This window comes from Rhea pennata, chromosome 4 (assembly GCF_028389875.1).
Source record: "Rhea pennata isolate bPtePen1 chromosome 4, bPtePen1.pri, whole genome shotgun sequence".
Classification (NCBI taxonomy): domain Eukaryota; kingdom Metazoa; phylum Chordata; class Aves; order Rheiformes; family Rheidae; genus Rhea; species Rhea pennata.
In genome coordinates, this window is record NC_084666.1 from 58,000,842 (window position 1) to 58,556,724 (window position 555,883).

Consider the following 555,883-nt stretch of genomic DNA (forward strand, 5'->3'; position numbering starts at 1 on the left):
CTCCCCAGCTCTCCTCTCCATGCCTGGCTTGCACAGTCCCCAAGTTGAGTTGAAAGCTGAGCATGCCCAGCAAAATAATGTCTTCTCCTGCCTGGGACCTATTCCTTGAGTTCGCTAAGCGCTATGGGCAGTGGTGAGGGTGACCAAAACCACACACTATGATCTCAGTATCCAGCTTGTAGGCTTAGAAAGGTGGACAGCTCTCCACTGCTCTGAGAAATGATAGCTTTTCCAAGCTTGGAATTACTTAGTCTTACAAACACTCGAAATACTGCGTTCATCTGTTTCAAAGCTCCAAAGCCAAGGAAGTCAAGCTGCTTACTAGGTCTGCTAACACAGCGCGAGGTTGCACAGCCTCTGATGGCGATACCATTTCTGTAGAATTATGTAGATGCAACACAGTAGAAAATGCCACAAACTGAAGAACTTCTCTGCTCGAATCAGAGACGAGAGCTTTGACTAGCATGCAAGTGGTCACTGCAGGAGGTAAATCAACTAAACATTCAATCATGTACTCAACTACGTGTTCAATACTAAGCAGCTCCAGAGAAAGATTTCCCTTAATCTCTTGCCTAAAATAAAAAAAAAAATAAATTAGGGTTTTGTCTACTCTTATGTTAACTCATAGACCAATAAGATATATCAACATGCCTTTTGTTTCTATCATAAGTTTGATTTCAATTATTTCTCTTCAGACATTCACAAGTCTTTGAGTTTAGATGCCAAGAAATTAAAGTGCATGGGTATTACTTAGATGGATGACAACACTAAAATTATCCTCCTGTTTTCTCATATGGTATTTTAGCCTAATCAAGGATCAAACCAAGGACAGTTCAAAAGGATTAAAACACAGCCTTTGTCTGATGCACTGAAGACAAATAGTAATTTTTGCCTCAAGGGATGTATGATTCATAACCATTAGCTGGCAATATTTTAAAAACATGCACTATTAGATTTTGCATCTTAAAGTTTCCAAAATCAGCAAAATTCCGCTCTGTTAATATCTATACACCCTCCATAGACTGAACTCCAAAGATGTGATTGCAGCTGCTGGAGACATTTCCATGCCGGCTTTACGTAAGGCAGCTAGGCAGCTGCGTTAGCCAAGGGCTCAGACTGAACTTGGAGCTGGACTCCAGAACTAGCATTCTGCATCAACACTCTCCAGATCTAAGGAAAAAAAATAAGATTTAAGTGGTAAGAATTTTACCTGTGTTTTAAATGGCATAATAATATCTCCTTTATCCATTGCTTTTACCCATTCTAACCTTTTTATTTTCTATTATGATTTCTGTTATACATCAGACAGATGTTTTCACCGAGTTAGCTGTAATACCTAAGTCTCAGGTTACTTCAGTTCATTTAAAATGGAATAATAAGTAATTCAAAATTACTATTTTACAGTATGAGCAGCCTTGTACTTCTAACAGAAAATTTATTGATGTTGTCCTGTCACTAGTTTTGTTAGAAATTTCTGAATACCCTAATAAATAATCTTGGATAAACAGTGTTGCTATGTCAGAACAAATACTCAAGCACACAAACAGCTCTTCCGTACTCTTCATTTAATGAACTCTTAACGCTATTAGTTCAGTGTGCTCTGTTGTCACAGCAATATTACAACACCTGCTATTTGACCATAAAAAATTCATCCAAAAAAAAAAAAATTCATGTCGATCTTACCAAAGCTTATTAATGTTTTTATACTGAAATCATATAATTTATGAATTTAAAGATGAAGGCTATCTAATAAATTTTATGAGGTTTTGGGGGGGTGCTTTCTTTTATATTTTCCAAAATATTTGAAATTTTTTTTGGCAGAGTATCTTCCCATTGTTCTGAAGATCCTATCATCACAATCAGATGTGAATGGCACACCATGGGCAAAAGCTTATAGGAGGGCTTTGTGAGGAGTTTATTTGTTAGGCTTTTTGACATCTCCACTCTAGTTTTTACTTTATACAAATCACTTCATGTGTTTCATATTTAAGAAGGTTGAACACAACCACTCATCCAGTTTTTCTAAAGTTCTCATGCTATGTTCAGCTGCCAGAGTCTGTAATTGCCATAAAGCAGATTGAAATCAGGTTGAATTGCACTGGAAAATTATCTCTTTACATTTTCCATTGGTACACAAAAGAAACCCTACTCAATGCCAGCTTCCTGTATTTCAGTTAAACTTATCCAAATAGCTATAAGTCTAGTTTAAAAGTGAGTTAGGCATCTATAGCTGATCTCAACTGCAACATTCCTGCTACCTTTGCCTGTATAACTTCGTCATACTTCTATGGGTGGCTTGGCTTATAGCATATAATCATTGACAAGTGTCCTTCATTACTATACGAGTTGGCAAAACATTCAAGCTCAAAGCCCACAGCAGAACTCCCCAGAACTTCAGCAATTCTGCAAACTACATTTGTTAGTGATAGCACATTTCTGTACTGACATGATCAATTTTTCACATTTACACATAAGAATAATGCAGGAAGATAATACTAAGCCCTTGCACTAGATTTGGAAGTGACCTGCCTGGAAATAAAAGATAGAAGTCATCTGGGTGCATTAAAACTTTGCAGAACTCCCAAAGAATATCAAATATGACTACCTTCCAAAGATTTTCAGAGACATTCTCAGCTTTTACAGTGGTACACTTGTACCACTGGTTGCTCCCATCCTCTTTCTGGCATATCAGTATGATTGCCAAGCAGAATTGTGCGTTCTCCTAGCCTTAGATAGAATTGCCTAAAGTATTTTGGTCTATTAAGCTCCCTTATCAAACAGGTCAAACAGATTAGCTAGCTACCAATCTCTTAAAGATCTTCTCACCAATGCAGTGCAGTAAGCAGACAGCCTTTTGAAAACCAAAGCATTCTTCAATTTGACATCAGAAATTTGGTCTTACATAGTCTGTGTACATTCACTTACCCTAAAAATTTATCATCTCTAAACATCAGGTAGAACAGACAGTTCTTCAGACATGCACGGCAAGTCTCAACACATCATTGTCCTTTAAAGAACAGTCCTACTGTCTTGACAGAGAACGTCTTAAAAAATACATCAGCTATAGTTCTTTGTTAAGCTCTAGTTAAGGATCTGATATAAAGTCAAAAGGAAGCAACATTTTAAAAGTCATACATCTCTACAGGTTTTTCAAAGAATTTCCAAACAGGCCTCATCTTGAGCTAGTTTTTCTTTGCCAGCTACTCTACGCAAATACCCAGACATCTGTTGTCTAAAGCCCACATAGACATAGGCAGGAAGGAAAGGCAATAACCAAGTCACCAGGTGCCTACTGCATTACTAGCTGTCACAAAACAGTTATGAGAACAGCTCCAAATCTATTTTGTGGGCGGAAGCTACAAATACACAGCAAGTTACAAATGAAGGGTTTTGATTGCTCAAGAAGCCCAGCTGACTTGCTTGTAACAGCTGTTCTGTTGAACCTTAGCATGAGTACTGTACTGGTTATGCTAACTTAAAAAAATAATGTAACAAGGCAAATATCCCAACTCAATGGCAACCTACTACCTGATAAACCCATCTGAATAAATTCTGTTGGCTTATGTCATAGAGAAGACTCAGGTACATCTAATTTTAATTTGCAGAAGTTAATACCCCTGAGCTACACATCCCATTTTAGGGTCAAAGCAAGCCAGCAAAAGTTACCACACATTGTCTTGTTTGCAGCTAGTATTATGAAAACATTGGCAAATGCATTTTACTCACCTTTTCTAAATCTTTTAGTTGCCCATTGACTGCTTAAAACATTTTTCTAACTTTCCTTTTAAAAGGAAACCTCAGGCTAACCTTGAGCTCTAGATTTCTAATAGCCAGCTCGCTGGTTTTCCAGTGGATGAGTTTTAGAGAAGTGTATGGCTATACAAGTGTTAGGCTCAAGACACTATTATGAAACAGAAAAATTCTCACTCCTTTACAGTTTCACATGGTGATTTTTATATTCTTCTCCCTGTGCAGGTTCATTTGGCATGCACAACATTAATTTTGAAGGCAGCTAGCACTGCTAATAAAGGATTCTGGCTAGTATTCAAACATCACTTCCTCCAAGCTCAAGAGCGGTGCAGCCCTATGAGTAAGAAGTGCAGCAAAAGGGGCAGGAGACCTGCATGGAGCAGGAGCTCTTGGCCAAATTCAGACAGAAGAAGAAAATACACAGAATGTGGAAGAGGGGACAGGCTGCTTGGGAGAATGATAGGAATGCAGTCAGAGTATGTAGAGATTCAGCGAGGGAGGCTAAGGCCCAGTTGGAATTGAGTCTGGCAAGGGATGTCAAGGACAACAGGAAGGGCTTCTTCAAATACATCAGCAGCAAGAGGAGGACTAGGGAAAATGTGGGCCCGCTACTGAACGGGACGGGGGCCCTGGTGACAAGGGATACAGAAAAGGCAGAATTACTGAATGCCTTCTTTGCTTCAGTCTTCACTGCTAAGGGGAGCCCCCAGGAATCCCAGAGCCTGGACACGAGGGAGAAAGTCCAGAGAAGGGAAGACTTTCCTTTGGTTGAGGAGGGCAGGATTAGAGACCTTCTGGGCAGGCTAGACATCCATAAATCCACGGGCCCGGATGGGATGCACCCACGGGTACTGAGGGAGCTGGCAGATGTTGTTGCCAGGCCGCTCTCCATCATCTTTGAAAGGTCCTGGAGAACTGGAGAGGTGCCTGAGGACTGGAAGAAAGCCAATGTCACTCCAGTCTTCAAAAAGGGCAAGGAGGAGGACCCAGGCAACTATAGGCCAGTCAGCCTCACCTCCATCCCTGGTGAGGTGATGGAACAGCTCATTCTGGATGTCATCTCCAGACACATAGAGAAAAAAAAGGTGATCAGGAGTAGCCAGCATGGATTCACTAAGGGGAAACCCTGTTTAACCAATCTGATAGCCATCTCTGATGGAATGACTGGCTGGGTAGGTTGGGGGAGAGCAGTGGACATTATGTACCTTGATTTCAGCAGGCTTTTGACACTGTCTCCCATAACATCCTCCTAGAGAAGCTCAGGAATTGTGGATTAGACAAGTGGACAGTGAGGTGGATTGAGAACTGGCTGAAAGGCAGAGCTCAGAGGGTCGTCATCAGTGGCGTGGAGTCTAGTTGGAGGCCTGTAGCTAGCAGTGTCCCCCAGGGGTCAGTACTGGGTCCCATCCTGTTCAACTTCTTCATCAGTGACCTGGATGAGGGGACAGAGTGCCTCCTCAGCAAGTTGGCTGATGATCCCAAGCTGGGAGAAGTGGCTGACACACCTGAGGGCTGTGCTGCCATTCAGAGAGACCTGGACAGGCTGGAGAGCTGGGCAGAGAGGAACCTCCTGAGGTTCAACAAGGGCAAGTGCAGAGCCCTGCACTTAGGGGGAAATAATCCTAGGCACCAGGACAAGCTGGGGGCTGACCTGCTGGAGAGCAGCTCTGCAGAGAAGGACCTGGGAGTGCTGGTGGATAGCAGGTTGATCATGAGCCAGCAATGTGCTCAGGAAGGCCAGTGGTCTCCTGGGGTGCATTAGGAAGACTGTTGCCAGCAGGTCGAGGGAGGCGATCCTGTCCCTCTACTCAGCCCTGAGGAGGCCTCATCTCGAGTACTGTGTCCATTTCTGGGCTCCCCAGTACAAGAGAGACATGGAGCTGCTGGAGAGAGTCCAGCGTAGGGCTACGAAGATGATCAGAGGGCTGGAGCATTTGCCCCGTGAGGAACGGCTGCGAGAGCTGGGCCTCTGCAGCCCGGGGAAGGGAAGACTGTGGGGGGATCTTATCCATGTCTACAAGTACCTGAAGGGAGGGTATCAAGGGGACGGGGACAAACTCTTTTCAGTTGTCCCGTGTGACAGGACAAGAGGCAATGGGCAGAAACTGAAGCACAGGAAGTTCCGCCTGAACGTGAGGAGGAATTTCTTCCCTGTGAGAGTGACGGAGCACTGGAGCAGGTTGCCCAGAGAGGTTGTGGAGTCTCCTTCTCTGGAGATCTTCAAGGCCTGCCTGGACGCAACCCTGTCTAGTGTGCTCCAGGTGACCCTGCTGAGCAGGGAGGTTGGACTAGATGCTCTCCAGAGGTCCCTTCCAACCTTACTGATTCTATAATTCTATGATTCTCCAAATAGCACAAAGGAAGCATTTAATTACATTTGGGGCTGTGGAGCCCAAAAGCCTAGTAAAACAAAAGTCAAAAGTGAGCTGAGAGTAATAAAACAGCATCTGTGTTTCACTCCGAATCCCTGAGTGAGATGGGGAATTTGTATAACATAGCTGAACAGAGTAAAACTGCAGCTCTTAAAGTTAAGTCCTCTCAGCAATACACTAATGGAGACAGAGACCTGACAGCAAGCCCTGCTTTCTTTCTAAAAATCTAAGCAGGGGTAGGATTAAACAAGAGACTCCTCTTTTGCTTGGTGAATTGGAAAGATCTGCAAAGGCCTGCAGAGGCATCCAAGGTACAGCCCACATGCAAGAAATACTGAGCCTGTCATTTCCCCGAGATGACTGCTGTGGCTCAGTTCCAGTCAGTACCTGGGTTAGAAACGCTAGTTCTAGACACCGTCACCAGAGAGATTTCACACACCACTTGGTTCATACTCATGCCTCCTAACATTTTATTCCCCCACACTCTTTTATCAGAGACATTAGCACCTACAACCTGAAATACTTGTTTTCTCTTTATTAACAAACATTAGCAGATGTTTAATTAATCCCAAACATGTCCCATACAATTGTATATTTCTAAGCCAGCTGCTAGCATCTTGCCATCATTACAGAAAAAGAATTTACAACACCTACTTTTCTTAAGGTAGCTGGTGGAAAGTAATTCCCTCAAATTAATTATTTGAATGTCTGTTCACAAAATGGTCCCAGTTTTTGTTCGTTTGAGATCAACAAGCGTTTCTTAGAAATCATCTCTAAACTTGACTGGTACACAAACTTCTCTACTTGCTTTCAGATCAACAAAACAGTCCTACTTTTAACTGCTACATTTACAAATCTTTCCCAGAATCATGAACTCGACATATTTGCGTGATATCACATCCATTTTATTTAACAGAAACTTCTTTGTTTAGAAGAGGATTTAGAGCTCCTCTTCTGTATCTGTCTTGGTGTTGTCCTACTCAGAGCGCTTAAGGATTTGGTATGTTAGCCTACCATAGATAATTTTTCCCCGAAAACGGGCAATGATGTCCAATCATGCATTTACAGAGTATTAACACCACCTGCTATACCTCAAACGAGAAGCCTATATTGTAGGCTCTACTCTCACAGAGCCAACAGACAACTGAATATCTTTTGGATGTTTAAAAGTAGGCTTCTAATCCCCATTACTTCACATATTCAAGCTCTTACAGGGGATAAAATTGCTCCTCCTTTATGTTCCAGGTGGCAATGGCTTTTCCTCCAGTACTAATCTCATTATTTTGTACCGTCTAAAGCATCTGCACGCTCAACTTAAAATTAATTTGCCCCTTTGCTATCAGGGTAATGCTTTATCCATCCTCTGCTACAGTGTTGTCTCTGCAAAGAATTCCCCAGGATCAACAGTGTAATTGTCATTCCTCTCCTGCAGGTCATACACACTCTACAAATTCTTGCAGCATGATATGATCCTTCATTGTTCTCACCTCTTTTCTCCAGACGTCAGGCATCGTCTTGCATAGGTTATCAAAGCTGGCACCATTCCAGGGGCTGTTCTATACACTGTAACTGAGTTTTGCATGCCTTTCTCAGGGATCACTACTTTTAGTATCATGGATTTTCTGTCAAACCCTGGCACATTTCAATTGCTTTCTCTAGGGTTAAAACTTTGAGTGTTCCTTAGCATCTCCAGGGAAGTTGTTCCAAAATAGTCTTGCTTTTTATCAGACACTCAGTTAACCTCCCAAAACTGCAATATTGGCTTTCTGGCCTTAAATCATTTATCAGCTTATGACAGCCTTACTTTCTTTTTGTGCTGTCATTACTCTTCAAAAATGCTCTGACAGTGTTATGGTTAGACTCCTTTACCTGAAGTTAACCGAGAAGTGGTCAAAATCTCAAGTGCTGCAAAACCACCTGCTGTCAGAAACAGATCTTTCTTTTTTGGCTGTTGTTTGAAGATACAAACTGAAACATTAGAAATTCTTCATTTACCATCTATACTACCCAAAAGTTGTATTGAGGGTAGATGATCCAACTGTTCAATTGAAGAATATTATATTTGTTTGTGCATTTCTACTGCTATGTATTTGTTCAGTAATCCTTCCAAGCATTTGACGGAAGCCTCTCCATCGAGTACCTGCGTTTTACAGCCATCGCTACTATTCAGCGTGGTTACTTGCTTAACACAGCAGCTGCCTTTTCCTAGAGTCTCAGCGTTACAGCTCTCCCTGTCAAGCTTCTTCAGAGAAATACCAACCCTACCCTTTATAAAAAAAACTGTAGTCACGTCCACTGTTCAAATTAAGCCTCACCAGCTACCTGCAGAGGCACAGCAAAGGAATACAAGATAGTAAAGACATTTTCTTAAACTTGTTTCTGTAATGTGTGCTACCTCTTCAGAACTCTTCATGAAAACATCATAATTTGATGCCATTAGATTTTCACAAATAGCAGAGATCTATAACCTCCTACAACATTTAATTGTAACAGTGAAGATACTCTTTTCTGCCTGACTGCAGTGGGATTAACTCAGTAAGCAAAAGCAAGGGACAAAATAACCGCTTTACAGAGACTGGCTTGGGTGCTCATCTTTACCATTTTCACCTGCAACTGCATGCTGTACTATCCTGGAAAGTCTACAAAGGCACAACATTGCAAATGCTTTATTATCCAAGTACAAAAGACTGAAATTCATTTAATGATCTGTAACCTGTATCATCTCCCTCTGGGACTAATACTTAGTAATAACATTCAGAAAGACAATTTAATATAAAAATGGAAGCTTACACCACAATGCATACTGTACCTCACAGGCTATCAGACTTCAAACCTTTAAGTTTCAATTAATCAAAATCCATCATACCACACGCACACTGAGAAAAGCTCACCATAATTAGCTCAAAGAATTAGACTTATGACAGGCAATATATAAGCCAAGCTTAAAATGAATTGGGGGGAAAGATTGTCACATCTGGGTTTCAAGCTTAAAAAAAAAAATCCACAAAAACGAAACAACCACCAATGTCATCTTCCAGTAACTTTCCTGTTTCATCCTATTCCATTTCAGCCTTGGAGGTTACAGACTTTGCTTCAAAGAATTTCTTGGCACACTCATAGTCATAAAACAAATATTCTGTAACTTCCAAGATCAAACACACTTTGGCAGGATGCAAAATAGCTGCTTCTTCTCCAGTTTGGGCAGATATGCTTGTGAAGTACTGAATTTTGCCTCTGCACCTGAGCAGCACATGACATATCATGCAATATGCAGGTCTTCATTATGTTTCTCTTTCAAAAAGATTGCTTATCCTTCCCTATAAGTAGAACTAGTATCTATTTGAATCTGTTTTCCCAAAATGAATCAAGCATGTCACAGAAACACTAAAAAAATTTTGTAGTTCTGAAGCTTCAAGACTTCTAATTGCACTTGCTTCTGTTTTATACTGAGAGCAAATTTTACAACATTAAGTTCCACTCAGGAGCAGAGAGACAGCCTAAGAACAATATTCCAAAATACTGGGTTTTTTTTTAAAAAAAAAAGGGGGGGGGATTTCTTCTAGAAGAATCTTTTAGATTCAAAAGAGAACATTTGATGATTTGTTGAAGAGGGAGCAGGCAATGTCAGCACAAAAGAGCAAGACAGCAAAAACCCTGTGTAGCTTCAAGTACAAATATTCCCACTGTCTATTTATATATTGTATTATATCCTGTTTAAGGGTAAAAGGTAGTTAGAAGCCTTAATATTAAGCCAAAAGAAAAAAATAAATAAAGATTGAGGAAAAGGCAAAATAAAGTACATAGAGATTTCCAGCAACTGAAGCCATTCATGTGCCAAGAGACTTTCTTATAGAGATATATACATTTAAAAGACATGCACACACATGCAAGCTTCAAGATGAAACAGCAAGATTAGCACAAGTTCCCAAAGGACTGAACCCTCTGCACTGGAGGCAGAGAGAGAGTTTTTAAGTCATTCTGTATTGTCTTCTCTACTGTTATCTAAGTCTGGGCCAAGAAAGAGGTAAACAGAGTCTCTGGCATAACACACAGCCACAGTGCTCCTCCTGCTCCCAGCCTCCTTCCTTCCGCTCACCCAGTGATGGAGATCACAAGCTCCCTGTAAGTCGAGGATGAACCTTCTTTTTTCTCTCATTAAGGCGGCTTCCCAGCTACTCTGCACTACACAGAGCAAAGCCGCTGGAGCAAAGACTAAGCACCCAGCTGCCTCGCATTGGTTAAGCGATCCCTCGCTTGTACCTTATTCAGCAATGCAGAACAGGTAGCAAACATGTCCTGCTCCCTGATCCTACTCCAGGCGTGGCACGTACAGAAGGATGCCACACACCAACCTGCTAATGCAAAAGGATTCTGAAACAGTTCTCTCCAACACCTTAGACTGATGATACTTTACTGCAGCAGAAGGGATAACTTGTCTGTATATTGTTTTTTTTTTTTTTTTAAGATATTCAAAAAGCTTGCTTTAGAAAATTATGCTTCAGTGGAATGGACCCACGCAGCAATACCATTAACTCCATTGTGCTTTTACTACAGAACACAAATAAGCTGAGTTACTTCCCCTCGGAGCTACTAAATTCTTCGAGTTCTCCAGTATGAGAGAGAGTATGATGGCCTCCCAAACAACACTGGGCAAAGTCAGAGTTTTAATATTACAGTATAATATATGTAAATCTTTCTGCACATCTTCTTTTAAAATATCAAAGGTGCCAATTACCAAGTCAAATTATCAACTTTAATGCAGTAAGTCTAAATGTTTAGACTATTACAGTAGCTTGACTTTTGCAAAAGTAAAAATATTTCAGAAACAAAGCTAATTTTTTTAATGTTTTATTTTAAATTTTAATTTTTTTAATCTTTGATATTTACACACATGCACATGTGAGTGCATATATATACACACACACATTTATATATATGCACACATGCACTTGTTCTTCTAAAATACAGTTTAGAATTTCATTCTATAGAAACCATTGATTTGCAATAGAAACATTTTTCAAGTTTCCAAATTACCACAAAACTCATATTGGTTCACAGCATGGCTCCTGTGGTAAGAAAAAATGGGAGAAGAAAAAGAAAGAAAATTAGCAAGTTAGTATTTAAAGCAGGGTTCAAAAATACACAGCAAATGAGTCATAGGCCATGTTTTAAACAAAAAAAAATAGAAAACTGAATATAGAATTCAATAAGTACTGATGCCTTCTGATGTAGGAATTTAGAAATTTCAGAATTTCTAGGAAAAGTGTATGAGCTAACAATATTAGCACTTTGTTCTTGTTGCGAAGTAAAGCATCAAATGTTCTTTAAATGGAGTCTGTGAGCAAGCATCAAAAGGAGAAAGCAAACTGACACTTTATTCCCTCTCTTTCATCATTTTCAACCTGATTCTATTTAACATTATAGTTAAACAGTTAGAATCCTTCTTTTTGTGTATATCAAGACAAAAAAGTGCAGTTTGATATACATTATTAATCCCATTTTACAGTTTGCAAAATTCACACGGAGAGGTGAAGTGAGTTGCCTACAGTCTGAGACAAATCAAGAGAAAGAAAACACCCAGTTCCCTTGGCACAAGGCTTACTGCTTTGCTATTTATCACGTATGTCAAAGGTCCATTTTCTTCTAGTTACTTACTCCAGCTGCAGAATACGATGCTCATTGAGACGACAGATGTCCAGCTAAACATTTCAGGCTTGGCCTTTAATGACTACAACAGTCAATATTTCTACTGGGGTTAGTGGCATTGTACTGCAGGATACTGTTGCAAAAATATTATATGAATAGTCCCATGGCGATACCGCAGTGCCGCTACAGGCATCACCACAATGACTGGAAGCGTTGATATACAGGGCTTGGAAAGGCCATCTGCTCTAAAGAGTGGTCAGACACCCTACTGCATTAAATAAATAGCTGGTACATGTTTGCACTGGGCTAAACCATCCCAGTACACACGTTCCTGAAATCTCTCCCCAGGTTAAGGGGATATAACTCTATTGACAGATACAGTTAACAGGTCAGAAGGACATCAAGGACTGGCATCAAGCACACAAAAAAGATCCTCTTTTCAGTCAAAGCTGGATATTAAGTTTTTTTTTTTAAAAAAAAAAAATCCTTCTCTGTTCCTCTCAGCTGAGTCTCCCTTAACAAGAAACAGATGACATTTGGAGATGAGATTGAGGACAGCAGATCAGCTGGGAGGCGATGGAACTGCTGGCCTAATTAAGGCATGGAGTAGGATGCTCCTATCAACAACAGTCCACCAGAGTTGCCATATTCCAGTCTCTGGCTGGAACCCTCCCAAATTCTATGATTCACAAGCATTCCTGTAAAGTTCTGTATTGTTTCTTATTCTCTTCTCATGGTACACTTGGATTCAAAAAATAAAATACTTAGATATTGTGTTCTGTTACTACTTGGCAGTTAAACAGCATTAGTAGTAGACTCCAAAGGTGTGAAGTGATGCAGTCTCACTAGACTTAAAAGTTCAGACCAGCATACACTTTGGCCCCACTTTCCTGTCATATCATTCACCAGGTTTTCATGTGCAACTACGAAGGCAGTTCTGAGGAAGTCTACTCTTGGTATTTCCAGAAATCAAGTCAGGAGTTTGGAGAAAGACTTTTTGCCAAAATTTGGTGGTAAGACATTGTTGCTCCCCCTCCAGAGCTGCCCTTACAGTATTTGCAGGGTAAGCAAGGTTACCAGTTTCTGCTGACTTTCTATTGTGCTTCTTCACAGTTCTATGGTTTTGTACTTAATGAAAAGAAAGAAAAAGATCCCAAGAGCAAGTCTGTAATCTATTTTCATTGATACAAGATAGTACGCATACAATCTCCAAAGTCTCCAAATATCTAACTTATTTTCAGGGAAGCAATGCTGTCTGAAGAAAAGTTACTAGGGTGGTAGCCAGGTACAACTTAAATAAAAAGTCCTGGTTCATCACATTGGCATCATAAAATCTATACTTTATTAGCCTCAACAAAACATCACTATCACTTTGTCAAGGAAAGGGTTCCCCTTTCCCCTGTTCTCATTAGACTGTACTTGGAATATGGCATCCAGTTTTGAGCATCCAGGTACAAAACAGATGCTGATAAACCTGACTGAATTCAGCAGTAGGTCATCAACATGGCTGGGGACTGAACAGCATGATATTCATATGAGGAGAGACTGAGGGATCTGGGCTTTTTTAGCCTGAAGAAGGGAAGGGTTAGGGAGAAACTAACAGCAGCATTCCAATACTTGCCAGGAGGTTACTGAGAAAGCACAGCCAGGCTCTTTACAGCACTGCATGACAGGAGAACAAAAAATACGGCTCATAAATTGAAACAACTGGATATCAGAAAAAAAAAAATCTCACCATGAAGCTAATCAAGCTTGGAGCATGATGTCCAAAAAGGCTGTGGAATCTTTTTCCTTGGAGGTTTTCAAGACCCAAATAGCAAGAGGTTGGGCTAGATGTCCTCCTGGTCCCCCTCAGCCTGAATGATTCTCTGATTACGAATCTACATGCAACTGTTGCACATATCAGCAACAGTCCTGATCCTACAAGTGTCACAGTGTTTTGTAAAGTCCAATTAAAACTTCCAGTAGAAGTTAGGAGGCCATCAACGCTCTTTTTGGCCAGGTAACATGATGAGACTGCTGTACAAGTCATCTTTGTCACCGTCTTTCTTCCCCTGTTTTGCACATACTATTTCCATTTCCCACAAAAGGCTGAAACATAGATTTTTACACATCTGCACACTCCAACACACACCAAAAATCAGTCCCCCTAGAGCTTACCTCATTCCTCATCAATTCTTCTGCCTCTCTGATTGAAAACATTCATGCACATGTATCTTTTCTGTTCTCATCTTCCTTCCCCCCAACCTTGGACTATACCGCTTTTCTCTATTCTTTGCTCTTTTGGTATCAGTCTCTTCTCTGCCCAACTGACAGAGACAAAATAATCTTCTCTATAATTCCCTCTGCCTTAGCAATTTTCCACTTATTTTTCAACTCTATCACTTCTTCCCTTGCCTGCCCTTTCAAGTTCTCTTGCCATCTATTACTGGTCTCGAGCGTTTTCAATTTTTTTCACTACATGCAATCTCATTTTTTTCACTGCTGGAGTTTGGAATTTAGGCCATGCAGCAGTCACTTAACTCTTACAAAGCATGTGGAAATACAGGTCATGTGAAAGATACTAAACAAAACAAAACAGCATTTCATTTTAAATCACTACATTGTTACTCATTAGGTACAACTTGATATTATTTGGAGTTGTCACATTTGCAAGCTGAGGCAGGAGAGGCTAGGATAGAAGGATGGTCTTTTCTTCAAGAAAATGAAAAAGGAACTAGATTTCATTTACCAATTCTGTGGGAGTGCTGTAGAACATCAGGTAAAAATGGCAAAATCCATTATCTTTCATTATTTTTTCCTCTCTGACTCCCTACTGAAGCACACACATACCCATGCTAAAGCAGCAGAGACTCAGTAACATAAGGCTTGGTGCAGATTGCAAAATCCATGTGGCTTGCTCAGGCAGCGAGGCTGGAGTGAAAGGCAATGCCACTGGGTCTCACTGCTGCTGTTGCCCCCACTAGATCGACTCACCTACATACACTCACACATGCCCCTGCCACAGGGATGCTGCCTACATCCTGCTGACTGACCAGCATCGATGGGCTGTGATGCACAGCTCAAAGCTGCCACGTGTCCACTGCAGGGTGGGACTGATGCAAAGTCTGCCTGAACTGGCTGCCCTGTACCCTGCATAGAGGTTAGTAAGCACATTAAATAAATTGGCCTATTTCAAATCCCATTGGCACCAACACCTCATTCCAGTAGTTCATCTTAATTTTTCAAAGGACTAGATAAAAGCTAAAGAGGTGATGGGAGATGAAATTAAAAAATAGCTGAGGTAGATTGGGTTCGACTGAGAAGCACAGATACTTTAACGCTGAAGGAAATTACTCCAGGATGCAACACAATCTTGCTAAGTACAGGCTACCTTTTGATGCTATTCACCAACATAAATTTTTTTGCTTGATGGCATCTTTCATGCTGTATATACACCACTGCAAATCTGCAAAGCTGGAGCTGTTTAAGTGTATGTTATGCATAAAATTGCTCTGGACAGTATCTTCACCAGAAAAGATGACCAGAAGAGACTGCTTTTATCTCACCAGAAGTCATTGGCTTGCAATATACACCAAGTCTTGCTGAGTGGGGCGTTACATTTAATAAATGGTGTTTTCCGAGTATCAGATTTAGAATTGCATTCTTTTCAGTGCACATACACTCTTCCAAGTCTAATCTGTCTGCCTACTTTTTGAGACAAAGATGGAGCTTTTCTGAATTTATAAAGACTCTGCCCTGATACCTCTGGTCATTACTGCAATCTAAACAACAAGCCCTCTCCATCCGTCCATGGCTGGCCATTCTGGTGCTTAACCTTCTTTCCTAAGGCTTTACACATCTTTGCATAGGACCATTCAAAGCCTGGGGCCAGCAACATTTCTAAGACATCTCGCTTGTTTCTTTTATTTCATCCAAGGTCTTAACGGTCCGTTTCCAATGTTGCGAGCAATCTGTTAGAAAATGACTAACAAGAAACTGACTTCAGGTGAGGAAGCTTCAGTAGAATCACATGAGGAAGTAAAGCTTCTACTACTTTGATCCAGATGTTCTTGACAAAAACCCAAAATGAGAGGAAATAAAGAAAATACATACCAAATTATTTCACTCTAAGATGGATGACTTTCCACTGTTGTCCATAAACAGTCTCCCTCAGAACAACACAACCTAAGATTTCAGGCCTTCAAAGTCTACCACAAATTCAAGACCAGACACCTTGACACAGTGCACTAACTTGGATCAGGAACTGTTTCTCTGTTTTATTGCATTTTGGTAGAGAGGCTTGATGCCTTTGCGAACAAAATAAAAAGCAAAACAAACTCACATTTATATTTTACCTCAGTATTGAGATTATCAGGATTTCACTACAAAGAATCAAAACTATACTGTGAGCCTTACTACTGAGCACCTCTCTAAGCACATAGCAAAGCTAGAAACCAAAAAGCTGCAGGTTGCTTTTGTTTTGTTCATTAATTCTGCTTCCAAATATTTTGCAATTTAAATTATTAAAACACAACTGTCAAAAGACAGTCACGTTACAAGACACAAAACTAGGGTTGACACTTCCACAGTTGAAGTACTTAGAGCTCAACTGTTCAATGTACAGGCAGACATACAGTTTGCAGCAATGCATAGCACTGCCCACTTGAGAAAGCTTTAGAAGGCTGAAGTATACTTACCACCTGTAAAAAACTGTACCAGGTTACTAAGGTATGAAGGGACAATAGTGGGCAACTAAGTAAAGAAAATTGGCAGAGATGGACAGATACCAAACCATGATTTCTTTGTCACATGGAAAGTGATAGGCCCTCTAAACTCCTGGCTTTAGCAAGTAACTTTTTTTGATACTTTTTATATAATTTAATTCTATAGAAATAAAATTTAAGTCCGAAATTAAAAAATTGTTTCATAGTAATATATTTCAATCTGTGTCACTGTTCTATAGCCAAAAAACATGGTTTTGTTCCTACAGTTATACCACATTTATAATTCAGTTTGATAAGATGTTTATCTACTTGTTTTCTTATTTTACATCCTCAGCTGAGGTAGCTTTGTAAAACAAATCTGTCAAGTCTTCTTACCCTTAGCTTTCCTTCAATTGCAAATTGAAGGCACAGCATAAAAACCTTCTAGACAAAGCTAGCACTAAATCAGTGAAAGGACCTGTGACTAAGATACTTTTCAGGTCCCTTGGCTTATGCAAATAGTAAAATAAAAAAATAGAGAACATAACTGTGTTCTGTAAGAAGATAAACCCTTAGTATAATAATTGTCCAGCATAGCTGAGCACTACAGCAGGCAAAAATCCAGTCAGTGTTCAGCAATTATGTTCACATTTATTTACAAAATTTATGCTTTGACATAGCTTCAGGTCATTTAGAAATTCTCCCATTCCCAAAGGCTTCAGCTATATTTACAATGCAGTATCCCATACTATTTTTCCTAGTGTCATGGCAACAAGGAATACAATATTTAGAGAGCTATCAAGTTCTGACAAGGCCAGGCAGACTCTGCATCACCACATCGTATTAAAACAGAGCAGGACGGGTGTACGTGTGAGAATGTGTATACGCGTGTGCCCCTCCGCATACAGATGCGACTCTGCCAAGTCTGCAGAAACAGTAAAGCAGGAGGATGGAGAAAGGGGACTAATGAAACTATATTTGTTTCTTTAGATCTCCTGGCTAAAGGCCCTTAATCATGGTATAGATTAGACTGTGCTGACTCACTTAAAAAACCTGAAACACAAGGAAGCTCACTTCCTTCCTACTTTTTTTTTATTATTATTTTTATTTTAGAGCGAGTCAAAACTCTCCAAGTCATTGAAAGCTAAAGATTCTTTTCTATCACAACAACTGAGACTCTCCTGTGCATCTTTCCACCTCTTTTAATCATTTTCTGCTCATCAGTGAACCCAGTAAACTTAAGACCCACTCCCCCCCCCCCCCCGACCAGACTGCACATCCTGTGTAGTTTTAGCTGAACAGACATCCTGCGCTCGAGCTCGCCCGCCGTTCCTAGCACGCTCGCTTTGCAGGAGCGCCAGAGAGCAGATCAGGATCCGCGCTCACCTGCACAGCAAGCAGCTCCACCACGACAACGAGCTAGCGCCAAGATACCAACACACACAATGTGACGTGATGTTGCCTCCATCAAGCAGGCAAAGCGGGGGGAGTACCCCGGGGGGGAGAGGTTGCTTGCTTGTTTCTACCTCCTCAGTCTCCTAAGCACGTCAGGCAGGCAGTTCACAAGATTCCTTGAATAAGCGCATGCAACAAGTAAGAACAGAAAACGCCATCGTACTGCCAGGGATGTTGTGGGTTTACCAGTGGAGGGAATGCTTTACAAATAAGTAAAGATACAGAAATGCTTCTCTGAGAAGTTAGACGAGCAGAAAATAATTATGAGCAGATACAAAACTAGTGGGGAAGCAAGAGACTGGGGTCACTAAGACAAGCAGACGGGATGAAGTGAGACAGCCTTTTTTACCTAAAGTTTCTTCTCAGAAGTGACTATTGCCCTAGCAGAGCCCAGCTGACAATTTATTCTGCCAGCGGCCTTAGAGTCCTAACTCCAAAGATGCTGAGCATTGCCTCTGGACCTCAAGCAAATGACTGACTTTTAATAAGGATGCCCTCCTGGAGCTCTAAAACAGAAGAGGGAGTCCCTTTTCACACAGCCGTTGTCCTGTTCAGGAGCAGGTTTGGTTTTGCTTTTACTCAGGCTAACTTCTGGGATTAATTACTAGTGGATGAAACCAAAGTTCAAGCGTTTCATTCAGCTGAGCTAGTAAGTGCTTCACTGAAAGTCTTCTAAAATTAGCAACTGTCGTGATTCTTGAAACACGATAAAGACTCTTTGAAGGTTGGGCTCCCATGGCAGCGCTGCTCAGTCACAGCCGTGTCAGCCATACTGCAGATGTGCTGCCATGCTGCCACTTCTGGAACCTGCTAAAAAGATTTGGGGGGTGGGGGGAGAAGAGCTGTGTGCTTTTTAATACGTTACCCAGATGCGCGGATCTCGGAACAAGTCACTGGGCCACACTGGCACAGAGGGGGAACACAACAGAGCAGGGTCTGTCAAGACTACCCCTGACCAGCCTCCCACCACACTTCGGAAGGTCACACTGATAATTGTGAATGACCACACTTCAGCCACTGTATGCTAATGCACGTAACTGCCTCTATTTCCAGCAAAAATTAAGTTATTCAGCCTTTTCAGGCAAAGACAATTCATATGATTTAGTCAGAACCTAACTTCCACTGCTGCCTAATAGCATATCTCATTTAGTTGTTTCTGAACTCCAAATTGCAAAACCATTCTGTAAACTGGTATTAGTTTTTGTCTTTTAAAAAAGATCAAAACAACAATTTTCATCCCAAAATATAAATTCAATACATCTCACTCCCTTTTTTTAGCATTTTTTTTTGTTATTAAAAATGTAATTATTTGATAAATCATGGGATATGAATCACAAAGGTGGAAAAATCCCTCTTTTAGTATTTTGAAGAAAATATATTTTGTATTTTTGTATCTTCTAATTTAGGCCAGCTATAAATACTAACCTTCTGAAGCTGCCCTCTCCACCACCTAACACCTTCCTTTTGGTTGTTTGTCCTTCAATAAAAAGGAGAGAAACTCAACATGTAGAATTAAATTCAGAAGACTAAAGAACCCAGGTCTGCCTACACAATCAGCTGATAATAAAAGATCCTCAAAATAGCTTCCTCTTGCACTTGAGAAGCAAGATAGATATTTTACATATACTGTGCATAATCTGAAAATAGTGTATATGCTGATGCAAAAGAATGTAGTAATTAAAAAACAGTACAGTTCATGATTACCAGCAGTCTATGGAATAGAAATATTGCGTGATATTTACACAGCACATACATAGCCAGACTGCTCCCTCTTGAATACCAGGATACAGGCTCTGGTGCCTGCTCTTTTCTCCTTCATCAAGGAGACCTGCTTGCAAGAGGTCTGCTTGGTGCATTGCCTTGACAGCACCCATCAGGTGGGACAGGCCAGAGCCACTACTACACTGGCAAAATAAATCACTCAGATGAAATGGGATTTCTCTGTTTCAGTGACTTCTGGAAAAATTGTTTCCCTTCAACTACCTGCTCTAAAGAAAAAAAAATAATGGATTTGGGGAAGGAAGAGAGAATGAACTTGAGACCCCCACTGGGTTGATCTTATCCCAGTGTAGCAAGGTGTATGCAATATCACCTACTTCAAAAGGGACCACTGAGCTCAAAAGAGATTGCTATAAGCCCCCATTTAAGTACTGGTATCTAATAGAGGGAAAATTTACAGATCAACAGAGTATCTTCTGAGCAGACAGTCTTGAAACATAAGATGTCTGTACCCTTCTTAGTACTTTAAGTATTTTCCCGGGTAATCGGAAGCCAAACTTCAGAATCTTTCTTTCAAATCCTTTCAAAAGGCATTTCTTATATCTTAAAGAAGGGGAGAGGGAAGGGGGGAAGGAGGCGGTGGCTAAACCAATGGAATTGAGACTGGATAAGTAGCTCCCGTCTGGATCTGAGTACATCCAGACACACTCTGAGTGCCAATTGCCTACTGAGCTTGATAATAAATCTGGCGCAACAGTGTAAGAACTACATAAAGGAACTACATACAGCAGCCACGACATCTTCCATTAAGAAGTGGACTGTAAGCACATATGACTTTTCTAAAACCACTAAGCAAATAGTAAATACACAACTCTATTTGTGAGTCAGTTTGCAAACCTGAACTGAACTCTTTAGGATCACACTGCTCTCTTTCATCTGACTATTTTGCTTTAAATCAACTTCTAATGTTGTCTGAAAGACAGCTTAAATTTATTTTTCTTTTATTTCTTTTTTTCTTTTGAGGAGGGTGGGACATCCAGCTTGCATAAAAGAGCCGTTGCCCTCTTGTGGCTACGTTGCTTGGGAGTGGACTTTGTTCACTAGAAAGTTGTATCTTGAGAGTGGCCCATCACATAGTCTTTGTGTATGCACTGAGATTTGTATCAAGGAAGGAAATGCTGGCTTATGTCCAGGTCTATGATTTACTGTAATATTCCAAAAGTACATGCAGATGACTAGCACAATTCAATAGCCTTGCCAAAAACAAAGGGTGGCAATACTTCTGGCATGTTCTTTTTCCAAAAGTCCAGGCTTAATGAGAGCAATAATGCCTCTATTTGCTATTTCTGCCTTCAGAACTTAAGGCAATGTGTTCAGTTCTGCTAAAATACTGCTTACTTGAAGTCAGACATATTTGACATGGCTCACTGACGTATCGGAGGACGAAACCTCATTACTGAAAGGAAATTGCTACTTTTCTCCCTCTCTAGGAAATACCAGAATCGCATTTGACTTTTACAAACCCATACTGAAAATAGAAATCATTTATAACTTCTATGGACCCAAACCTGAAGACTCCAAATACTGTGGAAACAGTACAAGGGAACAGAATATATGAAAATACCCACCAGTGCAATACAGATGCATGTAAAAGGCAGGAAATGGGCAGCAACATGAAAAGTAGGAATCTAGTGTTTACTCCCAAATAAGAAAAGTGTGGTTTGCTGCCGTATGGTTTCTGATCAGCATGGAGATGTATGTCAACTGGCATGAAAAGTTGTTGACTTCTGCTCCCTGCTTACTAAACTCTTCCCTCCTCTTTTCCTCACATCCCATCTTGATAATCTGCTTTTCATACCTAAATTCTCTGAATCCATCCCTCAGAATCTGCAGAAGGTTTTCTATGCTGTAACCACAAAATCAGCCAGATTAGAGAACAGGGAAACAAGTTATTTTTTCTATATAATTTGTAAAGAAAATGTGCCAAAGAACTGAAACTGAAGAGCAGACAGATGTAACCAAGAACTGCAATACCTTTGCTTTGCCTCAATTAGTAAAGTTTCACAAAATGTTGTGACACAGAACATGGAGATTATCTGATTTATTGCCATCTTATTCAATTCTTACTCAGTTACAAGTTAGTCATGCCTGATCACCTTGACTTACCTTTCCAGAAATCAGAACTTGCTCATCTAAGTTATTTCACTTTCATTAGCTGACCGCATTAACAATAACGTATTAAAGCACCATTGGAATGCCTGGATTAATCTGTGGGGCAAGGCTAATAACATTTCAAGTTCATCTTGTTATGAAAACTGAAAAGTCTCTCTGAGCTGAAAAAAATGCTAAGAGTTTACTAAGCATCAAAAGAATCTCTGCTTTTTTTGTTAAGCTTGTACTCAAACACTGCCACAAAACCGTAGCAGCACAGTTCTAGCAGGTGGATAAAGGATTGCTTTTAGCCAGACTGAGCTCAGGAATGTGGAAAACAAGCCCAAAGCACAAAACAAAGAATAAAAAAATAGATGAGTAATTGATGACCATACAAGTCACGCTTGGTTAGCAAAGTACTTGGGACACAGGATGTGCAGCCTTATCTCACTATGATTACAAGTCTCAACATCTGGCTGTCATAGTCCATGCAAATTTGATAGCAGATGTTTGCAATAATGTTTTTCTAATTACAAATGCACAGGGCAGGTTGTTCATTTCACCACATTTCTTGTCATCCTTCCATTTGATTCATCACCCTTTTCCCTCTTGTCCATCAAGCTTGGGCAGGACAAGGCAACCACTCACTGAACTGAGCCTGCTCCAAACACGTCCTCACTGCCTCAAGCTCCATGTAGCTCCCCACCTCCTTCGTTTTCAACATAGAGGCCTCCTCACACATTTTACACAAACAGGGAAAGCCTCATGTGCTTGTACAGCATCCTTGAAAGGGGCACACAGCCCCAGTACATCTTAGCACTGCCCAGAAGTCAAGAAATCGGAAACTGTGAACAGCCCAGTTGAGAAGCAGGAAAATGGTGCCATTACATCCTTCTCTGTCTCCAACCCAGAAAATCCATGCCTGGCATACAAATCATTCAAAATTACATTTCCCATTTTACTCCACCTGGGTTACTACTACCACTCTCCTTGTTCTGTGAATACAAGCTTTGGGTTAATGGCCCCTACAGTCAAACTTTAATTGGCAACATACAACTTTCTTCCAGCTCCAAGCTCCCTTTAGCAGTATCTACCTATTCCAAATGGGAAAGATATCACACATACCACTGCCTTGGCTCCAGAAACAAAAAGTTTAATTTTCCACACAATAAGCAGACCAACTGCTTGTCTGAATTTTAGGAGTCTGTTTATATCCATTCCCTACATCCAAATCTAACAAAAAAAAAAGAGAGAGAGAGAACGGGCAGGTAAAAAAAGAAAAGGAAAAGAGAAAGCTTTCTACATTGAGATTGACTCAGCTTAAACCTTGTCTTGAAAGGAGCTTTGGCAAAGGGGGGCCCAGCCTCACATCCCACAGCAGCTGTACCAAATGGGCCAAGCTCTTTTAGGGAATCCAGTCCTTCACATCAGTTGTGACACTGACACTTGCTTCTTCATTCATTGCGGGGACGGGGGGGGGGAGGTTGCTCAATTTTATATTCTAGCACTGCAGAGTCCAGTTCACTACCACAGCAGATATCAATAACTTTCAGCCAGTGTAAACCTGAGCTGCACTTGAATTCATAACCTACAGGCAAATGACTTCAGATCACATTATCAGTCCCCTGAGCCATCTGGTCCCCTACTTGGCTCTCGCCTGCAACTTCCTGCCATGCAGTTCTTGCACAGCTGTTGTATTCATAGTTTTGGAACTGAACAGAATTTTTACTACTTCTGTAATTATTCCTAATTTTCTACTGCTCATCAGTATGCCTTCTAACATTTACAGACAGACACCAGATTCAGTTGGTGTCAACAGTGTCCCATAGATACATGGAAACAGATTGCAATTCTTTCATAAAGTAACGAAGAACTAGGATTTACAAGTGCCCTCTTCAGTTTCAATTCGAAATGTGCTCAATTCAGAAGACTCTTAATTTTGTGAAAATATGTACTAAACCACTCTGAATTTCAGATCTGGTCATGTCTCTAAAGTTTCATTCCAAAATCCTACAGCCAAATAGTTCAGATCATGGCGACTTTTGGATTCAGATCCCAGCTCTGTAATTTAGATCGTTTGATTTAGGCCATTTAGTCCATTTGCATCAAACAACTAAATAGTCCTTTCCATATCATGAAATATGACTATCTAACACTCATTAAGAAAAGAGGTGAAGAAGCATCATTTCATTTCTACTACTTTTATTAATAAATCTGTATCAACCAGGTATCTATGCACAACGTGCTTGAAGACAAAACCAGTAAGTCCTCCTCCTCCTTTCTCTCTTTTTGAGGACAGAGTATCATCCTCTGGCTGCTTACCACAGCCACTATGAACTTAACAGAACCAGCAGAGAGATCATTTCTCAGGTCAAAACCGTAAGTCTCTTTTCCTTCAGCAGAAGGACAACATGGCTGTTAGCTTCTCACTGAAGTGGCCTGAGGCACGTCTTGGAGCAGTGCCTATTTGATGCAGGAGTGGGCAGTGATACACACACACACACACAGGAACACATGCATTTGGACAAACACTTTGAGCATATGACTCTCCTAGAGGTTCAGAAGCTACTACTGAACACATAACTAAATTAAGGAAGATTTCACTATGGTACGTAAAGACTTCATGATGACAACTCAAAAAAATTACTTGGACAGTAGATCAGAAGGATCAAATGCTTGACATGAAGAGTAATTGCAAAAGGTGCAGGATACACAGGTGAGAGGAACAGATTCTGTGTTGGAGAAAGTGGAGATCCACATCAACTAGTCATTTCTTTACAAGCTGACAATTCAGTTTTTGACTGCCTACTTTAAGAACAGGCAGCAACAAATATAAGGCAAGAGGAAGAAAATGGAAGGACTTTCCTAAAGTATCCAAAACTGAAATATGCAAGACTTTCAGTTATTGGATTTATTAGGCATCAAAACTCCAGCAAGAAAAAAAGTTAATGTGGCTTATCACTTGGAAAATCTAAACAGACTTGATCCTAAAACCTTGTTTCCTAAATTTTCAGGAATATTTTTGCCCATGTTTGAGGAAAGTATTCCATTTTTCCCATAACCGAAATATTTCCCCAAGTACTTCTTTTTAATTAAAAAAAAAATGACCAAAGCATAATCTTTGGCTATGGAGTTCAGAGAGAAAAGTGCAAGACAAAAAATACTTCTTAATTCAAAGAACATATTTTTAAAGTATGATTTAAAATGGACAACTTCACACATAGGAGGCAAAAAGATAAGCTAAACCCAAGAAAATGCTCTGTATGCATCTTTGATGCCTCACTACCAGTACCTCCAAGACACGTTTTATATAAATCTTAGAGCAACTAAGAGCCATCTGTAGACAAATCCATTTAATAACAAATATTGTATTCAGCCAGCTTACAGAGGAACCCTCATGAGCACTCTGAAGAGCCCAGCACATCCCATGGAAAGCGGAGAGACAAGAAAGCCTACCACCATGCAGCAACGTTCATCTCATTGCCAGAACAGATGCAGGCCTTGACACAAAGCCACTCTGTACAGCTAAAAAGCTCTCTGAAAAGGACTCAAAACAGGAGCAGCAGAGGGGAGACACTGGAACACTTTCCTAATCCCCAGGGAAGGAGCACAGCACAGGTAAGTGCAGGGGTGACAGTCCTACAGGGTGACCTCCTGCCAAAGCAGGACAACAGCTGGACCACACAAGCCATTTGAACAGTCACACAGCAGAAGCTCATACCAAAGTTGTCCAGGGAGCAAGTGTAGTCAGGTAGGAAGCAAGGACTGACATAGGGCAAGGCCAGGCTAGACAAACCAACACAGAGCACGAGACAGAAGTAGTTTCAAGGAGAGCATCCGGTCATGCTAGCGCCAAAGAGAGGTGGTATTATTTCGTGTGATCCTTCTCTAGAATAGTAAAGCTTCAGCAGTAGTGACGCAGTGCCTAAAACTCCTTCCAACCTAGTCATCCAGAATCAGTCAGGCAGAAAATTTACTCAGTGCAACCAGAATAAAAGCAGGGAACAAAAAGCCACAGAAGAAATGACACGAAAGAAAGGAATTAGAAATAACTCCCCAAAATTATCTATTCAAAGACACTGGTCTAGCTGAGCTCATCTCAGGAGTCAAAAATTACAATTCAGGCTTACAAATAAAAAGAAAATCCAGATTCTCCTGTCTGACAGCAGCAGAACAAAGGAGAAGGAGAACTTCTCCTCTCATCAAGCAAAAATAGAAATATGGCACCATTGCCAAATACCTGCCTGCCCAGAAACAAGACAACACCACTCTGCTGACCAGGTCAGCAAGGTCCCCATCACATAACTGCAGGACAGGTCCTAACCAGCCAAAAGAAGTGGTTGAAGCGGCTCTGAATCAAGTCTAGTAGATTGGGAGCCAGCTAGATGTAGCAGTCCAGCACACTACAAATCTCTAGCCCTGAAATGAGCAGCCCAGGAAGACTGCGCACTTTTCCTTCAGAGACGGGACACAAGGTAGTCCTTCCTCAGCCTAGCTCAAACACACTTCTGTCAAACCACTCCCACACTAAACATCACACAATGCATCAAGAAAAGTCCCACCATGAATTCTAGGGAAAGGATCATTTTGTCAAAGGCGCAGGGGAAGGAACTGCTGCTTGACCAGTTATTTGGAGCAGAGGACAATCAGTCCATCAGGTATACCTTTGCAAACAGGTGCAAAGCACCTGCACATCACCCTCGGCCATAGTAAAAGTCACCACAAGGGATAGGTTATCAGCCCAGGCTGACAAACAGGGCAAGCAGCTGGCACCTCTGCGACGCAGCGGCTGGGAGGGATAGCGCAGTGCTGGTGGAGGCCAGGTACACGGCCATGCTGCTGACGCGAGCCTGTACGACTGTACATTACACTCACGAGGGTGGTACATGCACACAAACCAGTGTGCCATAAAGTAAGTGAATATTTAGCTAGTGCAAACAGTCTACTTATTTTTAAAAACAAATAAAAGGATGCAACAAAAGAGCAGTGCAAGGATGCAAAGAGGATATGAAAATCTCTATTGGTTTCAGTAACTAAACTGTGGTAACTAGAGCTGTATCAACAGTACCTCTTAGTGGTCATAACAATCTGCTACCAAAAAAAGGAAAAAGAAACAAGAAAAACAATCCATGAGTGGAAACACTAATGATCTAGGAAAAAAATAGAAATAAGGTAAGACAAGAAGGAGCAGGTGCTCTACCTGGAATGACACTGAAAGTAGTGGTTTGAAGAGACTTTCTCCTCCTCCTCTATCTTTTAAAAAGATGAATGTGAACAGATACAGCTCAACCAACGTTCTGTGTCCCACATGCATACACTTTCCACAAGTACTGTTAGCATAATTCCCCCAGGCCACAAAAACTTCACATTTAATATGCTTAAAAGAAATGAACCCATTGAAAACATTTCAAACATATAGAGTAAGTCTCAAACCAAGGTAAATAATCTTCATATTCCTTAGCATATGGGCTGTGGAATGGCCAAATGAGGAAGGGGATACACTTATCCATTTACATAGATGCCTAAAATATGACAAAGTATAAAATTTTTTTTGTCATAGCTGTGCTTCACTCCTGCAAGCTGTGAAGGACCGGCGGAGAGCTAAACCATCAACTTCTATCTAGAAAAAGGTGGAGCCTGAAAAAGACAGAGGCACATACAAACTGCTCACGGGGCCAGGGAACAATTTCTGTTGCCCTACTGAGGTCATTAGCATCTGGATCCTGAAGCACAAGGCACCGTCTCTTGCGACATGGCTCAGGCAAAGCTTGTAAGTGAAAGGGATAAATAATACACCAAAGGCTATTGGATCTTTTGGGGAGATCATGAGTATACATTACACTGCAACAGAGTAATGAGGGAGTGGAAACAGTTACAACCCTAAACAAAATCTTCACGAAAACAGGCATGCAAATACTAGAAAACAGTGAATGAAAATGAAGCCTGCTGCCAACCCTCCACCTCACTTGCAAAACCCAGAGAAGCGGAGTAGCCTCCTGTAACATCTTCCAACCTCAATAAGTTTAACATTCATTTTATTTAGGAAAGAAATAAGCACGTTTACCACTGCTTGATTTTAAAATAGCATCATATTTGGCATATAGGAGCATTCAAATACCCTATACCTACTTTCTAATGGCAAGCTGATGTGCTAAATTTCCCCAATTCTACCCTGTGCCTGTAAATCTTCCAGCCAGTCATTAGCTGCCTGGTGAAGGACTGACATCTCATATATTGTCACTTAATTATGTTATGCTACATTGGGCTTCCTAGGAAGCACTCATTTAGCACAAAAACACCTCTAAAGAAAACCACATAGACAGACTGCCCAAGCCAGAGATGAAGGACTGCTGCTGACAGGGCAATAGAAGTGACAACTGAAACAGCCTCCGGAACGGAAGGAGAAACCGTAGCGACAGAGAAAAAGAAACCAAGCACAGACATTTGAACCATCAGATAAACAGCAGCTGACAGGACATTTTAGACCTGGAAGGAGGGAGCAGAGGAGAAGTGCACCAAAGCAGAAATAGAAAATGACTCTCCTGAATGAACTAGATGTATTTGAAATGAGTCACGGGGGAAGGTGAGCGCAGACATCAGCAAGTCGAGAAGCTTACTGCACGGTACCTTGCTGCTGAACCCGGCCTTCAGAAAGCAGAGATGGCTGAATAAACACAATGAGAAAAACAGCTTGTTCTGAGCGCCTACCTTTGTAATGTTGAAAAGAAAACGTGTTTAGGGCACAGACCTATGAGTTCGAGGAAGACATCTCCACTGCTGACTTCAACAAATGTAAAGGGCATTCAGCACCTCAGAATTATCCTCCTTCTTCTCACCCCAAGGGAGAGAGAAAGACACAAAGAGATATTTCAATTTTTTCTACTACGAAAGAAAAAAAATCACCCTGCTGTTGTGCAACACGTGTGTCTTAGACCCACTGTCTTCAGTCTCAACATGTTGCCAAAAACCCAAACCAACAAAACTGAGCATAAAATAGCCATATCAGCAAGGGACATAAAACAACACAAACTCTGCCGTGTGGCAATAACGAGCATGTACACGCCACGCACACACACACACACACAAACACACTTTCTTCAATCACTTAGAGTCACCGGAGTCTTTAAACACAGAGCCCTGTGGATGCAGCGTTTAAAGAGAGATCTTTTGGTACTCCAAAACCGAGAAGGATTTAGTGTGTTTAAGATGACAAATGGCTACAGCAGATGTTCTGCTCCCCTCCCCTGGCTAAACTTTACTTCTCCTCCCCTTTGTAAACATTAGTGTTTCTCTCAGTCCCAGTGACATCTACCTGGCTGGAAGTCAGCACTGTTCACAGCACCATTGCAACTACTGTTTGGCAGCCTTACACCGAGTTCTGTATCATTCAGCTACATCAAATCATAGAATATTTTAAAGTCATGAATTATGTGGAAATTGCCAGTGAAGAGCAACATTCAAATAGGTTTCCCACTCCCACCCCCAAAATAGGTTACCGAACTTGACATCACCCAAGTTTAAGATCCGAATCCAAGTTGCATGCAGACACATTCCTAATTTGAGTGAAAGTGTTATGAATTTTTTTCCCAATCTTCCATGCATGCATTGATACTTTATACTTCTGAAAGACCCTATTTCTTGATATGATGGGAAGTGAGAAACTGATTTTGCTGCACATCTTACTTCCTCCCATCTCCCAGATACCTCTCAGAAAAAGCATCCTATGGATCCACAGATGGTAAGGGACCATGGACACTGCTTGCCTATAGGATATCCTACCATTTACCATCAAATCACTGAGGATATGTAGTCTTCCTATAATCAAAGACACTCATTGAATAATTTCATTCAGGTTTCTAGCACGCAATCAAGCAGTCACTGTTACATGCACAATTGCCTTAATGTGCCACAGAAATGATTGCTGCAGCAAACTGCACTTAAAACATTTTATAAAACAGGAGGCAACATTGGTGTGTATTCCTCCAAGATGGAGAAGATGGGTGAATTGAAATCTACTCTTTCCCCTTTCTTATCTTTCCATCATTTTGCCAGCAAAGGTCAATCGCATGCTCACAAACCACCAGTGCACAGAAATTTGCAGTATTAGAGGAACCTTAGTCATCAGTTCTGGTTGCATGCAAGCATAAATAGAAGCAGAGCTGGAAGTCTGTACTAGAGCTGGTCAGGAAATTATACCCCTACTTCCCAACCCACACTGAAGCAGTTTAGGAAAATGAACAATCTTCAGTTTAATGAGGAATTTCCAGTTTACACATAATTTTATTTTCTGGCAACCAGGCTTTTTTCTCAATTCAGTTAAGTTTCAGTGTTTTTGAAGACAGACAGAAGTTCAACACACGTGGGAAAGGTTTTCATTTAAGTTCATTTTATCAGAAAGCTTATTTCTTCCCATCCCACACACTTAAAATTAAACAGCAAACTTTTTAGGAGAGGAGTCCTTTTTAGCATACAGAACATCTACCTTCTTAATTATTGCATGTCCAGTTCATACTGTACTGCTCACATCCAAAATCAAAAATCTGAATGTTTGTCCTAGGCTTTTTTCTACTATTACTTGCAAAATTTGAAATCAATCTGGAAAACTTACTCAAAGCTACTGCAAATACAGTTTGATAATATTTATAATGAATGTATCAAAAACCACCAGTATTTTTGGACATTTTTTGTAAGTGCTAACACTCAGTGAACAAAATTTAGTAAAGTTTATCATCTCACAGCAAAACTAAAGGTAGATGACAAGGCTCAAAATATGCTACAGCAGCATATTTTCAAGTCACAGATGCCTGGATACACCTGAGGGCTAAGCATTTTCTCTCTCTCTCATTTTTAAGAGAAAGAAACAAGAATCTCTGCAAAGATGCCTGCATGCACGAGTTTCCAAACCTTTGAGTAAGTCCACTTTTACGAAAGGAGCAGTAAGTCAAATTCTAAATATGAAGAGGGAGGAGAAAAGATAACTGGAAGTGAAAAAGTAGTCATGCTTTATAGGAACTAATCTAAATCTTCATTCCAAATTTGCACATAACCTCAGATTCTGGTGGGGGGGGGGGAAGGTTTACCACGCTATTTGCTTTTGAATTGAATAGTTATTCATATTGTACTAGAAATACAAGTACAGCATGCAAATATGCTAACTGCCAGACAGACTTTCTGCCTAACAAAAGATATTATCACATCTACTTTCCTTCAGCAGATAGAAGCATCCTTTGGCATCCACCAGTTTTCAAACCTAACTGTGAAAGACTATGCTTTTTTAGAACCTACATGTTTTAATATTTTAAAATGTAAGCCATCTGCTCTCCCCAGCTTAACTTTGATCCCCACTTTACTAGCATCCTCTGACTTACAAACCACCAAAATTAGCACCAAACTGAAAAATGGAATGAAAGAAAAAAGCAAAAAACAGAGCAAGGAATCATGCAAATAGATGCTGCCTCTTCCCCCTAAAACTCCAGCTCATTTTCACAAACTCCCACTCTCTCTTCATAAGCTAATGTCTAAGTCACCCCAAACTGGAATCGACAGCATTAGATACAGCCAAATGCACTGGTACAGCAACTTCATAATTGTAACAGGAAGGGATCTTTAGATCACACACTTGCTGTGCAGAGACTTGCCAAATTACCCCCTGGCCAAATGTCATAGACTTTAATGGAGCTAAAGGATTGATTATTTGGCCTAGCATGACAGGTTTCCATCTCCTTCCTTCCCAAGGCTGCTGACTCACCTGTTCTTTTGGACAGATTTGTTTAAAGCAAATAAATGATACCAAGAAAATGACTACAGTGGAAACAATAGCTCCAGCCTACATGCTAAAAAATAACCTGTCTAGGAATCATAACTGTGAGAGGCTCTCTACCCAGGTCACAGAACGGTTCAGGTTGGAAGGGACCTCTGGAGATCATCTAGTCCAACCTCCCTGCTCAAGCAGGGTCACCTAGAGCATATTAGACAGGGTTGCATCCAGGCGGCTTTTGAATATCTCCAGAGAAGGAGACTCCACCACCTCTCTGGGCAACCTGGTCCAGGGCTCCGTCACTCTCACAGGGAAGAAATTCCCCGTCACGGTCAGGTGGAACTTCCTGTGGTTCAGTTTGTGCCCATCAGTTTGTGCACCGCTGAAAATAGTCTGGCCCCATCCTCTTGACACCCCTCCCGTCAGATACACACATTGATAAGATCCCCCCTCAGTATCCTCCAGGCTAAACAGGCCCAGCTCTCGCAGCCTGTTCTCGTAGAAGAGATGCTCTCATCCTCTAATCGTGTTTGTAGCCCTACATCGGACTCTCTCCAGTAGTTCCATGTCTCTCTTGCACCAGGAAGCCCAGAACTGGACACAGTCGTCCAGGTGTGGCCTCCTCAGGGCTGAGTAGAGAGGCAGGATCACCTCCCTCGACCTGCTGGCCACACTTTTCCTAATGCACCCCAGGAGACCACTGGCCTTCCTGAGCACATTGCTGGCTCATGGTCAATCTGTCATCCACCAGCACTCCCAGGTCCTTCTCTGCAGAGCTGCTCTCCAGCAGGTCAGCCCCCAGCTTGTACCGGTGCCTAGGGTTATTTCTCCCTAGGTGCAGGGCTCTGCACTTGCCCTTGCTGAACCTCAGGAGGTTCCTCTCCGCCCAGCTCTCCAGCCTGTCCAGGTCTCTCTGAATGGCAGCACAGCCCTCAGGTGGATCAGCCACTCCTCCCAGCTTGGCATCATCAGCCAACTTGCTGAGGAGGCACTCTGTCCCCTCATCCAGGTCACTGATGAAGAAGTTGAACAGGATGGGACCCAGTACTGACCCCTGGGGGACACTGCTAGCTACAGGCCTCCAACTAGACTGTGTCACTGATCACAACCCTCTGAGCTCTGCATCATCCAAGTGATCTTTAAATACAGATTGCTTATTTCAAAAGCCATAAGCCACACATGCTGTGCTTTAGCGTTGTATTTATGGCATTAGACAAAGCTACGCGCTCCCATAAGAGATCACACCTTACTAGCCCATTTGGAAAAAGATATAAATGTGCATGTTTGACATAAAACAAGACAGGTAATTACTTAACAGATTGCACCATATTTCAGAACAGTCCTGTATCCTAGTGCACTTGCTTGTCTAAGATATACATTATTCTTAACTGTGGTTTAGTTCAAGTCCCCTTGTCTCAGCACCCATGCTCAGAACAGTGAGAGATTTATTAGCCACTTAAAGCAGGATTGGTCTATCATACACCCTATTCAAGCACACCAACTGGATAACACAGTTAATGCTACCACTCAGGAAGCGTCATGCCTTAGAGCCCCGTAAAACTGGTCTCTCAGAAACAAAAGGGGCAGTGAAGGGGGGGGGACGACACGCACTTAAACCTTTAAAGATACATGAGACAAATCTTGTCATAATAAGCAACTTGCAGTCATAAATGAGCCTTTAAAAGAAATAATATTTCACTACATACTGTGCAAACTCTGTAATAACAGGCAACTTACACAATCCAAAAGACTATTACATTGTGGATAAGGATGATAATCAAGTACAGAAGACTATTATACCCTGTGTTTAACATAGCCTAAAGAGCAGGACATTTCAAGGTAAACGTAAAGCAAATTTATAACGGACTTGTGCTTAGCTGCTCATAGCAACAAACTCTGGTAGGAGAGAAGCCAAAGGAGTCAAAAGCCAACAAGAATAAGACTATTTTAGTGTAATAACAGAATGCTTAGAACACATTCTCCAGAAACCAAGTTGGTATTTCAACACAGAGAATTTTCTGGGCAAATATTCAGTAGTCTCTGTATAAACATGCTAACCAAATTTTTCAGTTTATTTTTAGAGTTTTTAAGTTTTTCATCAAATTCAGCATAATAATCCTGTAGCAATATTCCTGTTCATTCACAGCTGAGGAAGTTTTGGGGAAGAGGGCTTGTTTTTTATTAATACTCTTAACTGGGCAGAATGCACAGGCCTGTATGCCTGTACAAACATAACATCACATGAAAGCATAAACGTCTCCATATTCTTGTTCAAAATGAACACCTAGCAACCCAAGTGCAGGTGATGTAAACCTCATAGCCTAGAGTCTACATTTCCATGTGTTGATACAAAGCACAATAGAAAACAAATTTTCAGTTCAGCATCAAAACATTTTAAGGCTGGATCAATCTCAGGGTCCTGCTTCGGCAAAAGTTTTGTCAAATCCCAAGCTGACACCCAGTCAACAAGTTAGACAAATTAGTATTGACCTAGCTGGCCACCTGGAGACGTCTTCATGAGTACAAAGTTATTCTTCAGAAATCACCGAAGTCATTTAAATGATCAGTAAAAGATGAAAACTGATCATCTGCACCATGATTAAATTCTATGATGCAACCTGGACCAACAGAATTTGGACTTGTATAGGGCAGGTATTTCTGCTCTTTTTCTTTCCTTAGCTGTTTCTCTGATAACAAATTGTCTTGTTGAGGCCTTCTGCCTCAAGCCTCCAAGTAAAACTGCAGTCTAGTCTAAGAACCAGCTTTTTCTTCACTAGGAACCATTTCAGAACATACATTTGCCTACAATCTGACAAAATACAGTCCAGATCAAGGGGATCTCTAAACCTCTGACATGGAGGCTACCTTCTGTGATGAGTGAAAGTCCCACTCTAAGGCACAAAAATCCTGGCATCAGTATATTGCTACTAGCTTTCCTTAAAAATAAATATCTCCTTGCCTTTTTGAGGGAGAGCCAAATCATTTTGGCTCAAGTCTTCCAAAAAAGATGCAATGTCCAAGACAGGCATCCAACAGTTGAACATCTCACCCCAAAGCATGAAAGTCTGGCAAAGTTATAAGAAGTCGTGCGCAATATTACATGAGAAAAGCCTATGTTTTACCATGCTCACCTGTAGCACCTACCATGGATAGTGACTTTGACTGAACTTGATCTTTACATGCAAGTACTTCAGAGGGTCCCCTACACACTCCTGGGAGGTGCTGTGACAAAGTAGTACCTTACAATGTACCTTACTACAAGATGTAGCAAAAGCCATAGCAGAGACATACAGCTGAAAAATAGCCTCAGAAGAAAAGCTTTTTTCTTCCCTCCCCTTCTTCAAACCACTGACTAACTGACTATTGGCTTTAATTTATTTGTCACAAGAATGCCAATGCTGGTTAACAACTGGAAGATATTACCCGAGGAGGATGTGGAATCTCCATCAATGGAGGCTTTTCAGAAGAGGTCAGACAAACATTAGTCAGAAACCACCTTATTTGTTATAGCTGAAACTGCTTTGGGGGGAAAAGGAGCAATTCAGGGTAATTGCTGGAGATCAAGGCTTCCAGATATAGTTTCTCTTGGTCTAGGACACACAGTGAAGAACAGAGAAAAATGTTCTTGCATTAAGTTTATTGAAACAGGGCTGCTTGCAATATTCATGTCAAAATCCAAACCAAGCTAAGCTTTCCCAGTTTAAAGCTCTGCTCCACAGTCAAACAAACATAAATGTGTGAATGAATTCTGAATTCGAGCTGGCTTATAAGTTTACAATGAAAATCAAGCATCCCTGTGCAAAAAGTCAAGGATAGTTTGTTTAAAGCTTCATAGAAAAAAAAATTTACTTCTGAAACTTAAGTATATATATTTATATAAAAATAGGGAACTTTTCTTAGTTTGTTTTTTACTACCTCATGTCAAGCATATCTCTTTGATTTTGCCCTGACCCAACTGTATCTTCTACAGTCTGCACAACTATGACAAACACGAAAGAAACCTTCAACTACGCCAAGATCAAGGCATAATTTTGAAGATCACTTTTTATATGGAAGTGATCAAATCAGAGATTTTTTTTTCATCCTGTTGTTCTGCAGGACTTGCATTTTGAGTATCTCTTCCAAGAGCAACATTGGTTCTGTTTGCAATTCAACTCTCCAGTGAACATTTTTAAAATGAAAGAAGAGGGGAGGAAAGGAGAGTCCAGAAGACAAAAACGTGAATATATTTAAAACAGGGATTCTGTAGGAATGAGACAGTTCAGTTTCATGTGCATATATTTTAAATTTAGAGGAAGTCTTGCTTACAAGGCAAAACCGCTAGTGGTGTGAATTATACAGCTCCAACTTCCTCCAGCTTGGCAGGATGGTAGGAGTTGTGCGGAAGTCAGCCACTGTGGTTTGACTCTCTCACTGATAATAGCCGATCCTCCCTCCACCCCCAGAAAACTCAGCACTCTAAAAATAAGAAGGAAGCAAAAGGAGAGCCGTTTCCTTGCCAACACTAGTAGCTGGGAGGCCTGGAATGATGCCATTAGATACCCTGCTATTTATTGCCCATTTCCACCCCATAGGAAGCTTGGGGAAGTAGTTGCCAAAAGAAAAAAAGAAGGGAGAAAAATAAACCTTCCTGTTTGGCTTAACATTCAACAGGACAAAGCCAGATAATTCCAGCTCTATGTTTTGCACGTTCTTGCCCACAGTTGTTTTCCTCCAGAGGCTCCTTCTAAAAACAAACAAGGATTTTTATACATCAAGGCTTTCAAAGCAAACACAGGAAGCATCTTCTCCAGTCTCCTACACATAACCTCTCCTGATTCAGCCTGCTGCTTTACTCTCTCTTCACTAAGCGTTTTCACACTGGACAGTACAAACCTAGAGGAATTACAGAACATACATGAATTCATGTTCCTTCAGAAATTACTGTTCCATCAAAAGCTTTTCAAGTCAGAGTTTTAACAAATTGTCTTGAATCCAAGATGTGACTTTCAGGGAAGCAAAGGGAAAAACAGCCATTACAGAAGATTCATGAAGTTTGTTGTCTCCTCTGACCAACTTTGTGATTATTCAGACTAGTCTTCTACCTGCCTAAAGAACGTGGCAGGCTAGAAGGCCTGTGAGGCTAGAAGGATATACTGAGAAGATGCCTCAGCACATCCTGCTGAGGTCATTCCACTTTATTTAAATTAAGTATTACTGCGGACCAAAACCATTTTCTGGTGAAGTTAAGCTAGTCATCTAGAGTTTCCAAAGTCCACTCCTATGAAGAGTTATCCTTTAGCATCTACAACAGAAGAGATAAAATACAAGATTGAGGCTGTCATCAGGGCACTTGCATGAATGCAGTGAACGCTTTAAGACCTTCATTTAAAGCACTTGTTCTGAATTGAAGCTGGCTAAGGAGTGATACAGCATTTCTTTCCTCATGTGAAAGGCACTTAACTCACTTCCAACTTAATTAAAAGATGAAAAAAAAGCAGGTGGTAGGTGGATTGACATTGTCAGGGTCTTTGAGGATTCCCCACCCTTTATTTCTTCATTCAAGTAAACTTATTTCACAAATTTAATCAAAATACCTGGATATTCCCATGTCAATCAAAACTGCATTTTGAGGGACGAATAAATAAACTATTCACCAATAAAATTTTCCCAGCCCAGAAGAGAGGGAGACAACCATCCTTCTAAACTCCTCTTCAAGCCTGGATCAGTCCTAACACTAGCAGGAGCTGAAACAGTCACGTGGTGGCTATACCCCTCCCTCATTCTCAATGGCCAAATAACTCAAGAAATAAGAATTTCTCATTTCTACACCGGACACACCCTCTGACAGGAGTTTACTGCACAGAAAGCAGTAGCTAGCCCTTTAGGATCAGCGTTAATCCTTTCCATGTCACTGGGGCCGAGTCGCAGTGCACATCCCCAACCCCATGTCAGAGACCCGGGCTCACTCCATACGCTCCGTACCAGCTTCCTTCCCCAGCCTCCCAGTACAGCCTGGCTCCAACGCAGAGGAAGCCCAAGCAGTAAGGCAGGACTGGAACCAGGCTTCTCCCAGCCAGGCCACCAGTCTGGGTGACCAGCACTGGGCAGGTCAGGTCCCACCTGCCCACAGCCTACAAATACGCTGCAGTACAAGACAGACTGTATGCAGCAGGAACCCACTGAAATGCATCGGTAGTACAGGGTGGGAAGTTTGTTTCCTGTCTTGCTAACATATTTAGGATTACAACAACAGGACAAAAGAGAAGAGACAGAGCGAGACTTCCCTTCCCCCTCCCTGGAAAAGAGGCATCCACGCAGCACAGCCAAAGCCCAGTAGTCATAGCTCGTAACAGTTAAGGAACAGGAACCTGCGAATCAAGACCTCATGTTTGGCAGGCACATCGCCTTGTCTTCCCAGGAAAAGCTTTACCCTCTGGGATACTGGCTATTCTGAGTGCTCCTCTTTGGCTTTGTACAGGAACTCAGTGCCAGATCAGAGAAATTCTTTTCTTGCAAAAGTTTCATCCATAGTGACAAGTTTCCATAAAGTTTTGATGAAAAGTTGTTTTGTTGGAAAATTCCTGACCACCTCTAATCTTCATGCTAAATCATAGCCACAAATTTATAGCACTTTGCTCCACACATGCTGACTGGAGTCTAGTAAAACTGTATGAGCTCTGGTTCCTCCTCCACCACTCCTTTAGGGCATGTAAATTCTTTTATCCCCTGGGTCCTGTATAACCTTCTGGTCAAAAAAAATGCCTTTTTTTTCCCCCTATGTATAAATCAAACCATTGTCAGGAGCAAAGCATCCCAGGCAGGAGTCTTCATAACTTTCCCCTTTATATTCATGTCGTTCTACCAAGCTATTTATTCTTCCTGCATGGTTCATCTCAGATGTCCTCTTTGAACACAGTGGCAAAGTTTTACAAGCATAGGAGGTTTTCTGCAATTTGCAAAGGGTTATAAGCAATTGAAAATTCTTCAGTTGCTTGCTGCAGTGTCATCTCCTAAATAAGCAGTCAGCTGAAAATACTGATGATACCCCTTCCATACAGTACTCTATTACTGAAGTGACTTCTGAAAATTCAAGTATTTTAATTCAAATTCCCAGTTTTGTCAGAATTTCTACCTGAGTTAGTCCATCATTTTCTCCTGGCAACTTTCAGTATCAAATAGAAATGACATTTTTCTTTCATCAGTGCTAAGGATCAGAAGGCAGTTCAGCCCTTCACTCTTTTTGATTTTGCAGGAAGATGTTTTCCTGCTCTTACCAAAGCAGGCGACCTTGTCCTTCAAAGTCCCATTATTCCATTCAAAGACAGACAGTGAGGATTCAGCACAAAGTTTTTTGCACTTGCATGTCATCCTCACTACAAAACGGCGGATCCATCTTAAATTCAGACTGAAGCGTGACACAGCTGTCACGTTGGCCCAAGGAAGTCATGAAAATCATTTATTTCTATGTGGCATTACACAAAGAAAGACATTGAGGGCTAAACTGGCCTGAATGATCTCATATTTGATGTAGACCAAATGCAAGTACATGGACAGTTCCCCTGGAGCAAGTGACGTGCAGTAATGTGTTATTCCACAGCAATTCATTTGCATGCTAACTCTTGTTGCTTCCAATCAGTCAAAAGACAGTGTTGATCTGATTTTGACAGGAAGTAGCCAAAAGAAATATGAACCTTCAGACCCGGAGCAGAGATTTCTTCCTGCTCTGGTGTTACAGATACAATTATTCATCTTGAACTGTATCTCCAATCAATATATATGTGAAATAGTAGTTGATCGAGGATGACAAGTCATTCACGTGTGTCATCTAGCCAACACCAACTCTATACAGTTTTCTCTTATTTTAAATAATCAAGGCTTGTAACTCCAGAAGTAGGATCCCCAAGTTCTCTCATGATGTTAAATTCTGAGAAATCAAAGTCAGTACAGAAAGAGCTACTACAATATATATGTTACAGATGTTCATAATTGCATATGACTTATGACTGCAAGTGTATGGTGCCTCTCAGTTTCTCTGCACTCCATAGAATGAGGCAAAGAAAAAATAACATTCTCCTTCACATCCCTTTTCCCTGTACTGTCAAAATGTCAACTACTCCACCATCTTATCCTCCCCAACCGATAGGGCTCTGCACTTTTACAGTGTTTGTACTTGCTCTGCTTAGAATTCAATTTCCTCTGGTGATCTGCATGCAGACAAATATTGCCAATGGCACTAATGTATATTTGTTCTTCTTGAATTGCATACAGAAATATTGTTGCTATGCGGCAAGCACAAAACAATCCAGAAGTCACCTGACATCCTCCATCAAACATTTAAGAGTCGTCAAACTTAATTTCCCCTTTGTGCAATAAAACACCAAGAGGAAGCTTTAATAGATTGTATTATGTAACAGTTCTATAAAAATAGCAGGCCAGCACTGGAGCACTTCCTTCCTGAGGCCCAATAACCTATGCTGAAAGGATACACACTGGTTTCCCTGGCAACCATGAGAGATGACACTGGGGGAAAAAGCAGCAACAAAAGGACCATTTTCGCTTCGTAAAATAAGGTCTGGCTTCAAGCTTGTGATACAGTGAATACAGAGTGCCCGACAGAGAGAGAACCAGTTAATAATTCTGCTCAGGTCCCAGTGACCTTGCAAGGCTGTTAATGCTTTTCATTTCTTTTTGTTCTGCCTGTTTAAAAAAAAATAATACACGCAACAAAAAAATCCACCTCTGCAAGTATTACAGTTTTAATTAAAAAAGAAAAAAAGTCCATAGGACATTACTTTCTTGCCTCCACTTGCATAGGTTGCAGGATTTTGACATTTCATTTCAAAAGACTCCTTTTTTGTTTCCAACCTTGTTGTCCTTAGTACAAAATTGTCCAGTAGGCAGCAGTTTTCAAGACATGGCTTTTGCAAATAACCAGGAACCAGTCCCCTTCCCCAAAACCCTTGAAGCTATACCACTATGTTACAGGCAGAACCTGGTGGGACAGAATACTTAAAAACAGTCATCTCTCCCACATTATTCAGCTCTTCCATGGCTACCATGCGCCCACAGGGAGCAAGAAAGAAGAGTGACAAGAATGTTTTTTGTTTCAGCCTGACGAACAGGGCTGGTAGGTTCCCTGTGCCATAACCACATGAGCTTATATTCTTGTCACACTCAGCTTTTCCCAGCCACTTTTTAACCCTTGCTTGCTGCATCAGCTCCAGCTGAGGCAGTTCCCACACCACCAAGTTGCTTTCTTCACTTGCCTCTCAAATTTTTGGCACATTCAGGTATTACATGTATTTTAATATTAGCGTCAAATAGCAGTGGTAGTGAGCTGTACATTTCTGAGAGAGGAAGAAAAAGTACTCGTCTTCTCTTAAATCTGGAAAGCAGCTGCCTGTTAAGGCTCATCCATACCCTTTACGGAGAACTCCTTTCCTTCTGCTTGTCACTCAGTAACAGGAGGAACCACATTTGAACAGGAAACATCACGGTAATTAACTCTCCTGCCGAGCACCTATACAGCCTCGAAGTGACCCTTCTGCTTTTCATGCAAGAGGCAAATACCACACTTAGTACAGAAGGGCAAACCAGAGGCCAGGGAGAGCAGGCAATTTGCCCGCGATACCTCATTGCCCCAGAGCAGTACAAAGAAGTAATCCAACAGTCCTGACTATCATCTGCCCCTCAACAGCACCTCTAGCATGAACATAGCTCACAGGAAAGAAAGAAAAGCATAGGCTAGGGCCAGGAATGTACCTCTCAAACTGTCCATCCTCTCTCTCTCTCTCAAAGCACTGCAATTATTTCATTTGGCCTCTCCCCTAACACAAAATAACTATTTCACATAAGGAGGAAAAGGGCTATTACAACATATGCAGTCTACACACAGCAGCTCATTTGACACCACACCTCAAAGGCAGAGTGACATGTTACAGGTGACAAGAATTTCGCCTTCTCAAGACACTTGAGCTCTAACAAATTTTGAAACCAACAGCCTCCCCAGGCAGGCATTTATTCAACTCAAGCAATGTTAAAGAGTCTGTAACAGCACAGTTTGGTTTAGTTTTAGAACTGGTTTGGTAATGTTTTGCTTTTTTTTTTTTTTAAATGAATGGATTTCCATCACCAGCCCTCATGATCTAGAGTCTCACACTTCAGTGTGTAATAAATTGCTAAAAATCGTATTACTAATGGACATCAAGTAAAAGAAAATCCAAGTCTCTAGAGATAAGGAGTCTCTAACCTTGAATTAACCCTATGAGGTCACATTAATCATTAATGTGCATATAAAGGGTGAATTAAAACTTCCACAGATAACCAGCAAGAACTAACTACTATTTTTCTGTAGAAAAATTTTAAGAAATTCTCTGGCAATCTCAGCTTTTCTACATTCTCAACTTTTTGTTGTATTTCCATAGGCTATATTTTAAATACATTATATACAGACTCCTCCTGCAAAATTATGTTACTATGGGGTTTTTTTCCAGCGGTTTCACAAAAGTAGCAAAAGAAAGGTAGTGTTTCAGGCAGGAGTCATTCCTCTTACAGGAACACAGTAACTAGAGTAACTTCTTTGTAATTACATGGCTTAGTATCAATACAACAGCAAAACCCGAGGCACAGACTTTCCCACAACATTTAAAAACAATTTCCCAGCCATCTGTGATGGTAAAAATCCTACGGCAGTTTTGAAAGCAGCATTGGGTTTTCAAGCCCAAGTATCTTGGCTGAAGTTCTGTTTCTGGTCATTATCATCACCAGTTCCACTCTGGTTGGTATATCTTCTGGTCATTACAACATCATATAACGTTTAAACAAACTTCGCTTGTTTAAAGTATGCCTTCGGTCTGCAAGTGGCTATTCCTCTTCATTTCCTTTTGGAATTGAAAAGGTGTTTGCTGTGGCTGTATTTCAGCAAGGGATTAAGTCACCCCTATGTGTTACCTCCTTCACAGGATCATTCACATTCCTCTAGACCTGTTCACACTGGGTGAAATGCTTCCCCATGCTGAAGGCCAGCACAAGGCCAAAGCACTGCGTAAGTATTTAAGGGATTAAATGGGATTTGAGGGGTGTGTAGGCACTGCAGCTGGATAAATTTCCTCCAGGATGATTTAATTCTGACACATTGACCTCAATCTTCAAATACATACATGAGGCTGTTATGTAGTGTCCAGTTTAGTTAGAAACAAATGCTTCTCCCCCTTTCAGTAAAGTTACACCCACGCGTTGAACCAAGAGGTTCAAAACCTCTCATGTGTGCAAACTGTGCAATGTGGCACTGGGAAGAGGCCACCAGGGTACTGGTGCAGTGCTTTGTGGCTGCCAAGCCCACGGTTAGCTCTGAAAACCTCCACATTAAGATACCCAAAAGACCATGAGGACAAGAGTCAGGTCAAAGCTCAACTGCATCAGCTCCACTGCCCGAGCCAGCAGGATATCCCCCAATCCAGCGTGGGACCCCGCCGCTCCGCTGAGCAGCAGCGGCGCAGGAGCTGGCACAGAGCCCGAGGAGCTCGAGCGCACAGCTCTTGCGTGGCACGCTGCAGTGGCGCGGCGCCCACGTGCGCTGTGCGCCGACTCCGCTGCGCAGCTAGCGGCTGCCGAGGCAGACTGGGTAACATCTTACGCGTTCAACAGCTCCTGCTCCTACCGGCGCTCGCTGCTTGGGAGCTGCCAGCCAAGCAGCCAAATTTGCTGAGTTTGCCGCCGGCCTCAGTAACTCGGACAGAAAGTCCCCATCAGAGATGTTTCACTTGCTGCTAATCGAGCGGCGCCTCTCATTTTCTGTGCTATTAACGGTGCCCTCTGAGGTTCCAGATATGCTGCCACTCAGACACAAGTTATAGCCCAGTTACTTCATTACTAAGTTAATTAAGTACCTAAATAACTAGGTAGTAAGTTAACACGGCAGGATTTCAAAACGCAGTACGAGTTCACCAGGCATTTCCCACTTACCAATCCCAGCAGACAGCATAGGAAGAAGGAAACCAGGTGTAACTGCCCCCAGAACTGTAAGCTGCACATAAGGGAGAGAGTTCCTTTGCTGCAAACCTGGGCTGCAAAGCTGTTTGAATTTTAAGGACAATAGCAAACAACATATCTGCTTTCTTTTTTTCTTTTTTTCCTTCCCCCCCTCCTTTTTTTTTTTTTTTTTTTTTTAAACAAAGACGTATTCACAATGAAGGACTTAACCCTACAAAATTACCTCTGATCTACATAAGACAACACAAATACAGGGCACATCCGCTGGCACTGAAACAAGCTGTAAGGGGGTTAAACACACATTTGAAAGAACTCCAAGCCATGCTAATATTGCCAGTGCCAAATTTGCACAGCCTCTAGTAACAGTACGCTACTCTGGGTCTACCACCATAAGAAACAGACTATTAATATTTAACTAGCACACTAAGGCAACATTTGTGTTATTTACATGCGTGGAAAGCTGTACAAGTTCTGCAGTTTTAGGTCGCACCTCCTCAACAGAGGGGACAAATGGCTTCAATGTGCGTGGAGAGTGCATGCTGTGGGAAGCAACACAAGCAACTTCCTACAGGATGTAACCAGCTAGGAGTTAGGTCTGGAATACAACTAGGCTAATGCAAGTCCTTAATCTCCATTTATGTTGCCAGGATAAATATTTTGTATCCTCAAATTAGTCATTTCCCAGCTACATGACTAAACAAATTTTATCATTTCACCTTCAAGACTGTATCAGATTGCATAGGAGCCTCATGGGCAAGTGAAACCTTTGATGTTTTTGCATTTGAGAGAGCAAACTTTGAAACAAAACACATGTCAGAATCAGGTCCTTCAAGTTTGCTTCTTGATTTGTCAACAGTAATAAGGCCTCAGCTCTTTAAAGCAAGTGCCCATATGCTAATATTTCCTATTTTTAAGGAGATTATGTACGAGAACATAACAGTCAGTGTGCTGTCTCAGAACAAACATCTCTCCCAACTGCCTGTCCCTGATAGCAGCTGAGAGCGGATGTCTAAGAAAGAGCAGGAGAACTACACAAGGCAAGGCCCCCCTGGTGGGCTCTCCCAGCAGCCGACCATCTAAGGATCAGAGACTTCCGGTGCCAGCGTTCTTTCCACCTATTTAGTCACCCTCAATTAATTTCCCTTTCATGAACCTGTCCAGTTGACCCTTGTACCCATAAAGCATACTGTCTGGCTCCTTAAGTGGACAGACAGGTATCCGCGGTATGCGAGTCGGTAGCATTTTACTGCTGCCGAAGGGAGGAAGGCAAGCAAGGGCTTTTGCAAGGCTGCGTGCTGAGCAGCTCGTGATGTCATGCCCACCCTCACGCAGGCATGTGATGGAATCAACAAGCATCAGGAGACTTCCATGAGATAAAGGCACACAACTAAATGCTACCAAGCTCATGGGGATGTGGCATTTAGGAACCCGAAAACAAACTCAGGATTCAAGTTTTAAAGCCAAATGGCTAAATTCAGCCTCTGAGCATCTTAATGGAAGTAGAATCTCGCGGGTGGATCTCGGTTTAAAGTTAAGTGCTATAAAGGCAATTCTGGAGAAAGCAGAAGGTAATGCAGAGGCAGATTATTTTCCAAGTTCTGACTTTCTGAAGGCGCAATTAGTAAGCAACATCCTTAAATAATGATTTTTAGCTACTTCCCCATAAGAACTTGGTTGTAGTGACACACTTTAAATGAAGATAGAGAAAGAAATGAAGCTACATAGAAATACTTCAGACACTACCATGATTTTGCAGCCAGAATTCCACTGCTGAAAAAAAGATCACGAGAGTAGAAATAGATCATCACAAGTATCAAAGCAAAAGTTATCGCTTCCTGGCATTCTGAAAGATTTACCCATAACCCTCCTTACTGCTGTGGCAGCAAGACCCGCAGTACTTAAGCCCTACTTAAGCATTCAAAAACAGTCTTTAAGTAGGATTGAAGGGAAGCGTAACAACCATGCTGATCCTTTGCACAGAGAGGATTTCTACCATCTGTGCTCAAGATGGAAGCTAGTCAGCACAGCATCTGTTTAATTGATCCTCCTGCACAGCAAATCAACAAGTTACCTTTCCTTCTGGGAGCTGTTTTGTGGTGAAACTTAACTATATATTATCACCTAAGCTAGTCCTATCACAAAGAATTATTATCCCCATTTTATGGATTCAAAATGAAACAGAGAAGATGGAATATGAAGGCATGGAAAGCCTCTTTGGCAAAAACTGGAAAGATCTCTGGATTGAAACCCAACCTTGGCCACAGAAGGCCAAAGACTTTTTTCTTTTTTTTTTTTTTTTTTCTTTTTTTTTTTTTTTTTTTAGGACCTCTATTTTATTCACTCTGAATTGAGCAACTTCAGGCTGTAAGACAGAAATGGATGATCTAGGCCCCCAAAGCAATGAACTGGATGACCTATTGAATGGCAGAGTGTTACTAGAGCAAAAGTCTTAGATGCTAATGAGATCCTCTTAATGCATGCAGACACACATGTGTGCACGTGCACACACACACAGAATAAAACCTAGGCGAATCACCTAACATCTTTGGCTCCTGCCTGGAAAGCACAGGCCAAGAGTGCTCTCACTGCCTGCCAGAGGACAGAGAGGAAAAGGTCACGATCTCTCCCTTGCTCTGCACCAGCGCACACATTTCATTCTTAGTTGGGATGCTAGCGCTGTCTCTCTGATTTATACTCTCCAGAGACCCCTGGAAAGAATCCTGGCCAAGCCAGCCACAACACTTTCAGGATTCCTACAGCACGTAATTCAGTAATTTTCATCCCTAACTGTGCCCCCAAGAGCCATGGACTAGCCTTCTGACTGCAGACCTATCACTTAGGAATTCATGCTCTCTATAAATAGAAATTCTTAGGCCTGTAAGCATATCTGACTGACACACACTAGTTTGTCACTGGAAGTGTTGGTGAACTTGCCATTTACAAGGCACACCCACATGAATCCCTTCTAAACGAGGCACAGAAGGGGAAAATCCAGAGAAAGTAAGTAATTTCTCATTTTGTTTTGTTTTCCCTCAGTAAGTATTCAGTCAGTAGCAAAATACTATTTTTTCACAAGTACACCAACAATGTCTGAAATACACTTTAAACTGTTCCTTTCTCTCGAAAAGCCTGTACACTGTTAACACGCACTCAGATAACAACTCAGTTTTGCACACAAACCTTCACTTTCCTGATTACAGCTCTGCCCCAAGTTGCTATTCAGGGATAGAGAGCTGTTGTGCTAAGCACTGTACGTGGTACACCATACAGCTCTCCCATAATGGAAGCTAAGCTTTATACACATTGTAGCCTTGAACAGTTATACAACCAAATCTACAGTGTTTTTCTAGGACAGTTTGGGACTATAAGGGTTTATGGATTGAGTACATGACCATATTGTTTCAAGTAGCCCTGTGAACAGTTTAAAAGTAAAATTACAACATCTTTTATCTTCTCTTTTCTGAAGGACAGAGAAATAAAAGAACTCCTTAGTGTCTTTTTCTCTCTCTTTTTCCAAATCAAGCCAAATGAAAAGATCTAGCTAGAAAAGATGCAAAATGAAATTTCCCATGTCCAGCATTCAGAACTGACTGTATGTAAGTGAACACAAAACTCTGTTACATGCTGCTCCCTGAATACACATCATAGCTTCATACTCTGTCAGCCTTGTGCCATTAGCTATTTTTGCCTTTCAGGCATCCTCTGTATTGAAGAATTCTGTTCATCTAAGTCCCATCTTTAGTCCTCCTCTTGTATGTTTGCCGTTTCGCAGCCAGCACATTAAGGCAAACATTTGGTATAAATCTTTAAGCACAAGTCAGATTTGTCATTGCACAAAGCCAGCACTACAAGAATAATTAATTGTGCTTCAAGGTATAAAGCTGCTATCTTTTTTCATCAGAGGAAAGAAACACTGTTGCTCTCATTGTAGCCTCTTATTTGGATAGGTAGCAAAAATATCATCACTGTTGTCTGAAGCACTGATAAAGGCCAAAGGAAGACAGGGGCTAGGAAATGAGATAAACCATTGGTCTGACTCAGCAGATCATACGCTTTTTTAATCAAGTTTCCTGAAGATTTGAAACAGATCTTCCCATTTTCTCTAAAATCAGAACAGAAAGAGAGAGTTTTAGAGCCTTTCAAGCTGTAAGAACAGGAGGAAAGGCAGGCCTACTTAACAAGAGTAGTATCAGCTGACATGGGAACCCATACATTGACTTACTGAACAGATTCCTCCCACAAAAAGCAACAACAGCTTGCTCCTTCTCATGCAACATTCAGTACGTCCTATAGCCATGTATCTATTTAAAAAAAAAAGTTAAATCCGTGCTAAAAAGGCAAAGCTACAAGACAGAGCAGGTCGGAGAAGGCTGAGTTTTCCATTTTAACTCTCTCACATGCTTCACAAGTATCTAACACCACATGAGTTTTCAAAGATAACACCAAGAAAAGGCAAGAGTATGTTGCATAAGAAAAACATTCTGTGTAATTAGGGAATAACGAAGAGCTGGCACAGAACGCAACAGCCATCTTCATTGCATCTGTTTTTACTGGTGTTACACCACTAGAACCAAGTGGTGCTACAAATGCCCTCAAAAGCAGCAGAGCATAATCAGTCTAACATACAAATAAAAAAAAAAAAAGAAAGAAAGAAGGAAAGAAAAGAAAAGAAAGAAAGAAAAAAAAAGAAAAGCTCTGTTTCTTCCAAATGTTCCCACGTTCACCATCTAAGATGAACAGAAAGTCTAAAATAAGATTTGTGGTTAGGACAAACATAAGCCTATTATCAAACCTCTCTGAGACATCACTGGAAGCTTACATTGTAAAAGTAAAGTCAAATTTTACATACTCAATTACACACTTCACATCCCACTGCAAGTAAATGCAATTAGCCTCATTTTAGGACTCTCTGGGAGAGAACAGATTCACAAACTTAAAGAAAGTAATCTGGCATGGATAAGTATTATAAATGAACCTTAAATTCGAGCAACTTATTTTCACAATCTCTATTCACATTAACAGCCCCTATCTTTACCTTGGTCCCTTAACGTTCAGCACTTGATTGAATAAACATTGTATATTCAAATACAGCAATACTGACAAGAATTGGTGCAATATTTCATGACACTGCATTTGGATAAGAAACCTGACTGTTCCTCTGTTCAATTTAACTGGCCTATCATATTCATCTAATTACTCCTTCACAGTTTAAAAATAAATAAATAAATAAAACTGCTTCTAGAATGCAGAAATCTGAAGTTCACCACAGATTTTGGAAAAAGAGACACTGTAAAAATGCCTTACTGGTTTGTAGTGTTCCTTCCCAACAGCTCCAAAACCAAAAAGAAAATAATTTAGCTCTACATCAAGTTGTCTGTTTTGCAGGTTTGGGGGTTTTGGGGGCCTAGGACCCCACAAAAGAACTCATTGTAAAGGATGTTTCACAATTTTGGAACACCCATAGATCAGTCAAGCAGATAAATATGCATATGATCTCAAGAACTTAAGACTGCGTGGTAGTTTCCTAAAGGAAAGGATAGACATTTTTTTCCTTGGGAGATTCGGAATCAACCAGAATACATATCAGCAAACAGACTCAGACTTCAAAGCAATTGGATTTGAATCCCATCAGTAAATGGCTGGTTTGTGCCTAATAAAATACAAAACTTATCCCCTTTCAGAGTTTGGATAACAGCTTTTAGTAAGGTCAGTTAAGATAGGTACATCCTATATACTGTATTTGCCCTACTTTTAAGCATCTTTTTTTCCCCAAGCATTTTTGTTGGTTTAAACAAAGTTGCTGAACTTTCTGCTTTTGCCCAGCTGTGAGATCCAAATAAACTAAAAGCCTCAGAATAATTCTCAGGTCAAAACTATGAGATCCAAAGGAAAGGGGCTAATTTCACAGAGTTTTGATACTGAACCACATGGCCAAGCCAGACTCATGCAGTAGGTTTTAGGAAAATGTGTTTACCCAAAACTGGATAAACAAAACCTGTGAGGATTTCACCCACAACTACATTTTTAAAGAGTTCATTCTTGGCACAGATGGGGACAACTCCCATTAGCCTGAACGGAAAATTCACCTGCTTATGCCAGGATTAACTTTGGTCTCTAGCATCTGCAAATAAGGCAGAAGATCTACTTCCCCACAGCTAACTGAAGTTTCACACCTTCATAAATTCGTTCTTTTTGATGAGGTACACAGCAGCAAAACAGTGGTCAATCAGGATGTGGGCTAGCTTGTTTTCAGAGATATTCAATACGCAGCAGACTGCCATATTTAAGCAATAAAGAACACTGCTTCTGTCTATCTTAAGGACTTGTTTGGAATTATAAAGACATATGGTATTTTTAGAGGCTGAAACAAACATACTGACTCACACTCACCACTGCCAATAGAGAATAAGGCAGATTTACTGATGCAACCAATGTTCCACTTCAACATCTACTTTCTCATGAAACCTCAATGTTTTATTTTAGCTGCAAAAAGGTTTATTAAAATTCCACAGCCACATGATAATTCTGTGAACTAAGAAGTGCAATGCAATGCTTAGAGATCTATATAATTCTGCTCCTTTTAAAAATTACTCTCAGCTGTATTCAATATTCCACCCAGTTCATGTGCTGTTCAAGGGAAAAGTGAGAATAAAACTTGTTTCTATGATGTTTTGCAAAATGAGGAGATTTGGGCTTTTATCTTCATCCCTGTTACTAACTGTAACTTTGGACAATTTACTTAACACTTTGTAGATTCATCTTACCGTGCTCAATTTGCAGATAACAGTGATTTGTATTTGTACTACAGTAGCACCTTCCCTCTCCTTGCAAGTCCATGGTTTTTGTATAATAATAAGAGACAGACATGGCTGACGAGCATGCATGCATGCTTACTTACCCATTTCAGTAACAGTCTGGAGCTTAAATTCTAATGCCTATGTCTTTTTAAATTTGTTAGATGGAAGATGAGGAAGACTGTACAGTTATCACTTTGTTGCAAAGACACCCCTTAGACACAGAGTAAGGATACCTTCATAAGAAGTTACCTAAGCGAGGGTCTCCAATCTTCCCTAAATATTTACTTGTCCAAAGGCAATGAGCAGAGTGAATGACAAAGTGCTTTTCTCCTAGATGACAGCAAACAAAAAGCACAGGAAAATTTTATACTGGAGTGAATCATATGCATATTTTGACTGGTGGAAGTTCTGCCAGAGAATGGAAAGAAAGATTAATTTAGTTGGTTTATCCCTTCCCTTGACTTCCACACAGACTAGAACAGTAACTTCTTACAAAGCCTGCCCACATCCTGGCTGCCCTCCAGGGAGGCACTGGTGTATGCAGGCAGTGTATCAGACGGCACTTTGTCCCTGCCAGGATGTGGTCTGCCTTTGTAACAAGGCCTATGTAAATGGCTGCCCATGAGCCCTTGCAAGCCCACGGCGGCAAATACCACTTGTTCCTTCACTACACATAAATGAACAGTAACTACCTCAAAGCAGAACAAACAATATAAGAAAAGAAGAGGAAACATCTAGATTTAACCAGATTAACGATAATGGCTCTCCTGAGGAAAGGCTCCCTTCGAGGAGAACTCGGGGAATTATTAGCAGTCATTAACCAAGTTGCTAGTTTGTGATGTGCCACACAGCGAAGAATACAAGTCTATGACTTCCCTTGTAAAAGTCTTGGGAGGAATATTAACTGTGCAGAAGACAAATTAGTCACAGTGCAAACTGACATCCTGAGCATTTCACGTTTGTTTTGCCTCCCCGGCATTTCAATAAAAATAAAAGCAGGAGAAGAAATATCTATACAAGGCTTAGAAAATGCACTGGAGAACCTCCAAAAAGGCCCCCAACTCTTCTACTGCATTAAGCACTCTGCTCATCTTGAACCCTTACTTTTGCTCCTCAGTTTAGCCTAGAACACATGAAATCAGAAAGAAAAAAAATGTTTATCACAAATTGTTTATCACACATTGGTATTGAAAGGGAAGAGAACAACAAACAGCAAGAAATCTCAAGCGATTTTTCTCCAACTTTCTTACCTTAGTCCTACCACCCTGTCACTAATGCACAACCCCAGGGAAAAAATACTAGGTTCTCTCTGTGTACATTAAAGTCTTTGTTGTATTAATACAATCCAGTTTTTATAAAATTAAAAGAACTTCTTTATTACAAGAAGTTTTCAGGGACTTAGGATTCAATTTCTGAAAGAAAAGATTAAGATGACTGAAACCAGAAGTATTGATATTGCACTGAAGGAATGGGTGCTGGTAGCAAGCTCTTAACTCCTCGGCAGATGAAGATCTTGCAAACTGTATTCAAATCGGAGCAGAGCCAAAAATGCTATGAAAGCAGTAAGAGACAGGAACAGCCAGATTTGCCCCTCTTACGATTCGCATGAGATATCTCCCTGTGTACTCTATCACCTTGCCTAGAGAAAAAGCAGTTTCACGTGACTATTAGACCTTGATGAATCACATTTGGATACTGACACACTTGGAACACCACAAAGGTAAGGTTGTGTCCAAGCCTATGGGGCTGGCATGGAAGTTACGCTCCTCTCAGGTAAAGGCCAAGCTTTTCAGCAATCCAAGCATCAGGTCACCAAGTCTTAAAGCAGCCCCTCTGCTTTCCTCAGATTTTACATCGAGACAACCAACACTTAAAGCATAAATGGAAAGGTAAGACATATGGCATCCTGGAGCCACTGTTTTTGCAGCCACCTCAGGCAAACTGACCCAATTCAGGCCATCCTGACCCCATTCCAGAAGAGAAAGAAAACTGTTTTCTCTAGATGTTTACACTTGATTTTACACTGGTCAGGTAATATTGCAACCTCTTGTATATCAAGCAATAGAAAATAAAACATTTTGAACTATTCCAGAAAAAAAAAATAGTCTGCTCCTGGCAACTGCTGTAAATCCAGGACCTTCTCAGGGAATACCATCAGTGAAACTCCTAACATCAAGCTGGCAGAGAACAGTTAGCAAACCCAGTCACCTAGTTCTCTTACAACAGTAATCAGCAAATTTGAACCTCTGGTCAGCTACTCTCTTTCTTTGAAATAAGTGAGGACCATATATCTTCCATAGCTCCTAAACAGAGCCTCACTGGCAGCCAGACAGCAGAGAGAAACTGCAAGCTGCGTACAACACCACTGACGACATTCAACAGTGTCAGTAGGCTCCTTGCAGAGCACAGCTCATCCCTCATGGTTTAGGAAGGTGCTTCTCTAGCCAGGTCCAGAGCCCAGGAGAGAGGAGTTTTTCCTTCAGATTACTCTGACAACTGTTTCTGGGCAGTACAGAAGCACTTTTGATCTTCATTTACTGTTGCGTCAATGATTTGGGGGGAGAAGGGTTGGGTTTTTTTGTATACTGAGTACTCCCTGCTTACACTGCTGTGTTAGCTGACAGGCTAGTTATGGTTGAGGGCTGAGTTAGGAACAGATACAGCAAAGGCTAACTTCACAGTTTCAAGATATTTGGAATTAGTGCACTAGAACCTGCACTAGAACCAACAGGACACCTAGCTAAACCTGCTTTTCTCTTTAATTCTTTTCTCTTTAATTTCGGTTATAATCAACACTGCAGTTGTGATGTACCAGAATATCCTTCCAAAAAAATTAACCTTAGCTTTACAAATCACTGGCAACTCCTACTACAAAGATTTTAATTTGGAAATAACATGTTTAACATCTCCAACAAGTTCTTGCTTTTGTTCTGTTTTAGCTGTTTTTCTCTTCCCAAAGCACCACTCTTTTCCCCAGCCAGTTACTCTCTATTCCTCTCTCTGTTTAATTTAAAGTGTTTTTATCATAATTACAAGCCTTTCAGCTGGTACCTTGGTCTTAGCCTCAGCAGGAAATGATATGCAAAATATACTTTCATGCATCTGACAGTCCCCAAAACTACCGGTCATATAAATTCTGCCAATTTACTCTAATTAAATCTAAGCAGTGTCGTGTGTGCTTAAGTGGTCGATCTGTCTTGAAGTAATTATACCTGAAGGCAGGAATACATCAGGGTTTCCTCCTCTTGGAATTAAATTCAGATGGGCAACTGAGAAACAGTCAAGGAACATTTGCTAATGATTAAATCCAAATCACATCTCCTTTCAGTGTTCTTACCAAGTACAAGCTGCTGCATGGATGCTGATGGATTTGTGAAGGAAAAAGGCAGATGGTACAAGGCACTTGTCAGCGCTACACTGCCTACACAAGGCTCTCTCTCCCCCACTGCTACAGACTCACGCACTGAAGCGATGCATTAGGGAGTCAAAATGAGACACCGAGACAATGCAACGTATTCTAAGACATGCTCACTAGCTTTTGCTAGACTTCATGCTATTCTTAGCCATTTCGTTTCACTTGCAAGGTAACGACTGCACTTCCTAGCGATCTGCCTAATTCACCTTTCTTGTTAACACAAACATGTTTCATGCCAGCACAAACATGACAAAAGCCCTCTTCCACTTCTGATGTGTTCAGGGCTCCTTCTCTCCCCCGCTGTGGAAGTCTATGCATTTCCTTTGGCTTGTGAGGACAGCTGAGTATGGAGACCTTCAGATTGTAAATAGATTCTTTATGAGAAGTTCCTCCTTTGTGGAAGCAACAACGTATACAGGCAAATGCTTCAATGTCATGTTTCAATGTAACCAGACACAGCAGAAGTGTAGACAGAGCTCCCAATGAGAAGACTGTTGAAATCCCACCTTCTAGTCTACAATGTCAGAAGATGTCTCCCATGTCTTGAGGGATACTTTACAGAAGACCAAAGGAGACTTCTAAAAAGAGGCAATCATACTGATTCAGCTGGGAAAGGATGAAGGGATCCATTGCTGCATTCAAATCCTCCCTTCCTGCTTTCACGTACAGAGCAAGGAGTGTAAAAGGCAGAGAGGGAACGAGAACAGAGAGACCATTAACCAATAACCACGCTTACACAACCATACATTCAGTGCCACTCAGCAACACGTAACTCCAAATTCACACCACTCCCAGCTCAGTGCTCAAAGATTGTTAGTCAGAAGGATGCTTACTTTGGCCCTTTGAGAGCTGACAAATTCAACTTTATCTCTCTGGGATCTGACTAGCCCATCCTGTCACACAGGAAGATGATTATTAATGACAATGTGATGAGTAACTTTTCAAATAGGCCAAAAAAAAATATGATCTGAATATCCTAGTAAGAATTCTCACCCTTTTTTGGTTCAGTGAGATGATGCTAAAGCAGCAGGATATAGCAGGATATAGGAAGACAATTACTTCAGCAGGGACAAAACTCTCTGCCATTCAGGAGATAACAGTATGCACCTGTAAAAGCTTAATTAGACATATTGCTAAAAGATTAACTTAAGTCCAAGCCTTCAAGAACATCATTTGAAAGTGGCAATAAACAATAAAAGATCTGAAAGATGTGTGCAACTTTTACACACAACCTAGCCACATTTCGTCTGTTTTGGGGTGGGTGGCAGGGGAAGAGGTGTTTCATCAAACCTAAGTCCTCTCTTTCTCTTCTTATCTTCTCTGTTTCACACAAACATGCTTTTATTCTGATTAGATATCCCTCTTAATATTTTAATCTAACTAGGAGTCTGTATTTTTTATTCTTTTATTACAATAAAATACAGCTTTATTAATCACAACAGGCCAGCTTTTTTCTCTCTCTCTGGCCTCAGTGCTTCCCAAAAGCTCAGAAACAGATCTCTTTAGTGTACCTAAAATAATCTGTTGGTACTAATCCAGTAATATGCTAGATTTTCAAAATGTAAGTATAAATACAACAGAGAATTCCATGGCAGAAGTTATCATTTACTTTGTGTTCTGTAAAATACTTCCATGCATTATCCTGCTAAAATACTTTCCCCCCACCACCACCTTTTTAAAAGTTGTTTTAGCATTAACAAGATTCCCAGTATTGTGCACAGGGGAATAAAAGAGAAAAAAAAAACGCAAACCTAGCTCTCTGTCACCAAAGCAGGTTATGCAGAGGCAACTGTGTTCTCAATATATTTCATTCAAAGCATTCCCCCAACATAGTCTCCAAGACTGCATTTTCCATTTCAATCTCTCTAAAAAAGATTGGTGGCAGCTTGACAGTTAATCACTATTAATTGTGAAGGTGAGTACTGGGATAGGTAACTTGTCCACTGTGAAGTCAGCTGAGCTAGTAACTTCACTTTATTCAGCTTTCCCAAGGCATATCAGATGATACTAATTTCAAATTACCATCAGTAGTAGGCAGGTGTATGTCTGTGCCCTAGCAGTGAAAGTTAGGAAGACACTAAGCTTATCTTCTGTCCATTTTACCACAGATAAAAACAGACTAAATATAGCTTTTACCATCAAACATGATCCCAATAATCTAATCCAAGTTTAAGGTTTCTCAGTCACAGTGCTCTTGCCATGATTTTCCTTGAGAATATTTACCCTTTAAATAAAAAAAGGGGGGGGGAAGAAAGAAAAAAAAAAGAAAGAAAAGAATAAAGAAAAGCGGGGGGAGGGAGGCCAAACATGCTCTCTATGGAGACATTTAAAATTCCCTTCCTTCCCCTGGCAGGAGTAATGTGCATATCTTCATCTTTTGGGCATTTTCCAAAGTGCTCAACTCCGGAATTTACATACTGTGCTTGCCACAGCAAGCATCCCTTTAGACTAACGTGCCTCTCTACCTCTCCTATACTGGTCTATATTCTGTCACTCCTCCTTTTCCACAGAGCTTGCAGTAATGAGTGGACAACTTCTTTACAGTAATTGCGGTCTGTCAGAAAAAACAAAGGAAAGGAAATGTGTATCATTTAGCTATCTACTTAATTTTAGTGTAACAATTCCATTTTTAGGTACCCAGAGTCTACAATAGAATAGGCACATCCAAGTTTAGCACACAAATCTCTAAATAAGCCTGTTACTTTACAAAACCACAGCACAGAATAGCAATTGTTTCTGGCATGGTAACCACAGTGACTGAGAGATGCTCTAAGTAACTTGTTTTTTAAAGGAGAAACTTCAGTGCTTGGTGGTAAGCTCTGAAACCACAGATATAAATGGATTAGGCCATGAGCACAGCAAACAATAGTTCCATTACTTTGGTTTAGGTCTGTTTTCACAAAGCTAGACAGTACTTAAAAAAATTTAAAAAAATAATAAAAAAAAATCTCCTTGCTCTTTCCAATATTAGCGGAGAGCAGGGTCAGGAAAGACATAGTTCCTGCAAGCCCACACCAGGACACGTTAATATTATCAAGCCTTTTGCTTTGGTCCCAGGCTATTCTTACTTTGCTTGTAACACCACATAAATGTTTGACTGCTGTTTTCAGTCCACGTAACAGCTATATTACTGGAGGTTCCAGTCTGCTGTTTTTCTTCGAAGCTAGGCTTCAGTCTTGGTTAATGTTTGCCCAGAAATATGTAATTGCGGACTTCCTCCTCATAAACCGTTCCAGAGCGCTAAGGCTGCCATCCTTCCATGCTATTATTATCTGTGTGCCTGCAGGCTAGAGCAGGGTGTGCGCTCACATTCGAGAGGACAGATAACCCTTTCCTTGCAGGGCTCCGCAGCACTCAATGCCTCTGATTGCAGCGGCTGCTACTAGAGTCGACTAGGCTATGTGCAAGCGCTGCCAGTGCAATTTTCTGTCTCTAGATTATAGAATAAAAGTAGTTTCAACACAGGCCTAGTAGGCCACAAACAGATACAAGGGAAACCAAGAATAAAACAGACTTTTCAAGCTATCTGCTTCATAGTCACTCCATGTATTTGTGTGCACTTCTCAATTCTCTATTCTGCCAGGTTTTCCACTCATTAAAAAATTCATTAAAAAAACCCACTTATTTTGTATGTTTTCCCTGTATTCTTAATTATTCTCATCTAAAGTAGAGAAAGAGAAAAATTGGAATAATGATTGCATAATGTTCAGATTTTCAAATATCCTGAATTATATTGATGAGAAACATTTTCTTTAAAAAAAATTCATAAACAGAACATTTATTAATTTAATTTTGGACACACAGGTTCAAGCCAATATAGTGCCAGAAATACTGTATTAGCAGTGATACCAAAGCCCCAGGCATTAGCAGATAGGTAATGTTCAGAATTTAGAGTGGTGAACATTACCAATAAAGCAAGCCCAACTTATCTTGAACTAGTGAAAGTTTTTTGGTTTTTGTTTTTTCCTTAAAAAGCTCTCTTCACTGAGGCATTGCCCACACCTTCCAGGAATAACATGGAGAAAAGCTCCATCTCCATCAGCGGCTTAATCTCTGCAATGTTACGTAAAATGACCAGAAGCTTGGCAATAAAACAAACTCAAGAAACCTGAGAAATTAAACAGATCAAATCTCTTCAAACACATTGTAGGTAACAGGTCTTTTAAGGTCTTTCCCAGATCCCTACTGGTGATATGCTGGCATGCTTTCTGATTCTGACATTCCCTCTTTGCCCTCCAACCATCCGGATCTGGGACACGTTGGAGTGGCTAAAGGCTCTCATTCAGCTTATTCGCCTGGATTGCCTTTAAGTAGAAAGGAGAGTAAAGAAGTCAGTATGAGCCCAGAGTCTCACCCTGGTATAGACTGAGGGTGCATCCAGCACATGCATCTAGTTCAAGGCACTCGGAGGACTTTCCTGAGTCCAGTGATACAGGTGTAGTCTAAGAGGCTTGTTATCCTTCAGCAGGCAGATCACACTGACCAAGGCCGATCAGGCAGAACTCATGCACTAAACAGAATAAACCTGTGTCCAAGTTCCTCTGTATGGAGTGATTAGTGAATATCTGGAATGCAATGAACTAAGGCAGCACCTTGGGTGGAGGAATGGTACAGTGAAGAAGCCCTTCCTTCCCTCCAAATTAAAATTCTTTGACAAGAGCAACTGCATATTCTTCCCGAACTTACCTCAAAAATTACACAACAGGTTAAAGAAGGGCTACATTCCATGTGAAAATAAAATACGGCAGAAAGATATTCTAAAACAGAATAGAAAAACAGTGATAGCTTAGAAATCTTTGGGATGATTTATGGTTAAAAGGACAAGGTTATTCTTGGAAGGGAAGGAGAACAAATCAAGCTGCAAGATAACAACGCAAAACTCCACTGACGTTTATGACAAAGAGAAATTACTGGAAGACTGCATTTACTCTCAAGGCAATTACAATTTGCCATACAGAAAAGGTCACCTAGTCGAGTGGGAAGTGGTAAGGATGTTGGGCACCCATACAATAGAAACAATGTTTCAAGTCAGTAACAGTGTTACAAGATTGACAAACCCTGTGGTAATACCAGGCTGTTAGCCCAGACAAGCATACACAACAGCGCTGTTCACATGCTGTTGCATGTCCTAACATACCAGGGTCCCACCGTGTTGCACAACCAAAACCTCTGGGGTTACTACCATCCCACAGCAGCACAGTTGATGTCACAGGGAAAATCCAGCTGCATGCACAACACAGAATATCACAGGTATTGGGCAGGTATTGCTAGCTACCTTGCCTAACAGCTTGATCATAAATATTTGTAATAGTTTGATTGATCAATAATTGTAATTTTAAAGGTACCTTTTGGTTAAATGAAGAATTAATGTAAAACTCATAATTATATTATAGGGCTCTTCTGTTAAATGATACTGAAATCTCAGAGCACCAGGAGTGATAGTAGACCCGACAGAATAGTTCCTGAATGACACCACCAAAAGGGATGTTATTAGGATATTGAAACAAGGAGAGATTTAAAGCAGCATTGTATTGAAAACATGCATCACAAACTGAAGCATAGTGAAAGGCTGTGTGCATCTGTGGAGATTTTTCAGAATTTACACACTTGTAATCTCTTTGATTTTGCTTCACAAAATAGATGGTATTTTTTCCTTACGCTTTCCTAGATATTAGTGAATTCACTTGTGAAGAAAGTAAACTATTGTGTTGTACTTTGAAGACTTAGTTCACTCCACTAAAAACACATGAATAAGATAATACCTTTCTGTTAGGAAACAACTGCTGGAAATTTTCCATGAATTTACCAATAAAGCCAACACAAAACAACAGCAAACAGTGCTGCCCTTCCCAAATCATTCTAAGTCACTGCAGTATAGAGCTGTATGGACGTTCACACGCTTATGAGCATGTATACACAAGCTTAAATGAGGTAGCCAAGCTTAGCTGCTTTGGTTGGCCCAAGGGAGCAAAGCTTTACACCTCCTGCTGTTAGAGGAAATGCTCTGGAATATTCAGTAACAACAGATGATCAAGATACCTCCACTTCTTCCCTGAAAGAGATGTGTTTGGAGAAGCAGGACTATCTTTTCTCACAAAGTGTTCCGTAAGTTTCCAACCATTTGCAGGTACCAAAGTACAATGCCATAAATAAAGTGCTAAAGATATTTGCATTAGAATGTTGAAAGTCAAAAGCTCCTCTATAAATATTTAGTTTAGCAAAATATTCAACAAGGTCAACAGAAGTTTGCTTCAGTAAGGAGTAGTAAAAACCTGAAGATGAGCTGCAGGATTGGGCCTTCGGTGTATAGCAATAACAAACTGAAAAAAAGAATGAGTAAGATCATTTTTGAACAAAAGTCCCCAAAAAAGTCAGCTTATTTCTAGAATGCTGATCGGCTACTGAAGATTTGTCCTAATCATTTGCAGAATCAGACACCTAAAATAGTGCGGTTTTTATGGCAATGTGCAGGATTAATTTATTCTAATTTGTCACCCAATGATTGCTGACATAATATAAACGCTCTCTCTTATGTTCATGTGTTCTCTGTCATACTTGTGGCTAGAAATACGGTTATGCCTAAAAAAAATAGGTAGGGTAACAGAAGTACAGATATACAAGGGTGGCTGCTTAGTTCCCTAAGCTAGGGTGTATATTATCAGTCTTCTGATATAGATGTCTAGTGTCTGTTTGTTACATAGATCACCTATAGCATAAATACTAAGATCTGTACTTTGCCATTCCTCCCAAGAAATGCCTGACTCCTAAGTCATGCTTTGCGCAAAGCCCTTGTGTAAGTGCAGCACTTAAGAAAGTCTAACCTGCAGAAAAGCTTCCTGTTCAGACTTTTGTCAACAGATGCATGTACCACAAGTATTACTGTTGACAGTGAACACTATTATAGGGCAAAAGATCCTCACAGGAATGTAAGTCAGCAGTTTGAGTGAAGAATTTCTGATGTGCATCAACACACAAATGTTTGATGCCTAATCCTTGAATATGATTTTTATGGCTTGATTTCAACAGGACTTCAAGGACAAATCTTTAGTAGCCGATCAGCTGTTGACCTTGTTGAATATTTTGCTAAACTAAACACCGATTTCATAGGGCACAGCAGTCATCCCTATGCATAATGTATACATAAGTATACTACAGAAGCACTAGGAAATTCTGGCCTATGATGCAAAACTCCCAGCTGAGCTGTTACAGACCTGGTGTTATTTCGTGCTGTATTTAATGCCCACCTATACATGCTCAAGGCACACAGCATAGCTTTTTTATTTTTTGTCATGAAAAAAAAATGTTATGCCCACAAGTCACCTGTTTTAGCAAGGAGATCAAAAGGGATTTAACAGTAGCCCGGAGAAGTGCTTTCTTTCTGGCAATTGGCTGACCAATTCTCAACACTGCAAATCCACAGAAAAACTGGACACAGAACTGCCCAACAACTATTCTGAAGGCTGCAACCACTCTGAAAGATAAGGAATAAATCAAATTAGCTCATGGCAAACAGGACTGCACTCCCTGCATTCTTTCTCTCCCACATCCTGCAGGATGACTGCTACCCTGGCTGAATTGAAATCCCTGCAGAAACACATGGGGTATCAAGGTCACTTGCGATCTCTCAGTCTGTCAGCACCTTTGCTGGGGGTAAGGTATATTACAGATTTTATCTTCCCTAACCTTTCTGCCTGCTTACAGGTATATTCTGCTTTCTACTTATTGGTATTTCTAAATGTTTATTTGCACACAAAAATTGCAACACCCTAATATTAAAACTCTGCTGATACACATCATTTTGCATGCCATCCATTTAGTTTTAACCAGCAAATTTAAACCTATGAGCACTCACATACAAAAGTATTATCAATTTAACTAAAGCTGATATTTTAAAAGATGAATTAGCACAAATTGTCAACTAAAAATTCAATCTTCAGTCCTCTTTAGACAGCGTCCTAGCAAGGCCCTTGTGAAAAAGATCGGAGCAACAATAATAAAAATCACTGTGAGAAGGTGGAAACAACAAATACAGGAAATTAACAATGCTTCATGTGTTCAGGCGACACTGAGGTTTGTGGATTCCCCCAGCATTCCCTGGTACCCCTTACATAACAGCCCCCCAAACACCTTTTACTTTTCATTCAGTCACAGAATAATTTACACTGGAAAAGAGCCCTATCTAGTCCAACTCCCTGCTCAAAGCAGGTCCAGGTAGATCAGGTTGCTCACAGGCTTGTCCAGGAAACATGAGACTCAGTATTAAAGAACTGGGAAAAACATTAAACATTTTTCAAGCACTGGGAAAATCATAACACATTTCCAGGGGATCATTTAGAGAAGTATTTAAAGTTAACGCAAGGAGTCTGAACGGAGCTGCTGGGTTTCATTCCAGTTCCTACACCTCACACATCAGCCGTGAACTACAGATCCCACTACTTCACTGGCCCATGACTGGCCTTACCACAAGGGTCCTAAAATTTAGAGCTTCATATTCTATACACAGAATTAAGAAATCTGTATAAGGTTACTGTGACAATCACAACTGTTCCCTGCACAGCACAGGGTGGTTTCATTAACAAGCATTTATAAATTTGGGGAAGTGCCTTTTTAAGTCAGCTATAATTAACCTAAACGTGAAGAGATCAGGTCCTTACCTGAAGCAAAATAGTACTTGTTAATCAACACCAAGTGGCAAATTAACTCACAATTTGATTTTATCAAGGAAATGCTTTCCTTAATCAGGAAATCTTGCATCTTCTACGGAAACAGAAGAGGCAAGTGAATTATACCAACCACTGCCTGGTTTATACTGAATTATTCTCAGCAAATACATTCAAATCTTACTGAAAGACAAAACCCAGAGTATGGAATAACAACTGATCACTCATGTCAGGTGCACACACTTGGTTTCCACAGAATTACTCATCTGTGTGAGGTGTGACATGTGATGAAGGACCCTTCTTAATTCACACACACATGCCTTGTAAACAAACGGCAACTGTTCCTATGACTAAGTAGCTACTTCGTACGCATTTTGACTTAAGTGCTCATGGAGTTTCCAAAAAATGTCACCTTCAAAACAAAAACTACGTACTTCCCCTCCTTTCACTTGTTTTTCAGGAAACCGCATTTGCAGACTTCCTGTAGCTGGCACAGCCTGGGTAAGGCAGGTTGTGTCGTATCCCAGCCCCTGCAAACAGCAGAGCTGCGGTTCCCCAGGGTGATGCATCACAACGCAGCAGGCAAGAAAGGCAGACTAGAAAAAAAGGGGAGGAACTTTGACTTCTTTCTCCCCCTCCCTCCTGGCATGATCTACAGTTGAACAAACTGGCTGCCAAGGGAAATAGGAAAGAGATGCTGTGAGCTTAACTATGTGGTTAGAAAACTTCATCTTTCCAGGAGTTAACACACAAGGCGAAATCCAAAAGGGGGATTTGCACACCTCTCTCCCTCACACATTCAGGTAGTACTAACTACCTTGAAGCTCTGCCCTGCCTAATCCTAAGCCTGCAGGCATCTAGGTCTCCACCAACAAATAAATTCATGATTCAAATCCCAAGACAAGAACTTTCTCAGCTCTTTTTTCTTCTGATGAGATTCTTAGACTAACTTTTCTTCTGTCCACTGTATTTGTGAGTCTTGCTCCAGTAAAGAGGTTGGCTATGATCACCAGAGAAGATGTAGCTCTAAAAAAAGACTTCCTGACAGCAGGTAAGGTTAGGAAGCATCCCCAGCATAGCCAACAGCTCACAGCTAGGGCATTTCCCTGGGATATGAGAAAGTCCTTGCCTAGTCTGTTCAGGAGCAGTGAATGAGAACAGAGCACTCTTCCATATCCCAAAAGACTGCTGAGGAAAGAAAAGTATAAATAGTGGGTGAGAATGAGAGACAAAGTGAAACATTTACATTGCAAATGTTCATTGGAGCAAAGGCCTGGAGTCCCGTGTGTCGTCTCCCCCCCCCCCCCCAATGAGACAGCTAAGTGTCCTAAACAGGAGGCTGGAGAGTCACCTTCTCTCTTCAGCTTCCCAAATGCTCAATTACTTATGCAAAGTAGAATGACTCCAAAAGAACAAGCCAAGGGCAATTCCCACTCCCAACAGTCTATAGGCGATGGTAGCATAAGTCAATAGTACCCAGTGTTCCTGAATCAATAGGCAACCCCCACCACAAGAGCTGATCTGTTCATCCCACCATGGCCCTAAGAGGCAAAGCCGGCACATTACTATGCAAATGTCACACTAATCAGTTCTTTTATTGCAAATAATTTTAGCAGAAACATCTAACTAATAGATTTACCCAATTATCAGAGACATCTTGAGATGGTGGATTAATCATTATCCCAGAGTGCTGAGTGGGGAGATAGCAAATCAAATCAAGTCCTCACAGAATTTAATCACTTGGAATCTCAATTCAGAATTAAAAGCTTGAGGAATCATTTGCTAATAGCTATTCTTCTACTTTTCAAGCAATAACAATATATCACATATATGCATCACCAAATTATTGTCTCACTCCTCCCCGCAGATTTGTAGTCATCAACAGCATCTTCTCCCTAGAAGGGGTGACAAATGACAGAGACCATTCAGAAAGCTTTCCTACTTAGTTTGATGTCCACAGGCTTGTGTGTCAGACAACACAGGGGGTTGTGACAAAGGGATTGCAGCCAGCCAACATTAAATTGTCTTCCGTGAACCTGCACATTCCATTAACGACCCTGCTGTAAAAGCCACTTCAAAGTGTTCTCCCTCTTGAGGTCAGTGTTGTTTTAATTCTCAGGTTCAGCACCTGATCATTAATTGTTCACCCTATCAGGCAAGTAATGCTACTTGTCTTCCTACCTGCTGGCATGGCCGTTTGCCTTTTTTTTTTTTTTTTTTTTGGGGGGGGGGGGTTATATGAGCAACTGCCAAAAAAGCCACCCATGCTAGCTGCAGCTTTCACTGCACCTATGCATTAAAATGTGTAATAGCTATTAAATGGTTTAGATCCATTGCTCTTCACTTCTTCTGACATGCACACTGCAAAACAAGTAATCTGTCTTCTTCACTTAGAAATCTTTTGGTTCAAGTACAATACACACCAAAAGAACACCGAAGAGAAAGAACAGTCACTTTCTTCATAAAATCTAGAGCATAAAGGGCAAAAGCAAGATGGGCAGAGGGAGGGAAAGAAACTTTTTCCTGTTAGTATATCTATCTCCTGCATAATGCCAGAATGCTCAACCTCAGCGTGAGGGAAACTATGTTGATGCCCACAAAGCAATTTAGCTTCTGGACTAGTTCAGTCCTGCTTGATTCTACCAAATTGTGAAAGAATTAAAGCTTCTTCATGTAAGTCCTCAGGCTGGACTGACAGAATGAGAGAGGAGAGAGAAATCCTGTCCTCCTTCCCTCAATTCAAATAGCTACCCTCTTCTTTCTTACCTGGCTCCTCCCATCCCCACACTTTCCTCCAGTGTAACTACTAAGATAATATAGAGGATGCAAACAAAATTCTTCTAACACCCTGACTATTAGAATGACTTAGGTAGCAGAAGAATTAGGTTTATGTGCTTTACGAGGAGACTAGATAAATTCTTGCCTTGCTCTGATTTATTTAGCAGACCCAGGAACAAATTCTAAAAGGTAATCCGAGCAGATATTACACACAGCTGCATTTCAAACAACAAATATTACAATACTACACAAATACGGGGGAGCACACATTTGTCACCTTATAAGAACTCAGTCCTCCATCTTTCTGCACCTGAGTCTCATTGGTATCAAACTGATCACGATTAACATAATTGGGGACATTATAGGAGATACCTCAAAACTCCAGAATTAGCTCGAAACACAACAGCTCTTTCTTTCAGCACATGAAGAACTAGCTGAACAGCCAAACTGCTCCTAGCACTGACTAAAATGCATAAGGCACTTGGGTTTTGCTAAGAGTGCTTACTTTGGATATGCAACTCAAGAAATGGTTTGGGGCTAAATTCACAATAATCCTCAGCACAAAACTAGGCTCAAAAAAGTTACTGAAGTCCAGATGCTAAAATAAAGCCTTCAGGAACAGCCTCGATTAGCTGGTAGGGTGTAAGTGCTCTGTCCTTGGAATAGCTTGGCAAGGACCTGTTGGAATCCCCCCAGGAATGAGAAGAGGGGAAGTGAATGCTGTAACAGCTCCCAAAGGGATGACACTCCCTTCCTTTCACTTCCTCAGCTCCCTACAGGCAATGGGTCTGGACTCACTACGCAGGACAGCAAGGGGAGGGCAGATATATTCCATGTCTTCAACACTGGGCTGACTATAACGAGAACAATTCAAGCCCAAATTATTGATTTGTAACATTGCTACAAAATAGAACCGCTTGAATTTTTGCTGCGTTACAAGGCATGTGTGAATGGCTGTTAGTGAAGTGCTAGGGGCCTTCCACGCTCAATGAAGTCAAGGGTTTGAGAGAAGTCAAGCATATATCCCCATCTACCACTTTTTAAGAGCTATCAGCAATTGCAGGCAGAAATCTTCTCATGCAAATAATAACAAAGGACAAGTACATTTTAGATTATGAAGAATTCTGAATTTGCTCCACATTTAAGGCTGTCTGATTTGTGGATTATATCATTTGTGCAGCTTTGTCTTGTTCTGACGCCACACATACAAAGCTTGACCATACCAGTTCCAGTCTCCTCCAGCCACTTAGCACAACCTTTGCTCTACTCCATAAGCACTTGCTCATACAAGCAACCTGATGTGGTTACACACCATGGGTTCCACATCAGAGCCCTTTGACTACAGTGCTGCATTCATCGCCACATGGTGCATCTCTTAAAGAATACAGTAGAGCTATAAAATGGTAGAGAAAAAGTAGTGTGGAAAGTAATGGGGAGCTTCTGGACCAAGAGAAACTAAATATATTAGGACACACCAGCTGGCTAAGAGAAGATAAATTCAAAGTCTAGAAAATTAAGAAATAGAATAAAAGTAGCTTAAAAAAAGAAGAAGAAGAAGAAGAAGAAAGAAAGAAAGAAAGAAAAAGAGGTGGGGGGGCTTACTTTCTGTATCCAGTAAAGGAAGCCAGAGGAACTTGCTTTTAAATAAGCTGCAATTTAAAAGCAGAGACAAAGGGAAGTGCTTTGTCACATAACTACTACAACGTAGAACTCGGTGCCATGGAGGCAAAAGACCACATAAGTTCAAATGGAGATTAGAGAAATGAATGAAGGTTATATCCAGCAGCAGCTATTAAGCACAATAGTCTGAATGCAAACCTCAAACTAGGAAGCTGCTATACAACTCTTTGTCAGAAGCTGAAAAGATATAGCAGGGGAAAGATCATTTCACATATATACCCCTTTTCTTATGCTCTTTCCCAATCCCTCTCTCACTGGCCCCTGCTGGAGACGGGATATTTAGTCACAATAACCTTTGATCTGATCTACTGTGACAATTGCTCTGTTCTTCTAAATTTCATTATTTGAGCAGAACTCGCACTGAACTTTACAGATCATTGAATGATTTTAACGCTTATCATTACAGTGAACGACAGGACGCATTCCTTCTTTCACGATTTCTTGTTTTCTGTGGGTGACCTCAAAGTGCAAAACCAGCCCCCTCTGCACAATTTATATTCAAACAAATCTCAGGGAAACCAAAGAATGTCTCCTGAATATTATTTTAGTTTCACACATCAACAGGGAAGACACAAAGGACTGTTTCAAAATTTCCTATGGAAAAGATCTCATAAGCCCTGCATCCTTTTCAATAGTTAGGTTGCAACTTCAGTGCCAGTATCCCATTACGAATATTCAGCGTAACATCTTTGGTGCTTCTCTTGGCCAGGAAGCTACTTAGCAACGCAGCTGCAGAAAGTCTGCTAGAATCCTTTGGGTTTATGAGGAGTTATTTCATTTGAATGTTCTTTTGTTTACCTGCTGTTTGGCCTCATAGAGCAACCCGACATTCTTTAATCACTTCACAGTGCTTGTAATGTAGCCAGAGGTTTTGTTACCACAGGAGATTGTGGTTTTAGCAAATTTGTGCAGCCAGCCTTTCTTGAATTATTCTCACACACAATTAAAAAAAAAAATCATGGACCAAGTTGTGGGTTTTCTCCCTTCCATTCCACTCATATCCTTCTGGCCAAAAATCAAAATGGAGGGAGGCTAATGCACTACAACTGGTTAAAGGGGTGGGCTGAACACAGCTGCCTGCCATATGACAAGCACCCTGGTGCCAGTGATGCACTATGCTCACAGGCAAATTAATTGCTACTGTAGATGATCTTGTGTTTATTTGCTACTCAATGCTTTTCTCCTACAGTCCCCCTCCCCCCCTCGCCAAGGAATTTTTGCCTAAACACTGGAAAGAAGGCATTAATCATGAATAATGCAGTTCCAATCACAGTACTTGAAACATTCAGCTCAAAAATATGTTCACACTGCTTCCTTCAGCTTGCTATTTAGACAGGCCCACATATGTCACCACAGTGGATATATTGGATTGGTTATGAAGTGATCAGTGCAAGCATAAAGATCAAAATTAACTCCAAATTCCTAGGCTTTCAAGGAACTGTTTAGTTTAATGATTAAAACCTCATGAGTGCTAGAAATTGTGTGAACACCTGTCAGTGCACTCTAGGGAAAAAAAGGTATTTGCTTGCTTATTTATTTGAAAACTCTAGGTATATAGTAGAGTCAAAGGAATTTTATTTGGTTTTCAAACAGAGGTGAGATGACAGTTTGAATGGAATAAAAGCAGCACACATCAGTACTTAACTTTTTTCATGCAAGCATTTACTTTCCTGTAGGAGGAATAGTTTAAACTAAGTACTGCACCTTTAAATTTGCTGCTACTCTGCTTTTGTAGGTAGCTGAACTAATACCCCCACACCCATGCATATCTGAACTCTGCATACTTGAGCCTTAAAAAAGAGAATCAGGATCTTATGCATTTAGGCTCCCCTCATAACCTCAGCTCTGCCTCTTTTGCAACACGTGGACATTATCTTTTGCTCAGATTACTCAGTAATAAGAAGTGTTCACCAAAAGCCTTTTCCTTCTTTGATGGTTATATCCAGGTAACTTTCTACCTAAAGATCATTTTGACTTTGGATCTATTTTTCAAAAATTTCAAGCGCTTTTTTCAAACAGGTAAGCTGGTCCACCTCCTCAACCTTCTGAAACATTTGGGTTCCTGCTTGGGAAAACCAAAATTGTCACATGGCAAGAGCAAGCTGGGAAAATACCAGCCCAAAAGAGGCAAGTTTTGAAAAGCCAAAAACAAAAAATTACAATAGGAATGCTTATATAATCTTAATTATAGATGATGCTTCTTCTACAGCCAGAACAGCATACACATGGTCTACAACTGCATATATTAGAGACAACAGTAGCTATTCCGCTGGCCTCTTCCTATACTTACCTTCTTAAAGTTTACAGGGTTAAAGAAACTTATTGGTATTCCTCTCCCCAAAACAAAAAGGTTAACTGTAATTGTAAAGGGAGACGGAATTGTTATCACTGCTACAGAAGTGTATATCAATCTAAATAACCCTCACGCTCAGAAAATCAATAGGATTTTTCTGGTTGCATAAGAACAGCCACAGAGTGTTTGCATAGGGAAACAATCGATATGAATTTCATCCAAATACGGAACTGACAACAGCAGGGGAAGTGATCTAAGGGAGGAGATGGGGGGAGGGAAGGAGGCTACACAAAAGGAGAAAAGGAAAGCAGAGGTGTTGGAGTCAGGAAAACCTTTTTGAGCTTTAGTGCCTCAGCAACCTCCATTCATGTCTTGAGAAATGACAGAAATCAGGAAACATTACTTCGGGTTGCATGCTTCTCTCCTGGCCTATCAAACACACAGAGTAGTAACAGCAAATTACTGGAAACTGCACTTTGAACTTAGCCACTGGCAAGGATCCCAGTCAAACAGAAATGTAAAAGTTCCTTTCCTCCATGGGGCCTCTTGTACGGGGGTGTCCCCATAGACGTTCAATAGCTGGTTGCAACAGGTTGGAATGAGGCCCCGAGCCAGAAAAACAAGCCCTGACTAGTATTATTTCCTACTGCCTGTGTTGTTTATTAAAAAGATATTTTGGCACATCACGTCCAGCTTTCTTGGGCTATGTTAGAGGTTTGAGTCCCATCGAGGAAAAAACTGGCACCATTTTCACAAACTGTTTACTCCTTTTTTCTTCCAGGATTCTGTCCTGTGGTTCTCTGTATGCATGACTATAGGTGCAAAGATATATTTAAAGAAGAATTAGAAACAGTCAGACTGGTTGCTAAGCAAAAACTCTGGGTTTTCTGTGAACAGAAAAGTAATTAGCCTGTAAATGCTATCAGTACTTCTAATATAAACAGTAGAAACAACACTTTTCAGACTTTACAATATGGTATTAAAAAAATATCCAAGGCGCTCAGGAACAGTAACTTAATAATATTAACAACCCAGAGAGTGCCCAGTGAGTGCAGAAAGGCATTGTAGTTTCCCCCTTCCGGAGGTGAAATGATCAAAAGATTGGCCTCTTTACAGTCTGTTATACTTCTGTCTAAGAAAACCCAATTTGTGCAAGCAAATAAACTAGCTCATTATAAAACTAAGGGGTCAACCTGAGTCAGATAAACTCCAAAGTCAGACAGCTGAAGAAACAAGCTTTTATTTAAGCCACAGCACAGGTGATTCTAGAAGGAAGTGGCAAATCCCCACAGATTCACAGCTTCTACATTGGGCAAGGGAAAGTAAGGTAAATGGAGGTGTGGTGAGAGAATATTTTGCAATTTTCTAAGGGCACACAGCTCATCACACATTTAATCATAAACAACAGATCCCACTTTGCATTTGAAGGGAAGAAATAGCACAGAAAGCGAGTGCTGTGGGCACAATGCAGCAAATTGAATGTTAACACTCATCCCCCACCATGTTTCTTGACCCTGCATAAATCAGGAAGTGTAACAATCATTTCCATACTTTCTTTTTTTCTTTTAAAGGAGACCCCAATTTCCTCCTTTCTTCTTCCTAGTCCCCAGGGGGAGGGGGAATGACTGCACTGCTTTTGTATGTAGGCTCAAAAAAGGCAGGGAAAGGACAGTGAGAAGAAATACATCAGCATATAGCAAGTACTTTTTCGCAAGGTATCCAGTTTCTCCATTCATCTGTCTTGGTCTTTTTGCCCCTACCACACACCAACTTCTGCTCTAAGTATATCTAAATTTACTCCTCCACCAAGATCATCCTGAAGTTAGATATAACCACTCTTCCTACTAGCCTAGTAAGCAATATACCATCAGTCAGGTCTACAACTACTGAGCAAAGGTTCCATTTTTCCTTACTGCAGAGGCCACATCAGGATCAACAAAAATAAAAGATTTAAGGAAAAAAAAGGCAAAAGAATAAATATCTTAGCAAGTACCAAAAACACATTTTTCTCTTTTTCCAGTAAGTTTAAATACAACCTTCCCGGTGGTCAGTTGATACAGCTTTGCTCTCCTTTTTGTGAAACTAGTATGTATTTCACTTTCAGAAACAAACTTGTATCAGGAAGTAATCCACTAAACCAGATGTTTCTGTAGAGATTCCAGATCAATAAATCATATTCCCAGTGAAACTTGCAAAGGCACAAATCCTGACCTTGTGAAAATAAAAAGGTGTTTATAACCATTTCAGCCTGTTACTGTATGTTGTAAGGACAGCACCATTTAGGCTGTGCTCTTAGCCTCTCTTTGTCAGCAGGGTTATAATAGAGGTTGCTGTAAGAGAGGTTCTTCCTCATTACACTGTCTTTCAGGCAAACCTAATAGTCATTATTTAGCTGAAATTTGCCACAACATCAATAGGATGTCAATTTACTGTGCATTAGGCATGCAGTCTAATCTTGGTCTAAAAATAAATCACTGCTTCCTCTGCACTTGCAAACTCAGTATGTGAAAAAGTGTAACATCTGAACTATTACAGATGTTTCTGTAGAAAACACTAGATTCCTAGTCTATGATACTAGATGTTATTCTGTGATGTATCATCTCAAACAAAACAATGTCATATACCAAAATAAGACTAAGTATTTTGTAATGTCCATATAGCATAGGAAAGACAAGTTTAGACACTTCAAAAATATAAATAAATAAATGGTTTGAGGCATTTACTGACTGTCTTGAATGCACAGAACATGCCACAGCTGGCAGTAACATGCCTCCTATCTCAGGCGTTAACCATGTGATCTCCTTGCTTCCCCAATTCTTCTTCATGCATTTTCTTCAACAGCTGGTTTGGAGTGTGCTTTTGTATTGTGTACAATCTAAAATCTTTGATATCGTATATGGAAGTATCTGATAAGCTTTTAATTTCACTGAGGGCTCTATCATAGTTAGGAGGTTTTGCCAATAACTTTCATTTTGCACACAAATAATTTCTATAGGTGATGTATTCTCAATGGCTTTAAGTAGTTAATGCTGGTTTGGTGTTTGTTTGTTTTTAAACTACATTAGTACTTTGTACTTAATGACATGGGTTTGTTTATTAACGATAAACCCACAAAGCAAAAACTGAGTTATTCCCACAGTGCTAAATTATGTATCTCATGGATCAGACCTGAAGTTGTAGGTGAGTAAGTTAAGTGATAAACAAGAATTCAATGAAGCACATTTTTGTTGAAAAAAGTTTTCAGGTGTTACCCACCTTCTACTCTACTTGGACTTCATGGATCACTGAATTTATCTCAGCAGTTAATACTAGATATCAACACAAAATTCTACTGGGTTAGCTCACTGCAACTCATAGTAGTTGGGAAGTCACAGCCAACACATCACCAAATAAGAAAATCCACTGAAATCTGGAACAAGCTTTGTTCTGGAGGATGAAAAAAAGGAACAAAAAACCACTGGGGGGTGGAAGGGAAGAAGAGTTAGGCCACACCAGAAACTGTAGCTATTAAGGTTCTTTTCATTATTACAGCTCTTAAGATAATGACTTGCACTTTAGCTGTGGAGACTGTAGTATGCAGCATGCAAGTACAAAACTTTCCTTTTCCCTTTCCCTTGAAAAAAAATCCATACTGAGACTGAAAGGACTGAGGGGAGCAGGTAACCAGTTTTATAGTGAGGGCTTGATAGGAGTTGCTCAGCTATGATCTTCTTGTACTCCCCTACTCTGACTTGATGGTGGCATTAACAAATGAGTCCTCTGCTTCCCCCCCCCCCCTTTTTAATTTAAGGCACAAATTATTCTATTGTTGTATTTCAGAAGATTTTATCAGATTAAAGTTTCCTTGACCACCACAACTTTTCATTTCCTACTGTCAAAACTAGATCTGACTCCACATAAAACATGCCTAGAGACTGATTTTTTTTTAATTCTGTTTAAGCACAATGTATATCTCACTTGTCCCCTAATTTCCTGAATATGATATATATGTCCTCACTGAAGTCACCTGGCAACGCAGGCTTACACTACAGCTACAGCAGCTTGCTCTATCCTGTCAGAGGAATCAAGTTACCAAGAATGTGGATGCACTTCCAAAGGAGGAGTGGGTTTAGGGGAGAAGGACAAATACATTTTGTAAGATTTTTTTCCAGAGAACACATGCTGCCCTGAGAAAAAAAAACACTGCGGTATGCGGCTGATTCCTTTTGTGCAGAGAGTGAAAGAAGCAAGGGGAATGGTGTTCTCTTCCTGCAGATTTCCAGTCCTTGAACCCAATATATATCACTAGAGTCAACTGAGAATCTCCCCCCAAAAAAAAAATGGAAGAGCCATCCTAAACACTGAAATATTGTACACAATAGCATGGACATAGCACACAAGACTACTAGCTTCCCAATTATGTCACTTTTCACGCAAGGTCAAGAGATCAAATTCTGTTCTTACTTGCCCTAGTAAGAAGGCAATGAGTACTGCAACTCCACTGAGCTCACTAGGGCTGCCTCTGCTCTATAAAGGGTGACACAGGAATTTCAGTAGGGGGCTTTCTCAGGCAGTTTGGTGGGCTTCTGTGCTACAAAGCACACTAAGAGGAATGGAACAAAAACATTGTCAAAAGGAAAAATAACTGGGGGGGGGGGATCACAGCTGATACCCTTTCTCCCATACACTAATACCTTGAGGAGTTCAAAGGTTTTCCATGCCTATGGCATTTGGCAATTATAATCGCACAGTAAAATACCTAAGGTTAATGAGTAACCTCTAAAGGAAGTTACTTCACATAATGACAGCAATTTCTCTGAACTAAATGTTAATAATCAGGCCTGTAATATGGTGAGAAGGAAATAGTGGGCAATCGGCAAATGGAACTCTGTTACCTAGTAACAAGTCCTTTAGGTATGAGCCTAAAAAATTTGAGCAGGCAAAACATTTCCAGGCAGAGCAGCTTGACAAACAGAAAACATTTTGCAAAACCAGCAAATGCCCACGACATGGAAAGTGGAAGCATGTGTGGCAAATTATTTTGTTAACCAGCTGTCTGAGGTAACATTAGTTAATGGCAAAGTAAAGGAAACACTGTCATCTAATCAGCAATAAGAGGAGGGCAGCAAAGTTCACATTATTCCGTGCAAAACATCAAGCAGCAGCGCAGCATTTCAGCAACACTGAAGATAAGTATAAATGACAGAGATTCCAGTTTATGTGCCTAACACTTCTCTGTCCTCTGCATGTCCACCAAGCTGTAAGCAAAGGGCTCTGCCGTAACGTTTTAGGCACAGTACGTGCAAGCAGTGTGCAGTGCTGTCAGTTAACCTGTAATGCTGCTGAGTCAGTCAAAACACCCCTAGTTACCAGCTTGGAAAAACTGTTGCAGAAAGAGTTTCAACACCTTTATTATAAGTGGTGTAATATGTGCTCTGATCCTGGTCAGGGTTATTGCAGTTTATGATGAGGAAGGACATCAGAACGATAGCCACACTCAAATACACAAGACAGGTTTTCACATTTCTTCCTTTACACTAAGGAACATACTAATTGTCTCAGACTAGTCTTAAAAAGCCATCTCCTTTCACTCACAGTCAAGGAGACCATCTGTCCTCCTTGTTCTCTTTCTCACTGAATTCTTGAGAGCTACAGGAACTGCACAGTGCAAAATAAAACAAACTTCGTCAACCACCTTCACGCATTTATTTGTGACGAGCAAATACGTTTTTTTCTGAAAACAAGGGCAAGTCAGCTCTTTGCAGAACATTAGCAAATTTCATACAGGCAACAACTAAAAAGCCAGCCATTTACTATACCAGTCTTATTCTCCCAGTCTCAGGCCTTCTCTTGTTCTTTGCTCACATGTTCAAAAGTATAGGCAGATTCATCTGAAGGCTTTGATTTGTATATTTGCTCGTTACTTTTGATCAATATAATTGATTAAAGCATCATGAACAAACAACAGGATGGTGAGATACTTCTTTCAGTCGTACCTCATAACATACAGCGTATTTATTTCCTGAAGAGCTGAACTTAGACTGTATCTATATTCTCATTTTCAGCCAGTAGGTCCTATGCTAAGGTTGTTTTCCTAACATTTCCTGGGAATGAAAGTCTGGAATTACTGGCCAGGTTGGTACACCTTTTTGCAACTCTCCACTGCCAGCATTGAATTTCTAGTAAATGCTGTGTGACAATATTGCCAAAATTTATGCCTAAAGGCAAAGATCAGACTTTATTTTGCGAGGATAAAAAATCCTGAGTGAAACTGTGCAGAGATCTATAATCCATCAGTGAGCAGGGTCAGTTTGTCTGCTTGTTTTAGTAAAATCTAATCAAAATTGGCCTCACCATTTTTTCTTGGATAAAAAAAGAAAAAAATCCTCTTCCTGATTAACAAAAAAGGAAATTCATTTTGTAAATGTGAGCTTAATACAAAAGTAAATTTGATATTTTCTTTTTAATCTACAACAGGCTGCAAATTCACAGTTAACCTTAGTTCTAGCCTCTGAGCAAAACCAGCATTTTAATTTCATGATCACGAGATAGAAAAATGTAACACACTGTTCAGTGCTCTTCCATTTGTCAAAATTCACATCTTGGATCTCTCCCTGCAGGAGATGACTGAAAACAAGCCACTGTGAATCAACTCAATAACTTAGAAACCGGGGAAAGACAAGATCATTCTTGCTTTTGGTAATAACACCACAGGCCACAGCCTCCTCTAGCTCCTCTGGATTTTGCCTCTTTTCGTGGTAGTCCTTGCAAAATAAAATTTTATTTAGCTTGAAGCTAGATGATACCCAATAGCCTAAGTCAGTAATACTGTGGAGTTAAATATTTAAATAATTCCAACACTGAAAACTTGGAGTCAATCTGAATTGCAGTCCCTCTGTAAGACCATTGCTCGGGAAAAACAGTTAGTAAACTTTCAAGTGCTATGTTTACCATGCACGCCCTTATTCAATCCAGTCTAATTTCATAAGCTTGAAGTATCTAAATCAGCCAGATCTCCTCTGCACTGTACTTGGAGACTAAAGAGAGATGGATAGAAGTGACCAAAAAAATGCACTTTCAGCAAGCTATGTTCAAGCCTTTTTAAGCCATCAGATTGTCACAGGTACACAGAGAAAAGAAGGAAGAGTAAGTTTAGCAGAACTCTGTGCTAACCAGTTATCCATTATCAGAAAAATAATATATTTGTTCGCATATGTGTATTTGTAACACTATATGTAAATTTATATGTATATCTCTAAATCATTAAACTGCAAGTACAGCAAGCTTCACAGTACTGTAGTGATGTTACTTCTAATACTTGAGTAAGTTTAGTTTGTGATTTTACCCTATGTCAACAAGCCATATCATGTACATGATGGGGATGTTATTTAGTGAAAAATGTCACTCTGGTCACCCAAAAGCATGCAGGTAAAACATTAGCTGCAATGTCGCAGAGCAATACATACAGAAATAACTATAGACTTATACAGTCTATAGTCTTCTTCCATTATTCAGACACCCGTCTACAGACACAGAAGAGCTTTCTGCTTTTCAGGAATAGTCAAGTACCCATCTTCCAAAAACACTCAAAGCAGAAGCAACCAGACTCACAAAGCACATTGTAATTCCTTCCGATACAAGCCAATATTCGGCATCACACAAGTTGGATATTTGCCTTCAAGAAAAGCAAGGGAACAAGGTAGATAGAGTAAGGCTAGCCACATATGGCCCATGAGCAATTAAAGTGTACTTCCTGTGCCAGGGCTTCATGAGGCAATTGGCAGCAGGTTGGCGCAGCAGCTACTGGGCAATCGGAGCCTGCACCCGTGAAAGGAAGCAAGACAGCAGGAGCTACTTAAGCCAGCGTCACTAGGTCAACCTGGGACACAGCTACATAGTCAGCTTGCTTCCTTCCCACAACGAAGGAGCAATGAAACTCCTGCGGTGCCGCTGGCAACCACCACCTGTGAGCATTTGTGGAAGTCAGGCTCCGAGGTATGTGACTTGCAGCGCAAGGCATCCAGCAACACAACAGCCAGCAGGCAGCTTGCAAGGTCAGAAAAAGTAGTGCCCAAAGTCTCATCAAGGGCACACTGAAGTGGCTGTGGGACCCTGACCACAGATACTCTCATTTTTAAATGACTGAGCATCCTGTGAATTTAACTGTAAAAGTGGAAAATAGTCACTGATTTTTTTTCTTATGATTACCACAGGCTACTTCTAAAAATCTTTCCTCCCTCTGACATGTTACAATACATGCCCCCAGAAGACTTCATGCTGAATCTGACAAAGGTATTTCAGATACACAGGACGATAGACTCTTCATATAGGCCTGATCCCACCTTTGCTTCCACTGCTTTTACACTAGCAGAACAGTATTAACAACCACTCTCAAATGACTCATTTTACACTTGTGTTAGTGAGATCAGAGGAAGCCTTGTGACTTATATTCCATAACTTGTTTTTATACTCTTGCAGTTTTAGCTATCTGACAAAATGGAAGTTAAATAAATACAGGTGCCTGGTGGTTGCTACTTGCTGACCTGGCAACAGTTGTTAGTCATTTCATCAGAAGGCCCATCTGCAAGGATCTGAGAGTCAAAAGCTTTGATTGCCTGCCCTTTATGTTGTCTGGCTCCTCTTCACTCATTCTCAAGAGCCAATGGAGACTCAGAGTAGTAACAGAAACCTATCCAAGCCATGCTGTTTTGCAGATGTTTGAAAGATAAATGCATAAACTGTGAAGAAGCTCACACAATAGATGGCAAACATTTTGATTAACTATTCTGACTAAAACTCAGACTCCAGGCTCTCATAGCATGCATGTTGACTTTTAAGAAAGGAAGTCTGAATGGGGTTTTCTGCAAGTGTCTGTCATTCAGAGACAATTTAGCATCAGGCTTAGTCCACTGCTCTGCAGCAGGAGAAGGTTGCGCTGCAGCGGAACTGATGCAACACTGCTACAAGGCAAAGTGGGAATCAGACTCCTCATAAAGCAGAGAGTGACAGCACAAGGGCCTTACAAAGCTTCATCTGCCACAGGGCTCCAGTTAGCTTTTGGGGAGCATCTCCAAAGTTGTTCCACAGCTTCAAAAGAATACCTCCTCCTTGCTCCAGCCTGCTCGGTGGCCTAGATATGAGGATCATCTAGCTCTACATTTGGCCCTTTGGAAATCACAAGGCAAAAAAAAATGACATGGAACAAGGGGAACATAACAAGGCTACGTGCAAGGATCTCTTCACAGAACACTTGGGCTCAGTATTTTGTAGAAGTCAAGCAACACAGAGGCTAATTCTCCCCAGCCTGAAAAATCCAGAACAATACTGCTATAAAGGCCACTATGCCGAAAGAGGAAAACCATATCACATCCATGAAATGCCTTCAGCAGTAAGACTGTCCCATGCATTGAGTGGCTTGTGCCAAAGAAAAGGTCACATCCATACATGCAATTCAGGCTCTTGTTGTTGAACTTTTATCCCTTGGATTTCCTGTACCAAACAATATAGGATGGCCCCAGAGACACACCAAGTATTGCAAGAGGTGTTGGCAGAAAACTGACAAAAACTAAAAGAAATTCAAATTCAAGGCTGAAATGCTTTCCTTACCTCATCCCATTGTATGTAGTTATTTCAGCACATAATTGCTAACATCCTTCAGTGATCTGAAATTCCTGTGGATACAATAAGAGCAGCCACGGATGAATGCTAGCCTTCACTTTGAGTATACATGCCTTTGTTACAGCCTTTAGGGTCAAAATGTGTAACGCTTTCAAAGTGTCAGTGACCTAAATACATTTCTGAAAGCCCCGAGTGTGTTTGTGGGTGCCCCTCATGATGCATGCAGCCTGTTTCCTGCAAGCACACCAAAAGCCCTAGGATCCCACACATGACAACTCCTCTCCCCAGTCCTGGTTCATTGTTCTTTTCACTTCAGTCATAAAATCATTTCCTCTTCCTCCTGAGCTCCATGTTGGCTATGATTAACTGCTACCAGAACATCCCACTTGTAAACCCTTTGTGCAGTCCCATCCCAGGGGTTTGGTGTCAATGCTTACAGACAAATAGCACTGGAGCATAAAGGTGTTATTATTCTGAGAGTTGGGACAGCTGCATATGCGACTTTTGCACTCTCAAGGTAAAAGCCAGCCACTGAAATCTCTGTATCACACAGCATAATGTAAGAGTACTGTTGCGTAAGAAAAAAATAACATATTAGGAAAGAGGTATGAAGTCAAAAAAAAAAGTATTTTTCTGTATATGAATATGTTCCATCAATAAAGGGATACAGAAAATAACTAATTTCTCCAATCTTAAAAAGAAACAGCATCCTATTTTTCTATATCAGTAACTCTTCTTAAAAATCTAAGTTAGTGAAAGTTATTAAACGAGTGTAGAAAAAAAACCAAAAAAACACTGCCAAGAAAGATTTTGCAGTTACTTCTAATGCTTCAATAAAAACGCATGATCAGTCCGTGTTTGAATATATTCAGTCCCAACCCAGTAAGGTATCATCGTCAAGGTGAGGAAGAAATATATTTATAAGGTTTTAACATGGTTTTCCAAAAACAGCTCAAAAAGCATATTAGTGAAAACATCACAAAACTGACAGTTTGTGATTTAAGAGACCAACAGGATTTAGAAAAGAAAGGGGGAGGGTGAAGCTATATGGATGCAGCAGGTTCTTTAGGTAACCAGTTAGGAAGCATACCTCATTCCTGTGTGCAACATTGATTTGCCTTGTTAGGATGAAAGTCCTTAGTGGAAAAAACATAGCTAAGTCTCCAGCAAATCAGCTATCCAGATAAGAAAAGATTTAATTGAAACTATCTGATTTTCAAAGAAATTGTGAAATCCTGTTTTTAAACAGCTGCTCATCCATCCCTCCCCCCAAAATCAGTCCTTAACCATTGCAAAATACGTTAGCAGTCGGATATTTTTAAATGGTTATCTAAACCTAGATTTATCTAACCTCTGAATCTGTCTACAGGGAACAAAAACACTGGCAAAGCACATCACCTTCCAGAATTAGTTTCTGTGATTTTTACAGTGACTTTAGCTCTAACACTTTGGGGTTAAAATACTATTGAACAAGATACAAGATTCCTCAGCTAAACAGTTTCATTCAAAAACATCTGTTTTATTTCATTTATTAATGCTTTTTAGGGGTAGGACAGGAGGGACACAGCACAAATCCAGGCTTCCTCATGGCTAAGTGCACTCAGCAACAGCTGGGAAAACAGGTCACTTGCTGACAGCTGACTGACCCCATTTCAGGCCGAATTGGAGGATGTGAACCAACATTTAGGGGAATCAGAGGGTTTATTTGCTGGTGGGGACGTGAGGGTTATCAGCATGGCTCCAAGCACATCTCCAGGGAGTGGAAATGACCCAAATGCTTAGTTCATTAAGTCTGTTAACACAGCAAAGGCTCCAGCAGCCCCAGCCAGTCTCTCCCTGCTCCCTCCTGTGAGGATATCCCAAGGCACGCTGTTTTAACTTTCCCCAACATGCTGCTAACCGAATCCCCAGTGGCACCTTGCCCACTCGGAACAGCTACAGGATGCCATCCTTGCCGGAAGGCTGCCATCACCAACAGGCCCGAGGGGAGCCCTTTCCACCCCTCACAACCTCCCCGTCTCTCCGTGAGGCGCCACAGGCACTTGGCCCCAGCCTGTGGGAAGAGCCTTGCCAGGGGATGGAGACAGCTGCCAGCCCTGAAGTTAGCCTAAAGGACACCACTGCCGTTCATGGCTTATGAAATGAAGCACTCTCAAATGAACGCTTTGAGACACATCGCAGGGGTGAATCTGCTCCTGCCTCCCAGGCAGGAGGCCACGGAGAGGCGCTCTGGGGAGCGCGTTGCTGCATCTCGGCCAAAAAGGCACAGCTCCATCGCTCAGAGCGAGGAGGTGCCCTGCGCCATGCACCCCTCTCCGCCACGGCCCTACCGAGCAGGCTGCGGCCACCCCATCCCTCCCCCTTCCCTCCCGCGAGCTCGGCCGGCGAGGGGGCACCGAGGCTCATTGACATGCAAATGGCGCCGCGGCCGCCAGCGCCCCTAACGGTTGCCCTGCCCCCAACGGCCGCCAACGGCTTCCGCGCAGCCCGGCAGCTAGTGGCAGAGGAGAGCAGCGGCTCCTCCTCCCCCTCTCGCCCGTCGGCGCCCTCTCCGAGGGGGCCTGAAGGCTTTGGAAGTGGTTGTCTCCAGTAACGCTGAGGGCTTCCCAATCACAGGCCACTCGTTAAAATTCAAGTCTGCCGCACAGTGGTTTTGTGTTTTGCCATGTTCGTAGAGAAGCCCCGTCTCCCCACCATGGGTACCCTGATGCAAGGTTGGGGGGTGAGGGCCTTTCTATGGCCACGTACCGTTTTCCTAGCCAAGGTGTGCAAGGAATTGCCTGCCCATGGGCAACTGCAGGATCCACATTGTGCTCAGCGCACAGCGCTAGCGCCCGTACGCGATGACCGCTGCGGCTGCTGCCAGCGCGGGGTCACTTTTCTCCGTCGCTCTGAGGGACTGCAGGCTGGGGGATATAAACCTGGCACTATGGGAACACCTTCTTCCTCAGGATTCGTATTTTCTAAAACGGGTTTAAGACACAGGTGCCAGTCACTCTTGGGAAAAGTGATTTTTACTCTGTGTTTGTACAGCATTCGGCTCTAGGAGAGTCCAAATTGGAGTGCCACAGGCAAAAATAATCACCTTCTCTACATGGTATTTCAGTAGCTGGCTGCGGATGACTGCAATTTTGCGAAGAAAAAAAAATCAATTCATTATCAAGCAAGTTTTTGGCATTGCTATGAAATGCAAAATTTTGCATTGCATTTTGAAAAAAAAGTTAAAACAAATGGAACATAGTTTTCTGGCTACATGATAAAAATGTATCCAGGGATACAAATGCAGAATTCCTTCCTTCCTGGGATAGGTTTTTACAAATCTCCTCTGCCAAGCTTCATGCCTCCTCCTCCAAGCTCCGCATAAGGAATTAAGTCTTGGGAGACTTGCCTTGTTTAGGCCTGCAAAAACTTCCAGCTGCAACCAAAAGGCCAGTAGAATTGGTCTGCAAAGAAAAATACAATTTCGATGCAAAATATACACATCTTCGCTCAGTTTCAATGTGTCCACATTAAAACAAAATTGACAGTAAGTCAAGAGTCTGAGTTTTACAAGAGATGCGTGTTACAACTCATATCTGAAAAGGAAGAGACTGATAAAATACAGATTATTGTTATGCCTTTCTTCAAAACCAGATTACAAGTAAAGTGCTCAAAAGAGCACCAGAAGGCAGCCAGTTGAGTCAGTTTTGCATGATCTCAATACCCAAAACATTAACGGCAACGATAGCTAAGATATTAAGATGCAAGGACAAAATCCTTCTCCAAAGAATTGACAGGTGCTTTGCCACTAATTCGGTGATTCTAAGACTTCACTCTAGCAGTCCAATATGTTAGGTCAAATGAAAATGTTTTTCCTACTGATTTCAATGGTCTTTTGATAACATCACAGCACATAATTTCACACAACTAAACTTACGCTCACGATAGTTCTATTTATAGCATTAGACCTTTTCTCCACAAGAAAGCTTTAACATGAAAGCAGATTACCCCTTTAAAAAGGCAATTCAAACAGAGATCACCACTTAATGGCATACAATCAATGTTAAGCATCTGATACAGGGCTGAAAGCCACTATGTCTATGGTTTGCTACGATCTATTCTGAGTAGGGTTTCAATCTCAAACCTGGAAAGGAATGATCAGCATGCCAGGCAAGGTTTTTATGGGAGATGCCAGGGGATTTTCATTACCACTATCATTATTCCCTCTCTCCCTTTCTTCCCTTCTTCCCCAAGGACTAAGTTTCACACAACATTTTTTCAGGTTGTTCTGAAGATAGTTTGTTGAGGTAGTGCCTTTTTCTTCTTGAAAACTTGATGCAAGTCTTGACTTAGAGAAGTGATATATGGGCAGAAAGAGACCCTCACCCTGTAACCTAATTAGAAGCCTTTGCTGTTTAGCAGGGTTTCAAGAGCACAGGAGCTCGAGGCAGCTGGTTGGGAATATGAACCATACCATGCTCCAACAGCTCTCTCATATTCATTCTGTAACCAAGACCCATCTGTTTATCATCAGCTGCAATACAGTCTGAGACAAAGTGCATTGTTAATAGGGTGTGTTTGAGAGAAAAGTCACAAGGAAGTGCCCTAAACTAAGTGATTTCTGAAAGTAATGGCTGCAGAGCATATACCACACAGTAGCACTGCTCTAATGGATATTTTAGTCCAAACATCACCATTAACTGTGTTTTTTCTGCTGGTGAGATTCAAAACAAAACACAAAAGGTGGTAAAACAACTTCTCTAGTTAAGAGATACTGGGTTCTTGCACAATATTTTAAAGTTTATAAGTACAATACCTGAAAATGCCTACAAAAGTGACGACATTAAAGAATAGAGAAAACAAAATGCATTACAAGGATTTACTCAGTTCAATTAAAGATGCAGTCTTTCTTCTAGGTAACTGAAGATTTTAGCCCCACACAAGGATTGCACACCTCTCAATTACTTGATCATTTTATCAAGTAATAAAAAAAATGAAATAAATGTGCAGAAGTGAACATTTATGTAAACATAAGAACATAGATGCATACATGTGTGCCTTGAAATAAATATGTAAATACACTCAAAAGCATATACAGGCACATGCATGCTCAAGGATTTGGAAGTCTTGAATTCCAATTCTGATTCTTTTTTCTTTGGAGGAAAATGGGATTTGCCATACTGCACCAGAACAAGCGTTCAGTTGTGTCCACCAGCTTGTCTCCAACAGTAACCCAGGGCAATCTTAGAATATGGCAGATATTTTTCAAGTTAAGAGATTTCACAGTTCCCTGTACCTATGACATGAACTAATTCCAGAGCATTAGTTAGCTTGAAGGGTCTTCATCACCTGAGTCAAGTTCTTCTATCTCCAAAACATTAAGTCATATATTATCATATATGACTCTTGCATATTATTTTAGTCACTTTGGTGACCTGGCTAGCAATCATGATTTCAGACCAGTCCTGTTCAGCCCTGTATGAAGGGGGAGATCCAGCACATCCCATCAATGCATTTCAAAGGCATTGGGAAAATGCAGCTATATTGATTTCACTGGAGGATGCCCCACTTTGAAAGAGCTTGGAAACTAGGTTGACAAAGAGCTGCAAGTTCTCTGCTACTGCAAAACAACACGAGGGATGCTTTGAAAGTGGAGCAAATAGTACAGGAAGCAGTCAAAGTGTAAGTGGCTGTAGCCACTTAAAGAAAAAAAATAGAAAAGCACTATTAAAAACAACATAAGAGAATGTCAGGGTTCTTCCTACTACCCCCCACCTGCACATCTGCTATTGAATTTCTGTCAGTTCTGTGCGGCGGATGCACAGTGCCATTTGGGATATGGGATGAAGAGCTGGCCACCTGAGAAGCAGATGCATGGTAGCTGGGGCAGGTTGTAAAGCATACAAAACAATCTAACCAGCAGGATGGTTTTAAAAGTCAGCTCTTCCTGAATCCTCTGTAACTCAGAAATTGAGACATCTTGTAAGCAATACACCCATTAGTTTAAATGAAAAGTAATAGGGTTGATTTTTTTTTTCACTGATGCTGCTTCAACTTTCAGAAATTTAACTACATTCTACAGTATCAAAGCACTCATCCATCATCTTGATTTCTAGCCCCCCCCACCACCACCATTGTAAAGGCTGGTCTTGCTACCTTTTACTACCTTATGTACAATTGCTGTTCTCAGCAGGCTCACAGAAGATTGTCTGCAGGCAGATATGCACAGGAGTAACTTGAACAAGGTATTTCATCTGCTATCATAGATTTTATATGTATGCTTATTTTATAAAAGGCTGTACTGTTATAAGAGGTAACCATAGTAAAAAATAAGCACTTTGCTTTACTACACATACATGCAGATGCAAGATGAATTTGTTTGCTAATAGAAGGTTGACTGTTCAACTTCAGAGTCAGAAGTAAAAGTTCAAACTGGATCTTTTCCAACAGGAACTACCCCGGAAGAATTACACCGAGTCTTGTGATATAGCAAGAAGTTATATAACAATTGCCTTTCCCTTTTAGCATTGTCTAAGGATGACCTCAGCTTGCTCTATGGACCTGTTCTGATATGAGCTGATCTCGCATAAAGCTGCTATCTATTACAGGAACCAATGACCCAGCATAAAAGTTGCTTTATTTTGTAGATTCATGGAGTTCAAAGCAAAACAAGACCATTATGGCACCGAAGATCTGATGGTCCATACAACAGGCCGTTTAATCTCAAGCAGTTAACTCTGCTCATCCCAGTAGCTTGTATCTGATTTAGGCACCTCTTTCAAGAAGGTATGCAGTCCTGATGTGACATATCAAGAGCTGGAGAAATTACCACTTTGCTCAGTCATTTTAAACCTCACCCCTAAAGATACATGCCTAACCTTTGAGAGTTTTATGGTTTCAAATTCAGTCTTGTGGCTTCAGTGGCTTCACCTGCTAAATTACAGCCCTTTGGTACATATTTCCCTCTCCACAAAAGTGCTTAAGCACTGTAATCAAGTCGCTCAACCATTTTCTTGATAAACTAAATAGACAAATATATATGTAGAGAGATCAAGAATTCTTTATATATATATATAAATACAGCTTTGATATACATATATATATGCACACACACACACACATATATGAAAGACTCGAGTGTTCAAGCTAGCTTTTAGGCTTTGTTGCACTCTTCAGTCTTTTATTATCCTCTTAAAACCACAGGCAAGTTGAAGGTGTGTTGTGCTCCAGTGCCAGCCTCACCAGTGCTGTTTATCCCACCTCACTGCTGTGCTGTTTGTACTTAAGAACTACATTAACACTTTTGTCCTTTCTGAGACTTAAATCCTTTTCCCCCACACACACATTTTGTGGCCTGTAGCTCCCATTCAGAATTCAAAGTTTATACTACTTTTTCATGTATGTGTAAGCTTGCATTCAATCACTGTAAGGCACATTTTTGTTTGAATGGGATTGGTTTTTTAAGCCACGCATGCTATGCTGCGGTACAGCCCTCCCCTTCACTATTACCTTTCTCTCAATTTTACATCCTTCTCACAGGCACTAAGGGAGCCCAAGGGAGGCTGCTGTAGATAGGTTATATCCAAGCAGAAAAAAGTAGGTGCTGCCACAGTGTGCTCTGCAGTCCTTACCCCCATACCACATCCTGCATCGTCTGCCCTTTTGGCATCCCTTCTGCCCTGCTCACCCAAGTTTCCTGCCTACAAGAACCAAAAGACTGGTGAAGTAAGGCAGAGGAGTGTGGAAAAAAGTAGCTAGGTGCCTGGGTGCCACTGCAACGCAAGGCCGAGGCGCAGTCTAAACATATGCCTGGGAGCAATGCTGCTGGGCTCTTGCTTTGGTGACAACCCTGGAAAATGAGCACGCACAGATGCCAGTGAATTGCCTCTTACCCCTCACTGTGCCTCAGGAAAGCCTGTGTGACTGCTGCCAGCATCTTCTCCTCTGAGTTTAATGGCTCCAGCACGAGGAACACAAGTGGCAACGGTGAACAAATGTAAGATATTTAATTTCAAGAGACCTCCTGAACCGACTCACTATAGTCACACTCAGAGAGGTAGAAGACCTTCCTGTATACAGGCACTATACCTAGAGAATAGGTTTAGCATTTTTCCACAATCATTAGTCCCTACTTATTAATCACAGTGCTCATTAAAAAAATGGAAGTGGGGGGGAGCGCCACCTCACTCCAGCTAACTCATATAGGCATGAATTTGGACCAAGATGTATCAACCCCTTGATTTTATGTATCTGTTCTTCTAATAAACAAGACATCCTCTTCACACATCTTGTAAGAGGATAATACTGCACAGCTGTGGTGTACAAGAAAGGGCCTTTGAGCTTTTTTTTTTTTTTTTTTTGCCAAGTGCTTTGCCATAGTTTCAGAGAAAATATAGCAAAATAGGAAGAACAGCGTCCTGCTTCAGTGAGGCAACACACAAGGAGCACTAACAGTATGCCGGATCTTGCAACAGGCCTTATTCATGAGAACAGGCTCATTAGCTTAGTCAGGATGTGTCATAGGATGAAATAGGAGGGAAAGAAGCAAGGGCACTGTCAGTAAGTTTTTATATCCTTCTCTGCTGAGGGAGGTGGAGAGAGAAAGAAAGAGGAAGAATTAAGCCACTTTCAGCAAGGCCCTACTGATAGGTTTGTGCAATCTTTTTGCCTCACACTTCCTTGAGCTGCATATTTTGACTCAAAATCCAAAAGTTATATCTACCCAGAAACAAAACCCAGTTGCAGACCAAAAATAAAAAGAACTCCTGTTCATTTCATGGAGGACATTTAACTGGGACTTATTTTTAGACAGACCACCCTTTACAGCCCGTTGCAACAGTCTTGACACTTTTCCCTTTGGCTTCTGCTTGAATTGTCACTGAAACCACCATTAAATGGGAATGTACTTCAGATTAAAGGAAATCTCTGATTTACTTTGCATTGCAGATGACTTTTGGAGGAAAAGCACATTCTGACAGCTGTTTCCATTTCATTGTGCTTTTTGTTTTTGAAAAAAGGAACATTTGTTTTCAATTTGTCTATAAATAATAGAGGAAAACACAGCTGAGGGGCCCAGTGTGATTTTTATAGAAAGTTCATTTTTGGAAATCTGATAAGCTTATAACCACATATGTTTGAAATCACAGTAATATAAAATACAGAAACTTTAAAAAACCTACTTGTCAAGCAATTTAATATTTATTTTATCTAGCACTTAGCACCATTTCTCAAGTACTTTGTGTCGGAGCAACTTTGGCCCTAAATTCTGGAAGTGTGAGAGTGCTCATTAACCCAAATAAGAGATATTTTGTAGACCTTCAACAAGGTACTGACCCAAAATGCACTAATCCAAAGACATTTAGAACACGAGTAAGCCCTATGCAGCCCAAAGGCTTGCTTGCCTGGACAGAGTTGGAGCATGGTGCTATGCCAGAACAAACTTATTGCCTGCTAGTTTGAGAAACAAATGGAGAAAGAACCTGTGCTACTAAACAGGTATTTGCCACCAGCTGTCTGCTGTGACTTCAAGGACCATTTCAGTCTCTCCATCTGGAAAATGGAATTAACAGATTAGGCCTTATCCCTTTTGAGGTCAAAACTGTTGGTTTTTTCCCCCTAGATGCAGGGAGTCTCACAGTGATCTCACATACCAGCAGGAGATTTGGCCCATATTTATCAAAAGGAGTCATGCAGGCAATGGACTACACCTCAAGTCTACTCAATGCACACTTATGCTATAGATCAGATTGCCAAAGTCATTTATGACATCTGTTGCTCAGCACCTCAGCAACTGTTTGGAGTTAGCTAACAGAGACAAGTCTGTTTTCAGATGTTTGAGAAGGCCTAAACAAGTTCTGATAATAGCCAGAGCACAACAGCAAACCAGTAGCCCTCTTATTTCCTCAAATAATGGCTATCAAAAAATTCATGAGGGAGGTTATGCCATCAGTATACCAAGAGAAAATTCCCCAACCTGGAGAACTGCACCTGGCCATTTCAGATATACTTCAGTGGTGTAAAGCAGAAGTTGGCAAAGCAGTCTAAAGGTAATGCAGGGGGTAGGAGGGAAAGGCATAAGTGTGGCTCAAATATAATAATATGCCTTAGAATATTAAGTTCTTTCTCCTCAGTCTCTATAGTATAAAGATTGTTTATAGTCCTAGCTTATCTTCTGTTTTCCTTAAATACAATCATTTTGTGTCATGCTCCCACCACTTAATTGGCATATTGCTAAGCTTTTATTAGTAATGCAACATTAAAGAGCATTTCTGTTCTAATTTAAAATTTTAACCTGAGTAGTTCATGCCACTGGAAATGGTTATCTTGGAAAAAGTCTGTTTTCAGCTTGCATCATAGCCTGAGAAAGCTACAGGAAGCCATTAATAAACAGAAAGGTTTTATTACAGAGGCTCTGGTTGCTACCTCATAAGGTTGCACTGATTTTTTTTTTTTTTCCATAGAGTTAAAAATTCAGTTCCTTTATGTTAGCACAGGGCCTGGAAAAGATGCAACATGCAGCACAGAAAAGCATCTAATTCCTCACAGGAGGAGTTGTACTTCCTGTGTAAGGAAGCATGCTCAGTTAAAGGAAAGTTAGAATTGCAGGAAGGCTCCTGCAGAAGGTTTAAGGCCAAAGGAGAGCACTCTGCATCAACCCAGATGGCTGAAACTACCTGTCCAACACAAGAACTCTTAATAGCTCATAAGAATCACCAAGTAGCAGGATGAGCCCACCACAGGGATCAAGCAAGCAAAGAACAAAGATGATTGCTGTAATTGGTGTCAATGTCCTCCCATGAGAGTGGTTTAGTACAGAATAACAGAATAACCCAGAGCTGGTTATAAGGAGTCTAAGAAAGTAACTGGGACAGTAGGCACTGCCACTACTGGATACACAGGGTAAATGCCTCTTACATGCCTTTAAGAATCATTTCCTCTTTTTTGTCTTAGTATCAGAAAGCCATGGGAAGAGCTGGAAAATTAAGTGATAAGCAGGTGGTAGGCTTAAAAAAAATTATGACTTCCTAATTTTCCTGAAGTTTTAATGTAGCTATGGCCTCCCAGCACACACAGTTAAGGTGATTGTTTTCACCCTATGGCCTGTGTAGCAGATGATACAAATTACAAATTATAACACATCTAGACTTCTAGACTTCAGTGGGGAGGGAAGAAAGGGAATTGCTGTATCCAGTCTTCTCAGACTTTCCTACAGGTGCTCTGTTGGCAGCAGGCTTTACTACTCCCCAGAGAGGCAGGCAGTGCTCTTTACTGTAAAACTAATGTTAGGAGACAGTAACTAGTCATTTCAATAATATGTTCTGTAAAAAAAAAATAAAAGGGGGGGGGAGAGAGAGAGAGAAAAAACAGACTGCCTGAAAGATGTCTTTTTCCACAAGGAATATTCAAGGATTGCACTCCGTGGACTTGATCATGCTCACTTGCATAGTAGTTCACTGAAACTATACAGTTTCACTGAACAAAAACTGAAATCAGTTTTTGCATATCCTATTTTAGCAAAGAGCACTGGGGTAGGTGGGTACCTAAAGACCTCAGCATTAACCCCTGTGGTTTAGAAGCACATTAAAAAGTCAATCTCCATGTTTGTAATACATTTATTCACATTACCCACATGCACACCCTGGTAGGACATGACAGATTTGTTCCCATCATCTTTTACCACTCCTTAAGGAAAATACGTAACCAGCATCCCACCTGTCACATACTGAGTCACCTTCCAGTTAAAACAGATTTCTTATTTCTTATTATGTTTTTTTTTTAAGAATCAACAGATAAACATGTTTCATTTGTCAGTACAGCTCACTTCCTCAGGAAGAGCTGAAGGTTATGCTCAAAACAGAATGCTAATCATCCTCCAAAACACTTACTGTAAGACAAATGGTTATACCATGTCCCTGGGAACAGTAAGAGGCATTGGGAGCCATTTCAGTCATTCTGAGGGGAGGGGGTCCTCTCATACTGAAAAGGAAAGAACAATTCAGTTGATTTAGTGGCCTATTTTTGTCATACAGAACTAAAATCCTGCCATCATGCAATGATTTAAGCCTACTGGCTTTCCACACTACAGTACAATTTAAACTGTGTATTGAAAGCTGTTGAAGAGCCACAGCATCAGGCTGCTCTGTGCCACAGAAAGAGGTAAGGTCCCTGGGAGCCCAGCGCCCTACATAATATCCTGCAGGCATTACCACCCCATCCAAGCTGGGAGGGCTGAAGAGCAGCAGGAGCTGCTGGGACCACATCCAGTCTCGCCACACTGCCCATGCCCACTGCAGAAAACCAAGGTCATCCCCCGCCCCAAACCACTCGAGCACCTCCCCTCACTGCCAAACACAAGAGATGCAAAGATTTGGGCCCCCTGCTCAGAGGATCAGGGAGGCTGACAAGTCATGCTCTTAGGACAGGGAGCTCCTACAGCACATGTTCATAGTGATCACTGGTCAAAACTAGCCTGTAGTGTACAGGCTACCACTGAATATTTTTTAGGGTTTTTTTTTTTTTTTTTTTTGTTTTGTTTTTTTGTCCAATAGTTTTCCCAGGTCAAGCCTCCTCCAGGTATTATGGGCTATTGTTCTTATTTCATAGATGGCCACAAAGTTTAACCCATTTTTAATCCTTATCCTCTAGAGCTCACAAAGCAATCTCTGGCAGCAGAATTAGGGACAAGTATGGCATTTCCACTTTCTTGGTTTGGGGCTTTAATCAAACTATATAACAAGTAGACTTGGGAACTAGCCTACTATCTCTAATGTCAGGAACTGATTACAAAGGCACCAGTGGTTCTTGTTCTTGCCCAAACAGCTCCAGCTTGGTAGAAAACTACCGGACTGAGGGCTGGTTCAGAAAGGAGCCATAAACTGATAATATCCACATTACTACAGGAAATAAGAACTTAATCTCTGATGGTTATTTCCCAATGTAAATATTTAATAAACATACATCTAAAAAATAATCAAATGTAATTAGAGATAAGCAAGGTTATAAAATTCTCTCTCATAAGCTACAGGAAATTTTATTTCTAAAATCCCTCATCATATGATGGGATTAAGTCACCATGATAGGTATAGCAATGTTATAATCTAAGATCACTTTTCCTGTTAATATCCAAGTGTTTCCTGCAATGGGAAGTCGTCAACACAATCACACAATAACAAAACAGGGTTAGTTTATTTTAGCATCGTCTTTGAGGAGCAGTGTACATCTGGTTGTCCTGCCTCTTTGCACCCACTTACAGTATCCAGATTGGGTTTTCTATTGGGAAAAATCAAAGTCACCCTTATAAAAGGCATATCTCCTATCCAATATGCCTAGGAGGCATGATGAGCCTGCAGGCTTCTGTATTCCTGCCTTTTTCTTTCAAGAAGAGCAAAACATCCATTTTCTGTCCTAGAACTTCAGTTCCTAATCACTATTCCTCTATTTTGAGTAATCAGTCACCATTCATCTGTATGCTGTGCTTTCGCTTTAAGTCCTCCCAAAGCAACACGACAATTAGAACAAAAGCACAAAGCATTTCTGTCCAGAACTCGGGCACGGGTCACAGCGAGCCAAGGCCGGGCCGGGCCTGGGTCTGCAGGCTGTTGGCTCCAGCCGGCCGGGCTCAGGGAGGAAGAGGAGGAGCAGAGGGCTGCAGCAGGTGCAGCGGCTCAATTCACAAGCGCCCTGACCCTCCGTAGGAGCATGGCAGGAATTTCAAATGGGATTAGCCACCCGGACAAGGGAAAGGTCATACTTGACATTTCCACTGGAAATTCTAATGCAAATAGACCTCTGATACTCACGACATTTTTTCACACACATCTAATAGGCATACATATGTAAAAGGAAAATGATAAAACGTGATGACTAATTTATGTAAATCTCATAAAGGCAATAACATTAAGGGCTGACTTCATAGAAACAGTCAGGCAATGGAGCACAATATTATTGTGTTCCTCTTTTATTTGCTACCATTTATATTGGTTTATTTTGATAGGCTTGTTATTTGTTTAGCCTTCAAAAAGCACTCAGTGTTGCACAAGGAGCAGACCATAGAGCCCTTACTTGTGGGAATGAGCATAGAGTCAGGACAGAGGGATTTCTTGGCTTTACTGGGAATGGCTTTGTGTTTTGCAGTGGGAGGTGAGGGGGTGCTATAGGCAGAGGGAGATCTAAAAGAGGAAACTTACTGTGACATCTATGAAGCCAGTAATTTTGAGCCTACCCTATGCTTGAATTTTTACCCACTGAAAAATCCTGTCTGAATACCCAGTGCAGTTAAAGTACAATAGTTGTAAGCAGAAGTTTATATGGAAAATAGCTTTAAAACAAAGCTTTCTCCACCTCAAGGAGCTTTAAGAGATGAAGAGCACTAAGTGACTGACATCTAGCTGCTCCCAGACACTGCAACATCAGCTTGCAGTTACAGCTACTTCTACCATGCATCTTGATAAGCAAGTTTCCTGTCACAGCTGTTGTCTTTTGTAGTCATCAAAATAGACAGAATGAAAGTGCCTTGGTTAATCTGCCCAAACAAGAAAATCAAAGATATTAGGCTGAACAGCAGAGAAGGGGAATGATACTTTGGTTATCAAGCTTTTGCTGCTGTTTTACATAGCAAACTAAACCATACAGCAAACGATTAAAAGTGCACTGCAGTATTTGTAATAGCCTCCATACATAGACATGAAAATAAGCCAAAGCTACATAAACTAAATAGAGGAAACCCATCACCTCCAAAAGTCTTATTTTAACTAACTTTTATTTTGATTACAGCTAACAGCTGATTTTACCCCAAGTTTAACATCACCCATTGTATTTCCATAGGTTTGTGCTTTAACATTATTTTAAAGGACAACACTTCACATTTTTCCAGTTCAGAAAAAATAAAATAAAAAAAGTCTAACATCTGCAAAACTCCTTAAACCTTGCCTAATTTTCTTAAGGCAAAGTATTTGCCTGCAGTGACTTTGTTTATTACAAATTCTAAAATGACAAGTTCATCTGAAACCGGAAAACAGCAATGCTTCAGCAATAATAAAAGGCCACAATCCTGAAAGCACTTCTGCATATGCTTCATGTTGTGCATGTAAATAGTCCCATTGACTAAATCCCAGTTCTTTCAAAGGGAAGAAACAAGCCTGAAAGAGAATCATTGTCTTCCCAGGCAAATAGTGCTGCAGAAGGAAGGAACAAGTTAGAAATATAGAGAATTAACTCATTTCCTGTCTCCCACGATATGCATGCATATCCTGAAGCTTGTGAAGTTATTTCAGGTATTATCTTTAAAGCTTTTTCTACTGTATGCAGCCTAGGTTTGGAAGGTCTTAGTATTTTGCTATTTTTTCCAGGCAACTTATTCAGATTTTAACATCGCAAAAAGTTATAAAGATTCCTGAAGACAAAACATTTCAAACAAGCAAAGAACACTGTCTCATATTCAGCCTCCCTAAAGTACTGCAAGATAAAAAATGAACCAAACAAACCATCAATGAGAATAGTATTTGAAGTCCGCATAGTTGAAAAAATAATTAATCCCACACTTCCCTTAAGCTTCCCAATTAGATCCACAGCCATTTCCTGAATGCTGGATAACCACAGGGTGTATCACTACGGTAGAGTTGCCCTGGGCTAAAGCTGGCAGGACTAATTCAAGCAGTATGGCAGCGCCAAGCATTGTCAAGCCAAAGGCATCAGGGCTGGGCCCAAATTATAATATATCTGAGGTGAAAATGGGCTTGGATGTACAGGGACAAGCAGGGAATAAGTCACAGAGACAAATGTGAAAAGAGGAATTAGTGGTCCAGCTAAAATCGTTTCCACCCAAGCACAAGCAAGTTTCTAGGTGCCCTTTCCAGCCAAGGAGAAAGAGCAGCCCACAGCCACAACCAGCAGCCCATCCCCAAGACAGCCCAAGACTTGGTATTTTCCATCCTAAGAAACATGGCTTGAGGCTCTCCAGAGAAATGGTAGAGCCAGGTAGCACACAGTGGCACAAGTTCATCAGGAGGTTTGGCCAAGTAAAGCTTGTGCCAAGGCTGCTGTGCTGGAGGCATAAAAGGAAGCACATGTTGAGCATGTCCCAAAACAAGAGTGGGTGACTCCATATGCCATCAGGAAGCAGCAAGACAGGAATGACAACTGCAAGCAAGCACCAAAGGGAAGTGAAGTGCCTCTTCCCTCTTGGGAAGAGGCAATTCACCTTATGAAGGATCTAAGCCTTGATGCAGGGCACAGAGTGACCATCTGTTGCTGTGGATTAGAAGATGACTTGCTCTGCAAGTAAATTATCACAGTGGCAAAGCAAGATAGCCCACATCAGAGTCCGCTCTGCTGTGGTTAGCCTGCTGAAGCTTTGGCTAGCTCACGCCTCAACTACACTGCAGCTAGGAGTGCTGACATACATTCAAGACCCTTTTTGTGAGGGCATACCGTGAGAGCAGGAGGCTGCAGCCCAGCCTAGTGGCCCACGAGATGAATTCAGTGGGTACAGACTTGTCACTATCTGCGGAAAAAAATCTGGAAACGTGCACAGATAGCGAAAAACATTACAAACAGTTACAGACATCTTATTGGCTGCTAATTGTGGCAGAGACATTAGTAAGCGGAAATAGCCCTTTATTACACATACGTGGGTTCCTATATAGGACGATGAGAACTGGATATAGTACATTGCCTGATACTGGAGTACACTTTTTCCATTTGATAAAGTCATCACTTACTCTGATATTTCTTCTACTATTATCAACTTCTGTCAAATCTGGCTGATTATCAACTATCACACTACTATCACTGAACCTGCACAGAAGATAACAAGTGGAAACAAAATAAATTTGCTAGCATGAGTTTTCCTTTGACTGTTCTCATCACAAAAGTATCCAAGACTTGCAGAAATTAAATACTACAGAAAAACAATTTAAACCTGAACTACTACTTTGAGGTTTTCCAATCTAAAATAGTTTAAGATTTAAATTCTTTAAGACCAAAAACAGGCATGGGGGAGAAAAAGCCAAAGAAGCAATCATTACTCCATCTATTAGCCAAAGATACGAGTATGGTGCAGGCAGTAACAAGAGAAGTTTTATGGCCTGTGTTAACTGAATGGTTTCTTCTAGCCTCAGAAGCTACAGTTAATACATCTGCTTCTAGCCTATACTCAGAGAACTTCCAAGTTCTCTAGCCCTGGATTTTTAAGAGTTTGTTTCAAGAAGTTTAACTAAAAAACTACAGAGTTTCTGTCCCAGCATCACATGCCAAACATCAGCTACTCCACCATTGAGACTTAACTACTGAAAAAGGGTCACACTGGAAACCCAAAGTCACTAATGTGGTCATACCATCACATAATGTAGTCATTCATTTAGGAAGTAACTCCAGAGATGACTGTTTTCAACAGGATTAAAGTCCTTACAAGCATAAGTGTTAGTTTCTCATATTAGTATATCCTTTCATAAAAAACAGAAGTGGCTAGGGGAAGAAGGGAGGAACTTCCCACTCACAGTATGCTTGCACTTAAACACATAAGCTTATATGAGACCACACTGACCAAGAGGCTCCTACACAAGGAGCATTACACTCAGCACAGGCTCACCTTCACAGCTTTCTCTTTACTGTTTCCCAAATGTCCCTACTTCACTCACCAGTGATTTGTTTCATTCCATTTCATTTCCATTGCTCCCCAACATGTTTTTCTTCCTGCTTTCAAGTAATTTTGTTTAAAGATCTTATTGCTACAGGAGACCTCTTCCAAACATCTGAGAACATCTTGTTCTTCCACCCTTAGACTGCTACACAGAGAAGAGGAAATCCACTCACAGCAATTAAATATCCTCTCACAGCAAATAAACATAGCAACAGTTTTCCCCACCCATCTCAAGATTTGCAGAAGTCCTATGTTGCTTCTAACCAATTAAAGCCAAGTCTTGCCAGACTTGCCTTTATAACCCAGAGCCCAAAAGCGCTTGCTCTTTAAGCAGCTAACTCCTCCAGGAGCCAGCACTCATCCCATCTGTGGTACAAGAGGTGCGGTGCACAGTCCTCCCCTTCAGCTGCTGAGTGTGGCTCACCCAGTGCTCCCTGTGACACTACAACAGCAACAAAAAACACTTCATTCTCCTGCACGCACAAAGTCTTCTGTTACCTACCAGCTTTCACATATGTGATGACAAATCGCTAAGCATTTATACTGGGCATACACAAGCTAAAACTAACTTGATCTTACCATTGGCCTGTAATGGCTCAATCTTTAAAGACCTCTGAATCTTTAAAGAAAAAGTCCCAGTGACCTGAGTGACTAACTCAGGATCTGAAGAGGAACCACTAAAAGACTACACATTGAGAAGCCCACACCAGGTACAGAGCCAACACACAAATGTAGCTCAGATCTCATACAGAGACGCAAAAGATCCCCAGCCTTTAACTTACATCCATCTCCCACCCATGCTGACACAGCAGTCTGACCCCATATCTGCAGTAAATTCACTGTCCATACACTTTTACTCAGTGCATGCAAGATAAGCTATTGCCAGTGTTGCCAAGTCAGCCAGCAACATGCAAAAGCCAAGGCTTTCTAACAAGTTATCACATACAGCTATTTTGATGCATCAGACAAGCAATGAATGAAAAGGGAACTCCAATAACATACAATCATTGCTGCACCTGGGGAACAGCTTAGAGTAAAGAAAAAACCTGCAAGAACTATTCCACACATCAACTGATCAGCTTTATAAAAATTATTTCCCCTCAAATTAACACAGGCTGCCTCATGTTTTCACGCCCACAGCCCAAACACTACCCACCTCCATCTGCAGAAGGCATGACAGTGTTGGGTCCAAGCCACAATCTTCCAAAGTTACCTGGTTACACTGGCACCTTAACTGAGAGCACTTCAAAGTTGCTTTATTTTAAGAACATTTTTTCATTAATTTTAAGTGATTTATACTTAAAAGCAGAAGACTTCATGCCCTAAGAGTACAATTACCTGCAAAAAAAATATGCCCCCAAGTTCAGAAACAGCAACACTAACATTGTACAAACTTTATTCAACCTACCTGTATGCATCACATGTAACACATTCTAAATCTTAGATTAGGTGATCAGGTATACATTTTTTCCTATAGTATCTCAGCCTTGTATTATATACATTTAACAGGAAGTTTTTCATACTCCATCACACAATGAGGTCTTATTATACAACACAAACCTTATTCTGAAGGCAGAACAACTATTTACGTCACAAATTTTCCTGCGATGCTGTTCACCCCAGTATCCACTTCACCTTCACTAATTTGTCTTAACAACCCACAAGAGAGATTAACATGCTTGTTTTGAGGATAAGGCATACAGGATAAGGCTTTTGAGCAGCAAAATTCTGGCAGAAGCAAGTTGCACCTGGGTTTGCCAACAGGCAGCCTGATGGAAAGGCAGTTCTGGCTTTGCTGTGCCCGCCTGCCTCATGCAGCCCTTCCTAAGGCAGTGGGGACCTGCACCACCAAGCCCCACAAGGGTTTTTTTTTTTATATATATATATATACACATATATGCAGAGAGATACACATACTCTCTCATGTGCAGTATCAAGCAGGTTGAGAACCATTACACCTCAGACAGCAAATAAATGATCTAGCACAACAAGTAATGCCATTAGGTGCCCTTTGTTCTCTATGTAGGTGGACTGCATTTAAGGGGCAGGAGCCAGGAGCAGAGCCCACTCCCCAGCTCCACGAGGGGGGAGCCTCAGCCAGCACCACCCCCGCTAGGTCCAGGCCCCCGGGAGCTGACACAGACGCCCTCGCAGAGAGAAGGGGCATCTCAACAGTCCGTTTAAAAAGCCGATGATGAATCAGCAAGTCCAGGAGAGCCAATATACATGTAAAAGATCATTACTTAAGGGCAGCACAGCACAGTGCACACCAGTAACAAAGGGCTTGTGGAAATCAGCAAGTTATCCCCTATAGATAGGGCCCACAAAATTGCATATTGGGTGACATTTCCCATAGGAAAATTCCATCAGGATTTTTAAGTATATAAAAAAAAGTGATTGCTGCTTTAACTTCTACAGGACTGGAAGCCAGATGTAGGTTTTTTATTTTACTAAAACTGCTTGGAACTAGGCCATCTTGAGCACATGATGAAAATCTAATTCAAAAAAAAAAAAAAAAAAAAAAAAACTTGTCTTGATGAGAGCTTTTGGATCACTGAACAACCTACCAGATAACAGCTCTTCTCCTGCTACCTCCAGGTCAGCTCAGAGAGCTGGGAGCAGGGGGAAGGGAGGGTTTGTTTGTGGTGATGCTTTTTAAGCTTAAACATGAAGCTAGTTTATCTATTTCTTTATGAAAGATGGTTTTTCACTCCTCTGAGTAGACACCATATATTTTATGTCTAATAGAAAAATAACAGAGGGGCATATGATTGGTATGCTAGAGGCTCTTTAAAAAATTCCATAGAAACCCCTATTTTTCTTCTTACTACATTTTACAGAATTTCCTTGAACACACTTTTTTTTCTATCTATAGGCAACTGGAAAGCCTCCTCCTCCTGCCTCCAAACCCATATTTTGGAAAAGGGAGGCACCTCACCACAGAAGCAGCATTCCAGCCACCTTGACAGTGAGAAAAGCGATTTAAAGCCCCCAAACAGCAGCTGGCAGGTTTGGGGCACTTGGTTCCTTGGCAGGTTTCAGCTTACCTGCCTGCACACCCACGCATGGAGACCCTGGAGAAGCCGGAGAGGGAAGAGCCTTGGCTCATCTCCGTTGACAAGCAGCTAACGGCTCAGAGAGGAACATGCAGCATGGATACACGCTAAAAAAAAAAACGCAACAAATAAACCACACACAATTTGTTTTGCAGTTTATTAAAGGAAATGTTTTCGTATAATTACTCACGGTCCACAAGGCTGCTTTCCACGGGGCCGGGCCTCCCTGCCCCCAGCCGGCCCGCACGAGGCCTTGGCGGGCTGGGATTTTGCAAAGCCTCGCATTGTTCGCCCTGACACCGGATCAGCGAGCACAAAAAAGCAACTGCCAGCTCAAAAGCAATCCGGTGATAGAGCCTGGTGCTATCTAATCAAGGGCAAAAGGTCACTTCCGAACAACTGGGCAATAAAAGATTATTTCCAGGCGCGGAACAGAAAGGCCCAGTGGTGGCTGCTTGAAAGAGGGAGGGGGGAAGGAGGGCAAAAGGGCTCCCGTCTGCGGGAGGAAGCGCATTGAATAAAGCCAGCAGACGGGAACCATCTGGCTTTGTGAGTGGTCTGTTCTTAAGAAGAGAGAAAAAGCCCCCTCAGCGGGGCCAGTGACTCCGTGCAGTGATTCAAACTTTTCTTCTTTTTTCTCTTTCTTTCTTCTTCTTTGCAAGTTAAAAGCAGCTTTCCCAGGCACCAAGAAACTGGAAAGGGGAATTTTCCCAACAGGGCTTATCGAATGCTGCCTGCAAGGCTGGAGCACTCATTTTAATTTGGTCCTGGTAGATGGCTCTTATCAGCAAGCAAGGTCCCGTGGATAACCGGACAGAGCTTTTTTGTTGTTGTTGATTTTGTTTTTCAAACCAGCTTCAGAAGAAAGCCTTCCGGAGACCTGGCATAAGCAGATTCCCAATCCACTTCCCAAGGACCTGGCTTTAGTTTTTCTTGCAGCAAATGGGCTCTTTAGCAGTGTCACCTTTATTATGTATACTTCATATGGCACCATCACCCCACCACCTTCCTCTCACCCGCCCTCCACTTGTTATATGGCCTCATTTCCATGAGAGCAAGAAAATAAAAGGGCCAGATTACACTGAGGCCAGCTGCCACGGCCGGTGGGAGGGCAGAATTGCAAACACCCCAGCACAAATGGCCGGGTCCCTGCTGCCTCCCGCAGCCGCGGCGCACGTCCCCGTGCTGGCGGCTCTCGCGCTGGATCGACCCAGCTATTCAGGCTCCCGGATGCGTCCGCGGCTCGCTGGCGGATTCCCTTTAAGCATGCAAATCGCACCGATCCCGGATGCGCGGCGCAGGAAGCCAGGAGCGTTCCCGGGGCTGCGGGCAGCCTTTTCCTTGGGGGGAGGACGGCGGCGAGGGGGGCCGCGGCGGCAGCTCGTCGCAGAGCAAGCGCGGCTCAGTGTGGCACGTGCCCCTTTCTAAAGCCGAACCTCGCGAGCGACTGTGCTGGCAATGCCGAGGCTCGGAGCCCGAGCAAAGAGCCACCAGCTAATCCCGCCGCGGTGGGGGGGAACCAAGCGGTTAAATGTCTGGTTTATCAGCAGAAAACAGCAACTGACCCTGCAGCCTAACAGGGCGCGTTAGGAAACCGTTTGGCAGGGCTCATAGGCATGAGAAAGCAAGGCAGCTGGGAAACATTGGCATGTGTTTCAGAGAGGTCCACAAAGACATTAGATAAGAAAAAACATGCCTTACACTGATTTTTCTGGAAGCTCACCTCCAAAAGAGGATAAAAACCCAAGAATACAGAATATACCTAACACCACTTTATGCCTGAGCATTTACTTTGTTTCTGCATTTAAACAGAAGAGTTGGGGCTGGAAAATAACACCAAAGAGGTCCGGGCCATTCCCTGTGCGCTGCCAGCGGCATTTCGACCAAAGGGTCGAGCCAGGGAGCGCAGCAGCTGCAGCACTAACTTGTCCTCCGCAGCTCTGCAGAGTTAACGCACAGGTGCAAAGATGCCAGCGTTTCTGCTGGGATCTCCCCAAAACACTAAATATCAAACAGATACAAAAACACACAAAACATGATTTGGAGACACAAGGCTGACAACAGAAAGAACCTGCAGTTCACAGAAATCACTACAGAGGAGGTTAAAAAAGAAAAAAGAGTGTCCCTTCGTCCCCCCTCCCTCACCACTCAGTAGGGATCCGCTCTCAGTTTATACACAACTAAGGGTTTCTAGGCAGGCAAATAAGTTATTCTCTAAAGGATCCGAGAAGAGGTTGGAAAAGCACAGGCAAAGGACTCCCCCTCTACACTGCATATTTCTTCCAGCGCTGAACAATTAGCATTGTACTGTTGACCAGCAGCATATATAACCCATGCAGCATAAAAAGAAATTGCTTTCCACTAAGCTGTACAAATCCTGTGGGAAAGCAATCCCAGGGTGAAAAAAAAACAAGTTGCACAAATTTAAAGCAAGTGAAACTTAAGCTAAGACTGATGCTGCTTTAACAGCAACTTTCAACACTGAAGGAAGCAAAGCCATTTATTGGATAAATAAAGTTCTGTGCAGGGAGCAGATACACAAGGCTTGCCCCAGTGCAGTCTGTTCACTAGCAAGCCAAAGCAGCAAGATGGGGTTATCCTCAGGAAGATCGCAGCCCCAAACACCTTGGGCACAGTCCACATGAGGAACTGCCAGACAGCTTGTGTATACATATGTATGTATATGTGTGTGTGTGTATAAAAAAAATCTGGCCTTTCCTCAAGTGTCCTAAAAAAGAAATCCAGCCAGAGGGATGCTGCGGGGGCTCAGCAGCGCTATGCCCTTACTCCAGCCACAAGCAAGGCAGATGCTCACTACGCTGGTGGGGGAGGGCAGCTCCTACTCTCATGCAGAGCAATTAGAAGCCCAGAGATTCACCAGTGACGATTTTTAGAGTTACACCAGTACTCTTCAAGGCCAAAACATGTCCCACTAACCCTACACCTAAGCAGTCATCCCACTTTCCACTCCATCTAGCATTAGTTATAAGTTTCTTTCTCAGATAGCTTGGTGGCTCAAGGGGAAAAGGGGGGAAGAAAAGAAAGGAAAATCCTCATCCTATTAAGTGCAGCCCAGCAACCAAAAGGCACTAGAAGATAGCAAGCTCCTCTCAGCATGAACAGACAGCAAGGTTTTAAGCATGCACCATTTATATCATAAAAGCTCCTCAAAGCCCCAGTCCTAGGCAAGGAGCACACCTAGTTAGGCACCAAACAAAGAATAAGCATTCTTCATTGTAAATACCTTGATTAGGCCTCACAGGCAGGCACAAACAAGAAAGAAAAAAATGTAATTCTCATAGCAATCACCTAGAGCTTGATCACACTTCACAGGGCATTTTTATCATCAATATGTTTGTTAAAGCACACAGTACTACAACATCTATCACCCTACCAGACTCACCAAATACATGCCACGCAGCTCCAATGCAAGAGAAGGATCCACAGTCCACACAGGAATACAGCACACATCCTAACTAAGAAAATCCTGCGCTTAAAGTTGCGAGTCTTGTAGCAAGCCCCAAAGGAGATCAATACAGGCTGCAGCAAGAAGAACAAGACCTCATATTGCTCTTATATACGAGGAAAAGCCCTCTCCCCAGGTGTAGCCCCTCAGCTGAGATGAGTTTGCACCTGCTGATTTGCAGAGTAACACAGCCATTTTCTAGGTGTGCAAACAAGTCTGCCAAAAGGGCCACTACTTGCTCAGAGCTTTCTGGGCAGAAGTTTTCTATTTCACCTTGCTTTTATCAGCTCCAGAGCATTACTATACCATGTTCTTAGTATCCTAACTTGCTCAGCCAACAGCCCATGCATGTGCTGCTCTGCCATGCTGATTTTAGCTCCCTTAGGGTTACACCCTGAGGAGAATATATTGCAGTAACCCAGCCTGCAGATTAGGTGGGCAATTGCTATTTCTTACATCCAGTTGTAAATCTTATAGTTTCCTGCCTAGGTCTAGATAAGAAGATAACCCCAAGGCTATGCACCAGCTGACAATACCTAGTCCTTTTGTTAGAGAAATGATCACAGATGACTGAGTGCTTTTACCTGTTTCCCTTTGCCAGGTAGCATCTCACCTGCGCTCCGGCAAGTGGCAACCCCTAACCATGCTGCTCCCTGAAGATGGGCTGCCATCGCCATGCCCAGGAGAGGACACAGAAAGAACAAGTCCAAAGCAGCTCCATGCAGCTCGGCTTTCACCGCCACTCCATCCTCAAACTCCCATGCTTTTAGGCCTCCTTTGAGTCAGCAGTCCTTTAGTTTGCACTGCTTCCCGTGTACATAGTGTATACAATCGTGCTTTGAAAGGAAAGCAGTTTTTTTCCAACAAAGAGAGTAAGGATACGAAACTGGTTCCACCACCGCTTGTTCTCAGACCAAGGAGAGGAAATTGTTTGTGTGGCAGGAAGACCTGGAGTCTTGGGGCCTAGTGGGCTCCCCATGCACTTGCAACTAAGCCAAGGCTCAAGCAAGTTGAGGGAATTTTAAAAATCACTTGCCCTTCTGACTCCGATATGTCATCACACATCCTTGTCCAACTCATCCACTGGTTTGTTGGTGTCACTTGCACTTCTTGTGCCTCTAGCACTGATCATGCGGTGACCCTGTTCCCCTCAGTGGGGTGCTCGCCACCGTAGCTGCCGGCCCCACGGCAGCTGGCTCTCCCCGGCACGCTGAAGAAATGAAACAGGAAACTCTGATGTCATGTCTAGTAAACCATCAAAAAGCACCTTGTCTGAAGCAGAGAGATCAGATGAGATCATCAGAAGTTTTAACTATTCTATTTTTTTGGCATGCCACCTACTTATCTGGGAGACATTGTCAGAGGATATTGTAAAGGTTACATAAAATCAAAACAAAGTAGTGAGGTATTGCCTCTCCCCTCCATTTGTTTTGGCAAATCGACATCCCTTTTGAAAAACATGATGGAGGCATGGTTTTCTGCAGCAGAACATCGTGTACGAGCAAGGCTGACAGCAGTGCCCAAATTCACGGGGGAAATTTTAGATATAAGAGAGAAAAGCTTTGCTGAAGTGCTGAGTGGCTATGTAAATATCCCCACGTCTCAACTCTGCACCCACATAATGCAGAGCGGCTGGAGGGAGGTGTTAGCTACCATGAAGCTTTGCATCCTGTGTCCTGGGATGTATTTTAAGTTGTATTTTACCTGAACACCCCAGAAGAGGCAGGAAGCCGCTTTTTTAGCATGTCTCAATCAAAGCCAGAAGGACTTTGGACAACACTGCGCATGGGCCAGCGTACCTGCGCCTGTCCCAGTCATGCCCATCCTGCCCCATGGGCATGGCAGCGCTTTCAGAAAGCCACAGCATGGTGGGGTGCCCCACTCCCAGCCACAGCCATCTGGCCCAGGGAAGCCCCGTGGACCGGAGCTGGGCCTCTTTGCCACCCTTCCAGAGAGCACGCAAGCTTGGCCAGCGCCTGCTGCTCACCTGCCTCCTGCGTTTTGGTGACCTCTTGAAAATACGGTTAGCTTTTTGAAAGCTTACGTTGGCTTAGCTTTTCCTTTGATTGGGGTGTGATGCTCTCCTTTTGCCTTACAGAGCTTGTTAGCAAGAAGGTAAGAGCTGCTCCAGTTGAGAAACACCGAGCTGACCTTCTCTTGGCAATTTTAAGCCAGCTACTGAGCTGAGAAGTACTGATCAGCAGTACTGTCCTCTGCCAAAGGAAGAGAGGACAGATGTTTGAAAGAAGATGAATACATATATTTATAAAGGGGGAAAAAACAGAAAAAACACACACAAACTCCCCACACCTATAGCAGAAGTAAGAACACAATGAATGGCTTTGGGTGTCAAGTTCCAACTGGACAAACACTGAAATAAATAAATGCAGTTATGCTTTCTTGATTCAAAACAATGATCTTCCTTGAACACACATACAGCATAAAATCACTTTTCTTCTCATTGTTTTAATTAGCTCCAATCAAACTTCAAAAGAGAATGTGAAGCGTATTACAATTTACGAAACCTCAAATGCCGAGCCCACAGACAGGTTAATAAGTGCATGCGAGTGCACTTCCTCCTGGATAGGTGACTTTCAGAAGTCTTACCCCATCTAATGAGGACATTCACACCGCTGTAACTGTCCCTTTCCCAGCTCTTCTCTCACCAGTGTGGCCCATATACACCAAAGTCAATGCTTGGCTTTATCTTGATCATTTCAAGATCTATTTTAAAGTTCTATTTTAAAGGCAAAACTGACTTACAAGGTCCAGATTTTAAAGCCAACAGCCTATAGTTAGTTTCTGATAGGTAGGAATCCAGTGAAACTACTTGATTTTCAGAAATTCTGAGACTGCCTCATCCAGAAAGCAGGGCCGTATTCTAGGTAGCTTGACATGTACTCATGAGCGTCCTTCCAGGCTCCCATTTTACAGAATCCATTGGGCTGGATTTGCAACTAAAGACAATGCACTTGTTCCTCCATTCTGCATGCGGCTGTCAAATATGCAGACCAAATGCATTTATTTTGTTCTCTTGGGTGCACAAACAGCAGACCATCTATATAACATGCACATACATATAACATAAACACACTCTTGAGACGAAAGAGTGTAAATTGGGGACTCTTGGATTCTTCGGATTAAATTCCATTTGAAAGAGGAAGAAAATAAATAGGACTTGAGCAATCCTTCACTAATGTTATTGCATTCAGACAATCCTTGCCAAGTTTACTGCGCTGTGCCAGGATTTAGGATTTGTACATGTTAGATTTGAACCTTTCAGGAGAAGATCTCAGCTTGCAAGAGGAGAGATCAGTTACATCTGGATTTCAACAAATTTTAGCAAAGGGTATTCAGTTATCTCTCAAAGAAAGAGCCCTGCAACACAGCGCACACTGAGAAATCTGGGGGAGGGATGTGGTCTCAGCGTGCCGGTGGCAGTGTTATCGCAGGCTCCCAGGTGGGGAAGGTCGGGGCTGCATACCTGGGAAGGGCTCTAACACAGCAGGGGCCACAGAGTTAGCGCAACCTCAACTCTGCAGCTTCTCCTCAGTCTAATAAACCTAAAAATTAGCACAGGGCTACATTGCTTACACCATTAGAGAATTAAAGAGAGAGCAGTGGTCTGGGCTTTATGTTAACTGTAGCCTTCTACTCTGGTTTTCATTTACAAATACAACTACACTGTAAATGTAAGTTATATTTGCAAATATAGAGAAACGTAAACTGCTGTAGCATTAGCTAACTCAAGGGTATGAGATTCAGGAGCAGGAGTGATAAAAGCTAAAATTAATGAACCCCTACAAAAATACTTAGTGGTTTTCCAAAAGAAAGGAGATCAAGTATATCACACACTTCCTAAATTATTGGCAAGGAACCGAGGAAAGGATGAAATAATCACAATCATGCAAAAAAAAAGCTACTGGCGAGGCAATTTTACAGCCTAGCTCTAAGCCTCTGCTTGAAATCCCGCCTGCCTCTTTTTCAGAGCTTGTGGTTAAGACCAGCAAGGAGGGACCATCCATTGCTCCCTCAGCAAAAACACAGCATATTTTCCAGCTCTGAAGAAGACACACATCCAGTGTATTGCAGCTCTCTCATCCTTTTCTTGTTTGGGGATCATTTCTGTTGCAAAATTTAGAGTCTAAAAGAAGTCAGTCAGGTCACAGAAGTACAGGGAAGGAGGAGGAACAGAAGTAGGTTATTGAGTCAGACAGTTTTTCCAATTGCCTTTTGGACAGTGAGAACAAGCAGCAAGTCACTTCACAGTAAAAGCTAATGAAATACTACAAGCCTCATAGGAAACTCAGAAACACATAACCTGCAAAACTGCCTCTTGTTTTGGGGGGATTGTTTTTTTGTTTGTTTGTTTTATATGCACCTTGCCTACTTGCCCAAACACATGCGTCAGGAGGTACATACAGCAGTTCATCAGCTTCTACTAGATACTTCCTTTTTCAGCTCATTGCCCTATATCGACATCCACAGTTTCAGTAACGACCTACAAAGTTGCATCTTAAGGCAAGGATATAAGGAGAGCAGCCGGCACAGTTAGCTCCTACCAGCATGGTTAGGGTACAGAGGCCACCCAAAAAGAGCCGGTGCTGCAAGGTAGGACTGCAGGTACAGTGCAGGCAGGGACATGTGTGACATCTCCCCTGGCACCACAGTCAAGCCTAGCAAGTCCCCTCCCTCTTTGAGTCCATAGTACACTGTGTTTGATAAGCTGTTGCCTCAGCATGATGGAGGGAGGCAAGAACTTCTCACACCAGCAGTGCCATCACCAAACTGCACCCTATGATGGGAGAGAGGAGCAGAAGCAAGAGCTGTCTTGGAGGCAACAAAGGAGGGAGGCAGAGTGCACACATGGTTTACTAGCAGCTTCTCCTGATGCTAAAAGTTGAGTCAGATAAACTCGTATTAGCCAGGATTTACTGGAGCAGGTTTTACCAGAGCAACCTTTCCCATCTCTCCTCTGGCTTTTGCATGCGCGAGTCTTGCAGATACAGCAAGCAAGTGGGCAAGTGTGGGATGTGCGTGCGCCAGCATCCTGTTTACTCAGGAAGTTTCCACACATGCAGCAAGGTCAAATAAACAGCTCTGCACGCCAGCAGAGACAGCTCTGCATCAGCATGTTCAAAGGTCTATTTTTATTTTTTCCTTTTTGCAAAACTTGCCAGCACGTTACCTCACAAGCTGTTGGGCAAATGCACTTCTGTGGCTGAAGGAAGGTGACCTTTTTTCTGGTGTTAACCTCTTCTCTGTGCTGCTTGCATGGAGCCAGAGCATCCAAATGTAGCCATTTCCTCTCTGCCCCAACCACGTCTATGGTGGGGGGGGGGCAGAGTATTTTTAGATAAATGCTAATAATGATGCAAGAGCATCCTTTTCACAGTTACTTCCTAGGTTTCCACAGCTCTTTGTTAGCTAGATGTTAAACTTTAGACATGTATATCTTTATGTGGCAAATACAAGCTTCTGTATTTGAGATAAACATTTGAAGGACAGGTGGTTTCCTAGAATTTTAATATACATAAGAAAATATTTATCTACCCTACATAAACGTCAACAAGGCATAAGAACTGTGCACCTAATAAAGCAGATAGAGGATACAATAAAAAGGGGCCTATATGGAGGAGCAGGTTCGCAGCACCAACCATTCGCATGCTGGGCTGCCAAAGCAGGCACCTTGTCCAGGTTTTGCGGCTTTATTCTTCAGCATTTATAGCAACCAAACAGCTCTTCTGCTCCACTCTTTCATCTGTTCACTTCGGGTACGTTTGACCCAGCACCATCTTGCTTGGGAGACATCTGGGGCTGCATTCCCTGGACTGCTGAGCAGGATCTACACGAGGAGCCCAAGGCGGACTTCCACCTTTATCAGCTCTTGAAAAGGGGGGGAAAGAAAAAGGAAAAGGAAAAAAGAAAAGAAAAGAAAATGCCACGCCGAGCAAACATTATCTATTGTTAATTACCTGCAAAGTAGGGCTTTAGCCACTTCCCCAGTTTCCAGGAGCTCTGAAGTGAGACCCGAAAGAAGCCACCCATTGTGCGAGCGCCAGCGGCCGGCCGGGCTCGGGTTGCAGCTCTGAAAGGCCGCAGGAAATTGGCAGCCCCCTAATCTGCTCCCGACCATTCACGGCAACAAAGGCCACATTCCTCCCCAAAGATTCCCCATTAGGAACCCAAGGCTCATCTGTTCAGTAAGGCCCACAAAATAAATCTGGCAAAATAAAGGTTTTTAATTAGAAGCCCATAGGATCTGGCTCTAGTTTCTGGCCCCACGAGTAACGTGTATTATTCATACTTCTACCTGAGTTTCCCCAGATATCCAAGAGCCAGAGAGCAGGATGACCACCATTTTCAAATGTTATTTTTAAAAACTAACTAATGTGGAACTGTTCATTACAGATGGTCTGACTGGATCATACTGTAGTGTGCTGCACCAAAAGCATTTTAAATTTGTCCCTCTGTTAGGTTTGTATATTTTCCCCAGAGTATTAACGTTACTTCTGAACCATAACAGTCAAATGCATGCCCCACACAAGCAAGCAATCTACGGCATGTTACTACATACAATTTCTTTATAAAGAATACTCTACAGGAAGTGCTGCAGTTTCAGACTTCAGCAGGTTTTCCCAGTCATTCACCCTTGGGTGCAGAGGGATGGCTGAATGGTAACACACTGCACCGCCAAGCAAGACTGCTTGTGCCGGTGTCTCCCAGTGGGACTCCACACAAGCTGCTTGAATCCTCTAGCCACAGCTTTCCTAGCAGCAAGAGGGAAATATTTTCCTCAGAGCTGTTTCATCAGGCATATTTGATTTAAAATATTACAAGTGCAAACTGCTTTGGGTTTACTGTAAAGGGGATGATACCTCAACTTTTGGCACCTGAGCAGATTAAGTTATCCCAAACCACGTACGCTAAAGCTGTTGGCAGGGACAGCAAGGCAGCTGAACATTGACAGGGGACGTTATCTGTGCCGTGCCGGCAGTGCTGGACGGCCGTGGTAATACCACAGTGAGTGCTCTTACACCTGTGTAAAGCACAAGGTAGAAAGGGGGGAACAAACTCACAAGCTCAAGATTTGAAAACCCATACAAAAAAATATAGAGAGCAATCCAAAAAGACTTCTTACATGTCTACCACTTGCTCCCAGAGAGATCCCTCAACTGTTTAATGCAGCAGAATGTATGTGTTTCCAACTATAATAGTATTTCCTTATGCAGATTCTCAAGACAATTTCTCTGTTGAATTTTGGCAAAGTCTATCTAAATCTGAACTTTGGACCAAAACAAAACCCCACGATCCAGCTACACCATTTTTTCCACTCTGACTACCCCGGGTCATCTTCAGTGATTCAGAAGAGATGCAAAACACTTAGAAATGTATTAAGTCAGCAGATGCGTCAGTAGTACAGTAGCACAGATGGCTCACACAGAGTCATAGCATTTTTCATCCAGAAGAACTTTGCATGTTGTCTAAAATAATGAACAACAAATGTACAATTGTCTAAAAGGAAGGGGCCAGATAAATAGTACTTGCTAGGAAATGGAAGATACGGGTTTTGGCCAGGGACAGCTAGGAAGCCTTGACATTAAAAATAAGTTGCCATGCAATCTCCTAACACCCAGGTTGGAGAAAAGCCACCACATTTCCTCCCTCCTCCCTGGTTTAATTGCTTTTATTTTAACGTGTCCTACTCATAAGGCTCACAGATCTAAAAGTATCAAGCTAAATTCCACTCAAGTGATGGCCCTTTAAAGAGGATCTTTCTCAGCCCAGCTAACTTCAGCTTTTCCACATGCTTGAGGTATAAAAGAGGCATCCTGACAGCAGTGGAAGGACTGTTGTATGGACTGGAGATTAATGGATTCTCCAGAAGACAGGTAATTTGATTTAAAACATTCATTAAGTAGTTAACTACTGTTTAAGTAGTTAATCGGTTATGAAGTGATGTTATATAATTTTAGCGTATTTTAGGGCATTCCACCCATACAGTAGCTTGGTTTTGCACTCTGTTTTCTTTTTTTATTTCCTGTTGTATAAACTAAGAATATCTTAGCACTTAAGAATGAATCCTAACCAACCCAATTAAGAAAAACAGTAATAACAAAAAACAAGCACCCCTGTACATTTAAATCCAAGAAATAAGATCAGGTGGGGCCCACAGGCAATGTGCCCTGTATTTGTGTTTACTTACTAATAAATGAGGAAGTATCTCATCTAAAGACACTTTCACCTGGAGAAGTGGGAGTAGCAGCTGCAAACATTAGCCTGGGAAAAATAACAGCATTGCATCTCTTTGTCACAAATACAAATTAAGCATTAAGTAACACCAACATGAGGATAAAGCTTCATTCCAACTGTGTTGGCTTCTGATATGGCGACCTGTGTATAACTCCTTTAGCCTTTGCAAACCAATGAGAATTTGGATTTACCTTATAACACCACAGCCAAAAATACCATATCTTAACAGAAAACACCTGTACAGACACATACAAGCTATTCCCAATCTCAAGTTGAAGCAAGAGCAAATCATGCTGCTACTTGTATATCTAAAAAACAAAGCTCCTTCAGCTCACACATGCACACACAGAAGAGGGGTTTAATGGTCATCACAAGTTATAGGTGCCTTGTGTAAGTGTTTTGTGGGGGCCCACCCAGGCTTTCGCACTGTGTTTGGTGGTGGGGATATACACTGGAAGAGCTCCAGCTTACGGCAAGTTCAGCACAGAGAGCTTCACAGCACGAGAGTACACGAAGAGCCTGGGATTTTCCAATGGTGAGAGGGTGCCAGGGGGCTTATCTGTGATCTGTGACCAGCTCACAGACCATCCTTACTCTGCCACAGGACAGTGGTCCTTCAGTCCGGTGTCCCCGCTGCGGTACCACCAAGTCCCTGTTCTAGTAGGAGAAACAGAACATGCTACAGGTTGCTTTCTGTTAAGTTTGGGGGGTTTGGCATGGATTCTTCCAATAAGTTTAAAATTTCATGTCAACATAGTGTGACCATCTAACCACCCTTAAGGGTGGGAGCTCTTGGCCACTCTCATCAATGAGAGAAAATAAGATGAGAAATAAATTTAAGAGCTGCTGTGAAGAGACAACACCATGGCAGAAGGCTGGTGAGAACAACGCCTGTACGCGCATTTTGTATGGCCTGGTAAATCCGCTTGTGTGATAGTAGAACAAAATTTTATTTCTGTTTTTTGAAGCACCACCATGACTGACACAAATGCTCCAGTTGGAAGAAAGCCAACAACTAATCACAATTCCGCAGAATTTGGAGGCAATTTTTGTAGAACAAGAAATACAGAAGTATCAGTGAGTCCTGAACATTCCTCCAGGACAAAAATCTATTACTTCATATAAGTCCATTAAAACACTTCATATAGCCCTTTTAATCCCTCTTAACGGATTTGCTTTATCACAGACAGAGGAGCTAATCCTCTCCCACCTGTCTTTATGATATGGAACCATAAACAAGAGCAAGTACTTTTCATTTGTTAAGCATTATCCCACTTTGGATAACGCTATCATCAACATTAGAATTAGTGTAATGAAGCTGTCTTTAGAAATACCATAACTGTCTCAAATTCTCATCCTAGTAATGTATTCCTCCAGCAGAGGAACTTGGAAACTCATTTACCATCTGTTTCCAAAACTCATCTCTGACTACAAGTTTCAAGACACTCAGTAAACCAAGATTTGAATTCTAGTTTGCAGAAGCTTCCTCCTTTTCCTTCATCCCAGGTCTTACATGAGACATTTCAGAAGTCTATTGTGCATAACCAGATGGCAGACCTGTTCAAATCCATCAGGAACTGATACAATTAGGTTAATAGGTCAGCTGAACTTCCCTGCTTCTTATGCAACCATTTTATGCTGGGTATTCTTTATTTTTCAAAATGAAATCTCCAAGCTACCTAAAATTAGCTAACTAAATATTTTTAACATCTATATTTTAATAGCAACTGGACCCTTTACAGTCACTGTACTTCACAAATACACAGAAAGCATCCTGAACAGCCCATTTTGTCAAGTTTAGGTTCAGAAACTCAAACCTACACTTCAGTCTTCTAATCATTAAGAAGCCAATTAGCATTTATCAAACCTATTCAGCCCCTTAGAACAAAATACAATACATCTGGGTGATCATTCCAGATGCTGTTTATCTTCAGTGGAGCAAAGTACTACATAATATAGGAAATAGTAAAAGGAATTACAAAAGCTGCTGTGGGCATATTTAACATAGAAGACTGGAGGAGAATATCTTGCCTGTTCAAACTGCGGAGGCTTTTTTCATACACCTGTCAGCTTGCTCACATTTTTTCCACTAGAAAGGCATTTCTTGGCTTTTGTGCATTCCTACCTGGTTCTACACCAAAAAATATGTCAACCCAAAAAGAAGTGACAATCATTTCCATAAGCAAAAGCAGCCACCCAAACTTCTGAAGGACCCAAAAACGATCTACAAGATAGATGCATATCAAGTACAGAAGACATAGCGTCCAAAGTGAGAACAACAAAATGCAACCACTCTCACCCCTTTACCACCACCTTCTCTAGGGTAACCTACAACAATCAGAATAGCACTTTATACATAAACTATTAGCTCCTAATTTCTGTATGAAAGAATAGATCAGTAAGGGCAAATCATGAGAAATGGAAACCTTATTCCTTAATTTTAGTTAGCTAAAAGAGCATTGGTTAGTCTGACTCACTGGTAACAGGTTTTTTTTTTTTTTTTTTTTTTTTTTTTTTTTTTTTTTTTTTTTTTGCTGCTTTTAAGAAATCTGAATCAGTGGTCACAGGCTAGCATGACAGATAATATTGGAAGATAATCGTTGAAGGTCAGAATACATGTAGGCCCTTTGAGCTTTTCCCTCTTCTGCTAAGAAACAAATCAAAACAAAAACCCCTCACATCACTTGTCTGAAAACAGACAGAGTTCAGCAATATAAATAGGATTTTTTGAACAAGTGACAACTCTTGGAACAAACTTACTTAACATATAGCTGGATTGTGAGCAGTCATGAAAATGCAGTTGGCTATTTTTGAGTGCCAGTACACAGTCTTAAAAATGGTCATATCTGACCAACAGTGACTGTTCGACAAGGATTTCATTGTCTTCTAGGGCAGTTTGCAGCTGTCACTATTAGAAGTGTCAGCGATTTGGAAGCAGCACAAAGCAAAAGTCACTTCCTCTTCTGAAACAGTCTTCTCTTGGCTTTGCTTCATCACATGAAAAGTAAATCTTGGAAAGTGTATTATATATACACTGCCACTTGACAAACTTCCTAGCCTGTAAATTCATTATGTTCAAGGACAGAATAGACTGGGAGAGCAATACTACGATCAACTGTAAATTGGAAAGCAAGTGTTTTCTTAGATGTTGGCATATCACTATTTCACTGTATGCTTCACTGAAGCTCTATGTGCTGTTTAATAAAGGATGCAACATTTTAGTCAGCTCGCTATACGCCACTGAATCAGCTTTGATAGTTAACTACAAAAACCCAGCCCACTCAAATCATCAACATACCAAGGGTTAGTACAGCTCAAATATGGCTAATCAAAGCAGCAAGACATCAAAATGCAAGGTATGACACATTCATGAAGTTATTACTATATTCTTAAAGTGGAGTTTCTCTAGAACCACTTACTCTGAATGCCATATAAAATTACATTCATTTAATAAATTTCTTCCTTTGAAAGAACTGTGATGTTAGCCTTGACCTACATGAACAGAAGAATGAGATTTCCCCATTCATTCTAATGAAAAGCTTTTGCTGAATTTGTCTTAATAGCCACAAGTAGCTGTGACACTTGGGTCACCCTTAAGAGCCCTTAATTTAAGGACAGAAAGTAGCCTCAGCTGACACTGGGGAAATGTACGGGGGGGGGGGGGGGGTGAACACAAGCAAGCCACACACAAATGCACAAACACACATACTTACAAACACCAACTTCCAAAGCTAGCAAACTACAGCAACACAGCCATTATTTTTATCCCACATCTTGCTTTTTTAGATTTGAGCTTAATAGGTTCATTACTTCAGTTGATGTACAATTTAACCAGCCAAGATGTTCCATATAGAAAACTGAAAAAAAATGCGCATATTAATTTGGTATTCTTTAGGAAACAAAAGCTTAAAGTTAGCGTTTCCTCCTCCACAGCTGTATTTGCAAATACTTTGGTAAATAAATAGGGCCTACATCTCCTGGCACTGTCAACCACACTGCATACATTCAATTGTATTAAATACTAGACAAGTGGTTTCAAAGTACTGATATGAAGTTATTTGCTACCTGATAGATGACAAGGTGGGGTGGGGAGGGGGAGAAGAACACCATGAACTTACCTATATGGCCATGCAGTTCACAACCTGACATTATAATAAAGAACTCAAGAGCCATTTTCATTAATTAATATATTTTCTGCATTATAGTTAACATATGTACTTTCTTCGTGTCATCCTTATTTCGTTAAGTATTGATATTTTGTTATATTCAGACATGAGTACATTTTCAAAGTCTTTTGCAATAAATATCATAAAATAATAGATTCACATAATAAATATTCTTTACAATAAAAAAAGTTTTAACAGACTTTTGTCTTAAAAATAGTCAGAATTCAATTTTGTGTTTTATACATAAAATATACAAAAAGACCACAATTTGTGGCTAAGGCAATAAAACAGAGAACAGAATAAAATTATAAAGTACAGAGCAGAGCTAAATTCACTAAACCAAAAGGATCACAAGAAACATTTATGCAACTTAATGACACCTGAAAACTGTTTGGATATATGAACACCACCAACTTTAATATCAACATGATACTGATAGACTATAGAAACAGGAGTAGGAGGATGGAGTGAGCCATATCCTTCAAAGATTTGACAGCAATAAATGAATACGTTGCAGCCATAATGTCTCCAATGTGAAGATCTACATAGTGAAGCAAAAACTGAAGTTGCATTAAAAGTAAAAAAGAAGAGGCAGGGGAGGAGCAACCAGCTAAATCTCAGGACTGAGACTATTCCAAAAGCTAAGACAAAACAGGAGGAAAAAAAAAAAGAAAAGCAGGTTGCTTGCAAAAGAGTCAGGCCTTTCTTTCCGTAAGGCCTTTATTTTACATCGCTGTCCAGAAAGGGTACACACAAAATGCTGCTTCACAATCTAGCTCACTCATTAAACAGTTACTCCTGGGAACTGGGGGGGGTCAACGAAAACAAAACAAAAAAAACAAAACAAACAACTGAACAAGAAAAAGAATTGCTGAGAACAAAAAACATCTTTGGGAAGATATTCACAGAGCAAGAGGCTGCAAAAGAGCCCAGTGAGCCCCTCACTGCCTCTTTCAGGAGTGGTTTCGTTGCAAACTCAAAAAGCCCTGCCAAAGTGAATAGGCAGATGCAGATACGGAGTCCACACTTACCAAAGAGCAGCAATGACTACGTAAAACACTCCACACTCAGCTGAGTCAATAGAAAGAGAGCAATAAAAGGAGAGCAAAGATGCAAAGGGAAGAACAAGTATTTGAAGTGGGGGAGAAAGAAAGGAAAGCACAAGAAAAAAAAACAAAGGGGACTAGGGGAAAATCAGCTATAACCTGAAAGTAACAGTTGGAGAAAGTGAACCTCCCTCCAAAAATCATGAGGGCTTGCCCTGACCCCGAGAGGGGCAGCTCTCCAGTTTACAATAGACAGTGTTGGAGTTCTTACACCGGCAGCCTGGACGATTGACACGGTCATAGCACCCTCGACACAGTTTTAGGCATCCTTTTGCAGGAGGGTAGCAGAGCAAGCAAGGCAAGAACAAGGACATTGCTCCCATGCACAGGTACCTAGAACAGCAATGTGACTGGGAACAAGAGCAGGGATTATCCGCATAAGAGTCCCCTTCATCGTCATTGGAACAGTGGTAGAAGATCCCCTTGACCAAACACATGCAGGTACCATACTCCACCATGCTCTCAGCAGAGCACAAGCACTGCCGGTTGCAGGCCAAGCAAGACGGGAGGGCCCTTGGGGCTGTGCATTCGCCACATTTGCACTTCCCACACTGTTCACAGATAAACTTGTGCTGTGTCAAGTCCTCTTTCAAGGGACCCTTCAGATCATCTACAATCAAAGACGACTGCTTGGGCTGTGTCCGGATTGTCCGATCGGATCTGTGGCCTGAACCTGGCCTGGATGGAGGTGACCGTCCCAGCAGTCCTTGCTCTGAGGAAGCACTGCTATTGCTTCCAGAGCTAGCTGCACTCCCTGTGCTAGTTGATCTGCTCAAGACAGGAGCCCTTGCATTATGCTGATGTGCCACATGCCCCACATGACTGGGTCTGTGTTCATAATTATTATTCACATTAATTGGTATAATTTCGTGAGTTCTTTCATGCTTTTCTTGCCTCGGTGCTGTCCGTGGCCCTGATTTTTTCACCACAGATGGACCTTCGGTGTATTCATTGCTGCCCCTGATCGCCTTGATCTGGTCCAGTGACAAAATAGTTGTTGGCTGGCTTTCTCTTTCATAGTCCAACCTTTGCCGGCTGTCCAAAGAGGGCTGCTGAATGACAACTAATGAACCACCACTGCCATGCTGACTTTGGGGCTCCATCTGTAGTGATCTCTACTTCTGGCACCCAGTGGGAACCTGGCATGCATCTGAAATCCTAAAATAGTAATAAAAAGAAAATATAAGTAAATATTGTCTGTATATATACATACATACACAGGATCAATGGCAAAGAGGAATAAAGAGCAGAGGTTTTTGAAAATAAAAATGATACGGCAAACCACAAATTGCCCTAGCCACCTGGTACTGATCTCTTTCAGCAGGGGATTACAACGACACTGAGGATCTGGCCAAAGTCCAGTAACAGGAGGAGTCTCAGTATGGCATTATGTATCATGAATGCAAAAGAAGACCCCATGCTATTAAAAAAAAAATCAAATAATAATCAGTACTATTCTGTGTGCTTATTTGGCAAGCCATTGGAAGTTACATACTTCTCACTTGCTACTGAACTCAACATCTAATCAGCAATAGCAATTCTGAATGCCCCCAAGACTAAGTCAGAAACAGGGAAGAACTGTATCAGGTTCATACTCTGCATGGTAGAAAAAAAGGGACATACACAATTCTTAATCCTCTGTATTTGCAACACCAGAATGCTATGAAGATTTGCTTCCTAGTAGATCTTGATAAAGTTTCTTTTATAAAGAGAGATATATGCATTATAGAGTCTCAAACTAAATACTGTTAAGAAGATGAGCTCTGTAAGAGGTCTGCACAGCATGCCAATCTAATATGCTCCTTATAAAAATAAGGCAAAGATGTAAAAAGAAGCAGGTTTTCAAGTATTTTCTGACCCCAGGGTAGGGTGTGAAGGAAGGACTAGGATAAAGTAGGTATCAGATAACTGTTTTTATGAATTCTCAGGTATTTCCTATGTAACAGGTGACCAAAAAAACCTCTCAGAACAAAATATCCTTTTTCACAAGATGAACTATTGATTAAAAGCTCCTCAAATATTACATCCTTTATTCTATCTTCTAAATAAATGATACGTATTTTCATTCTGCTTACCTACCTGACATAAGGGTTGCAATGCTGATTTGGAAAACTCAGTGACAGCTCTGTACCTATATAAAAATGTAGATAATCTTATCTAAACTGCACATTACATACAGAGAATCAAAAAAACAAACTGCTTTCCTTTACTAAAAGTTGGGGGGAAAAATCTCCTTTCACTCTCCCCAAAGGTAATATGTATCTGTCTGAAACAGAAGATGAGTGCTAGGCAATCAAGCATTCCCAAACAACTCATTCAGCAATCGTGAGAAGTGCATCCTGGCTGTCCGGAGCTATTCTCAATTCAAGAGAAAAAGGCACAACAGTAGAGGGAAGAACAGGAGTAGAAAATATTTGTGAATTTTATTATTCGAATGCTAATAAATGTTTACTAGCAGCTTCTACTGCAACACAAAAGTCTTTGTGGTGATCCACAAGTGAAAGATTTCCTTTTTGCATTTAATGTCGCCTGTGTGGGTCTTAAGTCACAAGATAAATAATAATAATAATAAAAAATCTTTTAGAATTCTAAGTTCCTCCACATGACAAGCTGTCTTCTTTCCCAAGCACTGGAAACCCACAAGGCACCAAGGCTAAAAATGAAGGCGAACAGGGAACAGATTACAGTCGTACCAGCCAGAAGCAGGGCTCCCGAGGGAATGAAGAAATAATATCCTAAGAAAATGTAAAAGACATCCAGTGCCATCTTTGGGGGAAAGTGCAACATCAACGCGGGCGGCGGACTGACAAGCCCAGCTGCAAGCCAGGCAGAGGGTGGCAGAGCTGAGCGGCCTGAGGGATCTGTGCGAACGGCAACCTCCACCTCCGTGGAGGAAAAAAAAATAAAGCCCGAAAACTACGTTTTTCTCCCCATTATAAAATAAAGCAAGCGCAGCGAGACACCTCCGTTTCTGCGCCCCGGGCAGGGCCCGGCAGAGCCGCCGGGGCCAAGGCCGCGGGGCAGCGCTTCCTCCGCACCCCGCCGCGCAAGGAGCGCCGCCCGGCTCGGCTCGCCTCGGCTCGGCGGCGCCCGGCCCGGCCGGCGGCGGCGGCAGCGCGGCGCCCTCTGCGAGGCGAGCGGGGCGAGGCGCCGCACGAGCGGTTGCCGGAGAGGAAGGAAGAGGAGGGGAAAAGAAAGAAAGGGAAGGAAAAAAAAAAGTTATGAATGAAAACAAGGGTTTTTCCCCCCCCCTCCGCGGTGCGGGGGGAGGGCAGGCCCGAGGTCGCCGCTACCTCAGCGGGGCGGACTTCCCGGCATTTAAAGCGGCAGCGCCGCCGGCCAGCGCGCCGGGGATTCCCTGCCGCCGGCTCGGCCAGCGCCGGCCCCGCCGCCGCCGCCGCCGCGGGGGCACCGCTCCGGCGCCCGCCCGCGCTTCGCCTTTTTCCGCGTTACTCGTTTGCAGCGGGGCGGTTCGTGAGCCCCCCCTGCTCCCCCCCCAGCGTAACGGTCGCCCCACAGGCCCGCCCCTCCCCCCGCGGCGCTGCGCCCCCCGGGCCGGGGCGGGCTAACGGCCGCCGCGCGCGGCGGGTAACGGCCGCCGCGCGCGGCTTCCACCGCGCCCTCCGCGCCGCTCCGCGGTCGCCCTCAGCCCAGAGCGCCGCGACGACCGCGCAGCCGCGGGCGGCACTTGGCGGAGAAGGGGGGCGGCGTGCGGCGCGGCCTCGCCTCGCCTCGCCTCGCCTCCCCTCCCGTCGCCTCGCCGCGGCGGCGTGCGAGTGCGCCCACAGGCACCTGCTCGGCGCTCCGAGTGCACGCGTGCAAACGCGCCCGCTGCGCAGCCTCCTTGCCAAGTCTGCTCCGATTCAAATAATAATAATAAATCCCAAACTTACTTATTTCCAAGGAGGCACTAATAATGGCAAATCCACTTAGCACGGCACTGGGGCAGACGGCGCGGCCGGGTGAGTGCTCAGCTCGGGGGCGCCCGCTCCGGCGGGGCCGCCCGGCCCTCGGGGGTCGCCGCCAGCAGGGGAGGGTCCGCTCCTGCCCCCCTCTCCCGGGAGCCGGGCTGCGAGGGTCGCCTTTCCCTAGCTGGCTGGTCCGCCGAGCGGGCACAGCTCTCCGCAGAGGCGGATCGCTCCGTGCTAGCGGGTTCGGAGGGAAGCACCTTCCTCGGCCGCAAGTCTCTCGTCCCAGAGGTGACGAAAACCAAAACCTTTCTGCAAATGGTTTTTATCTCGGGCTAGCGAGAGGGAGGGAAGCGCCAGATGCAGGCTGCTGCAGGCACCGGGGAGCAGGATCAGCTAGCGAGAGGCACTTGCGAAGGTCTCCAAGAAGGTAGTGGCGAGTCAGGAATGTGAGATTCTGCTTTTCTTCCCACCGACTCGCGCGTTTTTATTTCCCTTTTCCGACTGGAGCAGTCACACGCGATCCTTCCACGCTGGATGTGTGCGTGCACAACAGCGTCCCCGGGTCCAGCTCTCTGCTTCACCGCATGGTCCTTGCTGCAAGTCCCTTCTGACCTCAGGGCAGACCGAGTGCAACCACAATGCCTAATGCAAAAGATTTTTTGAAACAAATCATGAAGAGACACTTGTTTTCAAGGCACACCTCAGCAACTGTAGCGAGCTGCAAACGGAGCTAGGGGCAGAGCGTAATGGCTCTGAGAGCTCCCTGCAGATTGCCATGTGCTTGCTGTTGCTGTTGGAGGCTGACTGACAGGCTTGGAGCACAGTCAGCACGTCAGTGAGAAAACTACAATATAAGGCAACTCTAGACACAAAATCCTTGCATGAAAGGCTTTAGAGACTCCTCAGCGTTTCGAGGGGATCAAACGAGGTTCCAGCGCGCGGGTGAGATCTCTGCACTAGGCAAGACGGACAACTCAAGCGTTGGCACGATTACTTAACTGGAAGTTTTATAATTACCAGCGAATAGTGACTGGCTTAACACTGTTTACTAGGGAAGGCAAGCGAACGCTCTTCTGCTGCCACTCAGCACCGGGCACGCACGGCCCGCCAGGCTCGCCGCAGGTTAGACCGCACGTCCCGCTTGCGGACAGCGGCGGATGCACCGCGCATTTCGCTTGCGCGTCCTACAAAGCGGCAAGAGCGGACCGGCGCTCCAGCGCGCATCACTCCCGCCGGCGTGGGCCGCCGCGCCCCCCGCGCCCGCAGACCGCCACGCGAGCTCCGGGACGCCCCTCGCTCGCGGCGCGGCGGCACCTGATGCGGCTCCGCGCGCGCGCGGGGGCACCGCCGCCCGGGCTTACCTAAGGCAGAGGTAAAAGTCCGCTTCCCGGGGCACATTTGCCGCGCGCGGAGCTGGCTCCCGCCCAGGCAGTGTAGGCAGCCGCCGCTGCGCGCTGTGCTGTGCTGCGCTGTGTTGTGCTGCGCTGTGCTGTACTGTGCTGTGCTGCGCTCTCCCCTCCCGTCCCGTCCCGCCCCGCCGCGCCGCCGTCCCGGAGTGACTGCGGCCGCGCTCCGCCGCCTTTCAGCGCGCAGCCCCCGCCCGCCGCGCGGCCGCGCCCCCGTGATGTCAATGTGTCACTGCGCGGCGCCCCCGAAATCCCGGAGTGGACTTGGCGCCCTCCCGGGAGCCGCGCCGCCCGCCCCGCCCGCCGCGCCGCGCCGCGCCAGCCCCGCGCCCGCCCCGCAGCGACTCGCGTCCGCCGCCGCGGAGGGCGGCTGCGGGGGGCGGGGGGGCGCTGAGACGCGCCTCGGCGAGGCCTCCTCACCCGCCGCGACGGCAGGGAAGCGCCGCCGCCCGTTGTCGCCCGCCGCTTCGCCCCGGCGGCGGCCGGTCCCGGCTGAGGCCGCCACCTGCGCCGCCGCCGCGGCCCGCCGGCCGGCAGGGGGAGCGCGGGAGAGCGGGGCCGCGCGGGGCCGCCGCGGAGGCCGCGGGGCCGGGGGGCAGCCGCGGTGTCCGCCGCCGCGGGCCCCCAGCAGCGAGGCGAGCGCGGCCGGCCCGGCCCGGCCCGGCCCGGCCCGGCCCGGCCCTGCTGCCCGCGGGGGTTTCCAGGAGCGGGCGGCACGTCCCGGAGCCCCACGTTCGGCTGAAACGTCCCAACCAGCTGCTGCTTCCACTCTTCTTCTTCTTCTTCTTCTTTTTTTTTTTTCTTTTTTTTTTTTTTTAAGGAATGTAATATTCTTCCATCTCTCGCTCCAAAGATAAAATATATATTAAATATATATTAAGATTATACCTGGAGCTGCATAGCAGGAACGTTCATCCAAACCCAAATAACTTGTGCAAACGGGAAAATGCCAATACAAAAGTATTCTTCTGTCCACCCAGATCATATTCGCTGATGTACTGCAATTATTTTTCATTAACCTTTAGTAGGATTGGTAAGAAAATACACAAACCAAATTTCTTATTTCTATCATTACACAAAACCTTGACATCAACTGTATATTATTTTCTCCATGAAATAAATTCATTATGCATTAACAGTTACATTATGGATATCGCTAACATTTCTAAGTTTGTAATTAACAAACTGCTGATATAGACAAACCACAAATACTTTCTTTCTGCTACTGGAGCTCAAGTGACAAAACATCAGCATTAAAAATCTTTGGCATAGTCATAAAAATATCCCAATTCATCATTAATATTGCTAGTGGAATTAGAAAATGCGATTGCTTACAAAAAGCATTCTCAGAAACGCTTGCAAGCAGAAGGAACAAAACCATTTCCAGTGAAGCCTTTCTGAATATTTTAGAAACTTTCATTGCTCAGACTAACAAAAAATTCCTGCTGCTGAAGAGCAGTGTTTACCAGTGCAACCCTGTGCTCTCTGGCTGTATTTTAGAGTTCTTTCAGAAACACAAAATGAGAGACGCAACATTTAAGTAGGTGTGCTACATACAATAATTCTTGCAGCAACATTAAGGACAGAATCGGCAGAGAGAGTAGCAGCTAAATTTTAGGTAAGAAAGCCATTCAAACTAGTGGGACTCTGCAATGTATTCCCATTTAGCAACTGACTTTGCACAGAAGTCAGTGTGTGTGTTGCCTCTGATAGTTCTGTTAAGGACATTGCTTAATACCTTTTCTTTCACATCTCTGGAGCAGGTACTACCTTAAAAACCATGCCAAGCGTAACATCTTGATTTTATATATACAAAGACAGGCATAATTGGGTTGGTAAAATAATCAAGCATACTGGCAGCAGTTTATTATCTCTTGGCACCAGAATTAACGCTTCACTGAAATAAGTAAGGCAAAACCCTACAGCTATATCAGAAGGCTGTCCACAGACTCAGGCAAGCATGCCTGCACCTCATGCAAGTCATCACGTTAGATTTTCTTGGAAATGACAGCAATGAGAAGCTTCTGTTATAAAAAGAAGAGGTGAAATTCTGGAGAATAAGTTGGCAACTTGGAAAAGGATTGACACACCTTATGACTACATCCTGGCACAACTTAATTTGAGGATTGACACACAGACAAGAATCCAGAGCAACTAAGATACTTCCCGGCTTAAAATTGTTCTCTGAAGGAGCCTGTCTTTCACACTGATGATGAAAGAAGTCAAGAGAGACCAGCCCTCTTTGGCCAAAGTTAAACCTTTGTGAAGAACCTCCCGGAGGTGGGTTCGAGAGCCTGAATGATGGCTAAGAGTCACAATTCTGTCCTCCTTTTGCTTTGTGGATTATATACTGGGGAGCATCTGTACCTTCTGCAGTCTTACACTACTTCTCCCTTGTGCGAGCTAGAGTGCCAAAATACATGTTGTACAGAACTACAGCAGTCTGTGGGTTTTTTCCAGTTTGCACCCTTACCTCCAGAAGCAACTTTCCATCTCCAGGTCACTTGAGTGGCCTGTGCAGGTAGCGAACGGCCCTTCTGTGAGGATGCAGTGAATACATGGTGCTGCTGCCCCTATCAGCACCGGGTAACAGTGCTTCCACGTGGCACTCCCCCGGGAATACTGCCGTGTTTCTCACTACGCGGTGACTCCTAGCCCACGCCAAGGCACAGCTCGCACCCCACAACAGGGGTATCTGCTCAGTTGCAGACGCTGGCACTCGATTTGTCCTTCAAAGCAATGCGAGGTGCCTTAGCCTGTGAAAAGTAGAAACTATCCTATCTATCAACACACAGTATCATTTCAGACAGAACAGGTGACAAAGCCTCTACTTGAAAAATACGATATTTACTGTTCCCATCACTCATCTTTTCTGGTGATAACTATCTTGAGCCAACATGGCTCTGAGGAAACTCATCAGAGAAAGTGTTTACCTTTGCACAAGTTATTTGTCAGATAACAACCAATCTTCACAGCTGTAACAACACTTTTAAGCAACACAAGGATTTCAAAGCTCTAAGAGAAAGCACATTAGCACTTACAACAAGATATAATTTTGAATTTCTGTGCCAGTCTTCTACCTGCAGAAAGGGTAGGTCATGTATTTCCCCTGCGCTGTGGAGTGATACGCTTATGGAGGTGGCTGTTCTGGGAACTGGTGGCATCTGCAGCTCCTCGGATGGGCACCTATGAGGAACTCTGACTTTGTGCAAGGTGGGACCTCACAGGCTTCAGTGTGGAGGCTCAGGACCCACACTTGCTCAGAGAGCCTTAGAAACGAAGTGCTGGGAAGCAATATGCATTTGTTGGGATGAGGCTAGTATTATTACTTGTAGGAGTTTTTTACATTATATATATATGTTTGTGTGTATCTGTGTGTATAGCTCTTAAACATTGCTGTAATAATAAGTATTGCAGACTTTCTTATCAGCTCACTGAAAATCTTGGTAGTCTCGCTTTAGGCTGTTAAGGCATGAGATGAAATAAAGCTGTTTGAAAGAACTGAAGTAAAAAAACATATACACTGTGGGGAAGGCATATCCTGAAAGATACACTGAATCATTTCAGGGCAAATAAGAGTGAATGAAGGATGATGTGAGGTAGCATTTCCAGTCACACTTTCTGGTAGACAGGTTGACCTTTGTCTGAGATCAAAGGGACCTACAGGAGCTGGAGATTTCTTCAGCTTCTGTGCAAAGAGTGTTCTTGAAACTCTCTGAAGAAACGTAGCCACATACAGCTACCTCTTGTTGTCAGTGCACAGGCTGGGGACAGGCACACAGGAAATTCTCAGTTGCAAATGCAGTCTTGACTTTCTCTTTAGAAGATAACATCAGTTTTTCTTAGAAGAAATAGTAAAAGGCAGCAGCCAAGCAAACCTCCGAGAACAAAGAGATGAATCTTGATGTGAACCTGATCCATGAACATTTGAACATTAAATCAAAGTACGGGGGGAGTACTATAGAGCTAGGCTTTTGGTCCATGCCCAAATTTAACACAAATTAAGAAGAAATGAAATGCAAAGGTTTGTACAAAAAGTTAAAAGTTTGGTAACACATTTCCCTTCCCCATCCTTTGCACCAAGCCACAGAAAACAGTGTTTTCCTTGGATAGTCCTCCTGAATGTGGTCAGCTGTCAGCAATACAGCATTCTGTGTTTATGTTAGCTATTTCTAAATGACTGAAAATTCAATTTTCTAAATAGGGATTAGCAAGAAACACTGAGGAAGACTGCAAATCAGGTAGAATCTCCTTGAGTTTTTTTTGGCCTTCCCAAGTTTTTAATGGTATCTTGCTTTTGCTATAAAGAATAACAATGGACTGTTGTCAAAATCTAAATGAAGATAAACTGCTTTCAAGAAAAGCTGTATTTCTGCATTGTGCCTCATTCTGTAGGAAAGACAACATACCAGCAAAGACACCTACAAGTGGCAGAACTGATCGCTCTTCTTAGTGCAGGCCACAGCCTGTCTGGTCATTGCTAGGCAACTGATAAATCACTTTTTTCCTTCAGATATCCACAGTTATTTGCATTCTGATTGAATAATCTCTTAAGAGTTCATATTTAGCTGCTCTGCTAAGCTACTGATGATGTCTTCCTTACTTTGTATTCATTTTTTACTTTTAGCAAACTAAAAGTGCTTCATCTATCTGTATAAAAACTTTGTGAAATTGGAAACTTACAGCTTAATACAAGCAGTCATTTACTCACATGTATTGTTAACTAAATTATCTGCAATTTTTCTTTTTTTTTCCTGTCTTAGCACTAAGCAATCTATGAAGACATGATTCCTTGCACAGAAAGTAGAATAGTCTCTGATCCATTTGAATTTTCACTTATATGAGGATAGTCCTGTGTTGAACTACCTTATTACAAATATATGTACGATAGTTCTAAAGTCACTAAGGAGAAGGAAATAGGCTCTGTGGAGCTAAGAATAGGGCTAAGAGTAAAAGCTGTTCTTTCTTTCTTACAATTTTGTGAGATTCTCAGCATAATAGTACCTGTGCACATTTCTGTGCATAGGGCAGACATACTTACTTTATCATCTAAGACAACTTTATTAAGGAAATAACATAAATTCAGATATTGAGTATTTGTCTCAAATAGTATAAAGAATTAACAGTGGTAGGGTTTTTATTTATGTATGTATGTATAATTTTTTAAAAAACCCTGTCCCTCCAACCATTTGGTCTTGATTTTCTATATATAGTTGTAATAGGATACGAGGAGGAAAAAAGAGGGTTTTCTGTTTTAGAGTATACCTGTGAGTAGTAAAGACCGTTAGAGAAGAATGTAGAAACATTAAAAGTATTGGGTGATGCTAAATATGATTATTAATGAGACAGTGCCAGCGACAGCAAAAAGACCACATCCCTGCACAGCCACATTATAAAATTGTCAGACAATTAAGAGAGCAACCGGGTGCCTTCTTTGACCTACCTCTTATCTGAAGGCCTGATGCTTGACTGAATGCTCAACATTTTGTAATACGTTTTTACCAGGTGACTAGTGCACACATGAGATCAGATGGCTAAAGCCCCAGCTCCCACGAAGGAAGTAATATATTTGAGCCCTTAGACAGGAAAGCCCATTACTGTGTCAGAGGACACAGAACAAGATCACATATGCTGGAGCAGTTCTCTTTTCTTTCCTTAGAGGCAGATCCTTTTTCAAATATGAATGATATTTTTCAAAGGTGCTCCCCTGATTTATTCTGCTGTATTTTTAGCACACAACTGAACTAGGATAATCACAACATTAATGTGAGCGTTATACTGATTCAGTAGGTGGAGCAATGCTGGGTAATTTATTTTCTGCAATCGTATGAGTTTAAGCAGCTTCTCGTTTCTTTAAGGCCAGTAAGCCTGTTTTTCATTTTCTCTTGCTTTCTTCTACAGCTGAGTTAGGTAACGAACAAGTGGAGCTACAAAGATTCTCATACTGGGATTAAGTACTGTAGAATTAGCTGTGTAAGTATGTGCTGAGAGCCGAGTGAAAGGAGGTGGCTGTTTTAATTATAGCTGATAAAAAACTAGCCAGAGGAAATCCACCACGACTGAATAATAGCATGGCACTTCAAAAACAGCCGAGGAACAAACCTTTCCATCCATTTCTGCTGGAGAAGGGGCCACTCCCTGGGTGCGGACAGCGTTATCAGAGGAAGAGGGAAAGCTCTCTGCTAATTTAAATCCATTGCTCTGCCTACATGTTTACTATCTCACCGCTAGCAGAGGCTCAGGTATTAGTACCTCCGCAGGAATGTCTACTATTTCTCAGGCTGTGCAATCTGTCACTGTCAGCTGAAGGAGGTCTCAGGAGCAGCGTTTCTAATTTGATTTGAAAATATACATGGAAACCTGAGACTGCTTTTAGCAAGGACGATGGCATTGGCCTAATGAACACAATCTCTAGTGTTGTCCTGGAGAATGGTGTGTCAACAACTACGTTTAGATTCCCTCCACAGCTGCAGTCGCTACTGTGGAGAAGCCGCAACTTCTGCCCATGCCACATTCTTGCTTCTCGTTTACCAGCTGAAAGGAGTTGCAAGGAGATTTTAACCTACAGCCTTGATTCCCTGGATTGCAGGCAGAGAGACAGTTTTTTTCATGATCTTGATCCCTTTTAAAGAAATCTGTACTAAGAGAAGTGATTCTTTTAAAAAAATGAAACTTCTTCCTCTTCACGTTACTACCGCTGTATGATAGCAAGTGAAGCAGAGGGAAACGCATGTCTGGAGACCCGACGCTCGGCTGGACAGGACTTGGTCGTTGACACGGGGCCAGAACGCGGCCACAAGAAATGGACGGTCCATGGAGCGTCCGTACGGGCAGAGATGCAGAGACATGTCTAGCTGCAAATTCTTCCTCTTCAATAATTATTTAGGGTTATTGATTTCTCATGGCAAAAAAACCTTTCTTTTTATGGATGAAAAAAGACATGAAAAACCTCTCTCACCAGAACTGTAATAAAGAGTACGAGTCACTGGCAGTTTGCTGCATCCCAATAAGAGAATGACACAATGTCATTTTGCTATTAATCTGTATTTTTTTCTTCTTTCATCTTCTGGGTCTTAATCCTTTGAAACATTATATTTTGCACTTGACAATTCAAGTATTGCATGCCAAAATATTGCTTTCATGTTTGATGCGGTTTGGTATACTTTGCTTTCAGTAACACTATGAGAGCTTGCTAGTCACATCTTGAAGGTTTGTTCTGTGACAACTACTATCTGACAAAGAATATTCAGAATATTCAGAAGGGCTGAATTTGATTCCTAGAGAAATCAAAAGCTAAACTTGCCTTTATCTGAGATTGTTAAAGTCGGGGGACTCCTGGACTTTGAGGACAGAGTGTGTATTTGCTCTAACTGTATATCTGTTTCTATATAATATATATATATATATATATATATATATATATACACACACACACACACATGTAAAAGACTATATATATTTTATCTCTATATAAATATATCTCTATATAAATAATGTAGATATTATTTATACTATATTTATATATAAAAGATATCACTCAAAAGCTTTTGATTTGAAAAGGTCAGATTTCTCTCACCTAAAATGATAGTAAAAATCCTTGCTAATAAAGAACATAAAACCCACATGACAATGTAGATACTGTCAAGTTATTGATGAAAAAAATCTCTTGTTTCCATCAGGGTCGGAAACAGGCTGTAGGTAAAGCAGGAACTGTGCTGCTCTAATTCAACGCAAGCTGATGCAGAAGCTCACGCTGCCTCTCCTCCTGGCTGTCACCCAGATGAACATGTACCAACACACACTAACACTAACACGTGTATGTTATGACACCAAAAATTGTGTGGGGGAAGTTTCCTTCTTTTAGACTCTCTTAGTAACTCTGTATTTTGAAACCACTAGAGTGATACTTGGTTTTTTTGTTTGTTTGTTTTTCTGTTTTTTTTTCTGTGACTCATTAAACATGCTGTTACTGAGAAGCCAAGGAACATCAATGCATAAGGTCACATCTACCTTTGAAACATACTCTGTTTAAAATATTTCAAAGCCTAATTAGGATCTTGGGTCTATTGCTTCCCCAGTTCAGGAAACTGAAGCTAAGTAATTATAAAAAGTATGCAGATAACTGTTTCCCCCCCTTAAGTAGTATCCTAACATTCTGAAACTCTGTGATAACACTACTTTAAGGTGAGGATTTTTTAGACTATTACTGTAATCCTGTAGTAATTTTGAGGATGATACTGTATTGTGCTTACAGCTGTTTGCATAGATTTACCCTGGTATAATCTGGCCTAAGAGAAGCATCTGTGTAAGCAGAAAAATATAATGTGTACCTAGTCAAATGACTCAGAGACTGATCCAATGTAAAGAGTGAAAAATATAAAATGCAGTGCCTTATCAAGCATTCTTACTGTTTGTGTTTCTACTGCTTTTCAGCAAACACATTTAAATGCAAAACTAAACCAGAAGGAAAGAGTGGAGTTGAACCTAACATTTGCTGCCTTATAGGAAGGCAGCAGTTCCCTAGTGGGGTCTTATCTTTTGTGCATAGAAGACTAGAGAGAGACCTAAGGGTAATTATAAAGTTCTTGAGCAGATATTCAGGTCAACTGCTCAATTGTTACTTATGTTCATACCTCTTAAAATAGTGAAATAGCTCTTCTGTCATCAAGACTGGATTTCAGCTTTGTAGGGGATAATTATCAAAACTTTAAGCATTGATCTATTTGAATTTGAACACTACTCTGCTCTTACAGCTAACTAATATTACTTTTCTAACTCTTCTCCCAGTGCCTCATCTCTAGAAGATTCAAAGAAAAGCCCATGATATTCTTATGCAGGTAAAGTATGGTTTTCGGTATAGTGCTAGCATATGCTGAGTTTTTGATGCAGGTATTGTACTGGTTGTTGATAAGGACTCTCAAAAGTCAGTACTACTCATATTGTGCCACACAAATGGTGTGAAACATGGAAAGTAAATAGCAAACAATGTTTTGGGAGCTGGACTGCTGTCAACAATTACTTTTTTAAAGGTATTTAGTGTTCCTTTTTAAATTTGCCACATGAAAAGACCTTCAGTCAATTACAGACACTCTTGTAGACTCATTAATTCCTGTAGACTTGATTTTCCAGGTTGCCAGTTGCTCTGACTGAAAAGTGCTCAGCACTTCTTAGGAAAAACAAGAAAACAAAAAAAAGAATCAGTTGGTCAGAGTTGTTTCTAAGGCAGAAAGGGAGAATTCCTATCATCTTCCCCCGTCATGCAGCTCTTGAGAATATTTTCTTTTATTCTTGGCAGTGTTACTGAAACTTACCACTTAAGCACTAAATAGTAACTAGATGTTAAACAAATTCTATGGTAGTCACCAATTCTGATCACATTAAATTAGTGATATCATATTCCATTTACCAGTTAGAGCAACACTTAATACTAAAGAAAACTCTAATGAAAGATATATGCAGAAAGTTGAAGCTTTTCTAGAAAAAGGAGAGGGAATACAGCTCTTATGAGCTGCTTATTAAAACATAGAAAATCTTTGATATTAAAAATAATCTTAGAGTTTTAACTAGACACTGAAACAGTTAAGAAAATTGAATCTTAAGCCAGCTCATACCCACAAGTAATTGGAAACTAGTAGAAGGTGCTGATCCTTTCTGTGCATAAAAGAAACAAATTAGTTATCATGAAGGCTTTCAATCTTGCCAGAAGATCTCTTCCACCTCCACCCTTGGGGGGTGGGGGCAAAGAAAAGAGAGATAAAATGGAAGAACCACGCCAGGAAAGCCAGTCAGGTTACTTGTTACGTAGCTAGCAAACGTGCACACAGAAGGCATGTAGGAGACTGCACATCCACGAGCAACAACTAAAAGAGAAAGATCAGTCAGACCTATCAGTGAGGAGACATTGAGACCATGTCAGGGAGCCAAGAAGCACAGAAATCTCAGAAGTGGAGGTGGAAGTTCAATGACAATCGAGTTTTTAATAACAAGTTACAATTTCGTTCCAAAGAGCTGTTAACAGTGTCCGAGTAGGATACTCTACCAGCTCTTACTACATTGGCAGTAATCTTTGGTACAAATCTGGTTAAAAATGGTACTCGTATAAATGCTGGAGAAGTCTTCAAGTATATAAAAAGCATGCGAAAAAGTCACTCTTGGGGAAAAAGAACAACCTGTTATATTGAACACTGGGTACAATGCTCCTGTCCTATTAAAGGAGCGACATTCAAACTAGAGCATGAAAAGCTAAAAAAAAAAGAACCCATAAAAGTTATTCTTCTTTCGATTTTGAGTAGGACTACAAAGGCAGACTAGACACCTGACTTGGAATCAAAGATACACCTAAAAAAGCTTATTTAATCTCAGTGCATTTGTATGTTCACTATAAACTGATGCTGATGGCTTTTAAGGGTATATTTTTTTTCTAAAATGCATGCAGCTTTACCAGTAGTATTAGTTACTCGGATACCAGGAAGAATGCTAGTTGGTACCTACAAAGATGCAAAGTAAATGTGAAAGACACTCTTTTTTATTTATTTCAACTTTGCTCCTTGTAGAAAAGTTAAACTGTTGATATTACAGGTAGTTAGGCATAACACTGTTGGTCCACTGTCTCTATTAAATACTTAGCCTTTGAATTAAAAGAAAAAAACTTCAAGATTGTCTTACTGTGTATCATGAGAGAACACTTGGTTTCAAGTGAAACTGGAGTGTTATGAAGGTCGAGCATATGAATGTCAGTTTAAAACTATCAAGAAAATTGTATTTTAAAGGTAGGTTGAAGAATAGGCTCTGGAGCAAAGCCTTCAAGCAGCAAACTTTGGTCAACTTTTGGACTGTATGCTTTTTTTCCTCATTCTTGACAGAGTTGCCTACGCAGCGCTCCTGAAAGAGATTCCCTATTTTGCACGGCTCTCTCAAGCTCTAGGCAAAAACCTACTAAAGTTCCCAGTGCTGTGGACTTCAAAATACATTTCTAGTCTTGGTTAAAAATCAGTTGTGTAGCCTCACTGAAGAGTAAAATTCATGGATATCAACTTAGAACCCTATTTAAATGCTACTGGTGCTGCTTGAAATTCAAAGCCAATGTACTGGATCTTGAAACAGGTCCATAGTACAAAGACCCACAGCTCAGGAAACTTCATTAACACTGAGCTAACATGATCAGTTCATGGTTTTTTTAGGCTCCTAAGTGATTTCCTGACCTTTTCTAAAGAAAGATCATTACCAAAAAATGAATCTCTGAAGAAAACAAAAGGGAAGCCTTTATGAAGTATTTATAGTACAATTCCTGTAATATTCAATACCCACTCATTGTTTTCAATGGAAGTTGGCTCATGCCTGATTTTGCAAGTCTAAGTGTAATATAATATGCCTTTTTGCAATACACCTTTTCATAATTTACTTTCCCTGAAGAGAACTTCATCTTTTATCAGAAGAATGGCCTGGATTACAAGCAAATAAAAGCTGAAAAGCCAAATCCTGAAATCCTCATCCAGTTCCCTATCACACAGATAACCCACTGACTCTGCTGGAAATTGTGCCTCAGTAAAAGCTTCAGGATTTTACTGTGCTCCAGATTTGTTTGAAGAAACATGCCATCTTTCAAATCTCTTCCATATCACAAATATTTTCAGCACGATGTTTGCTGCTGCTGAGTTCTGCTGAGTTGTGTGAAGGAAGAAAATCCTTCGTGGGAGAGAGTAGGGAAGAAAAAGCATCATGACACAAAAAGAGAGAGGCAGAAAGGACAGAAGAAAAGAGGTTGGAAGCTCACCAGAAGGAACGGATCAGCAAAACTGGACTTGTCCTGTGGCAATAGCGTTACAAGCACTTCTTCCACATATCACACAAGGGGTATGAGTAATTCCTGTATTTTCAGCACCTTTCCACTATTTATCTAAACACTGATCAAACCATTTTGCCCCAAGTTATTCTCAGAGGAGAGATAAGTGAATACCCTCTACGTGTATAACAGGCAGTGACTAAACGGGAAAAGAAATAGCTTGGTGGTATGGTCGATGTTCTGTGTTACTAGCAGTCGTTAAATTAATGGCTGTACCTGAATGCAGCAGAGCAAACGCAGATTGACTGGTACTATATACGTGACTGACAGGGCCATAAGCTCACGACTGAAGTGTTCCCGTGACATTGCGGCAACCAGTTGGGAGAAGTGTGCATATTTTTTTAACATAGTATCTCAAGAGCAGAGATTACTTACGAGATTAATGCAACCTAGAAGCTTTTCAAACCGCCACTTGATGTCAAAAGTGAAGTGAGACTGCACGGAGAAGTGCGCTGCCTAGGACGAGGTACTAGAAATCATCACCTGCACCAAGGTGGGTATTTTGCTTAAAGACCTGCGAAGGAGCAAACCTCCATTGCTGCTTTTAGTGCTCCATCATAGCAAGACTTCAGTCAAACTACATTCTGTTCTAACGCTTTCTCTCGCTGTCTCCCCACCCAACTTCATACAAATTCTTGTAAAGGTTATGTACAGACTTGTACAAAATTGAGACTGACACTAGCTTTTGGAGAATTTCCCAGAGCAAGTTTAACAGAGATTATATAACATGTTAAATCTGTGTTGTTTTTTTAATATAGATGTTATTATACTACTAGTTTATTCTTCCTAGCTTAACCCTCCAACTACCCTTTCAAATAGTTAATTACATTTTGCAGAGATTAAAAACCTGAGGTTATTACGTTCATTTAGTTTCCAGCCCTTACATAACACAGGACAAATGTGTTACAACTGGAGGGTCTTAGCAAGTCATAACAGCCATTATTTTTTTCCACATACATATATCACTATCAAAGTCCTGGGAGAGGGAGGAAGGGGAAATCTTTAACTGATATAACAACAGAATTTTAGAGCTAGTATAAAACTTTATTACTATACTCTGTTTTCTAATCAGAGATCTCAAAGTACTTTACAAAAAAAGAAAGGGAAAAAGTCTTATAGGGGAAAAATAACTTCCAAAGGCATCACAAGAATAGCAGACTAGACTGGTAGTTCAAGTTTCTTGACTGCGGTCCTGTAGGATGGTCTGCAGGCTGGCAGTCTCGAGATATGTGGGGAATGTAGCCAGGATAAAATAAAATAACTTTAATTTAAAAACAGTCTCAGAGAAGGGAAACATGTAATACATGGCCATTTTATTTTTATCCAGTAAAGAAGAATTTTAATATCATGTGTGTCTGGGAAATATAGTACAACTTTCATGAACTCAGAGTATCAATGTGAGTCTAATTTTAGTTTTAAACGTATCCATGCATATGGATATATTTTAACTCATGCCAACCCAGACCTGAGGAAGGAGCCACCCAGGAAGCTGACAAACAGACAGCTGAAAATCAGCCCAGGGAGGACAGAGACATGAGGCCTGCACAGAGCAGAAAACACTTTGAGGTGTTTGTCAAGGAGCGATGACCAAACCCTCAGATCTCATGTTGTTCTGGTGCTGTGACTGTGTTGCACTGCAGTGGAGTCCCTGCTGCTCTCGGGTAATAGTGTCTCTCACAGCATTAGAAAATGATTTTTTTCCTGGTTTTGGCCTGTAAGGCCTCCTCCTGTCCAAAGAGGGTAGATCAATCTGTCATCCAGAGACCACTGTACGTAACAGCTACAAAAATAACCGGACTGCTCAGGTGCGTGGCAGCTTGCCTCGCTACAGAAAGCAGCGTGAACACATTTTGCTCATGCTTTCAACCTCCATAGGCTCCTTATTCACTTCAGAGCAGAACTCAAAACCTTACTTGTCCTGCTCTGGACAGCTTCAGTTCAACAGTTGCATCTTCTGTGGTCCCCCAAGATAAAGCAATAGGATAAGTCTAGTTTACAGTTGCAAGGCACTAATATTATTGAAAATCACTGCCTATTCTCAAAAGCTCACCCCAAGTCCGATCCTGACAGAGTAGACTTCAAGGTGTAAAGCACGTCTTTGTGCAAAGCCTTCTCCAAGATGCTCTTCTAAATGAACACACTTGGAAACACACTCCAAGAAATTAGTCAAGCATACGCTGCTCTGAAGGATCCATGAGTCAAAAAACAATTGTTTTTTGTTGAGTGTTCTTGATTTTCCCTCAGATACCTTATACACTGAAAATAGGTACCTGCAGTAACACGCTTTTTTTTTTTATTTATTTAAACTACAGTAATTTATCTTAAAGGGTTGAGGCCGTTTTATTTTGTAGTTGGTATAAAATCTGAAGAAGACTTTTTAAAAAGTGCCTAAAGATTATTGAGTCTTCTCCTCCAACTAATGCTCAGAGGGAGGCTTATTTTGTTGTTGTGCTGTGCAAGATTTTCCCTGGATGAACTTGCACAAAGTAACCTTGAATTAATTTGAAATGCTCAATATATCCATGCCCAGGGAGGATGCTACATTGCAAGATGGGAGGGAAAAAATATATTTCAGGTGCAGCTGGGCAAAAGTTCGTTTGGGCATCGCAGCAGAGCTTGCCCGTATTAACGTCCACAGAAATAGCCCTGGACATGGCTCTGGTTTCTCTTGAAGTCACTGAGACCTTCTACAGCAGGGCCCAGCCCACGAATGCCGCATCCCTCTCCCGTTCAGGGACTCCACTCCCCCAGTTACGCATTTGAGAAGCAAACTATATTCCTTTGAGTCACAGGGCTCAGATTTTCAACCATCCACTGCGCTGGCAATTTTCTGTGCTTCCCTCACCTTGCTGCTTTGAGAGAAGGCTGCTACTGACCTTCTTTTCATAAAAACCTCTTTCCACAAGTGAACCCGTCTTTGCCCTGAGCCAGTTCCTCTCCTCTGCAAAGGGACCGCTGCTCGGCGGGGTTCACTAATTCTCTTCAACTACTCTGATACACAATAACCTCCTACGAACTCTCTTGTGCCCTCTCTGCCTCGCCTCACCTCTCCCCCACTGCTCCTCCCGTCTTGCACAGCTTTCTCCACATCACTCGCATCAGCTTCTTATTATTTCCTTTTTCGCAAGCCAGGCATCTTCTGTCGGGTTCTCTCGGGAGACGACTGACTAGGCTTGCGAGAAAAACAGTAGGAAGAAACTTAATTGTCTGTAAAAGGTGGAAGATCCTTTTGATGCCTATGAATACTTCTAGAAAAATAAAACCTCTTTGAGCTTGTTAATGGTTTCCCTTCTTCTCCTGTATCACACTGTTTTTCTCAAAGAGCTTAGAAATAAACAATGAGCAAACTTAGAAGACAGGAGGAAATTCCTCCCCACACACTTTCCACCCATTTCTCTTCCTCCTCACTTCTGCTTACATTTTTTACCCCCCACCCTTTCCCTCTCTTCTCTTTGAGGAAAGGGAGGGGGGGGGAACCCTCTTCTCTCCACTACTTTATACACAATTTCTGAAAAATTCAGAAGACAATCTATGATTTAACTTTTTGTTTTAAAGTTTCTGGAATTGGGCTGACCCCTGCCATTTTTATGACAATGAAATATTTCCACGAAGAAAAAAAACGCTGTAAAACCCGCAATTTCTTTCCACTCTAGCCATAACAGATACAGGTGACACATGCCACGATAGTGCACAGATTGGCCGAGAAAGAGGTTTATTTTGTTCGTTAATTATTCAGGAGTCTGGGGCCTGGCGTCAGCTCCAAGAGCAAAGGGACCCGAGTGCTCTGCAGGGCACCTGCAGCCGCCCCTCCGTGCCGGTGGGCTTGCTGCACCTTCGGAGGCGTTCGCCGCCAAGGGCCTCGGGGAGGTCGCTGCCATCCACAGCAGACGGGCTGCGCTGCACCAGCTGCCCTGCTGCGACCGTTTTCTTTTTCAGTCAGCAAAGCTCATTTTGGAGAAGAGGTGAGAACTTCTTTTTACCGGAAGACAGCAACTGCAGGAGCATTTTTCCTGCTATCGGGGAACAGCTAAGCAAGCCCAATGCAGAAGCCAGGGCTGGCCTGTGAGAATTTAGTCTTTGATTAAAAAAAACAGAAAGACAAAATAGCAAAAAAAAAAAAAAAGAAAAAAAAAGAAAAAAGAAAAAAGAAAAAAAAAAGAAAAAGAAAGAAAAGAAAAGAAAACGTGAATCATAGTGTCTGCCACTTTATATGTGCCTGAAGTAGCTGAAAGAAGCTAACTGCTTCAAGCTCCAGAACCGCAGCTGCTAATCCAGCGCTGGTCGAGTTAACGAGATCAAAGCCAGACTCCACTTTGTGTTTCGCAGTGAGACACTTCCTAACACAGGCCCGGGGTGACTATTGCCCTCCTTCAGTCTACAGGCGCGCAGAAATCTGCATCAAAATAACACACATCAGCCCATGCCCTGATACTAATCAGTATTTCTACTTCCTATCTCCAAGCAACTCCTTCAACCCCCACCTTTCCACAATAAAATCAGTGTTTAATACCAGCGTAATCTCTTCCTAATGCACGTTTATTCCCAACCATTTTCTCCACCTCCTCCCCTCCCCTGCCTCCCCCATCATTTTTAATCAGTAAGGGCCTCCCGTGCTCTGACTGATCCAGACGCCTACCTTCGCACCCAGCAGACAAAATGATTTGAAAATTCAGATCCACAACAGTTAGGTATGAAAAGAGCAGATTTCCTACCATCATCTTTTAAGTCTTTCTGGGAAGTGCAAGAAGGGGCTTAACAAAGCTGTATGAAGCCAATTGTGCTATCAAGGCACTTGGCACTACCAGCTGATCCTTGATTACTATTCATCCCTCAGGAAAATAAAACACCCTTTTGTAGTAAAAGTGTAACTGGTTACTATGATGCATTACATATTAACAGAAGTAGCTTTTAATCAAAATCACAGATGATAAAAGCCTGGAAGAAGAATAAGACCGAAGTAACCAGTTGTTTCTGCACGTTTCAGATAGAAAGCAGAGAGTTTAAGCAAGCTTTCCACAATGTGAAGAATAAAGTGGTAGATATGTTACGTTACATGTTTGTACATAAAATGGTAGTGAGCTCTGTAAAACAGATTTTAAGAGTAACATTTGCTGTTGTAGCACCCTATCTACGTAACTGCCATCACTGTCCTAACATCGGTGTCCACAGTCTCTTTAATATTTTTGTGCTTTTCTTGAAACCCACACAGAGGTTTTCAACAGGCTTTTTTATTTGCATTTTTTCTAAAAGTACTGCTTATTGAAGAGCATAGTTATCCGAAGGGTAGACTTTACTAGGTAGAAGGGCAGAATTTGCTGGTTTGGTGGAATAATCCCTATTTAGGTGGTGGGGAAGCATTCCAGAACATTAAAGGATTTGTTTGTTTGCTAATCTACTTAAGCACTCATAGGCCTTAACACCCACAACTTGGCTCTTTTGGGGATCTTTCATTTCCATGGCCACTATCAATGCAGCAGCTCTCCATTAAAGCTGCAGTACCCAGATTTAGACTCAGAGCAGCGCAGCAGGCTGAGCGCTGGGACGCTCACCCCAAGACAGCTACACAGCTTTGGCTATTCACCTGCCAAATCCTGTTCCAAATTCCTCATAACCAGGGCACTTGCCCTTACAAAGCAGCACAAGGAAGTGCAAGTGCTGCAAACTCTGCATATGATACTGGCATCTTGCACTTCTGCATCGAATACAACCAACTCTCAATTAAGGTGGCAATTCAAACACCATGAAAATGCCTCGCATGTAATGCAAATGAGGCTGTACGAATGCATTTCACATCCTCCGTTTTGGGAGGACTTGCTGACAGAGAGGAGGGGTAGCTTTAAACAGCATTAAGCAGAGCAGGCTTGATGCAAGCAGCTACCCCTGTGTGAAACTTGAAGCTCTTGCCAGCAGCGTGGCGAAAAGACGTGACCTCATTACTGCACAGCCCAGATAATCCACTCCCAGATAAAGTGAGAGTTGACAGCGTTTCACCTTGAAGGTTATCAAAGCCCTTTCCACACTCCGCTGGTGCGGAGGCATTCGCTTTACCAAACAGGGATGTGAAAACTCCTCTGGGTTAGAAAAGGAGATAAAAAAATCCGGGGGGTTGTGGTTAAGAGCACACAGACATAACACACAGACACAGGTACTGAGGGAACAGAAAAGCACAAAAGCATTTCCAGAACCATTTAACCAAACAGGATACATTTGCACAAGGTGGCAAAATATTGAAGTTACTGCTCTCATTTCTTCCTGTCCACCTTCAGGTACTTGTCCAGATAACTGGCTTAGGGGTGTCTTGACATCAGTCCCCCTTTAGTCACTAGAAACAGAGAGGCACCTCCAAAAGGGTAGTCCAGATCTTAGCTGGGATAAATCACTCTCATCCGGACCATCTCCTGGTATCTCTCCATCGACTGCTGAGGGAACCGAGCGCGATTCCCCTCCTCTAATCTTACAGTTGGGTGAAATGAGTCCAAGCTTCACTGCCACGGGTTTTACACAGGCACAAGCAGCCAACTCGCTAGCCTCACGTTTCATTGGAAAGACCCTCAGTCTGTTTGAGCAATGACTCCACACTAGTTCAAGGGGAAAGAATGTCATCTGGTTGCCATTGCCTCCTCTTGCAACACCTGCGCTGCTGCTGGAGGCCTGCCACGCAGACACAGACCGGGGCTCTTTCCCCCTCACTGCTCCGATCCTTGGCGGACTAGTTAACAGAGAAAACACACTTCTCCTTCTCCTATCAGAGCCCTGGAGCCATTGGATTAAAATCTGCAGAGAAAGATGACACAATTTAAAATATGTAACACAGAACATATAAAGCCCTGGAGAAAATGCGTGGCTTAGTTTCCCACAGAAAAGTTTAATAACAAGCAAGTAGAATTCGCAGAAAGAGCAGACACAAAATCCAAGACTAAGTTTTAGTTGAGATATTTTTCTTCCAGGTTTTAACCTACTTTTCAAAAGCATGCCCAAAATACAACTGCAATTCTGCCTGCCTCTTGTACCCACCCCCTAGAAAGAAGCTCTTTATTCAATTTCATACATTAGGTCATTTACAGTATTTTCTTTCGTATTAAAGACAGGAAAAAGCACATCAGCAAAAGTGAAAGATTTTGAGGTTCATAGAGGGTAAAAATGATCACAATATGAATACAGACTGGTAATTTAAAGCAGGCCCTCACAGGTCGGTTACTGCCCAGTGCAATCAGGAGGGACAATTCCCTACCCGGGGCCTTGCAAGGGTTCATCACTTAATGTCGTTGTACAAGACCGTTCCCAGCAAAGCACCGCTCTTCACAGCTCTGCCTTCGTCCATGCCCGTCAGCACGGCGAATGAAGCATCCTTCACCCCAACCCTCGTCCCCGCGCAGCCTTCCACGGCGCCGATCGACTGGTGCTAAGTTACGGCAGCATCAGGTTTGGCACATGCCTGCTCGCTGAAGGAGAAAAACCACACTTTGACATTGAAAATGAGTGCAGAAAATAAAAGCCAAGAGCCAGAATACACAAACCAGAAAAATCAACTTTACAGAGACAAAATTCAAAAGGGAAGGCAAGCCTAAGTTCAATGATTTTGAATAAGTCTTTGAAAATAAGCCTTATTCTGTCCCTAATGTTCTCCCTCACACCTGAACTAAGTAAACCTCACGCTCTATTCTCATTTAGAGATTGCAGGAAAGTTATCCACAATAAACTTCATTCTTTTTTTCCAGAATTAAGAAATTGCATATTGTACTTGCAGTGAGAATCTGTTTTATGCATTAGGGAAAACACAGGACTAGACTTTTTTCAAGTTAAGTGAAGACATTTTTGCATTTTGATCATAAATATTCTCCTGGTCAATTTTAGCAAACCTGTCCAAAGACATTTTATGCCATTTTGCAAGACGTTGTTATTGGAGGAAAAAGTCAAAATTCGTATTTAAACATAATGTGCCTGAAACACTGAGAAGCTGATTTAATGTTAGCAATTCCACAACCCAAGCAGTATTCGGTCCAAAAAATAGCTCCAAAAGATAATGGCAGAAAGGAAAAAGACTGTAATTCTAAGAAATTAAAGAAGTAAGTACAGAAACCACTTCAGGAGGTAAGGAGAGAGATGCGCTCTTCTCAGACACGCTCTCTTTCCTTCACCAAGCCTCTATCTTTTTACTAAAATTAAACCTCACAACCCCCCCCGACCAACAATAAAGGTGATTCACCCGCTGCAGGGAGAACACCTCCATTTTTGACTTACTCTGAAGCGTAGAGCCATTCGGGCTTGCACGGCCTCGTAGTGCAAACAGGCAAACAGGGCGCCGAGGCACACGCGTGTCCAGTAAACCGCGCTGCGAAAAGCTCAGCTCCGAACTAAAACGCGCTCACGTGAACGACAGCTCCGCGGAAGACGCCTTCGAAGTGCTCCGTCCCCCAGGGCCCTCACCAGTACGTCCCAGGGCAAGTTTGCGGGTGCAAAGCACTCGCTGGACTCGGACCTCCTGGCATTTAAATTCAAGCCACGTGCAGCAGCGGTTTTGCAGAAGTATTTTCCAAGGAGGCTTCAAAACGATTACGGAAGGACTGTGCTGCTGATGAGCTTTGATCAAAATCGGATTCCAGCAGGAATTTTTGGCTATTTTTCCAGCATTTTGATATGAAGGTTTCAAGTTGCTAGACCACGGTAACAGAGCTCTGCCGTGAGGAACCAGAAGGGAAATCATCAAATCTCAAATTGCCTGAGGCTTGGAAGGGAATAAAGCTTGGAGTGGCATCACATTAGCCAACTCTTCCAGAGAGAATATTCGGGAGCAATACAAACCTTCTAGGGATTTCACAGATTTGCTACAACTTAACTTTTTTAAAAGACTTCCTCATCTTCTAATGCTTCTCAGTGATAGTAAAACTAAATGCTCATTCAGTTTAACAAGAGGTTAAAAGCAGAAGTAATAAAAAATACATAATTTTAAAACAGTTTTTTCTTTAAAGGCTATACACTAAGAAGTAAACAAAGACAGAAAAATCATAATCAATACTAGGAGATTACTTCTTAAATTTCAGTTGATTATATAAATGTGGTAGAAATCTCTCATAGGCAGATAAACAAACTTTCTCAAAAAAGATCTAAAATTCTAAATAGTTCTAAATCTCTCATACACAAATACATAATTTTGTCAGGAGAAAAGGTCTTCAGAACTACCAATAAATAAAAAAGTTAAATATGTTAAAACCTGAAATCATCTTTCTTGTTGACTTGAACAGGTAACAGCACGATTTTGTTAAAAACTTTGACCTATGAATTCTTCTCCTTAGCCACAAAACATCTGGAAACACTGAATTAGCCACTGAAATTCAGGTTTTTGTCACTTTCTAATTTTTTTGTTAAAGTACACATTGGTTTTGCTTTATCTTCCCTTTTCATATCTAGAGTAAAATGCTCAGTCTTTCCACGGTGGGGAAAAATGTCAAAAATAATTTTGCTTAATGAGTTTTCTTCTTGAATGCAAGAGAAAGACTCTACAATGGTTTGCCATTGCTTCAACAGACTAAATTATGAAGAAATAAATTTAAAAAATGTGATCTCTGCATAACGTATTCCAGGGGGCTTCAAAACAGTTTCTGTAAAGAGGTTTTCTTATTCATAGGTTAGGATTCATTAGGCTTTTCGGTGGCAAGCTATAAATTACTAGTCAATATTCACACTTATTTTGAAGAAAAAAAAACAGTAAAAATCTTTCACTGAATCCTGGAAGTGGTTTCAGGTTAGCCAAGGTTTAGAGGTAGTTTGCTTTTCTGAATTACATAGGAAGCCTAGTGATGTACAATTTTTAATGTGCCTACTTTACAGTACGTGTAAAATGGAGCTGTTTAAGAGCAAAGATAAACACTTCTCTGTAATCGGTCATGACACCGTAGCTTTTTCTCAGAAAGCTGTATGTTCGGCAAGCCTGTTTGGCAGCTTTTCTGGAGATCATAAATCAAAGGACTCGGAACAATTTTCTGCAGTTTTGTAGCAAGGCCACTGCCCAGGTCCGGGAAGGTCCCTGGGATGAAACCAACGTTCGGGCACCAGAGATGAAGATGGTAACAGACACTTATTGCTACTCTATTTCGGGCCAAGAATCCACCAGAAAATTCAGAACTTGGTGATTATTTTTTCAAACAGAGCTGTACACTCAAATAATCTGACTTAAACGAGCAATTTATACCATTTAAATTGTAAAAGACAAAGCTCTGACAACTTGCATTGCACTCAGGAATTCCACACGGGCGTTTATTAGGAAGATCCGGCACTTGAGTTAACTTCAGACGCTCCATTTACAATACAAAATTCTTTAGCTTTTGCAGACTTTACAAAGGAAATTTGCTATTCATACTCTGAATGGGCATATGTATTTATTTGCCTTTCAAAGTGCATGCAGTCCACTTTGCCGCTGATAATCTGCATAAAACTGGATTAAGGAATCAGGAATTCTTGGGGTCACGATAGTCAACGCAGACCGAAAATGGTGTCCCGTTACACGCTCGGCATGTATGTCTTCCTGAAGAGCTAGAAGGGCTGCTTCTCTACAGACTGCTGCTATCTGTAAATAAACAATAAAAACAATCTTACAGATGGTACTATTACTAGAAGATCTACTAATTGAAATTAGAAAGCAAGCACAAGAACATCTACATATTGCAAATATTCACAAGAACAGAGTTTCCCCGATGTTCTTCTTAATAAATGAGGTTGGGGGCAAATAGCACTTCCAAGAAACAGGATATAGCTCAAAATCCAAACCACAGTAAAACTACATTTCACATAACAGTATGTTGCAAATCACTTTTAACTTGATAATCATATATTACCTTGTGTTAAACACCCTGCAACACGTGATAAATTAAAAACCCAATGCCCAGCAATACGTTTGCCTGTCCCCAAAGCACAGGAGCAGATATTCCCAGGCTCTGTGGGCACTCTTCTTTTTAAACTTTACGCTGGGAAAGAAGTAAAAACAATTAATTCAGAAAGGAAGGCTAGAAGGAGAGGAGTGTGTGGAAGGGGAGGAGGGTTAAGGTCTCATACCCTGAAATGTGTTTTTAAGCTCTCTGGACTTCAGACAGCGGAAACAGACTGATGCCAGTGTCATTCTAAAGACACATTACTGTGGTGAAAAGAGCTTGTGGAATGAAAAGAGATATTGTGATTTCCAGTGCAACAGGGAAAACAGTGATTGATATTGACTGCTCCCTTATATCTGTAAATGAAAGAGCCAGCTGAAACACATTTGTCCAGCTATTCAGCATATTTTCTCTGTTTGTTCACTTACTGAAAAGGGTTCCACTGCTTATGCCGTGCTAATGGTTGCCAAAGCCGTTTAGTAGCTTTTTAGAGGATTTAGCAGCATGTTTAGGAAGCTTTCACAAGAAAACATGCATGGATTTAGATGGCTTTGTCAAGTTACAACAATATTACTATTAGTTCTGTGCTGCTCTAATGAGCAGTGAAGCTAAACACTGCTGTTATGCATTTTAATGCCTTTCAGGACTTCAGAGACAGTTAACTGTGGAAGCACAGCTGAGATTTAGCGCACCAGCTTCTTAGAGAGATAAGCAATACATCATGTTAGAAAATAATGCAGATATCCATGTCATTCCATTTAGATTTTTCAGTAAGTAGATGGTGTGACTATTTTCCTAACTCTAACACAGGTATAAAGCTACTTAAAGAAAAAAATAAAAATAAAAACTCTCCTCCACCACCCTCTTCCAAAACCCAAACCTAGAAATCTTTCAAAGGGGAGAAGACTCCTAATGGAAAAACAGATGCCAAACATCCTGAATTCCAAAATTGTGCAAAGCAGGAGACCATTTTCCCTTAATAAATACTGCAGTAAGAGTGAGTTTTCCACAGTATTAAGAGGAAGGGACCTTCTCTGAGTTCACATTATTAAGAAAATCAGAACACATAATCATTCTGCTCTGCTCGCAGACAGCATCACAAACCTACTGCACCAAAATTACGAAGCGGGGCGTTACTACAGCACTAGAAAGTTCAATTGCCTGGAACATATCTACTTTTACTGGAGAAGCGGAGAAAAAGACGGTCATACTGGCAGATTCAGAAGAGAAGAAACAACATTATTAGTCTTATCTCTTCTTGTTTCACTTGTACAGTGACACATGTAGGAAGAATTTGCCCATAAGTCAGTATTTCTGATGATATTTTTATATGTTTTCTCTGCGATCCTGTCAAGAGTATCCATAGTATCAGTAATAGTGACCATGATCAACCTTCAAAGGGTTTTTTTATTCTTAAAGGCTGCAACATAAGTTCTGTGACAACTGAAAGTCAACAGACATGAGCAAGTACCAGAAAACGGGTATTTTTTACTTGTTTTCAGAGGTTTTTGAGCTGCTTTTAAGGGAAGAAGAAAGAAGTTTAAGACCTGAATTATTGTTCTTTCTTTTCCTGGCTGCACTCAGAATTTGTGTAGACTAAATCTTTCATATACTATTCAGGAATAAACAGCAGGCATTATGGCACAGTGTTAAAAATTTGGGCCCTTCTGTCTGGTCACAGAAGTCCCATGTCGTTGTTTCCATTCCTTTACTACCCCAGGAAATCAGGTTTCTCAGGTAAGAGATTCAGGAAAACAAGTTTGATTATTTTCCTGTATTCAAGTATGTAAACTTAAAAAAAAAGTCCTTACAGGTATTCTCATTAGCTAGTAAAGCTAAATCACCTGCGGAAGGCAAACACAAGTAAGATAGCCAAGGTGAAAGGAGACTGAATTCATCTGGTGAAATCTGCTGTATTATTGGTCTAAGGTCTGAGTTTTTTCAAGAGGTATTTCTTGTCCTAGTTGTACTGGGACAATTCATCCTAGATGAAGCAATAGAAGGATTTTTAAATTCATTTCTGCCTAGATTAAAAAAATATATTAATGGGGCCAAGTGAGACAAGAGAGGAAAGGAAACAGAAGGGGCTAACTGACACCAAAAGAAGAAAAACACTGGTTTTGCAGCAAGATAGCCACCCCTCCCAGGCGCAGAGGCACTCCAAAAACACAGACTGCATCTAGATCATCAGTCTTAATAGTTTGCAATACTTATCCTCAGTGAATTCGTCCAATTACTTTCTTAAATCATTTCTGGTTTTGGCCTCTGCAGCTTCCTGCAGTGAGTGCTGTGGTCTAAGCATGCACTGTATGAGAAAGCATTTGTGCTTGTCTTAAATCCCGTAATTTCAACAAGTGCCTCCTGGTTCCTGTGTTATTAGAACAGTTGTTCCCTGTTCACCTTCTCCATATCATCAGTGATTTTACAGATTTGTATCCCACCCCCTCTCAGGCGAGTCTTTGCAAGCTGAAGAGTCTGCAGCGATTCAGTCTCTGCCCCTACTTCACGCCATTTCTAGTTTGGCCACATCGTTTTTTCATTGAGTGGTCGAAGCCGTAAAAGGCATTAGGATGGAGGGAGATGAGGTGGCTTGCAATTCCTTTCCTCGCATCCTATTTGCCTTTTTCACTGCAGTTTAGCATGGAGACAATTTTTCCAGGAATTATCCACAGTGCTTCCAACATCTTTTCCTGAGTGATGATACCTAATTTAGATCTCCTTCTTGTGAATACAAAGTCTGGGTGAATTTCTTTCTCCCATGTGCCTTGCCTTCCATCTGTCAGCAGGAATATTGTCTACCTGCCTCCATAAATGAATGCTGTTAACCATCATGACCAATTTACCAGTTTTAAGACATATCTTCATTATTTTCAAATGCAAATCCAAGGCATCGCCAATTTTACTTTTCAGTATAAAAGAAGACAAAAAGTGCGGTCTTTCGGATCTCTGTGTATAGTAAAGAATAGGAATAATATCCTGTTCCTGCTCCAAAGGCAAAATTGTGGTGCAGAGTCCTGAAGGACAAGGAAGTCAATTCTTGACTGTATCTTAATATACAGAGGCTTTTGGCACTGACTGCTAAAGTAGTGATGAAGACATGTCAGAAACACCACTGATTAAACAGCAACAAACCAGGCAGCAGGTAATTAAGCAATAACTGCTGAGGTGTAGGACGTTTTGCAGAGATGAATAGCCAGCCAGGTGTTGCTGGAAACTGTTAAATCTAAGAATACACCTCGTTTAGATTATTAATACTAATATAAATTAAAGTTTAATTAAAATGATACATATTTTTCAACAGAATGAGAAAAAACTGCTGACCTAGGTATTAGTCTGATGTCTGAAATCCCTTCTTAGCATGGAAATAATTTTCAATTCATATGTTGAAAATAGATTATCACGTTTTTTGTTAACAAAAGAGTTGAACAGAAGGAATGATTTACTACCTGGGTGAGTGTTTCTAAGATCATAAACTAAACTAATTTAGAGTCTTACATCACAAGTCAAAAAAACAACTGTATCAAGTTATCCTTGGAGGAAAAGAGAGAGTAAGATTTGCTATCTGAACCGCACACACACACACACACGCTTCGACTGGTAAGCAGCAAAGCCACACGCAAGCGCACAGCTATGGTATAAATAATGAGGAGTATCAAAAAGAAACAGATTTACACCTAGTCATTCCCTCCTCCTCATCACCCCCAGCAACAATAAAATGTCCAGGGCCAGTTACTGTTCCCTGAAGCAAGAGCGTTTGGCATAACCCATCTTTCTTCCAAAACCAATGGTTACATGGGCTGATTCAACTTGGCTGATTCCCCTCCATTCTGGCATTAAGCACCAACTCTTTCCAGAGGACTCAAAGTCCTTTTCAGCTTCTTTGTATTTAAAGTGCTCTAAATAGCTTTAAAGAATCTTTTTTTTTTTTTTTTTTTTTTAAAAAAAAAAAGGCTTCTATGTTAAAGCCTTAGGTATTTTCAAGAAAGTGGTTTTGTTCGTGCAGAGTCTGCTGGGAACACCTGTGAATGTGGGGTTTAATTGGGCTGCAGCTGGGGTCGATTGTGCGCGCGGTAACTGGCAGGCGCTGGCTGCCTGCACATTGTGTTTCATTTTCCTTTTTCCTTCCTTTTTAACTCGCTCCTCCACCCCGCCAGTTAAAGCTGTAAGGGACTGTGTGTAAAGGGGATTAGGAGCCTGGAAACAGAATAGTACCCTGCGGTTTGTGAATAGTGCAAATTGTGGTGCTTCCTGGAGGAGAGCTACCTGCAAGGCCCCGTGCTCACGTGCTGCGTGCCTGCTAGGCAGTGTAAAAGGAAGATTATGTAGAGGTTGAGGGGGCAGCTTTCCCGCTCTGTTAAGGACAGATAAAAGGTTCATACATGGCGTTTTAAAAAGCCATGAATAACTCCCGGGTCAGGACATCTGTTTCTCACTCAGGCAAACTCCTACCAACGTCAGATGCTCTCTGCCACCCTTGAACCAGAAGCAGCTCTACCAAGGACAACGGAGTTGCACCAGACAAAACTGGGGAAGCTAGAAAGCTCTCAGGACCCGGGGCCCTCACCTGGTTTAGAAAAGAGGCGGGCATGGAAGCCTCCCAAAAGCGAGAACAGGAAACAAATCAGGAGTGGGAACACTGCAGGCAGAGAGACTAAATGGATGTAAGAGCAAAAGGGAGCCAAACACTGCTGCAAGGATCTCAGCTCGGTGGAGCTCCAGCAGCTCCCGAGCGCCCGTAAGGGATCTGCACGAGGCTCAGCGCAGCGGTGGGCAGCGACAGCAGCTACCCCCAGGTGCCCCCGTGCGAGGCTGTCGCCGACGCCAGCCGGCCGCCCCTGCAGCGAGCGCGGGACGTCACGTCCCCGCCGCCTCCGTCCCTCCTTCGGGCAGACGCGGCTCCTGCCGCGGCCCCTGGCACGGAGCAGCCCCTTTCACTAGCCAACTCAATTCACCAGACCACCAGAAAACTAATCCCGAAATAAGCGTTAGCTGGGCGGGCAGCAGGACCGGCGCGGGCAGGGGTGGCGAGCCCGGCCGGCACAGCCCCGCGGCAGCGGGACCCCTCTTGCCTCGGTGGCCTCCGAGGTTTTGTCCTCGCTTTCCCTGCTCCGGCATCACCGCAGGGTTTCTGACGCACAGGGCCGTCTGCTCGAACCAGCGCAGGGATCACAGCGCGACGCCCGCCGGGCCGGCAGACGTGCCCAAGGGAAGGCTTTGGTACAGGAGGTTACTTTTCAAGATAAAAATGCTACTTCAAGATGTCACAATTTATCATTTTTTCTTTAAAACAGGCTGAACTGAGATGCTTCTAAGTGGTGAGAGGTGTTCTTTTTTGATACATTTCAAAAAGGACTAAATTTAGAATTTCGCTTTTCTTTCAAACTTTCCTGTTTCATCTATAAAACAGGAAAATACGTGACAACTTTTTTCTCTTCTCTTAGAAGAGAGATTCTTATGGACTGCTACAAATTCTGTTTCTTTTAGGATAAAAAGCTTCCAACACTACGAAATAACTGATTACCCTGTGATACATTTTGAGCTAATCTTTGAAAGACGCACAATCTCTCCCATATGGGTACCTCTCAATTCCACCCAGTTCCAGGCCCCACGATCAGTTGGACTCTCTGTTTGGTCATCTGCAAATGAAAAATAATACACTCTAAACAAAATGCTAAAATATATTGGCATAATGCTTTTGGCACAGGATCCATTCATTCCTCAGACTGACATACTCTACCCATCACCGTAGCTTCTAGGCGCGTTTCCTTAATAGATGTTTGCCATTTTACAGAATCTTCCTAGCTCACAACAGCCAGGTCAGAAAAAATAAGTGTGCAAGGAACTCACAGGCCACCTAAGTGCCTCAGTGAGGCAGATACCTCCTTGATCTTTAAGTAGCTGTGTTTTAAAATGTTACTAATTTTCTCAAGTCTACTTGTGTCTATTATAGTTCTATATTCACGAACACCTGGAACAGATGAGCTGCTACGCATTTTGAAAGCATCTTCGGTAACAATATACTATAATTAAGTATCTTTTTATAAAAAGTATACTTCCTTCTTCCCTATTAATTAAAGAGACATTCAATATGAGTTGACACTGGATAGTTTATTTTACAACAGATCTGCAGTGATGTAGAGGTATCTTTGCAGCTCTCAAGCAGAAAGGACTTCTTCCCATTAGGAGAGAGGACAGGCATTGTAATTTATGTGTATCTTCTGTCTCCGATCCAGCAAACTGCGCAAACAATCTCTGCTAGCCCTAGTTTATGAGAGGTCACTGAGGAAACGTCTTTGAACAAGACCAACTCCTTTAACGACACCCGTAGGTGATGTTAGTTCAGAACAGACAGGCTCAATGCTTCTTTTAGTATTTAATCTCTGATTTGTTTATCTGTGTAGTTTTACAGAGCAATGCGTGCATGGCATGTCCAGAGCTTCCCTTCGGTGCTGCACGGGGACAGAAAGTGCCGGGCCGCCTGCCTGCGCTAGCCTGACCAGAGCCGTGCTTCCTGCTGCCGCCTTTCCACGGCGGCCACAGCTGCTCCGCGGGCCACGGCAGAGGCCGCGTCCTTCCTCCGCCCCCCGCTCCAGGCTCAGCCGGAAAGGCTGCGTGTTGCATTCGCCACGCAACTCGCCGGAGGCGGCATGGCAGCAATCCCCTCGCGGGGGAACGAGGCAGCGGCCGCCGCTGCCACCGCTGCGTGCAACTGCTCTTACAGCACCGAAAACGGAGCGCGGGTTGTGCCTGGGCAGCAGACGGCATCATCTGTACCAGTAGCTCTTATTATTCTATAAAGCTTAAACACACCCAGAGAAGAGAAGGAAAAGATGAGGTGTGCAGCCAAAACTAAGCGTATGTATCATAACCACAGCACATGATGACAGCTGAAGAGAATAAACCCGAACCTTCAGCGGTACACGCTAAGTGTCCTCGCGCATACTTCCACTCCTCCTGACATGTTCTAACAGAGAGAAATTTCAAACCCATTCGTAAGCGTTCCTTCTTCTTCTTTTCACTCTCTTAAAAATATTACTAGATGCGGTATCTTTCCAAGCAGTACATAAAACATGTAAATTCCAATTTAACTTTCGTAACTACAAGCCCAAAATGCAGCTATTTTCCAAAATGCACTATGTCGATATGGATCCCATCACTTTGGCAGAGACATGGCATAGCTACACCTTTCACAAAAGAATTCCGTAACAAAACGAGTTTTTACATGCTGGGACAAAATATTTTTAAACAGCACTCTCTGCCAACTTCAAGTTTCAGCTATATTTGTGCAACTAAAAAAAAAAAAAAATCACACACATGTTTCTATACAAGATTAAGCTGCATTTCTGGTTAACCTCAGAATTATTTCATTTTTGTATAAATATTTAATGAGAAAGTTTAACTTCTTCCCTTCAATGAGGAAAAGGAAGCCAAACCACTAGAGAAACAGTCTTTCTATACATACACAAACGTGTGTGTGTGTGTGTGTGTGTGCGTGCGTTTCAACGCACTCATTTTAATTAAAAATAATTAACAGAATGCTGTGTTCTCTCTCACAGTATGCTGTTACTACCAAGGACCTGTACACAGAGCCAATGCTATTTTGCTGAACGCTTCTAGCAAGATAGATTGAATTATGCAACCAAAAATCTAAAACTAAAAGACTTGGAGGACATCTTCAGCTATATCTATCATAAGTTTCTCTCTAGAAAAGGAAAATAAAACAAAACGACAGAATGGATTTGGCAGTTTCTACCTTATGAAACCTATCACAGTGTACGTATTAAGTAGTTGCTTTGGCTGGCTCTCTTTTCAGATTTTGAGTGAGGCAGATATGCAGCTGGGTGATACGTTGAGCATATACTGTATTTCACGCACTGAAAAATAATTCATGCCTTTGCTTCTCTCAGACCAATAATTCCTTTCTCAAATTCAACCTGGGGAAATAACAGAGGCCTCAGGCTCCTGTCAAAACAAAGCATAGAAAAACAATTCTGCAAAAGGAATTGGGAAAAGTGCCCTCCCTTTACTAAAAACGTTTCCTTTTCCCCCTGTAGCACACGGGCAGGCTAGAACTGCAACTCGTGTTGAGCAGCTTGAGCAGTATTTCCACAGCATTATATCACTACAGCCCTAAACTTCCGAATCCATCCAGCAAAAAGGAAAGCAAAAATTCCATGGGTGTTTAAACGCTCCTTTTCACCTTATCTTTCGAGCTTCCAGTACACCAAACACCATCTCTGACTTGGATCTTGTGCGGCAGGTCCAAAGTAACTGTGTTGGTAGTTACCTATGTATGAGATACCACAGTACAACACAGTAAATGCAATCAAGCACAGTTTAAAATAATGGCCAGAAAGTTTAGGAAATCTTTTGGAATCTTACTGTTTCTATCAATTCAGATAGAAAGCACACAAATCATACTGTAGTGTAAATAAAAGAGATGCAGTCTTTCCAGCTGTGTTCTAGCCTGCACGGCTATTTACACATGCGTACACGTACGGCGTTGAGGCAGGCAGCGAGAGAAGCAAGACGCTTTGGAGGCTGAATCGGGCCTTTAGACTGTGAGATGAATACTGCCCTTACCAGAAGCTCTCTTGTTTTTTATTCATTGGGTCTCAGTTCCTGGCAGTGGAGAGGTGTCTGTTACCCTGGTGGCCAGCAGCCCGCTAGAGGAACTGCAGACTCTGAGTTTATCTCTTGGAGCTTTCAGTGCTGCTTACTTGGCTCGTGTTTGCCAACAAAACCTGGAAGGAGGGCTAGAGCTTGCCTATATTGTATGGAGGCAGAACATGGCTGGGAGTACAGGTGGGCCTAGGAAGCAATGCCGGTAGCCAAAGCCAGATGACTCGTCGTGTGGTTATTACTCCTTGAGAAAGTAGCGGAAAGGCTGCTAAAGAACTTAAAGGACGCTATAGTGCAAGTTTCTAGTGTGCAAGAAAAGTTGAGAAGTAATTAGCAAGAAAAAACAATGAACGATATTAATAAGTGAAGTAAGAATAGAGATACGCCAACAATTACTTCGAGTTAAGGATTTATGTAAGGGATATATTTTAGTGGAACAGAAAATCTGTAAAATAGCAGTAAGGCAGATGTGACAGTGCAACCTGCACTTCTGTGACAGGTGCACCATCTATGTCAGTGATGCACCGGTCCCACTGCCTCTTTTACCTGGCTCCTTGATGAGCTTGTTCAAATGCTAACTAGCAGAAACCTAAGCCAGCAGGACAGAAGAGCAGTTTCTGCTGGTTTAGCACCCTTGAACGGGCTCATGCAGGGTGCAGATGAGCGCCACGGCTGGCAGGCAGGAAGACAGGCTCCGAAAGCAAGGGAGGGGACAGGACTGTGGCAGCGAAAGGGCTTATGCCACACTGGAGCCTAGAGACAAAGTGAGCCTCCACGCAAACGTTTTCACTTGTGCAACTTCTTTCACTCATCTGCCTACTCAAAAGCCAATGCAAGCTGCATCTGATTCAGAAATACTATACCTGGTATATACAGAGAGGCCTTCGCTGGGGTGGGCAGCCCTGTGAAGGGCCCTTTCAGGTGGGCAGCCCCCACGTTTCCCCTAAGGATAGCGGGTTTTTTCTTGACAACCCTGGATCTACCGGGTCTTAAGATTTGCACACATCAGAAAACAGTACTTTGAGCTATTCATTCACAGAATATTTAATAAAATTCTACCATCAGTAACAGCGTATCTGCCAACCAATTTTAGTTTCAGAAGAAGCTCTGAATGATGTGCCCTGGGTGTATCCCTGCTGTGTCTAGTGCAACTGGTCCATAGATAAGCAGACCCACTGCTTCTGGGTCTAAAATTCTAGTCAATCACTGAGTGCGTAGGGCGAGGGATTCGTAACACTGTTCTGAAGAACCCAGCTCCATCGCAAGTGGAATAACTTGTAGCTAATATAACTGGCACCTAAGAAACTAGGAGTAAACAAAAACACAGAACGGGCCAGCCTAAGGTAAAATGCAGAATCTGTGTTTTGTAAGAACTGTAAGAATCTGTAGTCAGAGCTGCCACCTATCTCCAGGGAAAACTTAGGAGTGAACAGACTAACAGGGCACATGCTTTTGCTTTGCTAACATTAAAACTTGGCATTTGAGTGCCCTGCTGCAGTCGAATAAACCGAATCCACGTCATGTTGAAAGTCACTTTAGTGTTCCAGATAACTGGATCTGCTACTCCTACGAAATTCCTCCATTCCTTCCTTTTCATGCTTACAAACTCCTCAGTTTGTGCCATGTTATTGTAAAAACCTCCTCAGTCTCTTGGGTTTCCCACCCCCTTCTTTGTTCAGGCAAGAAGGGGGCCAATTTTCAATGTTATGAAGACTTAAAAAATGGATCATCTGCATTTATCTGTTCACTGAACAAAGATGTTTTAAGTTCAAAATTTATTCTCAGCATTTTTGCAAATATACACAGGAGAAAGTAGAGAAGTTCTGCCAGGACAGCATCTGACACCATGGTAGAGCCTGGGGCCAGGGGAAGAGCAAGTGGCTCCCAAAGGAGCTGCTGCAACTGTAACACAGCCGAGGACATGACAGAGCAAGCTGAGCGCTGTCGAGGTCAAGAACTAAGTACTAAAGCAAAAAAAAAAAAACTTCAAAAGTCATTAAGAAATGTTATTATAATTAGTGACATGGCTGGTCTGTGCAGTTTCCATGCTCTTGAGCTAACAGGTCCCATGTTTGAAGGACAGTTACAAATCTGTGGTTCCCATAAAGTTACCTGTATGAACGCGCTTTTTGCTATTTCACTGATACATCTAAGACAGGAGGAGACTCCACCATGGAAAAGATTCTGCTCACCCAGCTTCCCACTCCCAGAGAAAGTGGTTGCATCAGCTCACTTTGTCCTCGCAGCTACGAGGCTGAAGGAGGAAAGAAAGATGAAGGAAACAACTATTATGGAGAGCAACAGGAGAGGCAGACACAGCCCTTGGAGGGGGAGGGCTTTGGCAGAAAGGGAAGAAGAATAGGAAGGAGAAGATGAGAAAAACACCGAGGACTGTAGGTTACACAAATCCTAGCCAGCTCCCCAACCTACAGCCTGAAGAGTAAGAACACCCGGCAGTCAGCCCACAGCACCAGCCTTTTCATTAGAAATACTCAAGTCTAGATCTTCAGAATATCTAGCATTCCTCTCTGGGGGAAGCGTGGCAGATAGGCTGGAGAAGCTTATCTGCTCCTCACGCCAGTGGTGTTACGGAAGCACTCCCCTTCACAGGGCCTGCAGTACACGTATGCCTTCTCGTGAATTTTCATAAATATTTTACTATGCTGCACTGTGCAGCCAAGTTATATAATGACTCCATAAAGCATAACTGCTCCCCTCAGGGCCTTGTATCCTCTCCAGCACACTGGGGAATCGCCTAGCAGTGCACCGCACGGCACCGCACCGCGCACAGCACAGGAACGCAGAGGAGGCTGGTAGCAACCTGCCAGCTGACCCTCAGCCGAAGCGGCAGAAAATAAAGGATGTTATTACTCGGCCAGCAACGCTGGCACCGTCTTTAGCTCCTGCTGCTCTGCCTTCCTAGTACAGATTTCTACTAGCATTGTCCCTGAGCCCCAGTCAAGAGATGAGTTCCTAAGATTTGCTCAGGAACTGCCTACATGCCCGAGAAAGGGTGAGCTTTCCATTTTCCAGTGTATTATATTTATTCATCTTACATTAGGTGCACAGACACAGTGAGTGTTTTAGCACCTGTCCAAACACTGTAAAAGATGATCCAAAGAATCAAGGCAGCACATATAGGATGCTAGCACAGAGCAAGCAGTTTGCATTTTGCAGTTTGCAAAAATAAATGCTGTTTTCTCTCTGCTTTATAACTATTCAATATTGTAAAGATCAGAAAATGTCCTTAAAATTTCCTATTTGATATCAGACTCTGACACTTTTCAGGACATCTTGAAGACTTTGTGTTATCAATGCTTTGCTTTGTATGGTGTGACAGAGTCCTAAAAGCATGAAATGTCACAAGAAAGCTGGATTTCATTGCTTAATTTTGGTTGTGTAACACCACACAGCTATTGCTTACCTCACTAGTCCAAATTTGTCAAGACGGGCACTCCAGCCTGTTTTATCAGCAAGTGAACCTAAGCGTCTACTCAGCGTGTTCACAAGCTGCATCAAAGCGTGCAAGATGTGCAGCGCGATAGCAGTTCAGAAAGCCTCTGCTCCTGCTATAAGGTGCACCCCCAACTCATCAAGTGTGGTAACGACTTACAAAACAAGCATGGTAACTTTGAAAGCCCCAGCAGTGAACGTGGCGTCAAAGCACGCTACCTCCAACACTGAAGTCTTTTTTTTCCCCCACAGAGCCATACACAGAGTGCAGCTGTAGCACCACAGGGCCCTGAAACAACGTGGGACTCTCATTCGATGTCATTAAATGCTATCTCACTAAATTAAAGCCCACAAGTAAGTCACATTGTATCCATAAGCACTTGCATGCCACAGGCCTCTCCCTTCTGATATTTTACTCAGCTGTGGATCGTTCAAAATCCCACAGAATAAATATTTCACCATTCGTACATTTTTTTTGGTGAGGGAAGGACCTTCCACCCCCTCAGCGGACACAGTTTTCAAACCACACTGCCAAATATTATATGATGTCCTTTCCAGAGTTAATTTTTAATTTCCTGACTATACTGCATGAGAAATTTTCAAATTGTCTTGGCAGTCACTTCACGGCATGTGCAGACCTAATTGCAGAAGTGAATGCAGAGTCAGCCCAAATGAAAACCTCCAGACTAACTGAAGAATTCCTGCAAAATTAGTTAGCTGGTTAAATTAAGTTCCAGAAAGCACTGCAATCCAAAAAATGATTGCAAATGAAACATAAAGGGTGCAAACCTTCCTTGCCCCAGTTTGCTGTGCAGTAAAGGGAGACAGGTGTCTTAAACATGTCACTCAAAAATTTGATGATTTTCCATTTTCATTTTTAATGCCACAATTCATAGCTCTCAGATGTGGTATATGGCTATCAATCTTGGCACCATCTTCACTATGAAAGAATTTCCCCTAGTATTCAATTTTCTTTGCTTTACCTTAAGTCACCCTAATCACGCTGACATCTACTATCGATGATTATATTAGCCCTAAAAGATCCTTAAACAAATGAAAAGGACTGACTTCCACTCCTAAAAGTTCTGCTTCCAATTTTCTAAAGGAAATTAAATAATGTATAAATCAAATGCTGGGCTCAGGCCCAGGCAGCTGAACATCGCTTTGTCCTTTCAAAGTGAAAAGGAAGTGTCTGCTACAGAAGGGACAAGCCAAGAGAAATAAAGCTTAACCTCAGCTCCATGTGAAAGTGATTTGGGATAATCGAGGGAATCTGCAAAGAGGTTAAAGCTGGGACCACATACTAACAGGAGAACTTTACATGGTGATCAAAAATATATCATGAGTTGACCTTCACCTTGGGAAGTTATGCAGCCCTTGCTTTTTGTTACACTGGAGCGGAACATGAAGGGCAGGAGAAAGAAGAGATGAGCAGGAAGTGTAAAATCTATTTATGGCAGGCATTTGTCATGTCATAGCAATCTTATCGTTTTTTCAGCGTGCAAGACTTATAAAGAAGCACTGCCTGACAACGGCACAGCAAGTCAGCTGTGCAATCAGTGCACACAGTACTTCGCAATTCTTCTTCAGCTAATACTGCAGAACTCAGATTAGTAAATCGGCCACCGAGGGAATTCTCAATTTATGTGACTACTGATGGACTGCTTGTCCCTCTCTTTAATGCAATATGTATCTGGTGGGGGGGGTAGTAAAAACATGTGAGATGTTTTTCCTGGTATTATTTTCTAAGCAAGGAAGTGCCATAATTGCCGCAAGACATTTCGTAAAACTATTGGGAACAGATATATTTCACAATACGATTTCTCTATTAACAGAAGATCTTGATCATGTTTACATGGTTTCAGCAGGAGTTTATGTGGACATTTTTGCACATAAATGAGGGGTTTGGGAATCTGAGGCCAGCACTGGACTTTAAAATTAGGTTCAGCATAACCCTATTTGCATACAACACAAGCTTTGATGGAGAGAAAAGACTTGATGTTTGGATATTGATGCTGCAATTAAGAACACACTTCTCCATTTACAAAGTCTTCCTATCCTCGTCTTTAAAGACTGCAGAGCATGTTAGAGGCAATGCTTAGACTTCAAGAAACAATAACCAGAGAAACAAAACACAGCAGAAGAACCTAATCTTTACACTTTATCAAGAAACCAATAAAATTACTTTGGGCACTGTCATTTAGCAGTTGTTTGGTTTGTCACAACACTAATTGAGTAGCTGGCAAAACAGGGACAGCCACGTTAACAGTTGCATATACATATCAATTCAACAAACATCCTGCGTAACTGTTAGAAACATGCCAGGAAACGCCTCATGGTTAGGAGAAAAAAAAAAAAAAAAAGAGTCTCCAAACAAAAACACTAACACTTTTTTTTCCCCCTTTAAAAAATAATACACTCCAGTTTTGCAGTGTTACATACTCTCTATACACTCTATTTTGCAGCGTTATTTTCAATTTAGAGTACGTAATGAGTGCTACCGTCCTTTAAATCTCAGGAAACTAAGCACACTTGATTCAGAAGAATCAGCAGGTTTACCAGATTCACAGATTTCAGACGTAGCAACAGGCATTCATATACTTTATGGCAGCTATCAAAAGATTAGAACTGGCTTCAAGAACGTTATTTTAGTAAAAACCAGGCAATTCCATCAACTGTCACGTGCTGGCAGATTCTCCTGTCCACCTTCCAGGCTCCCTCTCTCCCCGCAGACCCTGTGCTAATGAGGCATTTGCAGCTAAGGCTGTGTTTAAAAGAGCAAACCAAGCAAAGGAAGAAGAGCTTTAGTGGGACCACAGGGCTTTATACAAACACTACTAGAATAAACTCCTCTGTAAAGACCTCCAAGTTTCCCATCACTTTGTCTCTGCAGGTTACCAAATATCAATAACAAGAAGAAAAAAAAAACATAAAGAAGGATGGGAAGAAGTAGGAAGTTTTCACAGAATGTGATTGTTTGCCATTCTTGAATTTAAACAAAAGCAGACACGCAATATGTTACTCGCACATGAAAAGAGAAGGCATGCCAAAAGGGAGAGAGAGACTTCTCTCTTTTCCTTTCTCCTTGTTTCGAGGAAGCACCCCTGAATCACACAAGCATATGCCTCGAGTGCCCCGATGTCAGTACACGCAGCTGAAGTAAAGCATATGCCTAAACATAACGCAAAATGCTTATCTGTTTTTTTTTTGATTGGAAGTGTATAAATCAACGAAGAGAACATATCCAATCAATAAACATGACACGCTTAGACTTACCAGTTCTACAAAACTCTGGACTCAGTAATACCCATTATAACAACTAGAGATGGTTTCTAACGTAGATCCAACAAACTTAATTAATTTACAAAGGAGCTAAAATAGTTGCACTGGTGGCAGGAAGGAGTCACGGTTAATACCAGCGTGTCACATTTCTACAGTGCTTTACACCTTAAACATGACATTAACATCAAATAGTTAAACGAATTACGGCTAAGATATTATGCGCAAAGCACGTATCAGTAACAGTTGCATCCTGGGTTCCCAAACTCCGATGCGGTATGTATTTAACATAAAGATCTCCTACGAACTGCCTGCCTTCATTTTCACAGTCACCTGAATCGTCCTCTCCTCAGGTGTAAACAATTTGCATTTCAGATCTGAACGTGTTAATTAAATGCTTGACACAGGAGGTCTGGAGCTTCCATGAAGTTCTGCGATGCAAGCAGAGAGCAGGCAAAAAAACTTATCTCACTGCACGCTCTCCCATTCATTACAACAGTTTAGCCACTAAGACCTTCCACCTATTTTTAAACACTGATGTCTCCAGTGAAAGGAAAACATGAAGAAACACGAAGGTCTAGCGCAAGGCTACGCATTTCTGCTGAGGCCTGCTGGCTGGCGCTGCTGACGTCTGCTGCGCAGGAAGCTGTGGTTGGGAACTCGGGCAGCCTGCAGCTGCAGCTCTCCGAGCGGTTGGGAAAATGGCAAGAAACGTGGGATCTTCTGCTGGAATGCGGGAGACGCTTCCCATCTGGGACCGTGGCGAGATTAGGCAAAAATTTCGTCTGTTCCAGGCCCAAACAGGAGTCACTTGACTATCGCTTTTGTAGCGCACTGAGCGCAGGGTTGCAAGTCCTGGCTCTGCCACCGAGGCCGTTTTTCGCTCCCAGCGAGCGCTCCTGATGCCCGGGACTGCTCGCCTGCCTGGGCTCGGGCCTCCCCCGGCTGGTCCCGAACCGCACGGACACGCAGGAGCTCCCCGGATCGGCCTCCAGCTCCTTAGACCTGGTGTAACAACGCGAGGGCACGCGTGTAGTCCTTATGCACGTACTGCTCCGTGTTTACCAGATACCATCTGCCTACTGGGAGTAACAAGGCGCACAATAACCTGCAGCAGCTTTGAGGTTGTTGCCATCTGCCATAACCGTTTATTATTTTGGCACCGGATGCGGTGTCTGATGTCCTCGCTCCTCGTAACGAGGTGCGTGCCGACGAGCGAAGGAGCTCCAACGAAACGCTCAACAAGTGCCACGGCGTTTTGGAAACGGGCCCGAGGGAGGGCAGTTCTCACCGGGAATATAATCCGGTGCGAGCGCGTCTGCAGCTCGGCTTGTCAGAGCCCCCGGCGGCTCCCCGGCACCCCCTGCGCCGTGCTGGGCCCCGCGCTGCCCTTCGACACACAGGTGCCCTGGCCCCAGTAACTGCAGTGGGAATTACTCTACCGGGATTGGATTTCTTGGTAACAGGGGGGACTGGATCCTAAATTAGCAATTTATAGCTTTCATCAGGCTTATTCATCCTTAGGCCAATTTATCTTCTGGCGCAACTCCACTGCGGGTCGTGCCAGCAGCAAGTCTGGCCTAACATTTTCAAATTCATTTCTGCAGTATGATCTTTGTATGGCTTTGGGAAGACTATTTGTGTATCTTGCTATAGACCTTGCAGGAGCAAATATCAACTCTGAAGAAAGATTCTGACTGCACAACTGCTCTTTCAAGATTAAAAAAAAAAAAAAAAAAAAAAAAAGTGGCCTAGGATACAGACAAAAGATCCAGGTTGAAATATGTTTAACAAATGTGGAAAGTTAATGCCGTCCTGTACATTGCTTTGTTAGTTATTAGTATCTAAGTATTCTCCATGGTTAAAAGTATATTAGTGAGCTGGAAGACAAAGTGATCTAATCAGAAGAGATCAGCAGTAGTTTATCCTGTGGATGATTTACATGCAGCAGCCATGTGTGTTTGTTTATCATCTCTACGGCTGGTAATAAGTTTTTGACATGATGGAAAGCTGCGGTAGAAAAATGCACTCTGTTCCTCCCATTGAGTAATTAACACTCTACTTAATCTGGAAAAAAGGCACTTGAAAAATAAACAGTAATTGTCAGTGGACCATAAAGAATAGGTAACAGCTAACTCACATAGTGTAGGCCTAAAAACTGTTGTTGCAACCTCACAAGCATAAAAAGGGGATTTTGCAGCCCCCAACAACAGCATGGTAAGAGTGTGAGCGCACACATACGTCTAGCGCTACCCCAACAGAAACAGCACCTTAATGCTTTCATCTCTTCTAAAAGAGAAGCGTAAATACACATTTTCTCCTTGCAGCAGTTTTCTTTTTGTGCCACTTCAACAGCAACAGACCTTAAATACATGCAGAAGTAGTCAATGCCTACACTGTTATTTGTAGGAATCACAAATTACAGTCAGTAATATTGGAGCTAAAATATTCCCTCTCATTCACACTTTGGGCATTAAACTATTGGGCATTTACAAGTTACCTGCAGCAACACTGTTGGTTATCGTCTTCCACCTCTTATTGAGGATTAATAAAATAAGCAGTAAACGACATTTTCCAAATGTGACACTGACGGGAGAGGCAGTCAGTGTAAAGATGGTTAGACATCAAATCCCCAAATTCAGATGTGTTCAAATAATCCTCTACCTAAGAGGAGTTTGGCTGGCTGCTAGAGCCGGGAGTTGGGGGGTTTGGTGTCCTCAGCTTCCTCTGAAGTCATTCCTTTGCTTTTAGTCATTTCACCAAGACTTTGTCGACACAGGCTGTTATTCTGGAACAGCTACTGCATTTAAATTCACACCCTATCTCATTCCAGGGTAACTTCCTTACGTTAACATGCCCTTAGAAGTACAAGGAAGAGCATTCGTCTGTGGCTGCATTTAGCCCCAGGCTGAAGTCTCACGAGGTAACAGAGAATAGAGATTTGGCTTTATCTTCTAAACGGTGCTAATGTATATCACCACCCTGTGGAATGAAACCAACTTTTTCTCTCTAATCTCCCAATCATTTCCCACAGAAAGTGTGTATTTTCCCTAGCCCATGAAAGAAGGCAAGGACGTTAGGAAAATCAGAGAGAGTTAAGGGCATGGAGAGCCTCCGAGAGCTGCATCCAAGAGCAAATTTCCCAGCCTAAGATACTGGAGCTATGAAATGGCTTCGTTCAGTGGCTGAGAAACTACCATCATAGTGAAGAGGAAAAAATAATTAGGCTACAAGTACCGAGAAACTATGCTGTGGAGCCTTGGGATTGATTCCCTAGCCGGAATAAAAGGCAAGGTAAAGTAGATAAACACCGAGCAAAAAACCACTAGAGATTGAAGCTTTTCATACATTCTGAACGTCAAAGTAAGGTTTCTTCTGCCAGATACAACCTCGTGTCTTTCCCTTGTGTCCCACTCCTACTCTCCGTGCACCACGTTCAAACCTCAGGAGTTCCTGTGGGCTCTTTAACTCTATTAGAAAATGCGTTTTTGCAGTCCTCTGATCAGATCTCTAACCATATCCCACAGAGTTTATCTGCAACGTTCCCATCACCCCAGAGTAAGCCCGCACTGAGGTTAAATAGATTTCCTGACACAGGTAACAAGCACCAAGCTAGCTGTCAGAGGAGCATATTCTGCACATACACCCATGAGGCACGAATGGGTAAGTGAAGGCACACAGGAAACGACAGAAAAGGGCGACTTGTCAAAACGGAACCAGCAATTCCCCCAAACCTTTGGTTTTAGGAAAAGACTGTGCAGGCTGAAGTCTGCAAAGAGCAGAGTCAGCCTCTCCTGCAGCACTAAATGTAAATTAGCAAGTGGCACATGATTTCTGGAGATCACCAGTTTTCTCTGCACTTCCCCATCAACATTTTTTTTTTTTTTTGATAGAGATTTAATTTATTTTCTTTTTTTGGTGCCTATACCTCAGTGAGTTCTTAGGTCTATGGAGCGCATCTGTTCCACTCAGATTAATTCTTTCTTTTCTTTTCCTCTGAGAAAAAACAAGTCATAACTTTAAACCATATAAGGCTGCAGTTTTAGCTCTGCAGAATCCCTATTTACTCACTTCTTTTCTCTCCTCAATGTTTCTCTATCCAATTTACTGTTTACTTGCAGAACATATGGGAAACATGTAGGGAAAGAATGCATCCGGGTTCATGTTCAGAATAAATACTTTTTATGACTATTCCCATGACCTGCAGCAATAGACTAGATTAGTCACCCACAGCTAAGGATAATCATGCAAGCATTTAAATAAATTTTCAAAACAGAATACTTTTTAAGATACAGATCAACTAAATACTCCGCTACAGGCTGTCTAACACCTATTTCCTACAACCCTACCATTTCTGCCTGAAAAAGGAAATGCTGTTTTTCACGTGTGGAGTCCTCCCTCAAAACTACAGTGGAGGAATATAAACATATGGTTCCACGTGCAAGTGCAGCTTACAGACTACCCATGCTACCTGGCCAGCTCAATTTTCTTAATGAAAGAATAACAAAGAACTGCTGTAGGAAAAGAACTGAAAATCGATATTGATAGTGAAGCGTAAGTGCCATTTATCTACAAGTGCCAAAAAAAAAAAAAGTTTTTTTGGTTCTCTGCCCATTCTAGAAAAGCAAAAAACCTCTAATTTTCCAAAAGCAGAATTTTAAACATTTCCTTTTGAACAGAGAACCGAGAACAGAATATTGCCCAAACATAATATCTCTTTTAAACAAAAACCAATTAAACAAGGGTTTAAATTCAACCTCACCCATTATGCTTAGCAGGAAAATTGAAAGGAAATCTTGAAGCAAAGTCATTTTGAATTGAAAGACTTAAAATTTTATTTCCAGGTTGAAACATTCTGAATGCTTTTTTGACTCAAAAATTAATTTGATGATACAAATCTAAATTGATTAATCAGCTCAATTTTTCTAAATCTTCATTTTTCACCAGAAGAAAGTCTCAAGTAAAATTTATAATTGCACTTTGTTTTCTGCAAGTAATCAGACAGTTATATTTTGCACTACCTCAGTTTACCGTGGATTTCATTTTTTTTCAGCATTTAACAATCTTTCGAGCTGGAAAAAAAATTGGATGTATCCCTTCTGCTTTTGGAAATCTTCCCTACGATCTTCTAAGCGCTACTGCACGTTTGCCTGCGACTGCCAGGAGCGAAGAACGCCCTGGGCTCTCGCGGCAGCCCACCGCTGTGGCTGCCCGGCAGGCAGGAGGAGCGGGCCGTCCCCTGCAGACCACCTCATCAGCCAAACACGTGGAAATCTTCCTTCTGTTGCCATCTTTCCTTACCGTTTTCTCTTCCGGAGACGTGATTTCCCCATACGGTCCTGAGACGGTGTGCGAGGGTTTCACGATACGCTGTGAAGTCTTTCTGTCTCGCCACTACTTTGCAGCTCAGCAAGACCCTTAAGCAAACGCTCAGCTGTAAGCGTATGAGCAATTTTACTCCTGCTCAGTACAGAGGGCAAGGAGGGACTTGGCCCCATTTGTCACGCGAAGCCCGTGGTTAACAGCTCTGCCGAACTGAGGCCGCTAAGTACCCGAGTCGCCAGGCACGCACCAGCGCACGACGCCAACCACACGGCACAGAAAGTCGAGCTGTTCTTGGACTAGCAAGGGATCGGGGTCTGCCTGCTGGCCTGCTCGTTTGCCAGGTTAGGAAACGTGGTATCTGGCAAATGGTTTAACAGGACGAATTTCCCTTCAGCAGGTTTTCTTGTTGTTCTACTTGTTTGGGGGGAAGAAGGCTGAAGTGAGAAGAGCCATTACATGCTCAAAAGCAAAAACTCTCCCGTTTTCATGTATGATTACATTACTATGTATCATTTTACATAGGTAGTATGCCTGCATATGGAATCTATTTTTATCAAGGAACAGGTTTTTTTAATGAGGAAGACTGAACAATATTTATGAGTGAAAATGTTCAAACCAATGTTAATTTGCAGCAGAAGTAACAAAATATTTTAATAAAAACCAGTGAAAAGACCGGCCTTGATATCCAAGATCAGTCCTCTCTTACGTTTACACCTTGAGAATAGGCTTCAGCTTGCACGGCTTTTCAAAGCTTTGCAAACTTCCTAATCCTAAATTTAAACTCAGCCTCTATCAAAGATTTATAAGAGTAAGAACAGTGTTTCAGCTCTGCAGATTATTACAGAGACAGCTCATGATATTTCTGTTTCCTAGATCCATGGAAGTATTTTTACTCCCTCCACTTTTTTTCAGAGCTGGTGCTTTCTCTGCCTTCCTAATCCTCCCCTTACTCATTAAAAAAAAGGGGGGGGGGGAGGAAAAAGATTTAGGTAATACAATCACTTCTGTATATATGTAGTTAATTGTATTCTCAGTTGCTGAAAACTGTTTCCTCTCCCTCTCCCTGCATGCTGGGCTTAATTAAACTTTCCTTAAATGCTGTGTATGAATTAAAAGAAAAAAAACAACAAAAAACCCTCACTATTTTGAAATGAAAAAAATCGGGTGCTAAAAAGCACTGGCAGGCTAAACATTAGTACAATAAAACTGCTGGATTTTAAATGGTAAAAGTTAAGTGACTCAAAGCTCTGTGTTTTAAAAATGAGAGACTTTCTTGATAGAACACATATGGCAGGGGAGAGACACTTTCTTTCAGGAATCACCTCAAAAACAAGGATGAATTATTAGCATCAAATGCCAGCCTCAAAATAGAATCCCTCTGTTATCATAATGCAAATATTAATGCGCATTTGCTACTCCTGCCAAATGTTATCAGCGTTGTTCCGAGGTGTAAGGAACAACCTGTTCCGCACCGATTCTGACTGGGCTGCGAAGGGACTGGGTTTATCATTTTAATGCCGCTAATGCTGTTTTGCTCACCTTGAGAAACCACGGCAGGAACAAGGGTCCCGGGAGGACACTGCCAGGGTCTCTGCCTGGCTTTTCAGGAAAAGCCTGCGGAGCCCCGGGACTGCGGGACTAGCAGAGCGGCTGCCGTGCTCCCGCATGCTGGCCTGGCCATGGCTCCCACCTCCTACACCAACTTACCCTCTTTAATTACTCTTGTAAAGCCAGCAGTTTTAAGCACTTTTTTATAGGCTGAACTACTTCTGCTACACTCCTCTATTTCTTCTTTTATTAATGCATTTAATCACGGTCTCTCAGAATCTCCAGCTGACATTTTACTTGCCACAATTGTTTCTTTATACTGATTACAATTTCCTGGAAGATACATGTTTAGTTTTAATAATCCCTAGACTTTTCCCATTAACTATATTACTTTTTTTTTATTTCCTGCTTCCTTTTTTGTTTTTACGAATATAAATTTCTTCAGTACCCAGCTGTTTTGTTAAAATAGCCTCCCTGTTTAGAGCATGTTAATTCCTCCCCTCTACCTTTTTTTCTTTTTTTTCAGTTTAGCAACTTTCTAAGCTTTCTGGCTTTGTTTTTCTGACTCTCTCTTTCACCGATATGGTGTCAGAATGGCAGTAAAGCTAATACCAGCCATTTCATGTCGGCTTGATCCCACCAGAGCCAGGTACTCAAAAAAGTGTGTCCTGCGAAAGGCACAATTTACAAAAAGCTTCTGTAAGCTCTGATTTTCAATCTGCACATTGCAAAAACAGTCACGCTTGTCTATGGTACTAAATAAGACAAAGGCACTACAAAATATCCTAAATTCTAACAGCTGATCATTCCTCAGTATATACCCCAAGCACATAAGCAGGACTATCACCAGCTTTGCCGTTGCTGTCTTTTACCTAGGCTCCACTCTTGACTGAAAACCAGCTTGCAACCTCTTGAAAACCGCCTCAGTGTTGAAGACCAGCTCAAGCATTTAACCTGATTTGGCTTTGTACAGTTTTCCTTCCACATAACACGTACGCTACAGCTACAGCACGCGAAAGCACATGGGGGACCAAAGCCTCATACACCTAAGGCCATCCTCTTCCTCCTCAGTCCTCAACACGTGCCGTCACTGCTCTCTGACTGCCGTCACCACTGCCTGCTGCTGACTGGACCACGTAGCTAACTGGTCCACGCCACAGTAACTAAACAGGAAAAAATGCCGTTTCTTCTGTTCGTTAGGTGGCACGCAGATACCGCCAAATATATTCCTGACCGCCTTCAACAAGTCTTACGTAACAACGGATTTCAAATTTCAATTTCCACATGCAAGTCATGCAAGCATCCTTCCAGGCTTTCAGATACAGTTTATTTGTTACCTAATACGATGTGTCAAGTGATTTATGAAATTCACAAGAAATGAGAAACCTATTAGACAACCTAATCTATCTCCCAGCAAGTCCGGGACTGTTCCCAGTGAAATACAGCATTGGTAGAAGAGAGATTTATTACTGCACTTTCTTAAGTCTCTCCCTTACACTTTAGCAAGCTTCCTATAGTGCTCCATATGGTACTTTTAACAAGTTAAAAGCTAGATGTTTAACAAGTAGTTAAAAGTAATATAAGAAGTATAATGTGCTCGTCATCAAGATACACAGTGCTGAACACTACTGCTTATTTCCTTTAGCAGTTTATAAAAAACGATCTGAGATGGTCTGACAGCCCCCGCGTTCGCCGTAAACGCGGGCATTCGGCAGGGTCACCCGCACCGAGGGCGCAACCGCAGCGACCCGGGCAGCACGTCCGAGCGCGAGCGAGCGCGAGCCCCGCGCCGGCGTGCCGTGGCCCGCGGCCGCCCGGCGCCGACCCCATCTCCGGGAACGACCTAGCTCGGGACTGACCGACTGACACAGAGGACAGGCCTCCTCTTTGATCCAGCTGAAACGTAAGGGATTCTCTTAGTCACGGAAAAATCGTTTCGCTCCATCAAAACGTAGTCGCACCGAACAGCGCTGGTTACTTCACACATCAGCCGGTTTGAGAGGAATGGACGGAGGGGTAATGACAGGCACGCAAGTGACAGCAACAGAATACGGTGGCAAAAATGCATCTTACTTTCAAAATTAAGAGAGAGGCTTGATACTTGCTTCCTCGTATTTCTGCTGTCTAGGTAATAATATACATTAAATGAGAAGACATTTTCATCTTTAGGAATTAAACAAATTGGATTAAACAATTTGGATCGAGCAAGCTGAAACATGTATTCGATTTTAAGTGCATTAAATAATTCCATTGGTTACAGGGAATTTTTTATGAACATGAAAATCTCTGAAACCCTGGAGGGAAACAATCTAAACTTTGACTAGGGCAGAAATAAGGAAGTATTAATATTCTAGACTTTGGATGAAGTGATAAGGATGATGAAATTGAGCTGAAGAGTTAAATTCAAATTTCAAATTCTCCCAAACCTTGAACCTTGGTCAGACCCATTCCTAGTTAGCAATTAATAATTAAGATGCAATTATTTTTCCTGGTATAGCATATTTATGAGATGAATATTAAGTATGTTCATGACAGATTTCAAAATTCTAGTACTCTAAAGTCATTTCAGATATGCAAGTATGCACTGTAGCGTGTATTTTAGTTCTCTGACAGGAACGTGCATTGACCGGATCTGTGGTATCTCTCTGCACTGCAATATAAGTAAGGACAAATAAAACATAAGCAGCAACATATTTTTGCAAATGGAACACTAAGTCTGACTACAGAACTTTTTGTTCATGTTCATGATTAATTCCTCCTTTTTCTAGGTTTCATGCACAAATAAGCTTGGAACAGAAACTTTAAAAGTTATCTGTGAAGTCTATCACACATGCAGAATTGACGGAAGTTCATTGCTGCAATAAACATCTAGTCAGCTGGAACGCAAGAAGACATTTTTGGTTTGAAATAGCTACAAAATGTAGTACATCTACAATATTAGAGGTACTGTGTTTTAAAATACCAGCTCTGACTGGAGACTTGTTTGCAGTTTTTGCCCCTTTACTTTTAACAGCAAATTCATTGCAAGAGCTAGGGGATGTTCACTTAAAAGGAAGAACTAGTAGACTGATTTTCAGCAGTGCCACTACAGACCTCGGATTAAATGCTGAAGATAACATGGACATTTATGTTACAATATATATTGATATACTGTCACCCTAACATGGATATCTGAAAAATCCTAAATCTTAGAGAAAAAAAAAATATTTGGTAAAAGCTTTTACTATGCTTTCATAAGTTAAAAAGGAGACACAAATACATATACACATTTGTAAAAGGTAGCATATGTAGGGCACAAAACACAAATAAATCTTCTGTTATATTGAGCAACTCGAATCCAGTGATAACATTACCTTAGTGATGGTATTATCAATAGATTTTAAAATCCCTAACAAAAACTGAAGTCTTCTTCCATCATGTAAAAGAGACTTTTGACTGTTATTATATATTATCCTAAGTAAACAGGCGTGAATTGCAAAAACAGAACATTGCACTAGAGTAACAAAAAGAAAGAAAAATACTTCTGATCAGGGCTGACATTTATCAATATAAAATAGCTATTTTTTGACATTGTTTAAAGTAAAAGAGGTAATTAAATTATGCATAACCATTTTGATAGCACAATCCTATTTCCTGTACATGCTGGTAACAAAATGCTTCTCCACCCTATACACGCCGTTCATTAACTCTCCACAATAAACATAGTGCTTCCATATCACACATCTGAAAGCACTCCTAAACTATTAAATTGGGCAACAACATTGCACTATGCAAAAACAGCCAAGTTCAGTCAGGAAACAGATTAATTTGAAACACTTAATTAATGACTGAACATTTATACAGCCAAGATTTATGAGTTACAAGGGAGTACGTCCAAAACATAACACTCCCACCTGCATGCAAGTTCCCTTTTAATGGTAAACAATTAGCCTAGGGTAAGACAGTGCCTAAATTCACTAGTTCACTTTCCTCTCTCAACTTCCAAGTGCTGACAGAAAACAAATTTATTTTATCCTTTTTCCCCCCATTTTTTTCATCGTCCATAAGCATTGTTATTAATAAACAAGGGCTAACGAAGACAAAATTTTTAATGAAGACAATAGATATTTCCAAAATAAAGAAACCAATCAGCTTCAAAAGATTTTTTTGTTTGTTTGTTTGTTTTTAGCTCATGGGAGTGCAAAAAGAGCATACAAAAAAGACAAGATGACTTTCTGGACAGATAACTTTACAGAACTTATTTTCTATATCTGCTTGAGAGAAATCACAAATAAGAAAAGGAAGGCCATCAATAATATGTAATATCACACCACATGTAAAACCAAACCCCCTCTTAAAATTCAAAAAACCTCACTTTTTCTTCTTTGAGTTATTCCTCTTAACTCCCAAATATTTTTGCAAATTTAGTGTGACCGAATGTTACAAATGGAGAAAATGATTTCCATATTTAACCTTTTGATTACATTCTGTTTTAGAACATAAGCACTGCAGCACTTTTTTTGAAGAAAACCGATACCTTATTATGATGACTGCCTACTATCTGCATATTAAAACAAGGCTGCCCACTCTTCTTTGAAAGTCCTCAGGCCTTAAGCTAGAAAAGTCAAAATCAAGAAAAGTTAAAATCAAGAAAAGTTTTGTTCTCTCTTGTTTACACTAAATTACCGAACACGTTTTCTTGCCTGCAAATTTTGTTCCTCTGATATAGGAGGACTCCTCTCTGCAGAAGGGAGACTCCAGATGCAACCAGAGATTCAAGTGGCATGTGTATTTTTGTTTGTTTTTTTAACCCATTTGGGGCAACGCGGCAATGCTGAACACTCAGCTCACAACCCCAAAGCCCCCAGAAGGGCCAGCTCACTCCCACACGCTCAAGGTTGGGTGTGAGAGGCATCCAAACGCCTCTCTGCTTGGACCAGCCGCTGGCATCTTAGTTCTGCAAAACGCCAGCCACTGCTTCAGCTGCGGGGGATAACGCTTTGCTAGCTGGCACAGAAGATTACTGCAAAAATACCGTCCGTAACAAGAGCTCCCCACAACAACCTGTTTTTCTAGCTTCCTCCCTTGGCCCCTGAGCTCGTGCCTGAGTGAAGAAGCCCACTCCTTGCTAGTGCAAGTTGCTGCAAAAAAGACTTTGGGTGAGGAGAGTTTTCTTGCCACAGACTGACAAATACTTGGAAGCATCTAGCTGCAGATACCCCTAAAGTCTAACCTACAAGCTGGGGGGTTTTTTGTTTGTTTGTTTGCTTTTTTTTTTTTTAATCTCCACCAGTTTCTCATCAAATGGGAGCTCCCTGGGAGCATTTCTGGGAAAAGACAAAGTTGATTTATCCTAATACAAAGCAAAGTAAGACTAAAGTATACCAGAAAAAACAAAAGACACATTGCTGCTCTGCCCTGCTATCCCTCAAATGCTTCACTTTATGTGCAATGTAAATAAAATAGTGAATATTTTAGTTTTATCACAAATTTACTTTGTTTGCTAGGAAATGAAGTAATAAACACCACAAAGCCAATATCTAAAAGAAGACAATTATCTTGAAATAGTAACTAAATTCCCCTTCCCTAATCAATAAAATCAAATATCAAACAAAATCCAAGGCAGCTCTTTTGAACTGAGCAAAATGCTCTTCGTTCTTGTCACCTGAAACTAGGTATATCAAGACCAAGTGACTGCTGCAGTCATCTTGGGTTTTGCTCTGTTTTCTTCCACTACAAGTAGTCAGCCCAGATGTAACAACGCTCTTCTACACATTCTGTGTCTTGAATAAACTACAGAAGACCACAAGGTTTTTTCCTACCTTCAAGGTTTTGACCTTTTCATTATTCAAAGGCAGAAGACAAAAAGTTCAGGCTGAGAACTAAGTGATAGTTTGAAACCATTTAATTAAAAAGCAAAATGGTCCACAGAATTGCTTCTAACATAATTAATAATTTGCTGTGGAGTTATTATTATACTGTTTCCATCTGCCAATAACCATTTACTCCTTTTGCCAGCGGCAATCTGAAGCTTAATGCATTTCCCTATGTATTTTAGGGAGACAGTAAAAGATAACTCGGAAATAACAATTTCCAGTTTTTGGACATACAAATGTCTAAGTTACAGAAGCGCCTACAGCCACCAGCCTTTTAGCAGTGCAAAGAAGCACTGCTGTGGCAGCTTCTACTCTAGGCAATGGTCTGAATTTTAAGATCAAAGTTTTGTGCAAATAGAAAATCTTTGTTAGGATCCAGATATGAAACACAGAGTCAGATACAGATAGCTCCCTTTAAATGCCTTCTTTTATAGGAGTGCTGTTGAGTGCACATTTACTGAGAATGAGAGGAGAACTCATTCTCCTGAAAACCCAGTGCGCAGGGACTCTATGAAAACAGAAATTACATGACAAAAATGAAACATTCCCTGTTTGACAATGTCAGAAAGCTGCAAATACTTGAAAGCTTCCCTGGTCTTCTATTTTACATCAGCAACTATCGTAATTTCTAGCTTTTCAAATTGATTCAGAATTATTGCTGAACAACTTAATCTTACCAGAAAGTCTGCAATTCCAACTCTGTTATTGCTAAAGTATTTAGATAAAAAAAAAGAGAGAAGAACAAAGGCAGATATTTCAACTTTTTTTTCCAAAAAACAGAAAAACGAAGTTATACTTAATGAAAAATCCTTTGAAAGGCCCAGAGCAGACAGCATTTTCAAACTCAAATAATTTAATGGAATGTCATAAGAACTTTAAAGTAGATGCTAATTTATACCTCTGCTAGAAGTAAATGTGTAAGCTTGTGGTTCAAATGCATCTCTTAGGAATGGGAAGTATCACAGTTAAAATGAAAAAAAAATAAACAAAGCTCTCCAAACATTGTATTGACAATGGTCATCCCTCCCAAAACAAATTTAACGTTTACTCTGCAAAAATTAAGTTTAGCTTCTATGATAGGAGAAAGTTGTGGAAGCAGAATTTTTGGTGCACGTTCATACATATGTAGCTTTAATAATGATAGCTTATAAGTTTGAAATTCAGTTTAACATCTTTTATTCACAGTATTCACAGTCTGATGGCAGACTTGCTGATTTTATTAGCAGGCTCCAAATTTTCAGATTAGAAACAATTCTTTCCCTGATGACTGCAAAGGGCAAGCATCTCGTTTTATATGTACACAAAGATATTAATATATATTCAAGTATTTTAATTCATATGCCCACCCCTCTCCAGTCTTTGCAGTTCAATGCAGTATCAACAGCTTGTGATGTTATTAAAATACACATACTTCATTCATAGCAACAATGCTTAGGTAGATTAACAAACTTTTATTACTGGGCTCTATTATTCCTCTGCTATTCATTAACATTTCTTCCACCTTGACAGCAATCTAACTGGCATGATACCAGAAATACAAGTAGGTCAGCACAAGGTGTTCCTCTGTATGGTTTCATACAGATGTTTCTGGTATAAACATCCTACCTGAGTTAGCCTTCAGGTACTACATTTAAATAAACCTACTGCCAACTAAGATAATAATCAGAACTATTTGGGATATTATTGTCCAAGTGATACCCTTATTTTTGGAGGACTGATTCTGTTAAGGATAGAAAGGAAGTTTTACTACAGGAGCGGAGAGCCCTCTGCAGCTCTCGTGGCCAAGCTGATGCAGATAATGCCTTGTGCTACCTCCATGGGAAACCCAGCTGAAATCCTCAGTATATCCAAGTGGAAAGTAGATATACACATCAAGAAAGCAAGCTGAACACTGAGGTCTGATAACCACAGACTGTATACTAAAAATCATAACAGGAAATTAAGCCTGTCAGGCACGCTCTGATCTCAGGGACATGAGAAATGGCAATGGATATGTAAGAGTATTTACTCTCCCTCCCGTTTGTGCAAAAAGACAATAAAAATCAGTGGTCTCCTAGAAAAATGAAACAAAAAACTTTGGACAAATCCTTTGCTAATGTACTGAGACATATTAGTATTCACAACAATTTGTTTACACTGAGGATCTGGCCCTGAAGTTGCTGTATCAGAGTCAAGGATGCAGATTTCTCTCTCTATATGAAAGCAATGACTTTTTGGTGACTTTCTAATTTCTATGATGTGTCTTAGGCTTTAGGATTAGAATTGAGTTAAATTCACTTCTAATTGCATACTCTCTGACACACACTAACTTGTAAGATTAAATGACAATCCTACAGGTTTAAATCAGAAAAACAGATTAGGACAATAAATTTTTTTTTCCTTTCCTTTTAACATAAAAGCAAATGCTACCACTCTGCACTGACACAAGCATTTACCTTAGGTAAATAAAATACTTCAAAAAGCAGAAATTAATCACCCTTTTCAGCTGTCTACTCTCCTGCCTGATGATCGCAGGTTTGGTTTTTGCTCTGAATATCCACATCTGTGATCATCTGTGTACCGAAAGTGAGCAATATAAGACACTGAAGTATAACCCCTGCCGTCTGATTAAAAAAAAAAATGAATTACATTAAAGGTTGCTAGAAATAACTCACAGGCAAAAAATAAAACTAGAAGAAAACAATAGCACTAGCCCAAAGAGACATATTTTTTCTTTCAGGAATGAATTCCCATCTGCTTTTAAAGAGCAACATGTTTTTCCATTACGGGGAATTACAGCCAAAACCAGGACAATAAAGCAGCAAAGCCACAGGCAAGAGCAGAGGGCAAGTGAAGTTGGCTGACAGTATCAGCCTAGGTCCCTCTTTTAAAAGCTTCTGTTTTAGGGACAGCTGAACAGTCCCCCACTGTGCTGGCAACACACTTCCTTCTGCTACACTCAGCAAAGAGGAGCTCCTGGTAATTTTATGGTGTGAAAGGTAGCATGGAAAAGCAAAGGAAAAGGAAGGGGGAAGAGGCAAACAATGCAGTTTGCGAGCCTTGCTCAGCAGTGCCAGTAAACGAGCACCCCTCCTGTAGCCTTAGCCATTTTGGTGAAACTGCAGTTGTTCCATAGAAGTTCATTAGAACCGAGCAGCTCTGTCACCGAGGACTGCCTACTGCTTACATGGCCGATCACGTAGCTTAGGTTTTCTTCAGACATGCATGCTACTCAAAGTAACCCTCCACAGGCATATAAAGGATAAAGCAAATATAAGAATTCGAGTAGACCACACCATTAAAATAGTTAGTGAGGACACAGGTGACAAAAAGGAAAAGAAAATATACTCAGATTAGCTCTAAAGGTTCCGTCCCCCTAAATGATTTAGCAGACAGGTTCTTATGCATGTAAAGAATCAAGGTTTTCAGGTCTTTGGGCTACACAGAGGACAAAATTCTCCTGTTTGAGATGCAGACTAAATGTCATACCTAATCACTGTTTGGAGTTTGCTTCGAGGATCATTTAAATTCCCAAGTTCCTCCAAGGATCACTGTTCTTTGAGCTTTTTAGGAAGCAGCTTTGACTGCATCCTCCTGAGCTGTTAATCATCCTGACCTTTTTGGAAATGCTAGTGTCGCTTAAGCTAGATGCATTAAGTCTCCTCTGCTTGATTGAACTATTAGCAAATCATTATCTTATTGAGGGATAAAATGTTCTTTCCCAGATGAGGAAGCCATGCATAAGTTTCAGTCCAAATACTCTTCTCTCTACCAAACCTTATGTTTTACATAAATGTGCTAATTGTCAACCATGTTTTACATAATTACACACACGGGATTAAAGCATGCAGTTCTTTACTGGGTCTTGGCTGAGACAAGACACGATGAAAAGCAGTCTGCTTGGGGCAACTAACCCCCAATCTTCCCTCTGAAAAACGCCAGAATGGAACCAGATCTTACCGAAGTCTTTACAAAGGAAAAAAGGGGGAAGCCACTTAACACTATGACACTCTTGTGGTTCAACACAGCCCTGCTGACGAGTGAATACCCAGGCACTCGCAAAGCCCTCGTTTCCCATCTGTCCAAGCACATTCTGCACGTAGGAGGCTCTCGCAAGACCAGCAGTAAGCAAAAATCCCATGGGAAGTCCTGTGTAGTTAGTTATTTCCTTTCAAGTGATTCATCTCCTTTATCCCTAACATCAACATTCGGAAAACAATCTGAATGCCAGGTATTTCCTCACCTTCCAGCCACCTGTGCCAAACACACATCCTCAGCGCTGATAAACGTGTCTAGGAAGGATCTCCTGTTAGCCAAGCTGGATGAAGGCTGAGTCTCTTTTCTTCACCCACCCACACAAAAGTGTTCACTTTTCAATGAATGACATAAATTAACAGATCCTATGCATCATTCCAAGAGAAACTTCAGAGGTTCATCTGAGGGGACTGATGCCTTAATCCTGCTGTGTTTCGATCTGATGGAGTTCCTCATTTTGAAAACTGTATTTCACTATGATGCCATAGCCTGATACGGAGCTAAGAAGAATTTCTTCAAGTGGCAGAGCTGTCCAGTAGGGTTGGGCCAGAGTCATTTCAATGTTAATGATTTTCTACAGAGCACATTTTCCAATCACACACTTCTGATCAGACATAAACATTTTTTGCAGTATTGTACAAGTTCAAAAGTTGATGGCCCAGTCCTAAGACAAGATGTGTTGAGTGCCTTCAACAGCTGTTGCTTTCAATGGGAATTGAACACAGTCTGCTTCTAGCACAACTAAGCATGGGAAGACAAACATTTTTGTTTTTAAATATGAAAAGCCTGAGACGTAGCCAGGACATAATTTGCACAGTCTATCCTTTTTTCCCGCATACTTTCCCCCCATCTGTTACTCCTGGTTTGTGGTCACCTTTGGTAACCACAAGTTTGGGTCTTTTTAGGTCTTTTTACAGGTTTGGAAACTTTGCCTTGTTAATCAAACACCTTTGTCCTTAAGTCTGGAAGATCTTTTCCTTCATGGAAAACTAGATATAGAAAATCCTGCTGATATCCTGCTTTTCTATATCCCAGCCCTCTCACCTTTATTGTAGATACTCCATCATAGAGTGAGACTCATTTTTTTTCCTATCACTTAAAACACTATTTACCATCCTGTATACCTATGATGGAACGTAACCTCACTTCCTTTGGAGTTGGTGACTTCCTCTGTGAGAAAGAGTTGCTTTTTTAAAAAAAGTTTATAGTTTAAATATGTCAGTACCTGGTAAACAAGAGCATGCAATTTTGGAATAAATATTTTAAGAGTGAAAGGCTTTAGTTGATTAGAGTGTGCTGCTGCAAAGATACTTTTTTGGCATCAACTATGCTCTTATGTGAGCCAAAAAACAAAACTTCATTGGCTTTTTTTTCCCTCCGCATTCTCTGTTCCCATTGAGAGTTATTGCAAAGTGAGAAAGATATTTTTACATTAACCCTTCTACTTCAACTAAGAACCAATGAAAGATTTACAGGTTCCTGGGTTCCTGCTTTACTATTGTTTCCTGTAGGCATGGAAACTGATAATACTATAAAAACAATGTGAGCCTTTGCTTTGCCATGACCCACCTTCCACCAATGTAAAAATAGTCTTTTCCATTAGTTACTTTTATAAGCACACCTGGCAAGAATAGTACTGTAATATCCAGAATATTTAATTTTTTTCTTACTTCTAACCAACTCTAAACTTAAAACAACCCAACACTTGATTTCAATTTCTACCTGTACTGCCTTCTGAGCTGAAACAAAAACATAATCTAAGACAAAAAAAAAATGTAGAAGATGATAAAGATGATCTCTTGCACTATATTTTTCCCTCTCCCCTATTTATCATCTCTTTTCTGGAACAAAGTACTTCTACAGCAGCGGGGAGATACTGTCTTCATCTCTTGCTTGTTCCTCTTCTCAGAGCAATCTCCACAGGTTTAAAGCAATTTGAAGTAATTTCCTTCCATTTAATTTGTAAAGGAAATACGACTTTTTTTTTTTTTTTTTTTTTCTTTTTTTACCACACAAGTCTAATAAGGACATCAGCCTTTGCAATTATAAAGGTAAGTGTCCTTCTTCTTCCTCTAGGCCAAGACGTGCTCCAGCTACAACCTTTCTTCTTTTCTGCTTGAGATAATGTATAATTTAAGAATTACTGAACAAGCAATTTCCTATCAGATATTGTCTACATGATTTTATTTTTTGCTTACACCAGAAAGTGCATTGGGGCTGCTAGTATTGTCCAACACAACAGAGAGCAGCCAGTAATTATGAAAAACCTAATCTGAACCCTAAATAAGAAAGATAGAGCACTTGAGCTTGCAAGGGCCACCTTTCCTAATGTCAGCTGGTTATACTGGCATCATGAAAGAAAACCAGTGAGCCCCAAAGAACTCACAATACTTTCTATTGTTTTTATTTTTCTGTTGTGTCTTATTGTTTTTAAATACTTTTATGCTTTAGTTCAAACTAATAAAACTTTCTAGACAGTACAGTGCAGATAAATTAAAATTTCTCAGTATGAACTGTAACAGGGAAAACAACCTAGGAAAAGGTATGATCAGATTGATTAGTCTCTGAGTGAAGACATCCAGTTTGTATAAGAGCATTAAAAATAACTACCACTATTATAAAGGTCAGATCTCCTGTAATTTTGCCCAAAATAAACATGGGAACACTAGAATTAAGCCGGTAAAAGGTTCGATGTGGCAATATCTTTGCTGCTTTAACCATTTTTATTACCTGCAAGGATTAGAGACCAGAGGGTTCATCCTCACCCTCACCCACACTCCCTGCTAACCCCGTGCTGTCAGTGGGGACCGCGAGGCCGCAGCAGCCCCACCGCCCCCTGCCCCACGCAGCCCCAGGAGGCAGCCGCCCCTTTGAGCCCTTTGGGAGAAATCCCTTAGAAAAATACATGGAGGCGAAGCAGAGAGCTGCTCTGACACCGTCTCCAGCACTCCCTTGAAAAGGGCAGCCCAGGGGCAGGAGCAAACAGACCTACCTGGGAACGGCTCCGACCCACCAGCTGCATCTAAAAGAAGTCGAGGCAGTCCTGGGAGGGAGCAAACACCCCCATCAGAGGGACAGAGCCAAAGACACTACTTCAGAGGGAGGAGGCAACGCTCTTCGGTATTGACAGCGGCACAGGTGTGCTTCCTGGCTCCAAGGCCGACCTCACTAATTGGAAACCTCCAGAAACTATTTCCTACTTTTCTGATTTAAAGCTATTGAACTACCTATGAAGAGCTTCAAGCACTTCCGCAGAGTGGAGCAGAGGTACCAAGATATCAGCAGGCAGTTGGGAAGGGCCTGGAGATAAAGATCAGACTCAAATCCAAAGATTTCTAGAGAGCTGAGGCTTTGTTTGACTTATACTATTTGTATAACATAAAACTAGTATGCAGGCATTCCATGAGCCAGCAATGTGCCCTTGCGGCCAGGAAGGCCAATGGTCTCCTGGGATGCAGTAGGAAGACTGTTGCCAGCAGGTCGAGGGAGGTGATCCTGCCCCTCTCCTCAGCCCTGGAGAGGCCTCATCTCGAGTACTGCGGCCAGTTCTGGGCTCCCCAGGACAAGAGAGACATGGAGCTACTGGAGAGAGTCCAGCATAGGGCTACGAAGATGATCAGAGGGCTGGAGCACCTGCCCTGTGGGGAACGGCTGCGAGAGCTGGGCCTCTTCAGCCTGGGGAAGGGAAGCCTGAGGGGGGATCTGATCAATGTGTACAAGTACCTGAAGGGAGGGTGCCAGGGGGACAGGGACAAACTCTTTTCAGTTGTCCCGTGTGACAGGACAAGAGGCAATGGGCAGAAACTGAAGCACAGGAAGTTCCGCCTGACCGTGAGGGGGAATTTCTTCCCTGTGAGAGTGACGGAGCCCTGGAGCAGGTTGCCCAGAGAGGTGGTGGAGTCTCCTTCTCTGGAGATCTTCAAGGCCCGCCTGGATGCAACCCTGTCTAACATGCTCTAGGTGACCCTGCTGAGCAGGGGGGTTGGACTAGATGATCTCCAGAGGTCCCTTCCAACCTTACTGATTCTGTGATTCTATGATTGCTCCCCTTCTGCACATTTTTTTTTTACATTAAACAAATGGGAGAGAACAATTCTATTTCACTCTCATAAATTATATCCTACCTTCTCTCACATGGAACAGTGGGAAGTATACATCCTATTTTGCTACCTTGATATATCTTTAAGGTATTCATTACATGAAACATATGTATAGCAGACAAACAGAGATAACTGGTCATAAGTGATGACAGGCAAAAATATACAAATATCTGATCTGAAAAAATGCCCAGCTGGAAGCCAGATGCATACTAAACTATCCACTTTACTTGCTGTTTATTCAGCTCATTTTAGGATGATTCAACATCTCTCTACATGAAACTCACTATTTATACAGCATCTTGTAGTCACAAAACCAAGTGTTTTCCATTTCTTCTTCTAAACAAAGGGTATAACAGTGGAATGGGAACTTGCCATTCAACAGCGGAAACTATTTGTAAAGCTGGGAAACTGCAGGCACTAGAAAGAAAAGGCTTTAATGAAACTGGCCACCGTGTGTGCCAACTGTCAAGACTCTTTATATAGTCTTCCAATGAACGCTGACTGAGATTCCTTCTGTATTTACTCTTTACATCCCAATTATTACAATTCTTTGAACGATTCAAAAGAAAAGGTACTAACAGAATATCTGCTAAATGCCATATTAGAAACAGGCACCTAGTCTGTAGCTGCACACAGCGACCCATTAACTTATTTTTGGTTTGTACAAAGCAAGCATGAAGACATTTGCTACTCATCATCAACTAAGCACAGGAATTCACTACTAGAGCCTTAGCTGACCCAGATCCAAAGAAATCCCCCACACACTTGGAATTTCTAAAATACAAGCATTACTTGTTAACAAGTTGCCTGTTAAGAAGATAGTTTCCACATACAAGAGAGGATTCGTTTATATGTATGTTTTTGAAGGCTTATAACTTGGCCAGAAGCAGATATATTTTCCTAGCACAACAGAAGTCATATCACTGACATCCTGGTGAAAACACAGTACTATTTCGACTGACTCCTCCAAAGCAACAGAAGCAGTAGAACTGCAACTTCCCAGACCAATGTTTAAGACTGCAAAAAGAAGTTAATTATTGTCTTTTTTTTTCATTATGAGGTCCCACATTCTGTGGCAAATAAATGTCCTAATTGTGACAGCTTCGTTCGTTACACCACCCTCTCTCACTCATTCCCAGAGCAGAGTTTGGCTTGTGCTGTGGAGGAGGAATGCTGTTGTGGATTTTTCTTTGGTCTCAGATCTTGCCTTTACATATTTTCCTTGATCAGCCTTGAGGGCTACTCCAGAGACTGCTGCTGCATATGGCAAGGGCTGACCCCATTCCTGCGGCCTGCAGAGTCGCCTCTGCAGCACTCAAAGCAGTGCCCTCACCGGCCAGAGCTTCCTAGTAGATAACGCACCATTTTTAAAACATCAGCATTTATGTAACAGCTAGTTAAATGAACAAAATTCCTGCCTGGAGGTCACACAGCATGTCCAATGACCAGCCAGTTGAGAAGGGCCATTCAAAGCTACACCAAGCGCACAAATACTACAGAGTCACCCTGTCTTTTGGACCAAGACAAAAGCTGAGCTTATTTTCCTGCTCCAGTGAACAGCACACAGAAAGACGAAGGAGCTGAGGCGAGCACATTACATTCTCCACTCTGCTACGGAAAAGGAGACTATGTGATTAAAGAGTGACTATGTATAGTATGGCAATACATTCACTAGGACTGGCTACAGTAAGGTAGAAACTTTAATTCTAGTATTTCATATCTTTAAAAGCTCTAAGTGGCAACCTCGATATCATTCTTTGAATATCTGAAGTAATATAATTACCTTCAATTAATCAAAATGGGGAAAGAATGAAATATTTTGCAGAGACCCCAACATGAGTAAATATTCAGGGAGCAGAATGGTGACCCTTACCATAGCAATGGTATGGGGTCAGGCAGCGTCACCTGAAAAAGCTTCTCGCTACGCACAGGGCAGGAAATAATTGTCTCATGTCCACAGTCAGAAGCTGACTTACTAATAGTGGTAAGTTATTATTATAACAGCTGCTGTGAGCTCTTGGTTATACAGAGTAAAAAAAAAGAGGAGCCCTCAAAGCGACCAGTTAACTCTCTTACAGATTCCCTTAGACTGTTTCATAATTGCTTCTCTCCTCCCTCCAGCTGAGGCTCTGAGCCACAGTTTCAAATGCAAAAGACCCCTGGAGCTGAGGGGAGGCCACAGTGAACTGTCTGGACAGCTTGTGCCTTCCCCACAGCTTCCCCCTGCCTCTCTAGCTCCTCCTGGCAGCACATCCCTAAGGAAGCCACCTGTGATCTTACTCAGGATCGCCCTGGAAGAGGCCCTTTCCTTGGAAACAACACTCTAACGCAGATCTCCATGGGGGGGGGGGGGGAAGGCCCTAGACTGTATTATTTTCTGAGCAGAAACACAGAAGTCATAGCGCATTTTCTCAAATATTTCCTTTTACAGTTTCCCCACCCCTCACTTTGAGAAGATTGAAGGGATGAAACTCAAAACTAATTTTCAAGACACAAATTGGTGCGTTGGCTTCTCCCCAGTACCATTATAGAAAGTTTTACCTCTGCTCCTGAATATTTCTGTGTGAGTTGAACAAGCTCCGCTAAGCAGATTTCATCGCTGACCGGCATGGACTGAAAATGAAGTTTGAAGATCTCCCCACGAGTGGCTGCATCAGGCAAAGGCACATAGATAATTCTGTCTATTCTCCCTGGTCTCAGCAAGGCCTACAATAAAAATGTCACAGAAAAGGTTATAACAAATGAAATATCATATCAATGGGGTAAAACCTGTAACTCAATTAAAAACAAAAACAACAAAAAAATCCAACAATTTCAGCAAAAACAAGAAACTGTACAAGAACAATTCATCTATTTGTTAAGAGGGATTATTCTCATATGTTCAAATGGATCAGTCACTGAAGAGACAATAATGCTATTCAACTTATGAAATATCAGTTTATGGAAAAAAGACATCATAAAGAAACTATAATCATTTTCCTAAAATAATAATTTTAGGCTTGTTACAAGGTGTGCTGGAATGTTAAACTTGGCAAAAGGACAGATGGCAATGGACATATCCCAAGTTCAGATCTTCAACCGAGACAACAAGAACTTTTTTTTTTTAAGTGACGCTTATATTCTATATTCCTTTGTTTTATCTCAAATTATTAGAGCTGTATAGACTTACAGAAAAAAAGATTATTCTGATAGCTTTTAATGCATAATAAGGGAATGATAGACCGGGGCAAGTAGTGCTCACTTTGAAAAAGTTAAAATTAATATACTTGCAAAAGCACTGTAGCTTAATACATTTTAGCATTAGCTTTGAACTGTTGGAAAACCCCTGTTTTTTCCTCCTCCAGTGCCACAAAAAAATTGAAATTTCAACAAAGAATACAGTTACAAGTGAAGGCCTTAATTTTGCAAAGGTTCATGCATGTATATTGGCCCTCACATTTTGGTTTCATAGGGTTATTCAGATTATATACAGTTTTACAGGACCCCAAAGCAGAGCAATAACAAGAGAACTAAATGTGTTAAACTAATTAAAAATCACCTCCATGAGAAAAAATACATGGTTCCATTTATAATGTTAAGATAATAACAGTTGAAATTCCCTTAAAGGCAAGCATTCTACTTATTTTTTCTAAGATGGAACTATTACTAAGACCCCGTAAGTTTGCCAAACGACCAAGTTGAATTATAGGCCAAACTTGAGCCATTCATCCAACACTTGCAATGGAAGCCCTTGGAATTTTGTCTTAGTAAGGATTTATTACCACCACGATCTGGGTTTGGAGCGCATGGCTCGGGAGGAGAAACTGAGGCACCCGGGTTTGTTTGGTCTGCTGAAAAAGAGGCCACGGGGAGACCTTTTATAACTCTCCAACTACTTTTAAGGGGAGGTTGCAGGCGTGACAACGCCAACTCTCAGCAGCGGTGACAGGCAACATAACAAGGGGCAACGGCCACCGATTGCAGCTGGAAGGTTCAGACTGGACACGAGGAAAAATTGCTTCTCTGGAAGAGAAGGGCGGCCCGGGGGCAGGTCACCGGGGAGGCTGCGGAGTCTCCGGTACTGAGGTTTTTGAGTCTCGGCTAGACACAGCCAAGCCCTCCCCAGCCCAGTGTTGGCCGCGGTCCCACGCTGAGCGGGAGGGTGAACTACAAGGCCCCTGGAAGTCCCTTCCAACCAACATTTCTATGGTTCTACGGTTTCTGGACTGAGTCACAAAGCAAACGTTATCTATATATAAAATATCTATATATGATACATAGGAGAAGCTGATCTTGTAAATTTATGAGATAGGAAGAAGCTCATTTCCCTATTTTTCTAAAAATCCCCACGAGTTTCAAAAATCTTCTACATTAAAAAAGCTAAAAACCCTCCTAAGCCTTTCCTACTTGACATTTGAGAAAAAATGTGCACAGCGGATGCGCACAAATAGCATTTGAACTATTTTTTAAAAACTGAATAATGTTTATAAGATCCAGCATGTAACCTAAATTGTTTTTATGTTATGGTTCTCCCTTGGGCAGAGTAGTTTGAGTTCCAGATGACTAGAGATATTGCATGGCTGTCCTGGGCTGTCAGCCAATAAGTCTTTTCCCAGCCTGATCATGTCAGTGAAAGTCATGCTGAAAAAATAGTAGGAAAGAGCTTTCCTTCCTGCACAGCATTGATCAAGTTAACACCCTTCCTAGGGTTTCTTTAAAAAGACTGTTGTGGTGCTTCAGAGTGGAAAAATGTATCCTGAATATTAAGAGATGTCTTGTTATTTTTAAACAGAACATGAAAATGCTCAGTTGCAGAGAGCATATGGCACTGCAGCGTGCTCCATGGGGCCGTAGACTAACATTACAAAGTTGTGGAAGACTAAAGGTCCATAGCTAGCCCAGCATCCAGTCTCTGGCAGTGGCCAATGCTGGATGCCTATGAACGAGCATAAGAAGCAAGCCATACACTGATATTTCCTCAGAAGACTGTGCTTTTTTCCACAGCACTGTTGGTATAGTCACCTAAGAACTCAGCTCACTGAAGATAACTCTACCAGTCTGTAACTCTAAATCATGTGTATATCAGGATGTTGCCATTTATTTGCGAAAACAGTTGTAAGAGAAATTTTCGTATTTAAAGACTAGGCTCAGAGGGAAAGGAAACACACTGCAATTGCATTCTACATACTCTTAAGGAAATGCCAATAGCAAATTCCATTATTTAGAAGAAACATGAAATGTTCACACAACACACAGCGGTGTGCCTCTTTTAAACTGAGGCAGGTTTAATCAGGAAGCCTAGATAATTAGAACATTTTTTAGAGACAGTTTAGCTTAATACTAATGAATGACCGTGGTTGTTGTATAAGTGGGACAGGAAAAGTGTTTGATTAAAAGGAGATTCCAATCAGCTGGGATCAAGCATTTCACTATATTAAGTAGGCCTTTGAATGTTAAGATTTGAATGTTAAGATCATTTAGCATAATGTAGCACCCACTCACACAAAGCAGAATTACAGATTTTAAAAAGTGAATATATATTTTTTTCCCCTCAAACAGTTACTTAAAATTGTATTTCCTCCAGTTTGTCCCAAATGCTTTGTGTTTTATATACAGTCTTAGCTGGAGGCCAGAGTTTAAAACACACTATCATTACTTTTTGCTACAGTCAGGCCTAAGGTCCCTATCCAAGACTGCCAGATGTGCTGGGAACTGTGCAAGAAAAGCATAAATCAATCTCTGTAACACTAGCTGCTAATACTAGCTAAATAGACCTAGACCAAAAGGTGAGGAGATAAAATATTCAGGAACCTCACTTGAAAGAGGAGTCAAATTCCTTCCTGCTTCCAGGGCAAGAAGATGATTTAACTGAGGGCATTCTGCAGATCTGAGAGCTGGTCCCTACCAGCCCTCACGACCATCGACCCTGGCAAGGAGCTCTGGTGACTCGGACAGATGCTGTGCATGGCTCGTCCATGCCTCATGCCACTGCTGTCAGAGCCCTCTTCCCTTTGGAAACCACTAATCCCTCTCCCTGCTGTATTCCTGCGGTATTAAGAGTGGAGAGAGATGGTGAGGAAGGAGCCTGTCTTGACCAGTCCTACCGTACTGGAGAGTTAGACTTGGTGACAGCTCCATGGATGGATGTCAGAGCTGCTGAGCTGCCCAGTTGTCTGGGCAGGCAACCGGAGAGCAATGGAGAGTCGAGGCCACTCTCACTGTGGTACAGTATGTCACCCTCTCAGATTACATGGTGAGGCTTTCAGTCTCTGCATGCTCTTCATGAACTCAACTTTTCTTTTTTGGCCAGAGTAATACAGGAGTCAGAATTGTCCCGCACACAGAGGCTGTCAAGTCATTGAAAAGGGAACAAGATATCTCTTCTTGACATATTGACACTCTGGTTATTGATGTTTCTTCTGGAGGAAAATGAGCTCTTTCTGCATTGTTTAGGGAAGTCTACTGTGGCACGGATGTGGATACCTGCAGTGCTGGTGTCAGCTTTAATGCCAGGGCCCAGGTCACAATTATTTCTGCTGCTGGAAGGAGTGTTGAGTTTGATGGATGCTGGCACCAGTTTTTTCCTTCATGCTACTTATTTGCAGATCCAGGAGCTATTTGTCTTCTCAGTGGGGCGATTCGTGATGCAAGCTTCCCCACTGGAAGGATTTTGGAAGTGGTTGCTCCAACTGTGCTATGACTTTCACAGGCCATTCCAGAAGATGGAGCTTCAGTCTTGCAGTTTGCTCTTTGGAAATTGGACGAAGAGTGATAAGCACACTAAGGTTTCTTCTGGACTAGACCCTCTCCCCTCAGGGCGCAGCAGGCCCAGCTGCCTTCGGGATTCTGCATGCAATGAACATAGGCAAGAGGTGAAGCTGCCTGGAGTTGACCATCACTGCTGGGCTGGAGGAGGAGAAATTCAGGAAGATAAGCCCAGAGCAGCAGGAGGAGCAAGAGAGAAGAGGCAGGTGGGGGAGGGTGAAGAGTTTAAGTGGGGCTGCAGGTTCAGGCAGATATGAGCTGTTGGGAGCACAAAATTAACTGCTTGCGGCTGGGAGATGCAAAACTGACTTGAGGCTAGGAGCACACCAAAAGTGGGAAATTGATGCAGCCAAAATTAATTGATGCACGCACAGAGCTACATAATTCATTGATGTTGAGATGTGAGGGTTGCATAATTTATGTGGGCCAGGAACAGCATAAAATTAAGTAATTGGGGTTTTGGTAGAAACCAGAATACTTCATACCATTAAGCAATTCTTTTGCAAGTTTATGTAATTTTTTTGTTGTTACCACAACAGTTATGAAAGGGGTCTGAGTGCACATACATTTAAAGGTTACAAGTGGTAAACATAAACAGCGTTTTTTAGGGGAGCAGCAGAGTTTAGGAAAAGTGAGATATTCATCACATAATACATAACACCAATAGTAACACAACACATTTTAATTAAGAAGAAACTATTCCCCTTTCAAAAATAAATACTTAAATTCTTTAGCAATTAAAATAGATCAATTTAGAATAGAATTAATCAATAGAATCAAACTATATCATTGGAAAAGATAGTTGATATGTAAATATGTATTCTTTGTGCAATTATAAAGATAACTATTTCAGGAAATAAATCTTAAATATATAAAGCCAGAAAGATATGTGGATCTTGTTAAGAATGGACTAGTATTAACCTTAGGGCTTTGCTAATTTTCTTCTTCTTCTTTTCTTTTTCCTCAAATCATCCATATTTATTTAGCCTTTTTTTCAAAGGCTAACCTTTAGTTAGCTTTTTTCCAAAGGATATTTAGCTATTTCAAGAACTACATTATCAGATAATGCAGAATTGTAACAACACTGCTGGTAGCATACACAACTGATAGGTTTTTTAAGGGACTGGAAAGATAACTTTCATTTTGATCGATTTCTGCAACCATGTCTCATCAATATTTTCTTGATAGAATCTTAAAACAAAACCTATATAAATAGACAGTAGCAGAAGGTAGCCAGGCATTAGAAAAAAAAATATATACATAACTCCAGAAGTATGGTAAATGTTGATAAAATTCTCATTAGCAAAATGCAATATGCGCAGCAAAACAGCAAACTGCATATACGTTGCTGAGAGTTCTCTGCTGCAATGAATCTCCACAAGTATAAACAGATTTTCATACTAAATTTAAGACTCTTCCTTTCAAGTAAATACTTTTTTATATAGAACCTAAAAAATGCAACCCTCCTTTCAAGTCCATTGGGATTAGACCACAGATGAAAATGAAAGAACTGGAAATAACAGAACAATCTGTTTCCTTTGTAAAATCCTTCTAAATTAAATTAACAATAGCTATTTATTAACCCAGATGTGGTCCCTACTCACATGAACTCCTGAAAATAAGAGGTGCTTTATATCTTGTAATCTAGTTTTGTAAAGCAAATCTTTTAACTGTCATCATTATAGTATTTGACCATATGCAAAGCAATTAAAAGTAAGTCAGATTCTTCCTGTGGACTGTATAAGGAGTAATTCTTCATGAGATCTTTTCTTGCTCGCATGTCAACAGAGAGGCATTGCAAGTGAGGAAAGTATTAAAGATCGGGCTGAGGAAGTGAATTTGTTAACAACTATGAAAGGGCTTTCTGCTGCCCCACGTCTCTCCCTCACAGCAGCGAGCTCTCACTCCCCTGAAGGTGCTTCTCCTGCACTGCGCGGCTCACCCCAGCGCCTCATCTGTTCCTCCTTATTCTGTGAGACAGCAGGTCCCAAGACCCATGCAACAGACCAGGGAGCCCTTGGCATTTTAGCATCTTTGAAAGCCTCAGGTACAGGTAGCCCATCTATCCTGTTCATTCGATACGAAACTGGAGGCTTTTTGCAACCATGGATTATTAGGATGATCAGAAGGTACTGAGGGGTGAAGGTAGGGAGAGAAGTCATTAAAAGCATCACTATTAAGCAGTTGAAAATTGCAGTTCAATGGATATTTTAATGCTACTGTTCTACAAGCATTTTATTCCCTCATCCATCTGGCACGAGCTGTCCCAGGAGGCAACCTTGAGCTCCTCTGTGTCAAGTGACACACTTACTTGCTGTCACAAGGCTGGAGTCTTGTAATTACAGGCTCTTGAGTCAAGTGATACTGTTTTTTCTCTTGCCAGGAGCCCCTTTCCCCACACTCTTCCTCCTCCCCACCTTCTTTTTCTCTGTGCCAACATCTGTCACCAGCTTCAGCACATGCCAACATCTCTAACCAGTTCCCCTCTTTGATGACTTGTTTTTTGGTCGCCACCCTCGTACTTCTCCCAAGATTTGTGCAGATTATTCTCTGTTCTCATTACACAACATCTACAGTTGCTCTCAGGGTGGAGCAGTTTGCTTCTTTAACCCCCATAATACCGAAGACCTTAAAAGCTGCACTCACAAATGGAATTTTATTAGATATTATTGGAAACGAGCTCCCACAAAATGTTGCACTCCTCTGTTATCAGTTCCTATGCAAAGACTTCGCCTTCCACATAGATTTCTAAAAATCAGGCCGTACAACTCTTTTGTCATGTCAGACTTGCTCAAGACCTGGAGCATTGTGCAAGCTGACAAGAAAAGACATGATAGGTTTGACAGCAGGTGTTCAGGAAGAATGTGCACTATCAAGTGGCAGTACTCAGCGAGGAACTGTGAGCGCAGCACCAACATTTTATTTAGGCATTACCCATAAGTAATAATTAAAGGCAGGGAACAAACATATAGTTTGATATGCCGACAAGTAGTAAAACAGAGAAACTGTTTATATTTTGGAGTCAGAACCAAGATGAAACGATACAGAGAGTTAACCATCTGAACAATAAGAACGTAACCTGCCCTATACAGGTAAGCAGTCAAATTGCCCATACTTGAGTAGGATTCATCTACTGATTTTTCTTACCCTGCAGGTATAAGATCACTATTTAATCCTGTTGTACTTCAGCCACTGATTTTTACCCACTTCCAGTTTGTCTCACCAGCAAAGGGAAACTTTTCCACATAATTCATCATATCTTCTGAAATTACTCTCTTGCTGGCCACCAACAGGAACACTTTCAACTATCATTACAGATCAGTCCCTTAATTTATTACAGCACAACCAAATTTAATCTATCATTCCAGTTAACAGAAAAATAACACACTCATCTTTTTTTTATAACACAAAACTCTCAGAGCTGTCCTGAATCAATCCTGAATCAACAGAAACTGTTGGTGTCACTTGTATGAACAACATACCTTGTGTCTGCATGTTTCTCCCACCTCCTCCTAAGCTCATTTCCCACAGTGCCTCCTGCAGCATGGGCAACATACCTGCGCCACGCAGAAGCGGTAGCCGTGCATAGAGAACGGGTGCAGGACAGAGGGACAGACGGTAGGATTAATGATTCTCCACCCTCTAAGGAAACTGCTGTGGATACAGAAGCAGAAAAACTGTGCAAGAAGCCAGGCTCGTATTTCCTAGCCAGCCCAAAGCTGGAAGCGCTTAAGTATTCTGATCTTTTTAATCAGAGAAACATCCTTGTCCCAGCAGCTGTATATCACAGCCTTGCCACAGATCAAATTTGATTAATATAGCTAATTCAAGGGGAATCACAGAGAAAAACAACTTGAGGAGACTTGTTTCTTTGGAGCAGTGAGACCATGTAAACACAACTGTAAGGCACAATGCACTCCTTGGCCCATGCACACAATACCAAAGCACGTTTGTAAGTGGTTTTGTTCAGATAGGATTAAAGTATCTCAAGAAACAGAGTTTCAGTCACTTCTCTTGGCAGAAATATCTGCAGGCAGATACTCTGCAGCTGCAGAATGAGTATCTCCATCCTTTATTTCTGAGTTAAATCAGCCAGTTGGCACAAAGTAGTACAGTGCTCACTGGGAGCCAAGCTTTGCCCTGGCCTCAGTCTAATAAAAGTCTAAAATTATCAGCAACACAGATTTTCAATTCAGTAAGAGCAATACAAATCCTAGCAACATTACTGATATGACTCCGAATACTCTGACTGGCACTACAGAAATTCGAGTTAAAATCTAGACTGCTAAACATACTAGAGACATGGAGGCGCTGTCAGTGGAACTCAGCTCTCCTCCCCTCTGCTTTCCAGTCTGGTCTTAGAAAAAATTTTATGGTCTGAAACAGTTCAGCAAATTCTCCACAATCTGCACATACTTTCAGGACAAAAAAATACACATTTTCAAGCCACAAACTCTTTGCAAAAAAAAAAAAAAAAAAAAAAGGAGAGAGAAAAGGAAAAAAAAAGAAAAAGAAAAAAGGAAAAAAGAAAAAAAGAAAAAAAGCCCAATCTCTCTTCCTCTCCTCTTTCAGGATGCACTTACCATTCTCTCCGTGTGCCTATGCAGAGGCAGAATCTCAGCTCAGCCCTATTGCTCTGCCTTGCTTTACAGTGTCAGACATGAGATCCTGTTCTCACCTCACGTTAAATCTGATCAGTCTTACTGCACTAGTGTGAGGAGAGAAGATGCCCTGACTTTTGGCTGTTTTCCTGCGATGTTAATAAGGAGTAGGAGTGATCTAGTATTTTGCAGCTTGCTGAGTTGCACAGAGAGGTTTTGCTGAGGGGAAGGAATCGGAACCTCCTGTCCTGTATAGCTAGGCAGCTCGTTCTCCCCTACTGCTAATAAAATGATTTTCAATAAAGTTAAAGTTAACCGAAGGAAAAAAAAATCTATCATCAGCTAATAAACAACATAACACACCTTCTTCAGTGTACGTTTACGTAAGAGAGTCCTCCATGCTCCTGTCGAAGAGGTGAAAAACCTCAGGAATGTCAGCTCTTTTTTGCTTTTCCCTCTTTTGGGGGTGGGGGTTTAATAAAAGAACCCCTTTAGAAAAGATAACAATTATATGTAATGGAACCTGGAACCAGACTCTTTTGGCAATTAATCACCCAGGAGCCGTTGCAATCCTGCAGGCTGTTTCTGACAGATTTTGAGAGCTTTACAGGAATCACTAGGATAAGATGTGCCTGGGCTGGCTTCTGACAGGGACCGATCATGTACAAAGTGGGTTGTTGGTTTGGGTTTTTTTTTTTTTTTTTTTTAGTTTGTATATTCATACAAACACACACATGCACGCACATGCATGCACACAGAGACGTATGCACCCGTATACACATTTACGTAGGATTCTTTCTTTACATACATGGAACAACTGCAGAATTCATTTTTTAGCCCAGAGGCAAAAAAAAAAAAAAAAAGGCCTTTTCTTCCTCTCAGCAAAGTAGAGCTATCCATCACTTAACAGAGATACTTCCTGTTTTCAAGCAGTTGGGAAGGCATGACTTCCAACCCAAATACTTGGCTTGGCAAACTATTCCTGTGTTGACAGATGCTTTTATAACCACTTCATTCCACCTAAAATTTCAGTATAAAAGGAGATTTTTTTTTTTTTGAGGGAGGAGAAAGGGAGAGCAGGAGAGGAAAGAGAAGGAAAAGGAAGGAAAATACCACAATTATAACAGCTGGATGACAGAGGTTAGCATAGCTCTGACAGATGTTACCATATAACCTCAAAACGACATGTTAGAGAAAAAAAATGCAAAACCTGTTCCTCGTAGGAAAGAGAATTTTGAACTTCTGCCAAAACATTACAATTCTCTTCAGAAATTTTTGAAAACTGTAACAAAGATCTACCACATAATACAATATTTTTCATACATAACCTGTGCCTTTAGATTACCATTGCTCTGATTAAGTTACTGGCACTGGATAAGATTCTTCTCAGAGAACTTATCCTCAAGCGACAAAAATACACAACAGGTCAGCTCCACCAGGACCTTTCTAATAACACCTTTCTAAGTTCTGTTTTCACAGGATTCGTTAACAGAACACGCTCTAAACTCTTCTCAAGATCGAATACTTTAGTGTGCGACAAACAGCAGCAAAAACACTTTGCACACAGGAAGGCATGTTTGAAACGCTGCATGATCCATTCTATACCACCTTTTATCATATCAGTTTTTGTATGGCTTACACTTGGTTACTTCAGCGACTATTCTACCACAAAAATTCTGATGCGTTTACCTAGCCTGTAACCAAACTTTACAGATTTACCTGTCTAACAAACTAGAGATAAATACAGTGTAAAAGAAATGCTCATGGAACAAGGTAGGTATGGGAAACAAGCTCTTTCTAAGGAAGGAAGAGATCAGCAGAGAGGTAGGCAATATCCATGAAACAAGATGCAGAAGCAGTTCCAAAAGCAAATCAAAGACTTTCAGTTATTATAGCCAATGCTGTGGCAAAGAAATTTGATTTCTGGTTTTCATTATTTGAAAGATCTCATTTCACTCTCAAAACTCTGGAAGACCCATTTGAACTGATGGACTAGATAGTGGTCACAGCAGCTGCAGGCTAAGGGAAAAGACAGTCTACACAGAGAGAGAATAAAAGCACAATACAGGATATATCACCCACTTATGCTTGAACTAGAAAATCAAAGTGATCTCTTTCCAAAACTCATCCTGAGGCTTATCTTCCAGCAAGATAGGAAGCAAAACAAACAAATCATGGTTCAAACTCCTTTCTTTAGAAGGTATAGACTTCCTGCTTCTCTAACTAGGTCCCATCCAGTTGCCTGAACACAGGTGCCTGGTGCTATTTCAGACCACCTAAGGCATCTGGGATACCTCCCTGGGGCTGGCAGGTCCTACAAAGGAGGTATTCTCCCTACTGAAGGGCTAGCTTGCATCTAGGCAGGAGCCCACTGAGCAGAAGAAATGGCACTGGACGCCTATGTTCAGGCCACTGAATCCCACCCTTGCTTTCAGTATAGGCACAATCAAAAGACACTCTACGCATTTTTGACTCATTACCTGACAGTCCAGATGGATAAACACAAATGAAGCCTTCTCTCCCTTTTAAGAGAGCACTCTTTCATGAGGAGAAAAAAGAAACAGATGAGTATATACAGTAGGAAAGAAGCTCCTAAACAGCCCCCACAAAGCAGTAGGCATGCAGGGGAGCATCACCTGCTGTGGGACATCTAGCAGCAGACATGCAAAATGAGCCTTTAAACATGTCATGCAGTAAGGAGCCTTGCTGGGGCCAGATGAACACATCTGCTTGCTATGCTCTGGAAGGGGCTGTTTAGAAACAGCCAGATGTGGTCGATGAGGAAGTCATTGATGTAACAGCACAGGTGACATGGTCCCAGAGGTTGAGAAAGTGCAGTTAGTACAAAAGAACTGCAAGCATAACTACAAAATCCCAGATAGCTTCATTCCAGGATATTAATACAGTCAAGACACAGCCTAATTAAGAACAGCGGTGCACTGGCTGGGTCAGCAGCCAAGATACTCCGCTACAAAAAAAGGCCCCGGCAGACATGCCTTCTCTTATTATTGCAAGCAGACAATTGCTGACTTCCTCCACCCGGATGCAGGAAGGCAACCTGGTGGTTTTCTCTTTTATTCAGGCAGAAACCACTTTGTGTGCTGATCTTCGAAATTTGTGGGTGGTGCTGAGTTTACATAAATTACAGTGCTTGCTGTAGTTGCCAGCTGCAAGTGACAGATAGTGCTTGGACTCTGGGATTAAAATATGTACTTTCTGGCCATTAGGCCTGGAGCAGTACTGATGGAAGTCCTGAAATCATTCTACAGGTCTGCCAGGTGTTTATAGCCACCCTTAGTCACATTTTTTTCCCCCACACTGCCAGCAGCTGCTTCAAATATGTGCAAGGCTCTGCCAATCACTGTCCATCTGGCCTTCTCCTTGACTGTCCCCTGCTTTGTTAAGTCATCTATAATGTTCCCCTCTCTAGGCACTTCTTGATGTAGGAATTATTTCGGTCATCTCCTTTTACATGTTCTGCACCCAGCCTCAAGGCAATCCTGCCATGGCAGACAGTCTGGCATCAGATCCGGCTCCATTCTTACCACATATCCTAGATATTTCCATCTTCATTTCTGGATAATTTAGGAGATTAAGTGTTGTTCAACTCCCTGATGAATCTCAGTATTTGTTATAAATTCATTCCTTTTAATACCTACTATTTCCCTAAGGCATTTGCTTTCAAAAGCTTTTAGATGTCTTTGGTGGATTTCCAGCTTTCATATCTATCTGTTAAGGTGGAAAGAAAATTTCAGCGGAAGACTCACAGATCAGTTTTAAGCTGTAGATGATCGACACCCAAATTTTCTTTATGATGGTAAATGCAGCTGCTGTCTTGCTGATATGGAATATTATTCCTTTTTAGACATCATGTTAGCCCATATTTTACAGCCACGCAACAAGATGTCTGTTTTACATATGACTTGCTTTTGCATCATAATATTTGAGTTGAAAATTGCTACAGTTCTCATTATGTGTATTTCTGTTTTAACTTAACCTTAATTTTCCTTTGTGCATCAGTGTGTGTTGGGCCTTTTGACCTTTGCTTGTGGATGACTGAATTGCCACTTAGGAACTACGTTATCTGGAAAACAACTAGACTGTCATTTCTGTTAAGTAATCTCATGTATGTTCTGCACGAGTCAACCTTTCCTCATCCACTTTTTTTTTCTTTTTTAGTTAAATGAGTAGTTGCTCCAAACAGCACAGAGTGAAAGACTGAGCCTCTACTTGGCACTACTGTCTGCAGGAAGGAATATTCATCTTATCAATGTGTACTTTAACCAAGTAAGCTGCACCTTTATTTAAAGCCTTGATGAGGCTATTACTTCTCATAACGTACCCTGTCATTTCAAGATGTTACAGCCTCAAACCTGATGGACACAGTCAAATGTTAGCTTAAAATCTACATGTATAATATAGGTTATAGTAAGCAGGGCTTCTTTTTGTTCCAGGTGAATGTTTTCTTTTGTTATTGTGGGGGTTAAATCTGGTCAGCACATGATCTTCTGTTTTCCTGTACTTTAGCTGATCCCTTATTCTGCCTGAAATAGCATAGGAGAAGACTTTTCTATCAGTGCAGAAAGCACAGTATCACACTGGTTATTGTAGTAGCTTAAGTTTTTTTTTTTTTTTTTTTTTTAGTAAAAAAAAATATTCTGAAAAGGTACGCCTGAATAGTTCATCTTCAAACATTTCAAAACTTTTACATATATTCATCTACTCTGATTTCTTAACACTTAAATGTCTGGAAAGCAGCCACACTTATCGTGCCACCTATGACACTATTAGGCAGAAAAGACCAAAAGAAACCACCTAAGGTTCCCGAGGTAAGTTTGTTCTTCAGATTTGGCTTCAGGTTTTGCTGTTAAACGTTGTAGAAGTTCTACTCCTCTTCAGTTTGCAGGTATCCAAAGAGGTGTGACTCTTTATATAAACAAGCCCATTCTCCATATAGAATACAAATTTTGAAAACTTTCAGTAGTTTCATAAATACATAAGTTATTGCCATACCTTAGCTGTACATTGTCTCAGCTAAAAACCGGAATCTATTTCTCTCTTATCCTGTTGCCAACATCACAAAATCCGATCCTTCAGTACTGCAGAACTTAACGCATTACTCAAGCAGAGAAAATACTTGATTGCACCATCATTTAAAAGAAGCCCTGTGTTTTTCCTACCAAACTTCACTGGGGAGTTATTGCTCACTTACAAAGTGGAAACAGGAAATATCTCCAGTATTCACAGCAAAAGTCTTAACTTCCCAGAATTTAGCAGTGTATGACCCTGAAAGTTTAAGTGACTTGCTTGAGAGTCACTCAACTACACTTTGAACTACTAAATTTATCTTGGGTTCTAATTACTATTTGGATATAGATTTGAACTGTAGTCAATTTAACATAACCATTCAATTACTTCATCTGTTTTTTTTTGTTTTTTTTTTTTTTCCAGTAATACTCTGAAAATGTCATGCAGGCATGGCAATATATCATCTAAGACAATAGCACAGTTCAGGATACACTTCAGAATAATGTGCCCAAAGCCTGATATTGCCCAAGGGTAATGTGGCTTCTAAGGAGTCATCTATCTGTATTTTCTGTTTATTTAGACTTCCCAAACTGTTTGCAAACTGCAGGAACTGCATCAAGACATTCTAAATTCAGATTTTTTTTTTATCTTACTTCACGGTGAGCTTAGTATTCAACAACAAAGAGAAAACTTGAATGGCTGCCTTCTGAATATGCACAACTCTCGAGTCCTGAGGTTAGGATTTACCAAAGGAACCTTAAACAAAAAAATCCTGCTTCACATTCATACCTACATTTCTAGCAGTGAAAGCTAGAAAGCACTGTGTACAAGTACTCTGGGTAAACATGAGATATAAGTGTATGCACCCTGGAAAGAAGTTTCATCCATGAACTTAGGGGAACAGCAATGGGCCAAAACACTAAGAAAATGGAAGCCCTTTGGCTTCCTTGGGCTGCTCTTGCTTACCAAAGAGATTCCATTTTGAACTTATCACACACCAGATACCATCAGGAGCGAATCATGTGAGTCTAAATTTAGTCGCTGACACCAGACTGTGTCACAGTCATGGGACACCACTCACTTCACTCATGAAGAACTCCATTTAATAAGGACAGGGGCCCTGGTGTCCTGTAGTCAGGATGGGGACAAAACATTTAGTATCCCAAGGGCACATCGAGGATATGGGGAAATCCAAGGAAAGAAAGTAGTTAGAAGTAGAAAAAGAAACTTCAAAGCTGTTTCCAAAACTAAGACCATGGCCACTATACCTGAAACTGTCAGATTAACAGAAGTGAGATGTCCAGAGGGAAAGAGAGTCACAACTGGAAAATACTTAATTACTATTGGAGATATCCTTCCTCTTGAAATATACTTAACATGAAGATATATCAAGCTAAGCAGAAATTAGTGAAATCTATTTGTGAGATACTGGACTGAAACGAAGGAAAGGGTTTCTTTATTCCTCTTTTTTAAAGGATTGGACCATGCTTCCAAATTTTGAAAAGCTTGGTACTGCTAGAATTTGGGCTAGTTATGACAACATTTTACTGCGGACTTCCAGGAAGGAGAAATGTACTTGACTATGGAACACATTTCTAAACTAAATGGTAGAAACTCCACTTCTTGAAACTTTAAAACTAAACAACATGCTAAAAAGATTTCTGTGGAGAACATTCCTATATATATGCACAGCACATGATGACATTTCCCAGCAGTTACTCTTTTAATTGTTATCTGCACTTCTACAATTTTTTTATCAATGCAAAAAACAGGAAACACTTTGCTTTTCAACAGGAATTACTGAAGAGATTTCCTTGTGCTGTAATTTCTGTCACAAAGGGTGCTGACTATGAATCCAAAATTATTTTTTTAACATCAAAAAGAAGGTAATTAAAATAGGAGTTCAAGTAAGGGGTTTTTTCCTAGACAGACAGAGTTGTGGATTGTGAATGGCAGATAGACTGATACAGCTACAACTTCACATCTACTCAAGATGAGTTAAAATTCAGTTGTTGATGCATGATTTAAATCTTCCTTTGCAAATGCACTTGGCTTAACATCTCTGCTTTGAAGGCTGATGTTTTAAAACCAATACTTGTGTAACAGATAGAACACAATTTCAAAACTCAGAGACCTTCAATTCTTAAAATATAAGTATAAAACTGCCAGCATTCAAAAGCAAGCAAATCGAAAAATGCCTCACTTTAATAACCTACACAGGTGGTGTTAAGAGTCCGCACTGGCAAATTCCCCCCGCAGCAGAAATGGTCTCCAGCCACTGCAATACCGAAAACCTCCGCCAATTTTTATTCTCATTTCTAGTATACTTGAACATAAAGCAACATGAGTGTTTCATTACTCCTAAGGTTTCCGAATTCCTGCAAGATTTGTTAGCTGCCTTGACAGCCATTCGCCCCTCTGAGGGTGCAAATGTTCCCAAGACAAAAACTGGGGAGGGGGAAACAAATCTCAAAGTTAACATCATTTTTCTTCCACCCTGCACATAGGAAAAGTTTCCAGAAAAATCCTCAAAGTTCTTGCACATAACACAGAGCCTGCTCCTGTTGCACCTACTTCACACTTTATGTTGTTATATCAGCGCAGCCCCAAGACTGACCGCAGGCTGCTCAGCTCCAGCTGTGCATAATTACAGGGTGCTGCGTGGCGACTCAGCCTGGCCCTGGGCCACCACCTGGGACACTGCTGTGGAGAAGTTCAGGGAGCTCTGAAGTGTCCTCTAGAGCACCGGGCTTCACCCGTTTTCAAACTGCTCGGATTTCCTTGCTGAGCATCCATTCAAAGGGCTCCGGGGAGACCGCTCGCTTGCAGGAGCGCCCGAGCCGGGCGAGCGGTGCGGTGCAGCGCGCAGAGTCAGCCCGCCGTACCTCGTGTGCACGGATTTACTTCAGGCTGGAAACGGGGGGCTTTTTTGTTTGTGTTTTTTTTTGTTTTTTTAACAAGGGCGATGGGGGGCGGCTCTGCGGGTGGCGGGGAGAGGCAGAGGCGACGGCAGCGAGGCATTCGGCCCGTCCTCTTAAGTTAGGTACGGCTGCGGGACGGGAAGCACTTACCAGACACAGGCAGGGAACGGCTAACGACCGAGTGCCCAAAGTTATTCTCGTTATTGGTGTAGCTGCGCTCTCAGGAGCACATCTGGCATTTCCTCCACAAAGAGGGGGCCAGCCTCAGTTAAAAGATGTATTGACGTAGGCAACGCACGCCCAGTAAACCAGATTTTGCCATCAACTGTAAACTGAAAATATGTTCATTTGACCAAAGACTGTTGACACGTCTCTCCTGGAAATGTAAGAGGAGGCTGTTCCTTGTCCCACGCATTCACCTTTCTTGAACTCGTGCTGTAGGCACACAAAAAACGCCATTTTCTAAGAACTGGATTTGAATTTGTTACAGTTACTGGTATAATGCAATATTAACACTACAGCTTAGAGAATCATCCAGGCAGAATATACACAAAGTAAGCATAAATGGTTCTGGTCCAGTACCAAGATCTACCTTACTCAAAATAAAACAGTAAGGAACAACTTGCTGCTTGCTTAACAACAATAACCGCAAAAATTTATTGAACTTGCTGAAGTACTATTTCTCATTTCCAAATTACAACTTGATAAATTGGAATGAAATTTAAAAAGCCTCTCAAATTTCTGTTAACTGCTGTACGCAGTTAAACGGAGGTCTCAAATTATCATAATACAGCTGATATTACTATTTACATTGCAGAAATAAAACCTGATGCCTTTTAAGTTCTATCAGAAATAATTCCCTTAACTTCTCATGTTATCTTTTTAAATTAAGACAGACAATTGGAATATCCCAAAAGATTTTTTTTTTCAATTACATATTTCCAACTCTTTTTTCTTCAGGTCTTCCTTCCTGTGAATTTCAGCAAAGCAGCTTTAAGAGGTAACAATTACAGCAAAAATGTTTAATTACCCCACTAGCTTTTAAACAGCACCTGTGGGCATACACAGTCTTCACATGAAGTTACTTAAAAGTAAACCCACAGGAATTATTGTTAAATAATGGTATGATTATCAAAGAAAATTATTCTATGTGAGTCACTTCACATTAATTACAATATATTGTTTGAAAGGTAACATAGATGCAGTTTATTCCACAGAGCTTTTAATGCAATTTAATGAGCAGTTCTATTAGGAAAAATGGGAAAGAACTGGACCGACACAGAGCATGTGACACAGCTCTCCCACAGACTCATGTGCCATGCGCCATATCTAGCCCACAGACACCAAAATGTACATCAGCATCAAACTTGGCAGGAGTGGACTGAGGCAATAAAACTAATGAAAATCAGTTACAGGAGACTACAAAATGGCTCTAAAACTTTGAGAAAAAAACATGCAACTGAAGATCCGACCAAATTTTCAAATCTAGTTTTCTAGAACTCTTAAAATACCCACTTTCCCTCTTAAAAATCTCTCCAAACAATGGTTTGGTTTAATGGTAGTCTAAAAATCTGAGAATGAATTCAGAATAAAAGCTATTCAAATTTCATTTATAACTGATGAGAAAATAGTATTTAGGTAGTATTTGTAAATGTACAAAGTAGAAAAGCAACTGTTAATCTCTACCACTTTCACTACTGCAGTAGGAAACCTGCTCATGCATGTGCTTTCTGTGAAGGCAGAAACCTCTCTTTTCTACAGTAGCCATCATTTTAAAATGTGATTTTATATATTTATGTTTATATATTACTCGTATGTGTATTCATATTTGCATGCATTGACCTCATTTGGAGTGCTGGTTGCTCAGTTCTATAGATTAGGCTATGGAGGAGGGTTTTCTTCAGGGCTTATTTTGTGCTGTTATTTGTGGTACTCTCCCATCATCTTCCCAAATTCCACACTGACTAATTTACCAAAGGGAGTCACTGTAACTGGGTATACTTAGGAGCTCCAGTGTGCCCCTGCCAGCCAGTGTGGATCCCCCCCTTTTTTGGGGGGGCACTCTGCTAACTTTAGAGCAGCAGAGAGGCTAGCTCCAGAAAACAGACAGCAGCAAGTGGCTTCTCCATGATATGAATCAGCAAAATTTTATATAACCTCAAAGGTCTAAAACGTGGGTAGTTGAATCTTGCTATATCTCATCTCCATCTCTTTCTGGCCATCAGAGAATTCCAGAATTTGGGAATTTTCTCAAACTCATTTGATGGAACTGTACGGATTACAGACAGCTCTATTCTGCTCAAGGGAATTAAATTTCAGCTTAAATGAGCTTCCTTATGGAGGAATCACAACTAAAATGAATACCAGCACTAATTGACTGGAGTCAGAGCATGGAGGAGGGAACAAAAAAAATAAAATAAAATAAAAAGGAAATGGAAGAGCATGAAGAGAACAGAAAAAGCCAAAAAGAAGAAAATATTTTCCATGAAGATCTGTTAAAAGAGCCAAAGCAGCCAATAAGATTCATGCACACGAGTGGTTCTTGAAAGGATCTCCCATAATTAGCACCGCAGTGTGACAGTGAATGAAAACGAGCACAAACAGCTCGAGCTAGCTGGATTTTTGCCTCCCTTCATTTTCTGGAAAAGAGTTTAGGCTAAGAACTGTTTGGATAGCAAACACCCTGGTGCAGAGGTGCTCTCCAGCGTGGCCCAGGTGTCCTGGGCAAGCTGCATCCCCCGGGACGCCCGCGGTGGCCGCCGTGGGGCGGGCTGGCGGCAGCGCACCCTTGAGCCCAGGCCAAGGTCCTGACGAAGCAGGCACGGGGGAAGCACCTAACCTACGGAGCCTTGCAAGCACGGGAACGGCATTTTCAAACGGGAATACTTTTTTTTCTGGTGAACCAGATATTTCTTAGAAATAGAAAAAGAAAAGATTGGTTAGTCAGAAAACCTTAATTTTCTATTAGAAGAATTCAGTCAGAAATGTTGATTATTAATATCAAAAATTGAGTGAAGTCTTATTCTTTTACCATAGCAGCATCTTCAACAGATTATGTGCCGTATGAGGAAAATAAGGCCTGTTTTTCTTCAGTCAGATTGCTCTGGACATTTGGACTGTTTTTCAACAGTTTTCAGGGGGAGACAAAGAAATGGTATCAAGTCCTTTCCCTGCTAAAGAGAACGATTAACGTGAAGTCAAGCTGACAGCTTTCTAGAAACAGAAATGGTCAAAACTCCTAGCCTTTTGTATCCAGGCTAGCCAAGGTCTGACCATTTTTGAAATTATTCTTGATATTTATTTGGCTATGGAAGCTATTTGCTTATATTTTACCGGAAGAAAAACTTGTTTCAAATTACTGCATATTAACACGGTTTCTCTCTTAACACAGAAGTTCATAAAGAAAGCACAGCAGTCTGATATATAAGATGTGATCCATACAAACATAAAGGAAACAATCTGAAAGATGAATGGTGTAACAATTCCTGTTCTTTAAATTCCTTTGATAAGCACAAACTAGGACTCCTCCAGGGAATATGCCCAACCTCTCCTATTGTCTAAACATGTTCCCCTGATGTCTCTAGTATCATCTGCACATAACACACAATGACAGGTTATCCTTGTATAGTTTGACACAGCATTAGGAGCAGGACTTGGAAAGCTAGCCAAATACCTGAGGCTAAATCCCCAGCACATTAAAATTCTATTTATTATTGCCCATAATGCCATTTTATATATAAAAAATGCAAAAGGAGATCCATACGGAATTAACTGTATTGTTCCTTTCTATGCTTTTTCTTTTTTCTTTGGTACATAAAAGAATTAGGTCAACATTTTCCAAAATTGCCTAATTTGCTTTATACTTACAGGGAAGGAAAAGCATTCCTATTTTTAGTGTTGTTTGGGGGAAGACAATACAAAATGTATGGGAATTTTTCTCATTTGAAAAGGAAACATAGTAGAAAAACCCTCCATCAAGCGGAATAATACAGATTTTTATGTGAAATATCAGTACAGACATCTACCACTGAAGATAATAAAGCAACAGCAGTCTATTACGCGGCCCGCTCACCGGAGGTAAATGAAGCATACATTGTGCCTCTGGGTTTCACGCCTCTGTTTTGATTTCATAGGCATGCAGAGAAACCCAGATTCTATGTGACACTTAATGTACTGGTTACAAGAGCCATCTGCTTGATTTTGCCAATCCTGACATCTGCATCAGTTCTCTCCGATTTGTTTAGCCTCTTGGCACCCCACTGCACAGATGCCCTTGCTTGCCACATTTCTTCATTTCCAGGCGCCCCACTCTCACCTTTCGAATCTCTGAGTGATACGGGAGGGAAAAGAAAAACGTCAGCGAGGCCAGAATAGACCACATCCAACAACAGCTGCATTTAGGTAATTCAGCTGCCAAACTCCATCAAGCCTCTAATGAAGGTTTACTGAAAGTCTCAATATGGCCAAATCTGGACAGATTTTTCACAAGGATAACAAAAAGGACACGCATGACCCAAGTTTGAAATTTCTCCTCCCATGTACAAGAAGTGACAGAGTTTCTCAACCAAACCACAGTATAAAGAAGAAAATAATAATAGTATAGACAAAATCAAGCAATTTGGAGAAGAAATCATTTCCTCATCAGTTTTGTCCTGAAAAATAGAAAAGTGGTATTTATGCTGACATTAAGAAAGCTTCATGCAGACAACTGCAAAGTATCGTAATGTATTAAAAGGTCTTAAAATTGAATCATTTGGTCAAGTGTTGAATAATCTGAAATATAGGCAGCACTATCCAGATGACCTGTAATGTTTCTGAACTGCATCTAGACCTACAGTTTCACTAAGAAAGGAGGAAAGTGTGTGTTACACTGCTGCAACAGATCTCTGGTCCAAAGTCCAGAGGGTCTGAGGAACTCGCCGTTCTCCAAAATGCACTTTCTTCACTACCATCCATTCATAAAAAATGCCGCCTTTGGAGATGCCACAAGGCCTTAAGTTATGCATTTTAACGGTATAATAAAAGCACGCCCACTTCAGTGCACTGCTAGAAGCTACGTGCAAGTCTCGTGACAGTTGTGTGTCCACAGTGGTTTTGGTGTTGGGTTTAGCTTCCAGCACACTGATACTCCAGCAGATAGCTCTGGAAGTGTGTTCACATTCCACTATCTCTACTTCAAATATTTTTAAAGTTATAGTAAGTGGAGGGATGGTAGCAGATACAGATAAGTATAATGAGTCACATACCCACCTCAGGCAAAGTATTGCTTTCCTTTGATGAGGTTTAGCTGTACTTAAAGCACTTCTCTTCCCATCTCTCTGAACACAGTTACACAGGCAAATGCTTTTGAAGATTTTAAGAAGGGAAATACTTAAAATTCATAATCTCTGTTCAAGGAAGATATTACACTTGCAAAACCACCTATAAACACTAGCTATATACACTAGCAAAACCATGTATAGCATCTATACACAGGATCTTGTAACATTAAACTGATTGACAATAGTAACAGATCTTGACAAACAGTCTTGTAAATAAAACTGGTAATTTTGTCAAATCCAAAATATTTCTCAGAAATGTGTCTATTTTGATGGAAATTTTTTGAAGAGATTTTGAGGCTTCATCCTTCTGGTGAGAGAGAAGAAATGGTATATGCATGTGAGTCCAGGGCTTAAAATCTTTTTTATTGACATTTTTCTTCCTATTTAAGGTGTAAATAAGTCAGAATGGCATGTCACAGCCATAAAAACCAAAAATATCAGCTTATATATTTGAGATGGAGTTCATCTGGCTAAATGTAGATACCTTATTTCCAGTTAATCACCCTCTGTGTGACTCATAGCCAGGGGAGTCCCAGGTGTAATTCATTTTTTCCTAAATTAGATATCTAAACACAAAGTGATTAATGCCCTAAAATATCTAATAGTCTATGTCTACAGTCTGTGACTACAAAAACGCAATGGCTATAAGGGAATCAGGTTGATTATCTCGGCTGAATCCCCTTCTGCCCCTCAATGTTCAAGTCAAATAACAAAGAACTTACTATCCATAAACAAAAGATTAATTCCACCACTTTATGATGAATGCAAGAATATAAGGAGAATATACATTTTTTTTTTTAAACTTTCATCATCATCATTATAAACCCCACGGAAATAAGTAAGAAAAACCCAAACCATTTAGCAGTACATGCACTTGCACTAATAAAATTGTCATCTTATTTGTGCACACCTTAATACTTATCCTACAGAATAATATAAGCCCCAGGACAGTGAAGTACAATACGCAATGAACAGCATAACATAGGCAAACTAAGAACAAACTCTGTTGAATTATTTTGCTTTGTGCAGTCACTAAATCAATGCATACAATTCAGCTCTCACAGGGTTTTTCTCATTTGATTTCGATTTTTACTCACCAGTTCTCTTAAACGACTGCTCTACTCAGTTTAAAGGACATTCTCTATGGTGGCTTAATTAAGAAAATTCAGCTAAACACAAATACTATGTAATAGGTTATGAAAACATACACAAACATGAAGGGTGTTCTGAGGATGGAAGAATATTTGGATCAGGAAAGAAATACTGGAAAGATTCAGAAAGAAAAAAGTTATTAAGCTGCTATATTAGCTGCTAGCGTTTTACAAACGTTGTGCACCTCATAACGTTTTGCCTTGTATTGCTTCTAGTCCTCTAGGAGCTACTCAAAGCACTTTTCAACCCCTAGCAAGGTCTCAACATTTGCCACTACAGAGATCCTGAGGTTGTTAAAGAATTTGTAGCAACACTTGTTCTGTTTTTTACAGGCTGATTTTTGAATAAGACACCAACTTTCATGTAGCCTCTCCAACCTCTAGTAGCATCTCACCAAGTCTGCAATATTTTGGTGTAGGCAAAGAAAATTATTTTATATACTTGAATCATTAAATGATTAAAAAAAACACCCCACAAAAACTAATTAACATCAGAACATGATTTAAGACCAAGCAAGAAACATCAAAAGACATTACAACATTGTCTGATGCTCCTCTCTTGGCAACATGCCTTCCCCAATTTCACAAACAGAGAGAAAACAAATGTTTCCAGTTTCACGTATGCTCACATACTGCTGGCTAAGCGAGGCCAGATCCTTCTCTGTTAACTACATTGGTATGCCTTAGCTGCCAACTGGCTTGGAATATTTCTGAAAAATAGGAGGTTCCTCCAGTAGCAATGCCTAGATAATGAGGGCCGATTAAAGAGGAAAACATACTGATTTCCAAAGGAGACTACGTGGATATGAATGCAGTGTAATATATTATTAAGAAATTTTCTTCTGTATAGGCAACCATAGAACATAAAGTTCTCTTGAAGGAGTACAGTAAAAATCACACAAAAAGTACTTGAACCTATGGATTTCTAGGGGCATCTAAAACTCTGGGCCTGATTCAGCAGAGAGTAAAATGAGAGTTATCTCCATCAATCGGGCAAACAAATGATAACAATGAAATGAGAACCAGCTTCTTAGCGTACCCATGCTAACTTATAGCCCACTCCCATCTGTCTGCAGCGACTCCAAGCCCCATCATCTCCAGCAGGAGCACAGAGTGCAGGAGCGATGTGGCAGCAGGACCCCTTTAATGCTATTTCCCCTGGGATAACTAGAGAGACGGCACAGCACACAGAGAAGAAACTGCATAACTGTTTTGTCAAAATTATTCCAAGGAACTGGCAGAAATCCAAATAACACATTTTACGTAACATAACATGGGAATTTCACATATATCAAACATTTTGAAATTATCTTCTTAAAGAAACATCTTTAAAAATGGTTTTTGATGATAAGATTGTGCATAAATAGAGTGGAAAAATAAACAATTAAAGCAATACAGATACTTTCACAGAAGCAGATGTAAACCTATCTCCACTGCAGGAGAAATGCATGCAGAAATTTTTCTGCAAGATTTTCTCCTTCTCCTTAAATTAAAAAAATACATTGTTTCAAAAGGACATACAACTAGCAGAACGATCAGGGAACTTCAATGAGATAGAGCTGTTTTCTGAATATCCTCAAGAAAAAAAATAGTTTTCTATAAAATAATTGACAATACTGTTACTACTATTGCATGCTATCTCCTTTTCTCATCTACTTAAGTTGCAAGCTTTTTGGAATAGGTTTCTATCACTTATTTGCGCATAGGCTCCCTCGGCCATTAGCATATGCAATGAGAGCCTTACATGAAATGGTGTAGGGCCGAGTAAATGATACTCGGCAGATGCTGTGCATCTACTCCCTGACCAAATCCAAACTTTGGAAACAGTAGTTGTGACACACGCAACGACTGAGCTAAAGTGATTCTGTCCAGCGATCAGTGACGTCCCCACGTGTCATCACACGCACCATGGCAGCTGTTTCTCTTCTTTTGCACACTATGATGAACCTCAGTAATCACCTTTCTCTCTACATAAGGGAACATCCTAAGGCGCCTGTAAGCCACAAAAGTTTGGCAAACCATTTGGCTCTGTTTTAAATATTATGCAGATTATAGAGGACAGAGAACAAGTTCTACTTCGTAAATATAATTAACAACTGTTACATCTTTACCCTTGCACTCAGGTTTTTCGTTTTAACAATTTAATCGCTGAATTGCACGACAGTGTCCTCCTCCTATTTACTAGAGATAAAATCCACACTTTTCCACAAAATCTTTGGATTCCCAGTAGTGGGCAAGACGCATGCTTCCAACAGGGTTCCCACACAACCAGCTTGGTCTCCAGTATACATCACCACCCTGGAACATCAGTCAGTGCTCAGGGAAACTAATGGTCATTCAAAACCAAGGAATTCAAGCTGTGATCCAGGGAACTCATGTTATATTTTTATATAATAAGGCCAGCAAATGGCCTTATTATATATAAAAGACTACTGCTTAAGCACTTTGGTGCTTAACCAAGGCTAAGTAAGGATTTAAGATTGATACTCCGAGAATCTTTTTACCCTTCTTTCTTTTTAACCTTAACAGCAAATCTAATAGCACTCCAAAAATCTTACTGAGTCACACATTTGAGAGTACATGACTCAGAACGATACGGGGGTGTTCCAACAAAAAATTCGAAACTTAATTGAGCGTAGAAGATACTGCATATGAGCATAGGAGGCTGCCATACAGGAAAAACATCCCTAGCCGTCTGTAAGGAGCACATGCAGTAGTGCAGTGGCAAAACTGTACAAGTAGAAAAATCTACCAGTTATCTTCGTCAATGCAGAGCTGCTGAAAGAGGTTTGAACAGGCAGGAATCCCCTTCAGGAATAAATGATTAGCAGATGTTGTAAACATGGTACGGTCATGTGCAGTCTTTACTTTTGTGGTTATAATCTGGTCTTACAAGGAACCTAATGGCTTTTGGTGTACATAAAGTCTAGGACACCTACTAACCATTCAGTAAGCCTGCATAATCTATTTATGAATGCACCTTTAGAACAGAGCAGGACCTACAGGCAAGAACTGCTTAAATGTTTCAAAATAATTTTTTAGTACTTAGAATATTGTCATTGAATTTTATATTGGGTAATAGAAGCAGAAGAATTTGGTGTGCAATTCAACACATAAGTTTGGGAGTCATAAACACTGTCTCTTGATCTGCCTGGTTTAAATCTCTGTGTCACAAAACAAAACAAATGGGGAAAAAAATCAGAGAAGGTAAGACTGCAACAAGCCATGCATAAAAGCAAAAGGCTTTCAGATGCATCTGAACCAGAGACGTAGGCATTTGTTTCAAATTAAGTGATGGGTGTGTATCCCTTCTAATCAAATAACACACAATTTTTGATAGCCTGAGCCTATTGATCAGTTGATTGAAAACATGCTCTCTAGTCAAAATCAAATACAATTCCTTCAAAACCCTTCTATGCACTTACTGGTATCATATTGGAAAAAGATGTAAAAGTCAAAGCAGTTTGCTCGGGAAACTCCAAAGTCTTGAGAGTTAAGTATTAGAGAAGAAAGAATATTTTGCAATGCAAACACTCTCATTTGCTTTGCCGTGACTCCCTCTGTGTAGACAAGAGAGTCCAAATTAATGTCTGTACAGAATGCTGATATTCTTGCTTGTGTGTGTTTTATCACTCACAGGCAAAATTAATCCACTGTATGTGAGGACACAGAAGAAAAATAGGTCTTTCATCCCAAGTTGTCTAATTGGAAGAAAGAAACCACTAGGAAAAAATGTATTTGGAGTCTGCAGATATTTCTTAGACAAGATATAACCTCTTTCCCCAAACCAGCAACTTTAAAAGAAAGCTTTCTTTCCATATGCACCTTCTGTTTTTGTACACACCCTTCTCCACTTTTTAAATAATATTTTGGCAAAACATACGAAAAATACAAAAATAATTGGATGAGTTTTGGCAAAGTTAAAGAGTATAGGGAAAATCTGTAAAACAGAACACTGAGCACATAATAATGATAACTTTGTTCTTGTATAAAACATGATTTATTCACAGCCCATTAATTGGTGTTTTGCCTGTATTCACAATTCACAGGTTTTATATAAATGTCTGCATTTCCCTAGAAATTTCAATTCTAAAAGGCATTTCATTCCAAAATAAAAGGACACTAACATGAAGCTGTTATGTACATGTTAACTGAAATTTGCTTCAAGCAAGGTGTGACCTGGAACAATTAAGTGTACCTGTTGCATTTCTCTGAAGAGATGCCAACCTCAACCAGGCAAAATCTCTACCATACTGTCAGAAGCTAGGCAGATTTCTGCACTAAGCACAGATACGTCTATCCTCCAATTTGCTTTAACTACAGAGAACAACTCTACACAAGGAAGGAGGTGGCTTAGATGACTTAAGTCATTTTTTTTCTCTATGCTCTAGTGGTCCAATTTAGAGACTTCTATCAGTAACTGTGTATGAAACGGTATTGTATCCATTTTCCTATGAATGAATGAATTTGGGCCCTGACTCTGCATTTAGCAAATCAACTAGCCTTTTAAGACCTTCTTCAGGACACAATAGATGTTAGTGCCTCTACTTATTTTAATATATAAACAGATTCAAAAGAAAGCAGAAAGTAACTACATGTTGTTAATTTAAGTTCAACTGACCACTGGGTATCACAAACGGAAAATGTTCTATCTAGCATTTGTCAAAGAAAATGAAATTTTCATTCAAAGGGAGGCAAAGGCAGGGGAAAAAATGTGATAACCAATGAATATAAAATAGTAGAAAATATTGTTTTCCCTCTGGAGCAGTCCATCAGAAAGCCAGCAGGGAGCAGCTGTGGGTACAGAAGTCACATATCTTTTGAATCATTGCCACAGTTTATTTTATTGGATTAAACATAAGTAGGTAAGTCAGATAGGGAAGGCATACCTAAATTAGGGATCACATTTCCAAATTTTTTTCAAAGCATCTTAGGACTGGGAGTCTCAAATGCCTGATTCTCACTGACTTTTAGTGAGATGATAGGCCCTCAGTCCTGAAATAGTTTGAGAAAGGCATTTTTGAAAATGAAGCTTTAAGAAGCTTCTGTAACATGACTGAGGTCACATCATGCTGAATTAATACTATAATATAAAACATCTTTACAACCTAGAGAAAAGATGACAGCCTAGACAATTTTCTGGAATGCCTTTAGCGCAGTACAAGTTTTATTGGTTGGGGGGCAAGGTGGAGAAAGAAAAAGAAAGACTGCTTCTGGGAAAGGTAATTTTTAAAACTCATCTGGGGGATAACTGATTCCTGAACGCCTCCAACCCAGCAATACACCACACACGATCTTGGATTTAAAGTGCTGTAGAGCTCCAAAGAGGAGATGGACAGAGGGTGGAGAGATTTACGTGAATAGACTGCTGTTGGTTTTAGTGTTAGTTGATACACAGCTCTCATTTAAGATGTGCTGGACAGTCCTTTATATAAAATAATAATAAATTAGTGATCCATATGTAGGTTTGTGTGTCAGGAACCCAGAGCATAAAATGCAGACTTAGAGTTTTATAAATCTATATAAACAAATATAAATGAAATCACACTGTGGGATGTCCCTGTCTTGGGTTTCTCAATAGTATCTAAATTGGATATTATTTATTTTCAACATGTATACAAACACATTCACAGAAACACACTAATCATCAGCCTGCAAAATCAGCTTGGGTATCTGAGAGCCAATTAAGTCCCCCGTGGGGGGACTTTTTGTCAGAAAAGTCAGCAGATACAACTCCAAACACACACAGGAAACGTATCGGCTGAGTAAGATGAGATTTTTACAACTACTTTTCTGACCATACTCTTACTTCCATTCATTTCTTCTTCTTAACTTCACATTTCCCATATATGATTCATGGTGTTATGCCAAGGTCACTCAGGTCCTTGGTATTAAAAGGTTATATAAACACATATCCGGAGCAACAAAAATGAATAGGTTGCAGAGCAGACAGAATGCAGGCCTCTCCTTTGAATAAGCGGATCGAGGGAAGGGAGTGTGTGTTAAACCTAGACCACTGACATTAAAAAAATCACTTTCATTTTTAAGCTCACAAAAAATATACAGACATGTAGTATTATTGGGAAAGATAATTAGCAGATAATGTTTCCTTTAATAGAGCACTTTTGGGGAGAGGGCAAAGAAGGCGAAAAGAGGCAAAGCCACCAAATACTTGCATCTCCAGAAACTACGTGATGACCTGTCAGTACTCTAATTTTTCATACTTTTCCCAAAACCCAGCAGCTAAACGGATCATTGCTTTAAAGTCCTAGCACTGACAAGGACTTGCTGTTGGAGCCTAGTCTCAAACTGCCATTTGCAGTAGATTTTCTGCCAGGCAAGCTACTCTGCAAGTGAAACACGGTTAGAAGGTGTGACAGTTACAGTCAGGACTGTGAAACAATAAAATGAAATAAATTCTTTTCTTTTCCATGGCATTTGTTATAATCCTATTGCACTTAGCTACAGACACTGACATTCTGCATAAAAACAATTATAAATGGATGGCGATCAGTTAATCTGACCAATGATTTATAACTCCACATCTTCAAAATAGTGTAATATTAACAGCAAGAGCTTATCTCCATAAAAGTCTCCACATAACAAGGAACATCACAGTTTTACAAGTGTGCAAAGTGGGGAGAAGAGTCTTTTAGTAGTTTGTCAGAAGCCTCCTAGGAAGTCAGTGGTCAAATTAGACTTAGCTCCAAGTTTTTTGCTTCTAATCTTATGCTTGTGTAGTCTTTTAATCTTCCTAAGCCTCAAGCAACTCTAAGTTCTTCTAAACTTCTAAATCACTGCCATGGAGCAATCAGAAACAACTCCAGCTCTACAATAAAGCACTAAGTGGAAAAGCGAGGTACAGCAGGCTGGCTTAGTAATGAGCCTTTGGCAAACAGTTTGGGTAATAATACAATACTGCAGGTCCGCTTTGACCTGTTTCGCAGAAGAAACCCCAGACCTATGCCCTTGACCTGCAGCATAGGAAGAACAGCTTTCCCTGAAAGGGACCTCAGCCGTGTCTGTGCTCCCAGACTCCAGCTCCCCCCAGCTCAGAGAGGCGAGGGAGCACTCTGCCACCAGGCTGGACCAAGGAAATCCCAGCAGGGAGAGAAGGCGACACCAGCTCTGCTGCAAGTCCAAGCACAAGAAGTGGCTGGAGCAACACGTCTTGGCAAACTTGCACTTAAGCTCAGGCGCAGTTCACGCCTCTTCTCATGACTGTAGCCTCTCCAATGAAAGTAAATGTCAGTCCCTTTCCTGAACTAGCTGTGGAGAATCATTTTTCTTCACCCAGGTACTGACAGAAGAGAAATAGAGGAAATGGCCATCAAACACTTTGTGATCTCTGCAAGGACATGGTGGGCAGAAAAAGGGGACTTCAACACTGAAGCACAGCTATTCAAAACTTGACAAGCAGCAGAAATATGTCACCTAGTATGTTTGAGCACAGTTCTCAGAAGTCCAGTTTCCATATTGAAAAAGAAGCTCTCCAAGAAACAGAAGCAACCTCTGTGGGTAGTCTAGGTTCGATTATGGTCTAAAAGACTTATAAATTTAATGGATGTTTACACCATTCCCTGGTAATACTCACACTTTGCTATTTTTTAAGTGATAGAAATATCTAGTAGATCGGAAACAGTTACTGACAGTCAACAAATAATGTATTTGTACCCAAACACATATCTTTCATGGATTTGTACCACCCAGTAATATTTTATTTCTTTGAAATGTTTTTTTTAAAAAAAGAACCAGTGCGTCACAAAGAGTATTTGACTTAACATTAATGCATTAATGTTTGGCTACTAATCAACAGAACTCCAGAACATCTGGAATGATGATTAAATAGTGGTTTTAGCCATTGATTAGTGTTCATGAGTAGATTCAATTCTAAAATTCCAGTAGTCTAGAAGTATGAGATGAAATAACCACTATTATTACTCCTACCACCCTGTAATCAGCAAGTTAAAGACAGTGTATCATTCCTAGATCTAAATTTCTTGGGTTTATGTGAGTTGTTCTGGAAACAACTTCTTGAATGCACCTTTATCTGCATTTCTTCTCGCCTTACTAGTCTTACTGTAAATTCTAAAAATACCTCTTGATACTTGACTCTGTTTCACTTTGAATGCCCATTCTTTCTATTACTCATCAAATGAGATTAGAAATATAAATGGAACAAGGTGGCAGAAACTAGCTTCCAGCCCTAAATTCTTGACACTACAAACCAAAGTCTTTATTTTATACTTAAAAAAATAATAATAAAGCAATGACTTCTTGTTATTTTTACCTTTATTTGAGAGGTTACAGCCAGAAACTGTCCAAATTCCAGACAGTGCAGGAACAGTCACACATCTGCCTGCCAACTTACTGCATGTTAGGACAGGAATAATTTTTTTGTAATAGGACAACGTGCTTGAGGATTTTTTCAGACCAACAATTTTTTAAACACTGAATCAAGGCAGATAATCTATTTTCATTCACAGGCTGATAACTAAACTTCTGGCACGCAACTTCAGTGTTCCCGGCTGGACCAACGTCCATTTCCTCCGCTCCTGTTCTCGCGCGCTGGAGTGCCTTTGCTGGAAATCTCAAGGTCTGGCTGATTTCCTCCTTTGCAAGTTCATAGCTCTATTTCTCCAACCTCAGTGAAATCAATTTCCAAAATCCTAAGCCTCTTTTACCAACTTTCATTCAGTGTTCCTCCCTTCCTCCACTTCCTTTCCACACACTGTCCAGATAATTTCTTCCTAGAGAAGATACTGAAATACCACATTCACCTTCCTACTTTCCACTATCTTCACATCTGCCTTTCTGTTCCAGCTGCAGCCTTCCTCTTCTCACTCCTTCTCCAGTCACTTCTTCACTTTGCATTCTGGACTCACTCAAGTCATCTGCTTAGGTCCTTCAAATTCACATTCATCCTGTCCTCAACCTCTTGGGTTCTTTGACTCTCTAATTCTAAAAAAAAAAAAAGCACCTAGTTTCTACCACCTGAAAGATCACTCTTCACCTCGTCTGTCCCAATTCCAAACCTCCTCCCATCTTTGAGTGGAATCCGACTCCTCCAGTTCTAATCCTAGACTCTCTCTAACTGACATTTTCCACCAAAGCCTCTTTCACATGCACAGTCTGATATCACCTTCCTCACCAATATTCAGATGCCTTTTCCCCATCTTCCTCTGATGTTAACTGACATCAATATAGCTATGCGCATTTGTCCTCTCAAAACTCAGCTGCAGTGATTCCTCACACCAATTTCCTATATTCTGACCTTCCATATGGGTCCTGCTGCTCACCCCCTTTGCAAATTGTCTCTGGGCATGCTTAGTTACAAACATAAATACAGGTACCATTTTCATAATGACTCCTCACAAATTTTCTCTGTTACAGTCACTTTCTCTCCAAATTAAAATCTTGACAAGCCTCTCAAAAAAATCTGCACGGAGAGCCACTGGCAGCTCAGGAACAACATGGATACAGCAGCTGATTGATGCCCATCACTTTTCCCATTCGTTATGGGCCAGAATACTACCCTGTCAGTCAAGATAATAACGTAATCCCTTCTGACTTGCACCATTTCATGAGCTCTTCACTCTTCAATGTGATCTAAACTGTGCAAGTTCTTTCTGTAAAACATTTCTAAAATAGATTCACTCATTATCAAAATACTGACTCCTGCCTCAGGTCAGCCTGCATTTGCTATCCTCTATTGCTCACTCATGAGATGCTTGGTATACTTAAAAGCAAACACACACGCACAAACACAGAACAAAATCTAAAATACACCTTGCATCTCCTCCAACAATCTTTATCCTCCACATCCTCCAAACACTTCCTCAGACTCCTCACAGGTACGAAATACACATGCCCAGGTCAAAATCCACAACTCTCATAAAACTTCGTCCATGACTATGGACAGGGCAGTACGTGATTTTTGCTGCTTTGCTATTTTCACCTTTCTGCCAGTAGCCATTTGTTGTCTCAGGTCTTGTACTGAGATCAACAGCTTTTCTGGCCAGAAACCCTATTGCTGTTCTGCCTCTGAGCAATGAGCTTAAGTTCCCAAATACGGTTCAAAGGCATCGCCATGTGGTAAATAATAAAAAAAATAAGTTTCTGTCCACCTATAATATTTTAAAATGAAATAATGTGTAGTTTTCTCCTGTATGTTATGAAAATCCTATCCAGAATCCACTTTTCTGAGATTTTGCAGTCCTTTAATGTTTATGTTATGCTTGTTTTTCTTACTGGCAAAAATACAAAAACAAAACAAATATGCCACATATTTACTGCTTCACACCAATTAAAAAACAACAACTTTGATTTTTCTAATTGTAAGTAGCAACATTTCCACATGGAAAAAAAATCCTTACAAAAAATGTCAGAACATCCACTTTATAGGTAGAGAAAGGGAAGCTAGAAAAAAAACAATTAGTTTCTACTGGCAAAATCATACAAGTTTTGCAAAAGACCTTGAAAGGCAACCCCATCTGACGCATCCTTGCTTAGTAATCTATGCAGATAGGTTTTACCCAGCAAGCTAAGTAAGAAAGGCTAAAACAGCAATAGAAGAGTAAAAACTATTTCTGTGATGAGAGAAGCTACAAAGAGTTTTGTGAGCAAGGCATTTGAAGAGCAAAAAAGCCTGAGGAGTCTCTTTGCTTAGACTGAGCAATCAGGTGAACAAGAAATACCTTCATCTCCTGCTTCTGATGTTTCTCTTATGGTTCCTTTGCCAATTAACACCGGTAAAACGAATGGTCACTACTTTTATTCTAAGATAGAGTTGCAGTAAAAGAGGAAAGCATTGACAAGCAGCGCTTGTGCTTTTGCAGCTAACAAGAGGCAGGTACTGCTGCACAGCAGGACAGGCAGCAGGACTTTGTACAAGCAGCTGTACAGCTAAGCAGGCTTGCAACAGACTGAGCAAAGGTGCGGTGGTGCCTCATTTCGCGCGAAGGACTCCTAAAGCACAAAGTGCTACACCACTGCCTCCGCTGCGAAATCACAGCCATCTCTAAGCTGGAAATAGCCTGAGTAGATACAACCGCTTAGCACAGGAAATAAAAATTAACACCCTCTAGCGAACCGAGTCACGTTCCCTGGCATCGCTCTAGGGGAGCTGCCTGGGCTCACGTCGCTGGGCTTAGCGCAGACGACTTTCACGAGACCGACCTGGGGCCTGGGTCGTCATTACCAGCCTGGGGAAGCCAAAGCGCCGTGGTTCGGTCCACCCGGGACACACGCAGCCCCCCGCCAACACGCTTCGGACAGCGCTGATACCAGCGCCGCGTCTTTCGGGCGAGAGGCACCTTCCACCGCCCCCAGAGGCAGAGACCCGCCGGGCTGGAGCAGCACGGGACGCCTCGAAGCTTTCCCCTCCCTGACGCAAGCGCCCAGCGCGCACCCGAACGCAACCCCGGCGGCACAGCTGTGCAAAGGCTCCGGCTGCCTTCTGGCAATGTCACCAGGTGACACGGGCACTCGCGCGCTAAATAAACAGAGCGGGCGAGGGAGGGAATTACTGACGTTTCCGGGTTGGAAAACAGACCTCCAGAGCGTCAGCTTCTTTCCAGGTCAGACTGGCTGCCGCCACTAACGCTGACAGGGAAAGGGAGAGCAACGATGCTCTACTGACGGTGAGCGAGGGTCAGAGGGACAGAAAAAGAGAAGGAAAAACGTATTTCTAATACCTCAGACATCTGGGTTAGAGAAACCTGTTAGCCCAGCCTTTTTTGCTGCTGTTATTTTATCAACAGGATTAAGATTCTTATCTTGGTAAGCTACTTTCTTAGAGTAGAAAATCAACATCAGTTACGGAATCTGGGGAGGAGAAATATACTGAAAAACATGTCGTAGTTAGACTGCACTGGACATAGATAGTGACTTCGGGCTGATATTTCCACCTGGGCTAAGGAGCCTGCAGGCTCTCGCCTGGCTGGCGAGGTGGTCAGCCGGCCATTCCGGCAACTCAAATTCTGAGTTACGTGATTTAGAAAACCAAACAAATGAAGAGGAGATCTGATTCCCCCAGCCAAAGCCAACCTCTCTACTCCAAATGCAGGTTTAATACGACAGAAGGATTGTAATGGAGGAAAAATTAAGCGGTTTGGCACCTTCAAAAACCAAACCAGCCTACCCCGTGGTTATTCTGGAAGCACTCTCAGGTGAAGACTCTAGCATTCAGTGTCTTCCCAAGGCCTCTGGGCAGCTTGTCACCGCGCACTGCACAGCCCGACTCCTCTCCCGCCGAGCAGCAGCGGGAACAACCCCAGGAAACTAAGGGCAGTTCTCAGATACAGAGATACCCTCCTCCTACACTTTTGAGAATAGGACTTCCAGTCTGGTTTACTCAGCAGATGCAAAGTTCCTGCAGACTGCGGAGGATTAAATAGAGATCATTTCACCTTTTCAAAACCCTATCTTTTCCCTGTTCCATTCATAATATGTCTCATTCTGGTCCTTAGACCAGGGATGCAAGAGAGCAGGTGACACAGACTGCAGCAAGACAGGCTGGGGCATATCAGGTCAACGGTGATTTCTCCTTGCTCACAACAAATTCTTTAGTGGTAACCTTTAGCAAACTTAAAAAAAAAAAAAAAAAAAAAAAAAAAAAAGCTGCAAAAGCACACACTCTCCTTACAAAACTTCTAATCTCCAGGAGAGATGGAACTCAATGTTGCCAAACTCAAAAGCACAAACAAAACATTTTTCAATTTACTGAGTTACTGAACTGTTCAGAAGTCATTAATAAACAGCCTGTTGTTTTCAAATTCATTTAAATGAGTATGTGTACATGGGGGAGAACAAGGCCTGTATAACACTGAATGGTTACTTTCCGTTTTTTTTTCTACACAAAGCAGAACAGTATTCTTCAGCTATATCTTTCTCTATTTTTATTGCACAGCCTGTTTGCTTTCATCACCTATTTGTAGGAATCTATGCTTCAACAATTATTTATGAAATTCAAACAGTGCCAAAAACTCTGCACCCAAAAGCGATTACAACTAAATCTCTTTGCTCCTCTGAATAGGTGTCACCTTCTTAAGTCTGCTGTTAAGTCTAGAAGAGAGATGCATGAAAATGCAGGCTACTTCACCCTTTCACAAGTTTTTTTTTGCACTAACTGCAGCCACCTTTAAGAAAGGCAGTGTATTTAACAGGAAGAAAAAAGCAAGCAAGACACGGCTGCCACAGTATGCTACAGGACTTGCCAGGGGCAGTAAGACGGCACATGTGCTTAAGTAGTACCTCACCGAATTACAGTTTCAACTGAGTATTCATCTTAAATTCAGACTCTGTTTACGTTACCTTACAGCCAGGGAACGGCCTTCCTGGGACTACAGGTACGGTCTCGTTAACGAGGAAGGAAGAACTGCGGTCTCGCAGCAGGAACACGACGAGCAAGCCAGGAGACTGGCGGGAGCCGCCCTGCCCTGCCCTGCCCTGTATCCTGCCTCCCAAAACGCTCAGGACACCAGCTTCCGACCCACGGATCTTTCCTCTTAATTATCAAGTCTTCTGAGAGTCTGGGTAATTAGGGGCAGGTGTGTGTGAGGCCTTTTTAAACTAATGACCAGCATAGAAAGTGTAGGTACCATATCTTTGTATAAGGAAGAGGGCGTTGTTTTGGACCTATTACAGGTGCGGAATCATTTTTTTGTTTCGTTCTGTGCTGCTTTTAGCAAATCACCACTCTTCTACGGTTTTCCCTTCAGAGCTGTCTTGACTTGACAGTAGAAATAACACTGTTAAAAAAAAAAAAAAAAAAAAAAAATCCATCTCCAGTACTCTTTCTCTGACCCAGTGAACCTCTTCTGTAACTTTACACCAGAGAACAGCCCTGCTCTGTGTTTCAATCTTATTAAATGCTTTTAAGATTTTAATCATTCATTCATTGGCTGCTAAGTGAATATTACATCCCTTTCCTGTAGGCAATCAGATACCATAATGCTTTAATGTTAAAACTTGTTACTGCTGCATACAAAAAGTAACAAATAGTTTCTTATTTAGTGCTGGAATGGTACCCAGAACACCATCTAGCTAGCTGCAAATATCCTGGAGGCTCCTTTATTAATAAAGCTGATATCACAATATTTGAAAACACCATTGCAAAAGACAATGCTTATAATGCACACAGGAAAACCAGAAATAATTTTAAAACAAAATTGTGGCAGTATTTTATAGGCACATGCTAACATTGTATTAGTGCAGTATAATAACACTTTTAACAGTCTTAGTGAAAAGCTTCAGGACCAGGAGTTTTTACTTTTGCAGCTCTCTTGGTAAATATACTGTTTGTGTATATTATGGCAATTACTTTAATACACAGCAGAGAAAGAACAGTGTAGATAATATTCATGACACACGCTACTGCTAGGGACAAGACATTAGATTAGGTGAATCTTTAGTTCGGCTATGCTCATGCTCCTGAAACTTGAAAATAATCTGGCAAATTGGCAGACGATTTTCCCACACCACCGAGTCGGGGGGGGGGGGGTACCTGACCAGCTGTGGTGCCAGCACGTTCCCACCACCGCATGCCCCGAGTGCTGCGCAGTCACAAGCACGTGTGTCCACCAGAGCGGGGAAATAGAAATTAAAAGGTAATTCTTTCCTGGGTTCCTTTTCTAAGTTCCACACTACGTTTTACCATGAAGGCATGCAAATGCACATGCTCATACAGAGCAGGGGGCAGAAGCAACCAACTGTCTAACTATAACCTCAAGTATTAATGCATGTTCAGATCCTTTTCAATGAGTACCTATTCATTTACCTTTCCACTCCCCCCCCCCAATAAGGCTCAACTTTAAGTATTCAAAGATACTGAAACTTTCATATTACAATTATTCTGTACAGCTTTCCTTTAGGAAAAATGCCAAACAATTATTTTTCTGTACTCAGGGTTAAAGCACTTGCTCTGAATTAAGCTATGATTTGACAGAGTAATCAAACAGATGATGGAAAGTTCTTCTTTTTCACACCTCTGATTTTGTTGTCCTTCCCCGAACTTTTCAAACCTCTAAGGATCTGACCTCAAGTGCAATAGTCAATAAAAACCTTTCCACTATCTTCATCAGATTTTGGGTCAGGACCAAAGCTACTTTTTCTTTTTTCTTTCTCCTCTATAATAGTTACAGGCTAAATAGAAAGACTAATAACCTGTTGACAGGCAATACTACTTTACATTCATATGAGAGGTAGAAGCATCACACACAGATATACAGTAAATTGAGCTCAGTACTATCTGCAACCTACGTGATCTCACGTCTCAGATTTCTTTACAACCATAACAACATCTTTTTTCTTTCAGACAAGTTTTCCTCCAAATTGCTACATCCTTTAAATCTTTCTCAGATATCTTCCAGTCTGTCATCAAATAATAAAAAACAACAAGACACATAAAAAATCAGAAATGGGAATCCTTTAATACACTTTTACCAAGATGGTTATGTCAGTTTTGCAGCACAGATCTTACATTACAGGTTAGTGAGATGAAGAGGTACATGACAATTTCTGAATGATGATCCCTAAGAAAGTTTTTTTTTTTTTTTTTTTTTTTAACTTATTCCTACAAAACATCTGAGTTAAAGGAAGGGAAGATGTGGGACAAGGGGGCAGGGAGGAATTCTATTTCCCCAAATATAAATATCGTCCTACCAGGGATTCAAATGAATGTTTTTCCTTTAACAGTCCTCAGAGAATGTTATTTCCCTTGCCATTCTGTACTTTACGAAAACAAACAAACAAAATTTTGTATTAGCTGATTTTAAATTCTGAATAAATACCTCAAAGCATGAAGCATTTCTTAGCACTATTTCCTATCAACAGATAGTATTTCTAAACTTTAGTTTGCTCTATTGAATTATAAAGACGTTACAGCAAATTGTCATTTTCTACTGAATTGTAGCATCCTTCCTACTAAACATACTTTTGTTCTGGCAGTTGTGTCCCCTTTATCTTTCAATATGCTATTAAACCATTACAACCAGAAAGGCAAGCGCAACCTTTGCAGAAGCCTACAGCATGATTTATAAATAAAAACAAATTCCATCAGGCTTATTCCTCATCTTTATATTACTGGATTTTTATCTGCGTGCATGTATTTATGTATACAAACACACACACAGAGTATTATACCTAGAAAGTTACAGACACATGGAAATTATGTTTTCTGACCACTAATGTCGCTACATTTAACAGAACAAGTTGAAAATAAAGGAAGGAAAAGCCGGCGTGGTCCTGTGTTTTTGCCGGACGGACACATCACGTGCCCATCCAGCAACACGAACCGGTTGGGCTGCAGTGGATAGCACCGAGCTGGGCTTCACGCCTCGGAGCGCAGAGCCGTGCGCACCTGAGCGAGTGAGGGTATCATCAACACACCACGCTAATCTAAAGAAGGACATGCGTTCAGATGGGAAAGAAAGGTTTGGTCCTAAAGGTACCTTTCCAAATCTCTTCTTCTATGTAAAGTTAGTACTATAAAACATAAAACAGTTTGGGCTGATTCTCATCTTGATAGTCTAGTAGGACAGCTGCGACCAGATAGCAGAAATAGCTGTAAACTCCAATGCAAACAAAATGTGTATCACTGGAAATCACTAAGCTATTCCTTTCCACTGGTTCGTGAAGTTGTATCAATGCATAAATCTGCATTAATTCAGGGCATCTGGAACAAGTTCATAAGCAATACAATAAAAGCTATTGGAACTACACACTGGAACACCCAAGCCCAAAGGTCAGCAACACAGAACTAGATTTCACCTCTCCAAGAAAAACAAAAAACCCACTTCCCCAAGACCTTGCATTGTAAAAATATCCCACTAGCTTCCACAAAGAAAGCTTGAATCAACATTCTCGGCACAGTATTTGCTGTCCTGAAATCATCACTGATTGCACTATTTTGAACTTAAACATTTATATATTTTGTTTAATCAGGTAACATATAAAATCATAACAAAAATAAATTTGTCAAGATAAGAAAACAATAGTTCCAGCCAACAACTACACCTAGCCTTCAAGATGTACCAGTGCAGACTTCCAGAAAGATTTACTATTTATAACTAAGAAATGACCTTGAAACAATGTAAAGACGTAAATTCAGCCAGAAAAACAAAGATTTCTAACATAAACCTTCTTTTCTTCAGCAAGTTGTCTTGCAGGACATCCTTTTGTGAAAATACATGCACTGAACCACTGTATCAAAAGGGCCACTGAAGGATTTTGTGGCTTAATTTTTCTACCCGTAATAGTCACATCGCCAAAGTAATGGGAAAGGTATGAGCAATTCTTTAAACAGTTGCGTTTTAATTCTGATGCCAAGACTGCCGGTTATGAAGAATTTTTTTGACTGAGTTGAAAGTCTATCACAAGTACACAGAAAGACCTAGGGCAAGAACAAAGGTGCAGGGCAGAAGCTAGTTTATTCAGGCTTGTCAAGTTAAATCTTGTAAAATATGTACACATGTAATTGTTTTCATCATTTATATATGTTTCAAGCATGGAAGGGGCCTCCTCAGTCATTTGGGGGAGGATGCAATCACTGATTCTGCAAGTCCTGTTTGACCAGGGAAGAAGTCAGTCACTTCTGGCACAATCTGCAGCTTTAAAGATTTTTTTTTTTTTTTTTTTTTTTGGTCACACTAAACACAGACAATTTGGAACCAGTTAATTTCTTTCAACCAAAAACCTCTCAACAGCAGCCTAAACTTTGCAAGCAACCTTAACAGTGGGTTAGACACATTATAAAGGATTAAATAAAGCAATAAAGTAATGGGGAATAAATGAGGGGGAATGAGTGTGGGAGACGCACTGTAATTGAGAAAGCATTATAAAATGAGGTACTAGTTGCAATGGCTGCAGTAAAACAGTTAATGAAAGCACAGCACAAGTCTGGTTTCTCTCTTTTGTTGTCACTTATTTTTCTGAATGACTGGATTTGCTGCCTCTTTTCTTCTAAAAAAATGAAAGATTACAAAAGGGACACCTGGAAAAACATGGATGCGGTCTTCTTAGCTCCAGCCTGCCCGGCTGAACCCCCCCAACACACACCCATCTCCATCCCGGCTCCTCCCCATCTTTCTTTCTTTCCTCAAAAGCAGTTCCTCTCAGCCGCAGGAATGCCAAGCCATTCTCTCAGGTAGCTCAGCCTCACCATCTCTCCTTTCACGTGTCAGGATGTGCCATTCAAGAGAGCTTTGTAGGTACATGTTGGAAGTTTTTTCAATATCTGTACCAGGAGTGCACACAAACGGTTTCAGGACAAAACAGAGTTCTCCGTATCAGCCTACCGGCTCCTCAAAGACCAGTTTATTGCTTTTGAACATAGATTTTCTTTCTCACGCTTACTTTTTATCTTTGTTTTGACAAATTCTAACTATGAAAGATCCTGTAAGAAAAATTTCTATATATTCATTCACTGGCAATACTACCCTATACAGAAGAACATAAACCACAGAGAAATTTTAGTTGAAATTTTGTTTAGCTGAGTTTTTAGTCAGCCAAAATTAACACTGTAAAAATTAGGGAAAAAATATACAGCCTACCCGGTATATCCCTTCAACCAACCCCTGTGCTAGTAAGAATAAACATATGACAGCCAACAAGGAGTTTTCTGGATTCTGAGCTACTGACATTGTTCATAAAAAATGCATTTTTCTCCCAATATCCTGAAGCGAGAGCTGAGGCAAGTCCCCCATCTGCCTCAGCTTCTCTATCCATAAAAGGGAATAAAAGTACTCGCCCTTCTTTGTAAGCAGCCTTCCATAGTACAGCAAAAGAGGTGAGCCCTGGCAAAGTTCAGTTAAAACAGTAGTAGAGAAACTTAAATGAGACCGTGTTATTATGTTTTTAGGGTGCTACCTTGAAAACGGCATTTTAAGAATGTTTTTTTTTCTAAGCATGTAGTTCATGTAGCTTCTCACAGTTGAAAGTAAATAACCAGCAAAATATAATCATTTAGATATTTAGATATATTTGAATTCTCTCTCTGAAGTGTGGATAAGCCAAATTGAATCAGAGAGATGTGGATATATAATCAAAACCATCATTTAGGTCCTTAAAATTGACTAAAACATTAAAAAAAAAAGATGACTCTTGTGGTTATGAGAATAATTTTTCCATGTTATAAGAGATTGACTTACTTCACATAATCACAAGTTCCACAAAATCCATATGGACAAAAGAATGCAGGTTCGGTATGATGTCTCCATCACGTAGACCTCGAGCCTGTCAAGTAGTAGTCAGGGATGGAAAGGATGGCCTAATCAAGCATTAATCTGGGACAAAAGTCTTCTGTATAATCTTCTGCTCTAACAAAACTTCCCAGATGTTTTGAGTAGTTCACTTTCTTTCTGCTCTGATGCCTTTTTTATGAAAGCAAAATTAGTAAACTATCAGTATTTTGCAGGCTATTCTGAGACATCAAAAGGATACTGAGAATCATATAATTACCCACTGAAGGTACTATCTGGACAGGCATTTGAAACAGTAGCTTTTTTTTTTCTTTTACATTAATGAGACCTGAAGCTCTCCGAGTCCACTCCCAAAAATGAACAAGAGGATCAGCACACAACCCAATACAATGACAAAAGAAGTACCAAAACCATCTCCCCATCCTATCTGTTGCCTGTAAAGCAAAGAGTAAGCAAGTTTTCACCCTTTTCCAAAAAGGTTCCTCTGATATAATCTGGAGCATTGCTTCATCACAGAGCCTTAGTCTCACACATCCTTTAAAAAAATAAAATAAAATAAAAAATTCCACAATAATCCTGAAGAACCAGATGGGCCATGTCGTGTACCAAGAGCATCTCACCATGTTACTCAACAACAAATATCACCCAGCAAGCATCAACAGCAATATCACCCACATGTTAATTGCTTGCTTTGCCAAGACAAAGATGTGTGCTCTTTTTCCATATTAACAACGGAATACTACAAAGGGTATCCTTGCATCACGTCCCTCTTCCAAAATTCAAAATAGTTGCCAAAAATGCAATCTGTATATCGTTAGTGAAAAAAAATTTCCTCGGGGAAAGGTAGCATGCATGTAGTTTCCGCTATCTACCACACGGAGTACTTCGGAAACAAACATTCTTTTCCCTCTAACGACAAAACAAGTTATGTGAGCAAGATGAAATGATTCACAGGTTTGGGCTGTATTCCAAAACCCCTATATATTAAACCCGACCATCAGTTGGATCATTGTGTATGTTTTCTAAAGAGCATAATAGATGGAAATCTGCTTCTTAAACTGTTTTTCATGTAACAGGAAACAGACAAAATAGCATTGCAACACTACCATTCACGGCAGCAGAAGAAAGTAGGGATCTTAACATCAGAGCTCTTTCTTGCCTGATGCTCTTTTCTTTAACAAAAATTTAAAGTGTATCTCTTTGACCAACAGTGCAGAGCTCTATCTGCACTTAAATTAGGCCCATTTTTTTTAAAAAAAAAAAAAGTTTATAAACTCAAGATAAAAACATTCCAATGCAATCTGATGCATAAGTCTTTCATACAGTCGTGTCAAACCATTTTAAACAAGCACACAAAATATACACACATAGCTACGTGCGGGAGCGCACACACATTCCAAAATCTACTAGGTACATTCTTAAGTATGTTTTTAGAAAAAGTAGCTTCTGCCATTTATGATGGAAATGACTGAAACATTTCTGAATGTTTTTCATCCACAGTTAATTAAAAATAACTTAAGAAAAGTTAGCTGAAACATTAAAAATAGTTTTCCCCAGAACATTTTATTATAATGGAATTTTGTGATCAAAATATGCATCTCACTGAAAAACACAGATTGGCTTGCACAAAAATAAAAACAGTTGAGTGGATAAAACCAATGAAGTTATCAGATATGATCTGGTGACTTCCCAGGCTCAGCATTCAAGCTACCAACACTATTATCCTCTTGAATAAATACAGCGTTTGGAAAGGTTAAACCTGTGAGGTCCTCATCGGAAAGTCCCTGAGTAAATTATAACATTTGATGATGACATTCCTGTGTCTTTTGGAACCAGCGAGGGGAAATAGGGGTAGGTCATTATAAGCCACTTGCCTTTACAACCGGCTGTAAAAGACAATGAGGACAGGAAGCTTCCCACCGAGATCAAGGTGCACAATCCCCAGCTAAAAATAAACAAGCACTGATAGTCACATCTGCTGGAAAATATCATTGGAGCCTGAATTCCCAGGTGCCAAAGCAACAGGAAGAGAATGCTGCAGTACAGCAGGCTGCAAAAAGATCACAAAATAGTAACTGCAGATTGCCAATGATCACTGTTCGTGCTAACGCTGCTGAGAAAAGCATCAGAGAGCAGATAGCTTGCTTCACCAGGAAAAGAAAGTAAAATAAAATAAAAATCAGATTAAAAGGATTTAAATTTATTCCTATTTCCTTGCCATCCTTCAGCTCCCAGACAAAAGTTTGGGAGGCTTTCTGTAGCAAAGCCCTCCTATCAAAAGTAAATGGAGCAGAAAAAAACCCACAAATTTGTACCCCCTCTGACCAGGTCTCTCAGCTCCCTCCTATAAGGAAATCTCCCAGATGGAATTAGATGTTAGCACTGAGGTCCCATCTGAAATGTTTCTGCCACTTATGACCTCCTTGTGGTTATCAGCAAGCTCAGGGCCACAGAGGTCTGCTGTATGGCACTAGCAGACTGAGCTTTTCCTCTCTCAGTAGATGGGTATCCCTTTCCTTGCTCAGCTCACTTACGCTTAGCTAGCGAGCTGGCCGGACATCGGACCCTGCGCACCTGAGAGCCTCGGGCGTCTCTGTCACCTTGGTGAAGCTGCCCATCCAGTGCTTTACAACAGGTACGCACACCGCTCCGGTGCAGCCTGGCACCTCTGCTGCCGCAGCCGCGGACTTGGCGGAAGCCGGAGAGGCGCCTTTTTGCACTTGTTGCTAGTGCACACCTGCACCACTTGCCAAAATTAGCCCCGCTGCCAGTGGGGCAGGGGATTACCTCCACAGTTCGAAGTTAACACCAACCGATATGAACTGTCAGTAAGGGGCCTCAAGACCCATAGCAGAGCAGAGATTTTAACTTAGCTGTACGCGGCATCTTTCATCCACAGGTCTCAACAGTTTTTACCACAAAGTTAGTATTTTTAGTTCAATTTCATAGGCCAGTGGCTAGCCCGCTGCTAGACATCACTGCCTCCTGCATAAGCTGCCCACTCCCAGAGACTGCCAGGCCTGGTCATCAACAGACATACGTCCGTGCCAAGAAATAGGAATTCTGTGCTGAGGGATCAGAGCTGCTATAGCTGCTGAGCTCTCCAGGGCCTGTGGGCAGGCCTGGCACACAGGACCGGCTGCGGAAGAAAAGGTGGATAACCTCCCTTTGTAAGAACAGGACAGCTCTCCTTGCCGCCACAGACGCGTTTTGGTTGAGCATGAGACCAAGAGAGATTTCTGCCTTAAACACGTTTTTCTCAGAGAGCAGAGATACTTCAGAAGCCAGGCAAAAAGAGACAACTCTTGGAAAAGCAGCAACCCTGGTGACTTCCAGGTGTGGCGAAGCTGGTGGACGACAGTGCAGAGAGTCTGGGGGAAGCCAGGCAAACACTGCAGGTGCTTAGCGAGCTCTTAATGCACTCCAGTTCCTCATGAAGACTGAATGAGACTTATTTTTCAACTTCATGAAATAAGTTAACCTGAAATGCAGTTTTGAAAAAGAAAAAACACAAAGTCTTATGCAAAAGATGAACTGTAGCCCCATCCCCTGCCAATTCTCAGTCTCCAGTGGAAGACCATAAATGTAGGGTTGCCACATCTAGAATTAACAGCTTAGCCTCTGCAGTGTGCCTGTGAAAAATGTGACTACAACTTGGGTCATAAAATTTTTCCTTATTCCGATTTTTTGACTGCGCAGAAAAACCTGTTCATAGACTACAGTGAGAATAACAGAAATTCATAATGCTCCAAAAACTAATTCTGAAACCAGTAATGCATAACTTTACTGGACCTAGAGCATTTTGATTTCATTCTTTGATGTTCTAGAAAAATTTTTAAAACAATGAATTGGAAAACATTTCTGGCTGTCAGTACTAGGAAAGACTATGGATAGAACATACCCTGAAACCTGATATAACCTAATAAACCTGGTATTACCTAAACAAAACCAAGACCTAGGACTAAAAATATAAAGTTAAAAATTTTCCAATTGTGGGAGAGGAAGAGAAGTATTGTGTTTCAATTGAGACCTTAATAATATTTTAATTATTTACACTTCATAGTGAACCTCTTGCAGCTTTCTGCTTTAAAGAAGAGTTTTTCACACTCCCAGTACTCCCTACCTTCATGCTAGGTGGTTCGCTATTTTCAGTGACTTTAAAAAATATATTTCCTTTTTCAGTGCCAGCCAAGAACACCTACAATTTATGTAGAAGAACTATTTCTAGTGACTAGTTGTAACCATACACTCTGTATGTAATAACAGAATCATATATTATCCAGGTAAGTTCTTTTTAAAAATAGGGTATCCACATTGTTAAAATGGCAGAAAAGCGTAAGAAAATATAGGTAATGAGAAAAAAAGTAATTAGCTTTTTTTTTTTTTTTTACTCCTATTTCTTATCAATAACCATTTTTGCAGGACTCGGTTCTGCAGAGTGCTGACGGCCAATATGCATCGCTCCCAGACTCTGAAATGTGAAAGCTATCGCACACACATTCTCTTGGACACATTTTCCACATTATTTGAACATATCCTACCCTTAAAACTATTCTGGCCTAACACTAAGGAAGTTGTGGCTCAGGTGGTAAACACAGGACCATCTTGAAAGGAGAGTTGGTAAATTAAGCTATATTCAAATTAAACAGGAAACCACTGGTTGTTAAGATTTTATAAAACTACCCCTAAGAACAAAAACCATTTAAATTTCTGTTGACTGCCTAATAGCAGGAGCTCTACTTCAGTTCCAAAATATTCGTATTACAATACAAAGAACTCTCACATATTTCCATATGAGAGAAAACCCAGGATTTACCAATTCTAAGTTCATATTCTGCCCCAGAATTAACTGAGTTCTCTCTCAGTAAGTAGTGTCCTCAGAAATTCAAGTCTTGCACTTGATGAAATAACATAGTCACTGCTCCTTTGGGGAAGGGTATTCAACTCGAGCTCAGCACTTACATTTATCCTGTAGGTGAGGCCCAGCTCTGCCTTTCTCTCTTCCTTTCCTATGCAGCACATTCCCTTTTGCATCTCATCCCAACACAGTCAACAAAAGCAATGAAGCAAAAAGCAAGGTTAAATCTGGCTCCCTCATGCCTGTAGAGCACCAGATCTTTTAAAACGAAGTACGATACAGTATTCTGTATGCCATCTGCATCCGGTCTACTGAAAAACAAATACTTCAGGTATCAAGCAAAATGAAATTCATTAACTGAACTTTCTCATGTTTTTTCCCCCCCCCAGAACTTTACAGCGAAGCAGAATCCAGTTCTGTTTCTAACAAGCTCTGTTTCAAATACTTCAGATTTCTGCAACCAGATTTGAGCATGAAAACTCTCACTGTGGAGGTTTCACAGACAGACTGGTAGAGCTGATTAGAACAGTAACTCATTTCAAAACTCTAGCGCAAATCAACTTGGTTATCCTTTCAGCCCAGTTATCTTCTCAGCTCCACTTTTCTGCTACCAATTTGCATTACAAAGCATGGACCAGATGCAGAAGGAGACTTCCTTAAGCCAAATAATTGGGAGGATAAGTCCTTTAGTTCAGTGATGGAGATCAGACACGCAGCTTTGGGGGGAAAAAATAACTTCAGATTTTAAACACCTGCATAGAAAAAAGCACTATGATCAGAGGAATCAGGGGACTGGGATTTATGAGTAAGACTGTCAGGAGTATAAGAAATAGAATACAGAATTTCCAGCTTCCTTGCCAAATATATATTCTGACTTCAGTTCATTTTACATAGGTTCAAGCAAGCAACAAAAAAAGGAGAGAAATAAAACAAAAAAAAGGGTCTTACAGTCTACAGAAACATCAGGGATTAAATGTCAATAGCAAATCTCTCAGTACTTCCTGCTACCATGCCAAATAAAGCCTACTTCCAAGCCAAACATCTGCTTTGTCTGTCACAAACAGGAACTCAAGAGAAGGAAATGTAGCACCCTTTACCATTGTGGTCAAAAGATGACATTTTTAAAATTCCACCTAATTCAACAATTTACCTGTAAAATCTCTGAAAGAATAAGTATTAAAAAAAATATGGCTCTGCTATTCGTATTCTGTTCCTCCAGGGCTTCCATGACCAAGTCATCATTCATCAACCATGCAAATGTTGCACTGGCAAGAATATTCATCCAGGCTAATGCTTTTTACAGAAGTTCCAGTTCTGCATACATTAATTCTAAACGAATAAACCAGACTGACATTTATTATGTGCACATGTATATAGAACCCTCCGTCTCTTTTGCTCTTGAAAGTTCAACATTATACAAAAATCAGGTGTTCCAATGACATTTACACAACATTGGGAGGACAGCTTTATCAGTTTCTAATGTCACCAAACCTCCGCAATAGCCATCAAGGCTTACATATTTTCTTGTTCCTGGCTTCAACTAAAGAGCAATATTACTGCAAATGAGGTTATGTACTGTAAATAAATGTGGTGATTTTTTTGAATTTTTTTGTGGAAATTAAAGTAGACAAATATTTTTTAGGCAATGATCTCTGGAAGACTGTATCGGAGCTTTTCTAGCAAAGCATTTTGATGCGCCAGGAAGTGGAAGCCACTTGGGAATTGTATTCAAAATTCCCTGCTGTCATTTGTCAAGATCCATACAGCATTTTCCTGCTGAAAAAAGTAAGACAGTATTCTTTGAGTTACATCTTTTTGAATGAATACAAGATTTTTAAAATTCCAGGTAACACACTATACTTCTCCCTTTCAGAAAGAAAATCCTAGCTGGATGCCAAAACAGGAGTATGCAAACTTCAAAACCTAGTATATATTGCCCAGCTAAATTCTCTAAAAATTGTTCCTGTACACTTTACAGAGCTAAAATAATTTAGATGCATTTCCTTCAGGCAACTCTATTTTTATTGTAACAAAATATACACATTTTGATGACAGAGCACCAAACATTTCAAAATAAATGGTGAAGAACTTTAACATAAAACATATTGGAGTATCTTCCACTTATGTTGGAGCTACTTTCACTCAGCTGAACGGTAGCGATTTATATCATCCTGACAATCTTGCCAGAACATTCTTAGCATATGTTTAACAATTTATGCATTCAGTTAATCAATCCTTACACCACTTTGGTGAGATGCACAGTCACCTTCCTCCTTTTACTTGCAGAACGATACAGTGATAAGCCTAAATTATAGAGCCAGGAAGGGGCAAAATCTAGATTAGCACTTCTTGTTCTTTAATCCTGTGATCATTTTTAGAGATCACAGTGCACTCAGAGCCACAGAGTTGAAGGACACAGAAACTATCCTAGTATTCAGATAGGTTTTAAAATTTATTTAGTATCATGCATTAGCTAGTATCAGCTACTATTATGAACTTGGGACAGGGTTCAAATCCGTAGTAGAAAACAGCCACAATGTGAACTTTAGAAGGAGGGACTCAAGAAGGAAAGGATAGAAAGAATTGCACTAACCCACCTACACAATAAATAAATAAATAAAATAAATAAATAAACCTATAACACTCAACAAATAAACAAACAAGCTCTATAAACTCAACATCTGTTACAATCTTTGGAAGAATGTGAGGATGCTCTTAAAAAAATATAGTGATTTCTGAAGAACAGAGGAAGGCAATCAGAAGTTCAAGGCAAATTATTTATTAAACGTGAATGTGGGTAGTTCAGTTTCTTTCGGTTAGGATATCTCAGCAATGAGGAAATAAAGGCTAATTCTTTGGGGGAATGGAAAACCGAAATTCTTTTTCACCTAGCAAATAGTATGAACATTCTTATTCCGATATCACAGAAGTAAATGGTGGAAAAGAGACTCTAATAGTAGAAGAGTTTTCAATAAACAATAATATTTACTTAGTATGCATTATTTTAAAAGACTATTTTGTCAGGACATGTTGGAGTTTTCAGTTGTTTTTATCTTGTAAATCTCTTGTATCAGTTTCAAGCCAAAGTCATGTTTCCACATGAAATATTAGTATTCTCATTTTACACTAGTGGGCATACAGCATTTCAACATGCTGCAACTTGCTGTCAAATGTAGCTTGCACTGCTAGAGAAATTCTTCATTTTTAGGTCTAGATTTGAAAGAAAGAACAGCTACAAAGTATCTTAGTGCAACAGAGGAACAGTGGATGGTCGCTGTCTTTTTGCCTCCCTTAAATGTACGTCATATTTACAATCTGCACATGTATTTAGAGTTCAAGAATTACTAAGGAATATTCCTTCTTAATAAGGTAGTATTCTGCATGAGTCTGTACACTGTCAGCAGAAGTTCTTTTATTCTGTTCTTGATCTAGATAATATGGAAGCAGACAAAAAACAGAAACAGCAAAACAAACGATGAAATAAGTGATGAAATAGATTAAAAAAGAAAAAGAAAAGAAGAAAAAAAAGAAAAGCCTTCAGTCTCATTTCCTTAAATTTGCTGCTGTGATGGAGCTAGGAACATGGGGAACTTTGCTCCAAGTCAGACCACCTGGTAGGCTGCTGAAAAGCCAGGAAGGCCTGGGAACCTTTGTATCTCAATGAAATGAAAGACCATTTCCCATCCCGCCATCCTTAATTGCTCAGTGTATTTCCTGGCAATAGCAAAGGAAATGAGTTGCTGCTCAATTCACTAGAGTCCTGTTCTACAGCTCACCCCCCCCCCAAAAAAAAAAAAAAGAAAAAGAAAAAAAAGAAAAAAAAAATCAATGAAAGGAAAAATGGCACAAAAGAACAGTCAAGCAAAATGGGTTACTTGACTTGAAGAAACTTGCATCTATTCCTCGCTCACCTCTGTTTTCCCATACAGTTCCGAACATATGCATTTAACTTACCCTACCACAGCTGCTCATTAGTTCACCTGTTTCCTAAATGGATAAATCCATTAATGACTGTGATCTCCTCAGATGTTCTGGTGGAGATGCACCATGTGCACCTCTAGGTACCACTTTATATCCACTTACATACTTCCCATTAGCGGTTTGTATCTTGTCCGATACTCAGATTTATTTTTATGAAGGTGTATTTCACACAGCAGCTTCCTCACAGTTAAGACTGCAAGAGCTTCTGCGTAACAGAGACCATCTGCAATCTCTTTAAAGCTTGCAGAAGTACACAGCACTATATGGTGGCAAGTGCTGGCACGAAGTCAGGGGTGCGTTTCATTTTAGGACTCCAGCGAAGTCTCTAAGGCATAAGAGGACGCAAGCAGACCTATAGAAAGGTCAAGCAGTTAGTAATTTACTTTCTACTGTGGGACTAATTCTTATCACCTTATCTTGCTGTCAATCAGTTCCCAACTTATTTGGGAACTTCAATATCACCATGTATTTTTTAACTACTATATGCAATATTTCCCATGGGTGTTCCCCCTTTTTTAATATATGTATATACACACACACACACATATATAAAATAAGTATATATGTGTGCGTGTGTGTGTATATATTATATATATAATATATATACACACATGTGCATGTGTGTGTTTGTATATGTTATATACAATACATAATAAATACAAACACACATATATATAAACTTAGACCAGATTGGAAATTAATGAGGCACCATCTATGAATTCTCTGTAAGTGAGAACTAAATTCCTAAATGTCAATATCTAGGAAATTTGGACATCTAAAATGGAGTTAATTTCTATGCATCTTTTCATATGGCATATATTGAAAGATTTCTTTTTAGGTGTGCTGTTACTAAACCCATTGCGGACTCCATCCCTCCTGTCAGTCAAATAAAGAACTTTAAAGGACACCCAGCTGCTGCTTTGAAGTATTCTCACATGACTGCAGGTGGGAAGAGACTATTATTTTCTAATTAACAAAATTATCATCTAATCCATTGTATCTGTTTTTTAGGAGACAAAACCTCTGAGAAGCAATGCTTTCCGTATTGGCTGGACACCATTTCCTTCGTAATTTATTCAGATACTTGAGGAATTATCATATCCTTTAAACTAGAATTTGGTGTGTTATTACACATTAATTATTAGTAGCTGGTGTGGGGAGTAATGGGAGGAAAAGAAAGGGAAAAAGGCAGACAGTGAAAGAACAGAGGCACGAAAAGACAGTAGTAAATCAGAATATATTAAATTACAGTGAAATATTCACAAATGCTAGGAAGTATGGAAGTATTTAGTGGGATCGAACAAGTTACTTAAATTCTATCCCAAGTGGCACCAACCACTTCCCACTCTCTTCAGCAACAACTTGGTTTCCGCAGTAAATTCTGGCATTTATTTTTGGATGAAGGATTTTCTCCAACTGCTATAAAATACTTGCAACAAATTTAACTTGAGGAACACATTATCCTTCTGCAGCTGGAGTATCAAGAATATCAGCCCCAAACAGATGATTTCATACACAAGGAAATGGGCACAGTGGAGTACAGGTGACAATAAAGTGCAATTATAGTTAATCATTAGATTAGCTTCCCATCTCTCCTGGTGAGCGGCACAAATTTACTCTCTTGGTTTACCACACGAGGCTGGGTAAAATGGGGACTCTACATCTACACTGTTTAATGACAAGTAATAGATGCAATCTGGAGTTTTAGCTTAACGAATAGTCACCCTTGCATGGCTGCCAGTGAGTTTTGGAACAGGCTCATTGTTTAAAGGAGGAAAACTGTTCTTCACTTTACAAATCGAAAAATCAAAACCGGAGTTGTTAGAAACGGCTTTCCAATGGCTGGATGTATTTCCAGTAGAAAATTCCCTCTTTCGAGATTGAACAGGGCAAATAGCTCTGTCGATATGGCGTTTTCTGTGGTCTGTGTATTGCTACAAGGAAGAAAGGAGTTCTTCAAACCTTTACACAACTAAGAATAGACCCATACTTTTGGGTTATATCAATTTCTGAAATACAAATACAGCTGTCTCAGTGAAATGCTAAGAGCTTCTTCCATGCTTCCTTCTCTAAGGCAGATTTAGGATTATTCAAATGGTTTAAGCATTTTTAGTGGACAAAAAATATTTAAGATTTACTTTAGTTATTTAATATTGAATAAGATCTAAAAATACTACTATAGGATTTCATTACAGATCTAGTTTGCCTCTCTCGTGAATTAAAAGCCACAGTACAAAGGACTGGCATATAAATGGACCACTCTTGCAAACTCCCCTGCTCTGTTACAGGCTGCAGGACAGGAATTCACAAGGCAATCAGAAGGCACAGAAATGCCATTCAAACATTTGGGGTGGGGAAGGGCCACTGGTTATTTTTGTAGTTCAATCACCTTTTAATTTTCAATTTCTTATAGGTTAGTCTCCCATAACTAAACAACTGCCCTCCTTTAAGAACTATCAAAGCATGCATATGCTACTACACTCAGCTACTTGCAATACTACCATAAGCTTAGCCCAACCTTATCCCATCTGTTTATTGGTATTAATTTTGTCATGGCAAAATGAGAATAGTGATTTTCTTGGGGCAAGAAACTTGCCTATACTTGTACTGTGAGGAATCTAGCTTAGTTTTATGTTCCAGCAAAACAAAGGAAAAATAATGCTATTAAAATATTGAAAAACTAAACTCCATAATTTTACAGTAATTTAAGAGTGTGTTTTGTCATTTTTTCGTATGCTACCAGATAAACAATAGTAAGAAAAAGACACACTTCAGAAAGATTTAGTTAGTGTTTTAGAATAATTAAGATTAATGGAAGGCTTCCAAACTAGCCTTCTAACGTATCGTGCACAGCCTATTAAGCTTGACACAGCAAGCTTTTTCTCATGGCCTTGACTGCAATGACTATTTAATGTATCTGGTGTGTGCTGTCCCCTAGGACAACAAAATAGACTTTATAAACTGTTAGGACAAATACTGACATGCATCTAACTTTGTTTATCACTGAAGCTAGGCCAAACAGTGCTAATTGGAGTTCTTCTGCTAAACAATGCTTACACACTAATTAGTCCACTTCCTAAACTAAATGTTTCAAGAAAAACTAGGAATATATGGCAAACTGCCGTATGTGACCTCACAGACAGACATGGACAGGTAACAAATGGTAAATTTGAACTGATGAACCAACATATGTGGCTATATAGCATAAAGAAAGCTGCTATTATCTGCCTACTTAGTTGCAAGTATCTGAGAAAGAAAAACAGTTGTAAAGTTTTAATTCAGGTTGAACCAAAACACTTACATTCATAATGCTGGGAGAAATAATTTGTTCTCTGTAAAGAAAAAGCTAGTGGGGGGGGGAAATCTCCAAGAAGTTAATATGCTGCATTTTGATTGCAAATGCAATATACTACTTTTATACTAACAAGAAAGCTAAAGAGAATCTGTCTGCTAAATGATAAATTATTCAGACCTTCAAAGAGAGCAAATTAACTAGTCAAAAGATGAGCAAATCTTATGTGTGTTTTACAGACAAGTGGCAAGTCCATTTTGGAGGAAGGAGGGAAAGAGGACTGAAACTGCAAAGAGGGCAAATGCCCATGTTCCCACACTCAGGTGCTCCTGGGCAATGAAGGGACAGGAGCATGAGACCTCACAAAGTCAACCTCATGAAGTTCAATAAAGGCAAGAGCAGGGTCCTGCACCCGGGGAGAAATGACCCCATGTACCAGTACAGGCTGGGGCTGAGCTGCTGGAAAGCAGCTCTGTAGAGAAGAACCTGGGAGTCCTGGTGGACAGCAAGTTGACCATGAGCCAGCAATGTGCCCTTGTGGCCAAGACCACCAATGGTATCCTGGGGTGCACTAGGAAGAGTGTCATCAGCAAACTGAGGAGAATGATCCTGTCCCTCTGCTCAGCGCTGGTGAAGCCTCATCTCGAGTACTGTGTCCAGTTCTGGGCTTCCCCGTATAAGAGAGACATGGAGCTACTGGAGAGAGGCCAGCACAGGGCTACAAAGACGATCAGAGGGCTGGAGACTCTCTCTTGCGAGGAAAAGCTACAAGAGCTGGGCCTTGTAGCCCTCAGAAGAGAAGACTCAGAGGAGATCCTATCAATGTCTACAAATACCTGATGGGAGGGCGTCAAAAGATGGCCAGACTATTTTAAGGGGTGGCAAGCAGCAAGACAAACAGCAACAGGCACAAAAACATACGAATTTCCATCCTAATGTAAGGAAAAACTTCTCTACTGTGAGAGTGACGGAGCACTGGAACAGGTTGCCCAGAGAGGTTGTGGAGTCTCCTTCTCTGGAGATGTTCAAAACCGCCTAGATGTAACCCTGTCTAACATGTTCTAGGTGACCCTGCTTGAGCAGGGAGGTTGGACTAGATATCCAGAGATCCCTTCCAACCTCAACCATTCTGTGATTCTGTGAGACAAAGAAGCAGAGGAGCCACTGAAGGGGAGACAGACTGCAAGACTGAAGTAAGGAAAGAGGGGGAGGATGCTCTCAAGGGGCACTCACACTGCATATCATCATGATTGATATTACATATAACGGAATAATTTAAAAATTGAGTTCAGATCATTTAGTTATGAAGGTTTTCAGAATTATTTTTTTAAGATAACTCCCAGGTTACTTGCACAAAAACATGATAAAAATATAGACATTTTCCTGCATTACTCTGCATTCCAAGAATGTTCTTTTCAGCACAGGCAGTCAGTGCAAGGCCAAGTACAAAAGAATCCTGATATCTGGATGCAACTGCAGTATCAGTGCCACTGATAACCAGAAACGCCTTTTGCTCTGTTTAATGAAAGGAGGAAAAACTCTTGACCTGGAATTTCAAGCTAACTTTGCAACTTTTGTCTTCTGACCCAATAGTCTCTGACCTGTGTTTCATTTCACTCTGATGCTGAAAGACCTCCTCCCATAGTTATAGCTGAGTGCCAGAAACACAGTCTGATCTGCTCCGGATCTTCAGAAACCTTATCTTCAGCCAGTGACTTCCTCTGCAACTACAAAGGCGATCTGGACCACGCAGACTCCCTGCTGCACCTCCAAAGAGGGACAAAAGGAGCAAAATCCACAAGAACCACCAGCGTGCTGCTCAGCTGGTCCCAGGCACCTTAGGAGTTTCCTCCTCTTCCTCTCCCTGCCCCTCTGTAGCAGCCCATTACCCACATGCCTGGGGCTAAAAGGGGGCTTATCTCCCCCACACCTTGTTCATGCACTCAGAGCCTGCAGCCATGCCTGTCAGATGCAGACCGAAGTCACACGAAGATCCCTTCTCCTTCCTATACGCAATATCAAATGCTTTTCTCCTGCACTGCCAGGTACCATGTAAGCAGCTGGTAAGAGCAGCCGTCTCCAAAATGTTCCTCTCCCAAGCAGAGCAACGTGGAGAAGAGGAAAGGGGAAGAGGCGTGCAGCTCCTGTGGGGCAGGGAGGGGTAAGCACCCGCGCAACAGGAAGCACACGGTCATGAGATAAAATTCCCCTCAAGATATGAAAAAAAAAATACAAGGTGGCAAAGGATAAGCACAGTGGTCATGAGATGAGGACAGAAATAAGATCCATTAACCAACACTTGATTGTTTCTTGGATGCATTTGAGAGCTGTGCTTGGTTTTGCTATTTAAGCTCTTACATGGCTACATGCCTAACTTTGCTAGCTAAAGATGTTAATCTGTTCAGCAACGGAATAAGACTGCAAGATCTCTCTCCAACTATGAATCATTTTATACTCATCACTACAAAAATTGCTGGTTCCTCATAGCTTAATCTTTTTTAAATGACAGGATTTTCATATAATTTTTCCCAAATCACATATCCCCAATTCAGAAGCTGCCTTCTATTTTATTTCTATTTATTTCTTCTATTTTAATTCACTTGTTTCTCAGCTACTAAAAACCAAGGACAGGGTATTCTTTAGTTTACTGTAATAGGAAAACATTCACTCCAACAATTCAGCACTGTTGAAAAAAAACAATCAGCTCATAAAGTATTAAAATCATTTCTTCAAAACTTCCAATTGGTAATTTTACTCCTTTATTTATTAACAGGCCTTTATGTGAAAGCAATTTTTCTCTTTGATTCAATTCCTAATCTTTGGTATTATTTAAAGGAATAAGTTCCATTTTCAATTATGGGGAAACTAGGCTACTTATTTAATTCAAAACCACATCAGGTTGCTAGTAGAGAAAAAGACAGTGTCTGCAGCTTTGTGCATGGCTGTAAGTGTCAAAGGATACACACAAAAGGTACATGCGATCAGCAGCCTGCAGAGTATAATTAAGAAGAGAGGACAACCCTCCACACATGGCATATATTGTAAATATAATCAGCTTCAAAAGAAGTTGGGTGGGTGCTATTGCATGGTAGCACATGCTCAAGCAAGGAAACAAAAATTCAACATTGGCATACTTTTTGAAATTAAAGAAATAACAAATATCTACCAAGAAAATTCAGCACATTTAAAACACCCTGGGCGGGATTTTCAGGCTCCCTCTGCCCACAGAGCTTACAGAAATACTCGTGGAAAAGCAGCATCCCAAAACAGTCCTACAGGTAGCAGAGAATAAGAGCAATTAGAAAGAACAGTAAAGCTGTCAACAGCTTCCTTTTAATCCAGGCCACTGTAATTCCTATCCCTAAGAATATGTCTTCACAGATGAGAGAAACGAAAAATCAGGAATTAAACACTCCCAAGTCATGGAAGGGAGACTTCATGTATCTTATCTTACTTCACCCCACAGCAAATTCTCCCTGTCACCAAGGCCTGCAGTCTTAACTGGAGAAAGGCTCGCTGCCAGTCCGGGTCACGGTGAGTATCGGACAGAGGCCCCGAGAGCCCTTTTGCCTAGCCACGGGTGGCCTGACTCTCCCCCACTCTGGTGCACTGGAGCTCAGCACAGGTTTTCACATCACTTCCTATCAAAGGGCGTATTTTAGGAGACAGCAGCTCACCTCCCTTGATGCTTGTCAACCTCATCATGATCCTACAATATTCCACTGGGACAAGGGCCTATATAAAAAAAAGTGACCACAATAAAGTAGTCTCAACTTTACCATGCCAGGGACAAAATTCAATGTTCTGAACTTCTATTAAAAGGAAATTAAGAGAATACAGACTGCTTTAACTGTTTCTTCAGAAGCAGACCTACGAAGACATTAATGGCTATCCTAATCCTGTTGGGACACTCGTCGTATTCCAGGATTAATGCTCCTTACCCTCTTCTGCTTGTATTTTGCATATAAACAAAAAAGAAAGAAAGAAAAAAAAAGACAATCTTCACCCTGGAATACAAGTATCCTCATGAGGAGTTACACGGGATAGCTGCTACAGGATAACTACATCAAAGAAACTTCCTTGGAGGATAAAGTCTTTATCTCCACTCCTCATTTGTTCCTTTCCTGTGAGCTCAAAACAAAAAGGAAAGCTAATACCACAAAACCAGCAGTTCTCCTGCCCACTGCTTGGGAACCTCTGAACAGCTCAGGGACTGTCACATCTACTATGAAAAAATATATTTTCTTTTCCATAAAATAACACAACTTTTTATGATGAATTCACATAGCTTCTAGGCCAAATTCACCTACAGTTTTCAGTGTACACCCAGTAAAACTAAAACTAAATTTTGTCCAGAGATGGACAAAATAAAGACTAGAAATTAACCTTCTGAGTCTTAGAAATATTAATGCTTATCTCCTTCATACTTACATACACTTAACACTCAAGATAAATTAAAAAAAATAGAATTTATTTTACAAATTCAGATAGTGGAAGTGATTGAGCTTTTTTAGTTTATTAACAATAACAAAAAACCTCTTTTAATTGTAGAAGGAAATGGCTTCTGTTTCATTCCACTAAAAGAGAGGTGTGATTCTACCAAAAGCTGATGAGATTTGGATTCTTTCTCATTGCAGCATTAATGCTGTAGATGTCATATCTATCAGATTCTTCCTGCAACATCTGTCAAGAAGTAAGACATTTACTAACACAGAACAGGATTTGCTTAGCTGAGCCTTAAGCTAACAGAAGTATTGAATTGTAAACAGACAGTGCCCTAGGACAAAACATGTCAAAAGAGCAGAATTTAAACAACGACATGCAAGGAAAAATGAAAAACCAATCACTTGCAATTAGACTCAAAACATGTTTAGTGTGTCCTCCTCGCCCCCTCACCAATAGCTACAACAAAAGTGAGGCGTAAAAGCTTCTCTTCAGCCACTGTGGAAAATGATATTTAAGAAGGGAGCTTTATTTGGTCAATGGGTACAAAGTAAAGGAGAAAAGTATTCCATGACATAGACACATGATGGGTTACTTCCTCAGTTGCCAATGGAATTTAGAAGTTCCTCTACATCAGTTATTTCCATGGGAAGTGTTCTCACGGTTTGAAGATGCCTGTAACCTATGAGCAGTAGAGCGCCTTATTTACGTAGCTTTAGTAGCAGATTTACATGGAACTCTTATGTCTGTGTTCCCAAATGTTCGCTGGTGCAGGGTGACACTAAAGAATGAGTCATGTGCCGTGGCTAATCTCATACTTTGCTCAATCACTCAGCCCAAGTTTTAACTTTTTTATTTCTGGTAGCAAAAAGCAACAGTGGCAGACCCCTGGAAACCAATTTTCTTTGTTTTGTAATTAATTACAGCTAATACTATACATTAAAGTAGAAAAAGCAGGGCTTTAAATAAAAATATGGTTGCAGTTAATACTCTAATTTGTAAGCAGAGAAATAAAAACAAATATTTACAAGGTGAAAGTGCTGCTTCTATTCACATCATGTACTGAGTAGATTAGATCTTAAAAAAAAAATCAATGCTCATTTTTAATATTATTCTGTTATGATCTTACTCAGAATTGCTTACTAAAGTTCTCACTCTTGGCAAAAATAATGAGAATCAAAAGTTCAGATAAATGAAATATAGTTAAATATCCATATGAGTTGTACTAGTTGTGAAGAAAGGAAAATCACACTCTGAAAAGAAAAGACGTACCTTCAGGTACAACCAGGCTCAAATGTCCTAATAAACAGAAAGAATTGACTCAAAAGTTGTCCCAACAAATTAATCATCATCATCTCTACAAATCTGCTGGTCATCTTAGACTATGAAATACATTTCTAATAATATTCCTGCCAGTTTCTTAAATAGTTCAATATCTCAAGTATGAGAAACTCTGCATACGCTACAGGAGGCTTCTCTCCTCATGAGAGGCCAATGCAGCAAGCTTTTAGGCTTATCAGTATAAATACCAAGTAAATAACAAATGAGATGTTTTATAAAACATCATAAAAATGAAGTGATTTCCATGTTGTGATTTATTTTTGTCACAAGTATTTAGGTATCACTTAGAAGTGATACCATAAAATTAAAACTGCCATTTTATTCTTCAGCAAGTACATATACCCTACAGACCAGGAGGGAATTAATTTAACAAACAACGCGCTTTTCCTAATAGGTGCTTTTTCTTATGATCTTTTTTTTCAATCCAGTTTAAGTCACTGTACTTGCTTTCTGCACAGGGGGTGGCTGTAGTTTTCCCCTTGATAAATACACTCACTCTGTTAACATTTGCAGAGCAAGTACAACAGCCTTCTAACAACATGCATTGTCCATAAGCGCTTGTGGAACGAAACAGTGAACTTTATCCTCAGGGCTGAGGCTGATTGCAAAGCAGCAACTGGCTACAAAATGGTTTTTGCAAACAGGTCAATCAGGAAGGTTAAGAGAGTAGACAGGAAAAAAAAAAAAAGTATCTAAGAATAACACTGTGAGTCTATTGCCAGCTTGCAGGAAACCCACAGCGTATTTTAATAGATGTCATTACTTAAATCTCTTGATACTTACATGCTCCATGCCAAAATGGGCAACTTAGTTTCTATAGCAACCAAACTAACACCACTACCCACTTCTGCCATCACAAGTCCTTTTCCATTTCCTTCTTTGTTGCAACTTTAATTCCCTGTGTATTGCAGGGAGGGGGGAGGAGAAGCAGGGTGGCATCTTTGCTTTTGTTACCAAAGAAACCACTCACCCGTTTCGGAAGAGGACGTGAGCAGTCAAAAGACAGCGGATCATGTGTATTGAAAAGACAATTACTTGTTCTAACAGGCACTAGGCAGAAGAGAGGAAGAAGTCCCAAAGAGTAAAAGTTGGAGGGCAAGAAACAAATCTCACTGAGATAGTTTCAGAAAAAACCAGCATGATTTGATATATAACACAGCAACCATCCGCTGAAAACAAGAAATGCCGGGAAAGGGAAACCTGGGAAGGAAGTGTGGAGGGGGAAGGGACAATGGTGAGTAAAAAAGAAATGCAACTGAAGAAAATACAAGCAGTGGGATAAAAGTAAGCAGACAAAATCATAACTTAGGAAATACCTGAAGCCTTGAAATTCAGAATAAGCTATTTTAAAAATATATACATCAGTCTTCAGCTTCCTGAATCACATTTTACAGAATCACTAGTCCTGAGACCATCGAGGTATACAGTCAGGTTTCATAAGGAGACCAGGTTAATGTGATCACACCATGTCCAAGGACAACAGACCGGGCATCGCCTCCGCCACTGGCGCCCGCTGCCCGGAGACACCCGAGAGCAGAGCTACCGCATTTCTGCTCACAGCAGGAACTGGAGAGTGGGTAGAGGCAGCGAATGCACCCGCATCGCCACAAGGGAAACGGCCCTTCATCAGGCACGGGGAAACTCTTGCCGCAGAGGGATTTTCCATGCTAATGGCAAAAACGTGGCCAGAGCCCTCCCCTCTAGCTAGATACCCCCGAATCCACCCCAAAGTCACCATTTCTCTACCATGCTAACGACCGCGTGTCTGAAGGGGCACAACCTCCAGCTAAGGTTTTCCCCCACTACTGGGCTGTAACGCTTCGTACCCACACCAGCGAATCCCGCAGCGGGGTCTGTGCTGTTTAAAAAATGGCAAGTTGAGTTGCAGCCTTCCTAAATTTCAGTGGGAAAAATCAGCCAACCAAGTGACAAACAAATGCATGAGCAGCTTCATTAGTTCCTGCCGCTTGTGGAATCATTTGTTTTAGCTCTGGGAGATAGGGAAGTCAGTGTGAAAGCTGCTTCTGTTGCCATGAATTAATTTCAATAGTTTTGTTTTTGATTTTATCATTTATTTTCACTTTTTGAGAAAGAATAACTACTTTGACCTAGTATCTCTCTTACCATTTCTATATTAATTGGTAAAACTTTAGATAGCAAATGATTACAGCAGAAGGGGCAAAATTAAGCCAGATACAAAGCAAAATTTTGAAATCAATCTATAACAACACTACCAAAAAAAAAAAAAAAACCACTCAGTGACTGGAAACTTCCTCCCTAAGGCGTTATATTTAAAGTGGATGAGAGGTAGCTAACATGGACAGGAAGAGTGGGACACACTAAGATAGAGAAACACAGTGCCAAGAAAAAGACAAGAGAAGTACAAAAAGAGAGGCAGGAAAAATTGTCTAAAAGTTGAAACCATGAAGTCAACAGAATGTAGAAAGGTCAAGCTGAGAGCAACAGAGAATTTCAGCTGTTGAATAGACCAGTGTTCACAAAAGGATAAGTCAGAAGAAGGAAAAGCATCATTAGTGGTCGAAAAGGGCAAGCTGTGGTTCAGAGAGAAACAACTGAGAAAGATTTGAAAAAAAAATAAAAAACAAAACCCCCACAATTTAGTAAGGGTAACTCAAGTGAATGAACTGAAAGAGTGAACAGGCGATTCCATCCAAAGTACAGCAAGATGATTAGGTTAAAAAAAGGTTTCCAGAGATAGTGGAATCGGCTGATTTTGACCTTGGAAATAGAGACCTCATAATGCCATATTTGAAAAGAATGACAAATAATTTTAGATATTGAAGTACAACTTGGCTTCCTTTTATACAATACAATGACTTTGTCCAATATTTGTGTAACTTAAGGAAGAAGAAGAGTAAAGAAAAATGGGAAAGAAATAAGCTTTGAAATTGAAAAAATATTTATGAATTTTGTATCATCACCATAAATGTTGGCACTTGATGTTTCTGAAAAAAATCTGCCTCTCTGCTGCTTTTTCTTCCTGTAAGCAAACCTATTAATACAGACCATGACCAAGAAAAACTGAGGGAAAAAAGGGATGATGATGACAATTACACAATGCTGTTACATTATACACACAAACACATATATACTCATACACACACATACGTATATATGTGTGTGTGTATATATGTGTATGTATATATATGTGTATATATATATATACACGTGTGTGTGTGTGTGTGTATGCAGTCTCAGATATACAGTGCTCATGGAAATCCATCAGCCACTGGTTGAGAATAAAAATAAGAGAACAATAAAAGAAAGTATCCATTTACCAATAAACTGAAAGCCTGATGGGAAGTTTTTGAAAGGCCAATACAATACCCAGAAGAATCTTCACTAGCTAGTGCTAGGACTGACACAACCACTCTGAAGCAAAATTCAGTCTGTAACTCTCCCCTTAACAGGATACTGGAAAAATACTATCTTTTATGAGTCATCACAGAAACTTAAAAAAAGATAAGGCTCCTGCCATACATACTATTCTTTAGGTCAAGGGTACATGTGCCTGAAAGCTCTTAATTTCTTTCATATATTTCTCTACAAGGCTTGTCTCTGTGTTAGCCCCAGACCACAATGTCCATCCATAATGTGATTACAACACAGGACATATTAATTATTAATCTGCTCCCACAAATTGCCCCCCAGCCTTCTATTCTGCATCTGAGTTTAAAACAATTTGTTGGCTTTTTGTTGAAAACAAGTATTTTGTGGAAAAAAACCACCAACTACTAGTTTATAGCAGATATTACATCATGAGAAACACTTTAAGAAGAGAAATTGCTCTAAAACAGTACTTAACTTTTTGTCAAATGTGACAAAAACTGCTGAAGAAAACATCCTTAAGGAATTGTCTCTAAGTACTCTAACACATTCTGAACATAGCTCTTTTCCACATGTCCGCCTTGGTTAAGTGATCAATTTTTGACTGTTTCACTTTATTCCCATTTCACAGAAAGCTGATTAACTAGATAAAGTAATCAGACTTTAGAGGGGGAGGGAAAGCATGAGAAAACATGTATCACTACACAGAACAAAATGTTTATGTACCTACAAAAGAGGTAACTATAAAATTCTTATCTAATTAGTTCAGATACATATTTTATACTACTTCAGAAGTATTTCCTGATTACATTAGTTTGTTAAATACTTACCTTTAAGAAAACTAAAAGAAAAAAGCAGGATACCTGGTGAAAAGTGAGGGTAGCAGGTAGAGGGCTATCTGTAGTGAAGGAGATGCTTGTGAAAGAGTTGGAATAAAGAGTTTGTAGCTAAGGTCTAATTAATACTACTACTTTCCTTCTTGTGAACTTCACCATGGCACCAAATCATGTTTGAATTACAACCTGTTCCATTTAGGTGGGCTTTCATCCTGGCAAGCTGTACAGCAGACACAAAGCCTTCGTGAGGATTTCACTTCACTATGAATTAGTGTCTAACATTGAGAACGCCTTTCATCATCAGCTTCTATTGCCTTCAGGTGCCTATAAATTCTTCTCGGTCTTTATGCAGCACTTGTCTATCAGACCATGTCATCAATTTTACTGCAGGCTAGAGACAGACACACCTCTTCCTGAGACACAGACAACACAACAATTACCACAGCCACTCTTGCATTATCATTTCATATCAGCTCATTGCCAACTGCTAATCACCCACGACTCGCTATGGAAGATGTATTGCACTTTCCAGGATCTCCTTACATCGCTCGTGCTGAGAGCTGCAAGGTTGGGGAGATCTCTTCACTCTTAAGTGCACCGCTCACTGGTGCCACTCTAAACACATATTCGTGTTGCAATAATGTCCCTCCTCTCCTACCTTCCACCAACATACACTGATGAACAAACTTCACTCCAAGAGAACGATTTTTTTTCCTCTTTTATTATGACTTAACTACTCAATAAAGCCTTTTTATTGATTATGCCAAGTCTGCACAAAAAAAACAGGCAGCATACTCTCTCTGAACAGAAATTAATAGCTAACAAATACTTTCAAGGTTAAAATACTTTATTAACCAAATCTGTGCTGCACTTATATATAAAATAAGTTATTTTGTTAAAGAAAGAAATGTTGTTTTTCCTGTTGAATGTTAAAAAAAATATATACAAGAACATGCCTGCCCCTCCATGGACAAGGCAATTCAAGAGATCAGTAATTGGATAGGGAATGCTTAATATTGAGGGTAACTGGCTTCAACTTGCCTATGATCAATAGAAATCTAAAGTTATAACAGTTATCTCATAGCTGTTTGGTTAAACGTGTTGGTGCTCAGCTCACTAGCTGGCACAAGCTAATATTGAAACCACCCCTACCATCAACGAACTGTGAGATTCCTCACTTAGCCATAAGGACTAAGGAAGACAGAGACCAAAGTGTTGCCCACTTGAAAACATCCTTGTCTACATAAATACACACTTCAGGGCCTAGTTCTCATCCCAGTTAAAATCTTCACTTCCCCTGACAAATAATCACTCAGACCCTAGACCTGAAGCCTAAGTCTAACGTTGTGCACACAGACATAATCTAGTTGAAAATTTGTATTTTTCACTTTAACTTGTATCACTCAGGAAGCTGTCTGAGCCAGGTCAAAAACATAAATTAAATTAAAATAGCAATCTTACACCAGAATGAGAGTCTAAATACAGGTGGTTATAAAGATAAACCTTCCCTTATGTTTGAGACCCAAAATATATCCTCAAATGAAGGAAGCAGTCTTCTCAAGCCCATTTTAAGATGCTCTAGTAGGGTTGTATGAAGACAACTGAGAATTACTTATTCAGGATTGCTATTTTGCCTTTTTCAGAATTTAGGTGAAATCTGTTTAAAGATTTTTTTTTTCTCCCTGAAAAGGACAATGGCACATTCCTGTGCAGACCCCAGAAATACTTCTCACAGAGACTGTAAGACTAAGACTTCTTGTGCCAGCAACAGATCTAGGTCTAATTACCTGATTAAAGTGTGGACAAGTGACTAAAAGCAATCGAGACGCTGGGCCTTAGGGAAGTTACTGCCCTTCCTCTGAAGCACAGTGAATGACCTTGTCAGTCCTTACCCACTGCAACTGATGCCAAGCAAAATGAGCTCACAGTTAAACCAGCTTCATGGCTTAAGTTATGATGCTTGCTTTGGCCAAAGAGAAAAACCCACACATACTCGGTGTTACTTCCTTGCAGCAGCAACTTCTAGCTCAAGGGTAGGAAAGTCACAAGACATGCTAACCCCGTGGCTTCTGACTGCCAATCTATACTTTCACTACATACAGTATCATGTTGCTATAGTCATGAGATGCAGCTAACTGATGTGCTGCCAAACACCTTTTCTCTATATCAGATACAAGCAAGTATTTTAGGAACCCAGTTCAACGTAGCCCTGTTTTTCTCTCTTGTTTTAATTGTGAATGTGTCCCTTGCAGGATGGAGCATCCCACTGCTTTTTCGCCTCTTGAAGAGCAACTGTTCTCTTCCGCATGCCCACTGCACGAGGGAACTAATGCACACCATCAAACTATTCCTATAAAACAATTCAGTCTTCAAACTGTTAAATCCTATCCATATGAGCATTTTGCTTGTCAGTCCTTTGATTATGTTTTCATAGGAAGGAAGTAATGATAAACAAATTACTGCACCAAAGCACGTGAGTTCTGGCAGGCAGTTTAAAAGCTATTGACAAAAAACAGTCTATTCACCGCAAGTGTCCTACTTTCACAATCTCCTTCTCTGATCAGGATGCAGAGGACTAATTCAATAGTTCCTGATGGAAAAATACCTAGTGGGTGTGATTGACTCCCAGAGACAATGGTTTGTCATGTGGAGCTTTTCTCTACCCCATCCCTCCATCCCCCCTCCGCTCTCTTTCTCTCTCTCTCTCTCTCTTTTTTTTTTTTTAAAGAACTGAACAATTTGCTCAGAAATACGATAGTAATACTTCACTTCCACAAAACCTACTTTAAAAAAAGGAGACAAAAAAGAAGTGGGGGGGATGGAGGGAAGCTTTTCAGTAAGGCTGGGACCTTACTAAGTGCTACTTAATCAGAGCAGGCTGCTTCACACAGAAAAGTCTGCAGAGTGGTGTAGGCAGTGAATTTCAAAATAGGTTCTGTATTGTAATTTAAATCAATTCAGAGCAAATTTGGTTTTATACAGGACTCTGAATTGGAGTATTTCAAAACCCCTTCAGAGCACCAGGCTAAATACATCAGACTTTGCAACAAATACCAATGCTGGTGAGTTCACAGCAGTTCATAATCTACCCAAAGATTAGAGTCACTGGCAGTGGCAAGTCAATTTGCTCCTTGCTCTTCAAACTGTAGCAGGGCTTTCACAGGTGAGCCAAAAGGCACAGAAAAAATGCATGTGAAATCTCAAAGAAAAAATAGTATCTTCCAATATTTTGATCTCACAGTAGCACTGACTGCAATTACAGTTTCAACACTGTTCAGACACTTGTTAAAGTTTCACATCTTAAGTAAAGTCACTCTAGTCATGATTTAGACTCTCTCTCTCAAAAAACAAAAAAAAAAAAAAAAGAAAAAAGAAAAGTCTGTTGCAACGGGACTGAGCAAAATTAAATTAAGCCTGAGATTTAAGACTTACTACAAGCCTAAGACCACTTGGAAAAGCCTGTTACATTTCTGAAGGCTACTTAGTTAATTTGCCTTTTTTTTCTTTCTTACTTTTTCCTGCTGTAGTACCTTGATGTTCCTTCCCCTGAAGCATGCTTCTGGCCATAATCTTGCCTTTCCCTGAGTCTCTGAGAACTGTGGAAAAGGCGTTTCCGAGCCGTCCCACAAGGACAAGCGTTGCGCAGCAAGCACGCCTCGCTGCTCTGGAGTGACTGCTGCTACAGGGACTAGAGACTCCGCACGGCACACGGGCAGGCGGAAGCAGGTGACAAGGTTTGGTGAGGGAGCTTTCGAAACCGTAATGCTAAAAAGCCGAATTTTTGAGAGGAGAATTGGGAAATAACTTTGAAGATGTTTTGCTTCCCAAAATCACCAGAGTGAAAGTCTGAGGCTTAAAAAGGACTTGATGTACTCTTTCTTCATTTGTGAACAGTAACGGAAACTAATTCAAATTTAGGCATTCACATCCATCTACTTATTCTTAAAACAAAGCGCTCCTTTAAAAACAGAAGTTACTGCCTTCAGGTGTTCTATCCAGTAAATATGGACAAGGTGGATTAGCTTTATGTTTCTTAACAAAATTGAAAAAAGTGAGAAATTAATATCATCATCATCTGAGTGTCTATTGTTAGACTTTATATTTCACGTTTATAATTTATCAAGAGTAAGCAGTCAAAAACCTTCATATCCTAAGCATAAAGACTCAAATCTTAGTCCTTCCAAAAGTAACTCATACTCCAAAATCTAAGATTATATAGCGCTTCCAGAAGAGCTGTCATTATGCAGGCATTTCCGCAGCATTACCTGTGGGATTCTAGACAATTTTACATAGATGGAAACCTGTTTCGGTTGTATAGTATTCTTCAGAGGAAACACGAAAACAGACCAGCATACAGGCCTGAAAAATGATTTTTATTCAACTATATAGGGCAACTCTATAAGAGGGAGAGGCCTCCTTTTCTTTTAATCCTAACAGTTTTGTACACGTGGTAGAATAGCAGTACTGCAGTCTCATGTTTCCCACTGTAGAACAATCTACACAGTGTCAGGAATGATTTCCTTCCTGCATACAGCATTACCTGAGCAGTCAGGCGCATACGTGAAGGGCAAGGATGAAATGAATAAAACTGAGGAACCACAACAGAGAACATGAGCAACTCCAGTGGAAAAATTACCACTGACAAAGTTGTGGACATCTTCTTTATTTCTTTTCCTGTTAAATTTTTATGGGCAACATGAAATAATCAACTTCAAATATCTTAAAGCAAGTAACTCCTAAGGAAAAAAAACCCACCCCAAATTCTGAATATTCTGCATATAAAATAAAGACACACTTCCCTGTGAGTGAATGCCTACGCAATTAGATCAACAGTCTCATGGCTCTGCAGGTTTCCCTTGACATTTGTCTTGTAACATATGGTCACTCCTTTCTTTGTCCAGTACTTTCCAGAAATGAAAACCTGTGAAGACATGCATTGGCAATGGAGACGCAGACGCTCTGAAGTACCACCATAGACTATTACATTCATAGGAGCATGAGACTAACAGACCCTCAGGATTGCCGCTGCGTCGCTCTAAAAGCGAGCCACACACTGATTTCTGCAAATGGATTCAGTTGATCTCTCCTCTCACATTAGCCAGACCAGATCTCCGAGTTCATTACCAGAGGAAAAAGTAATTTTCTTCATGCCATGCCCAGTGCTGTAGCTTCAGAATGACTTTTATGCCTGTTTTGCCAAGAAATCCTAAGTTCAGAGCTCTCGTGATCCTCTTTGTCCTTGACCCCCAAAGGTGCATGCATACACACACCTCCAGAGGACTTTCTGCACTTTTGCAGCTTTTCTTTGTTTCAGTAACAACCTGGAGAAAAATCAAAGCACTCTCCTCCTTTACACCCCCTCCCCCTGCCCCAATGATCTGCTTTTAATCACAACTAACATTTAAAAACAACTTTAGGAAGGAGAGGCTACCCCTGTATAATTACGGAGCTTGATAATTACCTGGTGACTCCTAACAGACCCATTCTCAATGCATCTTCCTCCCTCTCTCCCTTGATAATGTAATCTAATCTCCTGGCTATGCTTTCATCAGGCATCCAGTGCTGCACGTTGTTTGTAAAACAACAATCTTTTCATAGGTAATGACAGAACAAAGGCAAGGAAGAGCAACTTTGGCAATGCTACAGCACTTACCACTTCAAAAAGTCACTATGTTGGTATAATTTACATCTCTCGTGTGCTTTTTTCCTTTTCTTTTAAAGCTAGTATTTTCTTCTCTATGCGAGACCACGACCTACCCTCACCCTCTCACTGGACTGCGTTTGTATTTACACGTTACAGAAGCTATTGTGCAAAATGTCAACAGCGGAAGTCAAAACTAAGAATATGGTTCCCAAATAAAGAAAGCTGAAATATGTCATATTTGAAAGGTCAGGGATTTTCTCTAACAACTAAATCACGTGCTCTAAATTATTGGACTACCACAAAGTCTTAGCAATACTGTAAAACAACTTTTTTAAAAAACAAACATTTTACTCTCTCTGTTACAGACCTCTAAACAGGTTAAATTTATCAAATTTCCTATATCCCCAAATGGAAGAGAGGTCAGGTTGTAAAACTTTTTGCTATAGATTTTCTGTGACCAACAACTCTGCTTCCTGAAGATACTCATACTCCTTATTCCCCACGTGCCTTAACTACGTCCAGACATCTACAAATCAGAACAGGATGTGCCCTGCAACAGTCCGTAAGTTCAAGATATCAGTCTGATGTAGTGAGGAACCAGGGCTACTATTTTAACAATTTACCGCTACAAAGACTATAAATGGAAGCACAGTAATAAAAATAGGCCTGCTGTCAGCAATTAGCAGCTTGGTATAGAATCAGACAGAAACAGCCTAGTTTGCATGTATAAATGGTATCTGCAGACCCAAGATAGTACTAATCAGTGAATCTCCAGTTTAGTCACTCTTACCAGGTGCCTTTTCCACCACAATGTAAAGCAATTAAAGAACGATCTAGGTAAAAGAAGAGATGGATGAGTATGAGAGAGATGCTATACATAGTACCAATCTGATCTGAACTTTGAACTTTTGGATGAAAAGAAACTTAAATACATGCATTATTATAAAACAAAGTCCCTGAGTATCACTCTCACAGTTTACCGCATCAGCACATATCCTTCAAAAGGTGAAGTATAATATGCCCTAGCTGCACTAGTTTTTATGACTAATTACCAAAGCAGCATAGCTTTATCACGTGTGACACCAACCCAAACTAATGTTGTTATTAAGAGTATGACAATACACTTTTCCTGCTCACTTCTCATGTTTTGAACAGACTCAATGAGAAATTCTATCTTCCTTAACTATTACTTAGGGTGCAACCATCTGCTTAAATAGGAACTAGTAAATCAAAAACTACAGTAAAATTCAGGTTGTTGCAGAGCTCTGGCGCTCTTTCAGTCTCTGACTGAAAACATTGTCTGGAGACAGGCAGATCAGGTTTAGCCCACGACTAAAGGTGGGGGGAAAGGGATAACCTCACTGAAAGTTAAGTGCGGAAATGGTATACTCTTGGTTAATTTATCAGCTAAGACATCTATCCCCTGAAGCACAGTAGACCAGTGACCTAACAACAAGAAGTTACTCCACATTATAAAAATAACTTTCTCCTGAGAACACTTACATGATGAAGATGAAGGAAGGAAAAAACAAACAAACAAAAAAAAACAAAAAACAAAAAATCAAAAAGAAGTTGGGTAAAAAGTAATTATTCTCCTTCATCACAATATGATTTCAGAGGCCTTCACAGTAATGATCTCTGCAGACATTCACATAATTAACAGGAAGCTCATGAGGACAAGATAAAAACAGTTGTGTCAAATCTTTGCTAACAGAACAGAAAATGGTTCTGATTGTCCACCCAGGAGAAAGGCCACGGGCTCTAGTTAACCACCTTAAATCCATACTGAAAAAAATACAAAACTCAGCTTGCAGAATATATTTTTCATTGACAGCAATTTTCACAAAAAGTCAAGGCACTTCAAATAGGAGCACATAATAAAACATAAAAAATACCACTTCTGTAATAAAATAGCAGTTATGAAGCCATTTCTCAAGCACATAAAGAATAAGCTATAAAACTACAAGCTGATTTCTTTTATGCTAGTGTGTAACTCACAAGCTTTTACTGATTCAAAGACATTACGCCTCTGGCAATCTTGCAAGAAAGTAGGGCACTTAGCTTCCCCTCCGCTGCTCCCCCATTCTCAAAGGAAGCTGTTACGACACAGAGCAGGTGTGGAGCTTTGACTGGAGAAATACGCACGACTTCCCATTATATACCTACCACTTAGGGGACCGCTTATATTGTCTTCTGCCATGAGGTTAGGCTGGAGGTGAAAGAAGTCGTGCCACATTCGATCAGCCCAGCAACGTGCACACAAAAACTGTCTCTTTGCATTTGCTGTATGAAGAGACTGTATACTCGTTGTCCCTCCCCACGCACTCCTGCTCTAGTCTCTTCTGCTTTAGTGGGGAGGGGGAAAAAGGCCCTCTGAGAAGCTGTTAAACAGATGGATAGATAAACGCTAACTAAAGGAGAAGTTTCATCACAGGCAGTATGCTAACTATTTCATTTCCTCTCAATCACTTGACTAACAGCATCTAATAAATTAGATGGATTTAGGTTGCTTCTAATGCCACTTATTTTGTCTGCCACGAGCGTTTGCACTACCCAGTTGTGTTTGGCAAGAGTAGTAATTGGGATCTAACAGCTTTTGCATGTGAATCTTTTAGTACAATCCTTTCATAGCAACTGCAGTTATAGCCACATGGCAAAATACTGGATCATGAAAAGATACCCAGGACAACTCAAAACAAGCTAATTTAAGTGCCAATAATATAGTTCGATTAATAATAATCGAATATTATTATTAATAATAAATAATATTTATTATTAATAAATAATATAATTATTTATTATAATTATATATAATTATATATATAATTATATATATATAATATATATATATTATATATATATATATAATAAATAAATAATAATAAATATTATTATTTAGAATAAATATTCAGAATAAATTCAGAATAAATAATAAAGAAAGGTTCTCAGCAATGCCATATGTAGAGCAACCTAACTGTTGCAGTTGTACTGTTCTAGCTCATTCAGATCTAAGTTATCTTTGTGCAGCCTGGGTCAGCTCAGACAAACATATTCATTATACTGCTTTTAAATCATCCATTTTTCCAATTGAAAAATACTGTTCAAACTGGAACAGATAATAGACCAGCTAGTTTATACAAAAAGCATTGCCAACCCATCTGTCTCTCAAAAAAGGCTGTAATTATTTAATAAAAATAAGTATCTATTCATTATTCAGTGCACACAAAAAGCAAAGTTTTATAGCAGATCAGTTTCAAGGATTAAAATACCTCTGCACCCATTCATCCCTTGTAGCCTTGTGTACGTACAGGAAGGAAAGAAACATTTAATAATTAGTCAGAGCTGAGCCTCAATCCAGGTTTAGCTGCTGACAGGATAAGACGATAGGCCATGAAAAAGCAGATATTGTATCTAAAAACAGGATAAATAAAAGAAATAGGGGTCTGTATTCAGTCTTGGCATAAGGTGGTAGTTGTATCTAAAACTCTGGTGTTTTAGCAGCCCTTGCTTCAGCTCAGTTCTAGACAGAATTGATATCTATCAAGAACCAAGAAGGCACTCTGCAAGATCTCCTCCACTACTACTACCCCACAGAGTCAAACGGGAGAAAAGGGGGAGGAGGGGACCCAAAGCACATCTTCTACTCCTTTCCATAATTGTATAATAAGAAATCTCAGTGATAAAATAATTCCAGCGAAAGTCACCCATCCAGCAAATTACTGCTTCTGCTCACAATACATATCACTGCCAATAATTCTTGTTATGCAGAAAGCCTAACAAACCTGCAATACTTACTATCTCTTGTAAAAATGACCAACTGTTGAGTGAATCATAGCTTTATTAATCACCTATTACCCTACTCTACAGTAAAACTATCATAATGAGCCTTCCCATTACTCTTTCCAACTTTTCCTGCCATTTATAATAAAATTTTAGCCTGATTACTATTTCTATTTTAAGAGTGTAATGCTATGATTTTACTACAAGAGAGCAGTTATCAGTTAAAACGTGTATTTAAAAAACATATTAAAATTTGAGTTATTTTCTCAGTTTTCTAAGAAAGCACTGTAACAGCTGAATAAGGAAAGGTTATTTTAACTTCCAAAGACTATTGTTCCTTTCTTCTCCCCAAAATTATCTGGAGCCAGACAACATAAGACTGCTGTGCCCTGGGCTAAAATGAAATGGGGGGATGATAGGAGTGGGGTGCCTGTTTACAATTACTCCATTCCTGTTTTTAATGAATCTTTCTGAATGACCACTAAGTGCTAGTTTTGTTCTTCGGAACAAGGGAGCTATTACTGGAGGACTAAAAAAGGAAGGAAAAAGGAAAGCAAACAGAAAGCTGCCAAACTCAAAGGCGTTTCAAACATTTCAGCTGTATATCCCAAAGGTAATCTGCTCCACAGGCACAAGACTGTCCTTACTCATTTGCAGTCTCTTTTATTCCTCTCTCTTGACATGCTAAAATGAAACATCTGAGATAAAGGGGAACAAGACTGTTAGAAATGAGGTAAAAATAATAACAAGTAATTACTAATACATAAAGAATTACTTTATTCTAATTTGGTTGACTAGAACTTAGTCACTATCTCCATTTGGCTACTATTGTCACTTGCAAGCAAACATTTCAGAAGCACTTAAGCAGCCCACTTCAGGAGGATGGGATGGGTCAACGTTTCTTTTGCACCACCATCTCCTTTCCCTGCACACTGTCTGACTGCTGCCCTCCTCAAGAATCACATCCGCCGTTCCAGAACGGCTACCACTGAAGCAACAGAAAGAGCAAAACCCCCTCTCTTCCTCCCTGCTATACAAAAACCTGGCTCCTGTAAAGAAGAGGGAAAGGAACTTCAGAAGTTGTAATGTTAAAGTCTGGTCCAGTGATTTAAACTGAATGACCAATAACCTGTAAACCACCATGACCAGCCTTGAGCAACATTTCACTGAGAAGCCTGGGTTTCTCTTTTTCTTCCTATGCTGCTAAGATTGCAAATATTAGAACTTACTCCAGCCACCCAACAAGCAGAAAAGATATTTCAGATTCAGTTCTTCACATACCTTAGCTAAACATTGCACCTGCTTCCAAGTACGGGAGGTAGTATACCTCATGAATGATGAAAAAGTATCCCAATGACAACTAATACTTTTTCCTTCAACAATTTTTTTCAATAAATTATATGGTACAAACACAAAAAAATTGGCAATATGTTGCCTGTTTTGTATGTGGCGCAGTTTAAATAATCTATTGACATGCATTTAGAGAAACCGCCTTACAGCCACAGAGTTTATAAGTAATGTGGCCACGTCAAATTTATGCCAGAGAAACCATCATGCAGCTCAGCAAATTACCAAGCTTTCTACATGTATAACTGCATGTTCATCAATCCACTTCAATAAAAACACAGCTTAGAACAAAATATTTTCCTCTAATTCTTTGAAAAATTCTGCAGATGTTATATGACTTGATTACAGTCCATTTATAAAGTTAAATTGGGGTGGAGAGTTTCAATTAGTCTGCTGCACATCATTTATGACATTAGTTCTTTTGCACCCTGGTTTCTATCGCCTGTGAAACCGTCAGTGTTGTACAGGGATTGTAAACCATCATGGCTACAATCTCACAAGTCAAAAGTACTGTTCCTTGCTGCATTATGTCCAATATCTTCAAAAGCCATCAAATAGATTTAGGCTTGTATAAACCTGTGTTATACATGCCTATTCTGTATATAGGTATTTACATCTAAAATTAACGTGTCTTAACAGTGACTTGCTGCACAGAGGATGAAGGACGAAAGTTTTGTATTCTTTTTCTGCTTGCCTATTTACACCACACAGAGGAAATTCTTGAGTTTGCCCCTGTTAATCCCCAGTGTGGTGGAGTCCAAAAGCAACTAAGGCAGCAATGGAGAGAAGATCATCTACAAATCTGCAATATTTCAAAGCAAGGGGGAAGAGAATAGTGAGGGAGGGAGAAGAAACAAAACAAAACAAGAGAAAGTAGTTTACTTTTAGGTTTTCTTAAAATATGGAGCAGCATAACAGGAAAAATTATTATTCCTGTTCTCCTTGATACTAAGATCAGAATACAGAAAAAAAAAAACAAAAAACAAAAAAAACCCAAGGAAAACAAAGAAAAGCGGGAAAAAGGCTGAAAAATGCATCTATAGATTTGTTTCTATTCTATGAGAAAAAGTAGTGCAAAAGAAAATGCTTTTGTGCACAATCAATTGGCATGCGCATGTAGAATTCTTACACTTTAAAGCGGAAATAATATATATTATTTAGCCTGTTGTTTAGCTAACATAATAAAAGAATCAATAAAAATAAAAGAAAAAAGCCCACCACAACATATGCTCTCACACAGTGTTCTACAAAGGAAAAATCTACTACGAACAGAATATGGCAGCCCCTATTACACAGAAACATTCCCAGCCTTCTATTTTAGCATCTGATCTCACTCATATGTGACAGAGGATTCAACATCAACTAAGAGACATTATCTGTGCACTTTCCAGCCTTCAAGCTGAGCATGTATTTACAGACTTTTAACCACCATGATTTATTTGATGATAAAAGGTTACACATAACATGTGGCAACAACTTTCTGCCTTCAGCTTCCCTGCAGTGATGACTGGAATGTACCTTTCCACTACAATGCAAATGCAACCAAAATTTAAGGCAGTTTATGACCCAAATCAAGATGGGTAAGTTACTGCATGTTTATCATAGCACACCACGCAGGATGTGCCACGCGAGCGAACAGTTACCACAGCGCAGCTGACCAACTTGTTTGTGCATCCAGACCTGTAGGCTTCACTTCATGAGGATCCTGCAGGCTCCAGGAAGTGGAGGTTGACTAACATCCTTTATCATAAGGACTTATGAAGAACTGTGAATGGGTATTTTCATTCTGTCTTCTTTGCCATTCACTACTGGGACTGCTCTTGCTTTCTTTCTATTCATGTTCAGCCAAAACTAAAATCATAATCCTGAAAGACAGGCTCCTTTATCTCAAAGTTGCTCTACTGTCCAAATGATTCGGACTGCAGATCTCCGAACCTCTTCCGCGATACCGTATCAGAACTGATTACGTTGTTCCATCTGACAGCATAACATCAAACTATTTTTATGTCACCTCTATACTGCTCAGGATGTATCTTAATGCTGTGTCTGTTTTCTGATTGTTCTGAGCAGATACTTTCACTGGCCTCAAGCCATCCATTAGTGATCCTTCAAACAAATACCTCGTGCTCATGAAATCTCAGACAGGACCCTGTAACATACACATGGAGGAGAACAAAATGAGGTTGAAGTTAAACATGAAATTCTGGTGAGCTTCCAGACCTGACTTTATTATTTTTTTTTTTAATCAGAGATTCTACGTAATTTTTGAAGCTTGGAAGAAAAACCATCTGCAAGGAAAACAATAAACTCTATTATGCGGCATACTGCTGACAGAACAGGAACTGAGGGTCCTCATCTTTTTGAGCAGGCAGGGACAGATTTTTTTCTTCTGCATTTTGTATTGTACCTGACACCATAAGCTCCTGATCTGTAACTAGGGCACTCAGTAACCCCCCCTCCATATACTTACATAAGTAGCCAATCCACAGACCAGACATTTTCCATCTGGACAAAATGAACAATTTGTGGTAGCAGGAGGATGTTATTCCATATGTGGACCAGCCACTAGAAAGCCCTACCACAGATACATAGCCTGTGGCTTACACTAGTATTTGCTAAGCAGCAGAGAAACGATTTCTTTGAGGACTTGGCTTCTTTTTCTGGCCCCTAAGGAGCAATGTGGTCCAGTGGTTAGCAGCATCACAACTAAACACAGACTTCTCTGAAAGTCTGGGTGACTAAATGGATGCTATTTAAGAGCTCTAGTACAGTTACAATTAGACCCCTGCTTCTCCACAAGTATCTAATATGACCATGAGCAGCACCTCAATCATATCATTTGCAAATTGGGTGAGCGCTTTTCACTTCTCTTGTATCTGAGATACTGTTCCATAATGATCACAAAGTGCAAGAAATTAACACTCATTTAGGAAATTACAGTGTTTGCCTTTTTTCTGATACATTGCATAACAGCCCTTTTCTTTATCCGAAAGGTCAGTGGGGATGCTTCTGACTTCTCACCTCTTTATTCTGCCCAAATCCAAAGTCTAGCTTTGTGCTTTGCAGACAAAAGACATCATGGAAAATGGGACTATGCAGTTACCACATAGAAAGCAATATGTTATCCAGAGTATCCAAAATACAGAGACAATGTTTGGAGAATTTTGTGATAAGCTGATTAAATTTGCTGAGCAAATACATTTTCTGTGGACAAATCTAGGTGAATCCTCCCAAGGAAAGCAATTATCCTCTTTGGATCATCACCAATGCTCCACAAACGAAGAGCCTGGAGTTTTTCAAAGATTTGATTTAATCTTGACAAATTATAAACTTTTTTTTTCCCCCCAGTTCTCAGAATCGACTACAACACTGTCATGAAAATGTAAAGAAATAGGTCAGCCCAAAACAAAGAGCAAGCACAGAATATTTCAATTAGAGTGGTTAACAACTGACATTATTACTTTAGAGGTATCTAGAGGTTTTGGCACCACAGCAGTAAAGGAAAAAGAAGAATTGGGGTTAAGGGTTTCTTGTTTGTTTTACACACATACACACACATGCACACACACAAGTGCTTTTTTTTTTTTTTTTTTTTGGCTTGGCTCATGTGGTTCAGGGAAGAGGTACAGCTACGCTAGCAGAAAATCTCCTCTTGTCAGCATACGTTGCTGCTGCACCAGGGCACTCTGCTGGCACAGCTGGAGGAGCAGAGCTCTCCGGCACAGCCTGAACAGCATCGACATGAGAGGCATCCTACGGGTTCAGCTGCACCGGCACAGTTACAACAGTACAAACCTCAGGAGCAGATAAGACGCAAGCCGGATTTCAGACAGATGAATCACAATTTGTGCGTAAGAGGGATTTATTTGTAAATTATTTAGATTATTGTTTACTCAAGTCTGTGTGTAATTTGTGTTAGCCTGCACAGAAGTGCAAAATTTTGTTGGTATGAATTTCTGTTCAGTTTAGGGCCTGCATATACAACACTAGTACTGTCAGCTGACAATATTATCTTGTGCAGAGATTAAAGCAAAAGCAGGAAAGAAAGGTATCTTAAAAGGAAATTTCCCACTACTTTTTTTCATCTCAGACTATAGAAGAGGATGAAGATGATTTCAGGATTAAACACGCGGTATCTTTGGAGTGTCATTTACAGAACAAATGAAAATTGAAGTGAAACCGAGAGCACAAAGGCACTACTGCTAGCATCTTAAATTCGAGGGAGAAAAACCTGTACTCCTGGCTATTGGTTCACTTTTTCTATGCATTTGGGAATGCAAGCAACCACTTCATGCCTTCTAGAGAGCAGCTGTATGCCTGTATCACATGGCAAAATCTAGTTAAAGGTAAAGAAAATGTAATTGGTGATATGGCCCAGTCTCTTCAGTTAAACAGTGTCACAACAGACAACAGCAATTATTATTGTTCTATTAACCCTTATACAACTGATTCTCTGTCTTTCATACCCCAGTTCTCTTTCTTTGCTTTCTCCTGTCACCAACATTTGGATAATTCCAACCATCTCACTGCCCCGTCTGAATAATGTAACTTTTCTGCTGATACAAATGCACTATTTCAAAACACAGCCATCATCACAGCAACACACTCCTCCCATCCACTAAAAAAGTTACATTTTCTCCAAATAGCTCCTCTTTTTTTTTGACTTGCCTTCTCAATTTTTTGCACCTTTTGTCACTGTTACATGACACCCAAGTTTGTTCAGAAGATAATGCTCGGAAAAAGATCGACACCAGTCCTACTCAACAGAAGTGCAAGAGCCCACTAGGAGCATCGTTTTCCATCGTTTTACATACGCCTTGCATGTATTTTGCCACTCTTCATGAAAGGGAAAATGCAGGGACTATGCCCTGAGCACCCACAACCTCAGTTCTACTGTCAAAAGCCAGAGGCCACAGCAGGCCAGAAAAGAGCCATATGAACTCCATCTCCCTGTCATTTCTGGCACAAAAGCTGCGCAACATTTCTCTAGCTATTCAGGTTGGCAGAATTCAACTACACCACATCTCGAGCAAAAATCGGTGTTCACCCTTTCCATAGACCAGACAATGCTGTGGGCAGGCAAAACTCCCTTTACCTCCCATCACGAAGACCAAAAGTCTTACCAGTCTTTACAGGTCCTAAAAGAGACTCGAGCTATGCAGAGATCAGAGGAAACCCTGTTTATTAGGCTGTAGCCTGCATGTGCCAGGTCCTTTAATGGGCTCTTTCAGGTGCATGTTTTTCCTCCGTAGCCACCAGGCTGCTGGGCGAGAGAGGCACCACGCAGGAGGGGACAGCGGGGCCACAGCTGCTAACAGCGGCAGGACTAAAGTCTTATCTCTGGTCAACAGGCCCAACTTGCCATTCCCAGGCGCTTTGGTCTCAGGCCAGAAGTCACTTAACCAAGGAAATGTTAAATGCTCCCACATTGTCGGAAATATTTTACAGCCATCTGCCCTCAGCTTGGGCAAGGCACGAAGCAGATGGCAACCAGGGCCCATGCTCATTCCTAGCAGGGGTGTAGCCTGCCTCAGGTGTCCTGAAATATCCTGCAGCAGGGAAGGCTCCCTAAATAAAGTTTGCCTCACACCACTAACGCCAAGGTAAGTTCTGACTTGATCTCCACTGCTTATTATCAGCTTTGGCCATCATAAGCACTTCGCAGCTCCACAGCCACTCCAGACAAAACGCGGACACAAAGTTTGGTGAAAATTCACTGTGTTTCCCCCCACACTGCTTGCCTCTGCCTTATTTCTGCATATGACTTTAACTTGGTCTAAAAGAAATTAGTATTTGCTTTAATGGCACAAATTTATTCGGAAACTTTCGAATTGTTTTAACACAGATAGTTTCTGCAGACGTGCTTTCCTATATGAAAATATTTCAGGCTTACTGGCAAAGCATTACAGTTGCAGAGAAGCTGCCTTGCCGAGACTACGCTTTTCCCTTTACAGCCTTTAGAATCAAATGAAGCTACAATAATAAAAAGCAAGCAAACAAAACGAATACATAGCTGCCATTTAGAAATATATATTCTTCAAGGGCTTTAGCGGTATCGTTTATGAAACACAAAGAGATTTCCTTCTTTAGCAGTGTCCCAACGCATTACTCCTTCGTGCTTACTCCTAGGCAAGAATATACTTGCCTAGAATGTCAGTGAGGTATTTATACAAAGGCAACTCTTCAGAAACCTATTATTGTGAACACAAAACAGGAAGTACAGTAATACCATCAGTGTATGTTAAATAATGCTTAGTATAAACTGTGCTCTTCAATTAATAGGTGGTGTTAACCCCTTCGGGGAACGGGAGATGTGAAGTGTAAACTGAAAGTACTGACTCACGATCAAACCTTTGAGCATTTCCCACAAAGCTTTTTGTTTTATCAGTTTGCTTTGTTTTTTCCTCCCTTCCTGTAAGAAAATACAACGGAGGCCAGAATTCTCAAAACAGGGATGAAGACTAATTTTCTAAATGAAAGAAAGGTGGGGGCTGAAGCTTGATGACATGTTGTGAAGGGGGGGGGAACGAATATGTAATAAAATAATAGTAAAACAAATGCTTGATGATACTCTGCACTCTGCAACTCCTTTCAGTTATCATGCTTTCACTAATTAAGCCTTGTAACAACTATGCCATACGGAAGGCACATCTTTAGGAAACACTCCATCAGCTCTTCAAATACAGCTGTATTGGTGTACAAAGCAAGAAGTGTCACAACTATTTAGAACAGGATGTACATAAAAATACCATATCATACTGAATTCTCTTCAAGTACTTAGTTGCTATTCTACAAAAGAGTATGATTAAAAGAGAAGTTAAAACAAATAGAAATATCTTTTTATAAGCATTAATCACTGTGAATGAGAAGTGCATGTTTTTTAGAAAAAAAAAAAAAGATTAATGAAAAGCACATTACCCCATAGTAAGAGACACACTCCAGACATAAAAGCAAAGCTCTTTCCTCACACATATTGATCAAGCAAGTATTCTTAAATAGGTAGATTACTAGAATACAAGTGAGATAACTCAATCACGAATTTGTTCTTTCCAAAAAAAAAAAAAAAAAAGAAAGAAAGAAAGAAATCACAGCTGCAGCCAAATAAAATTCAAGAGATTCATAAGTACAAAGACCTGAAACAAAATCCCAGATGGGCAAAATCAAAGCTCTTTTCTAAAGTCTGATAAACCTATATCTACTTACATATGTGTAAGAGCATCACTTCTGGCTCAACTCACTCACAGTCCTTTTCTCTACAATCTCTTGCATGCACAGTAATTGGAAATCTTCATGCAAGCTCATAGATTGAACTTTGGTTTGACTGCCATCTGCTGATCCCATGTTTTAGGAACCAGATGAGTCATTCTAATACATGCACACAAAGCTTTCAAAATATTAATGTTCCTTCTTTCAGTTCTTGGTAACAAATAAATCAGAGAATTAGAGTTAACAGCTATTCATATTTAAAAAAATCAAATTAGACCAAATGAACTGATATCTATCAACTTTTTTTTTTTTCTAATTTTCAGATAAACACAAGAAACATGCTAATTTTGTGAGCATGAACAATATGACCATTGAAACACAAGTATGTGACACACAAAACCATCTGTAACAGGGACAAATACAGAAATATGTACAATAGCTAATTCCTAAAGGAAAGAGAAACATAACTGAAGCAATTATTAAGAAGAAAATATAAAATAATAATAGACAATCTTTATATTCCTTTGCAAGGAAGAGCATCTCAACAATCCATTTTGGCACAAAAATATCTGGCATTATGTAGTTTTTGTTCCATTGCATTCAAATGAAAAAAATTCTTTTTCAGGACCATCACATTTTGCTATTTTCCTTCTAGATATAATGAAGGAAAAAAAAAGCATATACTTTGAAGGGCTGAATGCTGATCCTAAAGTGATGGAACAGAGACATGAATGTGATCAAATGTACCAGCCACCTTTTGGGAAGCAGCCAATGCTTTAGTCTGGCCTTTAGACCATTACTGAACCAGTTTCCACCAGTGAGGATGAGGACAGGACTTAAAATATTTTTTTCAAGGCACTAACCTCTAGAAATAAAAGTAACCCAAACAGAGCAGACTTGGAAATACCAGGTTCCACCCTCACTCATAATTCTGAAATCTCTTCAGACACAGTATGCTTGCACAGTCATAGAAGAGGGAAGAATTTTGCCCCCTGTCAAAGGGGGCAGCAAATTTATCTGCAGTTTTCTTGAGAAGCAGTGAAGGAACAGCACCTAATGACTCAATTATAGAATCTATAGCAATTACAGCCATTTCAATCTATTTTCCCCACTACTATAATCACTCTTGCTTAGGTTGCACCGATAATACAGAGGTCTCCAGTGAGAAAGTGCCATTTTATATAGTCGCTACTCTGGCAATAACGGCAGGGTGAAGCACAAGCTATTCCAGTTCATACCTACTCTTTGCACTGTTCCATCCCTTGACAACCCTCTTCCTAGGGAAGCGGGTAGACAGCTGAAGTAATATCATAAAATAATGCCTCACTATTGATGTGGCAAGTTCACCTTCGGAAAGCAACTTGCAACAAGGAGCAAGAAATTTTCTCACCAAGAAAGAAATGTGGTTTTTTAGCATACTCCATTACTGCTGAATCTAACTAAGACAACCTTTCATTTATGAAATCAGCTGTTTATCTTAATTTCTGTCACATGGAACCAAATCATGATTTAAGAGCAAAACTTTGAAGCCGAGGTTTCTCTCTAAACTCAGGTTTGCACAGTGGCTCCGCTGGAGACTGCATTGCCTCTAAGTGCAGACAAAGAAGCTCAGAGAAAGGCAAAAAATGGGAAGCAATGGAGAAAACTAGGATGAAACCAAATAGATACATTTCCTCACACCCACTCAAAGGGCATCACTAGTGCATTAAGACAACACAGAAGCTCAATTATAAGACAAAATCTTAAACACTAAAACAGGTATTTAAAGACTTTAACACACTTTAAAATTAAACGTGTGAAAGAACAGTGTTCCAATTTAAAAAAAAATGTGTAAGCTAGCACATCGTACTTGCATTCCTTAATAAAACTAAAATAAATGGCCATTTTATAAGTACAGTAACATGTTCCAAGGTGTGTGTTTGCCAATTACACACACCTCATATGCTGACTGATGAACACATGCACCCTGGCGCGTGTTCTTGCTTACATATCTCACGTGCCTCCCTGTTAAGTAATGGAAATAACCTTTCCTTGCAAACTGGCTAAAGCTGCCTCTTCTTGCTTGGTGACTTCTGCACAAAACATTCACTGCTAAGAAAAACAACTTCTGAAGCAGACTGAAGCTATTGGCAATCTTATACACACCCTCCTCCTGCAAGAACCAACTCTGTGATAACCTCCATTTTCTGCACCACTGTCAGGCATGAATTATCCTTCAGTCTGGGTTGGCATTTGGCATTTTTTTAAATGCATTGCTGCCTCTTAGTCCTTTCTCTAAACCAGCTAGTTACTCTCAACAACTGTCTGTTTCACTATTTTCGCCTTTACAGAGATAATCACATTCATGTCAAGTTACCCCATGGTATGGAGATGGCCTTCTTTTAGAATGTCTTTTTCCTTAAGATTTTTTTTTGCTTCTATTTGAACTAGCATGTTTATTTTGAATATATGCTTACCAGTGTATAGTATAATAGATCTAACAGAAAGACATGCTTTGCACAAAACAATAGATTTCTCAGCCTACTGGAAGCCAGTCTGTGAAGCTTCCTGGTCACAAGATTCAATTCCACAAAGGTTCCAACACCAGGACCTACAGCTCAGCTAGCATTGCCATTTCCGACAATGGGACACAGTAAAACACTGCCGTGCTTACTGTTCTTCTCCCTTTCCTTTTCAGCATCAACGTACAACAGTGCAAAGGAATTCAGACTCCGAAAGCTCATTATACTGTGTGATGCTTTATATCTTGCTTCTCTACTTTCTTTAACAGTCCAAATGTGTTTGTTAAGTCTTGTCTTTAGATTACACCACGTATCCTGCAAGGTACAGATATCACCCATGTTACCTCTCTACTGCAACACAATACAGACCCCATTTATCCCATTTATTTTTCCTGTACAGAATTTGCATCCTCTTTATAAACTCTAATACCAAAGGAATGATGTAATATATGAGCCATGATCTTTATCCTATACTTATGCAAAGATCAAGGACAAGAGTCAGCTACAGAGAACTGCAGAAGGATCTCGGAAGACTTGGGAACTACACAATAAATTAGTAGGTGCAAATTCACTGTAAATAAATGCAAAGTGATGAGCATGGGCAATCCAATCTTCCCTTAATATATATAAAAGGATAGGCTCTGAGATGAACCACTTAGGAAGAGAGAGACCTACTAGTTTTAATAAATAGCTATGAAAACATCAGCTGAGTGCTTGGCAGCAGTCAAAAAAGAAAATCAAATGTTGAAAATTAGGAACTGCTAATATAAAAGTAGAGAAAAAAATAGAAAACATCACTATACATCCATACAAATTACGGTTTTATCCACACCTTGGATGCTCCGTGCAGTTCTGGTCCCTTTCTATGAAAAAGATAATAGACTCAGAAAAGGTTCAGAGAAAGGCAGCAAGGACAATCAAAGGTATAAAACAGCTTCTGTTTAAGGACAAGCCGAGCAGGCTGGGACTCTCAACCTGGAGAAGAAACAGAGTAAGGAGAAGGAGACAGGAAGATACGAGAGACGTGTATCAAATGACAAGTGGTGTGGAGAAGGCTGGTTAAGGGTCAGCTGGTCACCATCTCTTTCAGTGCATGAGCCAAGAGCCATCAAAGAAAGCTGGTGGGAGTCAGCTTCAAAACAGGAGGAAGTAACTCTTCAACAAAAAGTGGTAGGACCAGTGGGGCTCCTTGCCAAAGGACACTGTATATGCAAACATTATACTTTATTGATTTTATTTATTATTTTCACTTCAAAGGAAGGCTGGACAAGAACTTGGAAGAAAGAACCGTTATAAGTTCTTAAATGGACAAACAGCAATGGTTTCAGGAAATCCCCATCACTGAAAACAGTCAGAGACTGGCTGAGTACCAGGGAGAAGCATCATATATGCTCACGCTTACTCTTCCTTACATGTTTGCTTATGGTCACTGCCCAAGACTAGATGGACCTTTCATCTACCTTAAGGTACCTTTTCAGATATAATAAGGTATATAGCACAGAGAATTACCCCACTGCTCAAAACCAACAATCAGTAGCAAAGCAGTCTGGCTGTGCTCATCAGCAGAATTCAGATAAACTCTGCAGTACCTGCCATTTTTCTTTAGTATGACAGAGCATTACTTTATAGACCTGACCATCAAGCCAAATTTAAGCTTTGACATCAACTAGCTAGGTTAAAAAAGAAAGGGGGAAAAAAAAGGGAAAAAAAGCTGTTCCATAAACCAAGAAGTGAAAATACAAGCACAGCACATTCTACATTGCTCCCTAAAAATATCCAGTTACAATTTAAGGAACTATCCACAAGTTAAATGTTCTTAAATGCATTGCTTGCCTTTTACTCTCCAACCAAAACAAATCCAAGCTTTCCTTTTTCAGTTTCACTAACATCCTCCAATTCAGTATAAACTAATGTTAGAATCAGTGTGAAAAAGCTACACAACTATATAAAGAAAAATTTTCCTATCATCAGTTAGAAGCAAGAGAATGCCAGTCAGTCCCTGCAGCAAGAATATGAAAGTCTTAAGGTTTGTTTGTAACAGTGGCTTCTTAGACAGACATTTCTCTCTAAAGACACCGGAGGATAGTTCTGCTGAAACATCAGTAGCACGGGAAGTAGCCAAAAATCAATTGATTCCTAACATCTGTCAAAGGAGACAGAGGCATTTGCAGAGAAACACACAATCATCATCACTTTTTCCAGGGACATATGGGGGACATTTCATCCCTCTCATCTTGATTCCTCCCTCCTATCACTTTGCAGAGGACCATCTTGTTCACCTACTCCAGTTATTCAGAGGTGGACTTCTTTTCCTAAAAGAAAAGATTATATAGCTTTACAGAGAGGTATAATGGCATGCCCAGGGGAAAGGTAAAGTTTCAGATTTGTTCATCAGTTGTTTGAAGAACCAGGTGTTTTGCCATAGAAACATAGCAGGGACAAGTAAGAAATGGGGAAACACAGGCATGAGTTGGGGCATCAGTCTTGCTTATTTCCTGAGAAAGTGTGAAAAATTATGATCATCTATGTTCAAAAGAAATAGCCCTTAAATTCTAAAATAACCACAAATATTTTTTGACTTATCCACGACACATGAATGAGAAAGCTACAGTGATGCTTGCCTTTATCTTTTTCCATCTACAGTGATGGCTACGTAATTCGCTTTCCTTTCTCTTGGCAGCATTTTGGAAGGTACTACTGCAGGTGACACAGGCAGAGCTGTACTCATACACAAGCCATAACGCATAAGCTGGCAATGGCTGCAGCCTTCTGAAGAACTAGCCCAATGTTTCAATAGGCAGCTCCTCTATTTATTTACTTTCCTACTACACTACCTTTCTACCTCTATTTCCTCACCTGAGGAAAAGTCAGGTGGCATTGACACAAGTTTTGTCATCCTTTTCTATCATACTACCAACCCAAATCCTAAACAGAGTCTCCAAAGCAAAAATTCCCTATCTAGGAAATGACAAGGGAGAACCAGAAAGGAGGAATATAGGGATGGAAAGGTGTTGCTCTACAGTTACAGATATTGATTTGGGACTACAAGGAAAAGACACCAGCAGTAGCAGTGTAACTTTAATGTATACAATTGATTTCATAAATGATTTTAGTTTTGTCAGAATTATAACTTGGAGTTATGGAAAACATAACCCATCTGCGGTAATGACTAGTAAAAGGTAAATAAGTCTATTTTAGGTTTAAAAGTATGAGTAATGCAAAGCAAAAATTATCAGCACCATGATATCACCAAAGAAACAGTTTCCAAATCAACCATTTTTAGCACATGACAGGGAAGACAGAAGATTCTGGCCACAGAAACACAGGCAACAATAGTAATTCAAGATACTCTTGAACAACAACTGGAATATTGTTATAAACTCAGTACTAAGTACAATTAAGAGAGGATTTTTTTAAAAAATCTTTTTTATACAGCTGGTACAGACATGCTTCTCTATAATAAAAATCTTAATTCACCATGGAAGAATACACTTACAGTCAAAACAAAGGAAAAAGTAACTACACCCAGTTTAGTCAAATTCCTCAACTAAATAAGAACATGCCACAGATGATCCACAAAAGGAGCAGTCACTTTGGATCCTCAAAAGAACTGCTGACTGGAGGCCTATCAACCGTTATCTGACACCACTGAATCAAAATACTCATTTGACTTTCTGACACTTTTCTCTCAATCAGCTCCAAAGACCTATTAGTCTACAGGCTTGTCTAGGTTACTCCAAAAATTTAGGAAACAGCTGTGATTTTCAGCCAACTCTTATAGTTGTATATACATCAAATCAATGTTTTAAAGAAGCTTTTGTTATTAAACTACATTGGCATATGCAACCCTGAGGTACTCTAGTGACCTAAATAGTCATCGACCACGTTTGCAATGTTCATAAGAGATGTTAATGTCTCATCCAGACATGAACAGAGCCATAGCTTTTTGGTCCCACATGTATGTGTAACAATCCTTCCATATACTTTATGAAAATGATATATTATGAATCAATAACCCTTAGGCTGCTCCTTTTTTCTCTTATGCTATAGTATTATAGTACTGCCTTCATTTAGTTTTATGTCAATACTTTTTGTTAATAGCTGAAGTCTCAAAGAAAAAAACCTGCTTTTCCTGAACAAATTCATTCGCTTTCATTGTTATGTATTAGAGAGATACAAATGAACCACACATGAATGGTATTTCTACTCATCCCTAAGCAGCTGCTACGCTGTGCATGAGGCATTCACGCATTCAGCTTTCACCATCAATGGAGCAAATAAAAAGTAAAGTTGAAGGTCCCTATGTGTGAAAAACCAACTAGTGGAAACTCAGGCTATGAAGTCCTAATTTTTCTTCTCCTCTCAAAGATTTTATGAACAAGAAGGATGTTATCATTAGTCCATTCAGTTGATTAGTAGCATCTAACACCCATAGAGAAACTTAAGCAAAAAAATGACTGATATCCTTATTGAGGAACAAGTGCATATCGGCTAATCCCTAAATTCAACAGCTATCTGAAATCCTTTATTAATGCAGAAAGCTTGATCATATTCCACTTTGCTCATTTTAAGCTCTGAGGTTCAGAGATTTTCTAAACCTAAACCTTCAAAGGTCACCTCCTTGAAATGTACCACCGAACACTGACACTGTACACCACCATCCTCCTCCTCCTCTCACAGCATACTCCCAACCTGCAGTCTGTTATGATCAATACTGCATCGGTGGTATATGCAATGCTTCTTACTTAACTACAACTTCCATTTTTTCCTGCAAACAGCTTCCATTCTGTTAGGGGTGAGATAAACAGCAGCACTTATTATAGAAGTCACTCAACATTTTACATTGTAGGATCATGCATTTAGTAGCGCGTGCTATTCCGAGCCTTGACCTTTTTGTCCTTTCCAAGCTGGCTGGCTGCCTTGAACTGAATTGTTTTGTAATGTTCCAGTCAAAACATTTCAGCTGTTGCATGAGGTGGAGACTAGAAGAAATATGTTGCTTTGTTTACAATTTTTAAGAAATGAATAAAAATAAATAACCTCTGGGGAACAGACTTGAGATCTGACCATGTCAGAAGGGTATTAAACAACTCAATTTGAAAAAGCCTAGTGAGCTTTCTTGGCAATTAATAGATATATTTTCCAAATATTTATTCAAAGACTGATCTACCCAAAGCTCAAGGAGTCTGCAGGTTATGCTGGATCCAGACTCCCCAAAAAACAGAATGAAAATGACCTCTCTCTCTCTCAATGTAGTTAGTTAAGCCTAGTCAAACAGGAGGAAGAAGAGGAGGAAAAGGATGCTAGAGTTGACTCCACAAGTAACAAAAGCCAGATATGAGGAATGAACACACTAAAACCAAGAGTTTGGGTGCTGAGGTCAACCTGGGATTCAATAAGAAAGAACTCTGGATGGGGGAGTCTGGGAGGAGAAGGGAGTAACAGGGAACCCTGGGTGGGCAGACAGCCTAAAACAAGATAAAAACTTGGGGAGAAGATCTGGACAACTGAGAACAGGAACTCTGCAGTTTAGGAGAAAGCGTTTGTGAATACAAAGCATAAACGTGCAGGAAAAAACATAGCATCGGCTGGGCAAAAAGACCAGGAGTCAGGATTATATTGAGTTTTGGTGAAAAATTTGCTGAAGGTGATGTAGTCAGGGAACGTATGAAATATGCATCTGTGGAATACTGGATAAAGAGAGAACAGGAGAACTGAATAGAGAGACATAACAGGGTAAGAATATCAGGAAGGAGTTATATTAATGGCAAGTGGGAAGAAAGGCCACTATTGAAAGAGTTATTTATCTAGCCATTCCTATATCTTCAGAAAATATCGTTGACAATGGGAAAAAAGTTTGATTCTTGCATAGCACATGTCACAGAGAACAGCAAGGGAGCTTACTATTGTTGTCAATTTACCAGTTATCTCAAGCAACTAAGTTTTCAATGGGAAATCCAAAGGTTTCCATCCTGAGACAACCATGAAGATATCAATATGATACTTCATGATGGAATCTGTATTTTAAAAGCAATAGGAAATGACTCCCCCTTCCCCAAAATCTAGTAATTGTTCAGCTGATTTTTAATACTGTAAATCAAAGCTCTCAAAAGTAAGCAAATGTGAGTATTAATGTAATTAAGTTAGAGGTGGTCATAATGACTCGTAAAAATAATTTTTAAATTAATGCAATTTAATTAAGCATGCACAATGAATATCACTTTAATTAATATAATTAAAGATTGTATTATGATGTTTATGAACAAAGAAGAATGACTTAACATTGTACGTGCAATCTTACCTATGGCAGTTTTAACTCATGAGTGCTTAATGCACACAACATTCTCTGTAACTCTGTTTTATAGAATATGTAATACACTATACACAAAAAACTACACACACACTGTGCATTTTGCCTCCACAAAGAGGAAGGCTGGGCAGGAGACCAACTGCAAACCAAGCCCTAAACGTGTCCGTGGCTACAGCCCAAGCACCATAATTGCAGCTGTTCCTCCAGGTTCCGCAGCTTACTGTACTACACTAACATCCTTTTCAATGCCATTCCCATAAATACTTAAAAATCAAGTCTTTTTGGAATGTGTATTCTTCCTGTTATCACTAACCTAATCAAGCTTATCAAATATAAAAAGGTCTATGCCATGCAACGAACCGACAGTGGAATATGCCTTGCTGAGATTTGCCTTACTTGCCTCAAAGCTCAGTATCCTCAGCTGCCATGTCACCACGGCACTGAGAGCTCCTGGATACACTCCCACAGCAACCATGCCTTGCCACGTCTCTGGAGAACTACTCAGCTGTCCCCCTCTCCTACATGACTCAAACTGTGGTATAAAGTGGGAAGAGCGAAGCGAAAGGATTTTGGAAGAGCAGGTTATCATCACATAGTTTATTCTCAGGCAAGTCCAGTAGAAAGTTAGTATTTGTACCAAGCTGCAGTTGTTATCTCTTGGCATCTGGGTACATGAAACTTGTTCACAAAACGAGTACAGTTTCTCCAGTTTCTCTAACTTATCTGCTTACCACTAAATCCACCTGAAAAATAGTTGTCCTAACCAAACATTTATGATTTTATACCCAATCTACATGTACTTCTCAAACACACCTCATTTCCAGAGACATGACTCATTCTAATCCCCAAATGTATGCACCCTCAGAAATAGAGTGTCATTTTCATGCTACTGCTGGGGAAAAAAAAATGATATCACAATTACAGACTCCTTGTACTGAGGGCAGGTATTTACAGCACAGAAGTGAATCCAATAGTCTTTCAAATTTCCCACTTTGTTAATAAATAGGAGACTTTCTATCATACTGTGCTCCTGATCTGGACTTTGTGAGGCTAAGAGGTATGAAAAACAACAAACTTTGGCCCTTGGCCATTACTCTCCCATCTCTGTATTTTTACAGATGAAATAAACATATTTTGATATCTTCAGAAAGTTTCCTGGCCTGTGTTATGCAGAAGTTTATGAAAGTATTAGTGATACTAAAATATATGACTGATTCAACTTAAGGAACAGTTTCCGTTATAAAGAGTAAGAGCATGCATATTTACTTTTCCATTTGAAGTAAAACTACTGTATTTTACATACGTTGTTTGGATGTATGTTTTCACAGACAAAATAAAGCCAATTTATCCTGGTCCTAGTATATATGTTAAAGAAGAAAATATGCAGCCCAGCAAGTTTTCCCTCCAACCCTTTTTTTCAGGCAAGTAATAAATCTTGAGTGAAAAAGTCACTGTGCTCTTCAGCTGTCACCACTAAGATTTTAGTTTTTTTAAACTGTAGCAGCCTTAAGGCTGATTTACTACTCAGCCCTCCACACTCTGACAATCGAATAGTTGGAAACAAAAATCACTTTTGCACACCTGGAAATATTTTATTTGCTGTACTCCTGAGAAAACAAGGTTTTCATCAGGGAGGAAAAAATAAAAGAGCATAGAGCAGGAAAGAGGGAGAGACTCAGGTGAATCTTAAAAGCCAGTTCTTGACTTAAAGAGAAACTGCATACATGAACACACAAACTACCACCGCATTTGTAGCAGGTGGTAAAGTTCTTTAGGGATTATGGGTTCACTATGCAATCCAGCTTCATATCATCCACGTAGAGGTCTTAGCCAGTTAAGTCTTAGCCAGTTAACAGCAGTGCTTATAAACTGCATCTTTTCAGACATTTGAGTTTGGAAGGTGAAAAGAGTTTGTGACAGCTTTGAAACGATTTCACTCTTCCACTTTAATTTTTTTTTAAAACAAACTTTGTAAGCTCTTAATCACCTTATAATGTAAACGTACAATACTAATAATGGCAAAATTAGATCTGTGAGAAACAACTACTTTCAAGAACATCTCTTGCCCTCACAGTCAAAGTTTAATGAGATTAAGAGTAACACCCAAACACTTGCCAGAGAAAACCAATTGATGGGAAAAGAAAACGTGAGGATGCCAAGACTGTGAAACAAATTTAGAATATCAGATCCTCTTTTCAATGGCATGTAGTTTGATAGCATTTTTCCCTAAAGCTTCATTTCTGAAAATTTATTATACGCTCCAGAACAATCTTGTCTTCAAAAGAAACTGCACTTCTGTTATTTCAAAGAACTGTATTTGCACCTGGGCAAAATGATGTAAGCACTCTAGGTGCTGGCTGACTAAAAAGGAGACACACAAAATCTGTCTCTATTTTTAATCCCGGGGCTTTAGAAGAATATGGGGAGTGCCCTTCAACAAGCAGAGAGGCATTTCAGTATTTAAAGAAAAAGAATTAATGGTTCAGCAGTGTGGAGAGGCATGACTATTGCATTTACGTGCTTTGATTTCTGTTCTGAAATACATTCCCACCTGTTCTAGTCTAGTGATGACTACAAAGCCCATCTACAAATGAAGACTGATTTCAGTAATAGGATATCAAGCAGAGTAATCAGTTTAGCAAATTACTTGGTAGTTATCCCTAACAGTCCTCAGGCTGGACTTGTTCATCTTCAGTAACCTAGCAGTGCCAAAAAAAGTATATAAGAAGATTTCACTCTAACTAGTGTTTACTTTGTATTAATGTATTCAACTATCAGGAAATACTTTGCTGAACATTAAATATCCCAACACTATCTCCTTCTAAAAGGCAGCCACTTGTCTTCCAAATCTGGAAAAAAATCTATACATCTGTTCAGCACAGCTGTGACCTTCTTTCAGCTTTAGCAATAACCATTTCTATTAGGGGGTTTCCTGCCTGAGAATTAGGTCCATAAAAGTCAAAGTTCTCCTTCATGATCCTATACTCCATTCTATCGGTCTTCCACTATTTAAAGCAGTGATGATTGACACGATGGTCTGTAGAGAAGATGGAGTCAGACATTTCTCAGAGGTGCACAGCAGAAGGGCAAGAGACACAAGTTAGAGCAAGCAAGGCTGTGAGATATAAGGGAAAAATTCCTCACAGCAAAGGTAATCAAACACCAGACTTGGCTACTCTGAGGCTGGTGAAATCTTCTTCCTTGGAGAAGCTCAAAACTCACCTGGGCCGGCCCTGAGCAATCTGACCTAATGCTGAAGATGGCTCTGCTTGAGCAGGAGGTTGGACTAGATGATGCCCAAGGCCCCTTCTAACCTAAGTTATTCTGTGATCTTCTATTAAGCCAAGGGCTGAGGGTTGAGGGAAACACAGCACACTACTCTGTTGGATTAAGCGGCCTTTCACTATATTTGGGAGAACTCAAATCCTACAAAGTCAAAGCTGTAATATAGGAAGACTCTTTAATAAGATATGTCTGACCAAAATGTAAATCACAAATATATAAATAGAAGAATATACAATCTGGTAGTCAGTTAAGTTTATGTCATCATATCTGACTGTTAAATATGCTTGCAGTATCACCTGCTTTGTAACAGCATACATACATTTCCAGACAATAATAAATAAATATGCAAGATTCTTTCCTATTAACGTGTAAAATTGCAACCTTAAATATTTGAATATCTTCCATAAGCCTTCAGAAAGACAGAACTTTGATGTTTTTAAAGAGGAAAGATTATTTACTTTTGCTGCAGGCAAGAAATTATAATTTCTTCACTAATTCTGCCAGATGGTTCTATCATGCATTTTTTATTTTCATCAAAACAAGCCACTTGAAATTAAGGTTGTCCCATAACTACATGATAATCAATATTTCAAAAGTCAGATCAACTTAGCAAACCTTTGCTTGACTCCTCTGACCAAAACAGCTCCTCCAAAATCAAAATGAACCACAGGGGAAGGGAGTTTTATTCCCTTTCCTCATGCTTGGCAGTTGCTGGGGAAAATATAGGCTACAGTTTTATTTTATTCACATAAGCAGAACAAGCAACTCAGTAGTATGCATATGGTTTTGAAACTAGATAAGCTGAATTCAACCCTAGCAGTTAATACCCTGAAGCCAAAACAGCTTCTCTAAAGAATAATACGGACCGAAGACTTGGGGGGTGGAATAAGACAAGGTGAAAGAAGGAGAAAGTGAGGAGGAGGGCTGGAGAGTGGCTTTAAAAAGAAAAACACATTTACAAAAGGAGGAAAGAAAATTCCTCTGCACTGACACTAGCACACAAGGTACTTCAAGATCAGAACCTCTTCAAGACTGGAAGATCTCCTGTACTAACAGTGCATTTAAAAAGATTCAGCTCTTCAGCATTCAACATACCAGTGCAACTTCTGGTGTAAGCCATGCTGGAGCCCATGAACATCGACGAAATCCAGACCATCATCAATCTAGAGACAATGAGCAACAATGACAGCACAGCATCTCATTAATCTTCATTTGTCCTATCACATCCTGTCACTCTTATGCAAATAGCATATTTGAGGATACATCTTTTCTGCACCCCATGATAAGCAGAAGTGAAGCTGTCAGGAGCACCAGGATGTCATCCCATACCACAAACCATCACTTCACTCAGCGCCTCATGTTTTACATCACAGCTAATGTGTTTGACATTCAAATTTGACCCAGCAGGAGGTAAAATCTGATTCCACAGCTACATGCATCTTGCTTCCTGTGCTGAAACATTTAAACACCAAGTTTCCAGAGGTCTCTCCTCCTTCAGTGTACCCTTGCTAATGGAGATTGAAACACTACTTAAGAGAAAAAAGATAAATCTGTAAGAGCAGGTAATGATAGCAATTCATCCTTCTCATACAAGTACTAAATGCTTAGGAAAACAGAGATTACCATGAAGAAAAAAAAAATAACAGCATCAAGCAAAACACACACACAAAACTGATGAGTTGGTCTAGGTTTTCTCACATAGAAATCTGGTAGACTACACTGGGAAGCTTGTCCACATATATGTCTAAATAGAACGTTTAATTCCAAGCTAACCAAAATATACATGGTGTTCAAAATATTACATGCAAAGTTGTAGGAAAGAGTGATGTGTCTTGTCAGGTCAACTGATACATGGGAAAACACAGACAAGCTCTGAATCATAAACAGCTCTGTAAAATGACTTCAAAATATTTTAGATATGAAAAAAATCACTCCTGAGTGTACAAATCAGCAAAAACTAAAAGAATTTTTCCTATTATTGCTCATCAATTCTACTTCTAGGGCAAAGAGTCAAGGCCATCTATTGCATAAAAGGGAGGATTCTTTTTTAATATTACTGAACATGTTTTGTTTCTTTATCACTTTCAAAGAATGCTCAGAACATCTTGTTCCAGAATATTTTCCTTCCAACAGAAATCACTCCTTCTATATCATACATGGGATGAAAACAGTACATACTGTTTTTGTTTTCCTAAGAAAAACAGAAACTATCCCAAAGTATTTCCAGCATCACATGAATGAGAAGCAAAGTCATCAGAGTGCCCCATACGAACATGGGACACATCTTAAGGCTGGAATAATATTTCAATAGCATGATGATGTCTTAGAGAAATTTCCCTATTTATAGATGCTTGTAACAAGTCAAAACAAGTTTACCATTAAACGTAACTTTCTAAAGGCTGGCTCAAAATCTAACACCAGACAGAAACAACACACTGTTGTGTTTGCAGTGATGATGAATTTTGCACTAGACTCAGGGGAAATATTCTACCTTTGCATTTGATATTCCCACGTGCTTTTTCTTCAAATTATAGAAGACTAATTACCACATATTTGTCAGTTAAGAAGCAGCCATGTAAATGAAGATGATGAATGGATTATTACCAGTATATAATACTTATAAAGTAAGCATTCCTCAAACATCTCTTACTTTGAAAGACTAAAATATATGCCTCAAAAAATATACCAGATATATTCCCAGTCCCTGGGACCTGGAAGTAACACACACAGATCACCTTGTGCCTTTATATAATAGGTAAGGTACATGCATTAAATCCATCCATATGAACCAGACATTTATTACTGGAATACATAACTGAACCAATATTTCCCTTTAAAATACTAAATTAATTTAATAACATTTTACATTTTCACAAAGCACAACTGATCACAAAGTAAACTAAAAGTCCATATTGAAGGATCTCCTATCAAGTCAAGCTCACCGTATTGCTTTCTGGTGTAAGTCTTCTTTTTTCCAGGAAAGAAAATGTGCAACAAGTACAGTATAAATATTGCACAGACCCAGAAGAGGACAGTGGCTTGGTACAACCTGTCCAGCCTGCATAAAGCATGATGTGAACCATACCAGCTACAATCTGATTTACTGTGTCCTTTAAATTGCACTTTAAACTCTCCCTTCCTCCAGGGAAAGGTGAAATTTTGCTCTGCTATTCTGTAAGATAACTCTTTCTAGAAACTTATCAGAACTTTTTATATCTCAGTAAAAACAGTTAAAAAAAAATCCAAAATATTAATTCATGGTTTCTTGCTAATAAAATTCCTATATTTATATCATATGTTTTTCTGAGGGGGTTGTCTCATGCATCTTATCTCTTTAAATCTAAGGTCAGAGCTATCAGCTTTACGTGGGAAAAAAGTATGTAAGACTAGTGTTGCCATTTAAACACAAGCCTGCTATTAGTTTTAGGCTTCTCTTCCGCCATTCAAGTTGCCTGGAACTCCATAGGGACACATATGTATAATGTTCTTCCTTCCAGCCACTGGAGTGTCCAAAAATCTTGCCCATGGTGATTACCACAGCTCACTAGATCCACACAGTTTTCAGACTTTGCTGACAAATGCAAAAAGAGAAGGAAACCATGGATGATAAAAGGGTTTCCATAACCTGCTACTCTTTCAGCCTTACTGACTGCATGTATCACGTTGACTCGGTTCAGTGAAGTTGCAGAATTTAGCAAATTTTTGTGTAAACCCGTTGCTCTTTTGATTGAGTCACATATCAGTGGTATATTATCCCTCTCCATCTTCCTGGATCTGAAGCACCTTTTAGCTAAAACAAACTATTCCTAGAAAAGCGTATATACAAACAGATTTTTTCACAAACAAATTCCTCCCCTCACTGCCCCTGTAAAGTTTAGGTGATGAAAGATGTCAATTTTTACCCCAGATTAAAATTAAAATTTTGAATCTTAGGGAAAGAGGATTGGATTTGCATCAGAGATAGAATTATAGAATCAGTAAGGTTGGAAGGGACCTCTGCAGATCATCTAGTCCAACCTCCCTGCTCAAGCAGGGTCACCTAGAGCACATTAGACAGGGTTGCATCCAGGTGGGCTTTGAATATCTCCAGGGAAGGAGACTCCACAACCTCTCTGGGCAACCTGGTCCAGGGCTCCGTCACTCTCACAGGGAAGAAATTCCCCCTCACGGTCAGGCAGAACTTCCTGTGCTTCAGTTTCTGCCCATTGCCTCTTGTCCTGTCACATGGGACAACTGAAAAGAGTTTGTCCCTGTCCCCCTGGCACCCTCCCTTCAGGCACTTGTACACATTGATAAGATCCCCCCGCAGTCTTCTCTTCCCCAGGCTGAAGAGGCCCAGCTCTCGCAGCCGTTCCTCCTACGGCAGGTGCTCCAGCCCTCTGATCATCCTCGTAGCCCTACGCTGGACTCTCTCCAGTAGCTCCATGTCTCTCTTGTCCTGGGGAGCCCAGAACTGGACACAGTACTCGAGATGAGGCCTCCCCAGGGCTGAGTAGAGGGGCAGGATCACCTCCCTCGACCTGCTGGCAACACTCTTCCTACTGTATCCCAGGAGACCATTGGCCTTCTTGGCCACAAGGGCAGATTGCTGGCTCATGGTCAACGTGTCATCCACCAGCACTCCCAGGTCCTTCTCTGCAGATACAGTTAACACATTTCTAGTAACTGAAGTCCTTTGTAAAAATTCAGTACTGCAGGACTGTATCCCTACCATAGAGTAGTACTGTCCCAGAGAAATGCAAATATTTCAAACAAAAAGTAAAATATAGGAAAATAGTATCCACTGAGGAGCCACTGGGCCCAAGAAAAATCTAGCAAAAGGGAGAAAGAGAGGTAACTGAATTTCCAGGTGGTGATGATGCTAACACAGAAAAATGTTGAATTGGCCCAGAATGAAAATCCCGCTCCGTTTAACAAAGTGCTATTTTTCAAATTCAGCTCAATTTGACCCCAAAGAGAATACATACCAAGGAAAACTGAAAGCAATTTGACAAAACTGAAATCTTCTGTGGAAAATTTCAGTTTTGCAGAAATGTATTTTTCACTGATGTGCTTTATCGTCTTTTATTGAAAATTCCCTGCTAGCTCTATTTTGCCATGTTTGGCACACACACTGTGTTTAAATAAGCCTTCATCGGGACACCAGCCAGCACGGTGGCTTCCTTCAGCTCAAAGGGAAGAAAGCTACATTCTGAAGCCAAAATATGAGTTTTATTCTTAGAACTTCCTTCATATGTACATGAACCTTCCTTTAAAGTGTGCATTTCATAAGTATTTTACGCCTGAATGCTCCAAGACAAACAGAAAGAAGCAGTCCACAAATACCTTACAATGGAAGAATCTGTTATGTTAAAAATATTTATAAAACTTCTAAGGAATCCAAGAAAAGATTGTGAAAGAATAAATTTGATTAGCTTGTCAAAAAAATACATAAAAATTGAAAAGGTGAAAAATTGTGCAATAAAGACTACTAACACTACTATATGTATCCTAAAGGAAACCACTTCAGACTGGTCCATCCACCATGCTCAGGTGGGAGAAGATACGTCAGTAGCAGGCTGTTCTAAAGTGTATTTTTTAGAGGACTGCTGGGTTGGTTTTGTGTTTGGAGGTTTTCTGCAGTAAGTGTTACAAACCTCTCGTTTTTACAAACTTGATCTGCTCTTGTCCTTTCAACAGAGCAGGCTCAGGATCTGTGGAGAAACTGCACTGTTTACAGTTGGAACCTGTATTGCTGGCAACCAGCTAACAGCATTGAGGAGATATTTAATCTTCTGAAAGGAAGTAACTAATGAAACCAACAGTCCAGCAAACTCTTGCATAAACAAACACAACAGAAGCAAAACATACAAAAGCACTTTGACAGAACTGTTGTTGCACAAATTCAATGAGCTTGATTTAAGGAAAATTTCTTTTAGGAAACCGATACATATAGCTTTTACAAAACATTTGTTTTTGTAAAAACTTACACAGGAAAAAAAAGCGAGGGACATAATCTTTTCCTTTGCTTTGTCTTCCTTTTCAGACTGTTCCCCTGAATGATTAAATTGATTAGACAACAGTTTGGAAGATAAACAAAAAGAGAACTAAATTATTCCAAAGTTGATCTTCACAACAGAACAGTGTATACCACAGTGCATCTATCCTTACCTTGTCTATCATGTCTGGCCTGTTTGTAGCTGCCAAAATTGTCACGTCCTTTAGCTGTTCTATCCCATCCATTTCTGTTAACAATTGAGCCAAGACACGGTCTGCTACATTTCCAGCACCTGAAGAGCTGATTCAAAAAAAAGTCACAGCATTAGTTTTTACTTACTAGAAAGCTGGAGAACGAAAAGAATAGGCAGTACTTTTCAATTTTATAGTGATCGACTTTTTTTTTTTTTTTTTTTTAAAAAACGTTATTTCTGATTCTTCCTTTTACCTTCAATACTGAAGGTAAATTAATATCACTCATACAAAGCGAGTAAATATGTGTTGGAGAATGAGTCCTTCAAAGGATCTCTTAGTAATAGGAAAAGCAAATGAGCTTATTACTTACTGCCCTGCTGTGAAGACCATAATACAATTTGGTTGTCTGGAATAGACATTTTTAAGATGGTAAAAACTTGAATTCATGCAGCTTCTTTAAGAGTCAGACAAACTTCAGTTTTTATTACCATCTAAGTGAGTGCTCACTCTAAATCATGTAGTATAAAAAATAAGGCTATGTATTTTGCAGAGTTACTCCACATTTTTATGTTCTCCCCATCAAATGGGAATGTATTGAGTGTTGACCAACTCCCCCATAATAGGATTGTCAGTCCTGTAGCTCAGTCTTGTCAGTCCTCTAGCTCAGACGATGTTCCAGATATCAGGAAAAAAAAAAAAAAAAAAAAAAAAAAAAAAAAAAAAAAACAAAAGTCAGACAGAAATCTTCAGTTTTGAAACTGCCGATACGTAGGGGGGGGGGAAGCAAGCAAGCAAGCAAGCAGACAAGGTATAAACTATTTTAAGAGTTTATTTTTTTAGTTTAGAAGTAACTATGGTAACCCTGTATTTAGAAGAAATTTGCTTAAATATATGTAACAAAATGCATTATGGAAACAAACTCTATTTCATTAAAGTTTTAATATGTTAAAAAGAACAAGCAAGTAGTGTACCACCTTCTTCCTATACAATTATTTATGTATAAATATGTGTATATATGTATACATGAACACTTCCATATACAAGCATATAACAAACGTAGAAGCAGAAGACATTGCATAAACCAAACCAAGAGATCAAACATATTTTGCAATAAATAATAAATCTGACTGAACAGTTGTGTTCTTTAAACTGTTGCATCCTTCTAATTTTGCATGAAAAAGGCTTTATTTTAGATGCATCATAACAAATAGGTGACCATGCTCCATATAGTGTTTTTTTTTTTTTTTAAACTTTTGAAAAGATTCTAGCTCTAGGAGATATTGGGACTGTACACAGATAATGTATACTCACTTATTCACAGATACACTATACAGATTATGTAGATATGCTCCTAATAGCATCCTAGCATCCAGCTCCGTGTGTGTGCATGTGTGTGTGTGTATTAAACTGTAAGGAAGTGCTATGTTAAAACCATGTGATTTCCTTTATTAGCTATAGGGTTAACTGAAATAAATGTCACTTCTCCCCTAATCAGCAGGGAAAAAAGTTTATGAGAAATGCTTAACATTTAAAACAAAATGAGAAAAGATACCCTCTCATCAAATTTTACTTTTAAATCCACAACATCAGAATCTGTCACAAGATCACACCTAAAAATTCAAGAGTTCAACCAGTCCTGGATTTCTGAGATGGTGCTACGATGCAAGGCTCAATCCAGGGAAGGCGGGAGAGCGAGCAGCTTATTCCAAAAGCTCCCTCTGCTGAACAAGGGCTGCAACTAAAGTTAGGAAGTTGAAGCAGGTAGGTAAAAGCGGTTGGTGGATTGCCAAATAATGTGGAAAATGCATTTTTTTATTCACCCTAATAAAAAAAAATGAGGTCTGTTCTTGACACAAGCTAAAACTTTCCGAGGGAAAACTGTTGAAAACAGTGAAAAGGCCCAATAAAAGATACAGTATACATCTTCCTTCCTTGAAGGGACTGATCTTCAAGGGCTATTCCCCTCTCCCTGCCCAGTGGTCCACTTCATTTCTGAACCTTCAAAGACACACTTTTTAATACAATTTAAAGAAACAAACCTATCTCTGATTCTTCAAGCTGCCTAGAGCGTCACGCTAAGAAGCAAAGAGAAGTTTAATATTCATAATGAAGTTGGTTTCTTCCTTCAACATAAATTTATTCAGCTGCCATCTCTATCTACACAGAATTAAGATAAATTCAAAAAAAAAAACTTTTCAGAACATTCAGAGATGAAAATTATTTTATTTATAAGTGTTTATACAGATATACAATTATTCAGTGAAACATTACTCTCCAAAAAGAAATTTTGGATTTTAAAATATAAACACTCTGTTTCCTATAGATGTAACATAGAGAATACACACATATAGTTGCATAGTTATTACACATGTATATCACTGCATCACTGCCATTCACTTTTAACACGCCTCTGACGACAGTAGTTGCTAAATATCTCAGAGCCAAAACAACAGTAATGACACCAATGCTGCTGTATATATTTGCTCTAAATAAGTTCTCTCACTTTCCTATGCTACAACTTTCTGTAATTTTCCAGGACAAAACAGTTAACTTATCAGACCCAGTCTGGAAAACATCCTTGAGGAGCTGTAATAAATGCTGGCTAACAGAACATTTAGGTTGCTAAGAAATATTAGGGAAGGGGCTTGGGTTAGCTAGTTGTCAGCTTTTTGGTTTGCTGCACTGGTGTTAGAAATTCCCAAGAGATATTAGAACTTTTCTAACATATCCCTGGGTCACAGCCCCATTGACTTGTAGATAGCTGAACATGATAAAACACTTGAGGTGTTGCACAAGGATAGTAAAAGCTTTTCGAAGAACATGGAACTTAAAGGAAATTAAAATCAACTTTGTAACATAAGCTAGTCTCAGTAGGGATTCAGGCCTCCCATCTTGCATAACTTTCACATTTATTCAACTTTATACCCAATGGACTGCACACAGGAAAAAGTTAAGCAAAGAAAAAATAGTTTTAAAATTGAGACCAAAATGTTAAACTCATGTAAGATTATCTGAAACTACAAAAGTCTGGAGAAGAGGATAAAACTTTTTTTTTTTTTTTCTTTTCCAGCAAACATAGAAGACATTTATTTTTAAAAGAGGTGGCTAGAAAAGATACTAAAACTTTCCCAACAAAAATATTTCTCTTAAACTTTTTTTCTTTTTGTCTGAAGCTTGTATCCTAAACAAAACCTCACCGTTACTGGGGAACTTGCACTGCAAAGACATTCAAAGTTCTCTGTTAGGCAATGAGACACCTTTTGTACAATGGATACCAATGCAGAATTAGAGAGTTGACTATCATCTGTTAAAAGCGGAGTAAAAAGATTTTTAAAACATACAAGTAAAAAAATATTATTAATAAAAATATCTGCAAATGAAGAAGTTTCTGGGATTTATGATACCTAGAACTTTTGATTTTAGTGCTTTTATGTACAGTTCACCAAGCTGTCATATGATGCACCATATTTAGCACACAGTCTACAGCAAATTAGCTTTTGGTTTAACACGATACCCTATAAAATTGCAAGCAGACACACATTTATGGTGAGAGATCTCTTTACCAGCTGCTCTGAACTGCATCAGAGCTGCACCATGCGCTCCAAGAGCTCCAGCACTGCATAAGCTGTTAATCTGAAGGGTGACATGCAAGTATGCATTTTTCCATTTTCCCATGATTTCCCAGCAAGGGTTTCAAACTAACACAAGCGATGTTCATTAAGGCTGCCTGGACTTTTGACGCAAACAGCAGTCAGAGAAACAAGTTATGATTAACCCTCCAGTCCCACGTACACACTGCCAAAACTGCTTCCAGCCAAGAGGCTGTCTCTCACCCCCCCCCCGCCATCTGACCTCCACACAACTGCATAGAAATAGTTCTCAAAAGGCACATACTGGTACAAACTAATTGCCTGTCAACACACTGACTGCAAATCAAGGCACTCAGAATTAAGAATCTTACATAATCCAAGCAGGGCTGTGTGTGCATGGGTGTGCGTATGTAGGAGCCATGCCCTAACCAGAAATACCTCAAACTTCAAAATAAAAAATGTGTGAGGAAAGAGGAATCCGGCTGCTTCACAACAGCCTAAGAATTTCAAGTAATCTCTGTAACGAAATACATCAATCTAAGCTATGCGTTGTTTTATCTTTTTTGCCAACTCTGTTTTCTTTAAAATCCTCAGTGAAGTAGTTTTAAAGGCAAAAAATGTATTTGCTGCTAGTTTATTATATTAGTTAGAGCCAGACATCCTCCCTTACATGAAATTCCAGCAAATCCCTCAGGTGCCCCACAGATCTCAGACACAGCATGCGAGCACTCCTGCACACCCACTTCATTTGACCAACACAGAAATTTCCTGAATTGCAAAGCCTGTCAGGTAAGACTATCCACAGATTAAAGCAGAACATTCAGCGGGAAAATGGGGAACAGAATTTGTGCTCAATATTTTATTCCAGCTAAAGGCACTTCCATTGTGCATTTTGACATGAGAAAACAGTGTACCTTAATTTGAATTAATTCTGGCCTCATCTGATGGAACTGAGAGATCCAGAGTGCCAGCTCAAAATTCAGTATAGTAGGTGAAGGCCATTCATACATCCTTCCTCTTTCTTGTCTCCTTGGGCCTCATCCAATGCCCATTCTAACCACCCAGATTCAGATTTCCATGGGCACTGACCTTTCCACATGCCCATCTTTAACAAGCCCCTTTCATAATTCTGCCTGTGAATAGATAAGTAACTGCAACTCGATTCTATCACCACGTCAAGGAATAACTACAATTCACTGGCAGGTGTAACTCTTCAGACCAAGGAGATTTTGTGTTCACATGTATTCAATCACCAGATTTAAATGTTACCTTTCTTGCCATAGGCAGCTTAACAGCACTAGACTTCTTTTGTACCTTTTCACTTGTTAACCTTCCTTTTGTTCTTTTTTCCCCATTATCTAACAGATTTTTTAATATTTAAAAATAAAAAAAGTCAGAGAACGCAGTGTGCTCACAATTAATGAAGCTCCTGATGAAGTTTGGCAAACTCCCAACAGAGCTACATCTGCATCATCTGAACACCTAGAATGCTCTTCTGGTTTCTCAGATATCGTATGTCATTTTGACCAGCAAATTTATTTAAATCTCTATCTTCATTTGAAACCTGTGCAGGAGAACCTGCAACCCTCCATCACACCATTGACTTTAAGGACAGTGAAGCCCACACGAACACCTTCGGTGCAGGATCAGGACCTTAACGTCGTCAAGCTGTTAAGAGCTCGAAAGGAAAACACGCAAAGCATTCACACGGTACCATTTCAAGCCCTGTTACACACACAGCAAGTGCACAGCTACAGAGCCGGCCGGGAGCGCGGCAGGGCCGCCCTCGCTCAGAGCCCGCTCCGGCGCAGGCGGCCGTGGCCCAGGCAGCCCCAGCAGGTCGCAGGGCAGGCCTCACCAGGTATACCCTGCACAAATTACTGCAGTGGATTAATGCCCACAGCTGAGAGCAGTAACGGAGCTTTTCTGAGAAGAGAGTATGGCCCAGCTTTTTTTTCTAACACCCAGTATCAGATTTACATACAGATAAAAGCTGCCTTTATTCCTCCTTCCACCCAACTCCCCCCCCCCAAAAAAAAAAAAGAATTGCAATAACAATTAAAAATTATGGGTTTTATAAATACCTGGAGATGATATCATCTCAAATAATTCTTTTGCTGGAATCTCTGGAAATAATTTTATATCAAAACAAATGTAAAACTCATTGACATGACAAAACGGTTGGTATCAAAAAATTAATATAGGCTGAAACAGACCTTTCTGGCAGGATTCTTAACATCTCCACAAACTACTGAGGTAAAAGGTTCCTGAAATACCAAGCCCCCTGCCAGCACACTCCTACACAAGAGTCACTTCGCTCACACCGTCTGAAGGATTTTATTGAGTCTGACATTTCTGTCAGGGCTTTGCAGGGGTGAACTGTCAGCAAGGAGCACCTGCCAAGTCAGTCTTTTCAGTCCAACTGCCATGATCGTAATTAACTGTCACACTGTTTTATTTCCTTCCCTCACAAACTCTGGTGAAATATAGCTTTGGCAGTTCAAGGTTTTCCACAGCATTAGAGGGAAGGAAAAAAAAAAGAAAAAACACCCTACTCCAATAGCATTAGCAGAAAAATAATGTCAGTATCCTTCCCAGATAGGAATTTTCACTCAGAAAAATTTTTAGTGGAGCATTTTGTACAGTAGAATGGATACTGTCATGCAAGCTAGAAAAAAAAGGCTCTTCTACATAAATATACATCTTTTACTGAAAGATTAATTCAGTTGGAATATTCTTATCTGTAAAAATAGCAGAGTAGAACCTTATTTTACCTTTGAGCTCTGTTTCCCTTGAATACTACTGAGGTTTCAAGAACACAAAACTTAAAAAAATATTCTAGGTTTATATAGAGTAGCACAGTATGTTTTTTTTTTCCTGTTATGTCAGACTCTCCCTCCCGTCAAAAAAAAAAAAAACAGAACACATTTTAAATCTCATACTTATTCCAGTTTAAAAACATGACTCCTGTTTTGAGCTGCATAACTGTCGCCTAGAATTACTAAGAGATTCCTCCATGCACACACAGCAAATGAGCAAGCACACACGTCTACGTGATAAGTATTAAAACACTGGGCCAAATGCACACGTAAAGTAAAACTTCAATGAATATTATTAATTCAGACCACTGTTGTATAGATACCACAGACTTGGATGTTATTAAAAAGTCCAGGAGAGATATGTGGCATTCAGATCTATCTTATCAACTAAATATTTTGGTTACTCATGAAACAAACTCATAATTGCTAAACTAAGAAATATTCCTCCTAACAGGACCTTTTCCTGATTGTATCATCAGAAGTACTCTGAAAGAAGATAATCCTAAACCCTTCCTTCCACCAGCACCCTACTATTAGATACTGTCATGCTCTATATGCACCTGTATCAGCTCTTACCCATCTATATTGTTTGTCATCTTCCCAGGCTCTCAAGACCAAAATGCAAGTCCCACAGAAGTGCATCTGAAAATCTCCAGTGGAAATCTGGAGAAGTTACAAAAATTCAGGGTCCCAGCGGAAGACTTAACTCGAGGAACATCCTAAATATTCTCTGCATGTGTACTACTAGCCTCCTCCATTTGCCCGAATTTCTCATTATTGCAGATTCTAGTAGTAAGTGAAATAGGCCCCCAAAACAAAATGCAAGGAAAGAAGAGGAGAAAAGGAGTCAGCTGGAGATGGGACTAGAATCAAAAGACTTTGCTCTAGAAAACTCTCCCCAAGCACACCCCCAAATCCTTAAGTAGTTAGATGGTGATCCACAGTTCATTTCCATGCAACTCAGTCCAAATGTACACCTATGAAGGACAGACTTTAAGCCTTGCTTTCATCTGGTACTGGCACTGTCCAGCTGAAACAGGAAGACGCTAATATCTAGAGATTTGCTGTTCTGTAAATGCTGCCATTGTCTTAAAAAAAAAAAAAAAAAAACCCAAACTACCTAATGTACTGTTTATTCCCATTTCCTTTCTTTCTCTTTTCCTCAGCATTTCTCCTTTGGGCATTCCTGGAAGTTAATCAAGTTGAAAACTGCAATCAATCATATCTATCAAGGAAGCAAGTACAGTTTAATTTGAAAGTGCTATAGACTAGAAGTGAATAACTAGACTAGATTACTCTTCATTAAAACAATATTTAAATAGGAAAGGTTCACTTTGTTCTGGAATAACTAAGTTTCTATTGTAAGTTTTAAGGACAATTATGTTCCACTTGTCTTTCCAAAAAAATATGTGCAATGATTATAGCATTAATGTCAGCCAGTCATAGCCTGCCTGTGCCCATTTCACATAGATAAGGACACTTTTTTCCATAGCCAATGCCACAGCAGGAAGCAAGGCAGTAATCATTTATGCTCACTTCTGATTCTTCCAGTGTTAGTATCCATTCACAACCTGGGCTCTCGTAGAAACCCAGACAGAGGCTCAAATTCACATTGAGGCATCTTGGAGGAGATCAACTTTACCACAGTACTCCTAAGCACCACAGAACACACTTACCTATGTTCATGGACTCGGAAGTCCCTCTAAATCTTGTAAATCTACCCAAACGCTACCGTGATTGCAAGATGAAGGTTTACAGATCAAGCCCTGCTTTCATTCATGCCAATGCAAAGTTCTTACCAACTTTGAATGGGCACAAAGTCTCAAATTTCATAATTATAGTACAAGCTGATAAAATTACAAATGCTTTTTTTTAAAACACAGGGAGATGACAGATTTAAAACACAATGTGATAAAGGATTCTTGCTAGACAAGAAGGTTGGTGAGTTTATTTTAAAAAGAATGGAGTTGCAAACATTTATCAGATATATGCAAAATATGTAGGTAATGCTATTTGTTAAAATTGTTGTTCCAAACAAACTCCAACACCTACTGTCTGATTAAATTATTTTAAAACTTTACTTCTTCACTATTCCTCATTAAGCCTGAAATAGAAAACTGGCACTGATGAGCAGCCTTTTTTCCCCAAACGCTATTTCTAATGAGACACCAAATTCCCAAAAAAATTAAAGAATTCAGAAAGCCGTCAGGAAAATTCTGAATGCCTCAACTCTCCACTGCATCCAGACACAGCTAAGACGTTGCAGAGAATTAGCTGATATTCCCTGAGTCACAGACAATCAGAACCAACATAACTCAGGAAAGTAAAGCTCCTTGTCTAGCTTAGCCCACTGCTAGAATGAAGTCCATCACAACAGAAGTACAGCATTGGAAAACTCCATTACTTCCTTGTATTTTTGGATCACATCTCTTTTACATTCTTCTTTTCCCATTTCACGAGTAATATTAGGATGACAATACTTCCAACTCCACTATTGTTGAGTTGCCATGTGCAAGGTTCTTTTCTGTTGAGAACCTCCATCCCACCTAATACCACTTTGCTTTGGGCCTGCAGAATCTAGTCCATGGGTTTCATCATTAGAACATCCCAGACTGTCATCTTTCATGACAGAGACTAGTGATTACACCTAGCATTTGCATAAATACAAAAGTTCGACCACATGCTAAAGTGTACACTATAAATATGTGCTGAAGCATACATTCCAGAAAGACAGACAGCTTGGTTTAAAACCAGAAGATTTATCACAGCCCCTGTTAAAATCAGGGGTGCCACACTACAGCAGAGAAATTGCTTTTCTTCTAACTTCATTAGAACTCTGAGTGCCTCAAAAGTTAAGACTGCAAATATTTTAACAACTAAAATGAAAAGATCGAAAGATCGTTCATCTTTCAGAGGTTCTGAGCAACACAAACTGCTATCACAGTCATTTTGACTATCGCTTAGGAATGCAGAGAATGATCTTCTCTCCACAACCAACTACTGTAGTGTTACGTATCCTCCCAATCTACAGCATAATGTGCATCATCTGAAAAGCATCATCATACTGTACTTTCAGTGTGTTGGCACCAAGGTCCCTTCACTTCATCGCTTCAAGTCTTACCCCAAAAAGGTTATTAACAACAGCCTACCAACTTTTTGGGGGCTTCACAAGTCAAATGCAAAGTATTGATCTTTGCCCCCCCCCCTTTTTTCCTCTGAAATGGAATTTAGCAGTGTCTCTCACTTCAGCCTACAACATTTCACATCTCAGATTACAGGGATTTGCAGTTAAGAGGAAAAATGCTTTGCTTCTGAAAAACAAGAAAAGGAACAAATATGTCTATTGCTGAAAAATCCTAAAAATCCTACTTATATAAACAATGTCCATTTCCAAAGCTCATAGATTTCTTAAGTTCAGCAAACAGACTGTCTGTGCTGCATTTACACAGAGCTAAGTTCATTCATCACTTTCAAGTCTAATTACCAAGTCATTTCCCTCTTGGCAACCTCTAATGGCCAGAAGAATTAGGTTTAACATGGTCAGGATACCCAGGAATAACAAATACCCATAATACTTTGCAGCTGCACAATTTGTTAAGAGTCTTAAGCTTTGAATGGGGAAGGGATTACTTAGAGGCAAACATTCCTCTTCACAGGCTGCTGTATCTGGACCAGTCCTGTGGGTCTCACTTTAGCACAGGCTCTCCTACAAAGTCAACAACTTTCAACATCAGCTTTCCAAAGTAGGGAAAAAAAAAATCACTAGCTAATGGAACTTCATGTTAACTAGAGCCACAGAATGATGGAGATTTCTTGCATCACGTAGTTCACCTCTCCCCATGCCACACTGTTCCTCACTGTACCTTGACCTGAGAAATTTCCATTTTGTGGGAAATATGTCAAATAGTAGGTTGTCCGAGCTTCTCCCTATATGACCAGTTCTCAGTGCAAGAGAATTCATTATTAAAAGTCTTATTAAAGTACCCCGAACATAGGGTAATAGAACAAAATGCCAAAATGAATACAACTCAAATTATCTTGGTTCATCTTCACTATCACATTGGAAACTCAGGTCCTTTATTCAGAATCACTCTCTCATCTTCATGCATCAAGGATCTCCAGATTTCTCCATCTAGCAACTGCTCCTTACACTGAAAAAATTTTATCCAGATATGTAGGATTATATTTTTGTAAATTCAGTCCCACTTTGATACGTATCCAGCTCTCATCTTCATTCTCTCAATTAATACGCATTATTTTATTTTCTACATACAAAATGAGAAAAGGTAGGATCTTAGTTCATCTAGATATGGACTTTTAAGCGTACTGAATCAGAAATAATCTTTTCAGAAATAATATATGTTGACAATGAACAATATCACCTATTAACGTACTTTTTGCTGATTTCAAAGTATCATTTCTTGCAACTAACAAACATAGAATCAGAATCGGTAAGGTTGGAAGGGACCTCTGCAGATCATCTAGTCCAACCCCCCTGCTCAGCAGGGTCACCTAGAGCACGTTAGACAGGGTTGCATCCAGGTGGGCTTTGAAGATCTCCAGAGAAGGAGACTCCACAACCTCTCTGGGCAACCAGGTCCAGGGCTCTGTCACTCTCACGGGGAAGAAATTCCCCCTCATGTTCAGGTGGAACTTCCTGTGCTTCAATTTCTGCCCATTGCCTCTCGTCCTGTCACACGGGACAACTGAAGAGAGTTTGTCCCCATCCCCTTGACACCCTCCCTTCAGGTACTTGTACACATTGATAAGATCCCCCTCAGTCTTCTCTTCCCAAGGCTGAAGAGGCCCAGCTCTCGCAGCCGTTCCTCCTAGGGCAGGTGCTCTAGGTACAACTCCATTTCATATCACAAAACTGTTTATTTGCTTGACATGCATACGCTGGAAATGTGAAAGATGTTTCCACTTTTAAACTACCAAATGAGTTACTGAAACACTACTGGAACTTAGATTCATTTATTTGTGGTCATACTTCAGTGTACTGTGGAAAGTGTTCATTCTTTAATATACACAATAACGGCAACTTCGTTAGGCAATTTCTCTTGAATCTCCTGCTATTAAACTAATAACGAGTATTTCTTTAGGGAGAGTGTTAGATGTTGTATTAAAATTATGGCATTACGGCTTTGGAATGGATAAATAAATAAAACACTGGCAGACCTGAATGCAGCCACAGTGTTTGACATGGACTTATGGCTTCTGCAGTGACTCTGCCACATGATGCAAAGATGACATCACATTGAATGGTGCAACCAAGGAGATATCTTAGCTCTCTTAATTGACCTGTCACTGGTTATAATAAATTACCAAGTCTATTAACTTAGATATGTCTGCTGATGAGAAGAGATTGTTTAGTTATCTCTACAGAAGGTTTGGAGTAAAACATACACATTTTAAACCTGCACGCTGTGGTCAAATATAAATAAGTAATAATGGGTTAATGAATACTTGGCAAAGCGCTCTGAAGAGCAAAATCACTAAGCAATTAGTCAATGTTGTTTCACATCTGTATATCAGATCCGAACTACGCAGAAGATTGTCCTCACAACTTAACAGTTTAGGTTTTTCATTATCTCCAGACACAGTTAGGATTAGGAGATGTTACCTACCAGAGAGTTCTGAGATGCAGCACATTCTGCACAAAACCCACAACCCAGAGAATCCTAACAAGGATTTAAACTGAGAGGAAAAACTTCTATAAAGTGGTATCACAGAGTGTTTTTCACTGCCAAGACAGAAATAAAAAACAATTCAGCCAACAGAGAGGAGAGGGAGACAACATAAACAGGTGTTTCCTTGAGAACTTCAGTATGGTTAGTAATAGTACAGGAAATAGATCTCCAGAGGCCACAAATCATTAGCATCTCTAATGCATTTGCAAGTTCCTACTGTGCAAAATCAGCCTGTAAAAAAATGCCGTTTCTAATAAGTGCCTTGTCTGGTTTCCTACACCATTTAATTTCAGATGAATTTTATGAGAACTCTGCTACATATTTTACCTCCCATCTGGTTCAGATTTGACAATGAAATATTTGTGTGTCCCACCCTGTTCTTTTTAAAGCTCCCAAACCAGATGTCTCCAGCACAACATGACTGCAGCAGGTCATACTACATTCTTCAGCAAACTGTGCCAGGCCTACTACCCCCCACAGACAATTCCAGGTAATGTAAAATTGGGTTATTTACCCGCTAAAACAATGAAACAAACTCAGTGCCTTTAAGGCACTGTGTGAAAAGGTTGATTAAAATGTACTGTGTTTTATTCCTCCAAAAGGTTTTATCTTACAAAATACGAAGCAGTATTTCTGAAAGCTAAATGCTTTAATAATTGCAGCATGGGTAGATTTTTTGTTGGCTTGATTCCAGAACACATTTTTGCAACTTGTGTTGTGATAACAGGCACATAGGCAGGTGTTCTAACATTGTACCATAAGGTGGGTAGCATTTCTAGGAAGTTTACAAATTTTGAAGTGGCATATATTACATATAAGAAGGATGCTCATGAAGATGTATCTGCTCTTTTATCAATTTCAACACAGAAAGTGCTCATTTGTTAGCAGTCTTACAGGGTAGGTCTATCTAGCAGAAGACGCTTCCTTATGTAAGTAAATGATTTGAGTTGCTGTAAAGTCAGAATGACACCTTTTATCCTTTTCTGCAGATACAAATGGCCATTTTGCAATGTAAAGGAATCTGCATAGAGGCTGAGGTTGCTTCTGTTCTAGAAAAAATGATAGAATACTAACGTGCCTTTAAACTGGACAAATACTTCCTACATGCATATATTTGAGAGTTTTTCATGCAAATCCAACAAGACAGAAAAAATCTTGTACTAGTTCATGACAGGGAAAGGTATTTCATAGAAAGGCATTGCCCAAGAAAGCCTACTTACAGAGCCTTTCAAATCTAAAATGGTAGCAAGCAAAACCTGCTGTAATCCTTCCTCAGACAAAAGTTAAACTTGAAGACTGTCATAATCAAGGTGAAGCAGGACATTATAAAAAGATTATCATCTGCTATCACAAGAATTCCTTTTTAATGTTGCACTTGAAAAGGCACACAAATTCCCCAATTTTTTCGTGACTTTTGTCCCTGTCCAGCAAAATATTTAAATATAGGCTTAAGTATATGAGGAGTCTCCCTGGAAACTCCATCAGTATATAGCATATGATCATACTCCTTGCTATATTAGGCCAACACAAAAGCCATGGGAAAAGAAAAAAGTTAGTTAGGAGCCAGAAAATAAATGCAAGTTAAAACCACAGAGAAAAGCTAAAGGGCATGAGAACCAGTAGACTCCTTCCTGCTAATGACATGAGAAAGGAGAAACTCCACCAGCTTACCTGTTTATGCCAAATTGAATATGCTTTATAAGTCACAAACACTGCCCCTCGGCCTGTAGAATGAATTTATTTAATAAAAGAATTCTAGAAGCATGATACACTTGCAATTGCTCTATGCTATTTTAGAGTAACTTATCAAAAAACAAATGACTATCATTTTTGCAACATCATTGCTTACCTTCCCCTCTCAACTGCCAGGGCATCTATTTCATCAAAGAAAAGAATTGAAGGAGACACTGCTCTGGCTTTCCTAAAGACCTAGAACAACAATGAAATGTTCAGCTTTAAGGGATGGCATTTTTTTTTTTTTAACAGAACGCTATCACCCTCTGCACTCCAAAAGCTAAATGGCATCACAGAACAAACATAAGCCCTGCAGTCACTTTTAAAAAATAGACCTTTCAGTAATTATCCACAACACTGCGTAATAACAAGCTTACAGTAAAAATTGTACTAGATCCTGAACTTGACATGCAGCACTAGGCCAGGGCAGGAGGATAAACAGCACAAAATGTCCCTTCTTGTTATCTTAAAAATTCAAACTGCAGGAGGTTTTCTTGGAAAGTTTAAAGGTATCCTTATAAGCACAGAAGAATTTGAATATCAAAAAAGCTTAATGTATAACATTATGTATAGTTTGCACCTTCTCACCTCTCTCACTGCTCGTTCAGACTCACCAACATATTTGTTCATTAGCTCAGGTCCCTGCAAAATTAAAAAAAGAAAAACAACTTAATTACATATATACAAAATGACTGAGACAATTTACCAATGCCACCTTACTGATACTCTGTCGGGAGGATTTTTGATAATTTCTCACCTGCAAAAACCTTATTTGTGCATTTTTTAGCTTACCTTTCACCCATTCTGTTTTCTCCCATTTGCCATAGAACTTTGCATACAAGTGACCATGCTTGTAGATTAGTCCCTTTATCTCATAACACCTACCTAACAGTTCCTGAGAAACGGAATTCACAAAAACCAAACAAACAAAAGAAATACTTCAGGGTTATTGGAAGCTGCTGGCTGAGCAACAGCAACAAGGGGGGCTGTAATTCAGCCAAAAAGATGAATTACAGAAAAGCATTCACTTGTGCACTCAAGTGCAAGCAGTCCTACCCATCTAGACACCAAAACAACAACCTAAGCCCACTGGTAAAAGCACTCCTTTGACTTTGACAAATTTCAGGTTCAGAAGGAAGAAGCTACCCCAACAGCATGCCTGAAACATATCCCTAAGATGCCCTGTCACCAGAAAGAAAGGTGTCCCATGTCTCAGCTCATTCACATTCATTCCCCTCTCTGCTGAGAGGGCCAAGCTCAATTATTAGTGCCAGCTGCTGCAGTGCCTGCTTATACTCACAGCCCTGTCCACAAGGAACAAACCTGAAACCACAGGGTCAATGTTCAAATTTTAAAACAAGTACTTACAAAAGTTGAAAACAATGGAGAATATTCTCAGAGTATTTTTCTGTTCTGCTAAATCCTGCAGGACAGGCTGCTAAAAAATGCTTCTTAATGGGACCAAGAGTCTCATGGGATTGCTAATGACGCATTGAACTCAGCCTGGTTTGCATCAGCCTTGACCTACAGCTGCTACCAACGATGATTACTTGCTGCTCTGAATGAAATGAGCCAGTGACTTCAGTCTATTTTCTAGGGAGCAGATGTCCTCGCAATTTCACCAGCAGAAACGACATCCGACTTCACAGCATACAAATTGAACAATCTTCCTACGCTCCAGTGCTTGGCATACCTTCAGGTAAAACTCTGAGCAGAACAGTAAGGAAGCTTTAATCAACAGTTATGCTAGAATTAACTTGTATTGGAAGACATACATTTACAGGTTGGCACTGAAAAAAGGTGCTGATATAACATCTCTTTGAAGGGAACCATCTGGAATTATGACATAGATCAGTATGCTGTAGATTCAATGCTCTAAAAATGCAGGGCATTGTTTTTCCAGACTTTCCTTTCATACTCATTTTCAGCCTTGCAGTAAGTGTACTGACTTTATCTTGACACTGGCACCATCAGAAAGCAAATGTGCATTTGTTTAGGAAAGAGCGCATACCCTAAAATAAAAAGCATAGCTTGCCTGATACCAGCAAAGCATCCATGTTATAGCACTATATATGCAATGGCACCATCCATTACCCAAAGGAACAGGTGAGATGCAGCAGTATCCAGACCTACTTTACCACACAAGTAAGACCAACTGGGTAAGGGATGGAAAAAGAGTAACATGTCTTGCCAACAGGAAAAAGAAATGATACAATTAGCACAGCTTTCCTTCATCAACATCCATCCCTAAAACAACTGGTGCAGTAGCTAAAGTGTCACCTGCAGGCAATCAACAGTTTAAAAATTTGACGCTGTTGATGAAGAACACAGAAAAGAAAAAGGGAGGGAAAAGGGAGCAAGAGAGAAAACGAGGCCTTTCCCTGTTCGTTGTGGACACCAAATATGAGAAGAGCGCAGCAGTTTGTGCAGAAGAGGTTTGTAGTTCAAAGAGACAGCATCCAGCTGCTCTGGGCCCTTGCCATTCATCATGTTCTTTGCAGATGAGGAATCTGATAGTGTGGATCTAACAAATCCATAAGCAACTAGAGAGCAGTTTTCCCTTTCTGTCTTGCTCTTCATTGAACCAAGCTTATACACTGGGAAACCTCCACAGTCTCTGCCCACAACTACAGATTTTTTTTCCCACTTATTCTTGGAATCTGTGGACCTTCTCTTTCATGCCCTCATTCTCACAAGTAACCTTCAATTCTCACTGAAGTCAATATTACACAAACCAGTGCCAGTACTGCACTCTTCTAGTACGACAGACAACATCAAATAGTCTGACATTTTCTCTTCCTTTGTCTCAGCAACAAATACTTAAAACCAAAACTACCCAAATTACTCTCTCTGAGCTTTCAGGTACAATATCATTTCAGATGCTTGAAGTTTTATTTTTAATTAAGCATTAAAATACAATCAAGGCAACATCAAAGTAATAAATACTGTTTAAAATGCTTCCAAAGGGAATTATTTTGAACATGTGGTTTTGCTGTATGCTTTGACATGAAGTTTTTTCCTGTTTTGCTCTTCATTAAGAAGAAACACCATGTGAAAGACGTGTATGAGTTAATGACCTGTGCCTCTTCATGGAGAATTTTCATGAAAGTTGATTTTAAGCAGCTCTCATAGTTCACCTCGCACAAATACCAAAACCGCCATTCAGAACCAAGGTCTTTATTACAAGTGCCTTGGAATTCCTATTACACATGGCAATAAAGGAAAGGATTCCAAAAAAGAGAAAGCACGCACAGAAGAACTGGTAAACACTTTGTCTAATGCAAACACATAAAACCACAACACAAAAGCTAGAAATGTTCAAAGATACTTGGCAGAGAAACTGCATTAGGTAAGCTCTGCTCCAACATGAGCTGAAGCTCTACGTTACTGTCTGAAAATGGGTCCATCTTTGAGATAGGTGGTAGTTTTTTAAAGATATACCTTCTCTATCACAAGCAGTCTAAAGCCATTTGTCAGAAAGTCACCTGCTGACAGCTGAACACAGTTCTCAATTTTCACAAAGCTTATCTTCTCTTTTTACAAAGTTTGCTTAGAAGCTGGTGGCCACTCAAGAAATACTGGGAGTTCTTTTATATTTCTACGCTTTGCTAATGCTTTAAAAACAAACGACATGAACTGCACTTAGTCAGCAAAGTGACAATTGGTAAAACACCATTTTTGGCCTGTAGGTAACCATAATGATTCATTTAAAATTTGCCTACAGCTGCTAATATGCTGACCAAGGTGTCCTAGCAACAAACGGAAGGGTTTAATGAGGCATAGCTCAGTTCTATTCTGCAACAAGCAATCTTCCATACAAAGAGATGTGAAGAAACAAAACCTGTTTCTTCTGCCCATTTGCACAATGACTCCAAAACCAGCAAAAGATTTGGAGGAGGAAGTTGGCAGGAGCAGTGGTAGCTTAGCCATGCATATAAGCACACACTATTTGTGAGTTACAGTCCAGACTAATAGTATAAAATCTGCCAATTCAGGCACACACTATACTGCTGAAATATCCAGAGTTTTGTTTATTCAGCCTCAAAGTAGAGATAGTTTCCATGTACGCTCTGTTTAAAGAATATCCCATCATCGTTTACAAGAGACATTCCCCTTCTATCATGAAACCTTCCACTTGTTTATAGTCTGGGTTGGTTGTGGGTTTTTCTCTTACACTGATTTCTTTTGAAAAGGAGAAAGAAAATAGAAAATTCCTTACCTTTAAAACATGATCAGAATAAGCTCTTGAAAGATTAACTGCACAAAATATAAATACTCCGTACAAAGCCTTCAACTTGAGATAAGCTTATGTACACATAATTATGACATAAGTTCTCAAAGAGGTTTTTAAACTGCAAGAGTAAAATCTGGTACCCGTGAAATTTTTATAATCAGTGCTTAGGTCCACTGGGGGATTTCTTCCACCTAAAATACTACGGAAATGACTTTAAGCTGATATGAAATTTAGTCAGTGACTTCCCTCTGTACACCATTTTTTTACTGTTTTGACAACCAGGGAAGTATACATACACCTATGTATACTTGTTGAGCCAGCTGGACACTGCTCCAAATTTCACTAATCCACAGCTCTGTCCATAGGGTTCTAAAATACCGGTATAAATGGACACAAAAGTTCTGGGCTGCAACACACTGAACTAAGTTAACTACAGAGTATGATTCATATTTTTAAGAACTTACAGAATCAGAGAATTTATATTATATCCTACAGATTACTCTGAAATACACAATACAAAATTCCTTCTTTGCCATGCTCAAAGAAGAAATGATCAAACAGACATTAAAATATCAGCCAAATAACTAATATTTAATTTCAAACTCAGTATTGAGAAATTGAGATCTTTACCATGAACCTAAAAGAAAAAAAAATAAATAAAAGAAAGAAAAGGAAAGGAAAGAAAAGGAAAAAAAGATGTCTGGATGGCAAAATAAGCTTTTAATTATTCAAAATGAGTATCTACAGCAAGATAACAGAGGGGGAGGATTTCTTCCTTCCTCTAATCTCAACAGCAAATCTCAACTATATCATCCATAGCACAATCAAACCAAAATAACATATTACTCAGGAGGGCTACAGGAAAGAGAGTTAGCAAGATAAACAATAAGACTTCCTTTCTTTTAACAGTAAGGCTATTTCTAATGCAGAGACTGCACATGATTGGTTAAGCTATACATGAGAAAAATACTTGCTCATAAAATGCATTATAGTTGCTTGTTAAGAATAAAGCCTGGTTCTTCTCTTTTAATGTTGCTGAATGATTTAATCTGTATCCTTCACAGAGTCTAAGTAGCATTTAAACCTCCAGGCTCAGTACAGTTTCACCACTTTAATCACTTCCTCTCCCTCTGACCTGCTTTCCAAAGGACCTTAAAATAAACCTGTTGACACCTGTCTGGTGTTTTAAAAACTTAAATTTAAACAGGTGCTTGTAGGTTCCAAAGTATCTAGGGGAGTTGGTTGGCAAAAATTGTAAACTGCAGTCCACGCAACTAAGTTTATAAAAGCAGTGTAATTAAATTGCTCAAGGCAAATACAATCTCCATTTTTCTTTATCAACATGACTCAGAATTGACTTGTTTCCCTTTTGCTGTGGCTAATAAACTTCAATGACAATCCTTCAAGGCTTCTTTATGTAATACAGAAGCCAATATTTGTAGTGCTGAGTGAACTCACCATAAACATTGAATTAAATTGACTGCATGCACCAGTGCATCCAGAGAGGGCCCTGCTCAGCACTCAGGCATAACCACCACTCACATTTATCAGGATTTTGTGTGCTTAAGTAGTGCTGCACAAGCACAGGCACAGCACTAGTAAGTCAGAGGTGAAATTCTATCATAACAAACAGAGCTGAAGCAGATCTAGAAGATAACCCATCCCACTCATTCCCCTTATCCACAAGGAAAGCCCTTCACAAATCATTCCTATCTGTCACGGACTTTCAGCACCCGTTCTTATTCATGAGACCGCATCTAGCCACCGTGCCAGCTTTCAAGCTGAAAGGCTGCCATCCACTACTCCACCTCAAACCAGGCTTGATACCGTCAGGGCAGGATGCAAGTGGGATCAGAAATGAACTATCAAGATGACACAGAACTAACCACTCATGCCACGAATCGCATTCAGCTGCCAACATTTCACCACTCCAGCAACACCAGATTCCATGATTGCTGCTTTTGCCATGTCCTGATTGCTGACAAATCCCAGGCAACTTTAACAGAGAGAGAAAGTAGGTGATAATAAGAACCAGTCTTGAAACATAACCAAAAATGGATACGGGAACAAAGGGGATTACTTTCTGGGTGCATATTCTTTTAGGGGGAGTTTATGGTAAGGCTGCATAAACGCCTTTATTTTCAGTTGTGTGAAACATATTCAAGCCTTAGGATTAAGAGAGTTCATTAAATTATCTCAAATTGCTATCTCTTGTGGAAAATGTTATTTAAACACCAGACATTTTTCAAAATACAGCGCATACTAGTTTCATTATCTGCTAATTAAATAATGTGTTACTGTAAATCATCTTTTTTGTTGATTTTATTAAATGTTTGCCAGAGTTTCTTATAAAACCACAACGCTTCTTCATTTTTAACCTTAAAACATTTTTAACTCAGTTAGTCACCACCTCAAAACTTTCTTATTCCATGCTTCTGCTCACAAACACAGCTCAAGAAGAGCTTGCTGAAATCCTTGTCAGAAGGCTAAACTATCTTCCAAAAATTCAGCGACAGTTCTTCACAAAGTAAAGCAGCCGGCCTTTCCAAGTCTCGTTAATCTGTTCTAACTGCCGCAGCCAAGAGCTGAAGGGAAAAGCAGAGGAAGCTTCAGTTGGAAAATATTTTGACGTAATTGACCCAGATGACAAACTAAACTTAAGTACATGTCAAGCATGGGGAGTGGTACAAAAGCATTTGCAGGGTGATATAGGAAGTTAAATCAAGCCAAGATGAAGTCAGAGCTCAGAGAACAGTGTGTATTTTTGTAATTAATGCTAATTGAAAAAAGAGAAGAAAGATTCTTTCAGCCCAAGCTCTTAAGTAATAGAAAATAGAATATCAGAAATATTTTCTAACAAAATTTTAACTTCTCCATAGTTGGAGCTCCTACCTCATATAAAATATTCAAATATTTTAGAGTAGTATAGTACACATCATTAGTACTACTGACTTGCTCAGTGTTAATGTACTTCAACACTTCTTGCCACTATTTTTTTAAATACTGCTTTCATGCTCCATCATGTTTACAATACTCAGCATGTCTCACTTACAGACCTGAACTCTAAAGGGTTTATCTTTTGAAGATCTAAGTTTTCTGAAAATTCAAGCTGTGTTTTGTCACTGTCAGTAGGCTGGGTATCACTTTGTTTTGATTTCAAACATACAAATAGACAAACACTGCTTTCTAAAAAGAAAGAAATCAGCATCTAGAGAAGAACCAAAGTTTCAACCCTTACAAGTATATAGAAGTTGCATAGTTTTTCTTGTTACTTATTTTGCAAATTCAGGTAATCTGAGAAAATGAAACTCAGTCTATTGTCCATATAGCCCTGAGCAAAAGCCTCCTTAAGTTAGTAGAAACTCATCCTCTAATTTAAGCAAGCTTGGGATAAGTAGGAGGTAATGCCAGATACCACCAGCAACACACAGTAATGCCAGATACCACGAGGCATATGGGCAACTGAAAGAGCAAAAGGATTATTCAGTCCCCGTGATGCTTTACAGTACTGTCAGCTACAGAGCCCCTTAGCACTGGGTGATGAAACTTATCCTGAGGAAATGCAAAGGTACCTACCAAGCTTACAGCATAAGAATAGATTCCCATGTTCATTCTGAAACAGGTTAAAAACAAGCCAATGGTTTGCTTAGTAAGGTTAGTAAGAGAGTAAGGTTAATTACCTACATACCATAATAATAAGGGAAATAAAAATCCACACAGATTCTCTGCAAGCTGCTTCTCAGAAACCCAACAAAAAATCCATGAAGAAAAGCAATATTCATTAGATTAACACAATAATAAAACTTTTCCAAAAAAAAAAAAGAAAGAAATCCAAAAGAACAGTAGTAATAAATCTAAACAAATTAAGATGCAAGACAAATGCAGGTATAAGTATTATCTTTGTTACCAATCTATCCAATATAGTAAGATACAAGAAGTGTCCTCCAAAATTATTCTTATTATATCACTATCAAATGTTAGCAGTCTAATCAACATATGTCTCAAAAAAAGCATCCAAAGCTGACCCTAAGTGTAGGAAATGTCAAAACAGGACAGAAAGGTACCCACCAAGCAAACTGTCAAAAGAGGGAACCCACCCCACAGAAACAATGCAAGGATACAGGGTTTCATTTTCTTCATGTTCAATTTCAGAAAAATTAGATGGCATCAAAAGCAAAAATGTCACAGAGACAGTTGTACATAACAGAGAGCTGTCATCAGCTTGGCAGAAGCTGAAAATTATATCCTGTATCCTATTAATAAGTCCAATATCTGTGTATAAATTTTCTTTTTCCATTGGTAACAGAAATGCATAAAATACATTTCTGAGAAAAAGCTTCTGGTCCCGCACAAGAGGAGCACGGAGAAGTACAACAGTGTGTACAAAGTTGAGAGAAATAAGAACTCAACCAGATCAAAAGCACTGATAAAGCAAGACAGATGTTCAAACACTGAAGAAAAAGAAAAATCCTAATTCATTTGTTTACATAGTCTTATACTTGCTAATATCCACAACTGCAAAACACTGAAATCTCTCCAAGAAGATAAGAACAACTAATTTACCCTTTTGTAACAAGCTTTTTGATGGAAAAAAAAGAGTCAAGATGTCCACTAAAACCCTGAAGAGCATCAAGAGCTACAAAATAGATTTAGAAAGGGGCAGTGGGAAGGAACAGGAAGGGCGGTCCCCCAGAAAGTAGCTGACAACCTCCTTCCCAATAAATTTAGCAAATGCATTGTATGAAGGAGACAAACAGTCAAATGAAGAATTAAGAATGAACAATTCCCTCAGGAATTATACATAAAATTGCTTTGTTAGAAACAAACAAACAAACAACAAAAAAAAATCTTTTCTCTGGAAAAGCAAAAGGTCACCAGTCTTGGTAAAAATACTGCTATAAAAAGTTTTGGCCAAATATCAAACAGCATGTGTATAGAAGGGTCAAACGCCATAACAATAACCCTTCCAACTTCACAATAGATTTCAAGAGAAAACAACATGCAACATCAAACATCTGCTATCACATTATTTCCTCAGCTCCTCTGCCCAGAAATTACATCTACACTTTGCCTATCCTCCATGCCATACTACAGACAAATGGTACATACTGCACCATTTGGCTAAGCTTCCTACAGCATTATGACAACCAGCCTTTCCAAAGATACATGGAAAAAACACATTTGAACAGATTTCTTATAAACTAGTAGAAATATCTTATTCAACAGAGTGAGCTGGGCAAACTGAAGAGACATTGCATAGACACATCTGGAGCAGCAGTGCCAAGCTTTTTGGGTTCCAGACTGGGGTTGAGAGATACCAACTGCACTGAGCCATACAGCTGATCTACACAAGCAGAGTGGGGCTTTGCCCGTCTATATTTAATGTTCTGTGCACATAAGTAGGCCCATCTTCCAAAAATCACCGGACCAAATAAGTGCTGCACATAATGTACTCAGTTTCTTCTCAGGTTTCAGACACACAGGAGAAAGATGAAACCCAGCAGCAGGCTCCCACAGCCATAGCAACTCCTCCTGTCTGTAGTCCACCCTTGAGAAGGACCCCACAGCCCTGAGCCACCTTAATTATACTAAAAGAGTATACATATTCTACAGCCAGTATAGCAGACATGTTTCATTAGGATCATTTATTTGGGGCAAGAGAGACTGGAAAAAGCCAGTGTGTAAAGTAAATTATCAAGAAACACACTTTGGTTTCAAAAAGTGTGGTATCACTTACAGAAAAAGCCTTTCGAGGCATAATGAGGAGAAAGGCAAAATTAACAGGACTACAAGCTACAAAAAGCCCTCTCTTTTGAAAAAAAAAAAAAAAAAGCATCACATTCATCTACTTTGAATTTATTGCAGGAGTACATGGAGTAGAGATGAATTCAAGCCTGAAGTGCTTTAAAAAACACTACAGACAATGATGTTTAACACATTTAATATGTGATGGATTTTGCCTTTTCTGTCCAGGAAGCAAATGCAAAGTTAGGGAAAGTGGGCTCTGTTCCCTTCCTGGAGTTAACATATCCATGGCTGGATATACTCCAGAGAAGTGCCTCTTAGAACATCTGTACATTGAATGCTTGGGCAGTTGTAGGCCAAGGTACTTAAACTGACAGAGAATAAAAAGCAGTTTTCTCAAGCCAGACACTTCTGTTGCACTTGTCAGCAGCAATGGTTTTTGTACCTTTACAAAATACATGGTGAAGAAATGCTGCATTACTGTATTAAAAAAAAAAAAAAAAAAAAAAAAAAAAAAAAAAAAAAAAAAACAAACACCCTTCATACCGGTATACTTCCTGGAAAACTCACACACAGCATGCCCCCAAATGGAAAAGGTGGCTTGTGTTAATGTTAATAAAGTGCATATTAGCCATTTGTGATGCAGTTAGACTGATGAATACATGAGAGCAAACATAATCATTATTAACTGTTTTACCGTTTGAGGGTCTTTGGGCTGGGTTTTTTTGCCCCCCCTTTTTTTTCTTTTACACTACTGCTGTTGTTCCTATCCTTTCAGGCATTGATGCTTTGGGCAGCTTTGGACAAAACAAAGAAGGAATGTTTTCCTGAGCAGGGCAGGAGGAAAAGGTTACCTTGTTTACCAGTAATTCTGGAGTACAAAGAACCACTTTGTTTGTAAGGAAGAGGCAGTAAGGCTAGCGTTTCTTAAGGGCAGAGGTTTCCAAGGCGCTTCTTGTTGATATATTTGTGACCCAGAGGCATGGCTTCAACACCAGGAAGCACAGGCAATGGAGGGCTGCTGGCTTAAGGGTCAGTGCAAGTGCCTCAGCCTCCCAAGAGGATAGGGTCCAGAGCCACACCGGCAGTGTCACTGAAAGGATAGGCAGAGGAGGGAGCTGTGTAGAAGCTACCACCACAGACTGCTCTGCAAGTAAAGAGATGGTCAACAGAAAAGTGTACATGGTCTAACTGTTGAGCAGGAGGTACTTTCAAAACAAAAACATTTAAATGTTTTTTCTTGCACTTCATTAACATTCTGACACAGCTGCAAGACTACTTGGATGTGGAATCACTCTACTATCTTTTTTTTTGTTCCTACGCATTGAAGCTCAATATTATTATTAAACTTTCCTTCATGCATTTTCCATATGCCCCACAGTAATTAATTACAATTGATTCGTATCATGAATCCCACAAACGATTCATAGGCAGTGAATTCTAAAATATAGAGATATTTGAAGTGTTTCTTAATACTAAGGGAACATCCCACTTACGCAAGAGTATTCCGGGTAGAAGTTATTTTGCAAACTTTCTAGAAACTAATGAACAGAATGATTTCCCCTGAAAAACAGGCTAATAGGGCAAGAAAATCCTGTAATGAAATATCAAGATAAACAAAGCAACTTTCTTGAGGAATGAAGAGAAATGTAAATAATTCTTACAGTAAGTAGTTCATACAGTTAAAATAGGTACGCACTATCCTATCTCAATTGCATTTCATTCATAGTGCTTTAAGAATTTTACTGTTTTGATTTGGAGAAACTTTTCAAATAATTCTAGTCATTTAAATTTTTCACTAAAATAAAGCATTTAGATGCTACTAAATAGCTTACCCACCCCTTCAACATGTTACTTCTGTGCTCTGATTAAAACATATATATATATTTATATATATATACACACACACACGAAAAAATATATACATATACACACACGAAAAAAACACTGGTCTTTTTCATTATAAAACACAAACCTTGCTTCAGATTTGCAAAGTGTTTGTTGTAGTACAAATGATAACCAGAAAAACTAAGAGCTACTGGATTCTAGCACTGGCAATTGGTAAACCGTCCTCAGTAAGTTGTTACCGTGGAAATAAGAAAATGCAAGAATAAATGGCCTACCTTCACTGCCAAGAAGTTGAGACCACTTTCATGAGCCAAAGCTTTTGCTATCATTGTTTTTGAGCATCCAGGAGGTCCATAGAGCAGCACACCTTTTGGTGGCTGAATCCCCATTCGGATGAAGGAGTCGGGATGTTTGAGTGGCCATTCAACTGCCTGTTTCAATTTCAGTTTGACATCTTCTAGTCCTCCTATGTCTGACCAAGATACCTGAAAAGCAGACCATTTTGCTAAATTCAGAATACAGAGCAATGTAGAACGTGTCCTGCTTCTTTCATGAACTACTTTTTTCGAATGAGTCATTTCTTCAAAAAGGCTTTTAAACAACAAGATTCATTTTACACTGGGGGTTAAAAAAAAAAAAAAAAAAAAAAGTATCTACTTCAAAGATCAACAAAATATAGAAAAAAAACAACAGAACAACAAAATACCACGTAGGCAACAACACCTTCTGTGACCATTACTGAAATCATAACTGATTTCTCTTTCACACACTGCTGATGTAGAATTTGTAAATTACTTTGATGTCTTCCTTGAAGAAAAGGACTATATGAGTTCAAGAAGGTTTTATTTAAAACTACCACAGTAAGGTCCTGACTCTAGTTGTATAATCCTATTAAGCTGCACAGGACTAAATATTAGGATTTTTTTTTAGGAAGTCTATCGCTTTCCAACACTGCCACTCCTGTTCAAGACTCAGGCACTGGAGATTTGACAAGAAGCTTAAAAATAAACAAACTACCAAACAGACAACTATCTACAGGAAAAAAAGAATTACATTCAAAACCAACTGTAGTTAAGTTTGTGCTGTTAAAGACACAAGACAGGTCTTAACTGATGCATCCTACTCAAAATAGCATCTTGATCTATGCAACAGCACAGATCTAAAATCTGATATTCTTTTCCTTGCACAATTGTAAACCAATCACAGAATTTTCCCCACATCCCCCCAGCCTGTTCTTTGTTCTGTCAGCATCCTTTCCAATCCACGTGAAATATTAAACATATCAAAAGGCACCTGCATTAATTGACCTTCTGTCTTAAGATACTCTTCCAAAAATTTATTAGACATAAATCACACTTCAATTTTGGAAAGTCAGATGGATTTGAAACACAAGTAGAACATTTCCAAGACCTAACATATCAGCCTTACTGCTGACTCTGAAAATTGTTGTCCCTCCTGGCTCTTCCCCATTTCGAGTTCCCTGGTATCAGAACACTGACTGGAAACTAAAAGAACGTTGCTGAATGAGGCAATTCAGACTATTATTGAAGAACAAGAAAATCTGCAAATGGTGCTCAGTACAAGCAAATTGTAAACCAAATAAAACTTCTCATCAATTGTCAGTCTTTGACATAGAAGAAAATTACAAAGATAACAGAGAGTAAACACAAAAGATGAACCCGCATGGGTCAACCACTCCTAAGTGTTAGAGTTCAAAGGCTAATTGGAAGGTGAGGAGTTGCTGATCTGCTGCCAGCAGTGCATGTTGTCTCTCACATTAGGAATATGTTAAAGGAACTCTAGAAAAAAATCTTTTTCTTAGTGATCAGCAGCTTCTGGTTCTTAAATAAATAATTACTTTATAAGCCTGAGGAAGTACAAAATATGTAGAGCTGATAGCCATTGTCTACTAAGAAGGCTAAGAGGGATCTGCCAAACGCAGAATTCTGCCAAAAGCAGAATTCCTTTACCCCCCGAAAAATGTAGAAAAGAAACACAAATTTAGTAAGGGTCAGAGCAAAGAGAGGCCTGAAACAGATGCAGCAGAGGAACCCAATAGCAGAAGAAGGAAAGGTTTTAGCAGAGGCATTACCAAAGCAGCATACCAGCTCCAATAACTTGTAAGCCAACTTCTGCAGCCTGCCAATACACTTTCCTGGAGCACTTTCCAAGCATGAATCCAAACAAACCAAATCAAAGGAATGGTAGCACATAAATGAAAAGGGCTGAGAGAATGTCTCTAGTTTTGAAATGAAACTGTTTGTCAAAATTCAGCAAAAACAGCTCAGTGAGAAACTTCACAACACTCTGGAAGGGAAGAGGGAAACGGGAGGACAAATTCTTACCAGCTAACTTCGAGATGGGTATCTTTGGCTCTCAACATACTCAAAAGAGACAGAGAGACACCATCACAGTGCAATTCAGCTAAGATTTGAACACTCTTTTCAAAGTTGGATGGACGGTTTCTCAGTTTTCCCCTCTTTCCTTCAGAGGCAAAGAGATGTCTGTCAGGCATCTCAGTTAAGTGCCTAAAGTTAGAAAGTATTCTTCTGTTCTGCTTTATTTTTCAGAATACTGAAACTCATTTGAAGATTTTTAACTACCATGAATCATACAGAATCCAAGAGTAATAGTATTAAAAGTAAAAATAGCTAATAAAACACTATGTTCACTTGCTGGTCAAGTTCTAAACAAAATACTTGTTTTCTCCTTCTAAGAGTAGGTAGATAAGTGGAAAAATCAGCCCACTAACAGTAAAACACTCAAAAGTAAGAATTTGTTCAGATTTATGTAAGCCGATATGTTTGGAAGAACTCAGCGGATTGTTTTTGCGTGCCTCAGTAACTTCCTGACTGTGATTAACGCAAATCATAGTCCACATATTAAAAAGCTCCACATCCTTACCTGCGTAAGAGCAAAAAGGAAAGGCCTTGCAACAAATGCAATGAAGTGTGATACTCTGTCACTGTGGAAATGGTTTAAAAGATTAGCCTTAGGGCTGAGCTTACAGATACAAAGACAGTGCTCTGCTACAGTATGCAAGACACCAAGATTTCATTACGGCCATAATCTTTAGTTCTCCCCAGGTTAACAGAGCTCAGAATAGGAGGCAGAACAGTAACTCTCCAAAGGCTGTTAAGCAGCAGCAATAAAGAAATAAAGCACACATGCAAAGGATGTCTCATCCAGAACCTTTTGGTTGCAAAGTCACAGATCTGAGTGTTGAATTACAGTGGAGTGAGTGAAGCGGGCAAGCACTTTACAAAAATTACGGAAAGACCCATAAGAGAGGGAAGGACAGCAACTATAGTGCAACTCTCCAAACAACTGTAGTATTAGTCTCCTGATTTACAATGTGCATTTCCTAAATCCCTGCAGCAAAAAAGTAGCCTTCTAGAAAGGCTGTAACACAGCAAAGCTCAAGAAAGGTTCTGTAAAAATGGAATACAAGATACTGGAGGGAACCTAGGAGAAATGTATACTCACACCCCATGCACAAGGCAATGAGAGTGCAAGTGGCCACATAAAGAAATGCAGAAACGTAGAACACAAAAGTACTCCGTGGCACTTCCACCTACAAAAACTTCTCTCCCCTTGCATCAGCCTCACTTTCTGTCTACCCTCCCAAACTTACTTAATTTTGGCTCCTTTCCCCATTAATAACTCTGAATATACTTGGAATACGAAAAGAGCTCAAGACATGCCAAAGACCATTTTTTCATTATCCATACAATGTGGCTGATTGCCATAGGTCTTACAAGCATGGGCAACACAACACATGTTGTGAATCAACTAAAGAGTGCATTAATAAAAACGTAACTAGCTTGTCAGAGAGGACTTTTCAGAAGCAGACTGCAAAGCATTCTATAAGAGTTATCAAATATCCTGAGACATCATGAAATAAAGAGACTTGCACAAGACCACCCAACCAACTCACTTCATATAGTTTCTTCTTGTGCTTTAGCTACTGCCATAAGTATAGGCACAACAAAGTAACTTTTTCCAGGTTCTTAATTAAAAAAGACAACAGAATACAACACAGCATTTTAGCCCACTAGCCTCCCAAACTGACAAGCAATTAACGCCAAAATCTAAGAACTGAAGAAAGATTTGAACATTAAGTTTTCCCTTACAGCCTACTCAAAATTCAGCAAATTTCAGAAAGCAATCTTTGTAATGACTGAACAATTTGGAGTCCATGAAACAACAGATAATCATTTTCCTTCAGTGATAAGAGGCAATACCAGCCTCAAAAAAAAAATATTAACGACAAAGGTGTCAAGATAATAAGGGAAGGAGCACTTCAAGAAAATTCCTTTACTTGTGGCTTTATTTATAAGTTACTTTGTTTGCACTCTTTTTGTTCAATTTACACGTGGCAACTTTGAAACAGTGAAGTACAAAAAAGGTCACCATCTGAAAAATACAAAGTTAAAAATCAGCTTAATTTGGCCTGTACATTTATGATCAGCTGCATAGCCCACAGGTTGCATCCACACTAAGTGGACTGCCAACTGAATAATGTATCTGCAATAAACAGCAAAAAGATTGTAATATTAATATAGTTCAGACTTTCATCTTCTATTTGGAAAAATTCCTATAGCTGATCATTTATTTCATGCTTAAAGTTATTTTTAGCAAGGGTGTTTTAGATGACAAATAGTGTTACAGTCAGTACACCCCCCCAAAAATTACCTGTCCAGTTGGATAGCTTCTGGTGCAGGGGGAGCAGGCAGGGTAAAGCCTATGCTTACAGACAGAAACTATCTGGAGATTAATCAATACAAGATAATTACACAAACTAATGGGCATGCAGACACCTTAGCCAGAAAAAAAAAAAAAAAAAAAAGTTTCAGGAATCCAGCTTTCCTCAGGCAATCTGTCTGGCTCATGCTATCTTTTATTCCCCCCCCCCCAACCATAATTTTTGTATTTTAGTATGATTGCAAAAAATGGTGTGAATAAGGCAGTTTTTGTTGGTGTAAATTACTGCAGAGTACATAAGTAACATATCACAGTACACCATAGCCAACAGCCAACTAATAAGGTATTAAATGGAACAGTGGCCCAAATCCACAAACTATAAGCACTACAGAAAGAGGGGAAAAGTAGTAAAAAGGAAGAGCTTATAGAAATTGCAATTAATACTAGTACCAGATTTGTGACAAGCGAGTAATTTTAAAGGTTTCCCAACAGGTGCTGGGGGAGCAGACATTTAGAGGTAATGCCATCAAAGTGTTCTAGGAGACACCATCAATGGCACAAGGTGATGGAACAAATTAGTTGCCCAGTGATTGCATTCATCTGGCTTCTTGGATATGAGGGTTGTCCTCAAACCCAGTACTTCAGCACCTAATTAACTGCAAATGTTAGCAAAATCAATCAAGCATGCAGTTTTAACCACAGCAGTTAAACTTTAACTAGAGAAGCCAAACTGAATCTGTAAAATTAGATTAAGACATAGTTAAAAATCAGTATTAGAAGCCTGCAACATAATATGTTGCACACCCTTCTCAAAAAAAAGAAAGTATCCAAGGAATTAGAAACTGTTATCACATTTTTTGCTACAGTCCATGTTCCAAACAACAAATCAACCATGTAAATTCTCTGGATAACACAGCACTGTGGTCCAGATTCCTTTTGCTTGCTTCCTCAGCACCACCACCTCAGCTACCCAGCTGCAGCCGCAGTAATACCAAGCTCCTACCATTATCCCATGGACTTGAGCTGACTTAAGGCAGCTCCTCACCTCAAATATAAATGGCAGAGTTAATTAGCCTTGGTGGGTTACAACGCTGGAGCCCTTACACTGCTTTGACTTTCACGGACAGCTGTCCCAGGTATTAGCAGATATTCAGGTTTCTTCTGAACATGCATAGGTGACTTAGTTTTTGGAGGCAGGCAGTTCTGCAGCCAAAATAGCGGTTAAACTGAGCTTTAGTACCTCATAAAAGTGATATGGGAGGGCATGCTTTTTGAATAAATCTGCTGGATCTCATGCTTACATTCCACTTTAAACTCACCACAGGCAACAAGCAGTTGGCCTAAAATTCATCTGATATCTTCACAGAATATGTATCATTTTGTAAAAATGCAGGTCCTGCTAGCGTAAAAGGAATCTGTGCTATGTTCTTGTTACCTTCTCATCAATAAAGGAATGAATTTCAGTAGTATTCCAGTAATGCAGCTGATGTTTAAAAAAATAAAAACAAATAACAGATGAGGATGCCACTGGCAAGAAGGTTTAGTGGCAACACTAGCCTGAACAGTAGGTAGACCTGGATTCAATTCCCTGTCACAAATTTCCTGCAGGATCTTGAGCAAATCAATTATACTTGCCTTTATTACACTGTTTAGCAGCACTCCATCTAATTCCAAACGGGCTGCTACATCTAAAAGGCCCAGTACAGTGATAATGGCATGAGTCCAAGAACCAGTAGCACAGTAAGCAACAAGAGAAGTAGTAATTCTGATTCTCAGCACAACTAATTAGTCTTGGTGGATATTGATGCCACTACACCATTTCCAGGAAAAGCTGTCTGGGCGCCAACCCAGGTATTTCCACCCAGCACTTCACCGCACAGTGTGAACTTCTAACAAGCCAAGTGTGACATCTGAGCTGGCTGTATGCAGCATCCTGTTCACTGGTTTTATTTCTCACTGCTACAGTTTGGGAATAAGGGTTTATAATTGTACAAACTCATTCCCAAATGACTTGTCTTCATGCAATGAGATGTGAATGCTTTCCTCTAGAGGTTAGGGAGGTTGGGAAGCTGTCACAACTGCTAGCAGAGTGAAGATTTACTAAGATTAAATAGAACATTTTCTTTTTTCAACTTCTCAGACCAGATCAGTTCCCCAGTCCAGTTTATGTTGTGCATCCATGAACTACTGTTATATAACTGAGAGGGCTAAGTGGTACTTACCAGTGGAACAGATAAGTGGGGTAAACATGACTGAGGCTGGCACTGCCAAAAGAATTATTCATGTATGACAGTTCCTCATATGATCACTGCTCAGCAGTGATAACCTGCCTATAGTATCTAATTCTGCCCTCAGTTAAAATCATATAATCTTACTGAAGACATCCAGGTCATAGCAGAATGAACTGCATCCTCTACATAAAAATCACACGAATTAGTCTCTTCACAGCCTTGTTTCAACACACTTTCATTAAAAACATTAACATTTGGTTTCTACTTGAATCTATGTCTGCTTTACAAAAAGCTCCAACTTAAACAGCTACTCAAGTTCTGCTTTGAGCAGCCATCTTAAACTTTTTACTCCATTAACCCACTCAACACACTCAACTGCAGACCAGGAGATATACTCCTGCATTACCAACTCTTTTTAAAGTATTAAGAATTTAAGTTTTTGTAACTAGGTCTTCAAAATTATAAATAGAGAAGTATGCAAACAAAAAAGATGATGTACAACACTTCTTGGAAACTTGAGACTCTCACTTTAGAAAAGGAATCTTTTCTTGTGGGGTGCTTCAATGTCCAACTGCAACTCTTAACGTGGCTTTAACAATGTTGCTAGTGTATTGCAGAAAAACAACTTACTTTTGGCACATCAACTGCCACCTCCCTCATGGCGCTGGGCCTGACATCATTCATCCCCTGCAGGAAGTCATTGAAAGTAATCATCACTGACCCCGCCACCTCGTTATCTAGCAGGTTAGCTCTTTTTCCCAGTGCTCTCCGCAGTGCATACAAACCTATTAAAACAAAAAACATAAGAATATGTAGATTTCATCCTGTTTCCCCAAAACACCAAGTGTACAACATAAAAACACACTGCAGCACTGGAAATGAAATTATATTCAAAAGAATCTTTCAATGTCAGGCCATAATTACATCAAAGAACGTACAAGATATTTCCGAGGAGACAGCAAGAAAAAGGGGATTTTATGATCACAGACAGAATATAAACTGAATCAGCTCCAAAATACAGAAACAAACAGCCCTGTATTCCCTGAAATGAGGCTAATAGGAGAAACACAGCAAACATCTATAAAGTGATTTACACATATTTTTAAACCACACGGAAGGAAGAGGGATAACAAATATTTGAAGTAGGTATTAAATTTATTCACATAAGATATTTGAAACCTTGTCCATTCCTCTGTGATTAGAACTGTTTTCCAATTTGCTCTTACAATGATGCAACTGGTGTGATCTCGGTGACTTTCACCAGGACATTACTTTGCTATCTAATAAGATGTCAGATACCAATACTTTTCTTGATAAGCAACAAACATTCCATGGTTTTTATATTGCTCTTCAACACTGTCAACAGTTCTTCTTTCCTTTCAGTAATCACACTTTTCAAACATACACAGGCAAATGTTCTGCTTTCTCTTTTGTCTGGCAAAATCACTCGGGTACAATGAGTATAAATTTTAACACTAATTCCCAGCTTCCCCCTATAATTCAATCCTTCAAAAGCTTCGGAAGTCCCACCCACTTGCACATTAATATATCAATACTGTTCTGGCAAGACTAAACTGGCATCTGTAATTTCCCATGCCTTCCACCAAAAAAGGAACTACAGTCCTATTCATTTAAGATGCCCATAAGCATCATGGTTTTCCTACTATATCATTATGCCTTTTAAGGCCTAATATAATTTGGATATAATTCTATTTCCAACCTTGTTCTATGAACTTAAAATCAAGTATGTGATTTTGGATATTAATAAACAATGAATATAATCCTATATACTACATATATCCTATATCCTAATCACACATATGTTCAGATACCTCACACATGCAGATATGAAACCTAATTTGTCATGTTTTACAAAAAATGAGGCAGTTACCATGACACCAGTTTGTCATGCACGACCATTAAAGGACAAATATTTATTAAATGCTTTCTATATTTAATCAAACAAAACATCAGCACTACATGAAAGTGCAGTGAAAACAGACATGGTGTTAACTTCCAATGTTTTACTGTCTTTTTCTGCAGAGGCACTTACAGATACAGACATACACTGTTTCTGACAATGACAGGAATTCTGCATTTCCTACAATATATATAATGTGTGAAGAGATACAGTATCTCCCCCGTGAACCAGTACAGCTGGTGTCTCTCCATGAACTGCCAATTACGACAGAGTATGAGCACCTGCATTCAATACTCAGGCCCTTAATACAATAATGAAAAAAAGGTTTGTAATTCATGTTTCCCCCTGTGCAGAACATCCAGAACTAATAAGATATATAAATAAAAACATTCCATGAGGCCAAGGAGAAAAATGAAAACCTTGTCACCAGAGGACAAATATAAAACATAACTGACTCATTTTAACATCCCAGACAATTTTCATCATTCCTCCCCCCTCCTTCTTTTTCCTTCCTCCAAAACAGTTCGTTTTAAACAAAACTAAAAGCTTAAGCAAGAAGACACTGATTCATTCCCACAGATTTAACATTTACATCCAAGCAAGTAACAAAGTTGGCGTGTTTTTTTCTAGCATCATGGTAGTAAGCACTTATCAGAGTGGGGGATTGGGGGTCGAGTCCTACGTTTCTTTCTGGTAAAGTCAATTCATATGGCATGCTCATTAAAAAAAAAAAAAAAAGAAAGAAAGAATAAATAACATGGCTTTAAGCTAGGTCACAGAGAAAGCAAGTAGCTGATAGAGATCTTTGTTCTCAATCTTTATTATATACATATACATATATATATGCCTGTCCCATCAGGTACCAGTTTAGCACAAAGCCTATTTGATATATTCTAATTGTGTCACGGCTATCTTTTCTTTTCATTACATGAGGAATTCTTAAACATTTTTAAAAGACTGAGAGAGAACACCACAGAAAAATGCCAGAGGAAACACTACTTTAAAGGATTGTTAATGCCAGCGCCACTAGGAGTATATGAGTGAAATTTCAGTCACTAGTAGTGGGTTTGAAATGTAGCAGCCTTGATCCAAAACAGGAATAAAGAGGTCACAACTTTCCAAACAAAGCCTGAATTCATTTCAGCATGTGCACGCACACACCACTGCACAGGTCAGCATTTAATTGAAACAATGTTTTACATTAAAACAATAATAAAAAACAGATTGATAAAGAAAGCATGATTCTTCCTGTTTCCTTCTGTTATCGTAATCATTCTTTCCTGCACTTCAAACTGACCTCTAACCACAGAGAGAGAGAAAAGTCCTGTTAGCAGGAGAAGAATACAGACAGTGGTTTGCCTGAGGGGGAGAAAAAAATCACATTCTTGTCTTGAGACATTGAAAGATATACTTAATACAAAAAAAAAATGCAGGGTAAGGTACAAAAAGTGCTTCTAGAAGCAATGCAGAAGCAAGGGAGGTAAACCTTATAGCAAATGTTAACTATATCGCTACATAAGTTATAATGGAGGCAAACCAAAGATTCAAACAGAGTACCTCAGAAAACATCAAGCATCTCAGCTTAGCAGTTAAGTATCTTTAGAATGGGAATATTTGGTTTCGAATATATGTCCTTATTGTAACCTGACTCTGAGCACAGCATATGTTTGTGTTTTGCTTGTTCCTTTTCAGATGCTACAAACTTCCAAAGGAGTAATGAGTATCAATGGCCAATTGGCAGTGACTGAGCAGGCCCAGCAGTGGGCATGTGCAAGTACTTTCTTGTGCAAGTACCTTTCACAGCACTGTATTCCAGTGAGAGTCCTGTAGGGGGGAGGAACACAGATGTAGTCAGCTTGCTATATGGTCAAAGAGGCTACTTGTATAGGTATGCACTGTCTATTGCGAGCAAAGGGATACATGACTGGTCCCTAGGACTATCCTACATATGGTACAAACTTCACTCTGAAGGCAGCGCTTGCAACAGTGAACAACTGGTTCCCAGTGGAGTATAAATGGAAAATCTCACTTAAAAAAAAAACAAAATTAAAAGAAACAAACATAATAAGTTATGCATGATTACAAACAATGGAAAATAAACAATTTGTTCCAGTCCGGCAACTGTGTGCTCTACCTCACTAACTCATCCTGTCTGTCTAGTACAGAGGAAACTACGCGGACACAGGAAGCCAAACAGCAGAACGCTTTGTCCTGGTACAGATGATCCTTCTCTCATACCATGCTAAGCATGAGGGAGGTAGCATTGTTTCCTCATAAGATTTTCTTGCTCATAGCTTGGCTAAGGGTTGGCACATTAAATCATAATCACAAATGTCTGAGCCTAAAAATAGACTCTACTACACTGCTACATTTGTCTGAGTCTGTGTATAATTATACACTACTGTAAATAATAGAAAGCATCCACTCAAGTCAATGAACATATATATACTTTAGGCTTCATAAACAGAATATACTCAACACATAAGGAAAGCTTATGAACAAAACAAACTAATCTGAACTTAACAAAACAGAACGGTTAGCCATGCTTCTTTCACTGCCCATCAGTCTTACTCTACCAGAATCTATAAATCTGTATATGGCTTTAAAAAATTGTCATTCCTTTGAAAATAATTTACAGAAGGGAATGTTCTTTCTTTCTCTGCTAATCTGGCATTTCCTTCCTAAATTACTATAGCCAAACCAAGAAGACAAAGACCATTTCCCTCTGTGACAGCTCTCATTCAACATGAAGCTCTCCTGCTTGGCTGGCAATGGAACAATTTACAACATACAGGAACAGAGTCTTTCAGCTTTCTATAGCCATTAGAAGGGGCATCTTCTTCTGCTTCTAGGTCTGTGGATACCATAAGTCAAAATTTAACAGTTTTATGCATAGAAAAAACATTTTGCATCTCTTAAAATCAATTTGCTATCTTCAGAAACCACAAGAGAAGCATATCTGACTTCACAGGCAATAGGTACAAATAGGTTCCAGTGTTTAAGATAAGGAGCTCTTCTGTTTTATGTATGACGATTGATTTTTTTTTTTTTTTAATCAGCATGGCTTCCCATCCTCGTTAACTACAAAAAATTCCAAATTTACGCTAGGGAATATATTATACAACTTCATGCATCATGGCCTTATAAATGCCATGCTTGTAAATCACATTACAAATGCCCTGCATACATGATGTACTATTACATCAAGATACTGCATCAAGATACTGGACGCTCAAATCCAATTAAAAAAAAAAATCAGCACAAGCTTTTTTTTTTTTCTTTTTCTTTTTCTTTTTTTTTTTCTTTTTTTTTTTCTTTTTTTTTTTTGGTACTTACATGTGAGGGCACAATAACACAGACAAAGCCCATTTACCTAGCAGATGGAAACCTCGCCATCAGCTAATAAGGAGCACTGTTCCACAGAAACCTTGTCCTCCCCCCCTCCGACACCCCCTTCAACCTGTTCAGACAATCTTTCAACCCAGGCAGATCCAACAAACCAAGTCTACCACCCATCACGACGAGAGAGCACTAAACAGTAAAAAGAGCAACCACTATTAGCATCGAGGGAGATCAGGGCTGTGTTTAGGTAAAGGTTCTTTACCTTCCAGGTAAAAGAAGGGAACAGGACCTTGGGGAAGCACTTGAGGCCTGCAGGCCACTAGCAAGTTTTCTTCAGATCTGGGGGCAAGAATGAGAGCTGCCATAGCTGACAAATTCAGACCTGGTCTTCCATTTGCATCTTAACAAGTTGCTGCAATTTGGCAACTTTTTCAATGCAAGTATGAAAACAGACACACCAACAAATTTACCAAGGAGTGAAAAATTATCCTTGGACAAAACTGCTATAAATGTATTTTTAAATATATTTCTTTTTAGTTTAATCTCTATATAACGTGTCTGCCCACTGAGAAAATATTTAAAAGCATAAATTCTTACTTCTGCTTTTAAGCTCTACAATCCGTCTTTTAGCTGCCAGAGCTATATAGGAAAATCCATGAAGGACTCTTAAATACCGTTTGCACAGGAAAGATAATGCCCTTAAATCCCTTGTAACCATAACAATGCAAATTCACTCAGGGACTCAAGCACTAGTCTACTGCAGGGATTATGTGCACGATTTATAGTCCTTCATGAGGAGCTCTGGCGTTTGCTGAAACATGTCTATGGAACTGACTAAAAGTTGCTGAGAGGTACAGTAGGGGAGGGAAAGGCAGGAAGGAGGAACCACATTTTCAAAATTTCTGTCATACAGGAAACAGTTTATTCACAGATCAGACTATACACACATCATTTATCCCAAGACAGTGACAACGAAGGGAAATAAAGAACATCAGACTACGGGTATTTCTAGTCCACTCACATCTGTAAAGGCATCTAAACTAAGGTTGGTCATACATGTATAAGAAGAAAAACAAGGACTGGCAGGCTACCAATATAGCAAAGGTGAAAAATAATTTAGCCACAGCTAATGGCTACCTACTAGTCTAATTGTACCATTGTCCAGTCATTATAAAGCTAAAAGTTAAAGCCATATATAGCTTTGCTACAATATATATATAGCATATATATTGCAATATAAAGCAAAAGTTAAAGAAAATGTTTGAAAACTTTGCCTAAAAATGCAGAACTGTGCCCCAATTCATTCTACATATATATACCTACTGTTAGCTCATTTTACTCCTGCAGAACTAACATGGACATACAAATAAAATAAAAAAATTAAGTTACACTTTACTACAGAATCTTTTATCAAGAACCAAGACTGCTTTCAGATCCTAATTTTGCCATTATATATTTCCAAAACACATTTTTATCTGGAGCCCGAGAGAGTCAGAAAACATAGAACTTTTCTCCTGTAGGACCATTTTTACACAGATATCTTTTTAAGAGTATAGCTGTCCTTTAAACTCAGGATGTTTCTTCTTCTGAAGCCATGAAAAACATTGTTCTTTTCTGAGATACAAGAACTTGCAGTTGTGTAACCTGAAAATGAGCACCCAGTCTCCACCGACCAGCAGGGCTCCTTCTACAGCCAGCGCAGCCAGATGGAGCGAGATGAACCACTCTGTAAAGGAGCCTATCTCTCCCTGTGTACCACGAGGGGAACCCGGAGGATTCGCCTTGAGGGAATGTCTAATTTTCAGGGAACTGAAGTGAGAAATAATTTTACTCCATGAATAAAATCTGATGTCTTCAAGTCAATGAAACAACTCCTGCTGTTTTTTGTATGCCCAGGATTACACCTCAAATCTACGTAGAAAAAAAAAATCTATTACTGTTGCTGTGCAAGTTACATTTGAAATCAGACTCAGTGCAAGAGTTGAAAGGAAAAAAAACGCTAACTACTTCATAGAGATTTGTATTTGAGCACTGGATGTTCCCATATCATAGTCACTTAAAGAATATAAGAGCAAACCAACTGATCAGACAAAATTTGAACAGAACTAAGCAGAAAAATGCTAGCCAAAATTCAAAAGATATTTGAATCTAGAAGCATAGGTGTCTGCGTCAAATGAAATGCCGCTTGAGTTAGACAAAATACCATAAATAATAGACATATCATGAAAAAAAGAGAACAGAGAATAACATGAACATGATTACCTTTCCAAAAAAAGGAAGAATTACTAAAGGCTTGAGAAACTAACAGACATTTCAAATAACCTATTTCTCAAAAAGTATGCTTATATCTTGGAGGGAAAAAAATAGTTTTACTCCAAACACTTAACTCCAGTTCACAGCTGGAGCCTGCTCAGGAACCTGGAAATAGAATAACATTTTCATCATGAAGAATCAAGTCTGAATCACCTGTAATAACTGAATGCCAGGTGACTGGAAGGCTACAGTGAATGTGAATTGTCACTTGGATCAAAACACCATTCGTGTGCTGGTCAGCAGCAACAGTGAGCATGGCTATCTTATATAAGCTGACAGGAGGTGGAAATATTTGCAAAAACACAATGGGAGAGGAAAAACGAGTGTGCAAGTCTGCAGAATACTTTTCAGATAGCTAAATGCCAGTTGAGTGACTCAGTATGAAGTATGTTATATCATCAATTTGCTAAACCCTTCCCAAAGGAAATTAAGTGTCCGGAAGAAGTCTGTGGTTCTTATGTGTGCAGAAACCTTTCAAGTCAACATGGGGCAAGGAGTGTAGATTATTGTAGGAAATAAAGCTATATGAGGATTTAAAATACAGTGGACTATATTTTCTTCAGAAGTTAGTATAGTTTGGGTTAAACCTTTTTTGTCCATTCAAAACTGCTACGTTGAACAGCTGAGGGTTTCTTCTATTTCTACAGAAATAACTTCATTTGGCACACAGCTCTTGTTCAACTCTGCACACAGAGAATCTGAAGCCCAAGAGTGAAGCAAAACCTGATAAGCAAAACAGACATGTGAAGGCAACTTAGAGCTGCTACTGACACTGGTTTGATTCCTAAGTTTGGAAAATAAATAGGGAAAATGTAGGACTGTCTTTGCTCTTGACAACAACCCAGCCTAAGACAACATTTTCCCTAAATTTATTCTGTTCTAAAGGAAAATGACATATCGCTAGGTGTTCAGGATCTGCCAGCTGAGGAGTGCTGTCTGACTGCCCTATCACAGCACACCAGTCTGCACAGTTAGGGCTGCACCAGTGCTGGCTACTCTGGTCTACTCTACCTCCTGTCCCTCAAACCAGCTGCCTTCTTTTGGGGCTGCTCTCTACACCACTCAAACACAGAAGTCTCTAAATGCATTGCCATGTATGGATAATAGCATTATCACCCAAACTGCATGAATACAATGCCTATGTGCCACAAAGGTTTTATGTTTCCTGCTTGTCTTAGCCCTGAATTTGGAAGAGGAGGAAGAGATTCCCTGGAGTGAGAAGCTGCATGCAATACGAGGGGCAAAGTTGGACATATTTCAAAGCACATCAGCTACTGTCCCCTCCAGCCAGCCCAGACCACTTGGGAAGAACAATACACTTATTATTGTATTAATGCTTCAAAAACAGAAGGATACAGTGGAAAACAGCCACAGGATAAAACACACACACACAAAAAACAATTTTCCACTGTTCTAAGCCATCGGTTTACTACCTCACTTACACCTACAGCAATCAGATTCAAAAGTCACTGAAGCCAGTGAACCAAAAGGCCCTTACCAAGTCCGGTCACCAGGGGAAGAGCACAAGCTGACGGTCCTGCTGACGTTCTGGGCCCGCCTTGACCCCTCCTTCCCTAACACTGCCAATGCATACCCTATGAAATTAGACAGACCGCAAAAATCAACCTGCATGCATATTCCCCTGTATTTAAAATGATGTAAATGATGTTTGCTTACTCCAAGGGAGTCTCTAATGCTTAATTTAAAATACTAGCAATAGTTACTGATCAGCTCTTCTGAATACATTCTTTTTTTCCTGCTTGTATGAATATCAGCAGACACAATGGGACATGCATTAGACAGATTATTCAGTATCCAGCCCACAACTGTGTATGATGTTGGCAATCTCATTATGCTGGTTTCAAAGAAAAAGACACTTAGAAAAAAAAGAAATCCAATTTCAGATTTTAAAAAAAGTAAAATCAGTTATGATGAAAAAACAAAGTTCACACGCCCTGATTGCAGTTAAGTGCAGTGCTCTTCATGCAAAAACAAACTATCAAGTTCCATTACAAAAAAAAGTCTAAGATTTTATATAAGGAAAAAATAACTACAGACAAATATAACCAGCACCAGTGACTCTTCAGAAAGGCACAGAAAGTACAGAAGATTTCTTATCTTTGGGTACAAAGGCAACAACACTAAGGAAACATCTGTACACTGGGCATATGCAAAGACACAGGAAAGCAAAAAAAGTAGAGTTCAGAAACTTTACAATCTTATCAGAATAGCACTGAACCAAAGTAACAGGGTTAAAATTTTACCCTATGCAGCTAAAATAATAAGCTTCTTCATGGAATCTTGAGAAAACATTTTAAATGGTTTCAACTAGTGAGATAGTAATTTTAAAACTAACTTCACCTCTCTCTTTGCTCCACAAGATGTTGGGGGGGAATCTAACAAAAAGTGCAAGTGATCCCATGAACAAGGTCAACACATTCCATCCAGTCTTAGCCATGTTCCCTCAAGCCACACAGCAGTATCTAGATGTAACCACTTCTGCATAAAAGCTATCTTTCTGAAATAGTGCTTTAAGAAACAATCCAAAAACATATATATGTTACAGTCTGAGTCCAAAAAAGCCACATTGCTTTGTATATGTGCATGCAAGCAAGGACACATTTGTTTATAACCTGTTAAGACAGCAAAGTAGGTCAATTGCTTCAGCTAAAAAACAACATCTACAGTAAGGACTCAACTTTAAAAATACAGAACACAGCAGTAACTTAAAATTAGCAAACTCTGAAGATGGGAATTGGATTTTCTTGGTATTGTTACACAGTAAATTAACAGTGTATGGAACACTGCGTAAGAAAAGGTTGTAAGAACCACTTTTAAACAGATTATCATTGACAATTTACCCTAAAGAGACCTATGCAAGAGTCAGAAATATGCAGGTAGACACAACTTACTGAGAAAAAATCTGGAACTCAAACATTCCTACAAAAAAATTAATTCACAGTTTTACTTCTATACGACATCTGGAGCTATCAGTGTATTTCAAAGTCCAGTGTTCTACCATTTTTGCAAAATTCTGTCTTTCAGTTTCATAAGGATACATTTTTTGATACTGACCATCTGATTCTACACATTATTAATATTCCCCACAAAACATGTGTTTTCTACATCACCTATTAACAAAAAGGCAAGAGACCCATAGGAATCATTATTCAGTTATAGAATGCAATAATAAGTCATTCGCTACTGCTTTATTTCAATCTTTTTTCATGCTACAAAATAAATACATAAAGTAAACACGGTATTTTCAACCACTTCCTATAAAGAAATGAAATAAAATCTAAAGCATGTCAGGCAAGGCTTTACCTTTAATATCTGTCATTCCAATCAGCAAATTTGAAAACAAACTAAAAAAAAAAAATACTCTGCAAAAGAAGCAATCCCATTGCCTTGGCCATCAACTGCCTTTATCAAAATCTATACATTCAACTGTATCTCAACATACATTCCTACATTTAAGAATATACTGCAAGGAAAAACATTTACATTTACAGTACACCTACAAGCAGAACTCTGGCCCAAATAGTTTTGGGAAAGGTTCAAACTTTGTTCTGAAATTCATGGATTAAAGAAAGGATATTCTTGATGTCCTAATAACAGGCTGCTTCACCAAGACCATCAACAAGCTGGAACTAAGAGCTCAGATCTGACACATCAGGCTGCAAAGCTGCATTTTGAATGCAATGCCTATGTAACTGAAAGACCAGTAAGAGGCTGGTCCTGAGGATGCACTGCAACTCATTGTTAACTACAGCAGCCCAAATGGCTTTCATTTCCCACTGATGGCCATTTTACCAAAACTGCAGAAGCCATGTAAAAAAAAACTCCCACGGATCTAAGAAAAAGACATTCCTGGATTTCAGGGGTATTTATTTCCTCATCAATTACTGGGAAAATAAAAAACCTAGGAACCCTTAGTTTTGTTCCTTCCCCCCTTCTTCTAATGCAGGAGGGCTTAAGTGTAACAAAAATATCCCTGATTTTCAGTGTGGAGTCCAGAAATTCTTTTTGGGGTTATAAAAGATACTGTAATATGTTTCCCAGCTTCATTAAAAACTAAATGAAGTATCCTACCAAATAACTTCTATGCTTACAGATTTAATACCTACATACAATCAATACTCAGAGCTATACATTAAACAGCATAAAGACTCTTCATCCTAGTTGTATCGCTTATCAAGGTGTAAGGGCAATAAAAAGGCCAAACGAATATCATAGACAACAAGATTTTAAACAAGAGGACTCTTAAAATTATGAAGATAAGAAAAAAGGACATTATTATATGTCAGTGCAAGGAGCACAGCTTCACTGATTCAATAGAATAATGTTGATTTATAACAGGTCAAAAATAGAACTCAATTTCTTATTTCCATAACGTTTTAGACAACAGCCAGCTCAAGTCAGTGAACCAATATAATCCTGAAGGCTAAGCAAGGAGGTACCTCTGACTGTATTACAGTTAGGGAATTTATAGAACTTCAGTGCAAAACAAAAGGATTAGTGCTTCTTTCGCAGAAGTCTCAAAGTTACAATGGTTGTAATGCAGCATCCTTACTGGAACCAATTAGATGTTATTGCAAGAGAAACCACTATTTAAACAAAGACATTTGTTCTTCCTTTCCTCATGATGCTATCTTATCACAGTCCAAGTGTTTTATATCAGCACACTGAAATTATGTGTAATGAACAAGGATGTTCAAGATAAATTCTAAGAGTTACAAAGCAAATACTTCCTTTCTCTGTAAACAATATGACTGAACCCACTTCTTGAAGAAATCAAGCTATATTTATATTCACCCTTTTGAAATGCTACAGGCAGCCATAGAAGGATAAGTTTATAATAAATTGCTATATTTGGAAACCTTTGTTGCTAAGCATCTTCTAACATTCAGTACAGTTTATACCATTCATGTCCCTGCTACATAATTAACATTTCATATGTTTTTCCAAAAAAGTGCAGAGCTTATCTTTGCTGTTAAATTAAAGCCATTATAATTTTTTAGGGAATTAATGGGGGGGGCGGCAATTAATTGGAGCAGAAGCAGCAAGATCCTGGGGAACAGAAATACTGCCATTGTATGAAAGGATATGGCACAGTTTATCTTCTAAACAGCATGCCTTTCGAGATAAAGCAATCCAGAATTCAGTCGTTCATGCTAAAAGGTATCTACTCAACTGTTCAAGACATGGGTAACCCTCCTCCAATCTTAATAATATGATTTTCTTAGCTGCAAACATAATTAAGGCCTTTTCTTGTCCAGAATTTTGTGCATATGAACCCTTGATGGGGCATTCAAGTCCATAACAAGTTCACTGTAAGCTGATATTCACAGCATATGGTCCAGTGTTCAAAAAGTGTCTGCAGGTTTTCTGTATCATGCTGTTAACTGGTATGAAAGATTATAAGAGGATGCAACATGCAAAAATTATGGAAATCACGAGCATATATTGCTAAGTAGTAGAGAAACATAGCAAATCAAGAAATCTTAATTTCTCCCGTATAATCATTATAGATAATGTAACTGTAAACAGAATTAGGTATATTATTTCTGAAAAGCAGTGCACCTATGCCAGTGAGACCTGCTATGTTTGAAATACCAGTTTAATTTTAATTCTGCCAGATTGATCACAAGCTGTCTCTTAGTTATTTATAAAACAGCCAAATGGTATCTTGCCTGACATGCAAGACAGGGATACAAGTACTTTGCCCAACAATTAAGGCTGGGAAATACACACAGAGCTGTTGCCAATCACCCTGTTGTCAGCTCTTACGCCAATACTGTAAACTTCATGATACCTGGCATTTTTCTTACAAACATAGTCCTCTTATTTTGCAGTTTCATCTTTTAAAAAGCTAAGACTATCCTCAGTAGAGGAAGAGGGACTGAAAGAAAGATCCACCAGCATTTTAAAAACACAGAAGGTCAAATAAAAGCACCTCTGACTTATGATTGTATCTATCTATATATGACTACACAGGTGTTGTGGTTGTAACATCCTGCTTGGAAAAGCCCAGAGCACACTCCACACATTCTCCAGGCCTCTCAACCACCATACCTTTTCCTTGCCCATTCCAGTACACACAGCACTACAGTTCTGTACATACCGTATATATATATAGGATAGAAAACTTGCCTGCCTGACCCCAGAAGCATCACTAAGCAGTGCTTGCTCAAATAAGTTAGTTCTGCCAAGAAAACAGTTGGAAATGTTAACTCTACGATAGCTACGTAGTTTTCATTAACCAAGGTTCTTCAGAATTATCTAGAGGATAAGCATAAAAGTTTTTAGAATCAAGTATCTCAGGGAACTTAACTGCAGATGACCACATGAAAGTTTGCCAATTATAGCCCTACAATTATCATATCATATACTGTGTTACACTAATTGTATACAGCCACAGTCTTCCTTGGTTTATACACGCAGTATAGACATAATATTACACATGCATATGAAAAATGGAGTGGAAATAAAACTATAATGAAGGAAGAATCCTTTAGAAATGACCTAAATCTGTTATTAAGCATACAAACATATTTAGCCTGTAAACGCGTTCAGGTTTTCCAGCCATAAGTGAAGTATCTAAAGGTACATACAAGGCAACCAGGACTTAAGAGTCTCCCAAAGACTACTGCTGCAACACAACTGACAAGCAACAATTATTTTATGCTAAAAACTGAATAGGTACTTCTGGGTTCAGAATCTGCGCTTTTAAATTAATTTCCATGTTTTACCTATATTTAAACACACATCATCTTGATTTATCATGTAAGAAACTGGCAGTTAACCTTAAAATTTGTGAAAGAACTTTGAATTAAGAATTTTCTAATTACCAAGCATTTTGGTTATTTACAAATGGACACCAGCAATCTTAACCACACGTTTGTATTGTGTTTTATGTTGTAATGTATATGAAATGTACATATGTTCAATTCTGAGCATTGCATTACCAAAAGGTTATTGACAAACTGGAGGGAGTTCAGAGAAAATCTACAGAAGTTCTCAGAAGGCAGGAAGGACTTATTTATAAGGAAAGATTAGAAGAGCTAAATATTTATAGCTCGGCTAAGTAATGAATGAGGAGGTAGGGGACGTGAGAACAGCCTACAGATATCTGAACGGTGCAAACAGTAAGGAGGGAGAGTGAATGTGTTACACAAGGATGTAAATAGAAGTAGTAGCATAAAACTAAACAAGGAAAATTTAGGCTCAGTATCAGAGAGCATTCCTGGATATCAAGCCATCTTGATATAATCAAGGAATAATTTCTTCAGGGAAGCAACAGAAACCCATTGCTTAGGACACCAAATCAGAGTAGACAAAACACTCAAAAGCTTGCCATATAGAATAACCTTGCCCCACTGGGGAGAAATATTACGTCACAAAAGCTATTTTTTTCTAATTTTAACCCCAATTAAAGTGGGAATATTTTACATGAAGTTGAAAATTTAATTTAAAAAACAGATTTCAAGAATTTGATCACAAAAAAGAATGTTACTGACAGATGTTCCTGGAACATGAGCAGTTTAAATTTGGTTTATGTAATACTTCAACCAAATCATGCTTTTCACAGTTTTTTGAAAAGGGAAAATACATCCAGGCTGCAAAGAGTTAAAGGAGTAGACCTATATTTTCTCCAGCAGAGGTCGCTCCAAGTTAATAAATGACATGGAAATTTAACAGCATGAATTCAATGAAAGAAGATTAATAGAAAGGAGACCTCTCAGTTCTCTCACTCTCTCAAAGAGCACTGTGTTAGGATGCAAAGCTCCCAGATAACACTGTGTCCTGCAGGTGGATACTGATAGGTGCCTGGCAGAAATTTTGGACTTGCATAAGGCTGAGTAAAGGCATAATGTTCAATGCGTACAACATTCAGAATTTATCTTCTCAAAGGTCCTCATAAAGTGGGTAAATGTATCCAGCTATCTACAGCTGGATAATGAAGTGACCACAGTTACAGAATCAATGAGGACTTCTAATCACAAAATTTTTCACTGAAATGATTTTTTTTTATTACAAGTATTAAGTACTTGCTATGTAAAGCCCATGACACAGGAGGGCTGACAGACTTCCGAAAAAAAGAAGGAAAAATAAAAAGGGAGTCTGATTTTTGATGCTCTTTGTATATATTTCTTTCAAAAAGAAACTAACTTAAACTTAGCTAACTTAAAACAGAACTTAAAATATTACTGTAGCCCGAAGAACATTACAAAAAGAATACTCACTTGTATTTTTTTTCCTCTTTATCCATACAAAAGCCCACAGATTCATGTTAGAACTATCCCTTAAAAATTCTGGAAACTAGCAAGTAAAAACCTTCCTGTTCCAGGTGCCATCACCCCTAATAAAACTTCTATCATCTTAATAGTTAATTCTGATGCAAGAATTAACTGTGCACTGTGCCATTGCCAGAGGAAGCTGTCCCAATGCCAAAGGAAATAAAAGTAAGCAACACATACAGCAAACATATTTGCCAATTACAACGGAGAAAATATGCGTAAGCAGAACTGAAGAGACATATTTTGACTAGACTGTTTTAAAAGGCTGCTCATGGGTAGATTTAAGATCCAACACTGAAACTGCATAGACCCATTATAGCAAAATGTAAAAACGGATAGAGCTTATTTTTAACATTTCATCCAACAAAAGCAGACGTGAACTTGTGTTTAAGTATTCCCTGGAACATACTGAACCCTCGCTGCATGAGCTATGGTTAATTCCTCTGGGCTACATCTGTGCGGAGGCTAAGGGATGCCTTTCAGCCCCAGCTAAGCGCATGCACTCCAGTTGCATCCAAGCTCCACTGCAGAACCAGACCTGGGTGCATGCAATTCCCTGTCACAAACTCCTGGTCTGCAGGCAAACGAAACGCAGGCACAAAAAGTGGGAGAGAGAGAACACAAATGCTAGTCAGGCCCACAGTCTGAACATCCTGGGAATCAGGATCTGCAGGACAAGCTGTCTAGCCCTAGCAACTCAAGACTTTGTGGAGAAGGGGCAGGCTCTAGAGCCCAGAGCAGAACTCCAAGCGATGTATCAGTTAACTCACTCAACTACTGGTAAACTGAGAGACAGCTAACTGTCTAGTATGCTACAGATGGCACAGGGGACTCCCCAGTGTTATTAATCTCAACATTAATACATTAATGCTCACAAACAAGCTTTTCTAGTTTACAAAGAAGCAGACAAATCAGTATTCCTCACATTCCATATTTTGTTATGTTCTGTTTGATACAATGATACAATTCATCCATTCAAAAGCCACTAGTATAAACTGTGGACTATTTCCTTTTTTTTAACTAAATGAAGAGACTAACAGTAAAGTCAGATCCTAAGCAAGATACACAGATCCTTACCTGCTTCCTTGCATACAGCTGCTAAGTCTGCACCCACGTATCCATGTGCACTATCAGCCAGTTGCACCAACTCTGCTGCTGTGAGCGAATGAGGAACTTTCTTAAGAAGCTTCTGGAGTATATCCAGCCGGTCCTGTGCATTAGGAATCCCAATTTCTATTTCTTTATCAAAACGCCCAGGTCTGCGCAGAGCTGCATCCAGTGCATGAGGACGATTAGTGGCCCCAAGTACCAAAAGCTGCCCTTCACTGCCCTCCTGAACAAATCAAACCATAGAAAATACAAATTTAAAAAGAGGATTAAATCTCACATAGTTTATAAACATATTTCCTGCTCACTTTTCACTGCTACTACACACACTAAATCCTGATGCTAGCTCTAAAGGAACTCAGACAACTTTTCACAATAGTATATCCTTTAAGTGATGCCAGCCAAGCTAATCATCCGTGCAACTCAGCAGTATGACAGGCTACATGTACATATGGATAATACAAGAGAAACTTTACTCCAAGATCCTCCTTATCCCACTGTCTCCTGCTCTAATCCCCAAAACCTGCTCTCTTCCCTTTCAGTACCTTTCAGGCACAGGTCTGCCTTCACTTTTGTGTGGGTTACCTGAGGGTATCAGTACACAGCTCTGCTCACAAACACAAAGGAAGAATTCTAACTAAAACCAACAGGAACAACCAGGAAACCAGACGGCTTCTCTTACAAGGGACTGCTCAAGGAACTAAGGCTTTGGTCTGGCAAAACACAGCTTAAGAGGAGCTATGACTTGTCTCAGTAACTGAAACTTCCCTGTACCAGGAAGATAAGCACAGAGGAAAGAAAAATAAGTGTAAGCTGAAAGACAGTGTTGGCATAAGAACAAAAGGCAGCAAAAGACCTTGAATAAATAAATTTTATTCAATAAAAAAGATAATGTATCAAACCAGCAGAGGCAGGAGGTAACAGAAGAACTGTTCAAAAGGAAGAGCAAAGTCAAAAATCCTAATCAATGTCCTCAAGCTCTGCTTTTTCACTTTTAAAGTGATACAATATCAGCGGGGAGGTCTCCTGCAGTGCTGTTCTCTTTTTGCCAATGAAGAACTTTCCCTAGAAAGAATGTCCATCAGTCTTTGCCAACAGAAAATATGCTCTGCCTGTGACCAGTTACAGATTGGTCAATTCAAACTATTATATAGCAAAGTAAGGAGAAATTTGCAGACTAAATAAAAAAAAGACATTGATTTTCATATTGTGAACAGAATTCTTCATCTACTGTCCCGCTAATAATCAGAAAACAACAGATCGGAGATTAGTAAACTTTAGAGGCTTAATTCATAATATACTGAAGTGATTTAAAAAAGCCTTCTGAAGAAAAAGCAAATGTAAATTTTAGTACAGGAATTTTGAAATAGTTGTTGTTTCCTTTACTAATGCAGGTTAACTATCATCATAAGTGTTTTGACTCAATTTCAGAGCAGTAACAATATCCAGCTTAGCTCAATGATAGGGTATCACTAAAATCTCAGTTTTATCTACAAAACTACAAAAGTGGGAGAAGACAAAAGAAAGACAGCGAATGGAGGCAAACTTGCTTTCTTTTGTAGTCTGAAAGCTCTTCCAAACATCTTAGCCTTAATCTCACAGTTATTGACAGACATTTCTCTCCTATTTCCTTTCCTAGTATCCAATAAAGCATACATAACTATATAAAGTATCACCTACGGCCACTTCTTTTCCCAAGTGATGCTCCTAAAATTGGTTGTACTATATAAGCAAATACATAGTGCTCAGCTTGTCCCTGTACACATTGTCTCAATACAGTCTACTTACAGAGCCAATGCCATCCATTAATGTCAGCAATGAAGCTACAACTCTCTTTTCAACTTCATTCTGAGCCCCTTCTCTCTTTGGACAGAGTGCATCCAACTCATCGATAAATATAATGGAAGGGCGACTGATTAAAAAAAAAAAAAAAAAAAGAGGGAGAGAGACAATGAATAAGTGTTAAGGTGCTGAGGAGGATTTAAAATATTAAGGCAAAATTTATGGAAAATATCCAGTTCCTGCTAAAATTAACAAGCATCCCACTCCATTATGAAATTTAAAGTTAAACCTTGAATACGACATTACTCAAAAAGATAATGAAGATTATTATTATTTTACTTAGACAACTAACGCCTTTAAGATGACCTCCAAAGCTATTTTTCTATGACTCTCTCTCAAAGACTAGACACTAAATACTCAGATTTCACGGCTAAAAAGACTGTTTTATTTGCCATCTTCACAGACACAGAAACTAGTCTTTTGCTAATGTATTACGAATATCAGCACCTGGAAGTCTACACTCAGTACCAACACTTGCTTACTTAGAGCTAGCTTCCAAATCTGAGTACAGTACTACACTGCTCTCCAAAAGTAAAACTAGACAGAAAAATTCAGATCCAGGTGAAACTCTGGCTAGTGCTTCCATCTGTTGAAATAAGTATGCAATACACAAACAATACAGACCTAGTGATTTGGCACCATCTGTAACAGTTCCTTAAATAGGATAATGTCCAGAAGCATTTAATAGGCATACTAGAATTTCACTGCCTTCCTTTCAGCTAAGCTGTATATAAATGTATACTTCCTTGTAAAAACCTCTGCAGAAGAATATTACAATTCAAAGATTTTTGCAATGTTTTTTTCTTTTAAAAATATTAACACTGGAACCAATACTGCAAATAAGCAAGCATAAATATAATTATCTAAAAGAATATACCGCAAAGACGCTTCAGCAAATATCTGACGTAATCTTGATTCAGATTCTCCATAAAACCTGTAAGAATTAGAATATTTTAATAAGAACCATGTTTTGCATTTTCCAGGCAATTTGGAAAACTACTACTCTTGTGTCCCGGAAAGCCGCAGCCCTCCCTTTCAGTTTCCAGTGAAGTTAGGAAGTATAGGAATATCTAAAACAATCTTTATTTCCATAAGAACAAGAAATTAAGGTAAAATGATGTAAAAGCAAAGAAATAACCATTTTGCAGCCAGCAAAAAATTACAGAGAAAAGTTTCTCTCTTCTGTGTTAGAAGCATTCTCTTTTTATATAACAAAGACAAATGGGTTGCCTGAAGAAATTAACCCATAGAGTCTCATCTTTTAATTTCAGTATGTTTAAACAAACAAGTTACTCCTCTTGCGGCAGAAGTAACTAACATTCAGTTACAGATGCAGTTTAAGTCTTTTTCTTTTTTCTTAATTTAGTCCATGCCTTGCACAAATTTCTAAGCCAAACCAAATTAACCACTTTTTTTACAACAAGAAACATAACCCCTACTGAGGGAACTCCTTTCCATCTATTTTTTACTGTTGTACAGATAGCCCACACCCAGTTCTACACAGAGGAATACTGGATCTCCAATGGGTAGATGCCAGTACAGGTTTCAAGCAAATATATTTATAGTATTAATAAAAATAAATTGGGTGGACTTACTTGCTTATTATTTCAGGACCATTAATAACAGTAACATGAGCGCCAACCTCATTTGCAATGGCTTTGGCAATCATAGTCTTCCCAGTACCGGGAGGGCCATATAATAGCACTCCTCTAGGAGGAGGGATTCCTTTAGACAAGCACATGCACACAAACAGAGAAGAAAGAGTTATTTGTGCTAAATGCCTGAGTGAACAAGCTGCACTTGCACATTTCACTGCCCTAGTTATTTTTTTATTATAACTTGATCTCAGCATTAACTTCTTTAACCAACATGTCACTTTGATAAAATGGTACGCTTTCAAAGGGAAGAGCTCTCTGCAGGAAACATCTGTGACACTGTTACATGGGGCACACATCTACCTTATTGTCTTCTATAGTCCAACAGGTTCTGTCCCAAAGGCAATCATCTCAATTACTGTACTTTTCAGTAGCTTAACATTATCACTTTCCATTTTTTCTTCAAAAAATTATCGGACTGAGTACCCAGTAGTCATGAATGTACTTTATTATTCAAGACTCTTACAGCATCATCGTTGCAAATTTCCGATGTCAGAAAACCTTTTCCCTTCAGCAGTCCAAAAAATTTTGAATACACTGTAAGGCTTAATTCAAATATCTAGAATTAATTGCATCTTAAAGAATTCTTATAAGAACATGAAAAAATACATATCCATACCAAAAAAAAAAAAGTGAATTTGCACAAACTACAAGGGACAATGGAAGAACAAGGTACTCCTGTGTGCAGTTAAAACTGGACAGAAGTAATCAAACACTGGAGTAAAGTAAGGTTACGATCTCAGGTAATGTGCAGAAAAATATTTCAGACTACAGGGCCAAATTAAATGGGTACGAAGCCAAAAACAGTAAATGAAAAGCTAAAAGGCAAGAAGGGTGACTTATGCTGTTAACAATGGAAAAAGCTCTGGCACAAAAAGCATTGCTGAAACAGGACTGAAGAACAAACACGTAAGGTGATAGAAGAAAACTTACTAGGAATTTCTAGCAATAATATATCCATTTCTAGGAATAATATAACCAGTGTGAACAGAAAAACAACATTTTAGGAACTAACGTACTTGAAAGGACAAAAGTTATCTGCTAATTGACAAAACAGGAACTAAGTGCCTTAGGAACTGGTTCCTTAGTCCATTAAAGCATGTGCTGCTCCCTCCTGTGGCTTTTATTGTACTGGCAAGAAAGAGCTAGACCAAAAGTCTCACTTAAAGTGACTTCCTCACTAGCCAAGAGCAGATAAGGATTCCTAACATTTGGAGGGTTATTCAGCAAGTAACTGTGAGAGGGGAGGAAATATCACCCTCCCTCACATAACTGCTAGTAAAGCCTTTGATCAAGCACTTCTGGTACTAAATATGAAAAATATTGATACTGAAGCAACACTTTTGCCAGCACAAAAACATGTAATGAATGCTGAGGTTGGGGGTCAACAAACTGGGCAGGACAGTAGATTAAAACTTCTTGCCCCATCCCACAGACACCCACAGATTATGCCTATGCAATGTACACTGAAAGAACTGTCTGTATTTTACGAAAATTGCCCTAGTGATCAGTGAAATCACCTCAGAAATGAAAGAAAATGTTGCAACAAAAGAAATAAAAAGAAAAATGTATAAACTTTTTCACTAGACAAGTACAATGAGCAGACTTGCCTGCTCTATGTACATAACCATTTGCGATAAATACTCAGTACATTTTTTTTTTTTTTTTTACCTTTGTCACATAAATTCTCTAAGTTCACATACAATGTTCGAAATAATTTAATATATGGCAATATTAAACATATTAGCTTTTCAACCCTGTAATTCCATACTAAATAAGCTAAGGGGTTCGTGCAAAAAGGCTCAAATATTGCCTTAAAATTTTACAGGAACTCTATAACAGACAGGAATAAAAATAACAGAATAATTAATGGGACTGATTTTTTCCTAACTTAGAAATATATATTTAGTTCACTCTACAAGAAAATAACTTATGAAGTCACAAGAAACATCTGTATCTTTCAAATATCTCAGTACAGAAGTCTTCACTGTTTGCCATAAGTTATGTTCATAAATTCTGTTTATGAACATCAGAACTTTCCTAAATATACATATTTCTTTCCTACTGAATTATTTTTCACACAAGCTAAACATTACATCTTCATAATACCAATACAGTACAATTATAAAAGAGTTTGACACCGCACACCCAAGTATACTGAACCAGTACTACATAAAAACATCAGTATATATTTCTGGTTGAATAACTTGGTTAAAAAAAAGAAAGATTAAAAAAAAATACTATAAAATTAAGAAATCCAATTCTTAGACATCATACCGTAACTCTTGAACAGTTCGGGTTGCTTCATCGGCAGTTCAATTGTTTCTCTAATAGTTTTGAGCTGGCTGTTTAAACCTCCTATCATATCATACGTAATTTGAGATTCGCAGTCACCATCTCCTGCCTCACTAGTCCTAGTTTCAATAAAATTGATTCTAGTTCTTGAAGAAATGAAATAAAAAACGTCTGCACTGCTTATCATTCCAGGTTTGCCAGTCAGTGGGAGTCTCTCACTACCTCCTTTCCCAGATAACTCCAAATCATCAGTGAGGTCTGTGACGTTTTCCTTGCTGTGCAGTTTATCTGTCTGACCAGAGTCTTGACCACTAGCTACCAGAGCAGAACTGGGTGTAACTGGTGACCCTGGAGCCATCGCTTTGTTTGGTGTGCTCGGAGATGCAAACTCCAAAGTATCATCAACCTCCATCTTGCCAAGCTGTAAGGACAAATCTAGTGCACTCTTCTCCAACTCAGATTTTTCAAGGTCTGGCTCATATATTTCACTGGAAATAGCACTGCCTGAGGAGGTCAGCTCTGCACCATCAGTTCCTTTCACTTTCATCACCACGATGTTACAAAGTTTGCCATAGAAAGTGAAAGCCAAGAGGTTTCCTGGCAAAACTACTTTCCCATCTATGATTAAGGTTCAAAAAGAAAAAGAAGAAAACAAAGGAGAAATTTCAATTTAATTTGGCAGAAACAACCTTCAGACACTATTATATCAGAATAATTCTTTACTAGTAAGTAAGAGTGCTATAAATCAACATAACTAAAGGTTACATAATTTTACAACACAATCATTTTGCCTTCTAAAATGATCCTTTTATCTACAAGCAGACAGCACTGGATGAACATTCATCATTAGCACACGTTAACTCTCATACTAAGCTCCTCATTAATCTGAGTTTTCTACCTTTTATATAGCACACAGAGTGAGATTATGGAAACAGTATTGTAAGAAATACAAATTTTGTGTTTGCTACGATTGTCATAGGCTTGCAATCTTTCATGTTTAGCCCATCCCTCTTTGAGAATGTTGGTCTAAAGAAAGATAAGTTTTTAGCCTCTATATTCCATAGAAAAATTCAGAAATGTGATTTGAATGCACTCTAAAACTCATAAAATAACAAAGGCAAAAATATAAACAAGATTTATTATTTCCAGTCAAATTCATGAATTTGGAATCCAGATCACATTTTTCTGCTTCTTAGAGTGCCAAAGAAGCTTGGCAAGTTTGGCAATTTTTGCCAATTTAACAAGTTTGGCAATTCATAAGTCAGAAGATTCTCCTTGAATAGAACGATTAAAAACCTTTGAATACTACTACCTTACCTATGCAGGAATTTGGGTTTTATTCTGATGTACTTATGCCCGTCTGCCACTCAAGGTATATCAATTTTGCTCATTTACCACCAATGTAAAAGTTTCAGAATACAAGATTTAATGTTAATAGTGATCCCTTATCTTGTTTTCAATGCACAGCATTATATTCTTTCTCTTCACAATGCGAAGTATACTCTGAAGTACATCACAGTATCACCATAGAAGACCACCAGTGGTTGCTAACAACTGTAGTTTGAACCAGCAATAGATATCAATACAATAGATTAAAAGTCAGGATTAAAGCAAGCTAAATATATAGAAAATGATTTAGCCCAAAGCAGGGCTTTCAGGGGTATACCCCTAAAAGAATTTCAAATTGAATAATGTTCTCTTTGCTTGTCTTGAGCCCTTGATCAGGATCATAAGAGGAAATTGTTTGGTTTTTATCCAAAATCTGATCTTCCATTACAAAAATAAAAAAGTTTAAAGAAATGCAAAAAACTCATACCTAGGTTTCTCAGTAGACAGACAGACATTTCCTCAGCATTCATAGAAGCATCCTTGTCCCTGTGGTAGGCAGAAAAAGTATTTTTCCGATCAGTAATTATTTAATGAATGTCAACTATTTCGTAGTGTAGAATTTAACCCCACAAAGAAAGAAAAGGGATTATCACATTACAATCTCTGGATCATTTTATTTTACCTCCAAATACACTAGTCACATCGCTAACAACAAAATTGTAAATACTCAATTTTGTTTCAGTTTTTCATACAAAACACTAAATTAAACAATATAGTAAGTTACATTTATCATTTCTGAAGATTACAAATATGGAATACATGCTGCTTTTAACTGACCACATAGAATGGTCATTGCTACATTTCCTGGACTGAAATAATTCTACAAGAAAGATCTCTTCCATTCCTGCAAATACACATATATATGCAGTCTTTGACAGGCATCTTGAGCATTTCGCAAAACTGTGCATGCCTTTAAGCACTGAATACACACTACCAAAACAGTGAAAAGTTTTCCCCATGATGCATTTTCTAATCCTTTATTTAATCTAGCTTTGAGTGACTCAATAAGTCAATCTTCAGTCTCTTCTGTATCCAGCCCCAGCCAGGCCTACAGCACTTTCTCAAACAGACAGTTAGCATCATCAGGGTTTAGCAGGAGACCACAGGTGTGACTGAACACATCTGCTCTTAGGCCAAATGGAAAGTAAATTAGGTCTTACATGAATTGCTTTTCACTGATGATTATATTAAGATATTTTGCATCATATTTAAGACCCACTAAGAATACAGAGATTAATTCCCCCTGCTCCTCAGACACTCTGCAGTTTATAAGACTGTTGTGATTCAGTCATGTGCCTGTGCCCAAACAGATCAAGGTATTTTTTCACGATACATAGTTTATCCATATAATCTTTTTCCTGATTCATTCACAGTTTTACCTTTTATTAAAAACCATTACCTAACTTCTATAGTTCATCAGCATTTATCCCGCTAAAAATATCTGGAAGATCCTCACATAAAAGCCTTTATGCTTTCACTATAAATGTTTTACTACGTCCATGTTGCAGATGAACATCCACGACTTTTTAAGTATTTTGATATGTATGACAAAATACTTTACACAGAGCTAAACAGCATTATCACTGAAGGTACTTAAAGCAGATACAGCAACTGCAAGTAAAATTATGATCAACAGAGGGAGCTCTAAATCTACCAATAAAACTCCAATTCCAATTCAAAATTATTATTTTACTGATTAAGGAATCAATCTGAAGGAAAGAAGGGTATTATTCCAGTTTTGAGGAGAGGTCTCAAAATACCAGAGCCCTCACAACAAGCAAACACATCCTTAATGAAGTTATTGAGGTCTGGAGTTAGGAGGTTGATTTTTAACCAGAAAATAGATAAATAATAATTCACATGTGCAAACAGCTCTCCAAAGCTATTAATCTGTAGAGAATGAGCAATGTATCTGTAAAGCGTCTAAAAATTAGGAAGTACTTGAACAATAGGATTGCTATTCATTCTTTTAATAATTGGATATTCTTAGGGTTGTGCTAAGGTTGTAATACATTAACAGACTTAAAAAACATGGCCAGTTCCTGTTTTCATGTTATTGCTCCTAGAGCAATTTTAGGAAAGAATGCATTTATAGTATACAGTCTGGCAGTACACTATGCCCAAATCTTGAAACAAAATCCTGACTGAGAAGAAAAACTCTCTCCAGAATAGTTTCCAAAAGTTTACTGTAATCACAAATATTTTAGAAATTATATACAATTCTTCTGACTTTATTTTTAGTAACGTCTTTCAATAAAAGTCACAGCTTTAAAAAAAAAGCATTGCATATTAATATGTCAAGATAAATACAGATTAGGATTATTTAACAAGTATATTATTGGATTTCTTTATTTTTAATGAAATGAGTGTTTTCAACCACTTCTATAAAAAAACAGTGTGTAATAATTATCAGACTTCCTACAGGCTTGAATCAGATACAGCAGAAAGCTGAAATTACATAATTTTTTCATTTTCTGGTGAGACTAGAGGCATGAAGGTGAAAGCAAGCTGACTAGAGGGAATCAGTATAGCATACATAGCCAAGTTAACTAGTAAAAGTATATTTAAAACTAGGCTGGTTATACTAGTGACAAAATCAAGGTCACCTCACCAGCATTTCTGAGATTCAAGCTGCTGGAAAACAACATCTCTCTCTTATAATGACAAGGGCAAAGACAAGGTCCCACTCAAAAACTGGCATTTGACAAGGTAGTAGAAGATAAGTTACAGAAAGTATTTTGGGGCTATTTCAAAATAACTATAAAATAGCTTTATTTACGAAATAACTACAACTACATTCCCTGTCAACTCAAATGTTAATTCAGTGGAATGTTATTCAGCATTATTCAACAGATGAAATTCATTATTCAAAATTATTCAGCAGATGAATAAACCACTAATTTTTAAAATCTTTGTAATTTCAAGGAAGTTTTGACTTGCACCTTCTTGCTCCCCTTCACAACTGAGAAGTTTAAAAAAAAATCTGCCTTGATCATACACTTAAACACACCTGCCTAAAGCAAATGTAACACAGGTAGCCTGATTTCTACTTAAGGAGGCACTGAGCCAGGATTACTATTTGTTAATTTAACACAAAACAACCCTAGGAACATCTGTGCATGTGTGACTTTGCGTGCATACTAGTCTGTCACAACGGAGAGAAAAATGGCATCTTCTAAGAGGTAAGAGTTTGCTGTGTAAATCAGATGCCTCACATCGCATTGGCAGATTTTGACACGTTCCATACCTCAGCTTTACATCTACTTCTTCTGCCTGGATGACTGCACCAGTCACAGGCTGCACAGAGACTGCATCACCAGGATTTACTTTCAGGTTCCTTTGCGTGGTTTCACTCAGTCCAACCTTCCCTCCCGGAAAGCCTGCAGTGGGCCAAGCAGTACAGACCTAGGAAGAGTTTCAAACAAAACAATTGTCACTTGTTTAAGAGACTTTTTTCTCCCTCTTTCTTAGTCCTTCAAATAAGAGGTGAGAGAAAAAGTTAAGGTTTTTTAATAAATACATCGTTTGGGAGAAAATGATTAGGTTAAAAATCTGGTTCCATGGACAGCTAAGACGTGAGTAGCACTGAGTTCTCTTAAGATATGCACTAAGATACTTTAAAAGGAAAAAAATAAATAAATTTTGCATACAAAGAAGAGAACAATTCCACCAGGATTTTACATTTATGGAGCAGAAAACACAAAGCACACACTGGCCTGACTAGGAAAAGCTACAAATGGATGGACAAAACTACCAATATTAAGAAGAGTATTTACAAATGAAATACTTGTATATTGTACTGAGAAGAAACATGTAAGCACAATATAAAACACACAGAAAATAACATTCATTATATTTCTAAATGCATGCTCCATTTTGGTCCATTATTGAATACAAACGAAATATATTAATCAACAATAAGGAAAAGTGCTCAGATAAACAAGGACTCTCACCTCTTGTCTTCCATCTACACTGGTAAGCAAGACCGGACGACCTATGCATATATTTGCAGATTTCATAGTGTTCAGCGACAGCTGTACAAGGACTCTCCGGAGCATTTTTGGAACTTTGTCATCTTCTAACATTTTTAGGAGAAAATATGTCATCTTTTCCACATAGCAAATGAAGTCAGTATTTCCCACATGTGCCAGACAGTCAGCATAACTAACAAAACCCTTCCAAACACACACAAGATGGTAGTAGCAGAGGGAACAGTACAAACCTCGCCTCACGGCAGAAATGCGCACACCTATCAGTTTTATGACTTCTACTGCTACATGATGGGTCTGGGTCATGATACCAGTGTCAGTCAGTCAGAGGAAGCAGCTGCTATCCTGATTTCCCTCACTTTTTCAGAAAATGCTTCTGCAGCAAAGGCTTTGCAGCCACAAGACCCGCTTAGGCTACTCTGTGAGCAGCAGCCAGGCCCAGGCCAGCCTGCAGGAGGTAACTTGGCCGGAGCTGCTGCCACCACGGCGTGCAGAGTTGTGTGCCACAAGGCCGCCCTCCAGCCCGTGGCCTCTAGGAAGCCCTTCTGCTGCAGTGCAGGGCCTGTCCTTGGGGAAAACAGTTCCGTAACGTCTTCGAGGAGGCAATGAAGTCTAAAAACTACTCAGCTTAAAAGACGTCAGAGCACGAGTGGAGAAAGACGCTGTCACCTCACTCCCAGCAGCGATGCGCCTCAAAACATACAGGACTGAAAGCTGCAGCCGGCTGCTTGTTTTACTGCCTCGGGCACCGCTCCGCGGTGACACACTCCTCCTGCCGCCCCCCCCTCCCCCCATCGGCCGTTACCGCGCGCGCTTCCCGCCCCGCCGCCGGCCGTTACCGCGCGCGCCTCCCGCCGCGCCGCGGCCGTTACCGCGCGCGCCTCCCGCCGCGCCGCGGCCGTTACGGCGCGCTCGCGACGCGGCCTCCCCGTACCTGCGTCCACCGCGTCCGCCGCGGCCAGCGGCAGCGGCCCGCCCGCGGCGGCACACGGCGAGGCGCTGCTGCCGCCGCCGCCGCCGGCCGCGGCCGAGCGGCCCCGGCTCTTCCTCCTGGCGGCGGCCGCCATGCTGCCGCGGCGGTGCCCGCCCAGCGCTTCCTGGTGCAAAGGCCGGCGCCGCCCCCCGCTTCCCGCCGCGCCATGGCGGGGCTGGGGCGAGCGCTGCGGCTGCGGGCGCTGCTGCCGCGGCGGCCCCGGCCGTGGCCGTGGCTGTGCGCGGGGCCGCTGCGGGCGCTGCGCGGGGCCGCGGCGGGGCCGCGGGCGCGGGCGGACCGGTTCGGGGGGGTGAGCGTGGACCTGGCGGAGCAGCGCGGCCGCCGCCGGCCGAGCCCGGCCGCCTTCCGACGGTGGCTGCAGGGCAAGTGGCGGCGGCGGCGGGGCCCGGGCTGCCCTCGGGGGGCCGCAGGCCGGTACAGAGCGAGGGGACCGCTGGAAGGGGAGCGCGGCGCTCTGTCGCCCGTGGCACGAAGCCCTCTCACGATAACTAGAGCCTTTTAGCAAAGATGGCACGGTGGGCAGAGCACAAATTGGTTTCTCTGTGCTGTACAAAATCTGTGTGAGCAGCAGTGACAGGAAAAATGCATTTTTTTGCTTGTCTCCGCCTGATTAAGGTATTAAGGGAAGCTCAAGCATTGAGCTGGCAGCACTTCCTTCCCTCCTGTTGATACCGACACTTTCTTACACCTGTGATTGTTTGACCCCGTAGCCGGTGAGGTCCGAGCACAGACTTGCACGCACCTGGCTTTAGGAAAGATCATAACAGCCAGTCTGCTGACAGCCACAGTTAGCACACATTCATCTGCTGTTTCTCCCTTCGAGGCCTAAAACGAGCAGGAGTGAGCAGAAGGGAGGTTATCAAGTGAGAACAGCTTTTATCTTTATCTTGAGTTGCTTTTGAGATAGCGTGAGCAGCTCCATATCACTCTTTCTTTCAGATTCGGTTAAGCAGTGGCAAGAGGAGGGCAGGACAGCTGTCTGGCTGCACGTTCCCATCCTCCAAAGTAGACTGATACCTACGGCTGCTTTGCAAGGCTTTACTTTTCACCATGCCGAATCAGACTCCTCCACGCTGACGCTGTGGCTAGGAGAAGGGCCCAGCAAGTTACCGGGGTATGCCACGCATCAAATAGGAGTTGCAGGTTAGTTCCAAAATTATTTTAGTTCCAAAATGAATTATACAGCACATATGAAAAGACTTATGATTGTGTAGGACCAGGTTCAACAGGAAATCAGCCAGGATTCTACACAACAAACATGTCAAAGTTGGCTTGGGTAACTTTCTAAGGCGTAGTGTGCCATTCGTGAATGTACTGGAAAGGCAAAGTGTGGGTTTTGCTGAAAACAAGCCAATAAAGAGAGACATCAGTATTCCAGTTTGAGAAACTTGTAAACAGCTCTGGGAGAAGAAATTTCCTGAAGCCTTAAAAATTTACCTTCCTTCAGATCTGTTGTTTTTATTTATCATTTGTAGAGACATATCCTGCCTTTCACCTTTTGCAGGTTAGAGAGGTGAAATTTCAGGGTTACAGCAGTATTTTTAGAAACAGAAAAGCAACTATGAACTTCTTAAAAAAAAGATCACATCTCTATTCAAATGTTTTCTGTCCTTGACCGCAGATGTTTAATATATGCATTTGCCTAAACAGTGTCCAAGTTAGGGTCTGCAAATGGGATAAACTTTAACCAGTGGAAATTATTCAAGTGGTCACCTAAATATTAGCATAAATTACAGCAGTCCAAAAGCTCTTCTAAACTGCAACTGAAGTGCACATCCCAAGCAAGTATATTTTACAAATGTACCTGTGGACACCTATGCTGTTACTCAGCAAGACCTCTCACAACCAGAGTTGGAAAGGAGTTGCTCCAAAAGCTAGTGCAATTCTGAAGGAACTAGACTAAGACAGTTTCATGTTGTTTTAGACAGCAGAGTATGAGGAACCAATAATGAGCCAAAAATACAGTCATTTGGATTTCAGCTTCACCAGATTTGAGCATTTTTGCCTCCTCTCTCAAGAGTCTTCCATCAGAAAAGCCAGTGCCTGTTCCATTACTCAGTAATTGCCTGTAATCTGGCAGTTGATTTTACTCTTTCCATTCTGATGTGAAGTGACAGCAGATCCCTCTTATGACAAGCTTGAGTTGTTCTCCTTGGCTGGAAGGGCTGTGCGGTTAGTTCATCACCATGTTGGTTTTAAGGAACTCTTTATAAATTCTAGTTAGAAAGGACTTACAAGATTAGAGCAGGATTATTCATTGTAGCAATGGGTCGGGTGAAAATAACGTTCTCAAAAACCAAAGCCTTTAATTAATACTGTTGTTAGTAGGAGTCTTCAGTTAGAAAATCCAGCAGAGGGCAGCATGGAAGCTCAAGACAGGCTTGGGTTTTTTCAATGGACATGTTTGAGCATGTTTTCCTGACGTATGAAGACCTCACCATTAAAATATGTGGCATTAAACTCGAGTAAGACAATGCACTGCCCTAGCAAAAGCACAGCATTACTCCTCATGTTATAATTTGCATAGTTGAGAAAACAGAACTGATTGAAAGGGGATTTTTCTTAGGCAGGTTTTACGTAGCTAAAAGTACATTTTAAAAGAGAATGATTTAATGGAAGTGTTTTGGCTCTAATGACTGTAACAGAGGACTTCAGAGAATGTAGGAAAATTGTAACTTTGAAAAATCTTTCATATAAATGTTTGAAAATACCAATATGAAAGATTGCTTTCAAAACATCGTTTGCTATTGTACTTTTGAGATAAACACTTTTCAGATAACATCTTAAACAAATAGAAACAAACTTTAAGGAAAGAAGCAGATTCATAAATGGGGGTATATTGATTTCATAATTTATTACACAGATTTAAAAATTATGTAATGAATAACGTATGTGCTTTCTGTTACCATTTTAATCCCATATATATATTTTTTAATTTCTCATTGGGAATTTTTTTAGCTGAGGTGAAGAGATCAGGAAGGCATTTAGTCATGTAAACAAACAGATTTGTGCATGTGAAATAATGAACACAATATTATTTTACAGTGTTTCACTTACCACTAGTGGATATTGAACATATTCCAACAATACACTCAGCAGTGTAGACACCATCTGATGCAGGTTTATTCCATTATCTTTCTAGCTCAAGAGCAGAGACTGTGTAGTGGGAGGGTTCAACTAAATTTATGTAGATATTAAATAATATAATTATTTATATGTAGTAAATATGTATTGCCAAACCCTCAGACATTTGTGTTTCCTGCACAAAAAAAAAATCCATATTTTAGATTTTCTGCAATAGAGAGAGCAAATTTACTGATGAGAGTCTTCATCTCAAAGCTGCAGGCAATCAGTTAGATGCAGGACTTCATCCCTTGAGCATCCTGAAAGTGGAGATCCTGAAAGTGGTTCAGTAGTGTCTAGGAAGCAGGGAGCAAGCAACAGGTAGCTAGCCTGCTTTGCTAAGGACACCAGCTGCTGTTTTTTGTACTGTCTGGAATTTCCCATGAAGTGAACACTGCAAGGCCAGGTCATGTTCTGCCAGACTAGATCAGAGTCACCAAGCAGAGCGAGTAGCAAATGTTACTCACTGGGGTTGGCCATTATTGTTTAAAAATAGTGGAATATGTGAGGTATATTCCAACTAACTTACTGCATTCTTTTGTAGGCAGCAGAATTTTCCATATATGTAAAGGAAAACTTCTGATGTATGAAAATGATTAAGATATTTTTGAAAAGCTGTTTCAATATTCTCCACCTCTGAGGAGGCAGCTGTCTGCCATCCAGAAAGTGACACATTTGTAAATATGCCACATAACAGTGTACCTGGGAGAAAAAAAAAAAAGTTAAAAGCCATTCTCTTCTCCTTCCCATGCAGCATTTGCCTTACAACATAGGTATTATTTTCATTGTTTTCTACCTTAACCTGGTTGTTGAAAGTAAGCTGTTGAAGTGAGAGAAGAGTCCCTCCACATGCATGAGCATCAACCTTGGCAAGTTCTGTATCTTATGAAGATATGTAAAAGACAGCAGCAGCACAAATGTCAAACTCATCTGCACAAGAACATGAATGAGAGCAGGTTTAGCTCAGTTGGTTTGAGTGTGATACTGCTAATGCCAAGGTCACAGGTTCAGTCCCTGCATGGGCTATGCTGAGGTTTGGACTAGATGATCCCCAGAGGTCCCTTCCAACCTTATGATTCTATGAAGTTAGACAGCTTGTCACTGTTCAAGGAATCAAAAGTGATTTAAATGAAGCTCCAAAGGTTTTTACAAAGCAATGCCTATTCCTGTCTGGTGATTTACATTGTAAGGAGTCATGTTCGCACCCAGGCATGATGAGTGCTCTTCAACTCTGAAGATATTTTCTGTACCTGTTTAGATCAATTATAAATGGAAAAAATAGAGAGTAGATATTTTTCTTCTCCATTATTGGATATCCAAGGGACTTTCTTTTAATGTTTTTTAAAATCTATTTTCAAAAAGAGAACATTTGAACAAAGCAGTGTTGTAATAGTGATTGCTTGGTTAGGCTACAAGCATAAACCTTTCCAGAAAGTCATGAAAGTCATCATGGGGGTGGGATGATTAAAAGTTGTAGGTATCACATTTGTACCAAGAGTGAGAGTCTTTAAAACCACAGTTCAGAGTGCATGGCCAAACTGTGATCTCAGTGATGCTAAACAGGTGTGGCCGAGCAAGCCTTAGCAGAATGGTTCCTGAGTTGCACCAGAGAAAAGGAGACTAGACGACAAATCTCATTAGTATTTTTCCTTTCTTCTTGCTTTTGATTTAAGTATGATCTATCACAGTTTCTGGATACCTCACATAATAATTCACTGCAAAAAATTGCATCCACAGGCAGCAATTTCTTGGGAACAAAGGAGATAAATTGTTGTTTCTAGTTGATTTAAACAGCAATTTCCTTTCTTCAGCAGCCGTCTCTGGTCTCAGAAGACCATTTGGCTGAAGAATGGCTTTTCTAGAAAATAATCCCTGTAATCACGGCATGCATCAAAGTTCCTTCTTCCCTTTTTCTCAATCAGCACAGTACTTGAACCAGTACCCTGCTAAATATTTACAGGAAGTATGAGGTCATAAAAGTCACAAGCCACAAGGAGGCAGATATGTGACTACCTACTTAAAACATGTCCTTTGACATATCTTGAATGAAGATTGGTATTTCATCTTTTAAATATTCCTCCTACACAAAAGTCTACCATGTATTATTAAAAAGAAACGGATGTTTTCAAGCTGGACACTCATTCCTTAATAATTCCCTTATGTGGAAATATTTCTCCATAGTACTTTTAATGTGTTTATCATCACAGATCTATCCACAGACTCTTCCTCTTGCTAGAAAGTGATAGCATTTTTTTATAGTTAGCTACTAATTTGAAACCCACACAAGACTAATGTGGAAAAGAGATGGGTAAACTGTACCAGTCTTCTCATTCTGCTCACCACAGCACATAAAATCTGACAAAATGCCTCTTTTAAAGGGAAAAATATTTTTAAAGTATAACTACTGAGTGTGACATGATGACTAGATGTGAAAACACTTGGGTTTTGAAAGTAAGAAAACATACAGTCTGTGGAGAGATTCATAGGCTAACTGTGAGCAGTGCAACTCAACAAAAGGCATTTCTCTGTCTTTCAATGTGATATTTTTTCTTTAATTAAGTGAAGGTGTCACTTCTCCACATGGGAGCAATGCTTTTTGATTAGCAAGTTGACTCTAAGTACTATGCATTTGTTATCAGAAGTTGTTAGCTGACTAGCACAGTATGAATTTATAGGTGAGTCAGTCAACTGATGGAATGTTTTCATGACCAGTACCATCAGCTCATCGTGAGTGCTAAACTTTGTGTGTTATTAATCTGAAAGCACTCAATACTTCATTGCCACAGTGGGAGGTTTCATCATGAATGTCAGTGGAGAAATTTCTTACCCATCATGGTTACTCAGCGAACATCTTTTTTTGAAAAAAAATTCTGCTTTCTGAGCAAGCTTACAGGGAGGTCTTCACTGAAGAAAAAAAGCTTTGCTAAATTGTTTGGAAGAGATCTTGATCTTGCATTCTCTAGTTTTGATAATATTAACACCTGCAAAATATTCATCGCATTTGTTGTCTAATCTGGAATTTAAAGTTGTGAAGCATTTATCTTGGTTCTGCTAAGTTTGAACTTTTATACATTTTTTGTATTGTACTGCATATTGTTTTTTTCACTGACAAACCACTTTATGATACATGCAGACAAATCTTGCTAACCGTAAATTGAGTATCATTAGGGTTTATCTCACTTTTATCAAAACATATTTTTAAGATAATTGTCTGAAACACACTAATCTTTCTCAATATTATCTCTAATAGGTGCAGTTTTAGATGAAAGCACTGGAAAGGTGTTGGTTGTACAAGACAGAAATAGGGTAAGTAAGTTTGTTTGTTTTAAAATTCTAAAATACAGAGAAGTGCATTTAGCTAATCTTACTCTGCAGCAGAAAACAAAGATCTTTTCACTTTCATTTCAGTCCATACCTAAAAGTTACTTCCTTTCAGTAGTATTTTGGAACGTGTCTGTGAACAGATCGTTGTATCTGCATTTGAAGATAAAACAAATAAATGATAGACTTTGAAAACAGATGGCTTTGTTGCTAATTACAGTCAGTTATTGACTGAATCAGCAGAGTGGGATGACATATTGCTTTATGACTGCTTACAAGAGGGCATTAAATTGAATTAAAAGGATAAAAAAACGGTAAAAGCCTTGATGATTTACACAGATTTCATCTTTCATCCGGCTTATCTGGGCCATAATTTCAGCTAAGGCCCACAAACATGATAATATTTGTATTGCATTTTTCCTTGCCAGATTTTAAATCTTTTTTAGTGATAATTAAATTTATAATAGATTTAAAAAAGCAGGAGAGAATAAAGACAAGCTTATGTAATGTAGTAGCTACTCTCAGTGGTTGCATTTAGCTGCCCAGAGAAACAAACAGAAGTCTGATTTACAAATCCAGAATTACATACATTGACAAATTCTAAATAGGTGTAAAATACAGATGTTCTTATGCAACATTATGTAATATTTTGATAACAAAGTGAACGAAACTCATTATCCACCAGAGGTATTCTGCTTTATGTAAGAAAAGCTTAGTAAAATTAAAGCATCTCTTCCGTTGCTCCATTCCTTGCTCTTTTTGTGTGTAGAATATATATTCCCTGTATGAGTGAAATACTGCATACTGATTTATCCAGTACATGAGATAGAGAATTGATACAAATTGCTGTAGAATTTGGAAAAGGAGTCTTTAAAGACGTACAGTTGGCAACACTTACACATCCTGCTAAGCATATTCAACAAACAGACATGATTTAAAATAGCAGAGCAGAGCAGACTCATAATTTAACTTCCTTCAAAATCAGTATGTCATGCAGTATGGCTGCATAGTACTGTAAAACAAATTCCTTGGGTGTGAACCAGAGGCCTTAAAGGTGCACTGCCCCTAAGGCCTAAAAAAGCTCTTAAGGTTAAATCCTGCGGATGGATTTGTAGCAGGTTAGATGCTGCAACGCATAGCTTCTCAGATCTGGTCTGAGCAAAATGCAGAAGTTGGTCAGATGCCCGCAGTCCCACGGAGCCTGTGTTCCTACCTACTGAAACTGGGCCACTATTCAAAAAGTAATCCAAAATCTGAGGAGGCAAGAGAGATTTCTGCCTTAGGTCAGAAACTCATCTGAAAATAGAAGAACTTCCCAGTTCTTGCTTCCCTCACTACTTAGGTGTTTCACGTTATATAGACACCAGATAAAAAAGCAGAAATAATTATTTCCCACTGCCACCTTTTCCTCCAGCCACCACAGAAGCCCTCCTTGTGGTTAGGGAGCACAGCGTCAGTGTGCACCAAACCAGGACCACTGCGCAAACGCTCTGTGTGTGCCCACGCTGGGAGCTGAGGGCTGGGCACTGGGGATGGCTCTGGCCACAGCTGGAGCTGGGTGGGAGCAGCAGCTCCGCTCCACCGGGCCAGGCCTGCACACCAGCCACCCCAGGGCAGCGCGGCAGCCCCCGGAGATCATTGGCATCACTAGTTAAAGGCAAGAGATGTTCTAGCCCTTTAGGAGAAGTGAAGCATAGACTTGACTGTTTAAGAAAGGAACCTAGGCGTTTAAAAAGCAGCCAAATATTTTAAGCAGTAATATCAATAAACAGTACTAGCAGACTGAAAATATGTAACCCTGCTTATAATCTGTACTGTTTTTAAAATAGGAGTATAACAAACAAGCACCATGACAGCATTTTAAGAGAGCCACTTAAATAATTCTGTGGGTTTTTTTAAAGCAAATAAACAGTATGAAATTACTCCAGTGTATTTTTTTCCAGGGTCAGTACAGTTTTCTTTTTCTGTTTACCTGTTTTTACATAATAGCTTGTTTCTCAAAAAAAAAAAAAAATCACTTTATTCAACTTTCCAAATGGATTTCAGACAGTTAACTGGGCTGTGCAAGCACAGCTTCACCACAGAGAAGCAGCTCTAAGAATAACACAGTTGCTTTATCCAGAGTTGCCTGCCTTTCAAGTTACTAGACAGTGACAGCAAATAATCTTGCTATAAAGGAGAGAGAAGACAGCTCATTCAGAAAACAGAGAAGTTCAGTCAATGAAAAAGTGCTGAGTCAAAGTGTTTTCACTCTGGTTAAACAGTAAATCACATCTTACTGCTTTTAAGTTACATCTGCTAATTGCAGCATTTCTTGCCAGCATTATCAAGTACAACTTTATTCACAGCAAACTTCTGCAATCTTAAAGAGAACAAAAGTCTATACAAATCTGAGCATGATAAAATTTTCTTGAAAAGTTATTTTCAGACAGAAATCCCCAAAGAGCAACAAAATGGGGAAGTACATTATGCAACATTGTCCTGGGGGGGGGAGGGGCAGTTGCAGTATTCTCAGCATTAACACATCTATATAAAAGGATACTTAATTCCTCAAATTAATTTCATTAATGATGACTGTTTGGTTTCCCTTCCCCTAAAAATTATGAAGATGCTTTAAAGCACTCGCCACCTTTGTACATTCTCCCGTTTATTCTTCCAACAAGGAAAGCGCCACACTGCTCCCTCTCTCTCACGGAACGTATGTTAGAATAGATCCCAAAATATGTTTCTTACATTGGCTTTGTCACTCACGTATCCCTTCTGCGTCAAGTTTTGTCTTTTCTCCTGTAACTAGCCTAAAGGATTCTCTGATTTTGTGTTTGGATCCATGCAGACCTCTGGAAAACCCTCACGGCTTTAAGCAGATTTGGGAGAAGGACACTGGTTTTGTTTGGGTTTATAAATTCCAGGCATATCTGTGGCTTTAAATAAGCAATGATGTGGTTTACCATGACCTGGAGAGACCACCTGTGTAAAGCAGGTGTAGAGATCCTTAAATGCTCACAGACTGAAGTGCTTGACCTCGCTACAGAGGATGCCAAACCGGAGGATTAATGTGGTGATGGTGGGTTGTGTGATGTGGCTGGAGGTAACCAAACACCCATCACCAGGCTCTATCAAGCTAACCAAGGTTTCAGTGCAGCAAGTGCAGGAAGCTCACTAGCAGCTGTGTGCCCCATTCCATTATCTCGTTTGAGTTCCAGAGAGTAAATGATTTCAGTTGAAGTGCACATCCTCCACATGCTTTGAGTAAATGAAGAAACTTCTGGAAATGAAACAAGTCTCTCTAGTACAATGAGGATAACTACAATTATAACCTGGAAACAGTCAAAATTTATACATGCTAACTAAGTATAATCATCGGATGCATTCGTTACAGTTCATATAATTACATCTAAGCCAGACTCTCCCTAGCCATAATTTTCTGCCATTCCTGAAATAAATACTAACAGATTTATTCTCAGGAACCAAACTATTACTTTGGCTCACTAGTAACTATAGCACAGTTAAAGGGCGTCAATGAAAGAGTGCTTTCATGTTCAGGTTTAGTCATACAACGTGTTGAATCTGTAGCACAAGAATTCAGAGAGGGGGGCGAGGGGGCACCCCTTTCTTGCTCCCTTAGTGTAGGGCAAAAATTATCAAGGACTTGTTTATACCAGGGTTTTCAGCCTTGCATTCAGTAATTACCAAATAATGCATAAATACAGCATGCAACATGTAGGCTCTAAAAATGGTTCAAAGTCTGTAGGGACAGAAGAAAACATACAGGCAATAGTACACTTTAGAAATACTACATTATTTTTCCTTAGAATTCCTGGATATGTAAAAGGGAAGAATGAAATACTTACCTTTTGGTAAATACCTTAAATACTCGGTTCTCCAAATTAAAAAAAAAAAAAAAAAAAAAAGAAATTCCACATGTTTGTATATTTAGAAGGAATTACCATCATTTCCTAAGCCCACGAGGTAATGTATGCTTTAAGATTTAACTTCTACCTTGTGTTTCTGTTAAAGCTCACCCACAGCCATTCTAAGTATACATATCTCAATCCAGTTTCACATTGAGACACTAGGTGATCTATTAAGGCTCTAGGTCCAATTCCATACTCACCAGACACCACTTGCTTAGCCGCAGGCCCTAAAACATAGAGGATTAAGCTCAGCACCACTTTTCCCCTCAGTTTATTCTGAGAAGTGAGCTGCGTATATTCCAGGTCAGCTATTTCAGTTTAACTTTTTCAGAACAAAACTGATACTCAGCACAATGAACAAAGAAAAGGAAAAGAAGGGAGGAAAAAAGTGATTACATTCAACTCTCATCCTTAGAGCACTTATTTATTGACTGCATAATACAAAGTATAAAAACTGAAGTGTATGACTATCCATGCATTTCTTGTGAAGTGAGGAAGTAAAATAGTGGAAGCAAATTGGCTCACGTAACTGTTTTCTGATGTCTGTTCCACCACTTTTTCTTCTTCACCTCGCCCAAATACAGTTTCCCTGAAATAGTGACTCTATTATAGAAACAGATGATGTACTGAAAGCTTGAAAAATCAGATTTATATGCAGCTTTTATATGTGAGCTAGTGGAATTTTTAGAGCTGTTTGGGTTGTATCATGAGAAAGGACAATTCCACAGTACACAAAGAAAAATTTCCAGGAACTGGAAACAAATCTGAAAGCCAAGAGGCAAATATATGTATTTTCCATCCACAGTATTTTTAATCTGTTACTCTAAATTCCTATCCAAGACCTTTAAGAGTGCCCAGAAAAGCCATTTTCCAATATAATCAGTGGGGTTTCAAATCACTGGAAAGCACACAACTGCTCTCTCCATGCTACATGTACAAGAAAAGCTACCTTTTTCTTTGCCAGAGCATACATTTTTTTCTGCATTAGTCTCTGGCTGAAGGTTAACTTCTTACTACCTATACTTCTAATATGAAAAGGAAGGGGAAAAAAAAAAAAAAAACAGTACATAGATCTAAAGGTAAAATCTGCAAACCTTCATGTATTTTACAAGAGCTCAGGAACTGACTCACCTTTACTAATACGAATTACAACACCAAGTCTGCAGTTCACATTCTGTTTTAATTATGGAACTTTATTGCAATTCAATAAATGTTTCTATATATAAATCACACATAGGCCTCAGTTTTTGTATTCCATAAAAACAAATGACAGGTACACTAAATGGTTATTACAGACACACACAATCATCTTAAAGCCAGTGCAGTATAGAACAATACTACAATCATAATATCTGTTTGTAAGATTAAATATATAAACATTTATAAAGCCAAAAAACATGAAAGTGGAATACATCAATGATTAGATATGACTATATAGACTATAGCAGCTTTTTTTAATATCCAGCTACTCTATCTAGTTATCTAGCAGCAACTTTGTCTAATGATTGTTAGACAGTTTGTATTTTCAATCAGTAGATGTTTTGTTCCAAAATTTCATACAGACTGTAGATATCTTTGATCATCACATTAGTAAGAACAAAGAAGTTCCTATTTAAAGCCTTACTGATATTTGTAAGAATAATTACAATACTGCAACTTCAACAAAAAGGTCATGTGTTATGTCTCCTTCATATTACGGAGCACAACATAGATTGCATACTTCATTAATATTTTTTTCCTCCACTACAGACTGTAAATGCGTGGAAATTTCCAGGAGGCCTTTCTAATCCAGGCGAAGACATTGGTAAGTCCTAGAATAATAGGTCAGACATCAATAGAATTATAAAGACATTAACAACAGTGAAATACATTATGACCCAGCATATGCATGTATGGTGACTCCTGTGACTAATCACTTCCTTGAATTAACAGTTAATAGGTGAAGTGACATGATCCTGTGTCCTTAAGGTTAATGAGGAAACATCATATTCAGGGCAGAAAAGCTTTTTATTTATAGCAGTTACACTTTTCCCCATTTTCCCATAAAGCAGGGTTTGAAACCAATTTGCTTATTTTTTGTAGGCTTGTTGGGTATTCTTTAATACGAGCCAGAAGTGCACAGGATTAAGGTAATCGGTATATAACCAAATAAAAAAAAATGAAATAAAAGAGTTTTCAGCTTGCACTGGAATCCAGGATGCTGAGCTCAATGATGTACTGAGCAAAAATTTCCAGCTCAACTTTTTTATGGGCCAAACAGGAATAAATACACTTGCATCTATCCATCCTTGTCTATTTGATCTATTTAGACTAAGAGTTCTTTGGCACAGGACCTGTGTAAGTGCAATGCTCGAGTCTTGTGGGCACCTCCTTTCAACTAGCAACATAAGGCACTTCTGTATCAAAAACAAAGTTGATTTGAGGAAGCCCTTTATTTCTACCTCGCGTAGCACAGGCAATGATGAATACAATTGCTGCAATTATTTTCAAAGATGAATGAACTAAAGTGTGTATAAAGAGATAGAAATTTGTGGTTTTCTCCTCTTATCTCAGCCCCTTAAAATTAGGATCCACAGCTTGTGATTTTTAAAATATATTGCAATTATTAGGTAAGTCTTGGTTTCAAAAGTTACACTTGCTCATATTAATTTAGCCCCACATCAATGTTGAGATATTGTTACATTCTTCTGGTTACTAAAGTAAGGCTCAAGAAATGCTGCCCAGAGCCACATAGAAGCTCTGGCAAACTGGTATCAAGCCCAAGTTTCTAGAATTTGTTTTGTACCTTAGAAATTTCTCTATACTACTCTCACAGTCTTCCTACAATATGTGAAGGGCTTGTATTCCAGTTCATAATTTCAATACATGGAAAAATTTCTTTCTAGTTTACATGATACGACTGAGATTTTTTCTGACTAATTTTATGACTCATAACATTTTATCTAGCTTTGTTCTTTCAAAGACAGTGACAGAAGTCAAAATTATTTGTTTGACAAAGCAAATACATACAGCGTAGTGAGATGGATTCACATTTGCTGAAGAATCCTGAACACTTTTTGTTGTCTATCCAGGCTCCCTTTCATTCTTAAAGAGAGACAGAGGATCTAGACCAGGAGATACCAGAGAAATGTTTATTCTGAGGGAGGAGAATGACAGGCACTGGCAACAGCTTCACTAGGGGAATATTGTTATTGAGTAAACCAATGGCCATCTCTCAAATAACAGGTGAGATTACGGGTGTTGCTCAGTGGAGCATGGATGTAGCTATCAAGAAAGAACAAACCAAGGAGAAATAAGTCTCTCTAGCTCCCCTCATGCCACTACTAAACAATATAATAATAGAAGTTACAATTTTTCTCTATCACATCTTAATATTACAGGAAAAGATAAATTAGTAAAGCATAAAATATAATAAAGCTTAATTTTACCTTTTTAATCACTTATATCAAGCCTTATAAATTCACAATCATTCAAGAGCCTACATTTCAAAAATGTCAGAGTGCAATTACACTGCTTGAAGATCCTGTGATTATATAAAATGATCAAATACATGACTGCCTACTTTAATGAGAACAAATTGATTTGCACAAGTAATTCCAAGAGTCTCAAAATGCAGACTTAAGCATCAAATTGCACATACAATTTTGTGTCTGAGTATTTTTTCTAAATTCAAGCCCTACTGTTTCTTCTAGTTTAACTGGTCATTATCTTTTAAATATATATACATATATGTTTAAATAAAAAGGAAACGGAAAAAGGCACTTGATCTCAAAGCAAAGCTCAAAGCTTAATTAAAATTTCTATTTGTTTCATTTGTCTTACCATGGCATGCCTTAGCATTTCTCATGATCTCAGTTGTTTACCTTTGCTGACCACTTCTGTGTAATATAGCCATTTGCCTAATAATAAAATCACTTGCCTCATAAAAAAACCCACTTGCCTCAGGGTGTTTGCTTCATAAACACTATCTTACATGTAAGAGGACTGCAGGGACCTCCCTCTGAACAACACAGGACACAGTCTCCACTAAGGATCAGGAATGGTAAATGATTATATTCTCCTATGTTTTTTTTTCCCCTCTTATATGCAGTAGCCTTTTCATTAAGTAAAACTGTAGTAAATGTTCGGCAGGTGCTATCAACGGTCTCCAGTCCTGCAAACACCTCTGTATGTGCCTAATGTTAACTTTACATAGATTGTCTTACTGCAAGATGAATGTTGTGCTGAGGCAGAAGTTATGTGCAGGATCGGGGCCATTAATACACAGTTGTTTGATCTCCTGGATGGACTACTTTGTTTATATATTGCTAGCCACTGTATATCCTGGAACTATTTTCACTAATTTGAAAATACACCTAAAACGTCTGTTTTTTTCACCTCTGACATTTCAAGATGGTGACTTGTAAAGGAAGGAAAATCTCTACAGGGTCTGGTAAAACGTATTTTGCCTTTGGAAGTAAACCAACACTCTCATTCCTTATAGAAAATGAACTAATTGAAGCAGATAACTTTGCAAAACAACTATATGCATTTACCGCTCAGACAAGACACAGCTATTAGATTACCAAGATTAGTAATAACAATCATCATCATCTAGTATATTACCTATTAGTAACTGCCCCAGGTGAGTAGAATTTTTCATGATTTAACTGCACTGCAGAATTTTAGGAAACAGTTGGAATATCAAAAAAATCTTGTTTGGGCTCTTCAGCTCAAGCCATTACTCAAAAGTACATCTTCTGTTTTGAAGAGCACTGAATAGATGGAAATTCTCTGGCTTGAACTGCAGTCCACAGAACCTCAAGAGCTGTGAACTTGTATCTACTTTTGTAATGAGAAAGGCAACATATATATCACCTCAGTTGTTGCACACAAAATGTACACATGCAATATGGCTGGAGTGTGTCTTCTGCAACAACAGGCTCCACGCCACACTAGCATTACGACACATTTGAACTACCACTAGACGTTTAAGGTACATTTTGAAAAAGCCTTGGGACCAACTTTCGTTATCTGCAAACAATATTTTTCCCTATGTTTTCACACATCATGGCAAAATGCCATGAAACTAAGTGATTTGATCAAGTGATCTGATACACATGCAGGTGTTCAGCTGCAAAAGGTCTGAACCTGAAACTAGATGGAGGCAAAGACAATGGCAGGGGGCTAGATTCAAAGGACTGAAAATCCAGTATAACACGATGCTGTCTTACATTAAGAGATCAGTGACGCCAGCAACCATCCAACTACATCACAGAAGGTTTCCTACTTTCTTCGTTGTGTAGGATATACACCAGAAAGGCACAGTATCCCCCAGCAATTAGTTTTGTTCAAGGACCCAAAAATGCGCTTATCCTTCCATGGAAGCATACAGGCTTTACGTTCTGAAGAGCTCATTAAGCTTACTGGAGAAAGTGCTTTGAGTCAGAAATTCTCCATGATCAAAAGGTTTAAGAAGTGTTATGCTATTCTTACATGTTTTGTAAGAATTATTCTCTTCACGTAGGAGACACAGCAGTTCGAGAGGTTTTTGAAGAGACTGGCATCAAGTCTGAGTTCAAGTCCATCCTAAGCATAAGACAGCAACACAGACATCCCGGAGCCTTTGGGAAGTCAGATATGTACATCATCTGTCGCCTGGAGCCTTCCTCCTTCACCATCAGCTTCTGCCAGCAGGAATGCCTGAGGTGCGAATGGATGGACCTCGATGAGCTTGCCAGGACGAAACACACTACTCCCATCACCAGCAACATAGCTAAGCTATTACTTTATGGATATCGAGAAGGGTTTGATAAGATTGACATAACCATGAGAGAGTTTCCAGCTGTTTACACAGGCCTATTCTACAAATTATACCACAGGGAGCTGCCGGAGTCCTACAGAAATATTACAGGATAGGAACAAATTTCACATTTCATTAAATTAATAATTTAGAATGTTTATGGTCGAGTTATTTGGACCATGTTAAGATTATTCATGGATTACTTTTAGGATGAAAGACAATATTCACTCTATTTTCTCATAAGCAATAGATAATTTAAATGGTAAATATTCCTTTAATTGTGCATCAGATTAGTTTTCCTTTACTCTGTAAAGCAAATATAAGGTAAATAAAACAGCTCTATCTAGGTATCTAGTAGAAAACAGGTGTGTAATTGAGCCTGAAAATCCCATATATTTTCCAAGTAAGTTTACCTCTGCACGCACCGGCACAATAGGTTTAAAGAGCAATATAAAGACAGTATGAAAAATTCATGTTTTAATTTGACAACTGCAAAAGTAGTTATATCAGCAAATAATTGCTTGTATTTTTGCTGCTTTGGAGAGTAGGAGGAGACTACCTCACTAATGTAGTATGGCATATGTTTTCAGAATCCATCATGGAAATCAGCTTTTAGCAGACATTGGAAGAAAAAGGATAGCTTTCTGTCCAGGTCCCGTTTTTGGCCCAGGTTTGTACTGTCCAGTTCTTTTCAGTGCCACATACCAATCAGAGTATTTCCGTGACCGGTAAGTGTTATAGTTGTTGGATTCCAAACGCTCAAAAAAGAAACATTCTTCTGTTGCACATTTCTAAAAGGGAAAAAGAAAAGGATTATTGGTATTCCACTACAACAAATCAATTCTTCAGAGTCACAGGAATAACTTAACAAGAACAAAAATTAGCAGTACATTTGGTATTAAGGAAGTCACATAAAACATTTTGTTCTTAAAGATAGTTACTTTTAAAATAGTTAAACACACCTACAAGAAGAAAAGCTTTTAGCTATGATTCATTTATTGTCTGTAACACAGACCAAGCAGGTCCTAGTTTTCACTACATAGTATTTTGACTACATTTCAGATAGGAACAAAAAATTAAGTGAAGAACCCTGTATGTAGTTACTGATTTCCATGCTCACCAGCTTTACCATCTCATCTTAAGTTACAATTTAACTAACAAAAGGCAGGATACATAAAAAAGGGGAGTGCTTCCCTTGCCACCTTCAATCCAACCATTTAATCAATTAGATAAATAGTATGGCGTAGAGTTTAAGCCTTTGAGTATTCTTACCTAATTATAAGGTTTACATTTCCTGAAGCCAATTCAAGACTTTATTTATACAGGTCTAAAACAGACAGTAGCAAGTCTGCATCTGTTCAAGTTTTCCCCTCCCCCAACTTAATATTTTTAAAAATCTTTTTAAGGTAGGATCAAACCTAGCAAACAGGTATATTCCATAGAGAAAGCAAACATACTCCATCCATCTTTGGTCAGTAATCTTCCCCAGTATGGCACTACTTCTGTTTTGAAGCCAGTCTGCTTTACAGTTCAGAAGTACACCTGTGGAATTCTTCTGCTTCTGGAAGTAAGTCTTCAAACTACTTCTCCTAGGCTGAGCTAACATGTCTTTACAGCTACAAAGAAAAAAGTCGTTCTTTGCACATAGGTAAAAATTGAGCTGAGGAAGTCCTCACCATAGGAAATTACAGTTTCCCACAGCTAAATTGATTCAAGTGAGTTCTGGGCAAATTCATGGAAAAGAAATTCACTGAGGTTTACTAAATATGTAGAAACCTGGCTGAGAAGGCCCCAAAGCTGAAACTGGTTGCAGGCTGGGAGAGTATTACAGGGAATTACTGTAGATGTCTTAACTTATACTCTCTCTATAGTTACCATCAGATGAACGACACTGGTCTGCATACAAGCCCCTGAAACAGGAAGGCTGCTATATCCCCTCTTCTGCTTATCTCTGCACGCAGCAGCAAGATCTGCTCCCTCAGGGTGACCATACTAAAGAAAAACAGAATCTTACTTTTCAAATAATCCCATTCGTATCAGTGAGATCATTTAAGAAAGGTAATATCTACTGCAATTAAAACCAGAATCTAACCAACAAATTCTGTTGTATTGCTATTACTGCCTGGAAGACTTAAAATCTGGCCAATTTAACTATGACTAGTATTAGTATCTGTTTTCTCTTGACTATGAACAGCTAAGTTTATTCACCATCTGCAATTCATCACCAAGAAATTCACATGGTTCTTCCATATCAATAAGTATTAGAGGACATATGAACAACTTCAAAAAAGATCTCATTCTACTAGAGGAGGATCCCTATCCATGTTTAGCTGCATTTTTCCCACCTCTTATTCAGAACAGCAAACTCCTGGCAATCGTTAACATTTTTCTAACAGTGACAACAGTTAGAAACCTGACCCCAGAAACTACACTTTACAGAAGAGAAAGTATGTTCTCAAAAATAACTGAAATTTATCCCAGGTGTAATTTAGGAGGGCCAAAGGGGGATTTCTTTCTACATACTGCATTTGTCAATCCATCAACTCAGTCATTCTCATTTACCCTAACAAAATTATGTGAAGGCCAGAGAAGGAAAAAAGCTAGTCATTAAAAGAAAAACATATATGCCAAGTTTCTGTTGCTGCAAGCAATTAAGTCAGTCAAATGCAGTCTGGCATAGTGATCTGTCGCCAAACATAAGTCTTCAAAAGTAAGTTTTGGCAATAAAAACACAGCTCCTTCATTTCCATCCTTTTCAGATATGAATTTTGGTTTCTTAAGAAACCTTCTAACAAAAACTCCATGACCTATTTCTGATTTCTGAAAATTACTACCATTTTTACATTTTACATAGCAGAAATCAAATTAAACAATTTTCATAATTCATACTTTAAATAGTCTTTCTCAAGATAAATCATATTTTAATGCCTTTCACTCTTGCAATGTGAAAACAGATGCATTCATCATCTCAAGGCACCCGATCCAAGTCTGAAATGGATTATAGCAGCCTTAAGAGGGCCCAGAAATAGTATAAGATGCATTTAAAAACAAAACATTAAGCAGAGCTTACGTAAGTTCAGTACAATTGCCCAAACTGGAAATTCTGGCAAAGCAAATTCTTAAGTCATCTCAGCAGACTAACACCTTGCTCTCGCCTCTTACCCAGAAAGGCAGCACTTGCAGGTGCCCCAAGCCTACCCGTGCCACACTCGGTGCCACGCTCGCACCAGGCACAGACGCAATCCCCGCCAGAGCCCCGATTCTGAATCCTGCCGCCACCTGGTTCCTCTGCACGCACGCACGTTAAAGCACGGTCTGATCATGCACCAGGGAAACTGGATCAGACCTACAACTGCTGAAAACTGAGTCTTTATCAGCAGGCTGTCAGGCCCAACTTCAGCTTCCCCTGGGAAGGGAACGGCTCCCAGTGCACCAGCAGTGCAGGCAGGGAAGCACTGCAGGACTCCAAGTACAGATGAAAGGCAAGTTCACGCAGCAGCCGCGTGCCAGTGCTTTTTAACACGCTTGGTCTCGACTGCACTGGAAGCTCCGATCCAGCAGCGACAGATCGTGCAGCCCGTCACGAAGCACCCAAACGATCGGGCTCCCCCAAAAAAGGCCAAGCAAGTGGCCAGTGCTTGGGCAGCGGCTGCAGCCCCCGCACTCAGCAGCGCCCCCCCCCCCCCCCCCCCCCGGAGGCACTGCCAGGCAGCTGCAGCAAGGGCTGCTTGGCTTCAATGTGGCCTGCAGAGCTTGGCCTTTTGCAAGTAAATATTTTGTCTACTACCAAGCAAGAGCTCTGTCCAAGAGAAGTCTGAGCAACTAGGGGAAAACAAACACTGGAAGCAGGAGTTTTGCACATTAGCAATGCCGGTCATGGCCGAGCTCGTACAGCAGCCTGCTGTGTGCCACCACTTACAGTAGCCAAATCCATAACTGCTGCTGAAATCACGGTCATGATTCACCCACTACACAGTAAGTGACTGAAAGAGGCAGTAACTTCCTGAGACAAAATTCTTCCTCCCTTATTTGCGCAGCCAAAAGCCACCCACTGATTCATCTGCAGTGCACACTGCATCTGCCTTAAAATCACATACTATGTTAACAAGTTTCAACATTTTTGACTCAGATTAGGAATTAAAATTCCTAAAAACAAATGAAGTTCTGTGTAATGTTTGCTCACACTAAAAACTGAAAAGTTAACCTGTAACAGTAGCTACTAGAGTGGATGGATAATGACTGTAGAAATATTATCATTTTTACCCTTTTGTAACTATGGCAGGGCCAGGAGATGAAGATTAGCATCACAGATACTCTTGTATCGCAATTTTAACCCATAATATCAAAAGAAAGAAATTTCCCTTAAAATAGCAAGTCCTTCAGTCTGACTAAACCTGTCTGATAACAGCTAAACCACATAAATAGGCCATACATAATGACAGGTGATGTAATTAAATGACAAATTAACTGTTGTGAAATGTAAAGACTGGTTAAAAATACAACTCTTCCTCCCAAGGAAAATGCTGAGAAATTTCTTTATGAAATGAAATACTCTAAAATGTTTAATTCAATAAGGTAAAACCATTTTATTATCATCATTTAAATGAAAATGAAAAGTCAAAAGAAAAATGTGGTAGCCATATCAAAAATGAAACATTTCAGTTTTTCCATTAAAAATCAGATGGAGTAGATAACAGCATTTTCCAATGGAAAATGCTGACTAGCTGCATTGATAACCTGCCGTTTCCTCCAGTGAACAGGTGAAAATCCCCACTCCCCCACAAAAAATCTGTTAGCAAACAGAAAATGCAGAACCGCTTAATTAAAACCCATATCCAGCTTTTTCTAGAACAAAGCAATCCACTGCAGCACAATGCAAATCACCAGTGTCAGAACTGGTATGCTGGCTATGCAATAAATCACTTTACAAGATCTCATTCAGAACAAGCCACAAGAAACATCTCAACAGAGTATTTACAGAAACATCCAACTAGAAGAAAAAGGCTGGATAATTACTTGTAAAAGGCTATTTGAAGATGTTAAAATATTTATAAAAGAAGAGTACAAAGCAAACTAATACATGACTCAAAAATAGTAAAAAAGAAAATAAAACAGATGTCAGTGTTTCAGTAACAACAGCAAGCCTACATGTACTTATAACTGATTGCTAGGTATGAAAAACAGAAAGGCTGTTTCAGACAGTGAGCAGAAACCTGGCTCACATGATGATGCAACATGCAAGCACAGATAACAGAGTCTGAAATACTGAAAGTGCCAAATATATCTGGAACAAAGAATAAGCTCTGTAAACTGATGCTTGAGCTAGTGTGCAGCTGTGCAATACCAAAGAGATTGTTGTTAAGAATCTCATTATCCCAAAACAACAGATCTGCGAAGTTCAGCGTATTGGTGATTATGTAATCAATCTGCAATGTGCCAAGGCTCGGGAACATAAAACTGAGCAAGGACAAATATCAGCTTGGGCTGACAGACCAGAGATGAGGAATGCGACCAGACTGGGGGGAGGGTGATCACAGCCAGTGGTTTCACCACAGAAATTTATGAAGGCTTCATAATTTTTAAGATTGCTCATTCCAGGAACGTATTTGCCTTAAAATATTCTCTTAATTAAAAAGTGTGCTACTCAAAATTACTATTGGAAAAGCACAGAATAGTTCTTGAATAACTAATGTGTTTGAGAACTAAAAAAAATGTTTAGATATTGAAGTTTCATATGTTTAATAGAAATAAGCAAAGGTTTCAGCAGATACAAATTCATGTGCACTGAGGAAATCATTTCATGTGCACTGAGGAGATCATTTCATTGTGAAGCTTTCAAATATGCTCTTAAAGAGCTCTCACTGAAATGCAATACTGCTCAAAATGAAAGAAAAATGCTGGCGATTGTGAACGGTTTCAGGGACGCGTTTATAGGCAGAAAACAGTAGAGACAGAATTGCCCACAAGCTGTTGGAAGTCACGTTACAGAAATCCTCCTGGAAAAAAGATCACTTATGTTTCAGAAGGCAATCATGAAATTGCAGAAGTATTCATTAGACATGAAATACAGGCTGTGTTAAAGAACAAAATCTTCTTAGAATAGGCAGCTTCCATGAGCTGTAGGAAATGGTGTTTGCAGTAAACATGACTGAAATAACACCCATCTTCAGAAACAAAAATTTGTTTGTTAAGCTCATATAGGAAGCACAAAATGACCTAAGTTAAACAGGTGTTGAGAGAGTAACTCCAGATTAGTGGCAAATACTGTCCCAAGCACATCACCGTATGAGAACTAAAAAAACCCTAAGAGCTGCCTATCACTGCAATAGAAACACATTCTACACAACGGACACAACCAAAGCCCACTCTATGGCATGAGGGTGGAGATGCCCACGTGTCCTATTCTGGCTGTTCGGGGACACGGCTGCTGAAGGTAAGGAGGGCAATCTGAACACGAAGCAGAATGTCAGCCCACCAAAACCACAGGAAATTTCCACCCACCCTTAAATCAAGAATAGCCCAGTGGGCTACTTGTCACATTATCTTCAACTGAGCTGTCACACAATACTCAACTAAACAACACCATAACTTGATACAGGTTCTCTAACAATATTCACAGGCACAAACCAAATTGTCTCCCCTGGAGCAAGAAAAGGCGCTGAATGGCCGAGGAGCAGGCAGGCATCCCGGCTCGCAAAGTCCTTCAGATGTTTTAGCTGCTTTTGGACTGCTTTTACTGGGGCAGGGACTGATAGGAGGAGGATCAGAATTTCTGTGGTCCTTCAGGTGGGTAACTTCACCGACTGCAGCTTGGCTGGAATAAGGGCTTGATTTCTTTATTATGCCCCCTTCTGAGTGCTGTCAGCTAAGACTTTCACAGAATAGTGAATGTGGCAATGTTTGAGCTACCAAAGCATCAGGGTTACTTTAGAATTAAAATTCTAGTAGGATGTGCTACAGTGGTATTTCATTGGTGACAAAGGTTAAAAGTCTGTCCACACTGGAAGTAGAAAATATGGACAAGATATTTACAGTGCCTACACCTGGCACTGTAAAGTAAGATGAATACAAGCGCAGCTCTAAAAGAAACTTTAAATCTAGCTTAGAAAACTAACTTCTGCTAAGCATATTAGCATTAAAACAGTTAAAAATAAAGCTGGTACCAATAAAAAGGCACAGAGTTTAGAATAAAACTAGTCTCATTAGACTAGTTTTCATTTGCATTTTTTTTAGTTCTATAATCACATTTTCAAAATGTTTTTCGTATCAGTTTTCTGGTTTGCAGGTATACATGACCAAAAAACCTGATTCCCTACAAAGAGGGCTATATACAGGCATAAAAAAGCATAATAATCAAACAAAATTCAAAAAAACATGGCTTTATCTTCTATTTTAAGACAGGTCTTTACACCGGCTTTATCCAAAAATTTAGTGGAAGAGGAAAAAGCTATTCTGGAAAAAAAATAAATAAAGGCAACTTTTTTCTCCTCTTGTTCATATCATTTCCCTCTGTACACAGTCACTACGATTTTTCCCTCTCAGACAGGGTCATTCCAGTTAAATTCTACAGCTTGCTCCACTGCTTCTAGGTGAGGGCAGACATCTTCTTTTCCTAGTTCATAGTTCAATTCATTGATTAAAGTGTTGCAGAGTTCTTTTAACTACAGTATATTTGTGATTTATCAGGGGAAAAAAAAACTCCTGCAGCAGAAGAGATTACTAAATATACAGCGATCAGAGGACCCAATTAACGGGGATAGACAGACACATTAAAAATGCTGCTTACCAATGCCAGCAGTCTGCCATCTTCCTTCATAGCAAGAAAGCGATTTGCACTTACACCTTTGATTGACACCACTCCTCTTTCTTCTGCTTGAAGCTGTAGTTTGACTGGGAACAAAAAGACAAAGTAAATTTTCAAAAACATTGTATTTCAGCATTTGACAGAGCAAAGCCTTCTGCTTCAAACCTAAAACCAGGAAAGCCTGAGCTTTAGCTCACAGCAAAGATGGCAAGCTCTCCACCTCTAGACTTTGGACCCCATAGTTCAGCAAAGAAAACGCTTACTACAAATTCAGTAGATGCTGTAAAACAGACAACACTGATCATAAGCCACTGTTGCATGTGCCTTTTACATATAAGCAATTCAAAAAACAGGAAATTCCTTACAGGAGCACTTATGGTACAGTCAACTGCTTATAGTATGTGGGAATCCTTCAAGTTATTTTCCTGAAGTATTACTCCATGTTTAAGAAACAGCATCAGGGATTGAATGTTTGCGATTCTATATACTGAAACTGTCAGCACTTACGGATACAAATCCATACTGTGATCCTTAGGACCGTTTAGGACCATGTCATTATGGGATCTCACTAGGTGTTCTAGCAGTTCCCAATCTAAGAGTGCCACCTAGTTCACGTTACACTTCCAACAAGTGGCTAGAATAAAGAAATCGAAAGACCCGAAGAAAGTAGATGAAGACAGCAAAGACATGAGAAATAGAATTACACAGATTAGGAACACAAACATCGGGTGTATTTGAATCAATTGTTTTAAAACAATTGAACTGTCATATTTATTGCAAGTCTGCAAGGTCACACCACATAGCTTGTAGGTTGGTGAATTTAGTACATAGGAATTCCGCATTTTAACAAAGTCTGAATTCATTTTTGTAACTACAAATCAAATCCACTAGCTTAGATCAAAACAGAAGTTTTCATTTCTGCCTGTGGCTTGTTTCAATCTATAAAGATAAGCCCAAACTGACTTCCACCTAAACCTGAAAGAGTTGTTTGCTTTTTTCCTCTTTTTTTTCTTCCCTGATGGTTTGCATTAAGTTGAGGCTTTAAGTGGTTAAAACACCTGAACCAGGAAGTTGCATGTACATGGCATTTCAGCCTAGCTTTAAAGTGAATATCTGTGACAATATACTTCAAAGTTCAGATTTTTCAACCACTTGCTAGGTAGGACTGGGAATACTGCAATACAAGAAACAATACCAAAACCATAGGAAAGTCCACCAAGCAAGTATCTTCTACATGACTTAGATACTTGAGGCTCTAATAAAATCTAAACAACATGTTGGGACTTCATTTTTCTGGAGAACAAGAACGAGAAGCAATTCACATAGTGTCCTAAATCTCACAGGAAATTCTAGTTTGTTTCAACCATTTTTAGACCATCTGCCTCTGAAAATTTAACTATATAAAAACATCTTAAAGGCCCATACATCAGGTAAAATGGGCACTTCAGACTACTTGCAGCTTCACGAGTGATTCTTCCCCCCCAGCATTCATGGAAAGAATACACCAGTTCCCTGCAGCTCTGTCCCGTCAGCGTAGCTGGCCTGGTCAATACAACTCAATCTGATTTCTGCTAAAAACAAGCCCAACCATTTTGATACACAGCAGAACACAAGATATTCAATTTCCCTTAATTCATAGCTTTCCATTCCACTCTAGATGACCATTATTTCCAGAGAAACCTGGATTTCCAGCTCCTTTTATTTAAAGAATAAAAATTAGAAGCAAGTCCAGGTAAGCACTGTTTTTTCTGCGCACTGCTCTGCTTTCCTTTGCAGTTCTGCTAAACAGGGATCTTAAGAGTCATTATCCTTCCTTAACAGGAAGCAAGGTCATCACTTCAATGCAGGCATCCAAAATGAGAAATAGTGTTTTGCTTCTCACCTTCTCAGGGTATAAAGACAACACTCTTCCAAAGGCTAACAGCAGCTAAAGAAGGAACAACCAGGATGTCGCAAGCTGGTACTGGTTGTGTGTCCAACAGGTGTCAGAATGAAGGATATGACTCATCTGGTGTTGAGACTATCAATGTTTCCAAAAACCAACTGGCCTGGAATTTATTCATTCTCCTGTTTACATCCCAGAGATTATTTTGGGAATTAGTAAAGAAAATTTTCTATTTGAAAATACCCATGACACTATGCAGAAATCTCACAATGCTGAACACCCGCCTAGAGGAACTGAGAGAGGAACTGACAGATGCACTCTGTTCACTCCAAGTACTAAACCATGGACCTGCACGACTTTCTACTTTTTGATTTCTTTCTTTGAAGGGTTCATAAGAAACAGTAATCACTACTTCACCCATATAGCCGCACATACCCAGTTCTGCACAGCTACACTGGTACCAAAACTTAGTGGGGAAAGTCTAATGGGCAGCACTGGTATCCATCATCTCAATTACAAGCTTTAGTCACCTACTTCCCTTAATGAAGTATATTAGTTTTTCTATTTAAAGAGGAATTATTATTAAAAAAATAAAATAAAAAAAAATAAAAAAAAAGGCTCGGCCTTTTAACTTACCAAAATAGAAGTTTTAGGTGACTATATATTTTGTAGTGGAAGGAACTCACAGAATTCAGAGAGAGGTTATTGCTTATTTGGCTTTTTATTTGTTTGGGGGGCAAGTTTTTTGCAATTCAAATGAAAACTTTCTTGGTTTATTTCTGCTTTTTTAAAGACAGGACTGAAGAAAACCCCATAGAGAGAATACTGAGAACATGAAATCTCTAGGATAATTGCTGCAAAGCCTTTTTTAAGCATTAAAATTATTTCATCTCATTTTTGCTCATTAGGTACAGACATCAGCCAGAGCTTTTAGTAAATCCACTAACTTATACTTAAAAATGAAGCCGCATTAATGCACATACTGCACTCTAAAGAAAACTAAATGAATTCTTCTGAATTATGTACCTATTGCCAGTTTGCACAACGAATAAATGAATCAATTCTCGTAATTCACAAATAATCCATGATTCCCAAAGATTACAGAAACCCCTTTAATCATAAACACGTAGGTTAAATCTTTAATTTCCTCCCAGAATACAGCTCTCCCTGAAGCTAGTTATTAGGCCAAAATCAGACTTCCAAAACCTCTGGTACAACTCCTTCCCTTCTGGGACAGGAAGGCCGCGGAGAAGTGCCGTGGGCATGCACTTGAGATGTGCCCGAGCATAGAGCTTTCACTGCACACTTAACAAAATGCAACTGTATGAAATATCTGAAAAGCAGTATCAGTTACTGCAGCACAGACGTATTATGCTTCGTGACTTTCTCTTGACAGAAAGCATGCTGAAGCCTAAAACTTCATATTGGGCCAAGAGTTCAGTTTCTGTAAATACAAACTTCTATAAAAAGCTTGTAAGGCCTATGAAAATATTTGCATTGTCTAGGGATGCTAGTGAAAAGTGTTGCTTTGGGAGGGATCTTATCAATGTGTACAAGTACCTGAAGGGAGAGTGTCAGGGGGACGGGGACAAACTCTTTTCAGTCGTTCTGCGTGACAGGACAAGAGGCAATGGGCAGAAATTGAAGCACAGAAGTTCTGCCTGACCGTGAGGGGGAATTTCTTCCCTGTGAGAGTGACGGAGCCCTGGACCAGGTTGCCCAGAGAGGTGGTGGAGTCTCCTTCTCTGGAGATCTTCAAGGCCCGCCTGGATGCAACCCTGTCTAACATGCTCTAGGTGACCCTGCTCGAGCAGAGAGGCTGGACTAGATGATCTCCAGAGGTCCCTTCCAGCCTTACCCATTCTGTGATTCTATGATTCTACTTTTTAAAAAACATTTTTTCTCCTTTTCTCAGAGCAGTACTGAAAACTTCCAAAGCAAAATCAGTTTCACTAGATTTTCCTCTCCAACTTGTAAAATACATGAAAAAAAGAGACAAAACAGTATTTTAACTTTTCCGGGCTTCAGCATTCCTTTATGGATCTATTAATGCAAGATAACTGCTCTCTGTAGTGTCAGGTTGATCTGGAGAGGCCAACATATAATACAACCTTGCTAATCAAACACATTTTTAACATACAATCACCACCAGAAGCAACAATTTCAGCTCAATACAACTTAGTACAATATATCATAAGAGGAACCTAACACCTGATGCTGACTCTTCTGATTTCCTGCTGCCGTTAGGTCACGAATGGCATTAATGATGGTCCGGACACCGGCCATCATTTAAATCTATTCATAATGTTTATCTTCAGCAGGCTTTAACCACAAAACCAGGTCCACAAAAATCTTGTTCAGCACCCGCAACCTTGGCAGAGATAACAGATACCAGATTTACAGAGTAATGCCTATCTTCAGCAGCTCTATAAAATTGTCAAGCTACTCACAACTGCCAAAGCCAAAGAAAGTAAATTCTGTGGTTAAATACCTAATAATCTAATTCTTGTCACGTACCTCACATTCTGCTTAGGCCATTACTGCTTATCTTCACTATTATGAAAAAGAAAGCATTAGCTGTTAACTCTCGTAGAAGAGTTTCCATCCTGCATGGGCGACTGCTGCTTCATGGGGCCACTTCTGCCAGGGACACTGGTGGGATATAACATTTCAGAATAGGCACCACATAAACTTGAGACATGACTCCACACCCTAAAGTTGCGTTTGCCACTGCAGGAGAAACTTTCCTCTCTTGATAAAATTTAAGTAAATCAATTCAGAAATTTGTAACCCAAAAAAGTAGCGTAGACTGCTGTGAAACAGCAAATTAATGAATTGGAGGTATGAAAGGCAGGTCTTTGCAGAGGTGCCCAGAGAAGATGGGCTTCGTTTCCAAGAAAGGGATTTAAAGCCTTTTACTGCTGCAAAATTCTGATACTGTAAAACAGGGTTATAAAAGCATCCTAAATAAAATTCTCTCTTGAGCATTTTCCTTGTTCCTGTGTGCAATACAACCACAAAACTGTTAGCTGAATAAATAAATCATTTATCAAAATATAAATTTATGGATGCAACAGCTCAGTCCACAATTCTGCAATGAAGATTTTGCCTAGAGAAAACACACTAAGTGCAGAAGCCACCACAGGACAAGCTGCACAAATAAAGCACAAAGAAGAACTTGCCATCATAAGGGGGACAAGGAGCAAGCTACAGAGAGACCAAGTTCTCCCACCAAAGTTAAAACAATCAGTTAATATGTATAGCCTTAGAAGAGGAGACATTTATAATTTTCCGATGCCAGGAAAACATTCCAATTTCAGGGGGGAAAAATGTAATACAATGACAGGCCACAACAAACAAACTTCTCCTTGCTCGCCTGTGCCGTGGCATCAGGAGACCCCTTCACGTTCCTTGGACCCCCGTTTTCCCCAGCTGTAATGAACACAGAGGTGAAACAGCACTGGCCGTGCCACCAGCTCCTCCGCAAGGAGCAACTCTTCAGTTGGCTCCCGCTCAAAGCGGTGGCCCCGCTGACTGCGAGGAGAACGACAGAGGTCCTGCTGACGCAGGAGCACGAGCGGGAGGGAGTCCAGCCCACCCGAGAGGTGCAGCAAAGCAGTGAAACAGAGCAGGAATGGAAAGGAGACCTGAAAGGAAGGAAAAAAAAAAAAAAGAAAGAAAGAAAGAAAAAAAAGAAAAGAAAAGGCAGAAAAGACAGGGCAAGTTTGGATCATACTAAAAAATAAGGGTAATACTAGAAATCCGCTTTGTGCCCGCCCATCTCAGTCTGAAGTGTGCTGCATAATTTTTACTGCCAGCTTGCCCTCACAGTTAAAAAACAATCCTCCTCCTCAGCGGTTCTTGCATCGCTCCCGCGGGCGGCACGTACACAAGTGCCCGCCCGCAGACCCGAGGGTCTGCAGGAATACAGAGCAGGCTGCAGCGATTCCAACACGAGGGCTGCTTCCTGCGCTTCAGACATCTGCCTGCCAGCACGTCGGATTTTCAGAGATGTCAGCAAAGGCGACTCGTTTGCATCCCAGAAACAAACGGCCGCAGGCAGGCCGCGGCGGTGCCTTCGCTCCCTCCTTCGCGGTGCTGCACTCACCACAGCCCACTTGCGGCTGCGGCTCTGTCTTCGGCACAGATTAGGTTAATGTGTTCAGGGTGTTTCACTGCCATCCCCTGGGTTGTGTATAAAAATGGAGTGTGCAGCATAGGAAAAACATGCAAATGCATGAATTAGTAACTACTGATTTATGAGTCTACAGAATTTTTTTTAAGTCATTCTGTTATCATGCTGAGTTTCTTTCAAGTTTTATAAGAGGGTTCCCATACAAAAATCACAATCTGTTTGTCATCTTCTTGAACTGTAGAATGCTTTCCACGAGGGGATCGCATCCAAACCCTTTCTCCAGCTGCTCTGAGGGCGGTGCACCATGTTTCCAGAGCATGGTAGTTCTGCTGCATCTTATTAGCAGCCAAGCCGAGAGCTCGCTGAGCTTGAGCTCATCCATAAGGATCCACAGCGAACTCTGCTTTTAAACACAATGGTCAAACAGAGAACTTAAGATTGTCAAAGGAATTACTTTTTTAATGTTTTTTCACAGTACCATGCCAATAGGTAGGTTAACCATAGCAGAGCTAAAATAAAGGATGATTAGATCCTGTGATAATTTTGACTATAATAGAATTATTCCAGAAGTATAATTTACAAGAGCATAGAGATGAACTTTTTTCTCCAAACTACACAGGCTGTGTTGAGCATACATATTTGCAGATGTTTTGGCTGAAGAACTGGAGGAGGCCCAGCCTAACCTGAACTTCCACAGAAACCAGTGCAAGTTCTCACATTAACTGAAAAGTGGTATTCAGTAGCATTATGGTTGGCAAGGTTTCGACTGGATTTCTGTTATAAAGCGGATCTTCCCTATGCTTTCTTAAAGTGCTCCAAAAAAGCACTTCCAATTCAAAGTTTTGCATACCCAGTGGAAAAAATAATTTTATGGACAAGTGGCACAACCCAAAGGGAAAAGATATGTGGAAGTTTGGATAACACAGAAAATGCACATTTTCTAAAAACTCTTACTGCTCTGAGCACTAGAACTGAAAAGTTACACGTACAATGAAAACTCTAAAAGTCAGAAACCTTTTACAGTTCTTCCAACCCAACAAAGGTTTTGTAATGGCAGCGACCAAATAATACTTCACTAACTTAAATGATCCCAAATGATTTCATTGCTCTGCATCATAAAGGTTTCAGCCAAAACCTCCTTCAAAGTTGGTGTGCTTAGAAGATCTTGGCAAAGTCTAGCAACTGAATATTTTTGAAAAAAAAAGAGCGCTGCACATGTTGGAAGTTGCTCAGTGCTGAGCTAGTACTACCCCTCTCATACAGTCCCAGTCAGGCGCCCGCTGGCAGCTGCCGCTGAAGAGCAAGAGCGGTGCCGCCAGCCTCCTGCATCGAAGCACTTTGCCTGGGGTGATTCCTATGTGCAAAGCCACCTGCTATCATCGTACTCACAGCAGCTGTGTTGGCTAAGAGGCGCGAGAGCAGGAAACAGCACGGTATCGCAGAGGAAGAGGGGAAAGCAAAGGTCACAGTGGAAAAAGAAGACAGAAACAAATTAGGAAAAAAAAAGGCACAGACAAAGTACAAACAGCAAATGAAGGGGCAAGACCAGGTATGCAGTACGTGGGAGTGCTGTACTGGAGCCTAAGGGAAGCCTCTGCACCTTAAGTAGCTGGAATTTGAGGCATGTATGTGATTAGCTAAGTGGATTTATAAAATCTCTGTTTTCTTACTTCTCCAGAAAGAAATGGGAGGTATCTACTGGACCATAAAATAAAATAAAATAAAATAAAATAAAATAAAATAAAATAAAATAAAATAAAATAAAATAAAATAAAAACTAAAGCCAGCCATGAGTTTCTGGCTTTGGATACGCTTACACAGTAAATGAAGGTATGCTTAAAGTCTGAGCTACAGTTTCACTATAATCTACATAACTGCAGCATCACTACAGACACTTTGGTGCAGGCTAAACCCATAAATATATATCCAAGGTCTCAATAATCATATGAAAATTCAGGTTGGAAGGGATCTCATCTAGTCCAACCTCCTGTTCAAAGGTCTCCATCACTTCACAGTGGAAACCCTGCCATCGCATTTTCCCTACCATCATACCCAGGAGCTAAAGCACACCTCACAAGGGTTCACCAACATTTCCTATGGCCACCTCTGTTCCTGCTGTAGGACACAGCGTGCACGCACACACACACACACAACCCACACACGCACAACAGAGGCTGGTTTCATGCTCAGCAGAGTTTCTACCACAACTGAATGCTGTCCCCAGGGTGCATCACGTAGCCTGGATGTCCACATTGCCACCCTTCCCTGCAACGTCCCAAACACCATTCTGAGCACCCCAAGCCACAGGCTAGGCTTCAGCATCACTGCACTGCGTACAGTCTGCAGGAACAGGTCTTCATCACCGCTTTGCTCAGTAAATGCTTCTTCTCAAGCTGGCAGCAGAGAGAAGCCCAGTTCATGACTGTACCCTCACTAGTAACTGCCTAAAAGAATGTGATGTGAAATACCAGCACAATTTACCAAGGGGAATCTCAGCCCCAAACCATTAGCAGGGAGCTAATGCTCCCTGGGAGCACTCGGAGTTTGGGAACTTCTCAACAGAAAACACAGATTGTACTGAGACACAGCAACAAACAGAGCAGTTTATGGGCATGGGAAAGAGAGGAGGAAGCCCAAACCATTTCAATATGGCTACTTTATTTGAACTAACGAGGTCATTAGCAAAACATCTAGCAAAAAACCTCAGTCTGCGCGAACGGAGAGTTTATGTACCCCTTGAAAAAAACCCAGGCTGCACGTCTCTGGATCAATGACTAGCATTACTACAGGCTCTCCTATGGAAAAGCTAAATCCGTGCCAAAGGCTCAGGGCCCATCTCCAACATACTTGCAGAGGCCCAGTAAGGAAAACCCTTCTGCGAGGCCCCCAGGCGATGCGCACTGCGGCGCAGCTCCTGCGCCTGTGCCCCGCCACGCGTCCCCTCCTGCCCTGTCCCTGCCTGCAGATAAGAACAACACAGCCGCCGATTACCTCTGCAGGGAGCAAGCATCAGAAATGCAGGGAAGCTGACAAGAAAGGGAGAAAAGCCGACATTCAGCTACTGCCACTGAATTCCTGCTTCGGCACAGCTCCCAGCCTTTTTGTGCGGGGGCAACTTGTGCTCCCCGCCAGGTGACCAGGGGCAGGAGCCGCACAGCCAGGCGTGCCTGCTCCACACCTAACCTAAGGAAGCCTCCCGGGCCCAGGGTGCCTCCCAGGCATGCGCACGCACACACACACACACACACATTAATACCCCAGTCTGGCCATCCCAATAGCATTTCCAGGGCCAGGCAACACTGCCCTATGGTCAGGTCCGAACCCCCAGCCTGAAGCTGCAACTTCTCCCTCGGTCGCAGAGGTATCTGTGGCGCTATTCCTCGTACATCTAGGCTGAAACACATTCTGATGCTTCTTTCTCACTGACATATTAAGCATATTGATGCCTTCCACTAACTGATGAAATTGCACCCACATAAGAGGCACCTCCAGTCTTCAGACTGCAAATGCAAACACCGTTCCTTGCCCTCTTTCACAGGCTCATCAGTGAACTGTAACGTCGGCCACGGCTCCAAAGCACAAGCTGCTCTGAGACCCGGAGCACATCTGTGTGGGGAAGAACGGAGAAACACGCACATACGTAACCCAGCAAACAAGCCTCAGCAGAAGAGGTGGGCTTTTCATTACGCAAAAACTACAGAAGTGCAACAACAACAACAACAAGCAAATGAGGTGCCACATGGAGAAACACTGAGTCACACTCCAGCACAAAGGCACATTTCTTTACTTTTGCCTGACAACACTCTAAGTGCATCTTTTTCCTTTTTGCCAGCCAGAGGCATAAAACTACTTGTGGACAGATCTGAAGTCCTTGAAATGTAAACAACCACAACAAAAATACACACTTCAAAATATAAACACTTTGAAAAGTTCCTGTTACACTTAAGAGTAAATCCAAGCCTTTAAACGAATAACTTGCCAATTGCTTAAGCAGCAACCTGCTGAACTGGTATATATACACAACACTGGCAGTCACAGATTTTTTTAATGAGTTTTAATCCAAGTACTACAAATACTAACTACAAGGAAAATTATTTCCCTGTTCAGGTTTTTCATCTGTTCTCATTTACACTTATCTCCAACTCCTACAAATATTTGACTCTGCCTAATACATGCCTATCACATAGGGACTCCTCCTCAGGGAGCGCTGACTAAGAAACACACAGCATCTTCAACTACTCCCTATAAATTTAATAGGGGAAGGATGATAAAGGACAGAAGGACAATTAGAGAACAACATAACATGCAACATTTCTGAAAACAGTCTTGAGCTTACACGCCCTCGCACCTGAGCATGTGTTATAGACACGGCTACCTTCCCCTATTTCACACGGCTCGCAGAAAGGAGTTGATCAAACCTCATCGCGTGCTTTAAAAGTTAAAGGCACTAGAGAAGTTCAGCTATTTCCTTCCCTGCTTACAAGTATTACATACTGTTGAGTCAAGCAAACTGATTGCTTGACATTACATAAGAATTTCAAGTGCCAGACACTGCAAGTAAAATATTTAATAAAACACTCCTAAATGCTTAACTGCTATGCTGTTTGCAGTCCCCAGTATTATTATAATGCAAATGAGTAACAGACTTCTTGTCATTGCAAATGCATTGACTGCATCATTTAAAAGCCAAGAGGGCAAAATCGAGCAGAAAAATGAGCTAGTTTTACTGAAGAAATGTATTCATTACTGGGTACCCATAGTAAAGTCTAGCCTCTGACAGATTTACCCCAAATATTTGATTTAGAACAATGTTTGAAGGTTTCATTATCAAAAATCCATGTGCATACATGCTTTTCAGGACTTTTCCTGAAGCACTAGTCTTAAGAAAAGATGAGTAAAGTAATCCGCCATGTTTCTTTAAACTGCTTTCACTTCATTTAGTACTTACAAAAGTAAATTGCAGAATAACTTGGAAGGCAGGGACAAGACATTCATAATTATTAAAACATTTTCTCCGAAGAGTTACTAAAATGTAACATTATGCTAATAAAAAGTTGAAACAAGTTCAAACTTAAAGATAGTGTTTAATATCAAGAAAAGGAGCCTTACTGTCTCTTTGGGGCATTCTCCTTACTCCATATGTTTTAGATAACTTTTCCTATACAACCTTAACACATATGCACATTCTCACCATAAAACTCAAGCTCTGTGTACAGAAAATATGCCTGTGCATTTGGCCATGAAGTCTACGATCTTTATATACAGCGATAAAAAGAAAAAAAAAGAAAAAAAAGACCAAAAAAGACGAGCAAGTGAGCAGGACCACACATGATTACAAATGTTGCACCACTTAATTGAAAAAGTATTTCTTTCCTTCATAAATTAAACACAAAACAAGGCACAGACTGGGGAACACAAGGAACAAGGTGGTACAGGCTATGACGACAGTGGTTAGTGCTAGCACATTGGGGAATTAACAGCTCTTGAGTTATTTTGTCAGCATCATTGCGAAGGGAAACTTCAGGAGAAATGTGAAAGACTAACATGGAAAATTACGAGTATTTTCAGATACCTCCTCCCAAATCATGGGAGAAAGCAAAACACTATTAGAAAATGTAGCCCTATGGCAATGGAAACAAGCACCACAGATTTGCCAGCAAATTTGTACTGAAATAGAAAAATAAACTGTTTTGGGCATCAGCTGTGAAGCTCTCCAAAATGAAATTCAGCAGCTTGTTTGATGCAATACAGAATGGGAAGCAACAGAAGGATGTCGAAATACAGTATAGACAGGCCAAACCTGAGATGTTACGGAGAAGGAATCAGAATTTATATATAAATAAAGTGTGCTAATAAAATTCTCCTCATTTTAGAATACACTAAAACTTCATACAGGAAGTTATTTGCTATCAGAACATTTATCATATACATTCAAATACTCCATGCGAGGCCTCACCACCATGAGTGTATGAGCTGAAACTACTTGTAGTTTTTTGGCTTCGAAACAAGCCTGCTGTAACTGTTTAGCCAGCACAACAGGGTCACTGACACCAGAAGGCACATATGGAACTTGCAGAATTTTCTTAGTCCTTTATATTTAGTGTGCATTCACTCAACTCTTTGTAATCCAGACTGGCACTTATTTACAGTAAAATAAACAGAGCCAAAACAGGGTCAAACTGAGATAAGCTGCAGGATGTCACTTCAGAAGACAGAAAAGGGAAAAACATATATCATCTTTTAAAGATTTTTTGAAGTGCTCCTTTTCCACATCTGTAGCCTCCCACAACTGTTCAGCTGTGCACAGAATTTTAGGGCTAGACCTGGTGTCAGACCAGTGAGTAGCAGACTCGGATGAGGTGAAAGGAAAAGACTGCCATAGCGGTGCTAAGAGGTTGCCAACCCACAGACACAAGCCCTAGTGTTGCACACGGAAAGGAAAAGGTGGCTTTTAGAAATGCCAAGAAGAATCTCCAAATGGGATCTCAAGCAACTCTGAAACAGAGCGTAAATAGGAACTGCCTGAGGCATGCGGGCCAGGCAGACGGCATCGCAGACCCCGGTGGGAGAAATAACAAGCTGATAAGGAGTTCCTGTGAATTAGACAGCTGCTTAGAGTCGGTTGCTTCATAGCATAGCCAAAAGATTAAGAGACAGTGATTATCTCAGCTTTGCATTTCCCCAGTCTTCAACATTGAAGAAAAGATGACTTATCAAAGTGAATCACTGAGTCTTTAATGGATATTTACAGAAAGTCAGTTATAAAGAAAAAAACAAAATCAAACAAAACACAGACACATGAAAATGAATTTCCCCAGTGCCTGTTCACTTAGTTCACCACAAGGACACTGCAAAGATATTAAGCCTGGAGACTTACTTCATCCTCCATCTATTTTTTCCCTTCCATCAAGCTGTGTATCCACCCTATGCTGACATGTAAATAAGGCATCGCAGGGGAATAGCGCAAGCTGCACATAATCAGGCAAAGGAAGGATAACCGCTGTCAATCACTGCTGACCTGGAAGGACAGTGAGAAAGCCTCTACTTAGAACACAGCCTTGTTTGTGTGTGAGAGATCATGTTTGTAAGAAAGGAGATCCCCTAACACCAAAAAATCAATCACACAGTGCACATTCTGGTTTTCCTTTAAATATTTAGATAACACTCCCCACATTTATGGTCCCTTAGGATCACTTTGAGGAGGCAGACAAAACACACCATGGGACCCAGCCTGTGAGGTGAGCCAAGAATCTGGCTCCATAAAACTGCAGAGACAAATTGATCAAGCCATAACCACTTCCCTGCCTTCCACCACCTCTGAAATAAACTCCACTACACCATCCTTATCCTGAATACCTTCATGCTGTACTGAGCAAGGACATGAGCATTTTCCTGCCCGCCAAAGAGACACTTTGCAGTCTGCAAAAATCTGTTTTTAAGAAAAGACCTGCTTAGTGCTCTGCTGCTTTGGCCAGACTATTACTACTCTGCATGTACTTGCTGTGGTGGTTTAAATCTAGTTGAAGTTACCACTACACTGTTCCAGACTTCACTGCATGAGCGTGCTCCCAAAGTTGCTTTATGCCATTTCAAACCACACAAGCCAGAGAGCTCCTCTCCCCTTCTAACAGTAGGGTTTTCTCCTTGGCAAGGCACGTAATATATCACACATACATCTGATCTGTGTTATTATGGCTTGATCACTAAAATTCAGCCTTTTTGATACACTGAGCTCCACTCTCCAATACCATGAAGTAACACCTCCCAACTACTTCAACTGAAACAAAAATTAAATATTTAAATGCTCTGGAAGACACTGCTTCTCGAAGCAGAAAACGAAAGGGATGTTTGGGACCACAATAAATTAAAACTGGCATCATGTTTTGTAGATATCTTCAGCTTTTCAGGAATTCCTGCATTTCCAAGGACACAAGCATCATGGGCTTTCTTGAATGAACTACATTACTGTCTGTAAGTCATTCACAGTGAACCTGTAACCATTAGGCCATGAATGGAACCTTTCATATTTATGTACCCAGAAGTGAGGCCAGATGTGTGTTTAGCTATAAATCCCAGTTGCTCCATTATAGTCAGAGAAACCCAATGAACTGAATCCATCTGCTGTTTCCCAGGATCTGCTCAGCCCAAGAAGTCCATGCAGCAGGCTGCCCTAACCAACTTACAAGGATGAGCCTCTCCCAAAGCATCCTCCACATCACACTCACTGGCTGCTTCTCCATAGAAAAAAATGTTTTCATTTTTGTATCCATCTCTGTTGTCATAGGTACCAACAGCAGCTAGAGGACTACTGCACAAAAACTACTCTACAGATGTGAACTACTCTACAGATGTGACTGTCTACTTCCAAAAAATCCAGAGTCATTAGTAGTCTTGACAGCTCTAGGACTGTATTAGTTCTCACTGCAAGTGGACAAGATGCTTTGGACAGAGCACCACAAGATGGGCTGCGACCACTGAAGCCCTAGAGGCCACTGGGAAGGGGCAGTTCCCCTCCTGCCACCCCATGCTCCTGGCTGCACACTCCTACCACCTCCCTCGCACCACCTCTAGCACTTCTCTTAGCATCTTGGTGAGCTGATTCAACTCATTAAATCAACTGGAAAATAAGACGGGGGAAGGAGGAGAGAACAAATATTTTCCTGTCAGTTTAGCAAACCAAACTATCTGGCCTTTCCTGAACTCAGTGCTAGGAGGTGGTGCCAGGTACAGCATGGCTCATGGGGGTGGGAAGCCTCCTGTCTGGTAGTGGAGACTTGTTAAATCAGCTGAAGTATCTCCAAGGTCTGAACCCTTGGTCAGCCAGCCTTGACAGCAGAACAGGTGATGCTAAAATATAGCACTGAGGAGGAAAAAACACGAACGATAAAAGGGAAATTTGGGCAGAACTAAGAGACTTGAGTACTCGTTCCCAGTGTCCAGAAGGCAGCCTGCCAGCCAAAAAACGGTAGCAGTCCCAAGAGCTGCTCCAGAAATTTCCCAGAAAGAGATGTAGCAAGTGAGACAACAGAGACGCTACGATCCCTATTTCCAGAGTCTCACATATTTTGCCAATACATGTGGCATGATAAGAACACCTTTCATCAGCAAAAATAACCCCAGAGCCACGCTACATGCGGGATGACAACAGAACTGCTAATAAAACACACCAGCATGAGAAGATTTCCACAATGACAGACACAAGGCACTGAGCATCATGGGCAGCACGGGCACCTAGCTGGCTCAGCTTAAGAGCAGAGCCAGAATGCAAACGTTTCAAGCTGCATGGCAGCTGATATCCTTGTTCCTCCAAGACACAGCACCACACCGTTTCATAGCCACAAGCGGCAGGGTTTTAAGACCTTCACATTCCAACTGAAATCCTGGAGACTACAGTTTTATGAGATCTCCTGAAGTCTCACCACAAGATGAGCGACAAATTAACGAATGCCACAATACAAGGACATTATTTCCTCATATTGTTACTGCAAATGACTGTGGAGCCTAGTTCCTACTTTCCCCTTCCTAAAACCCTTAATATCTTTCTCATTTAAACCACTCAAGAAAGGTGGTTTCAAGCTCTAAAAGTCAAACAGGAGTGGTAATTTCATACAGGATTGCTCAACCAAAAGCGTACCATGACAGCTTGTGTAAGAGGACCTCCACCCAACTTTGTAGACATCATCTCATTTATATTCTCAGACAAACGTATCAGGCTTTAGTCAAAATCTGAACCTATCCTGAACAAACAAGAAAAAACATAAATTAGATACTAACTCTGAAATGCCATCAGCGCTTCAGACAGTCATACTTTAAATGTTCTTACTGAGAAATCAGGAAGAGGCAGAAGAAGCAGTCAGGAACTCTCACATGCCCACATATCGTCACAAAATACACAAAAATGATTGAAAATGACAGAAGTGTTTTTTTTCTTATTTTGAAATGCACAGTCTTAAACAGATTCCGATAAAAGTAACAGCTACTCAGTCTCAGACAGAATCGAAATGCAACCTCATTGCAGAATCTCAGGTTTCAAAAGTCATGCCATTAACATTTCAATTATCATTTGCTCTAGATATTTAATTCATGAAATTCACCTAACTAAACAATAACTTGAGCCTTCTCCGTACAATCTTTACTTCAAAAATGAATTCTATAAAGGTTTTATTATATAGTCCATTCTGTTTTTTTACTAGATAATTAAGTGTGATGCCACTGAAAATCGAAAAGGTCCACTGTGTCTAAAGTTAGAAATCAGTTTATTGGTATAACCAAGCATCTCAAATATTTTGAAACAACAGACGGCCAGTGATCTGAGAATAACACTCTCTAGGAAAATACTGAAAACTATAGTAATCAAAATACAAATTTAATTCTTCCTCATGGACAAGTCATGATGTATTTCATCACAGAAAAAAAAATTTGATAATATTTAGCCGCTAAGCATCAGTAAGCAATCATTTAAAATTTAGCGGTTCAAACACTGTAAATTTGAGAAAATTATTTAGACGCATCATTGTCAGCCAAAAACATCCAAAATGTGAATCCAAAATATTTTTTATCTTAATTATGACTTGCACCACCTGAAGGTAGGCAGTTTCTTGCTAAGAATTGACAAGAATCCCCAGGCTTAAATCCAAGCATTTCTATATTTACTACATTAGCTTAGCTAAATTTTTGTTTTTCTTGGAGAAGAGCATCTGGATACAAGTGACAAACCACTTGTGCAAATGAGCAAATGAGGAAATATAGGAAATTATTTTTCTCTGGGGAATAAAAAGGAAAAAAAAAAAAAAAAAAAAAAAGCTTAGAGGAAATTTTTCAAGGAAACTGTCCTGTTATATGCTTCACTGCAGCACAGTAATGACTAGTATGGAAAAATCAACAGATAATTACTTTTAAAATATGCTTGCTATATTATGAACAAGGAAATGTAACACTGATAATTAAAACAAAAGTAAAATTGCCCTGCATAGATTTAAGCATGTTATTCCTCAAGATATTAACAACTCCCACAGGGAGGGGAGAGTTGGGAGTGGCTTACAGAAACAAAATCTAAGTGAAAGGATTATGATTTAAAAATCAGACAGAGAGGCTGATTAATTAAAGGGTAAATAAACAGAACTCTAACCAAAAACTTCAGTGGAGAGCATATAGGTCCCGGCTTTTAGAAAACCTGATGAGTGTATGAATTCTGCGGGAACTGAACATGAGAAGGCGGCATTTTTCTGGGCTTTAATTTCAGCAGCTTTTTTACCTTGTGACTGATAATTCTACTGCCCAAGCCAGTGCTGCGTCTGTTCTTCCTTGTTCATGTGCCTGTGCATTTGGCACATCTCTGTCTTTTGTCGAAGAATGAAAGATGAACCTGCAGACCTTTGAAAATCTTTAGTAACCTACACCAAACATGCATTAAAAAAAATGAAAGAAAGCAAAAAGAGAGAAAGGGAGGAGAGGGGGAGGAAGAGGGGAAGAAGGAAAGAGAGAGAGAGAGAGAGAGAGAGAGAGAGAGAGAGAGAAATACAATCCTGCAGATTTTAACTTCAATTTATGCTCTTTATCTGGTGTGTCTGAAGAAATTATACATAAAAGAAAAACTTACTGACATAGTTCACCTTCCATAAATTGCTTTTTAAAAATTTCCACAACAAGATAAACTTTCTCTTAGAGCCATATGCAGAAATTTTTAACATTTATTAGTCAAGCATAAAGCAATCAGGTAGCTGCTAATGCATTTTGTTGATGAGCAGTTCAGAAATACGCAGCTCCATTTTCTCAAGATGAAAATGGCTAGTGCCTTCAATTGGACTTTACTAAATTTCATACTTGTGTAGCTGCACAATCTTCTTCTGGTATAGGGTCATAAAGATCGCTTTTGAAAAAGTTTTATTTTGGTGACTATCTCCATAATTGGAGGCTATGCTGTCAAACAATTACATAGTAGCTGTATTTATCTTACTCTTCTATCACTATTTAACAGCTAAGCTGACATTGGGAGTATTTTTTCTGTAAAGAAAAACATGTAACTACCTACAAAACAGTCCTGATTTCTAAAGCTATAGACACATTTAAGGGCTAAATCCTGCCCTCTAGCGTACCTGCAGCTCACAGTACCTTGGGAACCTTCCACGCTCTTCAAAGAGCGGCAAATCATACAGCAAACTGGTAGGAGAGAGAGGACAATTCACTGCCTGCCAGCGACGTCTCAGATTTGCCTCACTCCCATCTCCAGAGCACACCTGCTAGTCAAGCACATGCCTCGCCATCAGTAGGACTCACTATAATGTAGGTAAGAGAAGATTAACAAACATGACTCCAGATGAGAAAACACCCTGCCTTGAACTTGCTTCAGTACTGCCTAGCCAACATCGGTAGTCTGTTCCTCATCTAATTTACCTTCAGGGCCATACAGCAAATATTATTACAGTATTTCCATGACAGAATAAGCCAAAGATGCAAAGGAAACATACTCTCATTTTTCTTCCTGGGGGATCTCTGCTACCTCCCTCTTTAAAACCAGCTACACCTGAGATCCAGGAGTGATTTCTGTGTTGTCTATGTAGCAAAGCATTAGCATTTGGCAAAACAGTTAAGGTCTCTGAACCAAAAGTAATGTAGAATGAATTGGTTTTCAGAAGGACTTTGGTACAAGCATTGTATTTGATCATTTAGGCAAGATTTTTGAAAAAAAAAAAAAAAAAAAAAGTCAATTCTCACCTAGCACTCCAGCAGTACATATCTATTTGGAATGGGATGCTCTAACAGTCTCAGCCACATCTATGGGACACTGAAACTTCACCTCTTTAACACTGACTGCTGGATACTGAACCATCATACTAGAACACTTACTGACATTCGCTCAAATTTTCATTTTTGAGGACTGGTTAGTTGCATATATACCAATCAGATTTTTATCTTCTCCTTGATTAAGCTGGTAGCTGTAGAAGGCTGCATACACTTCAATATATCCTTTTCAAATCATTTACAAATGAAACATTTAATTGTTATGTATGATATGGGTAGAAATTGTAACATTAATGACTACTTATGCAAGGAACTTTCCCAAGCAAAAACTTCCTGGACCAGTATTACCCTATTTTAGGTCTTTTCAAGACTGTTTGTGGAATAGCAGTAAATTACCGAACAGAAAGAAGGTATTTCAGGGATGTGTATGGTTCGTAAAGCTCATTCTGCTGAATCCTTTCCGAGTGACAAGCTGGAGTCTTGTCACCTCATTAATGAGCAGACAAGAATGGCTCAGGATTCCTTGGACGTTCTGTTTTATAGTTGGCAAGAAATGAAGCAGCTTGGGAAATTATAAATATACTCATGCAGACTACTCCTCAGTAAAGGAAACCATGAAGGAAAACAGCTGTGCTATTATACATTTTCTAAAATGTATGGATAAGTGTTCCCTTTCCATTCCCTTTGTTTTTCCTCTTCACTGGCTTTGTAATCTCTTTTGAGGCAGAGACCTCTGGACAGTTTCTGTAAATCTTTACAGAAAGAGTGGATCCTTTGTACTTCTTCCACAAGATGAATCAGAAGTGGTTGACCACCCTTTCCCCTCCCTCCCCTCCAAAATTAAAATTTGTTTTTTCTGTTTTAAATAACATAAGCCTTAAAAAGCACCTTTTATTTCTTGCTTGCCTGAGAAGTATCTCTTCAATGAATCCCCCCACCTGTCAGCAAATCCCTGGAGTGCATCCAAAGGGGGACGTTACTGAAGTTATTGTACAACGCAAATCAGATGAGGCAGTATCAACCATGTAACGTGTATTGTCCCACTTTTTAGCTAAGTGAATCATATGATTCCAATCATCCAGCACATAGAACATAAACTTGCATTTCACTGATGATCAAATTATGAATAAACCAAAAGTGAACTGGGTGACTAAAACAGCCAAAATCCATGCCAACCCATGCAATGGAGTATGTGTTTGGGACAACCCATCCTTAGTTTTAGAGGCAGAAGGCAGCAAAAAGGGACAGGGCTATCAAAAACATGTTTACAGTATTAGATTTTGCTCTGAAACATTCACTTTCTAAAATAAGAACTTCCTTTAGAAGAAAAATGAGGATGTGCTAATCAAATGCTATTTTATACAATTAAATCATAAAAATAGCAGTCTCCACAAGAATCTCTCCTAATTGTCCTTTAATTAGGCTTCTAACCCAAATTCTCCACAGCCATTACATTTTGCTCAAAACCATCTTATAAAAGCTCTATTATTTAATCAAAGAAAGGCTCTATGAGTTAACTGCAGTGTATACTTTCTTCACTGACATTTTTCTTAGGAAATTTTTTTTCTGTTGTCCGAGATCTGGCCTTTCCCAGCCATGTGTCACGCCAACGTAACCTGCCAGGCATACATACCACAGGGTTTCACAGAGCTGTGCTCACCAGGTCACTGCTCAGCATCGCGCAGGCTTGTACTGAGTGACGTGTTTACACAAAGATGCTGAGGATGTGAACCATGCAGTGCCGGAGCTGCTCGCCTCACTGATGCTTCAAACACTGATTTCTGCCCTTCTCAGAATTGAGTTCTTCCAGGGAAAAAAAAAAAAAAAAAGAAAAAGAAAAAAAGAAAGAGCAGCCTGATAGCAAAGAAAGGAGGAGGGAGGGGACTGAAACTGAACCTTGCAACTGCCCCTGCTGAACTGGGCCAGGAGACAAGAGAGCAGCTTACCAGGGTGCTCTTGCTGTGCAAGCAGGGCACTCGTCTGAGTCCGCAGGCACCACGGCAACAGAGCCTCTGTCCCTTGCTTATCAACCACTCTTTGGAAGCAAAGGGATTTTCTGCAGGCTGAGCAGAAGGGGGAAAGTCCAGGGGGATCCAAACCATTCCCTGGCATTTGACTTTCTTCAGTAGAGGGCAGAAGCCATACCCGTAGTTCATAATGCAGAATTTCTTTTACCTGTTCCCACCATTCATTCAATGGCAAAAGGACAGGAAAATAAAGGGGTTTCAGAGAGAAAGACTATTAAAGAAAGGGACAGGGAAAAGAATAGTAGTGATCACAAACACTGAAGAGGCAGAGAAGAGAGAAAAAAAGCACAGAGAGAAAGTGGAGGGCTCGGAAGAAATGACAACAAAAAAAAAGCTATAACGAGCAGAGAAACTTAAAAGGGAATGGCATGGAAAGAGCAAGGCAGTACCGACACTAATAAGATTTTCAACCATAATTCACTACCAAGGAAGCAGCCTGAAGAGACTGTTAAAATTTCTAGTATAGATAAGGCTTAACAGGAAAAGAAACCCCGCATTAGAAAGACTCAGGAATGTAAAGCTAGCATTTCCCTGGCAGTGAGCTAAAAAGAAAAAAAAAAAAGAAAAAAAGAAAAGAAAAAAGAAAAGAAAAGAAAGAAAAACGAAAAAGGCCAGGGCAGGGGAAGAACTGGGGAATGCTAAGATCAAGCACAACAAAGACTTCCAGGGCAAGACCAAGGATAATATTCAGGGCAGCTGCAGCCTGGCCAGGTGATCGTTAAGATCATCTATGGTTCATATTTTAAGGGTGAACACCAAACACCACACACAGCTATTGGCTTTTTTCACCACAAAAGCCAAGTGCTGCATGAGAAAGGAACCTGACAGTAGTGACAACATCTGGAGACACAGCTTCAATCCTGTATTACCCCTTGAGCCAACATTATCTCTGTTTGTGTGGCACTTCCAAAATATTCTCATAGCTACCTCTAGAGGTGAGGTGATACATCTTATGAACTAATGAGACTTATTTCCTGTAGGAATTCCTGCATTTCCCAAGCACAGAAGCCTAAAGCAAGCTGAATGCACTACTGTACAGTTTCCAGCACAAACTGGATCCTGTAGTCAGACTGGCAGGTTTTAAAAACAGGCTGCTTACCTATATGGTAAATTAATGCCTTATTTGGGGCATCAACATCTGAAGAGTCCATGTGCAATAACTGTTATTTAAATGTTGTTTTGGCAATAATATATTGTTACTAACCACATGTCATCAACCACATTTCTCTTTAAACCAGGACCAGCGAAGCAGAGAAATGCAAGAACACAGGACCAAGCCTGAAGCTTGCTAGCTTTTTCTAGGATAGCAGCCAGTCTAATATAGCACATTAACTTTACCTGTGTATCTTTTCTGACTTGTATTTACAGCCCAGCATATGTGTAACACTTCTACCTGAGAGCCGCACAGTAAAATAGCCTCAGACTGAGTCTTAGCCTGGCAATACTGGAATTTGGGAACAGTCTTGCATTTTTTCTTTTGAATTCTAAGCAAATGATTTTGGCAAAAAAAAAATGCCCAAACTGGAAAGTGATATTAAAGGGCTCATAACCCATGCCACCTTTTTGACCGCCTCTCCTCACTTCCTTCTCCTCTTCTTTGTCTCCCTGACCTGAGTCTCCTCTCATCTACAGCCTTCCCCCCCATCAGTCGCTAGGGGATCGGGGGGGGGGGGGGGGGGGGTGGGAAGCGGATCGCGCTAAGACATTTCGCTGCTCTTCGCATCGGAGCCTGCAGCTAGACCACCTCCTGATCAAGGTGCACAAACACGCTCAACGCTAACAAATCTTCTCCCACCAGGAGAGACAATCGCAAGGACAGAGAGCTACACGGCAACTCCTCGCAGCTCCTCTGGGGAAAAGCTGGGGAAAGTTTTTTAAAAATAGAAAGATGCAAGGAAGAAAACTGTTGTTTTAAGCCAAAAAGGCATTCTTACAGCACTTTGCTGTAAGTGCTGCCTCTTTGAACAGACTGATGCCCCTGTTCTGCTAGGAATACTTCTGCACTCTTTATTCATGAGGAGAGTTTACCTACCCTGGGGGAAAAAAATCTTTCCACCTTTATGTTTAACTAGCATATTTATCGCAGCAATATAAAGGAATAAAGTGCCATTACACCTGCTTAAGACAGAGTGCAAACAAACTCATGCACCTTTAAGCACCCAAGCAAATCTGTGTATGTTTGAACAGGTCCGGAGCACTCAAACTGAGCGACAAGATGCTAACAGGAGTCTGCACGGACTAAGCTGGGGTGGAACACTGTGCCAGTACCTGTCAGCAAACCCACACCGTGCCAGATGAAGATTATTTAGCTTCAGGAAGCCTGTCACGGTCTAAAGCTGCCATCAGGTCCCACACAGTACGGGACCGCACCATCGGAGAGCAGCAGCACGATCCCAAACGCCGGGCACCGTTCCCAGGAGCTGCCAGATTAAGGCCCAGCAGATCTGCGACCGGCTCGGCACCCCCAACTCCACGGCCGCCAGCCGCGCCGGACGCCCGGAGCTCCCGAGGGGGGAGCCCGGCCGGGCCGGGCATCAGGGCGCCCGGCACGTCCGGGCTCGCTGCGTCTCCAGCCGGCGGCTCAGGAGCGCGCAGCCCGGCTCAGCGGCCGCCGAGCAGCGGCCCCGGCGCCGCGACCCGGGAGGCCGCCGGACGGGCGCGGGCACTCACTGTGCGGATCGCTCTTCTCGCGGACGCCGTCCACCCTGCCGTCGGGGTTGATGCGTAGGAAGAAGCCGCCGTTCTTGCAGTAGAGCCGCTTGGGGTCCTTGAAGTGCCCGGGCGGGAAGGCGCCGCTGCCGCCGTCGTCGGGCAGCGCCGGCAGCGTGGTGATGCTCCCCGCCGCCGCCATGCGCCGGGCCCCGGCGGCGCCCCGCCGCGCCGGGCCCCCGCCCCCCCCCGCCGCCAGCCCCGGGCGGCCCCGGCCCCTGCCGCCGCGGCCGGCCAGCCTCGCCTCGCCGCGCCGCCCTGGCCCTCCGCGGGAGCTGCGCAGCGGCGCCGCCGGGGGCGAGCGAGCGGACACCTCGCTGTGGGCTCCCCGCCGGCGCCCGGCTGCCCCTAGCCGGGCCGCGCCACCCCCGCGCCCGCCCCGCCCGGGGCCGCCCCCTGCCGCCGCCGCGGGGCCCCGCGCGGGGAGGCGGCGCGGCGCGGCGCGGGGGCGGCCCTGGGCGCGGGGGCGGCCCCGGGGGCGGCTGCGGCGCCGCCGGGGAGAGGCGCGACAGCAATGCCGGGTTCGGGGTCGGATCTCCCCGCCTGCGCAGTGGGTTTTTCTCTCAACAGAGACCTCTTTTAAATCGGAAGGAAAAAAAATAAAATATGTGAGTCGCGTATAGGAACCTGCACGTGGTAACTACCATTTCGCTTTCGTGCGTTACCAGAGGGAAGCCATTCCTGTTCAGCAGCACGAAACTCAGCTGCTCTCCAGGGAAGGCAGTGCAAGCGAACAGCGCTGCGAGTCCTGCTAAAGGAAACTACACTCGCATTTATAAACCCACAGGGCCGCCAAGCACGCTCTGCGCCCGAGGCCGGCAACGACAGGATGGCGTTTGTTCCCGAATCTGCGCGGGGTGCCCTGCGCTCCAGTCTGGCACGGGGCATCGATGCCTGCGCCTCCGGAAGCTCTCCTCCTCCAAAGGCAGCCCCAGCGCCCTGGCCCATCCCAACTGCCACAGCTCTATGCATCTGCTCATTACACAGAGCCGAAACAGAGCAACCCGTGCCGAGAAACGTAACGCCAAAGCGAGGCACGCTGTCCGGCAGACACAATTTGCAGTATTCTCACTAGCACGTAGTTACAGCGGTTTTGTTCCCAGTTAACCTCCCAAGCCTGACCCCTTACGAACCACAAATTGTAGTTCTTCACAAGGAACAGCGACAGTGACACTGCTTTCCACACCCTCACTCCAGAGGCTTAATCGTGACGAATCAAGTGCGCAGAGCATGGTGTGTCCCAGCCAGGGCAGGTGCAGGTTCACCACCCTGTCCACTGGCCACCCTGCTACAGCACCGGCAGCGACACCACACTGTTGTCCTCTGCACACAAGGATTTAAGCCCTCATTGCTCAAAAGCATCCCTTCCTCCTTGCTTCCTTCAGCTCTCGCTTCCCACCACCCATCCCACACTGCTGTCTCAGTACCCAAGAGCTTTACGTGGTCATAACCAACAAGTCCCATTTTCACTTGCTTCTTTTCTGCAGCTGAAGTTACCTTCAGGGCGTTACATGTCCTGGCACTGCAGATGCTTCCAAAGTGCTTGCTTCTTTCTTGGAGGGGGAGTTACTCAGGTAGATGAAGCAAAGCAGGAGAAATCTCATTCTGAAGCCTGTAAGAAACTAAAATAAAAAAGAAAGCATTACTCTTTTAAAGACAGAGCTTTTGTGGATTCATTTAACTATACCTAAAAATGAGCCTTCCTCTATGCACACAGTGGACTGTTCACACACACAGCTCTCAACCCTCACCACTGTCACAAAAAAATCACGTTTCAGCACCTGGTGGATCACTGCCTGACGTCCTGGGATGGGCGACATGGCCGGCAGGGCAGGAGCAGGTCCCGTGGGGCTGGCCCTGCCCCATGGAACACCCCATGGGAGCACAGCCAGTACTGCCTGGGAGCCCCGTGCCCCACGTTGCCGCAGCCCAAAGGCAGTGTTTCACTAATGGGCCCCGATAGTCTCAGTTTTTTCTGACCACTGGCCCTATGATGGGACCCAACCAGTGGTGACGAGGTAGATAAGGTAACTGGATCAAATTCCTGAGCAAACTTTTCAGGGGAGAGATGCACAATTTCGTAAGTGGCTATCAGCAAAATCATGAGGCTTCAGAGCTCTTCATTCAGAAGCCTGTCATCAGGGCTTATGTCAAGGAACCCAGAAATAAAAGACAACAGAGCAAAAACTGAGAGCTTGTGCTCTCTGTCATTTACTATTGCAGAAAACAGCATCACTATCTCTCCTTTTAATAACCTCTACTTCCTGCACATCAGTTAAAATCTGCAACTTCCCTCTTTAAATCCATATATATAATGTATATATTCCTTTTATTATATAGAGAATAGACTATAGAACACAAATACCACACACATATTCCTTTCTTTTATTCAAATACCAAACATGCCAGTTACTATTTTCTCCATATTACCTTCTTCTGGACTCCAATCTCTTAATACTGTCATTAATATTCCTCTTAACATTTACTAACACAACTCTGGCAGTACCATTTTTCTTTCCTGTGGCCCTGGCCACATCATCCATATCACCACCCTTCCTCAACTCAGACCTTGTGTGCAGTGACACTACAGCTACCTCCTCTCCACCCAAGCCATTAGTTGTCTCCTTCATTCACTTTCTCTTGCTCTGCTTAAACAATTGTTAAAATACCTCAAACCCTACCTTCCTTATGCACAAAATTAAAACTTAAAGACCTATTCTCTAACCTGTTCAATTTATTGAAATAAACTACCTTTTTATGTTTGTCTTGCACTTTTGTGATCAGCCAGATTTTTAAATGGCTTACCTCTTAGAGAGGAAAACCTGTTTTAGCCGGTGCTGCTCTTATACATACTGGTCATACCAAACACAAGGCACTTTGTAAATAAGGCAGGCATCCCATCATACGGCAGATAACTGTGGACCCTCTGTATGTTCAAATACTACCTTTATTCAATCTATATAATGCTTAAATTTCTGGAGAACTTCAGTAGTACTGTGCTCAGAACACCCAACCAAAAAAACAAAAAAAGGCAAATAATATTGTTAGCCTGGTTACAGAAAAGTCTCTGTAATGCAAGAGTAGTTTCTGAGATATTTCAATGTAGGAGTAACAAATTCCATTACTCTTTCTTTCTTTTTTTTTTTTTTTAATCCAAAGTACAAGAATCCAGATTACAACTTTCCCAGGCTTTCAGCAGTCCTAACACTAATCCTGCCATACTACAACCCAGAGAATTTCAATCCCCTTTCAGGGAAAGGGTTTCAAACTTACATCCTTGACAGCCTGCTAGGACTGTATCTCCACAGTGTGTTGGGCACACAGATTGCAGAGGGCTTTTGGTAGTGTTTGTAAGGTACGCTAAGTTAATTGGCAGAAGAGCTGATTTACCATAAAACTAAAACAGAACAACAACAACAACACTCCTATAAAGTAAATTAACATACTGGAAAGCAAAAGCACACACACAAACACCTCAGTTCATCAATCTTCCCATCATTAAGTCATACCAGCAGGTGGTTTGTACCAATAAGACAGCAGGAAACGCTCACAAGTATCAGAAATACAACACCAGCTCCAGGCCTTTAGTTCATCAGAGTGATTCTTGATCCTCTGGGTCTCTTGGCTTCATGGTCTTTCTCCTTGGAGCTTATCCAAGTAACAATTAGCCAAAAGGAGATGGATAAGCCATCTCTCCTTTAAAACTTTTCCTCTGTTAACTTAGCGATCAGCCAGCACTGGAAAAAACCTCCCTCTCACTTCATCCGTGCACATTGCTGCTGAATGCCTCCCACCAAATTCTCAGACATTCACTTGTAAAAGGCGACAGCCTTCTGCAGAGAGGTCAGCACTCAGGGCCAAATCCTCCACAGTTTCATCGACTTGAGCGTTACGCAAACATGCTATTTGGCCCTGGGTTTATAGGAATGCAGCAGCCGCCAGACGCCCAGTAACACCCACTGGGGAGCGTCGGGGCTCCTTTGAGCAGGGAATAGCCTACATACTGTCTGGCCTGGTGCAGCACCTTCACTAGGGTAAGCAGTACACTCTCCAAATGAGCAGTATGTATCGGTGTTAAACAACAGGCACTTGTCTTGAAACAATCCTTCTGCAGAAGGCTGCAACAAGAAATCAACACTATGCCAGGTGGTTGCAGTTATGCTTCAAGTTCAGTCCTACCTGGTTAATCCTCAGCATTAAGGCAGGCTGTTTCTTCCTCTAAATAGCCCTGAGGACAGACAAACTTAGGAAGAGAGAGAAGACAATTTGTAGTTCTTGAAAAGGGGAGAGTTGTACTAAGATCAGAAAGGAGAAAGAGCATTGTCTTCCTCTCTCTTCTTTTTTTAAATAAAGCATATTTCTCCAAACCTTTTGAATATTACAGATTCCTTGTTCCAGATATCTCCCCCAGTTTAGAAAAAAATGAATCATAAAATATGCAAGAAATGGATGGCCCTTCAATAAACCCACATTTGTCTTCTCCTATTTTGACAGTGTTAGAGGACAGGAAAAAAAAAATTGATGTGAGACAATAGCTTTTGTTCATACTGTCCAGACATCTGGATAAATGAAATACAGTTAATGTCTTGATCTTTTAGTGACTTGTTTAAGATGACTACACACTTCTGGAAAGAAATTACTTCCTAACTCCAAATAAATTTCTTTCCCTCAAAGTCTGAGGGAGAGTTTAAGAATTCAGTTGCATTTATCCCTCAGCATTCTTAATTATTTCACCATCAGCAGATGGGATTTATGTTCTGGATGAATATTCACATTCTCACTCTGAAGCTTAATGCGTGCTTCACCTGCTAAATACAATGGAAGCTATATAGTCAAATCTCTTTATAGCAAACTGATTTTTTCTTGTAAGCATAAATGATAATTGAAAGCAGTCTCATTTTGCTCACTTACTTTTGTAAATTCAATTTATAAATAAACCTTTTTCATGTTTTAAGTATTAATGCATACTAGTAATTGCCTGAGAAAGTCCTCATGCACTGTCATTTCTTTTTCTGCCACATCTAAGAGATTCAACTTTTCATTTACCTTTCTGATGTTTTTGTCACAGTGTTCATCAATATTTCTTGTTTAAAACAAAGGCTTATTCCTTCCTTTTTCACATTTCTTCTAGTACGAACAATAGAAGGAATTCATATCTGCAATATGGAAAAAACCCTCTATTATAAACCTCTTATATTCTTCATTCATATTCAGAAAAGATTTGATTCCTGTAAAGCACGGGTAAACACTTGCTATGAATTTTCTGAATACACGCTCAATCTGAATGTGACCTCAGATGGACAAAACTTTGTTTTGGGTTGTCTTTACAAATGGTTCATGTTGGAAACATAACAACCCAGAATGGCTGAAGATAAGAAAACTAACAGACTGATGAGGCTTAAATTGGAAGTAAATCAAGCTTGTTATGGTCCAAAATGATTGCACTTGGAAAAAGAGCAAAACTGTCTAGAAGCAATGACAGCTGCTGCAGATATATGAACTACAGTAGTGACCTCAACTTATGAGAAATAAGCAATAGAGTTCTAAGCAGAAATATGATGGAGGTTAGAGTTCAGAATTAGCAAAATCACTACTTTCCCTCTCTCTGAGTATACTAATACACATTTTCTCCCTTGTCTCTATCCCCTCTCTCTCCACATCATATATTGTGATACATGTAAGTTAGCAAAATTACTCCAGATCAGGAAAACAAGCAAGTTACTACAAAGCCAAGATGGAGAATCCTTAGGAAAACATATATGAACTATATAATTATTCTGAAATCATTCACTATGAACTCAAAAAAATTGGAAGTTAATATTGGATTTAAAAAGAAACCCAAATTTATCAAGGTATGAAATTCCACATTGTAGGAACAATCACAAAAATACATATTTTTCCTACACTATTTCACTGTGACTTTAAGATCATGATTTCAGTATTTATCATCCCAATCCCCTGCCGCTGGATGGGTAGTGATTGAAAGGTCACTACTTTAGCCGTCCTTCTCATCTCCAGGACAGTGGAGGCTGAGCTGCCCTGGCACAGGCTCCAAATCAAGGCAGTTTAAAGCCTAAGGTAGTAGTCCTGTGAACTGTCCGGAAGTAACTTATCCCTGCTTATGACTCAGACGTGCTTTGGTTTCATTGTATCACTACAAGGCAGACTAGTTGCTGTTTCACAGAAATGCTTGGGCACACACAAAAGGTTACCGGGAAATTTCTTTCCTGTATAGTAAGGGCTATAGACACATGCTTTTCTGGAAGCCAGTGCCTATGAAGCAAATACAGAAAAGTAGCCACTGTTTTGTTTTTCTTTGCTTTTTAGCATTTAAGAAACCCATTTGAACAGACTACATATGTGTACTTAGGAAGCAGATCCTGCAACAATTCATAAGGTTTTCACTATAAGCATTTCCATATCAAATATAAATTACTCTGGGAAAAATTGTCCTCCTCAGTGTTATACCACCCAGCAAGTAATCAGAAAATAGTGGACAATCAGGTGCAGACTCTTCTTTTTCCTCTTTTAAATGAGGTGTATGTCTTATAAAGTTCACAAAATTCATAACTTCCATACGGGCTAATTCTGGACAATGCCAGGTTATGCACGGGACTGCATTTGGAAGTAAAAATATAGGTGGAGGTGCGAAAATATTCCTTCCCCTCACTAGTGTATCATACTATTAGGCCAAACTTAACTTCCTAGAGGAATATAGCAAAGACAGACTATTCCCAAAGAATAAGAGTTACGAGATCACGCAGCTTTCATTATTTCTCTTTGCATTTAGAAACAAGGAGGTGAGATCAGTGAGATGAGTTATGAAGGAAAAAAAAAGTTAATTTACTTTGTCATAGATTTAGTTTCTACCAGTTGCTCAGATGAAGTCTTGTTCTGCATTATTTCTGTTCTCATACTAGCTGGCAGGTAGAAAATAGTGAGAATGAAAAAAACCACAAAAACAAAAAACCCTTTCTCTTGGTAACAATCTGTACTAGCTGATAGTGTTCCAAAAAGAATGTCACAATAACTCTCCAGTCTGTTTTCTCTTTGTTTCAGGACTGTTTCCATGGATCCCCAGACCTAGGCCCCACTGAAGGGCTCCCCAGAGCATAACACCATGTACTGGCAGGTCACAGACCAAGCATCATGTACAGAACACAAACAGAATTTCAATAGCACAGTGAACATATTAAACCTATTGCAAATACAGTTTACTGTTCAGGATACCAGCATACGGGAAAGAAGAGAGAGAGAGGCAGACCCAAGAATGTATCAAAGTGTAAACGAATTATATAGTTTCTTGTGCTGTATTAGCTAATTCTAGGGAGGAAGAACTATCCCAAATGAGCTTGAGAAAGCATTTAGTGCTGGGTGGCTATAACACCCATTGCTCCACCACACCCAATTCATCCATCCATGCAATGGCTAGTTCAGGTGAAATGCCTTCTGGAATTCTCTCCCTTCCCAGCTATAACATCGTTTCCCATATGTCTTCAAGTTTAGTGTTACTGCACGTAAACCTACATCTCCTACATTATTTGAAGTTGCAAGTACTGTAAGTGCAATTTCAGGCCAATTGGCTCTTGTGAAATCTTGTTTGTTTTTTGGAGAGACAGTCAGCATATTTCTTTATGATAGTTTTAAAAAACTGTAATCTTCTGTCCACATGCCAAAACAGAATTTGCTATCTGCCAAAAATGACTTTCCCAATACTGTCCAGGCAATTATCTCAAACCTGACCTGCAACGATTAACTTCCAAGCACTTGGGAGGTTAAATTGCTCAATGATAGGTTTTCCTCTATGCAAAGGCAATACCATTACATAAGAATCACTACTTAGTTTACATTCTTTTTTTCTCTTTTGGAACAATTAGAGAATGAATGCCTGCATTAGCCTCTTCATTATACTCTTATTAGTTTTATCAAATACGATCTTCCACACTACTGAAATCTGGTGAGACTGCAGCCATCTGTGAAAGCAACCTGAAGAGTGAAAAGACTTTGTATGTCGCTACCTAGTCCCTATCCCAGTGGTAGCAATTGCTATGCAAATAACTTCTCCTTCTTCACTTCTATTGAATGCCTGTATAAACATCTTGCAATTGAAAAACAGGACAGCAGATAATCTGGAAAGCAGGGAGAGACCTGCTAATGCTTTACATGTTACATGCTGTTGTTCTCCACTGAAACTGCATCAGGGAATGATAAAAGGGAAGTTTTCTCTGATATACAATGTGGTCAACTGTGGACCTCTGACTTGTCCAATTGCCTACTATAAATTCCAGGCATTTCATACTTCAGATGGTACTTTATTATACTACCCCTATGACATTACAAGTACATGCAAGAAAAACTATCTGTACCTTAAAAAGAACACTGAAGGTGCAAATCCAACCAACAGAGATTTAAGGGTGAAAGGCAAGAATTATGGGTGACGTTACATATCAGAATGCTTGATTTGAAGCCTTAGTGTTCTGTTAATGTTGTTTAATTGACTTATTCCAAAACTTACAGATCCTCTCTTAACACCTAAGGGAGTTATGAGCTGATAGCAGAGAGAAAGCTGGACCCACAAACTTTGCTACAGGCCACATTTCTGCATGACAGCAACAGAAGCAGGGGACAAGGTGTGCATGTTATTAGTGGATTTGACAGTCTGCTGACAACAGAGGAATGGAAAGGCTCTGTAATTCTCCCCAGATCCAGGAAAGAAAACCAGGAGCATACTGAAATAGACACAGACTTGTCTTCCCTTCTCTTCTCTACTCCACCCTCCACCCCCAGCTTGTCTCATCTCCTGTCCTTTGTCCCCACCCTGTTCTCTTCCAGTCGCAGGTTTCTGGCCTGTTTCTAAATCTCTCCTTAGCTCCTCATGCCAATCTCTCTCTTCTGGTTTACTCTTCCTGTTTATCTCGCTATGGCTTCTAGACATGTGCTCAACAGTGAGGTTTCTTTTCCCCACTCCTTCCTAATTCTTGCCTCCTCCATTCAAGAGATTTGACAGCTGTCTTCTCATTCCCCAGCTGATCCTCCTTACCCTGTAAGCCCTTTTCTTTTTTTTTCTTTTTTTTTATGATTTTTTTTTCTTTTTCTCTTCCCCTAGCACTTTTCCTGCTCACAGTAGTTCCCAACTCCCCATTTCACTCTCCTGGCACATCAGGTTGCCCTTCACCATCCATCTCATTGGCACTGACACACCTGCCCGTTTACAACAGATACACTGGAGAATTTCCAGCCACTTCTGGGAGCCTTGCTCCTCCATCCACACTTCAGCTCCTGCTCATGGCATAAACCAGCACAGGGGACCAGGCACCGCTCCACACAGTCACCTCACTACAGGTCCTGCTGTCCCCAGAACACAAAGGAGGAGACAGAGAAAAGGGGAGACTGCTCAGTCCTCCTTGTGATACCTCTCATCCAACTATTTCCCACCCCTTTCACAGAGAATTTCTAATCAAGCTTATTCTGAAGCCCTTGGACAAATTTAGTGGTTATAACAAATCAGCCACAAAGTTTTCTCCGAATTTTTGTGGCACTAGAGGAAATTTCAATTGATCGATCTGTTTCAAGCTTGCATTAATTCTTTTCTGACAAAAAAGGCAGAAAAAACAGATTTTCAAGATACATACAGCTCTATTATCACAAAATTCTCATCCTTTCTTTTAAGGAGTCAAGATACTATTGCATAACATACCTCAGCAGCTGCTACCAACCCCAATCTAGTGAGATCCTGTATTTTTTAAAATCTTTCTTCTTTTTTTACTACTCTGTCAAATTAGTTTTTGATATTATTTTGAAGTACATAATTAGGAGTGTTTCACTGCAGGAAAAAATAACAGGAAGTATATTTGGCCAACTTTATTGCCATAAATATTAAGGGCTTTAATTTCTGACTAATCATTTAAAGACCTTGAGTCATTTCACTGAAGTCAACCAATAACTAACTTGTAAAAACAGCAAGTAACTCAGTAAGCAAATAATGGTAAAATCCTTTCCCTCAAAGATCAGCAAGTCAAATTCATTTTAATTAATATCTAAATAAAAGCAAGGTGATTACTCAGCATTTTAAGTGTGTATGCTTGCATGTGTATATTGTACATGCAAGGATGATACAACTAAGAATTCAGAAGTCTTTTTTGTAAAATTTACTATGCTTTTTGGCTAAGATGAATGATGGATTTTAGCTGTTATTTCCATTTCTAATTGAATTGCAGTTTCTTAGTCAGAATAATCTTAGAGTTTTCATATTAAAATAACATAGCAGTTTATGAACCAATTTAGGGGCCCTGTCACCTGATGATTCATTTATTTTAAAAAGACCAAGCTGATATCGATGATTCCTTTATTTATGTTCCACATCACATTTTTATGACAGTTTCTCCTACTACGAAGGAGACATTTTCTTTTTTAAATTCTCTTCCATTGTTGCATTTCCTACTGTTGTTACTGGAATACAAACAAGTAAGGACACTCACCTCAGAGGTATTAGTCTCTTCTAATGACATCAGTGTGTAGGCTGTGCAAAATCGAGGGATCAGTTAGTCACTCACACCATCTGTGTGGGCCTGTAGAAAGCAAGATGTAATCTGTCATATGGTAAACTTTATTCAAAACAGCAACAATCGGTTTTCAGCTGCACAGATTATATAGATCCCTTGAGGAGCTGCAGTCTGCCAGAGTGTATGCTTGTGGGTGTCAGTTGCTGGGGGTCAGCTCTTCACCATGCAGCCAAGGATAACTTACTCTTTGTCCACGAAAGACATTTAAGGGTGGTGGCAGTCAGTTTCACAGACTCGTTTGCTGGCCAAACAGCATTGGTATTAAGCAGCGTTTTAGATTTTCAGGGCCAGCTTCCCTTTTCAGATTTACTGATGTAAAAGAATTTGCTCTGGGATGATTTGAATACAACAAAGGAGAAAGTGGTGAAATCATTCCTTTTAGGTTTTTACTTCCCACGGGAATTAAATTATTGCCTTCCTTGCCTCTTGAAGCTACAAGTATGCTATTCCATAAAGTGGGGAAGGTGAGTGTCTACCAGGCAAAGGAAAAGGCTAAATGCACAGTTAACAAGTTTATAAAAGTCTCCCTACATAAGAGGGTGCGGAAGAAAGATCAGGACTAAAAAAGTATGCATGTGCCCTTACTCCCCTACACTAAATTACTTCAGCTTGTATTGAAGGGAATTCCTGTTGTACCTACTTCCATTAAATAGGTAGCGTGTCCTGTAACAACCCCATCACGACACCAAAGGCATGCTAACTGCTTCATTTTTATAAAGGATATCTGTAGAGACCACATTCAAGAACAATTACTTATTCCAACCTCTTTTTTCTCAATGACACCAGTGGCCTAATCTGATAGCCTAAGAAGGCATCTTCATTCACTGAAGAATGGTTCTCATTTCTTGCTTGTATACTGCTAGCTACTTTTTGGATTTTTTTTTTTGGTAACGTCAAGAATTCTAATACTTATTTTCAGATGAAGAACAGAATCTCATGCACAAATTTATTATTGATCACTGGTATTTTTCTGTAACTTTTTTTTTTTTTTTTTTTTTTACTATTGGCTAAAGCCAAGATACCTGCCAGCCCTTACCTTGACTCTGCTTAATTGTCCTGCTTGTTCAAGTACAGTTTGAATGTACCATTTCTTTTAGGAAAACTACGTACCCACCAACCAGTCATCCACCAGGAATCCCAGCAGAACTCCAACACTGCCTCACACCTCAAAAAAAAAAAAAAAAAAAAAAAAAAGCCTGAAAGTGCAAAACGACAAATGGTTAAAGTTTACATTCCTGATCTTTGCCACGTTACTACTGAGACTCTTTAGACCAAGCTTTTCCAAAATCTTACACTTTCTCACATCACTTCTGCTGCTTTTCAGCGAACAGCAATTGTGGTCCCCCAATACAAAGTTTTCACTGAGCTGTCCACAAGTCACCTAGAATTCCTTCTACATTTTTCAGCAATCTATTTTTTTGTGACCAAACTCAAATGCTCATCCAGACTCCAAGGAAAATAAAGCTAATGCACAAATCAGATCTGCTTTAAAAAATTTTCTTTTACTAAGATTGAATGGCAAGAACACTTGGAAAGGTGTTGGAACACTCTTCTGCAATATGTTTGGTAGATGAGAAAGTAAGTTGAGAGGTATAGGTACCATCTCCACAAGCCTTGTAAATTCACCAGAGAGAAAAGAGATGAGTTTAAACGCTTTTCCAGCTGTGGTTGTGAAATTGAGGACGGAATGGAGGTGCAGAGAACTGATCTTTAGCAAAGACGAGACTTTGAAATTCTGAAGGAGGAGGAACACTGTCTTCTCATTCAACCAGTCACCAGAAGAGGAAGACTAAAGCTTCTACTATAAAAGACAGTCATCAGAGCCCTGTAGAAAAAGGTGAACCTGTTGAACACAGCCCAAAGCATCTTATAACAAAAGCTAGGAAAGGCAAGATCATAAAAGAGCCTTTCCTTGTACTTTTTCTCTAAGCACTAGAGCCAACTCCCTTTCATATTTTGCTGCATCTACTAGTGTATGAGCTGGTTATCAGGTTTCTAGAAGTCTCCCTGACGCATAAGCACAAATAGAGGAGACAGTTATAAGTATCACATAAAGGTGCTTCACAGCTAAGGAAAGGAGAGAATGAAAAACATACATGGGAAGAAGTGGAAAATGTGGTATAAGAAATGAGTAACTGCCAGTGTATGTTTTCTCCAGAGTCTATAATCAATATAGAGTTAGATTAATCATCTAGACTAGAAAGTTAAATTAGTGATCTACTATGATTAATAAAATCTATGATTTTATTAAATAGTTAATTCAACTATTATTTTGAACTAACTTGACTGCATGGTTAATACTGCACAGCAAGTGTCACAAGACTGGTGGACACATACACAATTAGTGAGTGTTAGATTGGTCAATTTAGACCTATTTGTGAGCCTTATTTAATTGTTCTCAAACTTAGGAGATGACCATAGTTAAATTCACTTCACTGGAGTTATTAGCTTGATGATAAGACTCTAAATGAAATTTTTCTAACATTTTTCCTTAAACTTCTACCTTCCTTATCTTGAGCATAACTTCCTAGAGAAATTATTACTTTAGGGTATCTTCATTTTGACTAACAATTTTAAAAGAGTGATTCCCAGACAACACCATCCTTCACGCTCTTCAAGTGAGGCCTCATTAAACCACCTCAGTTGAGCACCTTAAAAATTTAATCAATTCAGGTCTCAAACTTCAGGCCAACTCCCTTAAAATACTGGATTCTTTCCATCAGTCATAGTGTCATTTGATTTTTAAGCCACTGGAGATCCCAATGAGATCTCACTTTTGTAGCAGCATAATTAATATTTTTATTCATTTTTTAAAACAGTTGTGCTTAGCAGATGGAAGTATTTTTTTCTGAGAAGACGAAGTGAAGGAAGGCCCCTGAAATTTTATGAAGGGGGTGAATACTCTTTGGCTGCCATATTCCTCAAGGTATAACATTTCTGTAGTGGTCTAACAGCTGTAGGATGTGTGTTACTAAATCACATTAGGAGATGACAGAGTTGAATAGCTTTGATTGTTAAAATTAGTAAAGCATGCTACCCTTGTTCTTCCATTCTCATACAAAATAGATCAGCAGTGAATAGTCTAACTTCTTAAATTCTCTTTTTATGTCAACTTTGTGCGCTTTTTTATATATATTATATATACACATACATACATATACATACATACACACTACATACACATATTATGGTGTTTGAGTTACTACCTTGGGGGATAATTGAAAGCACAATTTCATTGCTTCTGAAACTTGTGGCTTGTTTCCAGTATGGTTACATGCAAGAAAGGCAAATAATGCTGCAAGCAATGAGATGAAAGACTGGAACAAACTGTATGCAATTAGCTTAGTTGACTACATGGAACAGGCTAGAATTCAGATGCGGTACAAATGAGTATAAACAGAGGAGATGCATTTGCTTATCTCATGTCTGAATTTGATCCATTAGTCTTAGCATATGGAAGCAGTGGCACTAAAAGACTAAAGTAATTTAGCTGTAATTCAAGCTCTATAGCAGTTAACAACATTGTCACTTAATTCAACCTGCAGAAGATCAAGCTCCAAAGGGTTAATAATTTCCCCACTTTTAAAGGCATTGTCTTCAAGATAAAGTAAATGCGAAGTGTAGAGGTCTAATCCCAAATGCTGACCCTCTCCCTACGGCACCTCCCCCCCCCAAAAAAAAGAACAAAAAACAAAACAAAACAACAAGAACAACAAAAATAGGCCTTTGCTTTAAGATCTCAGTGGAATCAGGATTAAGGTTCTAGGCCACAACAGAAAATCACGTGTATTAAAGTCACACTGTACCATTTCAGACTAGTATAAGAAAACTGTAAAATAGAGTACTGCTGGCATTTTAAGAAAAAAGATCAAAATATGCTGAGAAAAGGTCTTTACAAAAGAGCAAGGATATAAAGCAGTATTAAGAATTAGCACAGCTCAGAGGAGAGTTGCATGTAACAAATGAATGATGTTCATATTGAAATGCATGGAATATTGATTCTTTCAGTGGAACATATTTTATCATTTTGAATTCTATCTAGTCTCACTAGAAGTGACTGCATCTTCACCAGTCATAAAAACTTTATAGTTGAAAACCAGCTGTAATTCCACAACATTACTTCTTAAGGCAAATAATTCATCAGAAGAAAGAAAAGAATGACTATTCTTCTTTGACATTTTATCTGTTGCTGACCCTTTCTGGAGACACAGCACCCTCTCGCATGGCAGTTGTACCATTCTGTGGGTTAGGGTAAAGATATAGCCATAAAAACATTTCTGTTATGCCCCTTTAATGCCCTATTACCCTATTAAACTCCAGTTCCCAAGGATTAGGGAAAGAAGAGTCCCTGCTTTCACTTGAGTCCAAGGACTATGGCCACAGCCCATGGAAAGCAAAAGCAAACAAAAGTTTCCTGGCACACCCATGTCTCTCCCCAAGACAGACAGACAGACAGACATCATTTTTAAGATGAGACACAATCCAGCACTCCAAAAAACAAAAACAACACATTTTTTTTTCAAGTATATGATACAGTGGAGGAAAGAGGTTAGTGCTGAGGGTAAATTCCGAATAGCTCTGCATGTTTTCCTGGATTGTTTCTTAGGTAATCCACAAAATTCAGTCTCACAACAGCTTGTTGGGAGCAGAGGGGAGTGGGTCAGGAGCTCACTGACAGTACAAGGCACACATGCACATACACAACCACCACACACACAAGGCAATGACAATTAGCTAGTCCACTGCAAATGTCAGCCAATTTATGTAATATCCTTTTACTCAGCATTTCTTATTCACTGAAGGGTAGACAATCTCAGCAAATTGTCTCCAGAGAGTTTTAAGTGGGGAAGGTTAGTCAGATTCTAAGTTTTTCTCCAGTCATTGAAGTTGTTGGCTGCTTGATAGTCTATATGTTACTTTAATTAAGTGACCAGTGAACAAGCAGTCATTTATTTTGTAAGAATCAGCAGTGCAATTGGCATTAACATGTTCTAATTTTTATTAACAGCAGCTGTCATTTTAAGTTGACTAAGCACAGCAGCCCTCGGTTGCTGCTGATCATGTTGTACTATGAGGAACACAAAAAACTTCAGAATCCAGTTTGTCCAGAGAATAATTTTTAGATGGTAGAGAGCCAGAAAGTACAGACTGGATGACTGCAGTGCTAAGACTTGCTGACTCAACACACCTGGGAAATCAAGGGAGATGCGGAGGGACAAGAGAGCATGGAGAACAACTGCCAGCCAGCCTTTCTAGTAAAGATACACACTTCTGTTCAGTGCTTCAGTATTACATACAGAGCAGGACCACCAATGTGATTTTTCTCTCTACACTACATCACCTTCCCCCCCCTCCTTTAAACATTGTTTAAGATTCAAAGCTCCAGTTTCCTGCTCTTTCTAGGAAAGTGAACAGTGATAAACTATCTTATGAATTCTGCGGCTTTTTAAAAATAGTAAGGAAAGCTGAAGGAAAGAGATTCTCTATTCATTGCAAAAGAGAAAATTTCAAGTGGTATATAATCATTTGGAAACAAAAGCTGTAAGGATCAAAGCAAAGCTTACAATGCATATGAAAAAATTCTGAAAATAAATCATACCCATTCATAGCTATTGAAAATAGAAAAACGTAGGATTAAAGTTCCAAAACCAAGTACAGAAATAACTCATCCCTATTTCTATAATGATACCATAAGAGGAAAACAAAAGAATCTAATCAGTAACTACAAAAGCTTGAATTATCAACTTGCTTATTATATTCATTTTTACAGTACTTGTGCCCATCATAGTCATCTTTGCTAACTTGTTGTCTCCACAGAAAACCCACCTGATTCTCCTTCCCTTAAAAGCCATTGGTTTGCACTTCTCTCTGAGATGTAAAAATCCATTTTTCCTACTCAAAATTTCTGAGTAACTGATTATAAACTTGGGAATATCTATACGTGGGACAGGAATAAAGTTTTCATTTTTGATTTTTAAATATATTACTAGGTTTTTGGTTTTCTTTTTTTAAGAAAGACTAAGGTTCCAAAAACTGTGTACTGTCTGGTGCACTGCTTTGTATCTGACTGGTCAAGTAAACTATTTTCTTGAATCTGTTTAAAATCTTCATGATAAACTACTTAGTTTATACAGCTTCATACTTGATCTGAAGAACATGAAAAAAAAGCTTTATTTAATCTTTGGGGAATTTTGTTTTGTTATAAAGTCATCTTCAATTCTAATGTATACTCATGTTTTGGTAGAGAAGACAGATCTGCTTTACCACAGATCGAAGCTCTAAAAGGGAGGGTAGCATTATTCTGCGAAAGATCAGAACACGTGTAAAAAATTAAATCAGGTTTACACAAAACGTTCAGCAGTAATCTTAAATACTATGTCAGCAGCTATTTCACCAATTTATGACATTTAACATTTTTCCTGTCTTTTCTCTCCCAGTAACAGACAGTTGGTTCCTTTTGTTGCTGCTGCTTTTCCTGGAAATACAGCAGTGAATAATAATATAATTTATTGTTATAAATACTGAGATGACTTTGCAGAAAGAGTAGTTACCTCAGGGCAGTAGGAAAGCACATACCAAGAACCATCAGATAGAGTTTGGCTTGAAGCTTCTATGTAACATTAGATGGAAAATTTACCTTTAGATAAAACACAGGTGATATGTTAATAAACACTGCAGGAAATTAGAAAATATTAGGCACTGTGTTCTAGTTTAGGTGTAAAAGGATCATGCCTTAAAATATCATCGTCTTGACACCTTATTTAAATACATCTAGTGGATGTGAACTGGATATAGTGTCTTCTAGAATAAGAGGGACATATATATATATATATATATATATATATATATATATATATATATATATGTCATGAATGCAGAATATCAAGTACCAGTGCTTAGTGCCTCTAAAAAAATATATGGACTCCAGGCTTATTCTAAATCTCTCTGAACTCAGTGGTAGTCTCTCTTGACTAATACATGGATCTGAACCAATGCCTGTTGAGGTACCCTCTCTCCAAGAAATGACACTAGTCAAGAACATATGCAGAAACCACAAGCCTTGGAAGATACAGGGGGATAGCTGGTTATTTTTAAAACTGAAGTTAATGTTTTTCAATACTATGAAGAATTAAATAGAGCTCTGATAGATTTCTATTTTGCTTTAAATTCAGATTTTGTTTTATTTAGAGATGTTTTATTTATAATTGTACCATGCTGGCTGAACTCTTAGTTATGTTATGGCTCTGTGCCCAGAGATCAGCACCACTACAGCTTTTAAAAATTTGTTCTTGTTTCATAAATGGTCTGCATTTACCTCTTTGCGCCTTTTTTTTTTTGGGGGGGGGGGGTATGGAGGAGAACCTATTGTTAGATTTAAAAATGAAATAAGAGAGCAATAACAACAGTGGAACAATCTTAGGCTTCAAGTGGCTACTTACCTCCAAAAGAATTTATTGTGGAACTGAGTTGCTTCAGATTAATGCAAAGCTGCTATATATATGTGTATATAAATATTTGAGCATAGTTTTAGATATTAGCAATAGGTAACACCTCCAGAATTATGTCTTATGAAATAGCAAGAGATTATCCGTTCTAATTGCAGTGACTACAAGAACTCTCATAAAGGATTGCCATTTGTTATTAGACCACTATAGCGCTGTGGAGCTTTGCTGCCTCAAACATTGCTGTAAGGCACGGGGCTGGCTCATCAGCTGAAGTAATCAACCTTTAAAGACATACCTCAAGGACTGAGGTGCGGACTTACTTGGTTAACAAAAGATATAAAGTGTCCAAGGACTAGAAAAACAAGAATAGGGGTTTTCTTCCTGATAGGGAAGAAGCACAGTATGTCCATCCTTCCCCACTGTAGTTCTTTATGAAACTGCTATTTACCAAGCTGAAAAAAAATCTGTAGGCAGTTCCCTAAAAGGTATACTGCAGTCCCTACAGACTACCCAGCAGTTTGAAAGGGGTCATACAGTCCCTATAGATGGCCCAAATACCATCAATAACCAGCCTCTGGTAATCAACTCACATATTAAAACAACAACAAAAAATTGACTCATGACATTCTGTAGCCTGACTTACAATATTACCTCACGTACCGTCAGGGAAATGGTCCCATCTACTTCTGGTATTGCCTTCACGACAAGGCTGCACAGTGGCTTTGTCTTACAGTAACTCCATTTTCAGTGAAATTTCTTCTATAGGACTGGAAAGTCCTGACTGATTGCAGCAAACAGCCCAAGTTCTTCTCAGAGGCAAACACTGGGATCTTGATCCCAAATACTTTGTATCTGAGAATGCTGTGAGCTTTGGCTTTAGGTCCCCCACTCTCTCCTGCCAATTTTAAATATGATCTGAAACGGAGTTCATTTTTTGATGTGTTGCAACCATTCTCATGGGATTTCTTAATAAATGTAATATAGAAGGGATTGTAAGAAAATAAGATAGGATCATTTATGGTATGTTCAAAATGATTTAAGAGAGTAGATCACAAGCCTATGATCTTTTTATTAATCCCTTGCTTCCACATACATTTTGCAGGCCTAGGAAGGATTCTCTTTTTAGTATGAACAACTACTCAAGTAGAGACAACTTCCATTGCAGAAAATGTGTTGTTTGATTTCTAGTAATTAATGAATGTGAAATTATCAGCTAATAAAAGTTGGTGGCCCCTGCTACAATTAAGCAATCTAAAAATGAATCCTATACCACTTGTGATTCCTTTTCCCAGGAGGTCAGTGAAGCAAAATCCAGGCTGTAATCAACAGTGATATCAGGACAAATAAAGACTAAATAATTGTCCCAGAGCCACAAAGAATCCTTTTTTAGGCTGCCAGCAACAGCACAGTTACAAAATTAGCCTCTGCTTGTGACATTCATACATAGGGGACTTGCTCACCCAAGATGACAGTTGGCACGTTAAACAGTGTCTCCCACTCTCTCATTTTTGACCTCAAAAGAATGGCAAACATTCATTTTTAAGGAAGAAGTCAATATTATCTGCTATGCATATTTATGCAAGTCATCCTATATACATTTAGAGACATGCATACACACCAGTTTGTGTTATATTAGAGTTTTATCTACCTTCATTTAAACTGGAGACCTTATGGAAAGTTAAGTCTGTAGACAGGCATCCCTCACAAAATTAAAACTTTTTTGATCTGTCTCTAAAGCAGATATTCTGTGGCACAAGCAACAAGTGTAAGAAAGATTCAATTCAATTCAAGTTCAACGAAAAAAAAAACACAAAGAGATAAGGGGCTGCCGTGAAAGAATAGAAAAAGGCAAAAAAAAAAAAAAAAAAAAAAAAAAGCTGCCTTAGTGGGTTTACTGAGCTTCTGTCCTTAAGAAGAGGCATCAGCACAGCAACGTGCGTGGGCTTAAAAGTAAATGTACAATGATTCATCCATGCAGGAGAGTAGTCCCATTTTACTGTGGGTCCTACAGTTCAGGATAGACACAGAGTACGATAACTGACTGGACTATTTTCCTGATTATTAACGGCATGGTACAGAATACTTGCTGAATGAGGGCCAAATCCACCAAAGCTGCTCTGGGGAACTGAGCCATCCTAGTAGTCTGCTGGGGATGACAACCCAAGCACAGGAGAAACTCAGAGCAACACTGACCATATTCAGAGAAAACTTGCTGTATAGCGCATACAGATCTTAAGATGACAGGTGAAAATAAATAACAATAGTAATAAAAAAGATCAGTTAGAAACAGATTAAAATACAGTGAAATTCCTAAGATACCAATTCAGCTAATTTCAAGGGTATTTTCTCCCCAGGATTTTTTTTTCCAGACAGATGTTTTACGTCAAAACCTACCTGCTGTACTTACCCAGGATTTCTGTTGAAAGCAATGAGTTTGTAAACACGGGAAGCAAAATATGGTAAGAATACATTTTAAAGGAAGCATAAGCAAGAGCAGTTTATTTTTACAGCCCAAGGTAAAATAAATAAATAAAAATCAAGAGCTAGAAATTTTTGCTGTTTTTCAAAGCTTAAATTTTTCAAAAAGACTGTTTTCCATCCAATATCACAAAAGGAAATAACCAAGACCAAAATAATGTCTCACAGATTTTATTTTACCTATGAATCAACCAGTCTAAATGAAATACTACCTTCTTTGACTAGGAGCACAGGAGAGTTCAAGGATACAGTATGCATTTTTAAAGAAAAAACTAATACACATGTTTGGAAAGGAAAAGGAGAAGACCTAAGCTCCTGGCAATATTTGCAGACGTCCACAGACATTTTGAATAGTGGTATTCTTCTGGGGGCTTTCACCTTGTCTGATGGTTTTGTACTTGTTCCAGGACTTGCACTGTTTATTACATTTTAAAAAGTCAAGTTATTCTTTCCTATTGCACTACAAATTAAAATGTTACTCTTACTAATTTTGGGGATTCACAAGGAAACAGAGTAGAAGAGCCAGACATAAAATCAGTTGAAAGTGTAATTCTAAAAAAGCAATTTAAGTTTCCACTAAAAAAAAAAAAAAAAAAAAAAAAATCAAACAGAGGAGATAAGGATTTTCCTCAAGTCTGCAGCAATAAAGTCACACATACTCTGCAGTCTCATTTCATTTCCAGACTATTTAAAAAGATGACATTCCATGCTGCTGGTTTATATGTAGAACCGTTCTGCTCAAATACTAAGTTTGCACTGTATGTTGTGTGACTACTGGTAACTCTACTTGGCACACTATAACTACAGTGGTTTAATCTTTACCTTGTATTCCAAAAAAGAGCTACTGTGTTCATTGTCAAGGTTTGCTGCTACCCCCCAAGAATTATTGTGTTCTAGCCATAAACCTTATGGAGACCAAATCTGTGGGAATTCTGTATGGCCAAACAATGCAGGAGGCTGTTAGGCAAATTCCATCAGCTCTATCAGGTTTCTAAATCAAGGAAATGCCTTTCAAGCTCAAGAAGCCAAATCTTAAATGAGCCCCAAACACTAAACATGACTACAGTAATTCTGACTTCTAATCATTATCCAGGGTCTCATTTTGTTACACACTATACAAACAGAACAAAAGACTTTCTTCTCCACGGACTTGCAGTTTCAGAGATAAGAACAGATTAATACCACTGGATATGACTGCCCCAAAGCTGACCGTTCTCTCTAAGTGATATTCCCTGCAGGAGATATCCTTTAACTACTAGGGATGTTGGGCTCTTATTCCACATCAAATACTTCAGTGGAAAGGATGGCTCAATCTACTGCATCTCTGAAGCAAATTTTTTCCAGGTCATCATTAAGTACTTAATTCCTCTTGAAACAGATAACTGCCATTGGGGCTTATTACAGGCTCATCAGAGAAAGAGCCGCTTTTAATGAAGGTTGCATTCCTCAATAGCATTTACAGTTCCTAATTTTACACTTCTTTCCACTAAGAAATCATCAAAAAGACACCCTTTTCCAGCACTCAGAAGAGTTGTGAAATAATCTGTTTCTTGAGTACTGGGCCTCTTGCTCCCCAAAGTAATGGAAACCTTACTGAGGTTTTTAGTGGAAAAAGGATTGTTCCTGTATTAATTTATCAGCAAAGCACGACTTCCCCTCCCCCTCCAGTCTCCTGGTCTGTAGCGGAGAACAGTGTATCAGTCACAGAACATCTTGTCACATACACACATCAGCAAAAGCATCTGCAAATTCTCATCCAAGAATCTGAATTTGTGGTAGTGGCTCATAGCAACACACGAAACAAAGAAAACAGTTTGACTGGCCTTTTAAAAGAAAACTGAATTCATAACGAGTCCTATTTTAACTTGTGAGCTGAGGAAGATAGACATGAACATTTGAGGGAGGGCAGGGAACATTAATGTTATTTGTATAATGCCTCTCCACATCATGGCCATGTGTTAAATTTCAAGTGTCAAGCCCTCTGGCAGTCTAAAGTTCCATTTTACATTTAAGTTAACATACTTAATTAAAGCAGCACCTCTTGGCATAGATAAAAGTCACATATTTTTAAATTAGCTCCTATATTTTGGCAGGTCTTTCTTCAGTATGAGGTGACCAAGTCACTTCTCCAGCTTTTGCACAGCTAATAATTTCTTCAATGATTTACTTCTCTCTCATGAAAGTAAGGATGACATATCAATATGCATTATGTTCTATTTGGATTACAAGTGAATTAATTCACTGTGCTCCAGTAATAAAATTTGTCCTCACCTGTCAACTCCAAACACCATACCAGGGACTCGCAGTAAGGAGTAGCATTTCTCCTGGCCTTGAAGCTCATCTTTCCTTACACTGGCCTTACGAATGGTTGTAAATAAGCTGGAAGGCTGAAAGTCCTTCTAGAGCTCTGCTTGGGAACAGTCCTAAGATCAGTCACTGGAAAAGAGTTTGTAAGCCGTTCCCATATTAGTATACTAATTACAGATGTGACGTTTGGCAATTCCGTCAACCTTACTTACACCACGGCTTTGAGATGTCTAATACTTCAAAACTATAGGCTAGAGCAATTGCAAAGCCAGAGTCATTTGTAAAACCTTCTTGCCCACCCAACTTCTTTTTAATTAATTGCCTGGTACTTCAGATAAAAAAAGCAAGATTTGGGATCCTTTTCCAGTAGAGCTCTCTTACTGCCAATTACATCTGAGTTTCTTGGCTTCTGGCAGCCATCAGCTTACTGTCACAACTAAATGGCTCCAGAAAGTAAGTAAGAACGAGAAGAACTTGAATGTTAAGCTTGGTATGGTTATTTAAACAGTGCTTACATAAACTAAGGCAAGAGATGAAGGGTGTGAGAAGTGGTGTACTCAAAATGGATGGTCCTGTACCTTGAGGAAGGCATGCCTGAGGAATAATTTTATACTAGGAAGATTTTGCCAGTTAATTAAGCTGATCTAGTTAAGCATATTTATATTGCTGCAGAAGTACTAGTCTAATTAACATCCTGAAGGGAACCAATAACATTATACTGATATGGAACTATACATACGCAATTTTGTTCTTTGCCATTTCCCTTAAAATAGTACATGCATGGTATGTGCATCACTTGAGCTGCAATCACAGAAAGAATGGTAAAGGCAGTGAGCAGCAAATAAAGCATAGGAATTAACACCCAAGACAAAACATAATTCTTTTTAATTAATTGGGGGGTCTCTTTCTGTAAAAGGCTATTCTCGGACAAATTTAGTATTTGTGGATAGTCACTCTAAGAAAGGAGATATTCAAATTGTTTTCTTTGGCATAACCAGAAAGCAAATAGATTAACTATTCTAGCACAGGATTATGCAACTGAAGATTAGTGTTGATAACAGAGGAACTACACCTAAGTTCTGCTTTTATAAATATGGATATGTATATCCATATGTATGTCCAAAATAACTATATTTACAGTCTCTAATTTTACACTTCTTTCCACTAAGGAATGATCAGAAAGACACTCTTTTATATATAACATTTATATATATATATACTCACACATATATATATTAAAACATTACATATTACATATGTGTGTATAAATATATATATGTATGTATGTATATATAATACAACTCCTCTAAAGTTATTTTGGCTCTCTAGTATGAACAAATAGTTTTTTTTTTTTTTTTGTTTTGTTTTACTTTACTTTACTCAATGAAAGCAGTGACTCAGATTATGCCTGGGAAATAAATCAGTTCACCAACTGTGCTATTTTTAGTCACCTTTCCAAATGTGCAACACTGCTCTAAATTTTTCATCTCACAACATAGCAGACAAAAGTTGTGAGAAGCACTAAACCCGAAACAACTGTTTGGAGCTGAGCTAAAGGACAGCCAGGACCATCTTCCAATTACTTTAAAGAAAGACAGTATGCTGTCTTTTACACACCTTAAAAATGTTATTCTTTACAATTTTCTTAAAAATTCTATTTTTGGAGATAGCACTGGATCCCTGATCCAGTGCTGATCCTGATTTCCATCTACATACATTTCCACTTTTGTTTTGAATCCCTGCCAAGCAGGAAAAGCAAACACAGTCTTCTCCCACTCTGTTTCCCCCTCCTCAGGTGTTCTTTCAGTGCCTAGCCTTTCTTTCCACCAGTCCTTTCCACCTAGCCTTTCTTTTGTGTGTAAAGCACACAAAAATCCCTCCTAAACATGTCTCCTTTTCTCCCCCAAAAAAGCTCTGATGCAACTCCTCTCACCTGACCCTGTGAAGCAGCTATCTCTTTCCTATCTAATCCTGGATGGGGGAAATTACTCAGAGATCCTCTTTTTGGGGTGCTAGATTTAATAAGCAGGATATATCTACTACGAAATCTAGGAGCACACATTTGAAAAATTCAGTTGCCCGTTTACCTGTCACCAGCAGTACATTTCCCTCTCCTGATGGAAGTATGTACCTATGAAGCAGAGTCATCAGGGAAGCTGGCAGTCAAATTACCTTACGACTACACATTTAAAAGTAGCATCCTTGCTTAAGGTGAAGTTGCAAGAGCAGCAGCCTTAAATGGCAGTGGCGCAACATCACAGTATGGCACAGCAACCTCAGACTATGCTTATTTGGTTCCAGCTACATGCCACCACTGAAAACATCATCCCAGCTGCCTTCCCACTGCAGAAGCTGGCAGTCACATTGTCAGCAGGGAGTTTGGCTGTCAATCTGCCTTGCAAGAAACCAACCATGGGGCTTCAGAATTGAAAATTTCTTGTCACTAACGCTTCTCTTCTCATTGAGCCACTGACATTTAGGGCTGCTGCTCTTGCAGCTTCACCTTAAGAGAGATACTGCCCATTCCTCCCCTTTCCTAAAATCTCTTCCATTTTCCAGTATCCCTGTCATGTCAAATGTAAAGCCTTAGCTCCTCCATCACATCATACTTTACACAAACAACACTTCTGTACCCTAGAAAAAGACTCTGCCTAGGCAGGAAATAGTATTTGAGGTAGATTTAAAATAGTATTTGAGAGCTAGGACAGACTTATGCACAGAACCTGATTCTATGTTACAGAGAGATTTTAGTTTAGAGCTGAAGAATCCACATGTGCATATCATATTTCACATAACAGAAGGACACCCAAAGGAGAGCTTGCATGTTAATCTTAAAATGATTTCTTTGATACTCATATAAGTAATCAGGAATACAATACCCAGTTAATTTATAAAATTTTGTATTTGGTTGGCCTATAGAAAAGCAAGTGTTAAATAATCAAAATATAATGGTTGAGTGCTTTATAGAAAACCTCTGCATTGTAACATTTAAATGTACCACTATGTGCTTTTTAAAAGCCTGATTGGAAAAATTACATCATTTTGGATTTTCTCAACATTTGGTGCGTCAGCTCTCAATGTCTAAGAGCCCTATAAATAGACATTTGGACCACTTCAGTACAATTCTTGTATGCAGTTTTTCCATAATCCACTCAACTCTATTATTCAAATAAAGCGCAACTGGATCTTTTCTTGGGAACAGGGATTATGCAATGCTCAGTATAGGAGGAGCCAGAAAAACAGTATAAAGCCAAGCTTGAGTTACAAACATTTGCAGAGCAGCAGTGATTGTTTATATTTACATGCTGTGTTTCCATTTTTCTCACCTAGCACCCATTAGCTTCTTCTGTCTCCTGATTCATCAAATTCTTTTTCTCTCATGTCCTGAAATATCTGGAGTATAGCCAAGCACAAGAACATCAATTGTCAATGGACTAATAATGAAAATATAATGATTAAAACTTCCATCTAACTAGATCCCTATGCTGCTAGGGACTATTGTTTCAAGGTAAAACTATAAATCCCTAAACAGTAAATGGCATTTTGCCAAAACCCATTGAATTCTGGAGTTTATTAGAAAGCAAAACATTTATATTTTCAGGTTAGAGATGGCCAAATACTACGAGAATAGCTTTCAAGAGGCAGAAGAGTTTATCTATGTTTTCTGAAAGACAACTGCAATTAATATGCTCCTTCAACCTCATCACGATTAAGAGCCTTCCACTTATATGCCAGTAGAACATACAAATAAATACACATGCAATACAGCGATGAGAACTCTCAATGTAACCCTTGGAAATATGCTATATAACATTGCTTTTATATGCACATACACACACATATATAAACACCACAGAAATTTCATTTACCGCATCTTTCTTTTCATTATATACGGAACACATCAGTTATTTCCTTAGTGTGAATCACTTGGGTAGACAGCTCTATCAAAGATCTGAGTATATATGATTTGCTACAATATATAGTAGGACAGAAGAGAGCTCCAGGATAAAATACATTTTGAGATGGAGTCTCAATAATAATGAAGGCAGGACTTCTAGTCAGTTCAAGACTCAGATGATGTTTCTATAGATCCCAATTTTATCTCACGCCTAAGGTTAACTTAGAACTGCAACAGTCTATCCCACCTCTCCTGAAGCTCCCAGCTATGGAGATACATAAGCTGTAGGGAAAGCTTGAAAAGGGCTATTTTTAGCAAAACATGGTGTTATGGAGTTGCATGTTATGGAGATAAGAGAATGGAAATACATCCAGGGAAGCCAAAAAATCTGGAGAACACAGGGGAGGCAGAAAAGATCAGATATTGTCAAATATCTATCAATGGTTAGAATGGGAAAAAATGCCAAAGTGTGTTGGTGCCCATGCGGGAGACATTCAGGAACTGTCTTTCCTTTTCACTAACTCAAGCCCTGGAATTCTCCAACCTGAAATGCACAGGCAGCAGAGAAGGGCCTTTCCAGGAAATGGAGAGGCTCCAGCAGAGAACTGAAGTAGAGAAGTGTGTCAAGGCTCTGCAGAAGCCAACTGGGAGACTGCCAGTGGCCACTGGGGTTTTAGGCAGCTGATGGCTCTTCTCTGAAACGTCTTCTGGAGTGGGAGATACTGCAAGGAAGATGAGTTCTGAAGAAAAAGAATCCACTTAAAAGACTAAACAAGAAGTATGAAAGGCCCTAATCATAAAATAACCACTCCTGTTTTCTGATTGCCTTTTCACTGAATCAGGACCCAGAAAAAAGATGCTCTTTACTCACTCCAAGTCTTAGTTTTCATTATCACAGAATTTTCTGTGGTCTCTGCAACTAGCACCAGCAATCACAATAAAGAAGTGCTTAAACCAAATACTGCCAGTGATTAACATTTTGATAGAAAAATTCCTGAAAGTGGGAATCAGCTTTCATACCACTATTTACATTCTTTTTCCATTCTGTCTTCACCTGACTCGTGAGACATTCGCTGCAAGCATGATTCAAAATGCCAGTTTGAGAAAAAAAAATCTCCACTTAATCTCTACTTCTTTTTTTGCAACAAAACACAAGTTCTCCTTGGCTATGCTTGCAAACTTAAGTGCTAAAACATGGTAACATGTTCTCGCCTCAGTAACTCAGATAAATTCATATTCAGTTTTTAGCCAACATACTACTCAGTTCTGGCAATACAGCTACATTCTTCTTCTCTACAAGGATAACCAAAGAAACCCAAAGGAAACAACCTAAAAATCCAACTTGCTAAGTAAAATAAAACTTTGTGCAGAGATACATCGACTCAAAAGGAGAGATTCAGCCTGAATTTTTATCAAAAGTTGATAAATTCCAAAAGTCATATATTTCAAAATAAATATGCCCATATAAGTATGCAAAAGTAGGACCTAATAACACAATCATTTAGCTATAACACTCCTAAGTTAACTCTTATACTTGTAATATACAGAATGTAAGAGAGCAAGATATTAAAAAACGATTATGAATTACATCTTCATATATACTTTCATTTAACATAGATAAGTATGCCAACATTATGTAAGAACACTCTGCCTTCCTTCAGAAGAAAAACATTAAATATGAATGATTTACTCACAGTACACAAGTCCAAAGACATTATACAGGAAGCAAATTTTGAGTGTGTAAGTGTATCCAAGGTATCAAACTTTTCTCCAACTAGACTGACAGATACCCAGCTGTCCTGTGGATAGGTGATAATGAAAAAAGAACTGCACATCTGCTCCGCTAAATAAGGTGAGAGAAGTCTGTTTGACTGGATTTATCTATTCATATATCATTATTCAGAAATGCACGGCTGGGGTTAGGGGCCAGCCCACAAGTGATTTTTGTTATTTAACTCCCATTTGTAGAAACGGAAAATTAGATCTAGCTTGTGACTGTTTCATATGCTGATTTCTGCTGCTAAACTCTAAAGTCATAACCACATCTAAGTGCTTACTTTAGAAACTATGTAGAAAAAGTTGATTTTACCTGAAATTTCCATCTATTGTTTCACAGACTTATAACTGCAAGTCCTATAAGAACATAAATTCACTTGACATATATGAGTTTAAAAGCTGATTCCTTTGGGGACCTGTGATAATTTCAGCATCTGTTTGAAGCACTAGCAGCACCAAATCTAGAGCTCTCCGCCATGCCTCCATCTTGGCTGTAACATTATCATAAACATTTAAACCCTCCCCAGGGTCAGTGAAGAGATCAGAACCACCCTGGACCATACCACCACTTTTAAACTCTTTCAATATATACGCTGAGGGAGAGCCACAGTCAGCTGCTTTTTTGAGGTGACATTTAATTAAGGTATGTGCTTCAAATCCCGAGGCAGCTTTTGCAGTGTTACACAAAACCGCTGAAAGATACTGGTTCCAGCCATTTGCTAATGCCTGGAGCACAACCGATTTATACTCAGTCGAAGATGCTGCCAGCCAAGAAGGATTGTGAAACACTTTCTCAGCATTTGTACTTGCTGGCTTTAAAGACTCTTCTGCAAGCATCTGAATCTGACTAAGGCATAAGAGCTCAACTGCACCACCACCAAGAAAAACCTTCCCTTCATATAGGGCATGATGCAGCCGATACACAGAAGTCCAGAACTGGTCTTCAATGAGCTGCATCTTTGAAGCTACAGTAGTAGTGAGCATGGCTGTGAGCAGGGGAATTCCTTGGACCTTTATCCTGACTGGCACAAGCTCACCCAGCTCCATTGCACGCCCATCGCAGGCCCTCCACAACTCCACCTGGGCCCCACTCCCTAGATAACGGGCATTTAGCTGAGCGAGGTATGTCACTGGCTGGGCACCAGACACCTCCCCAAAGGCACATAACACATTGTGAGTCACAGAACCTATTACCAGTATGTTTTTTGCGATGCATCTTTCCATCAATTTTTCACACACATTTCCTCTGACCAAAATCAAGTTTACCTCAAGATGTGTTAGAACATCTAACGCATTGCTTAACCACGTGTCTCCTGAGCTGCCTTCTTGTAGGTTTGGATGCTCCAATATGGTCCTTACATTACATGGCCTATTGAAACCTAAGTGTCGATACTGTTCAGTTAGGTCGCCATCCACTAGCAGTATCCAAAGAGGTTTGTCTTGAAGGTATTTGGCAACTGTGGCTTGTTCCGGTGATACTACTGTGATAAAGCCTGGGCAAACACAAGAGTAACTTTCAGGCAGGCCCAGTAAACAGCATGTCACAATTTCTGTGATGTTAAACTGGGAAGAACCACTGCATTCAGCTCGCTGTTGTTGATATGCAACAATGTTCTGTAGCAATTTCATGCTAGTCCGATTTCCATGGCTCAGAGCCATTGCCAGGTGTCCAAAACCACTACATTCACATGGATATGATGATTGTCCTGAGAGATAACCCTCAAAATTGCCTAACTGACTTGAAAAGTTGCTTTTTGATAGAGTGCTGAAGTATCTACTATGACTTAATTTTTTTTTGTTACAGCTGGATGCGTTAACACCACTTTCAGAAATCACAGATTTGCTTCTGTCATCCACTGGTTTGATGAGGGAAGCTATTGAACCAAAGCCTGTCAAAGCTGAAACTAGGCAGCTGTTACTAAAATTACAACTATCTTCTGGTTGGGCATGGGCATTTCTTGGAACAGCAACTTCTTCTGACACAGAAATACCTTTCTGAAAACACACTGGAGAACTGTTGGATCTAATTTGGGAAGTTTTGTTTTCAAAAATGTTTGTCTTAACACTGCTAGAGCATAGCTCTTTATTTACATCATGTACTGATAGTTGAAGACTCTGAACTTTCTCACAGCAAGAGTTCAAGCCCTCAGACATCACAGATACTATTACTGAAATAGGAACATTCTGCTGGAGACATTCTAGCACGGCATTGCTCCATGCGCCAACAAGAAACAACAGGGTACTCATCCCAGTTTTAAATTCCTTGTTTTGTGCCTGAATGGTTTCATTAAGAAGCTGTCCAGTAGCACTACTTAAATCCAAACTTTCGATCAGTCTGACTGCGGAACAAGTCAACACGCTCTGGTTGGTGCTTTCATCCACCACAAATTTGTATGACTTCATTGGCCCCAACAGCGTTCTTCCAGCTAAGGCTAAGGCTGAAAGCTGCTGAAGTCCAACATGCCTTCTTGCATTCACTTCCCTGAAAGCCATGGGCAGCACGCAGCGTCTGTGAACAAAACAAACTTATTGCCCCATCCTCACAGTACTCCAGAGAATACATACAAAAAATTAACAGTCCAGTACTGAACACAGCCTTTTTATGATGCACTGTGTATGAAACAGCCCTTTATCCAGCACACTTATTATGAGACATTGATGCATGTAGTTGATGAAATGATGCATTGCTAGAATACCATGGAAAATTTTTCTCTTGGCATATAGCAAAATGCTGTTAATTCCAGTGGTTTCTTAAACATGAAGCAGTACAGATTTTACAGCACTGCCACTCCTCTCCTGACCTGCTAGCTGGAATTTCAGTCGTCTTAGAACACAACTTTCGTAGGGCATAAAGGACAATTTTATGTGCAGCCAAAGCACTCACTACAGATACATCTTAGTATCAAGAGTTATACTACTGATTTGAGCCTTCAAATCTGCAAAAAGATAATCAACCTTATTTTACTCCACTCTCTTCCGTTTAACACACACCAATATTCCATTTAACATATAACAAATGGAATGCCACTTCCTTACGTCTCATACAAAGCAAACTGCCAAGTTTTTAAGGTTTTGGTCTACTACTCAGTTTTAACATGCCAAAAATAAGTCTTCTTTCCCTTGCAGTCTTCTCCACAGCACAGTCCTGTGGCAGACCACATAGATTAAATTAAAGCTCCCTCTTTCTTTAAAATAACAAAAGAGTATATACAAAATAAGAAGACATTTGAGCTTGCATACCTTCTATGCTCAGATTCAAATAATTTATTTCACTTCCCTAAATACCCCAAAATTGAAAGTTATATTTTATCTCCGCTCTTGATAAGTCTGTTGGAAAATTAACTCAAATGAGGACAAAGTAGGACTCTGAAAAGTAGAGTAGCCCATCAGAAATAACGTTCATATGCTGATAACTCTGAAGTCCTAGTCCAGCCTGAGCTGACAAACAGAATTTCCCTTCAGTTACCAGATACAACTTGAAGCACTAAAAGGACCTTTACCTAAGAAATTATTTAATCTACAGTTATCTGTAATCATTAATTACAGACTTTTAGGTAACCAGGTATTTTTGACTTTGAAACTGCACTGGGAGGGTGCAACTGAAAACGTCCATTCAACCCAACTAAACATTTCTGGAAATTTTTCTTAGTAGTCTCTTGTGATAATAATCTAGTCACACTATATATCCATAGCAGTGCCTTCAGTAATAATAAAAAAAAAAAGAAAAAAAAAAAAAAGAAAAAAAAAGGTCTTTTTTTCATTATTGGAAAACTTAGCTTAATGTCTCTCGAGTACTGTGTCCAGTTCTGGGCTCCCCAGGACAAGAGAGACACGGAGCTACTGGAGAGAGTCCAGTGTGGGGCTACGGAGATGATCAGAGGGCTGGAGCACCTGCCCTGTGAGGAACGGCTGCGAGAGCTGGGCCTCTGCAGCCTGGGGAAGAGAAGACTGAGGGGGGATCTGATCAATGTGTACAAGTACCTGAAGGGAGGGTGTCAAGGGGACGGGGACAAACTCCTTTCAGTTGTCCCGTGTGACAGGACAAGAGGCAATGGGCAGAAACTGAAGCACAGGAAGTTCCGCCTGACCGTGAGGGGGAATTTCTTCCCTGTGAGAGTGACGGAGCACTGGACCAGGTTGCCCAGAGAGGTGGTGGAGTCTCCTTCTCTGGAGATCTTCAAGGCCCGCCTGGATGCAACCCTGTCTAACATGCTCTAGGTGACCCCGCTTAGCGGGGGGTTGGACTAGATAATCTCCAGAGGTCCCTTCCAAACTTACTGATTCTGTGATTCTATGAATGTCACAGCAAGCTGTTTGTTTTGAAACAAACAAAAAAAAAATGAAGCATCTAAGGAATAACATTACTTTATTGAGCCTGGATCATGGAATCTGATATCAAATATGTTTGCCCCAGTCCCTCAAAAAAATCATTCCATCTGATTTCTCTTAAGCATTTACTGAGACAGTATTTTTTGACATCTTTGTTTCTGAATTCAGGCCACTCTCAACTGGTAACAAGCATTTCTCAACCTGATCTGGTGTTCGTAGAGAGCACAAATAACTCATTTACGGTTCTCTTATTTAAACTTAGGGAGGGAGCTAAATTAAGTAGCCTAAAACAGCCAAAGCTCTCTGTCTAGGACCTCAGCATGTAGTTAAAAGATTTTGGGGGGAGGATTTCCATTTTCCATCCAATACAGTGAACTTTTTACTCCCCCACTGCTCCTGAGCAAGGGTTCAGACCAGCAGTATAAGCTATTCCCAGACTAGAAGTGCATCTTTATTTCAACAAATAGAAAGCCAGGGCTGTTTGTAAGATGGATTAATTAACGTTAGTGCAGGACCTTCTAACAAGTCAATGCATTTACATTAAACCTCAATGCAACCAACTACAAGGTGCTTAACTGAAGTTTTCTCTGAAATTTCAGCTGGAAAATGTCCTCACCTTCAGCTTGTAGTGACACTTTAAAACTGTAACTTTACTTTGGACATCGGCCTGTACTACTGCAGCTATGCAAAACAAGACCAAACGGACCCAAGGCTTGGCTGCAGAAACAGTTGAAGGCAGGGTTTGTGCTTACAGGAAAAAGTGTTTTTACTCTGCTGCTTGCACAACCTTTGGCAAGATGTGTGATTTAGATCTTGTGATATTTTTCCCTCTTCTACGCATATTATTTTGGCAAGAATAACGAAACTAACATGCTGCAGAAATCAACATACACTGGACCCAAAAATTTAACTTTGCTTTCCCATTGGCCCTTTACCTCTTTTTCCATCCAGTTGAAGGTAGAAAAAGTTAAAAATCAGATGAAGTTACATTTCAGAATCAAGTGAAAGAAAAGAGATCAGCAAAGAGAATGAGGATCCTGGAGAGTAAATGAATAAGCAAAACTGGCAGTGAAGAATAGGCGGGGAGGAGACACTGACTACAGAAGACTTCTGCTGAGCTAGCATGCACCCTGACCTACAGCACCTTGCCTCATCACCTATCTCTGCAAGCTAATGAGCAAAATAAAACTCACCTTTAGATACATTTTGTTATACTTACCAAAAAGATTTGGGGAGCGTGCTCTGGTGTATGAGAACTATGCAAAACACTTACTACTTTGCTTTGCTTTACAGCACCTTAACCACTAAGGTTAAATTGCCACAACTAAATTTTAGATCGGTCCGTTTTCTGGATGAATGCATTTCCATAAAACTTTTGGATGCAAACATGTGCATGCTGTGTCCCTAGTTCCAGCACTGGCGCACAGTGAATGGGAAATGGGTACAAAACCCCCTGCTTACACTAAAACAGGAAGGGTGCAGACAGCAGTCACGACTTACCTCGTCTACCTCAAAGTGAAGGCTAGCACTGCTACGGGAAGAGCTTCCCGGATTAGAGTAGCCAAAGGGAAAAGGCCATGGGGACCCACCTCCGCATTACTTGGAGCCTGGAAGTAGAAAGCAGGGAAAACGCCAAGTGGGGAGGAGGAGAGTACGCCCGTTAGCAGCCGCCGGCTACGCAGCAGGTGTGGCGGGGCTGCTCTGCTCAGGGGCTCCGCACCGGCCGGCAGCCTGCCTGCCCGCCCTCCAACGGGTAGCAAACAGCCAGGGGGCGGCGAGCGACTCCCGTCCCGGCGGGGCCCTTCCCCGGCCGAGCAGCGCTGCTACGGGCTCCTCACCGCCTGAGTAAGCCGTGCGCTGCCCCCCGCCGCGCCTGGCTCCAACCCCGCCGCTGGCCGAACGCCTGCGCAGCAACGGCCGCGCCGCGAGCCATCAACCGCCACCAACCGCCACCGGCCGCGCGCGACGCCCCGTTGCCAGGACGCCGCCGCCGCCGCCGTTTGTTCGTATCGCCATCCGACGAGGAGACCACACGTCCCCCGATTGGCCCGGGCCCTGGAGGCGGGCGGAGCCCCCGGAAGGTCCCGCTCGTTGATTGGACGGGAGGCGCTGGAGCGCCAGCCGCCCGGGCCGTTGGGAGCGGTTGCGCGGCGGGGCCTGGCGGGCTGTCCCGGAGCGGCGGCGGCGTTCCTGCGGCCGCGGCCAGATGGTGAGCGTCCTGCCTTCCCCCTCCGCCCCGTCCGCCGTCGCGCAGCGGCTGCTGGCCCGGCCCGCGACTCTGCGCGCAAGTGCGCCATCGCCGCCTGGGGCCCGGCGCGGCGGGCTCGAGCGGCTGCGGGCAGCTGGGCCGCCGCTGATCCCCTCGCAGCACGCGGAAGTAAACGCTGCAGCCACAGCGGGGGGGGGGGGGGGGGGGGAGGGAACACCCCTCCAAAACTTGTCACTATGAAACCTGAATCCCCCCCCGCCTTGTGGAGATAAAACAGCCAGAACTGCTTCAGGGTATAGGGTGGCACCGGGAAATACGCCTGGGTCGTGTTAGCAGCGCTACCGAGCGCCTTCGCGTCATTCCCTCCGCAGTCGTAGCTGGTGCGTGCAAGCGGGGCTGTCGAGGCAGGAATAGGAAGTGCGTAAAATGGGTTTGCTTGGAAGAAATTCTGCGGGGCTTAGTTTTGAAATAAATGGAACAAGAAGTGATGCAGACAGGATTCATGGCCACTCTTCGGCATCTTCGAAACTTTGTATGTGATACGTAAGAGAACAGGGCCAGCTAGCATGGAGGATGGTATTCTTTGTAATCAAGAAAGGGTCTCATGTGAGTTTCTCTTAGAGGAAACAGTGAAAATCTGGTGTCTCTGTTAATGGCAGGAAAAAGTCAGAGGTCTGCCAGACAAACGGATTTGCAATCCACCCAGCAGGGTCACATCATGTTTAAAAAAAAAAAAGTTTTCTTAGTACAACAAAATAGAATCTTGTATTACACATACTGGATGTCTCGAAGCAAAATCCCAGCCTAAGAAGTGGGAAGTATTCACCAGAGGTAAGAAACTGCTTAGCAATGGCCAGGAAACAAACTTCTTTTCTGGTAATTTTGTTTACTTTTTCAAAGCCTATCAGTTAAAGTTGGGGGTGGGAAGGACTTTCCTTCCGTCCATGAATTTGTGCAGATTGAAGCCTGAAGGACTGAAAGTTGTCTACCACCTCTTAAGTGTGCTAAGGTAACCTGAGATGCTGTTGGATTTGCCATCTCTTGCTGCAAAAAATGTCTTAAATTCTAGGTTACCATTAATAATAGTCTAGTGTGTATGCAAGGGTGAAACAGGGGAGAGGGTTCTTCATTGTGGTAACTGAACCCTGGGAGAAGAAAACAGAAGAAAACATCTTTCCTGCTTAATGTATGGGGGCAGTCTCCTGCACTAGCTAACACCAAAAGCCTGAAAGGGCTCTGAAGAGCCTGGGTAGTAATACACAAGCTCAGCACAAGCAGATTAATTCTCCTTATGGGACCAATCTTGTTGAAGTCACTGCTACCACAGCATGTCACTAGTACAGTAGCAAAGCCAGCTAGTACCCCTAGCTGTGAGGGTGCTTTTCTCATTTTCCAGGTGAAACTAGTGCTGAGAAACCAAAGCAACCAGCAGGAGGTGCAAAGGGCCTTAGTCACTCCAGGGGAGCATTTATTTTCAGACTGCCTGCCTGTCTTTCTGGCATTACTTGTTCAACTGATGATCCTTCTGTTCAAAACAGAAAACATGAAGCTCCAATGCTTATTCCCCAGTACCAAAGTCTACAGCTTCTTTACCTTCTAGGATAATCTAAAAAAACATACATAGTGACCCAGTGCCTACTGGTTGCAGCAAAGAACATCTCTCACTTCTACTACAGCTTTAGCATTTTTATTGTTACTATAGTTGCTCGTTATATTTTGTTTTTATTTTTCCCTAGAGTAAGCTATTTCTTATCTTTTCTGTCCTCTTACTGAAGGCATCCAACTATAGAAAACCTGGTTTAAGTACAGCCCAGCGGAAGAAAAGTGGTTTGAAACCTGAACTTACAGAAGAGCAAAAGCAGGAGATCAGAGAAGCTTTTGATTTGTTTGATACTGATGGATCTGGAAGCATTGATGTAAAAGAACTGAAGGTTTTTAAGTGTTTTTTTTTTCTTGGATGGAAATATTAGTTTCAAAGTTATAGCTGTTAACTTGCTCTATTTAAAATGTTTTTGGTGAATGAACAACAGTAATAGCTCATAGTTTTGACTGGATTTGGGATTACTACATGGTTAAGCTGACAAAGCTCTAGATGCATTACTTTAGAGCAGGCTTCTCTAATACATTGATGGTAGGTCAGATAGATTTTAATATCCAAAAATTAAAGAACTAAATGGTTCCTAAAGAAACAGTACATATTTCTTAAGTATCTTCATGACTGACAAAGGATATTATTTCTGGGAACCGGATTTTTGTTTCTTTGGGATGAATTTCACAGTATCAGAATACTCATTCCATAAACTAAACACATTGATTACTTGTTTTGTTATGTACAAACAAGAACAAAACAAAGATTTGAGTTGCAGTTCAGGTAATGTGTGTGTGTGCGTGCCTGCATGTGCATGCAGTAGTACAAGGGGAGGTTATTCTCAGTTCTCTTGCTATGATTGAAGTGTTTCCGATTTTTTTTTTTTTTGTTTTTCATAGCTTGGAACTTTTACCTTAATCATGTCTGTGCCTCTGATTTCTCATATGCACGCTCTCTGCATTTACTTCTGTGCACGTTTCCTAAAAGTATGGGTTACCTAAGGTTGAGGCTTATCTAAGGATTTATTTGGAAATACTTACACTTGGTTAGGGAGTGTTTGTCATCAGAATGCAGGTTGTACGTGTGAAAATGCAGTTCTTTAACATGGAACAAAATGTTGTAGCATCAACCATTTAACACTACATTTTTCTTTTTTAAAATTCTTTCCAAAATGTGAATATTTTACAACAGGAAGTGTCCTGTGAATTCAAAGTGTCCTTTGAATAATGGAATGGAACACTTTCAGTCATCCTGTCACAAGGCATTGGGAGACAACACACTTAAGCTAAATACTACGTTTTTGGTGAATTGGCATTTTCCAGTAGAAAAATGTTTTGTGAAGAAAATTTCTGCCCAATATGAACTATGCTTTCCGGTACAGAATAGTACAGTAATACTTCACTTGTGTTCTGTAAGATTGAGATCTGCTTTTCTTTTCTTTGACAAGCACAGCAATCAGTCTTTGATTTTTTATCAGAGTATTGTCACTCCTTCCTCCCACATGTTACCAAGGAGTGCTAAGAGCTAGGGATATGGATTTTGTCTGTTTCTGTGCGCCATATTATATAAGTTAACAGCACCTATCAAAATTAATAGACATTCTGCCCAGAATTTCAAAAGGAGTGAGATCACGTCCCTGGTCTCCAACCTCCCTTGAAGTGCCATTTTAGTAATCTAGTCTGTTTAGGAACCACATTCTTGTACCTTTAGTCCAGAAATGTAGATTGGAACCTTTACCTGACTCAGACACAGAAAGTTTCTCTTAGTTTCAAGAAGAAAAACTCCATGTTTCATATGGATCCAAAGAGAAAATGCAGCTGAGTCTTAAGAATACTAATCCTATACTCTTACTGATGGGAAAGATGAAATAAGCAAGTAAGAGGCTTCAGGCTATTTTCCTTGCGCTAAGTTATTACTACAGCTTTGGAAAAGGAAATTAATTAAGCTTTAGTACGATTGGTATCACTAGAATTCTGGTAACATCCTAACAAAATTGCTTTTTCATGCAGGTTGCAATGCGTGCTTTAGGCTTTGAGCCGAAGAAGGAAGAAATTAAGAAAATGATAGCAGATATTGACAAAGAAGGAAGTGGCACCATTGACTTTGAAGACTTCTTGGCAATGATGACGCAAAAAATGGTAGCAATTAAAAAATCATTTGACGACATAAAAATACTGAAAAGGGGTATTTCAGTAGCAGGTGTTTTATTATATATATATATTTATTTATTTAGAGTGAGAAGGATTCAAAAGAAGAAATACTGAAAGCTTTCAGATTATTTGATGATGATGGCACAGGGAAAATTTCATTCAAAAACCTGAAGAGGGTTGCCAAGGAGCTGGGAGAAAATTTAACAGATGAAGAACTTCAGGTAAATACTTGCTAGAGATTTCCTAATGGGCATAGACCAGTCCTGTAGCTCCTATAGTTTCAGTGAAAATCTGTGCCTACACAAAAAGGGCTAAGAGGTTACAAATGTGAAGTGCAATAGAATACATAACTATATTTTCATATGAAGTGTTTCTGATTTGTTGTTTTTTTAACAAACAAGGTCTTGAGTCAAGCTCAGTGCCTGATCAAATGTACAATCCTTTTTGCAGGAAATGATCGATGAAGCTGATCGAGATGGAGATGGAGAAGTAAATGAACAGGAATTTTTGAGAATTATGAAGAAGACTAGCTTATATTAGTGTTTGTTGCTTTGCTTTGCAGGTGCTCCAAAAGGTGACCGGGAAAAGACTTAAAAACAGGACTGGTATCCTTACATATTTTATGACATTAAAAGAAAGCCTGAAAGGACAGATTTTTGGTTCTTTCTTCTTTTTCGGAAATGTTAATGGGGAACAGGGGTTCAGTACCCAGAAGCACTGTTAAAATGAGGTATTACAGGAATGAAGGTTACGGATGAACCTGCAAGATAGGATCTTTCTTTTTGTTTTAAGGACAATTTTGGTGATTGCAATTTTGGATAAAGAATACTATGTTTTAACTAAAAGTCATTTCACTTGAGACCCAGTAATTCCCACTGCTTCTGGGAAAGGCTGTCCTGAACCTACAATAATAAGCTGATCTCTTTATAACATCTTCTATATAATCTTAAAAAAATAGGGTACAAGCACAGTATTTTTATTCCTTTTAAGTCTTTCAGGTCATCTTTTGGTATGTCTCTTTCGTTTATTTCCATGAATGACTCTAAAAGACAGTCGCATATATATATTTATTTCTATATGAAACACTGTATTCTCATAGCAAGTGTTTTTGAGCCTGATGGGAAGCAAATGCAGATAACCAGATATGGTCCTTCATTGACAGCTGCTTGCCACCTTTATATGTTCATTTGTTTAACAATTCCATGATCGTCTGAAACCTGAGTCTAGTCTGCTGGATTTGTCAAAGTTTACTGTATAATCAGGCAATGTCTTATGCCAGTGTACTTATTTCCAAGATGCTAAAGAGTTGTTACTACGTTATTATTGTAAGTCTGTAAGGAAAGCTCAGTAGGATGACTCTCTAGGGTAAATTCTAGTTTTGGCTATTTAAAGTCAAATTGCAGGGATGACCTGCATCTGAAATGGAAAAATAATTTGCTACCTTGGACAGCTGTGAAACATTGAATGTATATAGGTCCATCCAATCCAAATTCATTTCAGGCATCACAGCTGTTTAATTTTGGGGAGAGTATTTTCATTTTCTTGAGTATTTCTCATACATACTGTCAATTGTGGACTTACTGGATACAGTAATAATATAATAAAAATAATAAAAATACTTCTGTCTGTATTATGGACCCCTGGTTCACAATTAGACAGTCAGCTTCAAACTTCAGGAGACTGTACAATCCTAAACCGTGCTGACACTGAAATGGCAACTAGGTAGCAAAATGTCAGGAGAGGGTTCAGTGGGATGGGGAGGGAAAGAACAGTATTTCACCAAGATCCTTCTTCAAAAAGCTTCTGCTGCTTCCCAGCCCCTAGTGAGGTTTGTCTCTGCAGAAGTGCGTAGAGGAAAGGCAGAGACCAGCTCCTGGGCTAGCTCGGTGTTACAGCTGCATCAGCTAGTGAGCCGGAAGGGCCCAGCAGGGGGAGAATTAGCCTCGGTGAAAAGGAGACATCCTCATTTACGTGTTGCCTCAGTGTGCAGATGCAGAGCTGGTGCATTTTGCTTGAGTCCTAGTTCTGCACCCTGAACTGCTCTCTCTGAACAGACCCTCTCTAACCAGCACAGAAGTAGTGAGAGAACTTGCGAGAGAATAGGGGTCGCGGTGTCCTGGGAAAGTTGGAGATCTGTGAAGCCCATTATTAACATCTTCAGTGGCAGTAGACATAAGGCAGAATACTGTAAGCTTTTTAAAATGTGTATTAACTTTGTATAGTGTGAAATAAAACTGTTTTGCAAGTTTATGACTTGGTATACTTACTATGAAAACTCACCCTAATTTTCAAAGAATCATTTAAAACTGTTAATAGTTCACCAAGTACCTTTTATCTTTCATTCATCTTTTCTTTCTAAGAGAGGAATTCCTAGGTGCGGTAGTCTATCACATAATTCCTCTCCTTCTTCCACTATACTGATTAAAAATTTCTAGTACTAACCACTTATATTCAGAAAGGGAAATTTGAAATTATAGTAGGTTATGGGGAATCCCAGAGCCTATTAGAGTGACTGTACTTTTTCTAATGCTGCCACAGGAAGAACTTAATGACTGTTGTTTACCTATGATGCATGTCACTTCTCTCTTCCTGTTCTAATCCCATTACTTAACGTTTGAAGGTAGGAAAAAGATATGCAGTCATACGTGCTGATCATGAAATTTTATTTCTGGCTTGTCTGTTAATGTCTTTAAGTCTGGAATTTCAGGCAGTGGCTGAATTAGCACAAAACAAGTACTGCATGCTGCTTTACTTCACATTATAGCTTGAGGGATATTTTGCCCCCTCTTCAGCTACAGACACTGAATGGGGTGACTAAGCAACACAGCAGCAACAGCAGCTTACAAAAGCAGTGCTGTGGTTCTACACAAATATTTTCAGCATCTTTTTGAATCCTTCCTTCTCCTTCAAGTATTTTACCGTTTCCATTTCTGAACATGGTGGAGGAATACCGTAGCCTGACTGAAGCCAATAGTTTCAGCGTTAGGTTTGTACAGAGAACAGGTGCTGAACTGCCCATTTGGGAACTTTATCTTTTTACTGGGCTAGAAACAGCTCGGTGACTTGGGAACTTGCCAGCAGACTTTCTTTCTGAGCTCTGTTCTAGTGACTATTCAAGCAGTTTACCCTAAATGGAGCAGTTTCTCCAGAGGAGACAGATGCACCCCTGTCCTACCCTTTCCACTCACACTAGCCTCAAAAATAAAACCTAAGAGATGGGGCACTTCTGGGAGACTAGGATTCACTTCCTTTGCACTAAAGCCACTGAGAAGGAGGCAAAGTGGTAATTGGGGGTGTCAGCCCCATTCCCTGCATCCCTTTCCCACCGTCATCAGGGAGGCCAGCTGCTTACCTGGCAATGGCCAATTCCTCTCCGATGGTTAAAATACATTGCGATAGGTACATCCAGTTGGACCTTTCCTCCCATGATGTCAGTGAAGCCAGGTTTTTGGTTCAAGTGTTTGCGCTGGTCGGCTACTGTACAAAAAGGAAAGCGGAACTGTAATTTATATTTGACCTAAATATTGAAGTCTTGCTAAGAGACAATAGCTGTTTGGGAGATAATGTTACAAATGACTTCCAATGAAAAACGTTAAAAATTAAATGGCACTAGGCTTACAGTAAGGTACATCATAATTTGAGATGATTTAAATTTATTTTTAATTGACATTCCAAAATGTGTCAATTGCATGGTAATTTTAAATTAACTTTTGCTGTTATCTCCACTGCGCAACTTAAAATTCTCTATTTTTTTTAAGCTCTCCTTTTTGATCTGCCAGTCCCACAGTAAAGCAAGTCTTCAGTTGACTTTGGAATAACAAACAAAAAGTTGCTATCTAGTTTGCATAGATGTAGTTAATTAATTTCAGCTGGCAACCTGAGATACTGGACTGCTGCACTTTCTCACTGCAGCACAGTGGAAAGTGGATAAAGGCAGCATTCTTGAAAGCTGCTCGCTTTTTCATAGTTATACCTGTGCCAAATAAGTGAAAAAGAGTATGCAAAAGATAGGAGCACTGTTTCTTGTTACCTGAGGTGCTCTTTTAGTTAACTGCTATTGAGCGCTGTGCTCTCATTTCATGAGGCCAGCAAGGTTTCAGAGCAATAAGCATCTGGTCCATTTCTAACACTGCAGAAAAAGTAACAACAGCTTCTTTTCACTTAACCCTAATCCTGACTGGCATTTAAGGTATAATGGAGAGGGCAAGGAAGAAAAAACACACACCCTCACCCACCCCTTTTAGGTACTTCCTCTTGCCAAGCGTCCCAGTGATAATTACAATGGGAGCTTTAACATCTGAATGAATTGATGAGACATTTGCGATTAAAATCATTTAAAGTTTTGTAGAATAACTTGTGCACTGCGAATTCTCTAGTGAAGTCACATCACATATTTGAAATACTAAGAATTCATTCACTAGGACCCTCGTTACTGAGTTCACATAAATCAAACTGCCACAGGAAATTTGCATTGAAACACCTCTGAGTGGGGTAAGTGGATTTTGAGAAAGAGTCAGGCAGCAGGAAGTGCTCTGGGCCAGAGTTCGCTATCACCGTATTTGACATATGGAAACACTGGCAGAATATGTTTTCTGTCATGGCTTAAATCCTTCTGTGACCCCAATAAAAAGTTCGGAGGTGGCATACTACTTGCACTTATTTCATGCCCTGGCTGGTGCTTTTGTCAAGCTCTGCAAGTGTACTGGCATGTCATGGTGCATTTTCACAGACATTTATTCTCTTCCTGAAATGTCAGTGCCAAAGCCAAACCAGGACTATGAGACTGTATCTAGGTATCACTGCCATCGGCCCTTCTGCTCACTCGTAATTTAATATTCCCCCTGCTATGGTTTGTTTGAAAATTATTTTTGTCTCCCTACATAGATAAACACAAACAAGACGAGAAAAATGCTGATCCTGAGATGCTTCAGGACGTGAGGTTTGTTTCAGAACCTAGTTGCACATGCTGCTAGAAACCAGCCACAGCTGCTGTTGCATTTTGCCAGACGCAGGCCTAAGTCAACAGTGAAAGAGCTACGGCTGTTCAACCAAGCCCGCTCGCCGCGAGAGCGGAGGCAGGCGCGACCCGCACGCCTCCCAGCGCGGGCGACCGGACCAATTGCCTGGGCACCACACGGGGATCATCGCTGGCATTTGAGGAAGTAAATCCTACGAGGGTAATTCTGCAAAGACAATTTCCTTTGTCCTATGCATGTAGTGTAGCTGTGAGTGGAGAGTTCAAAACAAACAAAAATACTGTTACGCTGAATCCCAGACAGACTGGGCGTATGCCTGGCTGAACTGTAACAGTGAGCAGAAGGCCATGCCTGCCTCCTCTCTACAACCCAAAGTTACTGTGAAAGTCCCAGCTGAGTAGGCACGAAATCATTAGCTACTGGATGCACTCCTAATTTTTTCCCATTAAGAAAGATGTACAATTCCTTTCATTCCTCTCTCTTATGAGGGAATAAAGAAAGAATAGAGCTGAGAGCGTGACTCAGTTTCACTAGAGGGCATCCAGTTACTGACGTGCGACATCTGTCATGCTTGTTTCCCTCCTCTGTGGCTTTTAATGATGATCAAAAATAGGCTAACAAACACCATTCAACTGGGGCTTGAAATATGCGGTTAGATACAGAATTAAAAACAAAAAACCTTTTCACACAACTCTAGTGCAAAATGCTGTAATTATTAGTTGGTTGTTTAAAGCTAAACCCCCAAACCACACTTTCTGAAACTCCCACTCTGTATCAGTAGCAACAGACACACTCTCAGGGGAGCAGAGAACTGAACTTGCCTTTCGTACAGTCCCACTGAGTGCTCTGACCACTGGTCTAGAGACTTATTCTCTCTCTCTCTGGGAATATTTCTATAATATGGAACCACTTCATGCAGAGAGACTGAGCCAAAACCATTGCAGGATGCTTATGGCCCTCTCTTGGGATGTGGGAAAGCTGGAATCATGGCCTTGCTTCGAATCAAGAGGAGCAAGGATTTGAGAACTAGGCTCTTGTTTCCAAGGTAAGTATGCCAACCTTTAGGAAACGGTCTACAAGGGAATGAATGTGTCTTGTTTTAATTGCCTTCTGGGATGGGGAGTGACCCAAAAAATATGTTTTCGGGGAACTGGCTGGCCTAAACTCGTAAGCAAGACAGATGGAAACTGCCTTGATCTAAAGGCAGCTCCAGAATATCACGGTCTTGACAGCTTTTACATATTTACTGCTGGAAAAATGCAGGGAACCCTTGAGGAAAAGAGGTGGTGTTAGGTCTGCTGCAAGACAGAGGACCTGACAAGTCTGTCAGTCCAAAAGCTAACTTACACATGTGCAGTTCCTTAGGCAGCACAGAGAGAAGGGGTGTCCATGAGCCACAGTCCAAGACTTACTGTTGCTGACTTGGGAGCCCGGTGGAGGGTGAATAGGAAACATGCTCCCGTGCAGTGCACCAGGAGACCACTCGTGAGTGGTTCACGAGTGGTTCAGGCTCCATCTCAAACGGCACATACTATGATATCTACCTTTAGCACCTTAGTCTTTTTTTGACCCTTGCTCTTTGATGACTTCAGAGGTCCATTGAAGTGGAGTTAGGGACCTAAAAATATAGATCTCAACCTGTTTGGAGGTTTGGCTGCCATCAATTACTAAACTTGAAATTGTTTAAAGTCATTTCTTGTTGTTCTTAATGAGATTTTAAATCCTGAATAAGAACAAAGCACAACTGCTACTCAGGAAATAACATTATAAAGCAAAATTGTCAAATCTGAACTGCAAATGTGTAAAATTCTGGGCACAACCTTAACAGTTTTGCATGTATTTATCACTTCTTCTCACTCACCACATTTGATGTGTGCGCACGCACACACAGTGCATATACACAAGCAAATCTAGCAGTCTTGTTGCTACTTGAGTTTTATGTACTTCTGACATGTAAAAAGTACAAATGGAAGTACATATTTAGAAACTTCACCTGGGAAGAGAATGAATTTGTTGTAACATTTTAGTCCCAAATAGGATAGTGTCTGGGCACCATGGAACTGTTACGGAGCAGAGATTTAGCCATTATTTCTCCAAAGTGCAAATCCCAGGGGGTGAAGTCCAAGGGCAAGGGAAGGGTGTGATGGATATAGCAGCTTCAGCGCTAGGGCAAGAGCTATGTGGCAGGGCGTACTCCATCAAGCTTCCAAATCGCTAGGTTTGGCAGTGGTGCCAATCTAGTCACTGCAGCATGCAGCTCAAACTCCAAGCCCGCGGCGGAGGGCGAGTACATCAGCCTGCGGGGCTCCTGGCAGGAACAGAAATTCGCAGCCACACGAGCGCTGCAGGCGTGTGGCTGCCCGGGCACCGGGGCCTGCGAAGGCCGCGGGAATCCACCTGGGAAGTCTCCCTGCGGCGTCGGCCAGGCCAGCGGGGTTGTGACACACTGGTTCAGCTCCAGCGAGCTGGCTCTTGTTCTCAGCGCTGCTTTATTTCCCTTGAAAATTTCTGACCAGTTCTAGCTGGGGACGTGAATCTCACCGTAGAAAGCACAACCTCTCCATCAATAAACAAACTGAACAGGTTACCTTAGCAAACAAATGCAATAGCCAACCTGGCCAATCTCCAAGGTTATTTTAAAGTCCGTCAAAACGTCTGCCAAAAACCATAGCTTAGCTCAAACAAAGCTAGCGAAATTTTCACATCTGAGCTATTTGAGGAAGCTCTTTCCTGGTATGTTCTCACCTTCACCTGCCTCTGTTCAAAATCCCTCAACATAAAGAGAAAACAGGCAAATGCTTTCTTGTAAGTTCTTTCAGATCTACACATGAAGTACCATGAAAGATCTAAACATCAAGGAAAAACTGAGAGCAAACATTGCAAATCTGATCTATAAACACCACAAGAAGATACTGCAACACAAACAAGCCACGTTTATACTGACTTCTAAAAACTTATCAGTTCAATTTCAGTTTTTAAAAACCTGTTTTCCATGTTAAAATAAAAGCTAAGGGGACAGGTCCAGATGTTTGCTCTTTAGATAGCTTATACCATGATCAGCCAAAGAAGAAATCCATTATTTCCATAACATAACTTCCATTCATCTTTTGAGTATTTTGTTTAAATCAGTTCATATGATGCACTCAATTATATAAGGTGAAATATAATTGCTGCAAAAATAGCTCATTTTGGAGAGGGAGCTGCATGTATTTAACCAGGACTCTTCTTCTGTCAAGTTAACTAAAAATTACTACAAAATACATGTATAGATAGGTTAAAAAATGGGTCATTCTAAACTACCACATTAATCTTAAGAAGGTATGCACCCAAACTGGATATCTGAATTTATCTTATTCATTCAGTTTCAGATTTCTGATAAGCGTTCTGTTGCAACTTTGAGTAGGATTGGTAGTTGTGTTTGAATTAAATAAAATCTGTAATTTTTGAAGTGTTTTTCCTTGTCACTCTTATTTCCAAAGTTCTCTTTCAATTAGTCAGTTCTCAGTGGCTCATTAGTTACAAAAGGAAACAGAAACCAGCCTTTGCATAAAACTCTTCCAAATGAACACAGTAAACAAAAGTTTTTTCAATAACATTTTCAGATCTAGTAGTCTAATTTGCTGCTTGTGACAAGTATAGATATACTTTTGCAGAAACAAAATAAGATTTTTCTAGATTTAAAAAATCCACATTAGTGCATTGGTCCCTTCATCTAGACTTTTGTAAACAACGTTATCCAAAACAAGTGCAAAAAGTACAATTATTTTCTCTACGCACAAAATTACTGTAGTTGGGAAATGGTATTTGATGAACGTATCCCTTATGTTGTAACTTTTCAGCTTCTGCCTCCTAACTAGGACCCAATAGAGCATTTAACAACATGGCTGACAGTTCTGAATATTATCACTCTGTTAATGCTGAGAGACAAACACATACTCTTTGTGAAATCCTTAGCTTGATCAACTAGGTTGTGACAAAAGTCAAATACACCCTCAGGATGCTTGTGCAGAGCATTATGAATATGAAGTAATTATGTATATGATGTACAAATTTAAGAGAAAATGAGTTGTGAGTGTTTTTTATCAAAATTGAAGGCACTTTTCCCAGAAATGAAACAATTTTTAGAAGGGGGAGTGGGAAGAAGTATATCTTACTCTTTCTAGTACCAAAGCAATATCTAATAGATGTATTAAGCAAGATATTATTTATTACGTGGGGATTTTTGTGCAAACATTCAGAATTCTCTTGACTGTAAAATGCCATGCAGCACTGACTCATTAAGTCAATATCTAGGATGGTTCAATCCTGACCACCTCCTGCTAAGGGCTCAGTATCATTTATTCCCGTTGCCTTCAGCAGGACTAACTGGTGCTTAGCACTTCTGCAAAACTGGGCCGGGCTGTAGACGATGAAGGCTTTAGGTATGGGCTTCCTATTTCCTGCAGTGGATTTGTGTAGGTGGCCTTGTTACCAGAAATCCATACTCCTACACAGCAACTTCTGACTGTGTTTCTGCAGAAATGACTATGATGAAAGGAATGAAAGATTTTTAAAATAAAAATCATGTTTGTTTCTCCAAACTAACAAGAGTAACTCCTGCTGGCGAGATTTATTTATTCACCTCTTTGTGGTAACACTACAAACACGAGAGAAGACAAAAGGATTAAGATTTCCAAAGGCACTAGGGCTTTGGCTCTGCACATACAAGGAGGGCAGCGCTGACTTGTAATGTCACATCTCCACTGCCAGCAGCTGAGTCACTGGCCCAGCTGGCAGAGCTTCTTGCTGGTGCATTTTTCAGCCTTCCTCTGCCTCGCAGCCAGGAAAATCCCACATCCTCTCAGTGGGTGTAGGAAACACAGCTGCAGCCTCTGGATGCATCGCCAAAGCCAAAGAGGAGATTGTGGTGCAGGCGGCATCAGGCTGCTCAGAGCCAGCCAAGGTAGCGTCCCAGGACTGGGCTGACGGAGGTGCTAGCACAGCCTTGCTTCCCCACTCATGGAGAAGTACTCTCCATAAGTTCCCTATGGTACTTCCAAACCTCCTGCTGAAACTGTCATTACTCCGAGGCAACTACAAGCATCCTGGGAGAAACAGTCAGAGCCCAGCTCTCCTGTCTAGTGACAGGGATTGCATTTCAAAAAGAAAACAGACAGGGCAGGACAGACATGGGTTGGCCCAAGTGTCTAGGAAATTGCTGCAGACAAGAGCTCCTTTGAGAAGCTGCTCTCATTAAATTGACAAGAAGAGAGCTATCCCTCCTGAATGTGGGCTCACACCAGAAGGTGGAAGCTGGAGCTGGCACCAGGACAGACTGCCTTAGGAAAGCGAGCAATCAGATGCCGCTTATTGGTTCTCTGCACTAGGAGCCTTCCCTCAAAGTCTCCAGTAGTTTATAAAGTAAATTAGCCCCGAACTCGCATCAGCTCCCCAGCCAACTCTGCCAACCTCAGCCAACCCAGCCAGTCTCCTTGGCTACCACCATGCTTCCTTGGAGGTTTCCTCACCTCATGCCTTATTGGCAAAGCTGCTGCCCCTGTGCTTCCAGCACCATCTTCTTGCTCTGCTTAACCATTTGCCCTCTTCCTAGGAAGGATAAGTAAGCTCTCTGCTATATCTAAAGGAGAGTCAATCTTTATTGCCATCCATTTCCCATTGCATATACTCCACTTTTATATTTACGCTCATACTCCACAAAACGAGAAAATACAGACATGGGAAAATAGCTACATCTCAAAGGGAAAAAAAACAAGGCAACTTTTGCTAAGTGCTGTCTCAGTATGTATTTATTTAATAGACCAAGTGCCTTTTACCTAGACTTCTGGGCAATCAAGACAGCCTGCCTTTGTAATTTACACCAACATGGGAGCAATGAGGCCCAGGAAGTACTTTACCATGGCTGGGTCACCACTTGAATGTTTTAATACTGTCATTCAACATAGACATTTTCCTCTGAGGAGGTGTCATAAGGGTTGGCTCTGCCACCAGCCTGTCTAAAGAGAAGGTCACTAGGTTCTCCCTTTCTTGGGTTTGCCACAGGTGTCGTACCCACTATTAGGCAAATTATTTTACAGTGATGACTGTAGTTCATTACTTTAGATAATCAGAAACATCCCAGATGGTGGCTATATAGCTGCATTCTTGGCATGAATTTCCTTTTTTACAGACTGAAGTTAAAATAAAGTTATATAAATGAACAGGATGCAAGTTGCTGGCTCATTTTCCTGGAGTTCAAAAGTTTAAGATGGTTTTCGAATACCTCCCGAAAATGCAAAGGGCAGACGAATTCCCTTTAACCTATGAATTAATCTGTTTTTGAGAAGAGTGAAGCACTGATTGAAACTGAATCTGTGTGTTTAATGGAAAATAAAGTCTAGGACAGTATTTTTTGTGGCATTGTTGCCAGCCTGAAACTTCTGTAGTTCAAAAAGGTGGCATAAATCTTTGACAAGAATGAAATTGTCTTACACCTAGTTCAGCAGTTTCCACTGAGAAATTGGCTTCTTCAAGGCACTGTCTCAACACCTCAGTAGATGTTACTTGATAAAGCTTTCAAGTTACTAGCAATTACCATTGTTTGTTATTTGCATATGGGATTTTAGGGACTATCCAAGTAGAACAATAATAGCCCCATGCCCTAGAAAGCTTAAGTGTAGGAAAGATAAGCAGTAATGGACAGTAAAATAGATATAGATAAATACATACAGCAGCACTGAGAAATCTAAGCAACACTAATATCATCCTGACAGTTATTTCTTAGAAAAGGGAGTTTTTCCATGACAATATGAAGAATAAACTCAAGGTGCATAGGATGCAGCTTTGGAAAGACCAGAAAAAAATGTGAACTCTTAAATACATAAGAGGAAGGCAACAGAGCCTCAGAGTACTGGTCAGTAAGAGACAGAAGGGAATACACTGACACTGCGTGAGACGTAATAGTTAGGCTGAGAGTACCTAACAACTGGCCTTAGATGGACACACATTTTACTTGTATCTGATGTAGTACAGTAGAGAAATTTAAGAAGAAGCAATTTAAGCAGAGAGGTAGGCTTGGAAAATTAGCTTTGCAGCAGAAAGCTGAATGACAGCAGGAGTTTGGGAGTTTCATTGTTGAAACAATGAAACAATGCTGGGGTTTGGGAGTTGCATTGTTTTTGAGGAAAAAAGGAAAAAAAAAACAAGTCCAGTCAACTCTCAGATGTCTCAAATGGCCACGGGTGTTTAACCCAGGTTGCAGATTAGCCATTCCAGGGATGTGGAGATACCGGAGAACCCCTGTGCAAAGTCCACACATTCAGGCACAGGCCATGCAAGCAAAGATGTAGGGCTCTCCAGGCCTGCACAGGTCCAGACTCGAATCCTATACTTTGGGGCAGAGCTGCTCCTAAATTACTTGCTCTTGCAGGTTAGTTGTTGCCATGTGCTCAGTGGACGTGGTGCTGCTAATGCCAAGGTTGCGGGTTCAATCCCCATATGGGACTATGCTGAGGGTTGGACTAGATGATCTCCAGAGGTCCCTTCCAATCTTACCATTCTATGATTCTACTGATATAAAGGAGATTAGACTTAAGGTAAAAGAATATACATACCTTTGTTAAGTATATAAAAAAAGAGAAAAATCTATGATTCTATGAATTACATGTAACTCATACATGGTGTACTAGTGTGCCTTGAGAAAAACTTACCATAGCAAACTGCAGAGAGGTATCACATCAAGAAATTACTGTGCTTTTGGCAAGGCAGAGGGAATATAAAGCAGGGCTGCCAATTGCTCCTGTTTACTTAGTCACAGTCCCTTTGCTCACCCAACTGCTAAATAGCAACTGTGTGTGTGTGTTTCCTTGGACAAAGCCACACTAACACAGAGCTGTCTTTGCTGTTGCTTTGTAAGTGTTCTCCCAGGAAACAGATTAGTATCACTTCTGCTAGCCCACTACCATACACCTTTCTCAATGACATTACCATATGAATGTTTAAAAATCATTCCCGCTCCCAACAGCACTGCATTTCAGAAGCCTCACAGAATGTCTTGCTCACTTAGGGCTCCCTATCACCCTGTGCTGGTCAAATCAAAGCCAGCAACTCCCCGGCCCATTTGCACCTCCACACTCAACTCACCAGCTGCAGCTCAGTGAGGCCAGCTCCTTCCCCAACTCATTCTGCACCTCCTCCTACACTGTAAACTACTTCACATCTTCTCTGCAGCACAGATTTGCACCAGTTTTAAGAACCACATTATTCCAGACAGGTGAGCTTAAAGTAACACTGGAGGCTTTTACCCAGGTCCTTTATAGGGCAAGCTGACCACACACAAGAGCTTCTGAACTGATGTTACATGGACCCCTCAGGGTGCTGCAGTGCGAGCAAGTACTTGGTTTAGTTTGGATCCAGTATAATCAGAGCAATGTGCTTACGCGTGTCCCACCGATTAGATTACTATGGCAGAGGATTTGGTGGCTGTTTGTGATGCATAGCTAAAAAAAGGACACAGGAAGAAACTCTGCATAGACACACATAAAGCAACCTCATGTAACACCCAGCCTCAGGCAAGAGATGGCTGAATTGAAGCCCTTCCTATGGCGGGCTGGGCAGCCAAGCGAGGGCATGCCGACCTAGGCAGCCCTGATCCGAGCGAGGGCAGAATCCATAGTAGTGTAGTGATTTCACGTGACACCAGGATGTTTACTTGATCCTGGGGGACTACGGTCTAATGTAGGCAGTGGTGTTAATCTGAACTTATACCAAGATCAGCTGTATTTGAGTTTTCCCCTTTTTATACACATACACTCTGTAGCAAGATTCTAACCTTCATTTACATTTGCTTGAACTACAATCAAAATAGTCATCAGCTGTCAGAAATAGGACTTACAAAGTAGCAGGTCCCATGCACATCGATGTATCAATAGGACATCACTTTTTATCACTACAAGCAGTGGGCTGATTACTGGTTTCTGCCTGTACTCCCCCTTTTCTACCAGCTGTTTTTAATAAAAGTGGATTCTTCAGAGTCCTTGCTCTTATAACTCAATAATTACCTCCAGATGTACTTCTATATACTCTGTGCATTCAAAACTGTTTCCCCCCAAAGGCACAAAGTCACAGTCACTGGAGGAGCATTCAAAAAGCATTTACAAGACTCAGAAGCACTACTCCTGCTGACTCAGTGTGATTTCTGATGGTAAATTTCTGACACTTCTGAGAATTTCATTTTTTTCAAAGGTTAAAAACTGAAGTTTAACAGTCTTGTAACAGAGACTTGGATGAATTTTTAACTTTAGCTGAAGAATAACAGTACAGAAGATCACTTCAAGTCACAAGAGAGACACACCAGAGAGCAATGGAGGAAGGCTGCAAGGTTCAGAGTGAAAACTGGAACATAGGGGAAGTGCTGGAGAAAACAGGAGGGGAAGTGCCATGGTCATTTGAGCATGTCCTGAATCCTAATCCCTAACAATATCGAAAACTTTATGACATGAAGGCATAAACCATCTTTAAACACAGGAAATACTCTCTGCATGTTTAGGTGCATCTTTCACATTTTGTGTGACCCTCTTTGAGGCAGGCTTCTCCAGCAATGCCTCCTCAGCCTTGCACGTCTGCCCCGAGACAAGCTCCCAGCCCTTCCTCTCAGGGCAAGCACTGGGATTGAGCTCCTAGTTGTGGCTTTTCATGAGATTTTTACATCACTTTCCTCTTCCTGCTGGCCCCAACTCCTCTCTGCTTTTCTTGGAAGATTTTACAAACCCGCAAAGGGCTCATCCTCTGTTTGGGAGCCGAGTGGTTCCCAACAGAGGCTTCCTCCAAGCCTGCCAGCCTGAAGGAGGAAAGGTGCTTTCCTGCTAGCAAGGCAAGATGTTGAGCTCTCCCACTCTGTGAGTCTGGTATAAACAGGTTCAGCCCATCACATTTGGGTGCAACTCATTAAGACTATCTTCAGGGTAAGAGCAGAGAGGTGATCTATCTGATCTGCTGAATTACTAACTGCAAATACATCGTCACCACATTAGCCCAGGGACTGGCATTGAATCATTCACAAAACAAGACTGGACCAAATAGGAGCTAATCAGAAGCTAATGCACCCTACATGGCTTCTTAAGGATACTATAGTTCATGTTAAAACTCTGAGATGCACAAGCAAAACAACAAGTAAATGGTGCTTTTCTGAAACTAACAGCAGTAATATGACTTCACGGATTGGCTTTTGATCAGACAGCAAGTGAGGCAACTTTCTGATACTATTCACCTCATTATTTCTTGAGCACCTTCAGTGGCATGCACTCCTGCGTTATTAATCTATAACAAACCAACAGCTATCTCCACTCAAGTGCAATAAAAAGTTTAGCTTAATGTATTAAGGAAAGGGATAGGGAGTGAGTTTTTGCTGAAAGCATTTTTAACGACTAAGCACAAAGCTACTACACACTATCACCTACACACTATCACCTGATCTATTGGCTCAGGCCACCAATACACACTTGCGTGGAGAATTCATTTTGGTTGCTAAGCCTTCCGTTTGACCTTTTAAACACTGACATGCAGCCTCAGTCCTTTTTCAGCCTAACAGCTGACATCTATCGCACTAGTGACTCAGTCTCATTGGATATCTAGTGAAGTTTGCAGGCATAGAGCATAATGTGGGTTTTGGTGTCAATTTTCCACTAAGGCTCTTTACTTCCTTTTTAATTTAAGTAAGTCTTTTGTTATTAATAAGCAAAAGATGGAAGCCCTTGATAATTTCTTTATCAGCAGACCAGAGGAGGTATGTTAATTAATTACAGTATGTAAATCATGGAGCTAAGATAAGGCATACCATGCCAGCTCATAACTGTATGCTCTTCTTTTATTGATATTTGTATTGTTCACAATACTTTTTTCAATTAAAATTTACTATTTATTGGCTGAAAATACAATGGTTTGTACACATGTTTATGAATGCCTGATAAATATATCATATCATAGCACTTGTGGCCAAATGCAACTTCTATGGCATAATGACAAATGCAATAGAATGAGGAGAAATATGGTATTTTTGGTACTATTCTGGAGCTAGCACAGTCACAGTTGGCTACTTATTTTAGTCAGAAATTGTGGCTGCAGAAGTGCATTTGAGGGATTATTTTGGCGGAGAGCAAATCTGTTTCAACCAACAGATTATATTTGTGGCTCAGAAATGTTTTTGTACTGTGAAACTCTCAGAAATTGTTTCAGGACCTCCTGTTTGTCCCTATCTTAAAACCAACATTTGCTTAGGTATGAGACAAGAGAAGATGAGAAGAAAAGAGAGATTAATAGTGAAAGCCTAATCCAAGGGAATAGAGTTTGTAGAAAAAAGGACTGTGCATGTAAATATCACAAGTGTGCCTACGGCTTTGCTGTCACTGAGGTCAGTCTTTCCACATCAGACGGCCTGCAAAACAAAAATCCAGATATGCAACAGGACAACTTCAGTACAAGCAGAATCTGTTTGGGTAATTAAAAAGACAGTTCTGTAGCAATGTATCTGGATGTTTTGTTTTTGCAATGAATGAAAGCCATGAATGCAAATTTTTTTCTGCCTTTGAATGGAACAACTTTTGTTTCAGAGCTCCCAGACCTGGGAGGACTCAGAAGTCAGCACAATGCTTTGAGTTTCACTTTAGTGAGTTCAAAGGAGCTGTTAATGAAAACTGAAAACTCTTTGACAGGAATTGCAGAAGTTGAACAGTTTAATTTATTTCTACCAGCTCTCACACTTTTTTATGATTTTGGAACAGGCCTTGTGAAGGTCATGAGTGAAAGAATATAAGACTTTAGTAACATACTTCCAATTTCGACAGACGTCATCATGCTATGGCTTAACATAGGTTTTATGTGAGAGAATAACATTTTATTTTTATAAACTGGTGTCAAAAAAAGAAAGAAAGAAAAGAAAAAAATCTTTCTTCCAAATCTGAGGACAAGATAGGTAATTAATCTGATTTCAATGGAGTCAACAGCTCTCTAGAGGCACAAGAACATTGCCAGGCAGGAAGAGTAAGCATGCAAAGTCAAGCTTCCATAGTTAAGAAAGGCAAAAAATGTTTTTGCCTGTGTTAATTCAGTTCCTTGCTGAGTTCAGTTATTTAATTACATGACCTTATACATTTTCCATGGGAACGGACAGGTAAAAATGCTCAAATTATTGACCTTTTTCATTCTTTTTGTTATGTGTTGTACCATGTAAATCTAACAAATGTTCATGTAAAAGAGTCCTCATATTTTTTAATGAGGCGCTCATCAAATCTCCTTGTTCCTCACAAATATTAACATGTTTACCTTCAAACAGTCAAAAGCAGTGCAGCATTGTTTCCCTATTTCACTCATGACATGAGGCACAGAGAGAGAATACACGCTAGATAATCAAAAGTGTTGGCGAGTTTTACATGCTCAGAGCCTACTCTTTCTGAGCATCCAGTATTTTGTAGCAATACTTAGCACAGGACACAGCTTTCTGACATTGCTAGCACTCACCTCTTCATCAAGGTCCCAAGCCTGCTAAATTGAACATCCAGAAAATGTGCAACATCCAACTCCCAGTTGATAAATCTTGGTCCTTATGGCTTGCTAAGCACCATGTACAGCCCATGAGCTGGAGTCAGGGACCTGCACGGGCAAAAGGGCTGTTGTAAGTGTCCTGATACAGCAGGTGAGTAAGGTTTCACCAGGGGAGGAAATGGAAGATGAGAGACCCATAGAGCACCTGGAGTGGTTGGGGATAGATGAGGGCATATAAGCAAATCAGGGGCAGAATTAATTGTGGGATGAGGAATGCATGCATGCAAACAAACAAACATAACCTTGCAAATGAGAGTTACACAGCCAAAAAGAAAATATAACCCCCCCCCCCCCGCCAAACATCCTTGTCTAACCCAACACCTCTGTCCTCCAGGCCCCTCTCTCTCAGGACTTCTCATCCACTAACCCTGCCACTTCCTATGCTAGGGATATTAAGGGAAGGATTGTTAATGGGATATTAGGATAAAGTCTTGATTTCAATTCTGAAGGCCCACCTGGCTCCCCTAGATAAGGTGGTGCTCTCTCAGTCGTAACCTGGCCACGTCTGAGGATGTTTGCATGACACAAGCACAGGTGCCTCTTTACCTCTGGCAAACACAACAACCTTGTTGCAGTGGCTGGAGTGTTGGAGGCTCTCCATGAAAGAGCTGTAACGATTAGAGATACCCATATATTGTTATTCTCAGAAAAGGATCAATTATTGTAACTGACATCTTAACGACAGTGATAATCACTCTGCTGTTTGGCATGAAAGCCTTCTGCCCCTGAGAGTTGTAAATTGAAAGCGCTGGGCAGAAGTGACAGTGGGCATTTCAGCTGGGACTAGCTGCACTCCCCACTTCAGACCAAAGTACCTTCCCTGCAAAAAGCAATGACAAAAGCCCTACTTTTTTTGCTTAAAATAAATCACTCTGAAACAGGCATAGGGCTTCTAAGAAAAACATTCCTTGATGGTGATGCTAGGTTTTCTCAGTAGGTCTTTAATGACTAACTCCATTTCATATGATATATTGTAAGCCCTCTGCTGTACATCTGTCATTTTATGAGAATTTCAGGAATTCTGAAGACCAACATTGCAAATTTGAAATTAAAGGAATCAAGCACAGTTAATATAAGCAGTAAAGTATCTGGTCCATAGCTGGAGCCTTCTGAGTTCATATCTTGGTGTACCGATATTCTTTATTTTCTTTTTATATTTTTTCTGGTGCGATATAATGTATTACTTTTATCAACTTTTGTCATGAAAAAGTAAGCATTTTCTGATTACTATAAAATATTGCAGTAAGCATGTGTGTTCGTGACCTGTGTTTTTCATCTTGTATCATCCTTAAAAATCGTGTTCTTAGCTGATGAATGCATTGCTCCTTTTCTTTCCTAATTAGCTACTTTGGCAAAGGTTACATATGGCTGGTGAGATACGTAGTAAACAAATGTTAATATCAGTCTCACTTCAATTCTCAATAAGAAAAGCCATCATAAGCCAACAGATGTGCTAGTATACAGGTGAAACTAGTAGGTAGGCTGAAAATATTTTACTCTAAGAAGCCTCTTTGCAGACCCATGTACTTCCTATACCAAAGAAATGCAGTACTGCAGACATGGGCTTTTCTCTTCAAATCATTAATAGAGGCAAATAGGTTTGATCATTATTTTTTCCCTTTGTAAGCTTTCATTTCTGTACTGACATTTGCATTTTCATGGATGAGCAATTTGGAAGGAGAGTGCACACTGAAGAGGTTAAGATTACAAAAGAGTATCTGTTTAGGTTTGGGAAGACTTTAGCCCATGTTTAAGTGGATGTTCCTTCTACATATTTCTAAAGGCAGAATCTGAATCCATTGAAGAGCAGATTTTTGTGAATAACTCCATGTGCAGCTATATGTATTCTGGATTAAGAGTGTTGGGTCCCCATATAATTTAACCATTTTTATTCTCCTTGTGTAGGTTGCCAAAAGAGAGGTAGATATCGTTGTGCTGTTGATAGTTACTTCTTCCAAATATTTAATTTCTAGGCTTTATAGGTAGGTTTTTTCCAGTATGGAAATTCTTTCTGCATATTCCTGATAAGAAAAAATAATTCATAATCTCCTAAACCTTTCTTTTCATAACATAACTTAATATTACACAGTGCTAAACCCCTGCCTCTCACGTGCCTCATAAACAAAGCATTTTCCCCTTCATTATTCAGTTAGAAAAGGGTTATATTTCGGAAGCTACAAGGTCACACCTACAGATACAAATCTGAACTAAGAACCCCTTCTTTTGTCAACTTTGACCAACCATCAATACAAAGACTTAACCTACAGCAACCCTCCACAACCAGTAAATACGAAGGTACTGCCCCTTCTAGTAAGAGTTATAGCTTCAGCACTTAGGCACTGCCTTACCTGTGAAAAAATAAGTACTCTTAATTGGAGTTGACTAACTCTGGGTGAAATTCTAGTGGAAATAAGACAGAGTCTGTTTTTCTTATAACCTAGCACACAGAATTAGAGTCTTTGGCGCAGTGTATTTCTAATAACAATGGTAATCACAGATAGTTATATGGTATTTTCATGCTTGATGATTCACATTTCTGACCAATATAAATATGCGATCAGACTCTGCGCAACATGAAACAGTAGAAATGCGTAGCCAAAACCCATCTGACGTCCTTAGCCGCCCACACAAGTCGCCTGGCTGTGCTAAGTCCCTGGGACCTGTCATGTCCCTCCTAGATGTTAAACATGACCCCTGTCCCAAGCCCCTGCAAACTGCTGGGGAAATCTGCTGACATGGGGAAACCTGCTTTGGCTTTTCTGAAGTAAAGCTAAAATAAAACCAGATAGCTGACTCTTTGGCTGAACAGATGCTAAAAGAAACAATACAAAAATATGTGAACAATCTGAATTCGCTCTCTTCAGCTGTGGCTTGCAGCGGTCGCTTACAGTGCTGGGTGTGCCACGAATTCCTCGGGCGCTACTGCCCTGCTGCAGACCTGCGCTGCACAGTGCATTCAGCCTCCCAAAACTGTTTGCCTCAGACTAGTAACACCACATGTAAAAATATCTGTATCATCTCCAGCTGCTTTTGCAGCCTGGCCATTGCCACTAGGCAGCCATAAGGAAATGCCTGTCAAAGCAAAGGCAAATGGTCTCCCCGTATATGCCTGAACATTTCAGCATGTTGGAGTACTCCCTAAACGGCAAACTTTGCCCATTTTCAAAAATAATAATTCAGCTCTTCTTACTCTAGGTAACCTACAGAATCACACAGATCACAGATCTTAGCAAAAAGTCACTAAAGTGCAGGGTTTTCAGAGTGATGTTTCTCAAGACTTTATTTGGGTGTCTAAATGAAGCAGACGATTTTCACATGCATTTTCCAGAACTTACTTCTGAAAGCACTGCCCCAGAGATCATCCTTACACTTGGGACATTCAAAGGCTAAATGAGGCTGGTCTGGGTGTTGTGAAAGGAAAGGGGCAGCAGTCAGTTTAAGCACTGACTTGCTGAAGAGGATGCGGGAGGCTGCACCACCTTGTATCCCACCATCATCATCGTTTTCTGACTAACTGGAATGACGCAGGACTGAGTCACCTAATTCATAGCTGTCAGTGCTACAAAGCCAGCCTGTGGGCTGGAAACATCAGCTGGGCTTTTGGACTAAAACATGCCTCTTCACTCCCTGTGCCGCTAAGACTGACCTTTTGCTGCAGCTGAACAGCTTGCAGATAGAAAGGCCTAAACGTGTCTGACGTCCAACCCAGAAAGGAAGACTGTGTAAAACGTAGGGCTGATCATCGGTTGCGTTGCAGCTTCTAGACTTTGGCATCAAAAGGGTGCTTCCCTACGATTTCCTCCATTGCTCAAAAGCCGTACCTAGGGGAAAATCCAGCAGTCACTACTCTCAGCGGCCAGTCTGTCAACAGGCTGCCTTTGGCTGAAGACTTCAGTATCACTCAGTCAAATTCAGAATATCATTTTGTTTATTAAGAACATTTTGGGTTCAAAGCCTCTGAGTCCTTCTCTGACCAGGCTAAGACAGCAGCCTGTGTCGTGTCTCAACATGCGGCAAGGAAAAACATAGATTTGTTTCCGGTTTTCTCTGTTCTCACCTGAATGACTGGATTAAGGTTAAGCAACCGCAGACAGGAGGAAAAAAGATCACTAAACAGAAATGGAAATGTGAAATACGTCAAATGATATTTTTATTTTGTCATCAGAGGTGCTTTGGGGTTGTGGCCAATGAGGCAAGAACAGACAGTCTGCAGAACGGGAGATTTCTAACGGTGAAGTCCTATTGGGGTTTTTTGGGACAGTTACATATGAGACACCAAAGGAATGGCTCAGAACTACTATCCCCACCTACAGTGTTTCTTTTCCTTTACATTTACGGTAACAATGTTTGGGCAACAGTTTGTTTTTTTCAGTTCCCACTTACTATTCATTGTGAAACTTGGTAAGATTGGCCATGTTTAATGTTACTCCACAAGTATGCGGATAAAGATATTTTTTCTTCAACACTTTTCTGCAAAATTTATGAATCTATCCAATTGTCTGGCTCGTTCCTTAGGGCAAATAACATGGTTGGCATTTATTTGGCTGTCTTCTGCTTTCCCTCTCATTTTTTATTACCACGTATAAATCACAAGCCAGTCTTTTCTCATACTTCATCCAACTGCTTAGATACTGAGTACCAAAACTAATTGCAGAAATCTTTGTAATTGCTACAACAGTCGACCAAGGAATAGGCATCATTTGGAACAACGGTACAGCCGTAAGAACAAACAGTAAAGTAAAACCTTGTAATATCGACAGCAGCATCACAGCAAACTACAAAGATAAGCCAGAGATCGAACTATTCCAAACTTTTTAATAAAAATAATTAGCATGAAATGAAAGCTTCTACCCTTTGTATGCAAAGGAAAGGAATTAATTTGATGATATTACAGAACAAGGCAACTTTCCAAATTTTATGGTGAGCGCAGCTATTCTTTTTACTTAGCAAGTGTAATATTCTTTATTTTAATTTATCCAGGCCTTAAATTCACAGAAACATGAATTTATATTAGCTTTATGTTCATTTATATTAAATTGTTTTATTTAATTCAAATGAGAACTGCAGAGAATCTCTGAATCTTAGTGAAACTTGACCTTCTACTATACTAACGAAGTAAAAACCTCTCTTATTGTATTTCCAGTTGTGGAAATAGTACCCAAGCAATCAAGGTTTTCAGGAAGAAAACATTTGCATTAGATAATATAATTTTTAAGGCAATCCTTAATGAGAATTTGTGGTGTCTTTTGATTTATTTGGTATATGGGATTTACTTGCTTCTGCAAGACTTTCTGGTGGCTGAACACTGCTTTTGTGGGCAAGTTCATCGTTGCCCATAGTTAAGGCCAAATTTGCAAAATGCCCACCCATACATTGATAAGCAAATTTTATTCTCAGAAATTCAAATTTGTGAGCAAATCAGAGCTAGAATAAAAAGATGCTGCTACTTGCATATGAGATTGCAAAATGCCAAACAAAAGAGATTTTTATATTTTATTTCATTAAAACAAAACGCCTTTAATTAAATCCCTCATTATATTGTCTTAATCATAAATGTTCTTTTAAAATCACTGCTTCATTGCTGTTCCCATGCTTAATATTCATGACAGTAGTATAGTGTTCAGACTTAGTCATAGCATAGCCAACATTTGCTGCTAAAGGGGTAAATCTCTAAGCAAAAGATACTGCCTAGGCACCTATAAAGATGATGTGTGAACGTTCCCATGCTCCTGCTTTCACAAGCAGCACAAGTTCATCCACTGACCTTTGCATTTTGAAAACACTGACCGAGAACAAAATGATGCCAGTGTGTGCCCAGGTGTCAGCATGCGTGACCACAAACCCCAGTGGGGTTTCTGAAGATGCCGGTTTTGATACATGTAAATGGAGAGGTGTTTATTATCAGCTTGTGGATACTCCTAGGTCTCCTGCCGCTTGGAAGGGGGCACAGACATGAATGTGGAAAACTGCTATCACTCAGGCAGAAACTGCAGTTCTGTGTTAGAGAAGCTGAGATGACCTATGGATGCAAGTGAATCAAGGTTTGTTAGGTGAAGCTGTATCTTGTCAATCTGACTGAACCTGAGTGGAAGCCTCTATGAAACATCACCCTGTTTGTTTTCAGGCTGTATAATTATTGCTGTTATTACTGGTTTTGAACTTTCTGCAGTATATCCATTTCCAACCTGACAGCAAATGCTCCAGAACAAAATATACTAGTTCACTCTTCTGTGTAACAAATCAGATCTATGACTTTTTCTGTCTTACAGTATAATAAATAGATCTGAAGTTTGCTGTCTAAGGCTATTTTAGTGTATTATTTTCCTGGGCTCTGTCGCTCTCCACTGAATATACATGCCACCTCCTAAGGGTACCTTGAAATACCCATTCCAGGAGTAGCACTAATGCATTTAGTTTAGACATTAAATCAGAATGCAACAGACAGATACACAAAATTACTTGGGAAATTAAAGTTTGAAAATTTGGCTGTAATATTTGAGAAATGATAGTAGTTGATGATAAGATGCAGTATCAGTATCTACCTAAACAGAAATGGTGCCGTTATGGGAAGCCTTGGGTATCAGTTTCAGGACAGAAATCTCAGCTCTGACACAGCCCTTCTCTGCAGAACAGATTTCCCACCCGACTGGCCAACCTTCAGCCATCACTACAGAGATCATCACAGATCGAGGTGGCACTGGAGGAGCATATGCGGTATAGTTCGAGATGTTTAACATATTACTATGCCTCACTTGAAGCTACCATTTCAGTATAACCTACATATGAGAATGGTCACAGCAAATCTAACCAAAGATCCAGCTACCTATCTTAAATAGTGGCCAAAGAGCAAAGAGGAAGATGTCAATCATGGCAAGCACTCATCAGCTGAGACATAGCACCTGGGTGTGCAGCTAAAGTTACTGATGTATTTTGCATTGAAACAAATCAGGAGTGTTCACACATGAGGTTACTATAGCTCAATGAAGGGCTGTAACGGCAAACACTCGTCTGACCGTGCTGTATCTCTTCATGGCAAAAACAGGATACCCATGAAATACCAAGCAGCATTCGGTGTTTCATCTTCCTGACAGTCCTCACTTTCTCTGGAAGTAGCTGACACACTTTTCAAGCTGACCATAGTCTAAGCTATGCTCACAATTAAAATTCACTTTCTTACACATAAGCCTGGCAAAAGCTTCCGAAGTAGCACTGCATTCTAAAATGGGATTGAGGCTCCTCTTTCTCCCACTAAGGGCTGGTAGTTCACTGATGTGAGATCTCACAGAACTGGAAAACTGCAAAGACATTTAAAAATGCATAGCTAGTATTCTCTCTGTGATATATTCAGCTTGAAATTCAGCCATAATCGAGGGATTTTTTTTTTTACATATAAATAAGGCTACTTACAGTACACTAAGAAGAATGTTTTTGAAAAGTCTATACCTGGAATTTGGTTGATAGGTACATAACAAGTAATTCAAAGTGTATAGACTGTGAAAATGAGGTTAAAAGGCAATTTTATTGACTAACAGTCCTAACAAAGACTATCTGAGGAAATTGCCAATGCATACATTTTATGTGCATGTGCAAATCTCTTTGTACACCTTTGCTGCTCTTGTGTCTTTGCCAACAAGGAAGGTTTGCCTTGCAACAGCATGTTCCCGGCCACACTCAGTGCTGCCTCCTCCTATTTCCCCCTCCCACCAACTTCACAAGTATCAATCAAAAGTTATTCATACAAAGGTTTCACCATAAAGCAGCTGAATTTCCACCTGACACAGCTCATCAACGAGCTAGGCCATCCGACCTTGTGTGCCCTCTTTCCTGTAATCCACAGCACACACATACCTATGGTGCCTCATAAGCGATAGGTCTTCACAGTAGTCCTCACTTTGCTAACTTTTTTTCACCCTCTTAAATCATATCTCCTCCTGAAGTCACCCGATGCTGCACTAAGCTGCACGGCCTGGAGGCTGGCAAATGAGACGCGTGCCACGCTCCGGGCTGAGCCTGCAGGAAATGCGCTGCGGTGGCTAGTGGCTGCTGCAGGGCTAAGGAGGAGGCATACACCACTTTGCAGTTCCTTTGCTCACATGTTGTAGCAATACTTAGCTACTTAGCCTTTTTGGGGGGAATAATTTGAAAAAATAATCCGTAGAGAAATGCAAGATAAAGAGTATTTAAATACTGTACTTACAGCTTTTATTTTTTAAATTAGGCACAACTTGTTGTGAACTTACTGCCTCGTTGATATGCCTTATTCTTGCTCCATCAGATAGCTGTGTGACAAAACCTGTTATTGTGATACAAAATATTTAAAAATAAAATATACACACGTGCACACACACACACAGTATTTACCCAGGCCAAGGGAAATGCAAGCCTGGATCTGGCCTGATGGAACTGAAAATCAGATGAGAGCCCAGCAGAGGGAGCATGAACAGCCCCAAAGGTCTGAATGGTTTATTTTTATCTAGTTTATCTAATTTAACCATAGTTGACCTTATCAGCATGCTTAATTACTTTGAACCAGCATATCCTATACTGAGGCAAATCTTCCACAGGTTGATACTATATTTTGTAAATAAGGATTTTCTTTCACTGGTTTTCATATTGCTATATTTTTATTGTGTTACTTGTTATATTTTATTATGTATTTACTTAGATTTTTCTAAAATACTCTGTAGTCTGAAATATAAGATATGCTCTGAATTCTTGATGAATTAAGCCAAAGTAGCCTTCAAATTTATCAACAAAATAAAGCCATCTCCCAGAATGAATCAATAAAACTGTTATGCCATTTTAAAGTAAACTGATACCACATCGTGGCACATGATGCCAGAATGACAGCCACAAAACTGCCTCACAGATAATAAACCAGGATATGAATGTGAGAAACCCCATACAGACTTTCTACACTGCATCATCTTTTTTTATTTTTAGCTGGAGATTGAAGAAAGGGTGATTCATCCTATGCTGAAATTGTTTTCTCTTTCAATACAACTTTGTTTTCTGTAATATCTTTTGAACAATTTTGGAAGCGTGGAATAATAGCAAGTTAAATCAGTCCCAGCAGAAGGGGAAAAAAAAAAAAAACAAGATTGGGGAAAGGAAGAAACATTTTCCAGCTGAGATTTAGCAGTAAGTTGAGAATCAGTGAGGCACAGTTGTACAAAAAAGACTTTCTCAAGACAAAGAAAGCCCAACCTTTTAAAACAGAAGGAAAGATGACAGAAGTAGTCAGCGCTAGTTGAAAAGGAGAAACTGGAAGACATGGGCTTTGAAGAGCAGCGAGGCACCGGGGAGCCATTTGGTAGCCGTCTGGCGGAGCCGGCAGAGAGGCGCAGGGCTTGCGGGGCCGGCACGCTGCTTCTGCTGCAGCAGCCGGCTGGTGACGTGACAGACGTACCGGGGCGGCAGGAGCTGGGGCGAGAGGGGAGGAAGCGGCGGTTGAGGATGCGGCGAGGCCGGGGAGGCAGTGCGTAACGCTGTGGGAGCGCCCGGGGCTGACGTCGTCGTCACCGGGCCAAAGACAGCGGGGATATGAACACAAAGCCAAGGATGAAACAAAGGTGCTCAAGTAACAGCTAATTAAAGAAGTAAGTTAGGTTCGGGAGCATATGCCTTGCCCCAAATGGGGAAGCTTGGCTCTGAGATTCTTAGCAAGGAAGTTGAAATAAAACCACGATTTTTCTTGCTCAGACAGCTGGACAGCCAGTGCGGGCAGTCACTAACTATGACTAATGCTACAGAGGTTTCTACCAGTGCCGAGTACCTACAGGTCCCGCTTCTTGCAACAGGAGGTATGCGCTAGGCACTGAAGTCACTTAGATGCTTCCCATCTATGAATTTAGGAGAAAAATATTGCCTGTATGCTTATTTCTCAGAGCCTTGCGTAAACTGATTTATTTGGTGAAGTCATCCCAGGAGAATTAAGTTTGCAAGGAAGGGTAGGAAGGAGAAGAGGGCAGGTTGGCACCTCTGGTGCAGTGGTCATTGCCAAAGGTACTGGGTACTGGCACCTCTGCCCAGACTTCTTCGTGGAGGTGCAGAGAAGAGGGACGGACACAGGGAGCGAGACATGATGTCTCCTGGACAGGCAGCCAGTGTGCCCAGCTGGGGGCAAGTAGATGATGCCAGCCAGGAGCCTGTGGGAAGGACAGGGGCTGGCGAGCCCCAGCATTTATGCCCCCTGGCTGCTGGGCCCTCAGCCCCTCTTCCCTGCTCTACGGTCGCCTCAGCCCCTGCTGGCTTGCAAATCTTACTGAGGAGCTCAAATTTTGAAGTACCTCTTTGGTCATCAAGTCCAGGCATCAGCTCCCATTGGCAACTATCTCCCAGGTCATGATGCTGTTTTTCCAGACACAAAGGATGTGGGACACTGCTTTGCCTCTCTGGTGTCACCTTGCCTTCTCTAAAACACCCATTATAACCACATCTTCACCTCTCTCAACCACACATTAAGGTGATAAAGCACCTCAGATGTGCTTTATCAACCTCAGACCCTCAGCTGTTGTTTTTATCTTGGCTGGTGAGACCCAGCATGGAGAAGATCATGTTTGCAATCATGGAAGACGTCATCTCAGCCACAGTGCTCCCCAGCAAGGGACTGCCGCCTCACATAACCCAAAAAAGGAGACCCACCTGTTTGTTGGGGGAAGGTGCCCAGGGTGCTGCCTGTGCAAGAATAAGAAAGCAAAAGAAAAATGTCCTCTTCATACATGGGAGAGCAGAAAATGATGAAGGAAAGCTGGGGGAGGGGGTAAGAAAACTGCAGGGAGAGAAGAGGTGCTCTCCAAAAAGACATCAAGACAAAAAAGGATCAAGACATCTCTTCCTCCTGTCAGAAAAGTCTCCTTACATCTTAACTTATAGCTCTTTTCTTTCCCTCTAACCCTTTATAATGTGATCACCTTGATACTAAGTGCACTTGCAGGCTTTGGAGCAGGGTGCATGGGAAAGGCATAGGGCAGCCCTTGTTTCCTCTGTTTCCTCCACTGAGGAGTTAGCATGTAGTACATTCCTGCATCGCCCAGATAGCTGTGAGCCCTGCTTCTCACTTTAGATTGTCTGTTCTTGCCATTTATTAAACAGAGGAAAGGTATATCAAATATGGATCGGGGAAGAGGAAGTGTCCTCTCAAGGTCCTCTCCAGTCCTATCCTACCATGCAAGTATTTCCAGTGATGTATCCTTATCCTAAGCAGCCACAACAGTATCAAAAGAAAGTGTGTGAGATTCAGTATTTCCATTTTTCCCCACATGTGAGCAGCCAACTTAGCAATTGACAGAGTCTGGAGAGTGGCTTTGTTGTCACTCCTATTTTTGCTCTTCGTCAAACCTCTCAGTGTATAAACTTCTGACAAAAATGTTCAGTAAACAGTTAATGTGTACTGCATCTAGCGAAAATTAATACAGTGGATGTTCAGGTCTCCAGTCAGACAGCTGAGGATTATTTAACCAGTGGGATATCTTGTTTGCTTTTCTTCCACTGATGTGGTTATCTACATTACTCCAAGCCAAACGCTGGGAGGCTGGTGCAAAACTCATTGATTCTGGCCATGTAAAGAGCTTGCAGAGACATTTGTGGACTATGTGCAATCAGCACAGTGAAGTGTGTGAGTTACTTGAGAATGGGAGTCAGAGCAGGCTTGGTTCCACTCTTCCTTTGCAGTGCAATACTGCCTAGAGGATTGCTGCAGCTAACGTAATTCAGAACCCTGCTTATTCTGCTGTACGGTATATTGAAAGCTAGGCTGAGCCCTGTGTCAGTGCCAGAGCTTCTGGAAAGGAGGCTGGAGGCTACCCTTCCCTGTTTCCATGTCCTAGACCAAGTGCAGTTCATTGAGGTCTGATCTGTGGTCTTACAAAAGACTGCCTATGTGAATAGTAAAACCGGGGCTCTTCTGTAAAATATTTCACTCAGTACTCTTCATCAAGGAAGAGAGGTCATTTCCCTCTCTGGCAGAACAGAAGAGTGGCACAAAAGGCTCGCCTTACATAACTGAGGGGCCTTAGGAAGTCCCAGAGCATAAAGCAGCAATGATTATAAGCAGCCTGTGCAAGATTTACCTGCTACCTACTTTTAAACCTCCTGCTGCTCATTTACTGCTCTGTGTGGGATTTACTAGGATTGCTTACTGACCTGCTCAGGAATATGGAGTATATGGAGAAAATATCTCAGACGAAGCATGATACTCGGTGCTGCTCCACACTTGATGACTCCATCCTGAGTCACATCCAATGACCATCAGAAGCCTGTAGCATAAATGACTCTTGTAAGCTCCCAGCTACCCTCACACAGTGCTGCAGCATATAAGCAACGTTATCGTTGGTGAGGAACAAAACAATGTTCAGATCACTGGCACTTGAAAAGTAGAAGTTTCAGGTTATTTGCTTCCCTCCTAGATAATGGTCTATCAAAATATAAACTGCCCCACCCTGGTTTCAAAACACCAACACACAGTATTAAGGTGGGGTAAACCAGCTATATACCCTCCCTGCCTTTTTATAGAAACTTTACTATTGATCTTTACTCAAGCAACAGCAGTTAAACAAACCACAGCAAATATCAGACCCACCTCACTATTGCTGTCCATAGACAATAGTAACTATTTTTGCATAAGAGATGAAGATATGAAGGGCGTGTTCCTAATATCAGTACATAATTCAGAATCATGAAGTTGTAGGATGGTGAATGTAACTAGCGGAGTGAGGCTATTGCAGGTATGCCTGCCTGCCTGTCCTTAGGCTTGTCCTTAGGCATGCAAGCTGCTTTCAGGGCAGGGTGCAGCTCACCTAGAGGGAGTAGCCTGAGCAGAGAGAGGGTCTGGATGATGCCCAGTGCAGGTGTCCCCGAGGGATGCTCTGCCATGCTCTTGTGTGCATGCAGCACATGCGTTGAAGCTACTAGACTCAGGGGGCAGATAGCAGCATCCCTGAGCACCAACTCTTTACTTCTGAAGGTAGTAAACTGAGCTTGCCCTGCATTGCTGCATACTTTCTGTAAAGGAGAAAAGAAAAAAAAAAGGAGCTACTTCAAAAATAAACTATTTGATTTAAAACATCCTTAATTTACTTGGGTTTCAAAAGTAAAGAGCTTTCTCATGCAAGAGGTTGCTTGTTGTAGAAAGATGTCTACAGAAGGAAATTCAGCCACAACTGCTAAAGTAGAAAATGGTCACCTCCTGCTGTCTTTTCTCAGTTCATAAATAAATCCTGCCCCTGAGCCCTTACATCTCACCAGTTTCAGCCTTTGCCGGGATGAACTAAGCATGTGTTTTATCTTTTGTACAAAGACTGCACAGATTTTGAGTTGAAAGACTTCAAGGCATTTGATAATTTTGAAGAAAGACAGAACAGGGTGCTTTATGTTTTTAATTACTTCCCACTGTATCCTTTCAATTAAATGAAGGCTATACGCCTTCATAATTTTCCATTTACACGGAATTCCACCAGTTTAATCAAAGTGAAACATAAGGTACTGTTATGGTCCTTGTACCTTCAGATTTCCTTACCGATAACCCACATACTATCCGTTAACCCATTGCATCATTCAGAAGAATAAACAACCTGGGCTCAGCATACAGGAAGTTGAATAAAAAGGAAATAGAAAATATTAGTTTTCAAATATATATTTTGACCTCTACACAGTTCAGACTGACATATTTTCACAGACCAAGGTTTTTCTTCAGAAGAAAAGTCTATTACATTCACTAAGGACACAAATAGCATTTCTTATTTTTACTTTTTAAGCATGAGCCCTTTTCATATAAATGACTTTTGTTACCTCAGTTCCACTATTAGACAAATCTGGTGGTTAATAAGGGTAACAAAAGTCAGACTACTTTCCATTCTTTCATAGTAAGCTATCCAGAATTATTCAGGTCATATTAACATGAGCATATGTTTTCCAAGTATCTTTCTTTAGTTTAGCAATAGTTTAATATGTTTTCCTATTCAGCATGTCATTTTTTCGCAAGCACGTGGGAAATTACTTGATTTAACATTGCTGAGATGATTGCAAAGGCATTACATCAGCTTACAGGGCTGAAGTCAATGGAACATAAACTGCCTTTTATTATCAATGGGGGGAGTGTGGTGTCAGCACAGGAAGACTGGAATACGCTACTGGTGACAGTGAGGAGAATCAGAAGGCAGAGGTCTTCACTCTAACTCCTTTCTTTTGTGCAGATCTGTCACCTCTGATCTCTAAGGGCAGTTTTTGCCTGGTGGCTTCCTAATTAGCAGACTGTTGGCATGCCTCAGCTGGCAGCGTCTCTATGCCCTGGGGAAAAGGGACAGCTGCAGTTTGAAGGCTGGCAGGAGGAAAATCCTCGGTGGAGCATCAGCCCTCAGGCAGAGCAGGCAATGCGCAAGTTGCCCTGCCAGTACAGGGAGCTGCAATACTTCCCACAGCGCAGACATGACAACTTGTCCACAAGATGAGAGGGAAGACTGTGGCATTGGGTATATACTGTATGTTATGAAACAGGTGTTTGTGTGGCACTGAAGACCTGTCCTTCATGCCATAAACACATCTTGTCTTCAAATACACCAGTAACAGAAGGGTCAATTGCCACTGCATGAGTAGAAAAACAAATCCGAGGTTTTCACAGCCTCAAGGTGTAGTTGCAATAGACTAATAATCTGGGCACAGAACAGATGCAATATGAATACTGGCAACTGGGCATAAAAGAGTGCTGCAATTAAGCTAAATGAATAATAATATTTGGAGATACAGATTGTAATATCCAAATTTTGTACTTCTAGTATGGTAAAAAGCTCTTTTCTCAGTTTGACTAACAGGAGGGTATTTAATTCCTCTACTTAGGTGCAGCGGTGAAAATCCAGTTCATAACTTAGGTTCTCTATTCAGGTACAGAGCTAAATACTAACCTCTTTCTAGGTACATGATGGGAAAATGACTTGGTAAAGTTGTTCCCACTGGGAGATGCAACTAATCCTTACTGAATAATGGATTAGCAATCAGAACTTCCAGACTCTCTCCCTGCCAGAAGGGAAATAACATGGTTTATATGATCAGAAAAAATCAATAATCATTGTGGGAAAGAGCTTAGTGCTTTAAAAAACATTGGAGTTAGTCATGCATATACTCTGGGTGTTCAGTGACCCTGCATAACCATGCTTTATGTACTTTTGCAGTGCAGGTGTAAGAAAGGAACCTAGTGAAATTTTTCCCTTGTGTTTTCTGTTAAGATCAGTAATAAAAAATCTAGATGGAGATTTTGATAGCATTGGTCATAGTGAAATTTTATCTAGTCTCCCCAGTTGTAATTCAGACAGCTCATTCTTAAGTAACAGTAGAAGAACGTGGGCATATTTATACTTAAAGGATTTGCTGGCATAGCTTTGTTGTTCCAATAGCAGACTGATGATCTATAATCAAATTCTTTCACCAGCAAGAATTAAACCCCTTTCATAGCTAGAATGAGCTATACTGATGAAGGGTATTTCAGCACAGTACCAGAGGGTGCGGTGTCTACTAACAGCAATTTCTCTTTCCTCTCTTAACAAAACCCTGGTAATAAATCTGTGCAGAGCAGCCTCAACCCTTTCTTCCATCTTCCTCACTTGGGTTCCGATACTTGTCTTTGTGATTACAATACAACCTATACATTTACTGTAACATTCATTTTCCATTTTAGCATTTTACAACTATTATTACATATTCTAGAAATCAGCTCAGAGCAAAGATCTTGTTAAGAGATTTGATCCAGATAGCAAGAAACATACTCCTTGGAGAGGACCAGGCAGTCTTGGCTGCTCCAAAAGGAGCCATTTGCCAAATCTTGTTCTTTATCACTCACTCATTTTTGTGGGTAATCGGAGAAAAAAAATCTGAATACAGTATTTTTACCACTGCACCACAATAGCCTGTTATTACAGGTAGAGCTAGCAGTCATATTAATGACTAAGGTTATATAAAATAAAGGACACTGTTGGACACTCTATTTCATCAGTATTTTGCCAGACCTCTATACTTTTCTCAATAATAACTAGAAATCTAGATGTCCAGATTCCAGATAAACTAGAAATGCGATGTCCAGTTTATTTCTAAAGCTACTTTTGAAATATAGACCACAACTTAAGCAAACTTTCTTGAAAATATATAAAAATAACTCTGGATTAAGTACAGTTTATTTTGTTGCATACTTTTTTTTTCATAATATTAAAGATTAACTTTTTCAGCCACTCACATACATAAAACTGTTAGCAGTTTGAATCCTAAGTTATTTGGTCCCTAAGACAATCACAGAATCACAGAATGGTTGAGGTTGGAAGGGACCTCTGAAGATCGTCTACTCCAACCCGCCCTACTCAAGCAGGGTCACCTACAGCACATTGCACAAGATCCCGTCCAGACGCGCTTTGAGTATCTCCAGAGAAGGAGACTCTGCAACCTCTCTGGGCAACCTGTTCCGGTGCTCTGCCACTCATGCAGTGAGTACACACTGTGCAGGGCCTACTTAGGAAATCTAACAGTGAATTTTGCTTAAGTTACTTTAGTAAAGGAATGTAACTGAAGGACTTGTTCTGAAATTCTTCCAGGCATCACCCTCCACAAAATTAATACAGGCAATACATTAATTTTGGGGGGGGGTATTTAGGTGGATGTGGGAGCATTCTTTGACATATATTAGAAATTTAGCTAAGCACTGAGCCAGTAAAGCTGATGGAGAGGGCAGGAACAGAAATGCCACTTTTAATTTCCCATCCTTGGGTATGTCCATAGGTTGAACACTGCTCTGTACCGTACCCAGACCTGGACCCTGCCAGGCAAGTGGGCTGCCCCAGGTACTCTGTGTGCATGTGCTTACACCTGGTCATGCTGACTTCATTCAACCTTGATCCCACTGAAATCAGTAGTTTTTCTCCTGAGTAAGCCTGAGGGGATCTTATTCTTCCTTATGCAAGCAGAGCTCCTACATAGTAGGAGTTTGTTTCTCTGCTTCCTTTCTGTATAGCATTGTACTTTGAACAACCTTTGGCCTTTTTGATAAAACAGAGTTTTCCTCATCTCTGAGACACATTGCTTTTGTCGCATGATGCTAAAAAGAAACACTGGCCCTGGCAAATAAAACTATGACATATGCTTAACGAAATACTGCTCACCACAGCATTGGGCAGGAGATACTTTTTAGAAGTCATTGTTGCATTCTCCCATTTCTCTGTAATCCCAGGATAAGCCAGCTACATAAAGAGATGAGAAAGAGCAAGAAAACAAAGCAGCAGCTAAGCTCAAATGTGTAGGAAATCACCATCCTTTTCTCTCAGCAAAGCATCTACATGATTATCCTCTAGGGATGTTAATTTTACTTCCATTGTTGACACTATTCACAAGTCCACTAGAGAGCAGCTATGCCTCGCATTTACCATGGTTTATTTTTATATCAGTTTCTCTGACATTTATTACACTCACCTCAAATGACTAATCAGGCCTGAAAAGCTTTCTCATTACTGGACTGAGAAATGACAGAGGGGTGGGTTCAGTGCATTCTGATTCATAGCAATATACTATATCCCTTTTTGCACTGATCTGTTCCTGTTTGTTTCTATGCCTGACATTATTCTCACATAAATTTCGATTCATATTCCAGTTTGGGATACTGGACTACATTTAAACTCAAGAAATACAAAGCTGAATTTGAGGCTTTTCCTTAAATAAGCCCCAAATGCCCCATACCATGGCTGCCCTTCCACTCCTTCAGGAAAGCGAGAAGTACAGAGTTTTCAAATGTCTAGAGCGAGATGTGGCCGTAGGGCTCGTGGTGCTTCCCATGCCTAACCCAGTCTTTCCAATCAGAGGTTAAAATGGGAACTGAACAACGGTTACATAAGGCTCTTTTACCCCACTTCCTCTCTGGGCATAGAAGTGCTGTGTAGGTCCACAGAATTAGTATGACAAAGCAGTCCACATCAACCCACACTAGGCTATCTTCCATTAAGTTATGGAAGATGTTAAGTAACATGCAAGAATATTTTACATAAATGAGAAGACAACTTTTTCTTGTGTTAAATATTGTCTTCTCCTGACCATATTCTTATCTTAATGTTTAAAAATAAAAAGATCATCTTTTTTTAAACACCAAGAATCAGATATGGAGGCAGAGTTTAAACTCCAAAAGCCTCATGATTTACTTTCCTGTGAGGGAAAAAAAGAAACTAGTACCTGTCGTAATACCTTGTAAGTCTAAATTAATTAGTCTGGTTTGCTAAGGCAAAGAAATTGCTCTGGCCCTGCTGGAAGCAGACCAGCATTATTACAGTAGCAGGCCATCACCTCTTCTCCAGTGCCCTGCAGCTCAGCAGACTGGCATTTGTCAGCTCTTCCCTGAGCTGACAGAGAAGCCTCTCAAGATCTTCTGCAGCTTCTTGTGGCAGATCCCACAGGTCTGTCAGTCAGCACATTATAGTGAGGACGAAGGGCAGGGGCAATGCACGTAAGGACGGTGCCAGGATGCGAGGAAGTAGCCCAGGAGTGGTGCCATGTTCGCTGTGGCGAGCGCCTGGCAGCATGCAGGTGGCGGGGAAAGGGCCCCACTTCCCAGGGTCCTTCTAGCCCCAGCATTTTCTTCTGCCTGCATTACCCTGGGCCCTTACAGATTGCCTTAAAGAGCTCGTGTAATTATGTTATGGGCACATAGGTGCGCTGACTTCCCTTCTTTTTACATCAGCCCATTTAACTTGTGCTTAAAGTAGAGAAGACAAGGATGCATCTCAGAGTTTGTATGTGCTGAAGGCCATTTTTTTCATGTGTGTTTTAATAGATACTTCATTGGCCTTTGTTTTCTGGAATACTTATGACCCATTCTACACCACTGTGGTGTTTTTTTTCACATGTCAAAAAAGAAAGAGCAAATATAGAAGTGTTTCAGAGTTATCAGGATATGTATTGAATCACAAAGATAAAAGAATATGCAGAGAACAAGTGTTAAATGCTAATCTGTTCTCCTAAAGCAGAGCAAACAGCTGATTTTTTCCACTCTACAGAAGATAAATTAAGTGCCCAAAATACATTGCAATTTTTGAGATGGTCAAGCAAAAAAAAGCTCACTTGGGGTTGAATGTTCTACACTAAACTACAGAAGTCTTTTTTCCCAGCACTTAAGAATGATTTTAAATACAATAAAATTTCAGAATGAAATATTAAAAATTCAAAATTGAAATGCAATTATGTCAGCACAAAAGATTTTGGTATTTCTAATTATTTATTAGTTTTGACAAAATTGGATAAAAGCAATGCTAATTTTTTAAGTGCTGCAGTCCTAGTCAGAAATTTTTAAAGAAAAATACTGTCAGCGGAGGCCCCTCACTCTAACTGTAATGTTTTCAGGTAAAATTTCTTTATCACTTCTATCCTACGTAGGATAAATGTCTCCTGAGATCTTTTTAATGTAAAGAAAATAGAAACAGATAAAATTCTATAGCAAACCTGAACTAAAGCTGTAGTGATGCTGAACTTGAATTATCACAGTGTTGATACAGGAGGTTTCCCTGGAACATGGGGTTCTGAAGCCAGATTGAACCTAATAAATGCTGACATCAGAGATGAATAGGAAGGGGCATAGCAGCAAAGTAAGACCACAAAGGGGGAAAAAAGCACAGTCAATGGACATTTTAAATCTTTGCATGAGAGCCAGATGGCAGAAGCACAGATGAAAAAGGAAGCTGAAAAAGAGTACAACGGAGAACCAACATGTCTGAGGGATGAGGTTAGACGAATGAAAGACTTGCACAAAAATACAATTTAAAATCCAATATGGATTGATGAAATACAGAGTTAAAAAGGGGGAAACATATGCAGTTCAATCCTTAAAAACACTGAACTAGATCCAGCAATAGAGAAGAAAAGATGGGCTAGAGAATGAATAAGGAGAACGATCATGTAACATGATTATATCAGAGGCTAAAACTGTTTAATCTCTGCTCAATTTAAAGACAACTTTAAGAGAAGTGAATGGCCAAATTTCTCTCAGAAAAAACTGAGCATACCTAACAGAGAAACACAGAGAGTGATGGCAAGAAGAGAGGCAGGAGGTAAGCTACAGGATCTACTGCTTCCCTGCCATACTCAGTATTTTTCATGGCACCTCTCAAAATAGAACAATGTTCTTTTTTAACCTTCTGCAGATCTGCTACACACAGCAAGCTGAAAGAATACATTAGCCTCCTTTGATATCTGGTTATGTTTTGGAAATTACTTCTTTGTCTCCTTTTTCCTTCAGGCTGTTTCTGACATTCTTGTTTGAACACAAGCAAAGTTTTTCTGCGCTTCAGCTTTAGTGTTTCCACTTCCCTTCACGCACTCATCCTTTGTGAAGCAACGTCACATATAATTATTTTAAAACCTCTGGAGTCCAATCAGCAACTCCTTATGTATGGTGCATGATACGGACAATACAACTGCACTGCAGAAGATGAAAGTGTTGTGGCTAGAAGTACTGACAAACATGCACCTTTAGACCAGTCCAAAAGGCACAAAAAAATGCAATCTTCCTACCGACGTAAGCTCTTACCATTTTACTCTGCTTGCGATTAGTCTACAAGCACATACATGGTTGCCAGCTGTGGCACAGTTGCTGGCAGTAGCAGGTAGTGCTCTGGTATGAAGACAAAGGCTGGGTAAGATGCTCTCATGCCCCCTCTTCTCTTCTTATGTCTGCTGACTTACCATTTAAACAACTTATGCCTTTACTTAAAAGAATAAAAATAAGAAAATATAAATGTAGTGGGCATGAGAATCACCTAACACATTGCCAGCCAGGGATCTGAAGAACTGTAGGCTGAATTAAACAGGAAAAGAGAAAACAGAGGCACAGATACTGGTTTCCCTCAGGCTCAGTATGGAAATAGTCCTGTAATCCTATTGATATCAGAGAAGGAGGATCTGGGCTGGAAATTCAGTTATATGGAGAGGAATGCCAACTTCATGATATTGATTCTAGCTAAATTTTCGATCCCTAAAATGCAATTTGTTCCTTGGTTATCTGCATTTCCCACGTGTTTGCAATGATTATGGGAAAAATATGATTTTCAGTACCTCCACTGATTTGGACGGGCATCTTCTGTGCCTCCTTATTTTTCTCTCATAATTTCCCACAAGTTATCTCAGAGACCAGAAAACATTGCTCAAAGAATGTGGTGTCAAGTGTTAAGTCTGCAACAAGCACATGATTAACAGACAAGAAAAATATCATTGTTCAGAAGAGTACCCTAACACAGCAGTTTTACTGTTTTCCTAGCATATTTACCTACAGATGCAGTTATGATGTTTATTGGCTCAGGTTTCTGGAAAGGAAACACAAGCAGTACAAGACATCTTCATTTTCCAGTTAAAGGTAGAGTAACACATTTTTTTCTTCAAAAGGAAAATCTTCCTGATCAGGAACAATGACACAGTTAGTAGCAAGAAAAAAAATCATTGTCTTATGCCAAATATTTTGATATAGAAATTACTGAAAATTAGTATCAATCTTGCAGTTATCCCTCCGAAATGAATTGCTAGTGGGAGACCACACTTTCAATCTTTACTCACACGAAAGTATTATATAGTCTTTGGCTAATGCTTTCAGATGGGTTTTTCTACTTCCACAGATGTACTAGGTAGTTATTTTTCACACAACAACTAACTTCATTTATATTTTAGCAAGAAAATTTGCAAGTCTGTTGTGAACCTTGAATATTCTTTTTTTTTTTCTTTGTTTGAGATTCAAGTCTCCACTCATTTCTAATATGTTTTCATAGATTCACTTACGAAGTCTGGCCACAGGGAATGGTGTACATGCTTCTGGGAACTTACCTTCCAGAAGTAAAACTTGCTGTGGCTGAAAATATCTACATTTGGGCAGTCAGTGTGGTTCTGCTGCTCATGCCAGTGAAGGGAATAACATTTGCCAATACCAGAAGATCAGATTTCCTGTGCTGCTAGCAGCTTAGCTCTCTGGGGACTTCTCAGATGGTAGGGTCTCATCAGAGCAGAAGGGAGAGAAAGAGCAAGTGAGAGAGAGTAGGGTAATTCAAGTAGGTCCACAACTCTCCCAGGTCCAGTCCAGTGATGCAGACATGAATGAGTCTCTGCTATAGCTACACAGCAGAGAAGACAAGAAATTTGCTTTCTCATCCTTCCAACTCCAGCTGTGCATGCCTGCTATGTTCTCTGCAGCAACATTAGCACACTTTACCCCCTTGAGGGACTGAATCAATTCACTGAACTATCATAAAACTAAACCAGGAAGAAAAAGGCACATTACTGACCTGGTGCTCAGTAATGATTCTTTGGGATTGCAATTGCTTTGGCTGCAGCTCCCTCTTTGTCCAACCTTTAAAGTACTTCCATTGGTCTTGAAATTACCTCATGTGTAATCTTACCAGTTTATTTAGATCATGTGAAAGACTACAGATATTGTGGAGTTTCCTAAATGGTACCAGGACCACTGTTCACTCAAAATTTCCTTACTTTAGTAGATAGGGTTTTTTATATCAAATTCTCACTTGCAAGATTCTGATTTTATAATGTCTATGTCACTACCCAAAGTTAATTTCTTAATTTGTCTTCACATTGGAGAGACGCTTTCTACTCCACTCCATCTATAAGTCCCTGTATTTAATTTCCTTCTTAAACTTTAATCATAACCAAGAATATCTTGATTCTTTTCCCTTTTGAGGTCAGAACATGTTCACAGAACATCTTAAAACATTTCCATTATTGTTTCCACTGAATGCAAGGAAAATATCATGTTGACTTCATTAAAAAAAAGAATAAAATTAAACCAGAGATAATTTTCATAAATTAGATGTACAGATCTCACAGCTTAGAAACAAGGATGTCAAACGTGTCCAGCTTGTACAACCTCCTACACAGAAACCACAAGGTTTCAACGATAAGTCATTGAAACCACAGCATTCAGCTTTTTATCTAAGAGTACCTTTACCGAATGGGTGCTGCTGCTTCAGTGCGGTGTCTGATCACACAATAGTTTTTCCAAGCTTCACTTAACATGCTGACCTGTGAAAAGAAATGAAACTCATTATGCAAAGCAACTGTGCCATGTACCTTTTTAAATCTATGTGTATGCACATATAATAGACATATCTGTAAACACGCATGCATTTATTCATGCCTATTACATACTATAGCTACAGAAAAAGACAGAAAAAGAGAAATGTAAACAAAAATCAGTGAAAAAAGGCTTTTTTTCATAGATGCCACATAAAGTTTTATCTTTTTAGGGAAAGTATGAGGTAGTCATCTTAGAATACTCCCTAACCTGCTGCAAGCAATGCAATAGTAGATTTGTTTAAGTATAAAGTCGTAACAAAGTAACTCACGCTTACAGAGCAATTCATATACGGGAAACAGAATAATTAGTATTCCTTCTTAAGACAATTCTATACTGGCATAATTACATCCACACCAGAAATTTTACTGATATAATTGCCTGAAAATCCTTAACAAATCCTGCCTAAGTGATACAATTTTACCTGCAAGATCTTTAAATTGCAGGCCAGGCTGCAGAGTTAAGACTTCCCTAAAATCTTACAAAGGACTTCCTTAAAACAATTCTGTAAGTTGTTCTTCAGTCATAGCTAAAGCACCTAATCATGTTTGCATCTGCACCAAATTCCTGTTCCTGGAACAACACTGCTGAGTGACAGCCACTAGCCCCCTCTGCTTTGTGTGATAGGGAAGGACTTGTTGCATAGGTGACGCACAATTTTGATCAATGATAAAGCTAGTATAAATGGTTCTGATTTCTAGCAACCCATTGCTATTTACTGATCTGTTAGTTGTTCTAGAAGAGAGTAGAGTCTACACTGAAACGATTCCAATCAAAACAAAGTAAAACAAGCAAACAAAACCCCCATACCCTTTGCAGGAAGGAGTTTTTAACTTGGAATAATTATAAACCATGATGCAGAGACACAACAGAATGGCTGAGACCTGGAGTAGAAACCTCTTAAATGGCTTTGCTGCAGAAGAAAGCACTTGTGTTACTATCTCCTGAGGTTTGCAGAAGTGGTTCCTGCCCCAGTCTTCCCTTTGGTTATGCAGCCTGACACCAGAGCCTCTTCTCTGCCACAGGAGTTCCAGTAACAGAGTCTGATGGCTGATCCAGCAGTTCAAAGCACGCACAGCAGCAGTACATGGCAGAAGCTGGGCACTGCTCTGCAACTGGGGACTTGCAGTAGTATCAAGGGGAGGTCGACCAATTCCCCCACAGCAATCTCATGCTGCTCCTCTGTCCCCATCATTTCTTACCATGCCGCAGAAGTGCCCCAGTGACACTGTTCCTGGGCCTAGGGGACAAAAAAAATTGGCAGGAGAAAAATGTGAATGGGCGAAGTTTACGTAACTTGAAGCCAATACACATGCTGTCATTGAAGAAATAATTCAAATAGAAATGGTATATGCACACAAACATATAACATATAACATATAACATATATGGGGAGTGGTACAACCTAGAGACTGCAGTATTTTGGTAATACATGAGAACCAGAAAATGAAACTAGTTAGGGATAAAAGTGATATTCAGTAACCTGCTTCTACCAAAACAGGTACCTTTTGCTTCATGCAAAAAGGTAAGGCATAAAAAAAAGTGAAAAAGAGAATTTTATTTTAAAGATAATTTAATGTAGAATACACCTATAAAAAAGGTAAAATAATGCCAGCTTTGCTGGAGAGAAGGGAAAGAGGGCTGTAGCCACTCATTAGCCTTATTCCTTGTATTTCTGCAGACTATGTGATGGTGCAACAGCTATACTGCTGCAGAGACCCCGAACTCCCACAGCAGCTGCACCAAACCTTGTGAGTGACTTCCGAAAGAATCCATAGTATCAAACCCTGAATTTTGTCTGTAGTACCAAGAACTAAAATGCAGGCTGTGATGCGATGCTGATCACCATGCAGCGCAGGGCAGGATATAGGGAGACCTACTAGCTGGTGGAGTAGTTATGTATGTAGCGCTGGTCTTACTGCAGAAACCACTAGAGTCAGTGAAAGTATTTCCATAGATTGCAGTAGACTTTGCACTAGACTTGTCCATCTGGAGCCTGTAATGGCTTGCTTTTTATTTGTTTCATGTTGTTGACATTGAAATATAGAAAAAATTCTCTTCTAACTTTTGTTACTTCTGCTCATTAATGGTAGTGAGCAACACAAAGCCAGCATTTTGTATTCTATGCTTTCCTGCTCCCTCCATTCACTAGTCAGTATCTGTGTATGTCTCTCCTGACTTTTCTTCTTGATTGTTTTGAATGGATGTGACATTTACTGTTGGTTCCCAATACTACCATATCACTATCTTTTACACCATAGGCCATACCATTTCTTAGTGGCATAATGAAGAAACGTGTATCACTTTTAGAGAACGCTGATGCAGTAGAAAGATGGCATACTGCTTTCACATGCATCATAAGGAGACCTGAAGATCCCCAGTGCAATGCCATCAAGCACTAGGACTGGAGAACTCATCATTGCAGTACAGGAGAGGAGCACTGTCTTTTCTGTCTTATTGACTCTATCTCTCTCTACTCATATCTTTCAGCTTTTCTGCCCTTGAGTTGTTAAAAAGATTGTGGTATCTTGACTTCCTGTCAACTGCTGCTTTGCCTTCAGAAGGTGGTTGTCCTTTAGTAGCTGGGAAAGATTATTAGTACTATAAATAAGAATGAAATTCCCCTATAAAAGCTGGAACGCAGCTCAGGCACAGAAAAAGCTTGAAGCTGTTATTGTTACAGAGATTGTGAAGATAAAGGCCAGTGCAGGGGTTTTCAGCCAAGATGTGAAAAGGGCTATATGACGTGGATGCCTGCAATGGTAGGAGACTAGACTTGGTGACCCAGCAAGGCTTCTTCCACCCTATATGCACAGAAAGGTGTGACCCAGGAGGTAGGAGGTAGCTCCAGCATTAAAGGAAAGATGTGAAAGGATAAGGCCCCCAAAGAGGACTATTCTGAATACCTGCATTTTTGCCTAGCAGGCCCAGACCTGTCTCACACTCTGGACTTCGAAAAGACACAAAATGTCAACACGTTTTGTTTTTATTAGTTGATAAGGATCCAAATAGAGCAATCAAACTAAGAATGTACAAATATCTTTGGGTTTAATTAAGATCTGGGAGCAGGATGCACCTAGTATTTAAGGTACATACATTTGTTGTTAATGTTAAATTGTTCTGGTTTATAATCATAGTCAGTTGTGCACTTCCGCTAAAGAGAGGAAAATTAAGATAATACAATGTTTGGTACAAAGCAAGTGAGGTAATACAGGAACATCTGCAAATCGCTTTACATCCCTCAGGCATCTTCACTAGCTGAAAGTTTCCAAAGTTCAGATAAAATAAATGAGTAGAGTTGTACTAGATTCACAAAGATTTTGCCTGTTCTGTAAAGCAGATACTACTTTCCATCCATCAAGCCTCTCCCTTCTTACCTTCCCTCTTTTTCTGTTATGTGGCATTGTATCTCAACCATAATTGTAATTCAGAACCACAGATTATGTTAACATCAGTGATGTTGACTAATAGAAGCACAAAATGACAATTTTTAAATCTGGTAATAGAGCCCAAATGCAGGCACGCCCACAGTATCTAGGTACCAGTCCAACCTATATTACAAACTCCTGGTAGGTGTTTTGGTACTTACAGAAGTTCTTTGAAGTCAGGAGAAATTTATTCAGTGATTTCTCTGTACAAAGTACCAGGTCGTATCTTGTTCTTTTCCATGCCCTTCATCTTTCAAAAATGAGAAGATACAAATTTGACCCCTTTTCAGCTTTGGGATTGTGAGCTAGTTCTGTTCCAATTGCCTGTCTTTCCGTATGAATTTAAAGCCATGTATTTTTGTCTCATATATGGAAGGCATTTTTCTAGAAATTTGGGGAATTTTCTGCTTATGAGCTTAGTCTGGTAGGGCAAATATAGTAATGGAAGTTACCTTGTATTTCTCTTCATTGCGGGATTTCCTGACCTATTCTTTTGAACAGGAGGATGAGTTCCTGCTCTGGTCTATTATTCTCTAGAAGCAAGGAAGAGATGGGCAGATATATATATATATATATATATACACAGAGATATTTCAATTTGACTTGCCAATAGGAAACAGACTCCTAAGATTTTACTCTGTAACCTAGGCAGATGAGTATTTGTTAGACTCTGTCCTTACACGATATAGAAGAATCTTCTACAATATAAGCCCTTGCTTTGTATCTCTCTGATCCTTAATATTTTCAGGACAGAAATGCACATTCTGCCGTAAGAGCTGTTCCCTTTATTCCTCCAATTCCTTCATCTATTTTTATTAGTAAATGTTAGATACACTTTAATATATATTAGAAACTAGCTATGACAGCTCTGGAGGAATATTATGGAGACTCTGGATAATTTTTTAGTACTGTATGCAGTCTATTAATTTTTGAGTATCTGTATTACTACATTCATGGATGTATTTATTCTGATTTTTAGAGTAAACAGTTTCAAACAGTTTTTTCTCTATTTTTGACAAATTGATTTTCTCTTTTTTAAGCAAAGTCAGAAAACAGAAAAATTATGCAAAAGCTTACAGTAAGAAAAACAAGGTCTAGACACGGTGAAATGAACTTACACAGCTGTCAAAAATATTTTAAAGATTACTTTTCCTAAATCTCTGTTACACAGGTGCCCCCTTCCCAGTCTCCCATTTTGCAGCATATTTTTCTCCCCTTGCTTTTCCTACAACCTCCCTGAGTCGTAGTATATGCATGAAACTATATACATAAGGCTACAAAAATTCTTTGAAAGCAGCCCTGTACATTACAGGCTTTTTTGGCTGAGCCATAGCAATGACTAAGCTATGGGAAAAGCCTCCATTCAGCAATACTGTAAAGGAAAATGTGGGTGGGGGAACTGGGCTTTCGGGGTCGAAGTCATTCAGCATTTGGGTGTTGAGTGGCAAGTGGCACTATCGCAAGGAGGAAAGAGGAAGACTTGGCCTCACGGGCCAGGGATGGGAGGTTTTTCAGATTTCCATTCTGCAGCCATCCCCCCACAGCCAGGCAGGCAACTGCGCGAGAGAGAGTGTCATTATTTGACTCAGCATGTTCCTAAGCCACAAAAGAGAAGTGACGTATATAAAAAGCATGTTGCTCACACTTATCTGATAAGAGGGATATCAAGGAGTTTTCTCCACTGCCTAGACATAAAGCAAGTTCTTCTTTGTCCTTATTTTTCACTTTCTCTGTCAGTGTGCATTTGTTCAATTATTGTGCCTCTACAGCCTATAATACAAAACAGAAGATTATACGCTATTTTAGAGAAATGCTATGCAACCACCAGCTACCACATTGCCTAATATTTATTTAGTTTCCCATTCTAATTACTCAACCAACATCATAATTATTTTAAGATATCATAAATTAAATTTAGGAATATCTCAGACTAATACATCTCTCCAGCATACATCTACCAAAACTGTGAAGTATCCCATAAATGAAAAAAGAAATTGAACTGAATTGAACCAGTAAATGAATCAAGTCTGCCACATTTCTGTGATGCTTCTCGGTAGAAAGGGGAACGCTTTGCTTACTACTTCCTGTCCAAACTGTCCCAGGGTTTGTAGTAGAGCCATTTTTTCACACAATGGGTTTCACCACAAAAGTATGTCGTGGTTTTCACTGCAATCAAGCTTTCACGTAAACAATCTTTTTTCTTTTTCTTATATTATAAACTGCATCTTGTAGTGCAGTGGCATACAAAAAGGATAATTAAGACTACAAACAATACACACAACCTGTTTGTCATCCCAGGGTTTTCCAAATTGAACTTGGTTAGCCAAGATCATTAAGTAAACCTAGATGTGAAGGGATAAGCACAACCTAATGTAACAGCTGTGCTTAAATATGAAGCTTGCAAGGGCACAAGCTCTTCAGATAAAGAGCTTATTTTAAAATCTGCACATCAGCATTGAGCTTAGTTCAATGAATTTAGTACTATCTTTGTTTGCCATGATAACTTCTTTATTTCCTAAAGCAACAGGATCTCAGGACCCCCTAGGTTAGTAACATGCTGAGCCTGTGATTATCTCTCTGTTTTATTATTCATATTGTACCTCCAGAGACAGCACAGTCTAAGTATCCAACCACTGCATTAGACCCATAACTATTAAGAGTTTATGAAAAAAATGCAAGATGAAAAATTGGCATGATTGTTAGCTTTGCAGTATGATTCTGCTATAGTGCCTTAGGATAGCCTTACATGTGGTTGTGTAGGCCAGGACCAATATCTGGAAATGCCCAAGACACATCAATACCCAAAATGCAGACACGCATACTCTTGTCCAGCAAAGCAACAGGGACAAAGACAAAGGCAATCTTAGCTTATCAAGTATGAAGGCATCAAGTTTTGGGGAAAAATGGCCTAAACTGAAGGACAACATCACTACAAGAAGAAAGGGATAAACTAGCTGCGAATGCAAGAAGAAAGGACGGAGAAAGAAAGGACGGAGAAAGAAAGGACGGAGAAAGAAAGGACGGAGAAAGTTCCTAATGGCTAAGCACAGGCATTCTGGACCAGCAATGGAGGCAAACAGATGAGCAACTGCTAAATGATTACAGTGTAGTACCTGTGAGGGCAGTGGACAGAGCTGATGGCCTCTATGCTGTCCCCCCAGTTCTGTGTTTCTAAAAACACACAGATAGCCATACTGTGTGCTATGTGAACTTTCTGCATAGTCCTGAAGGAGTCTCGTCAGTGCAAACTATTTGCAGTGTTATCTTTGCATAACTGCCAACCATCTAACTAGAACACAGCTAACAGAGGTATACAGCATATCCAAGTGGAAAAGCTTCCAACCCATTAACCAGTTAAAGATGCATAAAATAAAAGCTGTCACGGCTAGTACGATCAGCTACAGAAGCTGAGCACAAAGGAGCTCCACAAAAGGAGCTGGAAGTTGAAATAATGACAATACAAGGCAGAAGCAGAAATTATCAGCAGCCTGCACTTGAACTATCACCACTTCCAATGGTGTAATCAAAAACTGGATTGAGAAACCAATGCACATTAAATCAAACTACTACTTCTCAAACTACTGAGGAAACAGAAGTCAGTTACGGTAAAGAGAAGCAGAGCTAAGTATCATCTTCATGTAAAGAATAAAACTCTCATAAATAATCTCTCCATTCCCCAGCAGCCTCACATAGGTGTTGAATAATAAATGACAAACCAATTTACACGAAACTTCACACGAAAAGAATGGGTTATGGCTTATAAATCTAGCTATTAGCTTAATATTTAGCTATAAATTAACATAAATTCTGAATAAAACCTACTGAGATTGAACCCTAAAACCTCCTCTAGCAGCTTCCTCCCTACTCCAGTCTACTGCTTATCTAAAATAATTTCAAAACACATCTATCAAAAGAAAAGAAGAAAATGACCGTACTGCATTAAGACTGCATGGTAAAAGAAAATATTCTTCTGGCTCTCTTATTTCAGTTCTCATTTTTCAGGATATCTGTTCTACTAAGTATGACTGGCTATTTCTTTTACTGGGAGAGATTTAGTGTGTGTGCATATAGGAGTGTAAGTGTGTTTGTGTAGTCATACATACCTACATAAAATTTCTTCTTTTAAGCTATACAGTGTTCACTGAATAATCATATACAGAAAAGAAACACTCTTGACAATGCCAGATAGAGCTATCGCATCAGCCTAGATGATGATTTTGAAATGAACCACTAAAAACAACTGAAAGGGCCTCTGCTCAGATTCACTCACCACACACACATACGCGCATTTTATACATTAGGTTATTACATGGACTGTTTTAGATAAAGATTTGACATCAAACTGAAGTCCATTTTTACAAACTCTACACAGTATTAAATCTTCAGACCTAAAATATTTAGACCTGCAGAGGCAAGGATTTAATCTGAAAGACAGCTGAGCACCTTTTCATTTGGCACAGTGAAGGTATCCAAGTGACCTTAATTACTTTTTACAGCAACCACATAATGACGTTACCACAGTGTTGACAACTGTTCACTGATAGTAAGAGTAATTGAAGAGTAATTTCATTATAAAGCCTAGACAAGATCAAAGTCAATTTTTTCCTTCTTGTGATGAAATTTTAGGAAGACTGATCTTGAAGTCAACTGATCCTCATCAAAAGCAGCAGACCACTAGGTACCAAGTACCTCCACAGAGCCCTGCTGAGAACGATGCATCTCACTACAAGAGACAGAAATTGGGCTTGGGCTGAACGCAACTTAACTAAGAAAGGAGTAAGTTTGAGAAGGATATCTTTAAACACCTTTAAATTTAGTGGTAGTCATTTAGGAAGAAGGCAACAGTGGAAGACCCTGTAAGATAGCATTCCTTACCAGCATTTATTGCAGAAATTTGCTTTCAGTAATGCACTTCTTCCAAATAATAAATGTATTTCCTCAAAAGTAGCATATATACTTAATTACAACAGACATTAAGGAAATTAAGGGAGCCTGTTTTATTCCTTACTCCAGATCATTCCGCTGTTCTTATTCTGGCTTTAAATTTTTTAAAGTAAGCGTTTTTAAATCTATTTCATACTGAACAATGCACTTTTAGATTCCCAGAGAATTGTTTCTCAGGCCTCAGAGTTACATCTCCATCCAATGTGTTGCGGTAAGTTGCAAAACTAATCGCAAGCCTAACTGCTACTGTATATAACCAAATGTGTTTAGCTGTTATAAGCTCTGGACCACCGCTGCAAAGTGGTAACATCCCTTGGGACTCACAGGGATTACTCCCTGATCCTCCAGCATTGCCCCCCTAGGTGCCCAGGGCAGCAGATGTTGCATATGCAGGGACAGGGCATGCCCACTGCATTGCACCTCCCTGAGCTCAGACCCTTGTAACTGTACTTCCACCACCCAGTGGACATATCCTCTAAGATGCTGTTAAAATACTTGGCATTAGTTTGAAATTCATAAAACAAACTTCATCTGGCTTAACTGCAGAAATGCGTTTTTATTCACAATTGTCAGAGAAACCTTGCCATGAATGTAAAAGTGGCAGTCCACAGACACTGGGGAACTAGCTACAGTCCTTTGATGCTGTAAAGTAAGTAGGATAATATATTTTTAAATTCTTAAAAGAAGTCCTGTCATATTTCTCCAGCACTGATACAAAAGGGCTTCAATTGGATCGGAGAGATAAGATGCTGTAAGAAACAGAGGAAAAAAAAAGAAAAAAAAAAGAAAACAATCTTTGTTTACCTAGGTCTGTAGTTTCTAAGTACCTACTTTTTACTACGTTCATTTCTTGACTCAAAGTGAAAATAGGAATTCACCCTTTTCTCTTTTTTTCCTGTCCAATGTGCAGATGGGGCATATTTTCATTCACTCCATCAATCCCTGCCCCCTACGCACAAACTCACATACATAAACCTAGCCAGTGGAAAAGAAAAAAGGGTTACTCATTAATCCATTCTACAAAGCTTTCCAAACTGAAATGGGTGGGTTTTACATCTCCAGCAAGGAGCAATAAATAGGTAGGTACGTAGCATACCTGAGAACAGTTCAAACTGAAGTGTTCATCTTGGATAGCATAACTTTGCTCCTGGCACATTTTAAAACAGAACTCATCAGTATGGAGAGGATGATTATTTTCTGTATGGTCATCTTCTGCTCCAGTATGGTGCTGATTGCAACTCCTCAAAAAGCAGTAAAATACAAACAGCTTGTAAAGACAATCGAGCACTTAGAAACCGTAGTGAAAAATGAGGTAAGCAAAATATTTGTCATAATATTTAAAATTATTTTCAAGTATTATATATTATATATATATACACAACTTAGAATAAATCTTATAAAGGACGTCATTTTCAAATGCTAAACATTCTAACTTACATTTGTTTGATTCCAGGATACTGAACTGCTGCATACACCAGAAAACCCTGTGGTGAGACTGCTTTAACATTGCCTTCTAATCAAATTTATTTTATATTGGTTTATTCCATTGACAAATAGTAGATGCTTTCTTTTTTCTTACCTGTGACCTAGTACTCTTAATGCAAGCTAGACTGGAAAAGAAAATACTTCAATAGAAGTTCTTTTTTTTTTTTTTTTTTTTTCCTGTATTTTCAATGTCAGAATAGTGTTGATATTACAATAACTACTATTCTACTACGGTGTGTGTAGACCAAAACATACACAGAACCAGCATTTATATGTATTCCTTTTACCTGAGAAATAGTGCTAATAATGGAGTTTCAGATGAGATCTGAAAGAGCAGCAAAACTTTCAGGGATTGTAGTTTTGGGAACAGGACCAGGAGTATTCCTGCAATAGCCTAAAGGGACCCCCCCTTCCTCCTCCTCAGCTAAGTGTCAGCAGCAGGACAGCAAGGCCATATTATATAGCGCTTCCTCTCATTCGTAGTCACAGTGGTTTCCGTAAGACTTCTCATGTACGAGTGCTGTGCTATTAGGTAAACCGGGAAGACAAAACTGCATTCTGCAAATAGGTTGTATTTCTCTTTGCGTTACAGCTAATTAAAATAACTCAAACTCTCTGTAAATCCCTTTTTATAGAGGTATTTATTTTAAATATTATTTAATGCTGATATTTTGCGTTATCCGAAGTCTGGAACGTATTGCGTGCAGTAAGTTATGCTAAGAGTCAGAGAAAGCTCGTGTATGCTAGAAGGTAGCCAGATGCAGGACTTGCAATGAAACCAAATGCTAATAACAAAAAAAGATGTCTTAAAAGCTCATAGGATGAACATTTTCTGCTTTCTTTCCATATTCCCAAAACAGAACAAAGGTCTAGAGCTAGCTGTAGTTCACATAATGTGATACTTTTCCTGTTATCAGCTGTCTTAAATTAAATGTAATAATGAGTTTTGAGCCTTGACAACTATTTCAGAAAGCACACAGTTCTGACTTACATTTAAGAACGGTAATTATGTACAGTGTTTTTGAGAAATATGCAAACTGTGAAGCTATTTGCTCAGGACAGTAAACTATCTTGCAAAACAACAACAAAAAGAAAGGAAAAAACTCACCATGTTTGGCACAGCTTTCGTTAGCCTCCTCCTAGGCTTTACGGTTAGGTGCATTTTTTTTTAACTTGTTGAGAACATACAAGCATGACCAAAAGAGATCTATTCCACCTAATTGCTAGAAACATACGCAATGCAGGAACCTAATGCACCCTAGCTAACTGCTGGCTTTTTGTCATTAACACTCTTTCTAAATTCTTATGTCAAAGTGAAAAGAATCAGATGATTAGCTGTCATTTTACTGCAATGTCTGCCACTACCTCTGAAGCAAAGCAAAGACAACTAGTGAGTAATCACTTCATCAGAGCCTTAAAAAAAAAAAAAAAAAAAAAAAAAAGGTCACCTCAGGAAGGAAGACAGCAGTTTGCTTGCAGCTTAGGGCTTTAGAGTCTTGATTCTGGGAGGTGCTGAATACCTCCCTCAAAGACTACAGGAGTTAAGGAATTCATATATTGGAAGATTCTAAGTTTGATATGAGTTCAGCTTTTGAATTTTTTTTTTTAATCATAATGTGCTACCAGTAACTGCCACCAGCAATTACATTACCTGGTTGTAGCAAAACAAGTAATTCATCCTTACATTTACTGAATGGTCCAAATATTTACATATGAATTATAATGTGGCAAAATTGCATGCTCCATGATTACGTACAACTATACTCACTATAATATACAGAACTGGATTTACTTTCTTGTATTTCTTTTTAAACATCAGAATATTGTTCATATGATAATCTGCTTGTGCCAGATTTGAATTTGGGCTTCAATAGGTAGGAGGAAGACTGCCTTTTATAAGGTCCAAAATTCAGTGGTTTAATCACTATTGGTTCTGAATTCCTTGGAGGTTCTTGTGGGTAGACTGTTAGCCCCAGTTCAATCTGACAATTTCTTTGTGCACTTAAATGCGAAGTATTAAAAAAAAGAAGGCAGCGAGAAGTTTAAGAGATTAGAGCACATCAACTCTGAGAAAACATGCTGATGCTGAAACTAGTTCAAAACAGAAAAGAGACTAAGTCTGATCCACTGCAGGTGTCAATAGACATGGCAGTGGAAGCCAATGGCACAATGCTGATTTACGTCAGATCAGCATCTAACCCTGCTGTTCGCTGATTCAGGAAGTGAAGGCTTTTCAGGGTAATCTGCAAAGTTAGTTCAGATCAGATACAGCGTATTTTTGACACGGCAATTTTACATGCTTGCCTGGTCACTCTCAGACATAACTAGCGGTCCATGTTTTTTAATCTTTTCATCAGAGAGCTTAGTCTGTTAAGACATACCAAAAAAGTACAATCTTTGTGGTCTTCTGACTGTTGGCCTGCCCTCAGGCTAACAGTTAACTCAGCAAAAAAAAAAAAAAAAAAAAAGAGGCGCATATATGAGAAATGCTGGTTTCTCAGCTCATCACGGATGAGGCAGAAAATGTTTTCAGTTTCAGCTGGAAAATTGATCTCTATAAAAACGAATGTTTTTTTTCCAGTAAGCAAGACTGGTTACGGTAAGAAGCTTGAAACAAACATAAATGTGTGGTTTTTAAGGAAAACAGAATGTTATATCTGACCAATATAAAAGGTTGCTATTAAAGTTTGCTACAAGCAACATAAAGGATTTTGCCTTCTCCTTGAAAAAGCAGCAAATAGCAGTGACATCTAATAAACCGGAAGAGATTCAGCTTTGGTAGCAGTTAGTATGCAAAACAAAGATGATGGCTTTAGAGCCTTTCTAATGTGCATAATCAGCATTTCTAAATGTTTCTTTGGAAAACGGAAAATAGGTTAGAAAATGGCTTTGCTAAACAGTGCTCTTCTTCCTCTGTTGACTATAGCCTAGTTTTGCTGGTATTTTCCACAGTTGTATGCCTAGCAAGGAAAATGGCCAATGGACAGGAAAGCACTGGACCACTTGTAGATTTTTTGTCAGCATTGGTAAAATTAATATGCAACTGCAGCATGAAGGGGAAAAAAGCAGGCTGCTTTTATTCCAGATAAGCAGCAGCAACAGAAAATTTTTATCATTAGAATACAGCGTAACATAAAATAGCTTCTTTTTCAACTTAGCTATAGATAGTGCTTGCTGGCCTTGATTCAGGTTTAAGGTGCATTTAAATTTAAAGCAACATAATAGGAAAATACAAGCTAGGAGCCTGGTTTCTTATCTTACCTCTCACCCTAACTCTCTCTTTTCCCTTTAATAAGGCAGCTAACTTCACCACTTCCATTTCCCCTTCTATTGAAGAAGGATCTTTAAATAGCATTTGTAAACATGCAGTTCTATGTGAATTCCAAGTATAATTATTAAACAGGTGACATCAGAATTAGTAAAAAGAATCTTTTCTAAAAATGAAGCACTGAGGAAAAGTGATATTCCCTAGCTTTTAAAAAAGAAAATACTCATGCCTGTGTTCATCAAAAAAATGTAACATGACCTATTCTTACATAACATTTTCTTCTAATCGTTGTAATGATCAATATCCAAAAGGAGATTTTAGGCATTTATTTTGTGAGAAAATACTTAAGCAACTATCAAAGAGAAATCCAAGTAAAGTTTAAAAATCTTTTTCACATGCAAAATTAACTTTAACTGAAAATAGAGATAAATCTTATCAATGAATAACTAGCATATTGAATCTTGTGCATGGATCATTTCCCAAGTCTATGCAAAAAAGTGCTGCAATATTAATTTTAAAACTGCCTAGCCATAGCTTAGTGACTTCCTTCTGTTCCTAACCTAGGATGGATGCCTATTCACAGCTGTAACCTGCTTCCAGAGAGGAACTTTGCAGTTACAGCCAAAGAACAGCCAAGTAAATTCTACATTTATCAAAACAGTTAAGATCTTGAGAAGAACCATCCTGAGAGACTCTGGCAAGGTAGGACTTCCTGACAATGCCTATAATCTTGATCATTATTCTTTATTTTCTATAACAGACATCATCTACATTGATGGAGTCCTAAACCTCAAACTTCTAAAGGGTCTGTTTTTCTACCTTATGGAAGTAAAAATAACCATTTTTCTACACTTTAGAATGAGATATTCAATCTGACCCTATTAGTCAACTGTGCGCATGTTATTTTGATAACAGCAAACATTTGATGTGCAAAACAAGGGGCTAAGAGTTACTGAAAAGATGCCGATAACACAAAACTGGGAGGAGTGGCTGATAAACCAGAGAGCTGTGCTGCCAATCAGAGGGACCTCGACAGGCTGGGAAGATGGGCAGAGAGGAACCTCGAGAAGTTCAATAAAGGGAAATGCAGGGTCCTGCACCTAGGGAAGAATAACCCCATACACCAGTACAGGCTGGGGCCTGACCTGCTGGAAAGTAGCTCTACAGAAAAGGACCAGGGGTCCTGGTGGACTCAAGCTGACCTTCTCAGTGGTGCGTCGTCACAGAAGAATAAGCAATGGGCACAATCTGAAACACAGGAAGGCCTGTCTGAGCATGAGGAAAATCTTCTTGACTGTGAGGGTGACTGAGCGCTGGCACAGGTTGCCTAGAGAGGTTGTGGAGTCTGCATCCTTGAAGACATTCAAAAGGTGTCTGGATAGGGTCCTGGACAATGTACTCTAGGTGACCCTGCTCGAGCAGAAGGGTTGGACTAAATGAGCTCCAGCAGTCCCTTCCAACTTCACCCATTCTGTGATTCTGTGAAAAAATATGAATCAAAGGTGTAGTTACCATTTTCCTTTCCTTTCTGACTGGCTAGCCTTTCTGAGCCTCATGTTTTCCATTTGTAAAAGGCTTTGACTGCAGCCCTCTTGCTTTTTCAGTACGAAACCTCAAGTATTATATAGGATTATGATGTGCTTTTTAGAAGTGACACAACTTTCTTTATCTTTCAGCAGTGTGAGTCTTCATGTGAATCTTATGGAAAAAAAGCCCCCAAAGACTTTTTGAAGAGCTTTGCAAAACTGATGAAAAAGGTAATTAGAGTTGATTCCTCATGGCTGTTTTCTGACATTTTCCAAAAAATTACAAATATCCTTATTTTCCATTATTTCTAACACTGTGTTGTTTTCACAGTTATTCAAGGATTAATTTAGGACACACTGGAGCCGAAGACTATGGAAAATCCACTATTTAAAGCAGACACTATGTTATTTAAGAAAACAATTGAAAATACTTACATTTTCACATAACTGTGCTGTGTGGTGTGTGCGGTAATTGAAGACTTCTCCCAAAAATGTTACGGAGGTTCACATCAATAGCTATTCATAAGACAGATGATGTTTCAAAAAAGATCTGAGCTTCACCTTAGAATGAAAATTAAAATGTTACTTCACAAAAATAGACTCTCCTATGAGACTTAGCTTCTACTGATTAGGAGTATGTGAGAATGGCTACTGTTGCAGTAGCATATCTGCTCTGATCTCAGATAAAACTGAGAAACAGGTATTTGAAACTTTAAAAAAATAACACACAAAAATATAAATTATCAGAAGTTTTGAAGCCTGGAAAATTATCTATTTGGCTCAATTACAATATCTACAATTTATCTATAATATTACCACACACACAATTTTATTCATAATTTCTTAGACTGTATATTTTAGTCATCTATGGAAAAATATCCTGCATTTAACTTTCTTAAAAGTGCAACTTCAAGTATTTATATTGTATAAAGATTGTATTATCTTCCTTCTAAAAACAAAACTACTGGAAAAACATTTACAAATTACATTGTATGGTATGGGTCTGATCTCTTTCCATGTTGAAGTTAACAAGACTTGCCATGGGTTTCAATGAGAAGAAGATTATAACCCAAATGATGTAAGCAGATACCTAAAATTCTTCTTTAGGGAACAAAATTACTTCAGGAGATGAAATTCCATCTAGATTCCTCCAATTTATCATCATAAATACACCAGAGGCACTTGAAATAACTGGCCACTGTCCAGTACTGTTTTTGTCCAACTAACACAGTAGATGACTATTCAGAATGAAGCAGCTCAAAACCATAGTACTGCTTGTTAGAAGATAGTATTTTATATTCATATGCCATAACACTATTTATTCTTCTTACTCTCAATTAACTTTTATGGTCTAGGCTTTAAATATAATTTTTCCTTTAAAAAACTGTCAAACTTTTGTTATATGGAAACTTCACTATACAGCTTCTGAATTGTGAAAATTTTTGCGGAACTTTGGCCAGAAATTGCTTTGAAATATTTTTTTAGTAAAAATCTATACCATAGCATTTAAAAATAGATTTTAGTAGCTTATATATCATATATATATTCTGCTTGCAATGATACTGTGCCTCTCTAGACTCTTCCTGCTGAGGAGCTGCTGTTAGTTTAACTTCCAAAACTCTATGGAACAGATATTACCCCCAAGTGAGCAAACTGAGATATATGAAGTTAAGTAACTTCACTAGCAGCATGATGGAGCTCAAGCTAGGAAGAGTATAAAGCCTTCCAGTAAAAGTTAACCTTCCATCTAACCTTCTCTTTACTGAGTATAAATGTAGCAGAGAGAAAAAATAGGAAAACTACACCTAGTATTATGATGGAAAATGGCAATAAGCTTAGTTACCTCCATAAAGAAAGAGGGAGCCATTAAAAATATTTCCACCCCTAACAACATCAGACTAAAGGAAAATTAATACAAAAAGGTTTTTTGCCTGCACTTTTTCACTGTCCTGGAATGTGACTCTCCTCAATCATGTATGTGAGAGCAGGCAGGGCAGCACGGAACACGCTTTCCACAGCAAATTCTCTTTTCCTCTTGTATCATCCCCGTTTCTGGCTGATGACAATCTTGATTTAGATTTTTAGGCCTTTTTTTTTTCTCCTTCTTTGAAGCTGTTGTTCCTCTGAATATTGTTCTATCCAGTATCTCAGCATTTCCATGTTACTGCATGAGAATTAACATTCTAAAAATGAACTGTCATTCATATGTAAGTAATTAAGCTAGCAAGTAGCAAGTTTGAATGGTCTTCTGCAACCTTTTATCCCCATTTCTCTCCTGATTTTGTTATGCATGAAGTCCTTAAATGACCTATTGGTAACCAACATGTGAAGCTGTAGCTGCTACTGCTATGGATTTTAAAGCACACAAAGTAGAGAAAGTCAGGACAAAATTTTATTTCAGATTTGGATTTGAAAGAAATTTTAGAAGTACCTGCTGATGTTTTCAGGGTTTTAGACATGTCAATTTTTATGACAGAATTATCAGAATGCAAGAATATATTAAATGCATTTATCATGAAGTAAGTGCTGCTTTTGCAGAGTCCCAGATGACCAACAAATAAAATAGCAGTTTTCATTCACTTCCATGGAACCTTTGCTTGTGCAGAGTTTGGGGGGGAAAAGAGATCTATTTTTGAACAAAGCATACAGTATATTAATTTGTAAATGTCTTTTCCAGTAATTCACTCTGTTCATTCAAATGAATATTCCAAAAAAGTCCGATAAAATTATTTTTCACAGGTGAAATGTGACTGAAATGTGATTAGCATGCCCTGTCAAAGAGAACATTGGTACATTTAGTATTTGTAAGTAATCATTACAAACCACTGAGAAGCAAGTTTTGTGCCTAGGATGGAAATTTTATGATAGAAAAGCAATATTCTACTAGAATGTCATAAGCTAACTAGTGACTCCTGTGTACACTGAAACAATTTATTTTTGTTACATGAGACATCACTTAATGCAATAAGCAATGTAGCTATTTCTGCTTAGAGTTATTTGCTCTGCTGTTACTAAACTAAGGGTCTTACCACACCAAGTGTAATACAAAGGGTTAGGGCTTTTTAAACTTAATATTTGCATTTGTAAATTAAGGTTGTTATACTGACTTATTTCTAATACCTAGAAAACAACTTCATTAACAACCTATAGTTACAATTCAAAAGAATAGTGGGAAACTACAACAAATACAGTATAGAAGCTTGACTGTCCTGAGATCTTGAAGAAAAAGATATTTATTGGATAATCTAGCACAGAAGTGTAGCAGAAAAATTAATTACTAAATTATGATAGTTGATGTTAGTTGACAGTGCACTTCTGGGCACTGTGAGCACAATCACTGCAGATGACTTTGTAATCCCCCTAGAATACACATTCACTTAACATGACCCTGAGGACTCCAGTTAGCTTTTTTCACAATGTGAATTGTTGTTCTCACATTTCTTCTTTCAGGCTACTGGCTTACTAGATTCCTTTTAATGGTTAATTGCAAATTTAATTTATGAAATTAAGTTTTTGTCAGATTCTGTAGCTTTACTCATTTCTTTTAGCATATTCTATTTATTTTTCTGTGTTTTATTCATCAGTGCTTACTTTTAATTTGAAAAAGCTAAGCTCAAAAGCCACTGAACATACAATAGATCAGCTCCTAATTAAAGCTGAGATTTCTGCTGACAGACAGGGTCAATGAAAGTGCAGAAGTTTTTATCAGGTGCAACTCATCATCAGAGTAACTAAAAATTGAGTGCATTTCCAAGAGTGTATTGTTTGAATCCCAAATGAGGAACAGAAAAATCAGTGAAGAACAGACCAGTCTTCAAGAAGGTATCAACTTGTTCTTTAACACCGTTCTCTGAAGAAAAATGAAGAGGAGAAAGCTGTGACCTTGGAAGGACTAATTACCGTGTTTCCAAATGTTCATACAATCATGACGTATTTTTTTTCTTGTAAAATGAACTTTGTACTGACTGCACTCTCTGCAGAAACAAATGTAGGTTTCTTTAGCTGTCTGATGAGTACATACAGTAAACCATAAAAGCTCATTACCTCCTAGGGAGGTTTAACAATGTATTTATGATTTTGGTCATAAGTGTCCCTTGTAGGCACTTCAATATGTGTTTTAGCATGATATATAATTCTGTAAAATATTTACATCTCCTGAGAAGATTCTTTATTTTTATACCAATTGTCTGTTTTAATTTAATTATTTATTGCATTTCTGTGAATGGAATGTTCATACGATGGACTACATGGTATAATTTATTTATAAGTCTGTGATATTAAATACTTTATAGACAGTATTTTTTTTCTTGTTCTTCTGACCATTTCTACTCTCTGACAATGGCCCACAGAAACTCTCAGTGAACATCATTCTTCAATAACCTACACTGCCAAAGATTTTACTGTATCAGATCAGATCAGGGCATAGTATACAAAGCATATCTTCTCTCTGTAAGTATATGGTACTTGAAGAGAAAGACAAAACATATTGTTATTGCATATTACACACCAAATGAAGTTTCTGTTGCTACTTCCAGGGAGTGTAATGTTCAACAAATAGTAGGTTTGTATAAGGCCACAGAGCTCAAATTTATTGACTACTAACAGATTAGATGGCATGTTTACCGCTGTAAAGCAGTCATGCTTCAAGTGCATCAAGTAAACATTATTTTGTTGATTTAAAACTAACGTTTAATTGTTCTTAAATAAGATTTTTACTGCACCCATCTCATTTGACAATCTTTTTTTTTTTTTTTTTTTTTTTTTAAAAAAAATGCCTCACGAGGAATTTAAACCCTCACTTCAGGAGCATTTCATGATGACTTTCTTCTCTTCCACCCCACAGATAAGTGCACAAAATGAAAGCTTATGATTGTCCTAGCTAGTGTTTGGATTAGACCTTATCCTTTTGCTCCTTTCACGTATCTTTGCACGTAAGAAAACAGTGGGACGTGGATATCCTGGGGTTTATCCAAAACTATTGGCCAAGTCTGAGTCATCTGTCCAGTCAGTGAAGAGAAGCAGACATATGCAGGAAGACAGTCATCCCACCTCAACTAAGTTTGTACTACAGATGAATGGGACAAAAGCCTAGAGAATAGTTCACACTCAGATAACTAAATATTTAATGTCTATAATTATATAAAATGAATCTCAATGTAACTATCCAGGATTTAGATGTCAGTCTAAACGCCTAGAAGACTTTTTGCAGCTGAAACAATGTTCCAGGAGCATATCTGCTAAATACATATATATCCTCTCTTTCCAGGTATAACATTTATTCTGAACATATATATTCATTGCTTTTATGTCGTACTTCCATCTCACCAGCATTTTCACCTACACTTACAGCTGCATTAGAAAATATAATAAAATATTCGGAGCTGATAGTTTTATGCTGTTAAAGTCTAAGGAAACTGAAAAATAAATAGAGAATATTTAAGATTATGATTTTAGAAATCTTACTAGTAGATGATGCAGCTTAGTTATCTGAGTTTAGTTTAGTTTAGTTATCTCTGCTGTGCGCAACTAATAGTGTGTGAATAAGTACCTTGACAACACACTGCGGGAAGCAAAACAACTAATATAAAAGTGCTGTGGTCAGGCTACTTTTCTTGCTATATACATACATACATATACATATATTATATATATACGTATATGAAGCATTAGCTAGACATACTCTCGTAACTCCAACAATAATGCTACAAATCTCAAAAGCTGAAACGTATCTCCTGGAAGCTTTAACACAAGGCTTTAGGCTTCTGGTACATTCAGATGTATTTGCTGGAGCATAAAAGATATGTCATGCACCACATGGATATCTGTGGGAGAAACAGAACACAGGACAGAGCTTTCCAAATGAAAGACAACTGTGCTAATACCAGAATAACTCAAATATTTAGCCCTGCTGAGAAGTCTTGGCACACTTATGCCCGAATTGACCTAGGTATCTGTGTACTGTATCAGAACTCTGTTTCAGAATTTGAACATCTAAAATACATTACTTTGTATTGTATAGGTACACTACGCTCTTTCTACCTCTAAGAGTTGTTTTACACCCCCTGCATATTGTCCCAACACCTGCAGCAGAAAGGATTGTCCTAGTGTGTTCCTGCTTTTCAATGGTGCAGACGAATTCAGGCTGTAAAAGGAGGAAAGCTGAAAGCCAGCATTTCCTACTTGAACACTTCTCGTTGCCCAAGCTAATGATGTGAATTGCTGTACTGCCACCTATTGATAATTAGATAGAAATTCAAAATTGTTCTAGATTAAGAAAAAAAACAGATGAGCTGAAAGAATCATTTTCAGGGCACTACTCTCAGACATACTGTAAAGTTAATAACTAAATCCTTTACTTCCTATTTAGTTTCTATTTTTTTCTAGTTATACTGCTGTAGACATTCTCAAAATCCTTTTCTTGTCCAACTGCGTTACTGTTCTAAGGTCATAATGTACAAGTTTAAAAAAATCCAGAGCAAGAGCAACCGAAAAATTACTGGAAAGACGTTCCTATTTCTTAAGCTTCAGAGATGCCGAAACCCCAAAAGACAGGGTCATGACTCCTACAGGCAAAGAATCTTTTTTCCTCTGATCTGAAATGATACTCATCTCACATTTCTATCTGATTACATATTACAGTGCTCCATCACTTCAGCATCTTTCTTCCACATTTATTTTGCCAACATCAAAGCAAAAGAAACAGGGATAACTTGTAGAGAATGAAGGGTATACACGGTAGCTAAAACTTCTGAAGGAATGAGAGTGAAAACTGGAAGTGTGGCAATATGGAGTCACTTCAAACATTTAAAATTAAATTTAAGACCAATCACCTGAAAGCATGAACAATATGCTCAGATTAAAGCACGTTATCTACATATAGATGGTCTGAAGCTAAATTAAGATTTCTTTTTTTTCCTTTTGGACAAACACATCTTTACTGGGTTTAATATCCTTTAGCTTACGTACACTGATTTCACATCATTAGCTAGCTTTATTTTTCCAGAGGATTCCTTCTTTGAAGAAAAATTAGATTAAACCTAGCTCACAGGTTACGTCACATGGAGTTTATCCTGACCTTGGCTTGAACCCCAAGATGTAAAAAAATTGAAACTGAAGCTGAAAAGGACAGCTGTTAGTCACAGATGTAAAAAAGTTAAAACTGAAGCTGAAAAGGACAGCTATTAGTCACAGCACATTCCTTGGGCAGGAACATTTCCAGGTGAGAGAGAACACCTGAGACAACAGTCTTTAACAAAAACCTCCAAACCTTTTTCGTAGCAACTGTGATTATGCTGAAGATCTGTATGCTGTGGCTAGAGAATACACATGGGATCCTCAAAACTCACTGCTGGTACCACCATGCTAACAGATATTAATTTGTCCCTACATAGCCAACTGAGATCATCCAGACCATCTGTCTCTCTGCACTGTCTGTATATTGAACTTAAGCCATCTTCTCTCCTAAATTAGGGACTTAAGATGAACAATGAATACCTTCACTGTTCTTATCACTGTCATTAAAAAGAAACAAGATTCCTGCTTCTACAGAAACACAAATGCCAGATATTTTTCATACCCTGCCTCAGGCACTTTGCCATGTTTGTGTCCAGAAAGCTTCGCTGTAATTTTTCAATTGTAGCAGCAAGAGAGAAGTCATCGGCACAACCTATGAACGCTTGTTTCACCATCAGCCAGTTTGGGAATACCACTTCCTGAAAGACAGCTATCACTTCAATCATATCCCCCATGCTGAAGTGCCACATTGCAATACAACAGGTAACTTGCCAACACCAAACTGGTTAACCACAAGATCTGTAGCAGTGTAGCGCAGACAACTTCCAGACATTGACAACAACCTCTTCTGCTCTGGTATCAGCTCCCTCGGTTGAGTACTCTGGCAGACAATGGGAAACTTGTGGTAAACCACTACTCAAGGTATCTTCACAGTTGCATCGCGTTATTCCTAGATATGACAAGCTGTACTGTGATCATATGATCACAGTGAAGGACAGAACACCTGAAGACATCAATAGCAAGTACAGATTTTAAATCAGAAGAGAAATAACATGGAGATTTTATATTGTGAACAATAAAAAAATAAATAAATTTACATTTTTTTAACGCTTACGTGTCCCCAGCCTAAGTTATAAGACTGTAGAAAAACCCATCTTGCACATGACTCAGGTCCATGTTCTGATAGATGATCTCCCCAGTCCAAACCTACATTGTCCTGGGCTGGAGCATCTCTGATGGCTTGCATCCAGTAAAGGACTCACTCCACCTAACACATGAGCTTTAGTAGAGAAAGGCATCAGAGCAGCCTCTTGTCTAGCCACCTCTCCTCAGTCACCACCAAGTCTTTCCTCTGCCTCCTCTGCTGGAAGATAAAGGGGGGAGAGGGGGGAGAAGGGGGAGGAAAAGAGGGGGGGGGAAGAGCACAACAGGGGCTGCAAACTAAAGTAGAAAACAAAACTAAAAGAGGTATGATGCTGCACAGTGCTTACCCAGACTCTATTTTTGGCTCAGGTTCCTTCTGGTTAGTAACATTCAATAGACTTCCCTTACTTTAACAGGCTTCCTTGGAAACATACAAAGTTTTCTGGAATTTACAGCACAGTATGGTAGGAAGTTCCACAGGCCTATGACACACATGAGCCTTTGCTTTCAAACTGGCTGCTGCTAGCCTTATTTCGGACTCTCACATTTCTCATACTGGAAGAATAACCCATCAGCAATTGCCATCTGTTCACGATTTTGCAGGCTTCTATGACATTCTTCTAAACGGTGTCTTCTCAGGCTGAAAGTCCTAGCCTACTTCACTGCTCTTTTTATGAAAGTTATTCCATATTTTTGATCATAATTGTTGACATTCTCTTATCATGCACCCATTACATTAAGGCCTGGACAAATCACAGATACAGTAGAATAGTGTTGTTTTCTAGTTTGTTCTCTATTGTTTTCTTAAAGATTTGACTTGCTTTTCTGACTGCTACCAAGCCCTGAGCTGACACTTTGAAGTATCAAGTTATCCCAAAGTCTCATTCATGTGTCATACCATCCAGCTTAGAGCTCATCATTTTAGAATTTCCCCCAATACAGATGCATATGCCTGACCTGACATCTATCTGTATTGAATTCTGTCATTCTTTTGCCCAGTCAGTCTGGCAAGGCCTTTCCAGAATTTCCTTATGACCTTCCCTTGTCCTCACTACCCTACTATCTGCAAACTTTCTCAACTCTGTCCTCAAGCTGCTATCTATGTTCTTGAGCAACAGGCTAGGCAAGCCCAGTGCTCACCCTGTCACATTTCCAAGGTAGCATTTACAGTAAGAATTGTATTACATTTATTTTTGTCTTCTGTTTGCTAATTTTTAAATATTTAGTTATCCATACAATGACCTTCCATTTAAGCCTACAGATGCTTAGAGTTACTAGGCTTCAGAGATGGGCTTTGCTAGTTTTAGAAATCCAACTGACTATGCCAGCCAGATCATCTTTATCCATTTGATTGTTAATCTTTTCAAGTTTTCCAAGATATTCTGGAAGACAGGACTGGACTTTTCAAAAGCCAGGCTGACTCTTCCTAAGCAGCTTGTATTTTTCTAAGGTGTCCACTAATCCTACTTTTTCCCCAAAAATGTCTACCAATTTTCCCAGTATGGACACTGGGATAGTAGGTCCAGGGTTTCCTAGATGCCCCGTGGAACTTCTCTAGAACACTGGCATCACGTCTACCTCTGTGCAGTTCCCAGAGATCAAGGCAATTTAGAGGGAGGGTTAGATACCCCTGGTAACAATTCAGCTATTTCATACTTTGGCTCTTTTGGAACTCTTGGGTGGATACTGCCTGATCATGACGGTTGGTTACTGTTCATTTTATCATGTTGTTCTATATATATATTAGCCTGTTCAATTTCAGAGCAATTATCTCAGGAGCTCCTCACAGAGAAAGCTGCCAGCAATCTCACTTTATCCCAGAGTGAACCTTTGTTTCTTCTACACAAATACTTAATTCAGATTGTCTTTTATGGTCTGGTCCTCTGCTAGCAGTCCTTTTATATTTGATCATGAGTTGATCTGACAGACACTCTGGTACATTTCTTGCTCCTGACAGGTTTAAAGAAAGATTTAGAATTAACTTTTGCTAGCTGTTATTGCAAACACCTTTTTGTCCCATCTGTTATTTATTTTACATTAAATCTGTCTGTTTTTCACCCTTTCTGTTGTCTTCACTTGAATGCATCATCAGTTTTCTGAAGAACATCAATAACCTCCTTTACCATGTCAGTGAGCCACATTAGCTGCCAATTCTCCTTTCCCAAGCCTTGTAAGAGGCAGTATGCATCAGTGCTGTGTTCTCAGTATGTCCTCAGTGTGTCCTCCTGCACTAATTATCCAACAACCTGCCAGGATTTTTTCTGCCTCTTTTAGCTTCTTTATACTGAGCTTTCTCATTTTTATATTATTCCACCTTTTGAAGATTATTCTTAAACCTCTCTCTATATAGTTTCCTGTCCTTTCTCTACTCCTGTCCCTGATTCTCCAACTTTTTTCTTCTCATTCCTTCTGTTTCCCACATTTGTTGTCCACTTTCCTTTCTCTTTTCAAGGATTTTCAAATATGTATATGGTACACAAACATCAGCTGTACAATTTCATCATAACAGAGAAAGAGTTGAACATAACTTTAAAAGGGTCAATAAAGTTTAACATTGAATTCCTCATTAATCTCAACTGCTGTTAATCAACTGGTGCAAAATTGCACAAGAAAAAAATATGAAAAAATATTCAACCCAGTCTTCAGATCAGGAATCTACAATCATAGAATGGTAAGGCTGGAAGGGACCTCTAGGGATCATCTAGTCCAACCCTCAGCATAGCCCATACAGGGACTGAACCCACAACCTTAGCATTAGCAGCACCATGCTCTAACCAAATGAGCTAAACCAGTCTCTGCCTAGGTTAAATGGTACGGGATCATATCCAGGAGAACCTCCTTAAAAAGTCAGAAGCATTTTAATTTTTAAGCCACAGAAAGGAGAAGACCACTTGCCAACTAGATGTAGCACGAGATGCAGGGTATTTGATATCAAGCTTACCACAACACATCAGGCAAACACCTTAAACACTGTACTGTGAGGGAGCGACCCTCTTCACCCTTCACCAAACGCCAAGGTGAATGCACAGACAATTAATGCAAAAGCGGAGAAGGACAGGGCCAATTTGCACTAAGAGAGGGGCAAACAGAGAACAGTGTCTGCACAGGACAGGAATACGGAAAACTGCATCAGGTTGGCACAACAAATTGGTAAGTAGCTCTTAGACTGCCTTTATACATAGCAAGTTAACACACTGATGTAAAGACCAGATCACAGCACAAGAGGGCAGCAGGCAACAAAACAGGACAGGACAGTACAATACTCATTACACCCCTCCAAGGCTTTAATAAATAAATAAATCAAAACTCACCAACCTCAAACTACAAAGAAATAATGTTCTAAAAAGTAATTTTACAGAGTAAGTGATCAACACTGCCACTTCTGAGAAAGAATTAATGATCAAAAGTTACAAAGATGCTGATTATACTTTGACTTTTTTAAATTGAAATGAAGATGCTTTAGGGTTCAGCAACCTCCTTCTCAGGAAGGAAGTCTAACATTCAGCTGATAATGGCCCAAAAGCAGCAAAATGCATCTTATCAGTCCTGAAGATAATTCTCTTTGATTAAGAGGACAATGTCTGCACAGAGAATACTAAATGTGATGCATTAAAAACGGGGACAAGAAAGAGTATTAGAAAAGAACAGAAAACACTGTTTTGTGTATAGATATTTATAAATCCTACTATCAATGTGTCTGAGGGCCTCGTAAGTGATTTATCTCATCAATATTATAAGTCCCTATTTTACAAACAGGTAAATAAGCCAAGCACAAAGTAATTAAACAGCCTTCCCAAAGCCGTATAAGAACTCTGTATCAGAGGCTTCTCAAATCCAGTCCAGTAACTTTGCCAGACATGTATGAAGCCTCTGGCATGACACACAGCATTTATATGCCGCCTAATAGCTCACCTAATACCTTATTAATATTTCTAGGAAAGGAATGACGCATCTTGTTCAAATAACATGCACTTGATAATGATATGGCCATTCTTAAATTCAGATAGAAAATAAAGTAGGTACATCTGAAATGTTATCTCAAAGGAAGTTTCTACAAAATTTTGCTCCCTCTCACACTTGTTACTTCTCTTTTTAAGACTGTTTCAGAAGTGGAGTATATGAAGAGATTGATAAATCAACACAGCAAGGAGAATCTGGCTTACCCACTGGTACATTAAAAACAACAGCAAGAAAACTGAAGGGATTTTTCCTGATTTCTGTGAACAGAGAACATGCAGGAAGCCCAAACAATCCAATCACAATTTACTCCGCCACTCAAACATACTCTGTGATAGGACTGAACATTTTTGTAAAGCTTTTCTTCTTCTTTTTTTTTTTTAAGAGTTCATTTAGCAGAATTTTCTTTTAAACACAAACTTCCAGACACTCAGTTTACTTGAATTAAAAACGGACATAAACCTACTTCAAAATACCACTGCAAAGTTTTAAGAGAGTTTGCTGTTAGTCCTATGTCATTTTCACTTTACACGTTTTTCCAGCTCAGATACTACCCATTTGGTCATTTTTATTTCCTATTACTACATCCATCTCTTCCCCAACCCTAAGCTACCCTCTCCTCATTCATTCTTTCACCCTCTCTCTTTTACCCTCCTTCTCTCCTTTAAACAAGACCAGATAAACTAATGGTGCATCACATGCTAGTGTCACTGCGGGAGTTTTTGCAAGAGAAAACGCTGCTGAATAGTGCCCTACTTCATGTCACAGGTCCTTTAATATGCAGAAAGGCACCAAAATTATTCCCAGAATCACCACGACACTCTGCTTTTTATAAACTGAAAATGACTCATCACCATTACATAAAAACATTTGGTCTTGGGATACTTAACATTTAGAGGAAAATCAGTACCACTGCTAGATTCTCAGCTAAATACAGCCCAGCAACCATAAAAAAAAGCCATTGGCATTTTGAAATCTACTGCTGAACGTTCAAAAACATCAATGTCAAACTCTATGATTAGAGGAAGTACTACAAATATGCATAAAAATCACATAGTAACAAGCAAAACACTTGACAGGCTCTTTGCTATCTCTAGAAGAATTACATTTTCCTTCTAACAGTTTCTAATACAGTTTCTCTCCAACAGCAGTTACAAGTGGCAGGACAAATAAAGTCCCACACTCAGCAAGGAAGTGGAGTTGATCCACAAGCTGCACCGTAGCCAGGAGAGTCACACAGGGAGTGAGCACTCGGGGCAGAAAGATGTGGGAGAGCTCAGTGGTTAGTGCTCCTCCCTCCAGGCAGCACCGAACCTGTCCCCTGACAGGCCTTAGCCAAGTAACTGTAACTGGGAACCTGTTCTTCAAACTAGAACTTTGTAGTAATTCAGGTTAAAAACAGTCATAATAGCATCTTGTAAAAAGAAGGGGGCACATTTTTTTTTTAACTGATTCTTCCAATTATCTAATTTAAATCATGGCCCTACAAATGGTACAGTAAGTAACAACCAGGTCTGGTAGCAAGAATTTTTTATGGCCCTGAAAAATAATGTGCTAGGTAGCTATTGTCTTGAGCTCTTGTTTCACCTGTGTTTCACTAGCGGCATGTCTGGCTTGAACTTTTCCAGTTGTGCCCCCTCACCCCAGTTGCATTTGTGGAGGGGCAGGAAAGGGAGTTACATTTGAGCTGGGTTAGCTCTCTGACCTGAACCCACTGCAAGGCCACATAAACCAGCACAATGGAAGGAGCAGCAAAAGGAGAAGAACAAGCACACAGCACCAGGGGAAAGTAAGATGAGCCTAGTCAGCTTGAGCAGCACCAGCTGAGGCAGTCACCATGGCTTGGTGCCTATGGCACCTAGGTCAGGTCAGGCTGCTGGCCACAGCACTCAGCACAAACACAGACAAGTTCTCACCTGAATTCACTAACGATTAACCAATTAACCATCATTCTGTGTCCAGTTCTGGGCTCCCCAGGACAAGAGAGACATGGAGCTACTGGAGAGAGTTCAGCGTAGGGCTACGAAGATGATCAGAGGGCTGGAGCACCTGCCCTAGGAGGAACGGCTGCGAGAGCTGGGCCTCTTCAGCCTGGGGAAGAGGAGCCTGAGGGGGGATCTGATCAATGTGTGCAAGTACCTGAAGGGAGGGTGTCAATGGGATGGGGACAAACCCTTCTCAGTAGTGCCATGCAACAGGACAAGAGGCTGTGGGCACAAACTGAAACACAGGAAGCTCCACCTGAATATGCAGAAAAACTTCTTTCCTGTGAGGGTGACAGAGCACTGAAACAGGTTGCTGCCAAGAGAGGTTGTGGAGTCTCCTTCTCTGGAGATACTCAAAACCCCCCTGGACGCAATCCTGTGCAATATGCTCTAGGTAACCCTGCTTGAGCAGGGGAGTTGGACTAGATGATCTCCAGAGGTCCCTTCCAACCTCAACCATTCTGTGACTTTGTGTAATAGCTGGCATTTATACTTGTCTTTCTCAAGCATGAATCTTCTGCATCTTAAAATCTTCCTTAAGGGAAAAAAAAAAAAAAAAAGGCATCATACGGGGCAAACTCAGAAGTAGACTGGACTGGGAATTTTTCAGTGAAATGTTTTACCACTGGAAAATAACAATTTATTGAAACTGAAACTTTTCTTTGCAACTTTCACTGAAATGGTTTGACAAAACTGTCAACAGAAGTGGTTTCTCAGATCCAGGATGGAATTTCTGTTAAAAGCAAGAGTATGGCAGTGAGTGCAGATTACTGCTGCAGCAGGTTACTGCTGCAGTCACTGCCCATGGAAGCGTCTGCTAAGATTGCAGTTCCATCCTTGCTGTGCTTGATTTGGCTTTTGTGCTCAGATGTGCCCAGCATCCTAGAGGAGCCTCATGCTTAGCAGGCTGTTGACTGCTGTGGATCAGTCTGTCTCTTTCTTGATTGCTTCTCATGAAAATAGTTGAAACCGTCTAGTTCCATTTGATTGTGGCACAGGGAAAAAAAGATGATCAAAAATTGAAAAGTGGACATTTCCATGATATGGGAAAATATTTTCTGACTGTCCCTCCTTAGTTCTCATGATTTTTGTTTCAGTGCTTGAGACAATTCTTTGGCAAATCTCCCAGTCTGATGCTTGATTTTTTTTTCCTACCCTTTAAACAAAATTCAGTGGGTGGTACAGTGACAAATGTCAGATAGAGAGCAGCAGAGGTATAGAGCAAACAGTAAACACCTTTATGGAATAAAAGAAACTGTAGGTCGAAAAGTCAATGGGAGAACAAAAATGGATAATAATCTCATTTAAACCTTCTTCCCTCTATGAAAGTTTCTATATGAGTATTGATCCATCAATAACCCACTTCACAATCGAGAGCCTCCAAGGTGTTTTCCCAGCCCCCACAGATCTCCTTATTTTCCACCAAGATGAAGCACCAACACCATCAATTCACTTCAGTGAAATTACTCTACATCAACAGCCAGATATTAGCAGTCACATGACTTTGAAGAACTTGTGCTCAGTTTTTAAGTCAAAGGAACAATGATTTACGTTTTAAATATTTAATATGTGTATTTCAAGTAATGTAAGATTCAGACAAATCTTTAATTCCATAAATATACAACAAAGTATTTTATATTTTTAATGATAATTCTATGGTTCTTTCAATCTGAATGTTGCTCATGTATCGAAAATTATCCAGAGATGTGTGATGAGTTAGTATCTCACAGTTACAGAATCACAGAATACTTGGGGTTGGAAGGGACCTCTGCAGATCAGTTGGTCCAACATCCCCCTTCCCTCCCCACACACTTATCTGTTCACACTCAGGTAACACACACCTACCCCAATCTTATCAGCCCTAGAGAAGGATGGATAAATAATTTTGAGTGAACGTGCCATCTTTCACCAGTGATGGGCACACTTTCATTACTTATCCAATAGGCAACAGCAGAAATATCAAAATCGAAGTGCTGGATTTCAGCACTGCAAGACAGTCTCAAAGTGACAGGTCTACAGTGCTAAATAAATTGAAACAAAAGACAACATTATGTGGTGAAAAATAAACTACATATTTAACATTAAATTACTGAATTTGACAGTATTTTACCCATCATGTACCCAGTCATTTCAAAATCAGCATTTTACCTTCAAACACTGTCAAAAGGCCCACACGTAGTCTGCAGATGGTGTTATACCGTAACTTGCTCTTCTAGTTTAAAACTAAATGCAAAAAAAAAATACTTTTGTATTTTTAGAATTACTTCTGACAGATGCTTTCAAGATTTCTCTCTCCGAGCTCACTACCTGGGGATATGAGCTTTCACAGGGATAAACTGAATACTGTTATAGGGGAATTTTTAAAACTGCACAGTGTTGACCCAGCTTAAATCCTACTGCCTTGAATCTTATTGCAACAATAGTTGCAGAAACAGCAAGTCTGCACTACTTACGAACTTCATGTTTTGAATTCTTTTGACATTATTGAGTAAACTCTTTTTGCAGAGCTTGTTCCAAATTCCCCCTTCACATCTAAGTTAATGGACACAAATAAAAAAAATATTAAATATCAGTAATGTTGATGGGCTCTTGCCCATGGCCCATAAAAGCAGATTGCTACTGATCAGATCTCAGACTTCTAATATCTGAAAATACATCAAACATGCCCCTCCCCTTTTTTTAAAAAAAATTACTTATACAGATTTTACCAGTTTTAAATGCTTTGCTGCTTAGCAAACATGGAATATCGGTTTCATTACTATACTTGCAGTTGTAGACTGGAAGACACTTTCACAAACCTATGCATTAAATTACCTTGAGTGTAAATCGAAGTTCAATGTTAATTAATATAGCTAAGCATTTTAACTAATATCTAACATTGAAAGCCATTTCCAGTCCCATCTCAAAGGTCTAATCTCAGCTATCCAACTGTATTTCAAATTATTAAAAACTAGAATTCAAAGATGGAAAGATGGCATACAAAGAAAATTACCAAATGCAATTCACGTTAGTATTCCTTAATTCACAAAAACCCTTAAACAGTATCAAATAGTTTTGCAATACTGATATTTCTCCAAAGAGACTACCCAAGTCATCACAACACAAAAATAATGTGCATACCACTGTAGCTGCACAAAGATGTTAAGAAGGCAATGCTGAAGAAAAGGCTAAATTAGCATGCTTTCTAATATGCCTTGTGTAAGAACAAAATTGAAAAGCAGCAGAAATTCACTGACAGACTAAAGTTGTCTTACTCCTTTGTCTCATCTAGCAATATATGTAACAGGATTACACTCTTGCTATCATGACAGACCATGCAGAGCTTTTCAACTGATTAAAAAACGAAAAAAAAAATTTTTTGTGTTATTTCCAGAAAAGTTTTAAGCGATTTTCAGTGATTTTATCAAAAGTACAGGTCTCTGCATAACAGCAGTTTAGTACAAAGGAGGAAGTTTTATGCTTTCAGCCTTGTGCCATCCTCGCATTCTCATCAGCACAGATTTCCTCCAATTCAGAGTAAGTACAGAAGAGCAGGGGAGACTGAGGTAGGATAAGATACAGATGCAGAGAGTCTTGGCACAACAGCTAGGACACAGATAATAATGAATGTTTTGTGGATCCTGCATCTCCTCTGTATCTTGGCATCTCAGTGAGGGTACCTTACCTGTCAGCATTTTTTTTCAGAATGCCTAGTGTTGTGAGTTAGACAAAACAGCTATATCCAATTCACTATCACTACATACACATCAGATCTTTCCTAAGTTTACAGTGTGATAGTTTGCTAAGTCTGTTTAGATCACATCTGCAGTTGTCTCCTTGCACCTTCAGTGAAGAATAATTTAAACTAACATTCAACCAACTTCACTATTGTATGAGTATTACCATGTAGGTAAGTTCAATGTTATCATCTATCCTATACAAATAAACTTTCCTAACAACTACTCTATGCTTACTCCTTCCTTTGCACCATAAGGCTTTTAATTTTTACCTTACACCATGCAAGATTTAAAGACAGAGAGGAATCAGTCTTCACTGTCAAATCAGACACATCAGGCCAGCATCTCAGAAAAGCAAGAAGCTTGTCCTAGTCACCAGTGTTAGAAGTAAACTAAGCTAACTTATATGGCCAGTGAAGACTGCTTACGTTTACCTACCACAAGTACATTCATTTCTGCCCCAGATATATGAATACGGGCAGTGCCACCAGGCACACGAAAGGAGGCACGAGATGGGGACATTGCTCTTGTCACCTCCTTGCTACCAGTGTGTCAGGGACTCAGTAAGACAGGCTTAGCAAATAAACCAGTGGGATTGCCCTTGCTGCTGCCATAATTGCATTCCTGTAGGGATACCCTCCATAGAAATATGCATATACATATACAAACCACTTTTGGTCTCAGCAAACATGGACCTGCAAGGGGAGGCTGAGAAGCATAAGCTGGCACATTGTGAACAACTGATGTGACATTTCATTCCTTTGGAGGGGGTAAGGGGAGAGGGACAGCTGTCTTGTCATACACCTTTTTCACATATGTCATATGCCATTGCCACAGAAAGCTTAAGCCAGACACACTCAAAAATCAGCAATATGATTTAGTCATTTCTGTAAACTGCTAGTTGTGTGCTGGTAAGACTGCTTCATCTAGTATTGTTAACTAATGCCCCAGGAAGGATATTCCAAAACAACCAATTCTATTATCTTGGGAGTAATGAAGACATGGGTCTTGGGTGCTTTTACCAGGAAAGCCATATATCCAAAGACCTCATATTCACTGTAGGCCACAGAACAAATTATTCTACCCAACTGTACTTTCATAAACTCATAGCTAAATAAAGGGAGGGCTACTTGCTGTTAACTGTTCCTACACATGCTTCTATCCTGAAGACTGAAGTAGCTTACCTTTCAGTGAAAGAAGGTAAAACATCTTAAAGACCTCAGAAACTTGTTTCTGTCTACAGCCATAGTTGCAGTGTTAAGAACGTGCAAGTTCTCAGATTCAAGGTTTTCTCAGATTTCAGTAAATACAAAGGCTTGATAGACTGGTGTCCTGGCATAAATGCAGTAAATGTTTCTTGACTCCTGTAAGCTGGTATGAAGCAAGAATACAACAGTCTTACGACTTGGGATTTCAAGTCCACAACTTCAAACTCCACTGCCTGGTACTATGAGCTCATTATAACTCTGTCCTCAATTAGTAACACTTTCCCCCCACCCTGTATCTGTTTCACTATGGTTAAAAATCTTACCTGGCAATGAACTGCTAAGGAAAAGTGACCCTTTGCAGGACAAAGCTTAGCAAGTAGCCCCTCTGTGGGGGGGGGGGGGGTGCGCATGCTGCACACTTGGCTTTGCAGGATCTCATTGCTAACATTCCAATTCAGCTAAGGAAGTCCAGTAAAATCTCTTCATATTGCTCCTTTAAACCACCTTGCTCGCACAGGCCTCACAGTTGTTCCCTGTATCTATTTACATCTTTGCTTCCCAGCAGTAGTAATTTCCTTACCTCTCTTGACTGCAAGTAGCTCTCAAAACTATTCCCAGACTACTCTTTCTGGCCTTCCAATCTCTCCCTTTAGCTCAAAAGATAAAACAGTAGCAGATTCATGAGTTAGCAGGTGCACTACAACACACATTATTACTGTCATATAGCACCCTGCAGTCTTCTGCATACCTCCCCTTGCCTTATGGAGGTGCCATTATTTCAAAACCTGCTACAGACAGTAGCATGAAAAAAGTTTTCTGCCTCTGATGTGAAGTTTCTCCTCATTAAAAAAAAAAAATCTGTGAATATCAGAGTGAATTTTTCTGTTCCTTTCTTAATTGACTTCCTTAAGTCAATTCACTTACAAAAAATTAAACATTACTGGCACAATTCTTTAGACAAATGAAATATAGGCATATTGACCATTATCATTTTGCCAAGTAGCTGATATGCGACAGGATTACACAAAACCACTTGCCAAGGTGACATCCACCACCTCCCCTTGGAAGTAGAGAGATTTGACCCCAACTATAACTGTAGGTGCTTCGTGCCACACAAACAACACAGACTATTTCCTGTTTATGTCCTATACTCACATGCAGCAGCCACACAACCAGGCACCAGCAGATGGTGCGGCGAAACAGATACTGTATCATCTCCAAAGTTTGCTGGGCACCACACTGGCTCAACCCCAGCAAAAATGGCTTCCTCTGTACAGCTCTCTGCAAGGTGCTCTTACCGGTTAGTGTTCCTGAAAGTCAGAAGCAGATCATTTCAGTTTCTACAGTTATCAATTTCCAAAGTACCAATTCACTTAATTTGAGAAAGTATTTTTCTTTTAAAAATTAATTACAGGAAAAGTTTACAAGCAGTAGTGCTGCTTTACAAGAAATCCTTTAGAGAATATGACTAATGTACTTGTACTTTTTTAATATTATAAAACATTGAGTCAAGTCCTACTCACTTTCTTACTTTGATTTTTTCTTTTTTGTTGTTTTCTCTTTACAAACTTTCAATTATTTTCTGGATGGAAAAAACGATCAGATTAGTTTCTTACTCAAGTAAAAGCAAGCCCTTTCACTTCTACTTAGAATTCAGGATTCTCACATGCATGACAATGCGAGAGGCCCTACACGTCCCACCACCTATAGCTGCAAGAGAAATGCTTCTTCATGCATTGTATGGTACATCGAGTGTTCTCCCAAATCCAATGAGCTTGATCTCTCCGCATTTGTTTTTCTCTCTACTTCTACTGATTTACAGAGAACACGCATTTTAAACTTGTGTAAGCCTGGACGTTTGGTTCTCTGTGTGTATGCACCAGCAGGAAAAAAGCAAACTGTTTTTAATTGTCAGTCACTGCTTGTGTAGGCCAAGGAACTGGTCTGAGTTCCAAACAAGAGATACAGTGACAGTTATCGGGATTATTTTTTAAAGTGTTAAATATTAAAACTTTCCATTTCCTCACCATTTTGGGAGATTCCATGGTATTTTACAAATAACGAAGTGCATGGAGAAAGGATATTAAAAGAGTATTAAAATGACGTGTGTGTGTGTGTGTGCATATGTGAGTTAGAGAGAGAGAGAAAATGAAAATACTCAAAAGTTACTGATTGCCTGAACCTGTGCAGGCCTACTTAAGGGCTCCAATTCTGAGTTTCCTTAGAAACAGCCACATTCACTAAATAGTAACAATCCACTTCTGTCTCCTAAAAGTTGTCAGAGCTAATCGCTGTATCAGCGTTCGTACCCAGCACCCTCGTTGCAGAGCACAAAGCCCTTCCCAGTCCCCGTGCCCTCTTCCTGCCCAGCTCTATGTCTATTGCCCCCTGATCGCTAAGGTGGCCCAGCCACAACCCTTCACCTTTACTGGAGCCAGCTGCCTCCTGCCTCTTTCTGCCTCCCCAGGGCCTTTGTGGCAGCCCTCCACCTTGTTCTTCGCTCACTGCTCTAGCACTATTTCCTCTTCCAGACTCACTTTCTCTCTCTGAGCCCTTCACTACCACACCTTATTATCTGTCCCAGCCTCCTCTCCTCTGCAACCAGGGCCAGCTCTCATTCCCTTCTGCATCTCTGTCAAACTCAGGGGACACTACAAGTAGCATATAACAATAGCTTATTTTCCAATTCACCGGCCTCAAGAAAGTTGAAAACAACTTGGTGGGGGTGCTAAACCATTTTTGGAGAGAATAGGACTGGGAAGAAAGCTTTAAAAAAACAAAGAAATACAAAAGAATTTATCAGCCTCAAAGGTCAGAGAGACCCTGAAGCTGGATTTTGTCTATCCTCTACTTAAAAAAAAATGCAAATTAAACAAAGCATTCAAAAACTGAAACTGTTAAAAATCTCACAGCAATATATGTCAGCTGGCTTCCCCCCACACACACCTTACGGCTTACCGCCATAAGGCTTTATAAAGTAAAAGCTCATCTATTAGCATAATCATGAGACAGTGCAAAACTTCACTCCGGCCTTATTTTTGGCAATGGCAGACCTATTCTTGCTTGCCCTTTCAAATTTTCCCAAACCATACTGCACAGATTTCCCAAACCATACTGCTCATGCAGCCTGTAAAACCAAGCAATCACATCAAGTCTCTTCACGTGGCAACTCTGTTTTTATAATAGATGAACTTTGTTTAGTTTTCCAGGTCAAACAATTTACAGGTAGCAAAGTCATAAAATAACCAGAGCAGGGGCTCATAACAGAAATAATGGGTAACTTCAGCTCTAGTAAGTAGAAACACTGTTAAGGTGAATTACTGTAAATTTACCTCACATTACCCACCTGGTGAAAAGAATTACTATCTCCATTTCATGTACAAACCAATTAAGACAAAGACACTTTAGGTCAGCCGCACTAGGTTAATCAGCAATTCAATGGCAAAACTGGCAACAAATCCTGATCCCCTGATCTTTTTATTTCAACTATATTACCACACCTTCCTGTTCCGAATTCTGATGCGTCTACTGCCATGCTGTTCCAATCTCATTCATTCAATATTAAAACTCATTGAAGTTTCCTTCCACAAAGTTGCCAGTTTAAGAATGAATATTCTCAAGCATAAGAATTTACCAACAGCTTACATTTCTACAATCTGTAGAAACTCATCTGCTTCCATATAAATGCCACAATATCACAACATATGTACTAGTAATATATTCTCCTTCAGAGACTGTCATACGGCCAAGAAAGCCAACGATATCCTGAGGTGCATTAGGAAGACTGTTGCCAGCAGGTCGAGGGAGGTGATCCTGCCCCTCTCCTCAGCCCTGGGGAGGCCTCATCTCGAGTACTCTGTCCAGTTCTGGGCTCCCCAGGACAAGAGAGACATGGAGCTACTGGAGAGAGTCCAGCGTAGGGCTATAAAGATGATCAGAGGGCTGGAGCATCTGCCCCATGAGGAACGGCTGCGAGAGCTGGGCCTCTTCAGCCTGGGGAAGAGAAGACTGAGGGGGGATCTGATCAGTGTGTAGAAGTACCTGAAGGGAGGGTGTCAAGGGAACGGCGACAAACTCCTTTCAGTTGCCCCGTGTGACAGGACAAGAGGCAATGGGCAGAAACTGAAGCACAGGAAGTTCCACCTGACCGTGAGGGGGAATTTCTTCCCTGTGAGAGTGACAGAGCCCTGGAGCAGGTTGCCCAGAGAGGTGGTGGAGTCTCCTTCCCTGGAGATCTTCAAGGCCCACCTGGATGCAACCCTGTCTAACGTGCTCTAGGTGACCCTGCTGAGCAGGGAGGTTGGACTAGATGATCTCCAGAGGTCCCTTCCAACCTTACCCATTCTGTGATTCTATATTGCTGCTGGCATTTCAGAAAGTTATTTCACCTCTCAAATTTCTACATATGGAAAAGGGGAAAAACGCTACTAATCTCTTTTGTAAAATGCTTTGAGATTTACCAGTCAAAATTGCTATTCAAGAGTCAGGTACCAGTACATTATTACAGATAATAAAGTTGAAAAAGATGCTACAAGAAGCTACTTGTACAATGCAAACATCAGATACTGTTAGTGTTGAACTAGGCCATGAGTAAACAAACCTCCTTCTCAGCAGTGGCTAAACTGCCTAAACTAAATGGCTAAAGCACTGGCCAGTGAATTAATTTTTCCCCCCATCATTATCCATTTGGTAACCATTCAGCTAACCATTTCATCTCTATAGTTCCAAGTTCTACTACTAAATAGCTGTTGTTACTATTCTTAAGTTATCCATAAATAAATGAATAATCCTAGGCAAAAAAGGGGGATAAACTTGGTATGTGTACATCTATAGAGTTATTAATGACGCTTTTGCTAACATTTGTGCTGAACACAAATACTTCCTGTTAAACATCGGAAATTTGTCTCCTCCAGATCTCAGTTTCAATCTTGGTCTTTTTCTTAGGCATCTAAATGGAATCTTTTGACATTTTTGTTTAGACATGTATAGCTAACGTTTTTGAAGGCACAATAATAAAACTGTTCTCTGAGATACGTCATGAAATATACAATGCCCTTCAGAATATTACTGCAGTTACTGTGCAAGGAGAATCTGAATGTGTAGATTTTCATAGACACAAGGCTTCATTATGCTTCAGGTTGTAACTGGAGAATTAAATCTTGCAAACACTGGTTCATAACAAAGGGGCTTTCCCTCTCTTTTCCTAAGCACTAACCATATATACAATAAATAAATGCAAATAATGACAGTCCCTTAACTGTATAATGTCAAGTCTTATCAAACCAACAGGATTTGAAGAAACTTAGTATCTTGCAAGGAAGGGTCGCTTGCAAGGACTGTGATCCAATTTTTGGCATCTTTTCTCTTTTTACATCCTGACTATACCGATTCCCCTACGTAACAGTTAACAAAAAACTGAGCAAGAAGTTTGTACCCATTGGCAAACTGTTTATTACCACATCAGCAATACAATAACTACTCATAAGATTTCAAATGGATAATGAAACCTGTTCAGGGAAAACTGTTCAGTCACATTACAGAATACTCTCTGAAAGCAATGTCATCAGCACAAGACCTAGATTAGGAAGGAAGTACTTGTATCATGTCTAGCCAATAGTCCCTGAATGAGGTATTAAGTTATCAGTTTAAAAGAGCCCACTGATAGTCTGAAGATAGATATATACAATTAGCTGAACAGGTACAGTATGAGTGGTCTCACCACATAAGACAGACTTGTGGCACACACAGCACAGAGTTGGTCCACAAACACATAGTCGTCAAAAGTTTTCCCACTCTCAGATAACGCTGCAGAGAAAGAGGTTCAGTGGCCAGGCTAAAAAACTCACCTTCTCTCCACCTTCACCACAAATCTCATGACATTTCTTTGAAAAAGTTCAAACATCATACCAGCACCTTTCAAAACAGAATCGTAATGAGTACAAAGGAAAGCCCTGGGGAGAAAGACAGAGACCAACATAAAAACAGACCCCTCAAACCTTCAATCCTTAGGCTAAAACCAGTAATCTCAAATATGAGAAATGTCACTTTAGGATTGTTCTACACAACATTTTTTCCATCCTTACTTTACTGAAGGCTGTTGCAGTAACACATTCTCTCTTCTCCTCTTGAGCTATCAACAGGACTTTAGCCTTGGATCTCGACACATGCTCCAGAGATTTCCACTTTAAAGAACCATTTATAAGATTATGCAAACTTCTACACATTACTGCGGAATCGCTTTACTACCTGGCTGCTAGAACAGTAAGGTACAAGCAGGATAATCTTAGATGCTAGCATCTGAAATACATTTTTACTGTGGCAATCCAGGAATTAAATGTAATAAAGTAATAAAATTACATTGGGAATGGAGACAGATTTTCTTCAGAGATGAGTAGTATATTTTTTCAGAAGTATGTGTCACACTTACTACTGTCATTAAAGCCAAAGTGGATTTTACCACCAAATCCTGGGGAAAAAACTACAGCCAAGATTAGGAGATACTAGTAAGATAAAAGTTTCCAAAGTTGAACACTGAAATGAAACAAATCTTTGATGCAAAGCACCTCTTGGTTTCAGTGAGAGCAGGATTGGGACTGGATTATTCAGAAGCAAGCAAAGTTCCTGCAAAATACAGTAGTGAAATTTCATTCTCATTTACTCATGAGGAAGATTAAAGCAGAAGTCAGCAACTTGCTCAGGTAATGGGAGGGAGGCAATGTCATAACTAGAATGACAACATCGTAGTCTCTAAACCACATCCCTGCTGAAGATTACACTCCTCCCCTCCCCCCCCCCTGCACCAGGTAATCCTACAGAAACCTGTCAGGATTGGACAGAAAGGAAGAAATTAATCTAAAGTTACATAGGAGAACAGGAAAAATTAGACTCTATGTCCTATTACACAGGCATGAGAGGAAAAACCCTGAATTACCACAAGCAGGGATATACTATACACTATCAGGGGAAACCCCTACATTCTACACATGAATCACATTTGTTAATAATGAAATTATAACCAAAACCACAAAAGGTATTGTGTGATCACTCTGACAAACTTTTTTTTATTAAAAAGGTAAGAAATGGGGTCAAAATGGTTATTGCTTCTCTCACTCTATGAGAGATCTGTCTCAAGCATGTATAGACACTATACATTAGGTTTGTGAGATACCTGCAGATAGGTCTTAATATGTAAAGATTGAAGTCTCCCAAACTAACCAAGATCTTAGATTACTTCCTTGATGCTTAAGTCAAGCAATGATGCTCGACTTAAAATACGTAGGCAAAAAACAAAACTTATATTGTACTAGAACTACCTATATTACCTGAATCAGCAGTCCCTGATCCTTCTCTCATTCACCTCGTCTTGCATTTGGTTATGAAGCCATGGAACTGCCACTCTTTGTGAAGGTCCTGGGACACAGACCTTGACGGGGGTCCCTACATACCACTATTTTACTTAAAAATGTTCATGAATATGGCTGAAGAGAAAATCTGCAATCCTGTTCATCACAAACACTGTCAGGCTAGCCTCTTCCCATTATGGTACAGGTGATGGTTCAAGATGGGTGATTTTACTTTAGAAAATGCAGCCACTGAAATGAAAGAATTTGACTTATAAATGCATGTAAGTATCTAAAGGGAGGGTGTCAAGGGAACGGGGACAAACTCCTTTCAGTTGCCCCGTGTGACAGGACAAGAGGCAATGGGCAGAAACTGAAGCACAGGAAGTTCCGCCTGACCGTGAAGGGGGAATTTCTTCCCTGTGAGAGTGACGGAGCCCTGGAGCAGGTTGCCCAGAGAGGTTGTGGGGTCTCCTTCTCTGGAGATCTTCAAGGCCCGCCTGGATGCAACCCTGTATAACATGGGTCTAGGTGACCCTGCTCGAGCAGGGAGGTTGGACTAGATGATCTCCAGAGGTCCCTTCCAACCTTACCTATTCTGTGATTCTGTCTCCATTAGATTCATAGAATTCCTTGTTAAAACATCTCACTCTTGTTTTGCACTCCATCCCCACACTACCTATATGCATATCTGCTTTCTTGGTAGGCTTCCTGCAATTACAATTACTAATAGCATAAGATAGGCAACAATTTTATTTCATGGACAAAAGTTCTGTTTCAAGCACAGTAAGATTTGAGCTGAGAATCTCCATCTGAAATTTGATCCAAATTTCTACTACATACCAAAGTTCTGTATTTCTATTATCTTGTGCGGTATCAACTTGCATTTCTCAACAGGGTTCCTCAATGAATCTGGTGACATATCTGACTGGCTGGTGACATAGTTTAAGAAGTGGAGGGACTTCTTGACTATTCTTAAAAGTCTTAAACTCTTCTTTAATTTTTAAGCCTAAACTGATACTTTCATAGGAAAAAACAATTTTTATTTGGGAATGCTTGCAAAAAAATTCTATTACCAGCTTTTGTAACTTCTATGGATGTCATATAGCAGATGTTTTAAAAATGCATACTGAAGATCAAGTATCTTACTTCTCAGTATTTTCTACAGCATTTGGATCACTTTTGTTAAGCAGTCTTCCTCAGGAAGCAGAACCACAATTATTCTAACACACAATGGTCACTCCTGATGCTCTTGGCACTGACTGCAATGAGATTTTGCCACAATTCCTACACAAATAGAAGGAAGAGGTGGACGATTAGGACAAATCAGAAAATTCATTAGCCCTTTTTTGTACCTCCTATAAACTAAATAATGGATTCTTAAAGTTAAAAAGGCAGAGATTCTTCTCACCTTCCTCTAGCTGCTGTAGTCTAACAGTCTACACCCTACCAAGAACTCCCTTATGCACCTCATTGCTTATGCTTCTTAACTCTGGTCTTTGCCTTAGAAGTTATTTGGTCAGTCCCATTCATCAGTGTTTCATATTTTCCTTAAGGTTTGTTTTTTTGTTTTTTTTTTTTTTTTTTTTTAAGAATTTCTAATATATCCAATATCATGTGATATCAACCGCCTTTTTAGAGGTTAGAATGACTTCCCTCTGTCATCCAGGGAAGTCGTGAGAGCTGTGAGCATTACATCTTTTTAAAACAAGAATCAAAATTTGATACTAATTTCATACCAAAATACACATTAAAAAAAAAAAAAAGGTAATGCTATATCACACACAGTCACAAAGTCTTTTGATATTTCACAGATGTAATTTCCTTTTGGAAGCATCATGAGTCTTCACTGGGCACTCAAAAACTGACCAAAGCCTTCTATTTTCCACAGAAAGCTTATTAGTAGAAAATGCTTTGTCAAAGTAAACCTTAGACTGTAAGCTAGTAGCAAAAGTCTGCTGCTTTACTTTATCTGGCTCCAATTTTTACATGTCAAATTAGGAATAAATGTCTTGCTTTTGGTTCATTAAAGACTGAAAACAAAAATCACCGAAAAATGATGGTGCAATAAAAAGATTATATAAATTCAGCTTAAAAATAATAGCAAACAGTTTCTCAAGATTCAGTATAATGGTAGTATTACATGTTTCCTTCTCTCTCTCTCTCTCTAGCCTCATTCTGAAATAGATACACTGAAGAGATTAACTCCTTTATCATTATTGCAATAACGTGTCGTAGCAGTTTCACGCACTAAGCATCTGAAGTCTAGCTATCCCGATACAAAATCCTGAAATCAAGCGTCCCAACAAATTTATGTCCTATTTATGTTTGCAGTATTAACAGGCCATATTCCATACAAGATTTAAGGTCTTTTGTTTTCCCTTCTTCCAGAGATGCAAGGTGCCTTGTTAGCTATATAAACAGTATCTTTCGTTCTTTTTTCCCAAGGTTTCACTTCTGCTGCAGTGTTGCAACATCTTAACATTCGGATGTAAATGTCAGGTCCATTCCATTGACAGTTCATTCCATAGACAAAATCATGATTAAGTGATTACAGTCTAGTAAGCTTGAGTCATTTTTATACTTGTTGCAGTGAATGGCATTCTCTGTGGTTAAAAAGGGAACTTTTCACTGATTATGCGTTCATTGTTCCACAGTATCTCACAGAAGCCAGGCTTTCACAGGAGCCATGCTGCCTTCTGCACGGTCACTGAGAAGCAAACCTAAAAGATGTTTTTTCTTTAAAAGCTTTAAATTCCAATAGGCAAGAAATTAAAAGCCTTTATGCTCCTATTCGCTTGTATCAAAATCTTTATATTACTAAAACTTTTAAGTTTGCATCTGAATACGGGGACAAAATGCTTCCTCTCTCATGCATTCAGTTATGGAATATATGACTTCAGTTGCTGTGATGCATTTGCCACCAATAAATCACTGTCAATCTTTCCTTCAGTAAGATATGGAAAGTAAAAAGTACAGTAATTTGAATAATGGTGGGAAGACAAATACACAAGCAAATTTCTCCATCACTTTTGCTTCCACTGCCAAATTTGTCAATAAGAAACTCCAAACAGCAAGCAAGAACGAGGCACTTAAAATTTCAGCTTCCCTTTCCACAATACAGTCTATTGACCTTCACCTTTAGCTAATGAAGAGGGAAATCACCCAAAAGAATTATACACTTTGTGCAGAACTTATGTGCTATTTAAACTCTTTGTGGTTTAATAGACTTACATTCTATAATAGAAAAAAATAATAAGAAAATAAACTAATCAGATCACTGTGGTCCTTTCAGAAACCTCTAACTATATGATAGCAAGTTTCAATTTCCTGAACTTATTACTGATGAGTGAAAGTAAATGGCAACACACAAATATAATGACATTACAGACCAAATGATTGTATGATGTTTGGACAAAGCAGCCCACTTTCCTCGGACAGTATCTTTCACTCCAGAAGAGTGCAATTTTTCTTGCTACAGAGAAAAAGCACAGTTACAGTCTTTCTACTGCTATGCTCTTAAGTCCTGCCTCTCTGCAGACTGCTTCCAGGCTGCAGAAATATAACATCATGTCTCACAAACTGCCGCAAAGTGCAAGACAAGGTATGAATCATTTTAAAACATGAGATGTCTACGAAGTTCTAGCCACAATTATTTAGGAGTATAGTTAATATGATGAGACAGTATCTTCTCTCATAATGTGTTTATGAAGTTAACAAAACGGATTTGAATTTCACTTGTTGTGCCTGAGCATTACCGTAACATGAAAAACAAAATAATAGTGCATGCATTTAAACAGAAAGTATGTTCTGGGTCAGAAATGTTTCATATTCCTCTGCCATTCTGCCAAATAAAATGCTCTCCATCGGTTTGGTATTTAATGCTCCTAGTCTCCAAACTCACGTAATACCATAGAACCCCCCCCACCCCATCCCAATACAAATCTTGGAAAAAACATGCTTCTATCACCAGTTTTTCAGGGCATTTTATGATGCTCTTTAGACACCAAAAATTATGGTATAGTTTTCAGTTTCTGCATTTAAACTGAGTGAGGGGAGTGAGCTCACGTGGGTGCTATACAAATCGTCCACGTTACTACCTAACTAGAGTGCACGGCATCTTCCTTTCAGCCCACACAACTGCATTTCCTTTCTGAGAAAACCGAGGTACAGGAGGGGAGGTGACGCATATATGGCTCTTGCCTTGCTACGGGGTCATGACGTGGCTGAGGCACACAAGCAGACCTAGGGGCATGCACACTTTTAAAACTACCATAGACTTGAATTATGAAATATGCTATTATTCTACTATAATATTGAGGTACCTATTTCATAATAAGTTTTCCACATGCTTTTTTTTTAAAAAAAAAAAAAAAACTTTCATAAGTATGAGTGCACCTCCCAACCTTCTGCTCCAGCTCAGCCCCAAAGCTCTTCCCTTTGCCTACAGAGATCATATACAAATTTTTAAAAGTGCAATTAGCAGTTAACTTAGCTATTTCTCATCAGTCTCTGCTCTAGACATTAGACATAAGTTTGATTTCAATCTCAGAAACGCATCTTCCACTGTTGCTCTTCATGCTGTGCTAGTACTCAGGTAACAGTGACACAGATTCCTCTTGCTATTCCTGTGGCTAGTTAAAGGCTTCCTCAGCAAAGGAAACGGAGTGAAGTGGATCTCAGAGTAGCTGCAGAAAGGGGAAAATGTCAACACCCACAAAAAACGAAGGAAAACAGACTCTGTATTTCATTGCAGAAAAGAGGATAGAATGAGCCCAATACACCTATGCAAATTGTCTGTGTGAATCAAACAATTTCTAATGAACCAGCAGCAAATGGCTTTACGTAACAGATGCACCCTTCAGAAACAATTGCTCAGGTATTTAACAAACCAAACCCATTATACACGCCTTGTTAGGCAGCACCTATAAGCCCAAGTTTCTGTTATCCCAGGAGCTTTACAGAGCCTAATGATTACTCCTGTCCTAAAGGGGAAGTAGGAAATTATATTAAGAAAGCTAGAGCCTACATGGCAATGGTAAAAGACTTTGGAAGACTTTTTAATGGTCTTCTGATAAAGTAGAGCTTCTACCCCTAAATTAGGTCAAAAAGACATCAAGGGAAGAAGGATCAAAAAAATGGTCATAGGTGTAGAATCAAGTTCACAGCAAGAAGGGACCACAGAGCAAGATCAGACTCTGTAAATAATAGATTGTAAAACTGAGGTCTATCTGCCCAGAAACAAACTAACAGGTTAGGTATATGCTCTTGCCACATTTGCAAAAATACAGCTGTACACAAGTAATTAGATAGCAAGAGAGGGTTCAGGTGTTCATGTGGCCTTAATTTTTAACAGTATGGAAGTTTCACTCTGCATGTCAAAGTATCTCTGCTTCCTCACAGTACCATCTGAGACATCCCAGCCTATCAATTCAATCATATTTTTAGCATCTTAAAAATCATAAAGATTTCAGTATTAAGATTTTCTTTCTTCTAAATTCATGAAAATTACAACACTTTCATCTCTTGTATTCCATAATTGACTTTAAAGTTATTTTACTGAAAATACTAGTTCATTGGTGTATTTTCTTGTTCCTGGAACGAGTTCCTTGAGTTCTCTCAATTCCTACCTCCTGTCTAGAGGTCAACATGGAACAATCACTCTCAGGTGGCAATAGCCATGCATTTCTCCTCATTAAGGGGAACTGGCATATAACCTTTCCTCAGCTATGAGATGAAGCCCTATAAAAATACATAAAACATCAGCTTTTGACAGCCTGATGGTCCGCTAAAACTTTGAGTCATTAGATGTGTGCAATGCCATCTTGTCCTTCTCTGGACTGCTTCCTAAGGCCTAAGTATCACCCCACTAAGTGGGGCTGGACAACAGGCCCCAGAGGAGGTGCCTCCTCAGTTTCACTTTTCCTGTTCTCATGTCTATATTGCCGTGACTGTCAATTTATTATATATGTGGAGAAATCTATACAGCAGCCACTGCATTTATTCTTTACCGCAATAATCATAGAACAGTTCTGCTTTTTTAAAGACGTCTTGTCTAGCAATATTTCCTTTGAAAATGACTCTAAGCTCTTTGGATTCAGACTTCAGAAATCAGAGAATCATAGAATCAGTAAGGTTGGAAGGGACCTTTGGAGATCATCTAGTCCAACCTCCCTGCTCAAGCAGGGTCACCTAGAACAGGGTTGCATCCAGGCAGGTCTTGAAGATCTCCAGAGAAGGAGACTCCACCACCTCTCTGGGCAACCTGCTCCAGTGCTCCGTCACTCTCACAGGGAAGAAATTCCCCCTCACGGTCAGGTGGAACTTCCTGTGCTTCAGTTTCTGCCCATTGCCTCTTGTCCTGTCACACGGGGCAACTGAAAAGAGTTTGTCCAGTAGCTCCATGGCTCTCTTGTACTGGGGAACCCAGAACTGGACACAGTAATGAGTAGCTCTTGACAGCAAAACCAGGTAGCTACTCATAAGGAGGCATCAATTATGTTTCAAGCTGCTGGTACTAATGATGAATTATTTGTTGTACTCATGTGGTTGGCATCCATAGTGAAGGGAATATGCAGATTGTATTCTTGTTCTCCACTGTCATGAGATATAGTTACTTGAGAGCATTAATTAATGGTATAAACACTAACCAACACTTCCCATCACCATCCCCAGCCTTTTACTCAACACACATTGTATCAAAAAAATGTTGTAGGCTTTTAGGGCAGTGCCATCATGTCTCATTGCGCAACACTGTTAACTTCAGACTGCATGGTTATATGCCAAAAAAACTCAGAAGTTCTGCATGTTTTCCCCCACTGCGCAAATCTTACTTTGTTATAATATGAAGTTTTCCATGTTAGCTCTTTGTTAATTTGAAAATTAGCCACAGGGAGTATTTTTTCTGCATTTCTATTGCTCAAGTTTTGTAATCAGACTTTAACAGAGGCAGGTTACATGTTTCAGTTCTGCAGTTTTCCATTGAAGAAAACTGATGCTATTTGTATTCCTTTCTTTCTCATTCTGGCTATTGGAGAAATACTGAAGGCAGAAGACTTTTGTTTTTCAATATTACTACTTTAGACTGGGAAAGAAGCTAGTACGTACTGGTAGAACACAAAAATCTTCCAAGTGGTTGCCTAACTGGGTTGTAGCCAAACTATTCTGTCTCCTGATTTAAGAAATTTATAGTAAAATGAGAGTTAAAATTTCCCTACTGGGTCAAAAGGCCAGTGTCATTGTATATCAGAGCAGGATGTTAAACCACAAACCAATAGCATTATTTTACCTTATTGAATGTCATGACAATGCACATGCTGAGTGGGTGGCCTAGATTGGTCTCTAGGCATGGACAGAAGGCACTGAGGTACAACCTGAGGGCTGAATGGCAGTTGTGGAGGCTCGAAATTGTATATATGTATTTTTTATGACAACTTAATTATCTCTCTCCTGAAGTTCAGTTTTTTAATTGTGTTTTTTGCCCACTTCTCCCTTCTGGTTCAGACTGACTGCATGTGTAGGGAGGGGCAGGGACAGAGGCTTCTCCACACTTTTTTTCTGTCTCCTACCATATTCATCACCAATACTGTATCTCACTACTACTCATTGATGCTGTGTTCTGGTTGAGTGATACAAGTATTAATGCAGTATGATGAGTAATGCAGTATTTGATCTGATCCTTCCGTTTCTTCCATATCAGCCAACCCTTCTGTATGTATAGACACTGTTGAACTTAAGGGGGTTCTATTGAGCGCACAAGGAATTTGTTTTGAAATAGTCTAAATGGTAATTTTGAGAGAAGTGTTTTATTAAATTCTGTTTTGTAAAGGACAGCACAGTCTATCAGATCAAGAGTCCATTTAATTTGACATTCTCTCTCCAAGGGTGGCCACAAGCAGAAACTCAGGGCATATATGATACTCCTTAGTACTTTCCCAATTATCAGCTCAGAGGAAGCTGTGAAGTGATTTCTTTATATATTCAAACTCTAAACATATTTGTTTGGTGTACTCATCCAGGCCCTACCTTGAACCATGCAAACTCCTAGCACTCAAAGCATACACGGTTAAGTTCCACACACCTACCCACTGAGGCTTTCTGTTTGTTGTTGTTAAGATTTGGGGGGGTGTTTTGATTGTTAGCTTGTTTTGTTTTGGTTTTTCTGCTATCTTTATTTGATGCCATTGCCCTTCAGTTCTTGTACCAGAATAAGCAGAGCACCTCCTTGTCTACCTGCCACAAGATGCTCATAATTTTGTACACTCCTTTCCTGAAAAAATTGCTTCTTTTCCAGACTCCCTCTCATATTCTATTTGTTAGTCATACAGAATAACATAAATTTGATGATTCTTTGAGCCCTTTGATGGCTCTTCTTTGAGCCCTCTTAAGTTCTGCTATGTGCTTTTTGGGATGAGGGAAGTGGACCTGCACTTCTTTTAAGATGTGATTGAATCACAGATTGATACAGTGATATGATAATATTTATTGTATTGTTTGTTCTGTATCCTGTTCTGTACTTTGTTTATAGTTCTGAGATCAGGTTTGCTTTTCTGCTTCAAAAAGTTGAAGCTTCACAGTTTAATCCTCATCCATCTTGCTGCCCAATCCACCTTCCTCTACCACTACAAAAACCAGGCTCAAGTCCATCCTTCCACCTGCCATGCTCCAAAGTCATCACCAACCTGGCAAAGTAGCAATCTCTGCAAAGACAGTTTGCAGCTCAGGTAAACTGAAGAAGTATCTGGGACTTAAATCTACTTACTTCTGTACCAAGATCTTAAACCGCTGACAAGATTTTAACTGTGTGCAGGACTTCCTTTCACACAAAGTAATGGGTCAAAGACTGATCTTATCTAGGAAAGGTGTGAAGTCCTCAGCCATTTAATTGTATTCCCAGGACACCAGAAGAAAAATACACACACATGCACCAACAAAAATCAGTGGGCCAAACTCATAGAACCATCTAGTGAGCTTCTACCAGTTTCTACGCTTCTTCACCTAAAAAGTGTGAAACAAAACCAGCAGAGGTTAACACTTAGATTATTTTGTGGGTGTATCAGGAACACTTTCAGCAGGCTCAGTGTACATTCAACCAAGAGGAAAATGGGAACTGAAAACAGTTCTAATACTGGCAATATTGGAGACAGCTCTTAGAAATACCTGTGGATTTAAAAGGAAAGCAAATAAAAAACAGTACTAATAATCCTTGCAAGTGCATGTTGGATCTAGTAAAGATGGGTTATACCTACATAAAAAGACACTATTCAATTTCATCTAGAAATCCAACAAAAATTAAACTGCATTTACTTTTTAAATATAGCACAACTTAACTTGTGTTATGTCCAGTCTTTGCTCTTCATTAACCCACTCTACTTTACATCAAGCTGTAACTATCAGTTATTCTTTTTCTCAGTCAGACTTGTAATCACTCTGAGTTGTATCACAAAAGTGAAACATTGTTTGTGAAGTTCATATCCTTACCAAGCTTCCTTTTTGAAAGGAAACAATTTTTTCTTCTCCATCTTCTTTACATTGTATGAAAAAGAAAAAAAAAAAAGAAGTTAAGAATGGGCAACATTGACCACATACTGGCATCTCATTTTAAGTCATTCCACTTCTTTATTCTAATAAAATTCTGTAGCAACTCCTACACTAACATACTATGATTCTTCAAAAAGCAATTTCTTAAAGACTACTATTCTACCATTCAAACAGAATTCAGATAAACATCAAATGATCCGTCTCTGCTGTATACATGTTTTTGCACAGATCGGCCTGAATGTCACCACACTTATGTGACCACAAAATATTAATTTGTAACAGGTCTATAAAGATCTGCTAACCATTCTGTACTCACATAAAACCAATTATAGGCTCATTAGCAGATACCATTAACTGCTAATGTAAAAAAAAAATGCAAAGTAAAAAGCCTGTTTACCTCTGCAGTATCTACACTGCAACACAGAGGCCTACAACAATTCCTCCTCTCAAAGACCTGACACAAAGACCACAGGCCTGGCAGATGCTATCACACGTGAAGGTACTTCTCAGAAGGTTAGGAAATTGTGGCAGAGTAAAATACTCTTTTATGTCCTATAAAAGGACACTCCCTAACTCCTGAAATTTTTGCATGGGTTAAGTGAACAAAAAGCAACTACAAAGACTTTGATACAAAGAAAGTCAGAGTATGCTTGAAGATAAAATCCCAGGAGAATCTACCTGGCCTAATTCCACCAGTGACACAAAGTTAAAAGTAGAAGTCGTTTCCGAGACATGTTGGAAATGAAAGAATTTCTGAATTTCCTCATCTAACTAAACACAAAAATCATTAAGCAGAACCTGACTGGGTCAAGATTTATCCTGGAATCATAGAAAAGGTTAGTTTGGAGGGGAACCCTGAGGTCTTCCAGACCAATCTGCTACTCATAATATAGCTAAAAGTGCCATGTTCCTCGCCTTGTCCAGTTCATTTCTGAAAATCTGCAGGAATGGGAGATCCCACAACTTCTCTGGGTAACCTATTCCAGTGCTTATACACTTCCCCCCCCCCCCCCCCATTACATGTCCAGTTAGAATTTATCTGGCCATGACTTGTGACTGTTTCCTCTTCTTTGCTGTGTGTTCCCGAAGCCTCCCTCCTCCCTCTTTATAATCTTCTTTTAGCTAGCAGGAGGCTGCAGAACGCTCCTTGACACGCTCTTGTTCAAGCTGAGGATTTTCAGCTGCCCTAATCTCTCCCCATATGTCATGTGGTCCAGCCCCCCAAACCATGTTAGTGGCATCTCAAAGCCACCAGACTTTGCCTGGGTTGTTGGTCTCTCTCCTGCACTAGGGAGCCCAGACCTGGAGACACTACTCCAGATGTGACCTCAGCAGTTCTGCATACAGCAGGGGACAGTCGCTTCCCTAAATGTGCTCACTCATCTCTTTTTAATGCAACCTAGTGTGCTGTCAGCCTTCACCACCAAAGACCAGTGCTGACTCCTATTCAGCTTGTTCACAAGAACTCCCAGCTTGTTTCTGGCAAAGCTACTCCCTAGTCAAGTCTGTCCCCAGCCTGTACTGATGCATGTGGTTATTCTGTTACAAGTGTAAGACTTTTCATTTCTGTTTAATTACATGAAATTCCTGTCAGCCTACTTCTCCAGCCTACTATTACAATCCCTCCAAATGACAGCCTTACCCTCTGTCACAATGACCACTCCCCCTCAATTTGATGCCACCTGCAAACGTGGAGGTCACTGACGCTGATGTTAAAGAGCATCAGCTCCAAGGTCAAGCCCCATGACATGCCACCTGTAACTGGCTGCCAGTTAGGCTGCAAACCATCAACCACTACTCTGAATCTGACAGTCCATCTAGCTTTTCATCCGCTCAGCATAGCCCAGCTATCCACCCCATATCATCAAGATCTGACTATCAGCAACACTGCTTGCTGAAGCAAGCAACACCCACTGCTCTCCCTTCATCCACAGAAGTGATTACCTCATTACAGAAGGTTGGTAAAGCAATATGTGCCCTTTGTTAAATCTGTACTGATTCATATGTAGTCACCTTCTTGTCCTTCATGTCCCCAAGGACTTGCTCTGTAATTTCCCTAAGGAGTAAGGTGAGGCTGAGCAGCTGCTAGTCTTCAAGTCATTGAAGTCATCAAGTCATTTTCTAGTCATTGGAGACCTCCTACAATCACCAGGATCTATGGCTGCATGCATTTCACATACTGTTAGAAATGAATAACCAGGACACATAGTTGTCAACAATGAATCTGGTAATGGCAAGTATGTCAAGTGATACACAGTGCATGAAACTGTTGTTTCAGAAAAATTCAATTAGTGATTTTTAATTCAATTTCCATTTTTAATCTCCCTAGGGAAAATCAGCACCATAGGGATTTAGGAGGCATATAGTGCAGTAACAGTGAGTTGTGCTGAAAAAATGGACAGATAAAAAATTAAGCAGAAATGCTTTGCAAGACCCCTCTTCCCTGAAAGGAAAATGAGGCCATTACAGCCAGGTGCATGGCAGATTCATGACTATCTAAATGAGCATGGGGAGACACCTACGCTATGAGGCCTCACTAAGCCATCAGGAAGCATTCATTCAACCAGACAATGCTAACAATGGTGAAAGGGGAATACTAAGGCTCTCCTCAGTCCTTTACTCCGTGTCTTAACTAAATCCATACCTCATCAAGCGAACAAAAGTAGTTTTGCTAATCCTTGGTGATATATACAATATAGAATGTAATTATCCTTTCAAAGCAATCACCCTTGTTTTTTCTGCAAATCAAGTTGCTAGATTAGACAATTACAGACAAGACTTTTAGGACATTAGAAGCTCATGCGTTCATTTCTTATAGAAGATTATTCTGCCCAGGGACAGCCTGGTCTGTAACTACTAAAAGTGTTTCATCCTAACATGCCCTCCGTCAATGGAAAATGACTTTTCAGAAAACATGTTTTGTGAAGATTCCCAGATGTCAAGAATTTTCAGGTCCTTTAATTAACCTACTAAAACCAAAAGTTGTTTTTGCTAAAATTGATATTTTTGCAGGAAAAATAATTTTCCCTTTTACCCTAAGATTTTTTTTAAAAAAATCTTTCTCCTGAAACAGTGAACACTTGTCCTAATCAGAGGTAATATTCAGTTAGATAAAATCACTGTTCTAATTTAATATGGAAGCTCCCCTCTATTTTACCCCTTCATTTGTCCTAAATAGTTATTTATATAAGCCACCTAAAGGATACTTTCATCCAACCGTTGTATTTTAGTGAAGAAAACCCCATATGCATCAGTCAATCAGCAAAATCCACCCTCTAATCTTATCAGAAGGATGTGACCAAACAAAATAAATAAATAAATAAACAATCCCCCCCAAAAAACAATTAAGGCATTCTTCTGCTTTTACCTATCTTTCTTTACAAACACATCCATCAATCCACTCTTATATTTAAATACAAAATTATGGAATTCATTGCCTCTATTTGAAAGACTGTTAGACATAAAACATCTACCAAAAGTGTGCATTACCATGGTTGTTCTCGATCCACAGGCAACAGAGTAGCCATTCGTTTAACAGCTTAGATATTGGGTTTTATAACTACAGGGATGTTGGAAGCAAGTGCTCCATTTTACAGGGTATATTATACTCACCCACTTTAATGCTAATTTTTTGAACTTTTGTTCTTCTATTATTGATCCAACTCCTTCAAGAGCATTAATGCTCTATTTCTTACATGCAGGCAGGATAAGCTTCTGCTGCTGCTTGATTTTGAACAAGAACAGAGGTGGAGATCTCTTTTTGATGGCTTAAAATCAATTTAAAGGTAACTGCCACTCTACTTTTTATTCACATCTTTACTTCTTCCACGTATTACTCCCTACTAGACATATACTTTTGGAGGTTACTGCTTAATCCTATGAGCTCTCCAAATGGAGCATGATCTTTACTATTAAAGATGAGTTAAAAATATAGAACACAGCTAGAAAGAGTTAAATCAACAGACTGCGATCACAAATTGATGATTACCATGTTTGTCAGATATATGAACACCGTTGTGGTTCCTATGACTCTACTGACAGTAATCTTGTAAAAGTGTGTTACTACAGTAAGAGTCTGAAAAATTCCTGCACATGAATAAAACATACCAAACAAGAGAGTCACAGTGACTCTAGCTGAACATCACTTTGTTCTGGTGATGGATAAAGGAGGCAAGCACCTTGATGAACAAGATGTCTAATACCTCAACGAAACCAAAACTTCTCTCCAAAATTCACCAGTCATCAGGTTTGAAGGGAAAAAAAAATAAGACACAAGCTTTCAGTTCAGAAATACACATAAGAGAAAAATAAGTAAGAGCTTAAACTGGAAGAGTCAGATCCTATGTAGAAACTTTTCCAGACTTTGAAGTTGTGCAGATCTGGAGTCCAGATAGTGAGATCTTTATTTCATTTACCTGAATTGCTAAAAAGAGAAGAGTCTTTGTTCTTTCTATTAGGCACAAATATTACACAAAGTATAAACAATCTCCTAAAACAACAGCAAGATGGACACATTCTTCTCCCTTCCCAGCCCCCTGGAGCCACAAATACTGCTCTCTTTTAACGTACTTGCATTACTGCTAATCCATTTTAAAACGTTCCATGAAGCTTTTCCTGTATGAAGCATTTTACCATGTTTTTCTAAATGACAACTTATATATATATATTGTATAAAAAGAAAACGATATAGTAGCAATCAACTTTTCATAATTGTGGGGAAAAAAGAACAAAAGCAAAAAAAAAGACAAAAAAAACCCCAAAAACACACAAAAACAAAGCACCAGGATGTGACATGGTCACTATTATCTGCTCCTAACTTTAAGACAGGATTCTGGGGGTCCACTATTGGCAACACTATTTTACATACTGTCAGATTCCAAGGTAATTTAAAGGATTAATTTCATTTCCTGTTAAAATGCCATCAACCCCATAGTGAAGTGAGGAAAGCAATCTAACTCAGTGTACCTCTGAAGAAAATCCCAAATAATTCCTTTCCCCCCAAAATATACAAGAAGTTCAGATTAAGCATAATTACTGGAAATGGATCACTGTACAAAGTCCAACATCCAATATTTCTATGCTTATGGAGAAGAATATTACTGTATTTAAAGGTTTCAGTAGACAGCATATTCTCATCTGAAAAAGCTGCCCATCTCCAACAGTATATAAGCCCCGAAGTATACATTAAACTACAGGTTTGTTATGATCTGAAAGACAGCACTTAAATGAAAAAATGCAAGTCAAAAAAAAAACAAACCAAACCAAGAAAACCCTCACACCCTTAGTGAGTTCTAGTTTTAGATGCATCTATGTAAAAGAAATAGTGCTACTAGGAACTGTTGAGGGCTTTAAATCATCCTGTCAGTGTACCAGTGATGCAGAAGGTTGCTGTACAGCAGACCCACAGCCATAAACATTCTGATTTTGTCCCTGCTACCCACAATCAGGTTGGGCTCTCTTGCTTCTGCTCACTGAAGCTAGAATAGGCTGTAAGAGCAATCTAACCACTTTGGTTAGTTAACACAGTAAATATCAACATACAAACTTGTAAGCAGGACAGACTCCCCAAATGTAAAAGTTTAACACAAATACTATGTTGTGTGTCAATGTTAATTGGGTTTAAGCTGTTTTTGGAGTTTATCAATGTACTCCTACCTATTCCTTCTCATATGGTACATTCAACAAACATGGTCAAAACAAGATCTATTGCTTTCCCCTATTAGAAAAGTCTGCACAAAGCCTGCAGCAAAACATTAATGGAAAATGGTATCACTCAAAAAAAACAAACAAACAAACAAAAAAACCCCTCACCTTCTGTGCATGATTTAAGCATTATATACGTATTCAATTATATTCACATATAATTCTTCGTTTTTTCCTCAAAATGAAAACTTATTTTATTCTTTGAAAACATTAAAAGATGTAATAGATAGAGACCCAATACCAACTTCATGAAGACTACAACTGAAATCATGGTTTTGTACAGTATAGCCCATAAAGCGTAAAAATTTCTTAAAAGCCCTTTGATAAGAGATGAATAGGAGTCAGTTACCAAAATAGTGCTACTTCCTTGGCAGATCTGGCTCTAAACTTGCTGCTGATACACAAACAAATACTCCAGCAAAAAAGGAACTGCATGAGACAACCTCTAATCCAAACCATAAGCTACTCCAGGAAGGCCTCAGATTCAACATCTCAAATTCAGTGCTTCCAAGCCTCCTCCTCACCCCCCACCCTGGAATACTTTTTATAAAGAGGAGAGACTAAGCTATGATTTTACAGAACTGACACAGACAAGACCGAATAGTGTTGAAGACAGTGAGTAATAATTCCCATTTCATTAAGAACAAAAATTTGTTTTGTCTATTGTGGTATTTCTTAACATGTTGTATAGTTAAAACAAATTTAATTAAACCAAACAACTAAAAAGCTCAAATAAAAATGACCTAACTTTATAAGAGCTTTGGAGAAAAGCTGGCAATCTAGTGCTCAGAAGCTTATCTCTGCAGTTTTCACTCCTATTTGAAATCAATCACTATCAAGAATCAGCATTAGAAACAAAAAACAGCATCAGAAAAGCTTGCAAACTGCCACCACTACTACATATTACAAGCTACAAGAGCCACTAACACTTCCATATGACTGTACACATTAAATATTTGTACTTATTTCAAAACTACAAAGCGAAGATTCAGCTCTCCAGGAGCTGGAATCACACTGCCAACTAAAAGCAGTTTAACTGTTAGTGGAAGAACATTCACCAATAGGCACCAATAGACAAAATTTAGATCTATTTAAAGATACACAGTAACAGCCACTATCTAATTCAAGGAAAAGCATATTCTAACTCTGATTTTGAACAATAAAAAACCCCACAGATTATAAAATCAGGACCTATAAAGTTGGTTTCTATGTATAGTTTTATACACAGTGGAGGATGAAGCAGTCAACTGTCCAGTTTTACTCTTCCTAAATGCTACAAAACTCTGACTCACAGTAATGTATAAAAACAGAATTTATTCTGCATGGCTAGATTATTCTGCAGGGGCTAAATTCCACTCAGCAAGACAACCATCTATTCCATATAGTATATAAGACTTTTGGGCAGCAGGGGGAGTATTTAGCTCAGAACTACTTTCAAAGTAAAGAAATATTGAGTTCTAAACACAGCAAGTAGTGTTCCCAAACGGCAACCAAAAGTATTTTGAACTAGAAAAGAAAAATAACAAATTAGCAAACCTACACGAGACTTGAATGTCAAATGACTATTGACTCTCAACCTCAGCGCTATGATATGCATCACAAAATGCAATCGGTTGGGTATCACTTAAGAAAATCTGTACTTATTTTTAAAAATCAGTGCACTTTCATGATAATCTGGTGAGAAGCAAAAGGCGTACAGAAGGGGAAAAAAGAGTGAGTGAGTGAGTTCTATCTATCTATCTATATATGCTAATAAAAAACTTGGTTTAACATCCCCCCAAATGCAAGATTTTATTTTTTTCATAATAATTTTGAAATTGATTATATAAAGATTGACCTATGCATCTAAACATACACTACCTATCTTTGCGAAAGATGACAGGTAAAACCACCTTCAGACAGGAAGCCAACTTTCTTCCTGTTGTTTAATCAACAGTCACTCAAATGAGAGTAGTTCTTTGTTCTTCACATAAATGATACCACAGGATTTGTGGAAGGACAAATGTATATAGATAAACAAAATAGTTAAATTACACATCTTTAAATCAACATTCTGTGTAGCAGTAGTATGGCATATTCTATGTGGGAGTGGGAGAGTGCATGAGGGAAAAAGTGTTTCATGCAGAAAGCACAAAGAGAGACGGCCCAAGTGAGTGTGGGCTTCTATTACACCAGTGAATGTAGGTAAAATCCCTCTTGCTTTAAAGAAATTCCAAAGTGTCATCAGGGGAGGGAAAACAAAAGTAATGATTCTTGCCACACAGGTAAAACATATGAAAAAACGTGTAATAAAATCTCTTTTACATGACGCCCCCATCTTTCCCCCCCCAAGAGAGAAGGGTATAAATACACTGAACAGCTTAATGACAATTTATCAGCCTTCATCATACATCACAATTCAAATACTAGCATACAGATAATCAGAACACTGACATGATGTGCAAGCTACTGATCTTTAGCTGCATTTCAGTAATGCTCATGATTGCAGCTTATGGAGCACCTTTGTCACCATCACCAGAAAAAGGCAACATTCTCAGAACTTTAATAAGCGACTTAAAAATCCTGGAAAAAAGCTCAAACGTAAGTGGATGATTTTCTTTTACTGATTCTTTTCTATATATTTTTGTCTATATAGTTTTTCACAAAGATTAACTTTTCCCCCTTCCCTCTCTACAGAAGACTCATCTCAACTTTTATACACCAAATGAGAGACAGGTGAGTTTATGCTTCTTTTTTCAGGTGGACTTCTAACGTATGGCTACTTTAAAACAATATACTACCGAGTTACATCAAAATTATTAAATTACCAGAAAAGGCTTATATACAAGACAAATTTGAGCAGCTTGAGTTCAGTATAGAGAATGCAGTCTCTTAAAATCCACTTCTGCTGTTGATTTACATTTTCTAGTATTAACAGGCTGATGTACAGTATTACCTCATTGTTCTGTTCAAGACGCAACCCAAAATGAATATTCCCTATTCATTTTGCTTAGTTCACAGTTGAATTTACCGAAAAAATGTTTTATGATTCATTTGAACATAGGGCAAGATTTGAATGAGGTAACATTGTTACATCACTGCAAAACAGGAATAACTTTGATAGTGAAATTAGATGTTACAAATACTGCTTAATTTAATTTCTATGTATGGACATGAAACCACACATATTTTACCAAAAGTAGATGCAGAGACACTAATAGTTCTGTTAAGCCTTTTATATCCTAGCAATGATGATATTCAGTTATATTCTAGCTAGCTTTTTTCCTCCAGAGTAAAACTTTACCAAGCCATTCTGGATGTACTTAGCTGTATATTGCTGTTTTATGCTGTTTGCTTAGTATTTAAAACACATTAGTTCCACAAAAATACTGTCATTGTGATTGCTTCTTTCAAAAAAAAAAAAAAAAAAAAAAAAAAATCATACCACAGTGCAAAGAGTATACCAAATACAGTTTTACAACAGATGATTCACTATTGTCAGGTTGCTGATCTGTATTAGTTTATTTAATAAGTGAGTATACCAACTAACAGCACCAAGTAGTTACATAAATATTTATGTAAGTTATCTGTTAACTACTTCAAGTCTCCATTTAAATTTTTCATCTTGCAGAATTCTCATTTAAGTTAGCTGTAATTCTCACTGAAGTTAAAAGTAACTTTGTTCAAATGAAGATTTAAAGCCAGATTCTGCAACCACTTCCTTACCTGAGTCATTTTTCTCATATGCTGCCAAGATCAAGACACAGTTATCTCAGAACTTCAGTGCTCAAATAGAAGTGTAAGAGGCAGATTAATGACATACTACCACTGAGTGCTGTCAGAGTGATGTGTAAAGGTATTTCCCCAAATTCAAATACTGGATTAGTTGCAGGCATTAGGCAGAGCAATTGAAGTGCCCTAACTGAAGACGGCTCTAAAAATGCTGTTTTAAAACTTGACAGTAGCTTCAGCTATTTACCCTTTAGCTAAGCCATGATTTCCATACTACCACTGTGATTAAAGCTCAGTTTAGGAGCTAATGCAGCAGCTTTACATCTCCAGAAGATATTCCAATGCTCAAGCTGTCTTGTGAAGATTACACATATAAAAGCCACAAGAATCTACCACAGAGCTAAGCATATGCATAAAGTTTTATAATGTGACTTTAAAAGGAATAAGCGAAAAATGATGGTATATAAAATACTAGCCTAATTCTTCATACTAGGATAAGAACATTTTATATATTTATTGTAACATTTAAAAAAAGAGTTTTAACATTTTAATTCAATTGTCCTCAGTAAACAAGTTATATACAACTATTTCACTTATTATTTCAGGAATGCAGCTGGCAAGTTCTGCAATGCTACCTGAAAGAAATAGCCATCTTGGAATATGAAATTGAAGATGAGGATGTTGATAACCTTAAAAATATCCAAAAAAATCTCCAGAGACTAATGGTAGGCATTCTTTTTTACCCAGTTAGAAATAAATAAAAAGATTCAGTATTACTGAAAAACAGCATTAGAATCAGTGTTGTTATGCCTCAAGGTCCATGTTATATACTCTTGAGAATACACATTTTTTGTAATAACTAACATGACTACATCTATTTGAATGATAATCTACTGCTATAAAGTAGATTCAAGTCCTGATAGTTACGTAAGTCAATATAAAGTTATATATATTTTAAATTTATTTATTTATTGAATCATGCAAGGCACCTAAAACTGACAAAACCTTGTCTGTAGGATGGCAACAATTACTTTTATAAGTAACGGCTTAGAGAACTGTGCTATGATTCTGCAGGATCCAACAATGAATATAAACTAAATAATACGTCAGTACTTTGCTAAGCTACATAAACAAATTCCATTAACGATTAAGGGCATAACGACAAAGTTATGGCTAAGAGATCCCTGTGTCATTTTAAAGTTCTCTTCAGGCTAGAAATAAAGATCTGCTGCCACTGCAGCATTCATCAAACCTGTTATCATCACAGACAGTGAGCATCCTGAGCTTGCAATATTTTTATATTTGCGGAAATAATCTTTACAGATAGCTTCCTTCATTGTACCCTCCCTTAACATTTACCAGTTAGGAAAATGAAAACTCCTGAAACAAAGAGTTCCTTCTCTTTAAGAGGAGGACTCGACATGCAGGAAGTCATGTATTACTACAAATACTAGCTGGTAAGAGATCTATCACTAATCAACAAACACCTGTATTGCAGGACCTAATTCCTCCAGGGACTGGATGCAAGATTTGTGAAGCATATGAAAAGAAAAAGTTTCCTGCATTTCACCAAGAACTGAGCAACTTTCTAATATCTATGTTAAAATAAGTGGATGATCATTTTAATTTTTACTGGAACATTATTTATTTAAATATTTAATTATGATTAATTTATATACTTTCTCCTGTGTATTACTAACTTGCTGTCCATTTTTTGGACCACTGTATGTTCTTAGTCTGGGTGATAAAGACAGTGTGTTGTAAGATCACGTATGATCCTATTTGTAAGCCCTAAGGGCTCCAAATGTACTTAAAAAACAAACTAATTGGTTCTCACTTTGTCAGTGACCTTAAAGTGACAGCTATTTATTGAAGAAAATTATTAAATGTTACGTGTAAATGATATTTAATAAATTTCAGTAATCTATAAAAACCATGTTTACAGTGTTCTTTGTTTAATGGTGTTGTGCCTTTCACTGCTGCCCAATTACTCTGGGTTTTGTACATAATTTAAAAAAAAATAGTATTAATAGGTATACAGGTACCAGACTCAACACAAGAAGACACCAGCATAAAACCTAAGGCTTTCCCACTTTTACAAAGCAGCATAAAATACCAGTATATGCATGCATATACCACAATACATAGCACAGAGAAACAGAGAAGCAATACTACCAAGCTTTTTCTTCTTCTTAAAAAAAAAAAAAAAGGAAGAAAAAAAAAAAAAAGAAACTCCCATGAATAACAAGGAAAAAAAAATGCATTGCGAGCTGCCCTACATAGCTACACAGACTTTCAGTTGTATTTTTGGCAGGACACATTTTGCTGTTGTAAGTAATTTTCAAAAAACTTCAGAGACAAGGAAAGGTTATGAAAATATTAAATAACTTGAAAAAATAATTATCCAAGTAACTGAAGGTGCCAATGTCCCAAAGCACTTAAATAACCAGCTATTACCAGCAATGACTGACAAATAAATTGATTATTAATTTATAAATCCAAGTGAACATATGCTGTATTAATTGTTTACAAAAATATTTTTGTGGAACCTCGGAAATGCAGTTACTTCAAATGAAGATGGAGTCCATCATGTGACATTTTAAGTTTTATATAGAAGGAAACAACCAAACAGAGCTTCTTTTACAATCCACAAACCACCACTCAATGCTAAAAATGCAAATTGTAATTGATGAAAGTTAGCAGTACTACAACAGTTATCAGTCTATCATTTAGTCTTTGATGTGTTTTTGCTGGTGGATGGGTGGGGAATGGAGTATTTCAAGTTGTACTTAAAAACAGAGTAACAGTGGAAAAAAAGAGCAGTTTTCTTGAATGTTGCAAGTAACAGAAAATAAGCCCTAGTGATAGGTTTCTGCCAAAACGGGGAGAATACTTACAGCGTCGGTATCTCTGTTACCTCTAGTTATCTTCTCTTCCTGCAGTGAAGGAGAGTTCTGTGTCCCCACCCACAAGGACTCCGAAGAGCAAAATGTTGTCAGTCATCCCAGGCACAAACACATCAGCTCCACCCTCTTCTCAGCCAGATGCCTTCCAAACAGCAGTCTGTAATAACTGAGACCTAAATACAGTGAGACACAGAAAGTGAGGGAATGGGCAAGGAGTTCATCTGTAAATCTTTGTAGAACAAATCTCTCTCTTTAGGTAGACTGTCCTATACTTGATAAACTCTTAAAAACAGAATATCAGAAGAATGAAGAAACAACTATCTCCCTTAAAACAGTGTGACAAGATTTAAAGACAGATAAGCACTGAGCCTTTGAAACAGAGTCAAACAAAGAGTGGTCCAATACACACACACACACACACACACACTCAAGCCCCCATAAGACCGGTCTTTGGATACTTATGCCATTATGTAGAAAACATAAGGTGAAAGTGAATGCAAAAAAACTTAGAACACAGTTTTGCTATTTGGCAGTGTTATTTTGCGTATGTACACATTAAGTCATAGATACACACTTTGTTTTATGCAAGGTTAACAGAGAGTAGCAACACTATTAGTTCATCACTTATGCTTAAAAGTTCTACCACAAGTATTAAGACTTGTATGGCTAAGGATGAACTATTTTTCATTTCACTCAAGTCAAAAAAGTTTAAATCACAAGTTTCTTAAGTAGGGTTTCAGAGAGCAAACTGAGATCAAAATTAACAAGATGATTAAGATTTGTGCTCAAGTTATTGCAATTTCATATTCTATACAGACAAAAGCATCAGTCTGTTTAAATACCTCATACATACCATTTAAAGTCTTCAGTATCCTGAGATTCTGAATTCCAGACATTAATTGCTAAATGCTGTTTGTAAAGAAATGGAGAAGGGTGAGAGAAGAGATTACAAGTCAAAATGACTACTGTTCTTCTGCATTTCGATTTTGCTGTATACAAGATAAGATTATTGTTTTAAAGGCTTTAAAAATTTTGATACTAACCTGATGAAATACAGTTTTTCCTCTGCAATATCCACACACACATAAAAATTATATGCAACAAAAATTAACTACAAAAAGCAGCAATGGAAAGGGAGTATAGCAAACAACTGTAGTGCAGCAGAATCTTTCAGAAAAAACAGTATTTTTGGATCTGAAATAAATGCTAGTAGTCACCACACTTCCTTTTGTGAAATCATTTGCAAACTGCAATGATATATCCCATGGTAAGAACAGATACCCTTGAGTTTAACATAAATGTCAAGAAGCTTACACTAAATAAAGCTACACTGCAGACAAAATGGAGTAAACGGTATAGCTCCAAAAGAAGCAACAAAAATCAGTTTATATTAATTCATAAAATTGTTAGGAAAAAAACCCTACAGTGTATTTCCCTCAAACAGTTGTGTTTAGAAAATACAGACCGTATTACTGTTAAAGTGGAATACAATACTTATCCTAGTAAAAGAATAAACCTGATCATTTGATGAAACTAGAAACGTACTTCTATGTAATATTATTGCCAAAAACCACCTACTAGCTCTTTGACCTTTTGTTGACAAGCAAGAGAAAACATCTTAACTTTTTAAAATATTGTTGAAAAATCCACATACAGCAAGTAACCCTTGCATATATTTTGCTCTATCAAATCTGGAAATAAGAATAGCTGAGATCATATACTAAATAGCTGCAGAATCAGCTACTTGCCTAATCTATAAAAATCTCTAAAGAAACAGTACATTATATTGAAAGCATCAAAAATGCACAGCAAAGTGAACTTTACTATAGGTACTTTTTTCTGCAAATTGCACAAAACCTCAGTAAAATCCACTAGAATACTACTTCTGAAAACTGATTTCTTGAACTCCCTCCTCTTGCTCCCCTTGATCCCAAGCCTTTAAATCTTGTATTCATATAATTCAAGAATCGCTAAACTAGGGAAATACAGGGCTGGGCAGATGGAAGTGCCCAGTAGTCCTTCATACCAAGAAAGTCTATTTCAAGTTGATTTAAAATTGAGTAAATCAAGTATTTGAGATTTCAAACTAAATATAACAGTTCTCTTTTATGTATCCTTGACTGAGAAAGTAAAAATAGTAGTCCTCAAATCTAACTGTATCAAATGAGCTCAGAAAATCTGGATAACAAATCATGATTGCTTAGAAACTAGCAGAGTCATACATTCTGGAAATATTTAAGTGCTGTATGTGAGAAGACAAACTGACATAAAAAGGCTTACCTCTACTGGCTTAATATATTCTGCATATGCTGGTAACTCCTCAGTAAACAACCAATATAGAACCTGGATTAATGTTATTATCAAGTGATGTCTCAAGGTTACAGCTGTCATGCTTAAGATGAGTAATCTTGTTCTCAAAAGAACTGAAAGCTTGTGAGAAGGAATCAAAGTTCCACAGATGTTTTTCATTTGCTGTTCAAACACTTAGCAGAATAGCAGAAGTGAGGTGCAAGGGAAGATTCAATGATTCAGTTACTTGCACACATTTAAGGCTTCTAGTTTAACTACAGAAAATACTTTTCACGACGTTTCAGAGAAAATCTAAGTCAGTAAAGTCATACAGAAACAGTCCAAAAGCATACAAAATGCTAGCGTATCATCACCAAAAGTCAAATAAAGTTCTAATATCATTAAAAAAAAGGCCGTGTTATGTTCAAGTCTACAATATGATGTGCACTGTCACACACTCTTAGAAAGCACACATTAGAAAGTAAGGACTGATGCCACAAAAAGATTGAATTACTTAGTTAAAAGGCAGTAACAGAAAAGAATTCAATACCAAAAAAACAATGTTAAGGACAGTAGTTAAAAGGAAGTGAGTTTTATTGAGAAACCTCTAGTTCACTGCATATATGAAACCTGAAATACACCATAAGCCCATCTGCAGTACAGAGCCCACATACTAATAACAAAAACAGATTAAGGAAAAAAAAAATAAATAAATAAAAAAAAAAAACAGGTTTTTGTTTTAGAATCCTGTTTCAACAAGAAGATAAAAAGTGAATATAGCTCTATACTAATACTGTTGTATGAAAACTTCATGCAACTTAACAGCTTCCAACACTTAAATGAAATATAAAATCAAATAGCATAATGAAAGTGTAGTATATGGCTTGCATACACTAGTATTTTACAAGAACACATTAAACCCAGTATGGTATTTAACTTTTCAAAAGGATATTGTTCATTACCAAGACATTACCATATTTTTACCCTAACTTACAAGGAAAGAACACCTGTCTTGACAGGTAACATTTTGCAAATGCATTACATATCTAGACAATTTTGTGAGGACTAATCAGTACACTGACGAACTAAGTCCGTGAGAGGAGTTTAGCTAGTCTACAAGTGCTAACATCTGATGGCTGTTGGAGACAGCCCAAAAAAGTTGGAAGAACCTAATTGCTCATGGTCTGTACTAGGCCAAAAATATTATTTACAGTTTTGACACCTTTAAAACGTCAACAATAAATCAGCTATGAAAAATACTGCTTGTCACAAGACAGTTGAGTAGAAGAGTGATAATTCAAAGTTTAACATTTGGAAGTTCATTAACAGAATACTTTTTAACCATTCTGTCAGAAACGATATAAAATGAACTATTCACCCCTTAGCTAATATATGCTAAACGAAGTCTTAAATTGACTCTAAAAAAAGGATACATCCTGATAAGGCATAGTTTGCTGTTGTTGTTGTTGTTTTTGAAAATGATTCTCACCTTGGAACACATACGTACATAAGTTTTTTTGGAAGAAATCCTGCTTCTACTGAATTTCTTCTTAAAAATGAATTGTTATGGAAAATGAAGGGAGAAGGAGGAAAAGAAAAAAAGGAGAAGGGGGAAATAACAACACATAAGAATCCTCATGCTAACACAAAAAAGAATATCAACTATTCTGCCAGGCCACAGGGGAGAACAACAGAAAACAAGACTTGCGAAGCTGTTGTTAGATACTCTTATTGAAGACAAAATAGACATTTGGAGAAGACTGAGTTGTTACAGATGGTCAAATAATTATATTTGAATTGACAAAAAGAAGTTCTAAAATCATTTTTGTGCTGCAAACATGAATCCAACAGTTAAACATTTCAGTTAATCATCATTCGTTTTCTCAAAGAAATCACGAAAATCAACTTTATGTGCAATCCACCTCATGGTCAGACACTGAACTGTTCAATACATGGAGACTTCACAATCCAAGATCCATAACTATGCTGCTCTAAGTAGCATTTCAGTAAGTTTTTAGCTTCTTGGTATGATATAGATTTAATCTAAGAAAGAGAAAATAAAAAGAATCTTTAAGAAGAGCTCTTGAAAAGCAGAGCTATCAAGATCTGTTCTCTTTAACAGTAGCATATAATACACACAAGCACAATCCTGATGGAAAGCAATGACTACAAATTTCACAACTCTCTCAGTCGCTGATAGTAAGCAAGAGTGTTAAAGAATCACAGTATTTTACAGATTCAAAAAATTACATAACTTTTAGATTTGAGGGAATTTAATAGGATGAGACAGTTGTCCTGTTAAATATGATTTCTGTTTTTTCAGCATCTTTTTCAGCTCCCATAGTATTCTTATACAGAAAATAAATTAACATTCAATATGATTTAACACAAATCTAAACACATGGTGAGCAAACATTGAATTGATAAGCCTTTCAGTTTTAAAGTAGTTGTTTAATTTAAGAAAATGCACTGCAGCAAGTTCTATCAAGAAAAACAAAAGGTACATATATATTTTACAAAAGCCCATGTTTTACATAACAATTCTGGGGGAAAAAAAAAAAGATATACCTGTTGTCCCAAGGAGAGAAAGCCTGGAAGAGTACTTCCAATTAAGAATTCCTACTTTCCTCTCCCTCTAGAATGTAAGAATCCTCTCATAAAATTAATCCCAGGTAGAAAATATCTACTTATGTATAAAATTAATATAAAAAAAAATTAACCTCTTCCAATATGAAACTAATCAAAACGTGACAGAATTGGTCATCAACATCACCATGCTGATATCAAGCATGAAAGATATTCATGGAGAATACATCAAGGTAATCTAACAGAGGCAAAAAGGATTTATTTTTATTTTACTGGAAAACGGCAATTTCAAAAGATGCTCAAAGAATTATACACAATAAAGGAAATTCAACTGTTCCCATGAAGACTTCAGCAAAAAATCATCCTTAGCTATCAAATCTGCTTTGAGAGTAACCATTAAAACACTGCTCCCTAAATATTTTTCCCATTATTAGCTTACCTTAGCTTCATAGTACGTATCAACTTGAAGCAAGTCATTCTGTTTTGCTTCCTTAGCAAGCAATCTGAAACGACTAAACATTGCAGCCTTGCAAAGGCGACTTGCCAGGCAAGCACCACTTTTGAATGGTGAACTACAATTAAAATAGGAAAAGCATAATAAAACTCATTAAGAACGTACTGTGCATCACAGTTGTATTGCTGTGATCATTACAGGAATCTCCACTCCTGCCAGTGTTTTGTGAATTTGGTCATACAACACTACGACTTAACTTTGAATGAGCAGCTGGGAGAGTTTAAACAGGCCCATTGAAAACCATTTACATATTGGAATTTACCTGAACTAGGATAGTAACTGGTTCTATGCATTTCTAAAACTGTTATGAACTCACTAGAACAAACAATGAATTAAGATACCTTAATTCAAAGAACTATTTAATTTTGCATTTTGCTATGTCATTGGCAAGTTGTAAGATTTCTAAAATGACATCTAAACCGAGGATGCATTCAGTTAGTATAGGAAAGAACACCTCTCATCTGGATAATACTGTGGCCTCTACAAACAGTTTAAAAACTGAATATGTAGATGGATACACACAGAACAATAAGGACAACCACTATTTTCAACATAAGGAAAAAAAAATCTAACCTTTCAGTGGTTTTTCCACTTAGCCCATCCACAACCTCCAGTGATGTATCTGACAAAGACCAATTCAAACTAAGAGACCTCTGTTCTACATCCATTTGAACTGTGTGTGCAGCATTCACCAAGTAAGTATGAGATCTGTTGACTAGATAAAGCATGGGAAGCTTTGATGAAAGTGCATCATCAATACGTTGTTTTATAGCTATTTCTAATCCTCTTGTATCCTTGCAATTTCCATCTCCTATTTATTGAAAACAAAACAAAAATCAGTCATATAGAAGTATATCATCAGATTTTTCAAAAAAGTTAAGAACCTAGAAGATCCCAGTAGCCTACTTTATACACATATCGCTACAAAAACCCTAAGGTTTAGAAAAAAATACCCAATGTTCAGTTCACAGAACAAAAAGTATTTCACAATTTCTTTTCCAGAGGCATCATTATTTTGATGAAATGCCACCATTTTAGGATAGTTATTCTTCATAATTTCATTACATTCTTTGCAGAAGACACTGTTAAAATAAGAGATGTAACATGAATTTTGACATTCTAGATTTAAAAACAACAGCCAAACAAAGTCTCATACAGGAATTTGCTCGCATTATTCCATACTAAAGTATATCTTATTTTATTTTGGAGAAGATCTGCGAGTATTATACTAGAAACTAATAAAGCTCCAATTTCCATTAAACACTTCCAAAAAACCTAACAGCATTTCTGACTGTCTACTGAATAAACACACTGTGGTACACAGCATCTCAAGGAACAATTATAAAATATGCATCAAATAGAATAGTAATAAATTACAATCTACTGTGTTTGCTTTAAACACCAATTAAGTGAGCAGGATGAGAATTTTTCAGCTTCCTTTAAGTGAAGTGCCCAAGCCTTCTCAGAAGAAAGGGCAGGCAGGCAGGCAGTCACCTATTGTTGCAAATACCTCTGGACCACTGCAAAAAGTTTTCTGTGTTACAAAAGAAAAAGCACTACAGCTTCTGTGCCTGGGGAGAAGTTTCACCATTGCTCATTCCTACAGTTCAGTGCTTAACAGTGTCACCTTAAGTCACCTTATTTGACTGAATATTTAACAGACCATTTGTTTGTTATTTCTTCAATATTTAAAAGTTAGTTTGTTATAAAACAGTGCTGAATTTCCCATTACTCTAATGCTTAATAAAGGGAGGACAATTTGGCAAGTTAAAAAAAAACGAGGCAAAGTTTTACATTTGGACATTTCAAAGATGATTTTAAACTAAACAAAACCCAACTATTTATATATATTTAGTTTCTTTTAAAAAATATGTAATTCTTAGAAGGAATATTTTTGTTTAATTCATGCTTTTACAAAACGTAATCAATAAGGAAGATAAAAATCTACAAGAAGTCACTGAAATTTGTGTTAAGCTTACCTACGAGTATAGTGTTGATATAAACTGGTTGAATGAAGTGACTCAGCAACGCTCCCTGAATACCAACCACTTCCCATTTGGTTAATTTGTCACTAGCTGACATGCTGTTTACTCTAACAATTTTAGGAGGACAACAAACAGTTAGGTAAATCTTGCCTTCTACGGCAACATGAAGACTCAATTCTTCATTAGCTTCATAAGCAGATACAGATTGTGGATTGAGGTGCCTAAAAAAAGACAAAGATGAGTTCCAGTGAGAAAGTACTCATTACAGATTGCTATAAAGTGATACTTAATGCTTTTTCTCAGCCAACACTCACTGAGAGATCTGGAGTTTATTGTATGTTCAATTCTTTAAATTTTACAAACAACACATTCAGCTATGTAAACTACTCAAACACCAAATTAGATATTTGAATAAGAAATAGTGACTCAATCTAATCCTAGCTATCATTCAGAGAAATATTAAAAAGCTATACATTGCAAGCAAATTATCATCTTGTATCTAACTCCACTATGACAGCAGTTACCTTGTGGATATTCATCTTGTGATTGATGTAAGATTGTTAATTGCCATTAAAAAGTAATTCAAACTGTAAGTCTCCAATATTTAAAACAATAAGATGCAACACGTTAGTGACAATAAAACAGTGTGAATAGTGATTGTTCTAAAGTAGAAGACAGTTCCCCCTTAACTGAAGGGCAACAGGAAGAACTTGTGATTTTGAGCCAACTGTCCCCAATTTTAGCATAACTTAATATGCTATGAGCAAAGGTGCTTTTGCTTTACTACATTATTACAATGCACCTATTTAATTTTTGCTCAAGTAGCACACTACAACCCCAGTAATCAGGGGCCACATTTTACTACTTAAGGGATTATCCATGTAAGCAGCTGTGTTACAAAACCACCTTTAAGTATCTTTAAATAACTCACTGTATAGGTAGACAAATTGGCTGTGTTAGAAGAAAATACATCTAAAATTTGTCTTAAGAAAGCACACACATTGACTAGGCTGGACACAAAGGAAGAAAATAAGTGATGGTGGATTTGTGAAATGTCAGCTACTATAGAGTAGCAGACAAAGTTCATCCAGTCTCATTAACTATTTCCTTCTAAGAGCAAGCTGTGACACTGAAAGTAATCTACAACCTCCCAAAAGTCTAACAGGTGAAACTCTTCCAGTCAGCGTGACTTGCAATAAACTGTCCTCAACTTCAGACTCTTAGTTCACAAGTCTTCCTACCTGAACACCAGAAAAATAGTACGAAAGCAGCTTACTGTCTTGCACACATGAAAAAGTTACAACTGTTGGACTTCTAGGGTATTATCATTTTATCTCCATTATAGTGCTGCAGTGGAATAATACTTGTAGTTTCTTGATATGCAATCGACCACTGCTCTAAATGTCAAAACTGCTAAAAAAAAGAGAACTGTCAGTGCTGTAACAGAAATTAGAAGTGTAGGGGCATGCACAGGAGTGTATTTTCCTCATTGAGTTTTTCTCACTACCTCTTTTTCCTAGAAAGCAGAGCAGGAACCTACAGATCAAATCCAAGTCTTCTGCAGTCTAGCTGTTTGGTGCAAAGGATGAGATTAAGCCACCATATCTGCTTCCTCAATGGTTAAGTTAATGATTAATTAGTATTCAAACAATCTCTCAAAAGGAGATTTAACACATAAGCAGGTGATCTGTAACTAATAAAACATCATCCTGAAATTCTAACATATGTAAAATTTTTGTATCATATTGAGCAAAATCACCCAAATTTATCTTTAATACCTTGTAACTTAAGATGCTTCCAAAACAAGAAGAAAAAAGACCCCCTTGCTTTTTCAGAAATACATAAAGATGCATATTTTCATATGCACTATGTGTTCATCACTGCGAAACAGATTAATCTTCCACTACAGTATCTTGGAAAACTCCCAAGTACTTACAACTGTGATTTTAACTGAGCAGATCCTTTCGGCAACTGATTCATATAGAGAAAAATATTTATATTTTGCTTTAGGGTAAGCAGCTTTGAATCTGGCACTGTGCAAAATATGGATTTCTCCGTCCTTGCTGTTTTTTCATTATAGAATAGGAGAAGATGCCTATAAAAATATCTAAAATAAAGTGTTAAGTAAAAAGAAATGCAAAAGATGAGAAATTTGTTCACAACTGTAAAAGCAATTTTAAGACATGGACATTCACATTTAATTCACATTTTCTGTATGATTTGAATTTAAAAAAAAAAAACTTTTAAAAAAAAAGAAACGTGAAACCAGAAGACAGGAATTAAAAAAAATGCAACTGCATTAATATTTACCTTTGCAAAAAGGGCAGGAAACAGGAACTACCAACAAACCTTTGTACACATATGTGCTCACCTAAGTAGCGAACGTCTTGCAGTAACAATGGCATGGCTGTCATGCACCACTCTCCCACGAAGATGAAAGCACTGGCTGTAATTGTATTCTCCTGTTCCTAGAGCTACAACTTCATGCTGTCCAGCTAAAAAGAAAATGTTATTCTTATATCTCCAAAGAATCTCCTTTTTCAACAATTTGTTGTAAAATTAAACAGATACAAGAAAATACAATTTCAATTTAATAAGGATACCTATTTAATTATTTGAAAACCTCTGACTTGTAGAGGACAAGCATGATGATGCTTATAAAACACAGAGAATAACTAGTATTTTGCAGTTTCCTTAATGTATGGCAAGCTGATTAGCTACCCAGATGGGCTTTTGAAGCCTGCTGATGGAAAGTTTAAGAACAGATTAAACCGGTGTCTGCCAAAGGCAACATCATACTTTAAGTTCACTTCAAAACAAAAGCTGAAATAGATTTGAGGTTCTCTGAAAGACAGACAGCTTACATCAGTACTGCATCCATTAAGATACCTGCTACCACAGATTAATGCTTCAGTATATACATGGTGCCTATGATGGCAATGATTCAGATGACCAGAAAAAGTACCAGTGATGTTGTATTCACCTAGTGTACAACAGTACCTTTCACATAACCACAACTAACTTTAGCATCTTTTTCAAAAAGTACTTAAGTATTTACTGAAAACATTTCCCCACTCTGATTTCATTCACACCAACTTGTTTTCTCTTTCAGACTGTGAGCACCATGCTGTCATTTCTACCTCATCAACTGTTCTCTATTTTGATCTATTCAGTCATACACCTACAGTATTTCACCAGCTTAAGAGCAACACGATTAATAATCTGTACTAAGGAGTTCTTTACCATCTTGCAGTTTTCCAAGTCTACATCTATGGATTGTTGCTAACTTTCATTTCATTTCCATTTCACTACTGAACCTACTCTCTAATAGATCACTTCCACCAATCTTTCACCACTTTCCTCACAAAAAGATACTTTTCCTGCTACAGTAGCCTAACATTCTGTGAAATTGCTATTTATTCCAAGTATTTATTTCTTAGCCTAATGATGTCAACATCACTTCCACATCAAGAACACTTTCCTTTTAAGACATACCCAGACTGTTTGTTCAAAACAGCACAAACTCTAATCATAATGTCCCTACATCTTCAGGATTTCTGGTCTTCAGTTAACACAAAACAAACCACAATCATTTAAGAACTTTCCACATGATACTGTTAATACCATCTGGTGAGATAACACCACACTAGAACATACAACTCTTAATGAAAACTAGGAATCTAGTAGCTGCTAATGAGCCTACTTACCAACATACATGCAGTAAACACACTGGTTGGTCAGTCACAATAACGAAGTTCAACATAAGAAAATGCCAAGTAACAGAGAGAATAGGAATCACTTGTCTATACAGTCTTATTCCTCCTTGAGGCAGCTTACTGAAATACTTACATAGGTCCAAAGTCTCTGTAGTACAGTAATGTGATAGAGCCATCCAGAACACAGTATGTCAAAGAAGGGGAAGAGTTACCATCCAGATTTATTTACTAGATCAGAAATGCATTAATCAAGGCTCTCCAGGGGCACAAGCAGCCTAAAGTTTTCCCTTCTGCTCCCCAATACTCAGTATCAAAAGAGACTTGCCTTTTTCAATGATGAAGGCAGCTAGTGAACTGCCACAACTTCGGTACTCAGGATATTTGGCAGTTAGACTATTAAATACTCCTTTGAGTGTCTGTGAAAGCTTTTGATACATAAGAGGTCTTCCTTCTATATTGAACAATAAAACTCAGCATTAGATAAGTATTTAGGGGAAAAAAAATCAGTCAGTATTAATCACTTACTGAATTATAAATCTAAACTCGGGATAAAAGCACCACTATCAATACACAAAATTGTGAACCTGAAGATTATCAGGATGGACATGAATAAATAAAGGACAAGAACACCTAAATGTTTTATGCTTTTATTATCTATAATAATAAATCGGGGATATGAATTTAACTTGATCACCTAGTGGACATGGTATTTTCAGAAGGACAGAAATACTGCTTCCGTTTCAGTCATTGATTTACCCCTTAAATTAAGGCAACTTATTTAAACTGCATCTATCTGCCATTTGTAAAACTGATGGTCAATCTCCCACTTTAGTAGCACTAACTCTTATGGTGTTCTTTAAGGGGAACACATATAAAGATAATAGTAACTTCACAGAGGTCATTAAATGTGCTGGAAGAAACATTAAATAAAATGAAAGCATTTGCTAGGCAATTTGAATCAATAAAGAAACACAAGAGTATTTCTTACCAAAACGTATCTTTGAAACATGAACAGAGTTTGCTGGCAGTTTGGCTTCAATGGGAATACAAGGAGGACCTAAGAAGATAGCAGAATTTCTTTATAATTTTTCTGATTTTTGAAGTCCTTACAAGTGTAGAACTATTTCAGCAGAGACTCTTAACAAAAGGCAAATGTTATGGTAACTGACTGGAAGCAGTAATTCAGTGCTGAAGACTTAATTATGAAAATTCAAAAACATTTAGAATTAACTTCGTATTATTTATACTTTGTGAGAATTAAATCAAGTGCAACAGGAACAAATAAATTAGTCCCCTCAGTATTTCCCTCATGTCACAAATTCTTCATAAGGAACTCTTAAGAACACACAAAAGATGAAGAGAAAGGACAGGTTCAGAATTATACAACAAATAATTCTGCCCAAAGCAGGCCATGATACAGAACCATTAATAAAGTTAAACAGAGATTTTGCATAAAAAACCTTTAAGTAAAGCTCTTCAGTTGTTGCTACAATATTTACCTGACTTTTCAGAATCCACTGCCTCTACACACTCCAAGTCAAGCAGCTCAACAAGAGCTAATTTAGCAGCATCTGATTTAGCTTCTTTTTTGTTTTGTCCCAATCCAGTCTTGTAGCAAACACCATCCACCACAGCACAAAAAGCAAAATATGTCCCTATATTATTGCCTTTAATAAAGAAAAAGGCACACACCAGACAATTAGTAAAGTTACTTTAAGGTAATTTTATCCATAGCTTTATGCATTTATAATCATTATAAAGACAAGTACAGGACAAAGACAATTTTAGGAAAATATAATGTACCCACAAACATTATGGCAACTTTCACTTTCTGCACTTTTCATTAAGTTCTATTTGAGCCTTAACAGACATTAACGAAGAGCTACATTTTCCAAGTTGTCCAGCAACATAGCCCCACCATTGTTACCATGATTACAGGTTCCAGCTTTTTACAGACATGATAGGTGACCCATCTGCTCATCAAATAATCAATGCCAAATAAGAGCATGAAAAAACCCTTATCAGTATCTGCATCCTGTGAAGGGACTATGCTTACTTAGGGAAGGAACTAGGCAAAATCAGTAATATTTTTTCTATTTCTATGTTGGTATTGCTATTTGGTTTTATAGGTATTCAGGCTTCAGAGAAGAGGTAAATTCAGAACAGGGCTCTTTTGCCAACTAACAAGTTCATAGGTTTAAATTTAAAAAGAACAGATCAAAGTACATCCCCACAACTTGGATGTGCTGGAAATCACATGAAGTACAGGATGGTAATTCTGTTAAAAACTTGCAAAATAGGCAGTAAAAAGAATTTGCAAGAAAAAGCTCTTTTCCCTAACCAAATGAACAGTCACATCTGCCTTTTCCGGCAACATTCTTGAAGAGTCAGAACAGAAAAACTAAAAATACATTAAAACTACAAGAAGCAGACTGAAATCAAGTGAGTTTCACCTTAAGTAATATTAAAATAAATAGGAGAAAGCTCCACAACTATAGAAATAGAGAACAAAGAAGCACACCTACTATATTGTATAGGCTGTGAAAATTTAAAAAGAAAAATAGATGAAATACAAAAAACAATAGAATACTTCAGGTATGTTTCAAGGAACATCAAACACAAGACGAGACAGGCAGGTTAAAGGAACTAATGGTTTGAAAACACACGTTATCACAACCAAACAGGAAGAAAAACTCAAGGACCTTGCCTGAAACGCATTATGAGAGAGCTAGTAATTTAAATGTCAGATTTCTGAAAGTGGTATTGTACTTGTGCTGGTGAAAAAGAATGTCAACCTATTGAGACAAGGAATGCTGCCAAATGACTGACAAATACACTACTCATATTTCACAGAGGGTAAATCTGATTATCTGAAACAGCAAGTTTAACTGGCCATCACCTGCCTACGTATTCCAGTTTCTGTGCTTCTGCATGTCTTCATTTTTTTCCTTCAAATTTTGTTACAAAGAACCGCATAGTATTGTGGTTAAATAAAGGCCTTCATGGTTATTTTTAATAGAATAATGCATGGGTGAGCAAGGAGCTCTTGGCCAAATTCAGACAGAAGAAGAAAGTACACAGAATGTGGAAGAGGGGACAGGCTGCTTGGGAGAATTGTAGGAATGCAGCCAGAGTATGTAGAGATGTGGCGAGGAAGGCTAAGGCCCAGTTGGAATCGAGTCTTGCAAGGGATGTCAAGGACAACTGGAAGGGCTTCTTCAAATACATCAGCAGCAAGAGGAGGACTAGGGAAAATGTGGGCCTGCTACTGACTGGGGCGGGGGCCCTGGTGACAAGGGATACAGAGAAGGCAGAATTAGTGAATGCCTTCTTTGCTTCAGCCTTCACTGCTAAGGGCAGCCCCCAGGAATCCCAGAGCCTGGACACGAGGGAGAAAGTCCAGAGAAGGGAAGACTTTCCTTTGGTTGAGGAGGGCAGGATTAGAGACCATCTGGGCAAGTCAGACATCCACAAATCCACGGGCCCGGATGGGATGCACCCACGGGTACTGAGGGAGCTGGCAGATGTTGTTGCCAGGCCGCTCTCCATCATCTTTGAAAGGTCCTGGAGAACTGGAGAGGTGCCTGAGGACTGGAAGAAAGCCAATGTCACTCCAGTCTTCAAAAAGGGGCAAGAAGCAGGTTCCCGGCAACTATAGGCCAGTCAGCCTCACCTCCATCCCTGGTGAGGTAATGGAACAGCTCATTCTGGTTGTCATCTCCAGACACATGGAGGAAAAAAAAAAGGTGATCAGGAGTAGCCAGCATGGATTGACCAAGGGGAAATCCTGCGTAACCAATCTGATAGCCTTCTCTGATGGAATGAGTGGCTGGGAAGATGAGGGGAGAGCAGTGGACATTGTGTACATTGACTTCAGCAAGGCTTTTGACACTGTCTCCTATAACATCCTCCTAGAGAAGCTCAGGAAGTGTGGGTTAGACGAGTGGACAGTGAGGTGGATTGAGAACTGGCTGAAAGGCAGAGCTCAGAGGGTCGTCATCAGTGGCGTGGAGTCTAGTTGGAGGCCTGTGGCTAGTGGCGTCCCCCAGGGCTCAGGACTGGGTCCCATCCTGTTCAACTTCTTCATCAGTGACCTGGACAAAGGGACAGAGTGCCTCCTCAGCAAGTTGGCTGATGATGCCAAGCTGGGAGGAGTGGCTGACACACCTGAGGGCTGTGCTGCCATTCAGAGAAACCTGGACAGGCTGGAGAGCTGGGCAGAAGGGAACCTCCTGAGGTTCAGCAAGGGCAAGTGCAGAGTCCTGCACCTAGGGAAAAATAACCCTAGGCACCAGTGCAGGCTGGGGGCTGACCTGCTGGAGAGCAGCTCTGCAGAGAAGGACCTGGGAGTGCTGGTGGATGACAAGATGACCATGAGCCAGCAATGTGCCCTTGTGGCCAGGAAGACCAATGGTCTCCTGGGATGCATTAGGAAGACTGTTGCCAGCAGGTCGAGGGAGGTGATCCCGCCCCTCTGCTCAGCCCTGGGGAGGCCTCATCTCGAGTACTCTGTCCAGTTCTGGGCTCCCCAGGACAAGAGAGACATGGAGCTGCTGGAGGGCATTCAGCGTAGGGTTGCGAAGATGATCAGAGGGCTGGAGCACCTGCCCTGTGAGGAACGGCTGCGAGAGCTGGGCCTCTGCAGCCTGGGGAAGAGAAGACTGAGGGGGGATCTGATCAGTGTGTACAAGTACCTGAAGGGAGGGTGTCAAGGGGACAGGGACAAACTCCTTTCAGTTGCCCCGTGTGACAGGACAAGAGGCAATGGGCAGAAACTGAAGCACAGGAAGTTCCACCTGACCGTGAGGGGGAATTTCTTCCCTGTGAGAGTGATGGAGCACTGGAGCAGGTTGCCCAGAGAGGTGGTGGAGTCTTCTTCTCTGGAGATCTTCAAGGCCCGCCTGGATGCAACCCTGTCTAACGTGCTCTAGGTGACCCTGCTGAGCAGGGAGGTTGGACTAGATGATCTCCAAAGGTCCCTTCTAACCTTACCTATTCTGTGATTCTATGACTTCCTAAAGAAGGAAAATGGGGCTAGTCTCAGCTAGGTGGACCAAGTTACTTCACAGAAGAAGTTAAAATGAATGTGTTACCAGAGCAACTCTCGAAACGGACAAAGGAACTGGCTGAAGAAAAGATCACAGTGGACTGGTCTGAAAAAGAGACTGTATGTGTTCAATCACAGAATTCTCTGCTTTTGGCATTTTCCAACCATTTGTTAACAAAATTAAGCTATCTCATGGTGGAAGAAAGGGGAAAGAGTAAACCCAAGAACAGAATTGCTATAGTAAATTCAGTGTTATGAAGTGCTAAATGAAGTATTTAAATTTAGAAACAAAAACATCTGAAGGGTTCATTAACTTTAAGCAACTGCTATGGGCCACCTACTACCTGACAATTTACCTGACAATTGATCCTATGATCAATGTGACCTAAACATGCAGTAGCCAAACACTACCACAGGCAGCACTGTGCAAGACCACGGAGATAAGAAAGCAGTAATGCCGTTGTACAGAGACCTCACTCAGAATCCTATGCACAGCTCCATTCATCTACATCCACAAAACATAGCTCAACCTGGAACAAGAAAGAAGATCAGGGAAGCAGAAACTTACAAGTAAGACAGCAATGCTCATGTTCACTAATCCCACCCCTTCCTCCACCAGCCAAAAGGGAGAGGGAAGGGGATGGGGGAGAGAAAGAATAACAAGACAGTGTATAATTATTGACTCCAAAGGAGGAGGAAAACTACTTACACCAGAAAGCAACAATGAGACAAGCATAATTGGGAATAAACTCGTCATGAAAAAATTTGATCAGGAAATCAAAAGCTGCTCCTAATGAAAGCAATACAGTTCTGAACCAGCAACATGCAGCCATGAAGACATGAAGGATAACCACTTCTAAAATGAAAGACAGTTAAGTTCCCGAAAAGAATAAGATGCCTGTGCCAGCAGAAGAACTGACTGATGTCCAAATGATTCCTTCCTATTTCTTGCTTATTTAGAGGTCAGCTACATCCAAGTATCTGTATTATTCCAAAGTACATGGTTGCAGGGGTTATATGTTTCAGTGTGCATCCAGACAAGTAAGAGTGTTCACAACGGCTTAACAGTAACTGCCCTTGAAGTACAGTTTAATAAGAAAGTAAAGAGACATGCAAAGTTGTACTACAAGGTTTAGTTCCTAAGATTACAATATAATGAGATAAAATAAAAAAAAAGTGAGGAAAAAGTAGCAGTCAGAACTTTATGCATTACCAAAACATATCAAATTACGTACTTACTAATTGTTAGACAGAACTACAAAGACAACAGAAAAATGGCCAAAACCAAACATACATGGAACACAGTGCAGCCAATACATGAAAAAAAAAAAAAAAAAAAAAAAAAAGAGAAGTATTTACCAGACACACTAGTTTCTTTCAATTCAAGTGGTACACGGTGCATTTGCGCAAACTGATGCAGAGCAGATACTGGGTTTATTACTCCACTTTTATATTTTGCAATAAGCCCCTCTAGTATTCTCTTTGAAGGAAGTGATGACACTGGAGATGGATGGGCTACTTTGGCACACAAAGGTTCTGAAATATGACCAAAAAATATATTTATTAAGACTAAAACTTAATCCCCCCCAACAGTGCACCACTGCTGAAAATAGCTGTGAACTTTTTAGAAGATTCTTAGAACAAACAAACAAAAAATTAGCCTATAACAGTATTGCTCAGTATTGAGACCTATACAAAAAATACTAGCAGTCCTGGAAAAGTTTGCATCTCCAATTTTAAGGGTACCAAAGCTTTTTAGTAATAAATCTATTAGATTTTGAACACAGACAGATACTATATGTAAATACATGTTTTCCCTGCAAACCAGCAGTCAAGCGAAAGCAACTGATGTCTGATTCAAAGCAAAGAAGCACATGGTTCTTCACCAAAACAGTCAAGTAATGGAACCCCTTGCCATATGACACGTAAGTTTTAGCAATTATACAAGTTCAAAGAGTAGACAAAATCTTTCAAAATAGAAATAAACAAAACAGAACACAACAAAAAAAGCCCACAAAGAGCTGTTTAATACAAAGTCACCACCTCTGGTAGAGGTGGCTGGGGCCTAGCAAGCTCACTAACTGCTCCTGGAACCAGGACAGTGCCTGGGTAGATTTGTGGTCTGTTCCAACAGAGCCCTTACGGTCTTCAGAGGCAATGCGAAGCAAATTCCTCTTTTGAATTTAAACAAGATTCACAAGAGAGTTTTATAAATTCTGAGATGTATCACAGAGGCAAACTCACATTCCTCTTTCTTTTGAAAGACAGGTTCTTTCCAGGAGCAAACTATCTGACAAGCTACCCTTGACATGGAGGTCTCCTACGGAATAACTATTTCCTGCAGCATCTACTTCTGTGAAGGAAGAAAGTTGCATTCTTTTAATTTAAAAGAAAAAAAATACAGTATTTTCCCGTTATCAACTCCAGGATGCACCAAATCTCGGGACTGCCATAAATTCAGGCCTACATACACTAAGCTCTCCCAGCAATTTAGGGCAATTAAAGTAGAAAAAAACTATAATAAATTGAAATCCCAGATTCTCACATACAGGTGTTTTTACCTCCATATATGTATTTAAAGAGAGAGCACCCAAAATACATGTATGTCCAGGGACATCTGTGGAACTGCAGTTAAGTTTCTCTTGATGATCACTAAAAAGAATTGATGCAGTAGTGCAATGCACATACTTAATTCTTAATTTCATGCTAGAAGTGCTTGCTAAAGTGTATGTGCACTGCAGATTGTGTTGCCTATGCTAAAATAAAGTACTTACACTAATAAACTTCCACTGCAAATAAGATTTAAGTTATGGTGCAGTAGGAAAAAGAGGAACAAGTCCAAGCAGAAGCCAGAGAAGTAATCTGAGAAAACCACAAATATGAGAAAATTAAGCAAAGAAACACCAACTAAAGCAACAAGGAAACCTTTCTTAAAGGGACAGAAATCAGTTTTGTTATGGTCAATAAACCTATCACTTCTTGTAGTATTTTTGAGCTGGTAAATCCAAAACACTTCCTCTTCCTTTTTCCTACATCATTAACACAAGATATTATGCCTGTAGAGAATATTCCCAATCACATTAAATATGCATGGCAATCCTGTAAAGCTGTTTTTATTAGCATTAAAAGGTCATTTCAATAGTCAAACCCAGTGAATAAACTGTGAACTATACCTGCAATTTGTGTCACCTTCCGGGCTGAATTTTGCGCACAGCACCTCTGAGAAGGTGAAAATTCTGGGCTTACATTCACACGCTGCATAGGAGCATGAGCTAGCAAGTTCTTCTTTTGTGTGGGATTAGAGGTGGGCATTCTGGCACTCTGAAACCACTCACTGCTAGCCATTTTTAACCGACCTAAGTAACAACACAGTATAAATAACTAACAACACAGTTAAAGTTACTACACATTAAAAGCATTCTACACCCCCTCCCTTTTTTTGATAGTTAAACCACTTCTATACTTAAACCACTTCACAAGGGCAGTAGCAGGAATTTACACCCCACGTTTTGCTACAGCAAGGGGGAGGAGAACTGAAACACGGCTTCCTTCCAATCCTTCCCCATCTTCCAATCGACAGCACTAAGCTCAAAGTTACTTCTAGGTCACCACACCAGCTTCACTATGCTTTAACACCCCTTTAATAACCCCCAAGCGTGGCTTTACACCTCGGCCGGACAAGACAAACCCTGAGCCGGCTCCCCGCAGAGCAGTGAGGCCGAGCCCGCTCCGGCTGCAGGATGGGCTGGCGCTCGAGTTCAAACCTGGGCGGCCCGCTCTCGTCTCCACCTTGTTTGCAGCGGGAAAGCCCTGCGGGGCGCGGCTGCCCAGCCCTGCCCGCTGCCGGCGCGGTTACACCCGCGGGTAGGCGGAGCCCTCCGTGCCCGAGGTGAAGGAAACGACGAGGCGCAGCAGGTTCCGCAGTTGGGAAGCTGCGGCGGCACCGCGCGCCGCCTTCAGCGCACGGGTTTTAATGGCCCCAGGGGAGCCGCGGGCAGCGCTCACCCCCTGCCCGCGTTTGAAGGCGGCGCGGCCTCCGCGCACCCCGTCTCCATTTCTGGGGCTGGCGGGGCAGGGGCGGGAGGAGACGCCTCCGCGGGAAAGCCCTGCCCGCCCGCCACGTGCGGCGCGGCCGAGGCGCGAGGCCGTTGGGGCGGAGGGCGGGAGCCTCGTTCTGGCCCAGTAACGGCCGCAGCCAACGGCCGCGGCGCGAGGAGGGTTAACGGCCGCCTCTCTTTCCCCTCCCCCCCCCTGCGCGCCGTCGGCTGCTAGTGGGCGAGGGCCGCGGACGGCGCGCTGCCGCCCCGGCGCCGCTGCTCCCACACTGTCTTGCCGGCTTCCCGTGGCGGGGGACGGAGAGCCGGGAGGGCAGGGCGAAACCAGAAACCGCGGGAGGCG

The 555,883-nt window shown here is 40.0% G+C and overlaps 8 protein-coding genes across 18 annotated transcripts; 3 read left to right on the forward strand and 5 right to left on the reverse strand.

Moving 5' to 3' along the window:
* Window positions 1-115,299: 115,299 nt before the first annotated feature.
* SPRY1 (sprouty RTK signaling antagonist 1) lies at window positions 115,300-121,840 on the reverse strand. 3 transcript variants are annotated; one of them, XM_062573992.1, is made up of 4 exons: window positions 121,665-121,840; window positions 120,286-120,945; window positions 118,472-118,523; window positions 115,300-117,550 (listed from the first exon to the last, which is right to left on the reverse strand). In XM_062573992.1, exon 4 carries the CDS (start codon window positions 117,493-117,495, stop codon window positions 116,533-116,535), a length of 963 nt encoding a protein of 320 aa, XP_062429976.1. In that variant the 5' UTR covers window positions 117,496-117,550; window positions 118,472-118,523; window positions 120,286-120,945; window positions 121,665-121,840; the 3' UTR covers window positions 115,300-116,532. The 3 variants fall into 3 exon arrangements, with proteins under 3 accessions (XP_062429976.1, XP_062429975.1, XP_062429977.1); XM_062573991.1 differs by lacking the exon at window positions 118,472-118,523; XM_062573993.1 differs by lacking the exons at window positions 118,472-118,523; window positions 120,286-120,945.
* Window positions 121,841-143,778: 21,938 nt separating this feature from the next.
* AFG2A (AFG2 AAA ATPase homolog A) lies at window positions 143,779-344,785 on the reverse strand. Its single transcript, XM_062573995.1, has 15 exons — window positions 344,633-344,785; window positions 343,927-344,084; window positions 341,107-341,165; window positions 339,273-339,908; window positions 336,936-337,065; window positions 336,218-336,274; window positions 335,287-335,410; window positions 333,469-333,724; window positions 317,146-317,300; window positions 309,856-310,065; window positions 298,342-298,395; window positions 297,869-297,948; window positions 283,900-284,026; window positions 183,154-183,318; window positions 143,779-144,115 (listed from the first exon to the last, which is right to left on the reverse strand). Exons 1-15 carry the CDS (start codon window positions 344,783-344,785, stop codon window positions 143,939-143,941), a joined length of 2,541 nt encoding a protein of 846 aa, XP_062429979.1. The 3' UTR covers window positions 143,779-143,938.
* Window positions 344,786-344,872: 87 nt separating this feature from the next.
* On the forward strand, window positions 344,873-362,164 carry NUDT6 (nudix hydrolase 6). The gene is made up of 6 exons (XM_062574948.1): window positions 344,873-345,270; window positions 345,900-346,024; window positions 346,602-346,805; window positions 352,036-352,091; window positions 357,770-357,824; window positions 361,527-362,164. Exons 1-6 carry the CDS (start codon window positions 344,873-344,875, stop codon window positions 361,916-361,918), a joined length of 1,230 nt encoding a protein of 409 aa, XP_062430932.1. The 3' UTR covers window positions 361,919-362,164.
* Window positions 357,193-393,261, reverse strand: FGF2 (fibroblast growth factor 2). 2 transcript variants are annotated; one of them, XM_062574017.1, is made up of 3 exons: window positions 393,065-393,261; window positions 369,589-369,692; window positions 357,193-362,593 (listed from the first exon to the last, which is right to left on the reverse strand). In XM_062574017.1, the coding sequence occupies exons 1-3, from the start codon at window positions 393,243-393,245 to the stop codon at window positions 362,408-362,410; spliced, it is 471 nt and encodes a 156-aa protein (XP_062430001.1). In that variant the 5' UTR covers window positions 393,246-393,261; the 3' UTR covers window positions 357,193-362,407. The 2 variants fall into 2 exon arrangements, with proteins under 2 accessions (XP_062430001.1, XP_062430002.1); XM_062574018.1 differs by lacking the exon at window positions 357,193-362,593 and adding an exon at window positions 367,629-367,798.
* Window positions 393,262-421,499: 28,238 nt separating this feature from the next.
* On the reverse strand, window positions 421,500-535,399 carry BBS12 (Bardet-Biedl syndrome 12). 8 transcript variants are annotated; one of them, XM_062574013.1, is made up of 15 exons: window positions 486,802-486,864; window positions 481,943-482,087; window positions 477,546-477,672; window positions 476,064-476,152; window positions 473,677-473,714; window positions 472,349-472,422; window positions 470,669-470,705; window positions 462,192-462,396; window positions 461,539-461,651; window positions 453,041-453,215; window positions 449,850-450,002; window positions 449,311-449,442; window positions 435,198-435,322; window positions 427,399-427,505; window positions 421,500-424,078 (listed from the first exon to the last, which is right to left on the reverse strand). In XM_062574013.1, the coding sequence occupies exon 15, from the start codon at window positions 424,060-424,062 to the stop codon at window positions 421,927-421,929; it is 2,136 nt and encodes a 711-aa protein (XP_062429997.1). In that variant the 5' UTR covers window positions 424,063-424,078; window positions 427,399-427,505; window positions 435,198-435,322; window positions 449,311-449,442; window positions 449,850-450,002; window positions 453,041-453,215; window positions 461,539-461,651; window positions 462,192-462,396; window positions 470,669-470,705; window positions 472,349-472,422; window positions 473,677-473,714; window positions 476,064-476,152; window positions 477,546-477,672; window positions 481,943-482,087; window positions 486,802-486,864; the 3' UTR covers window positions 421,500-421,926. The 8 variants fall into 8 exon arrangements, with proteins under 8 accessions (XP_062429997.1, XP_062429991.1, XP_062429992.1 ...); XM_062574007.1 differs by lacking the exon at window positions 427,399-427,505; XM_062574008.1 differs by lacking the exons at window positions 427,399-427,505; window positions 476,064-476,152.
* LOC134139526 (uncharacterized) lies at window positions 427,881-434,095 on the forward strand. The gene is made up of 5 exons (XM_062574016.1): window positions 427,881-428,107; window positions 429,883-430,038; window positions 431,705-431,833; window positions 431,929-432,066; window positions 432,296-434,095. Exons 1-5 carry the CDS (start codon window positions 428,105-428,107, stop codon window positions 432,383-432,385), a joined length of 516 nt encoding a protein of 171 aa, XP_062430000.1. The 5' UTR covers window positions 427,881-428,104; the 3' UTR covers window positions 432,386-434,095.
* On the forward strand, window positions 482,024-487,517 carry IL21 (interleukin 21). The gene is made up of 5 exons (XM_062574019.1): window positions 482,024-482,158; window positions 482,300-482,335; window positions 486,164-486,301; window positions 487,276-487,376; window positions 487,484-487,517. The coding sequence occupies exons 1-5, from the start codon at window positions 482,024-482,026 to the stop codon at window positions 487,515-487,517; spliced, it is 444 nt and encodes a 147-aa protein (XP_062430003.1).
* A 4,167-nt stretch (window positions 535,400-539,566) lies between the features above and the next one.
* On the reverse strand, window positions 539,567-554,830 carry ADAD1 (adenosine deaminase domain containing 1). The gene is made up of 11 exons (XM_062574949.1): window positions 554,659-554,830; window positions 552,845-553,021; window positions 547,938-548,105; window positions 547,427-547,495; window positions 546,764-546,889; window positions 545,094-545,217; window positions 544,659-544,829; window positions 542,717-542,943; window positions 541,311-541,548; window positions 540,663-540,795; window positions 539,567-539,680 (listed from the first exon to the last, which is right to left on the reverse strand). The coding sequence occupies exons 1-11, from the start codon at window positions 554,828-554,830 to the stop codon at window positions 539,567-539,569; spliced, it is 1,719 nt and encodes a 572-aa protein (XP_062430933.1).
* Between the last annotated feature and the right edge of the window lie 1,053 nt (window positions 554,831-555,883).

Coding starts and splice junctions, on each gene's coding strand:
- SPRY1 (XM_062573993.1), bottom strand. CDS start 117,495: ATGGAGCCCCAAAGTCAGCATGGCAGTGGTGGTTCATTAGTTGTCATT.
- AFG2A (XM_062573995.1), bottom strand. CDS start 344,785: ATGACATATTTTCTCCTAAAAATGTTAGAAGATGACAAAGTTCCAAAA. Junction 337,066..339,272: donor CGAACTGTTCAAGAGTTACG/GTATGATGTCTA, acceptor GCTTGTCTAAAG/GAATCCCTCCTCCTAGAGGA. Junction 298,396..309,855: donor TCAACTTCTTGGCAGTGAAG/GTAGGCCATTTA, acceptor TTAATTTTGCAG/GGACCTGAGCTAATGAACAA.
- NUDT6 (XM_062574948.1), top strand. CDS start 344,873: ATGGTAGTAGCAGAGGGAACAGTACAAACCTCGCCTCACGGCAGAAAT. Junction 345,271..345,899: donor TCCGTAACGTCTTCGAGGAG/GCAATGAAGTCT, acceptor GCCGCTGCGGGC/GCTGCGCGGGGCCGCGGCGG. Junction 357,825..361,526: donor TAATCCAGGCGAAGACATTG/GTAAGTCCTAGA, acceptor CTCTTCACGTAG/GAGACACAGCAGTTCGAGAG.
- FGF2 (XM_062574017.1), bottom strand. CDS start 393,245: ATGGCGGCGGCGGGGAGCATCACCACGCTGCCGGCGCTGCCCGACGAC. Junction 369,693..393,064: donor CGAGAAGAGCGATCCGCACA/GTGAGTGCCCGC, acceptor TTTTGTTCCCAG/TCAAACTACAGCTTCAAGCA. Junction 362,594..369,588: donor ATGGCAGACTGCTGGCATTG/GTAAGCAGCATT, acceptor TTTCCCTTTTAG/AAATGTGCAACAGAAGAATG.
- LOC134139526 (XM_062574016.1), top strand. Junction 430,039..431,704: donor TTGATGTAAAAGAACTGAAG/GTTTTTAAGTGT, acceptor TTTTTCATGCAG/GTTGCAATGCGTGCTTTAGG. Junction 431,834..431,928: donor CAATGATGACGCAAAAAATG/GTAGCAATTAAA, acceptor TTATTTATTTAG/AGTGAGAAGGATTCAAAAGA.
- BBS12 (XM_062574012.1), bottom strand. CDS start 435,250: ATGTACCTATCGCAATGTATTTTAACCATCGGAGAGGAATTGGCCATT. Junction 424,079..435,197: donor GAGGAATTGGCCATTGCCAG/GTAAGCAGCTGG, acceptor TTTTGTTCACAG/ACGCTGCGTGCTGCCCATGG.
- IL21 (XM_062574019.1), top strand. CDS start 482,024: ATGGAGAGGATGATTATTTTCTGTATGGTCATCTTCTGCTCCAGTATG. Junction 482,159..482,299: donor AAACCGTAGTGAAAAATGAG/GTAAGCAAAATA, acceptor GTTTGATTCCAG/GATACTGAACTGCTGCATAC. Junction 486,302..487,275: donor TCCTGAGAGACTCTGGCAAG/GTAGGACTTCCT, acceptor TTTATCTTTCAG/CAGTGTGAGTCTTCATGTGA.
- ADAD1 (XM_062574949.1), bottom strand. CDS start 554,830: ATGGCTAGCAGTGAGTGGTTTCAGAGTGCCAGAATGCCCACCTCTAAT. Junction 553,022..554,658: donor GAAGGTGACACAAATTGCAG/GTATAGTTCACA, acceptor GTCATATTTCAG/AACCTTTGTGTGCCAAAGTA. Junction 541,549..542,716: donor TATCAACACTATACTCGTAG/GTAAGCTTAACA, acceptor TTCAATAAATAG/GAGATGGAAATTGCAAGGAT.